A 461,661-nucleotide genomic window follows, 5' to 3' on the forward strand; every position below is an offset into this window, starting at 1 on the left:
ATACTTTAAATGTAAAATAATTTGATTACCTTTTCACGAAGTGGTGCATCATTCCTCCTGAATCTTTTAGGCGAAGTTTTCTCAAAAAAACAACTAAAGTTTTTAAAGTTTCTAAACTGTAAATTATCTGAAAGAGGTAAAAAAGGATTAACCAAGCTGTTTAATTAACCCGAAATACTGAATTTCTACGTCTGCGGGCACGATGGTTTCCAAACGTATTTTCCGCTTTCAGCAAACCAGGCAGATGATTGTCACTTCCCAAGCCCTGCACGTCAGCAAGACTTCCTGTTACGCGTAATCAAACATATTGTTTCCAATATTTGTTCCGCTGTTTACATTCTCGGGCGAAATTAATACGCAAATTAATTTCTGTGCACAAAATATTTACGCCAAATGCCGCAGAAGTGATGGCTAATACTTTTTAAAGCGAAAAATATTTTTGTAAGTTTTTGTGTTGGGCAACTAGATTAAACTCAAAACACAGTTTGCAAACCAATTGTTAATTGCAGCAAAAATGTTTGCAGCTCGAACTGACATTGATCACAACAACAAATTCCCAGGAATCCCGCTATTGGTGACATTGATTGACGTTTCCTCAGCAGTTATTGCGCAACGAAAATTCCAAATCCATTTTATTATTGATTTTATTTAAACGCATGTGTTATTAATAGAACATTAAAATAAAACTGATGCAAAATATAATAAAATACAACCAAGATTTCACAATTTAAACGCAGATCTTAAGATTTTTTTAGAACTAAATGGAGACAATTTTACCAGCTTTTTATCTTATTTGGAACATGTTCTCAATTTTGAACCGGTTATAACATTTGAAGCACGATTTTTTGTTGCGCAATACGAACACCTGTGACATCACAAGTAGGTTTTATGAAGCACAATTTCGTTTTTACAGGTTCAATGCTTTTTGCTTTTGTTCATGCCCCAACTAACAATGCAAAGGAGTTTAGTTCGCAAATTGCACAAATCACAACCAAGCACAAACAATTATTATTATTATTATTTTTTTTGGGGGGGGGGGGGGGGGGGGCATTGCTTTCAGTCTACAAGGTTGGCAACCAGCGATCTAAAAACTGTTTTGCTTAAGTAGACCTACTATACGTCCTCTTTTTGGAAGACATGTTTTACGCAAACGCAGGGCTGGGGAAAAATTAACAACAGTTTGCGCCCTACCAGGGTGGATCAGGAAACGTTCTCCTCTGGTCCACGACCTTCATTGGTAATAGCGGTGTCCCTACTCTATTTCGTCTACACCGCGGCCAATGCAATGTGGTGGAGGCCATGGCCAGGCTGAGTTTCTAAACGCACCTTATTTTAGCTAAAGCCATTTAGCAACGCGCCACACCTAGCCAAAAATCGTTCTAAGCTAAAATCCCTACGTGGCGCGCGAATCCAAATGTACCCCACCTATGTTAGGCTAGATTTTTCGAGCCTATGCCTGGCTATTTGTAAATGCTTGGTGATCGGCTGATTTTGTATCACGCCTTCAATGGGCCTGGCGTACTGTGATTTATGTTTTGTTTAGCTAAACTATTGTAGGTTGCTGCGGAGTATCGTAAATGAATTCACCTGTATCAGCGACACAAGGTTCAATTGAAAACAGCCATCTGAAAAGGGGGATTTAGATTCGACTGAAATTTTAGGTCTTGTGGCTGAATATTCTGTTTAGCAATAATCTTTTATGTCTGTTCGGTGCATCACTACTTAAAACACTTTCTTTGACTTTCTACCTCTTGTATTGTCTCAAAGTCGTTCAACACAACCACCTCGTTTCTTCCAAGCCTCACACCCATTATCTTCCCGTACTTCCTGCTCCAATCACGGAAAGTTCTTGGAGGAAATTTTCCCAAAATGGGACCACTCCAAACACGGGTATTCCCCTGGGGCCACGGGGAAAACCCGGGTTTTTTTGGTAGCAGTAGTGGGTCAATATAAACACGACGAACCAAAGTAAAAAATCGCTTTGGTTCCATTTTAGAAAGTGAATTGTATCAATTATGTTGTTACCAGCAAAATTCATTGCGCACTGTCAGTACTACCCCGTAAGCCCGCCTGAATCAGTATGAGAAATCAGTTTATTTAAACATATGTCGTCGCGAACCTACATAAAACTCCTAACACCTGAAGTCATCTCGCCGGTTTTGCTGCTTTCCGAAACAATAAACTTTTGCAGTGCTCTACAGCTCATATAGTTTTGTGACCCCATTGAGGTCACCAGCACACGCAAATAGTTCGTTTAAAACAGTTGTTACATCGCCATTGTACATATTATTATGTTTTTTATGTTTCCCGCCAGTGGCCTTGATTCCTGTGTACGACGCAATGTTGTGCCACCTGGAACATTGTCTGTCACACTATCGGTGCTTATGATGTCACAACCTTGGCATTGTTTTACCGAAGTCACGTCTTGTATGCGGGGCTGCCTCGTGTTTATTAGTGACTGGAACTTACCGCGTCTGCATGCGTTTTTAACTGGTCAGTTATGTTTGTTTTTAAACGAACAGGAAAGTTATGCTGTTTAGAAACTGAATCGTCCAATGTGTGACTTGTACATTTAGTGACCGACGTGAATTCCGCCGTCGTCCACCCATGTGTTTTTCTGAACCGAACTGTGTTATTCCGGTAAGATTATTGTTGCTTAAAGTTTTGCCGTCCGTCACTAGTGTGATTAAGTGATGTTTATGTGTGATGTTATTTGATGCTGTGTTTACAGACCTTCTACTGATCGCTTGCATTTAAACGACACCAGTCCTTTAATAGTTTGGTAAGCGTAAATGTCATTAAAATTCTGTCCCTTGCCTTGTCTTAATTTGAACCTGTTTGCAGAAACCGCCTTTTGACCACTTGTACTCGCCGTGCTGCCGTACTCTCGAGCGCCATCCTTCGGCCATATTGTAGAATAAAAGAGTTCGTTATATAGCTGCTGGCGTCTTGGAGTTTGAGCGCAAGGAAAGACGCGTTAAAGACAGTTTTGGGAACATAAGCGATCGCCCCTGCTGTGATGTCTGGAGGTACATGGAGTCACGCCATCCGATAATTAAGACAGCGCAACAACAGTAGTTCTCAAACTTTTTCATAATTTTTTTGAAAACCCATTATTTCGAGGGCTCACGGTCCTTAAACTGGATTGTGTATTTCAGAAAAACGAAGGTTGATTGCAGAACATTAGCTAGTTATGCAAAATCGCACATTTGATTTAAACTGATTCAGTGGCACGAATTGACGCCTAATAAAATTGTGGAAATACTTCAACCAATTTACGGTCCATCCCAAATTGCCTCGCGGACGCAAGTTTGAGGACCGTTGGTTTGAAACATTCGTTCCACAAACGCAATTTGTTAAGTATGTTGAAAAACTCATATTTCTAACACGAAATGCAGGGTTGACAAACTGGTTTAGTGTAACATAGGAAACTTTCATAGGATTTGTTTCATTAAAGTTGTCGTTTTTTAATCAACAAAATGTAGGGTATAGAAAATCAGTTAACCGGGCAATAACTTTAAGTAATAAAGTAAATAAGCTGACTAGTACTTAAGCCCTTAGTAGATGGTATCTACAATCATTTGCTTGTGATTACACAGCCTAGATGCAACATGTTGCTTCCCAAGTGTTAAACTCTCCATTTCTTAATCCATTTAATAAATTCCAAATAAACATGCGATAAATAAACGAATACAAACAAATGTTCGGTTCACAAAATACATGTAAATATTCTGCGCAGGAAAATACAAGGCAAAAAATCCACCTAGCAAGTCTTCCTCAAAACAAAATTGCCAAACAACATTTAAATGGAAAAATTGAAGCAGAAATTGCGTTCGTTTTCTTCAAGGTATATTAAAAGGTGGAAACCATTAAATTGTACAAATTAATAACAAAAAAGTCCTTTTAACCAGTAGCCTAACTACGTTGCAGAGTATTAATAGCAAGGTATTTGAATACGCAATAATAAAAACAGTCCGGCATTAAAAAAAGACGCACAAATTTAAACTCAGTGTTATACAACCAACGTAAGTTGCGGATTCATAATAAACCACATTTTAATTCACGGCAAATTCTGAAACCAAAACATAAAAACAACTAAACAAGCTGTAATGTAATGAATGAATATAAGTAAAGGAAACAAACGTTTTGTTTTTAGGCCCTAAAACGTGAACGACAATTGGAAACTTTAAAGTAGGATTTTTCTTTTTAGTCACATTTGTGTTCCCTTTAGGCACACCCAATGAACTGATGGACACATATGAGATACACAACAACAACGTGTCTTACTAGAATTCTAGTAAGGCGACACAAAATTGTTTTATCGTTTCAGAAAAGCAAACGAAATTTTCATCATATTTTTTCGTAAGGTAAACTGCAAAAAATTATTCTCAACAATTTCGATGTTCACAAAACACATTGAATTTAAATGTCAGTGTCAACTTTATTTGACGATCTCAACCACTCTGTCTCCTTCTTGGTTTATCTCGGCATTGGGTGTCATCGCTAAATCCGATGAGCAACTTATAGAAGCTCGCAATGAGGATATCTTTTCCCCCACAAATTGCTTTGCTTTATACAATTGATCTTCGATTGCCTTTGAGTAAAGCAAGGGATTGAGGGCGCTGTTGATTGGAAGCAACAAACAAGCGCTCAACACATAAGCATCTGGTGGCATCTTGATTCCTCCAACACTCAAATATCCCATGACACAAATTGGAATCCAGCAACAAAAGTCGGTCACAATCAATCTCGAGATTCTCTTCTGCATCTTGGAGCTGACATCAGTGCTCCTGGACCCTTTCATGCTATTGCTCTGCTTGTAGATAAGAAAATATGCAACCACCATGTAGATGAACATGAGAAAGTTGATTGTGATGAGGAATGTTGAATATTCCCAAGCAAACTCACTGGTTTTGGCAAACAAACGTGGCATACAGACACTTGTTTCTCCATAATATCCAAACTCTCCCTGAACAGTATTTCGCGGAAAGGCTGTTTTGATTGCTTTTTTTACTTCGTTCCAGCTTTCAGGTTTCACATTGGTAATTCTTTCTGCAAGTAGAGACATGTTTTTCCTTGAAACAAAATCACTTCCAAAGAAGTAGTTTGGAAACCAAACATCAGTTACAAAATATTCAGAAGTAACATTCAGCAAAGGAATAGTTGCCAATAGAATAGATGAAATCCAGCAAAACACTTCAGCAAGTAAAACTCTTCTCACATCAACACTTCGAATTACAAATGGTTTAAATGCTGATACAAGGCGAAATGTGGTCATGGTTGTCATAGTAAAGGCAGAAGCTTCTGAAGACAAAACTGCAAGCGCTCCAAGTCCTGAACACAAGCTACTAGATCTCCATTCCTTGTCAAACAAACAATACGAGCCAGAAAATCGAGTTCCTTGCACAATGACAACAAGCAGATAAATGCCCATTAGAAAATCAGAAACACTCAGATTTAGAATAAAAACGCTGGTGTTGACAAAAACGTTTTGATCCTTTTTGGCTTTTTGTAGGCCGCGGATAGTTGCAACAAACACAAACAAATTTCCTCCTAATGCTAACAGTGACATTATCCAGAAAATTCCTCGATAAAACGGATTTGAAATCATTTCATTGACATCTGCAAATGCATTGCCGGCCAAGTTTACACATTCGTCACTTCCGTCCGAACAATCCCGAATTCCATTCTGCACGAGTTTCAATTCAATCGACAAAGGCTCCTTGTTTGTGCAATAAAATCTTTTCTTTTCACAGCGGCATCTGCTTTCATCAGATTTATTGTCACAATCAATAATTCCGTCACAAAGAGTTTTTCTGTCTATTGATATCCACGAATCACTTTGGCAATAATATCGAGTTTTGTGACATAAAGCAGAAAATTCATCTGAACCGTCGGAACAGTCAACTTTTCCGTCGCATACCTCCGTGCTTTTCAAACTAAATCTAATAGTGGAAAAACAATAAAACGTATTTGGACAATTTATTTCGCCAAAATGCCCAAGTTTGTCGCGTGTAGATCCGTCACATATTGATTCCAACAAATATCGGGCTTTGTATCCTTGACTTAGGCCCCACTTAAACTTGGTTCTCAAAAGCACATTGTCTGTTTTTGCACACTTAAATATTTCGTCAAGACCGAGGCCGTCAACGTTTTCTGGTAAACATTGGGTTTGTCGTGCTTCATCCGAAACGGAACAATATTTAGTGTTAATTTGATCGACACACTGTACACTAATGTTGCACAAAGTCTCTTCTTGGGAAATGCAAGTGGAACTATTGTGACAATGCATCTGATTTTTGGGACAATCTCCTATTATTTTGTCACACAAACTCTGATTTGGACATAAACATTCATCAGAAATATCAAGGCAGTCCACTATTCCGTCACAAACTTGCTTGGGTGATATGATCAACTTTCTATCTAAGCACTGAAAACATTTGAACTGTCCATTAACAAAACAACGATCAGATTTGTCAGAACACTGAGCCTGTGAATCGTAAACGTTGGCTTGGGGCAAAACACAAACATCTTGTCTGGCTGATCCAGAGCATTTAAAGCCGAATCCTCCTTTGTTTTCGTCGCTTTTGTCATTGCAACCGCGAACCGAATTGCCAATTCCATCGCAAAAGTAATCGTTCAATATCAGCTGTTCATCTTTGCAAACGAACATGTTGTGACAAAAATTAGGATTTTTACATTGGGCGGTGGCACAGATAACTTTCTCTGTTCCGCAACTGTTGATGTTATCAGCGCATGAACGTTGAACAACTGAATTGCACTTTGCCGAGACTGTCGAATGTACAAGATACCTGGCAAGTTGTTCACTCTTACAAGTTATAGCAAGCATGGAGCAAGATCCACATGTGATGTTATGGTAAGTGCAGAGTTCGTCACTCCCATCAGGGCAGTCTTTAACGTTGTCATTCACCCAGTCAAAAGGTATGCATCTACCATTAGATGGGCAATGTTTGTTACCAGGATCACATGGACATCTTGCGTAAATTCCAGAGCAGTTACATGTATTTTCTGACTCGTCACTTTCATCAAAACAATCACGATTTCCATCACACAACAATGATCGGTCAATACAACTTCCCTCTATTCCAATGCATTGTTTTGTTCCAACACATGCACATTGAAACTTATCAGCTGGACAAGTGCAGTTTGTTTCATCGCTCCAATCTTCACAGTTTTTTAAACCATCACACCGCGTAACACTGGGAATTAAACCTGGACCAGTACAGTTCTTGTTCTTGTGACAACTGCATTGAAACTTATCAGGTGGATAGGTGCAGTTTGTTTCGTCACTCCAATCACCACAGTCATTTTTTCCATCGCACTGTTTCCTTCTACTAATACAACTTTTCTTAATTGAGGAGCTGCAGTTGTTTGTTTTGTAACAAGCACATTCAAAACTGTAATCAAGATTGCAAGTAAAAGTGCAATTGACTTCATCACTCCAATCTCCGCAGTCATTTTTTGTGTTGCATACCCTTTTTCTCCCGATGCAATTATTATCACGAGGGCAGTACCCTGTTTCGAAACAATCACATTCGAACTTTGTAGCTGGACAAGTACAGTTAAGTTCATCACTCCAATCTCCACAGTCATTTCTTCCGTTACACTGTTTATCTTTGCCGATGTAACCTCTTTTCGATGTACAGTTTCTACTTTGGTAACAAGAACATTCAAACTTGTGAACAGGACAAGTACAATTAACTTCATCGGTCCAATCACCACAGTCATTGTGTCCATTACATAGCTGTTTTTTCTTAATGCAGCCATTACCCAAAGTGCAGTTGTGGGTTTTGTGACATTCACACTCAATTTTATTAGCGGGACAAGTGCAAGTTTCATCACTGCCATCTGGGCAATCCATTTTTCCATCACATCGCCAGGTCTCAGGTACACAACCAAATCCATTTTTACAAGTGGTGTTGAAGCAGTCACAGTGAAAGCTACCTTTGGGACAAATGTCACCGAACTCGTCGCTCCAATCCTCGCATTCTGCCCATCCGCTGTTTACCTGCGACATCTCGATGCATCCTGGTTTGCGTTCGCACCGACCGAACTTTTGACAAGCACATTGGAACATTGAAGAAGGGCAGGTGCAGTTGGGATCACGATATGGTTCCTCACACACCGAGAGATTTGCAGGTTCTGTAAAATTGTTTTGTCAGTTGCGTTTGCTGTTCGAAAACAAGGTCTACTAAACTTTATGCCATTTTTAACCAATTGTGTCAACAAACAAGGTTTGTTTAATTTGCGCAAATGTTTAATTTGTTAGTAATTTAATACTTACTTGTGAAAAGTCGAGGAGCGAGACTGAAATCCTCACCCGGACATTCACCTTCCACGCATCCGATGATAAACCATAGAAACAATAACCACAACATTGTTATTTATCTATGGAATTCTGAATAAAATCAACATTTGAATTAAACTGTGACAAACAACATTTTGGTTAAAGTTCGACTAAAAAACTTCAAATGCGGAATGTGTAAAGTTGTTGTTCAGTTGCATCGGGGCGATTTTTTTGGCTTTTTTCATGCATCTAGAAAGGTTGAATCATTTTCGCATAAAGTATCTATCATCGACCAGTGGGCACAAACTTCAGTTACAGATGTACGGATTGTATCACAACAGTGACATGGAACAAAACTGTCATTTAAATTTATTTAAATAAACTTAAATCTTTCATAACAGCAGATCACAAGTAATTTTGCTTTTGGGTCTGCATCCAAATTTGGAGATAAATCAACAATAATAAATCAACAATAAAACTTTTTTATATCACTCTATCGCTTAAAATAAATTAAGGATCGTAAAGCATTTAATCAACACTGTTTATTAACCTTTACTCTCTAAGCTGTTTTGAATCTTAATTTTTACGTCCAAATGTTTGATACAAATAATTATTGTGATCATCAACTGGGGTTAAAACCGAAACCTACATTGCTATAAAAAATGAACAACACAAAATTACCGCGTTTTTTAAAGTGGCTGTCACCAGACGGTCGGACTAAAAGCTCATATGCAAGAAACCCATGCACACTGACCGCTATTTACACTACACGTCTCACCATCCACGGCACCAAAAACTTACAGTCTCCAAAACGCTTTACAACAGAGCCAAAACACACATCAGAGCTACCTCTATTCACAAACACCAATGCAAGAATGTTGCACGCGTGTTACGGTTTCCCGCTTGCACCACATGACAAATAACACGACCACCCCACGAAACAGACAGTTTAAATCATTCACTTGCTTACGTCTAAATCTAAAAAACGTCTAAACACAGTTGGGCAGTTGCTACGAAGACCAAAAGATGCCACGATACCGTACAGGAATTATTTACCAGGTGCTTTGCCGTGATTCCGACATGGTTTACATCGGCCAAACCAAGCTAAATCTAAATTCGCGCCACAAAGAACACGAAATGGCAGTCAAAAACAGGGGAGGTAAAAAGTCCGCCTGATGCGAACACGTTTTGGAATGCGACCACAGCATTGATTGGAATATTGTCCAAATCTTTAAAACATCAACCCAATGGGTCGAAGATGTTGGTATTTGAAAGTTGCCTTACAAATTCAAATGTCTCAAATCGCAATAATCACAGAAACTTAAGCCCATTTTACGGCCAACCTCCCCAGCATCTAATGGACATTAGATATGCACTGTTGTATTGTGGCGCACGCAACTCTTCAAGGCCTTTGTTCACATGTAATTATTTTATCGTATCTAGCTGTTTTGTGCGTTCGCAAATACTTTACTTCATCGGGCCGAAGAAGCCTTACCGTTCTGGTGGACGAAACGTCAACAAGATCGCAAAACAACTAGTATTTATCGGTCTAAATACTACAACGACGTAAAATCGGAACAACCGAAGAAATTTTTCACGGGGTTCGAACCCACAACGCTCTCAAGCAGGCGCCCCGAACTATTCGGTCAAGATTCTGCACTGGCCTAATTTGTTGCAAATTACAGTAGTGCACTACCCCTGCATCCTCCTACAACACATCGGTCGTTAAGCACTGCGCTTGACCATACAGAACAACCGGCATTTTCAAGGTTGCAACTTTACAACAATTACCCCATTTGCCTGGTGAATTATCAGCGGTTTATTATGTTCAGCAATTCAGACCTCAATTTACAATCAACATACCGCTTTGTTGAAACAATTATAAAAGTGTAAAGCGTTTCGCATGACGCCATTAGATCGATAGCAAACCGCATTACTAAAACCTACAGATAAACAAAAGGCAATGGGAATAGACTTTATGGCGCCATGTTTTTAGATACCACGTTTATTAATGGTTCAAGTTTATTAAATTATCAAAGCATAAGATTCCAATTTATATTACAATCTTTATCCACCAAGCAATCAGCTGGGAGATTCTGGTTTAAAGTTTAAATACTGTACTACCCTTATTAATACCTAAACTGCTCAAGGGACATTTAAGTAATAGAAGGTCGGTAGCTGCAGTTTCAAGCGTTCGTATATTAAGTGCAGGGAGCAAAACCAATATACGAGTAACTTTATTGTTGGTACGCTTTCATAACAAGAAACCATTACAAATACAGTGGCGTTTTCAACGATTGACCAGATAATGTGTTGCTACATTGTGTAAAAAAGGCTAAACTTACGGCTAGTCGGGCGTAAACAGATACACCAAATCTAAATTATTTAAAGCAATGATAAACTGCACAAACCTAAAAAACATTCCTAACTAAAAGGGGTTTACTTTTACAAGCGACAAAGTGATGTCACAATCCCACACACGCTATAAACAAATCTCCCCTGTATTCGACCAAACAACCGACTCTTTCACTGCAATGGAAACTCTGACTTTAATTCCAAAACAGCCAGGGTTTTTATAACGATTCGTGGGGTTTTACCGGGAAATAAGAAGAATAAGTTTCGAAAACTTGGATTGTTACAATAAACTACAAAGGACGGAAGCACGAAATGCGCTTGATGGAATTTTTTTCGTGAAAATGTCTTAATGGAGTTTCGCAACGCATTGTAGTGTTGTAGTATTGTCCGCATTACGAGCGCAGCAAAACGGAAATTCTATGAAGAAACTTTATCCACAATCCACAGACGCGCAAATCCCGTGTATTGAATTCCAAGGATTAAAACTGCCACGTTGTGAAGGAAGTTTTGCAAAATTCACGCCATTGTTAATTGTCTTATTTCTTCGTGCTGCAAAACTTCCGCTCATAAAAGCGTTATACTCGCATAATTACAGGATATGCCCTAAAGCACATGCTTTTCCTAAATCATAATTCTTAAAGTTGGGTATAAAAAAGCCCATTATAAGCAAAATGGTTTTGAGTTCTGGACCGAATCTGTTAACTTTTTACTTAAGTCAGAAAATTACCGGAAAAGCCTGGCCTGACTTAAAAGAGTTCTTGCACAAAGACCATCGATATTATAGTTAGATTTTGATCCGCTAACCTGTGACAAGACCTCCAATAATCACTTTCCAGTTGATGGGCGTAACAATTGTCTATGATTGGATGTCATTTACCATTAGTAGTCTTGAATCCTAAAATTAAGCAAGTATGAAAATATACATGGCAAAACACATAAATGCAATACATTCTATGATAGGCCTATCTTATTTTAATTTTGTATTTTTATTAACAACTTTAATCTTTGTTAATTTTTCGATTAGCCTTATTTATAAACTTGCACCTACGACAAAAATATGGATTTTTTTTACAAAACTGGTTACTGTGGACCTACCTTTTTGTATTTTTGAGTTATCGTTTCACCTTGTTCCACCAGTTAATCCATATTTCCAACGTTGTGCTTTATCTACTGAACAGGACATTTTGTATTGGGAACTTTTTCCACTTTGATTTGCAGTTGTAGTGTTTCTTTATAAGTTTACTTTACTGTGCTAGACCTAGTTTTATTAAAATCTTATCTTTAAATCCATGTTACAAATGGTAACTTTAACCAATTAGCCTCATTTCTGTCTAACCCAAACAGTGCACAGTGTAACTGCCAACATTTTCAACTTTATCAAAACCAAAAAACTGTTCAATTTAAACATCTAAAATGTCAACTGCCTGCCTCACTACAAAGCTGTAAGCCATTAGCTGGGCAACGCTTTTCGCTGAACAACGATGCCCCTAGCATTCCAGAAACAGCTCAGGAGGTGTTGTCTGGCTGGTAAAACAACCTTCACCAATTGACTAGCTCAAAAATCCAATGCCTAATTTTTTTAGAACAAGGACAGTGCCTGTTTGACTTTGATTGATTTTAAGTGTGATGTCATAATTCAGCAGACAGACGCAACTAATTGAACAAACAATATCGGTAACTGTTTAAGAAATGCTGAATTAAAGTTCTTTTTAATTCAAATTAAAAACAACAAACTAAGAGGAAAAAGGTTAGTTTCGTTTCAGCCCAGCCGAAAAAAAATTGCAAGAAGGCATTTTGGGGTTTTTAAGGCACGTTTTTTTCGTGTGTCGAGAGCAACACTGTATACCAGAACTGGAATTCGGGCCGGGCTTTCAAGTAGGGTTCCGGCTAGAATTTTAACAAACAGGCTTGATGCGCGTCTGACTTCACATTCTGTGTCAATAATTTTTGTAAATATAAATTACCTAGCTATGTAGCTAGTTGCTGGACTTATACCAACACCCAACAACTGTAAAACGTCCTGTAAAAGTCTGCCTATTTTTGTCCATTGTGTAGCCCAGTGGTCGTCAACCTATGGGTCGCGACCCCAAGTGGGGTCGCCTAAACTTTTTCTGGGGTCGCAATAAGTCGCTTTAATATATTGCATTTTAAAATTGATTACAGAAAATAAAACTAATATTATGTTCTTTTAGATCGCAACTTTTGCTCTTGTTTTGTGGTACAGCTTTCTACCTCATGTTGCAATTAAATCGTGGTATTGAAAACACACAAAATGCCTTTATCGCGTAACAACGGGTTTGGACAATGTGTATTATGACTCAACACTATAAGTTTGTCTTATTTAAGGTGACACCAGAACAAATGAATAGTTATTTATGCAAGGTACCCATCTATGCCAAACTTTTCTAATCCCGTTTCCAACCACGTGGCTGTGTGAAGCAGGATTTGGTGCAATGAGTGTATTAAAAACGAAACATCGTAATCGATTGGAAGTGGAGCATGACATGCGGTTAGGCTTGTGCAAAGTTAAGCCGTGGCTTCAAAAACTTGTGGACAGTATACAGGCGAAACCATCTCACTAACAGTGCAAATTAAATGTTGAACAATTTGACAAGTTTGTGTTCCGAAAATTGGGTTTATGTCTTAAATGAAACGCCTTAAAAACTTTTTTCGGAATACTTATGTATCGCCATATTTGTTTGTAATTATGTATAGTTTGTGACTTTGTGTACTTGTTCTTTTGTTTCAGCATTACTTAAAACATTTTTCTCAGTGTTGATAAAATGGGGTCGCATGCAAATTCTGATTTCATTTTCCCTTAAATTGGGGTCGCCTATAAAAAAGGTTGAAGACCACTGGACTGTAGCCCATGTCTTGTTATAGGCCTGTCAATCAAACTTTCGGGCCTAAACAAGATTATTCAAAAACGATTCGGGTTCGGGCTCAACCCTAAAAAACCGCTGTCAGTATTGTTTTAATGTTGGGAATTCGTTTCTCTACAGCTGTTACGTCGTTTTCGCCAACTGTTGTGAACATAACTTTGCCCAGCAAAATGTATAACAATTGTCCTGTGACGCAACAGTTAGTGTTCCATTGCGTGACAATTAATGTTCTAATGCGTGACGTCAATTGCCTGTGTACTGTGTATGTTGCAATCATTTGTAACTTGCCTCGTGGTGTACGTTTGTAAACTGCTGACAGGCATAATTTGAATTGAAGCCATCAATCTAAACTTTGATACCTTTATTTAGCAGCTAGAAAGTATAAATAAATTGCTGAGTTGATAAAGCTGCATTTGTGAATCATTTTGCTGGTAAGTTTGGCTTTGTACTGTAATGTGAAGTTTTGTTCTAAAACTGTAAATGTTTGGTTGTTTGTGCAGGATTTGTTCGGCCTTTAAAACATCATTAAATACCAAAACCCCTGTGGCCAAACAGTCGGTATGTTTACTTGTTGTGTTTCGAGTGCGATTTGTGCTTTATACGTTTTCGTTTTCATTCGCAGAAAAACCGGAATTGACCATACCATTAAAACGAATTGTCGTTCCTTTATGGTGTCCGCGTTTTTTATTGAGCCACATTGTGTGACGTTTTCGTGAAAACAGGGGAACACGCGACAGAAAACGTTACACAAAAAGTTTTTCGACTGGCCGACTGTCAATTGTCTAGTACCAACGCAATCACGACGAAGATGGCAGCAGACGATCCCGAATTCGATTTAGACGACGTGAACCAACGCACGGAAGAATGGGTCGAAGCGAGTGTTCACTCCTTCCGCGATGGCGAACCCTCTACATCGAATCCGCTGGAGAATGTAGCGCAACGCCCACCCTCAGTGGATGGTTCGGTGATAAGTAGCGTGCGCACATTATCTAGTTCGGCTATCTTAGAAATGAAGCGGAGATCTAAATTAAAATTGCAAAGTTTACGTATGCGAATACAGCAGAATTATGAGTTACAGTCTATCCAAAGGGAGAGGGAACGTGTTGAACGTGAAGAAGAAAGTCGGCACCGCGAAGAAGAGCGTCAGCGCCGCGAAGAAGAAGAACTTTGTTCGCGCGAAGAAAAGGATAGACGACGAAAATTGGATGAGATGGAAAAGGCAATCCGTTTCAAACACGCTCTCCACATGGCGGAGCTGGAAGTGAACTCCTACGAGGAAGACCCCGTTGAAGTACCCCTATCTGTTCCATTGGAAGGATTAGGTACGGCAGTTACACAGACCTTGATTACAAAGTCCAACGAACCAAGTAAGTCTGTTCCGTCACCTATTAAACCCAGAAAACTAGTTTTGAAACCCGAAGCCACTCCGTTCGAGCCTAAATGCCGTTGTAATTGTGCAAACACCAGTAGTGTCGTTGGCGAAGTCCGCGAATTGTCTGTGTCTGATCTGCCAGTATGTGCTTTGCCGGAGCCCCAACCGTCGACTAGTAATCAGCGACCTGTTAAGAAAGATTCTAGACTGCCACCCCCACAGATATCAAAGTTTGCCGGTGATCCTATGGAGTACCATGCCTTTATTCGTAGCTTTAAATGCCATATTGCTGAACATGTTTCTGACGACGACGTGCGCCTCAGTTACTTGCAGCAATTTTGTGTCGGTGATGCTAACGATTTGATTAAGCATTGTTCCATGCTCAGTGGAGAAGGAGGATACGCCGAGGCCCTAAAACTGCTAAAGGAAAATTATGGCAAGGATCACATCATTGCGCGCACCTGCTTAAACCAACTACAGTACGGACCGAAACTTCGCTCGGAAGACGTCCATAGCATGCAGAAATTCGCGAGGTTGATGAAGACATGTCAAGTGGTACTATCCCAAATCGAAGGCAACGCAGGTTTGGACACATTTCAAAATTTGTTGGCGATTGTGCGTCGTTTGTCCAGTGACATGCAAGAGCAATGGGACAAAGAGGTCGCCCGTATAATTAAAACATACGATCGAGAACCTAATTTCGACGACCTTACCGAATTTGTCGATAATCAAGCTGCCGTGGCAAGTTCGTCGTTTAGACGGGCCCATCACCCCGTACGGGAGACGCCTAGTGGTCAAAGAAAAAATAGGGCTGCGACGTACGTCGTGTCGTCTGAGCTGCCGGGAACTGAAGCCCCGCAGGCTCGCTGTTTGTTTTGTACAGGGCTCCATGATTTGACCACTTGCAATTCGTTTGAAAAGAAGCCTGTCTACCAACGATACGAATTTGCACGAAGGCAAAGACTGTGCTTTAAGTGTTTGCAGAAAGGACATAATGCAAGAGATTGCAAGGAGGAGGATCCGTGCAAGATCTCCGGTTGTGATTCCAACTCTCATCATACGCTGCTACATCGGGAGGTTTCTAGAGCAGAAGCCAACCGCAGTTCTGCTCCTGAAGAAAAGGTAACCAGTGAAGTTAATTCATTTCACTTGGCGTCAGATTCCAAGCCCTCTGCAATATGTGGCAATACCAGTATATGTGGTGATATGTACATGAATATCGTACCAGTTCGGGCGCGAAATGGCAACATAGAATTTCTCACTTATGCATTTTTGGACTCTGGTGCCACTAAATCTATGTGTAGTCAACGGCTAGTGGATGCCCTACACTTGCAAGGGGAGTCTCGTACTGTATCGCTTCGAACTGTAGGCCACGAGCAAACTATGCCAACAAAAATTGTTTCCCTGTCTGTTGCTCCTGCCTTCGATGATGGACCTAGTATTAATCTTAACAGTGTAATGGCCATCGATAAGCTTCCGGTAAAAACTAACAAGTTACCATCAAAGACTAAACTGAAAAGGATGTCATACTTGCGCGGTTTAGAGTTTCCACAGATCGAAGGTGGAGAAGTGACACTTATGATTGGCGTCGATGCTCCTGAACTGATGGTTTTCCAGGAGACGCGCTGCGGCAGCCGCGAACAACCCATTGCAGTAAAAACGGCCCTTGGGTGGTCTTTGTTGGGGCCATCGTTTGTGCCCACCAGCGGAACACGCATTGATTTAAACTACGTAAGTAGTTTTGACGACAACGTGAGCAAAGAGATCGACTGTCTGTGGAGAACCGATTTTTCTGATTTAACCATAATTGATGACAAGAGAATTTCGCGTGAAGACCGATCGGCGCTCGAAATTATGAAACGGGACGTGTTGCATGTAGACGGCCATTATCAGTTGCCCTTGCTGTGGAAAGGAAATCAAACTCAACTTCCGCCAAACCGCGTGTTGGCAGAAAGAAGACTCCGTTCTCTCGAACGAAGACTAAAGAAGGACGAGAAACTTCGTGAGCGATACGTTGGCACTGTGGAAACCTATATCCAAAAGGGATACGCGAAAAGGATCTCTTCGCACGATCGCGGCCAAAGTAAACGAGAGTGGTATCTTCCACATCACCCTGTTTTGCACCCGCGCAAGCCTGACAAGGTGCGCGTCGTGTTCGATTGTGCCGCAAAGCACGCAGGCGTTGCATTAAACGATGCCCTAATGAGTGGCCCAGATCTGATGAACAACTTAGTAGGCGTCCTGACAAGGTTCAGAAATGAACCCGTGGCGGTTGTGTCAGACATTGAATCCATGTTTCATCAAATCCGGGTAAGGCCAGAAGACACTGCGAGCCTTCGTTTCTTGTGGTGGCCCAAGGGCGATCTGTCCAAGCCAGCGGAAGACCACGAGATGACTGTACATCTTTTTGGCGCAACATCCTCTCCGAGCTGCGCCGCTTTCAGCTTGCTCCAAACTGCGGAAGAGTTTGGCCACGAGTTCAGTGCTGCAGCTACTACAGCGCTAAAATCAAATTTCTACGTGGACGATTGCCTTGCAAGCGTGGCGACCGAGGACGAAGCAATTATGTTGGTGAAAGACTTAGGTCAGCTCCTGCAAAGAGGTGGCTTCCACCTAACCAAGTGGATGAGCAACAGTAATAGAGTTTTACAATCAATTCCTTCTGACGAACGGTCCAAGATGGCGAAGAATCATGATCTTAATTCGGACGTAGCTGGAAGAATTTTGGGCGTGTTTTGGGACGTCCCAAATGACGAATTTGGATTTGATGTGCAGATGCCGAATAAGTCGCTGACGCGCCGTGGAATTTTGTCTGCCGTCAGTGCGCTGTACGACCCCTTAGGTCTTGTTGCTCCTGTTACAGTAAGTGCCAAAATACTTTTGCAGGACCTTTGTCGTCAAGGGTTAGGATGGGACGAAGATATTTCAAATGAAGATGCTAATCGTTGGAGAAGCTGGATGGAGGGACTTCCTATGTTAAGCCAAGTACGGGTTCAACGCTGCATTAAACCTCCTTCCTTTGGAAAGATAGTTAAGATGGAAATGCACCATTTTGCTGACGCATCGTCTTCGGCCTACGGGGCAGTTTCTTATCTGCGCCTTGTTAACCACAATGCGCAGGTGCACTGTTGTTTTTTGCTTGGCAAGTCACGACTTGCACCGATACATACGGTATCCATACCACGCTTGGAGTTGACGGCAGCGGTGCTAGCGGTTAAAATGGATGGCTTTCTGCGACGAGAGTTGGGCTGTCCCGACTGCGAATCGACGTTCTGGACAGATTCCATGTCGGTGTTGATGAGCATTAGGAATTCTACAAAACGTTTCGAAACCTTTGTAGCAAACCGACTGGCAAAGATTGACAGTGGAAGCAGAAGTGAGCAGTGGCGACATGTTCCATCCAAATTAAACCCTGCCGACGACGCCTCACGTGGCTTGTCTGTGAAGAAAATGGTGAATAACAACGTTTGGCTAACCGGTCCACGGTTTCTTTGGGGTGACGAATCTACTTGGCCTAAAGAAGAAGAAGTTTCAAATAGAGATGATATTTTAATGGAAGCAAAGAAGGTCAGTGCAAATTTTACGTGTGGAACCGCTTGCGAGACGGATTCTATCTCAAAACTGATCAATCATTACTCCGATTGGAATCGCCTACGACGTGCAACCGCTTGGTTGTTACGGTATAAGCGCGTTTTATTGTCGAAACGGTGTGCAGATACAAATACGACCATTCCGAAGGGAACCCTTCAGGTTCAAGAGCTTCAAGAAGCTGAATTGGCACTGTTTCGAATTGTGCAACAACAAGCCTTTCCAGAGGTGCTTGAAAATCTGCGAAAAGGCAATGGTCAGTGGAAGAAAACGAAGAACTCTCGAACGTTTGACAAGCTTGGCCCCACCCTTAGCAACGGTCTCCTACGCGTTGGAGGGAGACTTGAATTGGCCTCTATTTCGGATGATGCGAAGCATCCTATTATACTTCCAGGCAGACATCACCTCACCGACTTACTGATTGTCAAGTTTCATAAGGACGTAGGTCACTCAGGAATGAGTCACACCTGGTCTGAAATCCGTCAAAAATTTTGGATTATAAAGGGCGGAGCCGCTGTACGCCGTGTGTTGGGCAATTGTGTGTTTTGCAGGAAACGAAATGCGCCCGTTGGCGAGCAACTTATGGCCAGATTGCCGATTGATCGTGTGAACTCCCATAGCCCCGCGTTCACGTACGTTGGCGTTGATTATTTTGGACCGCTAATGGTGCGCCAAGCAAGAAGCCAAGTGAAGGTGTACGGCTGTCTATTTACCTGCATGACGGTCAGGGCAGTGCATCTGGAGGTAGCTGACAGTTTGTCAACGAGTGCTTTTATCAACTGCCTGCGAAGATTCATCGGACGACGTGGCAGACCAACTAAGATTTGCAGCGACAATGGAACAAATTTTGTCGGAGCCGTGCGTGAGCTAAAAGAGGCTATCGGAAGATGGAATCAACAGAACATTGATGACTTCTTGAGACAACAGGACATCCAATGGTCTTTTAATCCTCCTGCGGCAAGCCATATGGGTGGCGTCTGGGAAAGAATGATCAGGTCTGTAAGAAGAGTTCTTTCTGCGTTGCTGACGGCACAAAGCGTGACCCGCGACACCCTTGAAACGGTGCTTGTTGAAGCGGAGTCCATTCTCAACAGTAGACCCATTGTTCCAGTGGTGATGGATCCACAATCGGACGAGCCGCTGACTCCCAATCATTTAATTTTGTTGCGTCCGTCGCCCAACATGCCACCTGGCGTGTTCGTGAAGAAGGACTGTTACGTTCGCCACCATTGGCGACAAGTGCAATACCTGGCTGACCAATTTTGGCGTCGCTGGGTGCGAGAATACTTACCCACTGTCATTGAACGACAGAAGTGGTTTTCGAAGCAGAGGAACGTCGAGGCAGGCGACCTAGTGTTGGTTGTGGACGAATCCATTCCGCGAGCACGTTGGAGAATCGGCCGAGTGATTTCGACCTTTCCGGATGCGCATGGTGTCGTGCGCTCTGCACTGGTAGGAACCGGTGCCACCTCCGTCAGACGACCCATCACCAAACTGTGTTTAGTGATGGACTCCCGCGGTGATTGCGCGACCGGCAAATTGTAAACTGTTTGCGATGTTCATTTTCGTTCGTTTTGTTCGGTATATATTCAACGACGTTTTGTGTTTTAGAATGTATGCTCCCCTGGAGATACATTCGGGTGGGGGTATGTTACGTCGTTTTCGCCAACTGTTGTGAACATAACTTTGCCCAGCAAAATGTATAACAATTGTCCTGTGACGCAACAGTTAGTGTTCCATTGCGTGACAATTAATGTTCTAATGCGTGACGTCAATTGCCTGTGTACTGTGTATGTTGCAATCATTTGTAACTTGCCTCGTGGTGTACGTTTGTAAACTGCTGACAGGCATAATTTGAATTGAAGCCATCAATCTAAACTTTGATACCTTTATTTAGCAGCTAGAAAGTATAAATAAATTGCTGAGTTGATAAAGCTGCATTTGTGAATCATTTTGCTGGTAAGTTTGGCTTTGTACTGTAATGTGAAGTTTTGTTCTAAAACTGTAAATGTTTGGTTGTTTGTGCAGGATTTGTTCGGCCTTTAAAACATCATTAAATACCAAAACCCCTGTGGCCAAACAGTCGGTATGTTTACTTGTTGTGTTTCGAGTGCGATTTGTGCTTTATACGTTTTCGTTTTCATTCGCAGAAAAACCGGAATTGACCATACCATTAAAACGAATTGTCGTTCCTTTATGGTGTCCGCGTTTTTTATTGAGCCACATTGTGTGACGTTTTCGTGAAAACAGGGGAACACGCGACAGAAAACGTTACAACAGCCCTTAAATGGAATTCACTTGTTTGATGTTTCAGAACTTTGGTAGGCTTTTGCACCTAAATATTTCAAGTTGAAACGTTTTTTGTCTTCAAATACACAGTGTTATTCATTTTTACGTTATAAATAGCCAAATTGTGTTTTTTGCCGCAAAAATTTACTGGTTTTAACAAGTTTCTGTCTTCCTCCAGTTCAAACTACAATCCGCTACCTGAAATTTTCTTACAAATCTCAATTACAACAAGTCTGTCCCAAACACTCGAAAATCAAGCAAAAATAGTTACTTTGTTATTTTGCGAGCAAAAAATACAAAAAATATATTTCAAGAACGTTTCGTTCGCACGCCGGTGTCGTAAAAGTGGGAAAAGAGTACCATTGTGTGACGTAATTACACGTTGTGAGGTATCAATGGCGGTTGTGACGTAATAATAAGGGCAAGCTGCAAGCAATTTGTGAAGACTTCAGGCCAATTAACTTAACTAAAACACGTCTTGACAAAATGCACTAAATAAGTAAAAAATGTGATGACGTCACGTGAAGATGATGTCATAGATGTTCGAATTAATTTTGAATATCAAAATAGAAGATGAAAAAATTTAGAAAAAAAGTAAAATTCTTTGTGAAACACTAAAATCGGCAAGAAAGTGCAAAATATTGTGTGAAACACTTTTGTGCCAACCAGTGAGCGACATTTGAAGGTGACAAATTATTACACTATATACAGTAGCATAACAAGTCGCAAAGTGTGGGGATGGCGTCCACTTGTGAATGTTTCGTCAAACCAACTTAAACTTTGTGTTTTGTCAAAACATCTGATTATGTTCATCGCAAAAAGATTAATATTTTTTTAAATGACATAATGTTAAAGTGGGCGGTAGTCACGTGACACGGCAAGACACACATACGTCATAAATTCGCGTCAAAATTCAGTCAACAACGGATAAACAAACAAATTTGGAAGTTTGGGTTGATGTATAGGGAAAATTTTGCTACAATAACGCCTCCCACAGCGGCTCACTGTGTACAGTTTCTATGTCAATAAAAAATCACAGTAAAAAGCGTCATTGAAGTTTGTGCCGGTACATACTACGTAACAGTGGTAAAAAATATATTGGATGAATTTTAGGGAGCTGACAGCGGAACACTAAAGAATACTGATATTCTAACGTAACACCTCGAAGCACACAGGTTAGCTTGCGAAAATCAGAACACAAGTTAAATAAACCAAAAAGTATAAAAAAACAGTTTACAAAATAATTCTAGACGCTATTTTTTTCACAACACTGGCCTAAAAACAGTTAGTAACTTTATGTCCAAAAAGTTGCACTGAAAAAGTGTACAATTTTGGAAAGAGTAATTTTTCAGGCACCTTGTCCATTAACGTAAGTTATACGGATGAAAACAGTTGAAAACTTGAGCAAGAACTTAAAGGAAACAATACAATGAAAAAAATGTGAAAAACTTTGATCATTTCAAACTGAAATCTTCTGTTGGTTTTTACGCCCAATTTTAAATTTCCATGTTAAAATATTGACTTGTTTTTGTTCATTCAAATGGCTAAGAATTGTTTTACCATCGAAATACCTGTTAAAATTTCGGTCAAGTCGCGCAAACTGGCAAGTTATGGATGATATTGTCTGTGATAAACTGAACGTTAAGGCTCAGAATAAATAAATTCAGATAAAATGTTAATTGTAAATAAAAGAACGTGTATGAAACTTGATCTAAAAAATTTACTGAAATGAACATACATTCATCGCTTAAGACTAGTCCCAAAGATGCTCCAGTCGTAGGTTCGAATCCCACCGCAGTCTAGACTTTTCCAGCCTATTTCTTGCCGCACAGAAATTACCGACTTGATTGGGTATGGCGCTTTTAAAAGGACTTCTATCATGTGAAAATCTTGAACAGAATTGAGATGAAACTAAACTAACTAAATTAATGCCAAGAATATCCATCAAAGCAATCGTTGAAAAACAAAATCCCAGTTATACGCTCTTTGTGGGAAGAACTAAACTATTTTCGACGTCTGTAAGATTCAAATACGATGACTGCCGTAGTTCATGACCATTTTTTCCAACTTTATCTTTTATTCCGACGCCGAGGTCCAAGGAACCGAATTCGTCGCGGATCGGGGAAGCAAAACTCACTATGCCGGATTCGGACGTGTAATTTCCCGTAAAGTCGCCCTGATTGTTTCGGCCCATGTAAGGCAGACTGCCACTCATGTTAAGGCTGCTTAGAAGCGTGTTGAGTTCCTGTAACAGTTACATAAGAATTATTTCTCTAAGTTCAATGATAAAAACAACGGCCCAAATACTTATAAAAAGCGATATGGTTTATTATTCAAACGTTTCGGCAAATGCTCATGCCATCATCAGTGATATGAAAGGTCACATCAGTTACACTCGTTTATAACCGTTTGAGTCAAATATTTCTGATATCCTAAACACAGTGTACAATTTGTTAGGTCCGGCAAACTTGATTAACTACAAACAATTTTTGCTCTTTCAGCAGTTTTCTTTTTAATAAACCCTGCTAAAAAACTGCTGGAAGAGCAATACTCGTTTATGCAAGATGCCTCGAAGTAACAGCTTGGTATTACGGGTATTATACCAATTTATCAACTCCGGGTTTTAAGTTTATAAAAATATCTGACCAAATAACTGCCTTTTTTTGTTCAAACCCAGGACACTCCCGAGGACGAAACCCGATCAAGGTTTTTATATGTCTGTTTGTGGGTCAGGCGCGCCGGACCATTCGGCCAAGTTCCTGCCCTTCTGTGTTAACTGCCTATTTATGTTTCAGTCTCATTTGTTTTCGCCTCCTGGTGGTTGCTGAAAACAACTTTGAGAACCGCTGTATGACATCACAGTGAAAATCACAATTACTTACTTCTCGTTGTTCTACTTTTGTGGCTTCAACAACTTTCGCTAATTCCTGTTTTTGTTTTTCCAACATCGAAAGTTGTCTCTGGAAACAGAATAAAGTTTTGTCGGCAAATATTCACAAATCATAGATCACCCCGATGAAGACGCCCCGTATATATGACGTCGTAACGTCTGTAAAATATGCCTGGCGACAATCCTATGTTCAGTCACAAATATTTCTACAATCAGACGTTGCAGCAAAAAACAGAACAACCCAGCATAAACAATTAAATAAATGTGGCGTTTATGAAATATTTAAGCAACGCGCGTTGCTTCCCTTTTTGTAAAGCAATTTATGCTAAACTAAAAACAAGTGTCATTTATGTTGCAAAAATATGTCGCCATCATTATTACTCAAACGATTTTGTAATTCAAACGATTAAATAAATCGTTTGTCATTATCAGTTATGTAATGTAAGTTAAACCAAGTTAATTTGTTAATCGATTTTAGGAAAAGGTTTAGTTCGATAATCTGCCGACAATTCACACTGTTTTGACCTATGAGGTCTCATCAGTGCAGCTGGTGAAAAGACATCGGCCGTATTGGCTACTGTAGACATTTAACGGCACTCCAGTTTGTTGGGAGTAACAGGCCGAAAAGGTTTAGTTTTGTATTGTAAATTACAGTACAGAGTATAGGGACTAACGTTGATATTGCAGTATTATTATTATTTAACTGCAAAAAACGGAAGTTTTTCAAAGATTTTTGAACACAAACCTGGAGTTTATTGTTCTTTGCGTCAAGATCTTCGGTAACTTGTGTAAGGTGGTTGATTTTCTCGAGACTGGAAAAAAAACAGATAAGCTGACGTTATCAGAAATCGAGGCTGAGACCAAATTGAGACATTTGCGAAAGTTTACTTTGTGCGACTTAAGCTTTACATTTAACAAATTTGTCGTTCAACTGGCGGTTTTCAAGAACTTGTATTTTTGCTGACGTTTCGCCCACCAGAACGTTAGGGCTTCTTCAGAGCGATGGAGAGCAGTGGGTTATGATAAAATAATTACATTCGTTGAGGAGTTGCGTGCGCTACAATATGACAGCGCATAACTAATGTCCGATAGGTAGGTGGGAAAGTTGGACGTAATATGTTGCAGAAAACAGGGCTAAGACTTTTGCCATTGAGATTTAAGACTTTCGAATTTGAATTTATAATGCAACTTTCAAAGAGCTTTACAGATCACCTTTACAGATCTTTTATAAGTTTTACAGATCACCCAAATATAAATTTTTGACCTGATCCTTACTTTTTCTCAACCTTTTTGAGAGCGTTGTCGGTATTGTGGATCGCCAACCTCCGCTCCTCTTCCGATCTCTGCACATCACTTGCAGCCTCTTCTTTCCACGCAAGCTCCCGGGATAAGGAGTCCTCCGCGGATGCAAGACGACGTTCCAGATCCTCCAACTCCTCCGCTGTGGCTCTTCGCTCCAGGAAAAACAGCTCTCTGATTGGAGGAGAAAGATTAACTTTATTTATTTGTTTGTTCTTTTTTGTACTTAATGGGAGCAGTGTCTCTAAATGCATTCCTATAATTAAGACATAGATGCAGGGCGGGATGTCTTAACTGATTCTGGTCGAACTGGCAATCCCCTACTACGAAGCTGACATGTGCAGCATACGAGGCAGGCAACGGTGCTTGTGATTCGATTTTCGGCGGATTCTCCACTGAGCCTGTGTAGATCAGTTGGTGGAGCGCGAGTTCCCGGAAAGACTCCTGTCGAGGGTTCGAATCCCACCGCAGGCTAGATTTTTCTAGCTTTTACCTTGTCATATGGAAATTACAGGCTGATTCGGCATGACGCCTTTAACAAGCTTGTCGTACTATGATGCATTTTAATTTTTAATTTTTTTCGACTTAAATAAAGTTGGTGACTTAAATTTAGTTCAACTCATCTCATTCTGGGTTGGAGCAATGTCGCTTGAGTTTTTTTGCTCAGGGAAACATAAGTGTTCGAGACGGGATTAGAACCTACAACCTTGTAAACCTAGGGCGGATGTGCTATCCAGTTTTTACCGCCTTTTCAAAAATAAAACTACAGTTACCGATAACGTCACAGAACTGAAAAATGATAATGTTATCATAAGTAATGTCGATATGTACGCTATTGCTGCCAGGCATAGCATCTACATTATAGAGCTCTTCTGGCAATTGCCATATAAGGCTATAGTGTTAAAAAATGTCCAGTTGTCCCTTTGAGGGTGATTATACTAACAGATCAAGAACCGCCGTCTTACAACGTTAGTTTTGAAGCAAATTTAAAACTAGGAGTACTAAATGGATCTTGTTCTAATTAAAATACCAACACTTAATTGTGCCATGTTAAACCACCTGATTCGTCGAATCTTGCTTTTGTGTTTTGATTTTAGGTTCTTGTAACGATCAGCATAATTTCGAGATTGCGCGGCATAAAGCTCCATTCTTCCCCGCAGAAGTTCAACAGCGTCTTCGAGCTGCGTCCGGTTCAATTCAGCCACCAGTTTCTGCAACAATATAAAATATTGTCTAAACTGAACTGCCGGAAAATATAATTGCCGGAAATTCGTTCGTTGCCACGAAGACTACGATTTCGGGTGTTATAATACTCGTGGGCACACTGACGTCGTAACAGCTTTGTAACCGCGTGTTTTGCAGGACTAAGATTCGAAAAGGTTTTTGAGGTTGCCCTAGAATACTTTAGTTCTCAACAAACTTGAAGAGATTTTGTAGGTTGTTCCAAAATGTTGGTCATAACAACTTTAGGATTCGAACAGGTTTTGTAGGTTGTTCTAGATTACTTTGTTCCAAACAACTTTCAGACTCGTAGGTTTTTCTAAAATACTTATGTACTTTAGGATTCGGAAACGTTCTGTAGGTTTTTCTAGAATCGAGCTGTAGAACACGGTATATAAAGCACTTAAAAAAGAACGTGAATGCCAAGTGTGATTGACAACATACACTGATGATAACAACAGAGATTGTTGAAACGTCTGCATGATGTATTCTATATACACCACTTCCTTGGCTGTTATGTCTATGATTAAAATACTTTTCCGTGTATAGTGTTCCTACGTTTTAGAATAGTTTTTTTTACACGAAGGTTTAAACCCACCTCCGTTTCATGCTGTTCCCTCTCTCCTGTCACCAGGAGGATCTGCGCCTCCGCGTTCAGCGCTCTCTTCTGCAGCTCACTGATGTTGTTCCTCATCTCCTCTTCCCCTCCTCTCGTATTGTTCAAATCCCGCTCACTCGATTCCAGGCGAGTTTCCAATTCTCTCCTGCAAAAAAGAAGATGAAATTTTCACAAAATATTATTAGGATTTTATGTAGTATAGTTTGTAATGGTGATGGTACAGCTGTCACAGTGGTACGATTATTTTATTTCAACAAATTTGAATGGTGCAATTAAAGTATTTAGTGACATTGCATTGCATTCCCTCATTTTTTAGTCTATCTTTCATTTGGTAGCTAAATGCCATACACCACAATAAAGATTCGAAACAGAAACAAACTGTTTTTTGCTTAGTTTTAACATTCCTTCATTTGAGAATGACACAAGTTGCTGTCGAAATGTCATGTTTTACACGAATATAGTGGCTTGTTTGTTACTGCTTTAGTTGTTGTTGTTATTTTTTCTGAAACAAAACAAAACAACCTTAAAGCCTCGTTTCAACACTAAAACAGTATTTTTTAGTGTTTGTCAGATCCAGTATATTGACCTTTTGTTAGTTTCCCCCTCCGCTTGTTGTTTCATGAAATCAAGTTTGGTTTCAAGTTGAACAATCCTTGTGGCTTGATCCGATCCCGATGTCTCACTCAGAACCCTCTCCTCCATATCTTGCAGCTTTTAGAGACAAAAATATTTAATTGTGCTCGCTTGATTGTAAACTTTATCCTGCAAATGACATTAGATTTGCCGAAACGCCATGTTTAGGAATTCATTTGAGCTTGACTGTCTTTATTTTGGAATTTTTAAAATCGTGGCTTGTGCATCTTAATTAGAAACAAAATCTGAAAAAAAGAATTAAGTGATATATGCGATTTATAGTCAGTAAATTGAGACAAGAAAATGACATTTTTAAATTTGACAAAGGTTATTCAGTATTGTCGTAACTTGGATAGGAAAATTATTACGCCCCAAATAAAACTGAAAATTCTCAGAAGTTTAAAAAAAGCTAAAAAAACTTTTTGAATAAATTTGATCTTTGTAAATAGAAACCTTTCTTCTTAATCTTGCGATCTCTTCTTCATTTGCATCGACAGCTTTTCTATTTTCCCCGTTTTTCGCTTCAACCTCATCATCTTTAATCCGGAGCTGTAGCAGCCCTCTCTCTCGTTCCGACTGGTTCAGTTTATCCAGCGCTTCTTTTAATTGATTCCAAACCTAAACAGAAAATGTCAAAATTATTCTGTGTGTCCGACACGTATTGTTACAAACCAATGTGGTTTAAATTAAGTTCCCTTTTCACATGAAAGTAAATGCAAAACACTCTAATTTTTCCCCTCAATTTTTTCAAGTATACTCGTCTTAATTAAAAAGAGATAAATTCCGTTAATTAACAACTTTTTCACAAGCTTTAATAGTTATTACTGATATTTTTTGTCTACATATGTTTGCAAAATATGTGTCTTTGGTAAAGTTTTAAAAAATGTTGTTAAAATTCTTTGTTTAACTCAACTCAGTTTTACTACAAAACAAAATTATTATGTGACGACTTTGAGAACTTGAAACAGTTTTAAGAACCACAGTCGTATGTATTTTATGCTAGGCCAGTTTGGCTGCGATAGAGTCCGAACAAAACATTTCGCTTCAAACCAACGTTAACTGCAAAAATAATTTCACGAAAGTTGAAACAGAACCAAAGCCTTATTTATTCTGTGCTAGACCGCTTTGGCTGCGTTAGCTGTGTTATATATTTGTTTTTGTTCATGTGCGTCTTTAATCGCCGCTGTGTGTTCCCTAAAGCGTTTTATAAGCGCGTGTTTTGCCCGAGAGGTCACTATAATGAGTTACACGAAGTGTGTGTGGTTGTGAAAACTTGAGGGCAAACACATTACAAGCTGTAACTCCAATTTCTAATTTACCTTAGTGAGTTCCGCTTCGAGTATCGCGTTCCTGTCCTGCAAGTCGGTTGCGATCCTTAGTTGTGTGTCGTGCTGATCCTTCCAACTACTCCCTGTCGCTTCACGGAGTGATAACTCGCGTTCGCACGATGTCAAACTCTCCCGTACTCGCTCTGTTTCCAAACACTGACTCTCGTATTGCCGTTTCGCTTCTTGCAGTTGAGCCCGCATCTCCACAAGCCCATCCAAATCCTGCGTCAAAAATAACGCGACAAAAAATATTTAATAGATCATCACGTCGATATTTTGCTACAAATAAGTTAATCGAGGAAAAACGTTAATATTAGTTTTGTGCAACTTCTGTTTAGAAGATTCGCAAACGAACGATTTCTGATTTTCAAACACAACAGTCACACATTTTTCACCTTTACTTCCTCCAGCTGTGAGATTCGATCCCTCAACCTCTGGGTTTCTGCCTCATGTTTTAGGTTTTGTTCCTGAGTTTTTGCTTCGTCTTCAGCCAAAGCAGATCTGAAGTCAAAAAAGTGCTTTTACCGAGATTTGAACCCGAAACCTTTCGAGGACAAGTGATTCCGCAAACCACAGGCAACGTTGCTTGTGATTGTTGGTAGAGCGCGAGTTTTGGAAAGATTCCAGTCTAGGGTTCGAATCCCACCGCAGGCTAGATTTTTCTAGTCTGTGCCTTGTCATTTATGGGAATGCTTGGTGGCCAGCTGATTCGGCATAACGCCTTTAATAGGCCTGGCGTAGTATGATGATTCGTAAACAGTGTTGATTAACTTAACTGAAAAGTGCAGAGTAATAGATGCATATGTCAGGGGACTGCTATAAGTGGGATAACACTAGGTAATGCACCAGGCTTATAAAATAAACTAATTGGACATAATTTTTACGTTTGGGAGCCTGTGGGTGAACCGTAGGGACAGGGTCATCAGGGGTCAAACTTTAGAAGGATCAAATTTGGATAACTGGCTAACATGTGTGTAAATTTAAATCGGTTTGAAGCACTCTTTCATTGCCAAACGCATAGAACAAAACAGCGTTGGACAGAAAAAATACGGACAAAGACATTATATGTCTATATGAAGGGGAACCATAATGAATTGGACGCTTTTTTTGCTTCGGTGTACGTTAGTTCGCAAGACTTTGGGGCCAAAAAATCTGGGAAGAGCCAATTTTTTTGCGGACATTTTTCTTAGGTTTTGCTACTTACTGCATTTCCTCGATAATTTTCTGTGAGTTTGCGACAACCTTCCGTCTTTCATCTCCCATTTCTGTGTCGCTCGAGGTCAACGAGTTCAACTGCTCGTTCAACCGGAAATTTACTTCCTTCAGGTTTTTATTCATCTCTTGAAGCTCTAAACATAATGATAAGTTTTAACCAAAGATTTTAGTGTATTGCTGTTTTGTAAGGATATGCTTGGAAGAGCGGGTTTGATTCGGCCTGTTGTATGCTTTGTAACAAGCAAGCTAATTGAACGCAGTACATTTATGTGGGAATGCACATTTAACACTGGGCCTGGTATCAGCCCTGAAACGTTTACCCAGACCCTCTGTAGGTCTTGTGTGCTGTGTTTTACACATGTGATGTGTCGTTAACTTCGGGCTCCATAAGTGCTTCAAAGGTGGTTACAGAAGTGAATCACACATTTTTGGAGTAGTGAGCGGAAAAACAAAAAAAACTTTTTTGTATACCACATACACAAAAACTAGAATGCTCTAAAATTGAGTAAACCCCAAAAAACGATTTCGTAAACCATGTGTTTAACCTTGGTACTTTAAATAAAGGTTGTGCGTCCTGCGGAAACGCTTACATTTTAAACGCTCAAAAAATATTTCAGTGCGTTGCTAGAAAGAGTCCAATCTTACATCGTGTACAATATGTTGGTGTGTAATACTTGTGTTATATGAATGTGCGGCCCATGGTCTAATTATGTTAATTGTATTTGGTCCAACACTGATAAAGGTTGGACACCTCATGCTTTTAACATACTTGTTTTACTGCGATTAGTTACTGGGTTTTAGAAAACAAACTCCCAGTTACAGACACAAGTTAGTTGGCAACGTTTTCGAGGGCGCTTAGCTTATAAGGATAAAAGCTATTGTCTTAGCCAAAAGTGCATTAGCAGTTCGCCAAGCCAAATGTTCCAACGTAATTTTTGACAAATTTGCTGAAAGTTGTTCAGTGAACTGGAAATTAACGACATTAGCCGGTGCGCTAAGGGTAACACTTACGCATATCAGTGAACAGTATAAGTCATGGTTGGGTTAACTGTGGTACATTATAAAATTACCAGTTAAGAAGTGCACCTCTGAGACGACTGACAAAAAGCTGTGCTCATGTATAGGCCATATAAGCAAATAATTCCTACACAATACATCTTATTGGACTTTTACACTCATATATATATTTTATCAGTTACAAGTTAACATGTTGGTGTGAGTGACATTATATCATATGTGTAAGAAAGAATACACATGCCATTTCTGGTTTATATGGGATTGGTGTGTTAAGATTCAAGAAGCAATCTCAAATTGTATACCGACTCAATTAATGGCTACTCAACTGTACAGACAAATTAAATTAAGTTGGACTCCACCCAGTTCACACAGTTTGCTGGAGACCATGGTTGCATGACAGCAAATACAAACCTTCAATGTGAACGGATAACTCCAATCTACTGCATTGTTCCTGTTCCCTAGCCTGGGTTGCTTCGTCCCGGAGTCTTGAGTTTTCGTTGCTGTAATATTCCTTTTGGTTCTCGAGCTCTCTCATGTGAGCTTCAGTGTCGGCTTTCGCTTCAACAACTGATGGAAGAGTTTTTATCCCATCAAGAGCTGCCGTCAACTCCGTCACCTTTAACAAATAAATTTATGTTCAAAAAAAAGTATGAAGTTGATAAATGATAAGCAACCTCAAAAATATTATCAAACTTACAATAATTTATGAGTAAGTTGCATAGAGTGCATACTGTATGACCTGCAACGTACGCCCACTTAAGGCATCAAACAGAATAGGTAGGGCATGGCTTTTCAGCCTGCTTCTCCCAACAAACTGGAGTATCGTTAGATGGCTACACTAGCCAATACGGTCTAAGTCTCGTCACCAGATGCATTGATGACACCTTACATGTTGGATTGTTGTGCTGTGTCTGCAACTTGCTTATAATTTAATGTAATTTGATTAATAGTTTATAAATTAATGTAAGTTTGGAAATATTTTTTGCACTGGTATCAAAAACAATGTTATCCACTTGTGATAGATATTAAGATTTGAAAACGGGGAAGTAAAATATTTTTTAAACAGAAACAAAATAACTCCACCTCTTGTTTTAGCTGATCTCTCTCTTGTAAGGCTTCAGTTAGTTTCGACGCCATTCCTCCCATTTCTGACATCGCCCCAGTCATTCTTTGTTGCAGTTCACTTTCCTCCGAAACTAAACTCTGAATCAGAATTATTGAGCTGGTTTAATAATTTGAAAAGGTGGAAATCTTTACATATAGTTGTTGAGTATTGGCACATAGAACGTCACACGTAAACTGATAATAAAGCTAACAGCTTGATTTAATAAGCTGGTTTGATAATTCAAATTATTGAAAATCTTCACAAATAGTTGTTGAGTGTTGGCACATAGAACGTCACACATAATCTGATAATACAGCCTTACATGGTAAGGTAAAAAAACCTGGATGCCACCAGCCGGTTTTGCTTTTTACAAAATCAGATACATTATTTAGAGTTAAGCTTTAAGCCTAGCTGCAAATGACATATGTGCATATATTTAAGGCTTTGGCTCAAATAGGTATTCCTGTGACACTTACGTTGAGTTGTTCTGAGACTTTGTTGTATTGTTCATTAGAATGTTGAAGCTGATCTTGTAGAACTTCAACCTTTTTTAGCACAGTATCTCGGACAACGAGAAGGTATGCAACCTTGCAGGAAAAATAACAATCCAATAAATGCTACAACTAAGGAAAAATAAACCATATTTGCTACAGACTGTGCACACTGTTTCAACCTATAAAGAAGGTCTCATCAGTGCATCTGGCACAAGAGATAGGACCAGCAGTTTCTTCTGCAGCTTGTCATCAATCAGCTTCATGCTTTTACATAATATATTTGGTTTTGTCAAAATGAATTCAAATTGTTAAAAATTGAAAAAAGCTGAGGTATTCAAGACTAAAGGAGCTTATATAAGCATCGGAATACAACCATACAACATAGATATTTTATTGTTTATGTGAACAAAACAATACAGAATGTCGCTTTTTACATCTATTTGGGACATTGTTTTCATCATTAAACTTATGAACAGATCTGTACATAGTGTTCCGAACAAAACTATAGTTTATTACTTTACATTACCTGCTCACTAATCGTGCTTCCAATCAGTTCTGTCAAACCTTCCTGTTTGCACATGTCAGTGACTTCATCTATTTCAATCTCTACAAAAATGTAACACACCAAGTAATACAAAGGTTTGTATATAAACAAGAGAAACGCATATGCAAGTATAATCTAAGATGTCAGTTTCTGCAAAAGGATTGTTTCGGCCACACGTTTTTTTACTCCTAAAACCGCAACTTTCGGTGGAAAACAACAATCCAATGCTTTTACAAACATTTACTTTCCACTGATAAACACCAATTGGCTTATTATTAACAAGCTGTCAGTCCTGTGCTCTGGTCTACTTAATAAGAGTTAAATTGAAAAAAAGTCATTTACGATTTTTTTCTTGGATCTCTTTGATTTGCTGTTTGAGGTTTTCATTCTCATGCTCGAACTCATTTGTGAGTTTATCGCGCTCTTCACTAAGCGACCGAACATGATCTACATACTGCTGGACCTGCGGGGAAAACAGGGTAAATGTAAATACAATTATTCCACATCACCAAATACAGGGAACTGGTTAACAACAAAATGCTTTTAGGATACTAAATAATATATATACTGTAGAAAAACACCAAATAATGTTCATGCTCACAGTTCGTATGTTATGTGATTTCCCAAACTCAAGTAACATAATCACCACAGTTATAAACTACCAGGAAATTTTTCAGAATACAAGCAGCATGCACATAGTAAGCTCCTCAAAACAGTGCTTCGACATTTTTTTTTATTATAGTCACCAAATATACCTCATTCATTTCTTTAGTGTGGCTGATTTTCATTGCTTCAAGTTTCTCTTCAGTGGCAAGAAACAGTTGCCACAAAGAATCGACTGCAACAAATTTGTCAGGAGAAGAAATTTCCTCATTTTTTTCCAGCAGGTCGTATCGAAACAACGCCTCAATGACATCCTGCGTTATCTAAAATGGAATTGGGCTGATCAATTGAAATACAAAACAATGGAGGACACATTTTTTGCATTGTTTGTTACATAAACATATTGTCATATATTCTAAGCTTACTTTACTATGTTGGTCCATTTCCATTTTTCCTTACAAGTTGTCTTAACTAAATCCCATTTCCGAATTGATCCACCAGCGACCCTGAAAACGTTTATCGAACCTGCAACTATAATTCAGATTTTTTTCAAATCTATTGTGCTCTAAAAAATATTTGTTTTTGGTTGATGAGTCAAAGGCAACAATCGCAAGTATATTGTTAACTCGTGCAAACTATTTTTGGCAGTAAAGATCTGTTTAAAACACACATTTCCATATAAAGTAAAACTTTGACAATAGTAAATAATATACAACCTTAAAAAAAACTAAGCAAAATGTGCTATATACAAAAATAGGGTCCAAAAATAGACACAAATTTTAATTTTTGACACAATATTCTAGGATTTTAAAACACTCCAGCACATATTCTTTAAAAATACTCAATTTAGGAATTAATAATTATTAAATTTAAATTTGACTAATAAATGCGTGGTTATAACACTTTATTCAACTGCATAATAAACAATAAACTGTAGGTAATGATCTTACTGAGATTAAAAAAATACAATATACGACAACCGCCGTTGAACGAAACCTGCAACGCAGTAAAATACTGAAAAACCAAAACGCACACGAATTTCAAACATCAATCCAAGCGTAACTACATACGCCAGCTGAAGAAGGGAAATACCCTGTTATTGTGGTTGACTTTAGCAAATTGCAGTCAAGCTTTAATAAATACATTGAAGAGCTTAGCAAACAAGCTACGCTTTCAAGAATATTTGTCAGTTGATTTCAAGAATCATTGACTAAATTATTATTAGTCAAGATCGACGTAAGGCGAGACCAACGAAACGTAGAAAGTTTAAATTGCACTTGTTAAACGGAAATCCTGGTCGGCTGTGGTTAGATTGCTTAGTTTTGATGACTGCTCTGTTGGGTCAAAAGTTGGACAATATATTTTACGACATTTCCAGTGAATTCACATTTAAATCAGGCACACATCATAGATGCAATTCCAAACCTTTAACGATCAATTTCCTGATTTTGTGGCACAAGAGTAGTGTTTCTGTACTGTTACATACCATTTTTAATTCAAAAATACATACTAAAGAAATTGTCCACGTTTGTCCAGATGTGAGTTGCATTTCTTAAAAAATGTTGTTTTTAAGTTTAAATGTTGGAAAAAGTCTTAGTTCTATTTGTTGCAACTTGCAATGTAGAAGTGGGACAAACCGCAATTCATCAAATTACTCGCTTTGGAGACGAATTACACGCTAGCTTCATTTCCCTAGAGAGTATATCGACACTGTGAGACAAGTTCAGGACAGTGATTTTCAAAGACGTTTTTGTGTAAAGTGTCGTTGCTCCTTTTTGGACGTGATTTTGTTGTGTTCCCGTCAACCGCCAGGCGTTATTTTTTCATGAAATGTGTTGTTCCATGGCATGTGTAAAACTAAAATTATAAATAACACTTTTATGTTTAAACGTTCAAGATTGAAAATTGATTAAAGATTGAAATAATAGTTTTGAATATTTTCTTCAGATCCCCTTTAAAGTTTTTGTAACGCATGACAGCACTCGCATCAAACTTCCTATTTTTTGTGAAAGTTGTAGGCTTGTAGTTTTATTTTATGGAGTAAATAGGCATTAAGGTTCGGGAGACTTACTCAGCAAGGTTTAATATCGTAAAGGAATTTGAGAGACGTTACAGTGAAAATCGTGAAGTCCTGAGGAGCCCAGCACACTTACAAAATTTAAGAATGTTTTTTGTTTATTTTAAAACTAATATTTGTTGTAAAACAGAAACATGCCAGTCAAACTTTCATGCCACTAATGTAAAGAAGTGTTTTGATAGTTTACTCTTATTGCATCTTGTTTGTTTTTTGAGAAAAACCTTATTTTACCAGAAACTTTTGGGCACATTACACAGCAATTAAAAACAGATCTTGTATACATTTGGTGTACATATTGTTTAAGCCTACTTATCATAATAATATATTATAACAATTTAATACTTTTTGTTCGGAAGGTTTGAATGTAAGTGCATTTTGTTAAACATAGAGCATGACATAGCAATTTAGCAATCATGTTTCGCTGCATGCAAAAGGTCAACGTTCTGAGTGGTTTAAAGGCTAGGAATGACTTGGTCATTTTGCCCGCCTCTTGTCTTTATCTTAACCATCAATCAAATCAACAGCACAACAGAAAAAATTACAAGTCTCGACCAAATGACAGTCAATTTGGCAAGTGGTTCATGCTTATAATTCCAATCAGTGGATTTGGACTTGGCACATGGCAAGTTTACAGAAAAAAATGGAAGTTAGGGTTAATTAAACAACTGGAAGAAAGAACAAGCAGTTTTCCAAGACCTTTTCCACAGGATATTGGTGAATTAAAAGACTTGGAATATTATCCATTGTATGTAACTGGGACATTTGATCACAGCAAGGAGATATACATTGAGCCGAGAAGTTTGGTCACTAAAGGTGCTGGAATCGATGCTGGGTCACTTATGTCATCACAGAACAAAAACATTGGAATGCAGGTCATCACTCCATTTCGTTTAGCAGACTCTGACATGACCATTCTAGTGAACAGGGGATTTGTGCCTTTGGCGAACAAAAATCCTGTTACACGGCCGCAGGGACAAGTAGAAGGAGTTGTCCAAGTTACAGGTCTGCTGCGACGCAACGAGAATCGACCGCCTTTATCACCCTCAAATATGCCCAAACAAGGTCGATGGTTGTATAAAGACTTGAATGAAATGTCAAAATTGACAGGAACAAGTCCAATTTTAATTGACGCTGTTTTTGACCCAGGAGCGCCACCTGGTGCACCGATAGGAGGACAAACAAGGGTTACACTAAGAGATGAACATTTATCGTATATCGTGACATGGTATGGACTTTCAATAGCTACAAGCATTATGTGGTATTACAGATTTATGAAATGATTACTGTGGAGTATTTGGTGCTTAACTTGTATACTTACAAAACAACTGAACACATAGAACATTTGTTATTTTGTCAATGTCATTTTTGAAAATTGTTCGACACAAGCTTACATAATCTATGCTCTTTGAAACAATCAAATATGTAGAACATTTGTTACTTTCCTCATTTCGTAGTTGATTTCAAACATTGCTTGAACAAAAACTAACATTAATTATTATTTTTAATCTTTTGAATAAAACAGTGTAACATATCGATTGTTAGTACAGCTTTCACAACATGTACTAAATTGTTCTTACAGGCAGATCAGCCAATGGTCTTTGACTTTTGTCGTAAAAATCTGGCTAGATCTATTGTAATTGTAGTAATTGTTGCATTACTTGCAATTTATGCTTATTTCAAAGGGTGAGTCAGCATTTTTTGCTTTGCCAAATCATTATGCATTAATTTTTGGCAATTTTGTATTGCAGGTATAGAACAATAAATCAGTTTGAGTCAAAGTCTTCTCAAGGCAAGAAAGAAATGTCTGTGACAAAGGAGTTCTTTTTACTTGCTCCAACTGCAAAGGCCACTGCAACTGTACACACACTTTTTCGTTGTTGTTTTGTAGAATATATGTGTCTGTACATTTAATAGATAAGGTTTTACACTACTGGCAATTTATAGGTATCCCGATTTTTTTCAGGTCATCTTTCTCCATGGACTTGGTGATACTGGGTAAGATATAGTTTATATTATTTACATTGTCGGGGTTGTTAACAAGTTCTTATATTTAATCTCATCTTATTACCTTTTTGATTTGTGGGACATGTAACTGTATTTAATAATTTAGTAAAATTACAGAAAGTTTTCTTGTGTTTCAACATTATGAGTTGCCTTTTATATTTTTGTAAACATTTTTACTTATTTTAAAGAATATATTGTTTTTCAGGAGCGGTTGGTCTTTGGCATTTAATGAGTTCAAGCAAAAGCACATCCGATATATATTTCCAAATGCGTAAGTATTAAACACTTTGACACAATGTTAGCTTGGGTTCCAATGCGGGTTCTTAACACACCCCTTGTGATTTCCTGTTCTGCGTTGCTATCAATCGCCTCACCACAGTAATGACCAATGTGCTTAGATCTATTTCCTGTTTCTGTGCTGAGATAGAAGAAGTATTTATGCCTACAGCTTAAGCAATTTGCTGCACATTTTTCAGAAAAAAATTGTAAATTTAAATTCAAACAATTTTTAGTATTATTCATCGAGAAGCCAAATAATAAATATAGTGCACAACAGCAGTATCAAAGCTTACATACATGTGTATAAAATCAGTGGTGGGATTCAGCCGGTTCGCACCGGTTCTCTAGAACCGTCTCATGACATTTTATGAGATCAGCGAACCAGTTAGCATTACTGGTTACCGTCAATAGACTTTTTGTAACAGAATGACTTTTGTGATAGAACCGACTAACAAAAAATTTGAATCCCACCACTGTAAAAAATGTGACATAACGCACTTAAGTATATACTGAGGTGATGAATGTTGCTACATACTGCATTACTTTATTTACAGACCGAGCATTCCTGTAACGTTAAACCATGGGATGGTGATGCCCGCATGGTGAGTAAAATGTTTGATATGTTACAGTTCATCAGCAATAAAAATTGTTATATGCTTGTGTCTTGAATTTTGGTTGGTATTTCAGTATAATCAAAAACATATCTGCCAGAGAACTCGTGTATAAAGAATAAATCATACATGACAACAGTGATTGTTGAAACGTCTTCACTAAGATGTATTTTATGTACACGAGGTCTCTGGCAGTTGTGTTTATAACCTAAATCACTCTTCAAGTCTCTATATAAAGTTCCTGACTATTTCAGTATAGTTTCTGGCAACAATTTAACTGCATGTTATAAGTGATTTTCTGATACAATTATTTTTCAGGTATGATTTAGTGGCAATTAACCCACGAGGGCCGGAAGATGAAATTGGGATAAAGAGATCGGCTGATAAATGTGAGTGTTTCTCGAAATGTACATGTGCTGAACTTACGGGCAAAATAAGTCTAAATAAACCGTTTAGATTTAATTTTATGCCAGGCTACTAGCTCAATTGCATTTTTTTATTATATTTTTATATTTGACTTTTTGAACCACTGATGATTACGTACAATTACCTGTAAACCACTTTAAAGTTTTTTTTGTTGCCATAGGTTACTGCAACATTAACATTTTTTATGCTCTTGTGTTAAAAATAAATAGATTTAACCAGTGGTTCCCAATCTTTTTTGTTACATTCTTCCCTTTGCCCATTTTCGAACTGTTCATTCCTCCCCAATTTTTGGGAACCACTGGATTAAAACTTCGTTTTTAAATGGATCAAATAAAAAGTGTGATGTAGTTGTTCCTGCCTGCACACAGACTGTAAAAATTTTGCAAAAACGAAACCTACTATAAGGCAATAAAGTTAACTTGAACCTTTTCTATATTGCCCATAAAATACTGACATGGTGAAAGCCACTCTTTACGTATCGGTTAAAGTTATTAATGGAAGTTTGTATTTTAATGAGATGATACATGTAAAGGTATATAATCATATAAACATCAAATATTTGAAGTGATTGTTTGTTTTAAAGCAAATGACATTTGTTGAAAGGGTGTCTGTCAACATAATGTTCATTCTAATGTCAACAAAGAATGCTATGTGATGTCATAAACATGCAAAGTCACAATAGCTGTTGGGTGACAAACAATGTTAGATTTGTTTTTCTGTTTTGAAATCCCTGCATCATTAGGCAGAAATATTATGTGTTATCTTCACAAAAAATATTTCATTGGTAATCCCAATCAAATATTTTTATGTAAAGATATGATATTCTGCCCCTGTTTACAATTTTTTTAAATAATTTCAAATGAGTTTTTTTTGCACTAAAAATTGTGTTGTTTTCAGTGCGTGAGTTAATCCGCAAAGAAACCACCGATCACCAAATTCCAAGCAACAGAATTGTAATTGGAGGATTTTCTATGGTGTGTACATGTTCTGTTCTACTTCATGAGTAAATGTTTTCCAATATTTATGAAATTGAGTTATATACAAGGAACAGACTTGCAAGGGGTAGCTGAACTAGCAGCAAAACTGTTATTACATAATGTCATTATGGCTTGTCATTCATTACTTAACTGACGATAGTCTTTTTTGTCAGCCTGTTCTATCACAAAAGTCATTTTTTTCAGCTGGTTCTGTTACAAAAATCCCATTGACAGTAACCAGTAATGCTAACCGGTACTGTTGTATAGAACCGGTGCGAACCGGATGAATCCCACCACTGGCTGTAGGCATTTGTAATTTTGTCTTTTGATCAACTGCTTGTGTCCAAAACATAATTTTACATTTTTTGTTTGTTTTTATCACAGGGTGGCGCTCTTGCTCTTTACACAGCACTAACACACCCTGAACAACTTGGAGGAGTGATTGCACTCAGCTCATATCTTCCATTAAACGAACAATTTAAAACAGTAAGTTAGTAAACATTATAAAATGTGTTTGAATGTCCCTAACTGTTCTAGTTCTGGAGTACACAGAAATAACCAATACATGCAGTTAACAGAAATAGGCACACCCATTTATGTATATATTCGTGGTCTAAGAAACATCCTAAAATTGGTTAATTTCATTGCTTACAATTTTCAACAAATATTGAACAAAGTTTGATGTAAAACTACCCATTTACAAAGTGATCTATAGTTCTATACTAAATTAAAAGTGGATCCCTTGGTAAACCAAAGTTGGCTGTACCTGATACAAAAATAAGATGGCTAAGTGGTTAGCACAGCCGCCTCATGATCACAAAGTTGGGGGTTCTAATCCCATCTCAGTCACTTTTGTTTTCCTGAGTAAGAAACTTGAGCAGCATTGCTTCAACCCAGTGGTTTCCGATGGGTTGAACTAAATCGAAATCACCAACTACTAAAGTCGAAAAAAGAAAATGATTTAACAGACCTGCAAAAAAACAGGCAGTTTGAAAGCGGACTCATTGTTAGCATAACACATCCAGGCGTTGCCCACCAAGGATAAAAATGAAACAAACAATACAAATCAATGCCTATATTATAGTGCTGTTGGAAAATCTAAAAAGTTACATATTTTTTTTCTTCTATGAACAGGGAAAAGTGAGTTTGCAGAACCAGAAATGCAACATCTTTCAGGGACATGGAGACATGGACCCGATGGTTGCACCTGATTTCGGCAAAGCCACCCACCAGATTCTCAAAGCTGGTCGATCTTCACTAGGGGCCAGCACAGAGCTGAAGATGTATCCAAATTGTGGACATTCATCTTGTGATGATGTGAGTAATGTTTTTTTGGGTTGTTTTATTGCCTACAATAAGCAGAATGAAAAATATAGGTGATATTATTAGTGATGGGACGGGTACCCGGTACTCGGTACTCGGTATCGATGGTATCGAACGATTTCAGTGGTATCAATACTCGTACTCGGTATCGAAATTTTTTGTCTCAGTTTTCGATACCAACGTGCGAGTACCGAAGGTCCATTTACACCATAAGAATACGGGCAACTTTATGCCAATATATGCTTCGGACAGCATAAAATTGGAAAAAAGTTCCGCCAGGTTACGTATATTTTTTTCACTATCGTATGGAGATAACATTTTTCTGCATGTGTGTGTGCACGCCTGTACCCCGGCCATGACAGATAAATTAGTCAGTGATATACAACTAAGTACAACACTGTACTTAAGTACTCGGTAATCGTACTCGGTACTCGGTATCGAAGGTATATACATGTGGTACTCGTACTCGGTATCGGTACTCGCTTCAAAACCTGGTATCGTCCCATCACTAGATATTATGCAAATACCGTTTACCAATTGCTAAAAAACTATTATTTCCCTAAAAAAGTAGTCAAAATTGTCTTGCACCCACAAAAATAACTTAGGATTATCTTGCATGGTTTCTCCATTACCTTGTTCAAACATAAACATTTTTTCCGTTGTATTCACAGTAGCATTTGAGGTTGTCTTAATTCATAGCACTGCTAATCAACAGCAAATTTGTTGTTCTTAAGATCAGGTGTTTTGGTGGGGTTAGAACCTGCAACCTAAGGAGAACTAGAAGTTTTCCTGCTTTCTTACTAATTTCATAAATGTTAAATGTGAAAACATAAAAATTTCAGCAACATTTTATTGCAGGAATTGGATGACGTCAAAAACATCATTAACAAGTGGCTTCCCGAAATATAATCTCATCAGCCAATCAGAGACCGCCCTGCCAGTGACGTAACCTCAAGTGGAAGGGCACAGTTTTTTGAAAAGTGCCATTTTTCGTTCATGTAATAGTTTAGAGGGCAAACTTTTGCTGCCAACTTTAGGAAATACTCTAATTTCACCATATTCTGTGTTGTCTGTTTGCTGAGGTAGACTATTTTAACATTTGTCCTAATTCTGTGCTTGAATACAATGATCCGAAATTTTAAAAATGTTTTTAGGTTAATTGAAAATTCCCAGTGCGAACACCGTTTCGCTTTGTGCCTTGATAATTTGTACTGTGATGTCATAATCTTTAACGAATTCCCCGAAAATGAAAATAGTTCCAACCCAAGCGTGTATTTTTCATGTTCCTTCCTCGTATTTTTCCCGCTTTTCTGTGTTTACCGCGAATCAATAAACGGAATTTCATGCGGCTGCGAAACCTAGATATTTATTAGGGATGGGCCGAGCCGAGCCAGAACCCGAGTACTCGGTACCGAGCATCGCTGTTTTTAATGCTCGGTGCTCGGCCGAGCAGTTGCACAAACTGACCCGAGCGTTAAGTTTGCATATTCATGCCTTGCTAACATACGTAACTAGTGTTCTAAAGCAGTGGTTCCCAACCTTTTTGTTGTCGCCTACCACTTGAAGGCAACGCATTGTTGCCGCGTACCACTTGTTTTTAGAAACGTATTTTCGAGAAGATAACTTTTTTATTTCCCGAATCGACTAATGCAAATGTAACGAAGAAGTAAAAATGAAGAAAAGATAAATTTAATGAGCAATCTGTATTTGTTTACCTTCTACAAGTCGATCGATGCGGGGCACAACTTTGCTTACTGCACATCGGAAATAATGGCCGGGGGAAGTAAGGCGGTTACGACTCTTCGTCTTGATATTCATCATTGAAGAGAATCCCTGCTCGCACTCCCACGTAGAGGGGAATAGTAGTAACTGGGGTATAGCGCGACCGGCTAATGTGGGATACGAGGAGGCCATATTCAGCCAAAAAACTGTAGGAGAATATTCCTTGTACATTGCCTGTGTAGTGTCGTCAGCCTGAATATCGATGAGCTGCTCTTGCTCCCCAGTTCCAATAGGTAGGTCGGCTGGGTCCACAGAAAATGGGTTAGTGATGTAGGGACAGCAATCCACATCCGGGAAGTAATGAGTAAGCTCAGCTTTTAGTACCGTGAAGTGGCATAATATCTCATCATCACTTTGGCCATTGTATCCTCCCGGAAGATTACTAAGTAGTTCGAACATTCTATAGCGCTTGTTTTTTACGTTATTTGACCAAAGTTCCAGCTTGCGCACAAATGCCCGTAGCCTTGAGATAAACTGAGTGACAGTGCAGTCAGTTCCATGCATTGATAGGTTCAGGTGGTTGATGACCCCAAAAATATCAGAGAGGTAAGCCAATCTTACGATAAACATTTCATCCTCAAAGTCTTTTTGAAATTCATGGCCCTTTTGTTTGAAAAAAAAACCGTATAATTCTTCTTTCAGTTCGAAAAGGCGTCTCGTCGCGTTGCCTCGGGAAAGCCAACGCACCTCCGTATAGTAAACGAGACAAGTATGTTGAGAGTTGCCATTCGTCCGGATTTTCCCTGACATGTCAGGGAATTTAGTGTTTAAATCTGCGTCAGGGAGAAATGTTAAAATGTACTTAAAAGTCACGAATTTAAGAACAAAAATTATATATACTATGAAATCAATGTACCAACAGAGAAAGTTTCTAGTAATCTACAACCGCGTCTATGCCATGAAACGTAAAGAGGTAAACTGGCGGCGCGCAGGTTAACGCACACGGTTACTTTTTCGTTTTGCAGTGTGTGCGCGCGCGTAACAATACCTGTTTGTTGCTAGTTGTCTAACAATACGCGTTAAATACGCAAATAAAAACCCGCGTCTCAAGAAACCACAGCATTCGATGCAACGTGGAAACGTGGGAAGTTTCATTTGCTTTAACAGTGTACCTCATATGCAAGGAACTATATAACAACAAAAAGTCGAATGTCGGGAGACAATAAAAACGTTTTTATACAGTGGCATTTTATTTCAAATTTGAAAAGGTGTTTGTGGCTTACAATGTTTTTTTCCTGAGTGAAATTGGTGCGAATGGCTTTTAGAGTGGTAAAGGTTGGCGATCACTGATATATATGGTTATTGTTTCATTGATAGTAAGAGCAGTGAGATTACCCTAAAAACTAAACAGAATCCTTCGCAGAAAGTTAATTGACAAGGATCAGAGTATCGTATAACGTTTTCTCATGTCGCCGTGCGTGTGACTTTCGAATTTTCGAAATTTATTTCATAATAGAAGTGTTTGGATCGCAAAAAAGATTAACGCTGCGGTTCTTAAACTGGGGTCCGTGAGGCAATTTTGCGGTGACCGCGAAAAGGGTAATTCTATGTTTATATTTGGCGTCAGTTTGTGCAACTGGACAAGTTTAAATCAAAGTGAGAATCGACCGTCTCCATTGCTAAACAATAGGCTTTATTGCATGACAACTAACAAAAATGCAATTGTTCGCGCACAATTGTAATGTTTTTTGTATTGTCTGTGATGTCAGATTTGAATCATTGTTATGCGCAATTTTGCACAACTAGTTTAAATCCTGCAATCAACTTTCGTTTTTCTGAAATATACATTCGAGCTTAAGGACCACGGGCCCCCGAAATAATGGCAATTGGACCGTTTAGAAAAAACTAATGAAAACCTTTAAAAACCACTGGATCAATGCAACTGAGGTAAATTTTGTCAGGGATTGTGTATCATAAAATATGGCAACCCAAGTTGAGAGCCCAGATCTTCGCAGAGCAGTTTGAACAATCGAGTATTCAAGGCAGACGTTTTCACTGCATTAACCATTTTTACAACCCGGTTTAAACAGGCTAACAAATTTGGCGGCAGCACTTTAGCGCAAAGGGCGAATCTGTGTATAAAACAATGGACAAAGATGACGTTTGGCGACACAGCTTCTACATGAGCTTGAAATCCGGATTTACGGCCAAGCATAGCCGGAGCCCCATCAGTCGTGCAGCCAACCAACTTCCCCCACTCTAGTTCATTCCGCTTGAAAAAGTCGTTCAAAACATTAAAAATATCCACTCCTTTGGTTGTGCCTGACAAGTTCTAACTTAACAGTAATTTGGTATTTACCTTGTATTGTTGAGTGTATCGGACATATACCAGTAACTCAGCGCAATTGGTGACATCCGTGGATTCGTCAAGTTGAACTGCAAACCCATACTTTGAAGATCTCACTGCTGCAACAACTTGGTCGGCAATGTCGATCGACATTTCCTCAATACGACGCTTCACAGTGTTATTAGACAGGGACACACTGGACAACTTGGCCTCCGCCTCCACTCCGATCACGTTTCGAATCAAGATTTTCGCCGCTGGCATAATTAGAGACTCAGCAATTGTATGCGCCTTCATGTTTTGGGCAACCAGGAGGGAAACTTCAAATGAAGCTTTTACATTCCCAGAGCTGCTCTGGTACACGGCGCCTGTTTTATCAATGCGTTGCTGTTTAGCTTTTTCTCCAAGGCGCTGAAAGTAGCTAAGATCTTGGTCCTTCTTTGTAGGATGGTTTGTTTCAAGATGCCGCTTGAGCAGACTTGGTTTCATGGCACTATTCGAGAGCGTCTTCATGCAAACCAGGCACTGCGAGAGAACCTCGCCTCTGTGTTCAATTTGTACGAATCCATATTTTAGATAACCCGTGTCATACTTTCGCTTCGACATTTTTCGAAATCAAATTGGTAAAACGTTTGTAACGCACTTTCTACAGTAGACTACAACTCTCAAGCACACTGATTCAACTACAGGCGTATTATCCCTACCACGAAATAATAAGAACAAAGACATATTATTTTCAAACAATGCCTACCTTACTGGTGGCACCTTAAATGGGTTAGTTAGAGCAAACATAGAAGTGACACGTAACCCGGTGGATTCAGTAACAGACATTTTGTTATCACTTGTGATTTGTGTGCAAAAAAACGGAAATCGCAAAATACCAAAAGGTGTTCGCGTACCACCGGTTGGGAAACCCTGGTCTAAAGGGTGTCTATGAACAAAAAAGAATGATTTTTCAAATGTATTAGATAGTGGAAAAACGCGTATTTTATGGGCATGTACAGCTTAATGAAACACCGCCGGTGACGTAAGAGACCTTGTAGAGTGTAGACGATACAATGTAGAGCTAAATCGTAGAAAGGGTATTTTTTGTGACGTTATAATGCACCGAGCGTGCTCGGCCGAGTACCGAGCATTAATGTGAGATGCTCGGTGCTCGATCAAGCAGAACATTTGCAGTTTTGGCACATCCCTAATATTTATCATCAGGTTGAGGGTTCGAATCCCGCGCTGAGTCCTGTGTTAAGTCAGGCACTTTTCGGTCATGTTTTCAACTGCTTCAATACACATGTTTTTCACAAAAGGCTAATTTAGAGCTGAAGATTCATGTCCATCTTCTATGTATTGATAATGTCATGTCAATTTTGTTCTTAGATTTTGAACACAAACTCCGCATGTTCGCTGGGATGATAGGCTAATTTAAAAAAAAACAGCGATGCTCGGTACCGAGTACTCGGGTTCTGGCTCGGCCCATCCCTAATAAAGACGTAACTTGCCCCTTTCAAAAACGACCTGTACAATACAAGAGGGAGCTTTTATTGTTTCCAATCGGGCCAAATGCGAAAACAAAAAGATACTGATGAAAATTCCGGGATAAAATAACTGAGAAATGATTTCTATGGACGAAACAGGAGAGAGTCGAATCCGTTGCAGACTTTGTACAAAAATATCAACACAATATCATAAGCCTACCGATGACGTCATACAGAGATAACTGTGACGTCACTTTGTCGGCATTGCGATGTCAACGATGGCAGAAAAATGTCCACATCAGCTGAAAACTGAACATTTTCGAGATGGAAATATTTTTTTGGTGACGTCACTGCTCCATTTTTTCGTCATCGTTTGGAGGTTTGACGTCATCAGTTGCATCTTTTGCGCCCGCTGGTGGCGCGGGAGCATCTTGAGTGGTTTTGGCGGCTTCTTGTGCGGCAGGGACTTCTTTTTTACCTGAGAGTGTGAAAATACATGTTGTAAAACCGGTTAGAATCAAACTAAAACCGGTACCAGGATAATTGGGAATTTTCTAGCAGGGGTTCGCGCGGCCACACTAGAAAAAACACTTAGTTTAATCAATTCAAGATTTTTTTTACATAGTAAAGCCAGTTGAAACATTTGTAGTGCAAAATAATGATGAAACTAAATTCCTGTTTATCAACACTTGTGCAAAATCTGCCATTTGAATATTTTGTTGGTTTGACTGAAACTCAAGTAAACATTCAAAAAAAAAAATGCAGGCAGTTAGCAATTTGCTACAAAAGTTAGTTTTCATCTTAAACATCCATTGGCGTCTTAAACAGTTTTCATTTAGTCAATTTTAAAACTAATTCCTTTGAGGTTTTTATAACTTATAGTTTACATTTCATCACAAAACGTTTAAGCGAGTTACGAACCAGCTTCGTTTATTGGAGCGGGATCAGTTTTCTCGATGTTTTGAGTTTCATCTTTGGCTGCTTCAGGTTTTTCGGGTTCATCAGTACTCTGTGCAGAAGGAGTAGGTAATAGGATACATAAATACATAAATTTACATAGCAGTCCAAACAAGTTATTAGATTTAGTTGTCTGCTGCTATGATCAGTTACATGCAATAGAATAATATTACTGTAACTGGTTTAGAAGACTGTAATTTAATTAAAGAGTATAATATTTTAATTTAAAGATATTTAGTTAAGACAGTTATATAATGAACAAACAGCTGTGAGAGTCGTTGTATTGGATCAAACCGGTTCTAAAAGCATCTTCATACAGTAGGGCAGGGGTCTTTAACCAGGGGTACGTGTACCCCTTGGGGGTACGAAGCATCAAAGCCGGGGGTACAACATGCAGGGTGAAATTATATGCTATTTAGGCATATTTGTGAAGAATGCGTAACGTTTGTTATGTCTAGAAAGGGTTAATTTTGTACTACTTACAATACTGTTTTAACGCATGCATTAAACACCCAAATTATAGATACAATGAGTTTAATTCCTATTATTACAATTTTATTTACTCCGTCGGTCATTGTAGACAGGGGGTACGAAATTTTTTTATGAAAGCTCAAAGGGTACGAGCGCAAAAAAGGTTAAGAAACACTGCAGGAGGGCATTACGACTATAAAATCTAGTTGTGGTGGGGTTTGAACCCACGACGTGAGATTTTTGCAGCCTATGCCTTGCCACAGTGCTTCGGGAGACCGGCGTAATTCAATATAATGACGCTTATGGGCCTAGTCCACTCCGTTTTTTTTAAATGTATGTATGAACAGTTTCACTCAGTATAAAGTCGCTTTCAGTCAGTTTCCAGCTATGTATAAATATCCTTGGAAAATACCAGTAAGAATCATTTTAAATTGAAAGAATTTACCCGAACGTGGCAATTACGTTTCTCCCTTAAATCATAAGTCTGAGGGAGAACGTAAAATGTTCTGTTTACCGGTTGTGTGTCCATTTTTTCTTCGTCCTTTATTTGATTCTTATCCTGTGCTGCTTCCGTTTTCATCTCAGCTTTCTTTTCTTCCTCACCTTTGTCACCTGCCAACACATTATGACGTCACTATTGCGCGACACGCGGACTGCAAAGCGATTCGAAATACTCGCGATAAGTAAACTCAACCAAATAACTGAAAAAGCGACATCCTTTTATGTTTAAATGTTCATTGTTTTGTAACAATAAACGTCCGTTGCCATGTGTTCCAATTATTACTGTTATCAAATAAAGTATTATTTGTTTAACTATTTAATATCCTTATTTAATATCGGCCCTGGGCCCTTTGCTCAGGTGTTTTAAAATATCTTTTAATTTTTTGAATATGTGATTTGAAAGGGAAAAATATTTGACTATTTGCACAGTTAAAAACCTTGAAAACGGCCCTATTCTTTATATTTTCATCATAAATTTTCTTTTTCAAATTTCGAAGCCAAAGCGATGACGTTATCACCTGTTGACTTCCCATCGTTGCTCTCATCCACTTTTCGCTTCTTCTTGCGATGCGACTCAACGTTTTTCCTACCGCCCTCTCCCTCATCCTCCGAATCAGAGTACTCATCTTCCCGTTGAATTCTCTTGTCCGATGCACGAACTGGTGTGAGAATAAAACCTCATTTAGTTTCTAATTTTTCATATATTTTGAAAAACAAATGGAAACTCTATTTCGATTTTATAGAATATTTCGACCTTTTAGCGCAACAAATCCGCGTTAAATTGTAACTTCCAAGTACAAACTCATTTCCAAGACTTTTTTTAAAATTGGTTTGTATTCAACCAAATTATGATGCAACGTTTGACAACAGAAAGCGGTTTAAGTTCGATTTCGCTTAATTTTTCCTGGTTTCTGGCTTCTGCTGGGAAGAAATCTCCTCATAATCGTAAATATCCTTTTCCCCATAATTGTAATGTAGTTTAAACTTCGAAAACCAACCCCCACGATGTGGATAACTTCGTTTGCCGTCGTTGTTAACTTTCCCTTTCAACCAACGTGTGTTTACTATACATATGTTTATTTTTATTAAATAGCCGAGTGAAAATGGGCCCCTGGAGGTGGTGCAAGAAGTATATTCCGAAGGGGGTTTAAGAACGTGAGAAACCATTGGGGAGCTTAGAACAGTGGTTCTCAAACTGTTTGACGACTAATGTTATGTTTACCTGTGAAGTGTGCCACGGAAGAAAGTTCGTTATTGCGCCGCATGATTAGAAAGTAGGCCGTGGCGAATTTATTTGGCTGAGAGCTGGTCAAAAATCTTTCTAGACACTAGTGTTTAAAACAGAGGTGAGCAACCCGCGGGCCAAATGCGGCCCTTCATTAAAGGTTGTGCGGCCCACAGAGACGCTTGGATGTCAAATGTACTGACAAACGGGTCCAACTATTATATATTTTTGAGAAGATTAATGCATCTGATGCTATTTTTTGTGACCTGGCAATGCAAATTTTACTTGTAGTTAAGCATATTTGGCATGCAACGAAGTAAAATCATCTTGTGTTAAACAACTTTGGCAATTGCATTTGGCCCCACAGTATCAAGGGTTGCACACCCCTGGTTTAAAACCTCATAATGGATTTCGTAGGTCTACAAAGATATTTTACCGGCTAATTAGCCATACCCCAAGAGTTTTATATACCGATTGTGTGCAAACAACGCAAAATTTATGGACAACAATGCACAACGATGTAAGTAGTGACGTAATAAACAGTTTAAACTAATCCAAAAACTTTTGTTACATATTAAGAATCATTGTTCTAGAAGTCGCCCCTTAACTCAAACGAGCACGGCGCGAAATGTTTTCTGTAATTTTTCTGCTTTACTGTATTTTCGATGCTATTAATTTAGCAGAAATCCTACAAAAATCTTAAAAACAGACTAAATCTCACGGTAAGGGATTGTTACAATTGGAGATGTAGTGCCTGCTGGGCTAAACCCCTTTACCGCAGACGTTAAGTAGCCTAGCGAGCCTTTAAATCCCTACGTTACAACAGGATTTTCCGGGAAACCAGAGCTTTAGTGTTAGTTTCATGGCAAGTCAAATTTTAGTGGCCGACAAACAAATTCGCCGATACCGGGTCCAGATATATGAAAACGCAACACGTTGGCAAGGAAAAAAGAAATGATTTTCTGAAAGCTTCAAGACTTCACAGCGTAAGTATTTGAACAGCAATGACTAATCTCATACAATAAATGGTAAAAACAATAAGTTGGTGATTTAAACCTAATATAGCACTTCAGGAAATAGTATTTTGTAACTGAACTTTCGACGCACTACTCTATTCACCTTCGCTATCTGGGTGAACAGATTTAAAGTTTTCCAGATATACAAGTGGTAGGAAAGCTTCCCCCAACGAATCGCATAAGGATAGTGAAGTCCAACCGAAGCCGTTTCGTAAGAAAGGCGTCCGGGTAATTACATAATCCAGTTAATCGCATAAGCTTGGCGAAGTTGTTATGCGATTAATCGGATTATTCTGCATTTCGTAATATGCCTGTTACATTTAATTCGAGCATTTGGGATTAAGTGAACATACACGCGACTTTGTTCACGGTTGGCTGGGCAAAGATCGGTCGTAACGAGCTTTAAACCGAGAAATAGCTGATGGGAAAAATCAACATCCAACTTTAGTCAAACACAAGACGCTTGAATTTGTAAAATTTATGGAACGATTTTTGGTTTCGGCAAAAAGAACGCAAATCATATCAACATACGTTTGTCGGTACGATACATAGCTGATAATAAGACGCACAAACACGAAGCATTGTTTTATTTTAACGCACACAATCGATAATGGTGGGAAAGTTTCCAATCGTTTACACCTTTGCTGGAAATTACATCTTCCGCCCGAACAATTGCTGATGTAGCACCTTACGTAGATTTTCATCAACCAATTTCGTACATCTTTGTAAACCATGGTCCTCGGAAATTGAACTAAGTTTGTCGTTGTATCTTGAGAACAAATGTGATGATGATTTTTGATTCAAAATCTTCGTCCAAAATTTAAATTCTATTTATTTTGCTTCCAAACTAAAAGAAACTTCTTTTCACAAACTGTTTCCGAAAATGAATTGCGTTTGGTGTGAAACAAAATTCGTCTTTATTCTTGAACTTGCGTTGGTTGTCAGCTTGAGAATAATTCAATTAATTCCTGATGACGTCAACTCCATACAAATACAAACTCCCAGGGGGAATTCCCTTTTAGGGGGGTTAAAACTACCCCCCCGTGCGGATGCAACTTCACTAATCTTTAGATTGTTTGTAGAAGACACAGCAGATTGGCTGGCTCCATCCATTGGCAAAGAATAAAACCACAATTAAAAGCTTCATTCCGAATAGTTCTGCTTTTCGTTTCAGATGGCTTAACGGTTGCAGAGGAATGATTTGGGTAATGTTGGTGAGAATTCAGATATAACAGAATATGTGAGGCATGGGTTTTTACCCTTTTATCCCAACAAACTGGAGTGCCGTTAGATGGCTACACTAGCCCAAATCTCTTGTCAGCAGTTGCACTGATAAAGCCTTACAGGAAAGAATGTGCACAGTCTGCAGCTTACTGGTCATGTAATGCCATCATTCCTTTATGATTGTGGTATTTCAAGGGCAAGCTCCTTAACTTTTACAGCCCGTGGCACAGCACATGGGGGGCTTTACGAAATATTGTAGAATCTTCATCTCTTCCTTGGAGTTTGATTTAATTCTCTCTGCGCTACTTGAAGCAAAAACATGACGGCTTGCAAGCAGAATATAAATATGAAGAATCTTTCGATGTTAAGAATATGTTTCAGATAGATAAGGGAACTTTTCGGCTTTGGAACAAGTATTGCAGAAACTAAGCGAGTATCTCGCGTGTTTGGTACATTTCGTCTCTTGCAGAATATTTCCAATATGAGCATGTATTTATTTCTGATTCGATGAAACGCCTTCAAAAGGTCTGGGGTACTATGATGGCATTATATTATAGCTGCGTTAGGTCTTCTCGCAGAATATGATGACTCTGGGAATTCTGAAACCAAGTTAACGGTGGGAATCGAACCTGTGACCTTCAGCACATCTATAACCCTCTCCACACGTAACTCTCCATCATTTGAATCTTCTCTGTGGGGTTCGAACCCGGTACCTTCGGATCATTTTTTGGCGTCATCAGGAAGTTCGACCAATGGCAATATCATATCACGTCATATGATATTCAAAAACAACTTCCACAGTGCGACACCAAGTGATAAAGTTGGTCGTCACAGTGCTGACAGTTTTACGCCGCCCACAGCGGTACGCCACACGCACTTTTACGTCGTATCTTGCGTCACGCAGATCGGGGTGAGAGTTTGTTTACATAGATAAAAGGCGTTCGGGTCGAAACCGCCGCTCGAATCGCAGCAGCTGCTGTCGACATCGGGAACCTGGAACGAAATCTGCGGGGTCGGAGGCGCCATCTGCCGGCAAGCCAGCGATTCCCGGTGGAGCACAACCGGATGAGCGGAAGGATCAAACTCGCGAAATTTCTGGATGATGTCGCTTATTTCCGGCCGCTTGCCCGCCTGAGGGGGCTGGGTGAAATCGAACCTCCTGTCGGGGATTTCCCTTCCGCACCCACTGTCGGGGGATACACTGCGCTGATCCGATTTTCCCAGCGCCGAATCGCTCACAACAGAAGCCATTGTGACGTCACTGCTGTCTGACGAAGCCGAGTTCTGACTTGAGAGTCTCGCGCTGCTTTCGTAACCCGAACTGCACGTCAGGTTGGGACAGGACGAATCCAGGCGGCTCCGTTTAAGTTTTCTCTCATCCGTCATATGGACGCACGGATCTGTAAAAGAAATCAAGGAGACTTAACACAGGTGTTTTGAAAGTTTTAATTTTTATGAGTAATTTACAACAGAGATTGTTGAAACTGCATGATGTATTCTTTATACACCAGTACTCGTTTATGACAGGCAGTAATGTTTATGATCAAATTACTTCCTAATTTAAAAGTAATAATGATACAAATGTGGCTATATTGGCATGCCCGGTCAGTGTCTTCTCACAAGCTGCAGTTATAAGACCTTACAGGTGAAACAGTGTGCATTGTCCGCAGCTTAATTCTACAGCAGAAATGAATATTTAGAAAACAGGGGAAAATATTTTCGTCATTTTACCACAGAAAGAGCTTTTTCACTTGCACAAGGCACGAGTAACAAACTTATGCATGAAATGACCTTCATAAAAATTGGCAAAACGTGGTGCAGTGTTTTGAGTCTAAAATAATAAACCAATTATATCGAATCATGTTTTGGGAAAACACTTGCTATGGGAATGAAATGAAACACTTGCTATGGGACCGACCATTCGATAACGTCTGTGTTACCTGTGCAACTATTTTGATATTTTGAATTCACCTTTCTAACAGCGATTACCATTTTTTTTATTCCGTGGCCCAAATATACCGGTAAAACGGTTTGTGCCTCATCACATGTTGCCAAGATTTTCATATACAGTATTTACAATTATCTAGTCACAAGCGATTATAACAGCTGTATTAAAAACGTAATACTAGTTCAAAACCTCTGTGGCCTATTTTATGGCTGCTTGCTAAGCCACGACCCACAATATGGGAACCACTGCTCTAAAGGGGGAGGGGTACTAACCTCACTTTACCATCTCATTTTACTGGGCGCGTTTTCGGTTAAAAATATCCTAAAATGTGGCATCGAGATGCATATCGTGACACAAATCAACGTATCGTGCAACTACAGTGGACTTGGTAACAGACAGAGAGCCGGAAAAACGTGTTTTTACCGCTGGGAAAAAATTCACGAAAACCAAGCACGACTGGACAAAAATAACACGTGGTCCAGGGTAGGTATCACACGATTGGCTGTCCTTACCGTCACGTGACGTTGAACTGGCCAACAGCAGGTCGGTGACGTCACGGTAGTTTTGTAGGATGAGCGATCGGGTTCCCTTCGAGGTTTGTTCAACTGCGAGACCTACAGAAAAAGTAAAAAGGTTGAAAGTCGGCTAAGTAACATTAAAATATGTCCTAAAAAGTTTAATGAAACAAAATAACGGCCCAAATAGACTTTTTACGTCTATTTGGGCAATTATTTTCACCATTAAACTTATGAACAGATCCGTAAATAGTGTTTCAAAGTTTGTATATATTGGTGGTAAGTGAGCTAATAAACCACTTTTTGGGCGGTAAACAAATGTTAAGGGGCTAACGGATGTTAACAAATAGCCACAAAATTGTGAAGAATCCACACAAACAAATGCGTTGTTTTGCAAAAAGTTTGGAAACCGTATCAAGGAATTCAGCCCAAGGTTGCATAACGTGAACGCACAATGACATTGTTGTGATGTAACAAGCATGAGCTGGTCATGTATTCGGGTTTGTGACGTAACAAAGTCAAATGCGTGCACAGACAGATAAGCTGAATTTTCATAATTGTTGGAATTTTTGTAATTAAACCCAGACAGACAAATTTTTAAACGTGATTCGCTAACGTTAAGTAATCTGTTCCGTGCATGATAACTTTATAAAATCGTGTACTGAGGTGTGCGTAATATGTTGATAAACTTTTCAACAAAATGGTATGCACAGATACAAATTTGCAAATGTGGTTTGGTAATTTGAATAAACCTCGTTAGTTTTGTTTTGACGAAACAGTTAATTTCATCTTTCATCTTAATTTTAGTAACTGAGAGTAAATCTGATTAAAGTAAAAAAAAATCAAACACATCAAAAACTTTGACAACTAAAATCTTGACTCCCAAATCATTTTTTCAAGACTGTTATATTTGTTAAAAATTTTGCGGTTTTACTATTTAAATGAAATGACAAAATATTGGCACAACCTCCATAAGCAAATATACAAGTAGGATTTTTAACATTGCTTCATTTTAATCGGTCTAAGATTTTAAAGAAGGAGAAAAGAAAGAAACAAAAAGAACCGACAAGAATGTGTCCTTTTACACAATGTGACCTTTATTCGTTAATGCTTTGTAACGAAACAGTCGCGTGCCAGACGATTTTCTAAAAAGGGAGATCACCTTTCAAACTCGCTTGCCGAGCGCGATCAGAACCGGTATTAGCACGCGATGCGACGATCCATTATGATGTAACAAAGGTTCAGAACCTGAGACGCGAATCGTCACGAAATCTCGCACTGACCAATCGCAACTTATCACGTGATATTATCACACCGGAAGCTGGTTATTACGTTACAGAAAGCATTGTGTGTGCCAGCAAAATTGGCAGGGGGTGCTATGTGACCCCCCAGGTTTCGCGGAAAGCGGTGACGTTTCCTGCACGAGTTTGGACAGGGTGTCGGATAATTTTTAACTCGTTAAGTGAAAACGAACATATTTTGGATCGAAATGTTAGACAATTTTTCCCGGTAATATTGTCTGCGTTTTGTAACAACAAAAAACTGAGGCGCGATTCAAAACGTTCCTGAAGCGTTCTTGGACTTCTTTCTTCAATTCGAATGTTAACTTGAACCTTTCGGTTATTGCTACATGGAAAGGAAACATTGTATTGGTATAATCCTGGTATTTTGTCTTCTGATATAAACTGGCTTATTTGAGAAATTTTTCGTGGAGTTTATCATTGCATTGCATAACGGTGCTATTAAAAAACTAAACCGCGCAGTTACTGAACGAAAAAATGACAGTTTTTGAAATGCACACTTGCTTCAACTTTGCGGCTAAAGCTAATTGGAGAAATACATTTTTTTAACAACAATTTTATTTCCGGAATTTCGGTTGCTGTGTAACCGACATATCGACTTCCTATTTGTGTTATCATAATCAGAACAATGACTCATTGCACAACACAATCAGTTACGTAACAATAAAAAACACAAAAAATATTTTAAGCATACCAAAGTTGGTAACGTTTGTTGATGACGTTTCATTAGTTCCCAACCCATTTATTATTTATCACATTTTGTTTTCATAAATTTCATGTTTTCGTAATTATGTTTGGACTAAAATTACTACATGTCTGCATTCATGCTAAATCACTGTCAATTCAAACATCATCCAACATTTCATGGGTAATTTTAGAGTATTTGCGCAAGTATGACGGTAACCATTGTTGCAGAAATTTTCTTTATTCTTTATCATTTTTACGAATGCAATGTTTGTTGAAAGATTTTGTAACTTTCCTTGACTTACTCGAAATTCAGTATTGAAAAAGAAACCAATGTTTTGGATGTTCGGTGGTCTAACATTTAATGTACACAAAAATTCCCGAAAATATTCTCTCAGCAATTAATCTTACCATGTTGTACTTTTCTCTCATCCGATTCTATTAAATCGATTTTTTCCTTCTCGAATGAATCGTGAATTTCGGGAGCGTTTTTGAAAGCGATGACGTTTTGCTGAAATAAAAATTACAGACGTTAATTAAAAAAAAATTTTTAAACGACTAAAAATGTAACCGTAAATAGAAACTCTTTACGCACTTTGTAAAAAAACCTGAAAAATTCTTTTGGGCAGTTTTATGAAGTGTCATGAAGTGAAAAGCTTGTGATTTTCTTAATTAAATATATTTATTATGTAGACAGTCTTGTTATGAATAATATTCATAAGAAGTCAAGATATGTCTTCACTTAAATATTGCCTCGAAAACCGGAAAAAATACCCAAAACACGTGGTTTATAAACTATAACCAATAGCAGGTCGCCACGTACCATATGTTCCGGCAGGCTTTTGGTCTCTCGTAGAAACGTTCTAAGGTTTCGCCTCACAATGACCACAACGACGACAAGCAGAGCAATAGCAGCAGCGCCTGCAACAACTCCTATCACTGCACGAGTCAGTGTGTCGTTGCGGAATCCCGTCTGGTGGACGCTTCTGTGGGGAACGTATGTTTCTGTAGATAAGAAAACGTCGAAAGTTTTGACAACTTGTTCACTGCTTACTGGTGGTAGTAGAAGTGATTATCCGGACATAAACACCTAATGATTTGACGGTTTAATTAAAAATATGCATTCCTTTATTAAAACCGACTGATTCTGTTTTACCAAGGATTTTATCGTCCATTGGTTTTAGTGTATTAACGTTAAAAAGGCAAGTAGTGATCGTCAGTTTAAGCCATGCTGTTGATGGTTTTGATCTATTACTAAAGTTGTTATTTTGATCCTTACAAAACAATTACTTTCATTTATCAGACACCTAATTTATAAAATATTGTTTTTAAAGTCAAGCATATTTCTTTCACGCCATGTAACATATCAATTTGTAAAAGAAATTGCGCGTATTTCTCAGACAACCGTTCCACAAGGCGTTGACCTTGAGCTACGTGTTGTGTGACCTTCAACTCACCGTTAGGTGGCATGCATTTCACGTGAGACGAGAAAGGGCGTAGAATGTCGGTTCCGTTCGGCCACATCACAATGCAAGTGAAGGTCTGATTGTCGGCGTTGGTAGAAGTTAGACGGAACAAACTTGTGCCGTTGTATCTCCACGCCTGGCAATCAACTTTACCGCGGTTGTGCCGATTGTCGATGACACTCCCGTTCACCCAAACCCGGTTGGGCATATCGAAAACTCCGCGTTGAAAGAGAACTGGCTCCTTGGAACGCATTGGGTCAATCAGGACACCCTCCTGCATGACTTGCTCTGCAAAAAATAACGACAGTTTAGACGTGGTTTGGAATTCAAACATTGCGTCTTTATTTAAACGCACTTTTAACAATAAATGAGTAAAGCTCTTCCAGCAGTTTTTATTGCAAATAATCGACGTTTGGACAATCCATATGAAAGGATAATGGCACATCTTAAATTGTTTAATCTAGTTCTATGATATGATTGGTGTATTACTGTGAAGTGATAATAGCCCGTGTAAGACAAACCTCCATTTTTTTTTGCTCAAGTTTTTGTTTCCGCTTGATTATCATAGTTTTACCGATGATTAAGACTTTTGAATAATAAAATTACAATGTTTTGTTTCAAATTTTCTTCGTGGTTGAAGTACCTCGTTAAAAACATGAATGTATGTGCCTTAAACCTAAATATCTTGTAGAAACTTTTCCCAGTTGATTGCATTGATTTTTAATTGTCTATTGTTCCTAAAAGAACACAAACAAAATATTAAACAATATGTCACAAAATCATTCGAAGTAGTCAAAAAAAGTCCTCGCAACCACGAATAAAACGGTAGAAAAATGATTAAATCTGCGGCTAGAAGTGCAGCAAAGACGTGAGAGTATTTAATTATGGTGCAAACATGTCAAATTCGCATTTACAGAAAGTCAAACCTGATATTAATCAACCCGATATTTCAACTATGCGGGAACACACACACAAAGATTATGATCGTGGCCTGAAGGCGAAATCTAATTAGCATCTTTGCGTCGTGAAGGATCACCAAATATCTTGCAAAAATATCACAAGACGAAATCACATCGCGCGGAAAACATCAAAGGATTTCTGCTACTGCAGTCGAAACGCGAATTGCCAACCACGAAATCAGGAACAAATAAAAATGATGCTACACAACTATCAGCAATGATTCCAGTATTTTACATGTGTTTAGGTAATAACACAAGCCCCTTTAATCCAACCATGCATAGCAACTTGCTATTTAACTATTTTAGATTATCATAATATTCAAACTGGGCTTGTGATTCGACTTTCGGCGGGTTCGCCACTGAGCCGGTTTAGCTCAGTTGGTAGAGCGCGAGTCCCGGAAAGAATCCTGTCGTGGGTTCGAATGGAATACTGTATTTTAATTTGCAGTCGTGGTCGAATTTATAGTAGACTTGCTTGTGTCCGCTTACAATATGGGTGAAGTGCGTAATTGCGCAGCTTAGTGCAAACTTTCACCATAAGAACATCAACTAGTTCTAAAGCCATCAAAAAATTCATGGAAAAACAAGTAGGTCAAACTTTGGGAAGAAAAAAATTGGGTAAAAATTGCCAGATATAGCCCTAAGAACATCTTTAATTTTTATCTTACAAAAAACGTATCGCAACAACAGAGTTAAATCGAACCTAGAAACGCATGTCAAAAATGTTGCTTCCATCAAAACCACAACATACACAATGTAATCAACTGCCTGAAACAAAATTCACACTTACACAAATCGCGATGAAAATTTTTTTAAGAAAAAAAAGAAAGAAAATCTGCGTTTGCTGACAGATTTTTTACAAGCCCGATACAAAACGTAACCATCGGGTTGTTTTAATAAAACACTGCACCCTTTTTTCCACATTATATTCAGCACAAAAAACACGTACACAATCATGATGGATTGATTATTTATGGACCCGACCTTAAACATAAACCCACATTCAAAAATCTACTTTGGTTTAATTAGTCGAGGAATTTTAAGCTGTTGGTATTTACCACAAATATTCTGTCGACATTTGTGTCCATTTTGATCAAAACATTACGTCTGTTGCATAGTGCAGTTGTGAATAGAAAGAATTGCAAAAAACATGTACACGAAACGTTACAAGCCCATAAAACTGCAGTAAAGGGAAATTCTATAAGGTTTTACCTGTACACCTATGAATTAAACATTTTGAGGAAATTTCCACTTTAATATTTCAACACTACATCAAAACAAGCGAATGTTTTAAGAGCTTTTAATGATTCAATAATCGTTTCACACCCACGTGTTTCTACGGCGAAGTTGTCAAGGTCAAATGATCAAGGATTTGACCTTGACACCTTACAGCCTGAAGGTGACTTATTCAAGCCATCAGACTTAAAAGATCAGGTCGGTAAAAGATCAGATTAAAGATTATATTCAGCGATAAACGTGATTAGGTAAGCAGGAAAGTTTAACTGCACAACAGCACAGACACCAAACCAAAGATCTAATCAACACAAGTATGCGTTTCACAAAAGTTTTTTAAGGTCGCAAATAAAATATGTGACGATGAAGTGACGTGATTTGTTCAGTACAACCACTTAAGCGGGTTCGGAACGAGCTTAACGCATTCATGAGTGGAGTTTCACATTAAACCGGTTTGGCAACAATGGTATAGTTGGGACATCAACTCTTTGGACAAAGGCTGGGTTTGCAATGACGGCATGAACATATAACGCCATTTTTTGGAATGTTTGTTAGTCTTGAAACTCTTGAAACCAAGTAAAAGTATAAACTGCTAGTTAGTGCGTCTTAAGCTTTAACCGTCCCATTTTAAAAATTGGTTGCAGTTATGGTTAAACGCACGAAGCCATCTTGCAACCACCTAACTATAAATAATCTTTAAATAACACCAGTCAACTTTCAGTTCCAGCAACCTATGCACCAGTTTGATAAGTTCAACACTTTACGGTTGAGTGTACGAAGCTGGTTAAAAACTCGCTTCACTGAGCGCACTCAGGTCTTTCAAACACACATATTCTAAACCTGGACTATGTTGTGGAGTTGTGGTTCTCAACCTCTGGAACGTTACCACTAGGACAGGGGTTCTTAACCATGGGTGCGAGAACCGTTCCTAGGGGGTGCGGGGATGCTGAATCATTAAGGTTGGTTGGGTCTATTCTAAATAAATACAAAAACCCAGGGGGGTGCGAAAATTGGTTGGTGATTTGAAAGGGGTGCAAAAAAGAACCACTTGCTGGTTTCAAAAAATATGCTGCCCTATAGCAAAGAAGAATAGGCCTATATTTTACGTTCTACGCATCCAAACAGGATTTAGATGGTACGCAGCGATAGAAAAGATAGAAAACCACTGCTGAGTACTCTGGGACCAATATACGTGAGACATTTAGAAGTTGAATCACTATAATAACCACATCGGTGTTACAGACGAGCATTGTCTGGCTGCAAGGAGAATTGAAAACGTCAAAAAACCAACAAAAATTTAAACGGCAAAACAACGCCCGATGACTAACATATAATGCGATGTTATGCGTGGGACGGTGTAAGTGATTTTAAAACCAGTAAAAAATGAGAAAAGTTGTCATAAAAAGAAAAATTGTAGTGTGTAAAAGCTTGAATTGTTTTTACAAAATCATCATTTATGCTCGTTCGGTTAGAAAAACGAGTGTTTCAATTAAATGTATCTAGCCAAAACAAAACGAGACATGTATAGACCGCTTGAAATAATCTCTACTCGAGAGGGCATGGTAACCACTGACATGTGATCAAGAGATTAGAGGATTTAAATGTTTTTGTGGTGTTTTTGTGTTTCAGAGGACTTACTTGACAAGCACTTAAAGCAGGCCTACTGAAAAACTTTAGATACGCAGAATCGTGGTCAGACATGGCCAGACATTGGTATACAGAGAAAAAGATTGTATTCCCAAGTATAGCCTACAACATATTTTTACAAGTATGTTACACACGAAAATAAGAGAAGAATAATTTTACCACTAAATGACCTCGAGCACAAACCTATTAAGAAGTCCACAGCCAAACTAAGCATCAAATCAAATCAAGTCTTTTTCAGACCACGCCAACTTTTTCACAGTACGTTAAAACGTGATGGTATGGACAAATTTGGAAGCTATTTAAAGAATTATACGCACAAGCCAGTGAATACATATTAGGCGGTAGTTCAAAAACATATAAAAATCAAACTTATAGCTTCATTCGGTGGAATGCAACAAGCAAATTCAGTTTAACTTAAATTTAAATCTCTTATGTTAGACATTTCCCGATGTTTACAACCACTTGTTCGACTCAATCAAGACAAAACTTACAGCGAGAACTAATGTACAACCGCAGTTATTGCAACCAGATACAAAAATGTAAAATCCTCTGCAATAACCTGCGTTTAGTTTGTATATACTGTAAACCACGGTTAATTCGGACCAGTTTGGACCAAAAAATTGTCCAGATTGGGCGAATATCCGGATTAACCGATGTCGATTGGTCAAAGCCTCACCACATTACATACAAAGTTTTGTCCGAATTAGGCGAAGATCCGTATTAACCGAATTCGACTTAACCAAAGTTTACTATAGTTTCAACCCGGTTCAATTGTTGCTGTACATTTATTTCCTGACAGACATGTAAAATAGACTCACCTTTAGGCAAAGTGAAGAGGCAGACTTGTGAGAAACGTTCGGATTTTCGATTCCTCTGCAGGTTGAGCCAGACATTGTACGAGGTGCTGGTGAAAGGCTGACTGTCGTTGGTGACCATGAAAGCCCCTGTCTTGGTGTCGTACTTCACACACTCACAATGGAGGTCTTTCATCCAACGCATCTCCTTGTTCGGGCACAGATAGAGATACCGCGAAAGTTCGCGATCGTCGCCGCCTGCGTCACAATAAAACATTGATGATGTCATGACGCACATTTGTAACGTCATTAAAGCAAGTTGGCAATGTTTACAACAAAGGTGCAGACAATCAACATTTTGACAACACAATGCAAAATGTGGGCGATAACATTACCGACTCCTGCGACATTATTGCAAAAGCTTCCCGGATGTAGCAACCGATTGGTCGCTTGCAGTCTCACGTGATCAAATATTAAGTTTGATTTTTATGTTTGCATTCGATTTAACGCGATATCAAAACTAAATACAACGACAGTTCAGTTTTTTTTAATCAGCAAATCAAGTACGAGTGATAAAAAGAGTTTAGCTTTGGGTATTAAAGTGTTGCAACTAGATTTTGCAGAGTAAAGCTAAACGCACTTTTTGCGTTTTAGAATCAATTTTCATGTTATCAGCTCTCCGACTTAACACCCAAAACTAAACTCTATCATTTCAACAACTTGAAACCGAACTCAAGGCTTACTGAGTGAGACACAAATTTTGTTTATTACAACGAGAAAAAATAAAACCAATCAGAACTGAGTAATATGTCACGTGAGATGTTAAATTGTACCAATCGTTGTGTACATCCGGGTGTTTTGAAGAGTCACAACAAACAGTTTATTGGGTTAAATTGATAGAACAGCGGTACAGCGGGCAGGAAAATAAAAACTTAAAAAACGTTTGGGAGGAATGTAAATAAAAAATGAGGCATTGAGATTAGTTAAGTGGAGTGATATGTTCATTTTGTAGTTTTTAAATCATTTAAAATTAATTTGGAGCACTTTTAGGACAAAGGTGTATTCCATGGCTAATTAACAAAAGGCGAAAAAATACATAAGCATAGTTTTTACATGCAGTTAGATGTGTTTGGAGGGTTCAAATAAGAGGGGGTGAAAAGTTTGTGATTATGCTTCGTTGTGTAAAATTTCCAAAGGGTTTAAAAGGTTTAAAGAATATTGGACCTTTTTAAGGCTTAATGAACAGGATTAGAAGAAAAAAAGAACAGCAAACTTTATTTTAAAACACGCTTGTCACGTAAAACCAAATTAAAGCATCTGATTGGTTGATTAAATATGGGCGTGGCAAGCGAATAGAAAGTCACGCCCACAAGCTACAACTTACAGGTGAGCGGGGGCATTGGGAACGGAGCTGGGGGGAAAGCTGTGCAGCTGGGGCTTGCGACTCGGTGGAACACCTTGCCCCTGAGACAGGTGGTTGCCTGGCAACGCCCCACCTTCAGGTCGATTCCACAACAACCAGGGATGGGGAAGCCCCTGAACGAGAAAATAATCCTTGTGTTTGTTTAAAGCAGTGATTTTCAACAGCGGCTCTCAGGGCCGCATGCGGCTCGAACCAGGCCTCAGAAAACCACCAAGCATTGCAGTTATGGCTTTCAAGGTAATGATCTTTAGTAATTTCCTAAGATTTTTTTTCCGGCTCTATACACACTTGAAAAAACTACCATTTGGCCCCGACAATAAAAAGTTTGAGAACCACTGGTTTTGAAACCCTATAGGTCGAAACAGTGTAACTTATCATCTACTGGCTTGATGTTTTTATATTAAAAACAAACATTGTTTGGCACAGGATAATTAAAAAAATAACAACGAAACACAATGCATTGCTCCGCAGAGCTTGGCATCCTGTCGTACGTGTGGCATTTTGTTTCTTTTGTAGTTAGAGAAATAAAACCAGGCGTCAATCCCGTGGACGTTTCCTGCATTTTAGTGGGTAACTGCCTCAGTGTACAGCTTACAGACCAGCAGTTTACACGGTTTCAAACTTTAGTGGCGATCCCCGCTTAATTTCGCAAAACGACTCACAACAGGACCAGCGGACGACAATATTACGCCCTGTAACATAACGCGCTGCGCTTGTCACAAAACGGAAATCGACTAGAACAGCGATCGGAAATGAAAAACCCTCGCGCGTGTTAGTCTCCCAGCAACCGTTGTCGGTGTCCGATGTCAACTAGACCAGATGGAACTGTTTAAGGCCGAATGAGCATTTTTAAATTAACAATGCACCTTGGGTTTGAATTAAAACTTATATAAGTCAAGCCTATAAATAGATGCATGGCAAGGCATTAATATACCATGTATGCAAAGCACAAGTCGGCTTGGCAGGTTTGGACAAGCGTGATTGTCCGGGGTGGGGTCATTTATGCACGGTCGTCCATACACAGCCAAATCGTGAGCCCAACATATTGTGTTGTGCATTAAACTGCTGTGCTGCAAAGTTGTCTAACATGCGGGCGTGAAATAGGAGACATTCATCCCACAACGCATTTGACTCTAACACTTTACACCCAAACACGATTTTATATTGAATATAGTTTTGCCGGGTAAATATCATAAACTTTCGTTTTTGCTCGACATCAAATGTAATTTATAAACAAGGCGTAAAAACAATTTCAGTAGATATAACTTACGGCTCATTGGGGTCATCTGTAGCGTCCCATGCGTACAAGGTAATTTTCAGGTCTTTAGCTTCCCACGAACTTGTATTTTCAAAGGTCCACGTGAATTCTGGATATTGCTCAGTAAATTTCAGTCTCAAATTGCGAACCTGCATCCCAAACTTGCGTTCTGCAAAAAAAAAAAAGTTTTTAGAGTTTGCAATTACACAGGACTGTAATGTATCAATTACGACAATTTTTTCTCCTATGAGAAAAAACTCCTATGACCGACATACGGAGTTGTTTGTAAATTGGAAGAAGGAACACTTGGTTTTGAATAAAAAGCTAATGAGAAAGTCTAAAATTTTCAAACAGCGTTTTCGGGGCCAACGCAAAATGGACAAAAACAATTGTGCATAATTAGTTAAAAAACAAACAAAAAAACAGTTTATTTCAAAGGATACAAAAGTGGTTATATGCAAACGCGAGTTAGTATATGAAAGCCACCAATTCATCGACAAACAGGATACAGTCGGGCATAAGGTTAGCTTTCTGCGTTAGGATATCCTAAAACGCAAAATGCAGATGCAACTATTCGACTGGCAGTTAACATACAGATGCCGCCGATGTAACGTGTTTGTGCAACAAAACCTAAAGCTTGTTTACACATATCGTGGATTTAAATCAGGGGTCTTCAACCTTTTTAGCTCAATCGCCCCCTTTCCAAGGCACTGGCTCCTAATCGCCCCCCTATGAGATTGTTATTTGTATAAAATTTCTGCCTTTTGAGCAGATGTGGGCGGTTAAATCTAGCACAACGAAAGCTTCAGTCAACACCTAATTTAATTGCAACACGCAAGGTCCATTTTACGCAATTCAAACGCATCTGAGAACAATTTGTTAAATCGTAGACAAAACAATATTACGATTGTGCGCAAACAATCGCTTTCTTTTGTTAAAAACAATAGGGCATTACTCGGCAGAGGTGAATCCTAAATGATGCAAATACTTCGCGGTTTGGGAAGCGCTTTTAGGCCCATAGGTAGTGTAAAAGCGAAAAAAGTTTGAGGTACAGTTTGATACCGTTGTAAAAGTATGGCCTGTCACCATACATAGCCACAATAAAGTGTCCCCTGTGGCTAATTAAATGCCTAACCTTGGTTTCGAGATCACAATGTATGTAAATAGCAGCATGTTTAATTTGATGTGTCCATTGTCCCTGGTGTTTGTTTGCAAGACGAATTATATCTGCTTGTAAGTCAAAGTTAGCTGAGTCTCACAGTTATGGTACATATTTATACAATCCGTAATGTTGAAATCGCCCCCTTTTGAAGTCAAATCGCCCCCCAACTTCCAAAATTGTCACCATCGCCCCCTGGGGGGCGATATCGCCCCCGTTGAATAACCCTGATTTAAATCATGAAAGGCAAATGCATAAAGCGATGCAATAACACACAACAGGGGTCCTGTGCACGACAAAGAGCAAAGGACAAAACACAATTCACAAACGCCATTATTAATTCGTGATCTGTTATTGTTTTTAGTTCTAAATAACCCTAATGCATTGGGTTATAGTTGCAGAGGGTCAAGCGAAGGTTTCAAAACCAATGATTAAAGCCCCAAAAAGGGGGGTAGTAAAAAGCCAACATTTTTATCATTGAATACACTGTTGCTGCCAGGCATAACGTTTCAGAATAAAAAACTGCCGGAAGAGCTGAAAATTTTGTTGATTTTTATCATTGTTGTTATCCATATGTAATGAACGAAGAATTAAAGCATTGAGACAAATGCATTTGGCATAAGCGGTCCCCTGAGGCGGAAAGTTACATCCTAACCACATCCACAGTTAACACTTGGTACCGAGCTGACATTAAATACAAATAAGATGGTTCCGAACCAGTTTTGAGCTATCAATTGTGACAGAAAAGTTAAAAAACAGTATTTTATTCCACAAACCAATTGCTTATTACAGCAGTGTTAGATGTAACAAGTAAATCATATGATTGCGTAATAACGAATCAGTCGGTCACCAAGCATTCCCATATGTCAGCACGTAAGCTAGAACAGTCCACACGTATGTACTACTTAAGCTAACTTACCACATGAGCTTAATCCTTTTTGTTCAAGTTTCACGCAGTAGTCGCATTCGTCAGGGTGGGTTAGATTGGTACAAGGAACTGATACTCGCTTCACAACGCCACTCGCCGTTGCAGCCAAACATGCAACCATCATTACTGAAAGAATACTGCCCAAGTGGACGGCCATATTACTGGTTGAAATGATGTTTATAACGAGGTTACGAGACTTTGTATGTCGTGTAAAGTGTGATCCTGTACGTAGAAATAATGTTAATAATGTGTTTCATCATTAAAAAAAAACAAAAATATTGATTAAGTTATCAAAACACAACTACATATACTGCTACTAACTATGCCTGTGAGATATGAAACAGATTGAACTTGCAAACTTGTATTTACTTGCTTATAAACCTTCTGACGTTACTTAAATAACTCCTTGTTTACTTTCTACAACTCAAAAGCTGTTATTTCACCGAATCAAGAAAATATTAATCAACACCAACAAATAAAGCTGTCGTAAAATTCTATTTTTTACATTGCTCAGTAGTCTTCACTTAACATAGAACTGTCAATTAAAAGCCTTTTGAACAAGCTTATAAACTGATCTGACGATGACAAACGCAGCATAACAGTCAGCTCTAGTCTTCCCGTCCGAACAATACTGTACAACACGAACACCGACGTAGGGTTGACGCAATCGCAGTGCCAGGGCAATCTATCAACAAAGCACCACTGCATTGCGCTCATCACAGGCAAGTTTGCAAGCGGTCAGGTCGATTGACGTCCTATTGCGTGTCAACCTCATTCTAGAGCTGGGGTAATTTGACGGACAACTTCTGGTTTCGAAAAACTGAGTAAAACACACGCGGGTACAAAGTAAACCGGACAACACAATTTTGATTGTTTGAGTTAAAAAAAGACCAGCGTTTTTTTTTTAACTTTTACATAAAAAATCAATGCTTTAAGCACTATCTGATCCCCTGACAGGCAACAAGCTTAACGACGACCGCTGTTTTGTCCAACTTAAATGTTGAATATGGAAACACATTTTCGATAAACAATATCAGTGTAAAAGACTAACATGGACAAGCTTTTCAAAAAGTTTTATTTTGCTTAGCGCAATACTTTTGAGGCAGAAAGAACGTCATTTAAAGGAACGAATTACATAAATAACTGACTAAAACATGATGGAGTTTTACAATGACTGCTGGTCCACAACTGTACGTACTCGAAGAATTGTTGTTTTTGCAACTCTGCCTATAAACCAGACGATTTGACATGGCACAGAACTGCTTAACACTTAACCTTGCAGAGAACCCAGCTGGTCTTGCATCACTTATGCTGTTGCATCAACGAAAAGTTTTGAACATTTATAAGCTGTTGCTGCCAAACATAACATCAAATTTATAGATGTCTTCTGGCAATTGAATTTTTATACCGATGTTTTGATGTCCTATACAGGTCGCCTTCTTCAGGGTAAATAACACTAAATGCGCGTAGTACAGTGTATGATAAACAAAGAACGCACTGCACTACTCGCATTCGGTGTTTTTACCCTGATGAAGGCGACCTGTATAGAAGGCGAAACGACGGTACAAAAATACAATTGCCAAAAGTGCTATAAAGTTAATTTTATGCCAGGCAGCAACAGCTTGTATACTGCTCAACACTTTTGATTGATCAGCAGCATAAGTGATACTAGACCAATTGGGTGTAAATACATTTCAGTGTTTTGTTCCTAATCTCATCTGCCAGCTTTAACACTGAACGAAACCTTACAAAACCAAAGAAGCCGCGTTAAGAGACGTGTAGCCAACGGACACAACAGCCACCACAACTTGGATAACGGCACGTGCCATTCCACCAACCCACCAACGTTGCACTGCCAGTCATCTAGGAACTTCGCGGAAAATTTGCGACAGTCAAATACAGTTTATTGTCGTGTAATAACCATTCCCGGTTGTAATAACGTTATTGGCTGTTGAACGCCATCATCCCTGATGCTAAGTGTAAGTCTAAACCGCTCAGTGGAAGGCGAGGGGCGTGTGGCTTTCCACGCAAAAATGTGCCACGAGAAGCGATCTATTAACCAATTTGAAACTGTTGTCGACAGTTCCAAAATCAGCGCATGTTGAATGCAAAAAACAATTAAGTCTTTGTTCTGTAAGCTTCGCAAGTGAATGGACATAACAAACAAACTTCAAACAATAAAGTAAAATAATTCGCTGTGAGAACTAAAATTAAACTAATTTCAAAGCTTTTCTGACATTTTTGCAATGTTAATAGCCACATCGATTGATGAAACGACTGCAAAACTGCGATACATTCGCCACAGTCAAGCTCTCGGGTGGTTTTGTTTTTGAAGCAGGTTTTCCAATTTTGTGTAGTGTTCCTAAGTTCCGAAAAATCAATTGAACGAAGACACTTGTTACGGGAGAACACAGGAAATTTTTGACATTTAGTTTCCCTATCCTTTTACCTTGTTTTCGCGCAAATACACAAAGTACTGCAACGAAACATGCAAATTGTGCACAATGCAGACATACTACTGTCGGAAGCTTGTTATAGATACAGGATTTGCTGAAACTGTATATATGTACATAAGCCTACGGGGGTAAATATATCACGTCTCACCTTCACCATGATTACAATCTGATGTGTTTGCTGCTAATGAGATATTGTGGTAGAATGTAGACCCGTTCAAATCGACACAAGGACATAGATTTACACGCTTGACTTTCGCGGAAAACCCGCAAAAAATCCGACTCGCAGTCTTGATAGCTGCTTCAGTGGGTTTAACATGAATTCGACGGTTGTGACATGATCATTTATCAAACATTTGTTGCGCAACTATTTCTGGCTGGACGAAATATTTTTTGAAACAATCGAATCGAACACAACACCCGTTTTAAGTGTTACATCACAACAAGGGACCCACTGTTTCAGAACGAATAAATAACGAAACACAATTCTGTGGATATTTGTGTTAAGCGGCATTGTTCCAGCAACATGGGTTGAACTTACATTAACTCAGCATCTGGCAAACGAAAAATGAAAAGACGCAATTGAGGCAGACAGCTACGAAGGACTCACACCAGGCGTCTGTTCGCCCACCGAGGATAAAATAAAACAAACAATCAAACGTGCATCGCTTCAGTAAAGTGATTTATCGACGAATTGCTCCCTTAACATTTCAAACCATTTTCTTTCCTCTCCAATAGACTACATAGTAGATGCTAAACTATACAAAGACCATTTTAAAATGGGTCTTTTTATCAACTTCACAGGTTATATTGTCAGAGCTTTAGTGTCTATTTACAAACCACATGTAAAAATTAAAGTAAATTCCTTCCCTCAAGTTTAGAATTCATTCCTTGGGCGGAATTCCTACCCTGCTTTAGTAGACTATTCCTTTCTTATTTGAAAACCACTGGTTTACACATTGCAAATATAGACCAACGCAAACTATTTCATATTCACTGGAAACTAACGACAAATTAATCCCAGCATGTTTGCTACAGAACTGGCCGGGAGCATTTGCGTAGGAAGCGTGAAAATTTTCAGTCTTCCTCCGCCATAAAAATGTGCCTAATTGCCTCAAGGCGACAAAGCAAACCGGATCATTAAAAGTCTGATTAGGGATTGAAGTTTCAACTAATTGCAAATTGTAATTCAGCGGATGAAGTTATATTTGTTGTTCGCAAATGTTATGTAATTCACGGTTTGAAATAATCGCAACAAGAATTTTGCTGGAAACCATCTCAATCTAGTTGTTACCGAATTCTTGGAGAAAAGGATTTCTAACCAGGGGTATAAATCTAAGGAACGGAAGGCGTAGTTATAAGGGTTGTAAAATAATTGTAATATTACAGAGAATACTAGGGAATACAAGACTGCCTCGAAGTGGAATTGACAAACAGAAATGTAATGAAACCTTTGTTAGAGTTTAAAGATCCCACAAATCTATTTTTGCTTTGACAAAATACTTGTTTGCGTAAAATTAACTTGTTTTACAGCTGTCTGATACGTCCAACAAGCCTAAATTTCATGTTGTTTGCCAATTAGGAGGTTTGCATACACGACAGGCTTAAAGGGTTGGGCTTTATTACTGGGCGTGTCGCAACGTTTATCCCTGTTTCGGAAAACAAACTTTTTAAAACAAGCCCAACAAAGTATATTGTATGAAACATTTGGACATTTTTAATAAAATTGATTTATAATTATAAATTTTATAATTTTTATGCAGCAAATTATTCCAGATTACTTGTCTATTGCGAATTTAACGAACTCACGAGATTTGTTTTTAAATGTTTTAATCCAAAAGTTACTGCACATATGTGTATGAAAGAAGAAAGCCCGTAATACGTGAGATATTGGAATTCTGACACTCTGGACAAAACTGAACTACTCTACAACTCATCATAAACCCAAACTACCAACTTAAATCCATTTTTGTTGTTGCTTTGTTCAATCATGTTCAATAAAACAGAAAATGGCAATAAACTAGTTGATTACTGTTATCCAACAGCTTATTATTTTGATACTGAAGAGCTATTAGGTGAACTATATAGAACTTCGGATCTACTTAGGACAACTTTTGACAACATATTTCACTACCAATTACCTATACTTGTCAACCAATGGACGCCAACAAACAAACAGACATGTCACATCTTAACTGAAACATTGACAAGAAAACCTGTGCACTTATAAACTTGTCTAAAATCCTACAAGCTTGTCACGCAATCCACCAGCACAAGAACACCATTCAACATCAAGTAGGCAAAATGAATGGCGCGCAGTGAAGAATTGTCACATCTGTCTGTGACTTTGCTCTGACAGCCCAGTCAGCCTCAGCAATTGACATAATTAATGGTGCTATGACGGATGTCATGCAAGTCTAGGGTTTCACATCGTGGTTGTCACGATTTGGTGAGAGCACATAGGGTGCAGTATATGAAAGGCTTCCTAGTGAACCCACGCCCACATATAGATGAATAAAGTATTTCGTGTTTATTTACAAATTAACGAAATCACCACATGACTGTTTTGTTGCTTTTTCCAACAACTTGTGTTATGAGATGAGAAACGAACATACGTTGCAAGGGAGGTAACAAATGTTTGTCAAACTGGAGGTTCAGGATTCACTAATTTTCCCGAACTTGGTTAAGTCCAAATCTGCCATAGAGCTGGTTTGCTGTAAATGCATTATGAATTTTGAAAAAATCACTTGCACTTATGATGACAACAGGGCATTTCTGCCAACGTTTTAACCAAAAACCGGAAAATATTGCTCATTTTTTTACACTGATGTCGGTTCTCTACATTATTTTTTCGTTTCTGTGTTTAATTAATTAGTCACAAACCAAGGAAATGGCCCTAGAAGTGAAAACTTATGATAACGCAGCAAGTAAAGTTAACAAAACTAAATTTTAGATGCAACTTTTCACGAAGTTTTTGTTTTCGAAACACTGTTCATTTTCAAAACGGAATGTGAAACACTGTATCACGAAGTCACGTGGTGTATAATCACGCCCCGTTATTTTTACCCCAAGAACATCATGAAAACTACCACGATTAGTGTGACGCATATAGCGTGTCGACGCCGGAACTCGAGAGCAGGAACCGCGGGAATTTGTGATTCGAAAGACCGCGGATAAAAATAGATTCAACCAATGCTGAACTTTATCGGTCGGACTTGGAACGCGAATGGGATATTAAGTTAGAATAATTCGTGTTAGCTCTGGTCAGGTTGTCAACAGAGGAGGAAGAATTCATAACTAAAACGTGGGAATGGAGTACGATTGCTAAATACATAAAAACTATGTTTGAATTTATTCACTTAATGTGTGATCAATTGCAGTAAATTTTCACGCTTCTGAAAACTTTATGAGAAAATTGGGTACAACATTTTTGTAGAAAGTTTTTGTACAGCATTAACTTTTATTCTTTATTTTTGTACATCATTAATTTTTACACATCAATAATAGTGTACAACATTAGAAACATTTTAGGCAAATATGCTGCCTATTTATTTTTTGTCAGGGCAACTATCTATTTGGTGAACATGTGCCTTGCTGGGTAATTTAAAACCCTGCTGTAAGAAATAGAAATTGTCACAGGATTTCATGTTTGTTTACCGCGTTCATTGAATCATGATTTCAAGATCTACAAGCACATGTGGATCTCAATACCGTAAAAATATTCTACCAACAATTCAAATTTGTGGCAACGAAACTAGCATGTACTGAATTAATTGCTTTAAACTCCAAACTTTAAAAGGCTGTTTTATCAGTAGTAGCATCGAGATGTCCGACCTTTAGATATCAGAGACAGATTCAAATTTTTCACGATACACAAAACATACCGAAATTGCTTAAAAGCAAATGACACAACAATGGTTTTCATAACCTACCCATGCGCTACACATTAAACAGCGAACAAAACCTGGGGACAAGATTCTAATTCTCCTCATTCTGATTCATGCAAATTCTTAAACTCATCAGGCAATACTATTCTGCTGAATCATTATTTAAACAATACAAATACGTCACAAATGACATCAGCATTTTATGTCGTTAACCGTGACAAGGCAGAAGTAGCGCCGTAAAGTTTATTAATACAACACATGTAGTTATAGCATGAGGAACTGTGTTTGAAATTGGACAAAAACAAAATAGAATTGACCGATAAATCGGTTTTAACAACTCTGTCATAATAAAACTTACTGGAAATTTTTAGCTCCCACATTGAAAAAAAATTCGGCGAAAATTCTGTAGAAGGCTTGCTTTAGTAATCAAGTTATAGAGCTCTTCTGGCAAATGTATTTTTATACATGGATGTATTTTTTCCTTTGCCCTGATAAAGGCGACCTGTATAGGACTTCGAAACGTCGGAATAAAAATACATTTGCCCGAAGAGCTCTATAAGGTTGATATTATGTCTGGCAGCAATAGCCTATATAATGCTTTAGTAATAATAAACACTCAACAAAATTCATTTGCAGATTCTGTACTTGCCAATAGACTGCAATTAAACGGTGTGAAACAGGCGGTTAATTCTACACCTACACTAGACAAATTAGATCAATAAATCGATTTCTGAAATCTATCCGAATAAAATCGCAGATTCCTACTATCAAGTTCAATTTCGTCTCCCACGCGTCTGACAAAGTGGAGGCATCAACGTGCCTTCTGCAAAGTGCATAGTTGCTTGTTTTAAACCTATGATCAAAATTTCGGTCGCACCAACGCTGACCTGAGCCCGAAGGTAAAATCTGCCGGAATTCAGTCACGTAACAAGGTTAGTAGGCAAACTGCATCAGCCACAAGCCGCCATGAATCACTCGCCGAAAAAATTATCAGCTAACAAAACTGCATAACTTCATGGTAGTAAGGTATCGGAAGCAAAATTTCATTGATACGTGGCCAAAGGATTTAGTGGTAATTATACCTGGGACACAAGATCAGTTTAGGCAGCAAAATATTTCATTTGAAGCAAACTTCAATATTAAAAGATTCAGTGCCTACCTAAAACTCAACACATGTGCAATGAGGAAAAACAAGCAAAAGTAACAAAGAATGCGAATCCGATCATTGCTTTTGTAATATAAGAATCATTCAATATAAATTCATTTGCAGATTCTGTAGTGACATGAATAGTTTAAGCTGACAGTAGTTCAAAAACATTTAGACTATTTAAAATTTTCTGACCCTTTTCAGGCACCAGTTAAGAAATCTTTTTCATCTAACAAAGAATTTTGGAATTTATATAATTAATACGGAAAATTACGCTGACCAGATTCCAAGCGGCATGAAATAGAACCTGAGTGGAGAAAGCGAAATTAGGCCTAATGTTGAACAAGATGGAATTACGTCACAAAAGTAGCCGCAATTACGCCTGTTTTGTCTAAACTGGCCAGAGCCCGAACTAATTTACAAATCTGTATAACAGAACTGAAACATGTAACGTCAGTGAAAAATTCCTCATGAAAACCTACGTTGAACTCATTGAAATGACCACATAATTCACGATAAAACTTTGAGTGGGCTCTTAAACGCACACACAATTGACATCTATGCAACCAAGCGAACTGCAGGGCTGAACATACCAGCGTTTGCCAAAAAACTTCGGAACAAATCCTTTTTTGGCCTTCTAACAACGGTAGCAATTGTTTGCGCCAACTTATTTGCAAGACGACACGATTGCAATGCAAGTTTTATGTAACAGGGATATTTTGGTTTAATGCTGGTCTTGGTTTTATCTACCAACAAAACAAAGCCAACTTGAAGTTCAAGATATGCCACTGGTTAAACTAGTGACACACAACAGCAAAAGTACTTAACCTTGATGGTTTAGTTGCAAATTTTTAAATAAAAAAACTTGCACAATATAGATCAAATTGCAAGTCTTTGTTTTTCTCAAGAAGAGCAAACATTACAAGTCTGACCAAACAGGAAAAAACGCCTTCAAGGACGTGCTGCAATTGGGAAGAAATTTTCTAAATAGTGTTATATGGCTCGTTGATTGGTGGATGAAGACTACACTTTGCATTGTATAGATTGATTTAAGTTCATAGGAAACATGAAGTCATTCCTCCTTAAGATTTTGAGGTAAGTTAACAGCATCAGTATGTAATGATAAAAAAATAGATTCTATTCAGGCGAAATATAAATATCGCAAAATCGTAAGGTGGAATGACTGATTTTTTTCCATGAACTGTAATCAATAAACATTTAAGGTTCATTAGTCTTTATTCACCAAGCAACGAGCTGAGAGATTCTAGTTTAAAGTGTGAAGCACAAGTGGCGTAACACGGAGGTTTTGTCAGCCAAGCTCGCCTTACATCAAACAACGTGAAACACCAAAACCAGGCCTTAATCAATCAGGGCCTACAAGACAGCTAACCCACATTCCACTAATAACAATCTACAAGCAATTTTTTGAGGATTAAGAAAAGGTCATAGTAACCTTTTATGAGCGAGCGGCAACAAATCAAGGTTGTTCGCATGCAGCCTTAAGCTATGTGTGGTGAAGGAACATTCGCTGCTTAAACCGACACGAGCACGCGTTTCAACCAGAAAGCAGCAATTTGCCAATCGTTTTGCCACAAAATGTGATTTTATTTTGCAAATGTGGCTGCGAACGGTTTCGAACAAGGTCAGAAGAAGTTAATTCAAACGTTACGGTTTCACGTTTTCACACAGACAAATGTCTACCACACACAACTGGCCTTCAAAGTTCACTGAACGTTGTGACTATAAGCAGACCTGTGAAATAAACGTGATTTCATTCATAAATTCAAACCGCAGTACAAGCTAAACCTGTATTCGCTGGACAGTTTATTTCGACTTCTATTATCAGGTTTGGCAAACCAGTGTATCACATGTCAATAGAGATTTGGCAAACGAGTAAAGATGCCACGAAAAAAACGCGGAATGCAGTTTACGAAACAAAAACAACACTTGTAAAAAAAAAGAAAAAAAAAGTACAAAATTCATTTACTAGAAGTACGAAAAAGGAACTTTACATACACAGAGAAACACTGATGTTTGAAAAGAATAGAAATCACAACCAAAGGAAACAGGCGCTCCATCTATAAGAAACAATCTCCATCTGTTCTGCTCATTGACTGGTGAAGTTATAGTTGAAGATGTTTAAATATCTCCGAATTCCGCATAAAACTGCTAATTGATACCAGATGAACCCAATCATGATTTCGTGACGCACGTACCAAATGTTTTGATGAAAGGGTCACTGCGTTGTCATTGAAAAGCCGATCAGAATGGCTCAAGTTACGCGTGGAACGTATATTGTAAAATGCAATGACACTAATCTAACGTAAGTCTTGTGCAAACTGAACAAAGGAGGTCCAGGTGAGGTTCGAACCCATAACCACTCGATTACCTCTCGTTGTGCTGGTTTTCTCAATCCACATACATTTGGCAAAACCTCCAACATAAACCTCCTTACAAGGGATTCGAACCTGCAAACTCTTGCTTAACCCTGGTTGTGCGAGCATCACATGTAAGTTGGGTTGTCAATATTAACCCCAGGTAGATCCCCCTGTGAGACCCCACTGCCACTAGCAAACACTTCGTCATCGCCGGGGTGGGGGAGATTAGAGCTTGGACCGACCGGAAGTGCGCTTCCGGGTTGGATTGTGTAATTGTCATACGTCATATAACCGGGGTTGGCGTATGACGACAAACTTGATCTATCGTCCCCACTCAACCGGGGGTTACCCTCATGACCCACAGTAAGCCCCTCAAACCGGGAGTTACCCTCGTGACCCACCATAAGCCCAGGAAAACCCCCGCCGCCCCCGGAGTCGTTTTTATCAACCACCAATTGAAATTTGACATCCAAATTTTGCGCCTCCCCGCTTGACTGATAAAAGTTTTGCCGCGGAGGGTCCATAGAGAGCGGCGGACGCGCGATGAATTTCATTGTGGAACCGTTTGGGCTTTCAACGTCACTCGATAGGACGCTGTACAACCGACTCCGCTGCGTAAGCCCACTGCCGGTAAAAACACCAGACTCTGATAAACCGCTAGCGGTCGGCAAAGAGTCGTTAAGCAGAGGTAACTGTGTGTCACTTTGTGGGGAAACAGGACTTTCAGTATTCGTGTTTGTTTCGTTTTCAACTGCTTCGTCTTCGTCGTATTTCATCGCTGCAAGTCTGTCAGTTGCCACATCGTCCGTTAACACGTTGGTCTGTAAAAAAAATGTTGGACGTTATGCTCGGTAAGGTAAGCTATAAAACGTAAAACAACTAAAAGTTCAAGCAGTAACTGCGACAAGGCGAGTAACTTTGAACGGGAACATGCATAACATGACCTTCTGTTCCGACGTTTCAACATCCTACTCAAGTCGGCTTCTTTAGGGTAAACAAGCATCTATGCACACTTTTTATGTTTGTCGCCTTATTTCTCTATATAATTGCTCATGTCATGTTGCTTTAATAACTTTAAATCAGACATGGCTTTTCAGACTGCAGGTCTAAACAAACTGGAATACAATAGCCTGGTAATACTATAGCCTATACTGTCGATATTTTGTGAACAGCTGCACTGATGAAACTGTGCTGCAGCTTACTTAATAGTAACTCGTATAGATTATTCCGCTAAAGTGGGGAATAATAAAGTAAAGATTTGGATGGACCAGTCACATTCGAACTTACCAAGTATTGAACCACGTGGTCTTGCTGATGATGTTTGGAGTTACAATATTTCTTGTAATAAGGTCGGAGTTTCATGACAAGTATAAGTACACCAACAATAAGAAGCACGCCAACGATTCCACATATGGCGGCGATTACTGAAAGTTTATCGGTCTTGCAATGGCTTGGTGGGCTGCAACAAAATAATACAGTTGTAAATGTGATGTTACGGAAGTTTGTGTTGCTAACAACACAATTTACTATGGGGACTAGGCAACAATTTTTACAGACAAGACCAGGGTGGTAAGCGGCCCTATAGTAGCCCCAAACTCGTCACTATATTTAAAGCCCTAATTGGCACGAAAGTACAATTTTCCGAGTCGTTCAATTTGATTAAAATTTCTTCATGAAAATCTACGAAAGGCAAAACTGCACGCATCTTAAAGCGCAAACACATTCGTGCCAAAAAGCCTTTTTGAAATTATGGCTCTATTGTAACAGAAGACTTTTGGCAAATTTAGCCTCGTGCTATGTCCAAGCTAGAAAAATATAAATTTTATCAACAGATCAACAAGCGGGGTTCAAATATTTGGTGTAAGTTTGTTTTGGTGCGTAAAAAAGCTCAAAATATATAATTCTGAAACAGCTATGGTGTCTAACAACTTAGTTAACTTACTCGAAGTCAACGCGTCGGAGATCGCCAAAAGGGACAACTCGGTGGTAGATGAACAAATTTAAAGAGAAAACGTTGGACGCTGGGCACCAATTGTCTGTACCTACGCAACGACCACCGTCTGTGAAAAGAATAAAACTATTAGAAAAACATTCTGTAACAAATTCACTACTAAGAAACACAGAGATAAAAAGTATAACAGGATCACGTTGTGGTGCATTTTGTTTACGTCTACGTCTGTTAAAAATTATCAATAAAAAATGCGTTTTTTTTTTAGTTTAAAGCCGAAGAAAGTTCCATGTTATCATTTAAACTTTGTCCATTTTTTTACTTGAAGTAGACAAGCATAAAAAGTTGTGGAATTGATTTACCTTGGTTTATTTACAGACTACTCAAATGCACAGGTGGTAAAAACTCTAAAGTGTCATCGGGGCAGCAGATAACAAAACATAAACTGTTTTGGCTAGAGTAGCTATTTAACGTCACACTAACACCCATAAGTAAGCTCACCTTCGTAAAGAGCGTGGAATGTATTCTCGCAAAATCTTCCAGACGAAGATTCCGACATTGTGCAGTGAAACATTGTGAACTCGCATTGTGCAGTAAAGGTGGCATGACCGGGTGCCATGCATGTCACAGGACCAAGTTGGCGGTCAAGAGAACATTTGTAATTCTTCGCTACGATGTCACCCGCGTCCATTGGTGCATGGAAGGTGCAGTACATGACCCAAATATTTCGCATGTCCTGCGATACGTTCATGCGAGCCCGCTTCTCCAGGCAAAGTACCTGACTGAAGTCACGATTGTCACATTCAACGTGGTCAAGTGGTAGTGGCTTCTGGCAGTAGCCAACTGACACGTTCTTGGCAGGTGTGGCTGGCACCGCATGACCAGTGGGAATTGAAGAACTGTCTGCAATTGGCACATAATCTGAAATTGTGGCATTCAAAACTTGTTTTGACAATATTACTATTCCTGTTGTTCCTGTTTCTATTCCTGAAGTTTCAGATTGTATTCCAGTAGTTTCGGTTTGTGTTGTTGGATGGTCACTGACAGTAGCAGCAGTCGTGCCAGATGTCATGTTGGCAGTCAAAGCCATTCCAATGCAGTAACAAACCACAGCAATAATCATCCAGTTTTCATTCATATTTGGATCTCTTAAGACTACCAGCAAACTTTAGCAATACATGTTCACGTCGCCTTTAGTTGCAAATAAGAATAGGTCAGTTGTATGTTCGACAAAACGGAATACAAACAACACAATTCATATATTTTAGTTCTGCGTATTGTTGCATCCAAACACTGCACCTTTTTGGCACAAACCATCAACTATTATTCTACACCGCAATACGTTACATAAAACAAAACACCAAGCGAAAACGTGTCTAACCTAGTTAAACCTAGTTAATGTACAACAATACTCAAGTCTGGTAATATTACTCCGCTTGATAACAATAACACGATTTTGTCCCATGCCTTTCACCTTCTACGCTGAAACCACCGCACATACTACCTGTTTTTATACCCAACGTATTTTCCCCATCGAGTACAAGGAAATTGACATTAAGAACCAACAAAGCAATTCATTCAAAAATACCACAAAACAGGTATTTACTATGGGTTTGTGTTAAAGACCAAATCGACATCATTGGCTACCCCCTTCTCAGGAATGTTAAAAGAGTTCTAAGATTCTTTCTTTTTTTGTAGAGATTAATGCGCAGAAAAGTTTATCAGCTTTCGTTTGTCAACAACAACCCATGTCAGTTTGAGACAAACAAATCCACAACCGTTGACATGAAAATCAACTTACACATTAGATACGTGAATCACTAATGCAATTTTGAAACCGCTCGAAAACAAAGACCAGGAATTATTGATTTCTTGTCGGATATCGAGAAAATGAAGAGCAAAGCACATTGCTGGGTTGTTGTTCAAGCACCAGAAAAACGATCAAGTAAGCAAAACCAGTGAATTTGTGTCAAGAAAACGTTGGTTTTTCTTAAAAATTGGTAGACTTGAACAGGTTTTTTTTAAGGTTTGGTTTGGGTGAACGCTAAGTAGTTTTAAGAGACCGCAAGTGTTTCATTTAAATACCAAAAAATAGCCATATTTGCTTAAACGAATTATTTGTTAGGCTACTGGCAAATTTTGGGAAACCGCTGGAGAAATCAAAACACTGGACTTGAATATACCAACCAATGCGTCCATCTTTTGTCACAAGCTGCGCTGATTTGACCTTAAAGGTCGACTGGTGTGCACTTTCTGCAGCTTACTTATCATCTACAGCAGTGGTTCTCAAACCTATATGGATCGCGTACCACCTGACAACTTTTTCTATCGCTGCGTACCACCTAAAGTCCTAAATCCTGTTTGAATGGATAGACCAAGAAATGGGCCCATTTCTCAACCTGGCTAGCATATTTAGCAATTTCAAAGAATGTCCAAATACGATTTTTGCCCAAACCAGGGCTGATCAGTTGGGTCAATTGAGTTGCAATTTTAGATCGGACTTAAATTAGGTACAGCAGAAAGCTACTTGCGTACCACCTAAAAAGTTCCTGCGTACCACTAGTGGTACGCGTACCACAGTTTGAGAACCACTGATCTACACTCTACAGACTTGAATACGGAACAACATTCAACGATTGGCTCAAATAATATAAGCAAATAACCGATCAAATTTAACACGTGCAAACTATACGACAATATAATGACTATATAGTTCCAATGTGCTACATTTAACATAGCAAAGTATAAAAACATTTAGATAATACCGAGAAAACGTTGTTTTACAGTTTTACAAACGTGTTTGTTCGAATTTAAACGATGCAAATTATTATAAATCGAAAATTCCAGTTAGAACGCATGAACTGAAACTTGTGAGCAAACGCTTTCCAAAGACAAGCAATACACAGCAGTGCTTTGGTCTGTTTCTAACATGACACAACGTAACGACCTCAAAACGTGATAAGCAACTTGTGGCGTGAGGTAAACGCGTGCTTAATGACAGGCCGCTGTCACAAGCGAGATCACAACTAATTACGCTGAAGATTGATGAAACTTGCATTAGTTTGATTACTGCATCCAGATACAACCGCGTAACTTGCAACTTTGTTTACAACCGCAGTATGAAATACAAAACGTCTTTACAACTAACTTCAGAAATCCTCTTAGGAATACTAAAAACGAAAGCAAAAGGTTGAGCAGCAGAAAGTTTGTAGTCAAAGCATTGTTTGCAAACGTAGATTAGTGCACAATAACTTTTTTGCAATACACGACACAAAAACTTAATTAAGAACAAAACAGTCATAACGGTACATAAAACGTTTTAGTTGTACAAACGTTTCGTCAAAACTTATTGTACTTAACAGCGTAAAAGGTTTACAAAACTCTCAGGTCATATGCTAGTTTAACGCCATTGCTGTTATACGTTTCATTCATTGCTTTTGCATCGATGGCGTCCACAACAATTGTCGAGGCGTTAACATGCCTTGTAACAACAAAATCACGTATATGGCAACCACGAGGCTTTTACAAATTACCAAAAACACAAAGACCCAATTACAAAATTGTCAATCCTATTTGCCAAGCTAAAACATTTTTACCAAAAACTGCCTTTCTAGCACTTTCCTAGACTTTATAGTGGAAACCAAAAATCGACAAATTCTAGGAAACCTTATCGACACTCTAGGAACTGCACTTAGGGAATCTGTTAAGAGGAACGGTCCTTGCTAGGTGAGTGACAGTTGTTTACCACAGCAGCGGTAAAATACAGTTGGTTTCCCTGAAAACTATCAACTCAAATATTTGGACCGAATACACATGAAAACGAACACAGTCAGTTGACTTTTTGTCCTGTTTTACGAGTTACTCATGATACAGTAAAAACGGAAGCCCTTTGCAAAGCGTACCAGTGATTATACCTAACTGTTGGTTAGCAGTTGTCTAGAGTACTTTTTAGGCATTACGGGTTGATTTAACAGACATTACAAAAGAGTTTTCAGTACCAAATACAGTATTTCGATATTTTTTACCGGCTGAGCCTCAACGACAAATAATCTTGCCACGGCATTATTAAACAACATTCAGTAAAACTTTTATGTCTAAAATATTTGAGAAGCAATGAGCACTTTTAATCTATTTTTCTATTGAACTACAAGACATCAACGCAACCACACCACATTGATCAACTCGGTAAAGGTTGTAACAAGTTGTTTATTGAAAACTTTAACAAATAGTCATAAGATTGTTAAATGTATTTTTTGGTAGTTAGGTTTTTGAGAGTGGTTTACAAATGTTGGATTTCCAACGCAAAATATAAACAGTGGTTGTTTGTTTGTTGAAAAGTCGCCACATCATTGTACCAACTCCATGAGCTAGTAGAAGTCTTCGTGACTTTACTTTAAAGGAACAACCAGGGTGACATCAACGCTAGGACGAAATCCTGGTCATAAGACGAAATGACATGACGCACTCCGGCTAGTAGAGCTTACTTGCTTAAATCAGGATGTTTGAAGCGGTAGTTTTGATAAGGGTTTAAAGCAAACGTAAGCAAAATATTTGATTGCAATCAATTGAACTACCGTTTTGATCTTAAAATCAACAAACAGTCAACAAAAACATCGCTGTTTGTTTCTGCTGGAAAAGGTGTGTTAACTAAGTAGCAAGTCTTCGCACACGTCAAATATTCAAAATCGATGAACCCAATATCGACACTGACATAAAACACACATTAATAACCTAAACTTGAAACATAACCTGAACTAACCTAAAACTATAGGCCAACCACACAACGCAGCCCAAGCTAAAAGTACAAAAACACCATGAAAGTAAATATAGCGAAGAAAATAATTCGAAATTGCCAAGCCCCAAATGCACAGCGTCCGGCAACAATGACACGCCTTATGAATAAATCATTACCCAGCATAAGCACTGAATAACAGAAACAGATAAACAAGGGTGATGTGGTCGCATGCCGTACTGCTACAAAATTCCGCATGGATAAAAACAGCAAAAACGAATCCTGGCGTTGGTGTAACATGACATATGATACCGATGGCGGTTTGTCGTTTTTGCATGTCAGCGGGCAGATGGCTTTATCCGCTCACTATTTAACGATGCGAATAGATGAACAACGTGAACAAGGTGCACGTTTAATCACCTGTACTATTTGCAAACAAATAATGCAGCAAAGCAGCTGTTAACTAAAAACTTGGCTCCAAATTTCAATGCTACAACTGCATTGTATACACTTTATAGCGCTATTCGTGCCATTTTGAAACTTCGAAATTATTTTTTTGTGTGTGATCATTTAGTGGTCATCTGTAACATAACACGGACGCAATAATACGCACCACTTAGCAGACAGTCTAAACGGCAGCATGTTTTTTTCAGCGAACATCATGAGAGCAAAATAGTGGACAAGCAGACACGCGGAACATTTGACTACGCAGCAAAGAAAACAACTTTACAAGCCTTAAACATTTCGCCAACCAGGTTGCATATTTGGTAAATGTTTGAACTTGGTAAAAATTTGGTGTCAAGTTACAAAAAAATACTTGTTTTGTTCCGTAACTTTGTAATTTTGCTGAGGTTTCGTCGAGCACAACATAACGTCATTTCGACAAAACCTTTACAAATAAAAACACTTCTAGTGCTAAAACCAGTAAATGTAACTGATGTATATTTAAAGCAATGCAACTTCTAGAAAGAAAACCAACTAACAAGGTAGAAAGTAAAACCCTTTTCAGAAAGGGAGCGAATGTTGTGAAACTGAAAAACTTTCAATAGCCCAAGCTTAAAGACAATTATATTGAAACAAGTTTGCATGTAGGACACATATGCTCACCTTATTTACCTACAACCAAACTGCCCATGCTATACTGTCAATAGACTTGAAAGAACAAAAAATACCGCATCAAAAACAGAAACTAATATATCTGTTACTATCTGTCGCAGAAGATTTAGTAGTAGTGGTTGAGACCCAAACGCATTACATCGTAGCACGAGCACTTCATAGCGCCGCCAGCTAGTTCGCAAACGAACCCGCACATAAACACACTAACCGCCTCACCAGCAGCAGCAGCAAGCCACAGCGAGTGCTAGACACGTTTTTTATACTTTTTCTTTGCTCGTTATTTGTTCCCCTGCCAGCACTGCTGTTTTTTGGCCACTGCGGCAGCACGTGACGACTGAAACACTTTAATGGATTCGAAATCTAATTGCTCCAGTGCTTTGTACATGCTGGCCGCAATGGCTGGCCAAATTCGAGTGTCAAATTACTGGAATGGGAATCTTGAGCTTCTATCTGGGTTGCGTTTTTGAGGTAGAAAACTGCGGTTGGGAAATTTTGTGGCGAGGTTATAACTGGTCAAAAAACTAGAAGGATACAATTGGTCAAATACAGAAGGGTAAAATTGGTCAAAAAAACTGGAACGTTACAATTGGTCAAACATAGAAGGTTACAATTGGTCAAATTAATTTGGTTGAGAAAGAGTGGGCAAAATTCGCAGAATTCATTCAACCCTCAGCAGTCATAGAGTCTAGTGTAATAGTGTAACAAAACCCAACTCAAATCAATACGTAACCAGTGCTTCTGCATTTTTGCAGACGAATTCATTTGAAGCCCAACAGTCACTACATTTTTGGCGCAAAATTAGCATAAACTGGGCTGACAAATTTGTCAAAACACCTGGTAGAGCGCAGCACATCACATCTGCATGTTTGTGTGCAATGTACACAACATTCACTTGTCTATTAGCGAGAAAGGGAAAATCTGAGAACCTGGCTTGCCAATTACGTCATCACCTACGTCACAGGACGTAGTAGTAGCCCTTATCGATAATTTTTCACTGGTACAAGATCTAAGCAAACTCTGAATGTCGCAAGATATTGTCTAGGACCCGTAGACAACACACCGAAACAGGAAGACTTAACGTGTTGGCTCGCACAAATAACAGGTAAGCAGAAATCACTGGAGGCATAGAGGACACTGGCGTAGAGTACGGGGGTGCGGGGGTGCCGCGCACCCCCGGCCTTGACCTTTGTATAACGTCAAAATCGCATCCTTTTTCAAGTTACGTCGGTTTTAGAACGTGTTTCCAGCTAAACAAATGCGCCCGCACTCATGCCAACAGACGTCGGTCGAAACGTAACAATTGTAATTGTTTCGCAATAAACGGGTATTTTAATGCAACATAAACATGACATAGACACTAACGTTTTAGTATTATTTGTGGCAATAACTTTCTGCAATAAAAAATAACTGGGAAATAGTTAAAAATAAATTGATTCCTAAGCGTGTTTAATGTCCGTTTGCAAAGCACTGCAACGGTCTAAACTTGATCCAAGGTGACCTAAGTTTAGGCGTCAGTAATACATAGTCAGTATATTTAAAACGTGAATTGCTTTTACTTTTATTTTCCGCCGTAACTAAATCGTTACAAAATTGCTGATTCGGCAAATCGTCCTTTCGTTCCATCAGACTTGTCAGACGCACAGCAAACGTTCCGATCGAACACAAACAAATAGTGTCAAGTGACTATTTGCAAATTAATTTTATAGAAACTACAGGCTAAAGCACGTAAAAGGTGGTATTTGGTCCTATACCCGTACAAATACTGCACATGGCATAGGCATCGGCGTCAATTATCAAAAGTCGCACCCCCGGTATTTTTTAAAACTCTATGCCTATGATAGAGGAGGTACCTAATCATCCATCAAACAAGACGCGTTGCAAGACAACATGTGGTTTTTCTAGTAGACCTGTCAAGCAGATGATCGTTACGTCACAATGTGGTGAACTGTTACGCCACATATATCAACACTTAAAACTGTCTACTTTGTTTACAATTGCGTGCAGCGCTAATCACAGAAAACTGACAAAAAATTTTTTGAAGCAACTAAATTTTTTCCACAGTTTTTCTTTTGGAAATGCAACTGAATTAAAACTTTCTACAAGCCCTAAATCTTTTAGACATTAGTTAGTGAAAAACATGAATCAAAAACAAAAACAGGAAAAGCATCCAAAAATTTTATATTTTCAATGCAGTAATTCGCGAGTAAGTCAAACTTTTAGACACCAGACTGACAAAGTTGAATAACATCAGCAAAACACTTTAAACTTGAGACTAGTTTATCTCCTCACTTCCCCTGATAATTCAGAGAACCACGTGCATGACACCTGGCGCTAACATCGATAAAACCGTGACCTTGTGATTGAAATCAAAACTGCAAAGTTCAAGAAGAAATAACTTTACTCTGATGTGACTTTTTGACATCAGCCAGCCGTGTAACTTGCTACACCACAACAAGCACATGTGACGTGAGGAAACACACAAGTTCGTCAGTTCCATGTTGCGGGCACACGAACCCGACCACAGCACCACCGACCACCAGGTGCGTGCAAGAGTCAGTGGAGCGAGAAAACGAAGTTTCAAAACAAGCAACATGTTTTGGTCCCGGAAACTAATTACTCGTTTGTTGGCAAATAATGATAAGAAAGTGCACGCGTTTGCGATCGTTCGAAGTTAGCGTTGACTAGTGGCTTTGACTCATATACTGCTGTAAAGCGGAAATAAAAAAACGTTGAATTAGACAACTTCAGTAAGAAATCGGTGACAAATATTGACTCTTGAACAAAGACAAGCATTTCGGCAAGTCTAGGGCGTTAATTTCGCAAATTCTTTGAAAGTTACGTCTCTCTGGACAATGTTTGACCGAGTTTCGACACCCTTACAACGGCTACAAACATTTTTCAAGTTTGACTTTCAATCTACAGACCAACTGACGAAATTCAACCCCAAAAAAACATTGCCATGTAGTCAACATCACGCAGAAAATTTCGTCTTACAAATGACTTTAAAGTCACTATATTATTTAATCAACCAGCTAAACTTGGCATGTTGCACGAACTAGCAAATACAGCAACACATAACTGCGAGCAATTTATAAACAAACACATTAGCTGGACCAGTTGATTGTACCATGATTTATAAACCGCACAGTTTAAGCGAAGTACAAGGAAAGCTATAACATCCGGAGACATTGCTTGCAACACGCTTTTGCAAAACTGTAAAATTTTTGCAAGACACACTTTTTGATACGACCTTAATAAACAGTTGTTCAAAAGCTTTATCCTGCTTTGTATGCAACTGACTTTGTTTAACAAGAAAGAAGGTAGTTGAAGGTAATACCATAACGTTTTCAACAATAAGTTTTTGCTAAAAAAACATGTCACACTTCAAAACAAAGCAAGTATTTTGAAGCAAATTGCAGACTGGGCTAGTTTGGTCATGTTTAGCCAGTATAGACTGCACGACCTGCGACATCCTTTGCGTTGTTCTGACTATACAGAGTGATTAATGGCTTCACCAAGCACGTCTTACCTTGTCTTTGATACCACAAAGTTTAACCTGAACCTCGTTATAAGCTTTATATCTTCAGTTTGGAGTACTTGCTGTAAATATCTGCCCTAAGCTAACAAAGCAAAAGCCTTTTTTCTGACTGGGCACTACTGTTTGCTGAGCAAAGTTCTTTAGTCAACAGCAGACCAGTTCACTTACCGTAGCCTTGCAACACAGGAAATGATTTCTTCTTTACTTCCAGCTTTGGCGGGAAGCCTTTTTAGACCCCATGTTTTACGCAGAATAACCAACAGTGCAACACAGGGTTAAACTAATTACGACAAAATCACCGCATAAGTAAAGTCACCGCATAATTAACCACACAAATTAAGGTTCGAATGGATAATTTTGCTAAAAACTTTATGTTTTTGGTGTAATAACCCAAACACAAATTAATAAACATTGTTAAAATTAAAAAAGGCCTAAACTTTAAATAAAAAGTTTAAGGTAATAACAGATACAAATCTTAAGTGTATTTTTACCAAGTAACAACAAGACCAAAATAAACAAAATAGAACAATCTTTCTTCGCATCATTTAAAAAAATTATACATAAAATTTATCAAATAACACAACAAAATACTTTTAGTAAATTGGTTCGACTTTAACCTAGCTGTTTGTAAGTAATAGAAACAATAACATCGCCTATAAGTCTAGTCAATAGACAAGCACACAAACAAGCAACATCAATAAATCCTTACTTGATGTCCGCTTGTCAGGATCCTCCATTGCTTCATCCTCACTTTCCTCAGCCACTGCATCTGGTGGAATGTCTGAAAATAAACATAAATGGTTGTGAGTCTATTTGAATAAGGAATTAGTGGTGATAAAAGTTATATGAAATGTATATTGTGTGTACAGTGTGTGCACTACTTGATTGTGTGTGGTTTTATATTTTATATTCTCTGTACAAGGTCAGGTTAGGGTATTCGATTGTGTATTTCAGTGTAGCAATCCTCCTACAATGGAAGTACAAGAAAAGCATTTAAACAAAGAAGTTTGACAACTTATAGTTAAATATAAGTACAGATAGATATCCAAAAGGTACAAGGTATATAAATAACTACTTCACATTACACCTCCTTGAAATTAATTTATCTTCCCAATCTTGGTACAGCCCTTTTTCAAAAGTAAAACAAACTTACATATTAACACTATGTTTTATGGAATTTTTGTACATGTTTGTTTTGCCACATTAATTTTTATCTTTTGGCCCCAAAAACAGATAAGGAAGTGAAAGGCAGTTTTATTATGTCTACCTTGATAATCCATGATCATATTAATTACAAAAAAATTATTTGCCAGCTAGTATTTCAAACAAATGCAAAGCATTATCATTTTGCTCATGTGCACAAAACATAAAGAAAAAATATGTTTCAACATTTTTGAAATTAAAATTTTGTAATTTATGTTCATCATGATTCTCTATAATACCAGCAACTATTAAAATGGGTTTCTGTCACTTAATATTTTAAACAAAAACAATACATTACCATTTTTGCTCTTGCACACAATGGAATTAATTAAAGCGTTGTTTGTTTAATTTCCAACTCACCAGCCATTTGAACACCAGGAGCATGTGGTAGCATCCTCAGATTCTCGAACAAACGTTGTCGGATCTTGTGGAGATATTCGGTTGTGTTCTGGTTGGACATGTTGCTTGGACTAATATGCAGCTGAAAAACATCGTGACCAAATATATTAAAGACAACCTTATCCCTTATATATATGACATCACCTTTTACCTCAAACCAGTATATTAAAGTATTTTTAATGTTCAGTGCCACAAATACGTAGCACTGAAATAGATGCCTAAATATTTTGGCCATAAATGTCCAACTTTATATTAACAAGATGTCAAAAGTTTGAAAAAAATGTAAATTTACCTTAAAATCAGGACCAAAGTATTCAAAGTAATCGTTGTATGGAAGTTCTGTAAATTAAAAAATACATAAGTGACACATGAAATACTTTCACGGCAGATTTATTAAAATCAAGAATTAGGAATTAAGACTTTGTTGGATATATATCATATTTTATTCTTGAGTACACAATGCATGGCTCGAAATATTCTCAGTCTAAAAAATCCAAGCAAATATCTTTGTATGAAAACAAAACAACATTTCGACAATTAGAAAAAAGGGTAAGTAAGTTCTCTGTTGTGCATTAGGAATGAATTAGAACGATTTCTATTGATTTTATTTCACCTGACAATGACAACAGCAATTGTCGAAACATTGTAATGTTTCTAGTGATGGGACGGGTACCCGGTACTCGGTACTCAGTATCGATGGTATCGAACAATTTCAGTGGTATCGATACTCGTACTCGGTATCGAAATATTTTGTCTCAGTTTTTGATACCAACATGCGAGTACCGAAGGCCAATTTACACCATAAGAATACGGGCAACTTTATGCCAATATTTGCTTCGGACAGCGCAAAATTTGAAAAAGGTTCCGCCAGTTTACGTATATCTTTTTCTCTATCACTTGGAGATTACATTTTTCGGCATGTGTGTGTGTGCACGCCTGTACCCCGACCATGGCAGAAAAATTAGCCAGTGATGTACAACTAAGTACAACACTACACTTAAGTACTCGGTAATCGTACTCGATACTCGGTATCGAAGGTACATACATGTGGTACTCGTACTCGGTATCGGTACTCGCTTCAAAACCTGGTATCATCCCATCACTAAATGTTTCATACACATATACTTTTTTTTGCTGAGAATGTTTTATTCCAACTAACCATTTGGAATTTCTTGTCCTAGAGCCACTGCAGTTTCATAAGTCCAACATCGTGCAACATTACGAATTGTGTAACCACCTCCTCCAAGCATTAGCACAGGAATGTTGAATTTCTTCACATATTCAAGACATTTGGCATGCCCTAAAAATGATAAGATGTTATAATTGTGAAACTTTAAGCAGCGTAAATGCCATTGATACTAAAATGTTGTTTTCCGATGTTACAATGTTTGTGACCAATAATTTTTTACACAACTTTATAAATAAGAAATTCAGAAGAGTCAACTAAACTTATTTGATTATATTCTCTGTTTTATTGCAAATTCCATAAAGAAAAGTTTCCTATTTTCTATTTAAATATTTCTGATGGTACATGAAAATTTTAATTCCTGCGTAATATTCTCAACAGCAGATCAGGTTAAAATTACAACCAAACCATTTTTTTCTTTCCTATCTTTTCCACATTTATTGTCAGATGGTTTTTTACCTTTAACAGTTAGATTGAAACAACCCAGTCTGTCTCCAGTGAGTGAATCAGCTCCACATTGCAGCACAACTGCACTGGGTTGGTAATACTCCATCACCTAAACAACATCAAAATTATATTTACAATATGAAGTAATCAGAATCATGGGACATTCACTCGCACGTCAACACAATGAACATAAAGACTGATGATCTCCGATTATCTATTGGTGGTGATATAAAAACTAGGGATGGGCCAAAACTGAAGATGTTCTGTTGGGTCGAGCACCGAGCATCTCAAGTTAATGTACGCTCGGTGCATGGTGATGTCACAAACATTCCCAATTCCACGCTAGTATTGTAGCTTCCCACGGTCCCTTCTGTCACAGCAATGTATTAAGTTGTACAGACCCCAGAACGTTGAACATTTACTTTGTTCCTGGATACCCTTTTAAACACTAGTTTCGTATGTTAGTAGGGCATGAATCTGCCAATTTACAGCTCGGGTCAGTTTGTGCGACTGCTCGGCCAAGTACCGAGCACCAAAAACGACCATGCTCGTCACCGAGTACTCGGGTTCTGGCTCAGCTCAGCCCATCCCTACTGCTAAGGTTATGTTTGTGGGATATGACAGTTTCTTTTAAATTAACTCCCATTCTAATATTGCAAGAAAAAGGCATTCTTAATACATATGTATACCTTAGTGATAACAGGTTGGAAGATTTGTTCGTAACATTCATCGTCCATTCCATCTCTGAGAGGAAAGTTGAGCGCATAATATTTGCCCTTGCCTGCTCCAATGTCCTGCAATGCAAATATACAGGATAAAGCAAATTAAAAAAATTCACCCAATTCCATTGAAAATTTCTTGCCAAGGTTAAGCACAATATTGCTTTTGTCCAAAACAGTTTGCAAAAAGGTTTCAATTTAAACGAAAAACAAGAAACACTGTATGGGTGAGCCGCTGAGCCAACCAATTTCAAACTTAGAAAGGACTAACTTCAGATAAGTAACACGTTTATGTGCGAAAACAAAGAAAAACGGTGAGAGCCCCATAACCAAGCAGGAAATCATTCCTTGTGTCTATTGTTATGCACACAAGGTTTCAGGTTCAGATGTTTAAAGGGGGAAACTTTTGAAGGGAAAAAAAGTTGTGACAATATGGAAAGTGACAAATTGTGCTCAGACAACAGATTCAACACATACTGGTTAAAACTTACACGGAGGTCTCCTGTTCCAGGGAAATATTCCCCATATTTGTGAAACGAGACGGTCATAACTCGATCAGTCGTGTAGAAAGCTTCTTCCACCCCGTCGCCATGGTGAATGTCGATGTCGATGTAAAGCACACGCTGGTGATATCTACATGTGAATAAAGAACATATGATTGCCATTTTTCTGGCTTGACTTGTGTAGTGAAAACGATCATTGCAGGCGTTAATAGAGAAATATTTGCTGTCTTGGGAAAGTTATCAATCGATTTTAAGTGCGATTCTAACCTATTACCAAAACTGGATCATAGAATAACACAAGTGCCACCAAATATAAAAAAATTGAAACACAGATTGTACATTATTGGAAGTACATATTACCTAGTGTAGGGGAAACTTTAATTCAACACTTATAGTAATTAACATGATGGGGTAAATTTTAAATAATTTCCTTGCAAACACAAAAGACCTAAGACACATGTTGGGGGTAACCTTAAAATGGATTAGATTTTAAACAATTTTTTAAAAAAAAAAAGACTTGAAAATAAATGGATTAGATTTTTTGAAAATAAAAGATGAAAAAGATTCAATAAAAAAAAAGAAAAAAACAGATAATACAACTTTTTACCCCATGCTTTTACACAAACTGACCAAGTCAATTTAAGGTGAAGTACATATTCCGAAGGTTTAATTAACTGAATTTGCTGCTTTTGAAAGTGTTTCAATAGTTAGCACGCAACTTTGTTGGGAAAAATATTGGTTGAAAGTTATTTTTGTTGGAAAAAAATCCTTCAGCTCAGCCTACTTACTTGAGCAATTCGAGAATGGAGAGTACGATATCATTCACATAACAGAAACCAGATGCCTCGGACTTCTTTGCATGATGGAGTCCACCAGCCCAGTTAATAGCGATGTCAGTTTGTTGCTTGTTAATCTTTACTGCACCAGCTAAAGGCAATTGAATAGATTCATTACTTTAAGAATGAAAAAAACTTTTAAGGTTTAAACGGTTTATGTTTATCAATTTTTGATTCCGATTTATACACCTTGCTATTATAAGAAGTGCAACTTTCAAACCCAGCTCTTCAAGTCTTGGAGTATGAGAAAACTTGACTTAAAAAAAATAAAAAAAAGATTTTATTATTAAACCCTGACCCAGATTTAAACTACATGTACTGTAAGTAATGAAACTTCCAAATCTAGTTATCTATGGGTCTGTAACCGATTACTTAAGGATTGAGAAAAATTGGGGGGAAAAGCTGGCCATTTACAAAGATTGTTTTTTTAACCAAATTTGAATCCTATTTAAACTCCTTGTATTATAATGAGTGCAACTTCCAAATCCAGCTCCCTATGGGTTTGTAACCCTTTCAAAAAGTTGAAATGAAACTTACCGACAGAACCTCCTGCAGACAGTTGGCAGAATTCATAAAGTCCGTCGAACACAGGACAATCCTCTCCAACATTAACTAGAAATAAATCAAACAAATTAAATTAATGAACAAACAAATGTGTTTTTGCATAAGCATGTCTCATACGCCAGGGTATAAGGCAGCAATATCAAGCACAATGTTAGACATTTTACATTTTTTTATTTTAAAATGGAAAATTTGTTTTCATGAATATATTCTTGACAATTATTTTTCATTCTACTAAAATTCTCTATGACAATTTCCTACTTTATGACACAAGCATGAAACATATTTTCAGGTTAAAATTTGTTACCATTTTGTCCAGAACAAAAACAAAAAAGTCTGATTTAAATACAAAAAATCATTACATTTAACTTCAACTAGATTTCATATGTTAACAAAAGGGTTAGTAGAAATTAACAAACCAAACCTACATCTTTGCATTTGTTTGGTATATTCTGACATGTTATCTGGACGAATGCTGCGAAGGAATTTGATGTAATCGTCACTGTGGTATTTTGACATTTCATCAGCAATGCATTTATGTGGGCGCTGAAAAATGAAATCAAAGTTTTCAAATATTTTTAACAAATGCATTTGATGGAAGAGGTTTTGATTTATGTTTTTTATCTATGTTTAGTCTGCAGTAAACCCAAACTTTAGACCAGGGGTGAGCAACAGGCGGCCCACAGCCACAATCCGGCCTGCCAAACTATTTTGTGTGGCCCTCATGAACACACTGATTCACAGAAAAAATGCAAATCTTCTGGGGAATTCAGCAAAATGTTCCACTAGTTTTTGGTAAATCTCCTAAGTTGCTATGCTATATGTAACAAGTATAATCTAAATCAGTGTTTTCTCAACGGTGGGCCATACTGCAGTTTGCATGTACTTCCGAATGTGACGTAATAATTCCCTTTGTCTAGTAACAATTATTTTGTTGTGTAAGCAAGTGTTGCGCAAACCTCTGTACGTTTCAGAAAAAAAATGTATTTATGCTTTATACGAATTTTAAATTTATTGTGTACACATAAAAATTGTATAGCTCTCGCTTGATGTCTGAAATTGGTTATATGGCCCACCGACGAAAAAGGTTGTACTACCCATGCTTCAGACCCTATGGTTTTTGGTGAATGGAAAAATTTATAAGATTTTGAAATCACAATTTGTTTGTGAATGAAAAGAACACTTCTGTTCGGAAGATATATTGTGTTAGGGAAGAAACTGAATTTACAGACAGTGCAGATTGTTTCAATCTAAGCATAAATCTAGTTACATTAAAACAAGTGAAATATGTGTGAAAAAAAAAAACTTCTAATGAGTATTTTTCAGCCTGTGAGAGATCTTTCCTTTTTTAAAAGAACCCACCAAATGGAATCGAACCAGTTTAAACCTTGGCACAATGTGTTATTAACTATTTTGAAACCCAAACCATGAATAAAGTTTTCTCTATTGTAAATTTTTCGCAGCAGGTTTTGTAATTTCAAGCCACTAGGTGGCACTACAAGTTACAAGTGACAAAATTACATTATATTTCACGAAGAAAAACTGTGATGATCTAAAATAATAACAAGGATGCACTTCAAATTTTTGAGCTAAAATTAAACATTGTCAAGTGAAAAAAAATGTGAAAGAGGGCCAAATATTTCTTAAAAAGTAAATTGTGGTTCCCATAAAATTAACTACAGATAAAATGTGCCTGGTGCAATTAATTACTGTAATTTTCACATAAAGAAAGCATAATAGCCAAAACTATAGTGTGATAATTAAAGAGTATTAATTTGTCGTAAAATAACAATTGTTCTGGCGTCATAAAATTATTTAGCAGAGTTGTTCCTTACATATATTTCCATCTTCCTGTAGAGGCCATAGTTCAGGAGCAGATTGTGGGTCATACGAATGCGGTGAGGTTTCATTGGATGTCCCTGGCCATAATAGTTGTTTCCAATATCAGCTGGAAACAAAACAAAAAAGGTCATGCAAACCGTAATATTCACTTAATAGTATATTATAAAATGCATTTCATCTACAGCATACAGGCTAATGAAACGATTTATCACAAAAAATGTGGATTTCTGTTCGAAAATTGTCGGAGAAAAATTTGGTTGCGGACGACCGCACGTGTACCCGTACTTTTCTTTTGCAAGCGTTACACTAAACACAGTTGAAACAATTTACTTACAGTCATAGTAGTAGCAAACTTTGCGATTTCCACCTGGATTGGTCAACGCCATGGCTACAAAACTTCAATAACAAATAAAAATGAGATGAATTTCCTAAATTTTTCGGAAGTTGGCAGCGAAAAATTTCCGAATGGACTCAAGAGAGATTCAACTGGGACGCTCTCCACAAATTCGCTACAGCGATTTGCGGAAGCAGATTTGTCGTCGGTAAAAATGAAAATAAAAAGTTAAACTAGAAGTATTTTCTCAATAATTTCGAAGATGTTTAGTTTTGGTAAATAAATCTTACTTCATTTCATTACAAATTCATCCAGTAGGTCAGTATAGACTTGTCAAATATTTTTGTAAAAGGTAAAAAAAAATGCCAATGGGTTTATCGTTGTATTGAAATTATAATCACAAAATACTAAAAAATTCACCTATAAGCCGAATTGTTCTGACATTATAGCAGAAAGTCGAAACAAAAATTCATAGTTTTGCTTTTGATGAAAATCACGGACGTAAATCAGGGGATTTCCCTTCTGCTTGCTTTGTGTTTTCGTTGGAAATTGTTTGATTTGATGTGAATCAGAAAATGGTTTGTTTTCCGAAAAAATATGACTTTTTGGAGTCTTGATCTTTGTGTTTCAGACGTGCAATGACGCAAATGGTAATTTAGAATGCAAAAATGAGCTGACAACAATATTTTGTGGATACAATTGTGTTTAACTGGGAAACTTGGTGGCAGGAAAAATGCTCTTCCTTGTCTATTTCTTGGTCTCCATTTTAATTTTCTGGCTTCTTGTCAGGTATTCGAATGTTCACGCTATGCTGAAATTAGACATAACCATCACACAACATGTTTTCATGCAGGTTTTCCATTTGGCAAGTGGCCAAACTGGTGAAATCGAAGTTTAATGTGGATGTGGCCATAAAATCTATCGGTTTATTTTCAGCCAACGAGATTACCATTCGAGTTAACCAGCTTCAAACCATTGTAAGAATCATGTGATTATGTTAGAGCTATGTTGGTCTGATATCATAATTATTTATTTATTCTTTCAGGAAATTGACAAAGTCACATTGCGACTCAAGTTATTTGACAGAGATGCAAGGTAATATAAATTGCTTATGTGCTGGATGTTTTTTCAAATATCATTCTGTGATAGTATTTCATGCAAAGCTACATGGTATAAGCTTACAGGTTTATGGGAAATTCATACTGTCTTAGTGGACTAGTAAATAAACAGGCATTCCCATCTACATGATGCATTATAGCACAAGCTACAGGAGGCATTTGAGGTCTTTTTTGAAGATTGATCTTTAGTTAAACTTGATTATATATTTTCAAAGTTGTACCTCATTCTACGTTTTACAGCATGTCATTTCATTTACAATCAACACACTGACTAAGAGCTTTCTATCAAGATATTGACAATGTGTTTTATTTGTTTCCAGACACCTGGTCACATTTCATATCCGGGAATTACGAGTTAGAGCGGAAACAAATAAACAAAACTTGTCCCCAACCTTGATACAAAATCCGTCTAACCTTGCTAATGTAAAAACCCACAAACGATCCCCATCATTTGCTACAAAGCGAGTGGCTCTACTAAACTTTGTGCAAAGATTTTTTAAAGTAAGTTGAATGCAAAGTTTCAAAAATTTTTAAATTTTTTTATTAGAGATCACCTTTAAGAATGTTGGCAAATTTTTGGCACATTTTTTGTTGTGTACCAAAATATACAAAAACAGGATTAGTGATATATTTTTAAGCAGTAAATGTTGCTTTGCTAATGAAATCTTCTTGCAAATAAAGCTCATTGTTTTCGCGATTTCTTTAAAGTGATAAATACCAGAGGTAAACCTTAAACGTTTCCCTCTAGTGCAGGGGTTCTTAACCTGGGGTGCACGCACCCCCAAGGGGTGCGAGAACTGTTCCTAGGGGGTGCGGGGATGCTGAATCATTAAGGTTGGTTAGGTCTATTCTATTTAGGCAATTACAGAAGGGGGAGCGAAAATTGGTTAGTGATTTGAAAGGGGGTGCGAAAATTGGTCGTTGATTTTAAAGGGGTGCAGCAAGGAAAAAAGGTTAAGAACCACTGCTCTAGTGTTTAATAATCTGTGTTTTAACTTTTAGCATTGAATAATGTTTATCTGCAACTGGTCATGAGGTATTACACATTGCAAAAACTAAGTATAACGGCTCCGGTAAACAGAAACCGCTGCTCTAAACCCGGTGATCAATCAAAAAAAGATAAATAAAAGGTTTCGGTTCTCATGCAGATGAATTACTAGGCATAGACTGAAAATTTATGGTAATTTTCATAATACAGTATTATTATGTGATTATCAACAAATAAGTTTGTAGATTTAAGTCTTTGCACAAGACAGAATTAACAAAAATAAATGCAACCCAAAACAGTTTTCCTCATTGTGTTAAAATGGAAAATAGTTACTAAAGTCTTTTTTGCTTGTTATTTTTCAGTATGCATCATTAAACATCGACGTACTCAATCTCATGTTACTGAACGCTCTGGTGCCGGATTCTTTGGTTCATCTCAACCTCAACAAGATCAGACTTGCATCAGAAAACACTGTCCCAGATAAAGATCTTACAACTGATTGTGCAATAGTCGGAAGTCTCAGCATTGCTAGTGTTGATGGAAAAGTACTAAAAAGTCCCAAAGAGGTAATGCTGAGTTCAGTTGAGTCTGCATAGGAAATGCATAGCAACTCTGCTTTGTCAAGCTTTTATTGATGCCTGTATGTGCAATAAAAACAGATATAATTTAAATTTCCGTTTTTTTTCTTGCATACAGAATATAATAAAGTTAACAATTATTTTATCATACTGTACCATGCTCAGTGAAATTCCTTACAAATCCTGTCTTGAAAATCGCTAGATTTTTTTGCTTTTAACTTACTTTTGTAATTTCATTCTGATACAACTAATTACAAAAGTTGTACAATACTATACTGTTGAAATAAACCTTCCTTTCAGGCATCTGAGGTGACTTCGTGCATCGCTGAAATCTCCACAGCTTTGGAACTCGTTATTTCGGCCGAACAACTTTTTCCAACTTTCACCTTGGCATCTGTTGACGCAGAGTTTGCTCGTTTACAAGTTGAACTGCATGAGGGCGCTCTTATACCTGGTATTCTTTTTCCCAAGTTGAAAATCAAACCACCAGTACAAGATGAAAATATTATTGGCAACAAATTTCTCGGTAGGTACAACATTTTTGTGTATGTTCAACTTTATTGCATTTGTATTTTTTTGGAATAAAATGTTAGCAAACTTTGACCAAGTTCACAGGGAGCCTATACATACAAATACATACTGCAAATAAGTGAGTAAAAACTAAATCAAACTTCTCACAGCAAAATACCCATAAACCAAATAAATTGTCGTAAAAAACTCATGCTGTAACTCCTGATACATTAGGCACTGATGATGACAGAAACAATTGCTATAAAACTCAATTTCTACACACCAGCTTCCTGGTAGTTTTGTATTAATCTAGCTACTTTTAAATTGCCAAACTTAAATGATTTAACAAATATACAACAAATCATGATAATTTTTTAACACAAACAGCCATTAAGTTATGTGTTTTAATACCAACATTATAAAATAAATCATAATAATCTTGTTTCAACCAGGTTTGATCTACACCTATGTATCGAAAGTAGTGGATGAACTGCCAAACTCAACATGTGTAACTGTGAAAAACTTTGGTTTGGCTTTCTTCGGCGATGAAACAATGGGAGAAACAACAAGAGGAGCTCATGTCGTGGCAAATAAAGTCGCACTTCGCCAGTTCAAAGACGCTTCAAATCTTGTTGCTGTCAAGTTTGGAAACAACAGCTTGGGAAATTTTAACCTTCCCTGTGGTAAATGCATGTCTGTTGGCAAGTCATGTATTTCTTGGCAAAAAAAAAATATGCATTAACCCACCAACCAATAGTGTTTTGTTCAATTTGAGATGACATTGTGCATGTGACATAATAATGTCAGTTTTTTTATAAATATAAACAACTAAAATGTTCAGTTTGAGAATTTATTTAATACCTTTTCCAAATAAAAGTGGACAAAACACCGTAGAAGCTTTTTGATAACTTAAGAATAAGTTTGTTGTACTTGCTTTTGTAAAAGCTCACCTGTATATCAAAAACTCTTTTTTGTTTCTTGTAAACTAGTTGAACCAGCTATGCTTGCAAGCTTAACATGACAATTAGTTGTTAAATGAAACCAATTTGTCAACATACCTTTTCTTGTAAGAATGTTCTAACCGGAAAATAACTTTTTACTTAATATTATGCACAAAAAATGAATTTATGCTGAGTTTGCTGTTTAATTAATGTTTTTTTGACCTTTTTTATCTGTAGCATCTCACACTTTACTTTATGATTTCTATGATACTATCTCTTATATTTTTAAGGTTACGTTCGTTTGCTCATCGATGATGTCACAATGACTGATTATTACAAAAGAAAAGTTGGAACAATGGGAAAAACTTTGATTGAAACAAAACTAAATGCTAACGGGGTGTTGTCGACATCATTGGATTTGACATCATGGCACGCAGATTATAAACATAAGGTTGGTATGAAACCAGCTGATCAACTAAAGGCTGGGTTATAAGTGTGACAACCTTTCAATCATAGGGTTTAGGGTTCAAGCACCACCTCCAACTCTTTCATTTCAGTGAAACAAATGTAGAATATTAAGTCAACTTTAATCAATCTTACTAATTTTGTACTGAAAAAAATATTGATTATAAAATCACTATGGAACAAAATGTGCAATGTTTAACCAGACTTAGGCAATAGAATTCCAGATGAAACCAAACAAAAAGTAAAATTCTGGCCAATAACAGACTTTGTTGTCTGTAGTAAAGCATACAGGAACATTTCTCAGTTGAACACAAACTTTGTGGATCTAAAACTATAAAAAGCGCTGTAAGTAAAATCTTTTCACATTTGTTTAGGAATCAGTGGCATTCTGGAGTATCATATTCAACAAACTTCACGACGCAAAACGACAGCAAAGCGTTTTTGAACAAACTGTCAGAACTGGAAGCGGCAATGCTACAAGGTAATTAAAACTTGGTAGAAAAACAAAATAAAACCTCCAAACATAACAAACACCTTCTTACCAATTCATTTTACCATCCGTGTATGAACAACTAACAAATACCATGCTCAAGTCCTCCATTCCTATTGCGTACAGTGACAGACAAATAATTTTGTTGAACAAGCATCGTACCTGCGCTTAACAGCCCAACCTCAACAAATAGGTGGAAATCGCAACTAAGTAGAGGTATTTGATTAACTGAACAGAATCAACCGCAGGCAAAAGGCGTAAAATGGGCCTCAACAGAAACCGCATGGTAAACTGACTTGCAGTAATGATCGAGAAGCAGGCAATTGCGTAGATGTTTTTGCGTTTTTATCGAATTTTATGCCAGGTTAGTTTAACAGTTCGTGTGTTTTAATATTGCAATGTGCTAAAAGAAAATGATTGTCTATTGCAAAACCACAGTGCATTACATTGAGTTGAGTTGAGTTTATTTTGCCGGTGATACAAATCGTAGCAGCACAATTGCGCTAAAATATTCACCAAGCCGGAAATAGCTGTGCAAAGTTGAGACGTTACAAAGCGCGACAAAGTTGAGGGCACAGTTGGTGGATGGATGGTAGATGCGCTGCAGCTACACCATATATTAGTCGGATAACATTCATTGCTGGGCATATGTGTTTATTTACGCACTTGGGAAATCTATTTTATAATAGTTTTATAACCATCACGTGTACATTGATCAACATCAAAACTCCCGGAGAGCTTGTATAATTGTTTTCGATTGTGCGTGTTTGTTCGCATAAACCAGGGGTGTGCAACCTTTGTTACGGTGGGGCCAAATACAATTGCCAAAATTAGATCGCAGGCCGCACCTGTGTATAACACAAGGTGATTTTACTTTGTCGCTTACCGAATATGCTTAACTACAAGTAAAATTCACATTTGATTCTCACAGCATATTGTCAGGTCGCCAAAAAATAGCATCGGGCGCATAAATCTACTCAAAAATATATAATAGTTGGATTCGTTTGTCAGTACATTTGAAATCCAAGCGTCTCTGCGGGCCACATAACTTTTATTCAATGGCCGCACACCCATGGCATAAACTATATAACCATATACCTTATCGGATTCATATAGTATTCTTAACATGCAGTGGTGGGTATGGATTTGGCTACGCATTTGGGAAGTATATTTTTGTGTAATAGTTTGATAACCATCATCTGTACATGGATAAAAAAACAAAACTGCCAGAAACCTAGTACATATTGAACACATCTTAGTATAAACTTTTCAACTATCGCTGTTGTCATCATCGGTGCAAAAAACTGTTCTAATTGCTTGTATTACGTGCTGTAGTTAATAATAAAACCCAATTTGTGCTTGTTTTTTGCACGCTTTAGTACCCAGAAGTACAACCCTTCCCTAAAGGAGACACAGTTTGTTTTCGCTCGTTTTGTTTTGTTTTTCACCCGTTTTTTTTTTTTTGTCTAACGGGAGTTTGTTAAACCTTTTTGATTAATAAAGAGTGAATGAGTTCTTTAATTTACACACATCACAGATAATTCCCTCCAGCGGGTTCTTGTATTTTTGACCCCGATTGACCCAGCGGTTTACCCACAGGCCCTCTTTAAAGTAAAAACAAATTAACGGCTGCACTTGCTAAAGTACATGACTCTTTTCATTGTCGACGAATATTGTTGTTTAAACTTTTTTGTATTCTCGCAGTCAAAGCACATCATCCACCCCTCCTCTTCCCAGACGAACCCGCACTTATAGCGCTCCTGACTCTGCCACGAAACAACTTGCACCAGATATCCTCAAAGGTTGGATGTTTTACCGCATATGTATTTTTTTCTGTAGTTGTTTAGTCCAGGGGTTCCCAACTTTTTTTGCTGCTCGTACCCCTTTATCATGTCAGAACACTCTTCGTACCCCAAGAATATTCTGATGGAATTTTTCAGAAAGGCAATTCAGTTACCACAAACTTAATATGTTTCACCCAAGTTGTCTTTTTCTGTAAAACCTCTGGATAATTAAGTGTTTGATTTGCCAGTGTTCAAGAAAATGTCCAACTTTGACACAAATACATCAGGACAAGGCGTCCATCATGTAGGCGGCCTTTCATTTGGCGAAAGCCATTTCTTGCGTTAAAATAGACTGAACACTAAGTGCATGTTTTGCTCTGGGCATTCTTGAAATTTCTGCAAAAACTCGGTATGGTTAAATTACTGGAAAAAACACCGAGACGAAATGCTCCTTTCAAATAGCCCTAATATTTAAAACACAGTGGAAAACCACGAAATATTTTTTGCTTTAAGCCTTTGCTTCAAATTTACAACTTTCATTTTTCCCCCGTTCAGGTACAGAATCAGCATCTCACGCTTTAATCGGAGGAGAGGAACCGATCTCGGATTTCCCCGAATTATTTCGCGAAGCTGGAATCAGCATAATATTCGAATGCACCATCTATGACGCAAGCATTGACGTCATAATGACACCGCTCGTTGCGACAGGACAAGTTTCTGATTTTCCTCCAAGGTACGAAATTATATTTTTGAGTTTTTTTCCAATTTAAGAAACAAAATCATTTCTTGTTTAATTAACGTTGGTGGAATATTATTCAACATTTTTTGTCGAATTCGAACTTTTTGTTTTTACACTAATGAAGAGACAAATAAACCGATCCCGCCCAAAGTAGCCAGCAAATGCAGAAAAGCAGCCCGCTAGGCGGCTTCTTGAGCAAGAGAGGGGGGACAATGCTGGAGCACGAAGCCCTAGCACTGCGCCCTCCCTCGACCAAGAGGAGCGTAGCCGGTCCGTTTTGGCATAATTTTATATCAGCAAGTTACGTTTGTAACTGTAAATGACCTGTACAGGTGATAACAACAGTGATTGTTGAAACGTCTGTACTATGATGTGTTCTATATACACAAGTTCTTTGGCAGTTTTGTTTATGAGTAAATCTTGCCAAGTGTTATTGTTTTTTACCAGATGCAAAAACATGTTTTTACCCCATTGTCAGATAAAAGAACATAATAGGCAAACAATTTAAGATTAGAAAATGTATTTCTGTCTTTTAACTTTCGTGTAGGTGTTCGATATTTGCTCGTAAGCAGATTGACTTAATCGTTTTAATGTGTTTCCGAGCATGTCTGATCACTTATTTTCATTCCAGTTTTAGCATCGGTCTTGATTCCTTCACAGTTTTGGTCGATCAGAGTTTTCAATCCCGCGATTTCAACTTTATGTCCAAACTCGATCATTTCTGGTGTCTGGTGAGTTAGCAAATAGTGAAGCCTATGGTCCACCAGGTTGCGTTCTTGTAAAACAACTAGTATTCTGTTTAGCATCACACCAGTTGAACGACAAATTAGTTATTGTTTGGAGTTCGCTCAAAAGCTAAACTCGGCGAAATTTACTTTCTCGCTATGTTTTGACGCAACAGCATTCGTTGTGACGTGACAATGGTTGTTTGTTGACAGGTTGAGCAAGACAATGATACAATTTTCCCGAGTGGTAGTGATGAAGCTGTGGGAAGGAATCATCCAACTATCAGGTACTATACGTGTTTGGTGCTGATTGGTTTAACACCGAACTAGTTGTGACACTGTGTACTAGAAACGTTAAAATGTTTAACACCAAGATCATTTATTTTACCAAAAATACCTTAAATTGTGCAGTTGAGAAATATTTCTCTGCATAATCTTGCTGAACTGTCTGTAGGTTACGTCTGGGTTAGCATTTGCCAGTGTAGTAAGAACCGCAAACACACACCAAGTGGCAACGATGTTCGTTTTGCATCAACTTAACATTTCTTTAAGGTTTTTAAAATAAAAGTTTCTTTGTCCTGTTGTTTGTTTAAATGAAATCTTGTCTTATTGAAAGGCTGTTTTTACTGTAGAGCACTATATACGGTACCACACCTTCGATTGGCGTATACCACTAAGTGTTTTCATTCCCGGTTTTAGAATTGCAAGTTTTTATGTCCATCCCCAATTTTAACCCCTATTTGACACCACAGACCCGACATCCACGAGTGGGGTCACGTGATCGTGCTTGAGAACCTGCGGCTTCACGGTTCAGCGAGTTTCAAGCAGCCAATCACAGACGAGCCCAGCGATGTCCAGGAGGTGGCGCTATTGATCGACGCCAAAATATCCGGACTTCAGTTGGAACTTTCAAAGTTTGCGGCACAAGCGTTGCAGAGTTGCTTCGTCGTACTGCTACCACCAGAGGGCGAAGCAGAGCAGGGTTTCACGAACGCATCTCGACAGGTTTTACGAAGACAGGCAAGTGTACAGAATATCACAATAATATGAAATATAGTTTTGTTAAAATCATTTGTCAAGTAAAGTTAGTTTAGAGCAGTGTTCTCAATCTTATACAGATCGCATACCACCTGACAACTTTTCTATCGCTGCTTACCACCAAAACCCTGTTTGAATGGATAGCCCAAGAAATAGGCCGGTTTTTTCAACCTGGCTAGCATATTGAGCAATTTCAAAATAATGTCCAAAACGCCCACACCACGGCTGATCAGTTTTGTTAGGCTTAAATTCGGTATATCACAGAAAGCTTCTCGCGTACCACCTATAGAGTTTCATACCACACTTTGAGAACCACTGGATTAGAGTTAGATTATGCCGAAATTGGTTCAAAATTTTGTACGATGTTTAGCAGATTTTAATCGAGTACCGAGTACTAAAAAGCCGCTGTTCGCTACAGAGTACTCGGGTACTCGCTCGACCCGGCCAATTCTTATAATAGTAATAATTACTGTAAGATGTGGCCTCAAGTAGGATTCTATCCATCCATAATCGAGTTTAGAGATCGTTTCATGTTTTACAATGTTTTTCCCCATACATTACACTTTCGCGACTAGTGTAAATGGTTTACATTGGAAATAATGACAATAGCGGTTTTAAAAACCTTTGCAATAAAATATAGTCACCATAAGATGAACATATTCATACTGGGATTAGCCCTAGTGCAGAGCAGCAATCCCGGCATGCATATCGACCGCAGGCTAGATTTTTCTAACCTGTACCTTGCGAAATGGGAATGCTTGGGAGACCAGCTGATTCAGTACAACGCCTTTAATAGGCCTGGCGTGCTGTGATTTAGTCATCATGTACAAGCATGGCACATTGTGTGTTTTGTTTTAATCAAGCCAATCTTTCAAGTCCCTGCCTAGTGTTGTTTAGTAATAAGAGCAATTATTTTACATGTTGTCAGTTAGTTACAAACTTATATCGAGTCTAGAGGATCGAAACTACTACACAAGCCTATATTGCAATAATTTGGTTCAAAAAACTGGTCCACTCGGGTTCTAATCCCATCTCGGTCGCTTGTGTTTCCCTGAGCAAGAAACTTAAGCGAAATTGCTCCGAGAACTCATTGTGAGCATAACGCATTCAGACGTTGCCCGCCCACCGAGGATAAAAGTGAAACAAACAAACAATTCTTCGTCGACCGAACTCATAGAAATCACATTTTTCAGATGACTACAGGAGACGGTGTGAGGATAAAAACCCGTCACGCATCGCCGCGTTTCCCATCAACTTACAAATACACGGTTGCGTGCGTCGAAGTGGAACTGTTACGTGTCAATGCCTTCATTATTTCGTCAGATGACGTCAGATGTGCTGAGTGCGTCATCGTTCGGGTTGACCAGTTCAAGGTCAGTCGGGTCAAATAAGTTTTTTCAAACGCTGCATGAGGTGGGTGGACAGTGGTTCTCAACTCGTTTCAGCCCATGGACCACCAGTTAAATAAATGAATATCGTAGACCAGTCCAGTGTTAATTAATAATAAAAAACATCCACAACAAGCATATTGGCCTGAAATATATTTCTTCGGAACAAAATTTCTAATACTTGTAACACAATTGGCAGCTAACAATAAATGTTCAATAACTTGGATAAGCTTTTTTGCACTGAATATTCAATATACTTTATTCAACTATTTCCATTATTTCACCAAATATAAGTACCGCCCTGTGGACCAACTAAAAATCATCATGGACCACTAGTTGAGAACCACTGCACTATTTAAATGCATGACCACTAACTTGGCACCATAAAATACTTATGTTGTCTTGCTGCAGACCGATGTCGTTTAGAGTTAGACCAAATGCTATAAAATTTGTAAATATTTTTTTTCCAAATTGATTCGATTAAATTCTTTACGCAGGCTGAGATCACCGGAGGCAGCGATGACGTCATAGGCAGTACGAACCGCGTCATCAGTCTGGTTGGTGTTGCTATAGCGACCGTGCATAACCCCTTTTATTCTGCATTCGCGTCGTACGAGGCTGGGCGAAATGGGAGTCGGTCTCTTGGAGCAACGGTCAGCCCCAGTATGCGCAGGCAGCAGACCGTAGCGGCCGCTTATACGTGCCAGAACGCTGCGCTGATGGGATCTTGCCGGATGGCTTTCAGTTTGCTTGAGGTAAGGCGATAATTTATTTCATTCAACTAATATGTTTATGCTAGAGTGTAAACTTTATTGTGTACCTCGTTTTTGGCTGTAACTTTTCTGGTGAATTTTTACTCTGAAATGCCATCTTTTTGACATTGCGAAAATTACCCCTGAATTTGCGTTTTATAGCATTTTTTAAACCAAAACGAAAAAAAACTAGAATAGTATTTGTAGCGGTTGCAATTAATGGTATTCAGAAAAAGGTGGTTTTGTTTTTAGAAACACCTTCGTTTTACGTTTACGTACGATTAGAATTTTCTTCGTTATTCCAGCTCAATTACTCAACCAAGCATGAGATTTTGGACGACGAATTTGGCGGGGAAAACATTTCCTCGTTCGACCAATCAGCGACGAGCTTCGGTCGGGTCGCGGAACAGGCGGGAAAACGAGCACGTGGAGTGAAGCGCCATCTAGCGGTGACCTTGACATCAGAAGGCGAGGTCGTCCTCCAGTGGTCACCCGCCCTCCACGCGATGGTGCATTACCAAATCATCGAAATTTTCAATATACTGGCTCCCTATCTCAAACGCAAGGGGATTTCCAAAAAATCACCTCCCTCTACGTCACAACTGCCATTGTTCGGCAACAACGGCGACCAGGGAAAGTTCCGTTCGCGTAGGCATAACAGTATTCGGGTTGGAATGCATGGAGATGGTTACTCTAGCGCCCCCAGTGATGTGTTCGAGATGAGCGTCAATCTAGCGCCTCTAGTGGTGCAGCTCGACGTCACTACGAAGCAGTGTGTGAAATTTTGTGTCTCCGAACTGAGGTAGGTTGGTTTTAAGGAATAACTGAAAACGGTAGTGGTTCCCAACCAGAGAGGAATTCCTATCAAGATAATTTTAAAACTTTCGGGGAGGAAATTACTTTAATTTGTACGCGTGGTTTGTTAATAGACACTCAAGCTCTGGGAATATAACCTGTGAAGTTTATAAAATACACAATTTTAAACATTAGTATTGAATTGGAAAGAAGCACTAGCTGATCTTGTATTTTGCTTCGGTAGCATCGATGCAATGCAACTATTTTTTCATTTCGTTTTTTTCCAGTTGCGAACAGTCGGAGCACGTGACTGCAATGAGGTGTGACGAGGTTGCCATAGTGATGGACGACAATCAGATTCTGACTTTCACCAACAACATTGTCGAGTTGTCGTCATACAACGCGGATTGTCAACGGGACAGGTTGGCTAGATGTAGAATGTGATGAATTGACCAGCAAACAAACTAACAGCTAGCAATAGTACAGTAAACCAATGGAGGATAAAATCCTTGGCAAAACAGAATCAGACGGTTCAAATGAAGGAATATATATATAGCCTATGTGGCATCATCAGTTCCTGGAAATCGAAGTACAAAGCGATATAAAAATGAGTGCTAGAACAAACACGCTAAAATAAACAAAATAAAAGATTGGTTCAGGTGGCTTTGGCAGTTAGTAACAGCAATCCCTTGCAACAGTACGGCTAGACACTTATCTGAGAGCAATAATGTTTTTACCAAAAAGGCTATTAAGCGTAATTTTTTTAATCATAAAATAAAACAACTTGCAATGAAAATAGTTTTGTGACATTAAGAAAATAAATCATACTACGCCAGGCCCATTGAAGGCGTCATACCGAATCAAGGCGGACACCAAGCATTGCCATATGACAAGACACAGGATAGAAAAAGTCTAGTTCATCTTGTATATCAACAAAATCAAACAATTTGCAAAGAATATAGCTTTGTAAAATTAAACAACGTTTTTACAGGCAAAGATTTCCGGACCTACGAACTCCGACCAACAGGGCTTGGGCTTTCAGCATCGACACTTGCAGATTAAATTTCCCATATAAATACGATTTTGCCGCAACTTTCGACCAAACTATCACCACGTGGAAATGGGTGAAGGGGCTTTACCGGAAGACATCACATCCGTTCAGGTACAAACATAATTAAATAAAAAAAGTACAAATAAAAAACAAATAGGAATACCAAACACAGACTTACAACGTAAATTGTTCCTCTTATTTGATTAAAGACAACTGCCAGAGGGCTTGTATATATTTAATACATTTGAGAGGTTTCAACAATCGTTGTTGTCATGATCTGTGCTAATTCTGCTTTATGTGGCAATTACTATAGAACAGTGGCTCTAAACATGTAGTATGTTTACTATTACTGGTACGCCGGAGATCTCAAGGTGGTATGCGAGTAACGTTTTCCTGTACCCAATTCAAGTCAGATCATAAAAAGAACAGGCTAGCTCCTGGTCTACCCATTTAAACAGGGTTTAGGTAGTACGCAGCGATAGAAAATAGTCGTCGCGATCAGCATAATGTTGAGAACCATTGCTTTAGATTCTAAAGTTTAGAAGCTCTCGCGGTTTTGATGTGATGCTGCGATTATTATCATCTTATTAGTACGCCGATTGAAGGCGCCTTCTATATATGAGTATGACATGATCACTGGTCTGCATGAACGCTTCAGGGCTGATCCCAGTTATAATCATGTGTTAATTATTGCTGATTTTCCTATTTGTTTTGATTGTTTTTTACAGAAGCGCGAAGTTGCCTCCCGATCTTTTCATCACTGTGACGCAGTTCACGTTCGAGCTCGCTGATTGGTTGTTCGAGTGTCGTCTCCATGACAACCACGAGCTTATGATGGATGAGTGGACGGAGAGTGAGAAGAGGAGACGTGTGCTCGACCAGCGGATGGCCGAAATGCGGCGCCAGAGAGGCGAGATTCTTCCCGCCAAAAAGGTGACGTCACACGCTGTGTTGTACAATCCTGTGCTGAGTCAGCATATTTAGGTGTAACGATTGTTTGCTGAGTCAGAATTGCGCTGATCATGATTATGTAACAATATAATGTTGTATTATTTAGAAAACTTATCAGCTATCTCCAAGTTTCGTTTGTAAATATTTTTTTCGGTATTTTTTTCTGAATTTTACCAAAAACCATAAAAAATGAATTTTACTAAACACGACGGACTAATAAGTGACTAAAATCGTTTAAGTTTTTAGAAAGCAGGTACGAGTTTCTTGCAGTGTTGCACAAAACATTTTATTAGTTTCAACCTCAGCTTAGCAATATTTGACCGAACCCAAGGTTGAGGAGCTCTACTGCCGCCTAGAGGAGGAAAGCATCAAGATATACTTGGGCCGCTGCAGGGACTTTCACGGCCCCGGGGATGCTCCTGTTTACCCTATGCCTGGCCCCAACCGGCCCCCAATGCCCCACCAGAAGTCTCCGCCCCAGGACAGCCCCAACCCGTGCATTTTTTCTTGGTGTGTGGGGGAACTTACACTCTCAGGTTCGGGTGTTCCCCTGCCTGCCTGCTCACTTTTCGGTTTGGAACAAATTGATTGTGACGTAACACGCGTTTTTGTGTTTGTTTGTATGACGTCAGATATAGGGTTTTCCAAATTATCATGAAAATTTGGCGATTTTAAATATCCTGAAAAAATTACAGAAGTAGAAAATCTTCTTGAGAGAAAATACTGTTTAATATTGAAAAGACAACAACTTTGTTTTAAATAACAACTTATTTTGATTTCATTGTGTGGAGACGTATCTGACGTCATATTGCCAATAGGTGATTTGGCGGGAAACAAACTGTCACGTGGCATGTTCAGTGATGCGTGCTACTAACATCCGGGATGTTTATGTTGCAAGAAGTTGTTGTGATTTTGGCTGCCGGGAAATGCGGGCGCATACCTGAACAGTGTTTCCCATAATTAAGTGATACATCAAGATCAGAATATTTTCGATTTTTTACCGAAAATGCTGAAATGCATTTTTGGCCAAAAAATCGTTGATTGGGCGTTTTTCTTTTCAGGATTTATTTGCAGAAAAATTATTATTCAAAGAATATGTTTTAAATTTAAACGTTTGTAACTCCTAAAAAGGTGTTTTTTTTATTTTGTTGATTAAAACAAATTAACAAAAACAAGTCTCAAGCAGCTGCAAATATTTGATTTTCTGCTTATTTTGTTGCCTTGCATGTTGCGCCACCACGTGTCAGGTGGAGGAGCTCTACCGCAAGTTGGCGCACACGAACATCAAAATTTATCAGACGCGATCTCGCAAAATGTACAAACACCGCAGTCCGTCTGTTCTCCTCACTTGGTCACTCACTAATTTCACCGCGTCAGGTTGGTTGTTTCTGCTGCTGAGATGTTGAATCGGTGTGAATTTTAAACCAGTACGCCGCGAGGGAAATTTCCAACTGTGCCGCTAAATATTCGCCATATTTTAAATTGGAAACATTCCTGGTGTTTTCGGACCTAATGGCGAAATACTGGTGTACATTACAACATCTCAAAGCCGATTTTTTTCTTATTTGTCGTAAAAATGTATCCTCACCCACCACAATAATGTGGCAAATTTTTTTTTTAACTTATCCATTGGTCAAACATAATTGGGGTAATGCTAAAAATTAACACTCGAAGTGGGGATGAAAAAATTGAAACTTTTTTTATGTCACCAATATTTAATGTTTCCCAACGTGTGGAGTATGTTGTCCAACCTCAAACACTGTTCAAAACGTTCTTCATGTTAACTAACAAAAACTTGGTTTTGGGGGCATTTTTACGTTTTTAATTCCTACTTCTGATTTTTAACAACGACGTTATAGTTGGTCGCGTTAAACTCGCTCGCAACCCGCTTCATGCTCCACGCAAACGCGAGCAACACAGTTTAAGCTTTAGCGCATAATTCTAACTCCGGTATGAGGAAGTGTGAACATCTCAGCATTTGCATGACGTGCTACCCAATGACGTTTGCTGTGACGTTGTTATGACATTTGTGTTGTTGAGCATGTTTATTTGTTTTGTGTTTATAAATCATAATCTATTTTCTGTTGTCAAACTTTATAATTTGGCAATACTTTTTAATTTTTATTTCTCGCGAACCAAGTCTTTAAACCAGTGGTTCCCAACCAGGGGGAAATTCAAAAAAAATAAAATATTTTTCAGTTAAGTTCAGGATATATAATACAAAGAGGAATATTAGAGGCTGTATAGAGCTTATAATCGAATTTCTGTCATAAAAAAAATTACATTAAAATCTTAATGTAAACGATACTTAATTTGTAGGGGGGAATTAGATTTGAATATCGCCAAAAGGGGGCACAGGACAAAAAAGGTTGGGAACCACTGCTTTAGACTATGAGTTGTAATAATTGTTCACTAGCAAAATATTAAGCAAATTTTTCATTGATAACAGTACTTGCTGACGAAACAATGCATGGAATGCGAAACGCGATGGAAACAATCAAAACAATCGACCACGTGTCTCCATTTCCGTACAAGAATTTCGACGGTATGAAGTTTTAGAATAATCTCGACCTATTTTATTGTGACGTATATTTGATTGACAGGTGACGACCCGGAATTTGTGACGTTGTGGTGTCGTCACATCCGGTTAAACGCTGGACGTCATCAAGTCAGATTACGTAACTACCCGCAGTGTATGATGGATTATACGGATTGGAAAGTAGAGGGGAAATTTTGCGGAGCTGAACAAAAGGGACCACCATCTGCACAGAGGACAGGTTCGTAGCAGTGGTGGGATTCACCCGGTTCGCACAGGTTCCATAGAACCGTCTCACCAAATTTTATGAGATCAGCGAACCGGTCAGCATTACTGGTTACTGTCAATGGACTTTTTGTAACAGAACTGGCTGAAAAATATGACTTTTGTGATAGAACCAGCCGACAAAAAAAATTGGAATCCCACCGCTGGTTGGTAGGCAAATATGCGAGGGCGCCTAATACGTTTAAGTCTTCTGGTAGCGGGTTCGAATCCCATGACGTTTTGTCCATTTTTTCCTGACTTACTTTGGTACAAATATTTTGGGAGCAATAAATCGGCAAAGAGGATTAACAGGAAATAAAACTATGAGTTTTAACTTGGATAATAACGATAAATTTTAATATTTTTGCACGTGTCGGTTTAGGAATCCATCTGTTCTACGGTTGTCTAACGTGACCTTGTTTTTTTTTTCTGTTGGCCTTAGGAAACACAATTCGCGAATCTTCACATAATCTTCCTAAAATATACACTGTATTATATATAGAGTACGTTCCTCTACCGGCTCCGTGGGATCGTGCAGCAGTTTTACGGAACATGCCAGCGCTCAAGTTCTACTATGATCTCACCAGTGAAGTGAACACTTTTAACATGGCTTGGGGTCCGTGCTGGGATCCGGCCTGGTCACAGGTAATAGGTCTGGTTGTAACAAAAGTGTTTCCTAAAATATTTTTGTTGAGGATAGGTTGCCAAAATAATAAACTCTTTAAATGTTAAAATTTAGACCATGCATATTGCCTTCTATGGCAGTGCCAGATTTTTGTTTAAATATATTGGTGTGATGTATATTTTAAAGTTTCGGCTGAAATCTTTAGCATGCACCAGAAAAAGAGCTTACTCCTCGCAAAAAATCCCGAAAAGATAGCCTACATTAGACTAGGCCACAGGTGTTATACTGAACAAATCGAATGTTGATTTTTACAGGGCAATAGCCTAGAAAGATGTATTACGAACCCTAGATAAGTGCCTGTCGTGGGTTCGAATCCCACTGCGGGAAAGAACCCTTTCAACCCTAGCTTTGCCGCTTGGGAATGCTTTTTGAAGAAAATCCAAACTTACGTATTTCCATAATTTGTTTTCAGGTAAATCTTGCATTCAACTTGCTCAGCAAACTGTCGGTTGATCCCAGCAACCCCCTCCCGTGGTGGGATAAATCAAGGTTACTATTCCACGGAAGACTTGCCATGTTTATGGAAAGGTTGGGAATACATTTATTTCATATTTTTAATCTATTTATTGGATTACTTTTCCTTGGCACTTTGTTAAAAACCCAAATCTGCCGTGTATTCGCTTTTGTTCATTGGAATTTTTCGCGTTGATGAATTGGTCACACATGTTGGCATATATAGTGTTGTAATTAGCCATATGCATGGTATCATGAAATGCAAACATTTTTTAAATTACTTGTAATGTTTAGGAGTTGGTGTATTGCAAAATTTGGTGTGCGAAATCAGGGTATCAATCTTGAGTCTAGGGGTAAAGTAAGCTATTGAAGTCAAAACGGGTAAACGACTTTAAAGGTTGCAAAACTATGTTTAAACTTTCCTGCATCACAACTCTTAAACCTGCTTTATTATCACAGAGCCAACCTTCTCCATCTGGCATCACTGGATCCTTACAACACAACAGAACATATGCACTGGGATTGGAAGAACATGAGTATGGATTGGACGCCAGGATGCTTCTTGTTTAAGGTAAACGGCACCATATCCTTGTTTATACCAAGGATGGGAAACCTATGGCCTTTTGGGCCTCCACGTGTAACTTTTAGTGAAGTGGTTCTTAATGCATAATAGTTTGTGCTACGTTGAAATTTACTTTAAGGTGGCATTACAGAATTTTTAAAAAAAAAGAAACTTGATCCATACTGTGTATTCAAATAGCGGATAACTTTTTATCTCACAAAATTGACTTCCTTATATTTTGCCCACAAGGCCTGACAAATTATCCCTTGGGGTTAAAAAATAGTGCATTGAACTCACTGGTTGTTGTTTTTTCCAGAGTTCCGATATATAGCTTAGCGTTCAGATTGTACTTTGCATTTGCAGACAGAGGCAAAAACAAGCATACTTTACTTTTACGTCGTTAACTTTCACATTGTCAAACAAGGTTAGATTAGTCGCTACGAGATTCGAACCGGCGCCCTTGTGAACACCAAACCCTCCTACTGACCACTTCTACATGTCAATCAAATGTTAAACTCAGGGTGACCTCGACATTCACATCCGCAACGCGTCCAAGTACGACGATATCCGCTTTCTGCATCTTCCCAACCTCATCATGGAATGCTCGTTTGACTGGATCTGTCTGCAAGGCGCCAACCCGCACGATCATCACGTGGTCAACCCCAGCGCTCCGGATAAAATCGAAGGCGAGTTGCGAACTTAATAAGAGATTACATCAGGATTAATTTATCTGCATCAATTTAAAATTTATTTTTTAAAAAAGGCATAAGCAGCATTATAACAATTTTTTATGTGACGTCACAATATACGACAAAGAAATTGTTCTAATTTGACCCAATCCCCTCAAAATGGCTTATACTAGTAATTTGCAAGATATGATATCCCACAAGCGTTTGTATGTTAACGCCAGAAACTTAAATGGTCGATTTAAACAGAACTTTTACCGAGCCGACTGGCGATCATATTCATACGTCAGAGCCTTACATTATTATTTGCGCTTTCCCCGAACCGACAGGCGACGCAAACAACCACGATTCGTTCCGTTACTTCCGCTCGCGAAACATCGACCTGTCAATCAAACTCGACACACGCCAGTCACGTGACCAAGCGCCGGATGACGTCGACAACACGTCACAGACGAACCACGTGCGACCTGAAGTGCTGCTATACAGGTGAGAACCATCGGTAACCATCGGTGTATCGTTTACCCCAGGGTGTACAAAACTTGATGGGGTGGACTGGGGAATACTAGATCCAATATACTTGTGACCAGGTAACACAATAGGCAGGTTTGCGCTTTAGAACAGACTGACTGGAGTGTACCATACGTGGTACAAACTTTCTCTTGGTAATGGTTCTTTTTGCAGTAGAGAGTCAATTACAACTTACAGTTTTCAATAAGTTATTGGCCATTAGGGATGTGACAAGCCGAGCCAGATCCCGAGTACTCGGTACCGAGCATCGCTGTTTTTAATGCACAACTGAGTTGCACAAACTGATTTGGGCATTAATTTTGCATATTTATGCCCATGTGTATACGAAACTAGTGTTCGAAAGGGTATCCAAGAACAAGTATTACCGTTGTATTAAATGCGTCAACGCGTATTTGTGGGGTCTGTACAGCCTAATACACCGCTGGTGACTTTGTTTTTTTTTAGCACCACCCTGCGGTGGCTGAGCAACTTCATGAACGCGATCAACGCAGTAGCTAGGCCGATTTGCAAGGGAGCGATTTTCGGGAACCAAGCTCCTGCCAAACTCAAGTTGAGTCGTCACTACAGGAAGGCCAAAGTGTCATTCGCCTTCCCTGAACTAAAGGTAACGTCATAATGTCTTATATGACGCCATAACTTCCATAATGACATATAAAAACATATTTAAATCCGGCATCTACCCGAAAGTAGCTCATTTAATTAATAATGTACTCGTTTATGTCGTATTAAGTAGTGATGCACCGAACCCGCCTAAAAAGGTTCGGACCGAAACCGAATATTCGGCCATGAGGCCGAATAATTTCGGCCGAATCAGGCCGAACCTAAAATCCCCGTTTTTTGGATGGTTTCAACTGAACCTTGTGTTGTTGATGCGAGTGAACTCAATTTTGACAAACTAAAATCGCTTTCACACGTGGTAAAGTTTGCTAAACATCTAATATTTTGCAAACAACGTGGCTGTTATTTCATAGATACAACAAAAAGTTAATTAATGATGTTTCGTATGGGCGTAAATGAAATTTAAGGCATTAATTCCATGCAATAAAAAAGTTCGGTTTCGGCCGAATTTTCAAAAAAGTTCGGGCCGAAACCGAAACATTGGAAAACAGCGGATTCGGCCGAAATGTTTCGGCCAACCGAAACTTCGGTGCATCACTAGTATTAAGCACACGTGAAGAGTGAAAAAAAATAGCCTGGGTGGGATTCGAACCCTTGACATTATGTTCTGTATCACAAACATTGCATTGTTTTCAACAAACTTGTGGAAACATCTTGCTGCTGTTTGTCAACATAACAACTTTTTTAATTCTTGTAGATAAACAACATATATGGTTGATTTTTGCATAACTTTACATCAGACGAAATAACACAGCTAAAAATGTTTCTGTAATCAAGTGGAATTTTGACAAAACTCATAATTTCCCCCCCAGGTTTCTTACTGGTCATCATACGCCCAGCAGCTCGGTATTGAGTGGTTGTGCGGATCAGGTGAAGTGGAATTTATCTTCCGACTTGTCATCATCCCGTATGAGGGAGATCTGATCCGCAGGAGTTTGGGAGATTGGTCAGTGATCAGCACCACAAGTGAACTGAAGGACACCAAGGTAAGAAAGAAGAGATATGATGGGAATGGTTCGGTTCCTGCAATATAGTTGGGTTGCAAAGTGGATCTGTGTAGAACGATTTGTACCGAGCATCGCCAACTTGTATGCTCGAAACTTAACCCAACTCTGCTAAACAATGCACAATGATAAGCAAAGGTTAAAGGAATGAACACATTTAATGACATTTTGAGTCAGAATAATTGTCACAGGTGTAAAGTAACGCGAGTCAAACTAAACTGACCGCTCAAATCTTCGAAGAGCCGAGCAAAAGAACAACCAATTTCGTATCTAAAGACAACAAGTTGAAACATCATGTTTTACTTAATCAATAAAAAAGCATCAGCCTATAAATGATAAGTAAGCTGCAGACAGTGCACACTTTTTCGACCATTAAGATCTAATTGTAACAATAGATTAACCGCATTGACTAACATTTAACGGCACTGCAGTTAAATTGCTACACTAGCCAATACGGCCTATGTCTTTTCACCAGCTGCACTAATGGGGCCTTATGAGTTGAAACAGCGTGCACAGTATGCAGCTTGTAATAGGTGCTTTATGTCCAGTCGTGGCACCGAACAGGATAGGTGGGGAATGGCTTTTCAGCCTGTTACTCCCAACAAACTGAAGTGCCGTTAGATGGCTACACTAGCCAATACCGCCAATCTCTTGTCACCAACTGCACTGACGAGACCTTATGCGCACTGCTTGCAGCTTACTTATTTAATCAAGTTTGTTTACCAAACCATTTTTACCTCTCAGGTCTATTTGCTGCGAAGGCGGGAAAATATGGATGTGACGTCATCGCCATCGAGTCGATCGATCGGTTTGGAACGAAATTTCTTCATGAGTTTGTCCAAGATGTCGTATCGACGCGATAACGTTTCTGACGTCACAATGACAAGTGATGCGTCATCGCCAACGAAACCCGGTAGTGGAAAAGGTCGGAAAGTTTTTTTGTGTTTTTTTCTAATTTCCACACTAAAGTGGCCACGCTCTTTACTATCAAAAACGTTTAATATTATGTCGGTCGTTAAACGGCAGAAAATTGCAAGACCAAATATTTTAGTCAAAAATATGTTTTGATCGGTTTTGGCCTCTTGCCGCATTCGAACCGATTTAAACCAAAATCCATTTGGAACAAAATTCAGTTTTGTGTGAATATAGTCACGAAGTATTTAAGTTTCATAAGCTTTTCGCCGGTTGCAAACCATTGGGAAAATCCAGAATCTTTGTGATAAAAGATAAGAACTCTGCGTCATCTTAACGTTGCGAAAATCTAGCCTTGGTGGGATTTGAACCCACGGCTTCAGACTTGCTGGGGCTAGAAACACAACCTCAGTTAAACCGGATTCGGTTAATCCAGATCTTCACCTAATTCGGGCAAAACTTAAGGTACAATTGATTCGTAATGTGGTAAGGCTTTAACTAATCGAGATCAGTTAATCCGGATCTTTGCCTAATCCGGACACAGCTTTTAGTCCAAACAGGTCCGGATTAACGAAGGTTTACTGTACTTGGTATATTGGTGTTCTTCACAATGTTTCCATTGTAACTCAGGCACAACAAGGAGCCAATATCGAGGCGAGTTCGACGAATCAAAATATCGGAGAAGTAAGAGACAGAAAAAACCTACATCCCCCACCAAGCGGCCACAAAGCAGGTAAGAAGGGGAAAAATTAAGTTAAGCAAAATGGGTACATGCTTGGGGCGTTAGGGGAGCTACCATACTTCCCCTAATCCAGTTTACCATGGTTTCTATGTTGCAAGGAAAGCATATATTTCTGCTTAAGCGATTGTTGCAACGTTTGTATTCCAATGTATCCACTATATGCAAGCTTTTGGGTAGTTTTCTATTCAATCAAAATACACACAGATGTATACAAGGGTGGCGTTGGGCCTTAAATAGAAGGGCTGTTATAAATCCAATGGTATCCCGTTTCTTTGATAATATGTTGAAAAAAAAAACAGTTATAAAAAGATAAAAAATGGTTAAATTGAAAATTAATACTTCCAAAGGAAAAAAATAAATACGTTTTTCCGTACTTACTCCCAATTAGATCAATTTTGGCTTGATTTAAAAAATATATATATTTTTATATATAGGCCTATCTGTAATTGTTTTAAATTGTGCCAAAAAATGCTCTTCTGGTACTGTAGTATCGACACTGTCACCTCTTATTCGGCAATGAGTTTTAAAAATCGAAAAATTACCGAGCACTGGTCTCATTGTTGTCTCTGTTATATTTTCAGGCAAAACCTGGTCGTGCACGATCTTAAGGCAATGTGGACGATTGAAAACCGCGACGTGGCTTACGGGTTGTACGAAGGCTACAATAAATCAGCGGTGCTTCGTCGAAATCTGAGCACGAAGATTTTAAGCAAATTCAGGATTGGGGCTGATTCTGGTGAGAAAAATATTTACAAATAAATGATCGAAAAAATATTTAGTCATTCATCATATATGAGTGTGCCGTGATCGCTGGTCTGCATGAATGCTTCGGATCTTAACTCATTTATTTTGATTTTAAGGCATATTTCATTTGCTTAACAGCCATTTAAGAGTCTTAGGACTTTCCAAACCAGCGTGACTTCTAAATTTAAGTTTTGTTGATGAGCGTTACAATGTTATGTGGCATTTTTGATGTGGTAAATATTTCTAAGTCTTCATCTAACCAGCACAGAGTAAACTTTCATATGGAAGTTCTATTTATCAGAATTACAAAATTATGCGACATTTTGGGGCCCGGAAAATGTTTCTTTTCGTTTGTTGTTGCAAGAAAAAAGTTTTGTTAAAAGTTAAAGAAAACAGGAGGTTTCCTTGACGTTGTTTAAACACTGAAAGAAGACGTTAGTAGAATAAATGCATGGTAGTTCCAAACTTAAGAACTGAACTTCACGCCCTTCGATCTATTTCTATTTTTCTGCAAAGTTTTAACGAGGAAGTTTTTGTTAACAGGTTAAAAATGGTCATCTGTTAATTAAATAAATGAAACTTTTCTTTGTTTTCACTTCTTGATGGAACCGAAAAAAATCTTCAAACAATCTGAGATTTAAAATTTAATCTTGTGTTGTTTCCTATTTTTAGTGGAGCAGATGGGAGGAGGGAGTGGGAGCAGACGGACCTCCCAGATGACTCCGGATTCGGATGCAGGAACCGGATTCGGTCAAGAAGGAATGGATCCGAGTTACATGTTGAGGAAACTTCGAGACGAATCGAAAATGGAGTAAGTTTAAGTTTCGGATCCCACTTACCCGATTAAATGCGAGTATTCGAAGTCATTTCGAATCTTTAAAGCACTACTGATTTGAAATTTGTAGGAATTAAAAAAATACTGGTTTGAATCTATAGGAATCGAATCATTCGAATGCTTTTGTTTTCGAATCTGTTGGATTCTAGTACCTCTGATTTCGAATCTGTGGGATTCGATATGTTAACCTTATTTATCACTAAATATAATGTCCACTTGTTGTCGCAGATCTGTGGTTGGGGCCGAGGATCAGAAGACAGTTCAGCAACAGTTAAAGGGGATCACGGCTTCTACTATGGACGATGTTGTCAACAAAAACTGGCTCATCAAATTTGTCAACTGCCAAGCTATGCTGAAGGTGGGTAGGAAATTTGCTTGGTAACCATGGGGTCGTGAGTTCGAATCTCAACTTGGGTGTTTATTGTTACAGTATTTTTGCCTTGGTGATATTTGTTTGACTTGGGGAAATCATAAATTCTAGACAAAAACATTTTATTCCACCGTTTTTAGCCTCAAATTTCCTTGTTGTGCAATTATTTTGTGTTATGAAATGCCCGAAATTGGAAGAGTTTTTCAAAACAGAAATATCTTGGCAAAATGAAATATATTTTATTTTTTGGTTAGCTTGAACGCTTCAGGGCCGATGCCAATCTTAATGTAGATATGGGTTCTTCACATTTATACACTTTTGACTAGGGTTATGCTTCTGTAGCAGAATAGCAAATGGATCCTAATTAAACTTGAAACATTTTGAAGTTCAGAGCAGAACATGTTTTAGCAACATTTGGATTAACTTTATGCTGACAAGTCCAAAACCGAGCGATTTAGATAAAGAACTGAAGCTAAATTTGCGCAATATATGGTAATCATAGTCCCAATTATATGTGTTCGTCTTAGCTGTTTGGTCAAAACTGCCACACTTTTTTATTTTGATCGAAGTATTTCCTGACAACCAAGCACTTTTTGTTGACAGGGCCCACAAACACAGGGTTACATCATCCTTACAGCAGCACAAGCGGATTTCCTCAACCGGGATCACCGCGTTATGTGGAGGAAAGGTCAACTCACAACCAAATCTTCATGGGTCGGTTCATTATCAGGAATGCAAGTGTTTGCTACAGTTGAAAAGACGGGACAAGCAGCTACAGGTACGGATGAACTGTTACTGTTGGATGTTTAGTCTTTTCGACTATTGTTGGGCTACAAGTGCTATAACGCAAAAACCAAACATAACATTCATAAAACGGCTGTTATGACGACACACAATGCGTGACGTAACATTACATTACATCAGTATTTGTATTAAGGCACTATAAATGCTGAGCAGAATTTAGCTTTATTGTGTTCGTTCTTATGGCAAACTCATTTTTTAAGTGATCCCTTCAATGAAAAGCCATGGTTTCTTGGCAATAACCATATGTATTGGTTATTACATTTATAATTTAAGTAACACCAAGAATACTGGGTGGTTTACACCTTGCTACAACTTCGCGTCACGGCTGCGCACCTTTTTATCAATCTTGTATGAATGCGACTCAAGTGGAATAAACGAGTGTAATTGATCCCACATACCACTGATAATGGCCGAAACGTTTGAACAACAAAACATGCCCCTTTTTCGTCTATTTAGGCTGTAATTCTCGCCATCAAAAACACAAGTTCAGTTAAAGTGGCTTTTATCTCACAGTAATTATTCCACAGTTGAACAAGACGCTGATGTCCCTTGGTTTTCGGTCAGCGACATTGCACCACGTGATCCAAGCCCTGGAATGTTAAATATTTACGATTTGAAAGGAGGAGGGCAGGCTATTGGCGGAGTCGTGGGCGATGGCGTGGCAAGTAAGGGAAATACCCGTTCGTTCCCATTCATAAATAATGGTTGTCGATCGTGGTTGGCTTGCAGTTGACCTTCTCATTTAAGTCAATTACAACCAGTACAAGACATTAATGTAAGAAATTACAGAATTTTCTGATAGCATTTTGTTCCAGCTTTTCAAGTTATTTAAAAAAATCGACCTTTGTTCAAAAGAATGTTCATATGCGACTGATGCACACTTTGCCCTGTACTGTTAATTACTAATTTGTTGACAATAAAATTAATTGGGTCAAAAAGAAGCCAATTAATAGCACGCATGTTATTAAAAGTTATGGATATAAAAGTCAAAATCACTTTTAAGTGCTGTTGGCCAATCACTTTACTAACACTCCTCAAAAAGTCTAATTGAATAATAGGTTGTGTATGGAAAAGTTTCTAGGCGACTTGATTTTAGCTAGATCGAAACCCTCTTGCTGTCAGCAAAAAACTCTGTGGCAACTAGTGAAAAGTGAAAAGAAAGTTAGTAAAAAGTTTTTTTTTAAAAAAACTTTAGGATCTATACCAACATATTTTTGGGTTTTTTCGCAATCGAACAATAACGTATCCCACACAGGTTCGTTCCAACTTCAACGTATCATGTCGCGGTGCACGTGTCGGATGTATTACGTCGGTTACGAAGCTTTGATCGACTCGGAACAAACCGATTATGTCCGCTTGTTGCCTGAAACCCCGGCAGATGAGGAAAAGCATCTTCTCCACAAGCACAGATTTGCAGGAAGCGATCTCCTTCAGGACGAGAAGCCTGTGAACGTCCTCACAATATCACAGACACAACTGGATATTTGCACAAACACTGTAAGTTGAAACTCTGATTGTTTAACTCTACGGTTGCATATGTGTACGAAAAAAACGTTGAGTGGTTGAGTGATAAAACAAAACCGCTACGAAAAACTGCTATATCTTTGTGAGATTTTTGGTATAAAGGTAATGTATGTTGACACTTTGCTGATTAAACTCTGTCGTACCTAGCATGTGCTAAACACGTAGATTAATAAAGCAAAATTGCTTGTGCATAGTGGCAACATTCAATTGGGGTTAGTATTAAAGATTATCTCTCAGACGTTGGTGCAAACATCACGTGCGGTTCTTGTTGTGCTTTTCAACGTTATTAAGCTCCTCTATTCGGAAAGACACACATATTTAGAGACACTTAACGAAAACTTTGAAAGTTTTTTTTTTACTGTACGCCGAAATAAAACTACAAGAGAGCTTGTATACCAAATGAACGCATTCCATGGCAGAAATTAAACAATCGCTGTTGCCATAATCAGTGCCATATAATCGGTCTTTGTTTTTCGTTATTCAATGTAATATACATAAAAAATCGATCTCGCCGACTAATGGCGTTTTCAGTTCTAAACAAGAAAAAAATAATAGTTTAGTATGTATTATCCACAACTGAGATCGTCTTTTTATATCTGATTGAAAACCTTTATTTCTGAATCTTGACATTTTTTTGGGCAGAGTCAATTCACGATGATTTTGGACATCGTTGAAAATCTTCTGCTCTACGTTGAACCCGTGATGCGTGACTTCTGGGAGAGAATCGATCGGATGCGGTTCCAACTGCGTCTGACGTCATCAGATGACGCAGCTAAGCAACGTGACACGCTGGCAGCCATGCAGAACCGAGTGAGGTCACGCTTGACTAATATGCGACAACTGGAACGTCAGCTCTTCCGTGTAGATCGGGTGAGAAAAGGGGGTAGCGGGGGGTAATTGGTGGTCTCCAGTGTACGTTTTTTTATACCCCACGTTTCAGTAAAGAAAAAGTGGTTTGATATTGTAAAAATCGCGGGTTAGATATTTATCTGAAGTTGGTCCGTAAGTTCATAGTAAATTGATATGTGTATAAAATCATTTAACATGTGGTTATGCTAATGTATCGAAACACATACGTGTGACACAAGTGGGAAATGTTTATTACCATGTTAAAATCAGTTGACAATCTTTTTCAGAACAAATATATTTGGCTTATGCAAGCATCTTCAGTGTCTCAAGTATGTAAGATGACATCTTTGAAAGCCACTATTTCAGTTTTACGTGAAATTCTACTAAAATCTTTGTAAAAATGTTGTAGTTTGTTGTAACGTATTGGCGAAAAGTAGTTTACCAAAAATTTTTGATGCAAATCAGTTTTTTTTTACCAAGCGAATTTACAATTAATGCCTGAAAAATAGATTTATGTTTTAATAACAACTGAGAAATTCTTTGAAACCAAATTATTTTTTCCACGGAACATTGTCCCTTTCAACGTCTCAAATTTTCAGGCGTTCGACATCGACCCGAGTAACACAGAGTTATCCGATGAAGCGACAGAGTTACGACTCCGACTCGCAGAAGAAAAAGAAACTCTGAATGAGGAGAGTGAAGAACTCGGAATAATTATCAGGTTCGAGAAATTTTTGTAAAAAAGTAAATTTGTCATTTTAAATTTCAATTGCTAGAAGCAAAAACAATTTCTGAACATTCTAATTGGCAGAACTTTAGTTTTTCTTGCCTTGTGATTTGACTTCCGGCGGGATCTCCACTGAGTCTGTGTAGCTCAGTTGGCAGAGCGCAAGACCAGGAAATGTCCCAGGAAGGTTCTTGTCGTGAGTTCGAATCCCAACCCGGGCTAGATTTTTCTTGTTAATGTCTTGCAATATGGAAATGCTTGATAGGCTTGATTCGGTATGACGCCTTAAAATAGGCGTGGCGTACTGTGATTTTTCTAACCCTAAAACCAGCTTGCTTGCTTAGCCCTGAATTAACTAAAGTATGAAATGGATTTTCAGACAGTGTTTCTTAAAATATTTCTAGCATTTGTGAAATTTAGTATCTGATAGTTTGTGGTAAGAACACATGTATCAACCCAAAACACTAAAAATAGCATAATTAATGTTCTCGATACAAAACAATCAGTTTTGTTCCAATATTTAAAAAAACATCAGAAGAAACATGTTAAGATTTTTTACTCTTTATTCTTCAAACTCGATTATTTCGGCAGATGCTTCAAGGAAATGTTTCTGGAGCAGAAAACCCGAAACTCGTCACTTCGCCCCCAGGACCGTCATCATGACGTCATAGAAGAGGAGGAAGCGTCGGTTGCCAGGACGACGGAGGTTATGTTCGGTCACGTGCAGTGGCATCTCACCGACGCCGACGGACAACTCAACATTGCGCAGTTCGAGATGAAGGATTTCCTCTACGAGAAGGTGAAAGGGTTGAAATCCCGGCTCGTGTGTTGTGTATTAAAATCATGCAGATCATTCGAAAACCAATAGATTGTTTACCTTTTTTACTACATAATACACTAGATTGTGACGTCATAGACAAATATCGTGACGTCATTGACGAATAACGTGACCTCATACTCGATGTTTGTTTTCACAGATCAACAAAAGTGACGACACAGTGTCCCATTGTTTCGAGCTGGGATCTCTGACCCTCCAAAACCTCCTCCCCAATTCCCTGTATCGTGACGTCATAAAACGTCATCACCACAGCGGTCTGAGGTCGCACGGTGTGTCCGGCACTGGAGGGCGCTCTCTGACTTTCAGAGTTTTGTGCCGCGTTCGTCCACCAGTGGGCGGTATATCGGTGAAAGATCACGTTGAGGTGAGAGGTCAAATGGTTTGCACAAATGGCCGCGGATTTTTGACCTTTATACAGACTTAATAAACCCAATCAGATTTCGTACTTGAAAGCCTACTAGGTTTAAACATCAATGAACAGGAAAATAAGTTAAAAGGATGAAAAGTCAAAAATAAATGTGTTTGACTAAAACTTGTAGAGGCCCCTCCCCCCCTCTACATGTGACGACCGACCGATAATTAAATTATTATGTCGTCTCCATTTTTAAAAGGCGATTAAAATTAACAAAAAAGTAGATTACTTCGTTTGTTCACATGACTGTTCGAATGCCTGGTTGTATAGGTAGAGCTACTAACACAGGAACTCACACCAGAGGTTTGCGAATTTCCGATAGGTGGCACAACGGAGCAATTATTGCCATTGCAAACGCCTATGCTCCGTTTCGCCACGTACCTCAAATTCCCAAACATCTGGTGTGAGTTCCTGTGCTAGTAGCTCTACTGGTTGTATATGATATATGAACAGCTTTCAACAATCAACTAACTCATATTTTCTTCAGGTGAACGCGGCTCCACTGACGATCCAACTTACGTATCAGTTCTTCAAACGCATGATGGCGTTCTTCTTCCCAGACAAGGGGGTAGGGACGGGCGTTGATGACGAAATGGGGGTTGAAAATAAAAGTGCCACTCTGCTTGGGGTCAGCACCCATGGGTCGGGTTTAGAACGTCATGGGAGTATTTTAAGTCTCCCCTCTCGACCCCCACCACCTTCACCCTCCCTCACCCAACCAACAACACCTATGGGGCACCGGAAAAGCAAGTAAGTCCTGGAAAGCCCACTGTCGTGGGTTCGAATCCCACTTTTTGTAGCCTACGCCTTGCCGTATGGTGGTGAATGACCGGATGATGCGGTATAACGCCTTTAATGGGCCTGGCGTAATATGATAAGGGGTCAGTTTGTAATGCAAGAGAGTTGAAAAAGCGTGCCAGTTTCTTTACAACTACAACGTTTTACTTAAGACTTAAAGCCCGAGCCATTTTTATATTATTTTTTTACGCCAGAACTATTGCCTATAATAGCTCATGTATTTTCTAACCTAAATAGGATTTTTCCTTTTTCCTCTTCTTAAACGCCTTTACTTTGTTTGGCACAGTTGACTGTCCACATTAAATTTCTACTCATTTACATTTCAAATCTTGAACCTTCACAGGTCGATGTCGAAAGCAATCGATGACGTTGACAAGATGAAGCAGAGAGCAGCACAGAACAACACTTTCCTCTACATAAAGATTACACAAGTACCGCTCTGTGTCAGTTACAAGGTGAAGAAAATTGTAGTTGTGACGATTCTATAGTTTTGTTCAATAACCGATAAGCTATATTTTGACTTGATTCTTGTAATGCACACTGGCGGTTTAATTTTATGTTAATCTGCTGGTACTGATGCGTTAACAGGAAAATATGCTTCTGTTTATTTAACAAAAAAACGTATTTCTGTAGTAAGTTTTGTCACCATTTCACAGCTGCTGTAAGTTTTCTTTGAGAATCCTACGTATAGTGGGTGATTTTTAAAAAACAGAAAAATATTTCAAAAAACTTTCAAAAGTAAACTTGTACAAAAATGAGGCAAAGCTACTTCAGAATTCCGTTAATTGCAAAATTTAATTACAAATTCCATTTTATTGCATACCTTTCCCAAACTGAAGAGTTATGCTTAAGCGCCTATTCTTGTTAATTGCGATGAATGGTTGGCTTAATGTAGTTGCTATTGCTTGTGTAGCGAATTCTGACCCAATAGTTTTTTTCTACCAGGGTGAAAAGGAGAAGAACATCGAGGACGTTCACGAGTTTAACATCACAATCCCGATGTTCGAATATCACAGTATGACGTGGACATGGCACGACTTCGCGATGGCGGTCAAGAGGGATTGCAAGAAACAACTCGTTTCACAGGTGGGCTGCATTTGTTCTAAATCTATTGTTGCTCACGCGAACAAGCAATGATAAACTATAACAGTGGATTAATCGAAGGTCTGCAAGAGCGCTTCAGGCTGCTCCCAGTCACGAATACGTGTTCGTCTGTGTAATGTTACTCTGGCATGGAATGGTCCCGATGGTAAACTGGGGTTTGCATAATCAAAAAAAAAAAACGTTTGTAACTTTACTTACCATTATTCGGTGTTTAGCAGCTTTTGGTCGATTAACGATCATTAAAAATTGCCTTGCTCGTTACAATGTACTCGGTTTTAATAGAAACAGATAGTTTTTGATTTGCCCGGTACAGCCGCGTAACGTCTCAACGTCGCGCAGCTATTTCCGGCTTGGTGAATATTTCAGTGCATTTATGCTGCTACGATTTTCAACGTTATTTTCTCTTCTATCAGCTAATCAAAGAAAAACTCCACATCAGTGGTCGACATCACCACACTGCATCCACTAGCGGCGCATCGGAGTCCGAAGCCTCTCCCGCTCCGGATCAAGCCGACAAAGCCAAACTGCTCTTCGGAAATTCGCTACAGCGAACTGAGAGCACCAAGCGAAGTTTCTTTAAACGCAAGAAATAGTGAAACAGCACTTTTCACTCGCTTTACGTAACACTGCAGTGACGTCATATACTAGATACGTCACGTACATATGTGATGTGGTTGTTTGCAATTGAAAAAATGTTGTTTACCTGTTAAAAGGTTTCATACAGTGATTGGTTGATTATTCTGACTTCTATATTGGTGAAAGATATAGGATTAAGTGTCATTAAACCTTCCGTAAATGAACTTTTTTAATAATACTTTATTCGTATATCAAATCCGTAATACGCAAGTTCATAAAGTTTATAATACTGAAAAAGATTAAATATATTTTTACAACATAATGGAACTAATAAAAGACTATTTCCATCTCTATGGAACGAAATTTGCACTTTGATTTTGTTGTCGTTTTCCTGTAAAACCCAAATTTCATGCATCTTCTCCAGTTGACCTTAGGTAACCTTTGCCCTTTCAATTTGACCGATAGTGAACTCATATAAATTTCAACATTGCGCAAAGACAAGGGAACAAAAGTTACAAATATATTCACTCTGCTTTATGTTAAAGTTGTTGTGTTGATCCGAATGCCATCTGCACTTTGCCATATTTCTTGTATTCAGTGTTTTTCACGTTTAATGGTTTGCAAAATATGCCACTGATTTTGAAGCAGCTCTTGTATTGAAGGAAAAGAACACATTTTTCCTCCGGCTATTTCTGCACGGTTTTTTTCGAATATTTCAGTCATAAAACGTCTTCTGTCTCCCCTTATTTTTTCTTTGTGACGTCACAAGACGTAATTGTAACAACGACGCGCGTTTTAAACCGAACACCGAAACATGAATTTATTGGCAAATAATAGAAATCGTACATCAAAAATTGAAAATGGGGTTACAGGTTGGCCATTAGAGGCACTCGACACTTTTATGTTCCTATTGTGTGTTGTGTTGGGGAATTCAATGCTGCTGACATAATAAAGTCAATATCGCAAAAAAGTAAAGTTTTAACCAGGAATCTGAACAACTCGGGTTCGAATCCCGGTGGAAACATCGTCGTGGTTACACAGAACAGCACTGTGACGTAATAAACTCTATGAGGCGAACAGCGATAGAACGATTCTGTTGCGATGTAAATAGTGGGGAATACCCTTAAAAACCCCTGGAAATTACGTCACACATAATTGGTAATAACCTCATATTGTCAAAATTATTTTCCCAATGTTGCTATGGCTTTCTATTACTTGCATGGTAATAATTCGTTTTCTGCAATATACGTGTTATATTATAGATGTATGACGTAATATCCTTTGTGATGTCATAGAAATGACCACTAAAACGGGCACGTGGGAATAGATTGTTTTTCAACAATGGAATAAAAAACAAATTTAATGTTGAGAAAAAAAACATAAAGTTTGCAAATTTTGAAAATACAAATTTGTACAAAAAAAATCGAATCAGCAAAACATCTTGGACGAAACTTTAAGCAAAGGAATTTTACAGACACAAATTTTGTTCGTCAGACGAAACATCGCGAATATTTCACCTGAATATTAATTATGTAGTCACCCACCGCCAAACACCTGTTTTGCATAAATTGACCGCTCACACAGGGGTACACGGGCGGTCACGTGTTTATGGCTTCTCCGGTGCGACGAAATCGCTCAAAACTTTTACCGCGCTTTTCGACCAATCAGCTGCTTGCTGCAGAGAACTGGTTACGTGAGCAATTGTTGCGTCATAAGCGGCCGCCCACGTCATCTCGCCACTGTGACGAAATAATACCGGTGATAAGTGAAGTGTTACTGCACGAAAATAAAAATCGAAAACACCTATTATGTTATGCGCAGTTGATTAAATTTCGATTTTGTCGCAACTGCAAAAAGTAGGTTTTCAAAGCAAAATGAAACTAAATCTACGATTAACAAAAAAACGGATGAATATCTGATTGACAAATAGTTGCGCAAATCCCCGCCATATGGCGCCACAGAGCCATGGAGTTACTAGATCTATAAATTTGATATTATGCCTGGCAGCAACAGCTTATATATGGGTTTATTGGATCAAATACATCAAGTGTTTTTTTACCTGATCAATTCCGCAGCTGATTTCCAAAAGTGAAGAGTCCATTGTTTTATCCACACAACGACCGGTGTAGCGTACACGATGACGTAATCGATTCCTTGCAACGTCATCTGTCCGAATGTTCGAAGAAGATCTGCAAACTGAGAGAAGATATTGAGATTAAATGCAGTGGTTGGTAATAATCGCCGAATGGAATTATGTGAATGACTATAGGGGGAGGTTTAAGTCGTAGGACCAGATGCTCTGAACCGATTCTCACCAATTTCGCTGTCGCACAACTATAAGCAAAAGTTTGACAACGCCTCGGTTACGACGCAAGAATCATAAAAAAACGACATAAGATAAAACAAGAAACATCCAAGAATACAAAGATTTATTTACGGTTACGTCATTAATGCATGACGTCACACACGAGAACTAATTTTAGATCGCGGATATGATGTCAATTTCAATTTTCAAGGTCACCTTGTCGAACTGTTCAATGCTCCAATTCCTGAACGGTAGTGATACTTTCCACACATAAACGTAACCGGCAGAGAGTTTTTCGCCCAAAACAACAAGGTAAGGGGATAATGTGTCGCTGAGATTCTTCCAGTAAACTGGCACGTTGCTTTGCAGGAAACTGGCCAAGAGAGAAAAAAACTTAAATGAAACAAATTTTTAAAACAAGGTCGAAAATATACAGTCATTTAAAAAGTGCCGATAAAAGTATGAATCTTTTTTAGCTAACCAATATTTTTTTTCTTTCAAACACAATAAAGTAAAATTAAGGCAATAGTACACACTGGTTTGGTTTTCAATATGTAACTTATTTCAAATTTCGGTTATTTTAAAACACAAAAATTCAGGAAATTTTTCCCATAATACCTTGCTGCAATGTTGTAGCTCTTCTCCAGTCTCATAGCAATGTATGATGTCACAGCCAGGACGCCATTCTTATCCAGTAAGTCGTAAGTCTTGGATTGGCGCCAAACGCCACCGTGCATTGTGACGTCATAAGCCACAAGTCCGCCGCAAACAGCCAGCACAGCGACACCTAGTGTGAGCCATAGGAGTCGATTTCCTGATGACGTGTGGTTATGTGATACGGTGAGACGCTCCATCATTTCCTGTGAGTAATTTATTTGGATTTGTTACATATTTTCATGTATAGCAATGGTTACAAAACTTGTGGCAACAGATTCCACTATCATCGAATTTTCAGAGCTAAAAGAGCTATGTATATGCAATTGTACACTTCATGATTTTAAATCCTATCTATTCCGTTTGTCTGCATGATTCTCCCAAACGATGTCTCAAATGGCTTCCTGAGCACACATGAATGCATAACCAATGGTTTATAACTGACAATGAAAAATGATTTCCAATTAACAGAATAAGTCTATAACTTTACATGGAATATATATATTTTGCCTAACTGGCGTGTTCAGTTCCTACAGAACCACACAAAGAAACATAATCAATGTTGAAATAAATTGCTAAAATGCTGATATGCTTAGTAGAATCACTCTCAATCGCTTTATAACAGTGGTTGCAATTTTTTTGTGTAATTGGATCCCGTATTTCTAAATTTTTTAGAGCTAAAATAGCCATGAATATGCACATTATGATTTTTAATTATATCTATTTCATTTGTCTGCAAAATTTGCCAAAACGAATTCACAAATGGCTTCCTGAATCCACTGAGGACCACTGTGAGCAACATTAGATGTGCACACTGTGGCCACACACCAGTTTATGTGCATAGCAAACACAAAAAGATTTTACACTAAACTTACTTCACATAAAACTCTGACATCATGAAACTCTGGTTTTGAGGTCAGTGGTTCAGATCCCCGTGCGGCATCATTATTCATTTTATTGAACGCACGCAGCGTTTCAACAAACACAGTTGGTGGCATTTTTTTCCTTGTCACATCCCAGTTGGTGTGCATTCGTTGCAACAATAATCTGTGAATAGAATGAAAATATCAATGCCACTCAACAGTTTCATTCAAAACAAATCATAAAGTTTTGCTTATTGGGTAGAAAGTTGTACATTGCTAACACAGTAGCTTTAAACATTGGACAAGCACACATTTGCATTTTTTACATTTGTGTATTGTAATGTTGGCAATTATTGTCAAAAAATAATTACAAACGTGTCACTTAATTTTGTTGAATAAAATATCCAACTAAATATATTTTTTCTATCCATTCTTAATTTAACTACCTGAAGTCATTTTTTCCTTGTGCAATTGAATTTAAAACAAAACAAACATGTCGACATAAAACGGCTGCACAAATGCCAATAAAGAAAGTAACTTTAATTTAATGTGAGTAAAACAATTCTTGGCAAGAAAATTGCAGAAAATCTACTCTGCTTTACACCACAAGCAAAATACCCAACCTGGTTCTGGCAAGATTTGAAGCGTACATATTTCTCCACAAGCTGAAACAGTGGGGATCTGTTTCTAAGCAACCAATAGCCAATGACGTTAGTTCATCGCGTAACTGGCAACCCTGGACACAAAATATGTTTCACCATAACATACATGGACATAGAGAAATGACCCAGTAATCATTTGAAAACCTAAATAGGCCAAAATAAAAATATATCCAAATTTAGCAATTTTTTATGGCTGACACAACAATAGTAAATGTACTGAATCAAAAGGAGCCTTCGTAATTTATGTAGAAATGTGTTGGTTTAATTTAAGAACATTATGCAAGGGTCTTCTTAGTTCACATGTTTCAACATCTGATAACCTGCACTGATGATGACAACAGCAATTGTTGAAATGTCTGCACTAAGATGTATTCAGTATGTACAAGACATCTGGTAATTATTTTTCATTAAATCATTGCTTCAGCATTACCACTGACAATTAAAATTTATCATTTTCACAAATCAGTTTTTTAAAGTTAAAACTACATTCACAACTGCCTGCTTAATCCAACGAATCCAATATCTTTTTACTTGATGTGTGATTGCTAACAGAGCTGTGGTTACCAAACACTTTCTACCTGTTCCACTGGAGATGTGATAACCATGTTGAAAAGTTGACGCTTGTTGTTAGGGTTGCTTGTCATAATGTCACGAAAAGTCGGGTAGATCTCTTTGATTCTCTCCTTCACCCTGCATAAAAAATGTAAGCCTGTTTAAAGATGGACATCCAATAAGGTGGCATCAAAAAATTATTATTTATCAGTAGATTAAGTACTTCACTTGTATCTTTGTTTTAAATATCATCATCTAATGTGGAAATGTAAGCAGATGTTTAATGTTACTTTATTTATGCAAGAAACCTTAATTAATATCACAGTTAACAGTTTTATTGAAAAACTACAACTACACAATTTAATTGCTTTGTTTTTTTGATCACAATACACAAATTCTAAAATGTGTGTTTTATTTGGTTTCTCAAAAATGTAAATTGTAAAAAAAAATTTTTACCAACACCAGCTGTTACAAAACGAACAGCAAATTGCTTTGAATTAGGAAGGAAGTTTTTTTACAAAATGTTTGGCAGCAACGCTGGGAATTGATTGTGAACAAAATCCCTATTCATGCCCTCAACAAAATTAAATATACAACCATTGGAAAAAAAATTCGGGGTGCTGTACCTATGCTCATGCCAAACTTTATTGCACCCACAAATCTTAATGTTGTGCTGGCAGTTAGCAAACTTTCTACATTGACCAGATAACTTTAGGAATGAACAAGGAAGACAAACATAACTAGTCTCAATTTCAGCTCTCAAAAAATGACAAGAACTAATTCCTTGGACCAATGTTTAAGGTATAATGTAGCAATATGGTTACAACAAGCATCACAGTAAAGTATTGAAACCTACCATCTCATGCTACAAAGGGCTTATCCTGGAATTATCAATTCAGCATTTATAAGTAATTACTCACACTGCAGACTTGTTGGCAGATTTTGTTTGCGAATCGAAAGCCCATTCAGCAATATCCATAAACTGGGATGGCTGGACACAAGAATTGAACATTCCCTTGTCACGAGCTTTCGATAAGATAGTTTCGATGTACAACATACAATAGGGAGCCATATTCTTCATGTGCAAAGCTGGAAGCATCACCTCTAACCAAACTGTGTAATATATATGTTAAATTTTAATTATCCAAGCACACTACAACCTAGCATATGTGGTTCTTAATATAATGGTAACTGGCTTTGTTTTATTCAGAAGACAAAAGGTAACCTAAGCTTTACAAATCATTTGCTCATTTTAACTGCGCACCACAATATTTCTATTGGTTTCATGAATGTCTTGTTATAACACAGTTGGCAGGTTTCACTGGTAGTCGAGTAGCACACAGTCTAACAGCTTGTGTACTCGGCTATGTCTTGTAATAAAAAGACTGTTGGATTTTTCATCAAAATTATAGTAACCTACAAAGTCTGCTACATTGTAGATAGTACATCAACCATTTAGTTTGCATAAACAAAACAAAATTTAAAAATTTAACAAAAACAAAACAAAGTTTAACACACAAAAGTCCCATTGCCCCACAGTACAAATAGCTGGACCATTTTTGCTTGCTTTTTTGTTTTATCCAACAAATGTCTTTGTGTTGGAAATGAAAAGAAATGGGTCAGTTATAACACAATACATTAAATTTTAGTGATATGTTTTGAAATTAAGTTAGTTGTGACAATTATTTAAAATGTTATCGTACCTTTCATTCCGCATCGACTATCTTTAACTCCACTTTGACCCAGAGCCCAAAGCAGTGTGAGGCATCTGCAACATACAAAAGAAATGTAGTGTCACAGCAAAATAATCTGAACACAAGACACACAACAAACTACAAAAGGTGTTTTTTTTTACAGTTAAACTATCAAAGGCAGCTTATAACCAGGGGTGGCTTACATTATTATGCCATGCTGTTTCTGTTTCTACAATGCTTTATAGTTTATGTAAAAAAAATTTTGACATGTAGACATTATATATATGTCAACATATGTTCTGCTTGAAAAGTTATTTGCACAAATACCAACTGTCAACAAATAGTTTTCAAAATGTAGTAACAAAAAAAATTCATCAGTCATAATTACAACAATACAGCAGAAACTGGAGTTTAAAACGTGTTACAAGGCTGTTAACCTTAAACTTATAAGTGGCGAAAACATAACCAGGAAATCATTCTAAAAAGCTGTAGGAGTCAACACATGCATTGTACAAACCTCTTTGGAACGTTTTGCATAGTTTGCACTTTATCCACATATATCTTCAAATTTTGACTGCATATAGTTGGGTGGGAGTATGCCAAAGCTTGGATGCACAGTTTGTGACCCCATATTAACATGTCTGCAACGAAATATTAGTAAGTTATATCTATAAACATTTAATACGGATTCCGTCACAATAATTTATAGAATCTCAACCAGTGGTATGTACAGCTTTAAACGTGGCATGCAAGTAGCTTATTTGTTTTTCTTAAATCTGATCAAGAATTGCAACTAAATTGATCAGCCCTGGTTATGGATGAAACTTGTGTTTTGGACATTCTGTTGGAATTGCTGACCTGTTGGTTCCACAATTTAGTCAAGAAGAGTAACCCTATCTCTTGGTCTACTCAGCTAAACAGAATTTATGTAAACAGTTGTCAGGTGGTACGCAATCAGTATAAGGTTGAGAACCACTGATTTGAAGTGAAACCAATGCATTACCCAGAAAACCCCAAAATAATGTTATTAGGTTGACTTTGTTTTGTTACCAAAGCAGAATTTGTTTTCAGTCTTAGTTACAGCTCAACTAATTAAATAAACTAGACATTTGTTTTGCATTTTGTTCAAACTAATGCAGGTTGCCTGTTTTCACAATTTTTGCATTTATTATATATACCGTATTTTACGGACCATAAAGCGCACCCGATGATAAGGCGCACTGTCAATAAATTGCTTTGATTAGTTTTTTGTTCATACATAAGGCGCACCGGACTATAGAACGCAACGTATTTTAAGGAGTATGGGTTACCGTATAAAGCTCAGTAAAGTCCCGTATAAAGCTCATAAAGCTCTGAATATCACAGTTGGTAGTTGCGTTTACCGTAGTTTTTGTGTAAGACGGTGGTTTATTTATATAATGATAGTATCGGTACTGGTTTTGAGTGTAGCCTAGGCAATTAAGCACTACTTGATCCATACATTAGGCGCACCGGCTTATAAGGCGCACGATCAATTTATGAGGAAAAAAAAGGATTTAGATTGCGCCTTATGGTCCGTAAAATACGGTACTGTTAAAAAGCATTGCTGACCTCTCGCCAAATGTTCGAGCATAGAATTAATGTATTGTTGAAAGATGCATTCAACCATTTCTGTATTGAGCTCTGCAAACAACTTCAACAATCTGCTCTGAGTGTTCTGTGGGAAAAAGGGATATATATATTAATTTGCATTTGACAATCCCACATCTTTTATTATGTTTACACATTGCCTGTGCAACCAAATAGAACAATAATGTAAATTAGTGATTGAACTGTGAACCAAAATACCACAAGTAATTTTGTTCACTGCCAAAAATTTTGACTAAAATTTGCGACAAAATTTACCTTAGTAGCTGTGCAGAAAGGAAAATCAACTTCACGCCCACTTTGAGTGACGCTTTCATCAGGACATCTCAACTTGTCGTCCAAGTACATAACAAGATCTTTGCAGACATTCTGAAATGCAAGATGTTAAACAATTGGCCACACATTTTTTGGCAACAAGACTATATTCATAAGATGCTAAATCGCAGAACTAAATTTTACTTTGAATGCTTGTACTGTTACAGCATTTACTGTTACACCAAAGACAAATTATTTATCATTGCCATTGCCAACTCTTAATGTAATCAACCATCACACTTACCATAGGGTTGTCTGGATATTTTTCTTTCCATAAACTAATTTGTTCATCAAGTTTGCAAATTGCTTCCTAAAAAATGCAACAACTTTTATGTCAAAAAATATGTACTAGAAGCTAACATTTAACAAAACATGCCAGTTGCAACTAGAAAATGTGATTTAATAATTTGCATCAAAGTGTGAGGATTAAACTTTTAGTGAGGCTTATCGCTTAACCAATTTGCCAAGCATTAATGTTAGGCTACCAATATATAAGAGATAAAGCAAATCTGTTCCCGTGCAAACACCATAGTAACTTTGTTTCAGCAATAGAGCATAAAAACACTTTTGTTAACAACAATTACTATCTATTTAACATCAAGGCAACTGGATAATGTGATAAACCTGGTTGGCCTGTACTGGCAAAAACGCTAAACCTAGACAAAACACACAACAAAAAAACTTTCATTGAAGTCAAAATGTTTTAAAAAAGAGTATTTTGGACATAGCAAGGTATTTTGCTCAACTTCCACCTACCCCTGATAAACCATCCTCAATTGTTTTGTAATCATATTTCGGCAATTCTGTACTGGGTTTCTTCACTTTACGCTTTGGTTGTGTTCGGCCAGGTGACTTTGGTGCTGTAAAACACAATAAATATCACAAAAATAGAAAAATTTACTCTCGCTTGGAAACAATGCACACAACAGATTCCAAAATATTGCATTTACCTGTTTTTGCACCATCCTGTGTTGATTTAGTGTTGGAAACGTCATATAATGGAGAAGAAAACCGCTGAGTCAAACCTGTAAAGAGCACTTGTATTGAAAAAATCTAGACTGTATAATTTTAATCAAATCCAAGTCTAAATTGTAAGTCAATACAAAACATAAGAGTGTTTGAACTGAACAGTATCATACCCTTAAACAAGCAGAATGGTCATTACAAAACTTAATTTTGTTGTGTGACCAATGGGTTTAACAAACAGTTGAAGTTATGTTGAAATTAAAACCAAGTCATTTTAAATCAAAATCCTTTAAATTAAAAAATAAATACGCAATCTACGCAATCTATACGCAATCTACTTATAAAACGTATGCAACTTTTAAAAATGTTGACGGTTAGGGCTTTTAGGGTCCGGGTGAGGGTTTACAATAAAAATAACGCTATAATTTAGTTTTAGATGCCCAGTTTAGGCTTAATATTCACATATGTGTTGAGAGTGGTACTAAATACCGTATGGAGCCGCATGTTAACACTTGTAAGAAAATTAAGCCCAAAAGGTATCTGAGATTAAATTATATAGTAATTTTTATTACAAATCCTCACCCAGACCCTAATAGCCCTAACCGTTATCACCTTAGTTAGTTTTTTTAGTAGATTGCGTATAGATTGCGTAGATTGCGTATTTTAGAGTAACCCAAATTAAAGGATTCCAATTACACTCTGAGAGGCAAAAACAAAACATTGACATAATAGCCGAAATTTTAATGATGAAAATTATTTTCAGATAGTGTTCCAAGGGAAACATTTATTTATCTACAAAAATAAATGGTACAACTGGAGAACTGGACTTCACAAAAATGATATTAAAATATATTGTATTGCCAATCCACCTACCACTGATGTCTTCAGTATCTCTTGGCTTCTTTGGTTTGTTTTTCGGTTTTCCAACTGTTTCCCATTTCTCAGTTTTAGACATGGTTTAATAGCCTAATTTGTTCGTTACGCAATTAATACTATACTAAAAACTATGTTACACTAATGTTATTAAATTTTTCGAAGCAATATTTCAACAGTATTGAATCGCAATTGCACTGAGAATTTCTTAAAGTTTTCAGCAAATTTTGTAATCGCTTAAAAATTAGCCACAAATGCGCGGGAATTATTTCTACGACAAAAGTGCAAAAAGAAAACGGTATTTCTAATTAATTAGTTCAAGTTAAATAGTTTAATTATTGGCTTAAAGTTTAAAAATTATCAGTTAAAGTATTACTGTCTCAAATTGTTTTTTATTATTTACATACAAAAAGATTATTAAACGAGTAAGTTAACACTAACCCTCATCTTATATTTTCTGCAACACGTCAATACACAGAAATCATATTTTTCATCTCAAATTTTTAAGGGCAGCAAACACCTCAAACTTATACATGAATAAGTAAGTAACGAAACAGGTTTGTTTGTTTGTTTTGGAATGTAAATTGTATTGAGGCTTTTATACAACTGATGACAAGGTTATTTCAATAAGTAGGAAAAGACCAACGCAAATAACGATAAATATCGCCACGTCATAAAAGAAGTATTCAAATTAACAGTGTTTCTCCAAACAAAAACACTTAACAAGCGTTATTTAATGAAATAGTCAGAGACACATTAAGATCAAAGAAATAAAAGCAATAACATTTTATTGAAACGCAGTAAAGTAATCAAATTGAAACACTGTTTGTTTCAGACGTAAAAAAGAGCATTGAAGAACATAAAAACAAAAGCATGGTACTATTGCCCAGAATAATATGAGTTTTAAGTTTATTTTGCTCGGTGAAAGAAAACATAGCGACACGATAGCACTAAAACAATCACCAAGCCGGAAATAGCTGGGCAACGCTGAGACGTTATTGAGCGCAAAACAGTGAAGGGTACAATTTGCGGCTTATGACAAAACGCGCTGCAGCTACACCGTATCATAAGGCGTTAATATCGTCCACATAAAGCCACAAACAGAATCCATGTTCCTGTACCGCGTCAGTAAAATGCCATTTCTATCTGATGAGTTTTTTTTATCTCTATAGCTTCTGTCACCATTCTTGTAAGAAACTTGTTCTTGTTGGATCCGAATTTTTCTCCGAGGTCGAAATCGAAGGCGCCGCTGATTTTCTCACAACTTTGCTTCGACGGAATTCTAAATATCAGGAAAGCTTATGTTATTTAGTTATAGTTGTTACAACTAAAGAATTTCCGAAAAAAATAAGATTAAAAACGTTGATTTGTTTTATGTATCATTCGGGTTGTTAAATAAGTTTACATCGTTTAGTTAGGGTTAACTTTATAAGGTCTTTGAATACCATTTTTTTCTCAGGATAATCATTCAAAATGCATTAAAAATAGCATGAAGTTAATAAACATATTTTTTTTGTCCTAAACTTCCAGACAGTGCACACTGTTTCGAAATGTATGCTCTCATCAGTGCAGTTGGTGACAAGAGGCTGTATTGGCTAGTGTAGCCATCTAATGGCCCTCCAGTTTGTTTGGAGTAACAGGCAGAAAAACGCCATGCCTCACCTAGTCTGTTCGATGCCACAACTGGGCATATAAACCACAAAGTAAACTGGATTACAATATCCTTATCATGTATTAGCTTAATGCTTATATATTTATATAAATATATGTAAGTAGTTATAGAGTAGACAATCGGATTTGAATGACGTTGATAATTATCAATAAAATAAAATCTCCACGCAACCAACACGTCATGTTACCTTGGTTACGGCCGCTCTTTACAATCGTCTTCCTCTTCTGCTGAAAATAACAGAACACGGACGCGAAGGCGAGAAGAAGCGAACCTACGAGGCAGAGCAAAATGGCGTAGAAGTGGTACGCGGTGGGGTTCGAACCAGGACCCTCCACGTCAAATTTTTCGAATGGAATAAAACCTCCGATTCTGGTTTGCTTCGGTTCTTCAGTGGTTGTTGATTGTTCGCCTGTTGGTCGAAAAAATAAAATTTAGTTGAAATTCTTTTGATCAGACTTAAACCAAGATTCTTTTTTGAAATAATATGTTCCAATTCTAAAAGTTAAATAATGCAAAGATTTTTTTCGATCAACGTTTGTTTCCATGCAACAATTTGGTACCGCTTCAACCAACCCCATAAGAACAGTTTATAAGTTAATTAACGAAAACACTGCAAAAACACTTTTAATTTCGAATTTAGATCTGATTCTGCTTACCCAGGATAAAAAACTTAAGATTTTACATTTTACCAGAATTTTTACTAATGTATAAGCCGACTGCTTTGATCGAAAAATGTAAGCTGTTCAAAACGTCCTTATTTCTTTTACATAACAACACTGTGCCTGTATGAGAAATAAAACTCACATGAACCAATCGTTGTGACATTGTGTGGAACTCCCATTAACTTTCCATCAACAGTTATTCCGAATCTTAACATTTCACTGCAATTCTTTAATTCACACCGTTTCAAATCCAAATCTACGTCACAACATCCGGGACTCGGCACGTACGATCCAAATCTGTTGTTTATTACGTAATAAACGTCATTGCCTGGAAACAATAACTGCCTCCAGAGATAATTTTGTGTTTATTAGAATGGCCCACAATGTGCTAACAAACAATATGAATAATTAAAATATTTATAAAGTCACTTTAAACAAACTTTGCTGTTTTCGAGTATTGGAAAGTTAATTTTTATTTTGGGGACATGTCTTTAAATCGGTAGCCATTTTGCATATGTCTCATGTGGGCATTTTATTCAATTTTCTTAACTTATTCAACGCACACTTCATGTGTTGAAATGTTTTGTAATTTAACTAAGTTGAAGGCGGCAACATTATTGTCAAAATATTATTAATTAATTTGCATTCTATCACAATGTCTTGTGTTTATAAACAACAAAACTGCATTACATTTTTAACCAGTATGTTATACTGCTGTTATGTTTGTTTTTAAGCAAGGTGTGCAATAAATATGATTGACAACCGTACAGTTTAGTTTTTTGTTATTATTGTTTTTTATTTGTAGAGAACTGGCAACTCACCGTTCTGACAAACTGTACACAGTGACGTAAGCATTTTGCGGTAATACAAAACTTGCTGACTCATTATAGTTCCACGTGCATTCCAATGAAGACTGGTTGCATGTTACTTGTATGCAATCGAACAATGGCGAGTCTTCTAAAAATAGAAAATACGTTTCAGTTAAACTACACTACAAGATTATGTTTTGTCTTTTTTTGTTTTATGTATTTGTGATCAGTGAAAACAGAAAATGGCCAATCCACTGTACAGGTAGTATAGTATGAACAATGAATACACTGTTGCTGCCAGGCATAACGTATTAACAGAATTTTTAGCAGCACCAGGCGCTATTTGCATTTCACGTCTCACCATCCTCTACACCACAAGAGAGCTGTGGTGAAATCGCTGACAGATCAGGCCCGAAGGTTGACCACAGAACCCGGAATGCTCCAAACCGAATTACGAAGGGTACACCAGGCCCTGCGGTTAAATGGCTACCCGAACTGGATCCTCCGTGACCGAAAAACCACGGGTGCTCGGAAAAAGGTTCAGTCCAAAGAGCGTACATTTGTTACCTTGCCATACATTCCTAGGTTAACAGACGTAATACGTCGCATGTTAATCGACTTTGGGGTCTCAGTAGGGATTAAACCAGTCAACACCCTACGTCAGATGCTGTCGCACCCCAAAGATCCCATTGATACAAACGCAGCAAGGGGTGTGGTGTACGCGATCCCATGTCAACAGTGCAAGGAGATTTACATTGGCGAGACGGGAAGATCTCTGAATACGCGCCGTAAAGAACACGAGAGGGATGTAGCCAAGAAAGATGCTAAAAAATCGGCATTAGCACAACATGCTACTACCCTCGGTCACACCATAAACTTCTCTGCTGCCCAGGTGTTAGCTAGAGAAACCGATTTTCACAAGCGAGGTTTCCTGGAGTCGTGGAACATACATTCTCACACCAACACGATGAACGTTAAAACGGACGTTCTAATGCCGATAACTTATCGGTCACTTTTGCACCATTGAGCCAGGTGTTATCACACGACCATTGGTGCGCACTGCGTTATTTCTATCGCCTTTTTTATGTGTGTTTCGCCGCCCTTTTCGCTTTATAATAACTTGTGTTTGCATTGTATGTCATTACCCTGATGAAGGTGTTTCGTATGGGACATCGAAACGTTGGCATATTACAATAAAAAACTGCCGGAAGAGCTAAAAATTCTGTTAATAGTATGAACAATGTTTATAACTGGGATCAGTCCCAAAGCGTTCTTGCAGATCATCAGCAACCATCACGGCACACTAATATAGAAATCATAGTACGCCAGGCCCATTGAAGGTACCATACCAAATCAGCCAAGTATTCCCATAGGACAAGGCATAGGTCAGCTTCGTAGTAGAGAATCGCCAGATTGGCCAGTATCAGTTAAGATGAACATAAATACATAACTGGGATTAGCCCTAAACTAAAGCGTCTACGCCAGCGGTTCCCAATCTTTCTGGTGCCGCGATCCCTTAAAACAGTTCCCAAGTTGCGGTGACCCCACGCATAGGCTCCGAGTTTTACAAAAATGCAAGGTGGTGGATTTAAATTATGACGTCACTCATGTGTGCAGCCAAATGAGTTCCAACTCAAAGCCCAATATACGTTTAATAAAAAGCAAACTTCGTCAATTTTAACAAAAAATTGTTTTTGAAATAATATTGGTTTGGAACAATTCGCTTTAACGTTTTTTTGCTTTAGCAATGTTTAGAAACAGTTTCGTCAAATCACCCAAAGTGACCATTTATTACAGAACAATCGCATTGTACACCATAGTGGCCAATCATTCACTGCCAACAATTGTGTGTTTGACGTTACATACAAGTAAGGCACCAACCAAACTAGTTGCTTTTTCGTCAGCACGCTTGTTCAAAAGCAAAATTGTTCCCAAATTTGTTCAGATTTTACGGTGTTTCGTAAGATACCGATACAAACAAACCCAAATATCCACGGTGTTCGCCACCACCCGGGCAGGTTCTGACTTGATGATTATGATTATGTGAATGCAGTATTATTACGTAATACAAGGCAAAAATTAGCATTTTGTGAAAACAAAAGTCTTCGAAAATTAAAGATCCACCCCAGATGTAGTTAATAGTTTACATACTTTAACAAACAATGAAAGGAAGGAATAGTGCCCAGTTATTTTGTTTTTTATTTGTTAAATTAGTCTATGGCCTAAAATGAGTTGGGAGTCATTCCCTTACGCGACCCCAGGCAAATTACCAGGCGACCCCAGTTGGGGTCGCGACCCACAGGTTGGGAACCGCTGGTTTACGCAGACCAGCAATCACGGCACTCACACATAGAAATCATAGTACTCCAGGCCGTTTTATTATTCAACGAATCAAGTCATTCTTCCAAGACCTGGTGGAGTATGATTTCTTCATTTACCACCTTTGTTGCCTTACTTTGTATTGTGACGTTGAATGACGTAGGACAGTTACAGGAGCAGTGACGACATTGATCACGTGATTCGGTTTCGGTGCAGGGGAAGTTTTGAATCGAAGCACCTCCGACAAAGGATTGGAACAAACAACAAACAAGAAAAGCGACCAGGAAGGTTTTAAAGCCGTTTGAAGATTTTGTAAACATTTTTAACACTGGTTTTGCAATGACCTAAAACAAAATAATTATATTTAGAAACAAAAAAAATGTAAAGTCGAATGTCATTTAAATTTGATATGCAACTTTCTACTATTTAAATGCTATTTAAATTTTTTAACATGCATTGTTTCATACACTCTTGTTTTGTCAGTGCGCAAAAGTTAAAAACCGGGAAATTCTATTTTGACTGATTTCTGCAATCGGCTCGAAGTTAGACCATGTTTTTACAGTCTACCTAATCTACGAATATAGTGAATCTCAAAAATCTTTTGAGAGGCCACAGTGTTAACAATGACATAATCCAGTGGTGGGATTCAGCCGGTTCGCACCGGTTCTGTAGAACAGTCTCACGAAATTTTATGAGATCAGCGAACCGGTTAGCATTACTGGTTACTGTCAATGGACTTTTTGTAACAGAACCAGCTGAAAAATATGACTTTTGTGATAGAACCGGCTGAAAAATATGACTTTTGTGATAGAATCGGCTGAAAAATATGACTTTTGTGATAGAACCGGCTGAAAAATATGACTTTTGTGATAGAACCGGCTGAAAAATATGACTTTTGTGATAGAACCGGCTGAAAAATATGACTTTTGTGATAGAATCGGCTGACAAAAAATTTAAATCCCACCACTGCTAAAATTCCATCCAGCAGCATTGCAATATTGGGGCAAAGACTTGCACCTTGGATGTTAAGAAGTCGTAGGTGCGTTTAATCTGCTGACGTAGACGAAGTTGACCTAAAGGCGCCGCAGGCAAAGGCAAATATGACCCGTAATTGAGCAAAAATTAGACTTTCCGTATTTCAATCGCTTCACAATTAACCTTTGTCACTCCATTATTCGTCACAAAAGCATCCTGTCCGACTATTCATATTTAATTCTAAACTATTTGCTGCAAAATGTTAATTACCGATGCTAATCTAACATGGATATAAAGTGTCAAATGTGAGTATAGTTGTTCCGATACGGCCATTTGCAGCAAATAGGTTTGCAATAAATTAAAAAGGTTATAAAAAAGCCTTTTTGACTTAACACTCGTCGTTTATGAATTGGCAAATCTACCAGGCAACCGGCTTAATGCTGCTGCTGTTTATACAACTCGTGTGACTGAGTTTACCTCCGGGCAGTTTTTTCATCTGTCTGAGCTGCCGTAAAAATGACATTAAGTTGCTGGGTTTTGCTGTAACTTTAAGCTATAGTGCTGTTGCAGAGATGAAGTATAAATCGGTAAAGTTTAGATATTTTATTTTAATTCGTACAGATTTAATAGTGTGACCTGTAGGATTTACGAAATAGAGTTTAGCCAAGAGGGCTAGCAGTTTTGCCATATAGCTTCTTGAAGAAAAGCAGCCACTGTAACAGTGCCGGATTAAGGGTCTGCTGGCCTGTAGGCACATTTTATAAGTGGCCCGAAAATCAGGGTTGCCAACTAAAAAATTAGAATTATTAGTGTTGCCAAATCATTTAAAGTGGCCTGGATTTTTGACTGGCCTGTATAGACACGTGCCTACTTTGCCTAATGGTTAATCCATCACTGCTGTAGTGGTTTTCAACACCCAACCTTCGAGTCTGCTTACTAACATTTACAGCAGAATAGACCAGCGTTTAAACTACACCTGTATTTTAAGTTAAACTAATGTCAACACCAAAGCGCTTGTATCGAAAATAACTGAAACTAGAGGTAAATAAATTGGTATTTTGTTGTGTTGTTTTTACGTTATTGTTCAAATTTCTTGTAATATCAAGCGTTAAAATCTCTGCAAAGACTTCACCTCAAAAACTGTGGGTAACAATGTACTGTAAAATAAACACGCACATCTCAACGCTTTTAAGCCTTTCATCTATTTATCACTTCAGTTAAAGTTCGTCTGCTCAACTTACATAATTTAAGCTTAAAAAAACGAAATATCTCGTTCTAATACATTGTTTATATCTTGTTTATTTGAATGCCTACAAACACATGTTAAAATGGTGATTCGCTTTTCGGACAAAAAGGCGCATAAAGTAACCTTTTCAAACGGCCTGAATTAAACACACTTATAAACTTCACACGACATTGCCAGAAAGAAATGCGCAAGTGTAGCGATGTCACAAACAGTTAAAATTCAAAATCACCTTGTTGAGTAAAAAAGTTGCGTTCAGGGCAAGTATGACGTCATAATTGGTAAATGCGTGAGAATTTTTCGCCAAGGGTTTTAAATGTTGGCGACCCGAGGAAGCAGTCTTGCGATGACATTTCACTTTGCTTCAGTCATCGAGACAGCGCTCGTCTACGCTTTGACACTAATGCCGGAAGCCATCGTTCCAAACTGGAACCCCGAACAGGCGCCTATAAGCTGGGATCAAAATATGCGTTCACACAGGCTCTGTGCGTTGTTGAGTCCCCCGTCGATGATTTAAGGTCAAAATCAAGCAATCCCAGTCGAAATTCGCTGCCTGTAAAGGTTTTGTAGCAATATATGGCAACTGGGAAAAGCGACTTGACGCTATGATTGCTTTTGGATCAATTCGGTAAATTGTTTTTGGTTTTTGTTCGCCGCATTTTCAACGGCTTCTTGAACATTTTTAGAAGTCAATTGGGCAATTAAGAAAACCTGGACGCATTTGTTTTATTCTAGGCCAATATTTTAGTATGTGTGAAAATTGTTTTGTAGATGTTTCTGTGGCCAACAACAGGATTTAAACCACGACCTAAAAAATGCTGAAGTACCTTTATATATTTCTTAACCAACCATGTGTTATTTAGGTCACGTAGATTGCCTTATGATACAAAACTGGTTAATACACAAAGCACCTGGACTGTTTATTTTAAAGAAAAAAATCAAGGCGTTTTGCAAACCTTAAAGAACCACAATGCTTCCCTTTTGTCGCCATTTCATTACTGTAGCGTTCATCCTAACACATCCCGTCGCCTACTCCACACAACTAGCATCAAACAAGCCCAAATTTCCAATGTTGTTTTTCGAGTTTGACGACATCGCAGATTTGCGCAGAAAAGCGATGTCGAGTCATGCTAAAATTGCTGACCAACTGAAAATCGCCGGGCACGAAATGAAGTCACGTGACTGGCTGATCCCGCCCGAATCCTACGAAAAGTTTTCTGAACGTTGGAACGAAATTTACGGAAACAGACTCTGCGCTCATGCCATGTATTGTCTCTTGTATCCCGATGACACGAAAGCTTTCGAGAGGGTGAGTTGGGATTTTTATTATTTCGTCATAACACTTCTTGAAGTCCAACTGTTTGGTCGAAAATAACCACAATTAAAATGAAACCTTCATCAAAAACAAAACCGCTAGATAGATAGCTTGTAGATATTCAATACATTATTTTTTGCAGGAATACTTGTTGTGTAAATAGCGACTGTTTAAATGTCTCTTTTATAAAGGTATGCGAAAGTAGGTTTCCCGGGAAATCCTAAATCCAAATTTTCGGCATTTGAGGTTTTTTCTGAACCCGTGATTTTTTAATTTGATCCCAAAATCCCAACCGTATATGGGAGTTATTTTTTACCAAGTTACAAACTCGTGTCTAGTTTTACAAGTTTAAAACCTGATACAGTTTTTGCAATGGTGGTTTGTCTATTTTATCCCAATACGTTGCAACTTCCTATTTATATCGCCTTTTGAGTTATGTTGAGTTAATTTCGCTTGGTAAAAGACAACGAAGCGACACAATTGCACTAAAACAATCACCAAGCTGGAAATAGCTGCTCAAAGTTAAAACATTATGGAGCGCAAAATATTGGAGGGCACAATTAATGGATCATGGTTGAACGCGCTGCAGCTACCTCTTTATCAGTCTTTATCTAAAACCAATTCCAAACGAAATATATTCTAGGTAATCCTGACCTTGGATCGTTTCTCGTCATATCCTGACTGGTATGTTGCTTCGAATCGCAAAGACCAAGTACCTATAGGTCACTCTCTTACCGGTTTCGCGACGGCTTTCGACTTTTTGTATCCGTGGTTCGAACCCCAGCAGAGGCGGAAGTATCTCGACAAAATGGCGGACATCACATCGCATATGTATTCAGTGTTTGTGAGACATTCTGGTTGGCCGAAGCAACATATTCACAACCACGCTCCTACCAATGTCCTAGCAATGTTACTCGGCGCCATGATACTTGAAAAAGATGGGAATTATCCAGGTGATATTTCCCATTCGCTTGTGTAATTTAGGACAAAGTTCAAAGTAATAAAAAGGTCAGAATTTCGTAAACAAGTCATAAATGCAGACAGCGTACAGTGGCACCATATAAACTGACAGAAAACAAAGACAATATTTTAAAGAGAAAGTATATTTGCGCAAACTATACCGCATTCTTAGCTTCTTTTTTGAATATATTTATCTAAAAAATTAAAAAGCATAGCTGCTTGATCTAGCCTTATCTTCTGTAACTGTTTTTTTTTGTTATGCGTTAAACTTTACAGTGCAGCGTGCATTTAAACTTGAAAAAGCGTTAAACTTGTTATTTAACCCCAAAACTTTTACAGAAGCGAGCAAATGGAAAAAAGACGCCGCCGAAGCTTTGGAGAAAGGAATGGAAATTCTTTCTTACGTCATAGACGGAACCAGTGACGAAGGCGTCCCTTATGGATCTTATTCGTCACGTGGCTGGACACAGTGGGCGTTCCTGGCGCGACGACACTTTGACATCGACCACAGCGGACACCCGTGGTTCCGGGCCCACTTCTGGTACTTTTACGGAACCGTCCTGCCCGGATTCCAGCGAACCATCGGCATCGCAGATTCAAACCATCACTGGTTCCACGGACCAGAAAGTCAACTTTATTTCCTGGATTGGTTTGTAATGAAAAACGGATTCGGGAACTGGCTAGCTGACCACGTGAGGGCGCACCGAGCTAATGAGCCGCCGTTCTCAATGTCAGAGTCGCAAAAATTCTCTTGTCTTCACACCGAATTCATATTTTATGACGCAACAATCGAAGCGAAAGAGCCGACAATGAACAAAAGCGATGACGTCACAATGCAACTGTACAGCGATTGGGGTGTTGTGACGTACAATGGGAGTCGCGAGGCGAAAACGGGAACCAGTTTTCTGTCGTTCAAGTCTGGTGCGATAAATGGTGAAGCGGTGGCTGATATGGTCGAAGGACTGGTTCAAATACCATTTGTTAATGGTTGGTCAACGTTCAACGCTGGACACGAACACCATGATCAAAACACGTTCGTATTTGCTCCAAACGGACGCTACTTTATCACCGAAGCCTTGTACGCTCATAAGAAATCATATTTGGACAATGCTCTTATGTTTTACCCCACACCAAATACGAAATGTCTTCCACACTGGCAAGGTCAAACTGGAGGTTGCGAGAAATGGCTGAAATACAAAGTTGTTCCGGTTCCACGTGGAAAAATCGTCACTACTTCAACTGCAGAGGGAATGGTCCATTTCGCTGGCGAAGCCGTAGACGCTTACCCGTAAGTTCATGATGTGTTTGTTTTTTGAACGGCATAGTAAAGTCACCTAAGGAAGTCATTATTCACAAGCCTGGCTTTAGGGAATTTTTTGCCGTTCTGTAGTATTTTTCAAGTTTTTTTTTTCCTTATGAAGTGAAATGACCTTCTGAAGTTGGGAAATAAACCATCGACTCTGGGAATATTAGAAACAACCCAAAATGCAATTCAGTTCATATTTCACTCAAAAGTTACTGATACGCAGTGGTACTGATAACATTTTCTTTCCTCCCCATTGGACTACATGTAGATGCTAAACCATACAAAGATCGTTTAAAACCGGGTCTTTTATCAACTTCACAGGTTATATTCCCAGAGCTAAAGTGTCTATTAACAAACCACGCGTACAAATTAAAGTAAATTCCTCCCCTCAAGTTTTAAAATTCTTCTCTTGCTAGGAATTCCTTCCCGATTGGGAACCACTGACTTGTGTTTTGCACAGCCCATTAAAAATCTTTAATCTTTTTTAGGTCGTTTCTTCAGTTGAAAAGCGTGCAACGTTCCATGGTATTGCTGCGTCCAGATCTGTTACTTGTGCTCGACAGCGTTTACGTTTATGAAGATTGCAGACTCACCAAAGCCAGCGCCAACTTCCATAACATTTTGCATTCATTCAAGGAATACCAACATGGACAGTTTAAAGGTACCATGTCAATTTTGTGATTTTTTCAATTCTTATCATCTTAACGTGGTGAATTTTTTTTCAAATGCCTTATCTTGTTACGTTAAGTTGCGCTGCACAAAAGTTTGTCAACATTTTTGATTTTAAGTGGAAATTTGTAGTTATAGTTAAGTATCTAACAGTTTTCATGTATTTTGAAAGCGCGAACATATTTGAAAGTGCAAAGACAAAGTACTTTAACATGTTTTGGTAGCAGGTAATAAATGATATGGTTTTTGTTTACGAGCAATTTTTTCTGCAAAACTTTATCAACGCATACAAGATAAGCCAAAAACTTTTTTGCAGGGGCCAAGATTATTCACCCAGACGGCTCTTACTCATTTTTCGCTTTCCAAGCCGGTGGAAAAACGCCGCTAGTGGCGCTACAGAGTGAATCCCTTACAACCGAATACAAGCCGAGAACCACAAGCTTCGTGAACGTAACCTTTGAACTCGAGCAATCCGGACCAACGCACGTCGCTTATCTTTTCTATGGACCGCAAACGACTGTTACGTCATGCTCCTTTGTGCAAAGCAAGCATAGTGACGTCACAGCGGTATCTGTCGACGCAACAGGAGGAAAATATCTTGTCAGTTTCGCTTCACTGATTTCAAGTCTCAGGTCACGCATGAAAGCGTTTGGTTTCGGCTCGTACGCTAGCGTCTCCGTCAAAGGTGGCGAACCCATTAAGTTCGGCGCCCCAGAAATGAGACGTAAAAGTTTTAGCCGCTGTGACGACTCTGACGTAGTCATTAGCAATCTCGTGTCGTCACGTGACTTGGCACTTCGCAATGTCTCACCAACGCCAACTAGCGGATATCTTCTTGTGATTTCTTGCTTTGTTATTTTTCTGCTTCTTGCTTTGCGATGCAGAACAACAAATCCAACCAAGTAAGTGATTGTTTTTTGATATTTTAAAATATCATAATTGCACAAAACGTTGATTTCACATTCAGGATGTCACATTTTGAACACTTGTTTCCAAAAATGAAAAAAAAAACACCTTCAGTGAGTTTCGAACCCACGCCCTTACGAGTTTGTAATAACGCTTTCAATTTTTCACATAGGAAGCAGGTTCGCAAACAGACCAACATGAAATCGACTTTCCCAAGTTACATCCCGCGACAGAAGTTAAAGAAAGTTCTTTTCGCCGTTCTATTGTTTGCGATATTCTACTTCTATTGTTCCACGAATCTTTGTTTGTTCCGGAAGTCTCGACCCGATTGTGACGTAACACATGCCGAGTGAGTTTTACGTCAGAAAACACTCCTTACAATCTACATCATGCTATTGAGAAGTGTATATTAACAAGAAAAGTCATTGAAGTGCCAAAAGAGTTCCATTGCTTACCAAAACGGTAAAATATGGAAACACTTCGAACTAGTCCCGTCAAATTGTATTAAGACCAAAATGACATTAGTACACGTTTTTAAACCAGACCCTTTGTCGTGGGTTCGAATCCCACCGTCAAGCAGATTTTTTCTGGTTATTAAGTTACCATGTTACACCACGAGTCTTGAAGTCAGGCTTAAGTACTGCACTGATTTTGTGTTTGGAAACACAAACAAGTAGTTGACAAGAATACTTTTGGTATTTTGCAATAATTTTAAATTCAGCCTACAGCACAAAACACTCTGCTTTCTAAGTACTATTGATATCAGATGTCACGAACCAGTATTAGCCCCCAAAAATGTTGGTAAGCCATTTCCACATGAAAACAACAAGTACATTGGCATTCGTCGCTTAAAAGGTTGCCGAGCCCTCTTAGACATTATAGGTTAAAACTAAAATCTTAAAGAGTTTTGCACATGAAGTTCCTTAAAACAACGACATCTCTACAGAGAAGAATTTTTCCCACACCAACCTCCTACCATTTTCATCTCTTCACTCCCCGCATGCGGTGCCGAGATCCTCGGGAGCGTTTTCCTCAACTCAACCGACTTCCTATACGTCACCACCGATGACGTCAAAATTCCGGTTGAGGGCGCCGGAGAGGGAAAGGTGGATCCGTGTTACTGGCCAACTTTCGATGATGAGGTTAGAATAAATTGTAGATCATATTTTTAGGTATTTAATTTTTTAAGTAGTAAATATGTGAAGAAGTTGTTTAAATCAAATTTTGAAAAACTTATGGTTTTGTGAATCAAAATCTGTCGCTGTAAGATGTAATGTTCATCCATTTCATGCTCGCTCAATATTTACCCAAGCGGGGTGATTAATATAAATGTTAAATTCCGAGCTATAAAAATGGACAAGAAAGTAAGTCTGAGTTCAAACAGCATTTATCCACACCCCAACATTAGCGATGAACTGCGTGGTTTTGTAGAAATACATAGAAACTTTGAGGTTTTCTCTTTTCGACAAATAAATGTAACATATCAATGTTACAAATCTTACTTTGGTGTTTATTTCAACCGCGTTGCCTAAAACATTTTCAACACTGTCAGTTTGTCAAAAAAAATCGACCAAAACCACTTCAAAATAAAAGCCGTTAAACCCTCAGTTGCCAAACTATAGCGAACAACAGACAACTTACATGATTTGAACAGTTTCATCAAAAACAACTAATTTGACCTTTCACCTACAGATTCACCCGACCACAGCCGGCTGGTTCAACTCTATGAGCAAAGAACCGATGATTTTCCTCAACAATCTCCCACAATCTTCCAAACCACGTGTTCGTCACGTGCAGAGGAGGTTTCGCGAATTAGGGAAATCACCTACTTTTGTCGTGAATCTTCTTGACGGTTTCTGGAACACAAAGGTGCGAAACATAAATTTTTTGATGTGTTCAAAACTTGTTGTGCAAGATACAGATGTCCTAGACCAGTGGTTCCCAACCTTTTTCCACGATTTCCTCACTTAACAATTCGAAACATTTTTATTCCTCCTTAACAGACTACATAGTAAATGCTAAACCACACAAACATCATTTAAAATTGGGTCTTTTCCCAACTTCACAGGTTATATTTCCAGCTGAATTGTCTATGTACAAACCGCATGTAAAAACTAAAATAAGTTCCTTCCCTAAAGTTTACAAATTCCTCCCCGGTTCGGAACCACTGCCTATCAAATCTAAGAGAGCATGTATATAGGTTAAACATTTCTCTTGTCATTATCAGTGCAATAATTTTGCGAACAAATTATCTGGCAAGTTTGGTTTTAATTGAGCAAATTTTCAAGTCAAGTGTCCACAAGTAGATCTGTTCATATCTTTGTAATTTAACAGTTATTGCTTATCTGGGGCATGTGCTATTTTAGGGGCTGTGACAAACTTTTATCACACATTGTTACGCTTTACAGCTTTCATGGATTCACGGTCTACTGCCCTCGACCCATCGTTTCGTCATAATCGTTCGGGATCCACGTGACTGGATCTTCGCTCTGACGCGTCAAGATTTGGATGAACTAGGAATGATTGGGTGAGTTGCTTGTGGTGGCGAAAATAATTGTGTTTGGAGATAAAAATGTTGTACATTTAAAAATCGCTGCTATCATCGCCATCAGTATAAAATAACGTTCATCGCCTAATCAAAGCACGGCTTGCTTTAGCTAAGATGAACATAACTTCATTACTTGGATCAGCTCTTAAGCGTTAATGTAGACCAGCGATCACGGCACACTCATATGTAAATCATAGTAAGCCAGACCTATTAAAGGCGCCTAACGTAACCAGGTGGTCTACCAGACATTCCCACATGGCAAGGCTTCAAAGAGAAAATTTAGCCCGCGGTGGATTGTCTGTAGGGTAATCTTAATTGACACTTTGCTCTAATGATAACATTAGTGCTTCTATGAAGCATCTGTATCAAAATGTATTTACTATGTACAAGGTCTTTGACATATTGTTTGCAACCACGTTATCAATAGTGTAAATCATCCCAAAACAGTGCACTGAACTCACTAACTTGTGAGCCCCAGGTTACAGCGCCTTGTAACACTCCATCATCCACCAATTGCGCCCTTCTCTGTTTTGCGCTCCATAACGTTTCAACGTTGCGCAGCTATTATCAGCTTGGTGATTGTTTTAGTACGATTGTGTCGCTATGTTTTCTTTCACCAAGCGAAATAAACTCAACTCAACCTGCAAGTACTTTTCTTTCAGACAGCAAGAAACTGTTGAAAAGATTCTTCACGCTGAAACAGCTGAATGCGAAGGAAAGTCCCTTCGTGCACACGAATACAGACACGTCTCAGTTCTGCCATCTAGTGACGACATAGTAACGCGCCTCGCCAGGTTATGGGCCGCTGACGTCAGTGTGAGGCTGCGCACATCGCGTTCTGCGCAGGTTGTCATGTACGAAGACATTGTGACGTCACCGGAGCACGTGGCGCGTCGGATGGCGCAACGATCAGGCGCCACAGTCACAGCGCCACAGATTAATCGGCTGATTCGGTATGTTGCATCTATGTGGCGTTTTTTTGTTGTTGCCTTTTCCCTTTAACCAGGGGTCGCGACCTTTTTTGTACTGCGGACCGTTTTTAAAAGCTAAATTTTTATCGCGGACCACCCTTCAAAAAACTACAAATATCTAGAAATGAAAAACGTTTCAATTAGTTTATCTTCCCCGGGATACATGGGGAAAATGTCGGACCGGCACCTTCCCGACCACTGACCTAAACTACTTATCTGGCTATTAAGGAAATATAGTTACGTTTGCCAGTGACGTAATAAATGAACTCTAAACGGTGACGTTATTGATGAAGGCAGCTTTTCAGAACAAAGAGTCGAAGCAGCACTTCGTACTAAACTATAAGACAACATAAAAACTTAATTTCGAAAGATCAAAAAAGTCTGAATGCCAAAAAAATATAAACTTAGAATATTAGTAGCCCACAAATCACATTGGGCTCGTCTGATCTAGCTGAATTCTGTATTCAAATAATTCCCCAATTTTTGTGTGAAATCTTTAAAATTAACAAAATTTTTACTTGATCCAATACAGCACAGTACATAGCGGACACTACAGCTTTGGATTTGAGCCGAACCTTCATGCCAACGTGATCCACGAATGGAAGGAAAGACTTTCACAAAGATCAGTTGCTACCATAGAAAACATATGCGGAGAAATCATGAAATCTCTTGGATATCTGACGTAATTTATTGCAATTGCTTCAAAATATTTTTTGTTTCGTTTTACTATGCATCGTATTAAATGATTTCTTCTTTGTGCATGAGGACAAAAAATGTGTGTGACATGTGGGTATGTAGGGTGCCGCTGGTTTGTGATAGTCACTATTGTATTAGGTATTCGGGGGTTAAATAGTAGCTCTATTCAAAACCAAATTGTCAGCGATGTAGAATAAAGCGTATTCATTTTAATAAACAGACGTTTCGACAAAAACAATTGTCATCATCAGTAAAAATATAAATATAACTTATCTATTTTGGTTTTTACTATTGTATTATACGTAACTAAAAAGATTATTTTTCTGTTTTACATTTTATCACATTTCATGTACGCTTTTGTCTTATTTAATTGCGTGTTTCATGTCACGATCTATATTTGAATAAGAAGCTAAAAACACTTTCTTAACATTTACATTCTATTTTTTAATTAATTGCGTTGTTAATATCACGATCTATATTAGAATAAGAGGCTTAAGATATGTATTAATGCAAATCTTTCAGCCTAAATCATTTCTGTCTCTAAGAAACCATCTTTCAAGCCACTAAATTGTTCATATCTGACCTGATTTAAATGTAGTCAGTCGACGGGAAAGTTTAAAAACGTTTCTGCAAATTTTGTGGTAAGGTTTCAAGCTACTGCCCCTGGGCGATTGGACTTGAAAATATAAACAAAGTATTTCAACTGGGATCATTTGTGCAAGGGGGAAGTGTGTGCGGAAATGTTGTCCACACTTTTAGCTTGTGTTTGTTTGTTTCAACTGCACAGTTGCAAAGCTGTAGGTCTACCAGTTATTACAGTAAGTTTAAGTTTGGGTTTAGTGTTTCCATTAGTTTTTATTTGTATTTGTTAGCTTGGATTGAATTTAATACCTCTCAGGTACCTAAAACTGGTCTTGAAAAGGATGGTACTTTAAACTTCAAATTAGAATCTTACAGCTCGTAGCTTGGTGAATAAAGACTAATGAACCTTAAATGTTTATGATTTCAGTTCATGAAAAACATTCAGTCATTCGTCCTTAAGATTTTGCGATATTTATATTTCGCCTTAATACAATATTTATTATTATTAAGATACTGATGATATTCTTCAGGCGAATATAAACATATCAAACTTTTAAGAACGAATCAGAGTTGCAAGCGGGCCTGAAATCTGAGCCCGAACCCGGCCCGAAGCCGAAAGTATAAGCCCGAAGCCCGACCCGAACCCGAAACGTTTTTGGGAAGCCCGTTTAGGCCCGAAATTTTGATTGACAGGTCTATCCACGAAAGCCTTGCAACAAAGTATGAGAAAGAAAAAAAGAGAAAAGACAACAAACACAATGAACAATAGTAGACAATGGGGTAAACAATACGTTTTAGACCAGGGTGGGCATTCGATCAAAGCGAGAGAATTGTTACCAAAAAATGACGGAAACGGAACGTAAAGTCAGGCCCGTTTTGAGCCCGTTTTCTGACAAATACTTAAGCCCGAACCCGGCCCGAACCCGGCCCGAAAAGCCCGGCCCGACTTGCAACTCTGGAACGAATGACTTATTTTTTTTCAAAACTTGTCCTGGCTTATAAATATTGTCGCCCATTTTTTCCGTCGTTTTGAACCAACTGAATCCCGCAACACAGGTTTTTTTTTAAAGTGAAATTTTATCACGGACCGGCTAAAAAACTACAAATATTCAGCAAAAAACGTTTAAATTAGTTTATCATTCCAGGAATGCACAAAGAAAATGATTTATAGCGTTCAACTTCAAAAAGTTATAGGGCCCAGTAACGAACCCCTCGCGGACCGGCGGTTGCCCACCACTGCCGTAATAGGCGTTAACTTGTTTTATCTAGAACATAATTCTCAAATCATTTTGCCCTTTCCTGTATTAACAGAACGATGTTGATTTTCTGCTGCAAAAATACAACTTCATTGAAACTCCAAGTCGAGGATATTTCAACGTTTTCTACGAAACTCCTGGAAATACGTCATCGCTGCCTCAAAATTTTGACAACGGCGATGTAAGAAAGTATGGAGCTGCAAGGTTACACCTGATGGATTACGTAAGTGTTACGTTATCCATGGAATACAGGTGAACAAAGCTATTGTTCTGTCCACCTCGAACAACGTTTCGTTTAGCATTAGCGTATAGGGCCTATAGGCAATCAAATGCCCGTACATAAGGAATTTATTAACGAAAAGAAACAATATGTTATGTAGGCTGAAACTAAGAAATACAATGCCCGTGTTTATTACCTAAATGTACGTAACGGTACTGAAACACTACACAAGTGCCACAAAATGGGAAACGTCTGCAAAATCCTCGCGGTTGAAAATGCGCCAATGTCGGTTCTGTTACAAAAAGTCAATTGACAGTAACCAGTAATGCTAACCGGTTTGCTGATCTCATAAAATTTTGTGAGACGGTTCTATAAAACCGGTGCGAACCGGCTGAATCCCACCACTGCATATAATAATGCATGATGTCTCTGAAGTATTTGCTTACATTGCCCTTCCTCATTAATTCTCTCAACACGTTTTCCAGGACCATCCAACCGTCGATCTCCACAAAAGCAAAGCAACTCTTGTAATCAACTTTCTGCGGGGAAACCCCTTAGTGTTTTACGTCATCAATCCTATAACGGGGGAACTCCGCAAAACGGTACTGGGTTTGGATCGCGGGGACGAACCGATTGTGGTGATTGAAGCGGGTCAGTGAACGTCGATTTTTACAATTAGAAGTGTTTGAGTTTACCTCGAGCTACCTGACCGACATAATCTGCCGTCGTGGGTTCGAATCCCACGATCACCGGGTACATTTAAAAAAAAAAGTAATGGGTAACGCTGAATCAGGTATCAAATCAAACAAAAATAGTTGTACACATGACACACATTGAAACAGTGATTCTTAAACTGTGTGCGGCAAAACACTAGTGCGTCTTGAAAGATTTCCTATTTTGAAAGTGCAAACATGCTCCGGCGTTACAAACTTAATGACGAAACGCGGGAATGCATAACAACGTTTTGAAGCTCATTTCTTTCTTATTTGTCGTACAAAACAGTCTGATTCACCAAAACAATGCTACAAATAGTTTCAACAACTTTCGTTATGTTTGCCTGCGAAATGTGCCGCGAAAAGAAACTTTACCTCCGTTATGCGCTGTATGTTTGAGAACCACTGGTTTAAAGAGTGTTTCAAAATGTGGCTGAATTTGACATTTTTCTCCAGAGTTTTGGTTCGCAATTTCACTGAAGACCATCAGACCCGGAAACTTTGCGTTGATTTCTTCCATCGCGATTCCTGGGACTCACAGAAGCGACAGCGTCATCGCATCACGTGACCAGCTGATGCTTGACTACCCACAGCACGCTGACGTCATACTGTATTTCACTAGACCGTGACCATGGTCACGTGTTTAAAAAAATGAATATTTTCTAGTTTCACTGGATTAACATTTTCCGTCAATTTTCTGAAAGTTTAACAAATATTGAACGCCATAAAAGAATCATTGTTGATTTCAGCAACTCGGCTGCATTTAAGAAACATTTTCTTTGTCAAACGATTTCGCATTTAAACATTCATGTTTCATTTTGAACAATTCAAGCAATAAAAAGAGAGAAAGTTAAATAGCGAGAGGTGGATCTCTCCGCTTTGGATTTTTTGTGTTATCCACGTAGCACGGATTTTCGATTTTGACAACTTTTGCGACGAGCGGGTGGTGGGATTCGAACCCACGCTCCTCAAACTTCCGACCATCGCCATACGAATGCACCAAAGTGCTTTTAGTGAAACCATTTGTCGGTTTGCTTGGATCCACGCAAGCAGCCTTTCCCGGGTATTTAACTAAAAAAGGATTGTGACGTCAGATTCATGTTTGTGACGTAATTATGACATCACAAAGCGTACCTTGTCGAAGGCTCTGACCGTATTTGACGTCATAATGTGTTGTGAATTGTGATTTGTTGTCGTTTCTTTTCACATAACGATCATTGTTTGCGGAGAAACCGGTCGATTCTTTGTTTCCAACCGACCTCAGATCACTAGCTCCCACTTGTGGATGTTGCTCACCGCGGAACCAAGCTTTTGCCAAACTAAACCAGAAAAATGAATATTTAACACATAAGCATGCAAAGTTTGCAAACAAGTATGTGCAGTAAATGTAAATGAAGTTGTAGGGCTCTTATTTTAGCCCAGTGGTTCCCCACCTTTTTTGTTCTGTGCACCCTTTTAGTCGATATTCAAATCTCATTCCCCTACAAATTTAGTTTGCTAAAATGTCGTTTACATTAACATTTTAATGAAATTCTTAGAAAAGAAATTAAAATTTCTGCATTGCTGCCCTAAATCGATTATACGAGAACTTTCTTATTTCAGCTCATATATGGCAAATGCAGCAATAACACATAGCACAGACAACCAGTAAGAGATTAATATTGTGACACAAATTTTGGGGAATTCACCCTGGTTCGGAAACACTGAATTAACTGAATATAAACTCATAGAAACAGTTCGATTTTACAATTAAAAAAAAATCTTTTCATATTGCGACAAAAACTATACACTTGTAGTTGAGGTAGTTCTAAGGTTCGCGGGTTCGAATACCAGGGTAGCAATTAACTTACGTGGAATGCTCTGCTCCCCTCTGCATGTTCACCATCTCACAAGGATCATTCTTCATGATGCGTTTTACCACCGGAGGGGGCACCTGAGCCACATTGGTGAAAGCCTGTTGTGGAATTCTCTTCACAAAACGAGGCCGGGCCGTTTCGTAACTGTAACCTGAAGATCGTGATTTCATAACGTAAAAAGAAACGCCATAATAACTCCGATGCTATGCGTACCACTAGTGGCGCAAAAAGTTGCAAAATCTGATAGTGCAAAAAATTTTGGAGAAAATACTGTAATCATCTATTTTTTTGTCAACGAAATAATACTAACCAGACACATTACCCTCTAGCCACTTCTATGTAACTGAATGAGAAATGGTTACATGAATTCCTAGCCAACTAACAACAAAAATGGTTTGTTAACTGAACTGCTGCATATTATATGAACTCATTACCGCTTTCTGGCAATTGCATTGTTTGTACAACGTTTAATAACGGTTTTGCTTTTCTGTTTTGTGGGGGTTGAAAAGTAACACATTATGTTTCAACAAGATACCGTTTAGGCGAAGTCCACATTATTTTTAATGCTCACAAAATGGGTCATAACGTATCGTTGTTTAATAAATAAGCTGTAGCTGCTGTAGGCATAATGTATCAACCAGTATTGCTCTCATACAAATAATCGACGTTTCGACGTCGCATACAAGATATTTTGCAAGATATGCCATTGTCCTGATGAAGGCGTCTTGTATGGGACGTCGAAACGTCGATTATTTGTAATAACAACTGCTGGAAGAGCAACATTATGATTGAGTTATTACCGTTATCACGTTGAGCTCTTCCGCAAATTGCTCTGTTCATTTCTGATCCACTTAAGGTTGGCCATCTCACAAAGTTACCTTGATGCTCGCTTCGTTCTGTCGGTCTAAACAACAAACACAAAAGTGCACAAGTATATTAGGTTTTGATTTATGTCATACCCAATAAGAAATCAGGCACTGCAGAAATATTTCCCTAATGAAACCAGTTAGGACGGGGTTCTGCTAAGATGAACATAAATTCATAACTGGGATCAGCTCTAAAGCGTCCATGCAGACCAGCGATCACGTCACATTCACATAGAAATCATAGTACGCCAGGCTGACCGAAGGCGTTATACCGAATCAGTTGGTCACAATGCAGTAACCAAATAGCAAGGCATAGGAAATCTAGCCTGCGGAGGGATTCGAATCCACAACAAGACTCTTTCCGGGACTTAAATGAAACTCTGTAGCAAAAAAATCTTTTTCTAAAACATTATGAAAACATTATGAGAATTAACAGCTTGCGAAATAAATTCATTTCAGCCCACTTGACGACGTTCTTTAAACGTGTGTTAAAAATATTCCAAACATATTATTGTGTTCTAAATCTGTTTTTGCAGTTTAATTAAAAATATTTGATCAGGCAAATTTACCTGCAGTACATCTCGCCACCGTACGGCGCCCTGTGTAGGTATTGGACGGGGTCGAAATGGTGGTAATGCGTAAAACCGGACGGTTCCATTGTTCCGACGTCCTGTAATGCACCAAGCTTGTTTTAAAATTGTGTAAGTTTTATCATAAAATTAAAAAACAGATTTGTATGAATGTATACGAATGCGGTTAATCGCACATCCAATTTGTCATGCTTATTTATGCGATTAAGCGCAGGTTTTTTAACAAACAATGTAGTGGGATTCGCAAACCCCTTGCAATTAAACGGAATATGCGACTAAAAAGCATGTTATTTACCATATTCATCTGTATTGTGTTTCTTGGTAGAGCTACTAACACCATAACGCAAATGACAACCAAAGTCGATTAGAGGGCGTAAAGAGCTGAATTTTTTATTTAACGGCTATAAATGGGTTGGGTTGGGAAATAAGTTTTTTAAATTTTTACATTAGTAACTAATTTTTTGGGTTAGTTTTATTGAATTTTAAGTGCTAATACCTTACCCCGACCCAATAGCGCTAACCGTGAGCATTTATGGAGATATAACCAATCAAATTTGGGGTGTGATTCTCGTTATGGTGTTAGTAGCTCTACCGTGTTTCTTAGTTTCTAGAAACATGATTGCAACACAGTGAACTAGGATTCCTACCTTCAAAAAAGTGCACATCCTTCTACTCGGCTCCCCTTTGTAACAAACATCGGTTTCCGTAACAAGGTTGAGTGAACCCTGGTCAAGATGGGCCACTCGTTTGTTCTGCAATCTACACAAAAGGGAATATGTGTGAAGGAATATAAGTTTTTCTGCCTAATTACTCTCAACAAATCTGTACGACCAACGTCTTGTCACCAGCTGCACTGATGAGACATTGCCTGCAGCTTACTTAAAAGGAACATTGATTTGGCATCAAATTACAGTGACCCTAAAACAATATCAATGTAATCCTGTAAGGTCACTTATTTGTGCTGCGCAAAAAAGTGACTTTTCGCTACATATCCTGATCTCAAATGTATTGAATTGATTGAGTGTGTATAGTGCCCACTGCTCACCCAAATGCTTAGCGCTATAGCCCATAAGTCTTCAACTAAATAGTTATCCATTCAGTGTGGCTCGATTTTTCTAACGCATGGCACAACAGGCCATGAACATGAGATCACAAACCTAAAGACAACTAGATTAGTGGTCCCAAACGTTTTAGTTAAATCAGTGCGCATTTAAAAACTTATAAAAAAAAACTAACCCCAACGAAAGTACGTAAATCTTTATCTCTTCTCAGAAACTTGTCTTATCATTTTTGCCTTTCTGCATCCCCAAGAATCTCCCCGCTTTCCTCAAGTTAAGATGAACATATTCATACTGTGAACAGCCCTAAAGAGTCCATGCAAACCAGCGATCACGGCATACTCTTTCGGCCACTTTCGGCGACTTCATCACTGAGCCTGTGTAGCTCAGTTGATAAAAGCCTAAGACATGGGCGTGCAACATAAGGCCCGCGGGCCACAGTCCGGCCCGCCAAGCTATTTAGTGTGGCCCTCACCAACACACTGATTACGATAAAAATGCAATTTTTCTGAGAATTTAGCAAAATTTTCCGCTACTTTTTGGTAAATCTCCTAAATTGCTATACTATACATAACAAATATAAGCAAATCAGCGTTTTTCAACCGGTGGCTAATACAGCAGTTACAGCAAGTAGCCTAATTCACCCAATGTGACGTAACAATTCCCTTTGTCTAGCAAACAATTATTTTGTTGCTTAAGTCCGTGTTTCGCTGAAATTCTGTATGTTGTAGAAAATAAATTTATTAATGCTTTAGGAAGAATTTCCAATTTATTGTGCACATGAAAAAAAAGTTGTGTGGCCCTCGCTTGAGGTCCGAAATTGGTTATACGGCCCACCGACGAAATATGTTGCACACCCCTGGCCTAAGAAAAGACTCTTGTCGTAGGTTTAGCGCCTTCAATGGGACTGGCGTACTATAATCACTTTCTCCTACATGGACCTAAATGACCTGTCCACAAACTGGTATTTCAATACAGGCGTATTTAACGGAGCAACTATGCCCACCTTCTTAGTAAAGGTCGATGTCTTCCTTCATCCATTGTCATCAACCTAGCCTCGTGCACAGCCTTCGTGTCAGCAGTGGTGATCGGTGTCTTTTGTGTGAAGCCTGATTCATTACGAACCATTCTATTTTGCAAGAAAATAAATATAAAGTGAAAAAAATCATAATGAATGATCTCATGATACCAGTTCAATATACAGCTCCTTCACTTGTAAATGCATCAGAAATTGGCTTTTATTTGGTTAAAACGTATTATATATTTATTTCCGACTGTATAAACTACAGCATTTATACCAAAGGCTTTTAATGTTTTCTGTATTTTTAGGTCTGAACTTATTAATAAGATTAACTCATAAAGATGTATCATAAATTTACTTCTCACTGCATTAACTGAGGCCTTTACCACCAGACCTTCTATTTTTTTTGTGTGTAAATGCCCGAACTTTTAAAGATTTTGTGTCCAGATTAAAAATAATCCCAAAATACTGTACCTAAACACTAACTATAATAGCTGAAAAGCTTACTGATTTTGTACATAATTGGAATAGACATAATGTTAGGATTAACTTTCAAATGACTTGGATAGTTAATTTATCAAACTGTTCTTACTTGAGAGGAAGTTTATCATTTCCATTTGAGCCAGTGTAGTAAAGTCTATGTTGTTTACAGTAAGATGTGTCATAGTTGTCTTTTAGAAGCTCCCCAACAGCCAAATTGTCCAACTTGTCAATAGTAGAAGTGTAACTAACATTTGGCCTTGAAAAAGTGTAAAACAAAAACTCGTTAAGGCAATAAAACTGTTCTCAGCTTGCTTTTCAAAGAAACTAACTTAAAATTAGGTAATGCAAACAACTAGTCTGTAATTCCCTGCAGTGTAACCAAAAAAAACACTACACAAAGGCAAGGTTTCTAAAGCAATTAGTGAATAACGTTGTAACTTAATAAACCCTAAATATTTCACACAATCCCTACAAAAATCAGAAATGTTTGTGGAAATTTGATTTTCACTTACCTAAAGTTAGCAAGATAGCCTGTTCCTTTGGGTTTGGCTGCCCTGGGCAAAAACCCTTCCTTACCGTAATTACTCGAATACGAGGTAGAATAGAAATGCAACTTATTGTCCTCGGCGCCTTTGCTGCACTTAATTACAGCGGCGGGCGGCCCAGATCGCAATTTACACATTTTCCCACCTAACCTGCGTAATACCTAAATTGCTGCAACCAATTTCCTTCAAACTGCAAACTTTAATCAGCTGTTGCCTGTGTCTGTGAAGTAACAATGCAAGAAACGTAACAATGCAACTTTTTTGCCAACTGACATATCTCAGGTGTGTTTTTCATTCATGGATTAGTTTAGAAAACATTGCGGTGTAAGTTTAGTAAACTGTTCGAATTAATTGTTTACAGTTTCGATAACAATGCGTATGAGTATTGTGACATCACATTGGGCAATCTTTTGTTGTGTTTTTTGCCGATTTTGGTCTGAAACTGATGAAAGAACGATTGGATCTTACGTTGACTGGATTTGTGAAGGTAACTGATATGTTTAGTAAATAAATCGGGGCATATCTTGTTATATTATGTCCTAAAAGCTATGGATGGCGTTCGTAAGGCATTTCAAATGAAAAGTTTTTGTGTCTGTGGGCAAAAAATAATGTCAATAAGGTGAAATATCCCCTTATTTTACGCAGAAACGCATAGTCATCAATTAGATCAGGGGTGTGCAACCTGCGGCCCTTGAATAAAGGTTGTGCGGCCCGCAGAGACGCCTGGATTTCAATTGTACTTGCAAACGAGTCCAACTATTATATCTTTTGGAGCAGATTAATGCACCCGATGCTATTTTTATGCGATCTAGCAATATGCGACTAGAATCAAATGCGAATTTCACTTGTAGTTAAGCATATTTGGTATGCAAAAAAGTAAAATCACCGTGTGTTATATAAAGGTGCGGCCCGCGATCTAATTTTGGCAATTGTTTTTAGCCCCACAGTAACAAAGGTTGCACACCCCTGAATTAGATAATCAAAATTACTTTAAAAACTGTGCTACACTTATAACAAGTAGATCTATGTAATCGTTGTTTTGTGGCATGTACAAAACTGCCTCTAAACCCTAAAAGTGCTAAATGTGTTTTTGAATGGACAAAATTGGCAAAAAACGAGTTTGTCAAAAGACCAGATTCAACTTTTCGAGGTATTTCCCAGTCTAAAGACATGAGGTAATGACCAGACTTCTTAGTGGGTTTAACAACTTTTCGATTTATTTTTCAGTCTAAAGAAAAGAAATGGTTGCGTTGATTTTGACTTAGTACATTAAGTATAGGTTTCATGAATTTCAGAAATCAGACAAATTAACAAATTTTCAGCATACTTTGAATGTTTTCGCGCGTGTTACAAAGGCAAGCCGAGGAAAAAGACAAGTATTTAAATTAAACAAAAAACGTTCACTCCAGATGCGGCTCCCTGTGTACGAGCAATTCGACCACGTGGTGGTGCAGCTGTGGTTGGGAGAAGTGCAGTGGATTACACTTTGGAGATCGGAGTTCACAGAAGGCAAAGTGAACAAGACGAGCTTGTGAAAAAATGGTCGTCGTTGAAATATGAAACCACGTGGAGCGTTGAAATCCAGTGGTACAGGCTGTTAGAGACTAAAATGCGAGTGCCCTTACCAACATGCAGGTGTGTAAAACGTGTTTTCTTAAGCTAAATTGGGTGTAAAGTTTGTCATGTTATTCTGAATCCCTTTCATGAGTAAACTTTATCAGAAGTCCTGTCCAGTTGGTCCAAACGGCTTTCAATACACCCTTCTGCATTTAAATATATTGTGTGTATTTGATTTCAAAGTTAAACTTTCATAGCAAGAAAACTGTACAAATAAACTGTAATCCAGAAAACTTAAGACATTTGCAGTAACCATGGTTGAGAATTCATTTTATTTCAGAAACAAACTGCGTTGTCAAGTTTCGTTGCTTGGTGATGACGTACAACAACTTGACACGTCATCAAACAGTTACGTGTACCGTCATTACTTGGTAGAGGTCAGATTTCAAGGTCACCCCTCAGTGTCGAGTATGGAACTAATCCTGAGGAAAGATTCGCTAAACAGTGAAGCTGGTCCTGTCCGACAGGAAACAGTCAAACCGCGCCAAGACAATGACAAACATTCTTTTGCAATTGATGACGACATAAACGACGTAAGAAACCACCCGAAATATGATTGGTTGTTTAACCGCAAGTCAAACTTTCGCGGCGCTGATGACATCACCAGTGATGACGACACTAATGGTGTTCAACCTCAAGGTGACGACGTAGAAAAATATCCAAACATTGTACAAGCACAGTATGATGTCATCAATGACGTAGATGACACGAAGGTTTCAAATGATTTTGTCGGAAACGAAATTCCTGATGATTATGACGCCATAAACTGGAACAATGACGTAATACAGTCAGACTCAGGGTTGGAGAAATATACGAGTGAAATAACTGACAAGACCCAAGCGCAAAAAGGTAAAGAAATAGCAAAATGACGCAACAATCGCGGTTGTTTCGAAACTTATTGAGCCGAGCAACACTAACAATTGCGAGAGCCTTAGTAATATGTCAATCAAATCACGCCATATGGTCTGATTGGCCGACTTCCTCTGTGCCAGACTACGCCCATCAATATGAGGCGTTTTTGGCTCGCTTAAGCTTTCAGCAGAGTGGCGCAGCGGAAGCGTGCTGGGCCCATAACCCAGAGGTCGATGGATCGAAACCATCCTCTGCTATATGCCTCTGCCTCAGTGATTAAGCCAGGCAGTTTTTTGTCTGAAAATTTTCCATTTTTTTCACGCGAATCCGATTTTTCATGGCGTTGCAAAGCATTGTGTTGCAAGAAACCGTTTTTGACAGATCCGATTTTATGAATTTAAAACATATGAATATGTCCAAACCGGCTAATAGATACTGTTTTTGTATTGAATTTATTTTGGTTGGTGAAAGAACATAGCGACACAATTGCACTAAAACAATCACCAAGCCGGAAATAGCTGCGCAACGTTTTAATGTTATGGAGCGCAAAACTGTGAATACATCGTATTTTGTCTGTTTTTGTTGAATTGTATGTTTGTAAAGTAAGCCAGTTGCCTAAACTTTGTCAGTCTTTGAATAGGGAGAAATGCACTTTAATTTTATTTGGAATTTCAGTGACAGAAAAAAACAGATTATTTTTTGAATTTCAGATGATGGATTGTCGGTTGGTTGGATTGTGGTTTTGTGCTTGTTATCTGCCCTTATCCCGGCTGGCATTGTGGCTTTCTGCTGCTTGAGAAGGAAAAAGCCAAGGCGAGTAAAATGCCCTGGACGCAAGTTCTGCGTTAATTTGAAACACCAGCCATTCCATTTAATAGAACAAGATGTAAAAGTCTAATAACTTGGTCTAACATTATCGGTCTCAAGCAAACCAGGTTTATGAACCATATGTTTCAGCCTAGACTATAACTTTTATTTCGCTACAATCACAAAGTGGGTCGTTATTGGACAAGCAAACGGCAAAATTAGGGTTTTGTCCATCATGTTCCAATCTAACTGACAACAGTTTTTGCAGCTATTAAAATACACTTTAATGTGGCATGGCGTGTCATAAATCACAAACTCGAAGTTTCAAACTTTGCCACTTTTACTCAGAAAACGAAGAAAGTTAACGAGAGACGATTTTGACGTTGGAATTCCCGCCACCAGCTCGTCACGTGACGACCACCACCAGTCAAAGCGAGGGCGTTTCGCGCGCTATTTCAAATCTCGCTCAAAGAAAGATTTTCAGCCATTTCCCAGTCAAGGGCCGCGCAAAGTGAGAACGACAAAATCCAAAGCGGCAAAATACGAGAGACTCAACGCTGACGCTACGGATGACGAAGAAGTTTTTCCAACAGACAGAAGTGGATTGTTGGGTGAAAATTCAAACAAACGAGACGAAGAACGGAGGGACAGAATCCAAATGCTGAAAGACAAATCAAAATTACTGCGAGAAAGGTAGAGATTTACGTACAGTTAGGAAGTAGTCGTTTAGTCAATACTTTAGGATCAAACATACATGTGTTTGTGATTAAAATGGAGAAACACCTTCCGAAAAATGAACTGAAAACTGATAATGCAACAATAACAAATGTCATTATAAAAGCTATTGCTGCCAGGCATAATATCAACCTTTATAAGAACTCTTCTGGCAATTGTATTTAAATAACACTGAATGCGGGTACCCTGATGAAAGCGACCTGTATAGGACGTCGAAACATCGGTACAAAAATACAATTGCCAGAAGAGCTATTTTAAGTTGTAAGAAACACTTGTGTGTGTGTTTTGTTTTTATTCAAAAATTGATGACACAAACCTCAACAGAGCCACAACATTCGTTACGTCAGCTCGACGAAAGAGTGGCGTAATAAAGGATGACGTCACGAAGTTTGCGCACCACAGTGGCAAGCGTGTAGCTCCCATTCTGCGCCGGATCTTTGAATGGTGCGTTGGGCTCATCCGACGATGCTGCGGCGAAAAATATCAAGAGCGCGCTGACTTCATCGATACAAGCAACACGAGCGACGAGTACGGCGGGGCCACAAAAATCATAATCGGCAAGAGCGCTCCGTCGCCATCTAGTGGTAAAGAGAAATCTCTTCACCCAGAAGCCGACATCAGCGGACGTTTCTACTTTTCCACAAAACCGAAAGGCAGCATAAACCGTGATGACATCATACCTACGTCATCGGGAGTATCCCCTTTAGTTGATGACGTCATACATACGTCATTGGGTGTATCCCCTTCTGTTCCGATCACTTGCTCCATTCACGTTCCCAGCAAAGGTAATTGCGGTCTTCATTGTCTTCAACGTCACCCAACCGAAGAGATAGTGACGTCATCAGATACATCATCACCGCAGTCGACTACTTCTGTGACGTCAATCGGCTCTGACGTCAATGCAACTAGAACGACAAGGGGCAACGGAGACGGACCAACAGTTTCGAACGGGTGAGCGGAGGGATTATCCATAGAAATAGTTACTGCAAATATGACGTTATTATTGTCGCAGATTTTTATGCCATAAGCTCACAACAGACAAAATTGGCTAATTGCAGATATGTGGCGTATAAAGAACGCAGTTATTTAAATTAAAAGTGAGACTGGGATAGGGTTATGGACTAAATTTTTGTTTAGTTTTATTATTATTATTATAAAACCTTCTCCCAACCCTGATAGCCTATAACCGTCAGCATTTTCACACATTTCGTGTTTTTCGGAAATGCGTTTTGCGCTATCCATCGTTTTTTATCAAACTTTTTTTGATGTGAGTTCTTACCTTAGTAGAATTTCCGTTAGAAATAATTTATCTGATATAATTCACCTGACCGAAACGGTCCCCCAAATTTCTCCAGCGGTTTCCCAAAATTTGGACTTTGGATTTTTTGGTATTTAAATCAAACACTTGCGGTCTCTTAGCGGTCACCCAAACCAAACCTTAAAAAAAACCTGCATCTGTCACTTGTTTCTGATTTGAAATATCTTTTCAGACCTTCACTTCCGAATGTCCTGCTTCAAACACGTGCAAGTTTTAGGCGGGAAAATCGTCGAATGCAAAACCTGCTTCGAAACTGGGAAGAGCGGAGCAAGTCAAACGTCACAAACAGCGGTGCGACGTCACAAAGGAGTCGCGTGATTATCGGTTCTCGTCGTTCAGCGTCAGGTGAGATGAGGCAAAAAACGAATTCTACATCAGTGGGTATCAACCTTTATTGACGATTTCCTCACTTAACAATTCCAAACATTCTCATTCCTCCCCAATAAACTGCATAGTAGATGCTAAAAGCTAAACCACACAAAGATCATTTTGTATTGGTTGTTTTATTAAGTTCAGAGGTTATATTGCCAAAGCTAAAGTGTCTATTTACAAACCACATGTAAACATTAAAGTACATTCTTCCCCTCAAGTTTTAAAATTCTTAAATCCCTCCCAGTTTTGGACCCACTGGCGCATATCAAACTTGTCACAAACATTTCTGCTGTAATACTACGGAAAAAGAGTACATTTAAGGTGAAAAAGAGTACTGGAAAAGTACATTAGTGTGCTGTGGTTGCAGGTTTAAATCCCACCACAAAGTTATCGATATGAGCGGTTCCATGCTTGTAAGTCATCTTCGATTAGTTCTAGTTTATGCTTAATTTCTGCTTACCATTATTTACGTTGGATCGCGTACAAAATTTTATATTTAAGTTTACGACTGTTATTTGTTCTAAAACACAGAAGACAGATTCATGAGGATCGGAGTTGGACAAAATGAAACGAATACTTGTCCGCCAAAACTGCTTACTCGCAAAGAAAGGTATAACTTTTGAGAACCATTCGTTATTTGGTAACCCCCACACTATAAGCTTATAAATCATTATCTCTGTTTCGACATTAGTTATCTTCACACAACCACTGTATATATTGTGACTAGTGACTGTACGATTGCGACAAAAACAAATATATGTATGGTCATTATCAATAGCAACTAAAAAGTAAGAAGCAAGGGTTGTAAATCGGGTTGGCTTATTGGGTTGTGTTCTGGCTTATGTTTGAATAAAACGGGTTTGATTCGACTCTGGCTTTACACTCATCATCTGTTATATTTAATAAACTTTCGGGCCTTTTACTTTCGAAAACGTTTTTGAGCTCGGGTCGGGCCTTAGGACCCAATTTTGGTCCCGGTTACAACTCTATCTGGCGGTGCAGTTGAGTTAACTATATGAGTTTACTATCAAAATCAGCCAATTATTTCTACTCTTCTAAATTTAAGACTGACTATCATCCAAAGTTTCAGTTAGAAACAGAGCGATTGACGGCAAAGCTGAAATGGTTTGTTTTAAAATCATGTAGAATCTGAGCTCTAAATGAATGCAATAGTTTCTCGACAGAATTTCGCGGGTGATATTGGCGGGAAAAGTAGCGATTGATTCCAGCACAAACGCAGATGACAGTCCCGGATGTAACAGAGAGCGACCGAAAAAGTAAGTGGCAGTGGTGAATAATCCTTTAATATAAATTCAAACAAAAACAGAATAACGGTATAAATAGCTCAACTCCTTCCCCTGTACAGACAAACACCTAACGCCAATATATGACCAAGTTAGTACTTTAAGTATTTTGCTAAAAACCGTCGTTGTCCAAAAAACTTGTCTTGACGACTGTGGCTTATACGCTTTGTCTCCCTGCTATAAAATTGAAAATTTGGTTGTTAATAAAATCGCATAAACGTCAAAGTGTTCAATAACTTGAAAAATAGATTGAGAGTTCCCTAATCCAACCCATCTTCAGATTTTACAAAACGCCCTCTCGAAAATCTTCACCTGTCAATCAGAAATCTGCCTCGTCTCAAACCACGTCATCAACTTCAAGCAGCGATGACGTGTACGAAATGACGTCACAAGGAAGTGATGTCACGTTTCAAAGCAAGCGAACCGACGTCACAAAGAACCGAGAGGCGCCAAAGAAAAATCTCCCGCTTATATCTACATCGGTTACGTCACAACTCGATGACGTAAAGAGTAGTGACGTCATCGAATGTGGTCGGGCATCGGAGGCGTTACGGTTGGCTGTGCACGCTTTTCTGGCGTCTGATGACGATGACGTCATGGTTGCTAGTGACGACGAGTTTTGGAAAGAGGCGACGAGTTTGAAGCGTTGTTAATTCGGATGAGAGCAAACGCTTTTGCACGAGACATTGATACCCGCCAGGCGATTTAATGCGACGAGAGGAAACCGGTGGTGATATACGATTAATTTTTTTGGTGTTTTTTATTTTAATTTTCCGCTATTATAAATTACACGCAGATCACGTCAAATACCTGTGATATATTTTGAAAAAAAAATATGTGCTACAGCATCTTTCAAAACCAACAGGTTAAATACGTAAAGCCACAAGAGACTTCACCAAAAAAACTACTTTATTTACAAAACACACAGTTAAACATCACCTATACAAAAGCATTGTTACGAGTTCCTTATTTTTCTGCACACGTACAGCACAGAAACTTTGGCATTAACTTTCGGGACATGTAGAATTTCTTTTTTCTCCACTATTTCCATCAGATTATTCTCCTGCATTTCATCCACCACTTTTTCTAAATCTTCGATATAAGAACCCGAAATACTTTTCCTCACGTTGAAAATTATTATTCCACCGACTTTGGTCAGCGTCAGCAAGTTCTACAAAACAAAACAAAACAATAAATGATAAGCCATCAGACGGTAACCCAGCTGGCCGAAACAACGTTTGAACAACGCTCTGGCCAAACCATAATGCCTTTCAGTTTTTTTGGGTGAATTGGAACCTGCATTTGACTTTGGGTGCTCCTACAATCATTTAGGTTTTGACCCTCCAAAGTAATTGTTTATTCAGTTAGCTGTAGGTAAAGGCATCGAATAACACTTACGATCCTAAAACATTATCTAGTAACACTACAAAAAGGATTTCTTCATTCATGTTATACTGATTAGACTGGTCCTGAGTAAAAACTGCACTGTCCATCTACCAAACAGATAATCTAATTTAGCGATGTGTTTGTCGAGTATGTAAAACATTTTCACCCGTCAAAAGCGCAACAGATATCGACTGGTTTCGTAGATGCACCGTCAAGAGAAAGACAAGCCAGCGGTGGGATTTGAACCCACGACGTTAAACTGTCACTGATTTCCAAAGAAATTGTAACATTGATCTAATCGCAAGCAAAACAACCGAATAAATGGCCAACTTCAAGTCATTAGGCGCCCAGCGTTATTTTGGTTCTATGACGTCACATACGCAAACAATGCCGATCAATGATTTGGAACGTGGCTGTTTTTCAGACGTTATTTGTACCTGTAGAGCCGAGGGGGGCAAGTGAAGGGGAAGAAAAGCTCCTAGCGACGCGATGACGTCATACGAGTTGCTAGGTAACGGGATTTCCCCTTTGATCCAGTGACGTATGATATTTCTGTGTGACGCGTTAGTAGGTATAAGTCTATGAGAACTGGAAAAGCTACTTGCACCATAACTCATGTCAGCCACACACTTAGCTAATTTTCGATAGGTGACGAAAGATCTGAATTATTTATTTAGCGGCTAAATGGGGGCAGGGTTGGGAAGTAAGTTTTTGAAATTTTTACATTAAGAACTAAATTTTCGGGTTAGTTTTATTGAATTTTTAATGATAATATCTAACCCCAACCCTAATCGCCCTAACCGTAGGCATATTTTGAGAAATGCCGTTTTTATAAGGATTTGTGCTCTTTGCGCCACCTATCAAAGACTAGGTAAATGTGTGGCTGACGTAAGTTATGGTGTAAGTACCGTTTCCATTAGAACTACTAAACAATCTGGGCTAGTTAAGCTACTGGGTTTAATGGTAGAAGTGTGATACAACCAATTCCACCTGAATCTCAGATTTTTCTTGCTTGCGAGGTACAACATTTCCATGTTGGCATCAAGAATGTCAATTTCACCGATGAATTTTTCGTTTTTGCGAAGATAAGTTCCCAGTTCACCAGTTCCTGAAAATCCAAACAACGTTAAGTAATAAGGCAGAATACATTATCATATTAATGTTTCATTGCATATCGGAGGATTTTGAAAATAATGTTTACCCCAATGTTTTTTTTACCAAATAAGACCACAAACTGTCACAAAATGTTAAGTTCTTTTCCAGTGAGATCGTTAATAGCATGTTGGTAGCATGCATGTGTTATTGTGAAAACAATACTAACAAAATCGGGTGAATTATTTGATTCTGCCAAGCAATGTCTAAACATATGAATTATATGTTTATCCCGTGTGAAGTTAACTGTTAGTTAAACATTTCTGCACTAGAGTAGGCTACCATGCGCTCCATAAAGTCATGTCAGGTATTTGACTTTGTGGTAATTGCGGTATAATCTTATGTTTGCTTTCTAGCGCCAACGACACACGGCAAGACGTTTATTTGTAAGCTAATATGTGCTTTGCCGACGTATTGTACCTAATTGACCCCAAAATTTTGATGATTAGGCGAGAGTTCAATTAGGCTGTGGCAGTACAAAATTATTACATAGAGATCTGAAATTGTTCATTTAGTCTAAAGCAGTGGTCGGCAACCGCCGGTCCGCGAAGAGTTTGTTACCGGGCCGTATACGTTTTCAGGTCAGATGGTTTGAAACAATTTGTCCGTGCTTCCCGGGGATTATAAACTAATTCATGCTTTTTTATTCCTGAATATTTGGAGTTTTTTGAAAACCGGTCCGCGATAAAATTTCAGTTTCAAATCGGGTCCGAAGCGCAAAAAAGGTTGCCGACCCCTGTTCTAAAGAAATCTCATGAGTCATCACCAAACACGGGCTTGCTATTTGGCTCTTAGTAAAGTGACCTTTAAATTAATGTCTAGTCTGTCAGACAAAGTGTTTGTTCTGTAAAATATTGAGAGGAAACAACTCATGAATTTTGTGTAATCTAAACGTTTGTTCTATACAAGGGTTACCATATCTGAGTTGACCAAATTCCGGACAATTTCAATAAATACCAAACTGGCGCCATAGCGTTTCATAAAACCATGTATCAAAAATTGCACAGACACTGTGAACGTAAACGGCTTTAAATGTCGTTCGTTGCTGGAATAAGGAAGAAACCAAGCAGTCGGTTTTGAAAATTACGTGACGAAACATTTGAATCCTTGCTGCAAACGCCCCAGCAAGGCAAACTCGGCCACTTTTAGAACTTATAGGCTACTATATACGACATTGCGGACATTGGGAGAGTATTGAAAAATTATTCCCGCAACCTTATTCTATGCAAATATAGCAGTTTTCAATCTTTTTGTGTAAGTGAAACATATTTAAAGAACAAAATATACCTACCGGCTCCAACGTCCAGTAGCGTAGTGGTTTCTGAATTTGTGACATATTTTGTGCATAGTTTAGCGACCTCCAGTGGAACTGCGTATCCCATTCTGGCGTTGTCTCCGTCATATTCTGTTGCCCAAAGATCGTAGTTTTTCTGTGACTCTGTCTCATGTTGACTTCTGAGTACAACGTCGTACAAACCACTCGGTGACCAATTAGATGCATTTCCATCCACGTGGTTTTGTTGCATTGACGACGACATTATTTGTGGCATCAGGGTGCACCAAAGTTTAAAGTTATTTTCTCATAACTAAAATAAACAAACAAAAATAAGTTGTGAGTAAAAAAACTCGTAAATTGGAGCAAAAATGTGGCTAAAACATAATGAAACTAAGTCTATATGACCAAGTTCGTATTACTTACTGCACAATAACCAACAAAACGGTTTGTTCAAAAAATCACACACAAAACAAAACGGTCAATTTTTCTTCTTAACTAAATCTTGTTATTTGCTGTTAACTGTTTTGCTTTCAAATCAGTTTCAACAACTGCAAGTTTACTTTCCACATTAACTAAAAAAACGGCTTGCTTAAAAAATCTCGCAAAAGGAAAGCGTTTTTCGCACCCTCACCTAAAATCACATCAAATTTTTCTCACTAACTATACCTTTGTTATTTGCTGTTAACTGGTTTTGCTTTCAAGTTTTACAATCCCTTTAACGTACGCCCACGTAAAACCTTCTTTCTTGGACCAATGCCGAAGCCCCAATTTTTATGGGTCAAGCAAATTGCGTTACCAAGCACCCATTCTAAATATACCTGATCGGCCGAGATGTGTTTTATCTAAACGTTCTTTAACTGACAATATCTGCTGACGAAGTCATTTTGTATTTGATCGGCTCAAACAAGCCCCGTTCCCAGCAGGGCTTCTATCTTCTACAAACTATTTATAGTAACACTCAAAGTTACGCGGTAGAGCTACTAACACGATACGTTTCTCCTGATCCAAAAGTGCTTAATTTTCGATAGGTGGCGTAAAGAGCTGAATTATTTATTTAGCGGCTATAAATGGGCTGGGTTGGGAAATATTTACATAAAATTTTTACATTAGTAACTAATTTTTTGGGTTAGTTTTATTGAATTTTAAGTGCTAATACCTTACCCCAACCCTAATAGCCTTAACCGTTAGCATTTTTTGAGATATACCGTTTTAAATGAAAAAAGTGCTCTTTGCGCCACCTGTCGAAAATTAGGCACTTTTGGATCAGGAGAAACTTATCGTGTTAGTAGCTCTACCAAGTTACGCAAGGTCTCGAATGTAGAACGCTTAACCGTGACGTTACAATCAAAAACAAGTAGAATGTACCCCAACTGAAATTTTTACCTTTCAAAGTCCATCAAGTTTAGAATCAACATAAAGAAAAGGTGCTTTCAGTCAGTATATCACCTGTATGTACAACCTTACTGCATAATAACATGACGACAGCGGAAGTGATAACGCGTTTCCACTGTTACGTCACTATCTACACTCAACAGGCTATTATGACGTAAAAGTTAGTACTGAATAATAATAGACAAACAAAATTCACAATTCGTTTGCTTGCTTCTAAAATTTTGTTAAAGCAGCCAGATGATTTTAAGCAGGGCGTACAAAACTGCTTGATCAAATCGGACACAATTTACATTTATAATCATGCTAAGGACCAGTCAATACAGCGATTTTTTTACGGGGTTCGAACCCAGGACTCTCCCGGGGACGAATCCCGATCAGGGTTTTTTATGTCTGTATATGGGTCAGGCGCGCCAGACCGTTCGGCCAAGTTCCTGTTGAAGAAACATTCATTTATTGCAGCGCCCCCAGAGGTAGGATTCACATTTTTTGTCAGCCGGTTTTATTACAAAAGTCAAATTTTTTAGCCGGTTCTGTTACAATTGTTTTTAAAAAGCTGGTATTAACTTTCGGGACATGTAGAATTTCTTTTTTCTCCACTATTTCCATCAGATTATTCTCCTGCATTACATCCACCACTTTTTCTAAATCTTCGATATAAGAACCCGAAATACTTTTCCTCACGTTGAAAATTATTATTCCACCGACTTTGGTGAGCGTCAGCAAGTTTCAGCAACATAACAAACATGAAAAACTAACTTAATATTATCTAATGACGTAATGTGACAGTATTTCAATTAAAACGTTTTCTTCCAGCTTGTCTAAACGCACTGTGGATGTTGATTAGCTCTCTGTGGAGTATCTCCACATGATATAATATTGCTTAATCCAACATGTTGTGATTTTGCAAATGTCAACAAGCCTTATGGCAACACAGACAACGACTCATTTCCGTCAAGTTTCATGTTACACGCGGATAGTTTTGCCAGCAGACAAGGCAGGATGTTTTGTTTAAAAACAAAAATAGACAGACTTAGCGCCATGCCAAAATACAGAAACTGTCTTCAACGTTCGACTCAGCGCTGTTCGTCCTGGCTTTTCGGGTCGGGATTAGGTTTTACTGTGCTTGATTCGGGGCTGACTAGAACGTAATTGATTCGGGCAACAATAAGTCGTTTGATTCATAGTTCAATTTTTCCACTCTACCACTCTGAATGTTAAACAACTTATAATTATAACCATTGCTTGTGTTTTTCAGGACATCGTGGATTTGGTAGTGCGGTTGTTACATGCACTATAGACTTCACTTGGACAGATCTAAACCTGTTTTGTGGCATAATATCCTGTCCAACTCCAGACGAACCAGCAAACGGACGTGTAATTGGTGACAGATACACCTTAGCTTCAAGGATCACATTTGAATGCAATCCAGGTGCGTAAAGAAGTACAGCAGACTACACGGTTAATTTATTGTTTTGTAAATTTAGGTTACACTATGATGACACAGAAAAATAGAAGAATTTGCACGGCTGAAGGAACCTGGGAAGGAAGAACTCCAACTTGCATAAGTTTGAACCTTAAACCTTTTTTGCGATTTCTTTAATCTGACATTAGGACAAAACATACGTGATATAAACTATTTACCTCCATGTTTGAATAACATAATGCCAAAAACTGCTTCCGAATTCTGGATATTGTTCCTCATTGTGACTGTATTGGCAGTATGTTGGTAGCATACATGTGCTATTGTGAAAACAATACAATCAAAATCAGGTAAACTGTTTTTCTCCCGTATGAGGAATTTCAAAACTGATTTATTTGTAATACATCCCTAAGGTAAGTCGGATTAACTTAAAAAGCAATAGAGTATCATGTGCTCCATAAACGGCCGACGCTATTGTCTCATGGCAAGTATTTGACTTGGTGGTAATTGTGATAATATTATGTTTGCTTTTCAACGCGCCAAGACGTATATTTGTGAGCTAATATGTGCTTTGCTAACGTATAGTTAACCTGACCTGAAAAGTTGAACCCGAAATTTGATGGTTAGTTGAAAGTTCAATTGGGTTGTGGCCAGTGGTGGGATTCAGTCGGTTTGCACCGGTTCTTCAGAACCGGCTGACAAAAAAAAATGAATCCTAGCACTGGTTGTGGCATTGAAAGTTTAATACAGTTAGGGAATTAAAATTATTCATTTATTCTCAACGAAATCACAGTACGTCAGGTCCATTAAAGGCGTTATACCGAATCAGCCGGTCACAAAGCATTCACCACCATATGGCAAGGCGTAGGCTAGAAAAATCTTTAAAAAAGGCGCTGGGATTCAAACCCGCGAAAATATCTATGCGCATGCATGTATTTATATCTAAAACTAACAACCAACAATTACTTAACACGAAAATTGCGACTATTAAATCGTAAATTTTCAACCCTCTCCTTTTCAGTTTTTCCTTGCTTTGATCATACGCGTATTTTTACCCTTTTTTTGCTCCCTGAGGTTAACAACATCTCCTATAGGAAGGAGACGACATTGATACTATACGTCAGGGGTGGCTAACCGGTCAAAGCCTAAGAGCCATATTTTTTATTGTGTTACCACAAAGAGCCACATTATACACACAAGCACATTTGTTAAATGACTCGCCCCTTCCTCACACACGGAGACCTGTGCTTAGCCAGATCTATTCTAAATGTCGCACACCAACATAATAATGACACAATTTGACTTGTACAGACCACGGGCCAGTCATTTTCAACAATAAATGGTCAGTGCAAACACTGTCTCTCACACAAAACTCTCATTTCAAAGAATCCATCAAACAAAAACATATGAATTAAAATACCCCTTTTTTCTCTTTCTATAAATAACTTGCGGTGAGATTCATTTCTGGTGAATTGCTAATATATTTTTTCACTGCCAATTTGAAGGCTAACTTGACCAAAATTGTTTATTTAAAAGATTTTCCCTGCTGAAAAAACTTGCGGTATTTTCATCTAACGCGCACGCGCCCCAAACACCTAACGCGCATGTGCCCCAAGTGCAAAGTGGCGAAACTAAATTCATTGCGACGTCATTAATGCATTCACCACCAACAATCGCTCAATTCAAACCCAAGACAAACTGCCGATAAAATATAACGTTCGTCATAACCCGAAAAACAACGGATTGAAGCATTATTTACTTTGGAACACATTTGTTGTAAATATCGCTGTTGCTTCGTGTCTCATTCGCATTGTACGCAACAATGAGCAACCATTCATTGTTCACAATTAAATATATGCCATCATAATCAAGCCGTTTGCCACATAAAGTTGCAGTTTTAAGGCAAGGTTTGTAGCCATACCGATAGTAAGTTTGTTCAAAAGCAAAATTGTTAAAGCTTTACTTTAAATTTAACGATTTTTGTACCAGATCGCCACATCTTAACCCAAATATACACAATGGCCCCAAACTTCGACAACAACTTAAGAGCCGCATAAAACCAGGCGAAGAGCTGCATGCGGCTCGCGAGCCGCGGGTTGGCCACCCCTGCTATACGTGATCGGTTTGTCGTCACTTGTTGAGGCGGGGAGGGGCCTCTAGCGAAAAAAAGGTATAGGCGCCCCTACCTAATTGCGCGTACAAATACACGATTCCTTTGTTCTGTATGCTGACTTGTCTTGGGTTAGTTCGGCTCATAAATGATTTAAAATGGGATAAATCCCTTTGGGTCAGGAATGTTTAAAAAAAAGTACAGGATTTCGTGGGACAGCGTTTTTCCGACGTCTTAGGTGGTGGCCTTTCTTTGTGTGAAAGTGACTTTCTCACAAAAACACTGATTTCTGAGACATTTTTAGACGTCGGTCCTCACTTCTATTTGCCCACAAGCTATAAATCAATATTAATGTGTAAAGGCACAAAAAACGTTGATAAATATCGAAAAAAGTTTTCTTGTGGATTGCGGCGTCAAAAAGTCTATTTTTATCACTATACTTTGTTAAAAGACTTAAAAACTCAAAATGATAGTGTGTCATTTGCAACGCAATTTAAAAATACTGTCACAGGCTTAATGTCCCTTTTGGTCAATAGGTTCTACGTTTACTAAAACATGTATCTTCTATGTATTGATACTGTCATTTTAAAAGTGATATTTTTGACAGGCCGAATGAATGGCAATTAATTCCAATAAACCACACAACCAGGAGTACATGATAAACCCTATTGTTGGAAATTCGTGCGTAGTAAGGATCAACACGAGTGACGAATCTGCACCGTTTCTTTAAACCATTACAAGTGTTTGACATTTTTGCACTGCAGCCTTTTGAAGACCGGCCCTTAGTGAAATATTGGCTTCCCGGTGCATCAACAACCATTTTAATTAGAGTCATTAGGTTGTTTGGCAAATATTAGGTGCTACCACCTAATAATGATAGTAGTCAATAACACCTGCATGGTATTCCATGTTCAGTCCACGTATAACGTATTACTTTCGATAACCTATGCCGCACAACACTGTGTTTACCAACCCTGCGCTTCTCAGCACTTTTTAAACGGCTTCATGATTTCAATAACTAAACTTGGGCAAATAAGCATTTATGCTCCCCGCGTTTTTGCAGATTTTGTTTTGAATCAAGTAACAGCCTCCTGAAACAAAATTTGCCCAAAGGGACATTGCTTAAACATTGGATCCTGTGTTTCGAGACAAATTTTCAAACACACAATCACGTAGCGTTTGTAGACCGTAAACTTGCCAGTAAGGTCGTCAGACGGAGGGTTCTGCTACCAGTGATGCATGCGACCGCACTCCTGGTCCGAATGAGCTACTGCCTCAATAAAGGGTCTATGCGTGCTTGAGGCGTGACATACACAGAATTGAATCCAGCCTTTTTGCGCACGAACCTGTGAGACTGGGTCGGGCTAAAAGAGGTTATAAAGGCGAGCCTAGGAAAAGTTTAATTAACGCTGTGCTTACTGATTCAAACAGATATGCTGTAGATATATAAGCTATCGCTGCCAGGCATAATAATACGTTTTATAGAGCTGCAGTTCCGCTTTCGTTACTTGGGTTTGTTGAGCGATTTGCTGCATTGTGCATGCACACGGTGCACGAGGAAGGCTAACGGTTTACAATGCTAGAGGTAGATATTTTCTGTCGCAATGTTTCATTTTTCTACAGCGAGAAAAGGCGACATAAAGTAGATTTATAGAGATTTGTTATGGCAACATATACCTGTCATTAATGCTTATTTTAGTGCCAAAGCAAACTTTGTGGTTAAAAATGTCACGAAAAATACTACAAAATATCAATATATTACAAATAAATTAAAAAAATATCAGTTACACTCGTTCTATTTCGGTCGCTATTTTCATCATTACACTTACAAACAGATATATATATAATGTTCCAAAGTTTGTTCTTATCTTAACCAGAAACATTTAAGCTTAGATTGTGGTAAATATCTTGCCACAATAAATGTCGTTAACGCAACAAAAGCATGTGGAAGGAAATATGTATTGGTCGCCCAGTGGTTTGTACGAGGTAATAATTCACAGTAAGAATGAATCCGTGTCGCAGATGAACTACGATCTTTGGGCTAAAAAATATGACGGGGATTGTTCTGCATTTGGATACGTAGTTCCGCAGGAGGTCGCCAAACTCTGCACAAAATACGTCAAAAATGCTGAAACCACCACTTTACTGGACGTGGCAGCTGGTAGGATTTTTTTCATATTTTGTTTATCGCAGACAGGACCATGTCACGTTCATTCGTTACTTTGGGTTATAAATGATAATTTTATGCGATTTAAAACTTTAACAATGTTTTGCTCTACTCCAAATAGTGTTTGGTAAATTAATGCTGATATTACTCAATGTTAAATAAAGAATTCGTGAACTGTGATGATCAACGACCAAACCAAAATAAAGGTGTTTGCGACTTGTTTGGGCTAAAAAATTTGTTTCGATTTTCAGGAACTGGTGAACTGGGAACTTATCTTCGCAAAAACGAAAAATTTATCGGAGAAATTGACATTCTTGATGCCAACATGGAAATGTTGTACCTCGCAAGCAAGAAAAATCTGAGATTCAGGTGGACTCTGTGGTATTACAAACACTTATACAGTTAAATCCGTTGTATAGGTTAATTTGATCTGTTTTTTTTCCTTTTACTTAACTAAAAACTAACTGCCACTGTATGACTTCGAAATAAAAATACGTTTGAAAATTGTACGTCACACAGAAATATCATACGTCACTGGATCAAAGGGGAAATCCCACTACCTAGCAACTCGTATGACGTCATCGCGTCGCTAGGAGCTTTTCTTCCCCTTCACTTGCCCCCCTCGGCTCTACAGGTACAAATAACATCTGAACAGCACGTCCAAATCAACAATTGACATTGTTTGCTTATGTGACGTCATAGTGTACTAATAGTATGCGCGGGGCGGCAATTGACATGCAGTGCTCGCATTTAAGCTAATAATCTGATGTGATGAGTTTGGAAAGCGGTGGCTTGTTAACATCGCTGGTTCAAATCCCATCGCTGTCTTATTGTTTTTGTGAAAGCTTTTTTTTACTTCATAAAGAATTTGTTGACACTGACCAAAATTGGCGGAATTCTAATTTTCAACACGAGGAAAACGCTTTCTGCGTCCTACGACGAAGAATTAACAAAAGTGATGAATGAAATTCAGGAAAACAAGCGGGTTGAAATATTGGAGAAAAAAGAGCTTATTCTCTTACCGAAAGTCAACGCCAAACCCTCTGTGCTATATGTGTGCAAAAAAATTAAAGAACTCTGAATGAAAAACGTCTGTAAACATTAGTTTTTGAAAATATTATGTGTTGATTTCTTTTCAAGGTAATGTCTGTGGAGCTATTGCGTATGACGTGAAAGTAGATAAATCATCACAAACATTTATCCAAATAGAAGAAACTTTTTTTAAAACATTCCAGCAAGTTGCGTTGTACTGTTGGAGAATGCATAATGCAATGAGTTGTTACTAAGCCCTAGGTTAGAATTAAAAACTTAAAAAAAATAATGTTGGCTCTGTGGGTAAAATCTAAAATGTCAAAAAAAATAATATTTTAAAATTGATCTGTCAACAATGTAGCGGTCACCAAAGTTGGTGGAATAATAATTTTCAACGTGAGGAAAAGTATTTCGGGTTCTTATATCGAAGATTTAGAAAAAGTGGTGGATGAAATGCAGGAGAATAATCTGAAGTGGAGAAAAAAGAAATTCTACATGTCCCGAAAGTTAATACCAAAGTTTCTGTGCTGTATGTGTGCAGAAAAATAAGGAACTCGTTAAGTTATTCCTGAAATACGTCTTGAATTTGATTTCATCTTATTACCAATTTAATTTTCAATACAAATCGCACGTAAGGGAAGTATTTTGAAACAACGAGGTTTTAGCGCAAAAAGCTTAGACCAGTGGTTCTTAACCGGGGTTCGGTTGAACCCAAGAGGTTCGGCCTCGTTGAATCTGGGGTTCGACGAAGGTCTTTTGGAGTACAAATTACTCGTTTTAGTCAAACTGTAGGTTCTAGCGCTGTACACTTACAATAGGCGTTTCACTCAACACACTTCCTAATTTTACTATTTAATTTCTAACTCAAGAAACAAACAAATTTGCAGAAATGCGTATTACGTGTAAACGTAGACAAATTACACTGGTGCGTAAATATCAGGTATTTTTACTTGTTGACGTTGCGCTGCTATTGTTAAGTGCCAGTTGTCACAGTTGTGTAGCTATGTTTTTTTTCAACAAGCGAATTAAATGTTAAATAAAAGTAAAGCACAACACATACAAGGAAATGGAATTAAAAAATAATTAGTCCAGCACACTAAAGCTTAAATTGTTGGCGGACTTGAATAAGTTACCCTTCCGGCCCTCCCAATTTCGAAAGCAAAAAACACAGACATCATAAACATATTTTCTCTCATCCATTGAAGTCACTCATGCAGAACTTTGTTTTGTCACGTGTTTGTGAGCAAGTTGTTTTGTGGATTTTGACCTTTTTTGCAAAATGCAATTCGGGTTTTTATCAATTCTGAGCCAAATTTCTACTATCGAATGAAACTTTATTAGTGTGACAAAGTGTTATGTTGGATTTTAATCTTCGCTAATTTGATTTGGTGAAATACCAACTAGTTCGTTGTTTTTGAGACGTTGAGCGGGTCACGTCTAAAACTGCGGGCCCACTTGGCCCACTTGGCCCGCTTGGCCCAGCACTTGGCACGCCATTCCATTTCACCACTGCAAGTTTTATAATCCGTTCAACAACTAAATACTTCACACGGTTTAAGCCTTGCACAAAGTACGCCCACGTAAAACCTTCTTTCCTAGACCAATGCCGAAGCCACAATTTTTATGGGTCAAGCAAGTTGCGTTTTCCTGCACACATTCTAAATATACCTGATCGGCCGAGATGTGTTTTATCTAAACGTTCTTTAACTGACAATATCTGCTGACGAAGTCATTTTGTATTTGATCTGCTAAAACAAGCCCCGGTCCCAGCAGGGCTTCTATCTTCTACAAACTATTTATAGTAACACACAAACTTACGCAAGGTCTCGGATGTAGAACTCTTAACAGTGACGTCACAATCAAAAACAAGTAGAATGTACCCCAACTGAAATTTTTACCTCTCAAAGTCCATCAAGTTTAGAATCAACATAAAGAAAAGGTGCTTTCAGTCAGTATATGACCTGTATGTACAACCTTACTGCATAATAACATGACGACAGCGGAAGTGATAAAGCTTTTCCACTGTTACGTCACTATCTACACTCAACAGGCTATTATGACTTGAAAGTTAATTCTGAATAATAATAGACAAACAAAATTCACAATTCGTTTGCTTGCTTCTAAAAGTTATGTTAATGCAGCCAGATGATTTAAAGCAGGGCGTCCAACTGCTTGATCAAATCGGACATAATTTACATTTATAATGATGTCATAATGAAGGACCAGTCAATACAGCGATTCATACGATTTGAAGAAACATTTATTTATTGCAGCCCCGACGAAAAGGTTGGTGGAAGTGGAACCCACAGGTTAAATACCCTACATCACGGGGTATTTCAAGAAAAAACACACACATTATTTGCGTGCAAATTACATATACAAACGCTGTGTTCTGCACACATACAGCACAGAAACCTTGGTATTAACTTTCGGGACATGTAGAATTTCTTTTTTCTCAATTATTTCCATCAGATTATTCACCTGCATTTCATCAACCACTTTTTCTAAATCTTCGATATACCCAGAAAATACTTTTCCTTACGTTGAAAATTATTATTCCACCGACTTTGGTAAGCGTCAGCAAGTTCTAGCAACATAACAAACATGAAAAACTAACCTAATATTATCTAATGACTACATTGTGACAGCATTTCAATTAAAACGTTTTCTTCCAGCTTGTCTAAACGCACTGTGGATGTTGATTGGCTCCCTTAATTGCACAGACAGAAAACAAACAAAGAAGCGTTGGAATTTGAACCTAAACGTAAACCACATACTTACTTTATTTTAAGCAAACAACCGAATAAATGGCCAACTTTAAGTCATTTGGCTCCTAGCATTGTTATTATTACTATGACGTCACACATGCAAACAATGCTGATTGATGATTTAGAACTTGGCTATTGTTAAAACATCATTTTGAATTGAAACTGTATAAAGCCGAGGGGGGTAAGTGAAGACAAAGTAAAGCTCATAGCGGCGCAATGACGTCATAAGAGTTACCAGGTAACGGGACTTGTGTGACGTATAATAATATCCCCATTAGTTTTTGCGAAGATAAGTTTATAGTTCACCAGTTCCTGAAAATGAAAACAACGTATTAGAGAAGTTATCTTGCAACGGGTGGTGGGTCATTGCTGTACTTTAGAACTAGAATTGGGGTAACGTCACGACGACGGAAGTGATTGAACATTGTCATTGTTACGTCACAGACTACGCTCAATCGCTTTTGTGACATACAAGTTAAGACGGATTTAAACAATTCGCTTGCTTCAGATAATTTTGCTGATTTTCAAGTTTAGTCAAAATTTATTTTTCGTTCTGTTTTAAAAACAGTGTCAGATCAGAACATATAGGAAATAAATATAAAACACACTTTGTTCCTAAGCTGAGGTGCAAATATTAACTATATAAACCAGGGGTGGGCAACATACGGCCCGCGGGCCGGATCCGGCCCGCGACGGGATTTTGAGCGGCCCGCGGACAGTTTCCGGTCTTACATGATGATGTGGCCCGCGGCCACAGTCTGCCGCAATCCCCCATTACTTGCTTACTACGTCAAATTACAGTTGTAACGCACAGTAACGCTCCCCAATAGCAAAAAAAATTCCCGCCGTTGTTACCATTGCACCATACGTCCATTGTTACGACATAACTACCAACCTTGTGTGTGTCCTACTTTAACGGTTTTCTTTGTTTCCACACGTATAGCCTAGTTCAGGGGTGGGGAACCTACGGCCTAAAGGCCACATGCGGCTATTTAGGGCACAGAGTGCGGCCTTCGATGGCAAAATACATTTATAAGATGTTGATATAACCGACTGCACCAGGCGCTGAAAAAAATATACAGAAACGTATTTTTGACTTTATTGCAGATTATTTTTTGATTAGTTCCAGGGCAGCGGTTTTCAAACAAGACCCATGTGGTCCAATAGTGGTACATAAAGCGATTTCCATAGTTAGGACTACCAAAAACTCCAGGTTCAGCAATTTCTAGGTTAAATAAATCCTGAATGTTGTAGTGAAGATGAAAATGTAGTGAGGAATTTTAATTAGCTGGGACCGAAAGTCCTACAAACTACGAGGAAATAGCAAAACGACCATTCTGTAAGTCAAAAAGTTTGAACATCACTGCCCTTGGCCTGGGAAATAGTCTATGCGGCCTACACGAGTGTCGATAAATCGTTTGGTAGCCATTATAAACAAAAAGGTTCCCCACCCCTGGTTTAGGTGGTCAAAAATCCGTTTTAAATCACTGGATAAATACGCGATCAATGTATCGATGCAGGAATCCGGCCCGCCAAGTACTTCATTTTCCCATATCAGGCCCGCCGACTGGAGAAGTTGCCCGCCCCTGATATAAACAGATCCGTATATAGTTTGTTCTTATTTTTAACAGGAAAGGTTTAGATTGTTGTAAACTTGCCACAAAAAAGTTATCAACGCAACAAAATCACATGGAAGGAAATATGTATTGGTCGCCCAGTGGTTTGTACGAGGTAATAATTCACAGTAAGAATGAAGTCCAGTTGCAGAGAAACTACGATCTTTGGGCCAAAAAATATGATTGGGATTGTATTGAAATGGAATACGCAGTTCCGCAGGAGGTCGCCAAACTCTGCACAAAATACGTCAAAAATGCTGAAACCACCACTTTACTGGACGTGGGAGCTGGTAAGGCGACCAAACTATTTACCAAGCATTTGACAAACATTCAGAGCTCAGGCAAATTGGCAAAAAAACTGTGTGGGTTGATTGGTAGAGCACGAGCCCCGGAACAGTCGAGGGGTTAAATCCCACTGCAGGCTAGGTTTTTCTAGTCTATGCCTTTCCACTTGAAAATGCTTGAAAGACTGGCTTGGTTTGGTATACTGAACAGGTGTTTCGTCCACCAGGTTGCATGTTTAACAAAGGTGTAATGCTAAAAAAATACTGGTTGTTGTTTCAAGAGCTTGTATTTGCTAACGTTTCGCCCACCAGAACGGTAGGGCTTCTTCAGAGCAATGAATGATATAATGCGAGCACAACAAGCGAAAATGTACAAGCGCAGCGGGATAAAACGAAAAATAATTACACGAGAACAAAGGCTTTCCGTGAAGAGTTAAGTGTACACTATAGTGACCTCGTATCATATCATTCATTGCTCTGAAGAAGCCCTACCGTTCTGGTGGGCACAACGTCAGCAAATACAAGTTTTTGAAACAACAACTAGTATTAGCATTACACCAGTTGACCGACAAATTTGTTAAATTAGTTTGGTATAACGCTTTAAATGGGTCGAGCGTACTGCATTTTGCAATAAATTCCGACTGTTGCTTAACATTCAGGAACTGGTGAACTGGGAACTTATCTTCGCAAAAACGAAAAATTTATCGGAGAAATCGACATTCTTGATGCCAACATGGAAATGTTGTACCTCGCAAGCAAGAAAAATCTGAGATTCAGGTGGACTCTGTGGTATTACAAACACTTATACAGTTAAATCCGTTGTATAGGTTAATTTGATCTGTTTTTTTTCCTTTTACTTAACTAAAAACTAACTGCCACTGTATGACTTCGAAATAAAAATATGTTTGAAAATTGTACGTCACACAGAAATATCATACGTCACTGGATCAAAGGGGAAATCCCACTACCTAGCAACTCGTATGACGTCATCGCGTCTCTAGGAGCTTTTCTTCCCCTTCACTTGCCCCCCTCGGCTCTACAGGTACAAATAACATCTCAACAACACGTCCAAATCAACAATTGACATTGTTTGCTTATGTGACGTCATAGTACTAATAGTATGCGCGGGGCGGCAATTGCCATGCAGTGCTCGCATTTAAGCTAATAATCTGATGTGATGAGTTTGGAAAGCGGTGGCTTGTTAACATCGCTGGTTCAAATCCCATCGCTGTCTTATTGTTTTTGTGAAAGCTTTTTTTTACTTCATAAAGAATTTGTTGACACTGACCAAAATTGGCGGAATTCTAATTTTCAACACGAGGAAAACGCTTTCTGCGTCCTACGACGAAGAATTAACAAAAGTGATGAATGAAATTCAGGAAAACAAGCGGGTTGAAATATTGGAGAAAAAAGAGCTTATTCTCTTACCGAAAGTCAACGCCAAACCCTCTGTGCTATATGTGTGCAAAAAAATAAAAGAACTCTGAATGAAAAACGTCTGTAAACATTAGTTTTTGAAAATATTATGTGTTGATTTCTTTTCAGGGTAATGTCTGTGGAGCTATTGCGTATGACGTGAAAGTAGATAAATCATCACAAACATTTATCCAAATAGAAGAAACTTTTTTTAAAACATTCCAGCAAGTTGCGTTGTACTGTTGGAGAATGCATAATGCAATGAGTTGTTACTTAGCCCTAGGTTAGAATTAAAAACTTAAAAAAATTAATGTTGGCTCTGTGGGTAAAATCTAAAATGTCAAAAAAAATAATATTTTAAAATTGATCTGTCAACAATGTAGCGGTCACTTGCTTTCAAACCATCATTTTGGCACTTTGGTTAGGCTAAGCATTACGTAATGACTTTTCGTTCCATGGAATTTATATGCTGCTTTTGCGACATATGGTATCGAGCGGTGTAACTTTACTGTTCCATGTGTTCTCATGATTCAGTAACTATTGGAAGCACATATTCAGTGTCGTTGTTCCCACACTGTTACATGTTACCAGTTCCAAGTTATGTTCCAACAGCCTGACCATAAGACAGGCTGTTGCGTAAACCGGGCGTTTCGAAATAGTTGTGCAATCCATTGCAGTGCTGCATATTTTTGCAAGCGTTTAACTTAAAACAAACTAATAACTGATGTGAGTAAAAGAAGGTACTGTTTTGCAATGATCGCACGAAAAACGAGTATCAGTTTAAAAGCCAATGTTTATCGTTGATCTCTCTTTTCCACCGTATCCTTTCCTAAAGATAAATGAGACTTAATGTGTGTTGCGTAACCAGAATAAAAGACAAGAACTAAATTGATCTTTTGTGGATCATGTCGGCTCTAAGCAGCAAGCGGTAAGAATCATAATAATGAACTTACTCGCTACTGCAGACGACCGATACGAACCACGAGAAGCAGAAGAAACAATAAGCTTCAGAGTAAGGAATAACATAGCCCAAGGAGCTCAGCTGACGCAGGAGAACATTTCCAAACCAATAGTCACTCCAGGGCTTGTTATTCACTGCGGGACCGCGCACGCGCAAGCAACTCGCCCCCGCAACAATAAATTGGTTTGTTTGGTAAACAATCTAAGTCGTTTGAAACACATTCATTCTTTAAATGGCAGTTTGGATCTTAGTAAAGTAACCCTTTAAGTTTATATTTAGAGAGAGAAATAGTTTCAAACTATCTAGGTGAAAATTTCTATATGACTTTACGTCCAAAACGTTTATTTCTGGCAAAAAGGCATTCTGAAGCATTCTAACCTTTCCTTACATCACCTTCAAAATACAATAGCTGTGGTCTGGGAAGCTCCATCCCTGCCTTCAAGACTGCAGCAACACGGCACAGGTCACTCACCTCCGGCTCATGATTCAGCACTTCCGTTTTTGTTTTAGGTTCGCAACGCGATGAGGACGGAATGTCCGTTACCTGCGCTTCTAAACTGCTTCTGTTAATAATGCCGGACTCTGGTGCATGCCTTTCCTCTTTTACTACTTCGAGTTTGGACTCAGGTGTGAAGAGGACTGGTAATTTAACTTGCTTCTCAGGCTGAAATCCAGCAAAACATGACCCAGATGAAGATGTCCTTTCCCATAAGTCAGCTTCCACTGTGGCAGCCTTTATCTTATAATCAGCTTCGAGAATTTTTAATTGATTTTCAGAGGATTTAAGTAAACTTTCTGCTTCCATCTTTTTCTGCAGAAACTCCTTTTCCAGAAGTGCGACCTCTTTTCTCACGCGCGCTTCAGTACGTTTGCAACTCGACCTCAAACTAGCATATGAACCAGTCTTGCTTCTAGAACCAAAATCGCTGACAGACGGTTCCTTGCTTGAGTGTTCAGGCGGTTTGGAACGCCTTACTTCCTCTAACCATTCTTCTGTGCGCGCATCAAATTCTTGCTTGCCACTTCGCAAACTTGAGAGCGCAGCATTAATTTTTCTTCTATCTTTTTTCTTTTTAACAAAATCCAGCCGTGTTGTATGTTTGCCAACACATTGGTCGTACAGGAAATCAATGGCTGAGGTCTTCTCTTTTAACTGTTGTACATTCGAGGAATCAATCATTATTTCCTCTGCATCTTGATATGCCAAGTTCAGTCGTTTAACTAAATTGTCAAGAGTGTGTTGGGATTCAACCATCTTAATTTCTCCAAAGTCAGCAGTGAAAACTTTTTCTTTCAACGACTTTCGTGAGTTCAAAAACTTTATTTTTCAACGATTTCCGTAGATTGAACACTTTGTTTTCAATCAGTTGAAAAACTTTAATGTAACGACCGCTAGGTGCGCAGCCTGGCCCTGCGCCGTTCGTCACACTAGATAACCCTTTTTGTAAAACGCGCCCGTCCTACAGCCTGTCCTCCAAGACGACCCACTCTTGCATTTGCAACGAATGTTCTTTTTTGGCGATAAAAGGCAACGCTGACGAATAAACCAAGACGACAACGTCAATAGCAACGGCAACGGTTTTTCTGTACCCACAAATAACATACACAAGCCAGACGTACACATTATGACGTCATAGCGACCATCACACAATAAGCAGTTTTAACAGTACACACAGGTCTTACTTAAATCCACGTTAATCAGTCACATTTTACATTAAAATTACTTACAATTACTCATAACAAGTCAAGTTACTGTTAAAATACACATTAACACAAGTTAAACACAAATCAAGTAAGAACATAAAACATACCAACTGTTGGGTAACCAGGGCTTTACTAGCACGCGGCTAGAGGTTCCACAACTGACAATTCAGCATTTTTGCTATTGCTCTTAACATTTACAGTTTCACTATAAACAAAATAGTCACAAGAAATTAGGATAAATTCACTTAAATTGACTGCAAACCTAGCAACTAACGCAGCTCACAAAAACGTGGCGTTCAAAGCACATGCTCTGTCGCGGATGAATATTTCAATACGTCACGAATAAAGGAGAACTTAAATCAGCCAAGCTGAACAATTAATTCTCGCTGTAAGAGACAATATCTGCTGACGAAGTCATTTTTTATTTGATCTGCTAAAACAAGCCTCGGTCCCAGCAGGGCTTCTATCTTCTACAAACTATTTATAGTAACACTCAAACTTACGCAAAGTCTCGGATGTAGAACGCTTAACAGTGACGTCACAATCAAAAACAAGTAGAATGTACCCCAACTGAAATTTTTACCCCTCAAAGTCCATCAAGTTTAGAATCAACATAAAGAAAAGGTGCTTTCAGTCAGTATATCACCTGTATGTACAACCTTACTGCACAATAACATGACGACAGCGGAAGTGATAAAGCATTTCCACTGTTACGTCACTATCTACACTCAACAGGCTATTATGACTTGAAAGTTAATTCTGAATAATAATAGACAAACAAAATTCACAATTCGTTTGCTTGCTTCTAAAAGTTATGTTAATGCAGCCAGATGATTTAAAGCAGGGCGTCCAATTGCTTGATCAAATCGGACATAATTTACATTTATAATGATGTCATAATGAAGGACCAGTCAATACAGCGATTCATACGATTTGAAGAAACATTTATTTATTGCAGCCCCGACGAAAAGGTTGGTGGAAGTGGAACCCACAGATTAAATACCCTGCATCACGGGGTATTTCAAGAAAAAACACACACATTATTTGCGTGCAAATTACATATACAAACGCTGTGTTCTGCACACATACAGCACAGAAACCTTGGTATTAACTTTCGGGACATGTAGAATTTCTTTTTTCTCAATTATTTCCATCAGATTATTCACCTGCATTTCATCAACCACTTTTTCTAAATCTTCGATATACCCAGAAAATACTTTTCCTTACGTTGAAAATTATTATTCCACCGACTTTGGTAAGCGTCAGCAAGTTCTAGCAACATAACAAACATGAAAAACTAACCTAATATTATCTAATGACTACATTGTGACAGCATTTCAATTAAAACGTTTTCTTCCAGCTTGTCTAAACGCACTGTGGATGTTGATTGGCTCCCTTAATTGCACAGACAGAAAACAAACAAAGAAGCGTTGGAATTTGAACCTAAACGTAAACCACATACTTACTTTATTTTAAGCAAACAACCGAATAAATGGCCAACTTTAAGTCATTTGGCTCCTAGCATTGTTATTATTACTATGACGTCACACATGCAAACAATGCTGATTGATGATTTAGAACTTGGCTATTGTTAAAACATCATTTTGAATTGAAACTGTATAAAGCCGAGGGGGGTAAGTGAAGACAAAGTAAAGCTCATAGCGGCGCAATGACGTCATAAGAGTTACCAGGTAACGGGACTTGTGTGACGTATAATAATATCTCCATTAGTTTTTGTGAAGATAAGTTTATAGTTCAACAGTTCCTGAAAATGAAAACAACGTATTAGAGAAGTTATCTTGCAACGGGTGGTGGGTCATTGCTGTACTTTAGAACTAGATTTAGGTAACGTCACGACGACGGAAGTGATTGAACAGTGTCATTGTTACGTCACAGACTACGCTCAATCGCTTTTGTGACATACAAGTTAAGACGGATTTAAACAATTCGCTTGGTTCAGATAATTTTGCTGATTTTCAAGTTTAGTCAAAATTTCTTTTTCGTTCTGTTTTAAAAACAGTATCAGATCAGAACATATAGGAAATAAACATAAAACACACTTTGTTCCTAAGCTGAGGTGCAAATATTAACTATATAAACAGATCCGTATATAGTTTGTTCTTACTTTTAACAGGAAAGGTTTAGATTGTTGTAAACTTGCCACAAAAAAGTTATCAACGCAACAAAATCACATGGAAGGAAATATGTATTGGTCGCCCAGTGGTTTGTACGAGGTAATAATTCACAGTAAGAATGAAGTCCAGTTGCAGAGAAACTACGATCTTTGGGCAAAAAAATATGATTGGGATTGTATTGAAATGGAATACGCAGTTCCGCAGGAGGTCGCCAAACTCTGCACAAAATACGTCAAAAATGCTGAAACCACCACTTTACTGGACGTGGGAGCTGGTAAGGCGACCAAACTATTTACCAAGCATTTGACAAACATTCAGAGCTCAGGCAAATTGGCAAAAAAACTGTGTGGGTTGATTGGTAGAGCACGAGCCCCGGAACAGTCGAGGGGTTAAATCCCACTGCAGGCTAGGTTTTTCTAGTCTATGCCTTTCCACTTGAAAATGCTGGCTTAGTTTGGTATACTAAACAGGTGTTTCGTCCACCAGGTTGCATGTTTAACAAAGGTGTAATGCTAAAAAAATACTAGTTGTTGTTTCAAGAGCTTGTATTTGCTAACGTTTCGCCCACCAGAACGGTAGGGCTTCTTCAGAGCAATGAATGATATAATGCGAGCACAACAAGCGAAAATGTACAAGCGCAGCGGGATAAAACGAAAAATAATTACACGAGAACAAAGGCTTTCCGTGAAGAGTTAAGTGTGCTATATAGTGACCTCGTATCATATCATTCATTGCTCTGAAGAAGCCCTACCGTTCTGGTGGGCACAACGTCAGCAAATACAAGTTTTTGAAACAACAACTAGTATTAGCATTACACCAGTTGAACGACAAATTTGTTAAATTAGTTTGGTATAACGCTTTAAATGGGTCGAGCGTACTGCATTTTGCAATAAATTCCGACTGTTGCTTAACATTCAGGAACTGGTGAACTGGGAACTTATCTTCGCAAAAACGAAAAATTTATCGGAGAAATCGACATTCTTGATGCCAACATGGAAATGTTGTACCTCGCAAGCAAGAAAAATCTGAGATTCAGGTGGACTCTGTGGTATTACAAACACTTATACAGTTAAATCCGTTGTATAGGTTAATTTGATCTGTTTTTTTTCCTTTTACTTAACTAAAAACTAACTGCCACTGTATGACTTCGAAATAAAAATATGTTTGAAAATTGTACGTCACACAGAAATATCATACGTCACTGGATCAAAGGGGAAATCCCACTACCTAGCAACTCGTATGACGTCATCGCGTCTCTAGGAGCTTTTCTTCCCCTTCACTTGCCCCCCTCGGCTCTACAGGTACAAATAACATCTCAACAACACGTCCAAATCAACAATTGACATTGTTTGCTTATGTGACGTCATAGTACTAATAGTATGCGCGGGGCGGCAATTGCCATGCAGTGCTCGCATTTAAGCTAATAATCTGATGTGATGAGTTTGGAAAGCGGTGGCTTGTTAACATCGCTGGTTCAAATCCCATCGCTGTCTTATTGTTTTTGTGAAAGCTTTTTTTTACTTCATAAAGAATTTGTTGACACTGACCAAAATTGGCGGAATTCTAATTTTCAACACGAGGAAAACGCTTTCTGCGTCCTACGACGAAGAATTAACAAAAGTGATGAATGAAATTCAGGAAAACAAGCGGGTTGAAATATTGGAGATAAAAGAGCTTATTCTCTTACCGAAAGTCAACGCCAAACCCTCTGTGCTATATGTGTGCAAAAAAATTAAAGAACTCTGAATGAAAAACGTCTGTAAACATTAGTTTTCGAAAATATTATGTGTTGATTTCTTTTCAGGGTAATGTCTGTGGAGCTATTCCGTATGACGTGAAAGTAGATAAATCATCACAAACATTTATCCAAATAGAAGAAACTTTTTTGAAACATTCCAGCAAGTTGCGTTGTACTGTTGGAGAATGCATAATGCAATGAGTTGTTACTAAGCCCTAGGTTAGAATTAAAAACTTAAAAAAATTAATGTTGGCTCTGTGGGTAAAATCTAAAATTTCAAAAAAAATATATTTTAAAATTGATCTGTCAACAATGTAGCGGTCACGTGCTTTCAAACCATCATTTTGGCACTTTGGTTAGGCTAAGCATTACGTAATGACTTTTCGTTCCATGGAATTTATATGCTGCTTTTGCGACATATGGTATCGAGCGGTGTAACTTTACTGTTCCATGTGTTCTCATGATTCAGTAACTATTGGAAACACATATTCAGTGTCGTTGTTCCCACACTGTTACATGTTACCAGTTCCAAGTTATGTTCCAACAGCCTGACCATAAGACAGGCTGTTGCGTAAACCGGGTGTTTCGAAATAGTTGTGCAATCCATTGCAGTGCTGCATATCTTTGCAAGCGTTTAACTTAAAACAAACTAATAACTGATGTGAGCAAAAGAAGGTACTGTTCTGGAATGATCGCACGAAAAACGAGTATCAGTTTAAAAGCCAATGTTTATCGTTGATCTCTCTTTTCCACCGTATCCTTTCCTAAAGATAAATGATACTTAATGTGTGTTGCGTAACCAGAATAAAAGACAAGAACTAAATTGATCTTTTGTGGATCATGTCGGCTCTAAGCAGCAAGCGGTAAGAATCGTAATAATGAACTTACTCGCTACTGCAGACGACCGATACGAACCACGAGAAGCAGAAGAAACAATAAGCTTCAGAGTAAGGAATAACAACATGCCAAAGGAGCTCAGCTGACGCAGGAGAACATTTCCAAACCAATAGTCACTCCAGGGCTTGTTATTCACTGCGGGACCGCGCACGCGCAAGCAACTCGCCCCCGCAACAATAAATTGGTTTGTTTGGTAAACAATCTAAGTCGTTTGAAACACATTCATTCTTTTAATGGCAGTTTGGATCTTAGTAAAGTAACCCTTCAAGTTTATATTTAGAGAGAGAAATAGTTTCAAATTATCTAGGTGAAAATTTCTATATGACTTTACGTCCAAAACGTTTATTTCTGGCAAAAAGGCATTCTGAAGCATTCTAACCTTTCCTTACAAATAAACATATTTGTAAAACAAAAATATACCTATCAGCTCCAACGTCCAACAAAGTAGTGGTTCCTGTGTTTGTGACATATTTTGTGCAGAGTTTGGCGACCTCCAGTGGAACTGCATGGGTATATCTCAACGCAATGCAATCCCAAAACTGATGTTGAAAAACATGTCTGTGTAGCCGAGTTGAATTATATATTTAACGGCTAATAAGAAATAAGGTTGAATAGTAACTTTCTAAACACTTTACATCAAGAACTACATTTTAGAGTTAGTTCCATAGAATTTTTAATGATAATACCTGACCCCAACTCTAATAGGCAGGGAATAACCATCAGCACATTTTGAGATATTTTTTTTCACGGGGTCCGAACCCAGGACACTCCCGGGGACGAATCCCGATCCTTTTTTTCTGTATATGTTCTGTATATGGATCAGGCGCGCCGGACCATTCGGCCAAGTTCCTGTCCTGTACCATTTTCAATTGGGATTTGTGCTTTTTGCGCCACCTACCGAAAATTAGTTAAATGTACGACTGACACATGAGGCAATGGGTGCTGTATTTTATAACTAGGTTTAGCGGGCAGGAACTTGGCCGAATGGCCTGGTGCGCCTGGCCCACATACAGACATAAAAAAAAACCTTGATCGGGATTCTTCCCCGGGAGTGTCCTGGGTACGAACCCCGTGAAAAACAACAACTAGGTTTAGGGTAACGTCACGATAACGGAAGTTATTGAACAGTTGCATTGTTACGTCACTGACTACGCTCAATCGCTTTTGTGACATACAAGATTAGACGGATTTAAAAAATTTGCTTGGTTCAGAAAAATTTGCTGATTTTGAAGTTAAGTCAAAATTCGTTTTTCGTTCTAGTTTCAGGAACAGTATCAGAACATACAGGAAACAAACTTTAAAACACACTTTGTTCCTAAGTTTAGGTGCTGATATTAAATAGTATTTAAGCTCGTCTTCTGCAGTGTTTGCATTTTCTAACCGCTGTCTTTAAATAATGATTACTATATATTTGCAATCTTTACCTTTGGGATAACGGTCAAAGGTTAGGGCAGCTCTTGTGCAAGCTGTAGTGGTTGACATGCCAAATCATTATATTTACACCATAAACTTCTAAAATTGCCCAAGGTTATATAAATATAGCGTATTTTTGTGGGACTTAATTTTTATATTTGTTCGCGGTTGTGTGTTGAGGATTAGGCCGTCGCAATTTTCTTTTGTCACGGAGACAGAAAGCTTGTGTTTCCAGTCGCGTGCCTGCCTGCTGAATTTTGTACCACGCGCTATATAAGGTCTTGCGTTTAGTTTAATTCTACACTCTATAAAAACAAAACACTCTACAACACTCTACACCAGTGGTTCCCAACCTTTCGTGGACCATGGCCCCCTTAAAGTAACTTTTTGGCCTCGTGGTCCCCTTCAAGTTACCATGTAGGACCTGTGGCCCCCTTAAAATGTAGATAGTAATCTCGAGTTGGAATGCGGTATAAATTTTGGCCATAAACAGGTCTAATAGAGTAAATGAGCGTGATACACCTCACTATAGACAAATAGTATGTGAAATAGTCGATTAAATTCGGGAAAAAAGGTAAAGTGAAAATGACTTTTAGTGGGTGTTTCTTGTGAATCTACGCCCGTGGCCCCCCTGGGGGGCCATGGGCTCTGGTTGGGAACCACTGCTCTACACTCTAGAATTTTAGAAGTTTATGATGTAAATATAATACTTTAGCATGTCATCCACTGGCTGCAATAGTAAGCCAAGTTAAGTTAATTGCGTTAAGTTTAGAGGAAAACATAGCGACACATTTGCACTGAAACAACTATAAAGAAATAGCTACAAAATTTAGATTGTGGTAAATTTTTTGCCACAACAAATGTCGTCAAAGCAACAAAATCACATGGAAGGAAATATGTATTGGTCGCCCAGTGGTTTGTACGAGGTAATAATTCACAGTAAGAATGAATCCGTGTCGCAGAGAAACTACGATCTTTGGGCAAAAAAATATGATTGGGATTGTATTGAAATGGAATACGCAGTTCCGCAGGAGGTCGCCAAACTCTGCACAAAATACGTCAAAAATGCTGAAACCACCACTTTACTGGACGTGGGAGCTGGTAGGATTTTTTTCATATTTTGTTTATCGTAGACAGGACCATGTCACGTTCATTCGTTACTTTGGGTTATAAATGATAATTTTATGCGATTTAAAACTTTAACAATGTTTTCCACTGTTTTGCTCTACTCCAAATAGTGTTTGGTAAATTAATGCTGATAGTACTCAATGTTAAATAAAGAATTCGTGAACTGTGATGATCAACGACCAAACCAAAATAAAGGTGTTTGCGACTTGTTTGGGCTAAAACATTGTTTCGATTTTCAGGAACTGGTGAACTGGGAACTTATCTTCGCAAAAACGAAAAATTCATCGGAGAAATCGACATTCTTGATGCCAACATGGAAATGTTGTACCTCGCAAGCAAGAAAAATCTGAGATTCAGGTGGACTTTGTTGTATTACAAACACTTCTACCGTTAAAACCCAGTAGCTTAACTAGCCCAGATTGTTTAGTAGTTCTTATACCTTCTAACGCGTCACACAGAAATATCATACGTCACTGGATCAAAGGGGAAATCCCATTACCTAGCAACTCGTATGACGTCATCGCGTCGCTAGGAGCTTTTCTTCCCCTTCATTTGCCCCCCTCGGCTCTACAGGTACAAATAACATCTGGACAATAGCCACGTTCCAAATCAACAATCGACATTGTTTGCATGTGTGACGTCATAGAACCGATAACAACGCTGGGCGCCATATGACTTGAAGTTGACCATTTATTCGGTTGTTTGCTTACGATTCAGCTAATAATGTTACAATTTGTTTAGAAATCAGCGGCAGTCTAACGTCGCGAGTTCAAATTCTAATGCTGGCTTGTCTTTTTGTGTCTGGACATGTAAGAAAATAAGTTAAAAAAAAAATTACATAGTTGAATTGTGGGAGCACCCAAAATGAAATGAAAGCCACATTTTACCAAAAAAACAACAACAACATAAAGGACATTATGATGTTGTTTCGGCCAGCTGGGTTACCGTCTGATGGCTTATCTTTTACTGCTTTGCTTTATAGAACTTGCTGACGCTGACCAAAGTTGGTGGAATAATCATTTTCAACGTGAGGAAAAGTATTTCGGGTTCTTATATCGAAGATTTAGAAAAAGTGGTGGATGAAATGCAGGAGAATAATCTGATGGAAATAGTGGAGAAAAAAGAAATTCTACATGTCCCGAAAGTTAATACCAAAGTTTCTGTGCTGTATGTGTGCAGAAAAATAAGGAACTCGTTAAGTTATTCCTGAAATACGTCTTGAATTTGATTTCATCTTATTACCAATTTAATTTTCAATACAAATCGCACGTAAGGCAAGTATTTTGAAACAACGAGGTTTTAGCGCAAAAAGCTTAGACCAGTGGTTCTTAACCGGGGTTCGGTTGAACCCAAGAGGTTCGGCCTCGTTGAATCTGGGGTTCGACGAAGGTCTTTTGGAGTACAAATTACTCGTTTTAGTCAAACTGTAGGGTTCTATGGTCGCTAAACATTTTGTTTGCTAAATATTAAAACACTGGAAAAACTTCTGCCAAGGTCTGCCAGTTCTGTTGGAGAGTGCATAAAGCCATAGGTTATTACTAAGCTATAGTTTAGAATTAAAAACATACGGACAATTACAGACAGCGCTGTGCACTTACAATAGGCGTTTCACTCAACACACTTCCTAATTTTACTATTTAATTTCTAACTCAAGAAACAAACAAATTTGCAGAAATGCGTATTACGTGTAAACGTAGACAAATTACCCTGTTGCGTAAATATCAGGTATTTTTACTTGTTGACGTTGCGCTGCTATTGTTAAGTGCCAGTTGTCACAGTTGTGTAGCTATGTTTTTTTTCAACAAGCGAATTAAATGTTAAATAAAAGTAAAGCACAACACATACAAGGAAATGGAATTAAAAAATAATTAGTCCAGCACACTAAAGCTTAAATTGTTGGCGAACTGGAATAAGTTACCCTTCCGGCCCTCCCAATTTCGAAAGCAAAAAACACAGACATCATAAACATATTTTCTCTCATCCCTTGAAGTCACTCATGCAGAACTTTGTTTTGTCACGTGTTTGTGAACAAGTTGTTTTGTGGATTTTGACCTTTTTTGCAAAATGCAATTCGGGTTTTTATTAATTCTGAGCCCAAATTTCTACTATCGAATGAAACGTTATTATTGTGACAAAGTGTTTGTTGGATTTTAATTGTGGCTAATTTGATTTGGTGAAATACCAACTAGTTCGTTGTTTTTAAGACCTTGAGCTGAGCGATTTGTTTGACTTCGTTGCATTTCAGTTAGCGCAAGCCTTTACCTTTTCTGTGAAGTATGACGTCAGTGCAGGGGGCGCTTGCCTCTGTCATGTCGAGCAGTAATTTGGACGCAGATGATATTTTTCATCTTCTGGAATCTTCTGATTTGAGCGTCCAGGAGGAAACCATGTCACTTGTCAAAGATAATCTTGGTTCTGTCTCGGAACCTTGGCTCTTGCAAGGACTTGTGGAGTTTTACATGAAATCGGGAAATTCCTTGGCCAGGGAGTTGTTGTGTGTTGTACGCCAACAGCAACATAAGGTGAAAACTCATAGTAATTTAGTGACAAACTACTTATCTATTTCGAAGTTTTTTCCAGTCTGCAGAACATGGCAGTTCTCGACATAATCTCAGCCCAGTCTGCAGAGTGTGGCAGCTGCACGTGCGATTTAAAAAAAAAATTTTTGCACATCAAAATTTGGGGTTTGCACACGAAAATTTTGCACCAAAGGCATTTAATTGGGCTGTCTTGACCTCTTTTACTTGCTTTGTGCCTGCTGAAATCGGTCTTGCTTGCAAACTTACGGGTTGTGCACGTGCGCACGCGAGATATGTAGGTCCTGCTTGCATGAGATCTCTTCGTCAACTGCCATGTTCTGCAGACTGGATCTCAGCTGTGCACGACCAACATGCCCTTCTTGTGCGCATGTACGGCCCTGAAATGCCTGTGCAAACTCAATTTCAGCAGGCACAAAGCAAGCAATAGAGGTCAAGGCAGGACATATAAATGCCTTTGGTGCAAAATTTGGCATATAACACCAAAAAATGGTGTGCAAAAAAATATTGTGTGTGCAGCTGCCATACTCCCCAGACTAAGTTTTTTTGCGTTGCATAGTTGGTTTTTTATCTTTCCAGCTCTCAACAAAATCCTATGAGCAGTTGGTCAAACTAATAAGGTCCCTTACTTTGTCAATACATGCTTTATATGGGTTAGGTACCTGATTATAAAAATACTACATATGCAACTCTTTTTATTAATTTTTTTTAAATGTTTTTTTCTGTCATTTGTTCACAGGCATTCATGAACAAAATTGCTGAATATTTACAAAAAGTTGGAACCAGGTTGAAAGCCCTTACACTTTTGGGTCACATTATCAGGAGTGAGCCGATATGGACACATTGTATTATCAACACAAAGTCATTTCAGACAGTGTTAAAGTGCCTTCAGGTAATACACATTCTTACATTCAGTAATTTGTTTGCATAATCTCTACAGCTCTAGGTACCGTATTTGCTCGATTGTAAGCCGCGGCTTATATTGTTTTTTAACTGCCGTTTGTGCGGCTTATAATCGAAGGCGGCTTACAATCGAGGGCGGCTTATATTTTTATTTTATACCGAAATCATTTCTACACTCCAACATTTTAAATTATTTGGGGTTCAAAACATGTATGCATGTACAGATTATACGTCGATATAGTTCTGTTGGGTACAGTTATTAACGTAACTAACGGATAGGTTGACACTGATTTGCCGACGGTCACCTCTGCATTGTATGTGATTGTGACTCTGCTTCCCAAAGTTGCAAGTCAGATTTCAGCATCGTTACCTACAATGTGTGCAATATTCGTTCGATTGGTTTCATGGAATTCAATTAAACCAGGTATTCAGTTAACAAAAATTTATAAAGCTGTCATTGAAGATGTTATACAGTATCAGCAGTTTACCAAGGATTCCCATATAGCAGGTTCTGGGCAAGAAAAAATGTAGGCTGCGGTGGGATTCGAACCTGCGACATGAGTCTTTCCAGGACTCACGCTCTACCAACTGAGCTACACAGGCTCAGCTGTAAACCTGGTGTAAGACTGCTGGCTGTGTGTCCTGTAATGTCCTGTAATCAGTTAAGATGAACACAAATACTACACATTAAACCTTCTTTCTCCCGGCAATTTATGCAGCTTTGTGACTTCTATTACATTTTTTTATGTAGTCTTTGGAGGTTTGCCTCCATATTGTTAGCCCGTTTTCCTCACTAGAGTGATTTTTTTTCAAACTGTAATTTACATGCAATTTTGTAAAAGTATTTTGTTGAATTTTAGCTGGAGCAAGTGAAGTGAACCTCATGCATCTACATACAGCGGTTTATGCTTTGTTTCTGTGTTTGTATGGAATGTATCCATGTTACTTTATAAAATACCTTCAACAGTGCTTTCAGTCATTTGGTGGGAATTCAGGAAAAGGTAGGTTAACTTTGTTTGATTAAATTTTTATCAGGCAATCTGTGTGCTCAGTTTTGATCTTAATTTACTAAAAACAAGCTGAAACATTTTAAGGTTTTTGACAAAGGTTTTGTTTGAACTTTTTGTTCCATGATCTTGATCTGGATTTTGATCTAAAAATTTGAAAAATGTTTTCTCACACTTGGCAAACATTAAAATGTGCACATTCTCTCTTTTTTTGGACTAAATGCTGCTGGAACAGCTATAGAAACAGAAAGCAATAACTAACAAAAATGCATTTGCACAATCGTTCAGTAATTCTAAGTTATGTTTATTGTTCTTTGAAACAGTCTATTGTCATATTTCAATAGTTTCTAGTATTCCAAGATCTGGTTATATCAAAATCAATAGCTGAATGTTTTGATAAACTAAAACTTGTAATTACATGGTGCAGTTATACAATGGTAAACATATTTTAGAGCCAACAATGTCCAGTAGTTTGTCATCTATCAGTAACTTTTAGGATTTATGTTTATGTGTATGTGTACTTTATGCTGTTTCTACTTCACACAATTCACTGACCATAAAGATCTTTTACAAAGTTGTTTTGTTTTGACAATTTGTATTTTGTCAATTCTACAGGTGGGAATCCCACTGAAAAAGAGAAGGCTCGAGTTTTTGAAAACAGTGTTTTGCCAATGCTCGATCATGTGCGACTTCATCCACATCTCGTCACTGAATCCTCCAATATTGAAATGTCCAGTGAAAAGTAATTATTATGTTTATTTAGATTTTACTGTTTTCAAACTACTGCATATACTTCTTACCTACTTAATTCACATTCTTCCAAGTTAAAAAAAACTAAAAAATGTGTCTGGAACTTTTAATAATTTAAATTTATTGCCTTGAATTCCTCTGCGTACATAGTAGTCCTTGGCATTGAAATTTATATTCTGCCAGTTAATTGTCATTTTCCAAGTAAAATAACTATGAAAGTAAGTTCTGTGTATTGAAATTTTTCAGATGGAGAAAGTTGGAAAGCCAAGACATAATTGCTGACATCAGCAAAGTTACCCTGGACTCAACAGAAAATTCCAGTAGGTGCACGTTAAAAATGTTTTTGAACATAGTTGACTATTGCATCTACACACAAATACCTCGTGATAACAATTTATTTATTGCTCCAAAGTCTATTAAACTTCCAACTTAGTATGGGTGGCTATGAGTAGTAAATTTTTGTTTCCGTTCTGTTTTTGCCACCTGAACTCAAATTGCAATTTATCAGTTGCTAAAAAAATGATTTGATTAAATATATATTCCAGTTGAAAGCACATAAAGATAAGTTAAATGGGAGATGAAATCATATCTGGTTAAAATCAATAACCAATAACAAATGTACAACTGTTAGATGCAAAATCAGTAGATTGCAATGTGAAAAAGCAGACTGACATTAAACAAACTCCCCCACCAATGAAACTGAAGCTGTTTCAACACCAATCCAGCACTGATTGTGGTAAGTTTTATGACATCACAGTTAACAATAAACCAGGGGTGGTCAGTTTTTTTATGCTACAGACCAATGCATTTTCTTGAAAACACATTTCTCATTTTCAGGACGTTTTAGAAAAATACAAAATCTTTTTTTCTTTATATTTTTGGCAGAAAAGGGTGTTTTCTTAAAAGGAAATGGTCTTTGAACTTTTGAAATATAACTACTGTTACTCATTTATGGATGGGTAGTGAATTGCTTTGCCACAAAATACTTGAGTTAATAGTAGTGAATTGCACCTAAATTCAGTGGTGGGATTCAGCCGGTTCGCACCGGTTCAATAGAACCATCTCACGAAATTTTATGGGATCACCAAACCAGTTAGCATTACTGATTACTGTCAATGGACTTATTGTAACAGAACCGGCTGAAAAAATAACTTTTGTGATAGAACCAGCTGACAAAAAATTTGAATTCCACCACCAGGTTTTTTTTAAGGTTTGGTTTGGGTGACCGCTAAGTAGTTTTAAGAGACCGCAAGTGTTTCATTTAAATACCAAAAACTGTACTTGTAGTTGCAAGTCCAAATTTTGGGAAACTGCTGGAGAAACCGAAACGGTCCCCCAAAACACCTTAACAAACACTGTCCACCACTGCCTAAATTGTGTTGCTCATGATAACCCTACAGAGTGTGTTGGTTTTGCAAGACACAACACTACATATTATGTCAAATCTGTGAATAGCACCAAAGGGTATTAGAGACCATCACACTTAGGTGAATAATTAGATTATCACATCCATTTATTACTGCAGACAGTGCACACTTTCGACCTATAAGGTCTCAGTGTGCACTGTCTGCAGCTTATCATTTATTGGCTCTATATGCTTTTACATTGATACTGTGACACTGAGCCGACTTCACTGTGGTTCCCAAGCAGTTGCTTGGCCATTGTGAGCCAGTTTCATCTGTGCTGTATGTCCAGTTGTGGCATCGCACAGACTAGGTGATGCATGGGGTTGTACCCTGTGCTCCCAACAAACTGGAGTGCCGTTGAATGGCTACACTAGCCAATGCGGCCGATCTCTCGTCACCAGCTGCACTGATGAGACCTTATAGGTCGAAACAGTGTGCACTGTCTGCAGCTTATCATTTATTGGCTCTATATGCTTTTACATTTATTACTGTTACTGTATAATCTCAACAAGCTTTTGTGCACTGTACTACACACATTCAGTGTTATTTACCTGATGAAGGCGACCTGTATGAGACGTCGGAAAAAAATCATTTGCCAGAAGAGCTCTATAAACTTGATACTTTTGTTTTGTCTCAATGCTTACTAGATTATTTCAGTTTTTTATTGTGTTTATTTCAGATCAACTTCTGCCTACTTCATCATCACAACAGGAATATATTTGGAGTCCCTCAGTTGCCATCGGCCTCTCAACCCCACCTCAATCAAGGGGGATTTCCCCAACTCCATTTTTACAGCCCCCTGAGGTAAAACAAGTATATATAACAGTCATGCAACACCAAAAAACTGGTAAATCTGTGTGTAAAAACTAAGTTGAATAAGTATAATTTGCGGACTTAATTAATTTACCACAAAGTCAACCGATATTTTTTAGACTTCAGATGTTTCTGCAACTCAAGAAGATTCCCCTAATAGTAAACAGAACAACAGACCAGTAACACTAGGAGTGAATACGTCTGATGCTTTTATGCCCAACAGGTACAACACCATTTTTTGCATGTAATCTTCCACTAAATAAAAGCTCGTTCGACGTTAACTTATGTGACTCTCAACATTTATGGTGGTAATTATGGGTCCACTTCCCTGAAGGGGACACATATTGATTTTACTTGAATTGTTTTTTTTTCTTCTTTTTTTTCTTCCCAAAGTTTGTCCGACTCGTTTTTCCATCAAATGTTTGATGGATTTGGCTGAAACTTATACAGATGGTAGATGTAGTTATGTAGATGTGCATCCCGCTTTGTTTTTGTCGATAACCCCAGTATTTATCCCGCTCGCCCCCTAAAATGGGTGTTTTTACCCAAAGTTTGTTCGACTCGTTTTTCCATCAAATGTTTGATGGATTTGGCTGAAATTTACACAGATGGTAGATATATTCATGTAGGTGTGCATCCCACTTTGTTTTTGTTGATAACCCCAGTATTTACCCCGCTAGCCCCCTAAAATGGGTGAGCTTTTAAACAGTGTCAGAATTGGCTGAAATTTGGATTTCTTGTAGAGTATGCCATTTATAGATGTCGATTGTTGTGTTCAACCCTGTAGTCCTAACATTTACCCCACAAGCCCCTATAGTGTAAAACGTATTTGTATGTTACTGGGCACCACAAACGAAAGATTTCTTTGGCGCAATAGTGTTACAAGGGCAACCAGTTGTATGTTGCACGTTGGTGGGTTGCTTGGTGGTCGTTTTTGCGCCATGGCAGTTAGGGGTTTGTTAACAGCCCTATGACGTCAGAAACATTAACAGTTGCTGTTCAAAACACCTCTAGTGGTCGAAAAACATTGGCGGATTGGGCTGAAATTTTGCAGTACTATTGATTGATTCATTGTGGTTTTTATATATTTTTTAGTTTGTGTGTCGAACTCAATTAGTTGCCCTACTAGCCCCCTAAAATGGGTCAGTTTTTTAAAACGTTAAATAGGACATACTTCAAACAATATCTGGGGGGAATCTAATTTTATAGTTTGTATTCTACATAGTATTATTATTTAAGCCCAGTCCCGATCACTGTGTTTTACCTTACAACACCCGACTTTCTCATGGTTATCTCTTGAATTGCATTATCTACAACTTTGCATGTGTGGGGACCCATGAGTTTTTGCCTGCAGAAACGACTAAAGTTATAAAAGACGATGGCTAATATGGGACCCAATACAAAATAAGCATAGGAAATATATTTATGTTTTAAAATAGGTTATAGTGTATATGCAAGGGCAATATGTGCTAAGCCACCCTTCTAGTTCTGTACATTAAAATTGCAAGAAAATATGAATGGGAAACATGGGTAAAATGAATCGCTTGGTGCAATATGGACAGTCCTACTTCAAAATCAACTGCTTTTGAAAACCGAGCTTAACCAGGTGCACTCATAATTACTTAAACTTACAAAAAACAAACCAGCCAATGCAGTAAGGTTAAAAAAGTTAATATTTCAATTATTTTTTACTTTTTATTTCTGTGTGCAAAAACTTATTTCTTTATTGGTTTTCAGACCTCATCAAACGTCTTCTTCAACTTCAACGCCACTGAAACAAAATTTTCCGCCTCTTTCTACCAACACTGCTCAGAGGTAAGCATTGGTGCAAGTACAGTTTACTATAACTTATCGACTAATACTTGTTGAATTTAATTTTTAGTCCTCTTCATACTTCACCAAATCCACCACGAACTAGAACAAAATCAGATGGAAAGGTGAATATTATTCTGACTAATGCGCTTTCTTGTTATGTTACAACTACAAGAAGTAATGAAACACTTGGGAGCAAATTATCAACGTAACTTGATCGTTATGTCACACCTCAAATTTCTGAGGCAGTGCTTATACTATGTGTTTCATGTTGTTTTATGCCGATTTTTTAAATACATGTTTGTTGGACATCATTTGTTAAATAAGTGTGGCCCAATCTTTTTATCATTTTTTACTCTGCTGTTTATTTTCCATGTATAGTGTTTCTATGTTGGCAGGAATCTTTTGTTGTGATTGGAACTGAATGCACTAGCCCCGAATCTCTACAAGGTATTTTTGGGTTTTTAGATGTTAGTAACCTATGATTTCTATTTTATTTCTTCCCTTTCCTCTATACAGAAAACGGCCATGTTGGTAAATACTGGATAAATTGATAAATATATGGGGACTCTATTAAACTTTTTAATGTAACAAGTTTATGTGTGATAAATATTTAGTAAATGGTGTATGTGATTAAATCTTATATAAGAGTGTTTTAAAAGTATTTACATAGAAGTAGTAAAAAATATGGTGTATAGGAAAGCAAGGTTGGTAGTTTTTCTAAATGTTAAATTTATTTTACAGAAAACTTGAACCATGGTACTGAACTTAATAAAAAGGTATTATGTAGTGTTTATTTCTGTATTTTTGTGGCGACAGTGTTGTAATGTTAACTTATTGCTCCTTATTTAAAAGGTAATTAGTGAAGCAATATTATAATAGCTGTTGCATTTCTGCAAGGCAATAAATCTTATGCTATCTTAACTTCATATAACTCAACAACCAATTGAATTTATTGAACAACACATTTTATCCAACAATTTGTATTTATTGTTGTCTGCATTTTATCTAATCATCTCTTTGATGAACTTCTCTGGATTTCTGTGTTTAAATCTGGATTTCTGTGTTTCACCTACAATATACAATTACAAAATCTGTTTTAAATCTCCGAAAACAATTTTAAACATTACCGATTTTTTTTACAATCACCTTGTTCTAATGACATCATGGTCAAACTTATCCCAGCCATTATTTGAATCTTCAAAATCAAATTTGTCTTCTTCAATCAGGTTCAAAATTTCTTAAACAAACAAATACATAAACAACAACAATAAACGTATTCAGTACATAGATTCGCACAGTTTCTGTTACACTAAACGAATTCAGGTTCATAATTACAACTTTTGGTCATTTCTTACCCATTTTCATATCGTCTCTACGTCTTCTGGCATAAGCATCGGTTGTATCAATGCACATGAGCATCACACAAGCCACCAATACCAACAAAACTACTTTGTTCATCTTGTACTTGTTTCTGTAACAGATATTCAATTAATTAACTGTGATTAAGATAAAATTTGACACTATAGGTAGAATACACTTATCAGTGCAGCTGGTGACAAGACCTTACAGACAATTCTAACAATTGTAGGTCGAAACAGTGTGCACTATCTGCAGCTTAATATATTCTTGCTTTCATACTAAAATTGTTAGAATTTTTGTACTCCTTACAGCTTAATTTTTAAAAGCAGACTGCAACGTTGCAATTCTTACTAAAGCTGTATTAAACTAAAGCATGGATTCTGGGAGTTTCTTGAAAAAAATGTTGGAAAACTACACTAAGTTAAATGCTAAATTGCTTTAAGCGATTTCCTGAACCCATCAATTGGCTGTTTGTGAAAAATAAAAATAAATGTGTGAAAACCTTAAAGTGATTTCCTGATTTCGCCAACTTTACTGTAAATTCCATCCTATATTTCGTGGCGTTTCCCAACAAATCAAAGTCCCATCATTGTTGCGTTGTTCCGTGCTTTCAGTGCAACACAAATACTTGGGAGTATTTTCCCATGCTATCACAACAACGACTCAAATTTTAACTCCGATTTTGAGATTCCAACAATGCGAGTACGGCTTGTAACTCGACAAATTTATGAAAACCGTTAATGATAACTCCGATTGATGTAACAACAAAGACCTAAAACAACTCGAAATTTAAATTACATGAGGTCGATCAAATCATATGAACTCGTGATTCAAGTCATATGAACTCGATCAAAACACATGAACTCGTGATTCAAATCATATGAAATCGTGATTTAAGTCACATGAACTCGTGATTCAAATCATATGAAATCGTGATTTAAGTCACATGAACTCGTGATTTAAATCATATGAACTCGTTTTTTAGGTCACATGAACTCGTGATTCAAGTAATATGAACTCGTGATTCAAGTCACATTAACTCGTATTAGACACAACATTTCAGTTAAATGACTCGGGAATATGCTAATTCCGAATATATGTTTTCCTATTTTTTTCCATAGGACTCAGAGAGTTGTTTCGAAGCATCAGAAGTTTGTGTGATCGACAGCAATGATCAAATTTCCCCAAATGAAGCGAAACCCGCCGAAAATCCAAGTATTTATCATTATTTCCCTTTTTCCGATATTGGGCGTCGATAAGTTCGCATGTTACGTGTGGTGTGAAATAAACAAAAACCCCACAGTAAATGATTTTTTGCATAATATTGTCGTTTAAATATAAAAGTATTGAGCTAAAAAATGATAAGCAAGCATGACTGCACTAGCCAATAAGGTCAATATCTTGTCACCTGCTGCACTAATGAGACCTTATCAGACGAAACAGTGAGCACTGTCTGCAGCTTAATCACATTTTACCTTTAGCAAATTTATATGCAACAAACTTACTGAAAATATAATTGTTGCCATGAAATTGACCAAGTGTTGAACATTGTAAAACTTTGAAAACCCAATGAAAACAAATGTCTAAATTATGGTTGCATTGATGTAGGCCGGGAAGCCGATTGCTCGACCGAATTCACACCAGGACTTCAAGCTTACCAGGGCGGTTCTGCAGAAGATGGACAAAGTAATGACCTCCATATATAAGCTATTGCTGCCAGGCATAATATCAAGTTCGTAGAGCTCTTCTGGCAAACGTATGTACATTTGCCAGAAGAACTCTACGAACTTAATGACCTCCACAATGGTGAAATGGTCTCTGTGTTTTGTGTTCCGTATTTACTTGATTTAATTAAAGATGAACATAAATATGTAACTGGGATCAGCCCTGAAGCGTCGATGCAGACCAGCGATCACAACACACTCGTGTATAAATCACAATACGCCAGGCCTATTAAAGGCGTTGTACCGAATTTTTGTTAGCCTACGCCTTGCCATATTATGGTGAATGCTTGGTATCGGGCTGATTCAGTATGGCGCCATCAACGGGCCTGGTGCCTTTACTTGAAAATATATTACAAGTAGTTGTGACCATTGTAAGTAGTTTGATTTGAGAATGACACAAGTTGCTGTCCAAACGTTATGCAAACGTTATACGCCAATGTACTGTCTGGTTTTATTCTGGAAATGTATAAAATAATGTAGGATTTACGATCATTAGTGTGTGACCATGATATTATTGTTCTTTGCTTTTAGATCCAACTGAAGAATGCGAGAATGATAACTTCACATCGGTTCGGGCACTGCTTGACCTTTCACCTAGTGACAAATACATCGAGAAATCCCCTAATCAGCTACTCGATCTGCACGTGCAATTACTCGCCGAATCTTATGCTAAAAACGCCAGGTGAAAAATCTAAACTTGCTTTCGTCATTCGCAAGCGTAATAAAGTTTAATCCCAACCCATTTGGTTTCATGAAATTGCTTGTTCACATTATAATCCAAAGTCCTAGGGCATGCAGATATATTAGTAATTCGCTTTGTAAGAACAATGACTTATAACATTGCAGCAACATATAACGTTTTTGCCAGGAATCGCGACCTCGAGTGGCACAGTTTCGAGGGTAAGAACGGCCACGAGGGTTCGTACTTGCGCAACCAGGTTTTGCAAATCCACTGCGCGATGTTGTATGAGCGGCACAGAAGAGAGCAACACTCGATTCGTGCCAGAAAATTAATGAGGAAAGTTTACGACACCGCCGCACTGGAAGCCAGGAATAAAACATTGGTGAGAATTTGTTGGTGGGATTTTGTTCAAACTTGCTAGTTGTGGTTGTAAATATTTTATCTCAACTGCACATCTAGCGGTTCTGTGACAGAGTTGTAAGTCAAAGCGTTTCAAGCTGAGTTCGGGTTTGAGTTTTGATAAAAACGGACTTGATTCGGATCTGACTTCACACTCTGCATCATTTTTGCCCCAATTTCACACTATTCGGGCTAATCCAGGATTTCTTTAAAAAAATTCGTGTTCGTGCCGAGTTTCAGGCTTGTACTTTCGGATTATATCTCTTATTATTTTCGACTATTAGATGTGATGAACCAGTTTCGAAACCCAAACCGTAAGCTTTTCAAAGATCACGCCCCCCCAAACGATTAAGCTATAAAATATTCACAGTATTGCTGGAATATTACACTAGATGTGCCATAATAACCCGGTTTGTAAGTTTTTTTTAGCCAACAAAGAGTTTGAGATTCGATCCCACGTCTGGATTTCTCTTTTTTCAAATACGTTCGAATCCATACTAGTTTTTACAATAAAGCGCGATACAAGACCAGAAGTTTGATTTACTGAAATGAAATCGCAACATAAATGGTTTAAATTCAAGCTTTTTATTCAAACTTAGCCCGAACCCAATTCTGATTTGCAAAGTAATTCGCTACTATAGGGGACTTGGCAGTTTCCATAGTAGTTTACGTTATGTTAAAATTTCCGTAAGGTGACGCAGTTTAAATGACCTTTGAAACACTTTGTGCAGATGATGCAAGTTCAAAACTTGGAGAAAGAATCAGAAAACTTCGGTTTTGTGGAGAAAACTTATCGAGACAAGGTGCGTCATATCTCCATACATTTCTTATGCGGGTTAAGAGCAAGTTTTGACCATTCAAGCGTGTTAACAATGTCTTTAAATTTGTAAAAATTTAAACTACAAATTGCCTGAACATTTAAATGTTTTGTAATTTGCTGATTATGGAATTGAAATCTCACTACAAAATCCAGATTATAGATTTTTACAAAAGTTTGTTTCCAACTTACAACTTGTTTAAATAGAAAAAAAATCATTTTTCTGAAAAAAACTTTTTTAGATAAAAGCACTTGAAAAGGGTCACAAGGTGGAGCTGGAGAGCGTGTACAGTCAACTGAATGAGCAGAGAGAAAAGATCGGCAAATTAGAAACAACGTATACACATCTCTCATCTGGTAATTAACAATTAATTTATCAAAGTTTAGGGTAATTTTATTTCTTGCAAAACCAATTTAAGAAAAAATAATAATTAAAGATTTTATGAGCATTTCCGCGGAAAGTGAGCAGTTACGCAACAAAATAATATGATGTCTATTTTATGATTTCTATAGACAAGGAACTTCTCACGAACGAATGTGAAAAACTTAAATCGGAAAATACACGCTTGCGATCACGTGTTTTCACGCTTGAACAGCTCGGTGGAATGTCCGAAGAAGATCATCAGAAACTTCGAAAACTGGAAACCAAGGTAGAAAAATAGTTAAAACATTTGGAAGGCCCATTGAATGTCGTATCAAGCCTGTCTCCCAAGCGTTCCAATACAGCAAGGCACAGGCTAGAAAAATCTAGTCTCTGTTTAGACCGAAACGGTCCCCCAAATTTCTCCAGCGGTTTCCCAAAATTTGGACTTGCAACTACAGTACAGTTCGTTTAAGCAAATATGGCTATTTTTTGGTATTTAAATGAAACAATTGCGGTCTCTTAAAACTACTTAGCGGTCACCCAAACCAAACCTTAAAAAAAACCTGTCTATGTTCATCTTAGCTCTTTTAAAAAAGTGTTGTTGCACGATTTGGCGAAAAACCAAGAATGCAGGAGTTTGCGGATTCAAATCTCAACGCTGGTTCATATTTCCGCAACTCTATCAAGCAACTTTATTGCTTATTGAGAGCCACATAAGGTTGGGTGGGATTCGAACCCACAGCCTTTTCAAGTTCCGGTATAAGCGCTATTTCTGTTCAACAGTCCCGCAGTGATACATAATCTGCTCCACGAAACATGAAAAACCGATTTGTCGTGGCCATCGCTTAAGATTCGAAGTGATGTAACGTTTGAGCGAAGTCTTTGTAAACTTGTACCTTTGGCTTTCTTTTTTTAAATCCACTTGCTTCAAATATTTCACTTTCTTTAGTTCCAGTGCATTGCTTATAATGTTACTTAAAAACACAGAGATGATCTTAGGGAAAAACAGCAACTGGTTTCACTAAATTAAATATTCAGTGAAATGAACAGAGTTTAATAGCAATAAAGAAACGCAACAACATTTACACAGCTTTCATTTTGTTTCACTCAGACAGCTCAGTTGAAAGCAGATCTGGTAAAATCATCCCAGGAAAATTCGCAACTCGAACACATGGTGAAAGAGGCGCGTGGTGGCGCTGCTGCGCAGGTCGCTGAGGCAAAGATGACGTCAGATGCTTACGCACGTCAGCTCGCTGCAACCGAAGCCAAACACAAGTAAGCAAATATTGGTGGCATAGGCGCCGAGTTTTACAAAAATGCAAGGTGGCGAACGAAAAATATGACGTCACATCACCTGACGTCACAAATGCGTGCAGCCACAAAAGCTCAAACACTAAGCCCAATATACTTCCAACAGAATGCAACATTCGCAAAAATAAATCAAAAGAAGTGTTCGAAATTATATTTGATTTGGAACACGTTGCTGTAACGTTTATCATCCAAAAAATGTTTCGTCAAGGTGCTGTTGCTTTATATGACCTAAGATAACCATTTATTACAAAACATTCGCATTACACAAAAAAATAAGGAAGCATTTACTCGCAAACAATGTTGTGTTTGACGTCATAAAGGAGGGACTGACGAAACCAGGTTGTACTTTTAAGAAATGTTTTGTTGCTTTTCCGGTAGCAAGCTTGTTTTCAAAGCAAAATGTACCCAGTTTTAAACAGACTTTTCCATGCTTTGTGCAAAACCGCTACAAACTGACCTAAATATCCACGGTGGCCGCCACCGTGCTCTAGAAACCCAAGGTGGCGGCACCACCCCGCCACCGCCTACTCGGCGCCTATGATTGGTGGTGTTAAACGAAAATTAATTTGAGGTTCCCTCCCCTAAAAGTTTGGGTTGCTGCTTTCTACTAACTTGTCTTTAGAAATACTATAAACACGTGTGTGGGGACCCATTTGTTTTTGTGGGAAACAAATCATGTAAAAAGATCGAATAGTGTGTAAGTCGGGTATAAAAAGTCGGTAAATAGGATATAGAATATATAAAATTAAAGTATATAGGAAAGCATCCTTTTTATTTGATTTTTTGCATTTTCTTGTTTGATTATAAAAAAATAATTGCATTAATTAATACTGTTACTAAATTGCATAAAAACGTGTGTGGGGACCCATTCGTTTTTGCTTACAAAAACAATCATGTTTGTAGATGAAATGATGTGTATAGTAATTAGATAAAGTTGAATTTATTTGCATAGTCACTTTATCATCAAATTTAAATAGGACGTAGAATATATATAATGAAAAAAATATAAAAGCCACTTATCTGGTTGATTTTTATCTATTTAATTGCTTTTGTGTTTTTGTGTTACAGACTTGACAAGGCACAACTCGATTTGGTGCAGAAGAAAGCTTTGGAATTTGAATCTGAGCTTCAGAAGAAGGAATTGTTGCTTTCGGAACAAAAAAAGTATTTGGAGAATGTTAAGTCTCTTGCCAGGTAAAAAAAAGGAATTGAACATTTCCTAAACTCAAAAAAAACTAAAATCCTTGGAATTGAAAACAGTACTAAGTGTTTCGTGAAACAGATGTCAAATTGGGTGCAATATTAAACTGCAAGCGAGAAAAACGAAATTCCTCGAAAAATAGTTTTTTGTAGGTTTACTGAAAACAAATTGTGGACATTTCAATTGCTGCTCGAGTGACATTAGTGTGTCTTATTTGTGGTACGGGCAAGCCAAATTGTTTACAAAAAACGGAATTTCTGGGATAATATTGGATTTTTTGTTCGTTTGATGTATAAACCAATTGGGACAACGTAGTTGTAACTCTTCCAGCAGTCTTTATTATAATATGCCTGACGTTTCGATGTGCCATACGAGACACATTCATCAGGGTAACGGTTACCCTATTATAATAAAAACTGTTGGTAGAGCTGCATATTTGTTAATACGTTATACCTGACAGCAACAGTTTATCAATTGGGATTGAAGTTAAATTTATTGATTTTGCAACAGAGGTCAAATCAAGGCCATCGGATCAAAGTACAGCGCGCAAAAACAAATTAGTCAAAGACTCGAAATCCAGGTTTTGGAGTTGTTCAGCCGCTTGACGGCGATAGAGGGCGAGATGGCGATCCGAGAACGAACTCATTTGACCTCTGGGCCCAGGTCTATACAGGTGAGAGGAAATATGAATTGATTATAATATTTTTTTGTGGAAATAAGAAGTCCTTTGGAATACTATTACACGGATCTGTTTAAGTGGTTATAAACGGGTGTAACGTGTGTGGCCTTCAATCACTGATGATGCCATGAGCATTTGCCGAAACGTTTGAATAATAAAGCATGTCGCTTTTTACGTCTGTTTAGGCCGTTATTGATTTGTTGTGAAAATTTGTGTAAGATACTGTACAATAGTTTTGCGTCTAGTCCCGAATTTACAACCTACTTGGTTTACGCAAAGTACCGCAATGGAAAGACTGCATACTTCACTTAACTGAATTGGTGAGGTGATGCTTTGTTGCCTGGTACTTCCGACAAACTGGAATGCCGTAAGATGGCTACACTAGCTAATATGAAAGTATTATAACAGCCATATTTACTATTGTAGCCATCTAACGGCATTCCAGTTTGTTGGGAGTAACAGGCTGAAAATCCATGCCTCACCAATTCTGTTCGATGCCATACTAGCCACTACGGCCAATGTCTCGTCACCAGATGCACTGATGAGACCTTATAGGTCATAACAGTGTGCACTGTCTGCAGTTTACTTATCATTTATTGGCTTGGTGCTGTTATATTCCAAACTTCACCGTTTAAACAACTTATTTTTTTCAGTCAATCTCTGCATTCAAAGCATCGGATGCTTTTGAACAAATTATGTCATCCAGTCCACAACTAAGTCCGCCCGTCCGGGGAGGAATGGATTTGTTGGCCTCTGAAAGGAAACTTGCTCAAAACGATTAGAAAAGAAAAGTTACAATGCTTCTTCATATGTTTGATTTTCAACCAATCACAATACAACCTTTGGAAATTTCAACCATTAGCAACTTAAATATATGTGACTTATTTATCACAAATGTTTGTTCTTTGATACGAAAGTAAGTACATAAAGGTAAGCCATATTTTCAAACAGGTTTAAATCAGAACAAATCGGAATGAAGATATAATAAGGATTTTTATTTCCTTACTTCTTTGCAAGCAACCTTTTATCTGTAAGGGGAAAACACACAAGCTCCCTGAGTACACTGAGGACCACTGTGAGCAACATTAGACGTTTACACTGGGGCCACACACCAGTTTATGCGCAGCATAGATTTGCATGTGTCTGGACATACACACAAGCTCCCTGAATCCACTGAGTACCACTGTGAGCAACATTAGATGTGTACGCTGTGGCCACACACCAGTTTATGTACAGCCATAGGCGTCGATTTCCTAGCGTAAATTTTCTTTTGTGGGGTGGCAAAATTTGGTCAGGTAGTTCCTTATGTGATCAAACCACACTACGATACACGCTAGGGTTTGTAGATGGCGTTTCGCGGATATTGGCAGGGTATAAACACGTACATTACTCTGTATACAATCTTCCTTAAATTGGAGGTAACAACCATGGAAGTCACGTCACAAGTCGTCCATCTAGTTGTGTAGTTATGACGTCACAATGCGTTTTTTTGATTGGTACATTGCAGCGTATTTTAAAGTATTTTGTAACTTGAAGTTGTATATATCCATTTTCATCCCATTACCCCAAATATTTGTTTGTTTGTTCTCATGTTAATGAGGTTTAGAAATACAAGACTTAACCTGCTGAAATTTTAAACGGCTGTGGATAGGGTGCTCCTTGTTGGCTGTTAAAAATTTCAGTGCAATCGGCTCAGTGATTACTCTTACAGCCCCAAATATGTTTTTACATGCTGTCTTTTGTCAAATTTGTGCTTGCTCAGTGCACAGCTGACGCAATGGAAGTGATTCACGATAGTGGCACATGGAAAAAATGCCTCTGCTTTACGCATGAACGCAGTCGTCACTTGACCATTTTCTCAGTGGTTGGAATTAAGATGTTGCGATGTTAGTTATATTGCGCTGTAAACGTTAGTAGGTCAACTTATTCGTGTTTCAAAACGCTGAACGACAACGCGGCACGATTTGTTACACCTGTGTAACATGACTTCTCAAACTGAAAGCGTTAATGAATGGTGCGTAAATATGGCACAGTTTCTGTAAAATGGAATATATAGGAAAAACAACTATTCCAGTTTAACAATGATTGTGCCCTATTTTAGTGTTACCAAATCGCATATGTACATGTGTGGGGACCTATTAGATTATGCTTGCACAAAAAACAATTATGTTATTAAGTGCCAGGAAAAAGATAGAGACTTAATGAAATGTAGGTGCCAAATGTATATCCATTATAAATATAGTAAATGGTATATGTGATACATCGTTAAATAAGATGTAACTTAGTATATATAAACTTTTAACAATATGTGTCCTCCTTTTTAGGGATGGAAATATGGTAGCCCTATCTCATAATGATAATAATCCAAGCAAGATACAAGCAATCCACTACATGTAAATTACGGTATTAGTTATCAGGCGGATCAGAAAGTCTTTTGTCTTGATATAACACCTTGTGCGGTTGATCCTCCTGTATTGCATTTGGGTTTGCACCTCGTCATAAGAGGTAGAGCTACTTACACCACAACTCATGTCAGCCGCACATTTAACTAATTTTCAAAAAGTGGCGCAAGAGCTGAACTATTTATTTAGCGGCTAAATAGAGGTAGGGTTTGGGAAATAAGTTTTTGAAAATTTTTACTTTAAGAACTAAATTTTAGTTTTAGTTTTATTGAATTTGTAATTATTATACCTAACCCCAACCCTAATCGCCATAACCGTCAGCATATTTTGAGATATACCCTTTTTAATTAAAGTTTGTGCTCTTTGCGCCACCTATCAAAATAAGCTAATTGTGCGACTGACTTGAGTTATAGCGTTTTCAAAATTTCCGTTGCAACAAATGTGAGGATGCTTATGGTGATTGGCTGATCCGATATAACGTATTTAACAGGTCTTTCGTATATCACAACTTATGAAATTAGGAAATAAATGTGGCCTAGTGTGTAGTCAGCATTGAATCAAATACGTTTGATTTAAAACTCGAACCCGGCTTTAAATGCAGCAACCAACTATCCCCGTTTGGTAATCGCATTACCTGTTTTTCAAACTTAAAACCATAAACCAGCGGTTCCCAAACTATGCGCCGCGGCACACTGATGTGCCGCCAGATGTCATTAGGTGTGCCGCAAAAAATATTGGAATTAAAATCAATCAAGTAGAGTAGTAGTACCAGGTGCTTAGACCACTAGGCCAACATGCTCCACGTCTCTGAGATGATCAACTAGGCTATTTAATATGAAAGTGACCTGTATAGTAGTTAGTGCCTTTGTAACCTAAAAAAATTATTCAAATGTTCGAAGTGCGCCAAATAATTTTTGTTGTTTCTAAAATGCGCCTTAAAAGAAAAAAGTTTGGGAACCACTGCCATAAACTATGTGTTACCCTTTACTTAATATAAGTTACAGGGTAATAGGATTTAAACTTAAAGTCTTCCTCACTATCGCAAGAAACGATTAATTTTAGAAGAACTTCACGGCAGGTAAATATTCCAGAAAAGAAATGAATTGTTGGCGAAGGCGGCAATTAAGGTTAACCTGGGATTCGAAATAATTTCTCCCGCACGACTGGTTGCTATTGGTAATTAAATAACTTTTAGTCTGTAACTAAATAATAAATAGTATAGACAACTTTAACTGCCACTGCTTTTACCAGTAAACACAATTGATTGTGAGGTCACAATTTCTGTTTATTTCTGCGACAATAGAGTATTGTTTTGTTAGCACAATACAAACATTCCATAATTGTCGTCCCACTTTTTTTTCTGAAAATTTACAAAAAGATACAATTATTTGATCTTTTACTTTGTTTCAAAAAATTTTGTAATAAACAAAACAAGTTGCCCAATAGAATATTTTGTTATTGTAAAATCAAGTAGGTTAAATTAGTAGATGTTCGACAAAATGAAAAACGACAAGAAAACTTTCGGTCAAAACAAAACATTTATATGAGTTGTTATGCGTTTCAAGGTCACCTTGATAAGATTTCTATTTCATTTCTTCTTTCAAATTATGTGCAGAACTTTCGAACTGGTTGGATTTGGGAGTTTCAGCAGCGTCCTCAAGTTCAGATATAGCTGTAAAATATTAGTAAATAGCTATGTTTAAACGCTTTAAAGTTGCTGTGTTATCCGAACAGTTGTTCCTACGTGCAAATACTTGGTTAACTATAATTTTATAAATGGACATTACTTTACGTTACTTATCATACATGTAATTTAATTTTAGCATAAACTATTTGTTTTTGTTTACAATCAGACAAATTACAAGTTGAAAAACAACAACGTACGAGTTTTATTTTCCCTACGTCTTGCCCACCAAGCAGCAGTTGTATCAATGCACATGAGCATTACACAAGCCACCAATGCCAACAAAACTACTTTGTTCATCTTGTACTTGTTTCAGTAACAAAATCTACAACATAGTTTGCATTATTTTGCCAGACGTCAATACGAACCGTCTCAAAACGAAAAATAAAAGCTAAAACGTTTTCAAGCATAAAACAATGAAACCGATTGACGATGAAAACATTTTCAAAACTGACTGATTCCGTTTTAACCAAGAATTTCGTCGTCCATTGGTTTAACTGTTTTTTTAGGTCACAGCATGTTTTCCCTAAGAATAGCGAACCCAGCGACACGCCAGTTAATACACAGCATAGATTTTCATGTGTCTGGGCATACGCACAAGCTCCCTGGGTACATTGAGGACCACTGTGAGCAAACAGTAGCTCCAAACCGTTAAGTAAAAGTCCCATGTTTGAGTCATAACGCGTTGCCCGGAAGCATTTCAAGCCTATGTTGCTGATGTAAGAAGTTGTTATCACACAAACGTTTAGGGGTGATCTGCGTCATATGGCTTGTTGGCCTTTATGATCCGACTAATCTATTTTGAATATAATCTCTTAGGCTATGCGACGATAGTATTGATTTTAACTTGCAACTTAACAAAGTATATGTTCTCTATTTAATTTGATACATTTCTGGTAAACCATAAGTCAGTATTTTTAACCATAAAAAAACATAAAGCATGACCCAAAAGTGGGCCGCCATTTGAATTGCTTTGTTCGATAAATACAGTGTTTCACAAAGTCTTATAATAACTATAAGTAGACTAACCCACTTTATTGCATATTCGTTTCACTCTTGCAGCAAGAAGTAGGTTGCATCACAAGTAGTTTTTTTACAAACATTGCAATGTTTTAGATTTAAACAATTTTAAGGCCCCAGCTTCGCTATTAGTTTGCGCTAAATGTTACAGTAGCCACAAAATAGGGTACAGCGCTGCCTTTAGTCAAACGACTTGTCCACATTGATCTAAATTCAGATGAAATAAATGCAACTAGCAAAAATATTCTGTTTTTTTTATTGCCAAATATCGACAAACTTGGTAGAGTTCTAGTTTCTAAAAAGAAAAAAAAACAAGTCAAAATTGGTAAACATTTTCATGCGTTTCTAGTAACACAACAAGCGAATTAATTTTTCAAAAAAAAAATTATGATGATGACCAAGTCTACGTGACCAAAACGTTAAACAAAATCATGTGTTTGTTTGTTCGGAATAAGTAAGCTTAATCATCACAAAATCTTGTCTTTCTACAATAAGTTTTTTTTTCAACGTTTTAGTCAGAGCACGTGTTAAATACAAAGATGTATGTTTTGTAGGTTTCTTTATTTTCAGTTTTGTTGGTCCCGAAATGCTTTCGGGTCGACTGCCTCAAAAATGTAAAGATTTTTTTTCCAAGTTACAAAAATACTGAAACACTATCGCCTCATACCATCGAAAACTTGCAGCAGTCGTAATAATGCACAAGTTTTATTTTGCAACTGAATAAGAAATATTATTGACAATTTAAACTCACACTCTTTTCACTCGTAAACACAATTGATTGTGAGGTCATAATTTATGTTTATTTCTGCGACAATAGAGTATTGTTTTGTCAGCACAATACGAACATTCCACAATTGTCTTTTTCACCTTTTCTGTAAATTTAGGAAAAGGTAATCAAATAATTAAAACTTCAAACACTTATCCGACTTGAACTGTTGGCGATTACACAAATGGCAATTAAACAACACCAAACAGAATTCAGACAAAAGTTTTTTGTGCGTTTGAAGGTCGCCTTGATAAGATTTCTATTTCTTTTTTTCGAGGTCATCCGCAAAACCTTCATCTTGGTTGGACTGGATATTTTCAACAGCGTCCTCAAGTTCAGTGAGATCTGTGAAAAACAGTTGAGAAAAAAATGAAGCTTCGGTTAGTACGGTTTCGAATTGGTGTTTGAAAAATAACTCAGCTTCAGCACTTGAGTTCAAATTGACCAGGACATGTGAAATAAACCCAAAATATACTGTTTTAAAACCAAAATATACTGTTTTAAAACCAAAATATACTGTTTTAAAACCAAAATATACTGTAAATGATGTTTAAACTAGTGATGTACCGAATCGGCTAAATTTCGATTCGGCCGAAACCGAATATTCGGCGGTTTTGCCGAATAAATTCGGCCGAATCAACCGAATCATTTATGACGTCACGCGAAGTCGTACGCTACGCGTTTGACGTGACAAAAATGTTTATCTACCAGTCAGCCAGCGCAAAATAGTTGTGTTTCGTCCTTATTTCAGTTCTGTGGGGTTTAAAATTGCCTTAAGCATGATTGGCAACCTGCCAATGAATTACTAATTTTAATAAGCAGAAAAGACACGTTTAACGCTTTAAATTTTGTTCGTAAACGATTCGGTTTCGGCCGAATCGCAACAAATTATTCGGCCGAAACCGAATCTTTGCAAAAATGATCGATTCGGCCGAATAAATTCGGCAAACCGAATATTCGGTACATCTCTAGTTTAAACACCTCAAAATCTTATAAAACCTACCATTTCTAAAATCTCCTTTTCTGCGTCTCCGCCTTCGCCAAGCAGCAGTTGTATCAATGCACACGAGCATCACACAAGCCACCAATGTCAACAACACTACTTTGTTCATCTTGTAGTTGTTTTCATCCGAAACGTCGACTAAATCTCAATTGTATGGCTTGTTTTCACTTAACAACAGGTCACTCAATAAATTCGAAAACAGACCAGAAGCATAGCGTCATTATTTTACCGGTGCCGATTTGTTACACGCAGCACGTTTTTTGTTTTACTAAATACGCTGTTTATGGTGGTTTACTTCTTTTGATACAACAGCACTGGGTCTTTATGCTTGCTGGTGCAGGGTTGTAAGTCGGGTCGGGTCGGGTAGGGGCTTAACTTTTTTTTAAAAAGGGCCTGACTTCACTCTGTGTTAGTATTTTCTGAGTAAGTTTAAGTAGCTAGTTGTTGAACTAATGCCCAACAGCCCTAAAACGCCCTGTTCAAGTCCATTATCTCTATTGTCTGTTGTGTTTGTTGTATTGGTCTGTTCTTGAAGCTTTAATGCAGTAAATCAAACTATTCCTAACGCGGGTGGTTAGATTGTAGGGCCCATTCGACTGGTTCCACCAACGACCCCAGTAATATAACCTAAAACCTACGGTGTAGCCGTTAGTCATGACTCATGATCCATCAATTGTGCAATCCACTTTTTTCGCGTTCCTTAAACGTTGTGCATGGATTTCCGGCTTATGATTGTTAAATGCAATTGTATCACTATTTGATCTTTCACCAAGCGAAATAAGTTTAACTTAACAGAACTAAAATCTGTTTCGCATGTCTTGGCAACTAAAAATAAATTCATAAGCAACTTAATCTAACACTTCTTACACTCGTAAACACAATTAATTGAGGTGATAGTTTCTGTTTATTTAAGCGACAATAGAGTATTGTTTCGTCAGCACAATACAAACATTCCACAATGTCGTTCCCACCTTTTTCCTGCAAATTTAGGAAAATTTAATTAAATATTTAAACTTTTACTTTATGTTTCAACAAATTTGGTAATGTAGCCTATAAACAAGTATTGCCAACTAAAATGAATTATTTTTTTGTAAACTGAAATAAGGTAAATTTTAATTAAAAATATTCATTTGAGTAGTCATGCGTTTGAAGGTCACCTTGATAAGATCTCTATTTCTTTTCTTCAAGGTCTTGTACAATACTTTCGAACTGGTTGGAGTCGAGGGTTTCAACAGCGTCCTCAAGTTCAGATATAGCTGTAAAATATTAGCAAATAACTATGTTTAAAAACGCTAAGTTGCTGTGTTATCAGAACAGTTGTACCCACGTGCAGAAAAACTTAGTTAACTAAAATTTTATACATGGACTTTCCATTTTTGGACATGTAAATTAATTCTAGCGAAAACTATTTTTTACCATAAGACAAATTACGAGTTGAAAAACAACAGCGTACCGTTTCTAGCTTTATTATCACCTCTACGTCTTCTACGTCTTCTACGCCAAAAAGCAGCAGTTGTATCAATGCACATAAGCATCACACAAGCCACCAATGCCAACAAAACTACTTTGTTCATCTTGTACTTGTTTCAGTAACAAAATCTACAACATAGTTTGCGTTATTTTGCCAGACATGAACACGAACCGTCTCCAAACGAAAAATAAAAAGCTAAAAACGTTTTTTTTTAGAATACTCAGTTTCATTATCGGATGAATCGGCAATATCATTTGTACATTTTTTAACAATAAAACCTATTGACGACAAAATAATTTTTAAAACTGACTGATTCCGTTTTAACCAAGAATTATGCGTCATCCATTGGTTTAACTGTTTTTTTAGACGGGGTCAGTGATCAAAAACGGTCACACGCCCTTAGCTGGACCACGTTATGTCTTCCACACAAGAGTAACGAACCCAACGATTGGATCAGCTTCTTTTAAACCTTAAACCAGGAAACGTGTTTGACAAACTTTTGATGCAGCTTGGAGTTTTGAGCAATTACCTAATTTCCGAACTTATTTCCCGCTTTTTCAAAACAGTGACAAATTTTTCACAGAGCGCTAGAGAGACCGTCTGGTGGCAATTTTTCCTTGCAAAACAGATTTTTGTTTTTAAAACGCAACGAAATCTTCTGAAAACTAATGATGTGGTTCAGTGTTTAAGTTTAATTGTCTTTTTGGTTGTTGTTTTGCTAAACCAGTCAGAATTATTTAAATATTGCCTTATTATACCGGGGTAGCATTCCATCACAAAACAATGTCTACCAACCTTTTGTAGCAACGAACCACTGTACAAAGACGTTTCGTCTTTTAGTCCCAACTTTTTTGGGGAAATGTGCGTTGGTAAAATTCTGCAAACCACCGAAATGTTTCAAAGTATTGTTGGAAGCCGGGTCGGACTTTTCTGTGCAATTCATCCTCGAGTTTTAGTTTTAAAAAACGTGTACGGTTTTCCGGCTTAATGATTATTAAATGCATTTTAGTCGCTATTTGATCGTTCACCAAGCAAAATAAATTCAATTTAAAACCAATACCGGAAAAATTCTGTAAGCGCTTGGATTTTCGCTTGGCCTTATTCGTACCGTAAAAAACTAAGTATCGCCTATCTTGGTCACTAAAGACAAATTCACAAGCAACTTAACTTTACACACTTTTCACCAGTAAACACAATATATTGAGGTAATAATTTCTGTTTATTTATTCGACAATTAAAGTATGGTTTCGTCAGCACAATAGAAACATTCCATAGATGTCTTTCCCACTTTTTATCTGTAAATTTAAGAATAGATAATTAAATATTTGAACTTTTCAACTTTTATTATATTTCAACAAATTTCATATTGTGGCCTGTTAAAAAGTATTTCCAACTAAAAATGATATTTTGATTGTAAACTCCAATATGTTGAATTAGTAGAGGTTCGACAAAGTGCTAATGACAAAAAAAGTTCGGTTAAAAACATTTATTTGAGTTGTTATGCATTTGACCTTGACAAGATTTCTATTTCTTTTCTTCGAAATCCTGTGCTAAACTTTCGAACTGGTTCAAGTCAAGAGTTTCAACAGCGTCCTCCAGTTCAGAGATAGCTGTAAGGTAAACGTTGAGAATTCGTGTTATCAGACAAGTTGCTAAGTGATCACACCACACTTGTTGTTGCGACGTGCAGAAAACTAAGTTTACTATAATTTTATACATGCACATTATGTATATTTCACTTTTCATGTTAGACTGCGCGAAGCTGGTTAAAATAACTTAAATTTACCAGGACATGGAAATTAATTTTAGTAAAAAAATATTTTTATGAAACAAATTACGAATTGAAAAACAATTGCGTACCGTTTCTAGCTATATTATCATCATTACGTCTTCTACGTCTTCTACGCCAAGCAGCAGTTGTATCAATGCACATGAGCATCACACAAGCCACCAATGCCAACAAAACTACTTTGTTCATCTTGTACTTGTTTTTGTAACAAATTGAAAACATACTTTGCGTTATTTTTGCGAAACATGAACACTAACAGTATAGAAACGAAAAAAAAAAGCTAAACACCTTTGTTTTTTAGAACACTCAGTTTCATTAACGGATCAATCAATAGATCATTTTTACATTTTTCAACTAGAAAACAGTAAAAACCGATTGACGATAGAAACATTTTTTAAACTGACTGATTTCGTTTTAACCAAGAATTTCGTCGTCCATTGGTTTAACTGTTTTTTTAGACCAGGTCAGTGATCAAAAACGGTCCCAAGCCGACTTAGCTGGACCACGTTACGTCTTCCACACAAAAGTAACGAACCCAACGATTGGATGAGATTCTTTTAAACCTTAAACCAGGAAATATTTTGACAAACTTTTGATGCAGCTTGGAGTTTTGAGCAATGACCTAATTTCCGAATTATTTCCCGCCTTTTCAAAAAAATGATAACGTATGCACAGACCGCTAGAGACCGTATGGAGGCAATTTTTCCTTGCAAAACAACCAGGCACAACGTTCAAAGCCTCATATGTATTCAATTTTAAACTCATTTAGAAATGAACAATCATCTTATTATTTATAAATATGAAATTTTCATGTTTCAAAATGCAAAGTGAATCTTTTTTATTCTCCTAAAAACTGAAAGTGTGGTTTAATGTTTGAGTTTTTGTTTAGTCCTACGTTGTACCTGGGTTGAATTCCATCACAAAACAATGTCTACCAACCTTTTGTAGCAACGATGCATTTTACAAAGTCATTTCGTCTTTTAACTTTTTGTGCGTTTGTGAAATGCAAACCAGCGAAATTTTCCAAACATTTGTTGGAAGTCGAGTTGGACTTTTTTGTTGAATTGATCCTCGTGTTTAAGTTTCAGAGAACGGGCTTGATTCAGACCTGACTTTTAGCAGGGCTGCATATCTGTGGTTATTTTAACTTGGTTAATCTTCTTTATGATTCGGGTTTTATTTCAACGATACTTCGATAGCGATGCTTATGGTTTGTAAAGCAGCGTTTTAACAAACTATTTGTTTGCGGTACACTTTGCAGGCCAACAACACAAAAGTTGTTCTAAAAAATTAATTTGCGAGTTTATTTTGGTGAGTCAGATTGCTATTTATGACAAATAAGACAACAAATAGCTTTTAAACGTTCATATTTCGTCGTTAAATTAGGGTATATTCCGCGGCACACTTGGAAATATTTTATGCACTGGTGCAGTGGTCGGCAACCGCCGGTCCGCGAGAAGTTCGTTACTGGACCATATACTTTTTAGGCTTTGAAACATTTTCCCCGTGCATCCCGTGAATGATAAAATAATTTAGACGTTTTTATTGCTAAATATTAGTATTTTTTTAAAGACGGTCCGCGATAAAATTTTAGTTTTATAAACGGTCCCCCGTGTAAAAAACATTGCCGACCCCTTCACTAGTGTACAGCGGCACACAGTTTGAGAATCACTGCTCTATATCCACATGTGTTCGCATCCCAGCTGCTCCTTGTTAATTTAATAAAAAATGTTTCATGACATGATGAGTTGTCAGGAAGTATTTTGAAGGAAGATGCCTCCGCTCTTGATGTGAGTTATCTTTTCTAGAAGATTTATCACTGAACCAACTCCCATCCCGGATAAATCTGTCGATCAGCTTGTTGTTGTTTTTCTTGGAAGAAAAAAATAAATCAAACTTGTTTTCGGGAAACAAGAACAAAAAATTTCTCCAAGTTACTTTCAAACCGCTTCTGTGAAATCGCAACAAAGCGAAAATCCAAGAATCCAATCATTTCCGTTTTCCACGAAACAAAAGTCACATTTTTCATGTCGCTCGATTGTGATGCTACAGTGCAAGGCTTGCAGCTTAAGTTCCCAAGCTGTTTTGAGCGAGAACCTTCCACTTATTACACAAGACTTCGCTTAAGTCAGTGGTTCCTAACCGGGGAGGAATTTTAAAACCCGAGGGGAGGAATTTACTTTAACTTTCACATGTGGTTTGTAAATAGACACTTTAGCTCTGGGAATATAACCTGTGAAGTTGATAAATGACCCAATTTTGAATGATATTGTATGGTTTAACATTTACTATGTAATGTATTGGGAATGAATGAAAATGTTTTGAATTGGGAAGGGAGCAATAAGTTAATCAGTTTGACTAGTGTTTCATAGAAAACCAGTTGAAAATCACTGGTTTAACAAAATGTACGCAAATAGCCTTTCCTTTATGAAAGTCTCAACAGTTTAAATGTTCCATCGTGACTTACTTCATTCTTTATTGTTGTGTAATAATAAGACTAGTTTCGCAATAATAACTAGGGTAATATTTATTTAATATTTGACAAACATACTCATTGTTTATTGTGTATTTTTGTTTAATGTGAATATATGACACAAGTCTTAGTGAAACGAAACGCAGCAATTTGAAATTGTTAAATCTATCTTTATTTCGGAGGTTTTAAGTTTGTTTGTTGATTAACTTTCTGGAATATCGAATAAAAAAAAAAGAAATAAATACTATCGAATTCTTCTCTTATTATGCTAATGTGAAAACAGGCAAAACTTTTTATTATGCTACTTAATTTATTCAAAGTTAAATCAAATGAAAACTAAATGAAACTTTTTATGTGTAACTAAAACAACATTTAGTTTGTGTTGTTAAGCACTAAATGCTGGAAGTGCCTAAACTAAAATTTGCTGATATCAAAATAAGTCACAAATATCTTAAAATTTGAATAGTTTGTTTATTCACTATAACAAAATAACTGACGATCAGAGTTTCTGGTAAACATAAATAGCGGAATTAATTTTTTTCTCCGCGTTTTCGAAATGAACGACTTCGTACGTGTCCAACCTCTTGATGGCAGCATCGAGTTCCATCCTTGCGAGTAATTCGTCGAACTCTTGTTTGTAACTCCTAGGACTCTGTACTCGTGTTGTGAATATTAGGAGACCTCCCTTTCGTACACACTTAAATATTCCCTGCAATAGAAGAAATAGATGCAGTCTATGATAGAAGGCCAAAAATCCTTGAATGATAAAACGACCAAAAAGTCAAGAAAAAAAATACAAATAAGTTGTTGAAACGTCACAAAGCCTAATTTGGATTGATTGGTTTGTCTTTTCATTGTTACGAAACAAAAAAACGAACGTCTCCTCTGCTTTCGCGAATAAAGTTGGTGTCATACCGGAAGTGACGTAACAGGCACGTGGTTTGGAGCGAATGATCCAACACACATCATGACGTCATAGCTTTCATCATGGACCGGTAATTTTCCTTCAACCCAGTGACGTATTATATTTCTAAACGGAAAAAATAAAAAAGTTAAAGTTAAAATTACAATGAGGTGCAGTATTTGGGGTTTTAACCTGAAATTCAGATCTTTTTTACTTGCAAGGTATAACATTTCTATGTTGGCATCCAAAATGTCAATTACACCTTCGTATTTCGCGTCGGTGCGCAGATACTGTCCCACAAATCCGGTACCTTGAAAGAATAAAGCATGAAACTTAATAGAAAACACTTTGTATCACAAAATTCCGTCTCTACCAGCTCCAACATCTAAAACTTTTTCGACCTTCACGTGTTTCGTGTATTTCACGAAGCTCTCTACCGCTCTCTTGGGGACAAAATATCCAACATTCCCAAGATCCTCATCGTAATTTTTCGTCCAATCGTCGTAAGATTTTTGTGTTGTTTCTCTATTTTCAGCATGTACAACTCCACTGACCACGTTTATGATGTCACTCTGAGTTCCGCTCATATTACAAACCTGACCTTTCGCTTTTCAAAACAATGCAATCAGATAAATCGTGATTGTCGGTAATGGATACATCGGATACAACAAACTGTTAGTGAATAACCGTTTCTATTTTCATTGAAAAGCCATTTTACTGCTTGCAAGGTCACGCGATTAATTACAAACTTTCTTTGTTCACAACAATGACTAGTTCTAACTTTCAAAATTGGGTAAATTGTTCTCTACTGTTCTGCATAAAGCGATTGTAAACGTATTATCTTCACAATGAACTCTTTCTATTTCAACAAACACGTCTTCAAACAATTGTTATAAAGCACTCTGATGTACCAACGACATTGCTGCCATATGTGTCTTATACTGTGCATCCCATACTTCCCACAGTGGCATGATGCGATCTCTTGGGATACATTTTGGCAGTGTTTCATACCGGAACGGAACGAAACCAAATAACGTTATTCGTTCTGAGCAAATTATTTATTTCGGTATTTCGTTCTGGACCGATATTTTCATTTCGTTCCGGTCTGACCGAAATAAATTTATAACGGCATTTTTCGGTATTTCGGTCTTAACAAACGAACATTTCTTTGTGGTCTTTGCAACTTATAAGCGAAAAAAGGAAGAAAGTTGCAACACACAATAATTACTGTCGATAGTTGTTACGTCACATAACATTTGTCAATGATGGTCAAACTGATGTAAATTGTAGGAGCTTCAATTTTTATTATAGCCTAACGGCGCAAAATGTTTGAGCAATTGTATCATGTCAAATGTCCAGAACGAAATACCGGAATAAAATTTAACGGTATTTCGTTCCGTTCCGGTATTTTGAATATTTTTTATTTCGGTATTTCGTTCCGGTATTTGAGCCAAAAAATATTTATTTCGTTCCGGTATAACGTTCCGTTCCGTTCCGGTATGAAACACTGCATTTTGGAAGCATTCTATCAACGATTGACTGAAATCGTCAAATTTAAAACCAATCGGGAGCATTTCAAATCACATACAACTGTATCTATCTGCAAAACCAGCAATATATGATCACATTCCCTATACAACCCTTGTCACCAAATGAATCTTCACAATACTAAATAAATTTAAAAGCACAAAGCTAATAAACGGTGAGGCATGTACTTTTAAGCCTGTTACTACCAACAAACTGGAGTGCCGTTGGATGTCTACACTAGCTAATACGACTTATCTCTCGTCACGAACTGAAGTCCAAATACATTAAAGTTTAACTTGACTGTTGACTGACTGGTAAAGGCCACATTGCCTTATCTGCAGATACGCTGACATGACAAGTAGTGTTTGCCGAACTTGAAACCAAACAAAGAGTGGCTGCAGTTCCAAATGCTTGGCTTATAAAGTTTTGCTTCAATATATTCCATTTGTCAGTTACAACACAAATTCCAGTTACTACGAACGTCGCTGCAATATTCATGGTTCAAGCGCTATCTCAAAGACTAGTTAAACAACCTCAATGTTTCGCACTGTAATCGTTACTCGGTCGTGCATCGATGCTTTCTTTCACGGTCAACGTGCGCCGGTTAAGGTTATACTTGTTGGCAGAGCTGCCAACGTAAGAACTCACAGTAGCCAGGTTTGCCAATTTCCGGTAGATGGCGTAAAGAGCGCAGGTATTAAAAAATTTCAGTGAAACTGGGGTAGGGTTGGGAACTAATTTTAACATGAAGAACTGGGATTTTGAGTTGATTTTATTGTTATGATGAAACCTCTAATAGCTCTGACCGTGACCATTTTTTACACAAATTGCATTTAAAATATTTTTGTGCGCCACCTACTGGAAATTAGCAAACCTGGCTACTGTGAGTTCTTACGTTAGTAGTCCACCATATTTGTTACGTAACTGTAAGCATTAGCAAGTCATGGATTTATTTTGACATAAAAGAAAGTTTCTAATAAATGAAACCACTGCAAAAAAGTATTAAATCATTAAATATTTTCGATATGGAATATGCTGCTATTAAAATAAATCATAAATACTTGCAGATTCGTATAGTTAGCAAAATTTGACAGTTAGAGTTTCTGGTAAACGTAAATAGCGGAATTAATTTTGTTCTCCACGTTTTCGAAGTGAACGACTTCCTTCATTTCTAAGCGCTTGATGGCGCTATCGCGTTCCATGCTTGCGAGTAATTCGTCGAACTCTTGTTTGTAACTCTCTGTGGTCTCAACTCGTGTTGTGAATATTAGGAGACCTCCCTTTCGTACACACTTGAATATTCCCTGACATATAACATACACACAAGAGTTTGATTTAAATCAGTGTTGTCCAAAACTTTTGCCCCTACCAATCAGGCAAAAAATCCATCCAATCAGCAAAAACAAATGCCCCTTATGTGATGTAGAACATTTTACCACATAAAGACTATTTGGTTTGCGTTCATATTTTTCAGAGCGGTGGTTTACAGACTGTTTATTTGTTTTTTTTAAAAACATTTCAGATAAATTTTACCGTTGGTTGCAACAATTTTGGAAAATGTCATACCGGAAGTGACGTCACAGGCACGTGGTTAGGAATGAAGGATCCGACACACATCATGACGTCATAGCTTTCATCACGAACCGGTAATTCCCCTTCGATCCAGTGACGTATAATGTTTCTAAATATAAATAAAATTACAAGTAAAAACTACTGGTTGACATTGAATATTTTTGTTGTGTTTGTTTTCAACCTGAAATTCAGATCTTTTTTGCTTGCAAGGTGTAACATTTCCATGTTGGCATCCAAAATGTCAATTACACCTTCGTATTTCGCGTCTTTGCGCAGATATTGCCCCACAAATCCGGTACCTTGGAAAAAGAACAAGGCATAAGTTCAACAAAAAACACAATGTTTCACATGTTCCGTCTCTATACCAGCTCCAACATCTAAAACTTTTTCGATATTGACTTGTTTTGTGTATTTTGTGAAGCTCTCTACCGCTCTCTTGGGGAGGAAATATCCAATATTCGTTAGGTTCACATCGTAATTTTTCGTCCAATTGTCGTAACATTTCTGTGATTTTTCTCCACTTTCAGCATGTACAACTCCATCAATGACTTTTATAATGTCACTCCGGGTTCCACTCATATTGCAAAGCCGACTATTCGCATCTGAAACAGCAAGTGGAGTCAGTTAACATATCTTTGGCGGTCACAACGTATACAACATACTACCAGCGAATAAAATAAAACACTCTAGTACTGTTTGCATGTAAATGAAATCAAATACATGCTTCTGTCCATAACAATGACTAGTTCTAATTCCCTAAAATAGACAAATTGTTCTCCATTGTGATGCACAAAGCGATTGTGAACATAATTACTTCACAATCAACTTCAGTACCAAGGACGGGTGCAAACATTGCTATGAAAACCCTGTTATAACAACGCCTGTGCTACAGTATGCCTTATACTTTGTAAACCATAATTTGGTAACCGCTAGTCAAAAATACGAGACGTGGTCGCTTGTAATGAATATTAAAAACATATACATTACCTAAATTTAGAAACAAAAAGTGCCAAGTAGCAGTTATTCAAATTACATACAGCTGCGTTGGCTTGCAAAATCACAAAACATGGCCCCCTTTCCTGAACAACCCTAGCCACGACACTACTAAAACACTATCTAAACTGGAACTACATACATCGCCGTTTCGACTCAAGCTATTTACTGACCGCGTACGCTGCTTGATGTAGGTAAGTCGAGCTGATTAAGAAATGTTTGCCGACCTAGAAACCAAACAATAGAGTGTTTGCAGTTTTAAACGCTCAAGTTTCACCCACTATAAGAAAATTACCTTTAAAAATTTGTCCGTTACTGTACAAATTCCATTTGCTACGAACGTCGCTGCAACATTTATGCTTCAAGCGCTATCTCGACGAACATTTGTAGACCACGTCATAACAGTGATGCAACGGTTCGCAATGCAGTCTTTACGTCGGTCATGCATTGACGCTTTCCGTCACGGTCCACTTACGCCGGTTAAGGACTCTTATTTCGAGCTGTTCAGATGGACAATGACGTATTTATTTTATTTTAATCAGACTAAAAAGGTAAGTGCGTGATGTTCAAGTGAAGTTACAAAAAATTGATTTTCTGGAAATTGTTTTACATCTTTCAACACAAATATATATATATGTACTTTATTGTCTCTTTTTGTTAATTTAAAATAAGTTACGAAGAAAATATTCATTACATTCAGAAAATACAATTTCGAAATGACACCTAATGGGCTGAAATTTTAGAATGTCTGTGACAAAACTTGTTTATGTTTCAAAGTTTGGATTAAACTTGCGTTAATGTTGGTAAAGTTGACAAAAAGGTAAAGTTGGTCCCAGCACGACCGCTTAAAACTCCAAGGGTTATTGATTCAAATCTCATCGTTGCCTATAATGTTACACTCTAAACCAGCAGTTACTTGATACGTTTAACACAGACATCTTACATGCCCCAGCAATCGGAATCCATTCGTTTGGACTCATTTTTCACAAGAAACTTGAGAAGGAAATGAAGTTGACAGTTCGTTTCCGACAGATGTTTGCAAAACGATTCGAAGACGAAGATGTAGTGCTAATTCTATGACAATAATTGTGTTGGGTAGCTGTCATTACCCTGATGAAGACGCCCAGAATGAAACGTCGAAACGTCGTATAAAAAAAGAGAAGTTTATCAAATATGCCTTGTTAGTGTTGTTACAATATACTATATTCAACAACATGTGTGTTTTAATTTAGTGGTGTTTATAAATCCGCAAGATGAACAAAGTAGTGTTGTTGGCATTAGTGGCTTGTGTGATTCTCATGTGCAGTGATACAACTCTTGCGCAACGTGGAGAAGCAGACGTACAAGAAAGTTGTAAGTAACTCGTTGTTTTTACTTTTTTTCCTCAGTCGCTTCTGATACCGCAAAAATGAACATAAGTTCATACTGGGTTCAGCCCTAAACATCTTCACCAAACCAATCACAGCAAAATAATAAACGTAAATGCTGATGCAATAACCTTTCTACATTCTAGTTAGACTTCATACATTACACAATGTACTTCCTTTACCGGCAAGTTTGTATTAAAAATAAAGTTTCAAAGTTCTTCTTCTTCTTCTTCTTCTTCTTCTTCTTCTTTTTCAGTTATCTCACAATTGGAGGATGTTTTGGCAAAATACGAGGCTGACATGTTGCGTAGCGATATGGAAGATGCAAAGTGGTGACTTAAGTACACAACGCACGGTTCTAAATATTCTGAGCAAAAAGATACAAACCAGTATTTGGGAATTTTGGGAAATACTCCAAAGTATTGGGTTGGATCTTTTTGCTAAAAAAGGCGACTTTTAAATAAATCCAAACATTACAAGTAGTTTTACCAACAAACATTTGTATTTTTTACCTGGCCATTAATATATCAGAATATTTTCTTGTTTTAAACAGTTTTGTATTTTTAGATGCAACCTGTATGAAGACTTGAAGGAAAGTTTTTATTAAAGCTGCGTTTGTATCGCTCAAATAAACAGAAACTTGAGAGCGATTTGTTTGTGTTTTGCTACTCTGTAGGTGCAGGGACTAATGTGGCCATTTGGTGGCGCTGCTGGCCTTCACTTTACCATAACGACTCCTAATAAGGTCAAAAACTCAAATTAGGTTTCGCGCAATAATTGTTGGCACATTCTAGTCCCGCTTAATACCGCTTGTATTGCATGAAAAAAAATAACTCGAAATAACTATGATGAACACACATTTATGCCAAGATCAGCCCTGAAGTGTTCATGCAGACCAGCGAACACGACACACTCATATTTAAATCACAGTACGCCAGGCTTATTGCTGAAAACAGTGGTTCTCAAACTTTATGAGCAAGCGGTGCATTAACTAATTTTGTGCGGCACACTTTGCTGACCAACATAAAAAAGAAGTGGCTCAAGGAAACTTCTTTTAAACTGTTGTGGTAGTCAGAGTGCTTTTTGTGGCAAATAAGAAAGGAATTAGTTTTTAAACGCTTCGATTTCGTCAATTTTGCACCAAAGGGATTATTTCACGGCATCCCTGCAAATCTCTCACGGTGTACGCACAGATTAAGAATCACTGCAGTCTAAAACCTTACGCATTTACATTTCAGCTGCCACTTGTTGATTTGGCAGGAAAATATTTTGAAGGAAGAAGCCTTCGCTCTTGATGTGAGTTATCTTTTCTAGAAGATTTATCACTGAACCAACTCCCATCCCGGATAAATCTGTCGATCAGCTTGTTGTTGTTTTTCTTGGAAGAAAAAAATAAATCACACTTGTTTTCGGGAAACAAGAACAAAGAGTTGCTCCAAGTTACTTTCAAACCGCTTCTGCGAAATCGCAACGAAGCGAAAATCCAAGAATCCAATCATTTCCGTTTTCCACGAAAGACATTTTTCATGTCGCTTGAACGTGTTGCTACAGTGCAAGGGTTGCAGCTTAAGTTCCCAAGCTGTTTTGAGCGAGAACCTTCCACTTATTACACAAGACTTCGCTTAAGTCAATGGTTCCTAACCGGAGAGGAATTTTAGAACTTGAGGGGAGGAATTTAGTTTAATATTTACATGTTGTTTGTAAATTGACACTTTAGCTTTGGTAATATAACCTCTGAACTTAATAAAACACCCAATACAAAATGGTATTGTATGGTTTAAAATTTATTATGCAATCTATTGCGGGAGAATGAAATTTGTTTCGAATTTTAAAGGGAGCAATAAGTTAATCAGTTTGACTAGTGTTTCATGGAAAACCGGTTAAATATCCCTGGTTTAACACAATGTGCTCAAATCGCTTTCCTTTTATAAAAGTAATTGTCAATTTTTACCAGTTTAAATGTTCCATAGTGATTTGCTTTATTTATTGTTGTGTAATATTAAGAATAGTTTTGCAAAAATAACTAGGGTAATATTTATTTATTATTTGATAAACATGCTCGTTGTTTATAGTGTATTTTTGTTTATTGTGAATATATGACACAAGTCTAAGTGAAACCAAACGCAGCAGTTTGAAATTGTTAAATCTATCTTTATTTCGGAGGTTTTAAATTTGTTTGTTGATTAACTTTCTGGAATATCGAATAAAAAAAAGAAATAAATACTATCGAATTCTTCTCTTATTATGCTTATGTGAAAACAGGCGAAACTTTTTATTATGCTACTTAATTTATTCAAAGTTAAATCAAATGAAAACGAAATGAAACTTTTTATGTGTAACTAAAACAACATTTAGTTTGTGTTGTTAAGCACTAAATGCTGGGAGTGCCTAAACTAAAATTTGCTGATATCAAAATAAATCACAAATATCTTAAAATTTGAATAGTTTGTTTATTCACTATAACAAAATAACTGACGATCAGAGTTTCTGGTAAACATAAATAGCGGAATTAATTTTTTTCTCCGCGTTTTCGAAATGAACGACTTCGTACGTGTCCAACCTCTTGATGGCAGCATCGAGTTCCATCCTTGCGAGTAATTCGTCGAACTCTTGTTTGTAACTCCTAGGACTCTGTACTCGTGTTGTGAATATTAGGAGACCTCCCTTTCGTACACACTTAAATATTCCCTGCAATAGAAGAAATAGATGCAGTCTATGATAGAAGGCCAAAAATCCTTGAATGATAAAACGACCAAAAAGTCAAGAAAAAAAATACAAGTAAGTTGTTGAAACGTCACAAAGCCTAATTTGGATTGATTGGTTTGTCTTTTCATTGTTACGAAACAAAAAAACGAACGTCTCCTCTGCTTTCGCGAATAAAGTTGGTGTCATACCGGAAGTGACGTAACAGGCACGTGGTTTGGAGCGAATGATCCAACACACATCATGACGTCATAGCTTTCATCATGGACCGGTAATTTCCCTTCAACCCAGTGACGTATTATATTTCTAAACGGAAAAAATAAAAAAAGTTAAAGTTAAAATTACAATGATGTGCAGTATTTGGGGTTTTAACCTGAAATTCAGATCTTTTTTACTTGCAAGGTATAACATTTCTATGTTGGCATCCAAAATGTCAATTACACCTTCGTATTTCGCGTCGGTGCGCAGATACTGTCCCACAAATCCGGTACCTTGAAAGAATAAAGCATGAAACTTAATAGAAAACACTTTGTATCACAAAATTCCGTCTCTACCAGCTCCAACATCTAAAACTTTTTCGACCTTCACGTGTTTCGTGTATTTCACGAAGCTCTCTACCGCTCTCTTGGGGACAAAATATCCAACATTCCCAAGATCCTCATCGTAATTTTTCGTCCAATCGTCGTAAGATTTTTGTGTTGTTTCTCTATTTTCAGCATGTGCAACTCCACTGACCACGTTTATGATGTCACTCTGAGTTCCGCTCATATTACAAACCTGACCTTTCGCTTTTCAAAACAATGCAATCAGATAAATCGTGATTGTCGGTAATGGATACATCGGATACAACAAACTGTTAGTGAATAACCGTTTCTATTTTCATTGAAAAGCCATTTTACTGCTTGCAAGGTCACGCGATTAATTACAAACTTTCTTTGTTCACAACAATGACTAGTTCTAACTTTCAAAATTGGGTAAATTGTTCTCTACTGTTCTGCATAAAGCGATTGTAAACGTATTATCTTCACAATGAACTCTTTCTATTTCAACAAACACGTCTTCAAACAATTGTTATAAAGCACTCTGATGTACCAACGACATTGCTGCCATATGTGTCTTATACTGTGCATCCCATACTTCCCACAGTGGCATGATGCGATCTCTTGGGATACATTTTGGCAGTGTTTCATACCGGAACGGAACGAAACCAAATAACGTTATTCGTTCTGAGCAAATTATTTATTTCGGTATTTCGTTCTGGACCGATATTTTCATTTCGTTCCGGTCTGACCGAAATAAATTTATAACGGTATTTTTCGGTATTTCGGTCTTAACAAACGAACATTTCTTTGTGGTCTTTGCAACTTTTAAGCGAAAAAAGGAAGAAAGTTGCAACACACAATAATTACTGTCGATAGTTGTTACGTCACATAACATTTGTCAATGATGGTCAAACTGATGTAAATTGTAGGAGCTTCAATTTTTATTATAGCCTAACGGCGCAAAATGTTTGAGCAATTGTATCATGTCAAATGTCCAGAACGAAATACCGGAATAAAATTTAACGGTATTTCGTTCCGTTCCGGTATTTTGAATATTTTTTATTTCGGTATTTCGTTCCGGTATTTGAGCCAAAAAATATTTATTTCGTTCCGGTATAACGTTCCGTTCCGTTCCGGTATGAAACACTGCATTTTGGAAGCATTCTATCAACGATTGACTGAAATCGTCAAATTTAAAACCAATCGGGAGCATTTCAAATCACATACAACTGTATCTATCTGCAAAACCAGCAATATATGATCACATTCCCTATACAACCCTTGTCACCAAATGAATCTTCACAATACTAAATAAATTTAAAAGCACAAAGCTAATAAACGGTGAGGCATGTACTTTTAAGCCTGTTACTACCAACAAACTGGAGTGCCGTTGGATGTCTACACTAGCTAATACGACTTATCTCTCGTCACGAACTGAAGTCCAAATACATTAAAGTTTAACTTGACTGTTGACTGACTGGTAAAGGCCACATTGCCTTATCTGCAGATACGCTGACATGACAAGTAGTGTTTGCCGAACTTGAAACCAAACAAAGAGTGGCTGCAGTTCCAAATGCTTGGCTTATAAAGTTTTGCTTCAATATATTCCATTTGTCAGTTACAACACAAATTCCAGTTACTACGAACGTCGCTGCAATATTCATGGTTCAAGCGCTATCTCAAAGACTAGTTAAACAACCTCAATGTTTCGCACTGTAATCGTTACTCGGTCGTGCATCGATGCTTTCTTTCACGGTCAACGTGCGCCGGTTAAGGTTATACTTGTTGGCAGAGCTGCCAACGTAAGAACTCACAGTAGCCAGGTTTGCCAATTTCCGGTAGATGGCGTAAAGAGCGCAGGTATTAAAAAATTTCAGTGAAACTGGGGTAGGGTTGGGAACTAATTTTAACATGAAGAACTGGGATTTTGAGTTGATTTTATTGTTATGATGAAACCTCTAATAGCTCTGACCGTGACCATTTTTTACACAAATTGCATTTAAAATATTTTCGTGCGCCACCTACTGGAAATTAGCAAACCTGGCTACTGTGAGTTCTTACGTTAGTAGTCCACCATATTTGTTACGTAACTATAAGCATTAGCAAGTCATGGATTTATTTTGACATAAAAGAAAGTTTCTAATAAATGAAACCACTGCAAAAAAGTATTAAATCATTAAATATTTTCGATATGGAATATGCTGCTATTAAAACAGTGGTTCCCAAACTGGGGTCTGCGGTCCTTTAGGGGTCCGTGAGGCAATTTTAGGGGGACCGCGAAGCGGTTGAAGTAATTCTATAATCTTATTTGGCGTCAGTTTGTGCCACTAAATAAGATTAAATCAAAGTAGAATTGAGAATCGACTGTCTCCATTACTAAACAATTGCCTTTATTGAATGACAACTATCAAAAAATACAATTGTTCGCGCACAATCGTAATGTTTTTTGTCCTGTTTGTGATGTCACATGCTGTCTTTGGATGATTGTTATGCGCAATTTTGCATAACTAGCTAAAATCCTGCAATCAACTTTCGTTTGTATGAAATACACATTTAGGCTTAAGGACCGCGAGCCCTCGAAATTATGGCGAAGGGACCGTTTTGCAAAAAATATGAAAAAGTTTGGGAACCACTGTATTAAAATAAATCATAAATACTTGCAGATTCGTATAGTTAGCAAAATTTGACAGTTAGAGTTTCTGGTAAACGTAAATAGCGGAATTAATTTTCTTCTCCACGTTTTCGAAGTGAACGACTTCCTTCATTTCTAAGCGCTTGATGGCGCTATCGCGTTCCATGCTTGCGAGTAATTCGTCGAACTCTTGTTTGTAACTCTCTGTGGTCTCAACTCGTGTTGTGAATATTAGGAGACCTCCCTTTCGTACACACTTGAATATTCCCTGACATATAACATACACACAAGAGTTTGATTTAAATCAGTGTTGTCCAAAACTTTTGCCCCTACCAATCAGGCAAAAAATCCATCCAATCAGCAAAAACAAATGCCCCTTATGTGATGTAGAACATTTTACCACATAAAGACTATTTGGTTTGCGTTCATATTTTTCAGAGCGGTGGTTTACAGACTGTTTATTTGTTTTTTTTAAAAACATTTCAGATAAATTTTACCGTTGGTTGCAACAATTTTGGAAAATGTCATACCGGAAGTGACGTCACAGGCACGTGGTTAGGAATGAAGGATCCGACACACATCATGACGTCATAGCTTTCATCACGAACCGGTAATTCCCCTTCGATCCAGTGACGTATAATGTTTCTAAATATAAATAAAATTACAAGTCAAAACTACTGGTTGACATTGAATATTTTTGTTGTGTTTGTTTTCAACCTGAAATTCAGATCTTTTTTGCTTGCAAGGTGTAACATTTCCATGTTGGCATCCAAAATGTCAATTACACCTTCGTATTTCGCGTCTTTGCGCAGATATTGCCCCACAAATCCGGTACCTTGGAAAAAGAACAAGGCATAAGTTCAACAAAAAACACATATTTCACATGTTCCGTCTCTATACCAGCTCCAACATCTAAAACTTTTTCGATATTGACTTGTTTTGTGTAATTTGTGAAGCTCTCTACCGCTCTCTTGGGGAGGAAATATCCAATATTCGTTAGGTTCACATCGTAATTTTTCGTCCAATTGTCGTAACATTTCTGTGATTTTTCTCCACTTTCAGCATGTACAACTCCATCAATGACTTTTATAATGTCACTCCGGGTTCCACTCATATTGCAAAGCCGACTATTCGCATCTGAAACAGCAAGTGGAGTCAGTTAACATATCTTTGGCGGTCACAACGTATACAACATACTACCAGCGAATAAAATAAAACACTCTAGTACTGTTTGCATGTAAATGAAATCAAATACATGCTTCTGTCCATAACAATGACTAGTTCTAATTCCCTAAAATAGACAAATTGTTCTCCATTGTGATGCACAAAGCGATTGTGAACATAATTACTTCACAATCAACTTCAGTACCAAGGACGGGTGCAAACATTGCTATGAAAACCCTGTTATAACAACGCCTGTGCTACAGTATGCCTTATACTTTGTAAACCATAATTTGGTAACCGCTAGTCAAAAATACGAGACGTGGTCGCTTGTAATGAATATTAAAAACATATACATTACCTAAATTTAGAAACAAAAAGTGCCAAGTAGCAGTTATTCAAATTACATACAGCTGCGTTGGCTTGCAAAATCACAAAACATGGCCCCCTTTCCTGAACAACCCTAGCCACGACACTACTAAAACACTATCTAAACTGGAACTACATACATTGCCGTTTCGACTCAAGCTATTTACTGACCGCGTACGCTGCTTGATGTAGGTAAGTCGAGCTGATTAAGAAATGTTTGCCGACCTAGAAACCAAACAATAGAGTGTTTGCAGTTTTAAACGCTCAAGTTTCACCCACTATAAGAAAATTACCTTTAAAAATTTGTCCGTTACTGTACAAATTCCATTTGCTACGAACGTCGCTGCAACATTTATGCTTCAAGCGCTATCTCGACGAACATTTGTAGACCACGTCATAACAGTGATGTAACGGTTCGCAATGCGGTCTTTACGTCGGTCATGCACTGACGCTTTCCGTCACGGTCCACTTACGCCGGTTAAGGACTCTTATTTCGAGCTGTTCAGATGGACAATGACGTATTTATTTTATTTTAATCAGACTAAAAAGGTAAGTGCGTGATGTTCAAGTGAAGTTACAAAAAATTGATTTTCTGGAAATTGTTTTACATCTTTCAACACAAATATATATATGTACTTTATTGTCTCTTTTTGTTAATTTAAAATAGGTTACGAAGAAAATATTCATTACATTCAGAAAATACAATTTCGAAATGACACCTAATGGGCTGAAATTTTAGAATGTCTGTGACAAAACTTGTTTATGTTTCAAAGTTTGGATTAAACTTGCGTTAATGTTGGTAAAGTTGACAAAAAGGTAAAGTTGGTCACCGCACGACCGCTTAAAACTCCAAGGGTTATTGATTCAAATCTCATCGTTGCCTATAATGTTACACTCTAAACCAGCAGTTACTTGATACGTTTAACACAGACATCTTACATGCCCCAGCAATCGGAATCCATTCGTTTGGACTCATTTTTCACAAGAAACTTGAGAAGGAAATGAAGTTGACAGTTCGTTTCCGACAGATGTTTGCAAAACGATTCGAAGACGAAGATGTAGTGCTAATTCTATGACAATAATTGTGTTGGGTAGCTGTCATTACCCTGATGAAGACGCCCAGAATGAAACGTCGAAACGTCGTATAAAAAAAGAGAAGTTTATCAAATATGCCTTGTTAGTGTTGTTACAATACTATATTCAACAACATGTGTGTTTTAATTTAGTGGTGTTTATAAATCCGCAAGATGAACAAAGTAGTGTTGTTGGCATTAGTGGCTTGTATGATTCTCATGTGCAGTGATACAACTCTTGCGCAACGTGGAGAAGCAGACGTACAAGAAAGTTGTAAGTAACTCGTTGTTTTTACTTTTTTTCCTCAGTCGCTTCTGATACCGCAAAAATGAACATAAGTTCATACTGGGTTCAGCCCTAAACATCTTCACCAAACCAATCACAGCAAAATAATAAACGTAAATGCTGATGCAATAACCTTTCTACATTCAAGTTAGACTTCATACATTACACAATGTACTTCCTTTACCGGCAAGTTTGTATTAAAAATAAAGTTTTAAAGTTCTTCTTCTTCTTCTTCTTCTTCTTCTTTTTCAGTTATCTCACAATTGGAGGATGTTTTGGCAAAATACGAGGCTGACATGTTGCGTAGCGATATGGAAGATACAAAGTGGTGACTTAAGTACACAACGCACGGTTCTAAATATTCTGAGCAAAAAGATACAAACCAGTATTTGGGAATTTTGGGAAATACTCCAAAGTATTGGGTTGGATCTTTTTGCTAAAAAAGGCGACTTTTAAATAAATCCAAACATTACAAGTAGTTTTACCAACAAACATTTGTATTTTTTACCTGGCCATTAATATATCAGAATATTTTCTTGTTTTAAACAGTTTTGTATTTTTAGATGCAACCTGTATGAAGACTTGAAGGAAAGTTTTTATTAAAGCTGCGTTTGTATCGCTCAAATAAACAGAAACTTGAGAGCGATTTGTTTGTGTTTTGCTACTCTGTAGGTGCAGGGTCTAATGTGGCCATTTGGTGGCGCTGCTGGGCTTCACTAAACCATGACTCCTAATAAGATCAAAAACTCAAATTAGGTTTCGCGCAATAATTGTTTATACATTCTAGTCCCGCCTCATACCGCTTGTATTGCATAAAAAATTATTGGAAATAACTTAGATGAACACACATTTCATAACTGGAATCAGCCCTGAAGCGTCCTTGCAGACCAGCGATCATGGCACACTCATATATAAATCACAGTACGCCAGGCCCATTGAAGACGTTATACCGAATCAAGCCGATATTCCAAGCATTCCCATAAGGCACAAACTACAAAAATCTCGGGACCCGTAAAGACTCCTGTCGTGGGTTCGAATCCCACCGCGGGCTAGATTTTTCTGTGCCTTGTCATATAGGAATGCTTGGGGACCTGTTGATTCAGTATGACGCCTTCAATACGCCTGGCGTATACTGTAATTTGAAATAAATATCTTCTGTGCAGTCCCGAAATAAAAAAGATAATGACTGCAGCGTAACGTAATGTGTTCGAAAAATCTACTAACACCATAACTCACGTTCGCCAGCCGCATACTTAATTAAATTTTGATAGGTGGCGCATAGGGTCTATTAAAAATGGTATCTGACGGTTACGGCTATGAGGGTTGGGGTAAGGTATCATCATTAAAAATTCAATAAAAGCAGCCCTCAAATTTAGTTTCTAATGTAATTTTTTTTAGAAACTCTCGATTAGTGACTTTGTTAGTAAACTGAGAAACTATTTATACCGACAGAACACAATTTTTTATGCGTTTAACTTCAATTTATTAATGCGCCGTCAAAGACACTGATAATAACAAATCCAGATAGCTGTTTCCTTTCTTGAATTTTCTTTAAATAAAAAAGAAAGGTTTATTTCAAAAATCGTAAACTGAGCATGAAAAACATTCTATATATTTGTGTTAAAAAATGTTTTTTTTTTCTATACAAACTATTTTGGCAAGGAATTATTCACATTTGATTACTACTTTAATGAGGTGGTTGTAAAATTTGGGCGAGCTACTGACACAGGAATTCAGACTAGACGTTTAGGAATTTCCGATAGGAATTGCTGACTTAACAATTATTGCCAAATGCCTATGCTCCGTTGCGCCACTTATCGGGAATTCCTAAACGTCTGGTGTGAGTTCCTGTGTTAGTAGCTCGACCAAAAAGCTTGATCAAAGTTTTTTATTAAAGTTTTGATTTTTACTCTTACCAATTCTCTGATCGTCTCAGGAAGCTTTCATCTTGTGTTTGATGCCGATAAACACCTTGAAATATTTTGAACATGTTGGCCATATCCCTGAATTCCCGAAACTCTGTAAAATATAATAAAAAACATGCAAAATAAGGTTTTAAGTATGCATCGAACTTAATTTAGCAAATATCCATTGAACTAAATAAGTCAATTTTGCAATAAACCTTAAATAACTTACATTCATAAAACTTAGTGGATTTAAAAAACAGCTTTTTCATTTTGTGTCAGGCAATCATTGCATATACAAAAAGAATAGTAAGTTTTATTCCAAAATAAGGACCTTCGTATAGGTTTTTTGCAAACCACTACAATTAGTATGAATGAATCAAAATCAACGTGCGTCAGTGATAAGTGAAGACAGATCCGTTGGTCACCACCTTACTACACAGGCTGAATTCTACAGTCTGTTATCACATAACATTTATCTTATCGACGCATTTAACATTGTAGTTACAACATTGATAAGTTTGTCACGGGGTTCGAACCCAGGACCCTCCGAGTATAAATCCTAGTCAGATTTGTTAATCATTAATCTACATCTCACCATTTCTGAGTTTCATGTCGCCTGGTGGTGGCGGAGGACACGAAAGAGTTGTGTCAATGCACATGACCATCACATAAGCCACCAATGGCAACAAGACTACTTTGTTCATCTTGTAAGATTGTCTAAGGCAAATAAAACACTCAAGTCAAACTTAAAATCTAAAACAGGTTTCCAAAGAACAAAATCAGTTCATATAAAACTTTTGAATATTTAATTTTCCTCATATATTTGACATCTTTAGTTCCCCATTCAAAAAGAATCTTATAATAAAGCATTTCTGTTTAAATTTGAAACAAAAATGCATCTTCTAAAATCATAAACATAAGCATGTTTGCAACCACACTTAACTGTGGCATTATTTGGAGTTATAAAAATCATTTAATGAGCATTTTAATGCTATGACCTGACTGTTTGTTTTGGAAGTGCTACTTTAATGTAGTTTGTGATATGAGACAACCTTTTATTTATTTGATTTAAGCAGTGGGTTGCTGATTTGGAAAACAAACTTTTTGGAATATTTCTCTTTATCGGGGCAACAAAAAAGTAAATTTGTCAAGAAAACTTGGTGGATGATTCTTAGTCCGATATCTGCCTGCAACAAAAACAACCTTGTGTTATTTTCAAAATCCGAAAATGATTTTTCAAAACATTTGCAGAATATTTTTGTCAAAATCTGTCTTTTCGATCAACTAGTGATATTTTTGCAAGGTTGATATTAACTGGATTTGTTTATTAAGTCACTGACTCAAAAGATGCTGTTTTAAACATTTTTTTGCATTTATAAATAGGGAGCTATTAAGTAAAATTTTAGTCATAGACAGCACACACTGTTTCGTCCTACAGATTCATATCAATGCAGCGGGTAACAAGACATTGGGCGTAAAGGTTTTTGTATATCTTCAAATTTACTATTTTTCGCTTACCAATTCACTGAGGTGCAAATTTACTTTTCTTTATCCATTTTGTTCTGCTTTAATTGAAGAAAATCGTAGAAGTCGGCCAAGTCTTTCATTCGTGCAAAATCTGCAAGATAATTTTGAATAATTATTAAACGTGCGAATGTTCCTAGACACCTGATTTGATAACCCATGTTTTTTTGGGTCGTTGCTGTTTCGTGGAAATGTTTAACAGTGAAAATGTAATGTGACCAAAAAATTGAATTACTTGACTTCTAGAATTGACTTACTAAACGAGTTTTTTCTGTGTTCAATTCTTCCCTTATACGGTTGGTTAGTATAAGTCACCCTAACTTGTCTCACCAATGTCCCCGAGTCGTGTTTACCCACAATGCACCAACCTCACTTTTCTTGTGAACCCCAGTCACATAAGTCTTTGTAATAACAATATAGCTGCAGCGCGTTCAGTTACTATCCATCAACTGTGCCATTTAGAATTTTGTACATTATAACAACTTTGGGCGACAATTTTCGACTTGGTAATTGTGTTAATGCAATTTTGTTGCTATGTTTCTATTTACCGAGCGATATAATTTAAAAATATAATATAAGAATCAGAACGTCTCAAAAACTCATAACTGGATTTTTGGTCTGAAACAACAATATGTGTCTCACCATTCTTAGTTTGCTGTCACCAAGTTGGAGTTTATACCGATGATGCCAAGGAGCGAATACAGACAGAGTTGTTTCAATGCACATGAGCATCACACATATGTGGCATATGCCATCAATGCCAACAACACTACTTTGTTCATTTTGAGATTTTGTCTAAAGCAGTTAAAATACTTAATTGTACTAGCTGAGAGCAAAACCGCCTATTTGTGTTATTCAATAAATCATATAGACAAAACAGTAGATGAATTTATTCATACTGGGATCATCCCCTAAGCGTAGATGCAGACCAGCGATTACGACATACATATCGATAAATCTTAGTACGACAGGCCTATGCTTGGGAGACCAACTGATTCGGTACAACGTTTTTAATAGGACTGGCGTACTATGACAAAACAGTAAGAATTATTTTTTCTTATTAATGAAATCTCCTTTCAAGTAAAGCAGCTGCGAGGATGTATTTTTTGCTTTTATTTATTGGTTGTATCCCGTTGTTTATACTGTTTACAAACACTGAAAATGCTTATAAAAGCGAAATGCATTTGTTTTCGTGTAACAAATAAAACATAGCGACCGATATAATGGTTTTCACGTTGAACTTTCTTGAGACAAAACACATTAAGTTTTTAGACTCAAACAGACGTGATGTTAAATATTAAATCTTGAGAAACTAAAATCAATAATGGTAAAATTACTGGCTAAAAAGAAGCAAAAGTGCCAATTTATAAACACCAATAAAATTATAAACGTTTCGTTTGTAGTATTTAAACTCAAATAGATCCATGTTCTGTCAGGTATCAAAACGCTTTTGTAACTTAAGTTAAGATGAATACATTCATCCTGGGATCAGCCCTGAAGCGTCCTTTGGTAGCTTAGAGTCAATTTAAAAATTAGATTAATAATTTCCACCATGTCTCTGCACTCGTCACATGCTCATAACTCCGTTACTAAATTATATTTGTGTTCGGACCGAATCAGCAAGTTTTGTAAAACATGGAAATGTTTTGAATAAAATTTTCTGGCACGCAATTCTGGGCGAAAAATTACAAAACTGACGAATCCGTTTTCCGTGGTTTGCTGAGACAAACGAACAACATGACATATATTCGCGATATTATTTTATGTAAATAATATTTCTGTTGGAGCCAGCATGATTACCGGATATCGGTGACATACTTTTTGTTATTCGCGAGTAAAAAGTAGATAAATCAAATATGGAAACCCGTTTGTTATGAATTAATTTCTGATTGATTTGTGGGAAATGGATTTACAAAAATACGTGCACAACACCGGATGTTTACCCAAAACATTCCTAGAATTTAAATAAAGTGAAATCGATATTGGTTTTACTTGCATAGTTGACAAGAGGATAGATATGACACGAAAAATTTCGAAAACTTCTTTAGGGCAACGATAAATTTAAACTGTAATCCTATTGGTTAAGTTGTCTCTTTGTAAAATTGTTCAAAATTTGGTAAAGAAAAAAATGATTTTTAACTTTTTTGCGAATGGTAAATAATGCAAAGTATAAGCATTTGGTTTTGTTACAGAAACAGTAGACTATAAATATGAACAAAGTAGTTTTGATGGCATTGGTGGCTTGTGTGATGCTCATGTGCATTGATACAACTGCTGCTTTTTGGCGTAGAAGACGGAGAACTCGCAGATACGACGAAGTTAAAAACGGTACGTTGCTCTGTTTAATAGTAAACAAAACAACGACTATTTTCGCTCTAAAATAACGCAAGAACGTAACGTTCCTGTACATTTCACATTGAAATTAGATAAAATTGATTTAGAAATATTTGTAAACAACGATTTAAAATGAAATGTGACTTTTACTTAAAAAATAGCGGACTGATTGCAAACTAAAATTTTGAAACGTGTTTATTTGAATGGATTGTTCATTGATATACGTATACTCCTTTACAAGCATGTTTTCATTGTGTTATTTTGAAATATAGGTTATAGGTAAGTTATTAGTTAATAAGAATTGCTACATATTTGCCAGGAGAGCTCTATAAACTTGACATTATGCCTGACAGCAATAGCTTATATCATATGAATTTCTGTTCAAAATTGTATTACAGCTATTACAAGAATGAGAGATGAATTGGAAAACTTCGACGCTGACAAACTAGGTTGGAGCTGGGACGATTTGGAAAAGAAAAAATAAGAATTATGAAATAATATGGTAACTGCCAATCATATAAACACAAAATGTCGATTTAACGTAGCAATATTTTGTATTTTTTTGTCACGAATTGGTAATTGTATTTGAATTAAAGTATTATTAAAAATAAATTGTTTTGTTGTGTTTGAGCTGATACAATTTTGTTGTTTAATTGTTTTTGTTTATTTTTAGATGGCATTGTAAAGAAGACTTCCAACTAACATTTTCATCAACTTTGCTCAAGTGTCATCTTAATAAACAGAAACATTTATTTAACCATGTTTGTTGTTTGTTAGACGACGAAAGTTATTTTAGTCACTACTAGTTTTTATATTAGAGTTTAAAGTCTATTTGTACAAACTTCAATGATGTTTTTTTATGAACTGCAATCTACGGTCCTCAGATTTGCTAGTAGGAAATAAACTCTTGTACCCATAGAACACAATTTTAATGTACCATTTATTTTGTTTATTGATGCGACATTAAAAGCACAGTTGACGACAAATCCCAATAGAGATTTCTTTTCTAATTTCTGTCTGAAAAGGAAAAGAAAACGGGTAAATTCCTAAATAAAATATTTTTTATAAACAAAAAAAGACCTACATTTTTTTGATAATTATTTACATTGGTTATTGTTTCACTAATGTTACTGAACCGATTGGAGCACACTTTTCATTTTAAATTTTTTATAATCTTCGCATACTCACCAACTTGCTGATTGTCTTAACTATCGTTTGCCTTCCATTCTGTTTTTACCCAATGGAAACAAGTCGAAAAATTCAGTCTTTCCATTGCTCGAACTCTGGAATATACAAAAAATATTGAATAAATGCGAGTATTAATTGAGCTTAGTAGATTTCAAAAAAAAACTTCTTCATTTTTGTCTCGCAACCAACGTTTTACTAAATTCATAACAATACTTGTTCCAACTTAAACCTGTATGAAAGTTTTAATGCAAATTAATCAAGTTAGTATTTTTGTTAACCTTTATGAAAGATTTCTAACCAACATTTATTGCGGTATACATACATTCAAACTGTGATCAGCACAGAAACGTTTATGCAGACCAGCGATCAATGCATACTCATATATAAGTTATAACAAGCCAGTGGGACTAGTAAAGGCGTAATAGCGAATCAGCCGGCATCAGCATTTGTTACTTAAGCTTAACACGGGGTTTGAACCCAGGACGCTCTTAAGTTCGAATCTCAATCACTTGTTTATTTTATAGGTGAAAGGTCAGGCGCCCTATACATTTTTTTAATTAACCCAAAACTTACCGTTTCTCAGAACCATGTCGCCTGGTGGAGATCTTGCAAGAGTTGTATCGATGCAAACCAGCATCACACAAGCCACCAATGCCAACAACACTACTTTGTTCATCTTGTGATTTTGTCTAAACCAGGGGTTCCCAAACTTTTTTGGTCTGTGGCCCAATAGACTATTTAATAGCGGTTCGTGGCTCACCACATGCTGTAAATTTGGGCACAAACAATTTTGAAAATTTAACTCGAAAACAGGCGAAATGGTTTCTAGCAATTTCTTTTTAATGAGATACATGCTCCTGAAATTTGACTGCAAGATTCGGAATTCTTTGCATATATTATGTTTTTCAAAACAAAGCGCATAATATCTACAGTATAACAAAACAGTAGAATCTGTTCAAATGGCTCTGTGGCCCGTTGAAAATGTCTTGGTGGCCTAGTACTGGGCCATGGCCCACAGATTGGGAACCACTGGTCTAAAGCAAGCTAAAACACTTATGCTGAAGATCGATTTGTTTGGACTAAAAACATTTGCGTTATTTTAAAAATGCTAAACGTGAATAATTTTTGAGACTAAATGTTTTCTTTAACTAAACCTTTATTCTGAATCTGACACAAAATTTAACCCCTGTAACTAAAGCTTAAAAATGTCCTTTTCATTTTCCACGCACTTTACAGCTTGACTAAAAAGCGTATGTTTGGCCCAAGAGTGGAACAATCTTGTTTATATGACATGAAAATGTTTAGTAAGGAATCCTTCTGGCGCCACCATCTGGTCAAAATGACCAAACTGTCGAAAATATTTCCTGGTTTTCGCTAAAACGAATGTATTTTTCCACATGTTGCGACAGTTTTTCTGTAAATTTGGGGCAAGTCGTTTTTGTGGCTTAAATAACGCGATCGAAAGCCCCAAGTTACACAAGTGGTCGCGGTGGTATTTGAACCCATAACATAGGGTTCAAATGTCGGTTGTATCAGCAGCACCTTTTGGTTTTACAGACCTTTCTAGCTTCTCTTGGTATAAAACCATTTTGGCAATTTATATTAAAACTTTCTGTGTAGGAAATGTTACAGGAATTTGCTTTCACGTCTGTTGTGACATCATTAGATAGGTTAAAAGCATGTTGTGGATTTGTTACAGAAACAAGCACAAGATGAACAAAGTAGTTTTGTTGGCATTGGTGGCTTGTGTGATGCTCATCTGCATTGATACAACTGATGCTTGGCGTGGAGAAACCAAAATACAACAAAATTGTAAGCACTTCTATAACCTATCTTACTTAAACTTCTAAACGTTGTCTATTCTTGCAGATATGCTGTAAGGGACTTTCGGGAGACAAGAAAAAAATGACCACTTTAATCAACCAAGTGTCGTCATAAAACCAAGTTACGTCATTACCAAACACATCACCCCATTTCTGAAGGTCAAGACTTTTCGGCAGAATTTGTGAAAAGCACAGTACGCCAGGCCCATTAAAGGCGTCATACCGAATCAGCCGGTCACCAAGCATTCACCACCATATGGCAAGGCGTAGGCTAGAAAAATCTAGCCTGCGGTGGGATTCGAACCCACGACAGGAGTCTTTCCGGGACTCGCGCTCTACCAACTGAGCTACGCAGGCTCAGTGGAGAATCCGCCGAAAGTCGAATCACAAGCACCGTTGCCTGCCTCGTATGCTGCACATGCCAGCTTCGTAGAAGGGGATCGCCAGATTGACCAGTATCAGTTAAGATGAACATAAATTCATAGCTGGGATCAGCCCTGAAGCGTCGTGATCGCTGGTCTGCATCGACGCTTCAGGGCTGATCCCAGCTATGAATTTATGTTCATCTTAATTTGTGAAAAGCTGATCTTTCATTTTTGCATTGGTTAATACAATTTGTTGAATAGTGGTTTGAAAACTCAGAAATTATCAAAATGAAACAGTATAATAAGTATAATATTGTTTAGATTTATTAAAATTGTGACAAACACACAATGATCACCCAAAGTTCCCCTACAATCAGAAATCACAATTGTCGTTTAATCTGCTACATCATAATCGTTACTTACTACGTTCGGTAACGAAGTCTACATACTCGACTGTCGTGCGTTTCGGTAAAAAAGACAACTAATATGCTGTATCAACAAATTTTTAGCTCTTCCAGCTGTCTTGATTATAATATGCCGACCTTTCGACGTCCCATACGAGACACCTTCATCAGGGTAATGACATAAATTAAAAACACAAAGTTATGTAATATGCTGTGTGTGCAGATATGTCTGAAGATTTGAAACGGTGCTTTTCAGTGGAACTGACAATTCGTTTATATTTCCGACCATTGCTTCATCAGCAATATTTCGCGTTTCGTGGCAAACGAAAGGAAGTTTGGAACGCTGAGTGGTTTGCGTGAAAAGCTTGTGTATGTGGTGACAACTTCATATGGTGTGGAAGTTTACTTACTGAACTGGCAGTTAACATTGTATAACATAGTGAGCATGACAGTTATGTGTTTGTGGTGACTTTCATAGTGTAAAAGGGTACTGCAATATTTCAAGTTAATTGTTAGTCTGGAAAGAGCTGAGTAGTGTTGACATTGTAAAAACTGACATTTTGTTAAAATAGAATAATCAAAAAACAAAAACTGTAAAAGATTTTGTGTGGTGAATTCATTGTAATGCAAACTATACAAGTATAAAAACAGTTGCTTTTGATCAAGCTACTTTTAATGAATTTAATATCTATTGCTCCTCTGTTAAACGGTTCTTATTACAGGAAGCGACGTTTTATATTCACATAGAAGCCATATTGCCATTTAACGTTAAGAATAGCAGTCAAAACTTGGTATGTACAAAGTAGTCTTAATATGTGTTGCAATAATTTGTGTGAAAGACACGGACGCCCATTGGTGGTGGGGTAGAGGATATCAAAAGAAAGGTTCGTACTGAATTAATCCCCTTACAATATGTGAGTTAAGATGAACATAAATTATAACTGGGATCAGTCCTGAAGCGTCTATGCAGACCAGCGATCACGTTACATTCACATGTTGTAGTCATCTATATGGTAACACTTGCTTAGATTCTTAACATCTTCTACACAAGACGCCAGGCCAATTGAAGGCGCCATACCGAATCAGACGGGCATGCTTAGTCATTCTTATAGTCATGCTCAGTGGCCGTCTTAGATGACCAGTGTTTTTTTAAAGGCGTTTTCGAATTTCTCCAGCGGTTTCCCAAAATTTGGACTTCGGATTTTTTGGTATTTAAATGAAACACTTGCGGTCTCTTAAAACTACTTAGCGGTCACCCAAACCAAACCTTAAAAAAAAAACCCTGTAGATGACTACAGCGTCTACAAATTAACGTATCTACTATACAAGCTGTTTAACTGTTTGGGCTTATTAAATTTAGAACACAAAGAATGTTTTGCTTGTTTGACTCACAACAATCGCGCCATGTTTTTCTATTCCACGCTTGAATGAGTTCTGTACAATTGAAACGTCACAGTCTCAATGTAGCTTATCGCACAATCTGCTGCCGTGGGTTCGAATCCCACCTCGAGTTAGCCGGCTTACATGTGTCTTCTATGGACCCAGCGTATTACTTCGGTCAATAACTTTTCTTAGCTTGTAATTACTTCAGTCAATAACCTAAATTGATTTACCCCGACAAACAAAACAACTCTACTTTGTACATTAGGTTCTGTTGCTTTACTGCAGAACAATTTGTTGTAACTTCACGATTTTTTTTGCAAATTTCGTGTGGAGAAAAATCCAAATTCAATGTATTTACGTTTCAGGTTTTTGCACGGAATATGTTTTCGAACAGTTCAATCGTAGAAATGACGTCGAATTAGATGACGTCATAACCTTGATTGACGTCGTCGATTTGAAAAACAAACTGAGAGACATCGGTTGAGCACACATTAATTGATAGTTATGACATCACAAGTGCTAAATTGGTTGGTTTATAAAATTTAGGACGTCAAATAATGTTGTCTAAAGAAGTCGTCGTGTTTTTTACGAGAATAAATAAAAATACCAGTCGTTTTTTGTTTGTTTTAAGAAATAAAAACGATAGTCTCATGCAGTTTGTTCTGAAATCAAGGAGTTAACAATTGTAACTTACGAACAACAACATAAATTTGTCACCTAGGTTGATTTTTTATCAAAGGAATCTCATCAGCGGCTGATAATTACGTCACAGTTTGACGTTTCACCACCAACAAGCAAAAACAACAGCGCTAACTTCCTATCACTGTTATCGGTTATTTGCACTTATCGAATAAATGTTTTGAGAATCAATTTACGCCAACTGTAACAATTATTAATTAGCATTGGTAATTTCCTATGCTTCTACAATAAAAACACTTTGGGCGCCTATTTCGGTTGGTACATGCCTGTTTAAGATTCATATTCGATTGTTTCTATAACAGCGTTTGAACAATAAACAGAAAAAAAATACCTGCAGTGAAAACTAAATTTTATCTACAGTGAAAAAACATTTCCGTACAAATGTAAAAAATTGGTTAAATCACTTGGACCGGTCACGTGACGCTCTTAATATCAACGTAAATGTGAAATGCCGCAGGATGATTGCATTTAATCCTAGACACAGGAATACTCGCAGACCGTAACCTGTTCAAATGTAGTAAGCTCCTGGTTGTGGATTATTTCCGTCTCTCTCGAATTCTCAAACGCGCGATCTGCTGCTGTTTGTGACGTAATGATTGGCGCGAATCGGAAGGCCTGTGTGGCTTATTACGTGACAAAGGGCGGCGGAAATCAAAGAAACAGAGATCGAGTAACAGACAAGGTTGCATTTTTTCTTCTCTGTTTCTTGTTTAAATCACAGCAGATGTCAAGACCAAGCCATCATTCAGCCAATACATATCAGGAGCCGACAACATTTCAAGTTCAAGGAATTAAATGTTTGTTAAATTCTATAAATTTTAGCAAATGCGTTTCGACCGAAAGGGTCTCATCAGTGCAGCTGGTGACGAGAGAGAGGCAGTATTGGCTAGTATAGCCATCTAAATGCCTTATACATTTATTGACTTGATACTTTTACAGTTCCTATTTATTTTGGCAAAAGTCGTTTTAATGTTTGCAATTCATTTTATGTTTGCAATTCATAGTTGACTCGAACATGAACTGAATGATACTTTCCGTTTCTATAGCAACTGCAAAGGTTAAACAAGTTCATTTCGCGTAACAATTTTAACAACATGTTAATATTTTCGCAACGGTTTTCTATTTCAACCACGTGAATGCAAACGTTGCAAACAGTTCAGTTGTTTTGCGGAAGTTCCAAATAACTGTCTGCAACAAGCTAGTGAGTAGATATAAACCCTAGCTTTCAGTTTGATGGCGCGCGAAGTTTTATGGCAAGGAGAAAGTCTTTAATTTATTTCTCATTGTGACGTATTAATCAGCAAAGCGTTTTTACTGCATTGTAGCAAGCTGCTTGATTAGTACATAAGCGAGTGCCGAAGGGGACTAACAACAATCAGTCATTTAGCTTTAAGATCAAGAAACAAGCATTTATTGAACATCCGAAGTTCTGTATCAGATATTCTCAGCTTAGTGCAGTATAACCGAGTATTGCTCTACCAGCGGTTTTATTATAAACAATCGACGTTTCGATGTCCAATACCAGACGCCTTAATCAGGATAATGGCATATCTTGTAAATTTCACTTAATATAGTAGTTTGATAGCATTGCTTTGCTAAAGTTATTATGTTTGCAAATGCTGCTTAGTTTATTGAACTGCTATTCCAATGCCTAATGCGAGTGCATACTTGTGGGCGTGCAACTGCTAAACAAGCCACTTTAATTAACTTGCATTTTGAGAAAATTCCGAACAAATTGTCAAAATTCCATAAAAACCACAAAACACGAGAATCGGATTAGGGAATTCCCCGTTTAATCCGCTCGCGGTATTTCAGCTTGGAGAGGTGAAAAGCGTAAAGTGGTTGGTGGTTTCTTGCGATGGTTTGCCGCATAATTCGACCCACATTTTACGTAAATACCAGTTTCTTAACCCGTTTAACCACCTTTGCCAATGATAACGCATCATTGAAATTGTTGGTTGCACAGATTTCAAATTAAGTCTGATATTAATGAAATTACACAAGAAAACGAATTTAACAATTATTGACAACTTTTTGCTTGATATCAAGTTAGTGCAAAAAAATGTTGTAACGCAAAACTAATTTGAATCTATTGAGAAAATACTGGCGTTAACCGAGGTAAAAGTTGATATAAATATCACAAGTCGGTGGTATAAATATCTCAAAAATTGTAAGAAAAAACAGTTTATATTTAAACACGCTCGCCTTTAAAATAGTGCACTTAACATATCAGTAATGCGAGTTAATATAAAAACGAGTGGAATTAGAAGATTAACTCAAAGTTAGCGAGCATGAAAATGGTACAGTAGCCAGAGGCATCGATCATTTTCAGAGCGGCTTCTTACAACGGGATTATTATTCTCGCAACAAAACTGCCGTGCCTCGATTACACCACGTTTCATTGAAGCGAGTTTGCTGACCGATAAAGCGACGACTCTGGAGTTACCAGGTTTGCTGATCAATCTGCTAGCTTGGCATGTTGCAATAATGTCGACACATGTTTAAGCAGGCTGTGCTGATTTTAGAAAATACTGAACAAACGTTCTGTCCTCCAGGTTGCGTATTTAGTAAAATTTTCGTCCGACTGGTGTAAGATAAACAAAATACCCGTTCATCGTAACGAAGAACTTCATGGCGAGTTTTGTTATGGGTCAATCGTGAGATGTTGTTTATTGGTCTTCAGGTTAACATATATTGAATAGATTTCGGGTTTACTGTGTAAAAGAAAACATAATGACTTAATTGCACTTTTGAGTAACCACCAAACCGGAAATATGTGGGCAGCGTTACAACGTTATGGAGCACAAAAAAGATTTCAGTTACCAGGGTTGAACGCGCTGCACAAACATTCAAGAATAAAGATTTGTTGTGTCCGTAAAACGCAAGAAACATTGTAGCACCACAAGTTGTCATTCCCTTTTTTAGATTTTAAGATTTGCCATTATGACATAATCAGTATATTCACTATAATATTGTTTCATTTCTCGAGTCCTAAAGTCTCCAGCATCCATTGCCAAATATCAAACGTTTCAAAGCAGCTAAATTTCGATGCTCGCGTATTTTTGTTTTTCTAGTGGCTACAAAAATAGCGGAGTTCATAGTAAGTTGGGAATTTTTGCGCCATGTGTTTCTCTCGGTGTCAAAACAACGTTGTGAAAAAGGGTGTCTGACCTATAAGGCGTAAAACCGTAGACAAAAGACGCGAGACCTCTGCCAAGTTCACGTGTGTGTGTATTTTATGATAGTTTTAGTTCTTTTGTCAGGGAATGTATCAACAAAGTGGTGTACAGAGATTGTTATTTTTGTGTGTAAAAAGTCAATATATGCGAAATTTGTTGCGGTAGATAGATAGGTTTTACAACACTATATACGGATCTGTTCATAAGTTTAGTGATGAAAACAACGGTCCGAATAGACGTAAAAAGCGACATGTTTTATTGTTACTGTTTGGACCGTTATTTTCATCATTAAACTTATAGTTGGTTTAAGATACAGCAGTTGGCTGTATGATAGAAAACTTAAGCTTATGTGATGCCACAAAACATAATGACGCTTCTTTAACAACATTGTCATTCTTAAAAGTTTTTTGCAGATTTTTCATTTTATATAATCGTAAACAAAAAATGGGTAGTCAATAATCACAAGTAAGAACCTTGAGAGGATGTTCAGCTAAACACTTTTACGCTGGTAATAATGCGGACAGCCAAACCCTCAGAGATTTTATCGATAACATAAAGGTTCATATTTCTACGCGACAAAATCATAAATCGCCAAGCATGCGTACACGCAATGCAATTTTAATACCAAGTCTGTGAAAATGTTCGCTCGGACCAAGTTCTTTTCCGCATTTTTTGTGTTAACTGATACTTTGTACTTTGGTATTCTTTAGTTTAAAATGTTTTGCATTCAGTATTCGAATGTGCACAGATTAAACGGACGCACGCAAAACGAAACTCGACTTTAGACTTTAATAGTTTAAACTTGGTTAATTCAAATCGAAATCTCATTCATTTTGGCAATGTTAACAACTAAATCAGTTGCGTTGGTTGTTAAACAATCGAAGCGTTCTAGGTGACACAAAGGGTGTTTGATGACGTCACAATGACAAACAACCGTTGTTTGTGACGTCCCAGTGCCAGAGTCGTACGTAAACATAAGAATAAGGCCACACGAACTGCGAGAAGAGCAATTAAACGCTGGGCAGGATTTTTGCTCAATCATCACATCGTGATCGCGACTCTTCAAAGTGCGTTTGTGACGTCATAACGAGGAGACACTCCCGAAATTCGAATGGCGAGTTTTAATTGTTTCGTGCGACGAAATTCGACTTGCTTCAAATCGTGAGGTTTTTATAGAGTTGCGAATTTGTAATTGCCTGAAGAGTCGAAAATTGATCTTTAATGTTCAGCGGTCTGGCGGGCCCGATTTATGCAGTCAACATTTTTCTGCAGTTTCTTGGTCGATCGTATTGGATTTTTATTCTAGGCATCATGTTTTGTTGGTTTTATGTGAACTTTATATTCTATCTACAACATGCAAACTTTGTCTATAACCCGACTATATCAATTGCTGAGAGTAGAAGAGGTTATTAGCATTTAATATTTAACGAACAATATGTTGTGTAAGACTGAAACAGTATTTTTGAAGGTGATTTGTATTGTTTAGGTGTTTAAACAAATGACGCACATTTCGATTTAAAGTGAATCATTAGTATATGTATAAAAACAGTTCATTATAATTTTGAAGAAACTTTTTAGATCTTAACAGCTAAATAACTTTAAATTTGCATTGAAGCAAACATGAAATTCAACAAATAACCTTCCAAGGTAATTCAGTACGTAATAAGTAAGCTGATATAGTCTCAGTTGCGCTTATAACCCGCAGGTATATATTAGTTGAACAGAGCGATTCTCTTCAACGGAAAATATTTAAATTGTCAGTTGCCAATTACGAGGCAATTAGCAGTTAGAAACCCGGTTGGAGAGAAGTTAACCGACTGACCGAAGCTTAGAAAGCGTCTCGCCCTTTGCGGGTGTAGCAAGGATGTGGCAGAACGCCTGTAGTTGCTGAAAGCAGACGGAGAAACAAGTTTAGAATTGAAATGTCAGGATAACGTGTCGTATTGTGTAGGCGCAAGGCGGTTTCGTTTTACTGAATTTTTAAAGTTTAAGAATTTGTTGACTAAGAAATTGTTTGTCGGTAGCATTTAGACACAAGTAGTCTTGTAGAAATTTAACTTTTTCTAAAATATGCATGCGTTGTTTTGTGTAGAAAACGTTTGATCTGAATCGAAAACATATTTGTAGACCACTAAACTAAAGTTGATTAAATCTAAAATATGTTTAGTTGATAACAATTTGTATTGGACCCTGTTCGTACTTCACAAGAAGTACGTTACTAATAGTTTCTGCAGCTTGTATTGCCTTGTGCCTGAGAAACTCGATTTAAACAATTCAGTACGTTGGTTGCCATTTCCTATGCGCTTGGTGAAAAGAACACACAGCGGCACATTTGCACTAAAACAATCACCAAGCAGGAAATATCTGCGTAACGTTAAAACGTTATGGAGCGCAGAACAGAGAAAGGCCCAATTGTTGAATAATGGCCAAACGCGCTACAGCTACATTTTTTTTTAAATGGCTAAACGCGCTACAGCTACACCGTTTTATAAAACCGGTATATTGCACATATTGAAAGGGTTGTAGCCGCAAGGGGATTTTACCACAGTCAGCCCCTGTGTATAGCGTAGTGATGGCGATCAAGTGACACGAATTATTAACGAGATAACAGGCGGGCAACACCAGGACATATGGACAATAATTGATGTCTGATCGAGGCTAATAAGCCGAACACGCCTCACATAAGGCTGACATCGCATGGGAATTGACTTGTGGGATTTCGAAGCCTTGCACGCCCGCCACATAAACGTGCAGTCGTGCACCAATGTATTGTGTGTGTACACTACACACAGCCCTCTGGGAAAAGGCGAAAACTCGACAGCTTGGAAATCGCTGCAACAGTAGTTCCTTGTATAAGGTGGTGTGTATTGCGTCTAGCAGTCAGATCAGTTCATGTGCTCGTGGTTGCATACTTACTGCACTAGTTGCTGATTGTTTATAGATAGAGAGTTAGGTTTATGATAGTGATTGCTATGAATGAGAGATATTATTTCGATAACATATTGATGGTGCATGGTGAATTATATATTTAACAACCTTAAGGACAATTGACCTAATGGTTTTAATGAAGCTAAATCTACAATTTCAAAGTACAATTAATGAACAATTTCAGTTAGTCATAGAAAATCGAATTACTTTGTGGTATGGAAATGTCTCCAGTCAACCTCGTGTGCCAGACTTAATCATCTTACAAACTGGTTTCGAACAAGATTTGTGCGGTCAGTTGTGTATAGCCTAGACTCAACAAAAAAGTTGTGAACGGTAGAAACTGAGGAATATGCTGTCGGTTTATTGTCAAAATATTTCATAGTTTAATTTGAATAAATTCAAAAACACGTTATTATGTTTATCACTTTTGCCTCAGTGCCATATATGGTCAATTAACGAGATCAGCGGATAGAAATCATATGACGTTTTGACGTCACTATTGTTATTACATAGAAATTTCCCGAAAGTACCGAGCGGAACCGATTTGTGATTTTAAGCAAGTGCAGATACGTAATAATGAGAGCCTTGTGTTGTCAGAATACCTGTTTCGGGTCCTGATTGTGATTTCACAATAGGCCAAGTCATTCCACTTGTTTATGTAGCGGATAGGCATTGTGACGTAACAACGTTGGGCCAAGTCAGCAGTTCAGAGTTTTCGGTCTGCAGAGCGCAATTACCTCCAAGATCGAGTGCTTGTGTTACGACATAATAGACCAGGCGTTATGATGTCATAATCTCGGCATCGATTGCAACGCGAATTCGCGATAGAAGCGATATGGTTTTGGTCGTTTGATGTTGACACGATGAAACGTAGCTTTTATTTGGAAGCTAATTTGCCGATTAAGTCATTGAGGTGCTCAACGTAATTGCACATCAAACAATGTCGCGGGGCTGTTGTTGCTAAACAATGGTCTTGGAAGCTAGAAATCGGAGATAGGTATGTTTCAGTCGGTCAAGTCAAGGTCTTCGGAATCGCCCTAATGAAAATTCTTGTTTGTAAGACAAATTCTGCAAAATAATGCTGTAGGACTTTTAAGTAGACCAACGTTTTTCAAAGAAATTGAATTACTACTGTAGTTTTAATATGGTCATCCAAGAGAGAAGAGTAGTTAGCTCTATTGTTGGGCAGTGCGTTACGTTCCATTTGTTAGTTTCATTTAACCTGACAATGACAACAGCAATTGTCGAAACGTGGTGATGTAAATATTGACTGTTATTTTTTGCTGATAACACTCACTTTGTTTTGCAGAAATTTTGTATCATTGAACACTGACATTTAGTTAAGTTATGGAGCCGTGCAGAGACATACAATGTCTGTTGGACCGACTGAGAGGTCGTACACAAAGCACCACTGTATCAGAGAGTCAACCTGCTATGGATACGACCACGTTAAGAAGTTTCGGCGTGGATGATGAAAACGACAATCAGTTTTTTCCTGTTAATTCATCCTTCAGAATTTTGCTGCCCATTCTACTCGTTCTCGGTGTTTTTATCCTCATTGCTATTGGACTTATAATCCACAGGTAAGTTTTTGAAACAAAAACTTTGAGATTTTGTCCTGATAAATATGCTAAAATTTTAGAAACGGGTTTAAATCAGTTTTTTTTTTTCATTAAACCACTCCTTCAAAAGCGAATTGTTTCAGACTGCTGTTTTAGCTTGTTATAGTACTTAAACACAAGTTAGTTTTTTCGAATTAATGTCATGTAGTCTAGTATATGTTTCACAAAACGACAAACGTTGAAAAACATTGTTAAAACAACAGCAATGACCGTTATTTTGCCGCAAAACGCTTTGTTTTTTCATAAACGTGATCTTCAAAAACAGTAAATAGCACAACCAAGAATCTAAACGACTTTTTATTACAGACTCGTCATAAAAGTCCTGCGAAAACGTTGGGTATCTAGAAGATCCAACAATGTACAGACAACTTCGCATGGAGCACTTAGGGGAACCACCCACCGAAGACGGGGTTCAGGCGGGGACGTTAACACGGTCAGTGGGTACGTTGACAGTCCGCCCACATATCGACAAGTGCTGGACACCATCGAAAACGGGGAATCCCCTCCGCCGTACTATCAGGTAAAGCACTTTATTACGATTCAGGTTTTTACGATTATATATCAGGGGTCGGCAACCTATTTTTCTACCGCGGACCGTTTTTACAAAAACTGAAATTTTATCGCGGACCGGCTTGTAAAAAACTACAAATATTTAGCAATAAAAACTCACAAAACAGTTTATCTTCCCAGAGATACAGGGGCAAAATGTTTAGAGCAATTAATCTGAAAAATTATACGGCCCAGTAACGAACTTGTCGCGGACCAGTACCGGGCCGCGGACCGGCGGTTGCCGACCACTGATTGAAAGCATGCCACAGACTAAATATTAAATTCAACAGGAATTAGCGGTTCTTTTAGTTTTTTGTATTATATTTATTACACAATACATCGGTAAAAATTAATTAGAAAATACTGAACAAGCATTTTGTTCACCAGGTTGTATATTTAACAAATTTGTCGTTCAACTAGTGCAGGGGTCGCCAACCTTTACCACTCTAAGAGCCATTGGGACTAGTTACACATGGTAAAAAAACGGTGGGAGCCACAAAGCCGTTTTGAAATTTGAAATGAAATGCCACTGCAAAAACGCTTTTGTCTCATGATTTTCGATTTTTGTTGTTAGTTAGTTTCTTGCATATTAAGCACACTTGGTAAATCAGTCTGGTCAGCATTAAAAGCAAATAAATCCCCCCATGTAGCATTGAACGTTGTGTTGACTTCAGGCGCTGATTTTTGTTTCTTTGTTTTACACGTATTATGACACAACTATAGGATATTGTTGCGCGCGCCCACACACTGCAAACCGAAACAATAACCTAACATTGTGTGTTAACCTGCGCTTCGCCAGTTTGCTTCTTTCATACATAACGTTTCATGGTGTAGACATGGTTAGTTGTAGCTGCTAGAAGCGGTTTTGCTCATGTTATTGCAATGCAATTTTTCATTTTCGACTTTGTGTTCGGCATAATCATCACAGAAAGTGTAATCAATGCGGCTCCGGAGCCGCGGGTTGGCGACCCCTGAACTAGTGTGATGCTAAACAAATTACCAGCTGTTTTTAAAGAACGTGTAATTTTGCTGAAAAAAAATTAGGAATTTTTTTTCAACCGAAACATTTTTTTTAATTTCCAGGTTGCCAGCGGAGTGGTCAACATCGGCTTTGTTGACGAACAAGCTGATCGGTCACGTGACACAAACGACCAATCAAATCAAGTCCGCTCAACCAATCATGAGTCGGTTCAAACCAGTGACATAATACCGCAAAGTGGAGCTGCGGATACTCGATCACATCGGGTTCCCATGACAACCATGCCGCCCGTTGAAACGCCCCGATTGCGCATTGATGACATCATAGACTCGATATCGGTGCCTAGCAACGCGTTGGAGTCGGTGACGCGGAACGGTGTGGTGAAGGTCAAACAAGGTCACCGCGTGCTGCGCGCTTCAGTGTCGTTACCTTTGACCGAACCGACAGGGGTACAAGTAACTGACTTCACAAGTTCTGCTGCGCCGAAAACAACCGTCACAATCGCATCGGATTCTATTGAAAGTGCCATATCGCGTCCTAGCCTCCAATCAGCCGTACAGGCTACATCGGTTTGACTTCTGCTGGTGGCATTGTTATATTTTTTACACTTTCCGGTAGATGACGTGCCAGATCAAGGCGATGGCGTCTTCAAATTGCTGCTGGACAATTGTTTGGTTGTTTATGTTTTAACTTTTTGCCAACCTGTCTGTCTTCAATCGCGCAAAAGGGTGCAAAAACAGTTTGACACAGGCCTGTCACGTGCAAAACGCTATCATGCGTATCGAACACCTATTGATGTTATTTCACCGTGGTGCTATTATTACGACATAGTGTTATTTCATGCATTAGAATATCACGAGAGGGAATTGTATGTGGTACTTTTTTGGTTTTAGTCACTAATTGGCCATATCTAATTTATTGCAGTTTTTGTTCAGCCATAAGTATTACGTTACATTACAGAAACTCGTTTGTTTTTGGTACTTCTGATTTCATTTTTTATCAAAGCGAAAAGTTTTTTATTATTATCGATGAACTATGACACAATAACTACATTGTGACTGAACAATCGCGCCGTACAATGGTAATAAAGGCAATTGTTGTTCCTCTGTCGACAACAACCATTATGTGCAAGTATTATTACGTAACAACAGAACAGAATGCGCTTTAATCAGTCTCATCAACGTAATTTTGCCCGCTGCTTAAGGCAGTAAAACCTTCAAATAAAAACAGGCCAGAAGAGACAGGGTTTAAAGCTAGAATTTAAAATACAGTATTTACAGATAGTGCTATGTAGAGCAGTGTTTATTGCATGATGATTCATTAAGTTGAATGCAAAACGGCTGTTTGTTTTGGTGACATATTATGTCCAAAACATAAATATGTTTACATTTAAAATTCTGTTTATTAATTGCTTGATGCGTCATAAAGCGGATTCATAAACATAAACAATGGCGATTGTGATACACAGTTAAGAATGCTTCTGGACTACGAGTATTGGTGAGGTTTAGTTTGTTGCGAGGATGTTTAAAGCTAAACAGTGTGTTTGTCTTCACTTACTATTGCATCACAACCAAATGTTTTCAACAATGGTTTTGTGCAGAAAGTATCTCACTTCAGAGGAATGATTGTTTAAAAGTCCCCAGGCAACTTGTGTCAAAAGAATAGCCACCAGATTATACGCGTAAGGCAAGTCAATGATTACAAAAAGTTCCTTCCACCAGTAAACGTTCTAAACTGCAGGTCTTAAGAGCGTTTGTTCGCAAGTTTGCTTATCTACAAATTTAACAAGTTTGCAGGAAGTTCTTTAACGTTCTTTTCCTATTTATCTTCAGCACTTACACCCACTTCAGTATAAAACAACATCACTCACAACAGTGAGTGTATTTTTACGTCACAGCCAGGTTTGTTACATAGTACATGGTAACACAGGTAGTTATAATGGTTTGATTCTTGATTGTATCTTACGTCACTGTTGGTTTTGTTGGTTTAATTGTTGAGTGTAATTTGCGTCACAGACATGTTTGTTACGTTGTAACAAAGATAATAACAATGTACAGTCAGTATGCCTAGTTACAAGCTAATTCTGATTCTGCTTTTTCAGCTTTTATCTGCTGTTTGAGGCCTTTTGAAATAATGTTGTACGTTTTTCTTATTTGTGCTTGTCTGTTTTCGTCGGCGCAGTCGATGTGTTACAAGTACGAACCTCTGTACCGGAACTGGACCGGAAGCACGTCGTTAAGTTTGGTGAAAATTTCGACTGAAAACATTTGCCGAAAAGCCGCACAATGTTCCCCTCACCAAGCTCCAAGGTTGCAAGAAACTGTTTTTATCTGTTGTTTTTAAATTAAATCAATCAAGTAACTAAATAATACCCCAGAGTCGTTTTGCTGTAAATAAAGCTAGAGGTTTGTACTTTAAAGCATCTTGGATAACAGTATTTTCGACTGAATTTTCTACTTTTAGATCTGGTTCTTTGGATATTTGTCCACTGGAGACGCTAAAACCTCAGCCAACCCCGCACATTTCACATGAAAACAACAAACAGTTTTACATGAACGACTTCGGCGGAATCGATTTAAATGAAATAAAATTTTCCACATCCAACGAACAATCATTTAAATCCTACACCAAAGAACAAACGTAAGTGTGTTGTAAATTTTGTAATGATGTTAACAAAACAACCGCGAATGGTCAGTAAACTTCGTGTAAGCGTATTTAAAACTTCGCCAAGCTGAAATAAATGAAAATTCGATTAAAAACACTGAAAATACTAATTTATGTTTACATTTTTTACCTTAGTGCTCAAACGCCGAAGCCCACCGAAGCCGACTTGCCCGTTTTTACCGCAATGTGTTTTCTTGTCGATGATTGGTCGATGTGTCCACGTGACAGCAACGTCACTAACGAGGACACAACGGACGATAGGTAAGCTTTGCCAATTTCACTAAAAGCCGAATTACTTTTAACCTTGGACCTGACGCTTGAACCTTTTTACATGTTTCAGCCCAGTGCCGCCATTGCAGTATTGTTACATCATGCAACGTCACGAGGTTGATGACGATGGAATTTGCAACATGACCCTTGCTCCGAACGAAATACTTAAGGATCTTCTCCACGACGACACAGAAATGTGAGTCTCTGTTTGTTATTCGAGTCCTTGAAAGGCTTCTGTCGTGGTTTCGAATCCCATCACATGCTAGACTCTCGCCTTGCCATATTTGGGAATGCTTGGAGGACCGATTCGCCTTTAATATAGGCCTGGCGTACTATCATTTATATGTGAGTGTGCTGTGATCGCTGGCCTGCACGGGGCTGATTCCACCTATGAATGAATGCTTATCTTCAATTATAATATAAATTAAAATTACACTTTAAAAAACGCAGCGCTACCTCCAACCGAAATCTTGTGCTGTTTCGTATAAATCCGGTTGACGAAAAATGCTACGTCAGCAATTCCACGAGCATGACATCAGCAGAAATCGATCGGTGCTTCCCCGAAGATGAGAAGTTTGAAGCCATGGTCGAATTGGATCAACCGACTTGCGACCTCGCAGAGAAAGCTGATGGCAACAACAGCACTCTGAAGTCCAACTTCTCATTGAAATCCATCTTTCTTGACCGATTCCAGTGTGGCCCACTTTAGGCCGCAAAAAAACTTGGTCCATGTCTGAATGTAACGTGACTTTTGTGAAACTGTCTCGTTAACTTCGAAAAAACAACAATGACTTTGTTGTTTGTTTCTTTCCCATTCTGCCAGTGTTGTTGCGTAATTTACTGTCGTTTGTTCAAGTTGTAACAATAAACTACCTAAAAAATGTTAAACACCCGTGTACCCAAGGTTATATAAACACTCAGTAAAAGGGAAAGTACCACCAAACTATATTGGGATAAACCAGTGGTTCTCAAACTTTTTTTGTTGCGACGCCCCTGGAAAAGTTTTCTGGACTTGCGACTCACCAGCAAACAAAAGTTAATGAGGAAACTTATTATTGAAGTTGTGTTTATTGATACAACAACAAAAAGCCACGAAACGAAACTATTCTGCGACGCCCTTGGAAGATTGAAACGACGCACCAGGGCGTCGCGACGCACAGTTTGAGAACTACTGGGATAAACTATTAGGCAAAGGGCAAGAAAAGTTTTACCACAGAAACTTTATTTTCGAATTTTAAGTGGTGTCAGCATTTAAATATACCACCAAGTCTGATTTTCCGGTTGTTATATCGTCGACTATTCTATGAATGTCACAACAACAAAATATTAGCCTAAACTTTTAGGCCCGCTGCGTTTTCCACTCATCCACCTTTTGCAACGAACCACTGCTTTATGTGGTAACAAAGCAAAAGATGCTTAGGGTATCTAAATGTCTTATTCCGGGCCTGCTTGCAAAAAATCTATCTACAATGTTAAACTTGTACCCAATCTAGATTCGGGAAAATCACAAACATTTAAAGCTTATTTGCATGTTGTCGTGGAAACGAAAATCTCTAAGTGCACAAAACAGCTCATAAATCTTTTCTAACCTGTGATCCTAAAGAAAAATGTGAACGAGAAATAAATTGAAGCAATATGTGGTGATGAAACACTGATGATGACGTGTACAAAGCTCTAACGAGGCGAATAAGTGCACTAGATGAATTTCTAATGATAAAAAAACTTTGCGCAAATTTCATACGTCGGGTTGATTTTTGCGTAAATTAGTAAAGTTATGACCTAAGTCTGTCTCATAAAAAACAATAGATTCGCATTCTTAATCACTTAAACTCAACAGACTCGGCAGTTTGGTTGAACCGCGGCAAGAGCAGTTAATTTAAGCAGGCTTAATTCGATAAAGTAAACGTTGTTTGCTCTTCGTTTGTGACGTCACATTGGCACGGCCTTGGTTAATATTTTCGGTCCGTGAATGGAATTGTAGAATTCCTTGAACTTTTCCATCTCAAGGTTCGTCATTAGGTTGTTGAGCGCGTAAATCTGGAAAAATACGGAATTGACGGAAAGAATACAAATAATAGAAAATAAACTTAACCTTGTCCCTTTTAACAACAAAAAGTAGAAACTAAAGAATTTTAATAAACCTTTCTTCTTTGTTCCTGCTTTTGTTTTTCCGCAATTTCCTTCTCGTTCTCTCTCGTTCTATGTTCCTTTCGAATATTCGCTTTTCGTCTTTGTTCAGCAGCACGCTGCGTTATGACGTGATAATCGTTGCCATAGTGATGGATTAGACTCAGACGATTGGAGAGACTGTTTTCAGCTGTCAACTAAACGTGAGAAGGAAGAAATACAATTGTAAGTAAATAGCCCGACACTTGGTTGCATGTTTCTGTTGTATGTTATACAAGCGTTTTTTAACTGCTGCAAAGTCTTTATAAAACACAAGTTGTCCAACCCATTGTTACGCGATAGCGGCGATCCAGCCTAACACAGCGGGTATAGGTAAAAGCACATAAATTTTCTGATTTTTACAAACTGGACAGCTTAGCCTCGAATTTTTGCACAAAATGGCTCCATAGGCTTTATCGCGCTTTATGTGGGCTTTGCAGCATGGATTTCAAAGTGTGCCGCGGAAAGTTTGTGTTTTCGTCATTGCAACTCGCATCTCGTTATTTATGGCTAAATAACGAAATTGTGGTGTTCATGGTAAAGCTATTTTGATTTTACTTGTTACATAACATTCTCAACCACCACATTAATTTAAATTAATTTTTTTGTTAAAGTATGCATAAAATCTTGCTCCTCTGTGCAACACAGACTTGAAAAGGTTGGAAAACACTGTCTAACACAGTGGTTCTCAACCAGTGGGCCATGGAAGCGTTTTGATTGGGCCACAGCCCACAGACCAACCAAATAGAAAGCTTTTTTAAGAATTTACTTTCATTTGTGTCAGTACACTCAATTTTACAAGAATAATGGGAGGAATTGAGAAGCAATGTTTTTGTTTTGTTTTTTGTTCTGAACCTATTTTATAGTTGTTTTCTTTCTATCTTAAAAAATTACTGGGCCACAGAATTTTTTTGCAATGAAAGTGGGCCACGAAAGAAAAAAGGTTGAGAACCACTGGTGTAACACAATGGATGTACTTTTTGCCGGGTGAATGAACAATGTGTATTTGGGGTTTAATGGTACAATGTTACGTTGTGGAGAGACCCAGCACCAGGATAAATAGACAAGCTGCTGTTATTTAAGAAAAGGTACTTGGCTAAATAATGTAAGATGCCTATTAGGTCCAACATATTAAAGTTATTACTGTTTGACAGTAATTCTTGTTTTTTTACTGCATGTCACTTGTGTAATCTAAATCATTGAACTGTTAGGTATAAATAAAAACACCTAAAATTCTGAAACATGCACACATTTGTTTTCAACGAAATTATTAGTCACCTTTATAATATTGTGTTAAGCTGGTACTTGTCACTTATTTGTTTGTAAATTTCTTACCGTTTGCAAACTTTTCCTTGTGATAATATCTCTTTGCACTGTGTAAAAAAACATACGGTAGTTTAAGACCAAGGTCAAAAAGTTATACACTGAAACAACACCTAGTATGCTTTTGCTTTTTTAAGTGTTGTAAAAAAACTAAACACACAAAAAAGAAACCCTAAATTAGCAGCAATAGATTAAGAGATATATATTAGGGTAATAACCAAATCTGTTTTATTGCACAGCAATTGACAGTGCAATTGTGTCACTATGTGTTCTTTCACCAAGAAAAATAAACTCAACAAGCAGTAAGTTATCAGTCAAGAAAGTAATATCCAGAAAAATAATAAAAGAAACTTTGATTTTAAGTTGCTAAAAACCAGAAATGTCTGAATTAGATTTAACCATTTTGTGTCAAACAAACATTGGTTATTACTTTGCACTTGCACACACACATCATATGGCAGTTTCCCAAACAATCCATTAATAAGTTGCTACTATGATTTTATACAAATTTTATGTATACAGTACCTTGCTTTGGTAATGTGAACTTCTTTGTTGTTTGTTTTAGATTTCCATCTGTGGACAACACAGCAGATTGTGGAGACAACAAATCAACATTAGTGTTAGGAGCTGGCAAAGTTGACCCATCGACGGGTATCTCTTCCCCGATGTCACCGGCACCAGGCAGTGAAAGATGGTGAGTGACATTCTCCACTAATTTTGAAGTTGTAGTTGGTGGTAAATTTGGGCAGTTTGTGGATTTTGGTGGTAATTTAATAGTTGGCCTTCGATTTTCATAAGCTGATTTGCACTGGGGTATTTTGTTTATGTTGTACTTGTCAATATTAAGTGCTGAACTTGTTATGTCCAGTTTAGGCTGGTCTGTATGAGACATGTTGTCAGAATACAGAGAGAAGCATGAACTAAGATTCTTTTTCACAGGAATAGTGGTGACAACTTTTACATTGCGACGATTTGTTTTGGATGAATTTGATTTCCGCCGTCTATGTTTGTTCGATTTTGGCCGCTTTGCAGATTTTTTTCTGCCTCCATTCTTTGGTTTTGGCAAACCTTCCAAATGCGGAATAGCTGTAACTGATTTTCTTCGCACATTTTGCAGGGAATTGATGGGTTTTAAGCCTTGAGCTTGAGGAACTCTAGTGGTGTATTCGTTTTGATCAACTTCAACCACAGGCAAGCCATTGTCTAATAACCGATCAACAGCACTCTGCACTTTTTGCATAGAAGGTGAGGCAAAAAACTTAATATGACTTTGAAAATTGTGTTTTGATTTTGATGGTAGCATGAAATGAACAGGCGAGGAATGGACCATAGAACCAGATTTTCTTGTGACATCTGTTAACTGGTACATTGTAGGATTTCTCTGTATTGATGGTCGTTCAGTTAGCTCGATTTTCGCTGCATAGCAGTCCGCAAATAGTGGCTTGCTCATTAGTACAGTTCGTTGAGAGGCATTGTACGGTGCATAGATAGAGGAATTAGGAAGAAAGGTCTTTGCTTGAATCTTTACATCCATATGCTATGGCTTGAATTAGCTTCTACCTTTTCTTAAATCTAACTTGCAGGCAGAAACACGAAACCAGCCAAAGCGCACAGAAGGCTTTATATCTACATGATTGATAGATTAAATTCCTAAAAAATGACAACATTTACTACATTCGTGTCATCTTCCAATCACAAAAAAATACTTTGTCTTATTTTACTAAACTGTTCTGGCCATTGCTACTTCATGGTAATCCATGCTATTAATAATGACATTGTTCTCCAAAAATGGTCACCAAGTTGTCACAATGTCCAATAATCAACCATACAAATTATAACAGCTCAGGAAAACTCAGGAGCATTACTAAAGGCCCATTGTGCTTCTGTTGTTTCACATGAATAACTTCACTGTGTCATGAAAAACTACTATGTGGAAACAATATATGATGTGGAAACAATATATGAGCTTCATGATTATCATCAAAAAACATAATATACAGCTGAAACTAACAAAGATTCCATGCATCTTATTAACTATTCAAATATTACCGTAATTGCCATCAACATTTTGTCCAGTACAATTTTCACTTAAACCACACATTACAAACAAAAGTTTAACAAAATAACAACATTATTTTCAATTGATTTGTTGTTTAAAAATAGTGATGCAAACAATAGTTTTTTTTCAAAAAAATTTGTGCAACAATTAAGTTACACTTTAAGTTGCATGACTTTTAAAACTTTTATATAACAAGCCTGTATCCGCTACTCAAAAGTCCAAAGTAAAGTGAAAAATGTTAAACAGCTCTGCACTTTTTCTGGTGTCTGAATACTTAACCACCTCAAACTTGTACTTTTCAAACTGTCACTGGATCAATAATTATCTATTGAACTTCACAGTTGTTTCCACTTGAAATTTGTGAAGCACAAGCTCTCCAAGTAAAACCTATTGCACACTAGCACTTGAACTAAAGCTTCTCTTGTCTCCATAGCAACCTCTCTACTGCCTCTAACGGGAAGGTTGGTACTCATAGAGATCGTATGAAACTAAAAAATATTGAAAAATAGGTTCAAATTATTTGCTTTTTTTTATTGTCGAAATAAATACGTAAATTTTTTTTTTCGTTTTGCTACAACGAACTGTCGCATAATCAATAACGTGACAGGACAAATATACCGCATAATGATGTCACAGTCAATTTAAGTGAACGCACAAATACTAAAATGACGTCACAAACATTACGTGGAGACTATCAGCCCTTCGCCGTCTGCGCATGCGCAGTTTACAGCAAGGGCGTCATTGAAGTTCCAGTCACGTGATGAGTTCGGTTGTTCGCTGTAGCGAATTAACGACGCAAAATGTGAATCGGGTTTTTCCTGACATTAGAATTCATGCAAAATCTCATCGATGATGTCATTTATGCTTTCTCCATTGTCCGGCTCCAAACTATAAACAAATAAGAAGACACGATTTCAAAAACAGACACATTAAAATTGAACATATCTTTTTTACAACAAACAACGTACCAAAGCTATTGTGTAAACTTTTTTTTATGTTTTATGTTTATCCTCGCTGGGCGGTAGAGCTACTAACACCATAACCCACACGACACCCAAAGTCGATTAGGGGGCGTAAAGAGCTGAATTTTTCATTTAGCGGCTATAAATGGGTTGGGTTGGGAAATAAGTTTTTAAATTTTTTACATTAGTAACTAATTTTTTGGGTTAGTTTTATTGAATTTTAAGTGCTAATACCTTACCCCGACCCTAATAGCCCTAACCGTAAGCATTTTTGGAGATATAACCAAATCGACTTTGGGTGTCGTGTGGGTTATGGTGTTAGTAGCTCTACCTCGCTGGGCGGGCAACGCCTGAATGCGTAAAGCCCGGTTTACACTAAGCGCGAACTGCTCTTTTTTCCTCATGCGAATGACGCAAAAATCGATATCCACCGCTGCCTGTTTTATTTCATATAGGCTACACAAAAATGCGCATTTGCTACATTGCGCAATTAATACATTATAGCAATTTGGCTTTGCGTTATCTAAATGTCAATTATTTAGTTGTAGGTAGTTAAAAATCGTATACAAACGATTACTTTGTGATGATAACAACATAGCAAGGTCGAGATTTGAACTCGTAACCTTATGTTTTCTTCCCATATACTTACGTTTCCTCAAGAAGCGGATCAATGAACGGCGATAGGTGGGTCAATAGGGTGGCGCTTTCAATACGAAATCTGTCAATCAAATAAATACAATTAAAACTGGAACAAATTTAGCTGTGGTGTTTTAATGTATATGAAAATAGTAGTACAAGATTTCGCAACCAAACGATTTAGAGTGCACATGACGTAGATTTAAACGGACCAAAAACTGACGCCTAAACGGGGTTGTTTTAAGAACAGAAGCCCGATTTGAGACCATCTTCACAAATGCGGCCGAGTATTAAGTCAGACCCAAATCAAACCCGTATGTTAACCAAACGTATGCCAATGTCCATTTATTATAGTTAATTTAAATATGTGAACATTCCATTTACCAAAAGTTTTCATGTATAGTAGCATAAAATGTTGCAGCTTTAACGTTTTGACAAATTATTGAAGTAATCGAAGTCAAAACAAGATTACCACATGTATGTGCTATTGCAGCAGTCAATAGCAGTTCAAAATGTTTTCAGTAAGATTTGTTTTATTTTCACACTAACCTTGCCATCCCGCTTTTGTCAATGATAAACTTGTTAAAGTTCCATGTTATGTCGTTTACCTTCAGTGGACTGTACATGTATTCATGTGGAGGCCCGAATACTTTGCTCGCGTACGGACACGAATCCTGAAAATATTAAACCGCTAGGTGGTGATATTGAGCAGGAATATTAAAAGTTAAACTTGTTTATTTGGGGGCAGAAACTTGGCCAAATGGTCCAGGGCGTCTGACCTATATTAAGACGTTAAAACCCGATCGGGATTAGTACTGCATCCTGGGTTCGAACTCAATGAAAGCGTGACAATGAAAATACAAGCAAACAGTTTGTTGTTTTTTGGTTTTCGGCATGTATGGAAAAAGTAATGTTTTCACAAAAATACTTTTTTGGTTTGCTTACCGTAAAGTTAGGCGTTACGATTAATAGTTTTTCACTAAAAAAAATGCAAAATGGCGTTTCAACTATCGCATAAACTTGTCAACTATCTTATATTGGTATTTTTTCTCACGACTACAGAAATTGGACGTAAAACAAAACTTTCCAACGAAATAATATGTTACACAGAAGGGATAGCCCGTCGTCTTGTGGACCACGTACCTTTGTGTGTTTGTATAAATCGGTTTCTGTCTTCCCGTTTACGTCGGTCTTAGTGAAGAAGTAAATCTTGTCGTGTGGAACGTAACCGTTACCGGGACGGACGTATTTGACTCCGTTCAAAATCTCACTGTCTTTGCCGGGCTCTTGCAAGCCGAACTGATTGCTTGGGAAGGCTAGGATCACTAATGGTTTTCCTGTGTAAAGCTAAAAATAAATAGACCGTATTTACCCGATTGTAAGCTGTAACTTATGAAGTTTTTACCCTATGCAACAGGGATTGGCAACCTGTCGTGTGCCTTTTTACTTGTCAGAAAAAATCTTGAAGTTTTTATCTGTAGATTTACGATAATTGGTCACGTAGTACATAAAGTGAAAGCCTCCAACCTCTAATAGTGCGTTCATACTGTGGTATTGTTCCACAGTCAACCCTCAGTAAGTTGCCACGTTGATGAGAATTGAAACGTTTCCTTTAAACTGCGAGAGATTAACCATGTTTCCGTTGAGATCCAAACTTACTTCATCGTAAACAGAGTACTGAAAAAAAGAAATTATTAACCATAAAGTTTGCGCAGTTCGGCCAGATCCGCACACTACGCCAGCGCGCGAGCTCAAATTTGATGTTTGTGTATAGTTTACTGCCCCAATGGGACAGCTTGTGCATGGACATGCACTAAGCCGTGGATCTAGCCCTAGGAAGCTATTGTTTCTAAAAAATTGCGAAAAAAATTTCTTTAGGAGAAAAGTCTTTAGTTTTGTTTTTAACTAAATGTTTGGGCACTGTTTCATGTCAATATGATACATTAATCGTTATATTTCGGATAATAACCTAATAAACACGCTTCTGTTTAGTTAGATATAACTACAGGATTGACAATAGCTATATGGGCTATAAGCAGTGGTGGGATTCAGCCGGTTCGCACCGGTTCGCACCGGTTCTAAAGAACCGTCTCACAAAATTTTAAAAGATCAGCGTACCGGTTAGCATTACTGGTCACTCTCAGAACTGGCTGTAAAATATTACTGACGGAACCGGCTGACAAAAATTTGAATCCCACCACTGGCTATAAGGTCATTGAAAATACTGCGTAAATATATCATTAAGTTATCACAACCAACTACACTTGTGCATAGAAGTAATCCCAATGTTAACATGTCTAAAAATCAGCTTAATGAGAAATTCTTAATTTTACCTCAAACCCTGTTTAGTTACCTTGGCAGTCTTGTAACACGTCGAATGCTCTATCCCTTCATAATGAGCTGTTGTGACACCACAAAGAGCTAGAAGCAACGCGATCTTCGCTGCCATGGTGACGGTTGACCTGACAACAAACCGCCTTACCACAAATAATTAACCCTTATTCCCCTGTTAGAAAAAGTATCAAAGGTTTGAAGCCCCTGAAAACCAACAAAAGTTCCCCCTGTTAGCTTAAAACAATTATTGCAGATTTTAAAGCGTTGCTTCTTAACCTTTTTTGTAAAAATCCCAAAGTTTTTTCAAACTTATTCTCACCCCTTGTCTACAATAACTGAAAAATTAATATCAAATTTTGACAAGGGATAAAATTTTCACTAAAAACTATCGTATTTTGTTCAGTAACGTTGCAAAAGTGTTATTCGCGAAACATTGTTAACCATAACTGAAACGTTAATAGCGTACACTTTAATTTTCAACACGTAATATCGAACCCTTGCTTTTGCGCAACGTACACGCAGGGATTACTGGCAACCCTTATCAAAAACTCCTGTTGTAAATCATTTTGCAGCCTTTGGTGTTCAACAACGTTAGCTTGGCTGTCGCGTTCAAACCGGCATACAGCTTCTTCGTTGCGACAAAACGTTTTTGATTTTGTTCAACCAAACATTGCTGAGCGACATCAATGACAAATTAATCCGGATGTGGCGTTTTCCTGATTGCAGTTTGCGAATTGTCCAACAAATCTTTGTGCTTTATGCTGAAATTCACAGATAACTCAAAATAACAACTTTAGTAATAGATCAAAACCATCAACCGCTTTGGCAATTAGTACAAGCATCCCCTGTGTTTCTTTGTTATACTGTTTTACTGCTTTTATTTTATTTTATTCATTTTAGCGTGTTTGTTTTAGCACTCATTTTTATCGATTTGTATTTCGATTACAGGAACTGATGATGCCACATAGGCGAAATATATATTCTATTATTTGAACCGACTGATTCTGTTTTACCAAGGATTTTCTCGTCTATTGGTTTTACTCTATTCACAGATAACTGATACGCTTTGTATCAAGTTGTGCAGAGCTGCCCAATGCCTCTCCCTGTTTTTGCTTGTTTAGTAAACCATTGAACTTACAACGTATACCCATTTCTCTTGAACATTAGCACGAATTTTTGGACTCTAAGTTTGAACTGTATCTTTTTCTAAATGTTTTAGATAAAAAACATTTAGAATCTTCCCACCTTAGCAATTTCAATACAAAACTGTTGCTTCTCAGGCATAATACATAAACTAAATTGTGCTCTTCTGGCAAATGTATTATTTATTCCGACGTTTAAACGTCCTATTTAAGCCGCCTTCATCAGGGTTACCAATATTTACTTTGACAATTTCCAATTGGAAACCAAAGTGATGTCGGCTCAGTGTCACAGTATCAAGTTTAAAAACATCAAGCCAGTAAATGATAAGTAAGCTACAGACAGTGCAATTTCAAATCATTCTTGTACTCTCTTCTTTTACCATGCCATACAACCTTCATTTATCTTTCTTCTACCAGCGCCACAGTATGTTTTACGCTACCCGCAATCTCTCGAATCCAATTTCCTATGCTTTCAATTCGACAATCGCGTTCTAAACCATTGTTCGATCGGCGGGTTTCCTGACGTTAAATTCGGGAAGCGGTTTTTTGAATAGCTGTTTCAGCGAGTTTAAATCGTGGCCAGATGGTTTTGAAAATGCAAGCAAGCAGAAAATGTTCTTGTTACATTTATGGTTCGATTGAGGTTAGCTTATTCTATCCAAAACACTGACTATAAAAACGCTGTTTTTAATTTGCATCTCAAACTTATCACTGTCTGTTAGCCTTTCTGATGTGTAAATCTTATTCAAATAAAATTCAAAGCTGTTTCCTTATACCCTGAAAAAATATACTTTCGATTTTCATAACACACAAATTCGAAATTCAAATTTTCACTTCATTTAATTGGCAAAGACACTAAATGTAGCTCACAACCCACACTGTTACGTAACAAAACACAAGATGTCATTATGACGTCAACTATCATCAAGGTGAATGCACTAAAGCCCTGATGATGTCACTAAGTCAAAGACGATCTCTAAATCGACCTCCAGCCGTCTGCGCATGCGCAGTTTCCGGTGGAAGCGTCATAGAAGTTTGTGTCACGTGATTGCAAGTCGGTCGCTACAGCGAGTATCTCGAAAGTTTTGGCGGGAAAATTATTTCTTCTCTTTAAGAAGGGTTGAGATCCAGGGACTCAATTGTGACGCAAGAGGTCCGCTGCCGAAACGAAATCTGTTGGAAAATAACAAAGCACTTTGTGACGTCGTAATTAAAACTCACAATTTAACAATTAAATTGTTTTCCTTGCGGAAGTCACAAATGTTTTTAAAACCTATTTTAATTTTAACTGGATCACAAATTTTTGTGAGGTTATTTCTGCCACTTTACGAGTGTTTTAACCTTTTTGTATCGGCGCCGTAAAAGTATTCCAACTGAGTTTATAACTTCCTTCCAAACAAGAACAATTTCGGTTTAAATCCATTCGCTTTTAACAACAGCAGTTTTGAAACGCATTTTGTCAATTGGTCGTTTGTAGTTAAACCCTGTTGATGCACTTTACCTTGGAATGCCATCTTTGTCGATGAGAAACTTGTTGAAATTCCAGTAGATGTCGTTGGCTTTGATCGGTGACCAGTAAAGTTCATCGGTTATCCCGATGTTCATTGTGGTGGGTGGGCAGGAAGCCTGGAACGATATTGTCACAAAACTCGTTAAGCTGTTGCCTAATTAAAAACAAAACTATCAAGGAACATGTGTATAAGGAACACACCGCGTATACTGTATTTCAACCGTGCTTAAAAAACAGCTACGGTATTGCCTCAAGGTTTATTGCAGGTCATTCGCATTTACTGTGCATATAAGTAACATATTACAGCTTTTGTAATAGTTTTTATTGTTTACCTTGCACTGATGAAAAACAGCGATTGATAAAACGTGTCCAATACGTTGTAGTATCGTTTTTGGTCAAGTATTTTTACAAGTCTATGTTTGTTTGTTTTTTCTTTCAGCTGTGATATGGGGGAAAAACTCCTTTTGTTAGAATAGCTAGCTTCTTCGGTTAAAAAAGTCCTAACATGCTGCAGCGTTGAAATGTTTAGTTTTCACGGGGCTCGAACCCATGAGGCTCATGGTAGATCCTCAAATAGTCTTGTCTATTTTTTATTAAATCTACATGAAGATAATACCGTTCGGCCAATTGTGTGCCATTTATCTGATCACGCTGTATTGTTGAAAAACATGTACGTCAGCGCCATCTAGTGGATAAACATTTTTGGCAAAATCTTCTACTCAATTTTATTTTGGCAAAAAAAATCTTTCTCATAAATCTTTTCACCTTCAGTTGTGTGAAGAAGGGATCTTCTGTTCCACCGTTGACCTCCGTCTTCCCGAAGAAGAAGATCTTCTTGTCGGGGATGAACCCGTGTCCAGGTCTCACATACTTCACGCTGTTGATAATTTCATCGTTGTGATCAGGCTGCTGGAGACCGAACTGGTTACAAGGGAAAGCGAGCACCACGACTGGTTCATTGGTGTGTTGCTGAAATAAAAAATAAGAACTTTGGCACCTCAAGTGGTAAATTGATGTGTTGCTGAAACAAATCAGAACTTTAGCGCCACAAGCGGTGAATTGGTGTGTTGCTGAAACAATAAGAACTTTAGCACCACAAGCGGTGAATTGGTGTGTTGCTGAAATATAAACATGAAAGATATAGCGCCATAAGTGGTTGTAGGTTTAAGTCGGTTCTTCCATTAGATGGATATACCGTTGCTGCCAGGCATGTATTTTTTTTGACTACACTACAAGTTACGACATCACTATTTAACTCTTCCAAAAGGCTTAAATGACTTCGCTATTATACAGGACACTTTCTGCCCGTTAATGGGCTTGAATATCAATCAAGATCCTTGTCAAACTGTTTTGACATAATACACATGGTGTAGGTTAGGTAAAAAACTGTCTGTTCATTGAAACACAGGCCTAAGTTTTGTTCCGATTACCTGTAAAAGTGCATTCAGGCCCATATATTGGGGCGCGGTTAGCCCTCAGTAGGTGGCCACGTTGATTACGACGGTCACGTTTCCGCGAAATTCGCCAAGGTCAACCACGTGGCCGGTAAGGTCACTGAACTTTTGGTCGTACACTGAAAACTGTGAACACAAAGAAAACGTGTTAAAATGTAAATTAAACAATTTCCAACTAATGCATGTTTATCTACATTTGGCTTAAAACGTCATTTCATTCCAATAATGATAACATTTAACAACATTAAACAAACTTATGTGTACGCTTTAACCTTTGTTCCGCTATAACAGGTCGAGTTCTCAATCTCCATGGCAACAGCGGCGCCTGCCAGAAGAAGCACCGACGCAAGGGCGCCCTCTACACGCCTCATGTTGGTGCAAATACTCTACGACTGTCACAAAATAAAAATACATTTTTAGGTGAGATATTTATATGTTCTGATATATAAACTGTTGCTGCCAGGCATAATATCAACATCGGAGCTCTCCTGGCAAATGTATTTTTGCACCGACCTTCGTTGCGTTATGACTTACTTCCGTTTAATTATTTTTTTTCATTGTTTATCGTGCACTGTACTACGCGCATTCAGTGTTATTTGCCCTGATGAAGGCGACCTGTATAGGACGTCGAAACGTCGGCATAAAAATACAGTTGCCAGAAGCGCTTTATAAACTTGAAATATGCATTCTTGCACATACAGTTATTAGGTGGTTATAACCACTGCAAAGCTGTAAACAACCCTCTAATTTTACAGCTTTAATACACCGTACGACAGATTTATTTAAAACACTCCTAATTTCCGCATAACAAAAACGTTTAGCTTCCTTCTACTTAGCCTGGCACGAACGAATGACTCATTAAGTTGCCTTGCAGCATCATTGCATCCGGCAACAAAGGTTGTAAATGCATTTGTGCAAACACTCGGTGCCAACCACATGACATGCTGCATGTGACATGTGCGTAAACATTAAATAGGACTTTGTGGCTTAAAAACACACACTGGAATGCGCGTAAAATCAGCTACGGTATCGCCTCAAGGTTTATTACAGGTCAAATAGTAATTACTGTGCAAATGTGATCAATTTATTGCCACACGTCTCCCACTGTTGTACAGTAACCAGTCATTCCCAGTTAAGCATTCCCAGTGTTATTTTCTGCATGCCTGGTTGCTTAGATCGGGTTTTTGAATGTGTCTTCTGAAAAGTTTTCAAATCAAACCAAACGCTAATCGATATTTAACTTAACGAGATATTGAATTATGTCAAGATTAATTTATTCCAAGCCATTACTGCGGAATAGAAAACAACGAAATTGTTGAAAATCTTTACCAAGCTATTATTGCCAATCTTTGACCCAACAACTTTAACGAACTGGTCAATATTTCGTTGTATATAGCTTGTACGCCTGTACGGTAACCGGTCACTAATAGTAAACTAAATCACTCCATAACGTTTCAACGTTGCGCAGCTATTTCCGGCTTGGTAATTGTTTTAGTTCAATTGTGTCGCTATGTTTTCTTTCACCAAGCAAAATAAACTCAACTTAACTCAACGTTTAGGTTTTTCTTAGCAGTGCAAAACCATAAGAAAAACTATTTCTAGAGCATCTTGGTTACACAACTTCACATTTCAGACGGCTGATCCAAGCTGATATAGCACACAATGCCCCAGTAAGCAACTAGGATTACCCAAGCGTGACCAAGTTTCATAATACGCAGAGCTTGAAATGAGGTAAAGTTTTCAATTTCGAGCCACGCAGTTTACACGCTTGGTCAATTTGCATCGTCCACGAACAGCGCCAGAGAGCTACTACTCATCGGGAAGTAATGTTTGTGGGCGTAATACTATTAGGTGTAGCAACAACACCCAAGTACACTTAGGTTTAGTCGCATTACACATTAGAAACTCGTACCAAAAGCCACTTCTAGTTTGTACCAAAATCGAAAATAATTTTGCAGGGCTTTGAAACAACGTTAAACAAGAATGCAACTTGTTTAACATTTATTACAACAAACAAACTAGGAATACTAGGCACAAAGTTAAAGTTTGCTTGATCAAATACATAACTGCATCGTAAGGGCATTTGATGTGCATAGATTCTCTATCTGATGAGTTTTTAACCGCAATAATTATCTAGAGCAGGGGTGTCAAACTCATGGGGTTCGGGGGCCGCATTGCAGTTTGGAAATTATGCCGAGGGCCGCATGTGATTTTTAATCTAGTTTTATACACCTAAACAACCTTTCGCTACGACGGCCGCATTGCAGATCCTTATTTCAACCAAAGCCGCCAATTACCTGCTGGGTTTTGTTTTAAATTACATATGTAAAGAAATAGGTTTATCTCATATATATACGACCAATTAACGCCCCAAAAGCTCAGATTGATTTCCAACGTGTTATACAGATTGAGCTGCACAGTGTGAATATCGGTTTTAACTGTTTATTACGTCATAATCTATATTGTGACGTTTTGGTACTCTTTTTCGCATTGTTTGCACACAATAGGCCTACAAAAAGTCTGACGCATATCGCTGTAAGGCTCGTAATACTCTTTTCAGTTCCACAAAATTTGTTAAGAGCTGTTTGAAAATCAAAATTTTGGCAAAGGAGTTTTAATTACATTGTAATACCGCCAGAACATATATTTTTATCAACATGTCCACGGCAGTACAAACTCGTCTCTGCGGCCGCAGGTTGTACATCCTTTACTGAAACGCTTTGAGGAACGGTTTAATTACTATCGTTTCTATTCAAAACATACGAATTTTTATTTATAAATTACATTTTTTTAAATGTCTGTTAAATAATAGCTTTTACTTTAAAAGTAAGAAAAATTTATTATAATTAGATAAAACTCAACAAAATACTACAATTGTTGATGAGTGTTCGTGAGCCGCATTGGAGGGCTTTGTGGGCCGCATTGGAGGGCTTTGCGGGCCGCGAGGCCGCGAGTTTGACACCCCTGATCTTTATAGTACATTCGTATCACAGTCGGCTGTTTTTTGAAAAACGAATAAAACACACAACTAAGCGAATCTCTAATCCGTGTGCACAAAAATTAAATCATTAACCACAGATACAAAAGATTTTTTACTTTTTCAACTTTCTCTTTTTATCATTCGCTTTACGTCACAACAAAACTCGTTTATTTCCTAACAACAGCAAATGAATTGCTGAGTATAATTCCGTTTCTTCCTTGTATGTTTTATAATGTACGGTTGTTACAAGAATCCCTGTAACGTTACTTATTTCTGGTCGCTACTTTTTGGGTTCATGTTTATCTCCGCAACTTAATAAGACACAGCATAAGTTCAACATTCGTGTTTGACATTACACGAATTTTCAGCAGGGCTTTTTCCTGGCACCAGCTTCAGGATTGAGTGGTCACGTTTTCCATCATGTGTTAACCTCAATGAAATTGCTAAATTTGGTAATTCATTCCTTGCAAGTAAAAAAATCATTTTGTAATTAGTTTTCCTTGCATCTAATTGCAGTACATTTGATGAAAGTGTTCAGTACGATTAAAACGTGTGTTTTGGGCCAACAAAAGCGGTTATCGCGTATTGTGGTGCTTTGAATACATTGAACGTAACGCAATCTTTCGCTTTTCGGTTTCGATCTGCGGTTTCGACTTTTATTTAGTAAGGCCGAAACTTGACGTTCTACTTATGAATGCAAAATATCCATGTTTCACAGCAGACCAAATAAAATCTGATTGTTGCCTTGACACAGACGAACCACGCCGACTGCAAAATATTCATGTTGTGTGCAGCTTAAACATCATCAAATGTATTTTGGGAGTGTTACAAAAAGGTAACCTGCATTGAAAACATTAAATTGTTTCATACTTGTGAACAGGTTTTTTTTAAGGTTTGGTTTGGGTGACCGCTAAGTAGTTTTAAGAGACCGCAAGTGTTTCATTTAAATATCAAAAATAGCCATATTTGCTTAAACGAATTATTTATTAGGCTACTGGAAAATTTTGGGAAACCGCTGGAGAAATTTGCACCAAAACACCTTTAAAAAAACACTGTGTGTGAATGCTTGGTAAACGACGGATTCAGGATGACGTCTTCAATAGGCCTGGCGTACAATGATTTATTCTTTCAATCACTGCTAAATTAATACCAGTTTCAAGAGTTGAACTAAAGTATGTGAGTTTGTCCAGAACTTTTCTGGCGTTTTTTTGTTGCATGTTATCATTGCACCAAGTTTTCCATATGGCCCAATACCAGGAGATAGTTTTTAATTTAGAGTTGCACCAGACCTTACAATCCCGCCAATACATCATCAACCGCAACAGCCGTTCCGCTTTTAAAAGCCCACGCAGGCTTCTCGTATTTGCAGACTGTTCGGTTGATGGATTTATTGATTCTAGGTGACTGTGCACACTCTGCCATCGTAAATAGCGAGTGCAGGTGGATAAGGTTTAAAATCTAATTAAATTTGCACGTATTTGAACAAAAACGCGTGTTGCAATTCAACTTTGCATATTTTTCACCAATTTTTAATTTCCTAATATCAGTAATTCTTCTGATTAAGCAAATATACAACGTAGCATCATTTACACTCTTGATCATTCCCTCAGACCACTTAGACATGTAAATTAACAAAGAAACGCCCACGATTTGTTAGTGTAACAAAGTCATGAAAAAGACAGAGTTTCTTGGATAAAAATGATATTAATATGTCGAGCTAAAGTAAAAAGGTTTTATAGCTATAAATATACTCTAACAATACATACTTATTGCATGCTATTTGGTCAAGTTTCTTTCGCATACAGTTCAACACGATGAGGGCTAACCAGAAACAAGCAAGCCAATATGTTGGTGCAAAACATAACGTTTTGACAGCTTGTGTCATTCTTAAATTTGACTTCACTTGTTACTGTGAGTTTATTAAAAAGAGCCCCTTCATACCCACCAAATCCCCATTGCACCACGCACTTCAGTCAAACCCGTTTTAGACACAACGTCATTGTTAACCCAACGGGAATTTCCAACGATAAAATGTCTACGCTTTGGGAACGGAACCCGTTTTCAAAACGCCCATTCACAGCCGTGTGCTGTTTCATAAACAATCTTGCTTTACCTCTGTGGTTTATGTCCAGTTGTGGCATCGAACAGAATTGGTGAGGCATGGATTTTAAGGCTGTCACTCCCAACAAACTGGAGTGCCGTTGGATGGCTTTACTAGCCAATACGACCCACCTGTCTATCTACCATCCAAGGGTAGCCATCTACCTAACCAATCCGGCCAATCTCTTGTCACCATCTGCAATGATGAGGCCTTATAGGTCGAAACAGCGTGCACTGTCTGCAGCCTAATTCTTGCTTTGCTTTGATATGCAAAAATGCGTATTGTGTAGTGCGTTTTAGTTACATTGGATTAAAAATATGTTGTTTGCAAAATAGATAATTAAAAATATGTTGTTTGCAAACAACTACCATGAACTACCAGCGTTTCAATATGTTCCACTTTTTGGTGCAACTGAGGTTGCAGAAAAACTTTTATCAGACATAACGTCACCCTTTAACCAATTAGGAAAACAGCCCCGCATTAAACGCCCACTCATTGGAAAGCAGAACTCGTCGTACACCCACGCAGCTAGTAAAAGTTGTTTTCATGTCAAAATTGCCTTATAAAGCATTATTCCACCACATGAAAGTGTGTTTAAGTGTGTAATGCACATAAAGATGATTTTAATAAACTTAAAATACAAATTCATACCTCTTATTTGATCGAAAAAAAGGTTTCTCTGCTCAATTATTGTCAACTAAACTTCTTTGCACCAGTGGATAGTACATGTAGGACTATGTAATGGTAAATTACCGTCCATATATATAGCTTTAGTTTGTCACAGCGAATGCAAGTTGAGTGCAGACGTTAATGATTTAGTTGGAACAAACTCTTTAAGGCACAAGTTTAGAAAACGGTTTGCGTGAATTGCTTCGCACGAGCAAGTTTTGTTTACTGCAAGCGCAACTCATTGTACGTTTGTTTAAACAGGATATGTTTCCCAGTTTATGTTGTCAAAGATAATTGCGACGTGGTACTAAAATGTACTCATGAATCGCTCATCCAAGTATTGCTTGCCCAAAACATGTAAAAGTTGATACTTAAAAGTGTGTTTCACATCGAGAGTAGATGTGGTGTAACCCTATTTTTAAATGGTTTGGTTTTAATTAAGAACATAATCACAAAAACGTCGATTGTGGCAGAAACCCGATTGCAAAAAGTTAATGCAATCAGTTTTTACTTTTACTATTCTTGTGTTGTGCTCAAAATAGAACAAAGCTCTGCAGTATAAGAAAACATTCTTTTAATGTAGTCCTTGGAAATTAGTAGTTTGCAAAGCCAACAGCAACAAAACAACTTATCGGGGCGCGTATTTGTACACACCTCCACTTGTTAAGTGTAACACGAGGTGTAACAGTTAACAACTCGATTTGCCCAACGCACAAGGCAGCAGCCTTCAGCAAGCCTCCTTTCCAATACAAAGCGAATCTTGTGTTTGCTCTGCGCACGAAAAGAAGGCGCGAGGCGTTCTTCTTCTGAATGTCGCTGTTGGCCTTTGTCCAAATCGCACACCGCTACGACGCAGCTTTACTAGTTGTGACTTGCGGCCGCGTGTTCGCTCAGTTTATTTGCGTTGGAACTGCCGAACCTCGGCATTGCCAAGGTTGGTTTCCCAGAATAAGGTTGACAGCTTGTTGCTTGGAGTTTATGTTTGGTTTGGCAAAAACGTATACAACGTAACACGTTTCTTTTGTGTGGACATGGTTAAATTTGGTATAGCCAGGTTTCAGCTCAACAGTAAACATGATCTAAACAGTAAACACTAAGTTTTTCAAGCTCGATGTTTAGACGTGTGTTTCAACTGTATAAAAAATGTTCAGAATAAAACCAAATCTCAGCATTGGCGATTAAACATTTTGCTTGCATTTCGCCTGTCAGTTAGACCAGCGTCAGTTTGCATGCAATTGTTAACTCTTGAAACGGTTGAGTTTTATTGGCAGCAGTGAGTAGTGACTTAACAGTAGCAGCTGAACAGTGCGAAGGTTTTTATGATGATCCTGCGTGTACAAATGTTTTTTTTTTCTCTCTTTCCTACCAGTCGTTAAGGTACGTTTCTCCTGTAGGTTTGATTCAATGCGTCATAGTGGTTCTTTGTGGTATTTCGAATTGTTTAATTGTTTGGTGAAACTCAATGGTAGAAATTAGGGGCTGGGGTGGTTTAGTACCTTTGTGGTTTTATCTTTTTCGGATAACTAAGTAAGTTAAAATTACTGGGAAATAGTTTAAAGTTGTAGAAATCAAATCGTAAACCGCAATAATAAAAGTAAAGCAAACACGGTGTATCGCAAAACATTGTAGTGAGGAGTTTGTAGCAAATTTTGTGGGTTTTTAAACTTGCCTATTAAGTCAAGCGAATCTTCAGACTTGAGCTATTTTGGGACTTTTCGCAGAAACGGCTGTACCGTTACAACCTGTTACCATATGTCATTCAGTTTAATCTGCTAAAACTTGACTCTCTTTGTTTGCAAATGTCGCGAATTGCAGGTGTGAAATCTGTGTAAGTGGATGTAAATAAAAGTTTAAAGCGTTTTTGTGTTGAGTTGACGCTGTTCATTCGTACATTTGAATTCACAAGCACTTTTGGGATTTTGGGATAGTTTTGAGCAACGGAAATATGACAACATTGTTTTCAAGTGGATATCGCGTTGTAACTGGAATGAATAGCCGTAAAACCTTTGTGTTGTTTAACTATGTTGCGTTGTTTGTGCCCGACTGTTTGTTGTAATCTTTTTTGATCGATTTTTTTCAATGCTTATAAAGAAGTTTAAACAATTTTGCATGTAAGAAATATCCCGTGGCGTAGACAATACATTAAAAAAAACATCATGCTTCGAATCAGTTGAACTTATAAAGACGTTTACTTTAAATTAGGTCAACCCATCAGGTGCCACTGGGTTGGAGCATTGCCGCTTAAGTTTCTTGCTCAGGGGAACACAGGTATCTTACATTTGTGTCGTGTTCCAGCAAAGGCGACGAGCATGCACACCCGTGTAATCTTACACAAGGTTATCGAGTAAATGCCAACGAAGGCTTGCCAGCTGTTGAACATCCATCAAACTGCGCTGGTACCTAAACAAGAGCCCCAACCGTTACACCGGCCTCCTGGCGTGCATCCATCCGATTTGCATTGTTACAACGTTCGATTACTTCCGATTTTACGTCATAAACGAACGGGAAAATTACCGAAAGTTTGTGCGTTTTGTGACGAATTTTGTTTAAGTCGTGTATTGTGTGCACGTTCTAAGAAACCGGTAAAACGTATTGGCATCGATATATTTGAGTATGGATCCTTAATATGCTCCGCTGAAAATAAACAAGCGAGTCGTAAAATAATCTTTCTTTACTAAACACAAAATTGCCAGACAAAATGAGGACCGTTCTTGTATTGCAAAACTGTTACAATTCAGCACGTTGAAGCCCACCTGTCAAGAAATGTGCAAATGTGTTATTCAGTTTCACACTACGTAGAGGTGGGACATGTAGTGCAAACATAACATACAGATGTCAATGGTTCCCCGAAATACACTCTCAACGCTTCACCCTATTGACTTTCCCATGAGCCAGTATCTCACTGTCTACAGTGGTGAAAATGTGTTGTAGCAACCGATAACGTAATATTGAACTTGTTGCGTCATAAGGAACTGTGTGTAGTTGCTCTGTGACGTTACAAGGACTCTTGTGTGTAGTCTATGGGAAACAGAGAAGAGCTTTGTTACTCGTTTGAGCGTTGATAATGACGATGAGCGATTGTAGATTGTTAGCTGTCATATCAAAGCCACGATGTTTGCTTTTTTCATCTTAGCTAATTTCTGTTTTTTTTCTTCGTGGGGCATTTTTACTGGTTTAGATATATATTTTTAAAATGGACGTAATATTTTACAAACGTGTACCTTTATCTTTTTATTGCCAATTTGCACAAAAATGTATTTTACTTAACTATCTAAATTTTTCATTTGTTTCCAATTTGCAGAGTTGAAATATTTGTCTTGTCATAAAGCTTTTTTGGAATTGTGTCTTTGTTCGTTTGTTCTTCGTCGAGAACTTCCGGGTGTGCGTGAGAATTTTTACAAAAACGAAGAAATCATGGTCGTGGCGCTGAGGATGATCGTCATAGCGACGCTGCTCGCCAGCGTTGTCATAGAAACTGAAGGAAAATTTCGTGTGCACGTCCCGAAAAGTAAGAGAAGTTTGTAAAATGTGTTTCTTTTTTTGCCAACGGCGTAACATGAATCTTCACAAACTCTAAAATGCGGTGTTTAGAATATGGCGCAATTCACCTTAAAATGCGATTGAAATATTATCGAGTATTTTACCGTATTTAGCCGTTCGTGTTATGTTTTAAGAAAAGGCAAAATATTCAAACCCATCCCTAAAAAAGTCCATCCATATCATATTACACGCTGTAATGCTTGTGTGGCTAAGAACAATTTGTTTGCAAATTTGACCTTGACGTTTTGTAGTGGAAAGTTTAGCCTACTTTGTTAAATCGCGTTCAATTTGACACAAGAAAGATCTTTGTAGACAAAACATCGAATGAATGAATGTTCCAACTGACTGCTTTATTAAGTGCCAACCAAGACGCAGTTTTACGTCACAGATACTAAATCCACAAATACGGCGTGTTTCGACCAATCACAGCTCGGCAATCGGTTAACGCCCACTACGAGTTGTTTCGCAACTTCGCTTGAAATTAGGATTTCTTCATTCGAACAATTCTACAACATGAAACCGGATATTTTGAAACAAAACGTTACAACTGTCCGAACGTCTTCGCTTTGACTAGAGAGATCACGTGATTGACCTGTTGCGTCATAGTTGAGTTGACCAAACAAGACAATGATAATGGAATTCTGATTAACGTTTAGATTCCATTTTGTCTTTCATAATAGATACCAACCTTCTAATGCAATGACAGGGAAAATTAAAAAAGTTTCTTGTTTTTATTTTCTGTCAGCGGGCTTGTTTCAACGTTTTGGGCAAGTCAAATTATCACATATCAATGCTATTTAACTAAATACTTAATCAAAGCAATAAACGTGAAATTATCATTCAATCTTTTCGAATTTTCATGATTGCAAATAAACAGTCGCATGCGAAAAAATGAAAACTGTTTACAAAAGTTACAAACAATTACAAAAATAAAAAATAGGCTGTAGAATTTTTCCACATCACTCATGTACAATCTTGTTTATGTTTTTGCTTCAATTTGCACACAAACTGCAAAAAAACACTTAAATCGCGACAAACAATCGCCACAATCTTTCACTTTGTGGTTTTTGGTCACTTCCGGTTCCACTTAAAGTGTTTGGGTCGGAATTCCGGTTGTGACCGCAGAAAGATCAGATTTTTGGTTGATCACCAACTAACGTAAACAATACAAGTCGTTTCAAATTGGACTTTAGACATCGATTTTTCATTGATAAATATGTTGACGTATAACGCAAAGATCGATCTGCTGATTTAATTTGTCTCAAAACAATGCGACTTTCTCATTCCATTTCCCAATTTCAAGACATATAAATGTTCTCAACAAAAATAAAACTGCAAAAACAAAGCAAAACACCACCAAAGCGATGACCATTTTCCAAACGTATAGTGTGTTTCAGATACCGATATGTTCTCAATACTAATCTTTGCCAAATGACGCCCTATTAAAAAACAATAGTCAAATTTCAAAGCAAATGATTCTCAACACTCTCAGTTCCACTAATAATAATTGCCTCAGCACAGCCATCAAGGGACTTTATTAACATGTTAAATAACGTCGGAATAAAAATACATTTGCCAGAAGAGCTCTATAAACTTAATATTATGCCTGGCAGGAATAGCTTATACATGCTAAATAAGGTTGAACAGTCATTTTTTTGTTATTCATGCGGTGTGGGCGGACTCGACATTGAGAATTACTGTTGCATAGCAGCATGTTAAGGCCCGTTTAACTTTATGCGATCTCCGCCAGTTTTTATTTATTTCCGCATTGCAAGTGACGGAAAATCCAGTTAGTCGGTCCCGTATCCAACTTAATGGCTTACGTTATAAATAATTAATCCAAAGTCGTAATATAATCCACTCTAATTAGCTTACAAAGGTCGATTTCTTTGTAACCTTTCTCATGTAATTCTTTCGAAGTTAAGTTACTTGAATTTAGCAACAAATAAAAGCAATAGCTTAAAACTGTTGTCAGGCCGGAATTTATTTTAAAAATATAAGTGCTGCCCTTTAAGTTTGTTTCAATGTAGACCACTTTTTACCATATTTGTCGCCTAAACAATTTATCCGCTATGTAGAAACTGTTGTTCCAAGAAATACTATTTTGACATTTGTAATGATCTTCTGGCCAATGTGTCGTTTTTATCGACGTTTCGTCCTATGTCGGTCGCCTTCATCAGGGTAATGGTGATACTGGCAATACATTTGCCAGAAGAGCTTTTTTGAGTTATTCCCCTAATATGTTGCGAAAACCATCCACGCTCTTTCAAACAGTATCTTCACCGCAAGGTTGAGTTGGGTTTATTTCGTTCAGCAAAAGAACATAACTTATAACTTAGTGATACAATTCCACCAAAATAATCACGAAGCCGGAAAAAGCTGCGCAACGTTAAAACGTTATAGGGAGAGCATAAAAGTGTCGAGCACAATTACTGGATAATGGCTAAACGCGCTGCAGCTACACCGTTACGTGAAGGTTATGAAAAATGTTGAACTATTTCTCAACGCAAGTCTCTTCATGTCCGATTCTTGTCTGTTCACGGAATTCACTGTTACTCGCGCGATTTACCGCGACTCTCGAACAAATTCCTCCCCTTAGTCATTACCTTTACCGCCAGCGTCACGTCTGAATTACCCACTTTGTTACGTCATAGAGGAGACATTTAGCCGGTGTTGTAAGAGTCCAAAGTCCACGCTTTCTGGTTCTTCACGTCACAGTGGAAAATTTTCCCTGTACAAAGTACGAAATGCGGGAAATCAGTATCTTATACGAATACAATTATGAATGAATGAATAGAGAAACGGTTTAAACGTTCCTTAATATGTGTTGTGTGTAAGTGTTCCTTTTTACGCTAAATACAAGCAAAATTATGAATACAAATTAAAAGTATTTCTGTGAAAGAACACACAACTGTATATCATCAATGTTTTGACGAAAACCTTGTAGAAATCAGTTTTAACTATTTGTTTTTTCTCAAAAATAAACTATTTTCGTTTCTGACGTAGCTTTCGGATGCTCCAATGGGCGGAAGGACGGTTTGTTACGTCACAGAGATGTGTCTGCGTGTAAGGGGTCATGGAGAGGTCATGTAGCGGAGTCAAACTTGTGCAGCGAAGGCTGGCATATCTGTTCATGGTAAGAATTGTGTGTGGAAATGTTGTGGAAGGTTTCAATTGTTTTCAAAAGTTCTATCCTGCTAAATGAGTGTGACGTCATAACCCAACCTACTTGCTGGCTTCTGCCATCAGTGCGCTTCGAAAAGTTGTATTTCAATTTATCGACAAACAAATACATTTTTATCTAGAAGATATGACTTGCATGGTTTAAAAGGGATACTCTTTGGTACACTATACAATGTATAGAATATATGTACAATGTATGTAGAGTATACATGGTTTATAAGTCCAATGAGACATATATTTAAAATGAGCATTTGCCGAAACGTTTTAACATTAGGCATGTCGCTCTTTACGTCTGTTTGGGCTGTTATATTCACTTTTCTATTTAAACGCAATAAGCCGGTAACATGCAATGTGTGGTAAACCCGCATGGATATAACATGACCTTGAGTCTTAATTCCGTGACCTTCCAACAACACGTGTTTGTGCGGCTGAGTGGAACTGTCAGTCAACGTTTCAGCGCCTCTGGCGTTTTGAAAAGTTTTGCGAAATTGCGGTTCGTTTAGTATCAGGGAGATGTTAGTTTGTGGTAATTTGTCCAAACATAATATTCCTACTGTTGTAGATTGAAATTTTTGAAGAATTTTAAGCATTTAAGTTTAGGAAATACATTTCATCTGTAAATAAAAAGCCTAAAAGCTGTTGGTTGTTTATCATAAACTTAACAAAAAGATCTGTGCCAATAGATTAAAATTACGGTTTAATAAATTTCTAAAACAATTCCAAAATGCTTTTTAAGATGTTTCAATAAAGTTTAAACACTCAATGTGTGGTTTTGGACTAAAGAAAATCCAAGCACTTTATTCTCTAACACATTATTGAACGAAATTGTTTTGTTCTAGGAATGACACAGCCATTCTTTCAACAATCAGTTGGTTCGAAGCGACACACACTGATGGTTGTTACGCAATAAACGCAGCTCACAATTCTGGAACATGCAGACAATGCACGCCTGAAGAGGTAACTTAAACGCTGTTCTATAAATAGATTTACCATGTAGATAACCTAAAACGCAAAAACCTGATAGAAGAATGTCCATCCCCAGAAAAATGGGTCTAAATAAATTGAACTATTTTTTTGCATTATTTAATTGGTTTGTCTGATTATTTCAGCATCTAACGATATAGGGATTAAATGACCTTAATTCAAAATTTTTGTTGAATTTTTACATTTAATAACTTCGGTCTTTTGTAGGAATAAACGGTGGTAACCTTGACTACTGGCCTTTAATAATGTTTATCCACGTGGTGACATGAGCTTCTGATGTACCGAGCTTGTTTTTGTTTTCGTTGGCACAAAGCGTACCTAACGCCTGTCAAAGTGATGCATTAAAAATACGAACCGCCACATTTGGTATTGTTTGTTGTCACTTTGTCTTAATCCGTTCCATCGTGGTGCTACCTAATGTGTTGATGTGTTTAAAATCAGAGTGATAATCTCTACCGCTCAGGACGAGGGCAATGTCCAACGTGCGTTTAGATACAAATCGCTGTAACTGGGTTTTTTTGCGGTCAGATTTTTATCTTTAGATTTATATATTTACGATTCCGTTTACTTACTGGAAATGTCGCTACTGCGAATTTTTGTGGACTACCGAACAGTTTTGAGAAGGATTTGAAAGAGCAGTTCTCTGTCCCACTTTGTGATGCCCTTAGGGGTTCGTTCTATGGTGTTATTTTGTACTTTGCATGCACTAAAATTGCGAAAAAAAGCGCTATGTGAAATCAAGGAAAATCGCTCGAATTACAAAAAACATCGTGGCATGTTAAGTTCATATATCGGTTAAAATTTTCGATAAAGATAAACTCGACATTGTTGAAACATTAACATGAAATCTTGGGTTGTAATTCTAATTTTGGGGAATCGCTGCAAATGTGTCATGTTAAGTTTCTGTGTTTAACCACAATGTCGCCATATAAAGCCGTACGGTCGCAGTATAATTCTCGCTAAGGACCAAATTTCCGACCGTTTACTGTCGCTGTATCGAACAAATCGAAAAAATTATCAAACGTTTTTATTGTTAGGTGTAATTTGAACCCACACGTTGGTGTTCAACGCTTGGCTAAGTGCGCATAAATACCAGGACAAGACAACCGAAAAACTTTTCTTGCATAACGAACTGCTCTTTTAAAACTAGTTTTAACTAACAAGAAACAAAAGAGGTTAAAGCATATATTTTTGTGTATAGCGCAAAATTTATGATGGGTGCCCACTGCCAAACGCCTTTAAACATTGCACCACGGCTAGCCACACAAAAAAACAGTTTAGACGCGTTTAAAAACACTGTTTAAAACTGTACGATATTGGTAAGGATGAAGCGCAACGCTAAATTCAGCACAAGTGAACAGTACGACATGTGCCACAGATTAAAAAAAACAATCATTGCAACAAGGTTGTAAGTCCGGGTTCGGGCTTAAGTATGAACAGAACCGACTTGAATAGGCATGACTTCACACAACTTTTCGGTCTTGTTTTACAAAAATTCGCTACAGGTTTGTACTTTCGGGTTCGGGTCTCAATTTCAGGCCCGCTTATAGTCATGTATTGCGAACCTTGTACAAAATGCCAACGGAATTGGGACTTGAATTTCTCGTTTTATTACTTCTACAGGACGATTTGGCGGGCATTGGGGCCGATTGTCCTCACCAGAATAGCAGGAGTCAGTCGTGTTTTGGAACGGGGAAAATTGATGCAAGTTGCTGCTCGGCTGAATTCAAACAAAAAGCTTGCAACTACATGCCATGGATATCTGGGGTGCTTTGCTGCAGAAACGAAGTAGAAGGTATTTCTGTTCATACAAGCTATTGCTGCCAGGCATAATATCAATTTTATAGAGCTTTTCTGGCAATTGTATTTTTACTACGACGATTCAACGTTCTATACAGGTCGCCTTCACAGAGGAAATTGGGTACAATCGAAAGTGCTCTATAAATTCAGTAGGCTGTAAAACTTTACTTGTTCTAAAGTTTAGAACATATTTGTTTCGCGTTTTGGACTCTGGTACAAACCTATGCAAATTTACGTGCATGGAAGATTGGTTCTTAAAGGTACGCAATGCACCAATTGGCCAAGTTGACCCAGTGGTAAACCCCAAATCCCTAGATATTTAGTTCAAAATGTTAGAAATTGTGGCGGTTTCGTTGTATATTTTGATAAACGTGCCACGAAATATTAGCTCCTGTCTTAAAACAGTTTTACCCTTACGTATTTACACAACTTACGCCTAAATTTAACACAGAACCGGTTTAGAACTTTTACTCGTACAGGCCGAAGTCCAAAGTTCGGGGATTATTAGGCTGCTTCTGTTTGTGTGTAGTTCGGTGATTGTGAAGTAGATAATGGTATTTGTGATTTCACGGAAGTCAATTAGTCTTACTTCTAATCTACCCCACATATCAGTATTAAACCTCGCCTAAACCGCCAAAGTTACGGTTTTTTGCCCATGATGTAGTAAAACTGTGGCTTTTACCTTTAAACCTAAGTTATACAACGTATTGAGGCTTTTCTGGTTTTTCTGGTTGTTTTTGAAATTTATATGTAGGCTACTCACAACGGTTTATAAAGTGTTCGTTCTGTAAAAAAGTTCATTGGTTGCATGGAATAATTTAAAGGGGATCTTAATACCAAAAAGTTTCCCTTACTCTTTAGATCAAACTCTTTGGTGTCAACGGAAAAGAGTAAAAGGATTTTAGCTAGCTTGTTCAAAAAAGCCTTAATTCATACGTAACCTTAATTAAACCCTACTTTAAAATCTCAGGTTACGCGAGGTTATGCGTGGACCACTAGAACGTGATCACTTATAATTTCGATCGTAAGGACTAAAATAAGATAAATACCACTTTAATCGTGTTTCCGAAAGTCGCCGATTTCCTGTTTTGTAAGTTTCAAGGTTAAAGTCCAATATCAAGTTAGTGGCAATTTGTCACTGTACCTTATTCCTATTTTGCCTACAAAAATAAACAGTTTATACCAGGGGTGTGCAACCTTTTTCGGCGGTGGGCCATATAACCAATTTCGGACATCAAGCGAGGGCCACACAATTTTTTTCATGTACCGTACCGTATTTACTCGATTGTAAGCCGCGGTTATATTGTTTTTTAGCTGCCGTTTGTGCGGCTTACAATCGAGGGCGGCTTATATTTTAATTTTATACCGAAATTATTTCTACACTGCAACATTTTAAATTATTTGGGGTTCAAAACATGTATCCATGTACAGATTATACGTCGATATACGTTCTGTTGGGTACAGTTATCAACGTAACTAAGAGATATGGGCAAATAGACATACCATATAACAACAGAAGGATGTATTAAGAAACAATCGTATCTAAAATTCCAGCGTGCGGCTTACAATCGAGGGCGGCTTACATTATTTTTTTAACACCTCAACATGCGGCTTACAATCGCGGGCGGCTTATAAACGAGGGCAGCTTACAATCGGGTAAATACGGTATTTACACTTTTTTATACTACTGCTTGTGCGGCTTGCATTATAATATCATGTCGATATTATTTCCACACCCCTGCGTTTTGTTTTATTTTGCTTTTAAAATCAACTTTAAAATGTTAGGTGCAAGTAAGTTTCGTCGCAACGCTGCCTTTCACAACAAAGTAATTGTTTACTAGACATAGAGGTATATTACGTCACATTCGGTATAGATACGCAACAAGCACCCAGTGCGAATAGAAGACCATAGGTCTGGGTGTATTAAGTTTCATGCGCTGGTTTAGCTTATTCTTGTTGCGTATAGCAACTTAGGAGATTTACCGAAAACTAATCAGAGAATCAGAGTGTTGTTGAGGGCCACACTAAATGGCTTGGCGGGCCGGATTGGGGCCCGCGGGCCGCGGGTTGCACACCCCTGGTTTATACGATTAGAATTTGTTTCCAGTTTTCGTTTGTATCAATTTGACACTGTACCTAGATTTGGACTTGAACTGAAACGTGTTTTTGTGTATTTTCCGAACTTTGCCCTCTGTTGTCGCCACACGCGCCTAAAAGTCTAAATAATTCGACCTTTGTTCGAACAGCAGACATTGTGACGTCATAGGACACTTTATCCCACGCTTAATGGCTGGGAATTGAAATTTGGTTCCAAATACAAAATAAAAAAAATAAAAAAAATAAAGTATTGGATGTGTCAAATTTTCCATGTTTTGAACAAACAAAAAATTCCACATAAGTTGACTCCAGACTAATGTTCCGTTTTGTAATATTTCTTTATGTTTCCTTTCCTAATCTTAGCATTTGCAATTCCCCTTAGGAGAAAATTACGAACACTTTGCGATAACAAACTAAAATTTAATTCCATATTCCTGCGCTAAAGTGGCCGTGCAGTGTCGAGTTTTCACCAAACAATTCAGCCGTTGGACTACTGGCTTTTGCCGTCGTCTTTTTTACTGTTTAAGTAGCTAGTTGCGTGACAATTACGACCTATTCCACGTTGTCAGTAATCTCACTTTAATGTGTATCTTCAGGTGCTGCGCCAACTGTCACCGTGTCACCTGTCAGCCAGGTCAGAGTGGCAACTGGCAACGATGTGACCCTCACATGCCAGGCCAGTGGCAACCCAGTGCCGGCTATCACTTGGTATAAGAATGGATTTCCATTAACACAGCAGAGCGGCGTGGAGGTGACATATGCCAGTGACAGTGAAACCCTGACATCTACACTTGCCATCCGAGATGCCAGTGCCAGTCACACTGGTCTCTATTTGTGCCGAGCTGTAAATCCGTAAGTTAAAATATTCGCCAAATTCATAGTTTAATCACAACTTTAATATTTAATATCAGACTCAAATCTTACTATTTAATCACCATTTGGTACGAATCTTTAAAACAACATAAATGCCTCGTAAATGCCCCATAAATGTTTCATTATGTTGGAGTTTATGTTGACAAAATATCAGATAACTGCAAGGTTCGTGGTTCTAATCCCACTCGATTCGAAAAAAACTTTGCTCCAGATATTCGAATTTGTATTTAAAACATTGAGACGCGATGCCGTTTTCTTGTTAGCTGAAACAAACAACACTGACCAAAACAAACTTGTGTTGTAATGCACTTGGAGTTTCAAATTCATAGCAGGAGAAAATGCGTAAACAGTTCACACCTTTGCCATTTACATTTTGCCCCCAAAACACGAAAAACAATGAGAATTTATTACGCACTTGTCGATTGACCGCTAGTTACCCCTGAACGATCAGCAAAACTTAACCTAAAGTTACCCCAAAGTCAGCAGCGCACCAACTGAAATCGGATTCTCAAAACGATTTGACCTGAAACTTCGCAGCACAATAACACTCGCTACGTTTGACTGCGCACTACTGAGCTCATTAGGCAGAACGGTTGTGGCGTGGTTCACAGTTTCCACCAATCACAAGCGAGCGATTTGGCGGCTTTGAAGGTGTGTTAAGTGTTTGAGTTGTGAAACATGAAAAACAAGTTGATCTCGGCCAATGTTTACTACAATCACGTGTGTTTCGACCATAAGACTGAGGGAAAGGTGCAACAAAAAGTAACACACGTGTTTGGTTTGCGCATTATTCAAAAATACGAAACAAAATTAGTGTGAAATTGAGTTCGGTATGGTTTTATCGTGTCAGAATAACTCATTTTGCAACACTCATATACAACACACGAAGGTGTTTAAATCCAAAAACCTAGAAAATGTTCTCTACATGCAGGCTCCGTATAAATGCCATTCCCAATTCAATTTGCGTGTGACCGAAGTACTTGGAAATAGCCCCAGTGCGTACTAAACAATAGCATTTGTTTTTAAGCCACATAAAACAAACTACTTTGAAAGTGATTCACAAGTTTCTCATCCAAGTCTGTTTGTTTGCGGAAAGCAACACGCAAAGTTTAAATCAGCAAACCGTCAACAGAGGTCGAAAATATTGACATCGTCGTTTCGCTTCACTGCACACAACATACAATGTTACAGGGGAATTCCCCCTTTTTACAACGAATGTTGTTACGCACTCTTAGTGTTCTTCCGCGAGGTTACATGAGTTCACCGATTGTCGTTTTAACCTTGATGACGCTTTACGGGCGAACAAAGGTCTCAGTTTTGTAACAAACAACAACAAAGGATTTTGTTTGCGTTTAAATGATGGATAGATTTCTAATCGATTGTTCTTGCGGTTGATTCTGACGTCATAGCCACCGGGGACAAAAACAATGGAAAGTTTTAAAACTGAAAACCTTTGTTTTTTTTCGGATTAACGAAAGTTCGTAACACACTGGTCAGTGGTATTTTAGTCTTTTAACAAAAATCTATATATTGGTCTTTTGTGACTCGGTTAAAGATATATCAAACTTTTCGTATACATTACTGGCAATTTTGTTTTTTTTTGTTATTGTTAATTGATTGTAATTAGATCCTACGATGCTATAGGTTTCTTGGTATATTGGTTTAAATTAGCTGTTAGTTACCTAAATGAAAACCTTTCCTCGAATTTATAACATAGTAAAGAGTAAACTTGTGTTAGCCGCTTCTTGCGCGATTCACAATTTATCCAAAGCTGTGGAATATTAATTGATGATTTTTTGTACTCTACAGGCACGGATTTGCGATATCCTACACATCCGACGTTAAAGTAGTGGAACCGCTCGAAAATGTTGTGGCTTGTCGAAATACTGAAGGTCAACATTTGCTTCACGGGTCAGTGAGCATTAGTTTTTTCTGTCATCTGTGTGCTTGCAGCAAAAAATGGCTAAAATTGGATTTTTAAACAAACAATTACTACCGATGTTTTTGGTCGACTTTTTTGACCTTTCGTCTTGTGCAAGGCTACTCATACGTTGCTCTCATTAAAACAGAGGGTTTAGCTGCCGTATTGCATGGATAAGTTTGTCGGAACCACCCACCACCACAAACATTTTGTACTGCCATGCAGTTAATGCTGGGACATTTAACGCAACGTGGTAACGCAGACATACTAGAAATGTGCATAGTCCAAAAAACAAACGTCTGCTATAAAACAGTAAATCCAATTAACGTTAAAATCCTTGGCAAAAACAGAATCGGTCATTTTCAGGTGAAAGGAATTTATACTTTGCCTAAATGGCATTATCAGTTCCTTATTCAAATAGAATATGCAATAAAAAGGATTCGCTATTTTCAACCTTCTCTTTACGATCCAGTGGCGAGCTTGCTGCTTGTGAGGGACGCTGGAAAGGAACGGTGAAACGAGCCACCAAGCACTTATGCGCCCCCGGGTGGCAGGTTTGCGGACTGAAAGATCGACGCGTTCTGCACCAGCTCATGTGGAACGAAGTGACGTCACTGTCCGGTTGCTATGCCTACGATGCGGCTACGTCAGACTACTTCGCCTGCACCAAGTAATAAATGTGGTTGAGATTTTATATTGGTAAACAGATATGTTTTTATTCTGTGTCACAATTGATTTGCATCATCACAGCACGATGTCACTGTTTATGATGTCACTTTAACCGTTTGGAATTATTGCAAAGACCAAGTTAAATAAACAAGCTAAAGGCACACATGCAGGTGGCCTACACCTTGCTATAAACTCATGTCAGTCACCGTTCCACACTTTTTTTTATCTATTTTATGTGACTCAAGTGTATGTAAACGTGTGTAAATGAGGATTTGCCTAAACGTTTGAAAAATAAAGCATGTCGCTTTTTACGTCTATTTGGGCCGTTATTTTCATCAGAAAGCTAAAAACAATTTGATAATTTCCCAAAGCAATCAAAACAGACCTCTTCTGTCCAAACGCTTTTCACAATTTGTGTATTGTGCAGATGTTCGAAACGTAACAAAGGAAATAGAATGGCTGGAATCGGCGCGGGTTGTGGAGAAGTAGAACGCGGTTTCTCGTCTTGTCTCAACAAGGGAAGGATCAGCGTATGGGGTCGGGCAACTTCGGAAATCCGAAATTCTACGAACGGCGAGATAAGGAGAAAAGTTTCTGCCAAGACCCGGGGCTCCTGTCGGTTCCGTTCTGGGTTTACTAGCGGCGTGATGTGCTGCAAAAGTCGCGGAAAAAAGAGGCGAGGTGAGAAAAGGGGTGTGTCGGGGTGTGACCAGCTTTGAACAGGTTTTGTAGCAAATTTTCTTCCACTAAATTTAACAAAAAATGTTCAGAAGTAATACAAATATTTCAAACTGTCGCAATGTTAATGATTTCTTTAAAATAGCAATCTACTTTTGTGAAGAAAATTTGCTGAAAATCTGATTAAAGGGTGGTTTCCTCAACATGTGAAGTAATTTTAAACAATACATTTTTGTGGCAATTTAGTAGATTACAATTCCTTAGCAACCAATAGCATTTTTGCCGCAGTAGTTGCATGAAAACAATTAGTTTTACCCGTAATCGTGCCGGGAGCGACTATGAATATAATTTTATTGCCTTCCCAACTACAAACAAGCACAAAACAACACATTGCCGTAAATTTAACGAGCGGTCATGCACACTGTCGTATATAGAGCCCGAGTTTAATCACTTGTTTACCGAGTAACTGTTACGTCACAATGTTAAATGCGTTCAAGCGTGAAGATCAAGTTTACTGAAAACTTTCCATTGTCATTGTTACGTTGCAGAATTTTAAGCAAACTTTGACAAAATGTTTACCATTTTAATTCACCATTCTATCAACCAAAATAGATTAAAACATTCAACTATTTGGGCAAGGGTCTCGTTAACCACAGTATAAGATATGATTGAAACGTTTGATAATAATTTAATATATCAAGCCGCTTTTAACCAACACAATGTGACACAGTTGTAAATTGTAATTGTAAAAAAAACGGGGTTGACTTCAACGAATCACGATAAAAAATCGCAAGCTGCACCTGTCCACTAGAAAACGCGAATAATAAGAGTGAACAGCTTTGGTAACATTGTTTCGAAACTGGTTAGGTACGTGGTTGTTACATTGTATGTCCTGCAAGCAACAAGACCACCTAACGGTTAGGTCCTAACCTCACATGTCGTGAACCCGAGCGAGTTCACCACGTCTGTTACGTCACAATTGTTTGGTGTTCGATAATTGTGGCGTCGCGGTGAGACAAAGCGAAGATTCGATTTTCAATCATCGCCTGTTAAGTTTATCTGATCGTAAAAAGTCGACTAATATTGACTTTGCCGATAACGACCAAAGTCCTTAATCTCGGCCGTCAGATACAAGTAACTGATTGTTTTGTTTGTCTTCCTATTGTTCACGTCACACTTAAACTTGTCATTGCGTTATGACGTCACAATCGTTTATGCTTTGTTAAGTGTTAAGACGTTCGACAACTCGATTGACACGCGCGTCGTGATTGAGCAACCACGCACTACGGGTTTTGGAAAATACTGATAAACTTGTTAAGATTGATTGCCGCATGGCTCGGTGCAACTGCTGCAGAACTCGCTTGCAAACCAAGCTCGGCAATTCGCTGGTTGAGCGGGATTGCGGTCAAAAGGAGGTTTGGCCTGAATGCTTGAGCGAAATTAACTAGCCATGAGCAAATAGCGCTGTTGCCAATCCACGACTGAAAGGTACAGGGCAAATTCACGACGCTCATTGTCGCCTTAACCCAGCGTTTTTCAAATATGGCAACGCAAGTTGTCAATAGATCGCAAAGTATTAGTGCGTCTTAGTCTGAGTTGAAACAATTGGTGTAAAATATCCAAACATCCCGTTGAGCAAAAACAAAACAAAAAACTGATCCTAAACTGACATAATAAACACTAAAAAAATTATACCCTTTTATTGTTTAGTATTATTTTATTTTTGTTTAATTTTTTTTGCAAATTATTTAACGCATGCGCTTTTGTTGTTTTTTCTTTCTTTGCATCGTGCTTCATCTTTGTGACGTCACATTGCTTCTTCTCTATGACGTCAGAACCGGTATGTTCCCCGGGGTGCGAGAACGGAGGGGTTTGTAGGGAGGGCAACTTCTGCAAGTGCCCCCCCGGAACATTCGGATATCGTTGCGAGATGCTTAGAACCGGTGAGTCACGTGGTACCCTCTGCTGCTGTGTTACGTAACAATGTAAAAAAGAAGAAATTGCCAAATTCGTAACCATAGCTACGTATAGATTACAGATAACAGCAGGTAAATGTGGAATTATAGTCAACCTTATAGAGCTCTTCAGGCTATTATATTTTTATTCCGACGTTTCGACGTCCTATACAGGTCGTCTTTATCGGGGTAAATAACACTGATGCGCGTAGTACAGTGCACGATAAACAAAGGACAAACTGCACTACTTAACGCCGAAAATTGGGTAGAAAAATACAATTGCCTGAAGAGCTCTATAAGGTTGATATTAAGCCCTGCAGCAACAGCTTATAAAAGTAGAATTGTTGTGTTTTTATATATCTCTTGCATGAAACTATTGGCTTTTAAGCTTGCTTGCAACGCAATGTTTTGCTTTAATTAGGCAAGTTTTCGGTTTGTGTTTTATTTTAAAATGCATTGTAGAGAAAATGAACAAAAAAATCAATAAATTTGTTTTCAAACACCAGGTGATGCTATAACTTGTTTAACCCCGGGTATTTCCCTTTTCACCCAGGTAAGAAATGCAGAACCCCATGCAGCCCCAACAGCCACTGCAACCGACATGGTGTGTGCAAATGTGACAAGGGCTTCAAGGCTTTGGGAGACGCTTGTGTAGCCAGAGGAAAATCGCGCAAGGGGAGGAGATGCGCCGGAGTGAAGTGCCTGAACGGCGGCAAGTGCAGAAGGGGCAAATGCATGTGCACCCCAAAGTTCGGGGGTCTTCGGTGTGAAATCGGTAAGTTTAGGATTGATTTTTTAAATATTGACATTGAGCGGTTTCCAAACTGTGTAGTTTTTGTGTAAAAACAAAATTAGGGGGCAAAAGGGATTACCCCTTAAAAATGGGGGCCTGAGAGGCAAAACTTTTAATTTTAGCAAAGATAAAATTACAAAGCAAATTTTGACTTTTATATAATTTAGATCTAATTCCATTGAAAAGTTTTTTGAGTTTGTCTTGCATGTCAGACAATAATGCCCATTCATTCACCTTATAACTTAATACAGGCCTGAATAAAATCTGATTCACAGAATAATTTCATTGCATTTGTATGGCAGTCATTTGCTTTGCAGCATAATTCACCTCTCAAATTTATAATCTGCATGTTTAACTTCGATTTGTTCAATCACAGCATGTAATAATGGTGTTTTGGTGTTTTAATTATCACCACACAATTCATGGTCAAACACCATTGTTACGTTACAATATTGTATGACATCACAATCATTTGCTTTGCAGCTACTTCCAGCCAATCAGAAGTTATAATCCACTGAATTCTGCATTTTATCTGTGACATCATAATCGGTTTACAAAACGTTTTGTTGTTTATCAATGTTAATAAACAACACGTTCGCATTTTAATTGTCATTTCAAGATAATAATCATTGTGTACTCATTATTTACTCATTCTTACTAACAATTTGTTTTTGGCCGCTGTTTCAATTCGCGCTTACAGTAATTTTTTGTTTGCCATTTTATTGCTTTGCACTCAGTTTAAACTTAATAATTTGCGAATTTTAAAATATCCGGTTGATACCTGTAGTAAAAATAATCTTTTATCTGTGGATTTTTTAACAGTTCAGTTTTATTGTCTTTACCTAGTCAGGATATTTAACTGAAGTCCGATTAATTTTGCTACACTGCCCCCATACGAATAACAGCCCTGCTATCAAAAGCAGAGAAACTTACATGTGTTTTATGTTGTTTGTATCGTATTCAGTCACTTGTTTTAAAATTTCCCAACTTGTTTTGGAATATTCGGTTTCTTTTTTATCAAACTTAACGAACTACAAAGTGAGGTCTAGTGCGTGATTTTAATCTGCCCATATAATGAATTCGAATTTAAATGCACAAAAACTTAATTTTGAGGATAAAAAATGTTTGTTTATTTGTTTGTTTGTTGATTGCACCGAAGCCCCTCTCACTGAGGAGATAAAACAATGACATTTTGTTTCATAATAATCGAGGTTGTGACATTACAATAAATTGTTCCCTATCACACGCGTGTTGGCGCCATCCTGTGGTGACCTTACTAAACATTTTCTACCGTAAGTTGGCGCCCTTAAGCAATGAAATTATGTTTTTTCGAAAGGACCCCTTTTCTCACTGACCCGACCTTAAAAAACTTTCCAAGCGTCGTCATAGTAACCGCTGACGTGGATTTGTCGGGACGAGCTGCGCTGATTGGCGAAAAAAAGGATCACGTGACGGATTTACTGTTTTTGCGTCGCAGTGACGAAACAAGCGAGTTATGACGTCACGTTACCATGGTACTTATACTTTCAAGAGTTTTTACGTTTCAACATTTTAAAACTTCGTTTTTGTTACGAATTAATGTTTAGTTCAAAACTATTTCAAAGACTTGAGGCGTGACGTCACATCTCGGTGTTTCCTCTCTTGCTCCACCTTGTGTCGATACTTGTTGCATTTGTTTGAAAAAATGCAGGGTTGGAGATTTGTCGTTTATGTTGATACAATTTCTAACCCTGCATTTTTGTTTGTTTCTTTTTCGTTGTGTTCTTCTCCAGCTTTCTTCATCATTGTGACGTGTACATGTTCGTTTGTTGCGTAATATCGATTATTTTCTGCGGATTGTTTGTCTCTGTAGTTCATGTGTAATTGGAAACCGAAATAAGAAACAGTAAAAAATATCCAGCAACAACTTTTTAAAAAATTCGCAACCTAACAGAAAAAAAAACGATTCTTTTCTGTTTTCCTTCTTTGTTGCTTTTTTTTTCTTTTTCTGTCAAAGGTGTACGTTGACGATACGGATTAAAGGTTTCCATCTATGCCAGTGCCTTGCCACTCGATTGTGATGTCATAACTGTTTATGACGCTTTGTTGTTGCTGTAGTTTGTGACGTAACGATGGTCAAATATTCGGAAATACAAAAAACGAATGTTGTACCGGAAGTTTGCCTTTGTCGACGTGATATTAATGCGAACGCGAAATCCATTAATAGACAATTATTGTGTTGGAAAAACTTCAGGTGCTTTTTGTTGTTTGTTGTTTACTATTACGGAAATGACGGCTGCTGTGATGCGCCCTTGACTAACGGCAGGCTGAAAAAACCTTCATTTGTCATCTTGCTGCGGGTCACGTATTTGTGGGTAGAAATCTATTAATAGAAATGAGTATTTCTCTCCAAGTCGTGTCACGATTTTTTTGCACCAATCAACTGCAAGATTTTGCTTGTGTCCTTATAAGGAAATCTCTGGATGAAATGTAATAATAATTCAATGATATGTTTGGTTGGTGACTGACTGCAGTTTCGACTTGTAATTTTGTGGAACTAACAATAGTTTTCATGCCAATGTATTTTGATGTAACCATCCCATAAAATAACTTTTTTAAATGCTAATACAGTGAATACTAGAAGGGCAAATGTAATATAGCTAAATATTTTGTTAGTAAACCCCACTTTTCTTTAGCCTAAAGTTATTTGGGGTTGTCTTAATGTTTTTTTGTATTTATAGCGCAACAGTTGTTGGGTTCATTTGTTTGTTAATTTTTTCCACTGCTGGGTTTTCACGTTAAAATGCGGAACGCCACGTACACAAAGTTAGGATTCAAAATATTATCGTGGTAGGATTCGAACCCACAACCGTGCGATTACAAAGCACAACAATTGTCGGCAAAGGCAATTCTCTTTGTATCCTTAAACGAAAAAAATCACTTATTTACAAACAATTACATGCTTGCTATAAACGTTCAAGTTATAAATTGTTGTTCAAAATTAGCTCGTTAAAATAAAACAAGGTTTATTTCGGATGTTGTTAGAATAACTTTGCTGCTGTGGTTTATGACGTAACAATGGTCGAATATCCGGAAAAACAAAAACGGATGTTGTACCTGGAAGCTTGCTATTGTCGAAGTGATATTAATATGAAGTTGAGATCCATAAATATACAATTAAAATCAGGTGCTTTTTGTTGTTTGTTGTTTACTATTCCGGAATTGACGGCTGCTGTGATGCGCCCTTGACAAACGGCAGGCGGGAAAGACCAAAAAAAGAAAGAATTTGGCTCGTTAAAATAAAACAAGATTGATTTCGGATGTTGTTAAAGTAACTTCAATTAAGTTGCAATCTTCCAAGATTATAGGATGTCGCGTTCGAAAACGTTTGTCGCAAATCGTTACAAACGCATCCTCTGAACTATTGTTGGTTCTTCCTTCCGCAAATTATTTCCTATTCTACGTTTTTAGAAAGATTGATTAATTCTTGGTCTTTCCATGCGGACATTTATAAGTTTTTGCTAAATTTGTTGGAACTTTTTATAGTTTGTTAAGTTTGATTTCAAAGTCAAACTTTAAATTATGCAGGTTCTTTCCTGGTCCTGCATGTTGCTTGAAAAGATCTTGTAATCTAAAAACCAAAATAATTAGAAATTAAGCGGAGTTGGCATCATTTTCAATGAATGAAATGTTGTAATTCGTACCCTTTGCTTTTACTTCCAAGCTTGTATTTAATATTTTTAATAATAAACGCTAAACTCCTAATTGCAAGTATTTTAAATCTGGCTGGTTTCCCTTTTGAACACAAAAATATTTATTGTGTAGCTGGTTTCCCTTTAAAACCTCCTAATTAGCAATTAAAATCAGGCGCGTTTCCGTTGGCGGTGTTTTCTGCCCGTCACATCGAATCCACCTGTTTTGGACATCCTCTTCTGTTACAAATCCTAGGTGTTTCACAAGCTACATGAACAGCAGATGAGCAATACTTAAATTTTATGTTTGACATTCAAGCGTTCTGTGTGTTAATCCAGCAGTTTGTAATCATTCAGATTACAATTGTGTTTTTGTGGGAAATTTTGTTATTTGTATACTGTTGTATTTTGTTGTTAATATCCAAAGAATAGTCTAATCTAGTGTCATTGGTGTATCAGGTATAATAGTTGAAATTTATTACTAGTTGTATTTCCACATGTACGTTTCAAATAATAAACTTGTACTAATACTTACGCTTCAATAGCAAAGTTCAATATGTATATAGCATTTACGGTTTAAAATATAACCCAGTATAACCTAGTATATGTAGAAGTGAAACATTTAAATATATTCAGGTGTTTACCTATGTATTGTAGAACCTTAGAAAATCTTGTCAAGTTTGTCGCATTATGTTTCAGATTGTCAAATACTATGAGGTCATAAATCATATTAAGCAATTGATTGTCGGATAGTTTCCGAATTGTTGACGAAATCTTTTTAAAATTTGACTGAAAGGTTATTATCGGACAATGACCGAGAACATTGCGCTATGATTGGTTGTTATGATATCACGTGAGTGGGGTCATTCAACCCGGGAAGGATATATTATATAATGAGTGTTTAGCTGCAGTTTTGTATCGATAACGTGTTTATTTTTGTGATTACGAGGGCCGTTTTTGCACTTTCATTTTTTTTTCGTGTTTTACGTTTGACCTTAACCGAACCCTTCGTAATCAGTAAAGAACCCTAATTTTAATTATTTTTTCTGGTTTAGTACCATTTGTAACCTCAATCAATCTTCCAATACATGCATTTTTAATCTTGTTGGTCTTTATGAGTGTTATTATCTCACGCCATTATCAATGGAAAAACCTTTAAACACCGAGCACTTGAACGTTTGTGATATTCCGTGAAAACAATGTTGGTTAAAGCTAACATTTTTTTAACATTCTGCTTAAAATCCACCCAACATTTAATTTGTTTTATCCGTCTAGTCCTGTTTTGTTTTGAAGCCGTTAAAGTAAGTTGTTTCTATATGTATTTTTGTTTGTGTGTTTCTTTCAATACAGCTTGTGAAAAAGTTACATAGATTTCTAGCCTATGTAGCAGTTATTAGAAAAAAGCCAAACCGTGGAAAATAATTTAACGAATTTGCATTAAAAATGTGCATAAAATATAATAACAAACTACTTGCACAAACGAGTGTTGTATTTTTAAAAATGTTGAGTTCAACGAGATAAAAGATATGAACGAGTATTGGCTCTTTTTGCAGTTTTTATTGGAAATAATCGAAGTTTACTACTCGATCGTAATACATGTTTAATACATTATACCTGGCAGCAATACCATCCTAAAATTACTTTTATTTTTACATTTGGTCATAAAATTGCTCCGCAATTTTATATGAAAACAATAAAATGACGCGTTGGGTAAATGTGCTAAATGGAAAAAGAAAGTTTTTAGTGGAAGTCAAACCGAACTTTACATTGCATTAGAGAAGTCATTGCAGTATTATTGCGCCAACGATGTTTGGTAACAAATATGATCAAATTGTTTTTTCTACTTCCTTCAAACCAACTTGTTCCAACTTTCGTTGAGGTCAGTCCTCACTACCTAATGGGTTCATTTATTCCATAAGCAGCAAAGTTAGGCAGGAAACGGCTCACAAGTCGTGCAGTGAAAAGAATTACATCAGAGCAATTCTATGAAGTGACCTCTGTGACACCAAGGGTCGACCCGTTTCAATTTGCAGTCATTTCATTTTACATAAAGCGGTGGGATTTATTCCCATGTGGGGTCAAACCATTGAGCTGTAGCGTTTCAATGCATTTTTCATCTCACGTTTTCGAGGTCGTTAACTTTACTTTTCCTTTCAAACGTTGCGACTTTTTTGTGCGTTCGTTTTTCCGTGTTTGAAGCTAAATATGTAAAAGGTCGCTCAGGACGTGAAGAACATTTAACATTAGTATAATGATGTTGCCAACCATCGAATTGATTCATGTTCGCTTATATTGGCGTTGCCTTAAATATACATTGGTTGAACACGTTTTTTTTCAAAAAAAACTGGATGTTTTTCAAGTCTTAACCTTGATATAACATTCAAACGTGTTCTTAGTAAAACGTCACCTCCTTCACATAACGCTTTGTAACAATGACAAGAAAAGTTCATTTCAACTAACTAGGTGCTATGCATCTATGACGTCATAAATGCGTTACAGGCAATAATTTGAGATTGAAGTCGCATCTTTTTTCAGAAAAGCGCGGTAAACTTTTTTGTTGTGATTCAATTGCGGATAACTGTAATTGATTTTGAAGGAAACAATTCCCAAAATGAAATGACTTATTGTCTTGTGACATGTCCTGTATTTTGTAACAACCTTCCTCACATCGTGTTTGGTCATTGTTTACATGTTAGGTAATATTTTTTTACCAATCTTTCGCATAAAAGGGTTGCAGTTATGGTCAAAAAATCGCATCTAAAACTCTTAACACTTACGCAATGCCATGTTTTGCATAATCGTGTGTTTTGCGTACAAAATATGTTTACATGTAGAGATATTGTAAACATAATAAAGAGGTGACATATTTACATCCATACATATAAACTCGACATTAAAGCCTCTGAAATTTGAATTCTCCTACTTATCACAAAACAATTATTTGCAATCACGTCTAACTTGTATTCCTACTGTAAACAGATCCTCTGGCTAATTTGTGGCACAATGCAAATTATGTTCATCTTATCAGGAAAATCTTAATGGAGCATATTGAATTCGATAAATTCCCTATTTCCTTTATCAGGCCACATCAAGTCATACATTCATTCGTCACTGAATAAATGACAATACCTTTTATCCGGTGCTTCACGCGTAACAATCCACATAGGGTGAGCCGGTTCAGTTCGTGCATCGCGCAATCCACATCCCCCCCACTAAATATGCGCCTCGCGTACGCATTATGACATCACAAGGTGCTCTCATCGCTGCCTCCCAAGAAACAAACGAGATCTGATTCAGCTCTTTGTGACTCACAGTGGCCTCTATGACACGCGAGCTGAGCCTATTCGAGAATTTCCATTTGTAGAGTTTGAATGATGCCAGCCGGAAGTTGGGGTGTGTTATATTCGAACGTCGCAGCATTGTTAGAATCAGAAATCGTGAAGAAGTCGAACAGAGCGAACATTAAATTGCACAATAAGATATATTGTATTTAGAAAGAAGCATTGAAAAGCAGAAATCGGTCGATTTAAGTCGATTAGAAACAGGTTGGTCTTCAATACTTTTCTTTGTCAAAAGTTTAGATAAAACAAAATTGTATATATTTTAGAGGAATGTAAAGACATTAGGTCTACAAATACCTGTTGGTATTATTGTGGCATGTTTTTTTTCTACAAGACATTGTTACTTACATAGTTTTTGTTAGCTTTAAATATTTTGTGATAAAAAAATGAAACAAACTAATCTTAGGTTTGAAGTATATTATCGGTTCCTTGGATAAATTGTTTAAATACAGTGTAGCTGCAGCGCGTTTAACCAATTGTACCCTTGGCTGTTTTTTGCTTCATAAAGTTTCAACGTTGCGCAGCTATTTACGGCTTGGTGGTTGTTTTAATGCTACGCTATGCTTTCTTACACCAAGCGAAACAAACCCAACTCAAAAAGAATCGACGCACTTAAAAATTGTTTTTACTCCAGTAACACTTAAATTATTTTTATCACAGAACAACAGCACAATGACACCGAGAAGTCGAGTTGTCATCTGCCTCGTGGCACTGACCCTGGCCTGTCAAGTTCAATCCCACAGCTGGATTGCTTGCTCTGATTACGCGGAGAAGAACGGAGCTGATTGGGATCACACAAAGTGTCGAGGTTATCCCAGAGATGCTGCCCAATTTGCACAGAAAAACAGCTTCGGTCAAGATAGAGGTGAGTGGTTTGCTTGGTGTAATGCTTCTCTCATGGAACATCACAAATCTTTTTTTATGTTTACTCTGTTTATTGAACGACGAATAAATTTACTTCAGGTTGTTTTTGACAACTTAACCGCGCAAACCTAACGGAAATTTCTTACATTTATTTACCCATTGAACATGCCATACTCATCCCTTATAGTTAGAACTCGTTCAATTATGCACTGGAAATTCTTATGTCAAAATTTACCAATTAGGGAAAAAAACTAATGGTATTTGTATGAAGCCAGTAAGCTATGTTTACCCGCTTAAACATTTGAGACTTGCAAAAATGACCGACATATTGCACTTTGTTTAGAAAGTTCCTGATCATAAAAAGTGTCAGGATTTAAACCACCAATCTTGACATGTTTATGTTTTTGTGCAGGTTTTGATTACAGGCCCGGCGCGGACGCTCCCGGATGTAAAACTAAATACAGCAACGGAGCTTATTCCTCCGAATATCCGAAAGCTATTTATTTTCCCGGACAACAAGTCATCATTGTTCATCCGATGAAGGTGAGCGAAGTTACCACAATATGTCATTTGAAACCAAAGTTCACCACAATCTACCATTTTATGCCAAAGTTTGCCACAATATACCGTTTATTACCAATATTAATGACAAACTGTCAAGATTTTAGGATTTTTTATAAGTTATGTTATTGGTGACATAAAAGGATGTAAACAAAATCCTAAACAGGATCGCAGCTCAATTAGATTGTTTGTGTCGCAAATATGTATGTGACCAATTTGTCTGTAAAAAAGAGTATTGCAAAAACTGGCAATAATGGAAAAAATATAAAACAGTTTTAAACAAACTGCTTACTACTTGTTTAACCTCATGCGTGTACACGGAAGTATCTCTTACTGTGTTGCAAAGATTTGATAACTATCCAAAAACTCTTGGCCCAGTAAATCTGAACTAAACAAACGTTCCATTTTAATCATAAGACCCTTGTGACGTCACAGTGCACTTTCTTCTACCATAAATGGGTGTTTGGATTCAAATGTTCATGTGACAGTTTACAACTTTCGAATGCTAAAAGTGTTTTAGGCCTTTCGAGTTTTACCACAAATTTAGGGGTTGTGTAAATAAATATCCACATTAATGTTACCCTGTAGGCATACTAAGTTTTGGACATTTTTGTAACAAAAAATGCGTATTATTACATTCGAATGCCAATATATATCGACAGGCAAAAGCAGACGCTGATGTCAAAAACTATTTTAATCAAACACTAGTTAAAATCTGAAAAAAACATGTGTTTAAAGTTACCTAACCACTGTTAAAGAAGTCTCATTGTTACGTCACAGAACCACGGCGCTGACGAGGGTTGCACCAACAAACATATTCCGGACAACGCCAACAAGGTTTACCGGGGCCGCAAAGACACCGACAGAGATATGTCCTTCTCCTACTACAGAACCACTCTTGTAGCCGATTTGGGAGTTTCACCCGTGGGAAGCGCCCATCAGGCTTCCTACCCCAAACCCGGTTACCAAAACGCTCCCCACTTTTGCAAAAACACCGACAGGTCGATGGGAACCTACAGCTTCAACGTTCCACAAGAACTTGCAGCCGGTAAGTTGAATTGGCTAAAATTTAAATTTTTGTTTGTTTGCAAGACGATTATGGCGTCACACAAACATTTGGTAACAAAGGATTGGTTCCTTTATTTTTTTCATCAAAACAAAGTGTCACCAAATTGAGTGTGTTTGATCTGCGAACGAATACGTTTAACGAAAGCGCTTAATGATTTCTGCGTCGTAACTTAGACATTGTCCCCACTTTTTCGCATCAATATACGACGTTTAACAATTTTTTATCGAGAACCGAGCATCAAAAATGGAGATGCTTGGCACAGAATAATAAGTTTCCAACAAATATTCTTATTTCACAGGTGAATACACTTTCGTGTGGAGATGGTCATTCAACGGACCTGGAGATATCTACTCAACCTGTTTTGACGTCATTGTCGCACCAAACAAGGCGTCACGTGACAGCATGTTGTTGGTAAGTGACGTAAATTAGAACGCAAATTGATATTACTAAACTACTAAACTAAAATAGATGAAATCACAAAAGAATCAAAAGACAAACAGAACAGTTTTCAAACAAAAAGAAATTAGATGCATTTTTATTTTTCATTTTGTCATAAATTAGGTGGCATAAACTTTTTTCAATTAATAAAAAAAAAAACATTTACACAAATATTTGTTTTCACAAGTTTTTCTCGCATGGTGGTTCGGAAAATGTACTAAACTTTTTGTCTTTCTCACAGGGCCGCGGAGTTAACAACTTCTACGTTGCCTGTGGCGGTATAACCTCTGGATTGGGGGCCGGAAGCAGAATAGGATGTGACGGAGGTCCACCCCCCACTAACCCCCCAACAACCCCACGAATCGTCACAACTACCCGAGCCCCAGCACCCACCACACCAAGAATCACCCAGTAAGTTCTAGAATAGTTCTAGAATCGCGGGTATAGCATAAGGAATTTTACAATTTTTGCAAATCAGATGTGTTTTTACGATTTAAAATGGTTCAACTAACACATACGTATTAAGATTTAACGCTTGGCTTTTCACATCAATACTTATACATACAAAACACATATTATACAAAACAACAGGGAAGGGTTGACGAAATTCGCACACGTAGCGATGAGTCAGTGTTTGACGTATTTCTGACACATGTGTTTTCGTACCTTACCTATTAACGCAACTGAATTAAATGTGCAATGATGATTTATTAGTTCCTGCCCTCGTTGCTTGCTACTCATATAGTGTCTCTATGTTTAAATAAGGGAATGTATTACACAGTACATTCACTTCAATCACATTAACACTCTCTGTCACAGTTACTTTAACGTAAGTCATTTTAAAAGGTTGGATTAATTTGTTATTGTTTCTCCTTGGGTTTGAATTCCACCGCGGGTATAGTGTTTAAGCCTGGTTTGGATTTAAGTAAATCCTTTATATTGCGAACCTTGTTTCAATTGTGGTATAGTAATGAACACAAAATTATGCTATACCTTGTTTGCTGAATAAAGTATCTTTTATTCATAAACATTACTGCCAAAGTACTGGTGTATATTTTAAATACATCGTGCAGACGTTTCAACAACTTTGTCAGTAATGTTTATGATTAAATTACTTTTCGAGTCCGCGTATAGTGTTCCTAAAATATCTTTGATATAAAACAAACACATAAAAATACATTTCCAAACTGATCACTTGAATTTTAACCACGATTATTTGCTCCAGGGCGCCAACACGTGGTCCAGACGGCTCCGTCATGAAACCAATCAACATCTTCCAGATGACTGGTGACGTGGTACTCGGTGCTCCCAACAATGGCGTGACTAGACGTTACGTCATGGTCCGCTTTGACTGCCCGGTCCAGGCCAGCGTAAGTGACGTCATAATTAAGTATTGCTGACGTAGATAATGCACTAATCGTGAAATAAACAAATTGTTTTTCCAAAACCCTACATTTTTTGTTTTTACTTCAATAAATATTAAGCAAATCATACATTTTAACTGTTTACAAAGCTGAAAGTCCAAACATTTAGGCATTGTTTTTTGTATCCTTTAACTATTTATCATTTGAAAATAACCAAGCAATTGTTCTTTTTTAGTTCTGGAACGCCCGTTTGACATCGGCAAGCAATGGCCATTATGAGCTGGTACAGGAAAATCCCGACCACATTCGTTCTGGCGTTGTGTTTTACACGGCAAACTTCCAAGGACCGTGTAATGCTGCTATGCCACCACACGCCAAGCTTATCAAGGACGAGTAAACCAATTGACAAAGTGCTTTTATTGTGCTTTATTCAGTGTGTTTGTTTTGTAACAATGGCTATTATCACAAAAAGAATTATTTTGTTGTTGATCACAAAATGCATTACAACTTAATAAGGACAATTTAGTTCAACAGTTTTTTTACATTTTGAAGGATATTCTAGTTTTCGTTTTGTATTCGTATTTATTTTTCACACATCAGTTGCACTTATTCTGTGATTTGGGACGATCTTGAAAATCATCGCTTTGAACAACAATAAAAACAAATCGTATGAATACAAGGCTATTTTTGAGTAACTCAAAAGCGTTTTGTGACATTTAAAAGCGCGCATTGTTACAAAAAAGATGTGGGTGAAAATGCTTTTTAGGTGTTTGAGCCATAAACACACACTAAACAAGGGAAAAATATTAATAAAGGAACAACCAAGAATCACAGAAAATGTATTGTTTCAAGGCTTTTTCCATTTTCGAGATAATGCACTAAATCCTGCTACTCCCAAGCCTACAACAGCTACTGGTGCCTCCACTGATTTGTCTTTTACTATTTTGTCAAGCTACTTCCGGCTTGGTGATGCAATCCAACAATTTCGTTATGTTTTTTTTAACGAAACGAAATATATTCCACTAAATTGTTGCTAAAATTAAAAAAAAATTCTTTTCGAACAGAAATATGAAAAACATTGGACCAACACGTTTTCAAACTGTGGTTCTTAGCCTGGTAAACTGTTTCAAGAGCATAATAATGAAACTGGAAATCGATAGGCCTACCTGTTATGATACCAATGTCATACGATGTAGAATAATCCCCACAATGACACACACACAACAATAGACCTCTTGTTTTGTGTTGTTTTGCGTCCCGGTTTAGTGCAAAAAAGTTTAAGTATGTTGGTGTGTATTTTGCTTTGAAGTTTAAAGTTTTTTTTTTTTAAATTTTACACGGTTTTATAAATGAGCGATTTAAAGCTGTTCAAATATTATTTTAAATGACTTTTTGTTGTAGTGCATCTTTTGAGCCTAAATATACAATAAAAGTCCTGGTAAACAAAATTGCAAAATTTAATAAGCCAAAGTTTAATTTTGTCGATTTCTATGCCATATTACACTAATCCCTCATTCATAACTACGTATATTTGACTTATGGAAGGTAGTTGTAGGGTCACGAAGGTTTTTGTAGGCTGGCTAAAGTAATTGAATCGGAAAGTTAAGTTATTATTGTTGCAGTTAATTAAAATACCATGCGTAAATTTTCAGGTAAATTGTTAAAATGAAAAAAAAAAAACGTTGAATACTATGTTTTAACTTCAATTATATTTTTTGTCAAAAATTCACATTGCATAAAACGCACTACATCGAATAAGGAACATTAATGTGTATTTCTATTATTGTAATTCAAGTTTCAAACAGTTAAAAATATAGAATCTGGTCACAATGTTTCACTCCCTGTAAGACCAGGGATCCGCAAATACTTTTTGGCGCGACCCTAAAGAAATTGCTCTAAATTATCGCGACCCAAGCATTTTGTTAGCATGTAAGTTTGTGGAAAATACTAAGCAACTAGATATCAATACTAAGACTGCGATTATCCTTTTGTCATTTGCTATTTTCTTGCACAAAATAAAGTGAAACTCAGCACATAAAACAGTATGTAAACGAACGTAATTAAGTTGAAAATACTGAAAGTTCAATAATACTATAGATGCGATGCTTATATTCATGGAAAATTTGAAATATTTTGCGACCCAAACTGGAAGGTCTCGCGACCCACTATTTGCGGACCCCTGAGCTAGACAACAACTGGTCAAATTTTCTCACCAATGCTACACAACTCAGGCTGCTGCAGCCACATCGGGCTCATCAACAAAACTTAGTGTGTTACCAAAATTTTTTTATTGTTTAGGCCTACTACAAAATACACTACAAATTAATATACAACGTTTAATGCTTCCATCATTTAATTTAACATTTTTTAAATGGTTATTTTGGTAAAATTTAGTTTAATTTTCGTGTCCATATTTATTTTTCACATAGGCTATCAGTTGCACTTCTTCTATAATTTCTATGCTGCACTAACATCGCTTTGAACAGCAATGAAAACGAATTATGAATACAAGAACGCTATTTTTGTAAAACTCTAATGCGTTCTGTAAAGATTTGAAAGCTAGTATTGTTCCAAGGTCGGTGAAAATGTTTTTTTACGTTTTTTCGTGGGCTACGGAAATGCATTTTTTACAGTAAACAGAAAAAACATGTTTAAAGGTACCATGGGAAAGTATACACAAAAGTTTTAGGGTCGAAGTCTACCAACGTCGAAATAATGCATAAGCTCCTGCTACTGCCGCACCAACAGCAACTGCTGGCGCTGCAGCAACTCCGCTCACAACAGCAATAGTCACACCAACCCCAACACCAGCCACAAAATCTTGACTGTCAGATTTCGAAGAGTTGTTACCTGGTCAAATTTAAGATTGCTTAAAGAAGTACAATGTAGCCTACAAAAAGTGCTTCAATTTATACAACATCAATCTAAAGCTTTACTTACCCTCTTCTGAAGGCATAGCTGCTGGTAAAAGTAGAATTATAATGAGTCGAAAAATCAATACACAGAGTCTGTTCGTTCAGTTCCTTTCCGAAATATGATTTGTCCTGTTTGAATTGTGTTACATGAGCAGCCTATTATATCAATGTCAGATGTATTGTAATGCGATCCGGTTCCTGGGAATGGAGGGTATCGTATGGAATCGCTAATTTCATGTTTCTTCTTAAGTTGCGACATAATGCACTGCACAAACAAAAAGCCGGAAATAGTTACGCAACGTTAAACGTTATGGAGAGAAACACACTACAAATCTCCCTGTGTTTACTTGTTACACTTCTCCATAAAAAATAAAAAAATAAATAAAAATAAAAAATAGAAATTTCACTACTTGCGTGAGTCTGGAACGGGATTGGAACCAATCAGTTGAATGCCTAATTCAATGTACATGAAACATAACCAAATTTAACATTATTTACGGTGGTCAAAAAAGATTTGTAAAAAATATTGTAGACAAGTTTTCTATCAAAACAATTCGTTGTTTGTTTTTACTGATTTCTATGACCATCCGAGAAATCAGTCATCCGTGAATCCGTACTTGTTCACTTTTCACCGGTTTTGTAGGTCACAGGTGTGTTTTAAATTAGATAAATACGCGGAAACGACATGCGAAAATGGTTAGGTTTTGTTGGTGGCAGTTAACCAGAAATGGTTAGACGTCTTTTGTTCATTACAATTTACGAATAACTTATTTCATTTTGATCTTTTGGGTCGTTGACCATATTACTTCTTTAAATTTATTTACTATTAAATTTCCACATACTAAATGACCTATTTCCACATACTAATGAAACATGACTGCCAAAGTATTGGTGTATATAGAATACATCGTGCAGACGTTTCAACAAATTTGTCAGTAATGTTTATGATTAAATTACTTTTCAAGTCCGTGTATAGTGTTCCTAAAATATCTTTGATTTAAAACAAGCACCCAAAAACACATTTCCAAACTGATCACTTGAATTTTAACCACTATTATTTGCTCCAGGGCGCCCACACGTGGCCCAGACGGTTCCGTCATGAAACCAATCAACATCTTCCAGATGACTGGTGACGTGGTACTTGGTGCTCCCAACAATGGAGTCACTAGGTGTTACGTCATGGTTCGCTTTGACTGCCCGGTCCAGGCCAGCGTAAGTGACGTCATAATAAAGTATTAGTAACGCAGATAATGCACTAGTCGTGCAATAAACAGTTTGTATTTCAAAAACCCTACATTGTTTTGTTTTTTGCCTTTGTATACTTTGAACTATTTATTTACTTGAACAAATATTAAGCAAATCATACATTGTAAACTGTTCACAAATTTGTAAGACCAAATTTTTAGGCATTGATTTTTGCCTTTGTACATTTTAACTAGTTATTATTCGAAAATTACCGAGCAATTGTTCTTTTACAGTTCTGGAACGCCCGATTGACTATGGCAGACAATGGCCATTATGAGCTGGTACAGGAAAATCCCGATCACATTCGTTCCGGTGTTGTATTTTACACAGCTAACTTCCAAAGCCCGTGTAATGCCACCACACGCCAAGCTTATCAAGGACGAGTAAACCAATTGACAAAGTGCTTTTGTTGTGCTTTATTAAGTGTGTTTGTTTTGTTACAATGGCTTTTATCACAAAAAGAATTATTTTATTGTTTTTCACAAAATGCATTACAAATTAATGAGAACAATTTAGTTCAACAGCTTTTTTACATTTTAAAGGATATTCTAGTTTTCGTTTTGTATTCGTATTTATTTTTCACACATCAGTTGCACTTATTCTGTGATTTGGGACGATTTTAAAATCATTGCTTTGAACAATAAAAACGAATCGTATGAATACAAGACACTATTTTTGTTGAACTCAAAAGCGTTTGTCAGAAAACTTGAAAGCGCGCATTGTTGCGAAAAAGATTGGGTGAAAATGCTTTTTAGGTTTTGTGAGCATTGACACACATTAAACAGAAAAAATACATTAAAGGAACAGCCAGGAAGCACAGAAAACGTATTGTTTCAAGGCTTTTTCCAGTTTCGTAATAATACACTAAATCCTGCTATTCCCAATCCCACAACAGCTAGTGGCGCGACAACAACCCCGGCACTAATTCCAACACCAAGTCCGGCTGTAACTCCTGCGGCTGTAGCGGCTGTTGCTCCGATACCAATTCCAATCCCAATTCCCACTCCTATACCCTCGTTAAAAATTTTGTTGCCTTCACTTGGAGAAAGAGTTTTTTCATCAGTTTCATTGGAGTCGGTTTCTGCCAAAAATTGTTGGATTGAAATAATGAATGTTTATTGTAATCGACAACTTAAATAACCAGGGTTTTTTGTCGTACAACACTGACATTAAAGTATAAACATACCCAAACTAACTTACCGTTTTCTGAAGGCTTAGCCGACTGTGTAGCTGCAGCACGTTTAGACATGACCCACCGATTTACTATGAGAAATGTACTCCACTAAACTGTTGCTAAAATTTGAAGAAAAATTGTTTTCAAACAGAAATACAAAAAAAGTTCGCCCAACACCTTTCCAACGTCCTTAGCCTGGCAAAAATTGCTTCAAGAGCATAATAATGAAACTGGAAATCTATAGGCCTACCTATCATGTTACCAATGCCATACGATCTAGATTTCAGAGTATAATCCCAACAATGACACACACAACAATGGACTTTTTGTTTTGTTTCGCCCCGATTTAATGTGTGGGGGCCAGTCATTAAGTGGCTTACATGTCGTCCGAACACATAACGTAGTGTGTATGTAGTAAACTAAAACGCAAAACCTCAAATAAGGCAAAACACGCGGCACAAAATTAACGGGAAACACTAAACTTCATTGGCAGGCCCATTGCTGAAAACACAAGTTTCCTGACTCCTGCAACAGAGGGAAACTGCGACGACCCAATCCCCAACACAAAAACACGAACACCGAATAAATATAGGACACAGAAAAGTACGCCATGTTTAAATGACAATAATTTCATATTTTATGACATTGGGAAAGTTTAGAAGTGTATGTATTTAATCTAATGCTTTCGCATAGTAATATCAAAAAAAAAAAAAAAACTTAAATTTTTAAACAATTTGGTAAAAAATAAAATGTGTAGTTGTTTTGTAGCAATTTAAGTTTAAAAAGTTAAAATAATAAAATCTAGTCACAATGTTGCGCTCATTACAAGCCAGACAGCAACTGGTCAAATTTTCTCAACAATGCTACACAACTCAGGCAGTTCCAGCCACATCAGGCTCATCAACAAAACTCGGCGTGATACCTGAAAATTATTACCACAATAAATATATTTATATAAACGTTGTTACGGTTTTTTATCTTTCGTGCGTTTTATTATCTTTTACTGCATGTTTCTAGTCAGTTTTGTCTGTTAGGCTTTCAGTTGAGGGTTGGTCATGTTTGAGATACCTTGTCTGATTTTGTTTGTGATTTTGTGCCCTTTTGTGTGTTTTTTAGACACTGGAGATGCTTTCATAAGCGAAATATATTTGTTCTTTTTACTAAGGCTAACTGATTTCAGTCTTGAAACAAACGTTTCCAAACTTGCAATACATAATATGAAAGGTGGAAATCGTTATAATAGTGGTAGTAGAATATGTTATGCTTCCCAGAATCAACTTCTTGGATTTATTACCACAAAATAAACTACAAATTAATGTACAACGTTCAACGCATTCAATATTTAATTCAACATTTTTTTAATCAAATGGATATTTTGGTAAAATTTTATTTACTTTTCGTCAGTTGCTCTTATTCTGGGATTTCTGTGTTGCACTAATATCGCTTCAAACAACAATGAAAACGAATCGCATGAATACGAAACACTATGTTTGTCAATTTCAAAAGTTTTGAAAGCTAGTATTGTTTACAGCTTGGTAAAAAATGTTTTTTACGATTTTTTGTGAGCTACAGAAAGGCATTTTTAGAGTAAACAAAGAAAAGCACATTTTAACACACAGCAAGAAAAAACACACAAAATTTAGTGTGAAATCCTAGTCTACCAACGTCGAAATAATGAGAATGCTCCTGCTACTGCCATACCCACAGCAACTGCTGGTGCTGCAGCAACTCCGCCCACAACTGCAGCGGCAGTTGCTCCAATAGTCACACCAACCCCAACACCAGACACAAAATCTTTATTGTCAGATTTCGAAGAGTTGTTACCTGCTCAAATTTAAGATTGCTTAAGGAAGTACAATGTAGCTTACAAAATTAATTTAATTTATACAATGTAGCTTACAAAAATTACTTTAATTTATCAATCTAAAGCTTTACTTACCTTCTGAAGGCATGACTGGTGTTAAAAGTAGAATTACAATGAGTCGAAACTGCAATACACAGAGTCTGTTCGTTCAGTTCCTCTCCGAAATAATATTTGTTCTGTATGAATTGTGTTACATGAGCAGCTTATTATATCAATGTCAGATGTATTGTTATGCGATCCGCCGGTATCGTAGGGGATCGCTAATTTCATGTTTCTTCATGGGTTGCGACTTGCGACATAATAGCGTTGCACAAACAAAATGTCGGAAATAGTTACGCAACGTTAAACACTATAGAGAGAAACACACTCTCTTTATTTACTTGTCACTACAAATCTCGCTAATTTCGCCCCATTTTCATCCCCATGATCCGAAACACTGCAATCCAGTTCGTGCGACAACTTGTGTTTTCTATGGATTTTGACTGGAACGGGATTGGAACCAATCCGTTCAATGCTTAATTAAATGTACATAAAATATAACTAAAATAAACATTATTTACGCTGGTTAAGTAGATTTTCTATTAAAAAATATTGTAGACAAGTTTTCTATTAAAAAATTTGTTATTTGTATTGATTTCTATGACCATCCTAGAAATCAGTCATCCGTAAAGAAGTACTTGCTCACTTTTCGCCGGTTTTGTAGGTCACGGGTGTGTTTCAAATTAGATAAATACGCGGAAATGACATACGAAAATTGTTTGGTTTTGTTTGTGACAGCTAACCAAACACATGGGGCGATTTTTGTGTAAAAAAGTAAATGTAAAATTTGTGTAATTAATTAAATATTTGAGTAAAATTTATTGAGTTTTTGTTTAACCTTTTTGGTACATTAACTATGATGCTTAATCTTCAAATATATTTATTTGCAAAATTTGTTTGATATAATATGAAAAATATTGATGTGTAGTTGTGTTTTAGTAATTTAAGTTTAAAAAGTTACAATAATAGAATCTGGTCACAATGTTGCGCTCACTGCAAGCCAGACAGCAACTGGTCAAATTTTCTCAACAATGCTACACAACTCAGGCTGTTGCAGCCACATCGGGCTCATCAACAAAACTCAGTGTGTTACCGAGCGGCCTTAGAGTGGCAAGCACCAATGAAAATGCTCCTGTTGCTCAACTAGCTTTGCTTGTCAACTCCGGAAGTAGAGATGAATCCCAGTCAAACCTTGGAATCACGCATTGTTTACAATGCACCGCTGGGTTGACTGGATCACGAAACACAGCTTTTTTGACAACGCAGCTTCTTTCATCCCTCGGTGCTGATTTACAAGTCACAGCCGGCCGAGAGTACACGCTATACAGTGTTCGATGTAACCCACATGATGCTCAGAAGGTTTTCACTGACGTCGTAGCTCCAACTATTCTTGGTGCCAAATTTCCCTGGTATGAAATAAATGATGTTACTTCAAGAATGAAATACCAAAAGGCTGTGGCAACTAGTGATCCATGTTTTACTTTGATGGAAACTGCTCACAAGGTAAGATACATATTAAAAATGTTTTTTAAATCCTTATATCTATGATTTATTTACAAAAGTGTCTCAAATTGACAAATTTTGGGGACCCTAGGTGTTAAAATCTATTTAATAGTTTCATCAACAATAGGTTGGCTTATGTTACTGTTTTTTTGCTTCTTTTTGCATGGCATGATTTACAAGTTATTGTTAAGTAGTCTGTCCTAAGAAATGTACTAATCCTTAAACAGTAAACATTTTTGATATTTGTGTGTACATTCATACACTTTTTTTACACAGGCATCATTTAAAGGCTCTCTCTCAAACTCGGTCATGAGTCCAGATTTTATGATCGGCCAGCACACTTCAGAAATGCTGCAAGCAAAATTTAATGCATCTTACAATCTCAGTAACATGGTTTTGTCTGGATCTGGTGTCAGTCATGATGGGCTTATTGATATTGGTTCAGCATGCAATGGTGCAGAAGGTAACTTCAAGCAATATTGTACCTCATACCAGTAAAACACTATTTAAATTATACTTGAACAGAAATACAAAAAACAACAACACTTTGATAGTATAAGCCGCCTGTTTAGTGTTTTCTATAGTCTAAGCCAGTGCTCTTCAAATTTTTTTTTCGTTGCACACCTTTCACATTTTTCCCGTAACTTGGTATACCAATTTTTTTATTGTACACATAAAAAAGGCTACTAGTAATTGGTCACTTGGTCAAGTGATCATGTTCTCCTTGTACTATGCACAGAAAAGTTAGCATACAAAAGTGCTTATTGCTTCATAATTCTCCATTATTGACACAAAGATTTCTTCCTGGCAGCATCCTGACCGAATCTGTATTCCCTGTGTATATGAGCATTCAGATAAATACCCCAGTTTTTATGTGGTATACACTTGGGCATATAATATACATTCCCTGGTTGAAAAGCACTGGTCTAAGCCACCATTGTAACATATCACCAGAAATGTGCACAAAACCTAAGGATAATATCAAAATCCATTGTTTATTAAGTAAATACAAACTTTTTGGTTGTAAAACATTAGTTCGTGAATATCATTTAGTTTAATTTTTTGTGACTATATCGCATACCTGTTGTACATGCAAGTGACTTTGCATAAGTTGATAGGTTTTCAATCAAGATTTTATTACTACTTGATGCTTATTTGCGGAGTTGCATTATTTATATGTTTTATGATGCTTTTACCTTGATTGGATGCAGTAGTTTTATGTAGCCAGATACATAGTGACAACAAATTCTTTCCAACTTGGCATGCAGCTTTAATGTGGGCTATTTTTAAAATGCGCTGGACAGCTTAGATTATAAACCTAGATCTCATTGGGTTTTAGTGGTTCTCAATGTTGTATATAGTTTTCAAAAATGACCTAAAAACCTTTGGCCCTCTGCCTACCCGACGGCTTACTTAACATTTTAGGCAGTCATTTTCACAACTTAATGGTGTAAAAGTTCACACATTTCTTTTGCTACACCCTCAAACCAATAAAAATACCTGGTGGACTCCTTATTAAACTACTGCAGGTTTGTCACAGAATGGTATGGAAACAATACATCAACTATCACCCATATGCCGAGCAGATAACTGATGAGTTGTACTTTCAACATTCATCACACTAAATTTCCACATACTAAATGACCTATTTCCACATACTAATGAAACATGACTGCCAAAGTATTGGTGTATATAGAATACATCGTGCAGACGTTTCAACAACTTTGTCAGTAATGTTTATGATTAAATTACTTTTCAAGTCCGTGTATAGTGTTCCTAAAATATCTTTGATTTAAAACAAGCACACAAAAACACATTTCCAAACTGATCACTTGAATTTTAACCACTATTATTTGCTCCAGGGCGCCCACACGTGGCCCAGATGGTTCCGTCATGAAACCAATCAACATCTTCCAGATGACTGGTGACGTCGTACTTGGTGCTCCCAACAATGGCGTCACTAGGCGTTACGTCATGGTTCGCTTTGACTGCCCGGTCCATGCCAGCGTAAGTGATGTCATAATAAAGTATTAGTAACGCAGATAATGCACTAGTCGTGCAATAAACAGTTTGTATTTCAAAAACCCTACATTGTTTTGTTTTTTGCCTTTGTATATTTTGAACTATTTATTTACTTGAACAAATATTAAGCAAATCATACATTGTAAACTGTTCACAAATTTGTAAGACCAAATTTTTAGGCATTGATTTTTGCCTTTGTACATTTTAACTAGTTATTATTCGAAAATTATCGAGCAATTGTTCTTTTACAGTTCTGGAACGCCCGATTGACAATGGCAGACAATGGCCATTATGAGTTGGTACAGGAAAATCCCGATCACATTCGTTCCGGTGTTGTATTTTACACAGCTAACTTCCAAAGCCCGTGTAATGCTGCCACACGCCAAGCTCATTAAGGACGAGTAACCAATTCACAAAGTGCTTTTGTTGTGCTTTATTAAGTGTGTTTGTTTTGTTACAATGGCTTTTATCACAAAAAGAATTATTTTATTGTTTTTCACAAAATGCATTACAAATTAATGAGGACAATTTAGTTCAACAGTTTTTTTTACATTTTGAAGGATATTCTAGTTTTCGTTTTGTATTCGTATTTTTTTTCACACATCAGTTGCACTTATTCTGTGATTTGGGACGATCTTGAAAATCATCGCTTTGAACAACAATAAAAACGAATCGTATGAATACAAGACACTTTTGTTGACGTCAAAAGCGTTTGTTAGAAAACTTGACAGCTCGTATTGTTACAAAAAGATGTGGGTGAAAATGCTTTTTAGGTGTTTGAACCATAAACACACACTAAACAAGGGAAAATATTATTAAAGAAACAACCAGGAAGCACAGAAATCGTTTTGTTTCAAGGCATTTTCCATTTTCGAAATAATGCACCAAATCCTGCTACTCCCAAGCCTACAACAGCTACTGGTGCCGCAACAACCCCGACAGTAATCCCGGCTGCGGTCCCAGCAGCAACTCCTACCGCTGCAGCAGCGGTTGCTCCAATGCCAACACCAATTCCAATTCCCACTCCTACACCATCAGTAAAAATTCCGTTGCCTTCACTTTCAGAAAAAACTTTTTCATCAGTTGTTTTGGAGTCGTTCTCTGCCAAAATATGTTGGATCGAAATAATAAATGCTTATTAATCGCCAACGCTAAAAAGAAATTTCAACACTATTAATACTTTAAAAACAACATATGTTTTCGTTGTGCAACTCTAACTTACTAAACATATCCTAACTAACTTACTGTTTTCTGAAGATTCGACAGACGATGTAGCTGTTGCGCGTTTAGACATGATCCCCTGATTATGTCTTGCACTGTTTTGCGTTTCAATCACAACTTTGCGCAGCTATTTCCGGCTTGATAATTGTGCAATTGCGTAGCTATATTTTTTCACTATGTGGGATATACTTCACAAAATTGGTGCTAAAGTTAAAAAAATGTTCTCAAACCAAAATACAAAAAGAGAGGACCTTTCCAGAGTATGGTTCTTAGCCTGGCAAACTGTGTTTTGAAAGCATGATGAAACTCAAAACCAGTAGTCATTCGTATCATATTGCCAATGTCATACAACCTAGAGAATAGTACGAACAATGACATATATGTGTATACACAACAATGGACTTTTGTTTTGTCTTGTTTTGCTTTCCGGTTTAGTGCAAAAAAGTTTAAGTATGTTTGGTGTGTATTTTATCGACAACAAAGCTTTCAGGAAGTTTTTGATCTTCTGTACAACATAACCTTAATGTGTTGATTTTTATGTCACATAACAGAAATCACTTATCAACAACTACGTAATATTTCACTTATTGACAATTGTAGGTCACGGAGGTTTAAAAATTTGAAACAGAAAAAGCACATTCATAGATAGAGCGAAAAGCACACATCTTTGATTTAGCTGCTAGATTCCAGCTAAGCTAGAACAAGTCTACCAACGCCGAAATAACACCAAAACTCCCGCAATGATAATACCCAAAGCAATTGCTGGTGCTGTACCTCCGCCCACTATTGCTGCGGCAGTTGCTCCAATCGCCAATCCTATCCCTAAACCGTCGTTAAAATCTCTGTTTCTGTCAATCACATTTTGTCGAGCTAGTGTGGCAGAGATTTTGGTTTCTGAAAGAATATGTTTTTTATTTATTTAAGGCTCCTACCTTTAAAATAAAACTTACCTTCCGGTGAAGGCATAACTGCTGCCAAAAGTTTTGCACAAACTAGTGGAAACAAATTTACGAAAACTGGGGTATTTTCCAGAAAATGTACACAAATACCTTTCCAAAGCAGGCTATGTTTCTTAGCCCGACGTTACTATCTGCGTGAGATGATCCTGATAATGAACATCAATTACATGTAATACGATTCTCCAATGACGACAGATGGTGAAGTGTAAATACGTAATAAGTTATATGTTGCGCAACATACCCTTCGGGTTTCCTTCAAATTGCTATAAATAGTCAGATTACCAACCGGTAAAAACTACGACAAAATTGACTAAAACTTTTGTCACATACTTTTGTTGTATTACTATTCTAATATTCCACACTAAAATCACAACAAATTATTTTCGTTCATAAAAATCACCGAGAGAAATAACGGATTGAAATCAAAAAGTTTCTTGCTTTGTACATAGACTTTAATCATAATACAACATTTTTCTTGGCATTTTTGCGCTATAAATAAGTAGAATTATGAAAAATATTGCAGAAAAGTTTGCCATCAAAAATTACGTATGTTTAAAAAAAATAATTTACTGATTTGTATGACCTCTTTCTAAGTTCACTCATCCGTGACAGGCAGTAGTTCACTTTTTTGCCGGTTGTAGGTCAGTCACGTCGTTTTTGGTGTCATATATTCAATATTGAGCCAACTAGGGAGTGAAAATAAAGTTGTCGAGTTTTGTTTGTGACAGTTTAGCTAAAACATTATGCGTAGTTTGTGGCAATTAGTTTAAAATATGTACAAATAAAAATGTTATTTTTAAAGTTTACGGTAGTTTTGAGACGTTGACAAAACAGATTAATCCTCAATTATATTGTTTGCAACTGATTGCATTGTACTATATTATATAAGAAACATTGATGTGTAGTTGAATTTTAGTAATTTAAGTTTAAGAAGTTAAAACAATAGAATCTGGTCACAATGTTGCGCTCACTGCAAGTCAGACAACAACTGGTCAAATTTTCTCAACAATGCTACACAACTCAGGCTGTTGCAGCCACATCGGGCTCATCAACAAAACTCAGTGTGTTACCGAGCGGCCTTCGAGTGGCGAGCACCAATGAAAATGCTCCTGTTGCTCAACTAGCTTTGCTTGTCAACTCCGGAAGTAGAGATGAATCCCAGTCAAACCTTGGAATCACGCATTGTTTACAATGCACTGCTGGATTGACCGGATCACGAAACACAGCATTTTTGACAACGCAGCTTCTTTCATCCCTCGGTGCTGATTTACAAGTCACAGCCGGCCGAGAGCACACGCTATACAGTGTTCGTTGTAACCCACATGATGCTCAGAAGGTTTTTACTGACGTCGTAGCTCCAACTATTCTTGGTGCCAAATTTCCCTGGTATGAAATAAATGATGTTACTTCAAGAATGAAATACCAAAAGGCTGTGGCAACTAGTGATCCATGTTTTACTTTGATGGAAACTGCTCACAAGGTAAGATATTGATGTGTAAGATATTTGTCACAAAATGTTTCCAAATGCCTTATGTGCATGTACAAGTGTATTGGCCTTCAACAGAGCTATTTTGGATACTTTGTACAGATATATTCATTGGTTTCATAAACAACAGTGTGGTCCATTTGCACTATCTTTATATTTAGGTGGTTCTTCAAATTTAAGCTCTGCAAAATTTACATGAATCTGTTTTAAATCGAATTAGTAGTAGTTGAATTAAAATTAATGGTCTTGTTTCAAAAAATATACGGGATTCAATTAGTTTTAAATGTTTTATTGTGTTTGTGTACACACAAAATTACTTTTTTGCACAAGCATCATTTGAATACGTAGCAGTGGTTTAAGGTAGTAGTGTTGTGTTAAAAACAAGTCCAATCACAATCAAAGTTTTGGAGGTGTACTTATATATGTATATTTATTTCTTATACACAGGCGTCATTCAAAGGCTCTCTTTCAAACTCGGTCATGAGTCCAGATTTTATGATTGGCCATCACACTTCAGAAATGCTGCAAGCAAAATTTAATGCATCTTACAATCTCAGTAACATGGTTTTGTCTGGATCTGGTGTCAGTCATGATGGGCTTATTGATATTGGTTCAGCATGCAATGGTGCAGAAGGTAACTTTAAGCAATATTGTACCTCATACCAGTAAAATAGTATTTGCTCCAAACTTAGAGTTGACTCGCACATAAGTCGCACTGAAAATCTAGGGATTTAAAGGGCCCTTAGCCTAGCTTTTTTGCATAAATAACCGGTGCAAATGGTTGTTTTTTACCATTGAATTGCATTGAAACCACAAAACTATGTTTTCTCAACAAAGCGGGAAAATCCAACGCACGCTGAGCTGACGCATGTGTGTGTGCGCTCATGAAACTGTCTCGCATTGGTATGTGTGTGCACGAGCGCATGCACCCGTATTCGATAGCACATTTCCACTACAATTAGCGTCTATAACGCGCACCCTTAATTTTTTATTGAAAATTAGTAAAATTAGTAATTTTTTTTAATATAAGGAAAAAAGTTGCGACCTATACGCGAGTATATACGGTACATACCTGATATACATGCAAGTAACTTTGTATAAGGTTTTAGTCAAGATTTTATCATCACTTAAAAGTTTATTTGCATAAAAGTTCTGCATTATTTAAATGTTTATGATGCTTTTAGCCTGATTGGGTTCAGCAGTTTGGTTTAGCCTGATACATGGTGAATGTTTAATGTGGGCTATTTTTAAAATACGCTGGAAAGCTTAGATTATAAAGGTAGGTCTCATTAGGTTTTTGGTGGTTTTTAACATTGTTAACAGTTAAAATGACTTTTGGTTCCCTGCCTACCAATAAAAATATGGTTTCAAAAATTTGAAATTACAAAAGACGGCTCACTTAACATTATAGGGTGCCAAGGTAGTCAATTTCACAACTTAATGGTGTAGAAGTTTACACATGTCTTTTGCTGCATCCTTTTCCAATAACTGCTGCACATTAGTACATAATGGTATGGGAACAATACATCAACTAGTATAAATATGTAGAGCACATAAACAATAAGTTGTACTTTTAACACTCATTACACTAAATAACTTGTTTGTAGCACCAAAATGGTTGCTGTTTCCTAGCCTATCTGCAATTAGGTTTTCATAATGCTTAAACATTGTATTTGGGCCATTTAGTAATACTGATTCTCTATCAACAGGATCAGCTACTCAACGGGCAGCATCCCAATTTATTGGTGGTGAAGTTCATGTTGGCGACCCGACCCCACTTGTCCATGCTGCTCTCACATTCGAAGGTGTTGCTTTGAACGACAAGGACGCAGTGGCTCTATCTGTGCTACAGTATGCACTTGGTATGTATATATACATCATGGGTGTTAGAGTTGAACATCATAAAAGACTACATGTACACCTAATTAGCAGTGTATGCTATTACAGGATGTGCAATTTGGCTTGTGTTAAAATGGATAAGAAGTCATATGATTTGTCATTAAAACAGTTGATCATAATTGTGCAGAAATCTTAAGAGTACATTTGTAAAAGCATGCTTTTACATGTTTGAGCAAAAATTGAGTCTTAAATAAGGAGTTTAAGTGTTTGAAAGTATAATTATGTAATTATTTTATTTGGGAGGTAAATTTGCTTTTCAATCAGTTTGTATCGCTTTTGTCAATATTTATGGGTCTCCTTCCCTGAAGGGGACACATGTTGATTTTACTCGATTTGTTGTTGTTGTTTTTCTTTTTCTTCTTTTTTTTTCTTTTTTTTTTCTAACCTGAAGTTTGTCCACCCTCTTTTGCCATCAAATGTTTGATGGATTTGAATGAAACTTTCACAGATGGTAGATATAGTTATGTAGATGTGTCATCTGCCTTGTTTCACTCGATAGCCCCAGTATTTACCCCGCCAGCCCCCAAAGTGTAAAACGTTTTTGTATGTTGCTGCGCACCACAAACAGAAAATTTCTGTGGTGTAATAGTATAGTAAAGGCAACATAACATACCTTGCTTGTGTTTGTGCATTACTTGGTGGACGTTCCTGCACATACCAACCAGAGGGGTGTTAACAGCCTTGTGACGTCAGAAGTGTTACAAATGTTGCTAATAACACCTCTAGTGGTCAGAAGTTTAAACATTGGCCGATTTGGATGAAATTTTACATGACTGTTGATTGGGTCATTGTAATTTCATATTTTATACTTTTGGGTGTAGAACCCCATTAGTTGCCCCACTCACCCCCTAAAATGGGTGAGTTTTTTAAACAGTGTCGGAATTAAATGAAATTGGACAGCTTGCGGGAAGACTTGGTGGACGTTCCTGCACATGTCAGTCAGAGGGGTGTTAACAGCCTTGTGACGTCAGAAGTGTTACAAATGTTGCTAATAACACCTCTAGTGGTCAGAATTTTAAACATTGGCTGATTTGGATAAAATTTTACAGGACTGTTGTTTGGGTCAATGTGATTTTATATTTTTGGGTGTAGAACCTCATCAGTTACCCCACTAACCCCCTAAAATGGGTGAAATTTTTAAACAGTGTCAGAATTAAATGAAATTTGGACAGCTTGCAGAGTTTGTCATTTATAGGTGTCAATTGTTGTGTTTAACCATGTATTCCCAATATTTACCCCTCTTGCCCCCTAAAATGGGTGAATCTTTTAAACAATGTCTGAATTGGATGAAAATTGGATAGTTAATATATATATTATGTCATTTTTGGGTGTCGATTGTTCAGTTTCACCCTATAGATTTAACATTTACCTAACCAGCCCCCTAAAATAGGTGTTTTTTGAAACAGTGTCGGAATTGAATGAAATTGGACAGCTTGTACAATTTGCTATTTATAGGTGTTCATTGTTGTGTTTCACTTTATTTTGCCACTATTTACCCCTTCATTCCTACAAATAGAACACTAAATAGGAAATACTACAATGTATGAATTGAATCAGATTTGCATTACTTTTAATAGCATGATTATTTAAGCCAGGAACTGACCACAGTGTTTTCTTAAAGCACCAAACTTACTGATGGTTATCTTATAAAGTGCATTGTTTTTAAGTTTGCATGTGTGGGGGACCCATGAGTCTCTGCCTGCAGAAACAAGTAAGGTTATAAAATTCAGTAGGTGATATGGGACCCAATATAAAATAAGTGTAGGGAGTATATTAACGTTTCAAAATAGGTTAAAGTGTATGTGCAATGGCAATATGTGCTGAGCCACCCTTCTAGTTTTTTTGCCAGTTTGACGACCTTAGGATGTCAAACTCCTGGAAGTTTTGAAAATTTCAAGTCTGACTTCCATTGTTTGAGGTTTTGTGTCAGAGCTTAAACCTTCCGACTTTGCAACCCTACCAAAATATCATTTGTTTATGAATAATTGCTTCACTTTTCTGCATAATCATATTATGTTAATGAAATTTCAGGTGTCACTGGAAACATCAGGCGAGGATCTGGTCTCAACCATGGCTCACTCAATCCAGCTGTAGAAAAATCGACCGACGGAGTTTTCTCAACCAACGCATTTTCCGTTAACTACTCTGATACGGGCTTGTTCGGGATCTATGTGGTTTCGCCTCAAGAGAGCATCAATGCTGTTCTACAGGCAGTATCGGCCGAGTGCAAGAAAGTAGCTTCCAACGGCCTCTCTGATGCTGCTGTTAATGGTGCCAAGGAGCGATTTAAAGCTGCTGTACTCATGAATGCTGAGTGCATGTCGAAAACCGTTCAAGATATGGCTGTGCAGAGCTCTGTGCTTGGTACCATCGCTTCCCCATCGAGTATTGTCGCTCTTATCGACGGGGTATCGGCCGCAGACGTCGCTGGTGTCGCTCGTCGTGTGTTAACAGGAAAACGAGGCTTGGCTACTGTAGGCAGGGGCAGTGATGGACCTTTCTTAAGGGATCTTTAAATATTCTATTCTGTATTCTGGATAAGTTTCGAACAATTCTAGTTCAATTTTGTTTAAAATTCAGGCAGGTTGTTATCGTTTAATATGAAAGTCTGATATTTGCAGGAAGTTTGCACCAAAATGTTTTTTATTCCGTTGGTGTAAAGTTCCTGGGTCTGTACTTTGTAAGAAAGTTATTTATGTGCTACGGTCGGAAATATACAACTAAACTCTCAAACCGTTTGTCTATTTTTAAGGCTGATCCCAGCATTAAATGCATGTTTATCTTAATGTACAAACTGGCGATCCCCTACTACGAAGCTGACATGTGCAGCATACGAGGCAGGTGCTTGTGATTTGACTTTCGGTAGGCTCACCGCTGAGTATGTGTACCTTTGTCGTGAGTTCGAATCCCATCGCAGCTTGTGTCCTGTCATATATGGGAATACCCTGTGACCAGCCGATTAGGTATGACGTTTTCAATAGGCCTGGGGTGCCACGATGATGATTCGGCTCATCTGCCAATTTTTCGTTGTTATGACGCCCCATTTTCGCCTAACCAAGGGCAACACCTTACTACGATAGAAGTGTATTCTCTCGCTACCAGAGATTACAAGTATTTACCACAGGATGTAGCAGTAAATGATGCCTTATTAATGATATACCCTTGTAACTGAAGGACTGCGACGAATTAGAGTCATTGATTCACGACTGCAGAACATTTTTGAGTAAAAAACGCTTAATCAGTCGCTGTATTTTTTTTGTTCTTCTGACACTGGCTTCTGACATTGAAAAAAATCATTGATATAATATTTTTTACTCTATAATTTCCTGCAAAACAGTCTGTTAACTAAATCTAACCAGAAACACTGTTTAAAACGAAGCTAAATCAGATGTTGGGTTTATAAACGGTGTATTTTCACAAGGACACTCTATCGTAGCTAACAGGTGAAACGTATTGGTTGGCAACACTTCAAAACATTAAGTTATATTCAGGTCGGATTCAAATACATGTGTAACATCTCAACACTGTATTGGGTTTGTTTTCACGGTTTTGAAAATGCAGACAGTGACAGTGCACACTGTTTCGATCTACGAGGTCTTATGAGTGCAGTTGGTGACAAGATATTGGCCATGTAGGCAACGCAGCTTATCATGCTGTAATGACTCCATGGCTTTACACTTTAAAAATGTTTTTTAAAGAAAATTTTGCATGGTTGATTGCAACCACTGGTTGTAACAGGCGAGTTATTTGACAAGTTTAAAAATGTAATTCTCTTGAAGGCATAATAATGAACTAAAACCTTCGTGGAATCACGTCAGTGGTAAAATTTTACTAAACGGCTACAAAAAGTGAAAATACACGTTTGGTGGCATAGAGTCGGCACAAATTAGCAAGTGAGATATCCAAATACAAGAAGGCAATAAAAAAATTTCACTCGCTTGAAAAGTTTGGCCAAATAGAAATCAAAATCGAGTCTGATATGATTTCTGTGTTCACCCCGGCAACTCTAAATCTTGTTTGCCATTTTCCGGTTCCGGTTCCTTCTTTGTTTCGTCAGATGGGGCGACTTTGTTCACGTGGTAAATTCCTCTCCGAGTAATCTGCGGCAAAATTGGAAAACAAATAAAATCTTACAGCCACGCAAGGGCGCTATATGGCCATGGTATTTATAAGTTGATTTCTATGTAAATAAACTGTTTTTCAAACAAATACGATTGTTATCTTCAACACGGCTGATTATGGAAGAAAAGAACATATAACATTTTCGCTGTTTTTTGTTCATCTTATTTTTATTGCATAATGAAATACGCAAAAGTAGGAAAGAAAGTTTAGAAAAAATACCGAAATGAAAGTTTATTAGTTTAGGGATTGATGTTGCGGTACAAAATGGAAGATATGTAACAAATACGATCGTACTCAAAAGCGGAAGATATGTAACAAAGAAAGTAAAAATCATAAAACCAGCACGATTCCTAGAAAAAAAAGAGTAGAAATAATTCAAGTTGATAAATTTATCCATTTTCTTTGGAGACTGCTCTTTTAGTTTGTTTTCGCAAGGCATTAGATTGTTTTCTGGCCAGCGCAACTAAAGCCTTGTGTATCTGTTCGTAATACGGCCAGTTCCGCAGCCAGTCGTTTTCCTGGTAAGGTTCCATCATTTGATTATTTCTCCCACCATTGTCGTCTCCTTCTCGGGTTGAAGGCCTCGTCGCTTGTTGTGGCTTCGATTTGTTATTAGAAAAATTCTCGTCTAAATTTGATGATGGTACGAAACCGAAGTTCATTGGTTCCAGTTTCGAATCTTGGCCAGGGTGCTGCTCCGGTGAAATCTTTTTCAAATTCTTTTGCTTCTGGAGGAAAATTTTCTGGTATAAATATGAACGTTACACATACAGCGATTCAATCACCTACCGTCTGATTTTCTTCTTCAACAATCGATGCTTTATTCGTATTTGGGACTTGCTAATTAACTACCCACGCTAGTAATTGGATAAATAATAACGAAATATTATTTTTTAATTGGGTACAAATAATAATTAACATAATTATCATCAAAATTTCCGACACCTTTTTGTATTAAATAAACTATCAAATACTTATCCCGTAGCTTATACACAAAATCACTTTTTGGAATGCGCCGCAATTAAACACTGGCTTTTTCTCATTTAACTAGAACAGTGGTTCCCAACCTTTTTTGTTACATTCCTCCCTTTACCCATTTTCGAAGTATTCAATCCTCCCCATAAGACGAAAAACAAATATAACATAAAAAATTATAGCAATTTGAAATAGACCTTATAATCCTTTACAACCGGTTCCAAATGTGAACCGGGTCTAAATTATAATGGATATAATTATGTGTGTACAAAAATGTTCTGTAATATTTCCAATGTACGTGTTTTTACAGTTTTTATGAAATTCCTCCCCTGAACTCATAAAATTCCTCCCTAGGGAGGAATTCCTCCCCGGTTGGGAACCACTCAACTAGAACAAGAACAAAAGTAATTAAATGTCATTTCGTTGCCGACATGCCATTTTTTCATGGGGTTCGAACGCAGGACTTTCGCTTTCAGTGTGGTTTAGGTAAATGCCACTAGTGGTCGCCATGTTCCTGCCAACTATGCTTCGGTTGAAGTTTCTTCTCAATGTTTTCAACTTACCAGTCTGAACAACATCACAGCCGATAGAGCGACTAGCAAGAGACATCCCACAGCTATAACCACAATCGACCACGTCTCTAAACTCCCGGATGCCGTTGCTAGGTTACCTTCGATCGCTACAGCGTCTTCGTCCGTAGCAAATGACGTCATAGATATTTTGACGTTGTCGGTTGTTACCATGGCGAGTGTGCCCGTATGTGTGCCTTCAAAGTCGCCTGTCTCGTACGGCTCGGTGGTCGGAAGGCTGTGTGACGTAAAAATCATAAAACACGTGACCTCAAATGTGTTGTCACACTCGAATGATTTCGACATATCGATTGAGTAAGACCCCGCAGTGCAATATATCGTGACTGTGCCGTCAAGGGTGGCGTTATTGTGGTGTGTCGTGTTTGTTGTGTGCCTCTGTGGGTTTGGTAATTGTGTTTCGGTGCAGGTCAGCTTCAGACTTCGGTCGTTGCTTTCTTCTACGGAACCGTTAGAGTTCTCGGGGAAGTCCCTGCAGTGCATCCATGCGTGACCGCTTAGGTTTGACAGGAAGTAGGTGGGACTTTCCCACAATGCTCTGGTGTGTGGCTGCCCCTCGCACTCCACCTAACGGTAAAAATATCAGCCACTCATTAAAAATTTTAAAAAAATTAACTTCAAAATTTAGATGCATCAATAATAGTTTAATGCTGACAGCAGTCATGTTATAACTTATTTTTTAGCTTATTATGACACGACCAACAGCATATTGTTAGCTGCGTTGCTATAACAACAAAGTTTTAATAGATCCTTGTATGGAACTCACAAGTTCTTCTTCGTTTTCTGCTTCATTGCAAATAATTTCCGGAGAATATTCAGGAATCGCTTTAAAAACTTCGCACTCTGGTTTCGTGGTTGAGTTTGTTGTCGGAACTATACTCGTTGTTGTGTTTGTTGTTGCTGTTGTTGGTGCAGCGGCTGCTAATAAACAAATTTAGCGGATTAATAATTAAAGACCTTCACTCTTGATATTAAGGTGGGTCCTTTTATAAGGTGGTCAACAAGTTTTATCCGATACAAAGTTGTATGTTAGGCCGGGCTATTCGATGCCAGGTTTGGGCTTAATGTTGAAAAAAACGGACTGGCTTCATATTTGGTCTTATATGTGTCGTAATACCACGTTAGTTATTCTAAATTAATTGATTTGATTTTCAAATAAATTCGGTTTAGAAAACGTAACTTTTCTGACCGCTTTAGACCCAAAATGCGTTTCCGATGTAGTGTCACGAAGATAAACCGTAAGAAAACCTAGTGGGAGATTTTGTCTCAGGAAGTAACAATCATATTATATCTGCTTGTAATAGACATTTTCGTCTACACACTTGTTTTTTGTGTCTGATCCACTTGCGTTGTGACGTCAGCAAAAGTTTGATTGACGTTTCCTCCGACTTCCGCTCGTTTCTGCTTGTCACGGACCGTTGCTTTCGCGACACGCTTGGTTGGTTTCGGTGCTCTGGGGAGCCACGGGAAATACCCGAATCTTGTGGTGGTCCGGGGCGGGGGGACGGTTGTTAGTTTTACTGCAAAATGGAGAATGTTAAAAATATAAGAGACTGTAAAAGGTTTATAAACGAAAATAAAAATACAGAGAGCAGGACTGGTATTATTGTATGCTAGTGATTGTAAAATAATTTTTCTCTAAAATCTCTAAAATTTATAAAAAAAATTCTGTTTTCTGAGTCTAAAATTGGTTTCTTTGTGTATAAAAAACATGCTGGATAAAAATGTTTGCCACTTCCACTACTATGAGTTTAAAACTTTTCGCTGACCTTTTACGGTAAAACATTTTACCACCCTTTATCGTAGTTTGTTTCTTTCCTGGCAATCTCAACTTCTTGCATTATTCAAAAATCGATTAAGATAAGATAGCGGGAATGGGTGTCGTGTACTTGGGTCGACCCGGAAAGGCTACAACTTTTACAGCCATTTTCCAAGCATTCGTCAGCAACTAATGGAGTAAAATCTCGTTGTTTATCACTTGGACTAAGCTTATATATGCGTAAACACACAAGCTCATTGAATACATTGAAGACCACTATGAGCAACATTAAATGTACACGCTGTGGCCACACACCAGTTTATGCACAGCATAGATTTCCACATGTCCGGACATACACAAGCTCATTGAATACACTGAGGACCACTGTGAGCAACATTAGACGTTTACACTGGGGCTACACACCAGTTTATGTATAATTTGAATTATAATAATTGTATTGAAATTGTGAAGCAAAACTGACAACCTTTCAAGTGTTTAGTGTTTTATGTTATTCTATAAATATTTTAAATCACTACTAATACATTTTCACAAATAGGCCCAAAAGAGCCTTTGTTTTGACATCCTTTCTCTTACCGCTGCGATGGTGCTCTGTATACGCCTCATGACTAGGTTATATGGAATATTGCAATCTTTTTCATCCCTGTGACAAATGTTTAACTTACGAATATCACACGTGCAGAGATCGGGTCCCTTCTCGTTGCACAGGTCGCCATAGCAACAGAGTGCGCACGACCTGGGACAACTGTGGTCATTCTGATCCCTGTTAATGTTGCAGGCATGGGCTTGGTAGCAAGACTTCATGATCTGAGCGATTCCCAGTGAGTCGTTGCGGACTTCCGTGTAACAAACATTCTGTTCGTAAACATTGAAGGAATTATTACCTCATACCAAAATAACATTAAATATATTATGATTTAGAAATGTTTTTATGTCTTTATCGGTTATTTAAGATCTAACATACTTTATGACAATATTTCCTAACGTTTGCCATGCGAAACTTAAAGAGTTTTAAAGGTTTAAATTGAAAGTCACCAGATTAAACGGGCTTTCTAAATATTGGCTTCGCTTTTGTTAAGTCCCTTTTACAACCGGGGGAAATTAAAAAAAACTGGGGGTATTGACGTTTTAAAATAATAAGATTTCCTATCGCTGAAGTTGCATATGAAATTTTTACGCAGCCGCGTTGGAACAACCTGGTTTATAATCTAATACCTAAACTTCCCACTGAAATTTCGTGCTTAGCAATTCAGCTTTTACGAGTTATTGTTTATTTTTAACAACACAATAAAAAATACCTTATCTTACTTATTCTTCTATTTTAAAATTCTAATCTGAAATTAAATTTGCAAATTTTACCTGATCAATTCCACACGTGGTCACAGTTTTGCATTCTTCTTCCGACCTTGCCGCATTGCATTCGTAACATTGTAAGCCTGTAAAAATAAACCGCACTGATAAGGAATGGTGATGAACCCGTCTCAAAATTATCACAATTATTCCCTAAAAAGTCCTAATACTTCCGGCTAAAACACGTGGCGAAACGTAGGCTAGTAAAAATTGCAATTTGATACAAATGTTTTATGTGGAATGTTTATTTACTTTAATAGACGCTTTAACAACTGTTTTTTTTAAGCTACAAGCTGTTTCGACCTATAAGGTCTCATCGGTACAGCTGCATGATGATGAGAGATCGGCCGTATAACCTAGTTTAGCCATCTTACGGCACTCCAGTTTATTGGGATCAGCAAGCTGAAAAAGCCGCACATCAAGTGTTATCCCGATCATCAAGTCAAATTCAAGTCAACACTTTATTTGCATTGTCACTTTATCGAATTGTCATGTGCACAGTTTTGTAAAAACAGCAAGGACACCGAAAAAGCATTGTTTATCCGGTCAAGTGTCCCGGTTCATTCACATTGATCGGTTTATTCTTATTGTGGTGTGATTGTTCGGGTATTTTGTGTTTTTCGAACTTAGCTTTTTGTATTGTAACGCTTCTAAACTTGTGGGAAAATGCATTTACTTTGCATGTAAGGTCTCTTGCTATTTTAAATTCAGCTACTTCATACAAGAGCCGCGTAAACATACGGCTGATGTGTTTGTATTGAAAACATGAATAATTAAATAGGGGTTGGGCAAGTTTTTTTCAACCCGGAGTTATTGAGTTGTGCTTATGAACAAACGCACGCACGCACATTAACTTATTATTAATGTATGCCACCTCGCAATAAGCCACCGCGCTTGTCATAGGTTAATTTTAAAGCTTTAAAATGCCACAAGCTGGAAATTAAAAATGACTTAAAATAATTAAAAAAATACTGCCATCAAAATTGCATAAAACTCAACTAATTTGTAATTCAAAAGTTTTAACAAAACATTGCCATCTTATGTGAAATAACATAGGCCAAGATAACACGTTTAATGACCCTGAGCAGCAAAGGAAAAAGATATATTGGATTACGTCACAGCCACAGGGATAAAAAGGATCATATGAGGGTAAGTAAGCGATCAAACGAGTTTGGAAAACTTAATTTCAAGCATGTTTTGATGAAACAAATAAAAAAACAGCCAAGATATATATTTCCTTACCAAGTAGTACTTCTTTGTCATTTGTAAACGCACAACCAGAGTGAACTGAAGTAGTTTATGAATACAATTAGTCGCGAATGTCCTAACTTTATATATCAGTGATGATGACATGAGCATTTGCCGAAACGTCCAAGAACAACTCTTTGTACGACTTTTTTTTCTCAAATTGTGTTTACGTCTATTATGTTTATTATATTCCTGATCCGTTTATTTACGTTCGTTGATTTCTCAACCTTAGGATTAAAGTTCTTACCTAAAGATAAATGAACACAGAAGAGAAGGATCAAAACTGCGACGACAAAACGAATTTTCATCTTTTTGGAATCAGATTAAGTCCTGTTTTTAGATTCTGTCTAACAATAATAGCATCAGTAAAAATTAATAAAACCTGATCTAATAGAAATATTTGCAAATTAAGATCAAAGTTTTCGAAAAATGAAACTAAAACAAAAAACAAAAGACTTTAAAGCAAGTTGAAAAGTAACTTTTCTAATTATTCCTTTTCCTGCTTCACCTGTCATATAAAACAGCTGAGTTTTTAAACCGCAATTTTTCTAAAAGTTCTGTTGCAATAAATTCCGTATCTTTGGACCTTTTGTGTTAAAGTTTCGGTGTTTTGACTTAAATTGAACTGACTTTCACTTAACTGTTCGTTACAAGAGCCTCCGCCCAACCTAAACCCACAAGCTCACTGAATCATCGGTGCTTGTGGTAAAAGGTAAATTGTTTTTCGGGTTTAATTTCACCTCAAGCCGCAACAGCTGTTCAAAGTTTTACCTTAACCCCGCAAAATCAGTTTCAACATAAAAAATTGACCACGAAAACCGCAATCCTTTTTATTTACAGCTTGAAGTTATAATGTCCATTTATCTTCCCAGTACAAAATTTCTTAACTTAATCTTCACAATAGAGTCATAAGAAAACAATATAGCAAAATGTGTAGCCTAATCAAGAAGTAAGTAATCACCCCAAATACCTTTTCGAAATCAAGTTTCTTAACTTAATCTTCATAAATCGTCATGAGAAAAACTATATAAAGCATATTTTTTATCCCAGAAATGGATGTTACACAATACCAACATTACACATTAATTCAACACACCAGACGAGAATAGAAAATGATATAAAATAATTCGAAAAACCTGATCTCCAAATCAATTTATTGTTGCCCTGTAACAACTAATTTACCAACTATTCTTTTACTTAACGGTATAAATCGAACACTTCCCAACGAAAATTCCAGAAACGATTATCCGCGAGTCATTTTCACTTCTTCCGGGCGCGGTGCATCGCGTCAAAGTGTTCGGGAATGAGGAGTAGCGGTCCTCCCTCCCCACTGCACGCGCGCTGACAATTGAGCAGCTCATAATATCACCATGACAACGCGTATGCAATATTAATGTGAGCCGCGCCAAAATTTTGCGGCCAATAATTGGTGGCTTGTTTTGGGAAGTTTTGGGTGAGTAATTAAAATTTCCGTAAACAACAAGTTTCGCTTGATAATATATAATTTTTAGTGATTCTGATCCTTTATCCCAAATAACAACCAGATAAATGAAAATCAACTAAAACTTCCAGTTATGAGGCCACAGAAAATCGACGTCATAGAACTAAAAAACGATTATGAAATTTGCCTCTAAAATGTATTTCGGGGTAACATCCACAGTTTAAGAGTGACGGGCTTAAATGGATTTAATTTTTTTAATGTAGTACGACCAAGAGTTACCTTGTGTAACTGTATACTTTTCTTATGGCCTCGAAGGACGAAGTGTTGATTGGAGTTTGCGTGCTCTTAACTTTGCCCAAGAGCTTTTAATTGAGTTAAATGAGTTTTTAAGTTCTGTAAGTTATGAGTTTTTTAGCACTAAATTTGCACATATTCGTTTATTTCAAAAAATAAAATAGCGTTTTTTGGGGCTTCACGTTTATTTCAATTCCTCATTTGTAATTGTTCAGCTAGTAACTCAATTTCAAAACAACATCTGGTTCCACAGTTCGTGTGACGCGTGTTACACCAGTTGTTTGTTGGGGGAGTTAAGTTGTAAATCAGATTAACGTCAAAATTACCCACGCATGTTCGGCTGATAGCTTCGTCACTTTCATCTCACCGAACACAACCACTCATTAGCGCCACCAAGCAGCTGTTGCGATTGCGGGTCATTAAAATTAATATTTCATGGATTGCTTCTGTCGCTGTAACCGAACACCGGTAAAACATGTCGAAATTGCGATGTTTGCTTGTTGGTGGTTTCGTGGCGTCAAATCGGCTTGCGTTGGTGTCTGTCAAGCAGGGGGTGCAGATCAAATTGCGCCCTCTATTGGTATAAAAATGGCACCCAAAAGTCGAGTGAAATTTTAATTGCATTGTCACTTTATTAAATTGCCATTGAACGGTTTCATAAAATAGAAAGGACAGTAACTTTAATGCTTTCGTGGGGATATTTCCCAGTTTGTTTTGTTCTCAAACAATTGATTTGTTACGTAACTAGACACAGAGCCCGTGCGAATATTATTATTTTTCTTTTGTATAAACTGCGACCTATCTTTATCGCTATTAAGTTTTCCTTGAAACGAGAGTTTAGTCAAATATTTTACACGTTCTGTATAGAAAGTCATGTTTGCCACAACAGTACAGAAGCAACCTTTCACAAACAATAGCAATGCAAGATATTGAAAATTACAAAATAACAAAAAAAAAACAACGAAAAAAATCATAAAAATCAATCTTCGTCATCGGTATCGTCATCGTCTTTATGACGTAACTTCTTTTCCTTCTTGTTTTTAGAAGCTTTGCCTTTGTTGTCTGTGACGTCACTATCATGCACTGTGGCGTCACTATTCTTTTCCTTTTGTTTCAATTGTTCGAGCAAAATCGCGAGACGCATCGAGTCGGACGCCGAATGCGATTGTTTGTAATTCTTTATTAATTGTTCGAAGATCTTCTTCTTGAATCCGCCGATAGTTTTCATCCAGATCGTCTGCAGAAGCGCTGTATCGTTTAGCTGCGAAAACGAGAGCTTTTCAACTCCTACGTTGCTGGGATTTTCGCCTGGTTTGCTTGGAGAACTTTTGACTGCGGATTTAGCGATCACAGCACCGCTAGTTGGCGCTACCACCATAGGATCGTGTTTCGGTTTCGGGTAAGTTTTCTTGAAGATTTGAGTTTGGACGTCTTTCAGCATTATCCCGGTTTCGTGATGACCGCTTTCGGCGCGATGCATCAGCACAAAGTAACCTGAGGTCAGGAGCAGGAGTGCAAGAGTGATGAAACCCCCCAAAACACGAAACCAAGCTGCGCATTTCATCGCAGAAACAAATGTGAGATAATAGCAAGTCAATATTTCACTCAGCATCAGTAAATAGAGTTAAGCATAAACTAAATGCACAAAGTTAAGCTCTCTCTTCAACCAAAACCCTTTGCACTTATACACCTATCATGCTGTATTAAAAATTTAGGTTATTGTTTCAAACAGGGTTGTGTTTAAGCAGCAAATATTTACTTCAGATTTTGATGAAGATTTAAGACACTGTCTATTGTTATAACTCTTCTGTTATAATCTTACATGCGCTTTTCTTCATTCAATTTTCGATTTTCATGCACTACGACTCTCAACTGAATGAATCTTAAACGTAAACAGCACTGGTTAACGTCCAAATGTTTGGAAGTCAAAGAATTTAGATTTAACGATGCAAAACGCTGTTTCGCTTTATTGCCTGATGTCACAATGCTCTTTATCGACGCCGCCAACTGATTGGGCACTTTGCAAGTCTCGAATGACAAGTTATTGGAACGAACTGGTTTGACCCAGTTTGTTGCCGCTACAAGCATTCTTTTCACGCGTCATGTAAGTGCAAAAAAAGCAAAGCAAAATATGTTAGATGGAAAAGCTTTAATAAACTAATAAACAAAATGTGTTATTTCCCGGAAACGTTCCAATAATTTTTTTGCGTGTAAATACACAAATTAAAACGTTTCTATTATGTTCGCATAGTAGTTCATTGGTCATCATGACTCATGAGGTCTTTCATATGAGCACGTTTGTGAGTGCTTTTCGTTCAAGTTTTATTCTGCGATATAGATTGAAATCAATGGACACGTGCAGCTAGTTTGTCTACACAAACTTGACAAAGTACATAAATAATTAAAACGATTCATAAATTATTATTTTTTTATTTCCCAGCAAAAATATCATCATATTAGGGTAATCACCTATTTTACACACTGTGACGCAAGGGAAACCCCCCACTTGTGTGTTTGTTCACTTTGTTGTTGAAAATTGATTTTGTTTTTTTACATGGAAAATTATGTGATATTGTTTTTGAACCAAATGAAGCAAGTATAAATACTAAATAGGCGTGTTTGTTACTTGTGCTGGTTGTTTAGTTTGATTGCACCACACTTGTTCAATGTTTTTTTTGATTATGTTTGCTTGGTAAACAATAGACATTGAAAGCAATCTTTTAATAGTTGACGGTCTGACACACGTGTTACTGTGTGGTGTGTTCGTGTTAGCTAGATACGTTGTAGTTTGTCTATTATTATATTTTTGGTGTATCAGAAGGGTTTTTGTCAAGTATTTACGTTTAGTTTCCAGAATATAAAGCTAAAAAACGTTTCAACAAATTCTAATGCCAATATCAATGGGTATCAATGATCATGGTTTGCAGAGTATGGCAGCAGCCCGGTATGCAGAATGTGGCAGGTGCACGCACGATTTTTTTTGTAACAAAATTTTTTGCACACCAAATTTTTGGGTTTGCATGCGCAAATTTTGCCCCAAAGGCGTTTGACTGGCCTATCTGGGCCTCTTTTACTTGCTTTGCACCTGCTGAAATTGGTCTTGCACACAAACTATACACAATTTTTGTTAAAAAACATTTTTTGGCTCTCCAATTATTTTGGCTGCTCTCGAAAAATGTTCACCAAAGGCATTTATTGTCTTGTCTTGACCTCTATTGCTTGCTTTAAATTGCTGAAATCTGTCGTGCATTGAACTTATGGGTCATGCCCATACATGTCCAGGACATGTTGGTCCTGCCCAAGATATCGTCAGGAACTGCCATATTCTGTAGACTGAATGCTGACTTTAGCATTTGCCGACATGTTTACAAAATTTGATTAATAAGGAATGCTAAACAGATTTTACAATTAATTTTTTTTGCAGAACATGTGCCTTTAAACAATTTAAAACAATGGGTAACAGGACAGCTTTTGTGATTCTGGCTTCTATCATTGACATTGTGATGTCAACAATTCTGTTTGTGAATGGTGACAAATGGGAATTGTTTCCATTTATCAATCGCTGATTATTCATTTCCCACATCTTTCATTGACATCTGGCTTTGGACAATTTTAAGGAACTGCATTATAACTGGATGCGTTATTGGAGTTGTAAAGAACAGTGATGACGGTCCTCGCCGGTTAAAACAAGTTCTGTGGTTGCCATACTTCATAGCATGCATGAACGGTTTCTACTCATGCGTGAAGTTGTTGGTATTTTCCGAACAGCCGGAATTTGTAATCGGACCAACATTGAAGTGGTTTTGGGGACTTTTTGCTTGGAACTTATTTGGAATTGTTGTTTTTATCGCCCAGTGGAACTCTCTTGACTCTCTCAGCAGTAACTTTTCACAAGAACATGAAACTTCTTCACATCTGAGTACGGAGAAGGAACATCTACTGTCAAAATCAGATGCTATAAATGGTGAGCGAAAATTAAACATTTGAGTGTTTCTACCCTGAAATTTGTTGGTTTGCTAACTTCTCACAACAACTGGGTGTAAATTATAAATTCTGAAACTATGTTAAACAACACACAATAAAAACATAAATTTGGCCCCCAAAGTTACCCCTATGATCCGTTTTGTTAATTCACCAGGTTTGTGATAAAAAAAAATAAAAATGCGATTTATAACGAGAAACAAACAGGTCAATATATTTGTATAGAACATAACGTTTTGAAAAAAAACTTGTGTCATTCTCAAAATAAAATGAATGTAAAAACCAAGCAGCAAGTAAAACCAGTAAAATGTGATTTATGTTTTAAGATTATTCCTCTATTGATCAAGTTGAAGTCTGCTTTGAAAATGAGACATCACAAAATATTGGAAATGCAGAAAACAAATGCAACGGTAGAAGTAATAAGCAGGAATACGATAATAAAAAAGGTGAAAATTATGAAGAAGAGATGTCAGATCTTGTAAAGAAAGCAACCTTTAGAAAAATGTTTTCATTTATTGTTGAGGATTGGCCATTAATTCTTGTGGCTGTAACATTTCTTGTTGGAGCAGCCGTGTCACAAATATTTCTGCCACTGTTTACTGGAAAAGTTATTTCAGGTTTGTTAGTTGTGATGGATGTACTAAACGTAATCCAAATTAATAAACTGTTTTGCAAAAAAATAATTTTGTCATATGAATGTGTTATTTATTTGTCCGAATTGGTACATTTCTGCAAAGTATTTCTACATCTTGACTAAGTGATTTCTCTACAACAATTGAGTTTCTATGTTTTTTTTCACTATCCAAGATAAACTTAACCCAATAGCAAATGTCTAAAAAACTTTCAGTCAAATCATTCAGTCAATATTCACAGATAATATCTCATCACTGGACTTATAGAACAATATAACTTTGTGTAGATTTTTACATGTTGATACAAATCTAACAATTTAATACAACAAAAAAAGATGAAAAATATACAATACTCATAATTGAAAGTTAAAGCTGGAATCACACAGGGCGTTGCTTGGTGGATGAAGACTAAAACGCCTTATAGCAATAGATGTAAGTTCAGAAAAACACTTAGTCGTTCACCCTTTGGTTTTAAAGTTATATATATTTCGCTATTACAGCATCGTCAGTATCTTATTCAAATAGAAATTGAGTAAGATACTGACGATGCTGTATTAGCAAAATATATATATCTTTAAAACCAAAGGGTGAACGACTAAGTGTTTTTTTCTGAACTTACATCTATTGAAAAAAAAAATACAATTACAAAAAATACAAAAAATCTACAAAAAAACTAAAAAAATAGAGTGAAAACAATACCATTTGTATTAAAATGTTTTCAGGTGTTGTTGTGAGTGGCGATAAAAACCAATTCACAAAAAGCCTGATTGAAATGGCTGCAATTTCACTAGTGGCTTCGATATGTGCTGGAATTCGAGGTGGTTGTTTTACCATTGGTTCCCAGAAACTCAACATTAGAGTGAGAAATGCTTTGTTTTCATCATTTCTCAATCAAGAAATTGGATTCTTTGATAAAATTACTACAGGTGATATGTCATTTAAACCCTATGCTTGACCTTGAACCTTGTACTTGAAATTTTGGTTGAGGATAATGTCTTTACAGTGATCACAATTTTTTGAAACCATAAAAAAATATCATAAGCTGCAGAGAGTGCACACTGTTTCACCCTATAAGGTTCTATCAGTGCAACTGGTGGCAAGACATTGGTCATGTAGGCTGGTGATGCCAAATTACGGCACTCCAGTTTCTCGAGAGCTAAAGGCTGTAAAGCCATGCCTTAGAAATTATGTTCGAAGCCATGCAACAGCTGTCCATATGACCAATGTCTTATCGCCAGCTGCACTGATGAGACATTAAAAGCAAAAACAGTGCACTGCCTGCAGCTTACAAAAAACAGGTTTTTATTTGTTTGTTTAGGAGAAATTTTGTCCCGACTAACATCAGACATCACAACCATGACCGACACAATTGGTCTAAATTTCAATGTCTTTCTTCGAAGCGTCATTAAAGCTCTCGGAGTTTGTGTTTTTATGTTTGCGTTGTCATGGCGACTGTTCCTTGTTCCATTTCTGGGGTTGCCACTAATCTTTGCTGTTTCCAAAGTTTATGGCAAATATTACAAGGTAAATAATTTTACAAACTGAATTTTACAAAAAAACAACTGGTTATCTGAAGACAGTGCACAGTGTTTTGACTTATATAGTTTCATCAGTTTAAGAGATAGGGGTCGGTGTAGCTGTAGCTCCTTACAACAGTCCAGTTTTTTAGCATTGTTGAACCAATACTTCTGTGGGTTATGTCCAGTTGTGGCATCACACAGAATAGGTAAGGCATGGATTTTTGGCCTGTTGCTCCCAACAAACTGGAGTGCCATAAGATGGCTACATAGACCCATTTGGACAGATGAGACCTTATGGAATGAAACATTGCCCACTATCTGTAGCTTAGTTGTCACATATTGGCTTAATGCTTTTATAAAACTGTTGATAATTTCACAGAAACTGCAAGAGGAGGTGCAGAACCGGTTTGCTCACGCCAACGAAGTGGCAGAGGAGGTTTGCTCCTCCATGATCACCATAAGGAGTTTCGCTAACGAGGAGGGGGAGAAAAAACGTTATAGTAATCGACTTTCAAAAGTTTTTGAGATCCAACTCAAACAGGCTTTCTCCTACTCTGGATATGTTTGGTCAACTGAGGTAATGTTTTTTTATTTCCATGGTATTAGTATAATAGCATTAGTATATATTAGTATAAATGAGCCAATACATCATTTGACACTGAGTATAGTGACACTAAACTGACCCCAAGCGGTTGGCTTTTGTGGACCAGGTTTTTTTGTGTTTTTTTTTTTTTTTTTTGAGGTTTATGCCAAGTTGTGCCATAGCTTTTCAGCCCTTGACTATACTGCTAATGTCTGCATTGTTTTCAGCCTACTTATTATGTTATTAGTAGTAGGCAGGTTTTTTTAAGGTTTGGTTTGGGTGACCGCTAAGTAGTTTTAAGTGACCGCAAGTGTTTCATTTAAATACCAAAAAATAGCCATACTGTATTTGCTCGATTGTAAGCCGCGCTCGTTTATAAGCCGCCCTCGATTGTAAGCCGCATGCTGGAATTGTCGATACGATTGTTTCTTAATACATCTTTCTGCTGTTATATGGTTTGACTATTTGCCCATATCTGTTAGTTATGTTGATAACTGTACCCAACAGAACGTATATCGACGTATAATCTGTACACGCATACATGTTTTGAACCCAAAACAATTTAAAATGTTGGAGTGTAGAAATAATTTCGGTATAAAATTAAAATATAAGCCGCCCTCGATTATAAGCCGCCCTCGATTATAAGCCGCACAAACGGCAGTTAAAAAACAATATAAGCCGCGGCTTACAATCGAGCAAATACGGTATTTGCTTAAACGAATTATTTATTAGGCTACTGGCAGATTTTGGGAAACCGCTGGAGAAATTTAAACACCTTAAAAAAACACTGGTAGTAGGGACAATGTTTTGACCCATAAAGCCTCACCAGTGCTGCTGGTATGTTCATTTAAAAAACAGACATGCAAAAAAAAAATTAAACAGAGTTATAGACGTTTCCAGCTATTAGCAACACAAATTTGCCAAACTTTTCTTGTAGTTAACTGGAATTATTTGAGATCAAAGATAGGCTACTGTTTGGAATTCAGTATGCAGAAAAACAGTTTTTATGTAAACTGAAATAGTCTGTATCTACATATTTGAACATACAAAAAAATTGCTATAGTTTTTGGAACTGATGTTGATAGTTGGCACTCTCTGGTACGGCGGGTATTTGCTGTTGGCTGGATTCCTGTCATCACAAAATTTCATATCATTTATTCTCTACCAAGAAAAGTTAGGGGAATGTTTTACTGAACTTGGGGAAGTTTATACAGGTTTTATGGAATGCAGTGTTTGTAATTTGCAGCCTTTGTAATAATTTTAGAAATGCAGAACGGGCTCATAGGTTTGACATGCTTGTGCAATCACATGTAATCCTGTTTAACTTCTTAAAATTAACAGAAACAAAAAGTTTATTCCACTACTTTAAACCAATCTTAATGTTACAAAAAAATTTCCAATACTCGGGCACCTTGCTAGAAAAAAATTTCCAACCAAACAATTTTCATTCACTTTAATAATTTTTGTGTTTTGAGGTATGTGTAGATCCGGGATGCACAAATTCTTTTACAGTTCATCTTTCCTTGGCGGACATTCTGTTTTAAATTTGCTTTTATCTTCTCTGTATTAATCAACTTTTGGTACAAGATGATTTTAAAACTTTTGCACCCAGTTGTTATCGTCAGGCAAAATAGGACTTTTAACTAGCTATCTACTGTACACTGTGAAAAAGTTTCATTGAAAACCATAATTTCTTTTCCATGTATATTGCATTTTAACTACATTACTCAGTACCATAGAGCTGCTCAAACTTGAGGTCTGATCATAAGATGAAAAAAGGCCTGATCATAAAATAAATAATTATGTTTTTTTAATGTTGAATGCTAATGTGATGATAATCAACGAATTTCTGTGCATGAAATTGCAAGACAATGTCATGTATGTTTTGATCAATGACATGTTCTTGCTTGTCACTGGCAAAAAACGATTGCATGTACAATAATTAAATCCAACTTACACAAAAATGTCAACTGACTTTGTTTATATACACATCAATGTGATTTCTTGTTTTAATTTATTCCACCAGGTTTAATGCAAGCACTAGGGGCAGCAGAAAAGGTGTTTGAACTTATTGAGAGAACTCCAGCTATGGACATCCACCAAGGTCACCAAGCACCAGATGACCTTGAAGGTCGTATTAAGTTTGACAATGTCACATTTGCATATCCAACAAGAAAAGATCAACCAGTGTTAGAGGTAGGAGCAGAATTAATTTGGGCCAGAAGGGATAGATAACTTTCTTGGCAATGTTTTATCTTGGTTTAATAATACTTTTAGCATTAGATAAATAAGGTGACATTTTTTAGGTTTTTAAATGTGTTTACTTTCTTGTGTCAGAATAATGAATGTGTGTTGGTAATACTGTATAATGGCAATATCGGCCCAGTTTGAAACTATATCACTTAAAAACAAATTTTTGTATTGATATTTATGACTTGAGTTTAGTTCAACCCATCGGGAAGCACTGGGTTGGAGCAATGCCGCTCAAGTTTCTTGCTCAGGAAAACACAAGCGGCCGAGATAGGATTAGAGCCTACAACCTTTTACACACAAGGCGGTTGCACTCACTACTCGTGAAGAAATTGATTGCTTTCAATACCTTCAGGTTTAATTGTACAAAACTCCACCGCTTTGAAACCTAAATTATGTCAAGATGGGATTAAAACCCATGACCCCCAAGTTAACTTATTTGATTTGTTGTTTCAGAATGTGAGTTTTGAAGTGAGCCCAGGTGAAGTTGTAGCATTGGTTGGTCCAAGCGGAGGTGGAAAGTCATCATGTGTTAAACTGCTTGAGAGGTTTTACGATAGCTCTAATGGTCAGGTTCTGATCGATGGCAGACCTCTCAATCAATACAAGCGCGAGTTTCTTCATGAAAAGGTGAGCGAGTGTTGAATTTTATGTTGAATAAGATCTGTTTCACACAACTACGTAGAACTGTAATTCTGTGTCACCTTATTGGATAGCTGAGATGAACATAAGTAATTTAGAATAGCAAGTTAAGACATAGATGAATAGCTGGAATCAGTCCTGAAGTGTCGATGCAGACCAGCGATCACGCCATACTAATTTGAAAATCATAGTACGCCAGGCGTTTTATCATAGTACGCCAGGCGTATTGAAGGCGTTTTACTGAATCAGCCTGTCACCAATGATTCCCATGTGGCAAGTCGTAGACTAGAAAAATCCAGCCTGCGGTGGGACTTGAACCCACGATAGGAGTCTTTCTGGGACTCGCGCTCTACTAACTAAGTTACACAGGTTCAGCGGTGAACTCGTTGCTGCCTCGTACGCTGCACATGTCAGCTTCGTGGTAGGGAATCGCCAGATCTACTTAATATTTTTTTTCCATTTTAGGTTGCACTTGTCGGTCAGGAACCGGTTCTTTTCAATCGTTCCATTCGTGACAATATCTTGTATGGACTCGATGAAAACAATTACACTAATTATGACGTCACACAAGCTTCGGTCACTGCCAATGCCCACAACTTTATCAATGAACTTCATCGAGGTTATGAGACAGGTTCGTTGACATGAGTAAGTTTGCGATAAGTAAGTATGAACGTGGAGTTGCGACCCAATTGCACTAAAACAATCACCAAGCCGGAAATAGCTGTGCAACGTTGAAACGTTATGGAGCGCAAAACAGTAAAGGGCACAATTGGTAATGATTAAACGCGATGCGGCTACACCGTATTATAAGGCGTTATATGACTGGGGCTCACAAGAAAGTGAGGTTGGCGCATTGTGGGTTATGGTGGGACCAGTCGGGGGCCTTTAAACTACTCACCCGTGCTATGGAAATAGGGTGGGGTTCAACAGAAAAAAAGAAGCCACCGAAACCTGCAAAATACTTTCAAGCGCCGTAAGAAAGAAAACACATAAAATGTTGAATATATTTAAATATTACATTATTCGTTTTGTTGATTTTGTTTAAAATCGAGTCAGTCGCGTAAGGAACGATGTGACTGACTAAATGACTGTAAGTAATTGAATATGTTAGTGTAAACGTTAGTACTGAGTTAAGAACGAACCGTATGAACGAAGCGATTTTGTAATGAGCGATTTAGTAAATGTATATTATGGAGTGGGTGTTTTACATTGGAGATTTTTACGTAACTTTCTGATATGATACTTTTCTATTTCACCCAGATGCGGGCGAGAAAGGAACACAGATGTCTGGTGGTCAGAAACAACGCGTCGCAATCGCAAGAGCTCTGGTTCGAAATCCGCGCATCTTGTTACTGGATGAAGCCACAAGCGCACTCGACACTGAAAGCGAGTTTCTGGTAAGTTACAAGGGTTGGCGGTTCGATTCCCAAGGAGCTGGTGCAGTGAAAATATGTGTAGTAGACTAAACTAAACGAAAGTTCATCAATAGTTAACTGGAGGTCCTATAAGGTTTTTGTTTTTGTCAAACAGGTCCAGGAAGCTCTTGAGAGAAGCAAAGCTGATCGCACAGTTCTCTTAATTGCACACCGGTTGAGTACGGTGGAGCGCGCTGACCGAATCGTTGTGATCGTAAAGGGTAAGGTTGTGTAAACGGGGAACCACCGTGAACTGATGGACAAACAGGGACTTTATTATAAACTTGTTTACAGGTGAGAAGTAGGAACTGAAACGCGATTTAAAAGACAAAAATCTTAACTTTTCATCTTCTGAATGGCTATTTTGCACTTAATATTTGACAAGCTTTTCTGCATTCTTATTGGTCGTTAGCGTTTAAAATATTGTTAGTAAAGTGGACGCAAACATATCACAAATGTTACTCGAAGGAGAAAAATAACGGAGAAACAAAAATCTCGTCATTTTGTCAAATCGTGTTGCAAAATGATGATAAGTAAGCTGCAGACACTGCACAGTGTTTCGAACAATAAAGTCTCATCATCACTTTAGTTCCTTATCAGTTGCTTGGCGATTGTGAGCCAGTTTTCTCTGTGGCTTAAGCCCAGTTTTGGCATAGAAGAGATTTGGTGAGGCATTGCTTTTAGCCTGTTATTCCCAACAAACTGGAGTGCTGTTGGATGGCTACACTATCCAATACGGTCTATCTCTCTTATCACCAGCTGCACTGATGAGACCTTACAGGTCAAAACAGTGTGCACTGTCTGCAGCTTAAAAGTTTGTCTTTAACCTTCAAACATATCAAGTCTACCGACACAGTTTGTAATTAACTTGTTAACTTTACTTCCCAAGACAATTGAACCAAGAGACTCAACCGACAACTGCCAGCGATCTTGAAAACAATTCTGGTTTCATTGTTGATGACGTCAACCAGTTACTTACGTCACAAAGGGCGATCCCGGTTGGTTCGCTCGAAACACGTTGATCTAATGGCGGTTCGTGCAGTCCTCAATCTTCTCGGTTAAAAGTGTGACGTGACACTCGATGATTGGACGAATGTTTTATATCGTTTTACTTTTCAATTGACGTTGTATTTTTTTTAAATTTTAGGCAAAATACAATTCCATGTGGTTGGGAGTTCGTTTTGTATAAGTTATATAACAGTCAGAGCCGGATTAAGCTGTTTGGATGTCCAAAACACATATGAGTTTGTTACTTCATATGGTTGTGATTTGAAAATGGAGATTGGGTGAAAATGTGAAAAAAGTAGTTGTATTGTTTACATTCGCAGAAGACGACGCAGTAATGATCGGAAAATTCCTATGTGTTGGTTTTCCTCATTCTTTGATGCTCTAAGCACGTAATTATTTTGCCTAGTTCTTGAACACATTTATGTAGATTGTAACCCATAACGCTAAATTCTGTGCCCTCAAGGTTTAAAACCTCAGTCGGCCAAAACATAGAAAACATATCCCGAGATAGTAGGGATATTAGTAATAATGTAATATTACTGTTGGAAACTGCTCAACGGTAAAACGTGGCTCTAAAACGGGTAGACACTTTTAATTCGCTACGTTTAAAAAAAATGCTCACATATTAGGGAAATAACCACACAACAAAGCATGACGTTTGGGGAATCCCCAACATATGCTTAAATTAACCCAAGCGTGACGAATGTTGTTTGTTTGTTGAAACTTGAACTAACTTTACGACAGCTTTTTCTGGGGTTGAGAATAGTGTGGAAAGTATTAAATCACAGCAAAGTATGTTTCATATCACCCTATGAACCTGGTAAAAGTAATCATTACTAATCAACGTCAGATTAAGATATCACTTTGAATTGCGCCACACTTGCCCAATGTTTTGTTTGGTGACGTTTGCCGGGTAAACAACAGAAGGTTTTAAACAGGATTGACCCGTAAGCCACGTGTGCACAGGCTTCACGAGAAAATGACGAGAGCATCAGGGCGAACCTTCAGGGTTAAAATAAAGTTGAAAATTGGCTGTTTTTTTGTATTGTTGACTTTGAGGATTAACACTTTCTTGTTGCGGTTGTAGAATTTTGAATCCATATTTTCAGGGCTACTCTAAAATACGCAATCTACCAAAAAAACTAACTAAGATGTTGACGGTTAGGACTATTAGGGTCAGGGTGAGGGTTTGTAATACAAATAACTTTACGGTCATGTCTAAAACTGCGGGCCCACTTTGATCACTTGGCCCGCCTCATGCAATTGAAAAACTGCGAGCCCACTATATCCAGTGATTGTCGCGTCTATCGCAAGGAAAAACTGCGGGCCCATTATATCCATTGCTTGGCCTGTCTCTCGCAGGGAAAAATGGGCCAAGTGGGCCCGCAGTTTTAGATGTGACCCATAACTTTATAATTTGAGAAAAGATACCTTTTGGGCCCAATTCTCTTACAAGTGTTAACATGCGGTACCATACAGTGTTTAGTACCACCCTCGATTCATATGCGAATTGTAAGCCCAAAATGGGCCTCAGAAATAAAATTATGGTGTTATTTTTACTGCAAACCCTCACCCAGATCCTAATAGCCCTAATCTTCACCATTTTTAAAAGTTGCATACGTTTTGGATTGCATAGTTTGCAATTTAGGCTCCATCAGGTTATGAATAAAAGGCTCCCATTTTTGTGATATCACACGTAAAAGCAGATTTTGCTTTTAAAACCTTCATTTTTTGTTCTATTATTCTTTATTTGAAAAATGTAATGATAAAAACTTTTTACAAACCTGTTTTTAGACAAGCTATATTTCCATCCATTCAAATTCCAAACTACCTAATAATATGGCCAAACAGACAGTTTTTGTGGTTCTGGCATCTATTATTGACATTGTGATGTCAACAATTCTGTTTGTTAATGGTGACAAATGGGAATTGTTTCCATTATCAATTGTCGATTATTCATTTCCAACATCTTTCATTGACATCTGGCTTTGGACAATTTTAAGGAACTGCATTATAACTGGATGCGTTATTGGAGTTGTAAAGAACAGTGATGACGGTCCTCGCCGGTTAAAACAAGTTTCACGGTTTCCGTACTTCATAGCATGCATGAATGGTTTCTACTCATGTGTGAAGTTGTTGGTATTTTCTGAGCAGCCGGAATTTGTGATGGGTCCAACACTGAAATGGTTTTGGGGACTTTTTGCTTGGAACTTATTTGGAATTGTTGTTTTTATCGCCCAATGGAATTCTCTTGAATCTCTTTGCAGTGATTTTTCACCAGAAAATGAAACTAAATCATCATCTACACATAAGAGCACAGAGAAACAACCTCTTATGTCAAAGTCAAACCATGTTATTAATGGTAGGGCAAAAATAAACTCGAAATTTTGTCTCTATGACGGCCGCATCACAGGTCGTTATTTTACCATATATATATCATCTAAAGCCAACTAAAAAGCCCAGATTAATAGTTTCCAACTTGGTACATTGGTTGAAAAGAACAGTTCTATGTTCATTTCTTGTTCATGTTTTTAAATTTTCCTTTTTTTATAATGTTTTGTTTTCTTAAAATGTGTCTTATGTTTTAAGACTATTCCTCCATCGATGAAGTGGAAGTCTGCATTGAGAATGGAAAGCCTCGCATTGTTGAAAACGCAAAGTCCAAATCGAAACATGAAAGACATGAGGGAAAAGACATCAGCGATGGAAAAGAAGACAAAAAAGATGAGACTGATAAGAAGGGAATGTCGGAACTCGTAAACAGGGCAACTGTTGGCAAAATGGTTTCATTCGTCATTCATGATTGGCCTCTGATTATTGTTGGTGTTGTCTTTCTTATTGGAGCAGCAGTTTCACAAATATTTTTGCCACTTTACACTGGAAAAGTGATAACAGGTTTGGGTTGCTACTTTTAAATGAACTTGACCATAATGTATATGTGTTTGTTAGTTTTTAACAGTTCGTTTAATTCCTAAAATCTTGTAAAGTTGCCGAGTAAATCTTTCAGTTGAAAGACCAGAATTTGACAAATGGGCTCACCAAGTGGTGGGATTCTATTTTTTTGTCAACCAGTTTTATCACAAAGTCATATTTTTCAGCTGGTTGTGTTACAAAAAGTCCGTTGACAGTAACCAGTAATGCTAACAGGTTCGCTGATAAAATTTCGTGACATGGTTCTATAGAACCAATGCGAACCAGTTGAATCCCACCACTGGGCTCAACACAACACAAGGGTAGTGTAAATTGTGTTATATTTTGCACTGTTTCCAGGTATTGTTGTTAGTGGAGACCATTCCCAGTTTACTAAAAGTCTGATTGAAATGGCTGCAATTTCACTGGTGGCTTCGATATGTTCTGGAATTCGAGGTGGTTGTTTCACTGTTTGTATCCAGAGACTCAACATTAGAGTGAGAAATGCTTTGTTTTCGTCAATCCTTAGTCAAGAAATTGGATTCTTCGATAAAACCAGAACAGGTAAAATATTTGTGTAGGGTAAAGCATTTTGTATATTACTGCAGTAGTGATGGGACGAGTACCCGGTACCCGGTACTCGGTATCGATGGTATCGAACGATTTCAGTGGTATCGATACTCGTACTCGGTATCGAAATATTTTGTCTCGGTTTTCGATACCAACGTGCGAGTACCGAAGGCCGATTTACACCATAAGAATACGGGCAACTTTTGGCCAATATTTGCTTCGGACAGCACAAAATTGGAAAAAAGTCCCGCCAGTTTACGTACGTCTTTTTCGCTATCACGTGGTGATTACATTTTTCGGCATGTGTGTGCGCACGCCTTTACCCCGAGCATGGCAGATAAATTAGCTAGTGATATACAACTAAGTACAACACTACACTTAAGTACTCGGTAATCGTACTCGGTACTCGGTATCGAAGGTATATACATGTGGTACTCGTACTCGGTATCGGTACTCGCTTCAAAATCTGGTATCGTCCCATCACTATACTGCAGTATTGCATGGAAGTTTTCATTTATCTGGACATGCGCACAAGCTATCTATATACACCGAGGACCACTGTGAGCAACATTAGATTTGCACGCTTTGACTACATACCAGTTTATGCACAATGGTCACTTCACTGCAGAACATTTCAATTTCAAAGATATCTCCGTAATTACAAAACTTTCAAGTTGTTGCATTGTTGCTAAAGTTATTTCGTTCGAACAAGTACAAAAAAACATATAAAACAAACATCATTCTTCAAGTTGCTTTGTCGATTTGTAAAACCCCAGAAAAAAATGATTTTTGTTTTAAGGTGAAATTACTTCTCGACTCACCTCGGACACCACGACCATGAGCGACACTGTCGGTTTGAATCTTAACATTTTCCTTCGAAGCGTCATCAAAGCTATCGGAGTTTGTGTATTCATGTTTGCGTTGTCATGGCGATTGTCCATTGTGACGTTTCTTGGTTTGCCGCTTGTCTTCGCTGTTTCTGAAGTTTATGGCAAATATTATAAGGTACTGGTGTAAGATTCTAGATTAGTGATTGTTCACTTTTCTTAAGTTACGGACCATTGATCGAATAAACTTTTACTTCCCAGCATTGGAAAATGTACTAACACAGGGACTCACAGTCAGGCCTGCTAATTTCCAAAAATTGGCTTTAAATATGGCAAATGCTCAGTAATTTGCTGAGTCAGCAATTATTGCCATAATAAAAGCCTATGCTCCGTTGTGCCACCTTTTGGAAATTAGCAGCCCTGCCTGTGAGTTCCTGTGTTAGTAGCTCTACCCCCAGCATTTATTTGTAAAACCCAACATAAAAGCACCGAAAAACAAATAAATACTTGATTCAAAAATATATTTGATTTTGACAGAAATGTATGCATTTTGCATCAGCTGTATCTTATTTAATAGGTTTTTTTACTGCTTTCCTGGTACATTAAAATGGCAGTTTATATGTTGTATGCATATTACCAAAGTTTATGTTACAATTCAACACAAAAAGGATTGCAGGGACAATATGCAAAAGTTCATGATGACTGGACTTATACTTAGAAATATTAAATAAGCTAAATCATTGTTGGGGGCTTTTGTTAGGTCTGTGCCCATTATTGCCCTGCACAACGATTTAAGGAAGGACTTGGAAACAAGTAAAATAGTAAAAACTTTTGAGTTAAAAACAATTGTGAATGCTCTAAAACTGTCGCTCGCTGACAGTTCACTTTGAACTCATATTAGCCAGCAAACTTATTTAGAGACACTGTTTTAAACACAACAGAAAACCAGTCTTAAGTTTTAAAGCTTAAATACCAAGTGACCTTGTCATAATTTCACAGAAACTGCAAGAGGAGGTGCAGAACCGGTTTGCTCACGCCAACGAAGTAGCCGAGGAGGTTTGCTCCTCAATGATCACTGTGAGGAGTTTCGCTAACGAAGAGGGGGAAAAGAAAAGATACAGTAATCGACTTTCAAAAGTTTTTGAGATCCAACTCAAACAGGCTTTCTCCTACTCTGGATATGTTTGGTCGACTCAGGTGATGTTTGGTATTTCTTCTTTTTTGTGTTTGTTTGTGTCAAGATATGTCAACTGAAAATCAATGGCTGCTTTTTACATGTTAAACCAGGAACCAGACAGCAGTTTCTGAAAATTTGTAAATAGAAAAAAATGTTGTTTTAAAGAACTGGAATGCAATAACACTGCAACTATATAGCTGTATAAAAACCCTAATTCCAATGCAGCATTTTGAATGCTTGGTCAGGGATTTACATGATTTGAGCTTAATAATGGTCTGTATAAACTAGCATAGTGTTTAAAACATTTGGTCAGGATGCTGACTTGGCATCAAGCATTGTAAACAACCAGATTATGAAGTTACACTGTATAACATTGTACCTTGAAAAACAGTGCAGACTGCCAAAATACCTAAATGTCAGGAATCAAACTAAAAATATACAACACTATTTGCATTCACTGAATACTTGGTAACCGGCTGATTCGGTATTGCGCCTTTTATGAGCCTGGCGTACTATGATTTATATATGAGTGTGCCGTGATCGTTGGTCTACATAGACGCTTTAGGGCTGATCCCAGTTATGAGTTTATGTTCATCTTAAATACATAAACACAAACTGTTTTTTTTGTCGTAAAATTATTAAACAGAAAACAAAGACCTACAGTCTTGAAATACAGAAAATTATAATCATAACTTGATGCTGTAGTTTTTTGAGCTGATGTTGATAGTTGGCACTCTGTGGTACGGTGGGCATTTGCTGTTGGCTGGATATCTGTCAGCCCAAAACTTCATTTCATTTATTCTCTACCAAGAAGAGTTGGGGGAATGTTTTAGTGAACTTGGCGAAGTTTATACAGGTTTTATTGAATGCTGTGGTTGTAATTGAGATGCATTTGCCAGCATTTTGATTATGCTGATATCTAACGTGGCTTTATAAGCAAGCTTTGTGCACTCCACCCAAAACTGGTTTTGTAAAAAGTGAAATAATGCAACTAATTGCTGGACTATTTACTTACCCGTAAAATAGTGTATAATTGTGTCTTATGTTTGGTTGCCTAGGGTCTATACATTTAGACCACATGTTTTGTTTATGTCAATTCCAGATAATTGCATACTCTGATGAATTGCAGAAAAAAATCTATTATTTTGGTTATCTCGTCCTTATTGTAAAAATAATTTTATAAAACTCTGTCTATTAAAGTTGCTTGTTTCTGTTGACTGCACAAAGCTGGTCTTACGAGCAAGCTTGTATAATCATCCAACTGTAATCATTGCAATTTATTTTAATTTTTTAAGTTGGAAACAAATCAATTAACCAATCAATTTGCTTGAAACAAAAGTTTTGTTTGTTGAATGTTGCATTGTCACTATAATTTTTGTTCCCTTGTAGAGTTAAGTTTTAGTTACTTTGATTTAGATTAGAGAAACTAGTTTAGATTGTTACTCTTGTGGTAGCTGTGTCTTCAGTTCTCAGTTCATATACTCCACTTTGAGACTTTGTGACTTTTTGCATCTATCAAATTTGAGTTTCTGTGTAGTAGTGTTCAGGTCAAAAACACAGTAGTTAAACAGTTTTGTTTACGTTTACATTTTATTTCAGAAAGTTATGCAGTTCTTACATTTTAAGGATTATTTTGACAAGAAAGGTTTAAAATCTTATGATTTGCAGAAAATAGAAATATTTGTGGTTATATATTATTTTATATGTGGTCTTATAGTTCCAACTATACTATACAAAAGAGTTTCTTTAAACATTTTTGGTCATTTGGTATGCTGATATCCAGGGGGTCTTCAAACAGTGGGGAAAACCCAAAGCCTTCTGCCAACCAGAAAAATCACAATGAGTAAAAATATCAACAACTATTTTCATATTTTTGTGTTTACTTGACTGTTCAATTGCATCGTGATTTTGTGACATTTTGTGTAGGTTTAGTGAAAAATGATTTGCAAGTCTTGGCATAATCCACTGTAATGTTTTCCTATTTTCATTTATAATTTCAGATATTCACGATGTTATTTGAGGTTTTAGTTCTTGCCTACGGAGGTCATCTGGTTCTTAACAAACTCATGAGTGCAGAAAGCATTATGTCGTTTGTACTCTATCAATATACAATGTCCGATTGCATAAGCACTATTGGGGCAGTATACACAGGTAGGCAGATTAAAGTTGGAACTATTGGTGCATAACAAACTTAACGGGAATTTTAATTGATAAAAAGTGCATAGCTTGCATAAAAGTTAAGTTAACATTTACTTTTAGAGAGGGCAGTTGTAAAAAAAGATATAATGTGGAGAAAAAATGTAGTTTATTTTTAATTTTTGTATGTACACATATATTTAGTAAACATTACAGTGCAGAACACAAATGTAAGAAAAATATAACATAAAAATTTAGATAAGAGTGCAAAGAATTATATGCAGGACCAGGCTCTTAGCTTAACATGGCCTAATAAAATTATATTTTTGAAAAGGAGCATTAGGTGAGGATAAAAATGCTCAATACAAATATATATAAAGCAGACCAAAGCAACTATTTCATTCACCAGTTTGCAAGTCAAAGCAATTGAATTTTTGCATCATTTTTCATGCTTTCTTTTTAACAAGGCAAGCATGGCTTGTGCTTTTGCATGAAATAGACAATGCTTGAGTATGATATAATGTTGCATGATTTATATGGTGTCATACTTTTGTTTTATTTTATCCCGTTAAAAAAATGGTTAATTTTGTAGAAGTTTCACGTTCATAGGTTCCTTAAACTTTTTTTTTGCTTGACCAGGTTTAATGCAAGCACTAGGGGCAGCAGAGAAGGTGTTTGAACTTATCGAGAGAACTCCAGCTATGGACATCCACCAAGGTCACCAAGCACCGGATGACCTTGAAGGTCGTATTAAGTTTGACAATGTCACATTTGCATATCCAACAAGAAAAGATCAACCAGTGTTAGAGGTGTGAGCAGGATTATTTCAATTTTATTTTAAGTTACTAAGTGGTCTACTTGTAGCTGAGGTAATTCCTTGTTGTTTTGTTTGGTAAATTTTAGATGAAAATTAAATTCAAACACGTTAACTTTTAGATGCCACATCTTTGGAAACACTACAATGTAATTTTGCCCCTAAAAGTATGTAGATAAAAAATTTAAAAAAATATTACTGAGATCTTGTATGCACAATAGCGGCTTGTGCAAGCAAAATTTTTACAGCAATGAAAACGAAAGATTTGTGTATGAATGCTGTTTTTAGGAGTATTATATTGCAACCAACTTAGAATAAGCTGCATGATAGGTAAATTAGATTAAGCAAGATGTACTTGAACATAAAATTGCAATCATTAGGAGTGTCATAAAAATCACAGCAACTACCAAAGTACATTCTTGAACTGATGATGACAACAGCAATTGTTGAAATATTGCAGTGCAATAAAATGTACTCTCTGGTAGTTTGAACACCACCAAACAAATGACTTTCTGATCCTGGCAACTGAATTTACAAATGCAATAATTTGTTTCAATTCTTGATTGCATTTTTTATACTTTTTAAATTGGTTTCAACAAAGCTTCACTGGGTTGACATTGAAACCTACTTAAGTCAAGACGGGATTAGAACCCAGAACTCTATGACTAACTTACAAATGCAATGATTTTTTCAGAATGTGAGTTTTGAAGTGAGCCCAGGTGAAGTTGTAGCATTGGTTGGTCCAAGTGGAGGTGGAAAGTCATCATGTGTTAAACTGCTTGAGAGGTTTTATGATTGCTCTAATGGTCAGGTTTTGATCGATGGCAGACCTCTCAATCAATACAAGCACGAGTTTCTTCATGAAAAGGTGAGTAAAGATAATGCTCTGAAAATTTTGTCACACTAAAAGAAAATATGTTTTAACTTTTTGTAACATTAAATAAAGATATACATCTTAAACTCAAAATTTTCATGGTGTCAAACCGAAATTGTATGGTGTCAACCGAAAATTGTTGATTTCAAATTTCGGTTTTGTTTCTACTTGTAACCTGTTTCCCATTTCAGGTTGCACTTGTCGGCCAGGAACCGGTTCTTTTCGCTCGATCCATACACGACAATATCTTGTATGGACTCGATGAAAACAATTACACTAATTATGACGTCACACAAGCAGCGATTACTGCCAATGCCCACAATTTCATCAATGAACTTTATCAAGGTTATCAGACAGGTTCGTTAAGAGTTATTGTTTGTTTCATTTTTATCTTCGGTGGGCGAGCAACGCTTTACTGCGTTATGCTCACAATGAGTCCTTCGCCGAACTGCCTGGTTGAACTAACGAAAGCCATGTCATCAAAACTCCGATATTTAAAATTGGTCGATCTCTAATTGTAAGTTTAAGTATAACATTGCGCATGGTTGGATTAATGTTGCTCAAGCTTCTTGCTAGATAAGGTGGTAAACCCACAAGGCGCTAATCACTCAGTCGCTTTAAGAAGATAATGCTTTCTTTGGTAATTTGTGTAGGTCGTTTGTTGTTGACATCTCATGTGATTTACCATACTTGACATTTTGGTGCTTCTTCTAAGCTAGTTATGGGTCCCCTTCCTTGAAGGGGACACATCTTGATTTTACTCGATTTCTTTTTTTTTTTTTTCTTTTTTTTTCTTTTTTTTTTTTTTCTTCCCTGAAGTTTGTCCACCCCATTTTGCCCTGAAATGTTTGATGGATTTGGATGAAACTTTCACAGATGGTAGATATAGTTGTGTAGATGTGCCATCTGCTTCGTTTGTCATGATAACCCCAGTATTTACCCCGCTAGCCCCCAAAATGTAAAATGTGGTTTGTGCGCACCACAAACGTTAGTTTTGTGTGATGTTATAAAGGCAACTACATATGGTACTATGTTTAAGGATTGCTTGGTGAACGTGTTTGCGAATAGCAGTCAAGGGGGTTGTTCACAGCCTTGTGACGTCACAAGTCATTACGGTTGTTGGTTAAAACGCCCCCTAGTGGTCAAACTTGAAACATTGGCTGATTTGGACAAAATTTTACAGGATTGTTAATTGGGTCATTGCAGTTTCATATTTTCAACATTAGGGTGAAGAACCCCATCAGTTACCCCACTAGCCCCCTAAAATGGGTGAATTTTTAAACAGGGTTGGATTTGGCTGAAATTTGGATAGCTTGTAGAATTTGCCATTGACAAATGCCGATTGTTGTGTTAAACCCTGTAGCCCCAGCATTTACCCCACTAGCCCCCTAAAAAGGGTAAATTTTTTAAACAGGGTCGGAATTGGCTGAAATTTGGATAGCTTGTACAATTTGCCATTTACAAATGACGATTGTTGTGTTAAACCCTGTAGCCCCAATAGTCACCCTACTAGCCCCCTAAAATGGGTGAGTCTTTAAACAGTGCGCAATTGTTGGAAATGTTATGCCATTTATAGGTATCGATTGTTGTGTTTTACTTCTTTGTTTTAAACTAGACAAACTTTAAACAACGCTTGAATTGAGTCGATTTGTATAGTTTGAACTTTGCATAGCATGACTATCTAATCTTAGTACCAATCACAGTGTTTTACTTTACAACACCAAAGTTTCTTATGGTTATCTCTTGAAATGCAGTATTTACAACTTGGCATGTGTGGGGACCCATGAGTTTCTGCATGCAGAAACAACTAACGTTTTAAAAGACGGTGGCTAATATGGGACCCAATATAAAATAAGTGAAGGAATTATATTTATGTTTTAAAATAGATCATAGTGTATGTGCAAGGGCAATATGTGCTAAGCCACCCTTCTAGTTGCATTCCTAATTCCCCAAAACAAAATAAACTAATTAACATTAACATTTGTGTCAGTAAATTGAACCACACGTGGCTGTGACTGTTTTTACCACAGAATACTGTTTCCATAGAATACTGTTTTTACGATAAAATACTGTGTTTCACCATAAAATACTGTTTTTAGCCATAAAACACTGTTTTTAACCAAAAATACTGTTTTTTATCGAAAACTGTTTTTACCATAAACTACTAATTTTTGCCAGATAATACTGTTTGTAACCATAAAATACTGCTTTTTTACCAAAGAATACTGTAATCACCATAAAATACTGTAATTACCATAAAATACTGTTTTCACCATAGAATAAAAGTAATCTATGGTTTTTATTTCAATTTTTATACAGAAACTGGTGAGAAAGGAACGCAGATGTCTGGTGGTCAGAAACAACGAGTCGCAATTGCAAGAGCTCTGGTTCGAAATCCGCGCATCTTGTTACTGGATGAAGCCACAAGCGCACTCGACACTGAAAGCGAGTTTCTGGTAAGCTACAAGGTTTGGTGGTTCGAATCCCAAGCTGGGGCTAACACTGCAAATGTTCTGTTTCGTCAAATACCGAGCATATCACGTTAATGCTCTGTACTCGATTGTGACATCACAAACATTCCCAATTCCACACTACTTTTGTAGCTTCCCAAGCTCCTTTACGCCACCAGCGGTGCATTTGTAAGCTGTACAGGCCCAGAAGAACGCGTTTTTCCAACATCTAACGCATTTAAAAAAAAACTGTCATTTTTGTTCTTGGATACCCTTTTCGAACACTAGTTTCGTATGTTAGCAGGGCATGAATATGTGAGCGGACAACGTCTGAATGTGTTATGCCCACAATGAGTTTGCCGTCGACCTGCCTCTTTTACCATAAGTTTGTTGAATCCTGTCTTATTCGATTTTTACAACTTAAGCCGTTGGTGACTTTAATTTAGTTCAACCTTCGGGAACCACTGGGTTGAAGCAATGTCGCTCAAGTTTCTTGCTTAAGGAAACACAATCGACTGAGATGGGATAATTTTTAACACATCCGTGTTAGCCCGTATGAAGTGTTTTCGCGGTCGCAGTTCATGCACCCCTGGTTTTGTATAAATTAACCAAAATAGTCAAGAAACAGATCGTTTCATAAGTTTAATGATGACTGACGTGGCCCTTCATATCACTGATGATGGCATGAGCATTTGCCGAAACTTTTGAATAATGTAACATGTCGCCTTTTTCGTCTTTTTGGGCCATCATGTCACTAGACAGAAATGTCATATTTTCTACTTTTTGTCAAACAGGTCCAGGAAGCTCTGGAGAGGAGCAAAGCAGATCGCACAGTTCTCTTAATTGCACACCGGTTGAGTACGGTGGAGCGCGCTGACCGAATCGTTGTGATCGTAAAGGGTAAGGTTGTGGAAACGGGGAACCACCGTGAACTGATGGAGAAACAGGGACTTTATTATAAACTTGTTTACAGGTGAGAAGTAGGAACTGAAACGCGATTAAATTTTAACTTTAAATGACCTCTGTTTAAGTTTACAAAGTCTTCATATCGTTATGTGACATTTTACCACTATGCAGTTTTTCACTCTTATTTTTTGACTTTTTTAACCCCACTATATTGCGAATAACTTTTTAGTTTCATATTTTAGAGATGGGAAACAAACTGTTATTTTTTTGTCAAATTGTCAACAGATCTGGTGTTAGCATTAAAACCGTAACATCGGTTTACCATTGCTTTCATTTGGTGCCGAAACAAGCTAGAAAAATCTATGTCATAAATTTGTTTTGAATTGTTTCATGATTTTTTGTGACTTATGTTTTTAAAGACAATTACACCAAAGTACGCAACCGACGACCTCCAACGACCTTGAAAACAGTGATGATGTCATTGTTGATGACGTCGACCAGCTGCAAACGTCACAAAGGGCGATACCACGAAAACGTTCGATATCTAGCAACGCTTCATCGTCATACGGAAGTTCGTGTAGTCCTTCGTCGTTTAGATTAAAAGTGTGACGTGGCAGTCGTTGATTGGATCGAGATTGTTGATCAATTTAGGCACTTTTAGGTTTTTAACTAAAACTGCAATCTTGCGTGTTTGTTTTGATAACACTGTAATACTTTTGTGTCCACAAGTAACATTCATAGTAAAATCCAGACAAATGCTTTATTATCTGGCTTTTTCCGACATAACCCGAACCGAATATATGTTTTTGTCGTTGATTATGAAATAACAGGTGGCCAAGTAAAACACGAAAAAAATCGCACTTTTTTAAATACGAATAATGTCGTCCGTCTGTGGAACATATGTAAGCTGTTGCTGCCAGGCATAATATTAAGTTTATAGAGCTCTTCTGGTAATTGTATTTTGCACCGACGTTTCGAAGTCCTACAATTGCCACCACTGAAAACCTCACAACATCACATCGTTCAAGACTTTGCACTGCTGGTTTGCTGCTGTATGTTTTGCACGAAATGTTTAATTTATTGACATTAGTGATATTAAACGCGCGCATATAGACAGAAATAAGTGAAGTTAATTTATTGAAATGTTTTTTCGTATTTTGCTCTGTTGTATTTTTTTGCTAATGTTGCGATTATGGCATTAATTGCAGTAGGAAACATTTTGTCAGCTTTTTTCCGACGCGTTACATATGGTATTGCTTGCGTATTATAAAAGTTGCTAATTTGAAGCGCAAAATATAGGATTAAGCCAAAATATAGCTGGCCCAGGCCAGAGGTGTACAGAGTCTGTTTTTTTAGACTCCGACTCCACTCCGGGTCCGAAAAAAATGACTCCGACTCCACTCCGGCTCCTGATAAATAGCGCAAAATCAGACTCCGACTCCTGATAATACTCCGGTATAACAGACAATTGTTGTTTCAACGAAGCAACAATAAACGCAAAATTAACTCCGGATCCGGCTCCTGCTCCGGCAGGCATAATAAAACGTAAACTCCGACTCCTTTTAGACTCCGGCAAATTTTGGCAAAATCCGGCTCCGGACACTCCGGAACCTCGGCTCGTGTACACCTTTGGCCCAGGCATCCTTTGGTTATTAAACTAGCAATATGCGGTGTATTTGGCCCTTACTTTGCCTTCTATTGGTTTCATACTAGTTTACCTTTCTGCAGCTATATCCGCAACTTCTCGGTTTAAAACACCTTTGTACGCGTTACTGGACAAACTCGCTCTTACCCTAACCTTATTGTTAACTGCCCTGTGGTCTTTGCGTGGTGGTGTCAAAGTGTTATTTCATGATTTGTGTGTCGATGACAATAAAATAAGACTGATTGTACATTTCAGGTTAAAATTTTGATATAGAACCAGTTTCATAAATTTTTGTTAGTGTCGCTTTGTTTTTAAACATTTATTGCAGATCATGGAGTTATTTTAGGTGGCTTGAATAAATTAAAAATTGTAAGTACAACTGCGTGGGAATTCCACCAACGGCGCCCTTGTGCAAACTCCCGGAAATAATGTGGGAACTTAAAGTCGTTACTTCCGTATTGTTGGTTTCTTTTTATTTGTGATGGCATTTAGATTTCAGACATGCGATAAAACGTTTTCGCTAAATTCCTTTTCGAGAGGTATGCCCAAGTCGATTCAAAATGTTTAAGTTCAGCAGAAACGAAGATTTGTTGTCTACAGTTGAAAAACAAAAAGATCAAATTTCACGCTATGAAAGTCGGCTGAGAGGTTTGGTGAATTTTTGTTTCATAAAAAACAGAAAAAAATCATATTACCTTGTTGTTTAATATTGTGATCACTTATGTTTAACGTCCTAATAAAGACCTAAAACTAACAAAACAAAACACCAACTGCTTTTTACACGAAGGTAAAAAACGATGAAAGTTTGACATGAAGTGCTATTACATGCCAGTCTGCAGAGTGTAGCAGCTGCACGAGTTTTTTGAAAAAATTTTTTGCACGCCAAGATTTGGGGTTTGCACGGGAAAATATTGCACCAAACGCACTTAATTGGGCTGTCTTGACCTCTTTTATTTGCTTTGCACCTGCTGAGATTGGTCTTGCACGCGAACTTCGGGTCGTGCACGTGGGACATGTTGGTCCTGTACGCACAAAATCTCGTCGGGAACTGCCATGTTCTGCAGACTGGATTACATGTTGTGAGCTGTATAATGCAATACTCCAACCAAGTTAGCAGAGCTAATGTTTTTACATCCGTTTTACTTTGCACAAAATAGATTTCAAAAATGAAACTTAACAATGTCATTCAACACCCTTTTTGATGTTTTCTGCATATTGTCAGTATCACGTTTTTCTCAGATATTGTGCAAGCTTATAAAAGTTTGCAAAAAGAGAAAGATGCTCTTGAAGTTGGAATGAAAGCTTTAACATCGACGGCCCCGAAAAGTTCAGAGAGATCGAAAAAGTCACAAAATGACAAGACACAGCGGGTAAAGTTTTGGATAGTTTATGTCATCCTGTAACATGCAATACAGCAGAAAATTTGTTTGAAATTGTGACTTTACTCATAAAAAGCTTTTTATGATCATGATTGTGAAACCTGCTATAAGCATTATTTACCCTGTGCTGTACATAACCATCAGCATAAAACCATGTACGTTACACTAATATTAAACCTTTCACCAAATTATGTACCATTTACTTAGTTTAGCTTGTGCAGTGAACTATGGTAAATTCAGACCCATTTGGAACAAAAAAATTATTCCGATTTGGCGAAAATCCGGATTAACCGATGTCGATTACTTAAAGCCTTACTGCATTACAAATCACTTGTTCCTCAAGTTTTGTGTGAATTAGGGGAAGATCCGGATTAACCGAATCTGGTTTACCCAAGGTTTACTTGTTTAACGATGTAAATTTAGTTTAACAGTATTGATGTTTTGTAATATAGAGCTCACATGATGAAGGATCTGAAAGCGAAGACCAAAGCAATGCAGAGTCTAGCAGTGAGCAAGGTAGATGGTTTTTATGATAAAATTGTGAATTTGTGCTTTTTCCAAGTAACTTTAGTGCAGTGGTTCCAAACCTTTATCGACAAATTCCTCACTTGAGAATCTAAAACTTTTTCATTCCTTCCAAATAGACTATATAGTAAATGGTAACCATACAAAGTTCATTTAAAATTGGGTCTTTATCAACTTCACAGGTTTAATTTCCAGAGTTGAAGTGTCTATTTCCAAATCATGTAAAAATTAAACTAAATTCCTACCCTCAAGCTTAAAAATTCCACTGCTTTAGTGCATCACTTAAAATGGATTTCTGGGTTTAACAAGCAAGCTTCTTGCATATGCTATAACATTACTACCAGCTTAAGCATGTTTTCTAACTCTCCAAGTTTATATGTTTTAGCTGATGATGAAAGTTCTCATATTGAAGAAGAAAATGAAGATTCACAAATCCAACATCTCCGATCACAAATCTTCACACTAACTACATCTTTGTCAACTGTCACTGAAGAAAAAGCCAAAATTGTGGCAACATACCAAGCTGATAAGAAAAACTTGAAGGTTAAATTTATTTGCATGGGATGAACAACTTTTAATAAACATGTAAACTTTTAAATGTGAAAAGTGCATAAATCATGACAGCCATAAAATATGCAGTATGTACTCTATTCGGTACCCAACAGACACTTTAGTGAAGATAAACCTACATGAAACTGAATTTGGTTTAACCAAAGTTTACTGTGCATTCGTTACTGGGATTAGCCCTTAAGCATTAATGCAGCTTGGTGATTGTGGCACACCTATATATGAATCATAATATGCCAGGCCTATTGAAGGGTGTATATTCCACTACAGGCTAGATTTTCCCACTCTATGCCTTTATATGTGTTTGGAAGACCGTCTTGATTCAGCAAAAACCTTTACTAGCCTAAACTGAAATTTCGAATTATTTACAGACTAATGCTATTAAAATTTTATTGTTGTAGCTAACTTAGATCTAGTGGGAAATTATCTCTGAGGACATATTACATAGTAAAGGACAAACATTGCTCTGTTGGTGTGTTTCTGTTGTTTTTCATTGTGTGTGTTTGTTTAGCAAGAACATGAATCTCAAATGAAAATGCTTAAAGAGGAAAACTCAACACTTGCCAAGAAATGGCAAGGGCTTGAAGATGAATTTGACAAGGTAAAACCCCAATGTTTGCTGATTCATTAAGCCACAAATGCAATTTGATGAAGTCTCTGTGGGGTGTTTGGTAAAGTCAAATTTATTTGTACAGTTGCTTTATCATTACTTTTTCATTGTTGAACAGTTCGGGGTATCTTCTGTCGTAGGATTGCAACTGACCTACGAACCTGGCAAGATACAGCCGGTTGCATGTATTTTAAATCTAATACTTACCTATGCAGCCAGAAGCTACATTTAAAAGTAGGAATGGGTTTTTAGTCATGACAGGCGATTTAAACACGACAAGCCTTAGAGTGGTCACTTGCTTTTTTTGAATAAATGTTTGTGACTCAATAAAATGTCAGATTTGTTTGTTACAAGACGAGAGAGAGGGTTCGAATACAACAAGCGGATCGCGAACAAGAACAAGCCACCCACTCAATAATGCTAAGAGAAATACAAAGAATGCTCAATGACGAGAGAACCAAGAATGAAAACCTGGAAGCTGTGGTAATTTTTACACTTTGTGTTTAAAACTAAATGGTTCAAGCAAGCATGTTTTTGTGTAGTTTTTTTAAACCTGTTGTTTTGGTATGTATCTGATACTTAACAACAAGTTGTAAGTTGACTCTATTTTGCTTGGTAACACATAGCTGGACACTTGCACTAGTACAGTGGTTCGCAATCTTATATCTCAACCTTAGCGTTAGTTTTTAGGAATCCTACGCACAATTCCGCCCTACATGTGGTGAATCTAACTTTTCAACTTTAAATGAACAATTAAACTCCTAGCTTCTTGTTTATCAAATAAATATAGACATTATTTTTAAGCAAGTTTGCAACTATAGTAGTACATCCTGTTTTAATCCACTATTTTTCCAGATCAAGGAGTTGAGGAGCGCTGCTCAAAATGCTGATCAAGAAGCTCAACAGAACACAGATTACAAGTGGAGAGTAAATCAACTTGAGGAGGAATTGCATGAAGTGAGAAACCGACTTCATACGGCGGAAACTGAAGCCAATATTCCATCACCTCTGCTCCTACAACTGCAAGAAGAGATGGAGAAAATGAAAGTAGGTTTCTGTGTGACACATTTTCTGGGTTATAAGCTGTTAATGTTGATTGTGTTAGAACTTTTTACTTTTGAAAATTATCTAGACCTGTACAGCACCAAGTATACAGTTATCTTTGCTAACTTAAGTTTCTGCAAAATTTCACTGGCAAAGATTAAACAGCCTGTGTAGCTCTTGTAAATATAGCATTATTTCTAAAGCAATTTAGTTAAAAAAAATGTAATGAGCTTTGCATAATTACTAATTTACTGTTACTTAGTTATTACACCCACGATTTACTTTTTTCTGCCTTTACACAACTATTAATGGCTTAGAGCAGTAGTTCTCAAACTGTGCGTCGCGACGCCCTGGTGCGTCGTTTTAATCTTCCAAGGGCGTCGCAGAATAGTTCCGTTTCGTGGCTTTTTGTTGTTATATCAATAAACACAACTTTAATAACAAGTTTCCTCATTAACTTTTATTTGCTGGTGCGTCGCAAGTCCAGAAAACTTTTTCAGAGGCGTCGCAACAAAAAAGTTTGAGAACCACTGGCTTAGAGTTTCGTTAGAACTATGCAAACTAATGGATTGATACTCTTTGATATGCTGATTCAATTCTTGATACATTTACAACAACATATTAAAAATGTAGTACATTTATGTAAAAATTTCATACACAACAATTTTTTTTCTTTTTGTAGCTCGAACACAAACGACAACTGGAGTTGGAGCGCCACCATGTGGAAGAGGTGGAAATGAGAGAAAGACAAATTGCGAAGAACGAAGAAGAAAGAGTAGCCGACCTTGAAAACAGACTTGTGCAAATTTCTAACAAACTTGGAATGTACGATGGATCGAGACAGAAGGACCAACTCTCAATACAGTAAGCTCAGCTATAGTTAAAATGAATTTAGTTGACTCAATACATCAGTGTTCCTTGCAGTAGTTCCAACTCAGTAATGGGGAAAATGTGTTTAGTTATTCTTTTAGTTTTTCAAGAAATTTTAAACAAGTTTCTGAAGAGAGCTTTAGGTAAAATCTATATCGGGCACTGCAAACTTTAGTAAACATATAAAAGTAGGTTGTTGGTTACTAAAAGTTTCGCTACTACTGCTTTTGTGTCTTGGCATACCCACAAGCTTCTGGAGGCACTGAATACAAAAGTTTAGCAACATGGTGTTGGTCCAATCAATTTACAGTTATGTTGGTAATCTTATCATTCTATACAAGTGCAGTTAGTATTTTTTTATGTTATTTTTTTTTTTCTGAAAATGTGCAAGAGTGCAACTTAATTCAAACATAAGCAAGTTTTGTGCCAAACATGAATTATATTTGTAAAACTGGTTGCTATTTAAAATGATTACGTTGTTGTGGCATCACACAAAATTAATTTGACTTTAACTTGGATGACGGTATATATGTCCTCTCTACTAATGAACGATATCTCACCTAAAAACACACTTTTTAAAAAACAATTACTTTTCACAGAAAACTGAAAGATAGAATATCACAACTTGACGTGGAAAACACCTTGTTATCGAAACAGCTCGACACATTCAAACTAAGTAAGAAGGAAGATATGAGTTTGTCATCGTTGAAATCCAAACTAGAAGAAGCACTGGATATCGATGGATTAAAAGAGCAACTTTTGAGATATCAACAACTTCTGAAAGAGGCGGCTGCAAAAAGCAATGAACCAGTGGATCTCACAGGTTAATAATAAGATTGGATTCCCAATTGTGGTCATAATATAGAGCAGTAGTTCTCATTCTTATACCGACATCGTACCACCTGACATAACCTCTGTTTGAAAAAATAGACACATGAATATGCCCATTTTCTCACCCTGACTAGTATAAGAATGAATAATTTTTAAAACTGTTAAAAGCAAGAAACCAAACTTTTTTCTTGTGTTTACCTTCATCAATAAACAAATAATAAACTTCCCAAAGAAACAAGGAATTATAAACTCTAAACGTTACAATATACCAAGAACATTTTTTTAATTAAAGTGAAATTATCTTTTTAGCAATAAGTGATGACCTGATCTATAAAGTAACATTACCTGATATTTCCTATTTGAACCAATTTTGTAATACACTTCCTCACTTTAGATGTAGTGATGTCATTTCAATCTGAGGATTACCAAAAACTTTATCTTGAATCTCAACAAGAATTGCTTCAACTAAAGGAGGAATTTGAACGATACAAGGTAAATTATGACTTTTAAATTTTAACTAGTCCAGTTTAATGGTCATTGAATATGGAACATGGTTCTCTTTTATGAAGCAAACATACATGTTTTTATGACTCCTTCCGTTGAAAGGCGATATCTATTGTTTTCTTCCATTTTTTTGCTTTGTTTCACCCATTTAGTCAACAAAAAGTGCTTCAAATTTATAAAGTTTTTAGATATTTTACACAAAGTTTATCCTCCTCAAGTTTAACCTCAGTTGACCCTGTAATTTACCCACAGGCTCCCAAAACATGTAACTTTGAACATACTTGTTAATGTAAATGCATATTCTCCGATTGAAAGGCCAATTTGTCTATAGCTGACGTGTTAGATTTGTCTTAAATAAACTTGATTTCAGACCAGAGCTCAAAACGTCCTGAAGAACATGAAAGGAGGTCATTCCTCATCCGGAGGAGGAGCTGGATGCAACAGAGAGCAGGAGGAGCTGAAGAGACAACTTCAGGAGGCGAGGGAGCGACATTTTCATCTCCGAGCCACTTGTGATGATGCGCAAGAAAAATCGGCTCAACTTGTAAGTTTGGTTAAGTTTCAAATTTATACAGAGTTTCTGGCAATTGTTTTTTGTAACGACGTTTCGACGTCCTATACAGGTCGCCTTCATCGGGTAAATAGCACTGAATGCGCGTAGTACAGTGCACGATAAACAAAGGAAAAAAGATTTAAACGCAAGCACGTCACAACGCAATGAAAACACTGCACGATAACGAATTGTGCCTCTGATCTGTGAGCAGGTGCCTGTAGCACGCTAAAAGCATTGCGTTTACCTCGCTTCGCACCAAACTAGTGTTTTTCAACCGTTTTTGAGCCACGAAACATGTATTAAAAAAATGTATGTATAAAAATAATATTACAAAACCACAAACGAAATTTTATAATGATGCAATAAAGTAAACAACCTCACACTCCTACTGTATTGTACATAAGTAGCAACATGCCCACGCAAATACATTCTCATTATTACACAACAATAAATGAAGTAAAACGATGGAAAATCAAACTGATAAAAGCAGGTAATTACTTGAAAGAAAAGCTTATTACGCCGGTCTCCCAAAGAACTAGTCAAGCTAAGAAATTTCTTGCGGAACTACTAATGAACACCGGTTGAAAATCACTAAAGAATCACCAAGCCTGAAATAGCTGCGCAATGTTGTAACTAAGGATGTGCCAAAACTGCAAATGTTCTGTTTGGTCGAGCACCGAGCATCTCACTTTAATGCACCGAGCATTAAAAACTGCGATGCTCGGTACCGAGTACTCGGGTTCTGGCTCGGCTCGGCTCGGCTCGGCTCGGCTCGGCCCATCCCTAGTTGTAACGTTATGGAGCGCAAAATAGTGAAGGGCACAATTGGTGGATTATGATTATACGCGCTGCAGCTACACCGTATTACGAGGCGGTATGTGACTGGGGGTCACCAAAATGCGGAACATTTTCCCGTTTTATTGGCATTTTTATCAATCTTGTGGCAAACTATCTACAAAAATCACATTTTGTAATCATTGGTAGTGACTGAAGAGCAAAAAATATTTTTCGTCAAGTTTTAACCTCAGTTTAGTTTTGTATGAGTGCCTTATACTAGATGTCACATGCAAGTCTCATAATGCATTTCTTGCGAAGGTGGTCGAACACCAGAGGGAGCTTGAGAAGCTGGCCGCCGTCCACCGGGCTGAGCTAGAGAGTCAACAGGAGAAGCACAATCGTCGAATCACTGAAGTGGAACGCGAGATCCGCTCACAACGTGAACGGACGGTTGCAATGTTGGCTGATAAAGACAAAGAGATTAAACATCTTAAAGCTTATACTTCGGCGTTCAGTAGGTAAGTTGCTTTATTTGTGGCTTCCAATTAGGGCGAAGCACACTGTTTCGCTTGCTTTCCTTCAAGATCTGTTTCTTTGGAGTGTTTTTGATAGATTTGTAAGAAGGCTTGATATTTGGCCGCTTATTATCCCGTTTTTTTCATAAAAACAAAAAACAAAGCCTGAATCCGATAGTTGGTAAATATGCGGCAACATTCATGCCGAGTGCAAAGTCAGGCCCGATTTAAGTTCGAACCCACCACGACAAGCCCGACCCGATTTACAACTGTACTGCTCAACCTAAGTAGGTTTATAGGCTCAGACCTCAGAAAAACCATTCACGGGAAAATATACAAAGTAACGTAAACAGTGAAAAGTGCTAAAATATATTTTTCGTGAACTCAAAACTTTTCAAAGACCCATATAATTCCGTGGTTTAGTTGCGGACTCACAAAACCTTTCACGGAGTCGTATAATTTCGTGATTTAGTTGCAGACTCACAAAACCTTTTCACAGACTCATTTAAGCCCGCCGACTGATACTGATGCTGTCTGTCAATATTACAAAACGTTTTTTTACGTGTGATTCTATTTTTCATGTTTATGTTGTGTTTTGGGGGGTTTACATTGATTCTGTTTGGACATGAAATAGCTGATGACTTATTCTCATTTATTTATTCCTGTTCCAACATTGTATTTATTTTATTTTAGTGAATACCAGACAGTCGGTCACGTGCCTGAGTACGTACCACGCCGGTCAAGCGGAACGGATGACGTACAAGATCCGACTGAAGAATCGGTTTCGGAAATTATGAACAAAGTAAGATTTCTATGTTAAAACATAAAAGGAATTTCACACAATCGGAAAAATTCGTGGCTTATGTTAGGAAAGAAATGCTTTTGTTAAGCTGCAGACAAGCTGTTAAGCTTTTTAAAATGCTTTTGTATCGTTACACTTTTGGGGGAACGCATGACACGGACATGAAATTTAGCTTAATCAAAAACTAAATTGCCATAGAGGCGGCCGTTGGAGAAATAAGCACCTGTGATGTGGAAGGCATAGCCAAAAGATTGTACACTTTTGGCATAATTGTCAGGATTACAATTTCTCAAACCTTTGATTATCGAGCTTTCAGTACAAAATATTCTTTTGTATGCCTAGTGGTATTAGAAAATAAAAAAGAACAAATTAGGATCTGGCTGAAAGAACATGGGAATGGCAGTTTTGTACCGTAATCTGCTCACGGTTAATTCACATGAAACATATTTTTACCACAACAACTTTCAGGGTTCCATCAACGACTCGAACATGATCCATTACGTGGAGCAGCTTGCGAGGAAAGACGTCACAATCAACAGCATTAGACGTCACAAGAAGCAACTTGAACTTCAAATCAGACAATTGCAAGGGGCCGGTATCATGAAGTAGGTTTAATCCTAATATGTAGTGATTCTCAACCTGTTTTTACACCCATTATAGTTTTACTACCCGCTGTTCTGTTTATTGGACAGTAAGTAATGTTCTGTCAGCCATATGATTCAGCATTTTCGCCCTCTCTATGCACAGTGGTTCCCAAACTTTTCAAGCATGTAGTCAACAATAGGGATGGGCCAAGCCGAGCCAGAACCCGAGCACTCGGTACCGAGCATCGCTGTTTTTAATGCTCGGTGCTCGGCCGAGCTGTTGCACAAACTAACCTGAGCGTTAAATTTGCATATTCACGCCCTGCTAACATATGTAACTAGTGTTCAAAATGGTGTCTATGAACAAAAACGAAAGATTGTTCAAATGCACTAGATGGTGGGAAAACGCGTATTTTATGGGCATGTACAGGTTAATAAAACACCGCCGTTGACGTAAGAGACCATGTAGAGCGAAAACGTAGAAAGGGGATTTTTTTGTGACGTCATAATGCACCGAGCGTGCTTGGCCGAGCACCGAGCATTAAAGTGAAATGTTCGGTGCTGTGAGACTAAACAGAACATACTAAACTTTTTTTCCGTGACACACTTTACAGGGCAACAGCATAAAGTTTAATAAAACATACTTGCAACTTTGTTTTGGTAAATCGGATTGTTTTTTTTATATATAACCACTAAGAAACAGATCAGCTTTTAAACTTCATTATGCACGATCGCATTTCGTCATTTGGTCCTAAAACTCCAAAGAATATTTCCGTTTTTAAAATAACGTACATTTCGTGGCACAGTCACTGCTCTAGGCACAGCACTCCAACCCCACGTTTAAACCGAATACTTTGGGACAGCGACTCCCAACCTAAAATTCATTACACAGTTCTCACACCACTTGTAGCAGTTTTCTGCAAAGTAACTATAATATTTCATAAACCTGGTGGTTGAGTATCATTGCACTTCTTGGGGGTCGTTTGTTCCAGGTTAAGCACCCTCTTTATAATGTGTGTTTAAAAAACCTTAAAAAATGTATATTTTATTTCAGAGACGAGAAATATTCACAGGAGGTTGCCAAACTTAAGGAAGCCATGATGGAATACGAGCGGAAGACGTGAGTAGCTTTCTCCTCACCAATACTGTACAGTGTAATTGTTTCGCAGAGAAACCATGCTCTTGTTGCTGCATAAAACAATAAACTAAAACATCAACAGGGTAAAAACACGCTTTGTGCCATAAAAAGATATGAGCATTTACTTTTCCTTTGTAATGTTATTTCTGTCACGTTATATTGTTCTATTTCCGCTTCAGATTACGCGAGAGCGCCAACATGGAATATCTCAAGAACATCCTCTTCCAATATCTTACCACTAGCGACGCCACAGCGCGCCAGCGCATCCTCGTTGCCATAACAACCATCCTCCAGTTCAGCCCCGACGAATCGCGTCGCGCCGGTGTCAAGATGCGTTAATGCGCAAGCTGCAGCCACGTGACATCGGTGGTGTGACGGATAGCGCGTGATTGTTCGGTGATTATGACGTCATTAGTGGTGACGTAACGGTGTTATGTAGAGGTTTAAACGGATGGACCAGTTGTATCAAGAGGTGTGTGTATACGGGCCGTGCGCGCTTTGGCAGCGGCGGATTCATGCGTTCGATGTGCAAGCCTTCGCATCAATGGCAAAGTATCTTGGTGTAGCAACTTGCCACGGCCAGTTCACGGGTGACTTGCTGTATCACTGTTTAGAACCTCCAAATATCAACAAAAGTATGATGTAAACCAGGGGCGGGCAACTTCTCCAGTCGGCGGGCCTGATATGGGAAAATGAAGTACTTGGCGGGCCGGATTCGTGAATCGATACATTAATCGCGTATTTATCCAGTGATTTAAAACGGATTTTTGACCACCTAAACTAAATACAATCAAGAACGTCGCAATTACAATACAGTCCAAACAATCTAACTGATATAACATAAAATTATTCATCACAGCAAATTTAATGCATACACCACAGACTCAGATACTGCTGAAACACTAACCACACTACACGTGGGGAAACAAAGGAAACCGTGAAAGCAGGCCACACGCAAGGTTGGCAGTTATGTCGTAACAATGGATGTATGGTGCAATGGTAACAACGGCGGGAAAGTTTTTTTATTATTGGGGAGCGTTACTGTTTGTTACAACTATAATTTGACGTAGTAAGCAAGTAGTGGGGGATTCGGCAGACTGTGGCCGCGGGCCACGTTATATCATGTAAGACCAGAAACTGTCTGCGGGCCGCTCACAATCCCGTCGCGGGCCGGATCCGGCCCGCGGGCCGTATGTTGCCCGCCCCTGATGTAAACAGTGCCTTAAACTAACACAACTATTATAGTTTTATGGAACTTTTACAAACAAACTTCGAATTTTCAAAATAATCCAGAAAAAACTGAGTAAATACACAAACAATTCGCCAAGCTTTTTTTTGCGATTATGCTGCGTGTGTATTTCTACAGTGTGCCGTTTACCGTTTTAATCAAAATTCCCTAAGTCAAATGCCAGAAGACATGAAATATGTGATTGTTTATTTCAAATTCTGCAAACTCATGCACTAAACTTTCCAAAAACCTTTCTTTGAAGCGATTCTCATTTGTTCGTTTTGCTGTTGAATATAAATTTGCCAATAGTGTTCTCGCAATGTTTTCTAAGCAAGTTGTTTTTACGTGTCTCCCGCTTAAATGCTGGCCACAGCAAAAAAATAAAGCAAGGGGTGCGAATTTCTCAAATATATAAGCTATTGTTGCCAGGAATAATATCAAGTTTACAGAGCTTATAGAAGAGCTCTATGTTCAGTAACTAACAATCTTTATCTCGTAAGCAATTCGTTTTTGGTCTATTTTATCCGAATCCTTCCCGATTCCGCAATATTATTACTGGGTATGTTTGTTAATGTTTTCTGTTGGTTGAAAGTTTTGACATTTTTTTGTTTTATTGTGTTTCCTATCTCGCTTTGCATTGTGCAATAAACTGTGTTACGAAGTTTTGGTGTTTATCTCTACAACATTGTAAGCAATTCAAGAAAATAATTTTAAGAAGCCCGCACGCTGGAATTTTAGATACTATTGTTTCATAATACATCTTTCTGTTGTTACGTAGTATAACTATTTGCCCACATATGGAAATTAAGTTGATAATTGTACCCAACACTCGTAGGGATGTGCCAAAACTGCAAATGTTCTGTTTGGTCGAGCACCGAGCATCTCACGTTAATGCTCGGTGCTCGGCCGAGCACGCTCGGTGCATTATGACGTCAAAAAAAATCCCCTTTCTACGTTTTAGCTCTACTAGGTCTCTTACGTCACCAGCGGTGTATTAAGCTGTACAGGCCTCGGAAGTACACGTTTTTCCACCATCTAATACATTTGAAAAATCATTTGTTTTTGTTCATAGACACCCTTTCGAACACTAATTACGTATCTTAGCAGGGCATGAATATGCAAATTTAATGCTCGGGTCAGTTTGTGCAACTGCTCGGCCGAGCACCGAGCATTAAAAACAGCGATGCTCGGTACGGAGTACTCGGGTTCTGGCTCGGCGCATCCCTACCCAACAGAACGTATGCTGACATCCAATCTGTGCCTGCATACATGTTTTGAACCCCAAATAAATCAAAAAGTTGGAGTGTAGAAATAATATCGGTAAAAAATTAAAATATAAGCCGCCCTCGATTAAGCCGCACAAACGGCAGGTAAAGAACAATACAAGCCGCGGCTTGCAATCGAGTACATACGGCAATATAAAACTTGGTTTGGTTTACGTTTTGCCGATATTCAATTCAATTAGTTGCGCCTGTCTGCTGAATTATGACATCACAAAAGCAATCAATCAAAAGCAAAACGGACACTGTCCTTGTTCTGAAAAAAAAGTTAGCTGGCGATGTGTTAATCACTATTTAAATCTTTATATCATCAAAGCTAAATCATATGCCTTTTTGTAGGAGTTCGTGTGTTAACTAGTTATGTATTTGACATTTAAACTAATTAATTGGTGAAAGGTTGTTTCACCAGCCGGATAACACCTCTGAGCTGTTTCTGCAATGCTAGGGGCATCATTGTTCAACGACAGAAAGCCTTGCCCTGCTGATTGCTTACAGCCTTTGTAGTGAAGCAGGCAGTTGACATTTTTAAGAGTTCAATTTCCACAGTTTGTGTTGATGATGTTGAAAATTTGGCAGTTACACTGTGCACTGCGGGTTATACAGAAATGGAACTGATTGGTTAACAGTGACAATTTCTAACTACATTGATTTAAAGCTAAGATTTTAATAAAACTAGGTCTAGTACAGTTAAGTAAACTTATGAAGAAACACTACAACTGCAAATCAAAGTGGAAAAAGTGCACAATGCATAATGACCTGGTCAGTAAATGAAACACAACGATTAAAACATGGATTAAATGGTGGAACAAGGTCAAATGATAACTCAGAAATACAATAATGGTAGGTCCACAGTAACCAGTTTTGTAAAGTAGAAAAAATTACTTGTTATCCATTTTTTTACTAGGCTAGTCTAAAGCTTTGTAAACAACAGAAGAAAGCACATTTTTTTAACAGCATATGGATTTTGCATAGGTTTACATACAGTCTTGCATGAAATATCGCGTAATAATGTGGATTAAAGTTTATTACAAAAAAAATAAATTAGCTCCTGCCTATCAAAGCGTGCATTGCATTTATATGTATTGGCATATGTTTTCAGATGTCAGTAACTGTTATATGTTGCAAAATGCAAATAACGCATGCTATTTTTGGCTTTATGCTTTTACAAATGCATGCTTTGTTTCAGGATTCAAAACTACTGTATTGTGATGATGACTGAGAGCAACAATAGATCGTTATTACGTCAAAATTGGAGTTCTTTTAACCAGAGATGTCACAGGTAAGCAGATCAAATTTTCACTTGAAACGCGGTTGCCATTTTGCAAACAGAACTTAAAATCGGGTCGGTCTTTTCCGGTCGGTTTTCGACTTTCGCGTTTGCTCGTAATTGACTTTTTTAAGCCCAAATTTCAGGCTCAACAAGATTTTTTTAAATGTTTTGATTTGGAACGGGTTTGGGCCTGCTTGCAGCTGTGGTGGCTATGTAATTGATAATTTTCTTTGAGCACTTATGCATTGCATTTACTTAAGTTAAGACATAAGTTCGTAACTGGGATCAGCGGTGAAGCATCGATGCAGACCAGCGATAACGGCACATTCATATTGAAATCATAGTACGCCAGCTGGTTATCACTATTAGCGACGTCCGAAGTTGAAAATTGAAAATCGTTTTATGTGTGGCGGCAGGTTTGAACGTTGTGCGTGTAGCTGAAATGCCTCGCAAACAGAAGTAGTTGGAAGGAACGAAACTGTAAACTTTGTGGGTACTTGTCTGCAGGGACCCGCTGTAGCTTTCACGTGACACGATTGGGTTTACCAACCACGAGAAGACCGTTTGATACACCCGGGTGGCGGTATAGCTCAGGTATTGATTGTAGCGCTAGATTTTCACGCGGTCTTTGCGACTTTGTACAATCTGCGTAGCAAAGACACAGCCCAGTTCCGAGTTGTAAGTGGGGCCGGGTTCGAGTTTAGGTTTCTTAAAAAAACGTCCTTGATTCGGGCCTGACTTTCCACTCTGTGTCAGTATTTTTTTGAATAAAATTAACTAGCCAAGTAGCCAGTTGCTGGATCTGGCCTCATGCCAAAGCGCCTTGTTCAGGACCCATTGTCTATTAATTACTGTTTGTTGTCTTGATCTTTCCTGAGGCTTCAATGTCTAGGTCTGTCAATCACATTTTCGCGCCTAATCGAACTTTTCAGCAACGATTCGGGCCGCTTTATTTCGGGATTGTACTTTTAGGTTCGGGCCGGGTTCGGGCTCCAATTTCAGGGCCGTTTACAACTCTGGCCAAGTTCGATATGGGTGATTGACTGGTGTCCTCCAATCCGCTGAAACTTCCGCCACTTGGATTTGAATAAGTCCTCGAGGGTTTGTTTCAGCAAAAATAATGGGTCGAATCGAGCTCTTCTCAAACCGGGATGTCCTGGTCGGGATCGTATAAATTCGTCGCTTATCCCGGTCGGACGTGCAGGTACCGAATTTAAGATATCCGGTATCTCCAAGACACTGATCAATCCGGTAGGGGCAGTTTTGTTGGCCCACGTAATCCATCTTTCGTTAGGATCGGTTTCGGCGCGATCGGGCGAAACCGAGCTTTCCAGATTGTGATAATTCCGAATTGGCGAATAAAACAATAAATCCAATTTCCTTGTTTTGCGACGAAGGGGTTTTCCTGTCATCTTATATTCTCCTCTGCGGTATATCTTGGGAAAGCCCAGCGAAACTGGATGAAATAGAATCCGAACCAACAAATCAAGACGGCTGAGAGTCCTCGAGTGTCTTCCATAAATCCGAGTACGATATAACATTGTCGGCAGCGCTCATCGTTGGCAGAACATTAGTTTATGGGCAGAGGTAAGTCCGAGCGCTTCTAGTTAAACAAAAACATTTTGTAGTTTTTCGAGTTTAGTCTAAACTTATGCAGGCGGTCCTTTTCTTTACTTATCTATCCAAACGTTAATACAAAAATGACTTTTGTTGTATCAAAATCGCGGAATATAAATACTAATGCATGAGGGGTGTTCCCACCGATGTGGTCGGTCAAGTGGGCGGTTATTGGTCAGGATGAACTTAGGGCAGTTAACAGAGCGCGATGTACATTGTGTGACGTTCTTCGACTCGTCCGCAGCTAAGCTACGGTTTCGGTTTTATGCATGAGTCTGCACTATGTTCTAAAATGCCGCATGGGACCGCTACATGTCTCTTCTCAATCTAAGACTTATGTACATTAGTTCCCTAATCCTCAAACTCGTTGGAAAAAGTTTAGTTGGAGCGGACTCCTATGCATTTGTCGAGCCCAATATTTTGAAAATTTTGTTTTAAAAGAGAGAAGCGTGTATATTTTATGAAATATCTCACAGGCCCTATAGGTAGCTTTATTTTTTGTTTATTGTCGGTTTTATCAGAAAAGTTGTCGCCCGCCTCTATGTGGGAAGACCAGTCTACCGTGCTGGGCAAAGCTTTATTTCATCACAGTTTACAAACAGAGGCGATTGTTTGTGCACAATCCTTTAATTGTTTAGTCGTGTCTGTGATGTAACTTGTTGTGGGAATACTTTTTAAAGGAGTAAAAGACTTTTGGTAACTTGAAATTTCGTTTTGAAATAAATACAAATTAAAAATGTTCTCGAAAGTTGGGCAAGTTACTCACAAAAGCTCAAAATTTACATCCCGGTTGAAAACAAATTATGTAGGTTTACGGGTTGCGTGCAATAATAAATGCTAGGCAAATTGTTTTGCTTTCACATCGAGTGCTTAAAAAAACTACGAGGTTTGGGTAAAGTAGTTTCACTTTGGAAACCACTGGTGGACCTGATCGACTGTAAAGAAAGAAAACTTACGACGCAAACGTGATAGAATGTACCTGAACGTTTTATGCGCAAAACTGATTTTAATAACCTTGCTTTTTGGTAGGCAACCGGTTTTCAGCTTGTATTTGCGTGTTATGTCGTCATTACGTTTTTAACAATTGTTACGACGCCATCAAACTCTAAGTTTAAAAATTCACTCCCCCACCCCCATTTGCAATGATACTATTATACCAATAATGTGGTAGTGATGGCATTTTATGCGATGGATACTATCTAAGTTGAAGAGCCAAATAACTGTGTGTTTTTACACATATTGCATGTTATGTGCTATAGACAGTAGTGTTGTTACGGTCACTAACAAAAGAGTAATAACTATAACGACAACGAACCAGAAGCACACTTTTTTAAAGATTGATATTTACGGGAGGGTTTACGCATTTTTGTCCTAAAAGATAGCCTATGAAACGAACATGCGGGGATGAAAGAATATTGTTCAAAACAAATCGTTACATTGAATTGCGAGAAACAGTAATGCGATTTGATATAATACCAGCTATGTTTTTGTGTAGATTACGTTTCCCAAAGAGTTATGTATTGAGTAGAGACAGTCAAAACATAAATCTTAGAATATTGTAGGTGTAATTTAAATTTGAAAATAGGCTTTAAAATAAAAAATATTCTGTCATTGTCGCCAAATATATTTACTTGCAAAACTTTTATAGGAGGTTTAGTAACAAAAAAGCTGCTTTAAAAAAACCAAAGGCAATCATGTTGTGGTTATTGTTTTTGATTTCTGTCATCGGATGCGTGGAAGGTGAATGTCCGGGCGAGGATCTCAGCCTTGCTCCTCGTCATTTCAAAGGTACGCTCATGAATAACGATCATGTTATTATTGTCACAAAAGTTTCGTGTTGTCAATTATGAACTACAGTTTCAACACAAGTTTTGATAAACTTGATAATATGCCTGGCATAAATAGCTTACATACAGTTTTAGCCAATAAGATATGATGAATTAACCTAATGATTATCATCCCCATTAACATACTTGGACTGATAGTGATAAGGTGTGAAAATCTCGAAGCCCACTATAACATTGCCAGCCTTTCACCTCCACGAATTGTTTTGAAGTGGGGAGTGCAAAACTTGTGACCAAGCATATTTATATTTTAAAATATCTCAACTGGCAACTGTGCGTTTAATGTTTTTTTTTTACGTTTTAGTCTGTTATACATCATTGGCTTTACTTTAGAAAAAACAAACAAACAAAAGCAATTTGCCTTTCAACATGCTTGTTTTGAAATTTCTATATGTTTGCATCCACAGAACCAGAAAATCTCCCGGTTTGCGAGAAACCGTATCGTGGTCCCAACTGTACCTGTCCTTCTTCATTGTTCGAATGTGCTTGTCAAAAGTTCGGTCGGTGCGAACGCAAACCAGGTTGCATACCGATGTCGAAGGTTAACAGTGGATGGGCTGATTGCGAGGATTGGAGCGACGAGTTAAGCGACATTTGTCCTGAAGGCAGATTTCAGTGTGATTGCTTTAACACCACTTGTAAAGGTGGATATGGTTGTTTAACTCGAAGCTGGCGATGTGATGGAAAAATCGGTTGCCTAGATGGTAGTGATGAAGTTAATTGCTCTTGTCCAGCTGATAAATTTGAGTGTGAATGTCACAAATCAGGCAACTGCACTTTCCGTAGTAGCTGCATCAAGAAAAAACATCGATGTAATGGTAACAATGAATGCGGTGACTGGAGCGATGAAGTTAATTGTACTTGTCCTGCTAAAAAGTTTGAATGTACTTGTTACCAAAGTAGAAACTGTACATCGAAAAGTGGTTGCATCAGCGAAGCTCAACAATGTAACGGAAGAAATGACTGTGGAGATTGGAGCGATGAAGTTAACTGTACTTGTCCGGCTACAAAGTTTGAATGTGATTGTTTCAAACCAAATAACTGCCCTCGTTATAATAATTGCATCGGAAAAGGACGGGTGTGCAACGGAAATAATGACTGCGGAGATTGGAGTGATGAATTTAATTGCACTTGCAATCTTGATTATTATTTTGAATGCGCTTGTTACAAAACAAACAACTGCAGCTCTTCCATTTACAAAGGTTGCATTGGTAAAATTAATCAATGCGATGGAAGAAATGACTGTGGAGATTGGAGTGACGAAAAAGACTGCACCTATCCAACTGATAAGTTCCAATGCTTGTGTCACAAAAACAAGGACTGTGCTGGTCAAGGTTTAATTCCCAAGCTTACACGATGTGATGGTTTAAAAAACTGCGAAGATTGGAGCGATGAAACAAACTGCACTTGCCCAGCTGATAAATTTCAATGTGCATGTGTTGGAACAAAACAATGCGTTGGAATGGAGGGAAGTTGTGTTGACCGATCTTTGTTGTGTGATGGAAATCTTGACTGTTTTGATGGTAGTGACGAGACACATTACTCATGTAACTGCTCTGGAGTTTATGCAAGATGTCCATGTGATCCTGGTAACAAACATTGCCCATCTAATGGTAGATGCATACCTTTTGACTGGATAGGTGACAACGTTAAAGACTGCTCTGATGGGAGTGACGAACTCTGTACATTCCATAACATCACATGTGGATCTTGCTCAATGCTTGCTATAACTTGTAAAGTTGAACAGCTTGCCAGGTATCTTGTACATTCAACAGTCCCAGCAAAGTGCAACTCTGTAATCCAATCTTCCTGTGTCGATGACATCAACAGTTGCGCTTCCGAGAAAGTTATCTGTGTTACCGCCCAATGTGCAAATCCTTCTGAATTTTGTCACAATCTGTTTATTTGCAAAAATCAACAGCTGATATTGAATGACTACTTTTGCGATGGAATTGGCAATTCGGTTCGTGGTTGCAATGACAAAAGCGATGAAACCAAAGGAGGATTTGGCTTCAAATGTTCTGGATCATCCAGACAAGATGTTTGTGTTTTGCCCCAAGCCAACGTCTACGATTCAGTGGCTCAATGTTCTGATAAATCTGATCTTTGTTTTGTCAACGGACAGTTCAGATGTTTTCAATGCTTGGATAAAAAATTGATCATATCACCCAAGCAAGTTTGTGACGGAATAGTGGATTGCTTTGACATGTCAGACGAATGTTTATGTCCAAATCAGAGTTTGTGTGACGAAATAAGAGGAGATTGTCCCCCAAGTAAGATACATTGTTACAATAGTTCCACATGCATTTCCCAAGAAGAGACTTTGTGCAATATTAGCGTACAGTGCGTCGATCAAATTAACACCAAACATTGTTCCGTTTCGGATGGACCACGACAAACCCAATGTTTTCCAGAAAAAGTTGAAGGTCTCGGTCTGGACGAAATATTTAAGTGTGCAAAAACAGACAATATGCGTTTGAGAACCAAGTTTCAGTCCGGTTTAAGTCAAGGATACAAAGCCCGATATTTGTTAGATTTAATATGTGACGGAGTTACACGCGACAAACTTGATCAACTTGGCGAAATAAATTGTCCAAATATGTTTTATTGTTTTTCCGGTAGTAGACTTAATTTAAAGAACACTGAGGTATGCGACGGAAAAGTTGATTGTTACGATGGTTCTGATGAATTTTCCGCTTTATGTCACAAAACTCGATATTATTGCAAAAGTGATTCGTGGATATCAATTGACAGAAAAACTCTTTGCGACGGAATTATTGATTGTGACAATGAATCTGATGAAAGCAGATGCCGCTGTGAAAAGAAAAGATTTTATTGCACAAACAAGGAGCCTTTGTCGATTGAATTGAAACTCGTGCAGAATGGAATTCGGGATTGTTTGGACGGAAGTGACGAATGTGTAAACTTGGCTGGCAATGCATTCGCAGATGTCAACGAAATGATTTCAAATTCGTTTTATCGAGCAATTTTCTGGTTAATGTCACTGTTAGCGTTGGGAGGAAATTCGTTTGTGTTTGTTGCAACCATCCGCGGTTTACAAAAAGCCAAAAAGGACCAAAACGTTTTTATCAACACCAGCGTTTTTATTCTAAATCTGAGTGTTTCTGATTTTCTCATGGGCATTTACCTGCTTGTTGTCGTTGTGCAAGGAACTCGATTTTCTGGCTCGTATTGTTTGTTTGACAAGGAATGGAGATCAAGTAGCTTGTGTTCAGGACTTGGAGCGCTTGCAGTTTTGTCTTCAGAAGCTTCTGCCTTTACTATGACAACCATGACCACATTTCGCCTTGTATCAGCATTTAAACCATTTGCAATTCGAAGTGTTGATGTGACAAAAGTTTTACATGCTGAAGTATTTTGCTGGATTTTATCCATTCTATTGGCAACCATTCCTTTGCTGAATGTTACTTCCGAATATTTTGTAACTGATGTTTGGTTTCCAAATTACTTCTTTGGAAGTGATTTTGTTTCGAGGAAAAACATGTCTCAACTTGCAGAAAGAATTACCAATGTGAAGCCTGAAAGCTGGAACGAAGTAAAAGAAACAATCAAAACAGCTATTCCGCGAAATACTGTTCAGGGAGAGTTTGGATATTATGGAGAAACAAGTGTCTGTATGCCACGTTTGTTTGCCAAAACCAGTGAGTTTGCTTGGGAATATTCAACATTTCTCATCATAATCAACTTCCTCATGTTTATCTACATGGTTATTGCATATTTTCTCATCTACAAGCAGAGCAATCGCATGAAAGGATCCAGAAGCAGTGATGTCAGCTCCAAGATGCAGAAGAGAATCTTCAGGTTGATTGTGACCGACTTCTGTTGCTGGATTCCAATTTGTGTCATGGGATATTTGAGTGCTGGAGGAATCAAAATGCCACCAGATGCTTACGTGTTGAGTGCTTGTCTGTTGCTTCCAATCAACAGCGCCCTCAATCCCTTGCTTTACTCAAAGGCAATTGAAGATCAATTGTCTAAAGCAAAGAAATTTGTTCGGGAAAAGATATCTTCAATGCGAGTATCTTCAAATCGCTCATCGGATTTAACAGTGAGATACAACGCCGAGATAAATCAAGAAGGCGACGGAGTGGTTGAGATCATTAATAAAAACAGATTTTAAATTATGAGTAAAACAAAATTTGTTGGTATCAATTGCGCAACGATGTACAACAAGGGTTGGATCTTGTATGGACAAAAACTGTTTTTTTTTTCAGGAAAAAACACGTAAATATACAGTCTATCAAACTTTATTAACTCATGTTTTTTCTATTACCCACGTACTAAATCAAAATCCATATGGGACCAATCTGATGTGTCCTTGTACTCCGAAGTACATGTACAGATTTTGCGAGAAAAATCTCATATCCGCACAAATGCGATTACTGCAGAGATCAAACTTTGCTTGTGAAACTACATGAATGTTTTAGTTAACGTGTCGCCTAATTATTATTTTTTGATCCAACCTATTTTCCCGTTTTCCCGCTGTTAAATTATCCTATATTATTGTCATATCTGCAAAAATACAATTACTGCAAAGATTAAACTTTACTTGATAACTGCATGAATGTTAGAAATGTATGTGTCCCCGTGTCTCTTGTCTAACCTTTTTGCCCGCTGTTAGGTTGTGTCATATGATACGTTGGCTTTAGCTTGTCTTTTTCTAATTTGTGTTTTTAAAGTTCATTAACTGTATACCGAGTTTTGCTTTAGTGTTGCACCAGCACAGACGTCATTATGCGAGTAGAGCGTTTTTAATCGCGAATCTTTTATGAGCGGAAGTTTTGCAGCGCGGCGTTAAGAAGATAGATAATTAACAATGGCGTGGATTTTGCAAAACTCCCTGCACAACGTGACAGTTTTGATCATTGAAATTCAATACGCGGGATTTGTGCGTCCGTGGATTGTGGACAAAGTTTCTTTATAGAATTTCCGTTTTGTTGTGTCTTGTAATGCGAACAATACTAAAACACTACAATGCGTTGCTAAACTCCATTAAGACACTTGCATGCATAAAATTCCATCAAGCGCATTTCGTGCTTCCGTGCTTTGCAGTTTGTTGTAACAATCCACGTTTTTCGAAACTTATTCTTCTACTTTCCCCGTTAAAAACCACCAAATCGTTATAAAAACCCTGGCTATTGTGGAATTAAAGTCAGAGTTTCCATTGTAGTGAAAGAGTCAGTTCTTTGGTCGAATACGGGAATTATGCTGAGGAATTTGTTTGTAGCGTGTGCGGGATTGAGACATCACTTTGTCGCTTGTAAAAGTAATTTCCTTTTTGGTTGAGTAGGTTATTTAGCTTTGTGCAGTTTACCATTGCTTTGAATAATTAAGGTTTGGTGTATCTATTTAAGCCCGACTAGCCGTAATCATTGCTTTTTTACACAATCTAGCAACGCATTCTCTGCTCAATCGTTGAAAAACGCCTCTATACCTGTAATGATTTCTCGTTATGAAAGCGTATAAAGATTTTGCTCCCTGCCCTCAATATACGCACGCTTGACAGTGCAGTTACCGCACTTCATAACTTAAATGTCGTTTAAGCACTTTCAGCAATAATAAGGGTGGTATCCAACAACATGGCGCCGTAAATTCTATGCCCATTGCTTTTTTCGTTGATATGTAGGTTTTAGTAATGCGGTTTGCTAGCGATCTTATAGCGTCATTGCGCAACTATTTCTGGCTCGGTAAATATTTTAACGCTGATATAAGATATGTTTCACTAGGCGAAATAATCTCAACTTATACTTGGTTATACAAAGCGATTTGCACATTACATGCACTGTGTACACGTCTGAACTGCTAATCATACACTAAATCGCTGATAGCTCACCAGGCAAATAGGGTGATTGGTGTAAAATTGCACCCTTAAAAATGTCCTTTGTTCCCCAAGGTCTGCTCCACAACCGGTGTAACTTTTAATAAATTTGGCAAAAGCAAATTCTTGGCCGAATGGTTCAAGGCGCTTGCCCGGGAATGTCCCGTGCTCGAAACCCCGTATGCAAAAAATCGTTTGGTTTTCTGATTATAGATCGGTTATAGCCGATAAAACATTGTTAGCCAGCAGATTTTTACTAAAAAAGAAATCAATATTTTTCGAATGCAGTTGTTGACATTTTGTCAAATAATTTAAGTTCGTATGGTGCGAACTGTCTAAAAGAAAACTTGTGAACAATTAAGAGGAGCGATTTAAGTTTAAAGATTATTCCTGGCAAGCTGCAGTTTCATTTACTTCGTTTTACGATATGCCATTATTCGCATGGAAGTGTCGCGTATTGGATGTTCAAACGTAGGTTGTTTAGAAAAAAATGTGCCAGAAGAGCAATATAGTTGTTATAAAGTATGACGGGCGGCAATGGCTCATTGACAGTGTAGCGACTGATCACTTGCTAGATCTAATCCTTAATTGAAGTCCTTTTTGTGCACAATTATATCCGTAATGACTTTGTATTGGTACAAAAGTTAAGTTGAGTTACAGTGATGATGATATTAAAGTGATGTAGCATCGTTCGAAACAACATGTATATATACGTACAATTGTCAACGACAAACAGTCAACAAAAGGTGACAACATATGGTATACAGCTGTGTGGAATTAAATGCTTGAGGTGTTGATTGCTTTACTTGACAAATACGTTTGTACAGATCATAATCCCACAACAGTACATATTTTGCCTATTATTTCAAGACTTTACGTTTACATATTGTAAATCGTTGAAAAAACAATGTTGTAAGTCGGGTCAGGTTCGGTCTTAGATTTTTACAAAAAAAAAATTGCTTGATTCGGGCCTGACTTCACACTCTGTGTCAGTATTTTTTTTTAATATTTTTGTTTCAGTTTTTGTATTTTTTTGTTTATCTAGCAAACTAGCTGGACCTGACCTAATGTCAAAAAGCTTCAAAACGCCATGTTTAAGACCAATTGTCTATTCTGTTTGTTGAATTTGTCTTTCCTGGCTTCAATGTATAGGCCTGTCAATTAAACTTTCGGGTCTAAAAAGGCAATATACAGTGCACAGTGTTTATACATGTTGTGTGTTTTATTTAACGATCCTGTAATAATTTACAAAACGCACTTTTTACAACTAGAGAAAAAATTTTGTTAGATGCAGTGCTGGGGGTCTGCTGGCCTGTAGGCACATTTTATAAGTGACCCGAAAATCAGGGTTGCCAACTAAAAACTAGAATTATTAGTGTTGCCAAATCATTGTCACAAAGATCGTTGTTGCAAAGTGGCCTGGATTTTTGACTGGCCTGTAGGCCCCTGCCTACTTTGCCTAATGGTTAATCCGGCACTGGTTAGACGCAAGGTGATTTTCGGTTTTAAACTTAGTTGGTGACCATTAAGTCTTAAAATAGCTGCTTGGAGAGTAGAAGTTAATAAAGAGTGTGGATTAAATGCTCTATGGTGCTTTAATTTTTTGGAGGCGACATAAAAAATGTGTTATTGTTGGTTTACGGCATCTCCAAATATGGGTGTAGGCCCAAAAGTTTCTTTGCGGAATTTCTCGGTGATCTGCAGTTTTGAATGATTTGAGTTTATTTAAATAAATTTTAATCACTGTTTTGTTTCATGCCACTGCTGTGATACAATCTGTATATCTGTAACTGAAGTTTGTGCCCACTGGTCGATGATAGATACTTTAAACCAGTGGTTCTCAACCTTTCGTGAACTGTGGCCCCCTTAAAGTAACTTTTGGGCCTTATGGGCCCCCTTCAAGTAACCCTGTAAGTCCTGCAGCCCCCTTCAAACTGTAAATGTTGGAATTGGGGACTAATTTCGACTCAAATAGTGTAAACAAGAATACTTCATCATGAAAAACCTCAATATAGACAAATGGTGTATGACATAATCGATTAACTTAGGGAATAAAGTGAAAAAGGAAATGGCTTATAGTGGGTGTTTCTGGTGAATCTATACCTGTGCCCCCCCTGGGGGCACTGGGCCCTGGTTTAGAACCACTGCTTTATACGAAAATGATTTATCCTATCTACATTCCAAAACAAACAAAAAATCGGCACGACAACACTACGAATTTAAAGTTTCTCAGTCGGACTTCACCCGATGTATTGTTTGTTACAGTTTAATTTAAATGTTGTTTTCATTCAGAGTTGCATAGATAAGCAATAATGTTGTGGTTATTGTTTCTATGGTTCGTTATCGGATGCGTGGAAGGTGAATGTCCGGGTGAGGATCTCAGTCTCGCTCCTCGACTTTATACAAGTAAGTATTAAATTACTGACAAATTAAACATTTGCGCCTAAAACCTTGTTTGTTGACACTATTGGTTAATATGGCGTAAAGTTTAGTATACCTTGTTTTAGAACCACAAATGTAACTGACAAAACAATTTTACAGCACCTGGAAATCTCTCAATGTGCGAGAAACCGTATCGTGCTCCCAACTGCACCTGTCCTTCTTCGATGTTCGAATGTGGTTGTCAAAAGTTCGGTCGGTGCGAAAAGAAACCAGGATGCATCGAGATGTCGCAGGTAAATAATGGATGGCCACAATGCGGGGATTGGAGCGATGAGTTCGGTGACATTTGTCCCGAAAGCAGATTTCAGTGTGACTGCTTCAACACCACTTGCAAAAGTCAGTTTGGATGTCTCCCCAGACGCTGGAAATGTGACAGAAAAACCGATTGTCTAGATGGCAGTGATGAAATTAATTGTTCTTGTCCAGCTAATAAATTTCAGTGTGAATGTCACAAAACAAGCAACTGCACTTCCCCTAGTGGCTGCATCAAGAAAAAGCAACATTGTAATGGTAAGAATGACTGCGGGGATCGGAGCGATGAAGTTAATTGTACTTGTGCTCCTGACCATTTTGAATGTCCTTGTTACCAGAGCGGAAAATGTAGTGTGAGATCCGGTTGCATTGCCAAAGACCGGCAATGTGATGGAAAAAATGACTGTGCAGATTGGATGGATGAACTTAATTGCACTTGCCCAGTCGAAAGGTTTAAATGTAATTGTTACCAAACAAACAGCTGTAACCGTCACAATTGCATTTCAAACTCGCGGTTATGTAACGGAAAGAATGACTGCGGAGATTGGAGTGATGAAGTTAATTGCACTTGTAATCCAAAGTATTGGTTTGGGTGTGCTTGTTACAAAACAAACAACTGTAGCTCTTCCATTTACAGAGGTTGTATTAGAAAAAGGCAACAGTGTAATGGAAGAAATGACTGTGGTGATTGGAGTGATGAAATAAACTGCAATTTTTCAGCTGATAAGTTCCAATGCAATTGTTATAAAAACAAGAACTGTACTGCTAAAGGTTTATTTCCCAAAGTTACGCGATGTGATGGTTTCAAAAACTGTGAAGATGGTAGCGATGAAGCAAATTGCACTTGTCCAGCTGATACATTTGAATGTGCATGTGTTAGAACTAAACAATGCATTGGAATGAAGGGAAGTTGTATTGACCGTTCTATGTTATGTGATGGAAATCGTGATTGTTTTGATGGAAGTGACGAGACACATCCGACATGTAATTGCTCTGGAGTTTATGCAAGATGTCCGTGTGATCCTGGTAACAAACATTGCCCATCTACTGGTAGATGCATACCCTTTAACTGGATAGGGGACAACGTTAAAGATTGTTTTGATGGAAGTGACCAACTCTGCAAATTCCATAACATCACATGTAGATCTTGCTCCATGCTTGCTATAACTTGTAAGAGTGAACAACTTGCCAGGTATCTCGTGCATTCGACAGTTCCAACAGTGTGCAATTCAGTTGTTCAACCTTCATGCGCTGATTACATCAATAGTTGCCAAACAGACAAAGTGATTTGTGTCACCGCCCAATGTAAAAATCCTTTTGACTTTTGTCACAAAACGTTTATTTGCAAAAATCAGCAGTTAATATTGTCCAATTATTTCTGCTACGAAAACACTGACTCGGTCAATGGATGCAACGACACAAGCGACAAAATCAAGTCGGGATTTGGATTCAAATGCTCTGGATCATCACGAAAAGGTGTTTGTGTTTTGCCCCAAGCCAACGTTTACGATTCAGTAGCTCAGTGTTCTGATAAATCTGATCTTTGTTTTGTCAACGGAAAGTTCAGATGTTTTCAGTGCTTGGATAAAAAGTTGATCATATCACCCACGCAGGTTTGTGACGGTATAGTGGATTGCTTTGACATGTCAGATGAATGTTTATGTCCAAATCAGAGTTTGTGTGACGAAATAAGAGGAGATTGTCCCCCAAATGAGATGTATTGTTACAATAGTTCAACTTGCATTTCCCAAGAAGAGACTTTGTGCAACATTAGCGTACAGTGCGTCGATCAGATTAACACCAAGCATTGTTCCGTTTCGGATGGAGCACGACAAACCCAATGTTTACCAGAAAAAGTTGAAGGTCTTGGACTGGACGAAATATTTAAGTGTGCAAAAATAGACCATGTGCGTTTAAGAGATCAGTTTAAATTTCGCCTGCGTCAAGGATACAAAGCCCGATATTTGTTCGATTTCATATGTGACGGATCACCTTACGACAAACTTGGGTCTTTTGGCGAAACAAATTGCCCCAATACTTTTTATTGTTCTTCCGCTTTTGGATTTAGTTTAAAAAACACTCAGGTATGCGACGGAAAAGTTGATTGTTACGATGGTGCAGATGAATTTTTCACTTTATGTCACAAAACTCGATATTATTGCAAAAGTGATTCGTGGATATCAATTGACAGAAAAACTCTTTGTGACGGAATTATTGATTGTGACAATGAATCTGATGAAAGCAGATGCCGCTGTGAAAAGAAAAGATTTTATTGCACAAACAAGGAGCCTTTGTCTATTGAATTAAAATTCGTGCAGAATGGAATTCGGGATTGTTCGGACGGAAGTGACGAATGTGTAAATCTGGCTGGTGATGCATTTGCAGACGTCAACGAAATGATTTCAAATCCGTTTTATCGAGCAATTTTCTGGATAATGTCACTGTTAGCGTTGGGAGGAAATTCGTTTGTGTTTGTTGCAACAATCCGCGGTTTACAAAAAGCCAAAAAGGACCAAAACGTTTTTATCAACACAAGCGTTTTTATTCTAAATCTGAGTGTTTCTGATTTTCTAATGGGCATTTATCTGCTTGTTGTCATTGTGCAAGGAACTCGATTTTCTGGGTCGTATTGTTTGTTTGACAAGGAATGGAGATCAAGTAGCTTGTGTTCAGGACTTGGAGCGCTTGCAGTTTTGTCTTCAGAAGCTTCTGCTTTTACTATGACAACCATGACCACATTTCGCCTTGTATCAGCATTTAAACCATTTGCAATTCGAAGTGTTGGCGTGGGAAGAGTTTTACTTGCTGAAGTGTTTTGCTGGATTTCATCTATTCTATTGGCAACCATTCCTTTGCTGAATGTTACTTCTGAATATTTTGTAACTGATGTTTGGTTTCCAAACTACTTCTTTGGAAGTGATTTTGTTTCAAGGAAAAACATGTCTCTACTTGCAGAAAGAATTACCAATGTGAAGCCTGAAAGCTGGAGCGAAGTAAAAAAAGCAATCAAAACAGCCTTTCCGCGAAATACTGTTCAGGGAGAGTTTGGATATTATGGAGAAACAAGTGTCTGTATGCCACGTTTGTTTGCCAAAACCAGTGAGTTTGCTTGGGAATATTCAACATTCCTCATCACAATCAACTTTCTCATGTTCATCTACATGGTGGTTGCATATGTTCTTATCTACAAGCAGAGCAATAGCATGAAAGGGTCCAGGAGCACTGATGTCAGCTCCAAGATGCAGAAGAGAATCTCGAGGTTGATTTTGACCGACTTCTGTTGCTGGATTCCAATTTGTGTCATGGGATATTTGAGTGTTGGAGGAATCAAGATGCCACCAGATGCTTACGTGTTGAGCGCTTGTCTGTTGCTTCCAATCAACAGCGCTCTCAATCCATTGCTTTACTCAAAGGCAATTGAAGATCAATTGTCTAAAGCAAAGAAATTTGTTCGGGAAAAGATATCCTCATTGCGAGCTTTTATAAATCGCTCATCGGATTTAACAGTGAGATACAACGCCGAAATGAACCAAGAAGGCGACAGAGTGGTTGAGATCGTTAAATAAAGTTGACACTGACATTTAAATTCAATGTGTTTTGGGAAAATCAAAGTTGTTGAGAATATACCTTGAAAATATGGTGAAAATTTCGTTTGTTTTTCTGAAACGATACCACAATTGTGTTTTTGTTTTGCCTTACTAGAATTAACCGATAAAGCTATACTTGATATCACGTTGTTGTTGTGTCTCTCATATCAGTTTAATGCAGGGGTGTCCAACACGTGGCACGCGTGCCAAAAGTGGCACGCCGAGCATTTGAAAATGGCACGCGAGCTTTTGTACATTCAGATAGTAAACATTAGGATTTGTCACGCAATTAAATTTGTTTCTATTGATTCTTCTTGGCCTTTATTCTAACTTCTGTAAAGATTACCAGTAGTAAAGTTACACAACCCACATAATTTGTTCGTTTTTTGATAAAATTTAAGGCCTTCTTGCCATAGGCGTCGATACCTATACCATGTGCAGTATATATGTACCCGTGCGGTATGCGACTATATACCAATACATTTTCTGTGTTTTAGCCCGTAGTTTCTGTCACATTATATTGTAAATAGTCACTTGACACATTTCTTTGTGTGCTTGGGACGTTTGCTGTGCGTCTAATAACGTATGCACCTACCGAAAGGACGATTTGCCGAATCAGTAATTTTAATAACAATTTAGTTTTTAAAGAACTTGTTACGCAGGAAATAAAAGTAAAACCTTTCGTTTCAAATATAGCTGACCGTGTATTGTTGACGCCTAAATTAGGTCATCTTAAATCAAGTTTGGGCCGTTGCAGTGCTTTGCAAATGGACGTTAAACACGACTTAGGAATCGTTAATGCAAACCTACATAACAACATCCAAACGCGGCCATAAGACCCTTGCATTGTTTAATGTTGGCCCATGGACTTTATTAACAAAAAATTATAATTTTATTTATTTCAGAAAGTAATTGCGCCACATAATACTAAAACGTTAGTGAACGTGCCATGTTTATGTTGCAATAAAATGCCCGTTTAATTCGAAACAATTGTAATTGTTGCGTTTCAACCGATGTCTGTTCAATTAATTACGTGACTACAAACGCATTCGTGTTTAGTTGGAAATACATTTTAAAACTGACGTAACTTGAAAGTTTTTGATGTTACACAAAGTACTCCAGTGCCCCTTGCAAACTATTTGTATCTTGTGTCGCGTAAACAGAATAAAAGGTTTCTGGAGTATAATAAACAAGTTTACTCGCACTCGACGACATTTTTTTCTAACCATTTAATAGGTTTCTACATATTGGCCAAATATTCGGATTGAGCCCGTGCCGTTATGACGTTTAAGACATGGTTTGGAAAAAGTACCAAAGGTTGGCACGCGAGTATATTTTGAAACCAAAATTGGCACGGCGGTGTGTTCGAGTTGGACACCCCTGGTTTAATGGGTGTGCCCTTAAGCAGTGCTCCGCAACCTTTTTTCACGCACGTCGCACCATACAAGCTTCAAATGTTCGGCGGCACACCCGAACCAAAAATGCGATTTGAAAAAAAAGCATTAAGCCAGAGTTTTTAAACTTCTTTGAGGGCCAAAAACATTTTTTTACGTTAGTAAAGGGCCGTATTGTTGGAACTTTTTTGGTAAAAGTAATATGAACAAAAATATTGTGTGCTTAAATATGTGTTGCGTTTACGCCATTTAATGTATATATGTAGCAAAGTAAAAAAAAACGAAGTACAATTAACTACTACACGTGAAAACAATTGGAATTGTTGATTTTCGAAAGGAGGGACAATTTCCATCATACGATTAAAACGTCGCGTTTATGCTCATTACTAATAAAGAATGATTGTTTCTTGTCATCGGTGGTCTGACAGGGCATTCCACCTGAGTTTTGAGACCTTTGCATTAAGCCATTATAAAGTATATTATGACTTAATAAAACATGAATGTGTAGTGAGTAGTGTAGCTTTAGTTTGGTGTTGTGAACTGTAGCATTTGCTATGATGTTAAATAACACAAAAACAAACTTAAAACAAAAAGTTACGATTTTGCGGCGGCACACCCAGCATCGTCTTGCGGCACACCAGTGTGCCGCGGCACACCGGTTGCGGAGCACTGCCCTTAAGGGAACACAAGTGTGACTCGAAACAAAAATCCTATTTTAAAGTTTCCAACTGTCGTTTCATGTTTTACGGCCTAATAACAAAACATATGTTGCTTTACTTAAATTAATATATTACATTACAGTTGCAGCTTGTTTAGTTAAACATGTTCTTTATTGTTTTGGCTTCAAAATGTGCCGTAAACTAAAAAGTAGTTTATTAGGAATCCGCAACATGTGTTGGTTGTGAAACACTGAGTTTAAGTGTGTGCGTCTTTTTATTGCCTATTCCAGCGGTTTTCAAACTCTTTTTGTCGCGACGCCCCTGGAACAGTTTTCTGGACTTGCGACCCACCAGCAAATAAAAGTTAATCAGAAAGCTTTTTACTAAAGTTGGGTTTATTGATACAACAACAAAAAGCCACGAAACGAAACTATTCTACGACGCCCTTGGAAAATTGAAACGACGCACCAGGGCGTCGCGACGCACAGTTTGAGAACTACTGGCCTATTCAAATACCTTGCTATTAATAATCTGTAACGTAGTTACGCTAGTGGTTAAAATGACTTTTTTTGTTATTGATTTGTATAATTCAATGGTTTTCCACCTTTTTATATACCTTGAAAAAAAAAACGCAATTTCTGCTTCAATTTTTCCATTTAAATGTTGTTTGGTATGTTTGTTTTTAGCAAGAGTAGTCGTGTTTCACACCTTGTGTTTTCTTACACAGAATATCTACATGTAATTTGTGAACCTAAAATTTGTTTGTATTCGTTTATTTATCGCATGTATATTTGGAATTTATTAAATAGATCTAGAAATGGAGAGTTTGACACTCATGGAGAGAAATGGAGAGTTTAACAGCAACATATTGCATCTAGGCTGTGTAATCACAAGCAAATGATTATAGATACCATCTAGACAGGCTTTAAGTACTAATCAGCTTATTTAGTTTGTTATTTAAAGTTATTGCGTGGTAGTTAAGTGTTTTTAAAACCTTTTTCTATACCGTTACCTTTACATTATGTTAACTTCAAACGGCAACTTTAATGAAAAAAAACGATGAAAGTTCGATAAACTGAAGCAGTTTATCAACTCTGCATCTCATGTTAGAATTAGTCAATTTTTTTTCAAAAATATTTAGCAAATTGCTTATGTCGGACGATTTTTTAAAAATGTACCTGTGGTTATGACCTCAATGGTGCCACGACTCACAGGTTGAAACTCCTCTCATACGCTACTATATAAGCTGTGAGCACGGCGAAAGTTTTGCTGTATCGGCAAACAGCAGAACTGGCAAAATGACTTCAGCAGTTAGGAGTATTATGTAGGTGCAACGACTTTGTTGAAATGTTCTGATTTCCCACATAGATTCAAGAGGGTTTGCGCAATGAATTTGATCGATACAATTAACTATCTAAAATGAAACCAAATCAGGTTTTACTTTGGTTCGCCGTGTTTATGTTGACCTACTACTGGTACCAAACCCCCCAGTTTCCCTCTGGCCTCAGGGGAATACCCGTGTTTGGGGTGGTCCCATTTTTGGGGAAATTTCCTCCAAGAACTTTGCGTGATTGGAGCAAGAAGTACGGGAAGATAATGGGTGTGGGGCTTAGAAGAAACGAGGTGGTCGTGTTAAACGGCTTTGAGACAATACAAGAGGTAGAAAGTCAAAGAAAGTGTTTTAAGTAGTGATGCACCGAACAGACATAAAAGATTATTGCTAAACCGAATATTCAGCCACAAGACCAAAAATTGCAGTCGAATCTAAATCCCCTTTTCAGATGGCTGTTTTCAATTGAACCTTGTGTCGTTGATACAGGTGAATTCATTTACGATACTCCAAAGCAACCTACAATATTTTAGCTGAACAAAACATAAATCACAGTACGCCAGGCCCATTAAAGGCGTGATACAAAATCAGCCGATCACCAAGCATTTACAAATAGCAAGGCATAGGCTCGAAAAATCTAGCCTAACATTGGTGGGGTACGTTTGGATTCGCTCCACGTAGGGATTTTAGCTTAGAACGATTTTTAGCTAGGCGTGGCGCGTTGCTAAATGGCTTTAGCTAAAATAAGGTGCATTTAGAAACACGGCCTGGGCATGGCCTTCACCGCATGCGCTGGCCGCGGTGTAGACGAAATAGAGTAGGGACACCGCTATTTCCAATGAAGGTCCAGGCCCGTGGACCAAAGGAAACATTTGCATATAGCCCGAAAAGTTTCGTGATCCACCCTGGTAGGGCGCAAACTGTTGTTAATTTTTCCCCAGCCCTGCGTTTGCGTAAAACATGTCTTCCAAAAAGAGGACGTATAGTAGGTCTACTTAAGCAAAGCAGTTTTTAGATCGCTGGTTCCCAACCTTGTAGACTGAAAGCAACGGGGACATTTTATAAAAAACATTTGTGCTATACCAACCACCACAAAAATACTTACACTTTTTTTCAACGACTGGTTTGTGGAAAAGGACGAAACCTGGAACGTTTGTTTGTGCTTGGTTGTGATTTGTGCGAATTTGCGAACTAAATTCCCTCACATTGTTAGTTGGGGCATCAACAAAAGAAAAAAGCATTGAACCTGTAAAAACGAAATTATGCTTCAAAAAAACTATTTGTGACGTCACGATTGTTCGTATTGCGCCAAAAAAAAATCGTGCTTCAAATGTTGTAACCGGTTCAAATTGAGAACCTGTTCCAAATAAAATAAAAAGCTGTTAAAATTGTTTCCATTTAATTCTGAAACAAATCTCATGATTTGCGTTTAAATTGGGAAATTCTGTTTCTATTTTGAAGATAATATTTCTGTAGCAATTTTATGTCAATGTTCTATTATTAACACACGCGTTTAAATAAAACCACCAATGTAATGATTGGGAATTTTCGTTGTGAAATAACTGCTGAGGAAACGTCAATCAATATCACCAATAGCGGGATTCCAGGGAATTTAACCCCTTAACGCCGTATGTGACGAATTCGTCACACTGTGCCTTACACCAATTTTCACATTGCGTTTGGTGTTTTTTGGGCGGAACACGCTTGTCTCGAATTCGTCTCGTCCAACTAATTTATAAAACATCACATTTGACCACATATCAGGAAAAACTAAAATTTTATGCATTTCCGGATTTTTCATTCCAACACTAGCACAAAACAATTTCTTTCATGAAACTCGTTGTCAAATTCTTTCAGTTATATTAGAAGAAAAAAATCATGCGTACATAAAAGATGAATGCCTATTCTCCTGCGCATTTTTTTGTGTACAAAATATGGGGATTAAATGCCGTGTACCGAATTCGTCCCATTCGTCAAGTGCGCCACGGAAATTCACATAAATGGTCACGTGATCGCTAAAATTAAATACAATATTCTGTCCTTTTTTTAATATTCTGGTCAGCATTTATCTACTACATTTTGTCATTTTGCACCATAATAAATAGTGGCCTTGTAATGACAGCTAGTTAAGCGTTAACCAATTACGTCATAACGGAAAATCTCTTCTATGACGTCATACCATCAAAACCCTAAAACGTCGTAAAATCAAGTTTTTACGTTGTTGGCCGAGTAAAAAATACACATCTTTGGAAGCAAACCATAGTTTAGATCAGTGGTTCTTAACCGGTGGGAAATTTCCCACTAGTGGGAAATTTAATGGTTTTAGAGGGAAATTATGTGAGTCAGAAGTCACCAAACTCGGGCCCGTGGGTTGAAATTAACCATCGAAAGGTAATTTAATACAATATTTTCCGCAACAACATGTAAGATTAACTAAATCTAGTTTTGCAAGGCGCACAAAAATCCAAACATCGTTTGTTACGTCACAGATATTACTAAAAGTATCAATGACTTTGTTATTGTTCGCGAATATATACATTTGATCTGTTGGTTGTGATGCAATAAGTGACTAATGCAAGCACGTGAGATTTTTCGAAATTCCACACGATATGACTTTCTCAAGGAATCACTAATCAAACTAAATAGAATAGCAGTATATACCTTTAAGGTTCCGACCAAATCGCTTCACAAAATTATTTCGATTAAAGACCAATGTTTTTGCTAATATTTGGCACAAAACGTCATTATAAAAATGACAGAGGGGGAAATTTGAACTTGGTGATTTACTTTAATGGGAAACCGCACCAAAAAAGTTAAGAACCATTGGTTTAGATTGTGGCAAACAATAGCGGTTGATGTGGTTTCATACTTATGTTGTTTACATGCAAATTTTATCAATCGGTTGCGTAGTATTTGGTCGCTGAATAGTTTTATTTTTTAATTTTATTTGCTGAAATCACTTCTTTAACGTCATAACCATCGTGCTTTGATCTAATCCAGAGTGTTATTAACTGTGTTTTCATTAACAGTCTAGACCAGGGGTTCTTAAACTTTTTCGGTCGCGCCCCACTTTACACTAATTATTTATTCTCACGCCCCCCCCCCCCCCTAAAAAACGTTAGCACTAATAATGCTTGTCTTGTTTTTTGGAAACAACATACATGGTAGGTCCGCTTTAAGCTACTGTCAAGTTAGTTCCGACCGTTGGAAAAAGCCACTTCAACACTGATAAGTTGCGAAAAAAATGTTTTTTTAATCGTTCGCACAGAGCCAATATTCTTTTAAACTACGCATATGTTGCCCAGAAATTGTTGATTCACTCAAAGTCAGGGCAATCTCTAATGCGAAATTGCGAACAAAGAAAGAATGTACAGCTGACTATATAGTACAGGGGTCACCAAACTACGGCCCGCAAGGTCATTTCATCCGGCTCGCGACCCAATTTTTGGATTGCCAAATCGTATTGATAGCTTTGATACCGTCAAAACTTAATCTAATCCTTACGAAAGTGAACTGTAAAATTAATATTACCGACTCTCAAAGGATTGCAACGCCCAGGATTGATCCAAACCCAGTTTATTACGTCACACACTAAACAAAAAGTGTTAATTGTGCGCAAACAATTGCCTTATTGTGTCACTTGTGACGTAATATACAAGCATTCCTTGTAAGATGACACTGACTATTCAATTTAACAGATTTTAAATGGGATTTTAAAAAGACCATATCTTGGCGCCCATATAAAAATCGCCTCATGGGCTAAGTTTGAGAAGACGGCACTAGGGCATGTAAACTATGCGGCGGCCCGCAGTGGGAAAAGTTTGGTTAATACAATTGGACATCCATTTCAGCGTAATGAAGCGTTTATACTTTAAACAATAAGTGCGAAATCAGCGCCGACATAATTCCAATGCATTAATTTACAATTGTTTGCAAGTTAAAACTTTGCTGCCAGATTGTGCTGCGCCCCCCTTGCGAACCCTTCACGCCCCCCTAGGGGGGCGCGCCCCCCAGTTTAAGAACCCCTGGTATAGACAGAGGTCTGGAACAAAAGGTTTACCACCACGCGTTTTGTGGCTCGACTATTGAAGCTTGTTACATTTCAGTACACCTGTTCTAGAACAAATTTATTCACTTTGCATTTGTCGTAAAAATGCATATTCCAAAATAATAATAGTTATGGCGTCTGGGACTGTTCGTTTCGCTTTCACTAGAGACACACGAAAAGTAGGTTACGAGTATTGAAAAGGCAATCTCAAAGTGGTTTCAAACGAAATAAAATTGACAAAAAACAACTGGTCTTGAATTTTTTATGGCGTCACAGAAGTATGTGACGTCATAAATCGCTTTCGGTATCGTCCTTATCGATATGATTACGTAATAACGCAAAACTATTTATTCAAATCTATAATAGTGTACGAATAACTACGAGATACATATGCGGAATGTTTGCATTTTTTGAGTCTTAATGGACGAATGTGCCGAATTCAGTACAGCGGGCTAGCACCCCCCAAAATGCGATAAAACAAATTTGGGAGTGCAAATATTTTTTCTTTTCCCCAAATGCGTTACAATACGGACTACAAATATTTTTTTCCTATACTGAATTATATCGTCGTCGTTAAGGGTTTAATATTGTGATCAATGTCAGTTCAAGCTGCAAACATTTTTTACTGCGATTAACAATTGATTTTTGCAAGCTGTGTTTTGAGTTTAATCTAGTTACCTCCCATAAAAACTTACAAAAATATTTTTCGCTTTAAAAAGTACTAGCCATCACTTCTGCGGCATTTGGCATAAATATTTTGTGCGCAGAAATTTATTTGTGTATTAATTTTGCACGAGAATGTAAACAGCGGACCAAATATTAGGAACAGTTTGATGTTTCGTAACAGGAAGTCTTGCTGACGTGCGGGGCTTGGGAAGTGACAATCATCTGCCTGGTTTGCTGAAAGCGGAAAATACGTTTGGAAACCATTCTGACCGCAAAGGTAGAAGTTCAGTATTTTTAGTAAAAACCCTGGTTAATCCTTTTTTACCTCTTTCAGATAATTTACAGTTTAGAAAGTTTATAAACTTTAGTTGTTTATTGAGAAAACTTCGCCTAAAAGATTTAGGAAGAATGATGCACCACTTTGTAAAAAGGTAATCAAATTATCTTACATATAAAGTATATTATGAGAACACGCTCAGGGAAAGACGCAGGTTCAAGTTTGTCACTCATGTATTTGTTTACAACGCCGCTGTTGTGTTTCTTCAGAGATCTCGTCGTGATGATTTTCGCTGCAACCTTGATTTGGTTCATCGCACCGGCTTCATGCCAAGCAGTCGGGAGTAAGTTTAAATGTTTGATTATTAAACAATAAACTAATTAGGTTTTAATACTTTTCAATTCCGCTTTGATTTTAAATTGTTGAATTGTAGCGCATTGGTCAACTGTCACTGTGACGCAAATATAAAACGACCAACAATTATATGTTTGTGATTGTTGATTGCAGATTTTACTTGCGATGATGGGGGAATGGGGTACTCAGTTTTCTTTTGCGATATTTTTCCTCACTGCAGAGACGGAAGCGACGAGAAATGGGCCACATTTCCCACCTACCCTGCTAACTTATCATCGAGCTATATCGGGTGAATTTTGTTGGTTATCAAATGCCGTTAATGTTGCTATTGCTGTTATTTGCCGTTTGCTTGACAGTGCAGAAATAAATACTAAACAAAATTATATAAAAACGACGTTGTTGTTGTAAACCAGCATCTGGCCTCGAAATTCTACAGCATGCTTAAACCTATGAAATATAGCAACAGTGTTTGCGCGACGTGTGTAAACTTGCAAAAAAACTGGCGTCGAGCAAAACTGTTGCTATATTTCACATTTTTCTTCATTCCAGTCTTATCTATTTTAAGCGTTGTAATAATTTATCGTTTATTATTTCATTAATGAAAAAACATGTGGGTGGGTAATTACCAGCAACAACACGCACATTCGAACTCCAGAATGTTGGTTGTTGATTACACTTTAATCTGTGTTCATAACATTCAAAATATAATGATGTCACTTTCACAGCTGCGACAACACACTTGACAGTTGGTCAACAAACAAAGTGTGTGCGCTACGGAGGCAGGAATATTGCAAGGGTGAAATCTCTTGTCGGGATAAAACTCTATGTGACGGAGGTTGCCCATCCCACTTTCGGTGCCCGGATTCGACTTGTTTGAAGCGTTTAACTGTGTGCGATGGCGATCCTTGTAATGACTGCCCTGTCTTTCAACATTGGAGTAACGGATACGGCTTTAAATGTGTCAAGAACAACCGGATGTGCTTACTTCCGCAAATGTTCCTGTGGGACGGCGTACAAGATTGCGATAATGGCTGTGACTTCCCAGTCGGAAATTTTTGTGCGGGCCTTAGTCGAAATATCTTCGAGTTTAGTATGGCCCATAATTTGATGATTGGAGATACCCCATAGATTTATCACTGGCGGGAGACAGGAAAGGTAACATCGGGCCCATGTTAGATTATCGCTGATTTCCCTTGGTAGGGCCTTATGTATGGGCCTAACGTGGAAGTAGCCTGGCCAAACGTATCCCTGCTTTACACCAAATGCAAAATACCCGCTACAATTATTTATTCTCATTGTACTTACGCGCACACGGATATAATAAACAAACGAACAGTTTAAACGGCAGGTTGGGGCAAAAGTCGTTTAGGCAGTATTTTGCCATTTTGCCAGATGCAACTTTTGCCCCAAACTTGGATTTCATTCCATGTCATCGCAGTCTTCACATGGTGTGGTGTCCGTACTGGTGTTGCTGTCACTCTCATTTGTTAAATTTTCAATTTTTTTCTTCTCTCCTCGCGCCTCCCATTCCAATCCCCAGCCAGAGAAACGGTAACTTCATTTTCGATTTTGTCAATTGTTGCATCCTTGTAAGATGTGAATTGCAATACTCCTAAGAAAATAAATATGGTTGGATAAATGAACCCAACTACACGTACAGTACAAATATTACAAAGCAAAATGACATTTTAAGTCATTGCAGTTAAGTTCGCATTTATTGTAGTAATTCACGTTTTGGAGTCATTAAACACATATATATACAAAGTGACTCACCAATAATCGTCAACACGACAACAAACGGCTTTTCTAATAAAACCGACGCAGCACCGTGCTCCACGGAAGTCAGCAACGAAAAGGACTAAATCACGCTGCGTTATCACACAAAACTGGTAGTCGATTATTACGTCATACAACGCAATAGATTACAACACAAGTTGTACTGAGGAAATGCGGGAATCAATAGAAATCGGCAATTACTGGCAAATAAGATTTAACATATACAGAGTAAGTTGGAAAATGTAAACATAGTGTTGCTAGCAGTTAACGTGGCCTACATCTAAAAGACTTTTACATATGTCATTATACATTCCACAAACCTGCTGCCTTATGGCTTGTTTCATGAAGCAATGTATTCCACAAACTTTAATTAATACCTATAGAGTCTAAACAAATACACTAAGTATTTTATGCACTAACGGACTTCAAACAACTTAAATCCACGTAAATACGCGCCACCCGCCAAAACCTAAATCGTTGTAGTGAAATCAAGTCTGGTCCCTTGCCAAACTCTTTCAAAAAGATAAAACGCGGGAATAACTGGACTCACAGTGACGAAACCAGCCAATAATTTTAAAATAGTTCGCATAGTTTGTGCATTGTATGTTTCAACAACGAAAAAAATGTGTACAGCGAGTGTAAAAAAAAGCTCTATTGATAATTTATATGCCCACGCGTTTTATGTCGGCCTATAGGGTATTAGTTGTGTAGGCTAGATACAAATTTAAACTTATTTAAACAGTAAATTTGATGTAAAGTCATTGATTTGGCAATAACACAGGATTCCGAAAATACCATCGGTACTTCCACGATTTACCCATGGGTTATCGCAGATAATCATAGAAACAGTTTTCCACAAGATTAACATAGTTTGCAATAACATGAATTAAAATATTGTTTACTTGTTAAAACATCGTCTCCACAACCTCAAATAAGAAAAATGTGTAAGAACACTTATCTGAGTTAATCTAAGATAAACCACTGCTAATTCGAACAGTGTCCCAAATCCCTAGTTTGGCCCGGGGATAACTCCGAGATATTTTCTGACTGGGTTATGCTACACGCCCGAAAATGGCGATGTGAGGTATAAATATGTTTTTAAGTCGGTTGTGATTCATACATCAGCTGAGTTTTGAATACTAATGTGGCGCCCACTTTGATGGTTGCCAAAGGCTTTCGGAAAATGCGCTCACTAGCCACGAAAAACCCTATTAGGCGCTTTTAGAGCAGTGGTTCCCAACCTTTTTTTGTCGCGACCCAAATACTTCCCAAAATTTGGTTTTATGGATTCTTGCGACCCATAAACATACATTCATACTATTTTGGGTTGATTTTTGTTAGTAAATCAGAAAAGCTTTTCGAAAATTACTGCGTCAATTTGAAAAATCAAACAAATAATATTCGTTTATTTTTAACCAACTTAAAACTGGCTCAAAGTATTATCAGCCAATATGACGTCACAAACAGAATTAACCATTATCACGCCGTGTCTTGAAATTATTTTGGGGCAACAAATTAAAGCAGTTTGTTAGATCATAGACAAAATAAGTTTACGATGCTGTCCAAATAATTGTTATATGACGTCATCCTGTAAACCTTAATTTAATCTTTAGCATTAGGGTATTATCCCGATTAATTTGTTAAACATTTTTACGTGACTATTTGGCGTAACATTTTTATGTTCCTGCCATTTTTCCGTTCTTTTGTAACCATTTTTATTAACGGAGACAACATGATAATTTATTTTGTCGGTCGGTCGTCACATGTTGTGGCGGGGAGGGGCCTCCGCAATAAAAAAAAATAATAAAAAATAAAAAAATAAAATAAGTTTACGATCATCCACAAACAATATCATTCTTTTGTTGGAAACACTAGGGCAGTGGTTCCCAACCTTTTATGACGCAGTTTGAAAAATTAAAAAACAAACAAATATAATTTGTTATTTCGACTACACATTTCCGTTTAGCCCGAACTTTAGCGCTGGTTCAAAGCATTATCAGCCAGACAACGCTTAACAGTGAGCTAATATATCACTTATGACGTCACAAAAAAATTAACTATTATGACGTAACAAGTTGCCATGACAATTTTATTGAGTTTAAATTTTTACAATTCAAAACCGTTGAAAATTCAAACTAACGCTATACGAAGTCAACAAACAGATGCCCTTTATTGTCACAAAACCTGGCGACCCATAGGTTGGGAAACACTGCTTTAGAGCATAGCTGTCTTTGTTTCAAAACACTGGATAAAACTGTACGATATTGGCAAAGTCACTGCGCAGCATAAAATCGAGACATGTTGACAACGACAGCCGGGGAAGAACTTCCATCAACAGCACGTGGCCCACAAAAAATGCCTTAAAACACACGAAAAACTCGCGACAAGCTAATAAAGAAACAAGGAAACTCACAAGCCACGTGGTCGAACTGGCCAATTATTACCGCCCTAACGTCTTTCTTTAGTTGGTTACACCTGAAATTGTAGCTGAAATGCTGCGAAAGGTAACGAACGGGGAGGAGTTAAAAAGATGTATTGAGCGCAAAGTGTGCCGGGGGATGAATTTATAAGAGGCAATCAAACAGTTAAAATGATAAACGTGAACGTGACAAAAACATGTGGAGAGGGATTAACGTAAAACACATTAAAAACACATCGTGAAATTAAGATAAACCCGTTTTGGGCAAAATAAGCACTCATACAGAAAACAACTTATGGTAAACTAACCTAGTAAATTAAAGACAATATAAGGACTGCAAGACACAGGTGACTAAAGTAAAAAAAGTGATAACGTAGCGACACAAAATTTATGGTAACACTAATGCAAGCGTACAGTCATTGGTTATGCCTTAAAACGAAACTTGCAATTATGAGATTTTTGGCGTGCAACGTTTTCAAGGCAGCAAGTAAAAAAACATTTTACGCGTTTTTTTTGTTAATTTGTGGTAATGTGATAAGTTTAATAATGACTTTTACTTCGTTTCAGGGACACTCGTCGTTCCTCCAAAGCCTCGTTCAACAATCAATTGTGCTTCCAGTGCAAAAACGACTCCATGATCATTTCAAGGTCAAGTGTGTGTAATGACGTCATCGATTGTCCTGATATGAGCGACGAATGTAATTGTACTGGGAAAGTCCCCGAAATGTGTGACAAATCAAAACGTTATCGTCGGTAGGTTTACCTGATTTTCTTCTGAATAAACGATCGTGGCAACAAAGTAATTTTTAAACAAGCGTTTCTGAAACCTTTTGTTGTACTGCTTCAACAGCTTGACGGTTTAAAAACGCGATACTTAATATGGCCAAATCTCAATCAGTTTAACATCGGGATTCATGTTAAATTATAAAAAAACATTTACTTAGTATTCTCACGTGCAGATGTCACCACATTTGCCTTGTTTGATTGTCAACGTGCGGGGCACCGGTGTTCATTCTAGAAACTATTGTTTTTGTTGCAACTATAGCGTAACTATTTTGAAATCAGCTCAGCGGGACGATGCGATTGTTTCGACATTCATGGAGTTTGTCGCAATATAATCGATCCAACCAACGCTTCCTGTCCAAAAACAAAAGATGAGGCCTGCAAATCATATGCGCCTTGTGATGGAAATTTCCCGTGCGAACATCTCTGCCCCTCCCACTTCTGGTGTTCGGAATCGGTTTGCTGGAAGCGTTCATCGGTGTGTGATGGCGATCCCTGCAATAACTGCCCTGCGCTGCCCCGACCGAACGGACACGGCTTCAAGTGCATCAGAAACGGTAAAACTTGCACGTTGCCCCAGCAGTTGCTGTGGGACGCCGTACAAGACTGCGACGATTTCGCTGATCTCTGCTTCACATCGGTTGATGAAATTATGAGGTCGGATCCCAGGTATGTTCGAGCGCTCACAATGCCCGATGTTTCAACTGTAGTTTTCAATTTAATATTTCCCCTGCAGAGATATCCGCCGCTTGCCGTCTGTCACCTTTAATCACTCTTTGTGCTTCCAATGCATAAATGACCCCATGATAATTTCAAGGTCAAGTGTATGCAATGACGTCATCGATTGTCCTGATATGAGTGATGAGTGTCTTTGTGAGGCAAAACAACCAACAGATTGCGGAAAGTTTTCAATGTAGGTAGAAACAAGTATTTTTCGGTCCGTCTATCAATATACTAATATTGTCGCTTTATCTTTCCTTACCTTGCTACCACTTTTATAATTTTAAATTGAACCAAAATAAAACCCATTAACACATTATTTTTGCATATATTATACATTGACATATATTATTTACATAATAACATAGTGTATTCCAGGAGTGTCAAACTCAAACAACTTTGGGGGCCAAATACAAACTTTTAAGTAAGTCAAGGGCCGCACTTTGCAAACATTTGTAACAGTGTAACATGACAACAAAAAAGATTACACTGTTAAAAAGTAAAATGTTCAGTAATACTATTGAGTATATCAAAAAACATATTAGTATTGTAATAAACAACAAACAGATGTACATCGTAGCAGAGTGAACCAACTATGCTTTGAGTAAAAACAATGGCATACAACTTCGTGGGCCGCATGTTTGACACTCCTGGTGTATTCAATAAAACGGTTTTGCTCACACAAAACCTGAACATTACGAGTGCACAGAGCGACCTGCGTAAACCCGAGCAGCTGGAAACGCAGGAAACGCTCGATGGCCAAACGCGCATTTAGAAAGTGAACGCTCATATTATTCTTACGTCAACCCAGTAATCCACAATTTCGATTCTACCATGCCTAGTATAGAATGTATGTGGTGGTGTGATTGTTTGCAGTGGGAATGTGAGTGCCGAGATCGACTGTTTCACAACCAACAATATTACGGAGGACGGGTGGGAATGTAAACTGGTGAGTAAAATGTTAATTGTATGTTGGTTCAATTTACTTGTTTAACATTGTTGGATAAATGTGTATAAGAGGGGTAGCCTAATTAAATTTAAAGACGAAAAAGTACTGTATTGTTTTTCGCAAACATTTTTAAGTAATTTTAATGGCTAATTTGCGGATTTTTGTGTGCACTCTCTCCTAAGGATTTATATCGTTTTCAAAAAGCAGGGGTCACCAAACTTTTTTTTACAGCGGGCCGGATAAGTGCTAATAATGATTCGCGCGGGCCCCATAGTTTAGATGCCCTAGCGCCATCTTTCCAAACTTAGCCCGTCAGGCTATTTTTATAGGTGCGCCAAGATATGGTCTACAATTCCATTGAAAAACTGGTGATACGACTGTTAAACTGTATAGTTAGTCTCATCTCACAACTAATTCTTGTATATAAGTGACAAAAGAAGACAATTGTTTGCGCACAATTAACACTTGTAATCTCGTCTGTGACGTAACAAAATGCTTTGGATCAATCTTGGGCGTCAACAACTTGCTTAATTGTGTCATATGTGCCATGACCGCGTAGCGTTAAGTTATATATTATTATATTACAACTAACACTATATCTTCCTGATATGTACAAAAAAAAACAAATCTGACTTTGTGATATTTTATTTAACTAAAGCGATGTCTTGTTTTGCATGTGTCCACAAACTGTACGTGTGAACAACCGACAACAGCGGGTAAGTTATTACTATCCATACAACGAAACAGACCTGACATGTGTGATATTTTGGTTAATTAACGCGGTATCTTGTTTTGCATGTGTCCACAAACTGTACATGTGAACAACCAACAATAGGGGGTAAGTTATTACTATTATAGAACGAAACAGACCTGACATGTGTGATATTTTGTTAAACTAACGCGATATCTTGTTTTGCATGTGTCCACAAACTGTACGTGTGAACAACCAACAATAGGAGGTAAGTTATTACTATTATAGAACGAAACAGACCTGACATGTGTGATATTTAGTTTAACTAACGCGATATCTTGTTTTGCATGTGTCCACAAACTGTACGTGTGAACAACCAACAATAGTGGGTAAGTTATTACTATCCATGGAACGAAACAGACCTGACATGTGTGATATTTTGTTTAACTAATGCGATATCTTGTTTTGCATGTGTCCGCAAACTGTACGTGTGAAAAACCAACAATAGGGGGTAAGTTATTACTATCCATAGAACGAAACACACCTGACATGTGTGATATTTTGTTTAACTAACGCGATATCTTGTTTTGCATGTATTCACAAACTGTACGTGTGAAAAAACAATAATAGTGGGTAAGTTATTACTATCCATAGAACGAAACAGACCTGACATGTGTGACGTTTTGTTTAACTAATGCGATGTCTTGTTTTGCATGTGTCCACAAACTGCTGTATGCATGAACAACCAACAATAGTGGGTAAGTTACTACTATCCATAAAACGAAACAGATCTGACATGTGTGATATTTTGTTTAACTAATGCGATGTCTTGTTTTTCGTTTGTATGCAAACTGTACGTGTGAACCATTCACAACATAAGGTACGAAAAATCAATTTAATATTTTTATTTGTCGTTTAGTGGGATCCTATCAGCAAGGAGGTGTTGTGTGGTGGAAACAAGATTGCCTACTTGGAATTCGCAATGTTAATCAAGGAAGCTTCATCCACGATGAGGATCCTAGTCTCTGCGCGGATCGTATGCATTGCCTAACAACAAACGATCGTCTTAATATTCCTCAATCCAAAGTTTGCGATGGCTTTGCTGATTGCAAAGACGGAAGTGACGAAACCGTGGTGGAAATCTCCGGAAAGTTTCGTTCAAAAATTTGCAATGGTTTTATTGAGTGCAAAGACGGAAGTGACGAATATCCGGAAACTTGCACAAAACAAGGAAGGGTCAATTGTTCCGCGTTAAATGGAGCTAAGTTATGTTAGCATCTGTGGATTATAATAACAACCCCCACTCTGTTCATCTTATAGCAGTGGTCTCAAATTTTTTCATTATTTTTTCAAAACAGTCCCTTTGCCATTATATCGTGGGCTCGCAGTCCTTTAACTGGAATGTGTAGAAAAACGAAAGTTGATTGCAGAATTTTAAGCTAGTTATGCAAAATTACGTTTAACAATAATCTAAAAACTGTTTGCGACATCACAAACAAGACAAGAAACATTACGATTGTGCGTGAACAATTGCGTTCTTGTCACGCAATAAAGGCTATACGGAGACAGTCGATTTTCAAATGTTACTTTGATTAACACTTTTTCAGTGGCATAAAGTGACGCCAAATAAAATTATGCAAGTACTTGAACCTTTTCGCGGTCCCCGCAAAATTGCTTCAGGGACCCCTGAAGGACCACAGACCCCAGTTTCCGCTGTCTTATATGTTCATGTGTTTAGGTTTCCATAAGTAAATCAGAGATCTGTGATTTTACGATAAACTGTGATGATGAAAGCGACGAAACTAACTGCACGAGTGACGGAAGGTTCTATTGCGAAAACAAACAACCTTTGTTTGTGAAGAAGGAAAAGGTTTTTAGTTATTCCGAATAAATATCTTTTTATGGCAGTTTTAACAAAATATCCCACTAATAGATGTTCAATGGATTTGGCGACTGTTCTGACTGGAGCGACGAATGCCCAACGAAGTCAAGCAGAGCAAATGAAAACGTTTTCTCATCGCGATACGAGCTGATCGCTAACCCGGTGTTACGAGCTGTTGTGTGGATAATGGCGTTCCTCGCAATCTTTGGAAACCTGGTATATTTGTAATGCTTGGCTGAAACAAAACACGTGGTTCTAAGTTCCGACAAACTAGATGGTTTTTGCAGGTCGTCATGGTTACTGAGATGAAAATGTTGGTGACGACAGAATCACAATCGGCCTCATTTCAAACCAACCATCTTCTTGTCTTGAATTTGTCGATTTCCGACCTGCTTATGGGAGTTTATCTGCTCATGCTCGGCGTTGCTGGTGTTCAATATTCTGGAGACTACTGTTCCAATGACCTTGTTTGGAGGTCAAGCCGGGCGTGCAATTCAATGGGCATCTTGGTTTTGCTTTCCAGCGAAACATCAGTAATTACAATGGTCCTGCTAACAGCATTTCGACTTTACGCTGTGAAAAACGTGAGTATTTTTTAATGTATATGTGCTCTGGTGTTTGCAGCAAGCAACTTATGTTTTGCAGCCGTTTAATGCGCCATATTTCCCCAAACTGAAGATTATTATCCTTGCCATCATCTTATCTTGGACAATTTCATTCACACTGGCTTTTATTCCTCTTACGTCTCAATTTCAACATTTGTTTGAAACCAAAGCGTGGATGAAAGAAAATCCGTTCTTCAAGAGTCATGTCGTTGACTTTTCAAGTGAGCAATTGTAACACATGTGTATATTTAACCGTTTTTATCTATCGTGTGTTGTCTTGCAGGCATGGACACTTTCATGAAACGGTTTGTAAAGTTTCGACACAATTTTACCATCAACGATTCCCAGTCACTCGATGGCGCACTTCTAAGGGTGCAAAACATTTATTCTTGGGCGGATTTTGTGGATATTCTTGAATATTATAACTACACTGAACTGTTTGACATTACAAGATATTTAGGGTATGTATAGTTACAATCAAATGGGATTTCAGTTATTGTTGCTGTAACTGAATGTTATTCTCAGGTACTACAGCACCAACAGTGTTTGCATCAGTAAACTATACGTGACACCGACCGACAAGGCTTGGCCATTTTCACTTGGCATCATCACTCTAAACTTCGTGGCTTTTATGTTTGTTGCTGTGGCGTACGTTTGGATTTACAAGAGGTCGACTGCCAGTGGCAGGCAAGTGAATGAGAGGGCCCAAAATGCGAGAGCTGAAAAACAGAACCAAGGTAAATCCGATAAGCGCAACTTAAATATTGCTCCTACTTCTGGTGTTTGTTGCAGAAATGCAAAAGAAAATCATCCGGCTGGTCTTTACTGATTTCTTCTACTGGGTGCCAATCTCAATTATGGCTTTCCTAAACTTCGGTGGAACAACTGTACCTCCAGTGATTTACGCAGTGTCAGCAATAATCCTGCTTCCCATCAACAGCTCTCTCAACCCTCTCATCTACTCCAACGCCCCGAAAATGCTCTACGGTCGAGTTCGGAAGCGTTTGCATGACGTCCGACGACGTCAACAGCCACATGACAACCGACGAGTTAACGTGGCAGTTGTGGCTGAAGCCGCCCTCTGACAATTAAACGACAAGCGACACACATGATTGACAAGCCAAGCGGCTAAACCGCACAAATCATGTATTGTGCGGCATGTTCATATTTATTGTAATTTTCAGTTGTTTGCGAATGTTTCGCAGTTTCGTGGTTCTTCGATCCTTTTTGCTATTTTGTGTAAAACTTGGGGTCAAATACATGTTTTTGTTTTGTGCATAATTTTGTTACAATGTGTCTGCTGGGAATTGGCATTTACCGTTGGCAACCCGGGAAATCCCGATTAGTTTTCATAAAATCTCGGGATTGGAGGCGATTGTTTACATTCAATGGGGGTACGCGTTGTTTAATTTTCATAACAACTTTATTTTGAAACAATCATACAATGCAGTAAAGCAGTGATTCTCAAACTTATTCATTATTTTTTTCAAAACGGTCCCTTTGCCATTATTTTAAGGGCTCGCGGTCATAAGCTTAAATAGGCATTTCAGAAAAACGAAAGTTGATTGTAGGATTTTAGCTAGTTATGCAAAATTGCGCATAACAATTTCGATTGTGCGCAAACAATAGCATTTTTGTTAGTTTCATGGAATAAAGGCTATTGTTTACCAATGAAGACAGTCGATTCTACTGATTTAACTGATTTAGTGGCACAAACTGACGCAAAATAAGATTATAGAATTACTTTCGCGTTCCCCTAAAATTGCCTTACGGACCCCAAAAGGACCGCGGACCCAGTTTGAGAACCGCTGCAGTAAAGCATACCTCGGCAAAGTTTGGCGCAGTAAACTGAAAACACATTAAAATCAAAAGGCTTAGTTAGGCGTTGTAGGGCGAGCCGGACTATTCGAATCGGGCTTGGGTTTAAGAAAACAAGTTTAAAGTTATTTAAAACCTGGCAAGTTTAAAGCTGCCGGGTTTGGGTCGTAGGTTTACTTTCTATTCACGATTGATTAGTTGCACATAACCTGCATAAAAACCGACAACAAAATGATAAGTTTCTAAATGACAATCACACACAAACATTCGCCGTGACTGGAACAAGACTCACCAAACTGCGATAATCACTAACCTTAGCACAAATGTCGGAATTAGTATGTGTTTTGAGTCGTTCGTACAATTATTTCATTCCCCAAAGCCACTTTAAACACAAACAGTACAAATAATACAGCAACAATTATTAATTCGCCCGCAGCACATATTTGAAAGGAATATGACAACAATGTTTTTAGGCGATCAGTTGTAATGTTTGGCAGACTAACATCAAGTTTAGAAAACCTTCAATATCGAATCTGCCGATAAGTAATTTCCGACATATAAATTATTCCTGATGCACAAAACACATGAGATTATAGCATGAAAATTAATAACAAATCTAGCCAAGATTTATTGCGCAGTACCTAAAGCGGGTTTCCGAACCAGCTTCATACATTCAATCGTTACGATATTGCTTAAAACTTGTACCAAACAGAAAATTGCAAGCGGTGTTTTGTAAGCGATTCTGATGTCTTGTAACTAAAGTTTAAATACAACTAATGAATTAAAACTACACGAAACTCATTAGTAAACATTCTAAGCAGTGGTGGGATTCGAACTTTTTTGTCAGCCGGTTCTATCACAAAAAGTTTATTGACAGTAATCACTAATGCTAACCGATTCGCTGATCTTTCGTGATACGGTTCTAAAGAACCGGTGCAACTGGCTGAATCCTACCACTGATTCTAATCTGTTGGAGTTAATGTAAAGAGTAGGAAATGTTGAACCTCGGATAATTATAGGAGTTATCCGAAGTAAACACCATCCATAAACCGCATGAGTTACAAACAGGGGAATAAATAGAGGAAGCGTAACCGGAATAATAATTTCCTGACCATGACTGCTGGAAATTATCATGAGAATACAATTTTAAGATATCCGCGTTCTGCTGGGTGCTGAAAACGTTGAAGGTCAAATGAATGTGATCGTAATATTCGGGGAAGTACCAGCATTCGCTCCAGCGGATAATTACTTGGGTAATTGCGAGAAGAAATGCTTCCCGTAGGGCCTTGTTAGTGGTGAGATAAATCGCAATGAGTGATGTTGGATGATGGGACGGTGGGGTCATCCGGTATTTCTGTGGTTTCTTCGACAGGGTAGAAGTTTCATATCTTAGCTGAAAACCTGTGCTTGTGTAGTAGTGGTCTGACCATAAGCTGATAAGCATGTAGTTCCCGCTGGAGTAAAGAGGTGCTGTGTTATAGTAACTTTCCATATAAACTCCTAAGATATCAGAGTATTGCGAAGATCCGTCGTAAACCGTGACATTATCACCAGAGGCAAGTTGCATGTCGTTAACAGTGAGTTTTATGTTGGGTGGCTGTGAACCGTCCACGAGCACTTCTGGTCGTTGGGAGAGTTCCACGGGTAATTAGGGGAAGTTATATATCCGTATCTGTGATATATGTCCAGGTGCTGTCCGTGCAAACAAGCTGCGGTGCTGGGCACTTTCGTGGTCTCCGGCTGTTCGGTCGTCATGACAACGGGAGTCGAGCGCACGCGGAATTTGAAACCCCGATTTGGGTAGCTCGAGTCGGACGAAAACTCGACGTACATGCGGGATGTGGTGGTCCGGATCGCAAAGTTTAGCTCCAGCCTGTGAAGGTCGCCAGCAGGTGGCGGTATGCGTCGTACAGCTGAACTTTGTCGTATGAGTCAAATGCTAAAATATGTGTAATGTTTGTGAGGTGCAGCAGAGGTATATCAATACGGTGTATCATAATGAATGTTTCTTTATTTTATTATTCTGTTCAAAGCTTTATGGATATTCTTACGAAAATCATTGCTTACAACTAGTTCAAAATATTTTGGGTGGAAATTAAAAAACAGTCTCGGATATGCAAGTTACCGAAAAAAGCAAAAAAATCAACATTTTGCTCAACTTGTATTTATTGGTGGGATTCAGCCGGTTCGCACCTGTTCTATAGAACCGTCTCACAAACTTTTATGAGACCGGTTAGCATTACTGGTTACTGTCAATGGACTAGTTGTAACAGAACCGGCTGAAATATATGGCTATTGTGATAAAACCGGCTGAAAAATATGACTTTTGTGATAGAACCGGCTGAAAAATATGACTTTTGTGACAAAATCGACTGACAAAAATTTCAATCCCACCGCTGCTTGTACTTCTTTTTTTCATTTTTATTACTTTAATGCAGTGGTGGCCAAACTACGGCCCGCGGGCCGCATGCGGCCCCCAGTCCTGTTCATCCGGCCCGCCAAACACCTTGCCAAAAAAGGCTTGTTCAAAATTGTGGACAGTGGCATTTATCTCATTGATATATAAACCTTTTATTAAATACAAGTGTAAACAAGATGGTGTTATTTATTGTTATTCTACTACAATAATATATATTTTAATAAAGATGGCAACCAGTTACGACAAATTTTTCGTAAATCTCATTTAATCCGGCCCTCCAGTGGCAGACAGTTGTAAATTTGGCCCTCTGGTAAAAAAGTTTGGCCACCCCTGCTTTAATGTGAAGTGGTTTATTACTGTACATATGTCGACATATTGAAGCATTTGTAATGTAACCAATTACAATTATTACATAACTGGTCATTTCACCTCTTGCTTTAACAAAGTTTTACAGATGTTGTTGTCGATTTTAGACTTTGTAAACCTATTGTTTGCTTGTTGCAACAACAATTATGCAGCAAAAATGCTTACAACCTCTACAGTTAAACACGTAAATAATATGTAGAAAAAGTAGTTTACCCAAAGTACAGGCAGATAGCTGAATGGTTTAGGGCTCCTGTTAACAAACAAGCGTTAAAAGCTGATTTGCGTCCTTGGTTCGAATCTCGTTCAAAACGTAACCTGGAGTGAAATTGGAAGTCTAAATTTCTTTATTTTAGCCAAAACATTTGAATTGGAAATGCAATAAAAAATGCAAAACATTTTAAAACCTAAAAATGCTTTGAGTTCTGCAAATATGTGCTGAATATTAAATAGATATAACATGTAACTGCACATTAGGCGCATTATCAACCAAGCATTACAAAATAAATAAAAAATGTCATAAACAGACCTGTTTCGATGCGTGTTTTTGAACAACTACATAAAATATATAAACGGTTCAAACAATTAAAACAAACTTACAGGATTAAATATTTCTAATTGTGTATTTAACTAGTATTAAAATATAAAATTTTATTTTCCCTTTTTGCAACTTAAAACAAAAATGTTTCCTCGCCGAAATACCACTCGACACACTTGAATAATTTTTGTGACGTCACGACCAATCAGCTTTCGAGCTTCACCCGCGCCAAAGTCAATCCTTTCCTTGCAAAGTCATTTGCTTGTGGAGTTGGTGGAGTGCGGAGGTGGAAGGCTGGCGGTGTATTAAGGTGAGTTGCTATGTAATTCTTGGCAGTAAACGTTAACTTACTTATTACTGTGCATCGCTATATGTGATTGGGTAAGGATAATGTTTTGACAAGTGTGTGACATATAGTTTATAAAATTTGTGTGAATTGCAAATTACAGTTAAAGGCCTATAAACAACTAATTATGTAGCAATACTTTGCGTCATAGGCGTAAAAAATATTGCAAAATAAAACTTTGTATTGACACTTATATATTTTTGCAGCTTTTATTGCATCAATTACACCGTCAGAAGTTATAGATAATTCTTCCGTCTCCAAGTTCAGGTAAAATTAACTTAACATATTTAACATTTAACTATTAGTCATTTCAGCTGCTAAACAAAGTTAACTTTACTGTCAAAAACAGAACCATGTCACTAAAGCGTTTACTGTACGTGGCAAGTTTATCCACGCACATTTTTCTGTGACGTAACACGCGGCGCTTTTCCTTAAGGCGATGATTTAGAAAATCGCGTCTCGTGCGCTTTTTGCCTGTAGAAATGTTGGGTTCTAGTGCAAAGAAACCTTTGTTGTTTTTCAATGATACAATACTTTCCTTAAAACGTAGAACTGATGTCATATATATAATGTGCTTTTTATTGACAGATTCAAATCACCTCGTCTGCCCAACGATTTCATTCAACTCAATTCTCATCCATCAACCAACGTTCCTCAACTTCAAATATTTATTTGTATGTAAACACAGGAGTCTGTCGTGGGTCAACCGGGTTTGCGGAACTGTTAGGCCTAACTTAGGTTAACTGGCGCTAGGGTGAGTGATCTATTCTTTGCCGAGGTTGACTCGTGAAGAAGTCTTCCTCGGTGGTCAAAGAATGGTCCAAGTCTGTAAGAGTGCTACTATGTCAGCAAGTTGGCGCTAGGACTAGAGTTAGAGCAGCACTCGTCAACTAAGGGTAGGTTATAGGTAACATAGGTGGGGTACGTTTGGGATTCGCGCGCCACGTAGGACCTTAGTTTAGATCGATTTCTAGCTAGGCGTGGCGCGTTGTTAAATGGCTTTAGCTAAAATAAGGTGCGCTCAGAAACACGGCCTTGGCATGGCCTCCACCGCATTCGCTGGCCGCGGTGTAGGCGGGGTCAGAGTAGGGACACCGCTACCCCCAATGAAAGTCCAGGCTCGTGGACCTGAGGGGGCCGGCATAGCATTTTGCCCGAAAAGTCCCGCGAGCCACCCTGGTAGGGCGCAAACTGTTGTTAATTGTTTTCCCAGCCCAGCGGTTGCGTAATTTATTTGGGTCCTTGCGGGGGGACTCTGAGGGCAAGGGGCAGTGACGCGATCTGCAGAGTTATACGCTGTAAATGTCACTGTTCCTTTTCAAACAAGACTTCTGCGCCTATACTAACTGTAAAATAGGGATGTTGTGGATTTTTTTTCGGGTTTTGACCAGCTTGTATGATCTATGCTTGTGTATTCGTTTCAAAGTTTTCTTCACTAAGAAGAGACTGCGAATTGGATATCAAGCATGTGATGTTAAAAGCCTCGATAGTCGCGATAAATTTATTATTACTTAACATGGCGCTGATTTATTGCCCCAATGCCCTTGTTTGCTGGTCAAACCCATTTTTTTTCGTGGATTTAGGCTAACTTACTTACATCCTAATTCAGTTCCGTTTTTCTGCTTGACCCGGCCACCCAGTCATTATGGGGCAGTGGTTATTTGGGTGGTTGTAAAACACGACAGACTCACCTTCTACTTTTCTAGGCTAATTTGCGACGGCTTTATGCAGGTCAGTTAGTTGAGGCAAGTTTGTGTACTTTTAAATCGGCGGCGCAGGGACGATGGCGGTTCCAACGTTTTGTTTCAGAAACCGTTTTCGATTGCCGAAGCATTCTAACAGACGTGCGAGAGATAAACGACGATTTCGTCCACCGATTGCTTGCCCTTATATTTTGAGCTTGCGTTTTCCCTCTTTCATCAACCAAAATGTGTGCGAGTCCACTTTTTCTATCCTTTATATTTCTCGTTAGTTAGACCAGTTCTTGGGGGGTGTTGTGCCTTTTTACATCAGCCGACAGGTTCTTCATTATATTGTTGTGTTTTTGTTTATTAGTCGTCGCTCTAACCATGCGAACCGCCATCGTCAAGTGTTAGAAATGCAGATAGTTGAAAGTTATTCCGAAAGTCCGTTTTTACTTTACATTTCACTTTTAAACATTGTTTTGTTTGTTTTTTCAGATTCAGTGCCACATTTATGTTCTTTATTTGTCAAAATTGGAAACAATTTGAATTGAATTTGTTGGAATCTGATTCTTGCATTCCAGGTACTTGTAATTTTGCAATATTTACAAACCATATTGTTTTGTTTTTGCAGGTTTTCTTGTTTTTCAGGTTTTAAAGTATATTTTTTTGTTTTGCAGGATCTAAACTTTTTTGTTTCCACAGAGCTAATAGGAAATTTGCATTTTAAATGTTTCAATTTTCTTGCACTTTTCCGCAGATGTAACTTATTTTTGTTTTGTGCCTTTTGTGTGTTTTGTGCCTTTTGCAGAAATTTATTCTGTAAATAGCATATTTAACCCCGTTTTTTTCTTTTGCAGGTTTAACAAACATCTTTTTTTGTTTTTCAGGTTTTAGGCGATTTAAGTTATTTAATTAACAAAAGTATAGGAGCTTATATGTAAATAATGAAGCTGTTTTATGTTAGTTACGTTTGTTTCAAAAACAAAAAAGTCATTTTCTTCGTCGTTCTGTCGATCTTTGGCTCCACCTATCGGCTAGAGAGCACCCTAGGTTCTAAACTAAATGAATGTTTCAAGATTCAACTCGTCTGGTATTTTAGTAAGCCTAACATAAAAACAAAATACAACTGCTTTGTTAGGGTTTTACATACAACACATTTTAAATTATTTTTTTAACAGGGGGGTCAATAGGTCAACGAAACCATCCAACCGGAATCTGTGTAATTCTTTTATGCGAGGTAATGCTCATTTCACGTTATGCTGACTGTGGTGAAGTATCTGACCGTTCTCCATACCTTGTAATTTGTTTCCAGGTTTTACAACAGATCAACTCAGCATGGATGGTCGGATACACTTGCCCTTAACGTCCAACTTTACAAGGTAGATTTTTATTTCTTAGAGAAACGTTGTTTTTGCTTTAGGAGTGTTTCTGTAACTCGTTGATGTTGCATGATTTAAATCCTTTTACTAACAATGTTGGTTTATTCAGGCACTGAGCACATTAACTCATCGTCGCTACAATACATGAATGAAACGCCAGTTTGATCTGCGCACGACATTTAAGGCAAGATTTAAAAGGTAGCTTGTTATTTTTCATAGAGAAACCTTGTGTTTTAGTTTCTGTCAGATACTAGTTTGTTTTTCAGGCGTTGCAAAAGGCGACAGCACAACATCAGCCTCGTACACATGCGATGAAGCCACAAAGGTAATCAAATGCCGGAAGTCTTTTTGTGCGATGCTACACGAAAAAACAAAACAAAGAACTTCATCAACAAATCCGCTTAACAATCGAGCTCAACGAACAATCTGACACGACAGGAAATATCAGCCCAACTTCAAACCTAGCATCTACAAACTTTCTGAATGTAGCAACGGTTGTTATGTAATTGACACGTGACTTACGCTGGACCAATCCGCTTCCTAGTTTAACAAATCAGCAGAAGTGCGCAAAGAATTTGTTGGAAGCAATTGTATCTAATATAACACTATCCGGTTTATAATCGATTAAATGCGGTATCACAATATTATGTACAGATAAAAATTAAAACCTGCATTGCAACAAATTGCATTTCTCAACGAAACTTTCTTCTATTTACAGGATTCTCATTGTTGTTTGTTTGTTTTATAGCATTAATATGAACTATTTTATGGTTTGTATAACTAAGCCAAGCCCTTGTTTTGTGTACCCATGTTTTATTTTGTGACTTGTTTCACAATTTAACTCCTATTGGGCTACCGCTTTGGTTTTACCCAGAAGACTTGTCGAAACTTTATGTTGTTTTTACAAATATACTGCTTGTATGTAGAACCTCTATTTCATTGGAAGTAATCTACAACATCAGTTAGCCTTTTCAACAAACATTTGGATTTCATTTAAACCCTCTATCCAAAAAGTAGGAGGATGACGTCACAGAGCGAAAAATGTTAATGAAAATAACAAAATACCCCCTGGGATTTGGGGAAAGAAAAGCTAATTACCCTCAGGGGAATATCCAATGCGGTAATTTTAACACAACGAAAAAAACACAACGTGAAAGTGCTTTAAATGTCTCTATACTTTATGTGTTCGGTGTTTAGTTGTAGTACGTAAGTGTTCTATAACAAACACTTCTGAACGTTAAAAGAGCAATTTAAGTCTCCCGTTTAACCATATACGTGTTATTTACTTAACGACAGTATGTAACATAGAAAATACTGAACAAACGTTTAATACGGTGTAGCTACTGTGCGTTTAATGTTTTCTGTGCAATACGCAGATAAACTGGCGCTACATCTCGTTGTATTTCTGTCTGACCAGCTTTTTTATGTATGTTGTGTTCACATCGGTTATGCACTAGTTACTGTTGTTACAATTCTTGCTTCTTATTTTTTGTGTTATTTCTGTTTGTTTGCTGCTTTCACAATTATTTGGTTGTTTCCTTTTCCTTTTAGATTATGTTGTTGTACTTGCTTTTCATACACCTAGGTTAAAGTTACAAGTGGGTTAATTATAAAGTCTCATAATGCGAATATATATATTATTTAATCTCTTGTGTGATACTTGATGAGTTTGAAGAAATTTTGATTAAATTTATTTTATGTTTAGTCAACTTAAACTTAAATGTTGTACCTACCCACTTCAGAATAAATTCGAGGGTAATTTCGCTGGGCAAGGATCTGCAAAGTTACATAAATTTTTTAGGATGATTGATTACATTGCAGTTAGACATTGTTTAAAAACCTACATGCACAGACAATCTACTCAAGTTACGATGTCTAATTGTTTTCTCTTGATTGCAACATGCTGAACAGAATAGTCTTCGTTACTTCTTTCTTTAAAATGATTGACAACAATACAGTCGTGCAAATTTCTAAAACTAACTTCAAAGAGATATTATGCTTGTTTTTTTTGTCCCACTGATTGCAGTTTAGTGAATATATCATCATAATTTGGTAAAATGGAAAGCTGATGAATAAAAATATATTACAGCAAAACTTTCGTGCTTTGTTATAATAGTGTGGAGGTAATAAGTTGAAGATACATTATATCCTAAAAGTTAGATATATTTCAACATGTTAAAATATTTATAGTTAAGCTCAAGAAAATCGGAAAACAGTTTATAAGAGGAACATGCCATGCTGGGCCACTCGAGTGCGCCCCTGAGCTAAAACTCTCTGCCTTAAGGTTAAGCAGTTTTTAGATCGCTAGTTCCCAACCTTGTAGGCTGAATGCAACAATTCCATTTTATAAAAACATTTGTGCTATACCAACCACCACCACAAAAATACTTACACTTTTCTTTTCTTGGCTACGACTGGTTTGTGGAGCAGAAAAAGATGAAACCTGAAATGTTTGTTTGTGATTGGTTGTGATTTTCGCGAATTTGCGAACTAAATTCCTTCGCATTGTTAGTTTGGCATAAACAAAAAAAAAGCATTAAACCTGTAAAACGAAATTGTGCTTTAAAAAAACCTATTTGTGATGTCACAAGTGTTCGTATTGCGCAACAAAAAATCGTGCTTCAAATGTCGTAACCGGTTCAAATTGAGAGGAAATTCTGGTTCTATTTTGAGGATAATATTTTATATTTTGCAGCAATTTACTTCAATGTTCTATTATTAACACATGCGTTTAAATAAAACCACCAATATAATGGATTGGGAATTTTCGTTGTGAAATAACTGCTAAGAAAACGTCAATCAATATCACCACTAGCCGGATTCCTGGGAATTTAACCCCTTAACGCGTTATGGGACGAATTCGTCACACTGTGCCTTACACCAATTTTTACATTGCGTTTGGTGTTTTTTGGGCGGAAAACGGTTGTCTCGAATTGGTCTCGTCCAACTAATTTATAAAACATCACATTTGACCACATATAGCAGGAAAAACTAAAATGTTATGCATTTCCGGATTTTTCATTCCAACATTAGCACAAAACAATTTCTTTCATGAAACTCGTTGTCAAATTCTTTCAGTTATATTAGAAGAAAAAAATCATGCGTACATAAAAGATGAATGCCTATTCTCCTGCGCATTTTTTTGTGTACAAAATATGGGGATTAAATGCCGTGTACCGAATTCGTCCCATTCGTCAAGTGCGCCACGGAAATTCACATAAATGGTCACGTGATCGCTAAAATTAAATACAATATTCTGTCCTTTTTTTAATATTCTGGTCAGCATTTATCTACTACATTTTGTCATTTTGCACCATAATAAATAGTGGCCTTGTAATGACAGCTAGTTAAGCGTTAACCAATTACGTCATAACGGAAAATCTCTTCTATGACGTCATACCATCAAAACCCTAAAACGTCGTAAAATCAAGTTTTTACGTTGTTGACCGAATAAAAAATACACATCTTTGGAAGCAAACCATAGTTTAGATTGGGGCAAACACAAGCGGTTGAACATTCTTATGTTGTTTACATGCAAATTTTATCAATCGGTTGCGTAATATTTAATCGATGAATGGTTTTATTTTTTAATTTTATTTGCTGAAATCACTGCATTAACGTCATAACCATCGTGCTTTGATCTAATCCTGAGTGTTATTAACTGTGTTTTCATGAACAGTTAGACAGAGGTCTCCAACACAAGATTTACCACCGCGCGTTTTGTGGCTCGACTATCGAAGCTTGTTACATTTTAGTACACCTGTTGTTGAACAATTTTTTTACTTTGCATTTGTCGTTAAATTGTATATTCAAAAATAATAATATTTATGGCGTCTGGGACGATTCGTTTCGTTTTCACCAGAGACGCACAAAAAGTAGGTTACGAGTATTGAAAAAGCAATCTCAAAGTGGTTTCAAACGAAATAAAATTGACAAAAAACAACGGGATTTGACGTCATAAATCGCTTTCGGTATCGTCCTTATCGATATGATTACGTAATAATGCAAAACTTTTTATTCAAATCTATAATAGTGTACGAATAACTACGAGATACATATGCGGAATTTAATGGACGAATGTGCCGAATTCAGTACAGCGGGCTAGCACCCCTCAAAATGCGAACAAAAAAATTTGGGAGTGCAAATATTTTTTCTTCTCCCCAAATGCGTTACAATACGGGCTACAAATATTTTTTTCTATACTGCACTATGTCGTCGTCGTTAAGGGTTTAATGTTGTGATCAATGTCAGTTCAAGCTGCAAAATTTTTTTGCTGCAATTAACAATTGATTTTTGCAAGCTGTGTTTTGAGTTTAATCTAGTTGCCTACCACAAAAACATACAAAAATATTTTTTGCTTTGAAAAGTATTAGCCATCACTTCTGCGGCATTTGGCGTAAATATTTTGTGCACAGAAATAATTTGTGTATTAAATTTGCACGAGAATGTAAACAGAGGAACAAATATTGATAACAATTTGATTTTTCGTAACAGGAAATCTTGTTGACGTGCGGGGCTTGGGAAGTGACAATCATCTGCCTGGTTTGCTGAAAGCGGAACAACGTTTGGAAATAATTGTGACAGCAGACGTAGAAATTCAGTATTTTAAGTAAACAGCTTGGTTAATCCTTTTTTGCATTCTTTACAGTTTAGAAAGTTTAGAAATTTTAGTTGTTTATTGAGAAAACTTGGCCTAAAGGATTTAGAAAGAATGAAGCACCACTTTGTGAAAAGGTAACCAAATTATCTTACATATGAAGTATATTATAAGATTACGCTCAGGGAAGACGCAGGTTTAAGTTTGTCACTCACGTAACAATGCCGCTGTTTTTTTTTTCAGAAATCTCATCGTGATGATTTTCGTTGCAACTTTGATTTGGTTCATCGCACCGGCTCCATGCCAAGCAGGGCGTAAGTTTGAATGCTTGATTATTACACAACAAACTAACGCTGAATTTAAAGCTAAGTTTATTTAGTGACATAAATTAAGTTATATTGTTTAAAGGTTTTAATACTTTTTAATTCTGCTGTGATTTTAAATAGTTCAAGCGCATTAGTCAACTGTCACTGTAATGCAAATATAGAATGACCCACAATTATATGTTTGTGATTGTTGATTGCAGTTTTTACTTGCGATGATGGGAGAATAGTTGACTCAACGCGCTTTTGCGATAATTTTTCTCGCTGCAGAGACATGAGCGACGAGAAACAGGCCACATTTCCCACCTACCCTGCTAACCCATCGTCGAGCTATATCAGGTGAACTTTGTCGGTTATCAAATGACATTTATGTTGTTATTTACTCTACTTGCCACTTTAAATGCTTGACAATGAAGAAATAAATACTGAACAAAATTTTATAAAAACGTGGTTGTTGTTGTAATCCAGCATCTGGCTTCGAAATTCTACAGCATGCTTAAACCGTGAATATAGCAGCAGTGTTTGCGCGACGCGTGTAAACTTGCCAAAAAACCTAGCAACATTTTTCTTCATTCCAGTCTTATCTATTTTACGCGTTGTAATAATTTATCGTTTATTACTTCATTAATGAAAAAATTCCTTATTAACCCGATAGTACAAAACTTTTGGTCATTTACCCCGGGAAATACCCTGATGTGGGTGGGTAATTACCAGCAACAACACGCACATTCGAACTCCAGAATGTTGGTTGTTGATAACACTTTAATCTGTGTTTATAACAGTCAAAACATAATGATTCCACTTTCACAGCTGCGACAACACACGTGACACTCAGTTAATAAACATTGTGTGTGCGCTACGGAGACGAGAATATTGCAAGGGCGACATCACTTGTCGGAGTAAAACTCTTTGTGACGGCGGCTGCCCCTCCCACTTTCGGTGTCCGAATTCGACTTGTTTGCAGCGTTCAACTGTGTGTGATGGCGATCCATGTAATGACTGCCCTGCCTTTCAACACTGGAATAACGGCCACGGCTTCAAATGTGTCAAAAACAACCGGACCTGCTTACTCCCGCAAATGTTCGTGTGGGACGGCGTACAAGATTGCGATAATGGCTCTGACTTATGCTACACGCCCGAAAATGGCGATGTGAGGTATGTATATGTTTTTAGGTCGGTTGTGCCGTATACATTAGCTGAGTTTTAAATACTTTTGTGCCGCCCAATATATTGGTTTTCCTTCGAAAAATGCACTAACGTCTAGCCACAAAAAACACTAGGTTTAGACGCGTTCGAGCACTGCTGCCTTTATTTAAAAACACTGAATAAAACTGCAAGACAATGGCAAGGTCACTGCGCAGCACAAAATTTAGGACAAGTTGACATACGACAGCTGGTGAAGAACTCCTCACAACAGCACGTGACCTGCAAAAATGCTTAAAACACACAAAAAAGATTCGCGACAAAACTAATAAAGAAGCAAATAAACTCACAAGCCACGTGGCCGAACTGGTCGATTATCATCGCCCTAACGGCTATCTTTAGTTGGTTACACCAGACATTTTAGCTGAACTGCTGCGGAAGGTCACGACAGGATAGGAGTTAAAAAGATGTAGTGAGCGCAAAGTGTGCCGGGGAATAAATTTATAAGAGGCAATCAAACAGTTAAAATGGTAAACGTGAACGTGACAAAAACATGTGGAGAGGGACTAACGTCAAAAACACTAACAACACATCGTGAAATTAAGATAAACACGTTTTGAGCAAATAAGCACTCACACAGAAAACAAATTATGATAAACTAACCTAGTAAATTAAAGACAATGTAAGGACTGCAAGAATGTGAAAAAGGTGACTAATGTGAAAAATGTAATAAAGTAGCAACACAAAACTTTATGGTAACCACAATGCAAGCGTAAAACACTTTGGTTATGGCTAAAAAGGAAATAACACTTGCAATTATTAGTTTTTTTTGCGTGCAACGTTTTCATGGCAACAAGTAAAAAATTATTTTACGCTTTTTTGTTAATTTGGGGCGTTGTGATAAGTTTAATAATGACCTTTATTTCGTTTTAAGGGACACCCGTCGTTCCTCCAACGCCTCGTTCAACAATCAATTGTGCTTCCAGTGCAAAAACGACTCCATGATCATTGCAAGGTCAAGTGTGTGTAATGACGTCATCGATTGTCCTGATATGAGCGACGAATGTAATTGTACTGGGAAAGTCCCCGAAATATGTGACAAATCAAAACGTTATCGTCGGTAGGTTTACCTGATTTTCTTCTGAATAAACGATCGTGGCAACAAAGTAACTATTTTTAACAATTGTTTCTGAAACCTTTTGCTGTACTGCTTTAACAGCTTGACGGTTTAATTAATACGGACAAATCTCAATAATGGTTAAGAGTGGACAAACTGACACCAGTTTAACATCGGGATTCATGTTAAATTATGAAATACATTTACTCTCATGTGCAGATGTTACCAAATTTGCCTTGTTTAATTGCCAACGCGCGGGGCACAGGCGCCCACTCTAGGAACTATTGTTTTGGTTGCAACTAGCGTAACTATTTTAAACCCAGCTCAGCGGGACGATGCGATTGTTTCGACATTCATGGAGTTTGTCTCAATATAATCTATCCGACCAACGCTTCATGTCCAAAAACAAAAGATGAGGTCTGCAAATCATATGCACCTTGTGATGGAAATTCCCCGTGCGAACATCTCTGCCCCTCCCACTTCTGGTGTTCGGAATCGGTTTGCTGGAAGCGTTCATCGGTGTGTGATGGCGATCCCTGCAACAACTGCCCTGCGCTACCCCGACCGAACGGACACGGCTTCAAGTGCATCAGAAACGGTAAAACTTGCACGTTGCCCCAGCAGTTGCTGTTGGACGCCGTACAAGACTGCGACTATTCCGCTGATCTCTGCTTCACATCGGTTGATGAAATGATAATTTTGGATCCCAGGTATGTTAGAGCGCTCACAATGCCCGATGTTTTATACGTAGTTTTCAAATTTAATATTTCCCCTGCAGGAACATCCGCCGCTTGCCGTCTGTCACCTTTTATCACACATTGTGCTTCCAATGCATGAATGACCCCATGATGATTTCAAGGTCAAGTGTATGCAATGACGTCATCGATTGTCCTGATATGAGTGATGAGTGTCTTTGTGAGACAAAACAACCGACGGGTTGCGGAAGGTTTTCAATGTAGGTTGAAACGAGTATTTTTCGGAACTAGACCGTCTATCAATGTACTAAAATCGTCGCTTTATCTTTCCTTACCTTGCTACCACTTTTGTCAATTTAAATTGAGCCAAACCAAACCCATAAACACATTATTTTTGCATATATTATACATTGACATATATTATTTACATAATAACATAGTGTATTCCAGGGGTGTCAAACTCAAACAACTTTGGGGGCCAAATACAAACTTTTAAGTAAGTCAAGGGCCGCACTTTGCAAACATTTGTAACAGTGTAACATGACAACAAAAAAGATTGCACTGTGAAAGAGTAATATGCGTTCAGTAATACTATTGAGTACAATAAATAAGAAACAAATGAACATTGCAGCAGAGTGAAAGAACCAACTATGCTTGATTGCTTTGAGTAAAAACAATAGCATACAACTTCGCGGGCCGCATGTTTGGCACCCCTGGTGTATTCAATAAAAACGGTTTTGCTTTCACGAAACCTGAACATTACGAGTGCACAGAGCGACCTGCGTAAACCCGAGCAGCTGGAAACGCAGGAAACGCTCGATGGCCAAACGCGCATTTAGAAAGTGAACGCTCAAATTGTTCGCGTCAACCCAGTAATCCACAAATTCGATTCTACCATGTCTACACAATGTAAGTGGTGTGATTGTTTACAGTGGGAATGTGAGTGCCGAGATCGACTGTTCGACATCGACAACCAACAATATTACGGAGAATGGGTGGGAATGTTTTAGGGTGAGTAAAATGTCAAATATGTGATGATTGAATTTACTTGTTTGACATTGTTGGTTAAATGTATAAGTGGGGTAATTAAAATTGAAGCCGAAAAAATACAGTATTGTTTCTCACAAAAGTTTTCGGCCATTTTATTGGCTAATTTGTGGATTTTGTGCGCACTCTTTCCTAAAGATTTATATCGTTTCCATGAAGCATCAATTCAATTTTCAACGACTTGCTTGTGTCATATGTGCCATGAGCGCGTAGAGTTAAGTAATGTAGTAGAGTTAAGTAATTATATTACAACTAACACGATATCTTCCTGACATGTGCAAAAAACGAAACAGACCTGACATGTGTGATATATTGTTTAACTAACGCGATATCTTGTTTTGCATGTGTCCACAAACTGTACGTGTGAACAACCAACAATAGAAAGTAAGTTATTACTATCCATTGAACGAAACAGACCCGACATGTGTGATATTTTGTTAAACTAACGCGATATCTTGTTTTTGCATGTGTCCACAAACTGTACGTGTGAACAACCAACAATAGAAAGTAAGTTATTACTATCCATTGAACGAAACAGACCTGACATATGTGACATTTTGTTTAACTAACGCGACATGTTGTTTTGCATGTGTTCACAAACTGTACCTTCAAACAACCAACAATAGAAAGTAAGTTATTACTGTCCATAGAACGAAACAGACCCGACATGTGCGATATTTTGTTAAACTAACGCGATACCTTGTTTTGCATGTGTCCACAAACTGTACGTGTGAACAACCAACAACAGTGGGTAAGTTATTAGTATTCATAGAACGAAACAGACCTGACATGTGTGATATTTTGTTTAACTAACGCGACACGTTGTTTTGCATGTGTCCACAAACTGTACGTGTGAACAACCAACAATAGAAAGTAAGTTATTACTATCCATAGAACGAAACATACCTATAGCATGTGTGATACTTTTGTTAACTAATGCGATATCTTGTTTTGCATGTGTCCACAAACTGTACGTGTGAACAACCAACAATAGGTGGTAAGTTATTACTACCCATAGAACGAAACAGACCCTGACATGTGGGATATTTTGTTTAACTAACGCTATATCTTGTTTTGCATGTGTTTACAAACTGTACATGTGAACAACCAACAAAAGATTGGGGTAAGTTATTACTATCCATGGAACGAAATAGACCGTACATGTGTGATATTTTGTTTAACTAACGCGATATCTTGTTTTGCATGTGTCCACAAACTGTACATATGAACAACCAACAATAGGGGGTAAGTTGCTACTATCCATACAACGAAACAGACCTTACATGTGTGATATTTTGTTTATCTAACGCTATATCTTGTTTTGCATGTGTCCACAAACTGTACGTGTCAACAACCAACAATAGCGGGTAAGTTATTACTATCCATTGAACGAAACAGACCTGACATGTTTGATATTTTGTTTAACTAACGCGACATCTTGTTTTGCATGTGTCCACAAACTGTACGTGTGGACAATCAACAATAGTATGTAAGTTATTACTATCCATAGAACGAAACAGACCTGACATTTGTGATATTTGTTTTACTAACGCAATACCTTGTTTTGCATGTGTTCGCAAACTGTACATGTATTCAACCAACAAAAGATTGGGGTAAGTTATTACTATCCATAGAACGAAATAGACCTTACATGTGTGATATTTTGTTTAACTAACGCGATATCTTATTTTGCATGTGTCCACATACTGTACGTGTAAACAACCAACAATAGTATGACGTAAGTTATTACTATCCATAGAACGAAACATGACATGTTTGATATTTTGTTTAACTAACTCGAGATCTTGTTTTGCATGTGTCCACAAACTGTACGTGTGAACAACCAACAACAGTATGACGTAAGTTATTACTATCCATACAACGAAACAGACCTGACATGTGTGATATTTTGTTTAACTCACGCGATATCTTGTTTTGCATGTTTTAAACTGTACGTGAACCATTCACAAGGTACGAAAAATCAATTTAAGATTAGTATTTGTCGTTTAGTGGCTTCCTTTAAGCAACGAGCTGTTGTGTGACGGGAAACGGGATTGCGGGCTTCCAATTCGCAATGCTGATCAACGAATCTTCCACTACGATGATGATCCTCGCCTCTGCGCGCATCGTAAATATTGCCCAACAACAAACGATCGTCTCAACATTCCTCAATCCAAAGTTTGCGATGGCATTTCGGATTGCAAAGACGAAAGTGACGAAACTGTAACAGAAATATCTGGAAAGTTTCGTTCAAAAATTTGCAACGGTTTTATTGAGTGCAAAGACGGAAGTGACGAATATTCGGAAACTTGCACAAAACAAGGAAGGGTCAATTGTTCAGCGTTAAATGGAGCCAAGGTATGTTAGCATCTGTGGATCATAATAAGTTAGCATCTGTGGATTTTGTTCATCTTATTGCAGTGGTCTCAAACTTTTTAAAAAAAAAAAACAGTTGCTTTGCCATTATATCGTGGGCTCGCAGTCCTTTAACTGGAATGTGTATTTTAGAAAAATGAAAGTTGATTGCAGGATTTTAAGCTACTTTACGTTTAACAGCTTTACGTTTTTGCAAAATTACGTATAACAATAGTCCAAAAACTGTTTGTGACATCACAAACAAGACAAAAAACATTACGATTGTGCGTGTAACAATTGCGTTTTGTCACGCAATAAAGGCTATAAGGAGACAGTCGATCTTCAGATGTTACTTTGATTAACACTTATTCAGTAGCATAAAGTGACGCCAAAAAAAGTACTTCAACCTATTCGCGGTCCCTGCAAAATTGCTTCATGGACCCTAGTTTGAGAACCGCTGTCTTACAGGTTAATGTGTTTAGGTTTCCATAAGTAAATCAGAGATCTGTGATTTTACGATAAACTGTGATGATGAAAGCGACGAAACTAACTGCACGAGTGACGGGAGGTTCTATTGCGAAAACAAACAACCTTTGTTTGTGAAAAAGGAAAAGGTTTTTAAATATTCTAAATAGTTCGTTGTATGGCAGTTTTAACAAAATATTCCATAAACAGAAATTCAATGGATTCGGCGACTGTTCTGACTGGAGCGACGAATGCCCAACGAAGTCAAGCAGAGCAAATGAAAACGTTTTCTCCTCGCGATACGAGCTGATCGCTAACCCGGTCTTACGAACTGTTGTGTGGATAATGGCGTTCCTCGCGATCTTTGGAAACCTGGTATATTTGTAATGTTTGGCTGAAACAAAGCATAAGTTCTGACAAACTGGGTAGTTTTGCAAATAACATTTTGTTTCCCTTTCTTTCCAGGTCGTCATGGTTACTGAGATAAAAACGTTGGTGACGACAGAATCACAATCGGCCTCATTTCAAACCAACCATCTTCTTGTCTTGAATCTGTCGATTTCTGACCTGCTCATGGGAGCTTATCTGCTCATGCTCGGAGTTGCTGGTGTTCAATATTCTGGAAACTACTGTGCCAACGACCTTGTTTGGAGGTCAAGCCAGAGGTGCATTTCCATGGGCATTTTGGTTTTGCTTTCCAGCGAAACATCAGTAATTACAATGGTCCTGCTGACAGCATTTCGACTTTACGCTGTGAAAAACGTGAGTATTTTTTAATGTATGTGTGCTCTCGTGTTTGCAGCAAGCAACTTATGTTTTGCAGCCGTTTAATGCGCCATTTTTCCCCAAACTGAAGATTATTATCCTTGCCATCATCTTATCTTGGACATTTTCATTCATACTGGCTTTTATTCCTCTTTCGTCTCAATTTCAACATTTGTTTGAAACCAAAGCGTGGATGAAAGAAAATCCTTTCTTTAAGAGTCATGTCGTTGACTTTTCAAGTGAGCAATTGCAACACATGTGTATATTTAACCGTTTTTATCCACCGTGTGTTTTATTGCAGGCATGGACACTTTCATTAAACGGTTTGTAAAGTTTCGACACAATTTTACCATCAACGATTCCCAGACACTCGATGGCGCACTTCTGGGGGAACAAAACTTTTATTCTTGGGCGGATTTTGTCGATATTCTTGAATATTATAACTACACTGAACTGTTTGACATTACAGGATATTTAGAGTATGTATAGTTACAAGCAAATTGGATTTTAGTAATTGTTGCTGTAACTGAATATGTTTTTTCCAGGTACTACAGCACCAATAGTGTTTGCATCAGTAAACTTTACGTGACACCGACCGACAAGGCTTGGCCATTTTCACTTTGTATCATCACTCTAAACTTCGTGGCTTTTGTGTTTGTTGCTGTGGCGTACGTTTGGATTTACAAGAGGTCGGCTGCCAGTGGCAGGCAAGTGAATGAGAGGGCCCGAAATGCGAGAGCTGAAAAGCAGAACCAAGGTATATCCGATAAGCGCAACCTAAATATTGCTCCTAACTTCTGGTGTTTGTTGCAGAAATGCAAAAGAAAATCATCCGGCTGGTCTTTACTGATTTCTTCTGCTGGGTGCCGATCTCAATCATGGCTTTCCTGAACTTCGGTGGAACAACTGTCCCTCCAGTGATTTACGCAGTGTCAGCAATAATCCTGCTTCCCATCAACAGCTCTCTCAACCCTCTCATCTACTCCAACGCCCCGAAAATGCTCTACGATCGAGTTCGGAAGCGTTTACGTGACTTTCGACGACGTCAACAGCCACATGACAACCGACGAGTTAACGTGGCAGTTGTGGCTGAAGCCGCCCTCTGACAATCAAACGACAAGCGACAAACATGATTGACAAGCCAAGCGGCTAAACAGCGCAAACCATGTAGTGTGCGGCATGTACATATTTATTAATTCACTGTTATTCGCGAATATTTCGCTACTACGCGAGACTTTGATCATTTTTGCTATTTTGTGTAAAACTTGGGGTCAAATATATGTTTTTGTTTTGTGCAAAATTTTTTTTAAGCCTAAGGTCCTTAAGCCTAAATGTGTATTTGAGAAAAACAAAAGTTGATTGCAGGATTTTAGCTAGTTATGCAAAATTCCGCATAACAATTTCAACTGTGCGCGAACAATTGCATTTTTGTTAGTTTCGTGGAATAAAGGCTATTATATAGCAATGGAGACAATCGATTCTACTTTGATTTAAACTTATTTAGTGGCACAAACTGACACAAAATAAGATTATAGAATTACTTCAACCTTTTCCCCCCCAAATTGCCTCACGGACTCCTAAAGGTCCGCGGCTCCTGTTTCAGAACCGCTGCAGTAAAGCATACCTCGGCAAAGTTTGGCGCAGTAAACTGAAGAGATATTAAAATCAAAAGGCTAGTTGGGCGTTGCAGAGCGAGCCGCACTATTCGAATCGGGATTGGGTTTAAGAAAACAAATTTTAACTCTTCTAAAACCTGGCAAGTTTCAACGCTGCCAGGTTTGAGTCGTAATTTTACTTTCTATTCACGATTGATTAGTTGCACATAACCTGCATAAAAACCGACAACAAAATGATAAGCTTCTAAATGACAATCGCACACAAACATTTGCCGTGACCGGAACAAGACTCACCAAACTGCGATAATCACTAACCTTAGCACAAATGTTGGAATTAGTTTGTATTTGAGGCGTTCGTACAATAATGTCATTCCCAAAGTCACATATTAAACACAAACAGTACAAATAATACAGCTACAATTATGAATTCGCACGCAGCACTTAGTTTAACAGGAAAATGACAACAATGTTTTTGGGCGATGAATTGTAATTAAACATTATACACTGTAAACCAATTTGGGTAAATCGAGCGAGAGAACTTTGGGTACAGCAGCAATATACCGAAATATTTTGGGTAAACTGTTTTGTTGCCCAATGGTTTATACCCAAATTTAAGTTACCCAAACGTTTTTACCCTACTTTATTGGGTAAAAAATTCTTTACCCAAAATCGTTTGGGTAAAATGGCATGGATACTCTACCCAAAAAAATTGGGTTGTTTGGGGAAAATGTTGGTGTTGGTACTGTAGCCACAATATTGAGGTTTTTTAACTCAACTAACTCTTTTCTTTTAATGTTTGTGCTTTTTTTCAAATTGAACTGTTTTTCCGAACACTTAACGTGTTTAAAACACTTTTAGCTTGGTTTAATCTAAACTACGACCGGTTATTGGAAAATGATACCAATCGAAAATTTTTCGAAAGATCGAAAATAAAAATAATAAGAACAAACAAAAAAATCCCACGCTAAATCGCCCGCCCACTGGGCTTAAAATTGCGTCATGCTTGGCTGACCGCCTGCGATCAACTGCCAAACAAAAAGTGCGGGAATCTTAACTCCCTTAGTCCCTTGGGCTTTGCTGTTTTGCCCGTTCCTGCGTGAAAGTGCCTAAACTAGCCCTATAGAGACCAGAGAGATTGGTGCTGTACTGCTGTTGAAAGTAGAAAGTAGTGCGAAGGTTGATGGAGGAATTCAAGGTTTAACCGATTTTGTCGAAACTGTTCTTGGTGACTTGGACGTCGCACAGAAAGAGATTGATACTTGGAAGTAAGTTTCATATTAATTATTAATGACGTTTATGGTTGAAAAGAGATTTTTTAATAGCCCTATGTTTTGTTAAATTTTGCGTATGGGATAGCATATTATGGTTTGTATTTGTCTAGATTTGGTAATTTACTATGTTGCTGTTGTTTGTTTGCTGGTAATATTTAAATATTCAGGCAAACACAACAAGGTTCGAGAGAAGCATTGGGTGATCGTCAGCAACCCACCTTGGTTGCACATGGAGATATTTCTTTTGCTTAAAAAATAACCTTGTTTTCTGAGCAAAACCCTGTACTGAGAGTGAATGGTATCATCAAAGGCATCACAGCCTTATTTTCATTGTACTGTGTACTTTACTATGAACACTGTCTGCATGTTGATAAAGTTTTACAATTTTTGCAAGTATCATTTTGATAGTCCAGACTAGTCAATGTATGAATAATTGTGTTGTATGTTGTAATTAGTTTTTTCGTTATGTTTTTTCTTCTGTAGCATGTTTGGGAAAAAAGTGTGTTTCTTCTAACAATAAAACATGAAATCTGTATGATTTTTGTGTGAAAAAACGTTCAATCAATTTTGGGCATAGTGTGTAAAAACCCAAAATAATAACCACAGATAATTAGGTAAATTCGAATTATACCCAAAAATTGTTGGGTAATTCAATAGGGTAAAACCGTATTTTACCCAACCAATTTTGGGTTTAAACTACCCAAAAAAAATTTGGGTTTCCCCACCAAGATACCCAACGTTTTTGGGTTATTTTTACCCAAATTGGTTTACAGTGTACATTTGGCAGACTAACATCAAGTTTACACAACTTTCAATATCAAATCCGCCTACTAGTAACTTTAGGCGACAAAATGCAAATTATTCCTAACGCGCAAAACATAAGAATATCTCATCAAAATTACGTTTAAATATATTCAAGATTTATTGCGCAGTGTCACAAGCGGGTTTCCGAACCAGCTTCATACATTCAATCGTAACAATGTTGTTCAAAAATTGTGCTAAACAGCAAATTGCGAACGGTTTTTTGTAGGCGAATCTGATTCCTTCTATCTAAAGTTTAAATACAATTAATGCATACAAACTGCACGAAACTCATTAGTAAACATTCTAATCTGTTGGAGTTAATGTAAAGAGTAGGAAATGTTGAACCCAGGATAGTTAATGGAATCATCCGTTGTAAACTCCATCCATTAACCGCATGAGCTACAACCAGGGGGATAAACAGAAGAAGCGTAACTGTAATAATAACTTCCCGCGCGTACGCGGAATTTGGATCCGCGACTTGTGTAGCTCGAGTCGACGTTCATACGGGATGTAGAGGTCCGGAATGGCGAAGTGTAGCTCCAACCTGTGAAGGTCGCCAGCAGGTGGCGGTGTGCGTCGTCCAGCTGCACTTTGTCGTATGAGCTGAGCGCGAGATCGTCCACATTAAGCTCGATGTCGTAACCCGCGTAATAATTATTCACCGACCATATCATTATTCATAATTATTCACCGACGTGCAGTTCATGTCGTCGCCATTTAACCGGGGTAGTTTGGTGACGTAATGTGCTCGTCACTCCACGGATCGACGTACACGTAATCACCACCTACGCAAACTGTGACGTCAGTGGCGTTACCAGGGAGACCAGTGACGTCGGTGATCGGCGGTTTATCGGTGCTGGAAGGAATCACACTGACTGATGCGACCGCCCAGAATAATATCGAGTCTTACTATATTATCGTCAGGCACTCGTACCAGCCACCCGATATCGGCGGAGTTGGGGTAATTGTTGGAGTAATTCGGTAACATTACTTCACCCATCATATATTGTGCACTGGCCCCATACATATTGACCACAACTGTGCTTTGTTGAGTTTTTTCACCCCGGCATTCATCATATCGACGATCCTCTCCTGATATTCAACGTTGAACTTAACCTTTTTAACGCCCTTGATGTGAATCGTGTTTTCCGCTGTTTGGGTGCCAGACTTCTGTGACTTTCACAATCATTCAACTGTGACCTTCATAATCATTTAACCGTGACCTCCATAAATATTCAATCTTGACCGTCGTAAGCATTCAACTGTGACCATCATAACCATTCAACTGTGTCTAGTATAATCATTCAACCGTGAACACCATATTTTTCAACCATGGCCGACCATTACAAATAACTTTTCAATAATAGCTTGGACAAAATCTTTGCTACAGACAAGCGAACAAAACTAAAATAAAAATCTTTTCACATGCACTCGCGAACGAAGCGGCACGAATATAATCTTTATTCGCCACCGACACATTGAATCAAACATTTCGGGCCTGGATTTAAACCTTAAACCTCCCGCTCACCTGGCAGACGTTTCAGCGCGTGTACTTCTGTCACGTGACCTCCCTCTGCTGCACGATCACCAATCTTTTGCGCCACCTCGCGGGGAACCTTTTTGCCGCGATACGACAAGGCATTGGTGTTCATCGTGAATGACGTTATCACTGCAGAATCGGGGAGGAATGTGTGGAAGCCTACGTCATCAGGGGATTCCCCGAAGTTTTTGATGTTGATTTTGAGGGAAGTTCCTAAAGTTGGTGGAGGATTTGTTTGACTGGAGTTGGACTGAAAACAAAAAAGTTGCACTTGTGCTCAACTATCCAGTGGTGGGATTCAGCCAGTTCGCACCGGTTCTATAGAATTGTCTCACGAATTTTTATGAGATCAGCGAACCGGTTAGCATTACTGGTTACTGTCAATGGACTTTTTGTAACAGAACCAGCTGAAAAATATGACTTTGTGACAGAACCAACTGACAAAATATTTGAAGCCCACCACTGGTAGTGTTTCTTTTTTATATGTTTATTACTTTAATGTGAAGTGGTTTATTACTGTACAAATATCGACGTACGGAAGTATTTGTAATGTAACCAATTACATTTATTACATGGTCTTTACACCGATTGCTTTAACAAAGTTTTACAGTTGCATTTGTCGATTTCAGATTTTGTAGCGTATTGTTGCTTGTTGCAAAAAACAATTATGCAGCAAAAATGTTTACAACCTCTAAGTTAAACACGTAAAAAGTATGTAGAAAAAGTAGTTTAACCAACTGCAGGCAGATGGCTGAATGGTCTGGGGCTCCTGTCAACAAACAAGCGTTAAAAGCTGATTGCGCGTCCTTGGTTCGAATCTCATTCGAAATGTAACCTGGAATGAAATTGGAAGTCTAAATTTCTTTATTTTCGGGAACATTTTTAAAGAAATGCTTTAAAAATATGCTTTCAAAAAATAGAAACATTTTTAAAACACAAAAATGCTTTGGGTTCTGCAAATATGTGTTGAATACTAGATAGATATAACATGTTTAAGGCACATTAGGCACATTACTAACCAAGCCAACAGTTTCACAACACCATTTACGAACATACCTCTTTCAATGTGTGATTTTGATCAAATACATAAATTTTAAAACATATTTTTAAAACAAAAACCGATTTAAACTATGAAAACATACTTACGGGTACTAAACTAGTATTAAAAAAAATTTTAATTTACCTTTTTGCAACTTAAAACAAAAATGCTTCCGCGCCGAAATGCCACTCGACACACTTGAATAATTTTAGTGACATCACGACCAATCAGCTTTCGAGCTTCACCCGCGTCAAAGTCAATCCTTTCCTTGCAAAGTCATTTGCTTGTGGAGTTGGTGGCGTGCGGAGGTGGAAGGCTGGCGGTGTATTAAGGTGAGTTTCAATGTAATTCTTTGTTGTAAAAGTTAGGTTACTTATTACTGTGTATCGCCACATGTGATTGTGTAGGGATAAAATTTGGAACAAGTTTGTTTGTAACATGTAGTTTATAAAATTTGTGTGAATTGCAAATTACAGTTAAAGGCCTATAAACAACTAATTATGTAGCAATACTTTGCGTCATAGGCGTAAAAAATATTGCAAAATAAAACTTTGTATTGACACTTATATATTTTTGCAGCTTTCATTGCATCAATTACACCGTCAGAAGTTATAGATAATTCTTCCGTCTCCAAGTTCAGGTAAAATTACCTTAACATATTTAACATTTAACTATTAATCGTTTCAGCTGCTAAACAAAGTTAACTTTACTGTCAAAAACAGAACCAGGTCACTAAAGCGTTTACTGTACGTGGCAAGTTTATCCACGCACATTTTTCTGTGACGTAACACACGGCGCTTTTCCTTAAGGCGCTGATTTAGAAAATCGCGTCTCGTGCGCTTTTTGCCTGTAGAAATGTTGGGTTCTAGTGCAAAGAAACCTTTGTTGTTTTGCAATGATACAATACTTTCCTTACAACGTAGAACTGATGTCATATATATAAAGTGCTTTTTATTGACAGATTCAAATCACCTCGTCTGCCCAACGATTTCATTCAACTCAATTCTCATCCATCAACCAACGTTCCTCAACTTCAAATATTTATTTGTATGTAAACACAGGAGTCTGTCGTGGGTCAACCGGGTTTGCGGAACTGTTAGGCCTAACTTAGGTTAACTGGCGCTAGGGTGAGTGATCTATTCTTTGCCGAGGTTGACTCGTGAAGGAAGTCTTCCTCGGTGGTCAAAGAAGGGTCCAAGTCGGTAGGAGTGCTACTATGTCAGCAAGTTGGCGCTAGGGATAGAACTAGAGTGGCACTCGTCAACTAAGGTTAGGTTAGGTAACATAGGTGGGGTACGTTTGGGATTCGTGCGCCACGTAGGACCTTAGTTTAGATCGATTTCTAGCTAGGCGTGGCGCGTTGCTAAATGGCTTTAGCTAAAATAAGGTGCGCTTAGAAACACGGCCTTGGCATGGCATCCACCGCATTCGCTGGCCGCGGTGTAGGCGGGGTCAGAGTAGGGACACCGCTACCCCCAATGAAAGTCCAGGCTCGTGGACCTGAGGGGGCCGGCATAGCATTTTGTCCGAAAAGTCCCGCGAGCCACCCTGGTAGGGCGCAAACTGTTGTTAATTGTTTTCCCAGCCCAGCGGTTGCGTAATTTATTTGGGTCCTTGCGGGGGGACTCTGAGGGCAAGGGGCAGTGACGCGATCTGCAGAGTTATACGCTGTAAATGTCACTGTTCCTTTTCAAACAAGACTTCTGCGCCTATACTAACTGTAAAATAGGGATGTTGTGGATTTTTTTTTCGGGTTTTGACCAGCTTGTATGATCTATGCTTGTGCATCCATTTCTAAGTTTTCTTCACTAAGAAGAGACTGCGAATTGGATATCAAGCATGTGATGTTAATGGCCTCGATATTCGCGATAAATTGATTATTACTTAACATGGCGCTGATTTATTGCCCCAATGCCCTTGTTTGCTGGTCAAACCTATTTTTTTTCGTGGATTTAGGCTAACTTACTTACATCTTATTTCAGTTACGTATTCCTGCTTGACCCGGCCACCCTGTCATTATGGGGCAGTGACATTTTGGGTGGTTGTAAAACACGACAGACTCACCTTCTACTTTTCTAGGCTAATTTGCGACGGTATGCAGGTCAGTTAGTCGAGGTAGCTTGTGTACTTTTACGTCGGCGGCGCAGGGACGATGGCGGTTCCAACGTTTTGTTTCAGAAACATTTTTCGATTCCCAAAGCATTCTAACACCAGTTACATGCGAGAGATCAACGAAGATTTCATCCACCGATTGCTTGCACTTATATTTTTGAGCTTGCGTTTTCCCTCTTTCATCAACAAAAATGTGTGCGAGTCCACTTTTTCTATCCTTTTATTTCTCGTTAGTAAGACCAGTTCTTGGGGGGTGTTGTGCCTTTTTACATCAGCCGACAGGTTCTCTATGCTATCGTTGTGTTTTTGTTTATAGCTCGTCGCTCTAACCGTGCGAACCGCCATCGTCAAGTGTTAGAAATGCAGACAGTTGAAAGTTACTCCGAACGTCCGTTTGTCCATTACATTTCACTTTTAAACGTTATTTTTATGCTTTTCAGATTCAGTGCCACATTTATGTTCTTTATTTGCCAAAAATTGGAAACAATTTGAATTGAATTTGTTGGAATCTGATTCTTGCATTACAGGTACTTTGTAATTTTGCAATAATTACAAACCAAATTGTTTTGTTTTTGCAGGTTTTCTTGTTTTGCAGGTTTAGTACATTTATTGGTTTTCAGTATTTAACTTTATTAATACATTGATTGTTTTTCTGGTTATTTTTGTTTTTCAGGTTTAATATTGTTTTGTTTCCACAGATTTAATAGGAAACTTGCTTTTCAAACATTTAGTTTTTTAAAAACCTTACTGCATTTCACTTTTCCACAGGTGTAACATATTTTTTGTGCATTTTTAACCTTTTTGCAGAAATTTATCCTTAGCACTATAAATACACTATAGATCGCATCTTCTTTAATCCCATTTTTTTAGGTATAACACACATCTTGTTTTTGTTTTTCAGGTTTAGGCGATTTAGGTTATTTAATTGTTAAAAGTTTAGGAGCTTATGTGAATATTGAAGCTTTTTATGTTAGTTTTGTTTGTTTAAAAAACATAAAAGTCATTTTCTACTTCGTTCTGTCGACTTACCGTCTAGAGAGGACCCCAGGTTTTAAACTAAGTTAATGTTTTTAGATCAACACGTCTATTTTATAGTAAGCGCAACATAAAAACAAAATACAACTGCATTACTAGGAATTTACATGCAACACATTTTAAATAGTTTTGTATTTTTAACAGGAGGTCAACAGGTCAACGAAGAGAGGTCAACAGGTCAACGAAAAAAAAATGCGAGGTAATACTCGTTTCACGTTAAGACTGATAAACATTGTACTGAAGTATTTGATCTTTCCCACTATCTTGTATTTTGTTTCCAGGTTTTACAGAAGATCCAACTCAGCATGGAGGAAATGGTCGAGATACACTTGCACTTAACCTCCAACTTTACGAGGTAGCTGTTTTATTCACTGAGTAACGTTGTTCATCATGCTTCATGCTTTATAATTGTTAATGTAAGTTTTTGTTAGTGCATGATTTAAATCCTTCCTCTGACATTGTTGGTTTTTTCAGGCTCTGAACACATCATCTTATCGCCGCAGCAGCATTTTTGAAGCTAGAAGCTCGATCTGCGCACGACAACCACGACCAGTTTTGAAAGGTAGCTTGTTACTTTCAAGGAGAAACATTGTGTTTCTGTCAGATAGTGTATGGTAAATGTATGTTGGGTTTTCATTTGTTACATTCTAATTTGTTTTTCAGGCGATGCAGAAATGGCAGCACAACATCGGCCTCCTACACACGCAATGGAGCCACAAGGTAATTAAATGCCTAAAGTATTTTTATGCGATGCTACACGAAGCATGTTAAATCATCTTATTTGTGTACTATAATTCAACACTGTCTTGCGCTAAAGAGAATGCTTAAATATAAAATAAACTTTTGCCTTGGTTCGCCTTTAAGGCAATTATTTTCGTTTTTTATGCCTTGTATTAAGTATCCTAGACTAGTTTGTTAATGTTAACCAATAAAATCGAGAGTACATTTTTTAAAGCTTTGTGAATTTCTTTTGTTTATGGTAATTTTCAACTTATTGTTCAGGTGCTACAACCTCATCACGTTGCTGAGATCCAACAAATCAAAGAACTTTATCAACCAATCCGCTTAACAATCGAGCTCTACAAACAAGCTGGCACGGCAAGAAACATCAGCCCAGCTTCGAACTCAGCAAGTTCTGAATGTAGCAACGGTTGTCATGCAATTGACACGTTACTTATTCTGGACCAATCCGCTTCCTAGCCTAACAAAACCGTGGAAGTGGTTTGGAGACATTTTCCAACGGTGGTATTCCACAAACTGGTGCCGTTACTGGAAGCAATATGACGAATTCAGTCACACTATCGGACAAAACGTGTTTTCTAGCACACATTAACACAAATATGAAGCGGCGGTTTGAAGTATATTTCTGCGCGGACATACCGTATTTATTAGATTGTAAGTTGCGGCTTGTATAGTGTTTCAATTTCCAGGGCGGATTATATTTTTTTGTCCATTTTATTTTCTAGCCCGGTCTGCGTTTTCATTTATTTGATGTCAATAGTGTATTACACAGCATTCGTACGGATATAAAAACCTGCATTGCCCCAAATTACATTTCTCACCAAAACTTTCTTCTATCTACACGATTCTGCAGTATTGTTTGTTTGTTTTACTGCATTAATATGAACTTTTTCATGGTTTGTGTATCTATGCCTAACCCATATGAGTGTGGTTCAAATAATTTTGCTGTTATGATACAAGCCCCCTGCTTGTTACTTACGTTTTTTTTTTTTTGGTTACACAACTTTACACTGCTCTGTATGTTTTTTTCTTTGAATCTTTATTTCATTGGTGTAAAATGCTCTACAACAGCAGTTAACCATTTTCGTTCTTGTTTGTACCCCTAAAAACAAACCTATGCATTTCATTTTAACCCTCCATATCAGAAAATAAAATTACCCACTATGACGTCATGGCATGATGACGTCACCGAAAAAAATGGTAATGGTAATGACAAAATTGTTTCAACCCTTTTGGGACCAGAAAGGGTTTTTACCCACAGGGGAATATCCACTGCGATAAAACTGGTGTAAGTTGATTCAACAAAACGTAAAAAATTATTTAATTTCTCTTTTTACTAAATTAGGTGTAAGTGTGTAATGTTGTAGTATGTACGTGTTCTGATAAAAAAAATCTTAAGCGTTTAACGTGTCAATTAAAATGGCTCCGGTTCCTAGTCCAACAAAAAGTTTCCGAAAAACAAATGCTTTGTCCACCAGATTGCATCATCAAAGTTGGTGTTTAACCTGTGTGATGCCTGATCAGTTACTTACAATTCTTGTTTGTAAATGTGTGAATGTTTCTGTTTATTGTGCGGTTCTGTTTGTTTGCTGTTTTTTTTCGATTGTTTGATTCTTTCCTTTAACTTTCAAATAATATAACTTATGTCCTTGCTTTCTAAAATCTGGGGAAAGTTACAACGCGAAGTGAATTAAATATAATGTCTTGTGCTGAGATACAATAATGCTCTGTATAATGTACTACATAGTAGATGTTAAACCATACAAATATCATTTAAAATTGGGTCTCTAATCAACTTCACTGGTTATATTCCCAGAGCTGAAGTTCCTATTTACAAACCACATGTAAAAATAGTAGCATATTCAAGCTTTAAAATTCCTCCACTTTTAAATTCCTTATCTGAACTCCTGTTTGATACTTAATAATTTTACAAATTTTCTGCTTACAATTTTTTACATTTAGTCAATTCAAAACTTTAAATGTTGTGCTTACCAAGTCAACAATAAAATTGAAGGATTTTGCAATGTTGACCAAGGATTTGCAAAGTTTCCTAACTTTAGTTATACAATGTTTAAAAACTAACTTGCACAGAAAATGTGCTCAAGTTGCTCTGTTCATTCATTTTCTCTTGATCGCAACTTTCTGAACTGAATATTCTTCGTTATTTCTTTCCTTAACATGTTTGAGCACGTTGCAGTCATGCAAGAGAAAACTAACTTTACAGATATTATACCTTGTTTTTATGTCCCCCTGATTGCAGTTTATTGAACTAGCTATCAATCTTCTTGATTTCCCAAAATAGAAAGCTGATGAATAAAAATATATTACAGCAAAACTTTCGTGCTTTGTTATGATAGTGTAGAGGTAATAAGTAGAAGATAAATCACAGTACGCCAGGCCCGTTAAAAGCGCCATACCGAATATATGTTCATCTAAAGTGGGAGATACATTACAACGACCCTCCAAAATAGACCAATTTCAAGTTATTAAATTATTATCCGTCATGCTCGAGAAATCTTTTAATCGTTTAAAAAAAACTGTGGGGAAATATAATATTGCGAAAAAAACACAAACAGTATTCCAATACTAATGATGTTTTCGGTGGGTTTTTGCCGGAATATTCCAGTTTCAAACTGGTTCTAGCCGGTTTTAGCCTCCTACCGAAGCACCAAACCGGTTTAAACCAGTTTCTAAAATCGAAAATTTTGACCCGATTTTCGAAAAAACCCTAAGGCTATAGCCTTTCCGTTTTTTCGATTTTTGGGGGTCAAGAAATCGAAGAAAAATCCGGTTTTCGGTGGGTTTTTGCCGGAATATTCCAGTTTCAAACTGGTTCTAGCCGGTTTTAGCCTCCTACCGAAGCACCAAACCGGTTTATAAAATCGAAAATTTTGACCCGATTTTCGAAAAAAACCTAAGGCTATAGCCTTTCCGTTTTTTCGATTTTTGGGGGTCAAAAAAAATCGAAGAAAAGTCCGGTTTTCGGTGGTTTTTTCCCGGAATATTCCAGTTTCAAACTGGTTCTAGCCGGTTTTAGCCTCCTACCGAACCACCAAACCGGTTTAAACCGGTTTCTAAAATCGAAAATTTTGACCCGATTTTCGAAAATCCCTAAGGCTATAGCCTTTCCGTTTTTTCGATTTTTGGGGGTCAAAAAATCGAAGAAAAGTCCGGTTTTCGGTGGGTTTTTGCCGGAATATTCCAGTTTCAAACTGGTTCTAGCCGGTTTTAGCCTCCTACCGAAGCACCAAACCGGTTTCAACCAGTTTCTAAAATCGAAAATTTTGACCCGATTTTCGAAAAAACCCTAAGGCTATAGCCTTTCCGTTTTTTCGATTTTTGGGGGTCAAGAAATCGAAGAAAAATCCGGTTTTCGGTGGGTTTTTGCCGGAATATTCCAGTTTCAAACTGGTTCTAGCCGGTTTTAGCCTCCTACCGAACCACCAAACCGGTTTGAACCGGTTTCTAAAATCGAAAATTTTGACCCGATTTTCGAAAAAACCCTAAGGCTATAGCCTTTCCGTTTTTTCGATTTTTGGGGGTCAAAAAATCGAAGAAAAGTCCGGTTTTCGGTGGGTTTTTGCCGGAATATTCCAGTTTCAAACTGGTTCTAGCCGGTTTTAGCCTCCTACCGAAGCACCAAACCGGTTCATACCGGTTTCTAAAATCGAAAATTTTGACCCGATTTTCGAAAAAACCCTAAGGCTATAGCCTTTCCGTTTTTTCGATTTTTGGGGGTCACAAAAAATCGAAGAAAAGTCCGGTTTTCGGTGGGTTTTCGCCGGAATATTCCAGTTTCAAACTGGTTCTAGCCGGTTTTAGCCTCCTACCGAAGCACCAAACCGGTTTAAACCGGTTTATAAAATCGAAAATTTTGACCCGATATTCGAAAAAACCCTAAGGCTATAGCCTTTCCGTTTTTTCGATTTTTGGGGGTCAAAAAATCGAAGAAAAGTCCGGTTTTCGGTGGGTTTTTGCCGGAATATTCCAGTTTCAAACTGGTTCTAGCCGGTTTTAGCCTCCTACCGAAGCACCAAACCGGTTTAAACCGGTTTATAAAATCGAAAATTTTGACCCGATTTTCGAAAAAACCCTAAGGCTATAGCCTTTCCGTTTTTTCGATTTTTGGGGGTCAAAAAATCGAAGAAAAGTCCAGTTTTCGGTGGGTTTTTGCCGGAATATTCCAGTTTCAAACTGGTTCTAGCCGGTTTTAGCCTCCTACCGAACCACCAAACCGGTTTAAACCGGTTTAAAAAATCGAAAATTTTGACCCGATTTTCGAAAAAACCCTAAGGCTATAGCCTTTCCGTTTTTTCGATTTTTGGGGGTCAAAAAATCGAAGAAAAGTCCGGTTTTCGGTGGGTTTTTGCAGGAATATTCCAGTTTCAAACTGGTTCTAGCCGGTTTTAGCCTCCTACCGAAGCACCAAACCGGTTTGAACCGGTTTCTAAAATCGAAAATTTTGACCCGATTTTCGAAAAAACCCTAAGGCTATAGCCTTTCCGTTTTTTCGATTTTTGGGGATCAAAAAATCGAAGAAAAGTCCGGTTTTCGGTGGGTTTTTGCCGGAATATTCCAGTTTCAAACTGGTTCTAGCCGGTTTTAGCCTCCTACCGAAGCACCAAACCGGTTTAAACCGGTTTAAAAAATCGAAAATTTTGACCCGATTTTCGAAAAAACCCTAAGGCTATAGCCTTTCCGTTTTTTCGATTTTTGGGGGTCAAAAAATCGAAGAAAAGTCCGGTTTTCGGTGGGTTTTTGCCGGAATATTCCAGTTTCAAACTGGTTCTAGCCAGTTTTAGCCTCCTACCGAAGCACCAAACCGGTTTGAACCGGTTTCTAAAATCGAAAATTTTGACCCGATTTTCGAAAAAACCCTAAGGCTATAGCCTTTCCGTTTTTTCGATTTTTGGGGATCAAAAAATCGAAGAAAAGTCCGGTTTTCGGTGGGTTTTTGCCGGAATATTCCAGTTTCAAACTGGTTCTAGCCGGTTTTAGCCTCCTACCGAAGCACCAAACCGGTTTAAACCGGTTTATAAAATCGAAAATTTTGACCCGATATTCGAAAAAACCCTAAGGCTATAGCCTTTCCGTTTTTTCGATTTTTGGGGGTCAAAAAATCGAAGAAAAGTCCGGTTTTCGGTGGGTTTTTGCCGGAATATTCCAGTTTCAAACTGGTTCTAGCCGGTTTTAGCCTCCTACCGAAGCACCAAACCGGTTTAAACCGGTTTATAAAATCGAAAATTTTGACCCGATTTTCGAAAAAACCCTAAGGCTATAGCCTTTCCGTTTTTTCGATTTTTGGGGGTCAAGAAATCGAAGAAAAATCCGGTTTTCGGTGGGTTTTTGCCGGAATATTCCAGTTTCAAACTGGTTCTAGCCGGTTTTAGCCTCCTACCGAAGCACCAAACCGGTTTGAACCGGTTTATAAAATCGAAAATTGTGACCCGATTTTCGAAAAAACCCTAAGGCTATAGCCTTTCCGTTTTTTCGATTTTTGGGGGTCAAAAAATCGAAGAAAAGTCCGGTTTTCGGTGGGTTTTTGCCGGAATATTCCAGTTTCAAACTGGTTCTAGCCGGTTTTAGCCTCCTACCGAAGCACCAAACCGGTTCATACCGGTTTCTAAAATCGAAAATTTTGACCCGATTTTCGAAAAAACCCTAAGGCTATAGCCTTTCCGTTTTTTCGATTTTTGGGGGTCAAAAAATCGAAGAAAAGTCCGGTTTTCGGTGGGTTTTTGCCGGAATATTCCAGTTTCAAACTGGTTCTAGCCGGTTTTAGCCTCCTACCGAAGCACCAAACCGGTTCATACCGGTTTCTAAAATCGAAAATTTTGACCCGATTTTCGAAAAAACCCTAAGGCTATAGCCTTTCCGTTTTTTCGATTTTTGGGGGTCAAAAAAAATCGAAGAAAAGTCCGGTTTTCGGTGGGTTTTCGCCGGAATATTCCAGTTTCAAACTGGTTCTAGCCGGTTTTAGCCTCCTACCGAAGCACCAAACCGGTTTAAACCGGTTTATAAAATCGAAAATTTTGACCCGATATTCGAAAAAACCCTAAGGCTATAGCCTTTCCGTATTTTCGATTTTTGGGGGTCAAAAAATCGAAGAAAAGTCCGGTTTTCGGTGGGTTTTTGCCGGAATATTCCAGTTTCAAACTGGTTCTAGCCGGTTTTAGCCTCCTACCGAAGCACCAAACCGGTTTAAACCGGTTTATAAAATCGAAAATTTTGACCCGATTTTCGAAAAAACCCTAAGGCTATAGCCTTTCCGTTTTTTCGATTTTTGGGGGTCAAAAAATCGAAGAAAAATCCGGTTTTCGGTGGGTTTTTGCCGGAATATTCCAGTTTCAAACTGGTTCTAGCCGGTTTTAGCCTCCTACCGAAGCACCAAACCGGTTCATACCGGTTTCTAAAATCGAAAATTTTGACCCGATTTTCGAAAAAACCCTAAGGCTATAGCCTTTCCGTTTTTTCGATTTTTGGGGGTCAAAAAATCGAAGAAAAGTCCGGTTTTCGGTGGGTTTTTGCCGGAATATTCCAGTTTCAAACTGGTTCTAGCCGGTTTTAGCCTCCTACCGAACCACCAAACCGGTTTAAACCAGTTTCTAAAATCGAAAATTTTGACCTGATTTTTGAAAAAAACCTAAGGCGACAGCCTTTCCGTTTTTTCGATTTTTGGGGGTCAAAAAATCGAAGAAAAGTCCGGTTTTCGGTGGGTTTTTGCCGGAATATTCCAGTTTCAAACTGGTTCTAGCCGGTTTTAGCCTCCTACCGAAGCACCAAACCGGTTTAAACCGGTTTCTAAAATCGAAAATTTTGACCCGATTTTCGAAAAAACCCTAAGGCTATAGCCTTTCCGTTTTTTCGATTTTTGGGGGTCAAAAAATCGAAGAAAAGTCCGGTTTTCGGTGGGTTTTTGCCGGAATATTCCAGTTTCAAACTGGTTCTAGCCGGTTTTAGCCTCCTACCGAAGCACCAAACCGGTTTGAACCGGTTTATAAAATCGAAAATTTTCACCCGATTTTCGTGAAAACCCTAAGGCTATAGCCTTTCCGTTTTTTCGATTTTTGGGGGTCAAAAAATCGAAGAAAAGTCCGGTTTTCGGTGGGTTTTGCCGGAATATTCCAGTTTCAAACTGGTTCTAGCCGGTTTTAGCCTCCTACCGAAGCACCAAACCGGTTTGAACCGGTTTCTAAAATCGAAAATTTTGACCCGATTTTCGAAAAAACCCTAAGGCTATAGCCTTTCCGTTTTTTCGATTTTTGGGGGTCAAAAAATCGAAGAAAAGTCCGGTTTTCGGTGGGTTTTTGCCGGAATATTCCAGTTTCAAACTGGTTCTAGCCGGTT

At 37.7% G+C, this 461,661-nt stretch overlaps 39 protein-coding genes, 16 long non-coding RNA genes, 1 other non-coding gene and 2 pseudogenes across 74 annotated transcripts; 30 read left to right on the forward strand and 28 right to left on the reverse strand.

The window, feature by feature from the left end:
• Positions 1-4,161: 4,161 nt before the first annotated feature.
• On the reverse strand, positions 4,162-8,399 carry LOC145228032 (uncharacterized). The gene is made up of 2 exons (XM_080093005.1): positions 8,306-8,399; positions 4,162-8,163 (listed from the first exon to the last, which is right to left on the reverse strand). Exons 1-2 carry the CDS (start codon positions 8,397-8,399, stop codon positions 4,442-4,444), a joined length of 3,816 nt encoding a protein of 1,271 aa, XP_079949131.1. The 3' UTR covers positions 4,162-4,441.
• Positions 8,400-13,672: 5,273 nt separating this feature from the next.
• Positions 13,673-20,700, forward strand: LOC145229781 (uncharacterized). Of its 4 annotated transcripts, none has more exons than XR_013860482.1 (2): positions 13,673-20,591; positions 20,656-20,700. XR_013860482.1 is itself a non-coding variant. In XM_080095111.1 (2 exons), the coding sequence occupies exon 2, from the start codon at positions 14,354-14,356 to the stop codon at positions 20,048-20,050; it is 5,697 nt and encodes a 1,898-aa protein (XP_079951237.1). In that variant the 5' UTR covers positions 13,673-14,103; positions 14,168-14,353; the 3' UTR covers positions 20,051-20,700. The 4 variants fall into 4 exon arrangements, 2 of the variants coding, with proteins under 2 accessions (XP_079951237.1, XP_079951236.1); XR_013860481.1 differs by having other exon boundaries at positions 13,673-20,464; positions 20,534-20,700; XM_080095111.1 differs by having other exon boundaries at positions 13,673-14,103; positions 14,168-20,700.
• Positions 20,701-21,047: 347 nt separating this feature from the next.
• Positions 21,048-34,352, reverse strand: LOC145230096 (uncharacterized). Its single transcript, XM_080095474.1, has 18 exons — positions 34,188-34,352; positions 33,915-34,085; positions 33,502-33,622; positions 33,142-33,221; positions 32,598-32,708; positions 32,100-32,219; positions 31,428-31,632; positions 29,989-30,133; positions 29,180-29,285; positions 28,776-29,006; positions 27,910-28,074; positions 27,410-27,534; positions 26,803-26,968; positions 26,043-26,194; positions 24,960-25,157; positions 24,430-24,496; positions 23,677-23,754; positions 21,048-23,039 (listed from the first exon to the last, which is right to left on the reverse strand). Exons 1-18 carry the CDS (start codon positions 34,209-34,211, stop codon positions 22,770-22,772), a joined length of 2,535 nt encoding a protein of 844 aa, XP_079951600.1. The 5' UTR covers positions 34,212-34,352; the 3' UTR covers positions 21,048-22,769.
• A 1,814-nt stretch (positions 34,353-36,166) lies between these two features.
• On the forward strand, positions 36,167-37,418 carry LOC145230156 (surfeit locus protein 1-like). The gene has a single exon (XM_080095536.1). It carries the CDS (start codon positions 36,253-36,255, stop codon positions 37,117-37,119), a length of 867 nt encoding a protein of 288 aa, XP_079951662.1. The 5' UTR covers positions 36,167-36,252; the 3' UTR covers positions 37,120-37,418.
• Positions 37,419-37,423: 5 nt separating this feature from the next.
• Positions 37,424-42,816, forward strand: LOC145230157 (acyl-protein thioesterase 1-like). 2 transcript variants are annotated; one of them, XM_080095537.1, is made up of 10 exons: positions 37,424-37,522; positions 37,588-37,696; positions 37,803-37,834; positions 38,049-38,114; positions 38,677-38,724; positions 39,052-39,122; positions 40,057-40,133; positions 40,521-40,622; positions 41,271-41,453; positions 42,318-42,816. In XM_080095537.1, exons 1-10 carry the CDS (start codon positions 37,431-37,433, stop codon positions 42,366-42,368), a joined length of 831 nt encoding a protein of 276 aa, XP_079951663.1. In that variant the 5' UTR covers positions 37,424-37,430; the 3' UTR covers positions 42,369-42,816. The 2 variants fall into 2 exon arrangements, with proteins under 2 accessions (XP_079951663.1, XP_079951664.1); XM_080095538.1 differs by having other exon boundaries at positions 42,302-42,368.
• Positions 42,817-43,020: 204 nt separating this feature from the next.
• LOC145230139 (zinc finger BED domain-containing protein 5-like) lies at positions 43,021-43,769 on the reverse strand. The gene has a single exon (XM_080095516.1). It carries the CDS (start codon positions 43,743-43,745, stop codon positions 43,149-43,151), a length of 597 nt encoding a protein of 198 aa, XP_079951642.1. The 5' UTR covers positions 43,746-43,769; the 3' UTR covers positions 43,021-43,148.
• A 1,412-nt stretch (positions 43,770-45,181) lies between these two features.
• Positions 45,182-46,193, reverse strand: LOC145230029 (zinc finger BED domain-containing protein 5-like). The gene has a single exon (XM_080095380.1). It carries the CDS (start codon positions 46,129-46,131, stop codon positions 45,514-45,516), a length of 618 nt encoding a protein of 205 aa, XP_079951506.1. The 5' UTR covers positions 46,132-46,193; the 3' UTR covers positions 45,182-45,513.
• An 852-nt stretch (positions 46,194-47,045) lies between these two features.
• Positions 47,046-97,100, reverse strand: LOC145227777 (histone deacetylase 1-like). Its single transcript, XM_080092684.1, has 16 exons — positions 96,936-97,100; positions 96,595-96,707; positions 95,188-95,305; positions 94,736-94,810; positions 94,151-94,289; positions 93,351-93,492; positions 92,830-92,934; positions 92,153-92,249; positions 91,667-91,807; positions 90,800-90,846; positions 90,469-90,589; positions 89,615-89,686; positions 49,445-49,585; positions 48,940-49,037; positions 47,919-48,006; positions 47,046-47,475 (listed from the first exon to the last, which is right to left on the reverse strand). Exons 1-16 carry the CDS (start codon positions 96,985-96,987, stop codon positions 47,345-47,347), a joined length of 1,680 nt encoding a protein of 559 aa, XP_079948810.1. The 5' UTR covers positions 96,988-97,100; the 3' UTR covers positions 47,046-47,344.
• Positions 51,740-69,119, reverse strand: LOC145227776 (uncharacterized). The gene is made up of 9 exons (XM_080092683.1): positions 67,698-69,119; positions 65,632-65,788; positions 64,323-64,474; positions 62,963-63,196; positions 58,297-58,593; positions 57,663-57,844; positions 57,251-57,350; positions 54,852-54,953; positions 51,740-53,791 (listed from the first exon to the last, which is right to left on the reverse strand). The coding sequence occupies exons 1-9, from the start codon at positions 67,861-67,863 to the stop codon at positions 53,271-53,273; spliced, it is 1,911 nt and encodes a 636-aa protein (XP_079948809.1). The 5' UTR covers positions 67,864-69,119; the 3' UTR covers positions 51,740-53,270.
• On the reverse strand, positions 77,000-84,402 carry LOC145227779 (uncharacterized). The gene is made up of 4 exons (XM_080092685.1): positions 80,021-84,402; positions 79,514-79,631; positions 78,859-79,030; positions 77,000-78,392 (listed from the first exon to the last, which is right to left on the reverse strand). The coding sequence occupies exons 1-4, from the start codon at positions 80,655-80,657 to the stop codon at positions 77,697-77,699; spliced, it is 1,623 nt and encodes a 540-aa protein (XP_079948811.1). The 5' UTR covers positions 80,658-84,402; the 3' UTR covers positions 77,000-77,696.
• Positions 97,101-97,548: 448 nt separating the features above from the next.
• Positions 97,549-130,697, forward strand: LOC145227742 (bridge-like lipid transfer protein family member 2). 2 transcript variants are annotated; one of them, XM_080092652.1, is made up of 46 exons: positions 97,549-97,724; positions 97,789-97,912; positions 97,981-98,030; positions 98,374-98,554; positions 99,404-99,607; positions 99,920-100,145; positions 100,582-100,812; positions 101,361-101,521; positions 101,910-102,016; positions 103,730-103,827; positions 104,365-104,542; positions 105,180-105,279; positions 105,487-105,560; positions 106,026-106,293; positions 107,505-107,684; positions 108,197-108,454; positions 108,757-109,253; positions 109,534-109,668; positions 110,238-110,408; positions 111,026-111,230; positions 111,580-111,784; positions 113,698-113,793; positions 113,852-114,025; positions 114,551-114,693; positions 115,146-115,261; positions 115,646-115,757; positions 116,269-116,434; positions 116,764-116,920; positions 117,407-117,566; positions 118,393-118,566; positions 119,329-119,509; positions 120,127-120,229; positions 120,820-120,974; positions 121,655-121,793; positions 122,046-122,175; positions 122,791-122,965; positions 123,519-123,656; positions 124,247-124,488; positions 125,158-125,385; positions 125,964-126,085; positions 126,683-126,890; positions 127,069-127,293; positions 127,829-128,091; positions 128,483-128,594; positions 129,085-129,225; positions 129,657-130,697. In XM_080092652.1, exons 1-46 carry the CDS (start codon positions 97,669-97,671, stop codon positions 129,834-129,836), a joined length of 7,749 nt encoding a protein of 2,582 aa, XP_079948778.1. In that variant the 5' UTR covers positions 97,549-97,668; the 3' UTR covers positions 129,837-130,697. The 2 variants fall into 2 exon arrangements, with proteins under 2 accessions (XP_079948778.1, XP_079948779.1); XM_080092653.1 differs by lacking the exon at positions 111,580-111,784 and adding an exon at positions 112,496-112,625.
• Positions 98,345-101,358, reverse strand: LOC145227744 (uncharacterized). Its single transcript, XR_013859961.1, has 2 exons — positions 101,080-101,358; positions 98,345-100,845 (listed from the first exon to the last, which is right to left on the reverse strand). It is a non-coding gene; the product is annotated as an uncharacterized LOC145227744 (long non-coding RNA).
• On the reverse strand, positions 130,613-140,522 carry LOC145227743 (transmembrane protein 214-A-like). Its single transcript, XM_080092654.1, has 16 exons — positions 140,330-140,522; positions 139,441-139,515; positions 139,247-139,350; positions 138,735-138,800; positions 138,434-138,544; positions 138,140-138,245; positions 137,067-137,190; positions 136,559-136,623; positions 135,776-135,968; positions 134,882-134,993; positions 134,265-134,377; positions 133,654-133,825; positions 132,743-132,984; positions 132,341-132,497; positions 131,879-132,015; positions 130,613-131,558 (listed from the first exon to the last, which is right to left on the reverse strand). The coding sequence occupies exons 1-16, from the start codon at positions 140,409-140,411 to the stop codon at positions 131,426-131,428; spliced, it is 1,992 nt and encodes a 663-aa protein (XP_079948780.1). The 5' UTR covers positions 140,412-140,522; the 3' UTR covers positions 130,613-131,425.
• Positions 140,523-140,906: 384 nt separating this feature from the next.
• Positions 140,907-146,131, reverse strand: LOC145228385 (uncharacterized). Its single transcript, XM_080093433.1, has 5 exons — positions 145,928-146,131; positions 143,485-143,620; positions 142,806-142,960; positions 142,189-142,410; positions 140,907-141,611 (listed from the first exon to the last, which is right to left on the reverse strand). The coding sequence occupies exons 1-5, from the start codon at positions 146,109-146,111 to the stop codon at positions 141,508-141,510; spliced, it is 801 nt and encodes a 266-aa protein (XP_079949559.1). The 5' UTR covers positions 146,112-146,131; the 3' UTR covers positions 140,907-141,507.
• Positions 146,132-147,842: 1,711 nt separating this feature from the next.
• LOC145228381 (dermatan-sulfate epimerase-like) lies at positions 147,843-160,674 on the forward strand. Its single transcript, XM_080093430.1, has 14 exons — positions 147,843-149,318; positions 149,968-150,277; positions 150,624-151,572; positions 152,079-152,251; positions 152,576-153,161; positions 153,338-153,514; positions 154,112-154,307; positions 154,858-155,034; positions 155,574-155,692; positions 156,376-156,666; positions 157,217-157,366; positions 159,274-159,441; positions 159,924-160,089; positions 160,608-160,674. Exons 1-12 carry the CDS (start codon positions 148,980-148,982, stop codon positions 159,401-159,403), a joined length of 3,597 nt encoding a protein of 1,198 aa, XP_079949556.1. The 5' UTR covers positions 147,843-148,979; the 3' UTR covers positions 159,404-159,441; positions 159,924-160,089; positions 160,608-160,674.
• On the reverse strand, positions 160,204-166,814 carry LOC145228384 (stabilizer of axonemal microtubules 4-like). Its single transcript, XM_080093432.1, has 9 exons — positions 166,538-166,814; positions 166,135-166,281; positions 165,528-165,650; positions 164,111-164,222; positions 163,443-163,543; positions 162,808-162,911; positions 162,002-162,158; positions 161,286-161,470; positions 160,204-161,222 (listed from the first exon to the last, which is right to left on the reverse strand). The coding sequence occupies exons 1-9, from the start codon at positions 166,705-166,707 to the stop codon at positions 161,002-161,004; spliced, it is 1,320 nt and encodes a 439-aa protein (XP_079949558.1). The 5' UTR covers positions 166,708-166,814; the 3' UTR covers positions 160,204-161,001.
• On the forward strand, positions 166,776-174,423 carry LOC145228383 (uncharacterized). The gene is made up of 11 exons (XM_080093431.1): positions 166,776-166,852; positions 166,932-167,057; positions 167,980-168,205; positions 168,468-169,036; positions 169,750-169,852; positions 170,195-170,539; positions 170,906-171,532; positions 172,072-172,244; positions 172,803-172,881; positions 173,456-173,548; positions 173,856-174,423. The coding sequence occupies exons 2-11, from the start codon at positions 166,943-166,945 to the stop codon at positions 174,226-174,228; spliced, it is 2,703 nt and encodes a 900-aa protein (XP_079949557.1). The 5' UTR covers positions 166,776-166,852; positions 166,932-166,942; the 3' UTR covers positions 174,229-174,423.
• A 46-nt stretch (positions 174,424-174,469) lies between these two features.
• On the reverse strand, positions 174,470-177,693 carry LOC145228387 (methyltransferase-like protein 27). The gene is made up of 4 exons (XM_080093434.1): positions 177,405-177,693; positions 175,952-176,069; positions 175,399-175,513; positions 174,470-174,746 (listed from the first exon to the last, which is right to left on the reverse strand). Exons 1-4 carry the CDS (start codon positions 177,661-177,663, stop codon positions 174,531-174,533), a joined length of 708 nt encoding a protein of 235 aa, XP_079949560.1. The 5' UTR covers positions 177,664-177,693; the 3' UTR covers positions 174,470-174,530.
• A 6,574-nt stretch (positions 177,694-184,267) lies between these two features.
• Positions 184,268-185,559, forward strand: LOC145228033 (ubiquinone/menaquinone biosynthesis C-methyltransferase UbiE-like). The gene is made up of 4 exons (XM_080093006.1): positions 184,268-184,472; positions 184,730-184,847; positions 184,998-185,112; positions 185,344-185,559. Exons 1-4 carry the CDS (start codon positions 184,268-184,270, stop codon positions 185,557-185,559), a joined length of 654 nt encoding a protein of 217 aa, XP_079949132.1.
• A 4,420-nt stretch (positions 185,560-189,979) lies between these two features.
• LOC145228034 (demethylmenaquinone methyltransferase-like) lies at positions 189,980-191,665 on the forward strand. Its single transcript, XM_080093007.1, has 4 exons — positions 189,980-190,184; positions 190,838-190,955; positions 191,106-191,220; positions 191,450-191,665. Exons 1-4 carry the CDS (start codon positions 189,980-189,982, stop codon positions 191,663-191,665), a joined length of 654 nt encoding a protein of 217 aa, XP_079949133.1.
• Positions 191,666-194,045: 2,380 nt separating this feature from the next.
• LOC145230009 (uncharacterized) lies at positions 194,046-194,622 on the reverse strand. The gene is made up of 2 exons (XR_013860534.1): positions 194,367-194,622; positions 194,046-194,139 (listed from the first exon to the last, which is right to left on the reverse strand). It is a non-coding gene; the product is annotated as an uncharacterized LOC145230009 (long non-coding RNA).
• An 8,979-nt stretch (positions 194,623-203,601) lies between these two features.
• LOC145229767 (hamartin-like) lies at positions 203,602-220,975 on the forward strand. The gene is made up of 24 exons (XM_080095093.1): positions 203,602-204,092; positions 204,847-204,999; positions 205,290-205,434; positions 205,871-206,011; positions 206,633-206,759; positions 207,014-207,087; positions 207,399-207,503; positions 208,853-208,977; positions 209,106-209,209; positions 210,724-210,801; positions 210,869-210,923; positions 211,197-211,248; positions 211,543-211,577; positions 213,282-213,375; positions 213,769-213,846; positions 214,416-214,566; positions 214,753-214,948; positions 215,697-215,768; positions 216,025-216,139; positions 216,296-216,432; positions 217,258-217,421; positions 218,526-218,651; positions 219,169-219,331; positions 219,991-220,975. The coding sequence occupies exons 1-24, from the start codon at positions 203,847-203,849 to the stop codon at positions 220,117-220,119; spliced, it is 2,865 nt and encodes a 954-aa protein (XP_079951219.1). The 5' UTR covers positions 203,602-203,846; the 3' UTR covers positions 220,120-220,975.
• Positions 220,976-223,309: 2,334 nt separating this feature from the next.
• On the reverse strand, positions 223,310-223,755 carry LOC145229447 (uncharacterized). Its single transcript, XR_013860448.1, has 2 exons — positions 223,624-223,755; positions 223,310-223,411 (listed from the first exon to the last, which is right to left on the reverse strand). It is a non-coding gene; the product is annotated as an uncharacterized LOC145229447 (long non-coding RNA).
• A 1,522-nt stretch (positions 223,756-225,277) lies between these two features.
• On the reverse strand, positions 225,278-226,428 carry LOC145229843 (uncharacterized). Its single transcript, XR_013860496.1, has 2 exons — positions 226,213-226,428; positions 225,278-225,554 (listed from the first exon to the last, which is right to left on the reverse strand). It is a non-coding gene; the product is annotated as an uncharacterized LOC145229843 (long non-coding RNA).
• A 669-nt stretch (positions 226,429-227,097) lies between these two features.
• LOC145230023 (uncharacterized) lies at positions 227,098-228,067 on the reverse strand. Of its 2 annotated transcripts, none has more exons than XR_013860542.1 (3): positions 227,687-228,067; positions 227,370-227,468; positions 227,098-227,190 (listed from the first exon to the last, which is right to left on the reverse strand). It is a non-coding gene; the product is annotated as an uncharacterized LOC145230023 (long non-coding RNA). The 2 variants fall into 2 exon arrangements; XR_013860541.1 differs by having other exon boundaries at positions 227,666-228,025.
• An 816-nt stretch (positions 228,068-228,883) lies between these two features.
• LOC145229907 (uncharacterized) lies at positions 228,884-229,984 on the reverse strand. The gene is made up of 3 exons (XR_013860509.1): positions 229,544-229,984; positions 229,195-229,293; positions 228,884-228,978 (listed from the first exon to the last, which is right to left on the reverse strand). It is a non-coding gene; the product is annotated as an uncharacterized LOC145229907 (long non-coding RNA).
• Positions 229,985-232,396: 2,412 nt separating this feature from the next.
• LOC145229303 (methyltransferase-like protein 27) lies at positions 232,397-235,243 on the reverse strand. 2 transcript variants are annotated; one of them, XM_080094617.1, is made up of 4 exons: positions 233,223-235,243; positions 233,042-233,159; positions 232,861-232,975; positions 232,397-232,654 (listed from the first exon to the last, which is right to left on the reverse strand). In XM_080094617.1, the coding sequence occupies exons 1-4, from the start codon at positions 233,434-233,436 to the stop codon at positions 232,445-232,447; spliced, it is 657 nt and encodes a 218-aa protein (XP_079950743.1). In that variant the 5' UTR covers positions 233,437-235,243; the 3' UTR covers positions 232,397-232,444. The 2 variants fall into 2 exon arrangements, with proteins under 2 accessions (XP_079950743.1, XP_079950741.1); XM_080094615.1 differs by having other exon boundaries at positions 232,861-233,159.
• A 66-nt stretch (positions 235,244-235,309) lies between these two features.
• Positions 235,310-237,362, reverse strand: LOC145229304 (demethylmenaquinone methyltransferase-like). Of its 3 annotated transcripts, XM_080094618.1 has the most exons (6): positions 237,237-237,362; positions 237,115-237,168; positions 236,314-236,550; positions 236,130-236,247; positions 235,943-236,057; positions 235,310-235,680 (listed from the first exon to the last, which is right to left on the reverse strand). In XM_080094618.1, exons 3-6 carry the CDS (start codon positions 236,525-236,527, stop codon positions 235,471-235,473), a joined length of 657 nt encoding a protein of 218 aa, XP_079950744.1. In that variant the 5' UTR covers positions 236,528-236,550; positions 237,115-237,168; positions 237,237-237,362; the 3' UTR covers positions 235,310-235,470. The 3 variants fall into 3 exon arrangements, with proteins under 3 accessions (XP_079950744.1, XP_079950745.1, XP_079950746.1); XM_080094619.1 differs by lacking the exon at positions 237,115-237,168; XM_080094620.1 differs by lacking the exons at positions 237,115-237,168; positions 237,237-237,362 and adding an exon at positions 236,936-237,037.
• Positions 237,363-237,979: 617 nt separating this feature from the next.
• Positions 237,980-238,830, forward strand: LOC145229307 (uncharacterized). The gene is made up of 2 exons (XR_013860413.1): positions 237,980-238,294; positions 238,565-238,830. It is a non-coding gene; the product is annotated as an uncharacterized LOC145229307 (long non-coding RNA).
• A 1,908-nt stretch (positions 238,831-240,738) lies between these two features.
• On the reverse strand, positions 240,739-242,372 carry LOC145229306 (methyltransferase-like protein 27). Its single transcript, XM_080094624.1, has 4 exons — positions 241,566-242,372; positions 241,385-241,502; positions 241,203-241,317; positions 240,739-240,996 (listed from the first exon to the last, which is right to left on the reverse strand). The coding sequence occupies exons 1-4, from the start codon at positions 241,777-241,779 to the stop codon at positions 240,787-240,789; spliced, it is 657 nt and encodes a 218-aa protein (XP_079950750.1). The 5' UTR covers positions 241,780-242,372; the 3' UTR covers positions 240,739-240,786.
• A 1,280-nt stretch (positions 242,373-243,652) lies between these two features.
• Positions 243,653-246,127, reverse strand: LOC145229305 (demethylmenaquinone methyltransferase-like). Of its 3 annotated transcripts, XM_080094621.1 has the most exons (6): positions 246,009-246,127; positions 245,887-245,940; positions 245,086-245,322; positions 244,903-245,020; positions 244,716-244,830; positions 243,653-244,453 (listed from the first exon to the last, which is right to left on the reverse strand). In XM_080094621.1, the coding sequence occupies exons 3-6, from the start codon at positions 245,297-245,299 to the stop codon at positions 244,244-244,246; spliced, it is 657 nt and encodes a 218-aa protein (XP_079950747.1). In that variant the 5' UTR covers positions 245,300-245,322; positions 245,887-245,940; positions 246,009-246,127; the 3' UTR covers positions 243,653-244,243. The 3 variants fall into 3 exon arrangements, with proteins under 3 accessions (XP_079950747.1, XP_079950748.1, XP_079950749.1); XM_080094622.1 differs by lacking the exon at positions 245,887-245,940; XM_080094623.1 differs by lacking the exons at positions 245,887-245,940; positions 246,009-246,127 and adding an exon at positions 245,708-245,811.
• A 2,542-nt stretch (positions 246,128-248,669) lies between these two features.
• LOC145229430 (uncharacterized) lies at positions 248,670-251,393 on the reverse strand. Its single transcript, XR_013860444.1, has 4 exons — positions 251,148-251,393; positions 250,500-250,599; positions 249,577-250,168; positions 248,670-249,093 (listed from the first exon to the last, which is right to left on the reverse strand). It is a non-coding gene; the product is annotated as an uncharacterized LOC145229430 (long non-coding RNA).
• A 1,270-nt stretch (positions 251,394-252,663) lies between these two features.
• Positions 252,664-253,596, forward strand: LOC145230574 (uncharacterized). Its single transcript, XR_013860684.1, has 3 exons — positions 252,664-252,833; positions 253,238-253,341; positions 253,513-253,596. It is a non-coding gene; the product is annotated as an uncharacterized LOC145230574 (long non-coding RNA).
• Positions 253,597-253,760: 164 nt separating this feature from the next.
• On the reverse strand, positions 253,761-255,843 carry LOC145230575 (uncharacterized). Its single transcript, XR_013860685.1, has 2 exons — positions 254,601-255,843; positions 253,761-254,122 (listed from the first exon to the last, which is right to left on the reverse strand). It is a non-coding gene; the product is annotated as an uncharacterized LOC145230575 (long non-coding RNA).
• Positions 255,844-256,133: 290 nt separating this feature from the next.
• Trnas-gga (transfer RNA serine (anticodon GGA)) lies at positions 256,134-256,207 on the reverse strand. Its single transcript has one exon. It is a non-coding gene; the product is annotated as a tRNA-Ser (tRNA).
• A 9,874-nt stretch (positions 256,208-266,081) lies between these two features.
• LOC145227877 (uncharacterized) lies at positions 266,082-269,082 on the forward strand. The gene is made up of 3 exons (XM_080092807.1): positions 266,082-266,391; positions 266,737-266,950; positions 268,063-269,082. Exons 1-3 carry the CDS (start codon positions 266,156-266,158, stop codon positions 268,531-268,533), a joined length of 921 nt encoding a protein of 306 aa, XP_079948933.1. The 5' UTR covers positions 266,082-266,155; the 3' UTR covers positions 268,534-269,082.
• Positions 269,083-269,955: 873 nt separating this feature from the next.
• Positions 269,956-271,780, forward strand: LOC145227878 (uncharacterized). Its single transcript, XM_080092808.1, has 5 exons — positions 269,956-270,267; positions 270,422-270,598; positions 270,758-270,883; positions 270,963-271,088; positions 271,343-271,780. The coding sequence occupies exons 1-5, from the start codon at positions 270,092-270,094 to the stop codon at positions 271,599-271,601; spliced, it is 864 nt and encodes a 287-aa protein (XP_079948934.1). The 5' UTR covers positions 269,956-270,091; the 3' UTR covers positions 271,602-271,780.
• Positions 271,781-271,941: 161 nt separating this feature from the next.
• LOC145227876 (uncharacterized) lies at positions 271,942-276,329 on the reverse strand. The gene is made up of 4 exons (XM_080092805.1): positions 274,907-276,329; positions 274,394-274,431; positions 273,034-273,216; positions 271,942-272,929 (listed from the first exon to the last, which is right to left on the reverse strand). The coding sequence occupies exons 1-4, from the start codon at positions 275,913-275,915 to the stop codon at positions 272,822-272,824; spliced, it is 1,338 nt and encodes a 445-aa protein (XP_079948931.1). The 5' UTR covers positions 275,916-276,329; the 3' UTR covers positions 271,942-272,821.
• On the forward strand, positions 273,185-288,619 carry LOC145227882 (uncharacterized). The gene is made up of 7 exons (XR_013859995.1): positions 273,185-273,244; positions 273,673-274,146; positions 274,947-275,075; positions 275,499-275,626; positions 284,770-284,898; positions 288,177-288,293; positions 288,449-288,619. It is a non-coding gene; the product is annotated as an uncharacterized LOC145227882 (long non-coding RNA).
• LOC145227879 (glutathione peroxidase-like) lies at positions 276,951-280,718 on the reverse strand (annotated as a pseudogene). The gene is made up of 6 exons (XR_013859994.1): positions 280,392-280,718; positions 279,566-279,715; positions 279,182-279,385; positions 278,588-278,712; positions 278,052-278,120; positions 276,951-277,328 (listed from the first exon to the last, which is right to left on the reverse strand). The product of XR_013859994.1 is annotated as a glutathione peroxidase-like (transcript).
• On the reverse strand, positions 282,336-284,849 carry LOC145227880 (glutathione peroxidase-like). The gene is made up of 5 exons (XM_080092809.1): positions 284,751-284,849; positions 284,455-284,604; positions 283,790-283,993; positions 283,016-283,140; positions 282,336-282,687 (listed from the first exon to the last, which is right to left on the reverse strand). Exons 1-5 carry the CDS (start codon positions 284,847-284,849, stop codon positions 282,612-282,614), a joined length of 654 nt encoding a protein of 217 aa, XP_079948935.1. The 3' UTR covers positions 282,336-282,611.
• Positions 288,620-293,511: 4,892 nt separating the features above from the next.
• LOC145228366 (uncharacterized) lies at positions 293,512-310,871 on the forward strand. Its single transcript, XM_080093408.1, has 11 exons — positions 293,512-293,736; positions 296,775-296,904; positions 297,791-297,908; positions 299,559-299,730; positions 302,429-302,684; positions 304,515-304,616; positions 305,099-305,296; positions 305,723-305,976; positions 307,809-307,916; positions 308,482-308,703; positions 309,205-310,871. Exons 1-11 carry the CDS (start codon positions 293,643-293,645, stop codon positions 309,237-309,239), a joined length of 1,689 nt encoding a protein of 562 aa, XP_079949534.1. The 5' UTR covers positions 293,512-293,642; the 3' UTR covers positions 309,240-310,871.
• Positions 310,872-312,357: 1,486 nt separating this feature from the next.
• LOC145230581 (uncharacterized) lies at positions 312,358-320,703 on the forward strand. 2 transcript variants are annotated; one of them, XM_080096034.1, is made up of 8 exons: positions 312,358-313,693; positions 316,394-316,598; positions 317,010-317,140; positions 317,939-318,206; positions 318,526-318,638; positions 318,907-319,076; positions 319,891-320,035; positions 320,265-320,703. In XM_080096034.1, the coding sequence occupies exons 1-8, from the start codon at positions 313,592-313,594 to the stop codon at positions 320,424-320,426; spliced, it is 1,296 nt and encodes a 431-aa protein (XP_079952160.1). In that variant the 5' UTR covers positions 312,358-313,591; the 3' UTR covers positions 320,427-320,703. The 2 variants fall into 2 exon arrangements, with proteins under 2 accessions (XP_079952160.1, XP_079952161.1); XM_080096035.1 differs by lacking the exon at positions 312,358-313,693 and adding an exon at positions 315,468-315,937.
• Positions 320,704-323,950: 3,247 nt separating this feature from the next.
• LOC145230682 (uncharacterized) lies at positions 323,951-324,744 on the forward strand. The gene is made up of 2 exons (XR_013860724.1): positions 323,951-324,156; positions 324,423-324,744. It is a non-coding gene; the product is annotated as an uncharacterized LOC145230682 (long non-coding RNA).
• Positions 324,745-328,155: 3,411 nt separating this feature from the next.
• Positions 328,156-331,477, forward strand: LOC145230540 (cytochrome b-c1 complex subunit 2, mitochondrial-like). Its single transcript, XM_080095979.1, has 4 exons — positions 328,156-328,769; positions 329,046-329,232; positions 330,632-330,776; positions 331,043-331,477. Exons 1-3 carry the CDS (start codon positions 328,248-328,250, stop codon positions 330,664-330,666), a joined length of 744 nt encoding a protein of 247 aa, XP_079952105.1. The 5' UTR covers positions 328,156-328,247; the 3' UTR covers positions 330,667-330,776; positions 331,043-331,477.
• Positions 331,478-333,837: 2,360 nt separating this feature from the next.
• LOC145229484 (cytochrome b-c1 complex subunit 2, mitochondrial-like) lies at positions 333,838-339,089 on the forward strand. The gene is made up of 4 exons (XM_080094830.1): positions 333,838-334,451; positions 334,905-335,091; positions 336,167-336,319; positions 338,388-339,089. The coding sequence occupies exons 1-4, from the start codon at positions 333,930-333,932 to the stop codon at positions 338,870-338,872; spliced, it is 1,347 nt and encodes a 448-aa protein (XP_079950956.1). The 5' UTR covers positions 333,838-333,929; the 3' UTR covers positions 338,873-339,089.
• A 658-nt stretch (positions 339,090-339,747) lies between these two features.
• LOC145229483 (uncharacterized) lies at positions 339,748-346,809 on the reverse strand. 3 transcript variants are annotated; one of them, XM_080094829.1, is made up of 7 exons: positions 345,542-345,917; positions 345,177-345,253; positions 344,483-344,672; positions 343,363-343,560; positions 342,807-342,961; positions 342,017-342,607; positions 339,748-340,456 (listed from the first exon to the last, which is right to left on the reverse strand). In XM_080094829.1, the coding sequence occupies exons 1-7, from the start codon at positions 345,603-345,605 to the stop codon at positions 340,349-340,351; spliced, it is 1,383 nt and encodes a 460-aa protein (XP_079950955.1). In that variant the 5' UTR covers positions 345,606-345,917; the 3' UTR covers positions 339,748-340,348. The 3 variants fall into 3 exon arrangements, with proteins under 3 accessions (XP_079950955.1, XP_079950953.1, XP_079950954.1); XM_080094827.1 differs by lacking the exons at positions 339,748-340,456; positions 345,542-345,917 and adding exons at positions 340,466-341,206; positions 346,663-346,809; XM_080094828.1 differs by lacking the exons at positions 339,748-340,456; positions 345,542-345,917 and adding exons at positions 340,466-341,206; positions 345,471-345,531.
• Positions 346,810-351,578: 4,769 nt separating this feature from the next.
• LOC145227844 (ABC-type oligopeptide transporter ABCB9-like) lies at positions 351,579-360,347 on the forward strand (annotated as a pseudogene). Its single transcript, XR_013859991.1, has 12 exons — positions 351,579-352,114; positions 352,458-352,748; positions 353,486-353,689; positions 354,082-354,287; positions 354,663-354,882; positions 355,952-356,080; positions 356,893-357,062; positions 357,573-357,746; positions 358,224-358,389; positions 359,019-359,155; positions 359,289-359,467; positions 360,063-360,347. The product of XR_013859991.1 is annotated as an ABC-type oligopeptide transporter ABCB9-like (transcript).
• Positions 360,348-361,979: 1,632 nt separating this feature from the next.
• Positions 361,980-374,737, forward strand: LOC145227841 (ABC-type oligopeptide transporter ABCB9-like). Of its 2 annotated transcripts, none has more exons than XM_080092765.1 (12): positions 361,980-362,543; positions 362,771-363,076; positions 363,452-363,655; positions 364,461-364,666; positions 365,488-365,685; positions 366,371-366,521; positions 368,441-368,610; positions 369,310-369,483; positions 369,681-369,846; positions 371,809-371,945; positions 372,734-372,912; positions 373,265-374,737. In XM_080092765.1, the coding sequence occupies exons 1-12, from the start codon at positions 362,021-362,023 to the stop codon at positions 373,452-373,454; spliced, it is 2,604 nt and encodes an 867-aa protein (XP_079948891.1). In that variant the 5' UTR covers positions 361,980-362,020; the 3' UTR covers positions 373,455-374,737. The 2 variants fall into 2 exon arrangements, with proteins under 2 accessions (XP_079948891.1, XP_079948890.1); XM_080092764.1 differs by lacking the exon at positions 366,371-366,521 and adding an exon at positions 367,666-367,816.
• Positions 374,738-374,949: 212 nt separating this feature from the next.
• Positions 374,950-387,079, forward strand: LOC145227843 (GRIP and coiled-coil domain-containing protein 1-like). The gene is made up of 16 exons (XM_080092766.1): positions 374,950-375,138; positions 375,730-375,860; positions 376,322-376,385; positions 376,780-376,937; positions 377,473-377,562; positions 377,926-378,054; positions 378,427-378,618; positions 379,298-379,479; positions 380,085-380,308; positions 380,711-380,808; positions 381,191-381,364; positions 382,469-382,668; positions 383,359-383,467; positions 383,936-384,072; positions 385,106-385,171; positions 385,369-387,079. Exons 1-16 carry the CDS (start codon positions 375,051-375,053, stop codon positions 385,526-385,528), a joined length of 2,202 nt encoding a protein of 733 aa, XP_079948892.1. The 5' UTR covers positions 374,950-375,050; the 3' UTR covers positions 385,529-387,079.
• A 1,302-nt stretch (positions 387,080-388,381) lies between these two features.
• Positions 388,382-390,550, forward strand: LOC145230708 (uncharacterized). Its single transcript, XR_013860739.1, has 3 exons — positions 388,382-388,537; positions 388,884-388,976; positions 390,365-390,550. It is a non-coding gene; the product is annotated as an uncharacterized LOC145230708 (long non-coding RNA).
• A 1,717-nt stretch (positions 390,551-392,267) lies between these two features.
• LOC145228037 (uncharacterized) lies at positions 392,268-396,569 on the forward strand. The gene is made up of 2 exons (XM_080093010.1): positions 392,268-392,372; positions 392,836-396,569. Exons 1-2 carry the CDS (start codon positions 392,279-392,281, stop codon positions 396,567-396,569), a joined length of 3,828 nt encoding a protein of 1,275 aa, XP_079949136.1. The 5' UTR covers positions 392,268-392,278.
• A 26,056-nt stretch (positions 396,570-422,625) lies between these two features.
• LOC145229970 (G-protein coupled receptor GRL101-like) lies at positions 422,626-424,237 on the forward strand. Its single transcript, XM_080095319.1, has 6 exons — positions 422,626-422,712; positions 422,784-423,080; positions 423,142-423,322; positions 423,385-423,562; positions 423,627-423,838; positions 423,894-424,237. The coding sequence occupies exons 1-6, from the start codon at positions 422,683-422,685 to the stop codon at positions 424,184-424,186; spliced, it is 1,191 nt and encodes a 396-aa protein (XP_079951445.1). The 5' UTR covers positions 422,626-422,682; the 3' UTR covers positions 424,187-424,237.
• Positions 424,238-428,512: 4,275 nt separating this feature from the next.
• Positions 428,513-430,768, forward strand: LOC145229488 (uncharacterized). The gene is made up of 3 exons (XR_013860457.1): positions 428,513-428,549; positions 428,792-428,852; positions 429,174-430,768. It is a non-coding gene; the product is annotated as an uncharacterized LOC145229488 (long non-coding RNA).
• Positions 430,769-431,161: 393 nt separating this feature from the next.
• On the forward strand, positions 431,162-433,422 carry LOC145230692 (uncharacterized). 2 transcript variants are annotated; one of them, XR_013860732.1, is made up of 5 exons: positions 431,162-431,368; positions 431,449-431,507; positions 431,583-431,649; positions 431,759-431,847; positions 431,916-433,422. It is a non-coding gene; the product is annotated as an uncharacterized LOC145230692 (long non-coding RNA). The 2 variants fall into 2 exon arrangements; XR_013860731.1 differs by having other exon boundaries at positions 431,162-431,360.
• Positions 433,423-442,265: 8,843 nt separating this feature from the next.
• LOC145230664 (relaxin receptor 1-like) lies at positions 442,266-445,459 on the forward strand. Its single transcript, XM_080096157.1, has 9 exons — positions 442,266-442,430; positions 442,582-442,929; positions 443,409-443,540; positions 443,602-443,766; positions 443,857-444,153; positions 444,215-444,395; positions 444,458-444,635; positions 444,702-444,913; positions 444,970-445,459. Exons 1-9 carry the CDS (start codon positions 442,386-442,388, stop codon positions 445,260-445,262), a joined length of 1,851 nt encoding a protein of 616 aa, XP_079952283.1. The 5' UTR covers positions 442,266-442,385; the 3' UTR covers positions 445,263-445,459.
• A 936-nt stretch (positions 445,460-446,395) lies between these two features.
• On the forward strand, positions 446,396-447,581 carry LOC145230594 (uncharacterized). The gene is made up of 2 exons (XR_013860691.1): positions 446,396-447,037; positions 447,211-447,581. It is a non-coding gene; the product is annotated as an uncharacterized LOC145230594 (long non-coding RNA).
• A 5,828-nt stretch (positions 447,582-453,409) lies between these two features.
• On the forward strand, positions 453,410-456,500 carry LOC145230235 (uncharacterized). Its single transcript, XM_080095617.1, has 6 exons — positions 453,410-453,632; positions 453,718-453,772; positions 453,855-453,928; positions 454,048-454,135; positions 454,237-454,293; positions 454,576-456,500. The coding sequence occupies exons 1-6, from the start codon at positions 453,603-453,605 to the stop codon at positions 454,599-454,601; spliced, it is 330 nt and encodes a 109-aa protein (XP_079951743.1). The 5' UTR covers positions 453,410-453,602; the 3' UTR covers positions 454,602-456,500.
• Positions 456,501-461,661: the final 5,161 nt, after the last annotated feature.

This window comes from Phallusia mammillata, chromosome 5 (assembly GCF_965637545.1).
Source record: "Phallusia mammillata chromosome 5, kaPhaMamm4.hap1.1, whole genome shotgun sequence".
Classification (NCBI taxonomy): Eukaryota; Metazoa; Chordata; class Ascidiacea; order Phlebobranchia; family Ascidiidae; genus Phallusia; species Phallusia mammillata.

Excerpts from the sequence above, each read along its gene's own strand:
- LOC145229306 (XM_080094624.1), bottom strand. The coding sequence starts at position 241,779 with ATGAGCGGAACTCAGAGTGACATCATAAACGTGGTCAGTGGAGTTGCA. Across the intron at positions 241,503-241,565 it reads AGTTTTAGATGTTGGAGCTG|GTACCGGATTTGTGGGACAG; the intron begins GTAGAGACGGAA and ends TATTCTTTCAAG. Across the intron at positions 240,997-241,202 it reads TGCCTGTTACGTCACTTCCG|GGAATATTTAAGTGTGTACG; the intron begins GTATGACACCAA and ends CTTCTATTGCAG.
- LOC145230581 (XM_080096034.1), top strand. The coding sequence starts at position 313,592 with ATGTTGGTTAAAGCTAACATTTTTTTAACATTCTGCTTAAAATCCACC. Across the intron at positions 313,694-316,393 it reads TTTGTTTTGAAGCCGTTAAA|AACAACAGCACAATGACACC; the intron begins GTAAGTTGTTTC and ends TTTTTATCACAG. Across the intron at positions 317,141-317,938 it reads TCATTGTTCATCCGATGAAG|AACCACGGCGCTGACGAGGG; the intron begins GTGAGCGAAGTT and ends GTTACGTCACAG.
- LOC145229767 (XM_080095093.1), top strand. The coding sequence starts at position 203,847 with ATGACGTCAGTGCAGGGGGCGCTTGCCTCTGTCATGTCGAGCAGTAAT. Across the intron at positions 210,924-211,196 it reads GAACAAAATCAGATGGAAAG|GAATCTTTTGTTGTGATTGG; the intron begins GTGAATATTATT and ends CTATGTTGGCAG. Across the intron at positions 215,769-216,024 it reads AGAAAACTTATCGAGACAAG|ATAAAAGCACTTGAAAAGGG; the intron begins GTGCGTCATATC and ends AAACTTTTTTAG.
- LOC145229484 (XM_080094830.1), top strand. The coding sequence starts at position 333,930 with ATGTTGCGCTCACTGCAAGTCAGACAACAACTGGTCAAATTTTCTCAA. Across the intron at positions 334,452-334,904 it reads TGATGGAAACTGCTCACAAG|GCGTCATTCAAAGGCTCTCT; the intron begins GTAAGATATTGA and ends TCTTATACACAG. Across the intron at positions 335,092-336,166 it reads AGCATGCAATGGTGCAGAAG|GATCAGCTACTCAACGGGCA; the intron begins GTAACTTTAAGC and ends CTCTATCAACAG.
- LOC145230664 (XM_080096157.1), top strand. The coding sequence starts at position 442,386 with ATGTGTCCACAAACTGTACGTGTGAACAACCAACAACAGTATGAC. Across the intron at positions 442,930-443,408 it reads CAGCGTTAAATGGAGCCAAG|GTTTCCATAAGTAAATCAGA; the intron begins GTATGTTAGCAT and ends TAATGTGTTTAG. Across the intron at positions 444,396-444,457 it reads TCATGTCGTTGACTTTTCAA|GCATGGACACTTTCATTAAA; the intron begins GTGAGCAATTGC and ends GTTTTATTGCAG.
- LOC145227876 (XM_080092805.1), bottom strand. The coding sequence starts at position 275,915 with ATGGATGTAAAGATTCAAGCAAAGACCTTTCTTCCTAATTCCTCTATC. Across the intron at positions 274,432-274,906 it reads GTTCACATTACCAAAGCAAG|TGCAAAGAGATATTATCACA; the intron begins GTACTGTATACA and ends TTTTTTACACAG. Across the intron at positions 273,217-274,393 it reads CAAGGAAAAGTTTGCAAACG|TTGACAGCTGAAAACAGTCT; the intron begins GTAAGAAATTTA and ends TCTCACGTTTAG.
- LOC145228032 (XM_080093005.1), bottom strand. The coding sequence starts at position 8,399 with ATGTTGTGGTTATTGTTTCTATGGTTTATCATCGGATGCGTGGAAGGT. Across the intron at positions 8,164-8,305 it reads CGCTCCTCGACTTTTCACAA|AACCTGCAAATCTCTCGGTG; the intron begins GTAAGTATTAAA and ends ACAATTTTACAG.
- LOC145227877 (XM_080092807.1), top strand. The coding sequence starts at position 266,156 with ATGGAGCCGTGCAGAGACATACAATGTCTGTTGGACCGACTGAGAGGT. Across the intron at positions 266,392-266,736 it reads ATTGGACTTATAATCCACAG|ACTCGTCATAAAAGTCCTGC; the intron begins GTAAGTTTTTGA and ends TTTTTATTACAG. Across the intron at positions 266,951-268,062 it reads CCCCTCCGCCGTACTATCAG|GTTGCCAGCGGAGTGGTCAA; the intron begins GTAAAGCACTTT and ends TTTAATTTCCAG.
- LOC145229304 (XM_080094619.1), bottom strand. The coding sequence starts at position 236,527 with ATGAGTGGAACCCGGAGTGACATTATAAAAGTCATTGATGGAGTTGTA. Across the intron at positions 236,248-236,313 it reads AGTTTTAGATGTTGGAGCTG|GTACCGGATTTGTGGGGCAA; the intron begins GTATAGAGACGG and ends TCTTTTTCCAAG. Across the intron at positions 235,681-235,942 it reads TGCCTGTGACGTCACTTCCG|GGAATATTCAAGTGTGTACG; the intron begins GTATGACATTTT and ends GTTATATGTCAG.
- LOC145229781 (XM_080095111.1), top strand. The coding sequence starts at position 14,354 with ATGGCAGCAGACGATCCCGAATTCGATTTAGACGACGTGAACCAACGC.
- LOC145230029 (XM_080095380.1), bottom strand. The coding sequence starts at position 46,131 with ATGTCGAAGCGAAAGTATGACACGGGTTATCTAAAATATGGATTCGTA.
- LOC145227843 (XM_080092766.1), top strand. The coding sequence starts at position 375,051 with ATGTTTAAGTTCAGCAGAAACGAAGATTTGTTGTCTACAGTTGAAAAA. Across the intron at positions 378,055-378,426 it reads ATGAAAACCTGGAAGCTGTG|ATCAAGGAGTTGAGGAGCGC; the intron begins GTAATTTTTACA and ends CTATTTTTCCAG. Across the intron at positions 379,480-380,084 it reads AAGGACCAACTCTCAATACA|AAAACTGAAAGATAGAATAT; the intron begins GTAAGCTCAGCT and ends TACTTTTCACAG.
- LOC145228381 (XM_080093430.1), top strand. The coding sequence starts at position 148,980 with ATGCTTCCCTTTTGTCGCCATTTCATTACTGTAGCGTTCATCCTAACA. Across the intron at positions 151,573-152,078 it reads GAAGCCGTAGACGCTTACCC|GTCGTTTCTTCAGTTGAAAA; the intron begins GTAAGTTCATGA and ends AATCTTTTTTAG. Across the intron at positions 157,367-159,273 it reads AAATCTCTTGGATATCTGAC|AACGATGTTGATTTTCTGCT; the intron begins GTAATTTATTGC and ends CTGTATTAACAG.
- LOC145227878 (XM_080092808.1), top strand. The coding sequence starts at position 270,092 with ATGTTGTACGTTTTTCTTATTTGTGCTTGTCTGTTTTCGTCGGCGCAG. Across the intron at positions 270,268-270,421 it reads TCCCCTCACCAAGCTCCAAG|ATCTGGTTCTTTGGATATTT; the intron begins GTTGCAAGAAAC and ends TTCTACTTTTAG. Across the intron at positions 270,884-270,962 it reads GAGGACACAACGGACGATAG|CCCAGTGCCGCCATTGCAGT; the intron begins GTAAGCTTTGCC and ends TACATGTTTCAG.
- LOC145228034 (XM_080093007.1), top strand. The coding sequence starts at position 189,980 with ATGTATTGGTCGCCCAGTGGTTTGTACGAGGTAATAATTCACAGTAAG. Across the intron at positions 190,185-190,837 it reads TTTACTGGACGTGGGAGCTG|GAACTGGTGAACTGGGAACT; the intron begins GTAAGGCGACCA and ends CTTAACATTCAG. Across the intron at positions 191,221-191,449 it reads TGCCCCCCTCGGCTCTACAG|AATTTGTTGACACTGACCAA; the intron begins GTACAAATAACA and ends TACTTCATAAAG.
- LOC145227776 (XM_080092683.1), bottom strand. The coding sequence starts at position 67,863 with ATGGCCGTCCACTTGGGCAGTATTCTTTCAGTAATGATGGTTGCATGT. Across the intron at positions 65,789-67,697 it reads AAAAGGATTAAGCTCATGTG|AACGCAAGTTTGGGATGCAG; the intron begins GTAAGTTAGCTT and ends TTTTTTTTGCAG. Across the intron at positions 64,475-65,631 it reads ACAGATGACCCCAATGAGCC|GGGCTTCCCCATCCCTGGTT; the intron begins GTAAGTTATATC and ends TTTCTCGTTCAG.
- LOC145230139 (XM_080095516.1), bottom strand. The coding sequence starts at position 43,745 with ATGCATGGAACTGACTGCACTGTCACTCAGTTTATCTCAAGGCTACGG.
- LOC145228385 (XM_080093433.1), bottom strand. The coding sequence starts at position 146,111 with ATGTTTACAAAATCTTCAAACGGCTTTAAAACCTTCCTGGTCGCTTTT. Across the intron at positions 142,961-143,484 it reads GTGTACAGTTTGTCAGAACG|ATTTGGATCGTACGTGCCGA; the intron begins GTGAGTTGCCAG and ends AATAAACAACAG. Across the intron at positions 141,612-142,188 it reads AAAGAGCGGCCGTAACCAAG|AATTCCGTCGAAGCAAAGTT; the intron begins GTAACATGACGT and ends CCTGATATTTAG.
- LOC145230235 (XM_080095617.1), top strand. The coding sequence starts at position 453,603 with ATGTTTTTAGATCAACACGTCTATTTTATA. Across the intron at positions 453,773-453,854 it reads CAACGAAAAAAAAATGCGAG|GTTTTACAGAAGATCCAACT; the intron begins GTAATACTCGTT and ends TTTTGTTTCCAG. Across the intron at positions 454,294-454,575 it reads ACACGCAATGGAGCCACAAG|GTGCTACAACCTCATCACGT; the intron begins GTAATTAAATGC and ends CTTATTGTTCAG.
- LOC145230156 (XM_080095536.1), top strand. The coding sequence starts at position 36,253 with ATGTTTCGCTGCATGCAAAAGGTCAACGTTCTGAGTGGTTTAAAGGCT.
- LOC145229305 (XM_080094622.1), bottom strand. The coding sequence starts at position 245,299 with ATGAGTGGAACCCGGAGTGACATTATAAAAGTCATTGATGGAGTTGTA. Across the intron at positions 244,831-244,902 it reads AAAAAAGATCTGAATTTCAG|AAACATTATACGTCACTGGA; the intron begins GTTGAAAACAAA and ends ATTTATATTTAG. Across the intron at positions 244,454-244,715 it reads TGCCTGTGACGTCACTTCCG|GGAATATTCAAGTGTGTACG; the intron begins GTATGACATTTT and ends GTTATATGTCAG.
- LOC145228383 (XM_080093431.1), top strand. The coding sequence starts at position 166,943 with ATGCGTATGAGTATTGTGACATCACATTGGGCAATCTTTTGTTGTGTT. Across the intron at positions 169,037-169,749 it reads CAAGACCCAAGCGCAAAAAG|ATGATGGATTGTCGGTTGGT; the intron begins GTAAAGAAATAG and ends TTTGAATTTCAG. Across the intron at positions 169,853-170,194 it reads TTGAGAAGGAAAAAGCCAAG|AAAACGAAGAAAGTTAACGA; the intron begins GCGAGTAAAATG and ends ACTTTTACTCAG.
- LOC145227742 (XM_080092652.1), top strand. The coding sequence starts at position 97,669 with ATGCTCTTCCTTGTCTATTTCTTGGTCTCCATTTTAATTTTCTGGCTT. Across the intron at positions 102,017-103,729 it reads GGAAGCGGCAATGCTACAAG|TCAAAGCACATCATCCACCC; the intron begins GTAATTAAAACT and ends GTATTCTCGCAG. Across the intron at positions 121,794-122,045 it reads CGAGACGAATCGAAAATGGA|ATCTGTGGTTGGGGCCGAGG; the intron begins GTAAGTTTAAGT and ends TTGTTGTCGCAG.
- LOC145227777 (XM_080092684.1), bottom strand. The coding sequence starts at position 96,987 with ATGGCGTTGACCAATCCAGGTGGAAATCGCAAAGTTTGCTACTACTAT. Across the intron at positions 90,847-91,666 it reads AGGACAAGAAATTCCAAATG|AACTTCCATACAACGATTAC; the intron begins GTTAGTTGGAAT and ends TTTAATTTACAG. Across the intron at positions 90,590-90,799 it reads ACTTTGGTCCTGATTTTAAG|CTGCATATTAGTCCAAGCAA; the intron begins GTAAATTTACAT and ends GATGTTTTTCAG.
- LOC145228033 (XM_080093006.1), top strand. The coding sequence starts at position 184,268 with ATGTATTGGTCGCCCAGTGGTTTGTACGAGGTAATAATTCACAGTAAG. Across the intron at positions 184,473-184,729 it reads TTTACTGGACGTGGCAGCTG|GAACTGGTGAACTGGGAACT; the intron begins GTAGGATTTTTT and ends TTCGATTTTCAG. Across the intron at positions 185,113-185,343 it reads TGCCCCCCTCGGCTCTACAG|AATTTGTTGACACTGACCAA; the intron begins GTACAAATAACA and ends TACTTCATAAAG.
- LOC145228037 (XM_080093010.1), top strand. The coding sequence starts at position 392,279 with ATGTTGTGGTTATTGTTTTTGATTTCTGTCATCGGATGCGTGGAAGGT. Across the intron at positions 392,373-392,835 it reads TGCTCCTCGTCATTTCAAAG|AACCAGAAAATCTCCCGGTT; the intron begins GTACGCTCATGA and ends TTGCATCCACAG.
- LOC145229303 (XM_080094615.1), bottom strand. The coding sequence starts at position 233,436 with ATGAGCGGAACTCAGAGTGACATCATAAACGTGGTCAGTGGAGTTGTA. Across the intron at positions 233,160-233,222 it reads AGTTTTAGATGTTGGAGCTG|GTACCGGATTTGTGGGACAG; the intron begins GTAGAGACGGAA and ends TATTCTTTCAAG. Across the intron at positions 232,655-232,860 it reads TGCCTGTTACGTCACTTCCG|GGAATATTTAAGTGTGTACG; the intron begins GTATGACACCAA and ends CTTCTATTGCAG.
- LOC145227841 (XM_080092765.1), top strand. The coding sequence starts at position 362,021 with ATGGCCAAACAGACAGTTTTTGTGGTTCTGGCATCTATTATTGACATT. Across the intron at positions 362,544-362,770 it reads GTCAAACCATGTTATTAATG|ACTATTCCTCCATCGATGAA; the intron begins GTAGGGCAAAAA and ends TTATGTTTTAAG. Across the intron at positions 369,847-371,808 it reads TTATCAAGGTTATCAGACAG|AAACTGGTGAGAAAGGAACG; the intron begins GTTCGTTAAGAG and ends ATTTTTATACAG.
- LOC145229970 (XM_080095319.1), top strand. The coding sequence starts at position 422,683 with ATGGCGTTCCTCGCAATCTTTGGAAACCTG. Across the intron at positions 423,323-423,384 it reads TCATGTCGTTGACTTTTCAA|GCATGGACACTTTCATGAAA; the intron begins GTGAGCAATTGT and ends GTTGTCTTGCAG. Across the intron at positions 423,839-423,893 it reads AGCTGAAAAACAGAACCAAG|AAATGCAAAAGAAAATCATC; the intron begins GTAAATCCGATA and ends TGTTTGTTGCAG.
- LOC145228387 (XM_080093434.1), bottom strand. The coding sequence starts at position 177,663 with ATGCCACAAATAATGTCGTCGTCAATGCAACAAAACCACGTGGATGGA. Across the intron at positions 176,070-177,404 it reads GCTACTGGACGTTGGAGCCG|GAACTGGTGAACTGGGAACT; the intron begins GTAGGTATATTT and ends TTGGATTTTCAG. Across the intron at positions 174,747-175,398 it reads TGCCCCCCTCGGCTCTACAG|AACTTGCTGACGCTGACCAA; the intron begins GTACAAATAACG and ends TTTGTTTTGTAG.
- LOC145229483 (XM_080094827.1), bottom strand. The coding sequence starts at position 346,723 with ATGAAAATTCGTTTTGTCGTCGCAGTTTTGATCCTTCTCTTCTGTGTT. Across the intron at positions 344,673-345,176 it reads CCACGTGTGGAATTGATCAG|AATGTTTGTTACACGGAAGT; the intron begins GTAAAATTTGCA and ends GTTTACGAACAG. Across the intron at positions 342,608-342,806 it reads CAGAAAACGAAGAAGAACTT|GTGGAGTGCGAGGGGCAGCC; the intron begins GTGAGTTCCATA and ends TTTTACCGTTAG.
- LOC145230157 (XM_080095537.1), top strand. The coding sequence starts at position 37,431 with ATGGTCTTTGACTTTTGTCGTAAAAATCTGGCTAGATCTATTGTAATT. Across the intron at positions 37,523-37,587 it reads ATTTATGCTTATTTCAAAGG|GTATAGAACAATAAATCAGT; the intron begins GTGAGTCAGCAT and ends TTTGTATTGCAG. Across the intron at positions 39,123-40,056 it reads AAAGAGATCGGCTGATAAAT|TGCGTGAGTTAATCCGCAAA; the intron begins GTGAGTGTTTCT and ends TGTTGTTTTCAG.
- LOC145227743 (XM_080092654.1), bottom strand. The coding sequence starts at position 140,411 with ATGTCTAAAACTGAGAAATGGGAAACAGTTGGAAAACCGAAAAACAAA. Across the intron at positions 139,351-139,440 it reads ACAGGATGGTGCAAAAACAG|CACCAAAGTCACCTGGCCGA; the intron begins GTAAATGCAATA and ends TGTGTTTTACAG. Across the intron at positions 137,191-138,139 it reads GCTCGAACATTTGGCGAGAG|ACATGTTAATATGGGGTCAC; the intron begins GTCAGCAATGCT and ends ATTTCGTTGCAG.
- LOC145228384 (XM_080093432.1), bottom strand. The coding sequence starts at position 166,707 with ATGTGTAAATTGCGATCTGGGCCGCCCGCCGCTGTAATTAAGTGCAGC. Across the intron at positions 164,223-165,527 it reads CATCGACCTTTACTAAGAAG|ATTGCAGAACAAACGAGTGG; the intron begins GTGGGCATAGTT and ends CCTTTTGTGTAG. Across the intron at positions 163,544-164,110 it reads GGATGTGCACTTTTTTGAAG|GACGTCGGAACAATGGAACC; the intron begins GTAGGAATCCTA and ends GGTGCATTACAG.
- LOC145227779 (XM_080092685.1), bottom strand. The coding sequence starts at position 80,657 with ATGAATGAAAACTGGATGATTATTGCTGTGGTTTGTTACTGCATTGGA. Across the intron at positions 79,031-79,513 it reads CTCCGACGCGTTGACTTCGA|CCCACCAAGCCATTGCAAGA; the intron begins GTAAGTTAACTA and ends ATTTTGTTGCAG. Across the intron at positions 78,393-78,858 it reads ACCACGTGGTTCAATACTTG|ACCAACGTGTTAACGGACGA; the intron begins GTAAGTTCGAAT and ends TTTTTTTTACAG.
- LOC145230096 (XM_080095474.1), bottom strand. The coding sequence starts at position 34,211 with ATGGAAATGGACCAACATAGTAAA. Across the intron at positions 30,134-31,427 it reads GTTATCCGTTCACATTGAAG|AGCTTCAAGAGATGAATAAA; the intron begins GTTTGTATTTGC and ends CATTATGTTTAG. Across the intron at positions 27,535-27,909 it reads TCGCAAGATTAAGAAGAAAG|CTGCAAGATATGGAGGAGAG; the intron begins GTTTCTATTTAC and ends TGTCTCTAAAAG.
- LOC145228366 (XM_080093408.1), top strand. The coding sequence starts at position 293,643 with ATGGTCGTGGCGCTGAGGATGATCGTCATAGCGACGCTGCTCGCCAGC. Across the intron at positions 293,737-296,774 it reads TCGTGTGCACGTCCCGAAAA|CTTTCGGATGCTCCAATGGG; the intron begins GTAAGAGAAGTT and ends TTTCTGACGTAG. Across the intron at positions 299,731-302,428 it reads CTGCAGAAACGAAGTAGAAG|GTGCTGCGCCAACTGTCACC; the intron begins GTATTTCTGTTC and ends GTGTATCTTCAG.
- LOC145230540 (XM_080095979.1), top strand. The coding sequence starts at position 328,248 with ATGTTGCGCTCACTGCAAGCCAGACAGCAACTGGTCAAATTTTCTCAA. Across the intron at positions 328,770-329,045 it reads TGATGGAAACTGCTCACAAG|GCATCATTTAAAGGCTCTCT; the intron begins GTAAGATACATA and ends TTTTTTACACAG. Across the intron at positions 329,233-330,631 it reads AGCATGCAATGGTGCAGAAG|GGCGCCCACACGTGGCCCAG; the intron begins GTAACTTCAAGC and ends TATTTGCTCCAG.